Source organism: Rhynchophorus ferrugineus, unplaced genomic scaffold (assembly GCF_030347505.1).
Source record: "Rhynchophorus ferrugineus isolate W39M unplaced genomic scaffold, kcgeb_rfMv2 rfM2, whole genome shotgun sequence".
NCBI classification, from domain to species: domain Eukaryota; kingdom Metazoa; phylum Arthropoda; class Insecta; order Coleoptera; family Curculionidae; genus Rhynchophorus; species Rhynchophorus ferrugineus.
In genome coordinates, this window is record NW_027472581.1 from 48,312,787 (window position 1) to 48,889,502 (window position 576,716).

Genomic DNA, 576,716 nt, shown 5'->3' on the forward strand with positions numbered 1-576,716 from the left:
AATATACCATTATCAATGTGGGGAGCTGAGTTTATAATACCTTGAATATTCCTCACCAAGTTTTTGAATTGTTGAGTACTTTTTACTAGGGATGTTTATGAAGAAGGTCTTAGTCATTATAATCCAAATTTATGGTATTCGTATTGTTGGATTTGCTCTTCAAATATATATGAATTGACACTTAATTTACAAAGGTAGATTGATAAGTTCGTGACTTTTTATGTTGCGTTATTTTTTGACATAAAACTTTATTTCTCAACATAACTTTTTTTACTTCAATTCTCAAGGCCTACAATATAGGCGTTAGTTTCAGCGATTATCTCTTTATTTGACCTATATACTGATTATCTCTTGCCACTCAGCCATTTATTCAGATTCGAAAACAGGAAATTGTCACTGAAGGCTAAATCTGGAGAATATGATGGATGCGGTAGTACTTCATAGTGTTTCGGTTTGGTGACTACACACGTGTATACCTGTGTATTGTCTTGATGGAATAATACTTTTTTCTTGGCCTAGTGCTGTCGTTATTGCTTTAAGTCAGTATGAAATTTGTTCAGAAGCCGTTAGTAATAGGATTGCTACATCCATTTCGAGTTAATCGGCATGAGTGATACGGCGTGCATCCTAAAAAACTGTGGGCGACCGACAGGTACAATTTGGCATAATCTTATGGATGCACTTGGATATCTTATGGATATGGATAATCTTTAGTGCACGTTCACCTGGAGAAACCTTGTAATACTTCAGTGGTCTTCAGTGGATGTTCTGTGATGTATTCATGTTTTGAAATGAGGCAAAAGCTCGTTATTGCGACTGAACATCTTTTGAAAAGGTCATATTGTTGCCTGTATAGGTGACTGCATGTCTTATTTTATATCTAAATATTTTTGTAAAATGTTACGTATTTGCTCAGCTGAGGTGCATACAACCTACTATTATTTTATGGAGGATTTCTCACGACGATCTCATTTGGAAGATGTGAACCTTGGGCATCACTTGTGCTGGTACGACCACAGCGTAACTCAGTAAACAACTTTTTAATCATTAAAATTAGTGATACAGAATCTTCATTAGCATCTATCAACTCTTTCTTTGGTTTTGCTAATTTTTCCTTGCGCAAAAAATATTTTTTATTTTTGTGAGAATTCGAGAGGTTATCTGCAGCCAAACCTAAGCTAAATGATGCAGCTACCTCAACATCTCTCAGTATTCTATAATTATATAGCAGTTGAGGTATTTAAAGTTACTGCGCGGTAAACTGATAAAGTCACAGATTTATCAAATGAAATATTTTGAATTTATAAATTCATACCTGTAGTAACTAAGTGTTAGAGTTATATAGAATAACTTAGTTACCTATATGCAGTTTGGTATTGCTGTAATGTATATCCTACGATTCCGTAGTAAGGCTGTATTGTGAAGATTTATCGGAATTTCATGATCAGTATCAATGAATATAGTGGCATGGACAACATACAATTAATATCAGGTTGATTAAGGGGTTACTAAGAAGTAAAGATGATGAGTAAAGATGAAATGAATGTGTTTTGGTGTTAAATAGTACTATAATACTGCTAGTCTGATACTAGTAATATTACGCTTCAGAAAATGATAACCTTTGTTGGAGTAACAATGGGTCAAAGGTTATGCATTTGCCGTTTGAATTTTTTGTTTAAAAGTAAGTAAATTAGTAGTAGAGGAAACAAAACTACTTCTTTAGATACGGTTCAGATCACTTGATTGATATGATTTAACTGAAATTCAGTGTTATCCTTCTCTATACATTTTTCTATCGTAATAAAGTAAAACTTTAACAAAATTTGGATTTTTACCTTTTAAAAAAAATATGTCAAAAAATGGTTAGAAGATTTCTAAAAATAGCCGTAATTTGACGATAAAAATGCTGTTTAAAAATGCTAATCGTGCCAAGAAAACGCGCAACTATTTTTGAACTCCCCTTTTCATCAACCTGTAACTTTTTGGTATTTTTTAATTTTTTTTTCTTACGTTAATAAATATCTATTAAAAAATTAACAATAAAATTATTGTTTTTTTGTTTCACCGGAGAGAATATTTAAAATTCATTCCTCTAGACTAGAATGATAACAGTAGTGAGATAATATATTTTTCGAAGGTACCGACATAGCATAGATATCAAAGCATAGATACGAAACACCGTTTCATAACTGTATTTTTAATAATTTGATGCTCGTACAATACGTAGAAATAATTTTACTAGTTATGGTAAAATGTGTTCAGCTTCCAATAAAGTAATAAATTGGATATCAGTATTCAATGAAATCTATTTTTAACTTTTTTTAATAAAAAATAGATTCAATTTTAATTCATCACTGATCCAGGTTAGTTATTATTATTTTGCTCTTGTTGTAGGAAAAAACAAAACGCGAAATATGTACATTCCCATAAACAATCACGCTAAATTAGTAATAGTTCTGTTAGCTTTGATGTATGTTCATTTTTCATGGCGTTCTCAATATTTCTTTATTTACATCCGGAGCTATTATAAATTTTACAATGAATATTTCCAGTAGAGCTCACAACAAATATTCCAACGTTATATATTATTGAAATTCGCGTATTCTATAAAACATATATTCGCCATCAAAAATGAATAATACTTGGGGACGCAAATATCCTCGAAATAACGTTTTAAATATTTAATGGACGAAATATAGCATTCGTACTACTTTCAGAGAATTGTTATTGTGGTTTCCCTTTGAGTTTATTATTGTCTATCAAGAATATTTGCGTTTCTATGTAATAAACGATCCCAAATCGCACAACACACAGTAACTACAAATTTACGATAACGTACCGTATGGCGTTTCTTTCTTCTTCATGTGTTCCTGCAGGTTAGTGGATTTAACGTCTGCAGAAGGAGTGAGGAGCGGTGGTGGAGGGGTCACCTCCACTGCAATCGAACAGTCCGATCCGGCATATCCAAGTTCACAGTAGCATTTATTTTCGTTTGTACATGACTGAAATGTCAAAGAAAATCAGTTGCTTTTATTGCATTAAAGAAACCTAGTCTATTTTATATTTTATTTGTTTTGTTTGGAAGTACGTAAAATGCACTGCTATGTAAAATAAAAGATAAACATGTCATAGTTAAACTATTTCTTATTGAATTGACTTATTTATAATATGTAATGTTGTATGTCAAATATGTATCATGTATGATAACGTATTAATATCTAGAAATGTTGAAATAAAATATATTAGGTGCTTGAAACTTGAAACTTGTGCTTATTACTGAAGTTGGAAATGAATTTTTAAATTCCTTGGTTTTGACTTTGCTGAACAGAAAATAAATCCATTTAGTAATATTGAATTTTCACAGACGCTAATAATAATAATTGTATGTTCGATATTCAGTATTTGATCATTGTAAAATTTGATTAAATTTTCTGCCGATACTCGTCAAACGTTATTAGAACCTTATAGTTGTTTCGAATTAGTTGTTGTTACATTATAGTTGTTTCAGCCATTTAAAAGTAGTAACTTAGATGTCAGTGGCCTGAAGGATCAAAAATTGTAAGTTCGCTTGGCTGAAAATCCACTTTACAATATTAAAAAAACTATAAAATATATGATAAATTTGTAAAATAAACTTACCCCATGGCCAGAACATTCAGCTGCGTTATTATTTGTTGGGCACTTTTCTTGTGCCAGATGTGGGAATATCGTTACGCATGTCTGATTGAAACATACAAGATTTTCTCCACATGGAGTACCATCACGTACTAGGCCCATAGGAGGAATATCTTCATTATCAGTGGAAAGTCTTAAAGTCGATCTTAAACAAAAATATAAATAAAATGAAAAGACTATTTAACATATTAATAGCAAAATTTGTTGTGTTTTTTTTGTATTTAAAAATATTAAATATAAAAAAATATTTTTTAGTATTTATAAATACATATTGTTTTGCATGTTTTAAATAATAAATTATAGTTGTTTCACTTTTTATATGCATTGGGAAATTATTTTTTACTTATATTTATTCGGTTTTTTTCTGTTTATTTATTTTTACCTATGATTTTTGATGTATTAGGCCTATAAATTAGTTTTAAAGAATTTCTTTTAAATTTGTAACTTTATTACGAAAAATCAATACAATGTATTTTATTCAAAGTATTGTCCATCGAAAGTCGCTACTTTTCGCATCTTTCAGGCAATTTACGGATTCCAACTCAAAAGAACGATGGAGATCCACGACTAGAACAATTGTTTTGTAACTTCATAAAAAGTGGAGAAATTGATTATTAAATTGTTTATCAGTCGAGAAAACATTAATAAGAGCCCTAGGTATCTCGTCCCGAGAGTGTGTGACATACTTTGGCCGAAGTTTTTGGTTTCAAAAATTAATGGGTGCCTCATTTGCTAATAATGGGACAAAAACGAATGCTATATTACCGACAACCACAAAGTGTATTGCACCATCATTGTGGAGACTAACATGATATGATACTGAATCGTTCTTCATGAAGGTCCTCTAGGGTGGATTTAACTGCCACATTATCCTGTCTTAAAACATATGAGACATTTTTGTTACCACTACTTGGTCCACTTTCTGATTGATCAATACAACTTACTGAACAATTAAGTATTAAATGTAACAATTTATAGTTTCTGTTATTGATGTTGATGATAAAACATGTAATTAAAGTGTCAAGTTACATGTTTTATGATCTAATATCCCAAATTGACCCATATTTTTAATTCTACAAAATCATTTTCCTCGCTACTTTTCTACTTTGCTTCGCATTGGACGTCATCGATTGAAATCGCAATATCTCTTTAATTATTATTGAATATTTCATTAGTTGCTAATAATCGATATATTTCGATTTCATCATTCATAATAGAACATTGTTAATTTTCATCTCTCATCAGGCCTTTGTAGTATCCCCATTATCTTTCTGCATCACCATTCAATCCCTTTTTCTAGCTCGTTTATAGTCTCGCTTTTTACGAAAGCAGAACAATGATGTCTGGGAAATTTTAGCTAATTAAGATAATCGACGTTATTTTTTATATTATTTTCGTCCAGATAAATTAATTCACGAAATGCAAGCGTATATATAAAAGAATGGGAACTGATAGAGTGGGAATTTCTTCTATCTATCTCGTTTTTCTTTGAGATGAGTTGCACTTTAATTTTAATTTCGCCCGGACAGACAGTCGCCAGTATTAATTGAAGCAGCCCCACCTATGAACGGCTAACGACTTGATTAGACATTGACTTTAATTTGGTTTTCCTTTTATTTTGAATAGTGGATATGAAGTCGTGTAGAACGATAAGTTATATTACTTTTTAAAATAATTTATGAAAATATTTTAACCATATATTGTTTTACTAGATGTTTGTATTTTTGTCATCGAATCGATTGGTGAAAATGAGATGTACTAATGTAAGCAGATGTTAAACAACCTAACCTAACCGTTAAATTCAATAATTTTGAAATTCATCTACATAAAATAACAGTTTTCAATTTGTCATTATTGAATTATTCGGTTTATATAGACGATATTCGACAAAAAAGAGTCTGAAGAGTTTGAAGATAATTATTTGAAAAACTTGTTGGGTCAAAACCTAGCTGAACGCTTAAATAGCTTTAAAATATCTTAGCAATTGATGATTATTGCTCAAATGAAGTGAAAATTGGTTGGTCCATTGGTTAATTTTCATCGACACCAAAGCGTAATATTATGAAATCAATAAGGTGTAGTGTATTACAAAACTGTATAACAAGATTACTGTAGATATCCACAGAAGTAAATTAAACAAAATGACGAATAGAAATTCAAATTAAAAAACACAGGCAAAAAAATTAACAGAAGCAAAGTTATCCAGTTACATAACGATACTCGGCCATATGTTACAAGAATTATGAAGTATACACTATTGTAGCTCGTATGGGGAGTTCTGCCGAACTAGCATAGTAATCAGGCATATAAAAATATTGCATATAAAGATATATATTAAAATTAATACTAAGTCAAGTAATCAATAAAATATCAAGTAGCATTGTTTTGATGATACAAAATTTCTAAATATTGAAAAAGCGCGAACATTGATCGATTGTTGGATGGTTATCAAATCATCATCGTTATTGCCAGAGTGTAAAGCTGGTGCCAAGACGAGAAAGAATTGTAGAAAATAATAGAACATTTTTTTGTTGCTTTGACGTATGTTTCACTCATTTCGCGACTATACAACAGTACGGTGTTGGTATAAAGGTGACGGGGACAGAAATAAAGTGTATATATAAAATAATACATTAATAGATAAATAAAATTAATAACAGAGTCGGAGGAGTGGGTCTTCTTAAAGTATAAATAGTGTATATACAACTTAAAAATGGATATAAATACAAGACTACAAACACAACCATAAAGAAGTAGAGGCCCTATTCAGGCCGAAGACATTAGCACTCATATCGAAGTGATAATAGTTATTTGGTCAGTGACACCTAACTTAGCATAGGCTAGATTCTATGGAGAACATCTATTTATGAAATAATTTCGAGGAGTCTGTCTGTCATTTCTAAAATTTTGTAGACCATGCATAGCTCTAATAATCTGGGTGAGCCGTGGTCTGTCGTTCAGACTGGTAGACTGAAACAAGGGCATGGTGACAAAATTTACAGTGAGTAAGCGGGCTCGAAGTCACCAAGTGACCGTGCGGGAAATGACAGTGACCCAATTTCAGTCGATTCAGAGCTACGACATGGTGACAAAGGGAAAGAACGCGAAGAGATGTGAAAAAATCAGCTATAACCTCAAAGATCCTATTGTGGTTGGCCTTCTGGGCCCAACAACATTGTACCTCGCTCTTGCTGAAACAAGAATCGAATGGAATAAGGTCAGTATGGATACAAATATTTATGATGGGGAAGGGCGAGAAAGCTGCCGATTTAGCTGTATTATTTGCCTGCTCATTTCCAGGCACACCAACGTGAGAAGGGATCCATAGTAAACTTGTCCTTGAAGCAATTCATATAGAGGGTACCGATGACTGAGAGTGAGTCGGTGAGCAGGGGATGGTTGAACTTCTCTTCCAGGACACATTCGAGAGCATTTCGGTAATCGGTAAGGATTAGCCATTCTTTGAAGGATTGTGTTGTGATGTAGGATAAAGCTTTTAATATCGCGAAGAGTTTAGCGGTCAATACGATGGTACCTATTCAGGAGCTTGAAACGGAATGCTCGGTTGTCCACCACAAATGTACTGCCAAGTCTGCTGCGAGATTTAGAGCCATTGGTATATATGTACTTGTGGACAGGATAAGAGTGGAGAAGTTCACAGAACTTGGACCGAATAAGTTAAGGATAATGTTTTGTTTTATAAAATTGACATTAGGATGTTTTTATGAAGGGTGTAGTGAAGGTCCAAGAGGGAAAATTGGAGTAGTGGATAAGAAGGGGATGCAATTAGCCAACTCCAGCACTGGGTAGAAAATCAGCAATTATATGAGCGGTAAGAGTTGAGTAGTTAGGAATTATACGATCCAGGATGGATGGATGATTCCAAGTGGACGTCAGATTTAAGGAAGATGGTAGAGCAAGCGATCTCACAGCGAATTTCAGTGAAAGAAAATCCGTACGAAAAGAAAGAGGTGGGGTGGATGTATGACTGTACAAATTAATTGCAGGAGAGGATCGAAAGGCACCCAACGATTTTCTAAATACAGTATAATTTTTCGAACGAACAAGGCGAACCTACTGGGTAATGTTATGCCGGCGGAAAAGTAAATTTGTCACAATTGGTTGCCCAGCATCTGATCCATTATGCTCGTTATTTTCTGAGATGGGAAATTACTATTCCAACCTCTTCTTGGCCAATTATACATTATATATATTATCAATAATATACGAAGCGACTATTGTTAATGTCGGATAAAATTTGCAAAATAGACGTATTTAATCTTGTTCAAAATAAAAAATCAAAAATCATTAATGGATAGATCAATATTTATTGAGAACATTAATAGATCGCTGTTTAGTTATAGAAAGTCAAATTTGCTAAATTGAGAAAAAATTACATTATCACAGCTGATTATATATTATTTAAATAACAAAAAATACATACTTGCACTCATATTCCACATTTTTGATATTGGTAATTGTCCGATAGAACTGCTGATCGGGACTTTCCAACGCAGGATGACGCATTCCCAACTGACACTGCAGCGACCCGCATCGCACGTTTTCCGGGGTACACTTTAAAAAATTCCCGTTGGGGTCGGCCCCGCAATGGCCGTGTATCGATCCCTTTGAATTAAATATTTCGAAACATTCTTGGGCGGCCGATATACTGCCTGGAATGAACGAAATAATATTTGATTGAGGACGACATTCGCCCGAAGCACTAACGCAATAACGTGTATTGTGTTTCTGGAGCGCCACTTACCCGTTCCCCAAACATGTTCGCATTGGGAGGTGAACGTCGGACAAAAACCATTGAAACACTTGCCCACGTCCTTTTCAGAGCCGCAGGGGGTGCCGTTTTTCTTGTAGACGTCCGCCGGACACTCTCCCGAATCCCCCGTGCACTGTTCCGGCAGATCGCATTCGTTTGTTGCTTTTCTACAAATCACTCCTCGTTCCTGCAAATTATAGATAGAAAATCAATTTTCTAACATTTTTGATGCGGCTCTATTCTGTTGGGAATTTTATAAGATGTTTTAATAAATGAAATCCACATATTATATATTAAAATTAATATTATATTTATTGGAGGTATTGTCGTGGGTGTTATAAAGCATGCATTGAATACGAACCTATAATTAATTCTTGAATTCGAGTGTTATTCGTCAGTTAAAGACTGCAAATATATGAATATATGAATTCTCATGTTATCTGGTACATAACGTATCATCATGACGTTTTTATCTAATGAAGGTGTTAAACTATCCAAAATTTTGTAAATACACTCCCGAATCAAAAAAGGGGAGTAAGGAGTTGCGAAGAAAGGATGACGGCTGTACAGTCAAAGCCAAAACCAGTCCCTCAGCCGGAAAAGTGCTTGCAACTGTTTTCTTTCACTCAAGGAGAGTTTTACTCATTGATTTTCTTTACAATCAACGAACAGTGATTGAGGCTTACTATTGAGTTGGGTTTTTATAGTCGACAAAAGTCGCGTATCGGAGCAAATGACGGGATATGCCCATTTGAGGCATCATCATCGTTTATGTCAGTTTGACAAGGAATAGATTGGAAGGAATGCGCTGGGAAACACATGCTATAGCCTTGATTTGTCACCTTGTGATTATTCTTTGTATGCGCCCTTGAAAGAATCACTTGGAGGAAGAAGGTTTGTAAACAATGAAGAAGTAGAGGAGTATGTGCGCAATTAGCTGACAACTTGCCCTTAAACTTTTTATGGAGAAGGAATATTCAAATCGGTGGCAAAAGTGTGCAGAGCACGGAAGTGACTACATTGAAAATTGATATATTTTAGTTTATATATACAATTGATCAATAAATTTATTTTACAAAATTACTCTTTATATTTCATTACCCCATGTATTTATAATATATTTTATATTTAAAAATGAATTGCTATGCGTTAGTCTCGCTAAAGCTCGAGAATGGCTATGTAGATTTGGCTAATATTAGTTTTGAAATATTTGTAGAAGTCTAAAGATTGTTTATATGGTGAATTTACAAATTGAGTACGCGAGACTTTTTTATTTATATTTTATATTTTCTATTTATATTTATATTTTCTTTATTTATTAACAATGCCAAACAGAAGATGATCTTATGTCGTCAAAGTCAATCAAATGTGCGACAAGTTACCTTACAGGTTAACTTCACTGATGACGAGATGCAGAACATTATAATATCAAACAGTGGGATTGGTATGTCACAATTGCGTCCGAGAGTGATTGGAAAATAAATTAATAGATTTAGAATACAGTGAGTATAATGAGGATATCAAAAACAAGAACGGCGAACGCAACACAATTCAATTGTGTGATTTTCCACTCAGTGATTCTGCGATCCAGAAGCGAGCAGCATTCCACTACGATTCGAAAATAGATTATTGTACCAACAAACAACAAATGTGAAAGGGTTATCGGCCAGAGTACAAAAATATAATAGTTGTTTCCAATTGTCGTCATTCGGCACAACTTATATCATACAAGACAATTTCATGGCCACTTTCAAGGTATCATACCACAAAAGTTTTTTAACAACGTTTAAATTTGTAATAGAAATAATTTAACAAAAGCTTAGACAATTGCAGGTATAAGAACATACAAGCGTATCATCAATTCTTACACATTTATTTGCGAAAATGTTTCAGGTCGACCAAGTCATCTATACTGTTAGGAGATTTTCGGTTAAGTTATTGTATTAAACTAAAAATGATGTTTATCAATGTTATGTTGAAATGTTGAAAATGTTATTATTTTAAATATATATTGCTATTGAAAATCGAAACGAATCGCCTTTCAGACCAGATAGTATCAGTCACTGGAAACTAAATAATATTAAATATTCGCAACTATTCTAGACCATTTGCAACAAATTATTTTGGAATTACTGACAGAGTTGAGCAAGTTTAATAAAATAGTTTGATATTATATGTTTCTAATATGTTCTTTATTCGAATTAATAAATTAATGTATGGCCGAAGATTTGAAATAGAAATGAAATTAGACCGGCTGATGAATAATTACAGGATATACATTCTATTTTTGCTAGTTGATCGAAGATCGATGAGTAGTCGGTCTTAGGAATTATATATTATTTTTAAATTTAATAATAATAATAATAATAATAATAATTATTTCGATTATGTATAATTTCCTATATTCAAAAAGGAAGATAGACAATATTGTAAAACCTATCGATGAATATATATCTGGCGCGTCAATTTTCGGAAAATTACTTATGATACATCAATATATAAATAATATACAAATGAAATATCAAAAAGTGTGGCACAAGGTCATGTGGATTAATGAAGAAAAAATGCCCAGCTACATTAAGTGCAGGAATGGAAGTGCCTAGAATCAGTAATATAGGAATTGTGTGTGGAATAATTTACAATTAAAAATAAAATCTTTTAAATTAATATTAGATTAAGATATTAAATTAAGTACTTTTAGAATGCTTATCTTGCTCAAAAACTTGGTGTGTCTCTACTCAATATAAATAATTACTAGTATAGATTAATAATTTTAGACTACCATTTTACGCCATTTATTACAAATCACTTCTCTAATTACACTAATAATCATATTCCGATGATATATCTCATATAATTATACTCAAAATTCTATTTTTAATACGTGAGGTTTTTTCTTTCAAATCAGTTTATGGATCTGAGATTATATCTGCAGCTTCTGTAGAAATACAGGTTACACCTAGACGGTGGTGGCTAATCAGGGTTTTGATTCGAATTGGGAGCTTCCTTGGATTATATAACAATGAGAATAGCGCCCTTCGAATTATGTCAATCTTTTCACTAGCTTGGATCCTGAAATTTTGTAGTTAAGGAACAGGGATTACTTCAATTATTAGAATCTCTCACTAGTCAGAATAAAGTTATGGGACTAGAGTTATATGTAAAGAACATATCTTCTACATGTTTAAGCTTCTCATATGGAATAAACACTTTACCAAGCTTTTTTATACTATCAGCTTTCTTCAGACAGTTTTGCTTAAAAATGGATAGAATTTAAAAAGTGGATAGCTCTAGTTAATGGGAAATTGATTGAAAATTTATTCCTCGTCAGAATAAAGGAATCATATTGATACTGAATAGATCTAATATCGGTAGTAACTTTGACCAATGAAATTAATTATATAGTTAGATAGGTACGTGATTTTTATATTATGTTAGATAATAATATTTAATATTATATAAGCGAACAATGACAATGTGGTTCGCACAAAGTATGACCAACCAGGAGGGGTCTATATAAGTTATGTAATCTGGGAATGATCATCAAAAGAAGTTGATTTAGTATATTGACAAAATGGCTTTAACCATCTATCTTTAAGACAACGGGTGCGTGTGTATATACATTATTCAGGATATAAAATATAAATATGTATAAATGGCCATGGCCTAAACAAACTACTCGAAGTTCTTTTGAAAAAAAAAATGTGTAAAGTCGAATAAGATATTCTTCATTGTGAGTTGTGTAATGCGCAAAGTACATTTGCAAATTGGCATATATATTGTTTCATTGCTCTCTAGACAGGCACGTAATTGTCAATTTCTAAAAATAATTTTGGTTGCCAAAATACATTAATTTAAATAATCAATTAATTCTTCTTTTTTTTTGAAAAAAATATAGTGATTTGATGATAGCAAGACTAGATTATCACAATATATGTTGATATGTAGTGTGAAATACATTTCATATATATATCCTTGTAAAATAGTAAGTTCAACATAAACTAAAAAATAATGCCTTTTTTATTTTTTTTACGAGTGAATGTAAATTTTCTTGACTTTGCCGTAGAGACCTAATTAAAGTTAATCGATATGGCTTTAACATTGGTCGCATTTGACTTAATGATGTGTCTTGAGAAACAATTCCCGAATAAAAGTCAGGAGCGTTCAAATTGTATTATTTAGGTGGCCAATTCATGTGAAATATAGCCATAGCCTGAAATCATTAATGCAAAATGTCCATTGTGGCATTCGTTGTTTGGTTCGGACCAAAAGAAATATGTTATCACCGTACTGATCTGAAAAATGGTGGACTAATGATATTGCCAGTTTAAAATTATTGCCATATGTAACTTTTTGCAGATTTCTTACCACCTGGTAAATCTCAAGTGGGTTGATGCCATTCCATATATGGCCATGTTTCATGTTTTTAATATAACCCTTTACTTAAGACTAATCGGTCAAGATCGTTTTTAAAATAAAATTCGGTCTCAAATGCTCCGAAATCTATAAATAACTAACTTTTGATGCTCTCATCTATTTGAAATTTTGAAAAGGTGGAAATCTTGAGGATATAACATAGATGAACAATTTCTCTCGGGTTCTTACGTATGAATTCATAGAGAGTTTTCGGTTGATCTGCCGTTTCTTTTGAGGCGATACCATGGTTATTTGATATCAGCTATTTAATAATTAATAATATGTTTGTTTGGTGCAGGCAAAATGATGTGACTAAACAGGCTCTTAATGTCGGCCAGTTCTATTTTAAAAACCTTTGATATTATTTAAATTGTATAACATTTCGCATTATATTCGTTTTTAATTTTTTAATTTTGCTGAATGTTTAAGAAGTAAGAAAACTGGTTCTCTAAAATTAATGTTTATTGTTAATTACAACAAGAAGTAGTCTTAAATCCATAATATTCCCCAAGTAATTTACCCCAGGACAAGATAATATTTTTTAAATTCAATATATGTGATAAATTATATATTATATTTTAATATTTTTATATTATATGTTATAAATTATATGTTATTATTATAGATTATGTGATATGTTGTATGTATATTTTCATGTAAATATTTTATGAAAAGCAAATGTTCAATGATTTTAAACTTTCAAATGAATAATTAGTAAAATAAAACGGTATAAAAATCATAATATAGGTAGAATATATTACTAGTTTAACAGACAGTCGAACAATAATAATCAAACTTTGATTAGAGTATGATAAACGTAACGTTATATAGTCCCTTTGTTGTGGAATATCAAAATTATCACGTCGCTCTTTGTCATTCAAACCATTTGTAACCAAAACAGTATTATATTACATACTGCATTAGGATTTCTCTAATTATTATAGCCGCAACAAATTGAACATATATAACTGCTACGTCGCTACTAATAATATAATTTATTGTGCATTCTAAAAGGATGTATTCAATATCTCACCTTTAATCGACATTGGTCGCAGCAAGGGCCTGAGGCACACTGAGCCTCTTTGGTGAGTTTGCATGTGATAGGATCGCAACAGGGATCAACGTCCTTACAATTCTCTATACTTCCACAATCACAGTCTTCTCCTTCTTCCACCTTGTTGTTGCCACATTTTATGTGCCCCTGTAATAAAAATATTCATACTAAACACATATTGCTATATTATTATCACTTTGATATGGCTAGTGCAGTTTCTAAAAGAAAATGAATAAAATTGTTCAAAATATTACAGATCAAATCTCTTTATTATTTTTAAATCATTTAAATCATCATGGTTAATTTTATTAGTCGCTTAGAGATCAAGTTGTTATGTATTTTCAAGTGTATTTTTTTTAGAAAAACTAAGAACAAAACTCTTACTATATATGTTAAATATTTTTGTAAGTGTATGGTGAATTTTATTGCCTACAATTAAAACATATATAAATATTGTCGATACATAGATAAAGACACTGCAAATAAGTATTTTAATATTGCGAATAGATTATAAATTCTTTTATGCCTAAAATTTATAATGAATACACCTGATACATAATTTCCTAAACACGTGTGTTTGCTAAGCTAATTTTGCAAAATTATTAAGAGTTAATGACACAGTTTTAAAAATTAATTAAAATGTGATAGGTTCCTGATTTGATAGGTTGTTCACCAGACATTATAGCTTCCAATTAATGCTTAATCTGAACATTGTTTATTTGAGACTTCAAAGAGCTCCCGATAAAAAGAAATACGGAAAGAACAGGCCAGATTTAGAGTGTATCACGGTTTTGTGAATAATCGAAGTCCGTGCAATCAGCAGCATATTGGTTGATAAGCAAACCTTCTTTCCAAGCGTCCGATGGTTTACTATGAAGATGCTTTCTCGGAGTAATGGCCCATATATCTTAGTACCACTTTTATTTTTATCATGATTCTCAAAAACGACCTAGATATTTTTAAAAGACGTATCGATTTTTGGGATATAATTTAAGTTTGACAAAAAAATAGGAAGAAATTGAATCTAATGTTGGTTTATGTTGGTAATATGGTTTTCGATGATACATCATTTTGTCATACCAATAACATGCTGGAGGAATTAAACTGCATTGCATGTCATTTAAAAGTTTAAATAAGTTAATAGTATATCTACTCTATAAGTACTCTATATGTCGTGTGAAAAATATAACATTTTGTAATGAACAATATACAGCAAAATTTGTACATAAATCTAACCAAGAATAATTAGGTTGAAGTTTCCTTTATACCATATTTGTAGTTGCTTAAAAACCCGGTTATGAAGACATTCAATTAAGTTATAAAGGATTTGTGAAAACATGCGTTATATTTTGGGAATGTTATGTGGTGAAATAAGTTGATGACGAAGTTTCATGAGCCTGTACGTGCCTTCACTAATAAAATTAAAAGAGAAGAAGCAGGCGAAAAGTTTCCAAATTGTGACGTTACACGTAACAAGCTAAAATTTACATTGTTCAAAAACACGTTTCTACGTTTTCGGACGAGCGACTATTTTAATAATTTTCCATAGTTCTAAAGTTTTAAACATATCCGTGTTATTTGCATGCAGCTACTCTCAGCGACAACTCCTCTCTTTTTGACGAAGTTTTATAATGAATGCAAATCACAACTACTCGAAGCTTTTCTGCATCCACCCTTTTTATTATTCATTATATAAAAGTCGGACAGGCTTGCAACTATTTCGACATTGTTGAGATTTGCGACAACGAAATACATTAATTACTACAGGAAATTATATGTAGTGTATACAGTTTTACAGTTGCAAATTAATTGAATATGATTTCTAGTTACTTCGTTTGGAACAAGTTGAAATTTTAATAGACGATTAAGCACGGAAATAACATTTCAAAATCATTGTTATTATAAAAAAGTCTCTTTTTTACCAACCGGGGTTGATCTAAATTGGACCTACTGCGTAATGTGACCTCCGAACTACGGTTCATACGTATTGCGTCAAATAGACTAGTTATTTTGCTGAATGTTTAAGAAGTAAGAATATTGGTTCCCTAAAATTAATGTTAATTATACAAAAATATTTACTGCGATAATTTTCCTGTATTATTTTAAACAATGTGTTTAATTAAATTAAATTTACACTACTAGAGTTAGAGAAAATTATATAATATTGAAAATGATAAATACTACATATCTGCCGTATTGGTTATTTTAAAACTTCTGCTTAAAATCTACATCATTTTCAATAATATGATTGATATGTTGCGTTTCTTGTGTATATAAGAATCATGTTGATTTACCTGAATATTTGCAAATGTTTTATTATTTATCATGATTGTAAACCTATATATAATTATATTATATCCGGTTTGGTTTGATTGGCGATTTGCTGTAATAATTCACGCAGCAATTTTTAACATGCTTTCATGTTAGGTATAAGGAGATATTGAATAGATGACGTATATATGAATAAATTATCAAATTATTAATTCACACATTGACATGTAAAATATTAATGAATATTAGTTTACAAAATGAATTGTCATATGCAAAGTAAGCTAATTTTAACACAAGTACAACAAGAAGTAGCCTTAAATCCATAATATTCAACAAGTAACTTACCCCAGGACAAGATAATATTTTTTAAATTCAATATATCACCATAAAATTATATATTATATTTTAATAATTGTATATTATATGTTATTATTATAAATTATGTAATATGTTGTATGTATATTTTCATATAAATATTTTATGAAAAACAAATGTTGAATGATTTTAAACTTTCAAATGAATAATTACTAAAATAAAACGGTATAAAAATCATAATATATATTACTAGTTTAACAGACAGTCGAACAATAATAATCAAGCTTTGATTAGAGTATGATAAACGTAACGTTATATAATCCCTTTGTTGTGGAATGTGGAAGCTTTTCTGCATCCACCCTTTTTATTATTCATTATATAAAAGTCGGGCGGGCTCGCCACTATTTCGATACTGTTGAGATTTGCGACAACGAAATACATTAATTACTACAGGAAATTATATGTAGTGTATAAAGTTTTAGAGTTGCAAATTAATTGAATATGATTTCTAGTTACTTCGTTTGGAACAAGTTAAAATTTTAATAGACGATTAAGCACGGAAATGACATTTAAAAGTCATTGTTATTATAAAACAGTCTCTTTTTTACCATCCAGGGTTGATCAAAATTGAACCTACTGCGTAATGTGACTTCCGAACTACGGTTCGTACACATTGTGTCAAATAGACTAGCTATTGGCGTTATTGGAATAACTATTCTTTGGCGGATATTGAAGGCTATTCCTTCCTTGTTTTATACTGAAAAATGGCAATAGTAAATAGTGTAAGAACTACCGAGGTATAAGTCGTTTAATAATTACCGGAAAGGTGTTGATGAAGATCATACAAATAAGACTTCAAATAGTTCCTGAGGAGATAATCCGAGAAAAGTAGGCGGCATTTAAAGTCATTCGAGGTTAATTTGGTAAGATGTTGACTGATGGAGGAATGGCATTAAATGTGTAAAGCGAGCGACTGCATATACTGGCTCTTATTTTGGATAGCTTTGGAAGCTGAACATGTTCCCTTAAAAGTTACTAGACTCCTTCAGGTGCTTTACAATTATTCCGTTGGCTATGTGCTAGTGTAAAATTATTTATCAAATTCATTTGAGATCCGAGCCGGTATTCGATGTCGTTTCTACATTTCTTCTCAACATAATAATGGATCCAATAATGCGCAAAGTTTTTAAAGATAGACATACCGTTTAATGTGATGCTACAAACTCTGTGATCAATCATCATCATCTTCGCTGGTGATAAATATATTCGCTGATCTAGATGTTGAAGCTTCCAGAATTTTTCATGATATATTTCGCACTTTGATTTAATTAATTACATTTTACATTTCACATCAGATATGATTAATACAATCTTAATTTACAACGTAATTTATTAGTACTGTTCTGTTATATTTGTATTAACAGATGGCAATTAACAAGGTAAGTATGGTATTAATATAACAATATGTATTTCTGAAATTAAAATTAACCTAAACTACATAAGGGAACGTTAAGAACACACTTATAAACTGTAAATTTCTACGGGTTGTTCGGTAGCTCTATCGCTATGATTTCGCAACTTTATATTATTGAGGTTTTAAGGTGAAATGGAGGTCATCTTGTAACTCTTCGTTGATTACGTAGCGATAAACATTGATATTTAATTCTAGTCCTTTGTTTAAGGTGCGTTGAATTACCAATTGCTTGACTTTGAGTCTAATCTGCTCTGCTTTTTATTTAACATAATGTTTTCAATTTAAACTATCATCGAGATGGATTTCGAGGTACTTAGTTGAGTCGGGCATCCGCCAAGTGATATAATTACGTTTTTGTTATTTCGCCGCAACGCAAAATTCACATGGACATACTTGGAACTCTTAAGGTGTATTTTACAGTTTCTAGTCTATTTGTAGATTCTGTTGACTGCTACTTATACTTTTTCTACAATCTTAGACAGATATATATCTTTTGCCATGATAAATTATTTGTTTCTTTGATTGATTACTTGATGCTGTTAAAATTTTGTTGTCTACAGAATTTCTAATTTCGCGTCATTTATTAGATTTTATTCTTTCTTCTAGGAATTCCCTAATTTCAAGGTAGTAATTTACCTCATATACAGATTTTTATCTTGATTATCGGGTAGTTTCTTTTGCAGCCGATCGAATCAATTATATTTCGGTTTTGCTGCTCAAGATCTAAGAAGAAGTGTATACTGTTCAAGTTTTACTTTTAAATTGATTTGTTCCTGCGTTATAAATCTAAACGTACTCCATTTAGTAAATTTATTACTAAGACCAGACTTTTTTGTTTTTTTTTCAGGATTGTGTGTTAACAATACTGCAGTGCGATTGGATGATAGATCGTACAAGGCCTCGATTTTTATTTAATTTGACGAGATTCCTTTAGAAATGTAAAAATCTAGTAGGTCTGTCTTTATTACTATTGGTGGGTCAGTAAGTGGGTTCGCGCCCTCAATTATAATTCCAATTTGTAATATTAATTGCTGTGAGTTAAAATTAAATTATCTTCCATTGATAAACTTTGCGCCTAATTTTGAAAATAAATTTTTATATTGTTGTTGTGTTATTTTGTATCTTGGTGGGGATTCTATGTTTATATCAGTGCCGTTCTTTCTAATCCTATATTTCGCACTCAAAGCCATATTATTGACACCAGGGACTTGGATATTTAAGATCTTTCAAATGCTATGCGTGAGGCAAATTCTATATATTTCTCTTCGATATCGTATTAAAATTGAAGTAATTAGTTTAAGATTGCGACAGTGCACACTTGAAGAGACACTAATTATTAATGGTTTGAATATGTGAACGAATTGGATTTGGAATATTCGTGAATACTTTCTTATGATCTTAGAATTTATCTTATGATTTTCATTGGATCTGTTTCAGTAGAATATCATGATAAGAGTACATCTAATGTTCTGAGAATTCCGATAATGCTAGAGACAGTGTGAGATTGCGAAGACCTTACGCATTGTTTCGACTAGCACGTATAAAATACTCTATAACCATTTCGATTTAAGAAAAAAATATTGCCGTTGAGATATTTGTGTCATTGTGTACATTTTAATAAAGGTAACAGAAACATGCTTTGGAGGTATTTCAAGAAGAAAATCTGGAAGAAGTATAAAAATTAATTTCAGTTAGTAAGCGTAGCTCAAATCCGGAAATCAATGATTAAAAAAATAACATAGTTTACTGAAAAGACAATTTCAGATTACTTCCATGGAACCTGTCTGTAACAAGTCGGTAAATTAATGAAATAGAATAATTTATGGTGTTGCTCCATAATCAAATCTCGAACTCAACTATAGCTGTAAAACATGGTTCCATTTTATTACAATTAATATAAAATTGTGCATTATAATGTAATTGTGATTCTGAAATTAAGAATTATATTAATCAGTGGAAAACAGTAGTCCAAGCATTTATTTTACACTTTTATTAATCTAATCTTATTAAAACTACCATTCTTTCAAAAAATGAATTAATTATTATAAAACTTGTCAGGACTTAATTTAATTTGCAATTGTCTGAAAGTAAAATTTAAGGGATATATTATTTGTATTTTTTTAATTTTATAGTTTCCTTTCTATCCACTAAAGTTTATCTTGATTGGGATGATTTTTGTTCTGGTATTGCATTATGGATAATTATATTTGCAAACAATCATAAACATAAATGTATAATCATAACTAGCAGGATTTAAACTTGCGACGATGGCAACAGTAGGAGGATTGTCCTGTCGCCTTGACTACTGCACCTACTAATCCGGCATATTTTTTGAAATTATGACTACTTTCTTAGTTTTAATTTGAAATTGTTTTAATATCAAAACAAATTTAAATTAATTATATAACTAATTATTATTTTTCTTTAACTTGTTAAATAAACGTGTACTAAAAATTGGAAGAATATAATTTAAATTAAATTTATATTTCCTGGTCTAATAATAAAGAAAAACGAGTTAAAATTATGTTTAAATAAAATAAAATTTAAGATGAAACAAGCTTTGATAGGCATTTAAATTCTTATATTTTTGGAGTAAATAACTATATGCACTAAATGCTCTAATAATATACTAGATGACACTAAGCTGATATGATCATCTACTATTATTATTAAATAAATAATCACCAAAATTTTCACCTGCAACTCATTGGGTTTGTTCAGCAGACATACTCCTGTGCCAGTTCGAAGCCTGCTGATATAATCTGACATGCTGCACTCGCTGAATTTGTACGGTTGTACATTATCCAGTCCCACAATCGATTTGGCCATGATACAACCATGCCAATCTTTACAGAAACATTCTTCACGACCATCGTCGTGTCCCATTCCTATGTTATGACCAATCATATGGGCCATTGTACCTAGAAATGAACAAAAGATAAATACAATTTACGTATCAATAATACATTCAATATAATTTTAATAAGCTACAGCTGTTATAGTTTGAAATATTTATGGAAGTCCAGAGAAGATTATGTTGAAGAATATGGTTGGAAAATATGGAATAATTGTGAGGAAAATAACTATTTTGTTTTGCTTTACAAAGTATCATTATCATCATTAGTATCATATCAAAGAAACTATTTCACATATTTTCTCATATAGCTCGACATATTTCTTATTATTCTTTCTATTAATTAACTGAGATAAAACTAAGAAAATCTGAAATAGTAAAACGAAAAACCTAAAATAAATTCTAACAGGGACAAAACTTATTTTAAAGGCGGTAATATTTCTTTATATTAATCAACAATATTTATTTTTTATTTTTGTTTCTCTTAAAATTCTTACCTGCTAATAAATGTGGTTCGTACGTATTAATATCTACGCTTATTCCTACGGATTTGGGCGTGCAAACAGTAGCTGGTACAGCGATTCCAGCTTCTCCGCCAGTAAAAACTTCCCCAGTTAATAGCTGGGTTGTGTCCTTATCCACGGTATATAGCTTTCTCGAAGTGTATTCGTTAAATTTTGAGAGTGCGTCTCCGATATCAAGGTTTTTGTTGATTTGTGCTTGGTTTCCACCTAATTGGATACATTGAACAATTAAATCAGTAGTAGGACAGATAAAATAGTTACATTGAGATAATATAATGTAATTATAAGAATACGAATTGAAAGTCAAGTCACACTTTTTGGTGCTATAAATATTTATAAATATGCTCTTTTAGAGAGATAAGACCTCTTATTTACTCGCATCAATAGTAGCATATTATTATTATTGTTATTGTTATTGCTATGATAAGTGGACTAATACTATAAGACAGTCTCTAACTGTCAATACATAAAAAATTATTGATATATTCTAATATATTCTGCTATCTGTAAATTGGTTTATGTTGGGGTATTGATGATCTTACAGTGTTCTTCGATTTATAAATATTTGTTCGATTCTCTTTCGCCATTTCCTTCACTGCTATTACATTAATTGTGATTTTAGAATTTAATTGAGTGCCTTTTTAAAAATTTGTTTAAGTTATAATCTATACATTTTCGCTGATGTGGAACTTTGGTTTGTGGATGGGTATGGTCATATTGAGATATATTATTTTAGTTAGAGTTATTATTATTTTAAATTTGATTGATTAGTTATAGTTTTGTTAATCTTAACGTCAATTTTTTTCTAACTCTATATATAACAATATGGCTTATCGAAATATGTACACTTAATGTCTGGAAATTTTGTTATTATAAATATTATAAATAGGAAATACATATACTAGCATGACATATTTTATTTAAAGTAGGCTTTTATTATAGTTCTTTTTAGTATTAATAGATATTTTAGTCAGCTTTGAACATTCTTTGAACATTATTGTGATCTCATAACCCAATATTATACGGTGTAATATTAATGTATATATATTAAGGGCTACTGAATTGAAGTCAAGTTTACATTAATTAAAGTACAATATATTTAATTTACTTTCAACTTTTAACTGCTCTAAATATTAATTATAAATATAATAATATTTTGACAGTCAAAATCTTGCAAGCAACTAATTACTTTTAGGTCACGGTTTTTTAATAAATTATTGCTTGGCTCCAAAATGTCAAGTTATGAGTCAATAATATTGGCGGGAAGTGTAACACTTTGAGTTTATTTAAAGCAAGTGTTGTGCAAAGTGATAGAGTATAGTTAACTTATAGCAAACAAATTAAAAGTGGTTTGCTTTTATTTGGCGAAACGCTTTGGTTAAATGACAAAGTCTTTATGGAAAATCTGAAAGTTGAAACTGTTCGAAGATAACATAGAAGATTGCTAGAGATTATATTTGTCCAGAATTGTCCAGAAGAATATTTTCAATATGCAACTGATATATGTAACTGTTATACATGTTACCTTAAGTATGAAAATGGCACCTGGTATAAGAATTATAGAAAATATATTGATAATATAATAATATATACGTAAATAACACAACTGTATAAACTCGGGCCATCTTTTAGACTCGATATAAAAACGAATCTTAACATTCCATGATGTCTTGATGATGATCCTCTTCAACCCATGTATCAAGACGACATTGCATTAAACATCATTTGGGCTTGTGTTTATGCTGTGATAGCGCTTCGAAATATATAGTTTTCATTATATGTGTCAAAGTTACGGAGAAAAAAGAAAAATCATGTAGATGGTTACTATTTTTGCTTGGTGGATGCCGTTGGTAAAAATGTAAAGAAATAGCACAGTATAAATATCCCGACGTATCATCAGTGTTCTACGTACGGACAGTGATCCCACTGCCAATTTATCTAGGTACAATTGCAAAAATGTTTTAAGAAATTCATCTTCATCACCGCAAAGTGAACTGACCTTAAAACAGAAGTCACTATATATAGAAATACAAATTACGCGATTTTACCGTTCTGTGGAACAGCCCTGCAGTTCAGTTGATTGTTCACAACAGTTGATCATCATTATGTGAGAAAGGTGTGACCGAGTCGTACTCATTATGAATCAGGTCAAAAAATGTCCTATGTACGACTTCTGAACCTACGGGACATTTAATTATTACCTCTTCACACTAAATTTGACCCGATTACGAACTTTGTCAATACGCTCAAACGCAAAGGATAAGCTCCAGTAGTTAACCAAGTTGTTTTCAAAACGGTTATAGGCAAAAATCGGAGGAGGATTATTGGCCGGATCTGATCTGAGTAAAGTTATGATGAAGCCTGATGAAGCCACTCGATAACTAATAATTACGATTACAATCGGCTACTCGACAATTTGTTGTTTTTGTCACAAAACTTGGGCGAAGGCGGAAACAGCTAAGATATAACGAAAATTGAAAGCGAAACAAATGATCGAAGTCGATTGGGTCGAAGACATGATGAATGATTATTGTTGGACCCTAATGCGTGACCAGATCCCAGGTAGCATAAAAGTCTTAGTTCAACTTGTGTTCATTTCTTTAATTCAATGAGTGGCCGTTAATGTCAAAAAATAGTAAAATAATCAGTTTAATATATAGAAATTTGGAACTAACTTTAAAAAATAGGCTGCTGATTTGGATTCTGTCCCATAATTTATTTTATAGACAGTTTTTGGTTCCTCAGGCCCAAAATGGTGTATACTTGTTTTATTTATTCTTTTTTATGAATATTTACAAAATGCTACGACTAATACAAGAAAATAATTTAGGCCAGCTATATAATATCTTTAGAAAAATGTAATGAAAAGAGTTGTTACAATTAATTAACTATATTATACTTTATATCAATTTGTTTTTTAAAATATTGACGTATATTTAATGACTTGGTTAATATTAGCTTGAATATGAAAATACTTATATAAATAATATCTCTAATGTTTATCTCAATGTAACTATCAAAGCTAACTGCTAACTCTACCTTGCCACGTTTCTATATACACTACAGACACTCTCGTGTTCAACGTCCGAAAATATAAATCCGCAATATTCGCCACTTGTATGGAATCGTGCACTACTTCGATCCTGGTGCTACCGTTACGTTTTTCGAACATGGCCTTATCGATGACCAACGCCGTCTCGATATATTTGGTAGCCTCGCGGATATCCCTCTTCATTCGCAGCTTGGCCCCTGACATGAAGCTTTGACTTAGGCGCCATTCCATGGAGCTGGTGGTGGCGCATCCTTTGTTCGCTTTCGTTCGCGCTTCGAAGATGACGTGTGGGTGTTTCTGCTGAAAAAAGAAAGTCGTGCAGTCACTTGGGGTTCCAAATTAATTACATTAATGAAAGTTTAATTCAATTATTTTATTTTTCTTTTGTGAATGAATTTATTATTTTATAAATCAATAATTATATGTTAGAGTGAAATAATGATACTCTCGAAAATATAATATCCTATGTAACTATATTCTATCCTATGTAACTATATATGACGTTATTTTTAATCCTTTTATACTCTCGCAAGACGCTTAGATTGTTTTGTTTAAATTTCAAAGCAATTCGCAAATTACTTTTTGAGTTTTATGAATGCATATAGTTATAGTAATTTAGAATACTATATTTATTCTTTTGTTTACCTTAGAAACATCAGAATACTTAAAAGTATATTTTTAATATTTCAATAAATTGAAACTCGCATCATATCAGAATTATCATATGTATCACCATGTATATCCACAAATAAAAAAGTTTGCGTTATTTTAATAATACTAAACTAATAACACTAACATAATTTTACACAAAATGCAAATAATAAGTAAGTGATGGAAATTTTAATATTGACTAATATTGAATGTAATAAGGAAATATTTTCATAATAACACTTAACAATACTTGTAATGATTATACTTTATTTTATAAAAGGTCATGTAAACACTTGAAATGAGACCCATTGTGATCATTCATTAGTGCTAAATCCTAAAAATCATTGATGAACTTTGTTCATTAAATTTTATTCAGCTTTTTGACAATATTAAACAAAAGAGATCGTTTAAATTGTGATTAATGATTAATGTATAATTTAAAAAAATCATATTTAAATTCTTCTTCTGATCAAACTGGATTGATCAGTGTTTAAGCTTTGAAGAATGATTCTTGGATGAATTTTTGAATTGGTGTCCTACCGACAACACATAGGGGCCCCGCAAGATTCAAATTCACGACTATCGTAACTGTCCTTTGTTCCTATCCTGTGGTAATTATTAACAAATTAAAATTGAATTAAGAAATACCTTAAAGAGTTGCTATAAAAAACAGTAAATGTATTTTGTAAAGGACGTTAGGATTTCCTGGTCATACTAAAGTGACATTGTCTTTCACGGACAACATAAAGCGACAACAAGCACATAATTTTAACAGCAAGCTTTTCGTTGAAACGGAGACACTATAAACAAAATACGTTTATGTTTTATTTATGTGTTTTTATTTTCTTGGGATGACTATTCTAAGAGGATATAAAATAAAGCTGTTGCAAAAACAGAGTTATCACAAAACAAAAAGCGTACTAAAAACTATGTGCTCGCCAAAGTCTCCATATATTTGCAGATACTTAAGTTTTTTCACTGTCAGTTGTAAAGTGCTCATTTGAGATTTATATTTGTTGATAATGGGTGGATATAAAAAGATTTAAATAAAAATATACAAACTATATAGGAGTATATATTTTTTTATTTATTAATTTGTACACATGTTTACTGGATGTGATTCACATATAAAATATAAACTAAGTTTGATATCAGATAATATAGTTAAAATAATATTTTGTTTCGATATCATTGTTTATGGAACTTGAAACTGGAAAAAATATTAATTTATTTTAATTTAATAGCACGATATATTAAGAATATTTTCTTAAAGTATTAAGTTAACTAGGGAAAAGTTCTGAAAAAGAAATTTTTTAAAATGAAATCACTATAACCGATAGTTATCACAATTTAGTAATAATTTAAATGATCTTCGAAAACCAGCATCTACTGTTTGAATGTAGAATTATTCAAATGTTGCCCTTCTATATTTTTAAAAGTTCGAATAAAGTATTTATATTATTGATGTGTTGATAAAAAAGTAATTTCGATTTGGAATATTTTATTTAATAATAAACCATCATCAGTTTTAACCATGTACATCGAAAAGAAAAACTTTTATCAAACGGTTACAAAATAAAACATAATATTAGTCTCAGATGACAGGTCAATTGAAAAGTTCCCGGCCTGACACATAGATGGCGCTACTAGGATTAAATCTATATGTTTTTTAGTCAGCCCTAAACCATCGAAAGGTGTGTGTATAAATTACTGTTTTGTTTGTGAATTAGATCATTTTGAGTGAAGCAACTTTTGTTATTGTGAAAAAAATTGATAAAAAGCAATATCGCGTGTTGACAAAATATTGTTTTTGAAGGGAAGAAATACTGTTGAAGCAAAAACTTGGCTTGATTCCGAGTTTTCAGACACTGCCCCAGAAAAATAAATCATCAAGGATTGGTATGCTAAGTTTAGACGTAGTGAAATGAGCACCGAAGACGGTGAACGAAGTGGACCTCAAAAGAGGTTGTTACCGACGAAAATATTTTGAAAATCCACACAATGATTTTGAATGACCGTAAATTTAAATTTAATGAAATAGCAGACACTCCAAAGATATCAACTGAACGTGTACATTATATCATTCATGAATATTTGGGTATGAGACAGCTCTGTGCAAAGGGGGTGCCGCGCGAGCTCACTTTTGACCAAAAACAACAACGAGTTGATGATTCGGAGCAGTGCTTGAAAATGATCAAGCATAATAAACCCGATTGCGTCGATATGTGACAATGGTTGAAAGATGGCTCCACCATTTTACTCCAAAGTCCAATCGTCAGTCATCCGAGTGGACTGCACACGATGAATCCGCTCCAAAGCGTGGAAAAATGCAACTGTCGGCTGGCTAGTTTATGTCGTCTGTATTTTGGGATGCGCATGGAATAATTTTCATTGACTTACCTTGAAAAAGGAAGGAACACAAACAGCGACTATTAAATAGCATTACTGGAGCTTTTGAAGGACGAAATCACTGAAAAACGGCCGCATTTGAAGGAAAAGAAGGTGCTGCTTCATTAACACAATGCATTGTTTCACAAGTCAGTGAAAACGATGGCAAAAATCCATGAATTGGGGTTCGAATTGCTTTCTCATCCACCGTATTCTCAAGATCTGGCCCCCGTTGAATGAAGAGGTGATCGCCGAAACTGAAGCCTATTTTGAAGCAAAGGACAAATCGTACTACAAAAATGGTATTGAAAAGTTGGAGGGTCGCTATAATCAGTGTATCAACCTTGAAGGGAATTAATGTTGAATAAAAAAAATAATTTTGCCAAAAAAATATGTTTTACTATGGTAGGCCGGGGACTTTCTAATTGACCTATTAAAAGATAAACAAAAATAATGAACGTATGTTTTATTGTATACCGGCTTGAGCTACATTTGGTTATGCTTAATTTGAAGCCTTGAAAATTTAGGGCATTTCTTTGTAGATTTATTCAGTTTATACGAACTGAACGAACTCAACATTTTCTTATATTTAAAACACCATAGTTTAGGACTTACTTTTGGATATCCAAATCGTACATATGGCATATTTTATATGTTTTTGTTACAACTTTATTTGATGGAACTACATTTTTGTTTAATTTAAATTGTATATTGTAAAAGAATTGTAAGACATTGTAGAAGGAGATAGTTAGATTAGTTTTAGAGTCTGATATATTATAGAAGGGTAGCAATTGTGAATATATAATAAATGGTAATAACACATAGCAATATATATAGCACTTAATGGTACGTATATTTACAAAATAGTGCTCAGGTCTAATGGGAAGTGGAAATTAGGTGATTTGAGTAACCGAATTTGTTTTGAGGATATATTTGATCAAAAGGAAAGCATTAACTCAACTGTAAAATTAGGAGCTTGTCTAAAAGGATGCAATTATAGCTATAGAGAAGAGAACGTCAAATATTTTTTCATTTATTTAAAAAATAATGTTAAACATGAAGTTTAACATTATTCGTCTTGTTACTCTATTATTAGTATTATTCTCTTCTTATATAATATTACTAAAATTGATATTACAAAAATTGCAATCTGGACAAAAAGTTGTTCTTTCCCACAAATAAAAGAATACTCTTTCTTATTAATATATTGTTATTTTCCAATAAATTATTTATGCTAAATCTATCTCAAACCAGTTCAAAATGCTTAATAATTTCGAGTAGTCTTGTCAAGTCTGCCTTGTCGAGAAGTTGAGTTCCCTCGGCATTGACTTCATTAGTATTTTCTGTATAATATTTTTTTTGTTGTATGTTGGCAGGCTGCTTTCCTCCAGATAGTACGTTTTTCAAAAAGTAATATTTAGGACATATTTTTTTCCTCATATGAACTTTCCAGACTAGCTTTTTGTCCAATATTTTTCCCAAATATTTTACAGGATCACAACGAAACTTAGATATTATTTACTCCAACATGAACGGGTTAATTTCTTTTATTTGTAAAATGAATAGAAACAGGTCTTATTATTAAATTTTATTTGCTCTTGATTACACCTACTTTTAATTTTATTTGTTCTGTTGTTTGATTTATTTGTTATTGTTCTTTACTGACTTTTGCCGCATCTTCTTCATTTACACTTCACACAAAAATAGCTATTTTGTTATGTTGCAATTCATGATATCACCTACCTATATGGTATGGCGGCATGTTAATTTTGAGTAAGCATCTTTATGTTTAAACCTGAAGGTTCTATCTAAAGTATAATATTTTAACAATTCTTCAAACTGTCTGGGTAAGTTATTGTTTAAGAACTATTGTCAAAACTTAATTAGTTGTCTAAATCTTATAACCAGCAATTTATTTCATATTGTTCTAGCAATTAAAAGCAGTTACTATCGCTTTCTTATATAAATAAATCGGTGTTATTTCCCAAGGAAAATTTTATAATAACATACTCAATTTTACATCATTTCAGATCAATAAATATAATGATTTATCATTATATTTTATATGTTCTTGATTGCTTTCACAATATAAAATTACCATTGAATAAGAATTTAGATAAAAACTTAACGAGCCATGCCATTTCCAGGGTTAGCTCTTTTTTATTTTAAGTTTTAAAGTTTTAAATCCTCCCCTACGGATAGTTTCTAAGGAAAATAGAAGTGTAGCTAAACTTTATTTCATAAACATAAAATGGTTCATGTTTATAGACTGCACAGTTCTCCTGATATTTTATTTTTAAAACTATTTCCCACCAGTCAGCTGTGTCTTCTCTTTGTTCCTTGTAAGTGTCTTTTCTCTGTCGTTTATTGGCGGAGAAAGATGGATGACATCGGTTATGATAAATATATATTTTATTGCTATATCATCTTTATTTTATATCTTGTATAAATTTGCATCGTAAAATAAAATATTTTGCGGCGTCAAAATTTTCCTGATGTCTTATTCTGAGAGCATTTAGGAAATAGATAATCTCGTATCATAAATTGGAAAAGTATAGTCATATCTGTTTGATATTAAGAGCTATAAAAGGAAACTGCTATTAAAAGGCAAACTTTTTTATGAGAATCTGAAACGTCTTAGAAAACAGAAGAATAAAAATTCGTTTTGCTTTTGAACAAGCGGACATATTATAAATGAAATAATTTAAATATCATATACTAGAATAATATGGTTCAGTTCATGTTGTCTGTTGCATGAATGCGCCCGGATAATATATATGTAACATATTGGTCCAGTCTATGATTATTTCTCAGTTCTTCAACTCCCTTCCTGCTATTTGATTTCTTGATGTTTATCGTTGAAATTTGCATTTAAAACTTCACTTTCATACTTGATACAAGAGTTTATGAGTAAAAACAAGATACGAGGCGGAACCAAATATAAAAAATAATTTAGTCAAATAAATGTGTTGATCAATGGTATACACAAACTAAACATTTAACGTTTTTCGATGCTCCTCCTAGTCACCTCCGCGCTCTACACACTTTTGTTACCGACTTGGAAGCTTGAATATTCCTTCGTCATGAAAAGTTTGCGAGCGAGTTGTCAGCCAGTTTTGTATATATTCCTCTGCCTCTTCATTGCTTTCAAATATTTTAACGCCTAGTGATTCTAAAGGTGCAAACTAAAAATAATCACAAGTTTACTGATGATGGATTGAACACTGCCGTAGCTGATAAACAATTATAATGAGATTTCTTCAGTCCTTAACCGGGGACCACATTCAATAAGCTCTCGAACAGCATGGATGTTGCCATTTGGGGGACTTGTTCGTGGGCGTCGATCATGTCTTTCATTTTCGACAGGTTCTCGCCCATCACTGAATTCTCTGACTCACATATATACTCGTTTCTGAGACAGTGTAGCGTACGATGATGCGTTTCGCAATAGACGAAGTTACCTCGACCACAGTCACGGCTGTATAAGTCAACCTTCTCATAAATCGAAGAATACTAGAGCATTGAATCATCTAGATATAAATAACGTGGTAAGCTGAATATTGAAATTATCGATTATATTTGACTCCCTCTCGTATTATAACAATATATTATAAAATAGTTTTTAGTAGTTGGTTTTTAATAGTTGGTTTACTGATAATACATTACATAATATGAAAAAAGATCTGGAGAATCTGCAAAGAAACATTATCTTAGATCGGTTTCACTAAAACCTATAAAAAACGTAAAAATTACCTTCAATTACCTTTTTCCTTTCAACTAAACCATTTGCTAAGCCATTTCTTATTTCGTCGAAATGCTGCTCTGTAAACGCGTGCCGCATCGACACAAAAACGTGGTAGTCGGATAGGGATAGGTTTAGAGAACACGGCGGGTGACACTTCATGTGATTTCACCCAAGTGATTTCAACACTTTTTGGACTGGTTTTGCTGTATGAGACTATCTTTTTGCAAAATTATATTATTATTATCTGTTCTTATTCGATGCAGAAATAACTTCATTTCTTTCTTTATCTTTAAAGTAGCATTTCATTGAAGATTTTTCGATTTTTTAATTGCCGATCAATCAATTCATGTGACACTCATATACCAATTTATTGGATTTTTCCCATCGCTCCTTCACAAAATGCGAGTTGGCTAGCATTTCACATTTCTGCTAATTATTTTTGAGTTTATGTCTCGTTTTTATCCAATAACTTATGTAATTTTGAATCTTCAAATATTTTCAATCTACTAGCACATTCCTTTTTTTCCAAGACACACCACGTTCATATGTTCGTATGCTCGCCGTAAGTCTCCACCAGCAAAGTATGACTTTCAGCGGCTTTTTATTTTAATGTAACATGGAAAATATTGCGTGCTCTAATATTTATATTCAGTGATATTAAAGGTTTTTATTAAATCTTTGTTGATAATACAACGTATAGTAATGCTGTCATTTTGTATTGGAAAACAAAATTGTTGTTTTTCTATTCTACCTGCAATTATTCCATTTTTTCTCACTATATAAGATTATTTTGGCGGAACGTAACTTGTGTAGTTTTGAGATTGGGTGACATATGCGTTACATAAATTATAAATCTATACACTTATGGCTAATGAAAGCTGTAGAAACCGGAAAGTTTCTAATATGAGACCTGATATAAGTTCTAATATTAAGAAATATTAAATTCCAAAGCTATATATATATATATATATATATATATATATATATATATATATATATATATATATATATATATATATATATGTATATATATATATATATTCTTTTAATATATTTTAGAACAGGATTAGACGAATATTAATAAATACAATATATGGGACTTGATAGAAGAAACCACAAAATCTCTTTCCATATCTTATAATAAATAATTTTATTCATTCTGTATCCAGTCTAGTTCAATCTGAATCGATTTTACAAAACTTGACTATACACTGAATAATAAACTGAACGAAAAATACATTTATTTCCTATGAAGCGAATAAGAAAAAAGTTTATCATTTCTAAGTATTGTTATTGTTAAAGTCCCTGACATCCGAATAAAATGCTTTTTCTCTAGGGGATAAAAAAACCCTTATTATTTGTATACGTTTGGTATAAAATATCGTTCTGATAAAATCTATATTTTATGCACTAATATTTTCGCTATAATTGAAACGTAGAAGAGGGTTGAGTCTAGGGATTATATTTATAGAACAGATAATATTTTGGCCATTTCAATAAAATATCAAACATGGGATTATTTGTGTACTTTTCTTGTTGGAATTCAAAAGTAGGTTATTTATTTTTTGTTTTATTTTATAAAAGCATGAAAGTATATTTTGAATATGGTTCATTTAGTAGTAACTTTATTTTTATAGGTTATTTATTTTTCAATATCAGTTCTATTTAAATGGATACGTATGTTCACCTATTTTCTGTTTTTGTTTATATATATTTTTTATACTATAACTGTTTTTGAAACAGTTCTTAGTTTATATATTTGACATGGCTTCGTCGATTGGCTTTCGATCTTAATCGACGCCAGGTGAAGGTTTCCAAGCATTTTTTGAAATATCTATAAGTCTGAAATTTTAGGTAAATAACATGGTTTATTGTTATCACCAATCCATAGCAGGCCCTCGGGGAGTGTGTTTGACTCTTAAACAATGCGCTATCGTTGGTATCGCGACTTTCAACACCTAACCTTGTCTCCGTTGACGATCAAGCGCTGTGACCTCGTTAATCTCTTATTTTTCTAATCTGAATCCATGTTCTATCTGGGGCTGTTCACGGCGCATTCTCTCTGAATCCTTTTTATTAGACATATTAGATATATGCCTAAACCACTGAAATATGCATTTTGGATTTATTCTGCTATTCTCATTGTCTCATCTTAAGCAAAAGAGTTCATTCCTAATATGATCTCGGAGAGAAACATGAGGAATTTGCTTTAAGCATTGCATTTGAAAAACAATCATACAGCCATCAAATTACAACGGTGTCCTAGAATGTGTCCGGTATACTCGAAGCTTCGGTTATTATTTAAGTTATAGACTTCATTTTTGTTTCTTATAATACTGATCCCAAGTACTTGAACTCCTACGCTCTTCTGCTATTTTTTCTTCCATACTATTTTTTCGTTAATTCTCAAGCCCTGTGGCCTTATAATGCGAGAAATACCACGAAGAATGCTCGAAGCCTCAATATCTATATCAGCGGATACCTACATTTACCTTTAACGAACATCTGATCGGTTTAGTAGTTCGTAGTAATGTTTTGAATACCATCTCTGTTTTTAAATAATTATCCAATAATAGGCTAGATCGTTGTTTTTGACAAACAACTTTAGGACAATTTGATGTATTCAGTTTATCCAGAATAAAAGTAATTTCTATAAAAAAATCGATTTGAAAGAAAAATTGACGTATAAAATAATATTGTTTATACATTTGGCTTATTTATACATTATTTTTATAATTTTGTATTATAGTTAGACTTTCTATCGTGTCTAACTAATGTAATCACTAAAAACCCCAAACAAATTGTACGGTCGTTCCAAGGCAGACAAATATTGCAAGGTAGGAACCAACCAGTATAATTTGAACATCGATATTTTAAGTACCTTTAATTATACTTTAAGTGACGTAACTTATACTGACGTAATACTGTAGTAAATAACACTGTTGATAACATTGAGGTTAGGCCTGATAGGTATTGTGAATATGAGTGCCTAATAGTTTTGTTCTTTTCTCATATATCAAATAATATACAAAATTATATTCAACATAATGCAGTTAGTTTGATCGTACAAGTTTATATAAAGCCGGTATATGTTTTTACAAGATTCGAATGCCCACTAGACAGAAGAAAATGAGCTCCTAACTAAACTCACTGAGCATTTACTGTTATTCACTATTGGCCGTATATTCTCAAAATACAAAGAAAAATATTAATTAAGTTCAAGCCTTCAACAAGTAAGTCAAATCTCGTGAATGAGTGAGTTTTAAAATCCCATCATAGTTAGATTACGAAAGGCCAATATCAAACACTCACTACTATTTTTGGAAGGAATTTGCACGAGAACTGAAAAATACTGGTTTAATAATCACTTGTTTATTTCGATATTGAGTGATACATGTGGTCGACGGGAGAATTGACAGGATATTAGGTTAGGTAGAGGAAGTACGGTAGCGCTGTGGAAGTGGTACTATTACAGGGGGATGGAGAAAAGAGAAGAGAGCGAGACATCGTCGTGATGGTCTTTTATACCCTGAAACTGCATGGTACCAATCCACCGGCGTTGCCAACCTTTGTATTTGTTGATGTATTCATGGTGCCCTAAAGGGTCGTGGCGATCGCCACACTAGGTTAAAGATATATTTGATTGAACAATATGATTTTATCAAGTTTTTTTTATCAAGAATAATATGTTTTTCATACAGACAATGTATGAGCCAAATGTTGTAACGGAAGCCAAGTAAAGCAAATGAAATTAAGCATATATCTAGTTGAAGAATTCGTAAGAAAACTTGATTGATATGTTAAAGCATGTTTAAACATAAATGTTTAGCTGTTAGGCTATTATTTACCCAAATATTACAAGGTAATTTGATACAATTCAGAGCTGCTTTATCAAATGTGTACAATTGAAACCTTTTTTAGTGTTTCTGTGTAAATAACACTCTTTTGTCATGTTTGTTGTGTATATGAGTCCTGAATAATTTTGTTCAACTATGTAAAATTTATATTTTGGTTGATGTCAAATACATATGCATCTTAAAATTATAATCATAAAATGTTTCAGTAGGCATATTATTTCAATAATACTATTCTCAAAGTTCCCAAGCGGCGCTTGTGATACTATTGCCTACTCTTTAGAGTTATTTCTTCTGAATTCAAGTTGTCAACTTAATATTCTTAAAAATTGTACCAGATTTCATGGTTAGTGTGTCTGGAAAACTCACTCACTCCAATTCTATAAAAGTTCTAGTATTCCGGTATTTTTTCAGTTACGGCTATAGTTTACAGTCATTTTCGATTAATCGATTGTGGGCAAATTTAAATTATTTGCCTTGGTAAATCCCTGTTCATTTTTTTCTTTTATGTTTTATCTTTTCTTTATGAATAATCGAATTAAAATCGAAGAAGGCTGAAAAGTTCAAATGTCGGATTGCGAAAATGATATTTAGGAAATGGTAAATGACGTCAATCTTTCGTGCACTTCTGATAGGTGTTAATAATGACGAACTTAGAAATGTTGTGTTTTCATCATATTTTTAATTTTTGAAATAAATGTTTTTTCTATTACTATTATTTTATTATTATAAATCAATATTTTTATGATACTTTAATATTCCAATCTAGCCTATTGCATCCATTACTATGTTGAGAAGCAGTAGAGACGATATCTTCTTGAAAAACACCAGTTTATATATCTTAAATTAATTAAAGCTGTTAGGAATATAGGATAGTGTTCCGTTTATAGGTCAGTTCTCCATAAGCTGGCGAATTCTTATCTGCACAACTGCCAGTAGGTCTAAATTTTGCTTGTTCCTCTAGAATTATTTTTAATACAATAAATGAAAATAATAATACAATTCATGCATAAGATGTTAAGACACTTGATAGAATACTTATTTCTCGATTTCATATCTGCTATCTCCTTTTTGCAATATTGGGTAGGATTTTTATTAGGTTGAAGATATTTTCCCAGTTCGTCAATTTTGCGTAGCAAAACATCAAGCCGTTGAAATAATACTTACCTAACCGGTTTGGTAATTTTTCTGTTACTTGGTCGAAGTCTCTTGTCATACTTAAATAACATTACTGCATTAATGATTTTATAGGATGGTTGCAGAGAGATATGAGCAAGGTTTAAGATTAAATGGCCATGAAGATTGAACGCTGAATGATAAGGCACATTATCGTACCTTTAGTGAAATAGTGAAATATTGTTTATTATTTGAGTTTGGTTCGGTCAACGCTCTCGAACGTAGTCGTAATTCGATATGAGCAAGGTTTACGATTAAATGGCCATGAAGGTTGAACGCTGAATGATAAGGCACATTATCGTAGCTTTAGTGAAATAGTGAAATATTGTTTATTATTTAAGTTTGCTTCGGTGAACTGTTTTCGAACGTAGTCGTATCGGTTCATACTAAGATTCTTACAGTATATGTGATTATGTGATGTAGTTCTGTTTATGTCACTTGATTTATTTAATTTTTAAGAGATACAGTTTTCTGTTAATGCGATTTATTTATGCAGGTTTAATATGATAAGCAGATCTAATTATTCATTTTATATACGTTTGCAGGTTTAGTAAATAGATAATGCATCTGTGTGAAAACCACAAAAGTACAATATTGATGATGGTTGACGGTAACAGCTATCTAACTTGAGTATAAGTAGTGAGATTTGCAGGAAATAGTGAATTATTTGGCCAATAAAATGGTATTTCCGGGAAATTTATTTAGTCAAAATGTTATTGGAATTCTCGTAAAATCAAGTATGAGTACCCTTTATTGATAAGAACGTACCGATATTGGTTTATATGTTACAAAATCGTATTTTTTTGCAATATGGCAAATCTCTAGCTAGCTTAAAAATTTCGATGAAAAATTTAAAATTTTACAAAAAACATGATACAATGTTTCTTTATTTGGACTTGCTGTCAACTATCATCCATTGACTAATTCCCAAATATGAAAACTATATTTAAAATAAAGGGTTTTATTTTATAATTAACTAATTCGAGATTTAGGTTTACTATATATTATATATAATATATAACGTATTATATCCTTGACAGATTTAAATAGGATGTTTTAATTTTGATGATAATTTTTGTTTGGGTTTTAAACTATTTGAATATGGATACAACGTGTTATTAATACTAATAAATTGGAATTAAATGAAATGCAAAGATTATTAGGCAATATTGGTATATATTTTAAGATTAAAATTATCTTAATGTTTTTATGACACGAATAATATTAAAGAAAAGCTTAGAAACTTCTAAATTTAAATAAACACAAAAATTTTAATATGACCAGTTTCGTTCAGCAATTTGTGTTATAATAAGGAGTAAGTTAAACTTCTATACAGTATTTTCTTCTATAGAAATTTTTAATGACCAAATCGAGGATCAACAAACATATTAAGTTTTTCTGGTATATTAAAAAACATAATAAAATAAGAATAAATAATACTATATACATATATTTTTAATTTCATTATTTCTGAATGTTAAAATCCATCCAAATAAACATGACATCCAAGCCAACTCTCTAAAATCGACCAACTAAAATCATAAATTGAAAGAAAAAACCGATATTTATTTTATAGAAGGAAATAAGAAAAAAAGTTTATTCCCTCTAAGTGGTCATTGTTAGGCCAGTGGCATCAAAATAGAATTTTCTTTCTGCTCGGAGATCCCCCTTATTATTTGTATACGTTCCTCTTACGGAGAACAAAGATTGTTTTGATAAGGCCTATCTTTTTTATGTACTAATATTTTTACTCTAACCGAAATATATTGAAGATTACCTATAAGTAAAAGAAAATTGGATTTTGATTGGATTTCTTTAATTCAATTATATATTTCAAGGATGAGTTTTAATCATTTCTGTTAATTGTTTGATTAAAATTTGTTTTAAAATATATTGTTATATATTGTTAAATAATGTAACAAGTTATATATGAGAGTTATACTTTGGGGTTTTCTTCTTAATAATATAGTTAAAGTTTATCTGATTTGTTTTTATCAGTGTTACTCATAAGATTACTGCTGCGGCAGAGATAATGCTTCCATCCCGAATTTTAAACTTTTGCCTATTGATAGTCACAAACAAACTCAAATATTACAAATAGCCATACTCCGAGCATGGTTCAAACCCATAATTGGGACATGTGTGTTTTATTTTTATCCACTGATAATTAAAACAACTGGCACTGGTTGTAAAGCTAGTTATTTATAAACTGATACTGCGCTTGATACGATAGTTAATTAATTGTCGAAAATCCACCCAAGATTACGTTGGTCGATTTTAATGACCTTCGTTTCTTGCTTCAGCCTGTTTTTTACTATTCTAGGGAATGAAAGGCTCGTACCATTGTAACTTTCATGTCTTACTGAAGAATGTAAGTCTGAAGATTTTCACCGATTCACGGTTCACCGGGTCAACGTAACAAGTGAATTGAAAAGCCTCTGGCCTGACACATAGATGGACCTACTAGAAAAGGAATTTCTCATCATCATCTTTTCAGTCATCCGTGTGGACTGCAAACGATGAACCCGCTCCAAAGTATGAGAAAACGTAACAGTCGGCTGGCAAGGTTATGGCCTCTGCAATTTGGGATGCGCATGGAATAATTTTCATTGAATACTTTGATAAAGGAAGGACCATCAATAGCGACTATTACATAGTGTTACTGGACCGTTTGAAGGACGAAATCGCCGAAAACCCGCCGCATTTGAAGAACAAGAAAATGCCGCTTTACCAAGATAATGTACCGTGTCACAAGTCTGTGAAAACGGTGGCAAAAACCCATGAATTGCACTTCGAATCGTTTCCTCATCTACCGTAGTCTCCAGATCTGGCCCCCAGTGACTGTTTTCTGTTCTCAGATCTCAAAATAATGCTCGCTGGGAAGAAATTTTCGTCGAATGAAGAGGTAATCGCCGAAAATGAGGCCTATTTTGAAGCAAAGTACAAATTGTCCTACAAAAATGGTATCGAAAAGCTGGAGGGTCGCTATAATCAGTGTATCACCCTTCAAAGGAATTATGTTGTATAATAGAAAATAATTTTGCCAAAAAATTGTGTTTTACTATGATAGGCTGGGGACTTTTCAATTGACCTGTTACTTCTCGACGTTTATCGGGTTGTTGCCGTATTTGCTAGTTTTCTGTCGGATTAATAATAATCTCTATGTACTTTATCTGATTCTTGATGTCTGCACTTATGTTATCTGAAATACCTGCCTGATAAAAGCAAACGCCTTTATGTTCCATTCGCTCTATCAGAAAAGTTCTTGTGTCTCACCTGATAAATCGGTTTTAAATATCATCTAAATAGTCCAGCAAGTTAGTTCCTAAAAGTGACTTTTTTGGATTGAGGTATTGAGGTATTATTTTACGGGTTTGGAAACTTCGCCACCAATTGTCCGCGATCACCACTCGTAATATAGTTATATTTTAGTTTGAAATGACTGCGACAACATAGTTATTAATTGTTATTAATTAAAAGTTTTTGGTTATAACCTATACGTATCATAACTGACCTAGTCATAAAATTTATATCAGAGATCATAAAGTTTGGGTTAATTTACTTAACCGAAATCAACATATTTATCAAAAAAAAGAAAAAAAAGTTTATCAATAAAAAAATAAGGCTGATATATATAGGCAAATATTCACAGCATTGCTTGATATAGCCTCCAGAGGTCCTTAGTCCCCTAGATATGATCTGCTATAATAGATGAATATTTATGCTTTAAAAAATCCTATTCTGTGGATTCCTTGCTCAAACAACACAATTCAGTGTAAGGTTACAGATGGGCAGGTTGTGTTTTAGCTCTCAGCTTAAGATCAGTTACTTGGCCTTTGATATCAAAATTTTGGAAAAACCATTCCGTGCAGGCTATACCTTAGAAATTTGGCTAAAAACAGTGCAATTAACAATATCATCAAATGCAAACTGACGGACAAAAGAATAAATTGTTCGACAAAAAATATTAGTCGGTGTTCTGTAGTCTGTTCTGATTGTGAAATCTGATGAGTGAAGGGTTTAGAATTAGGAATTTTGTTAATATTAAAATATTAAATCAGTAGTATTATCTGGGCAGTTGTTCTAACAAGTTACCATTTCCTTTTGTTAAAATAAAATAATTTTTAACTTATATGATTTAGAGTTTTTGTTTTTTACTAAAGTTGTATACATTATTGTTTAAAAAACACCATCTATATTTTCTCTATATAGGTAAATTATATTTTTAAGGCTATTGATGTGTCGACCCATCCACTTGCTTAACAATAATATAGACTTAAACTAGTTTAGTTTGAGGAATACGGTTATATAATGATACTGGTTGCATAAGTATAAATTTGTTCTAATGCTAAATTTTTTAACTCATAGTTGCTGTTATGATTTCGCTTGAGATCAGCTGACATTACCAACATATTCAATTTTATTCTTCATTTTCAGTGGATCACGGTGGAACAAGACAGTATCGAAATCAAGAGAAAATATACACTTTAGCAAAATATAGACAATGAATGTGCCACCACTGGCTGACGAGTGGAACAATATATGCATTGAGTGCAAGTTATTACAATTTCTGACGCTGAAAGCGTTTTGTGTCGGGCCCGTGGAGACCCTATAATTATTCCAAGCGATAATTTTTAAGGTCAAAGAGCCTTAAGGGATCCCGAAATTCGCCCGAATGCGTCTGTTCCATAGGGACTTAGTTAAGGTCCATTGTGAACGTAATTTCTGCGATCTTTTTCGGTAAGCGACGTAATACCCAGATTTAATGCGCTTAAACCGCTTCGGATTTAATGAAGTAAACCGTTAGGAAATGACATCGTGGTCTAAAAAACTATTATTGTTTGTAATAATGGCTCCGGACTACGTGGCTCAGTTAAAATTAACGGTTCCGGATTATACAAATGCATTTTTTAAAACTAATTTATGGTAGAATTATCTATTACCCAGACACTGGATTTAGTGTTGATATTGAAACTTTAAGATTTGTAATATTATTCTATATAGTCTCATTTTAATAACTACAGTTTATCTGGTTTTGTTTTACGAGATTAAAGTAGAGTATTATTCTTGGTATTAAACCCACTAAGTTGATTTAGCACCCCAAAATACTTACGGTTTAATCCGCTTTAGTTAGTAGCCTGACTAAGATGTTGTTTCTTGTTAGATTTTTCATCTTTGTTTGTACATCCTCCGAGATGCATTTGTGACATCGCATCAGTTGTATGACAATACCATCGATTATAATACTACTCTACTAAGCCGGATACTTTGTTTCCCGTTATACATTTTAAATACGTTTTTTTAGATACTGGACCTACTGCTTAACGTGGGGTCCGAACTTCTTCGACATTCAGCCTACCGATTGGTTAGTGACCAATTTTAAGACCACCCCAAAAGATATCATCGAGAAATTATAGTTAGAAAATGATCTTAAAAGAGTAAACTTGGGGCGTTATTTATATGATTCTTCTTTTTGTCATATGCTCTGAAATTTAACCGGAGATTTTTGGTAACAATAGATTCTTTTATATTTTTTTTTGTAATTTTGAGATTCTTTTAGTATTTATTAATTTGAGTTGCTTACAACTAATTTTGTAGTTTTTATTAAGAAAGTATTGCTTTTTAGAAAACTATTATATTAAAATCTCATACGAAGTTGGCCTTTGACGGAACACCTTTTTTATCACGCCATTTTTGTAGCAGATAGAGTCAAAATGATATGTTTAAATGTATAAACGAAACAAAGATGTTCTCTCTCAGGATTCTGCTCTAAGGTAGAAATAGATTTTAAAGATTAATAATGAAAAAACTAAAGTGAATCCTTTGTGAGATTTTATGTTATCGGAAAAGGGTTGGTTCATCGCATCTCAGGCCGGGGGATTATAGATCCAGATGTGGAAGAGCATTGCTTAATAAATAATGCAATATATGTAGTAAGCCTTTAATAATAGTCTGTATGTATTAAATTGAAATACGCAGTCTGTGTTTATTCATAGATTGTAAAATTTCCTAAATATTCCATTTAATATTATATTGTTGGTGCTTGAAAAATGTTCTTATTTCTTAAACACTTATTGTCAGATTAAATAACAGCTTTTTTTGTTATTGTTATGTATATATTTTTGTAAATCCCAAAGGTTAAATCAAAACATATTTTTTAAATTTCTCGGAAAGCTGTTCCCGTTTGTCACGCTCTCCATGTTTATGAAAAGCATAGTTCAGTCACAACTTTTTATATAGGGGATGGCCCTGCATGTCTGACTATTTAATGACTAGGACTATTATCGCTTATCGAATATTACTCTGTTGCTTATAGATATATAAAATTTCAACCACAAACATGAAGTATATTTATAACTTGGGGGATTCGAACTCGTGACTATCACAGCATGACATGCCTTAACCACTGAGGCTACCAAGCTTGCATATCTTGATTTGTTAAGTAATAACCCTTAAAACCATTTTGAGAATCATGGTAAGTACTTTCTAAATAAAAAAATATTTTTTGTTATTTATTGGGTAGTTGTAGGTTGTAAACGAAATCGTTTAAAAAGGGATTTTTATTGAACCTGGAAAAACAATTATTTTCTATATCCGACTATTCCAAGAAAGGAATTATATTTATTATGCTTAGTTTTTAAACATTTTATTGAAAACAAAAAAAAACAAAAGTAGATTAAAAGCGTATTTCTATTTTTAAAACGTAGAATTATAAAAGAGCATGGGCGAGTGAATAATTTATAAATATTATACGATTGTACTGAATAAAACGATACAAAAAATAAAAGTGATCAAATTTTTTTGATTAAATTATTCCATATAAGCTTTTTTTATATGTTGTTTATTTTAGGACTTTGAGTAATATAATAAATTATGAACTAATTGGAATTGTTAAAATGTCGCCTGTTTCAAACAAAACGTAAAAACTTTTCATGGTTGTCAAATGGCAGACCAAATATACGTAGTTAATAAATTGAATTAAGTTTCGTTTGCATGCTTTTGTAGTACTTTCCTTCAGTATTTAATTGGGTAGACAGTTTTTTAGTTTATATTTTTTATACATCCTCGTTATTTTACATTAGTTAATTTGCAATGAAGTGAATTTGAAACGGTTTGTATCTAGTGTAAATCAATTGTTATTTTATCTTTTTTTTAAGTTTAAGATTTTAAGTTTATTAAAATATATACTGAACTTTATTATATAAATGTTTTTAATTTGAATATGTTAAATTTATCTTATCACTTATCTAACTTGAATAGGAAAAGCTTTTTGTTCATTTTAGTAGTTCCTAACTTTCCACTTGCGTTTTTTTAGAAGCGTTCGTTTTTGAAAAAATTACTGCTTTAGCTATTTGTTGTTTTAGATTTCTTTGCTTTAGCTATTTGTTGTATACGAAATTAATATAATAAATTATGAGACATACAATTAGTTAAAGAGCATAAATTATTCTCAAAACTACTAAATCTCTCATTTATAAACTTGTTTGATTAATTTATATTATATTTCTTTTTTTACCGGCTAGGCCAACTCCATCAATAACCATTTTTGTGTATTTTAAGTTTTATATTGGAATCGGTACAATCGGAGTACAATCATTTTCTACTAATTACTTATGTGAAATCTAGTCCACCCAAACGGCTAATGTTCAAATTATTACGGATTACAATGTTTGCTGGTTTATAATCTCTAATTAGTATCACTAATGTTTTGAAGAATTTTGTAGACAATTGATAACTAGGCCGATCGGTTTCAACACAAACCTACTTCTATAGACTATTTAGGTTACATGTTCCGACTGTCTGTGACTACATTCTGTCTCTCTTTAACTATGATACTTGAACTAGTAAAATGAGAAGAAACAATTTTCTCCGAGTTTAAAACGAGTGTTACGTTGTTACAAAATGCATTTAGCAAAATATTCGGCGTCATCTATGATGAACAGTGGCTGTTTTAGTGAAAGAACTATGCAAATATTACCTTTTGAATAAAACTAAAACGCATAACGAGGCAAATTTAACGATATTTTGTAGGCTTATAATAATTCGAGTAATGACTAGTTAATAAATAAGAATGGGCTAAATTAATAAGACCGTAGTCATTTTGTAACATTTTATTGATACTATTGGTCACTAGATATTTGAAGTAGATTGTAATTTATTGTACATTGTGAAGGTGAAAGCACTGTCATCTTTCTCATGTACATGGTAACATTTGAATGTCATGCCAAGCAAAAATATTTTCGAATATATTAACACGAAATTCTTAGAGTAAGTGATAATTGGAATACATAATTTTAAATAACTCATATTAAATTACACAATAAATCTGGTACCATCTAGTACAGCGTAGAAGCATGTATGTTCGGTATTTCAATGAATTTTCCCTTTTTTTTTGGTACTTAAAATTTTTATTTAAGACTTACTAATAATTTATTAAGTTTTTTAACAAAGTTCTTGGATTGATAACAAAAACTTATTGCTACGTAACCAACTAAGAAATACAAGATGACCTCGAAGTCAAAAGGATTTACTGAATTACAATGCGACAACACGATAAAATCAGAAGATTGAAGCGATTCAAAACACGCGAATTTGTATAGTATATAAGTGTTGCTTTTAAATTTAGCTTAAGTAGTCTAATTTAATTGTAATTTGGGAAATGCCAACTGATTATATTTGATGTAAATACAATAGAATGATAGTGATAAATTATTTTAAAATAATTCAAATTATACTAAACATATTTAACATAAGATGTAGTTTAAAAAAAGCAAAATATTCTGAAGAAGATTATGTTCAACAATGTCAAGTATATAAACTTTCAGAAAATTTTGTTATTACATTTATTTTTATTTTGCAATTTATCACATTATTCAAAGAATGGATGGAGTTCGTTTATGACCTATTCATCTTAACTTCAGAGAATCTACAAGCGCACGTTGTCCCTTGGGTCAAAGAAGATATGTTGAGGTAGCTTTCCACTTGTGTTGAAAGTATTCAATGAACAAGAACTAGAAGTTTAACCTACCATCATCAGGAATCTTAGACAGATTCATCCCCCATATAAGCGAATGTAATAGGTTCGGTCAAGCAACCACAAAATTTCACACAAATGCTCAGTCAAACAACCAGTCTGTTGTTAAGCTTAGTCTCTGGTCAGAACAGACTTCGGCGGTTAGAGTAGCTTGGTTAGCATGTGACACCAGTCTCCAAAAGAGAAGACTCTAGTAGTCATGACAGCACACCCGATGCAGAAAATCATATAACACTAACGGTAGATCCTCACCAATCTCGTTTTACAATAAAACTCACCAGCTTGTGTTACTTATATCAGCCACACTCCAATTCTTATATCCATCTACGCAATATTATTAGTTTAATTCTAATGAATACGTCAGATGACGCCTGATAACACATATTATTGTCAAGTCCAGAAATTTAAATAGCAAACGAATAATTAAGATTTTACGCATATATATGTTGCGTATAAACGACTATCCTATAACGCATCAGGTCTGGTTTTATTTTTATTGTGCATTCAATATTATTTTGCTACAATTGTTAAAGGTTTAATAGCAGTATGTAATTGCTGTAGAAGTTTATATTACAAAAATATTAATTAATCAATTAACCAAAAATTAATAAATTAATTAAAAAAATAATTTCATTGTAAAAGTAACCTATTTAATTAATAGCAAAAGTTTACAAATCAATACTTTCGATTTTCGAATATCTGAATAAGCTAGCTGTATGACATTGACCGGAGTAATAATTGAAATAAATAGTATAAATAACTCATATGGAATTATATAGTGAAGTAGATGTCATCTAATGTAAAGCAGATACATGGATATTTGATACTGCAATGAATTTTCTCTGTATGTTTCGATCTATTGTTATTTTATATAGACAAATATGATCCACATGGTCTATTAGAGAAAAATTATTAAGCGCGATTTGCAATGAAATGTGCGCTTGTAATGAAAACTTCAGGTGATATATGACAACACGTGTTGGAAATTTTAATAAATCCGAGTGAATAAACAAGATACTACACTGGCTTATGAACAACTATCTAGTAACCTCATCACTAGCTTCGACTTTTTAATGCATGTATGCCGTTTAATATTATTTTGGTATAATTGTTAAAAGTTTAGTGGCATTGTTCATTTATTTTGTGAAAAGATATTTATATTACAAAAATATTTCTAATTTCACTGACTGAATTTAAACGCCGAGAAGGCAAAATTTAACTTATTTAATTAAACAGCAAATGTTCACAAATCAAGACGTAAACCTAAATTGTCGGCAGCGATCTTAACACATCGTTGTCCTTAATCTAATGTTAAGCTGCGATTGCTGGTCGGGGCGAATCCTTAAATTTTCATCGTGGCTTTCGCTTCCCGACTGCCAGTCGGGCTTTTTGCACCGCCACTCGCCAGTACTTCAACAATTTCGCCGCAGCCTTTGGGGACTATAATCATAACTTGTAAGTAACGTAATGCTCGGTTCTAAACTCCGCCAAGACTTTCTCGAAGATCGAAATTGTTCGGGTGTTGTGGGACTTTTACCAGCGGCTTATCAAGTTGAAATCGACGGCGTAATTTTATTTGCAGAACATGTGGACACAAGGACAGCTTGTTGAATTTTATTATTATGTTGAAATACTTATTAGAAAGACAATTTAATTAGCATGATTGATGTTAATAATATATTAACTGGAGGTTATTTCTAAACAATGACAAAGTTAGATATAAGGTATGATCAAATGTATTATTTTTAAATAATAAAATATAGAATGGTGATCGATTGTTAGTTTAATTATTGTACCAGAAATGTAATAAATCGATAAAATAATTTTAAATAGCTCTAAATTAGAGTTGTAGGGGAGCAATGGACGTGGGCACGAGGAAGCTTTATAGCTATAGCCCGTCCAATAAAACAGCTAGTGCACTTTTTAGATGAGGTTAAATATAGTAGCAATGGTAGTTCGTTAAAAAAATAATTAAAAAAGAAACAGAATGCTCTCTGATGCGTCGAAATATGCAACCGAATCAGTGTATAACATTTGGTTTGGAACTTGTTGGCCATGTTGTCATATGTCAACAAAATTCTTTAAAAGTGATGATAATTACAGTATTTGTAATGAGTTACTTCGATCAAAAACGAGATAAAAGATGTCCTTTCTTGTCATTGCACCTGTTATGATTGTTATGTATGTTGTTGTCAGTGGCTGCGGTTTTTGTAGGAAATATTTTAGCTGGATTGAATATATATGCACTGTGGCTAAAATCTCTCAAAAAGTGAAGAAAAATGTAATACGGGATTGACCAAAAAAAGTGTCCATATACGAAGCGGGTGACTTCGTGACGAATCAGAGTATCCTCAACACAATTTACGGTTAAATTTATGAAATATATGGAAAAAGTCAGTAGTTTTTCCATATAAACATCATTTAGTATAATTATTTCCGAAGAAAATGTTAGTCTTGGAAGTATCCTGAGAAAGCTAGGAGTATACACTTCTTTGAGGGATGTAGAACACCCCTCGATACTGCTGCTACATGTTTTGCTGTTAAAGAACTTGGAGAATCCATCAGTTATTATTACAATGCACCATAGCATAGTACTGGTCGAAACAAACAGTCAATAAAATCGAAATGATGTGCTGTATGACAAAGAATTACTACAGTTGATATGCAGGTCGAGAAGGATACACAACTAAGAATTGTTTGGATATGTGGAAAGAAGCATTGTCTAGAATAACACCTTTCATCTGGATGAACTCCACCAGGTACACGGAAAAAAGATTGAGAAAAGAAATGGGGGAATCGTGAACTGATTTTTGGAAGATAGATTGGAAATTAATAGTGCGAGTGATAGTGGGGTGACAAAAGTCGATTTTCTTAGCACCATTGTGGCGTGCTGACGTTATAAATTTTGATTACGTATATTTACTGTGTAATTGAACGGGCATTTAAGCGGACAAAATAAAAATATAAATATTTATATATTTATTTCAATAAATATGAGAGCTAAGATTACCTTAGAATTGTTTATGTTGTGCAATGTAATTAAAGAAGTTTTTGCGTACGAATCTTGAGATAAGCACGTAATATTGACTCTTTTCTTTGAAATTTTAAATTGATAGTTGATATGTTCTTCTTCATATAACTTCTTCCAATCTTCCATTTTCCCATCACGGATCACGCTGACGAGATTATTTTGAAGCAAAACTTCTCTAGATCATAGATCAAAACATGAAGATTTTCCGAATTCAATGAAATATACATTATGCATATGTTTTCGTGTATTATTTGTTATATATTATTTTTAATAAATTTAAACAGCTAAATATTTTAGTATTTATTACATATTATTATAGAATATTATATTTTACTATAATATATTACTATGATATATTGCATATCACTATGGTACTCAAGAAAATCGCTTGTTGTTGCATTTCTCACTTATGCTCGTATAATATAAAAACCATCATACTTGAAACAGCCACAAGATCTGGATATAGTAAGTTGTGATATATATAGGGTTTAAAGCAATTACTGTTTTTTATAAATAAACTTAAGTAACAAAAAATATTGAATTTAACGAAAATAAGTGACGACTTGGTGACCTTTATAGAGAATACCAATACTATTTTAACACAAAAAGTGAGCTTTTTTAATTTTAATACGTCAATCATCACATCACACAATTAGAGGTACATGCATCGTTTTTATTTGAACTAACACTGAAAGGAGTAAGTGGATCAATAAAAATTAATAAACCTCCTTGTTTTGACTGTAATATCATCTAAATGTTAAAATTTCATGTATAGATCACGTATTATAGATATATACATATTTATCTTATCTTAATTATTGTGTTTTTCAGTGTATAGTCAGCTAAATGTTTAATGAAATAGTGACTGAGTAGGTTGTTGCATTTAATCCAATGTGCTATAACTGGTCGAGGTGAATCGCTAAACTTTTATCATCAACTTTCGCTTTCGACTGGTAGTTTCGACTTTTACAGCGCCTCTCGCCAGCACTTTAACCACTTTGCCACGGTCTTGTGGGACTATAATAATAACTTATAAGTCAAGTGGTGCTTGCTAGCCTAGCAAGAAAATATGGATATCTTAAGGGTTTCAATGCTTCCTTTGAAGTAAACACAGAATGAGCTTAAATATGTACGGCTCTTTTAAAATTATAGTACATAATTTTTGTATTATATAAATAATATAAAAAATGATATTATTTATATTTGATGCGTTTTGTATTTTATTCTTTTATTGTATGTTTTGTGCAGATAATAACACCATATTTAAAAAATACTCTATTAATTATGGAAAAACACAAAATAGAAAATTATTAAATGTATAACATGATAATCTTCCGCCTGAGATTTTTTATGAATGGAGGATCTTTAAATCCTATGAATTTAGTGGATGGTGTAATAATCTTAGATATAACTTCTTTGTTTCGATTACTTAAACTACATAAATATATGCACATGCATTGTCAAGACGTTTTTTTTAACATGAACTTTTTTACTTGTTCACAATTGATTTTTTACTTCAATCTGTAAAATAAAATCGCATAATATTAATTATTTATAATCTATAAAAAAATCTTTTTTAAAGTAATGGTAACTATGGAAACTATAACTAAGTATTGGAAACTTTGATTAAAGAGTACCAAATTAGCGTCAGAGTTTTTTACCGTGTTTCGCTTACTAACTGCTTAGAGTAAAGATGACATCCATCTTATTATTTTTGTATATAATTGAAAACATTGTGTCTTGCAATACGTCTGTATCTTAACTATTTTACACGTTTTTTGTAGATAGAATCTTATCCAACAAGTATAGGTTTATATTAAGTATTTATATATGTCTCACCATCGATCAAAATGTATTTCTTTTTATTTTCAAAGAAAATAAGCTTCCTACTCTAACGGAAAATAAGAATGAAAGTGTGGGATTGATATAACTGAGACCATTGTCCAGTGAGCCATGAAACTTGTTAAAAGTAAATTATATTCGAAGTGGGTGCCATATCTTCAAGGAATATTCAATATTATCTGAGGCAAAATATAATTCATCTAAGTTTAATTGAACTTTATAATTACATTAATAAGCCTTCCGCTACTAGTATTAAGAGTTTGCATATATTTTGATCAGCGTATCTATTGATGAAAAGGCGAAGATATATAAAGTAACAATTTTCAATTTAGTATTGTTGAGATACTCAGTGAATACAGAGTCTAATTATGGAACACTCAAAATTGTATTTTTATCGTGGATTATTTTGTTGTTCGATTTAAAAAAAATTGTTTTGTAACTTGTGGAAACCGATAAAATATCATATTTCTCATTTATGTGTATGATTGGTTTTACTCAATTTTATTTTTAATATGTCATTTTGATCTTTATATATATATATATATATATATATATATATGTATATATATATATATATATATATATATATATATATGTATATATATATATATATATATATATATATATATATATATATATATGTATATATATATATATATATATATATATATATATATATATATGTATATATATATATATATATATATATATATATGTATATATATATATATATATATATATATATATATATATATATATATATATATATATATATATATTTTTAAATCTCCTTTTACCAACTATGGGTTTATCTGGACTGGGCCTAAAGTTTAACGTGGGCTCGTGGTAACGACTGGCTAGTGACCAACTTTATAAATCATCCCAGAAGACATCGCAAAACATCACAAATTTTAAACAATTACAAACATAAATTTACGACCATGCCCCAGCAGGATTCGAACTCGCGGTTATCGCAACAGTAAGAATAGAGTCCCATCGCCTTTACCACTGCGCCACCAAGCCGGCCTCATTTTGATGTTAATAATAAAGAATAGTATAGAGTAACAAAAATCTCAAAAATAATGAATAATTTGATAATGATAATTATGATGATGGACTGAAATAAATACCTAATCATCATTAGATTAATGAACATTTTCAAGACAGTAGGTCTAATAGAAAAAAATTATATTATTATTATGACAGAATGTCTGAGTTCTAGCTGTTTTGAAAGTCAAATAGAAGTAACTCTGTGAAAATATCGGGACCCGTTCGAATTTCGAACTATTTTTATTGTCATAAATATTTATTGAAGATGCGGATTTTTGAAGCAGCAGTTTATATTTAGGACTAAATCTTAAAAGCAAATAGTTCGCGCAGAAACGCCCCACCAAAACACAATCATAAATATTAATGAGTAAAGCTGTTTAAAAAGTCAGCAACAGAAATAACAACGTTTGTTATTTTATGTTCGACTGCGATACGATTCGCTGCTTATAACCAAAAAACTTATAGAGTAACATCTTGCATTGTATGTTGATTACAATTTATGAATTATCAATATATTCCTGTATCATAGCCTTTATGCATGTATTTAGTTATAATCTTAACAGTTTGGTATTTATCAGTTTTTAAGCATTTTTACTTTGTTAATTTATTTGTGATTCATAATATTAAATATGTCCAGTTAAGAAAATATTGCTAGCTGAATATTATTTTACTTACTAAGTTAGATATGAAAATAATGAAAGGTTCCGTTTAGATAAAAACAGGATTGTACAGACAGTATTGCTTGTATATGTTAATAGTTACAAGTGACTACTTATATCCATTAAAAATATTATTTTTAATGTAAATTAAAATATTTTATTTTAAACTGTATACTTTTCATTACTGATGTAGGTGGTAAGATTCCGGGGATATCACAAGGCTGTTCTCGTTTGAGTTAACTGTATAATAGTAAATAACATTACTTATTTAGAAAAGGAGACAGGATATATATATATATATATATATATATATATATATATATATATATGTATATATATATATATATATATATATATATATATATATATATTTTTAAATCTCCTTTTACCAACTATGGGTTTATCTGGACTGGGCCTAAAGTTTAACGTGGGCTCGTGGTAACGACTGGCTAGTGACCAACTTTATAAATCATCCCAGAAGACATCGCAAAACATTCACAAATTTTAAACAATTACAAACATAAATTTACGACCATGCCCCAGCAGGATTCAAATTCGCGGTTATCGCAACAGTAGGAATACAGTCCCATCGCCTTTACCACTGCGCCACCAAGCCGGCCACATTTTGATGTTAATGACAAAGAATAGTATAGAGTAACAAAAATCTCAAAAATAATGAATAATTTGATAATGATAATTATGATGATGGACTGAAATAAATACCTAATCATCATTAGATTAATGAACATTTTCAAGACAGTAGGTCTAATAGAAAAAAATTATATTATTATTATGACAGAATGTCTGAGTTCTAGCTGTTTTGAAAGTCAAATAGAAGTAACTCTGTGAAAATATCGGGACCCGTTCGAATTTCGAACTATTTTTATTGTCATAAATATTTATTGAAGATGCGGATTTTTGAAGCAGCAGTTTATATTTAGGACTAAATCTTAAAAGCAAATAGTTCGCGCAGAAACGCCCCACCAAAACACAATCATAAATATTAATGAGTAAAGCTGTTTAAAAAGTCAGCAACAGAAATAACAACGTTTGTTATTTTATGTTCGACTGCGATACGATTCGCTGCTTATAACCAAAAAACTTATAGAGTAACATCTTGCATTGTATGTTGATTACAATTTATGAATTATCAATATATTCCTGTATCATAGCCTTTATGCATGTATTTAGTTATAATCTTAACAGTTTGGTATTTATCAGTTTTTAAGCATTTTTACTTTGTTAATTTATTTGTGATTCATAATATTAAATATGTCCAGTTAAGAAAATATTGCTAGCTGAATATTATTTTACTTACTAAGTTAGATATGAAAATAATGAAAGGTTCCGTTTAGATAAAAACAGGATTGTACAGACAGTATTGCTTGTATATGTTAATAGTTACAAGTGACTACTTATATCCATTAAAAATATTATTTTTAATGTAAATTAAAATATTTTATTTTAAACTGTATACTTTTCATTACTGATGTAGGTGGTAAGATTCCGGGGATATCACAAGGCTGTTCTCGTTTGAGTTAACTGTATAATAGTAAATAACATTACTTATTTAGAAAAGGAGACAGGTTGATATGTGATTGGCATCACTCGACAGTTTGGCATTCATTGGCAGAATTTAGTGGAGTTTGGACTAAATTATCGTAGTTCAAGCTGTGAGGTCATAAAAAAGGATCGAAGGTGACTTTCCTTATAAACTGTTAAAATGTTAGGCATCTATGCTTTGAAAAACACCTTTGTATATTTTTTAGTCCAAGCATTGTTAATGTTTGTTTTACGTGAGGAAAAGCGAATTAGAGTAGTTCAATTGCTCAGCCGTGAACTGATATATGGTGACACAAAATCTTGGAAAACCTTTCCATACAGCAGGGAAATTTAGTTAAAAATAATACAGTTGAGAGGATGATCAAAGAGTCAGCCTTTCATCCGAACAAAGGCGTAGTCGATAAAATTCCTTTTTCTACAACAGCTATTTAGACCCGACAATGGCCATGTATATTCCTTTTTTTGTTTTTTATGGGAAATATGTATTATATTCCATTACTTATACTGTCCTGACTGTTCGAGCAAAGATGCTGTGCTTATGGCTGACTATGGATTGGATATGGAATATGATGAGTGAGGTGTAATTGAGAACAGTTGTACAGTTGTTCAAGTGTTTAGTTCTTTTTGTTAAAATGAATACTATTTTAATTGTTTAATTCTTCTTTAATTGTTTAGAACTATTTAAACATGCAGTTTAAATTGTTTTATCAAAATTAAACGACTTATATAACCATAAGTAAATAATCTTTACAACATTTCAGCGAATCGATGGATTATAAAAGATTTCTCCTCTCAGGCGTCATTTATTTATCCTAATATTGATGTTCTTGACACATCGTTTTGCCCAATCTAATGTTAGATAGTAATTGCTGCTCGGGGCGAATCGTTAGAACTCTATCGCAGGATAGCGCCCTCGGCTGGCAGTTCTCGTTTTTACATCATCGCTGGCCAGGGTTTCGGCCATATTGGAGTCGTCTTAGGGGACTATAAACATAATTTGTAGGTAATGTTACGCTCTGTTAGAAAGCGCACTGAGATCTCTCAAACATCAAATCGTTCTAGGAGCCATGGGATTACTCGAAGACGGAATTTGGTACAAACTAATTTAAGTTTCACTATGGCGAGAAGTGAAAATAAGTGACATCCATTTTGATCTATAGGAAAGGTACTTTTTGTTAACATTTTGTTAATTTTGGTTGTCAGTGAGTAATTGACAAGACGTTATTTTTCTGCTATTGTTTTCTTTACAAAGAACATGTTGAAATGTAACAACTAAAAATATATGGAGTGTTATTCCATCTTAACATTGAATATAACTTTAAGTAATAGGTTGACTTATATACATGAACTAGGGCTTCCAAGACCTGCTGACTGCGAATTGGGTATGCATTTGAAGACAATATTTATATAATAGACTGTAATTTTGTATACAACTTAAAGTCGACACATTGTATAATATATTGGTTTGCATACATGAACTCGAGTTTCTCAGACTCATCGATTCCTAGATGAATCTTGGAATTATATTGAATCTATAATATTTAGGATTACTATCACTATTATGAATGGATAGGTGGATGGTGCAAAAATATTTGACCGTTCATTGGAATATACAAAACATTTTGTTCGCAAATTATATTTTAACGGAAAATAAACAACAAAATTTTGTGAAATAAGGTTTATTAAAGATTTATAAAAAATCATTATCATGACGGCTAAAAAGAGAATCAAGAATTATAATGAAAGTATGAATGCTATCGAAATACCATTGAAAGACTATCATTAGATTTGGCTCTATTTGAGATCTGGGTATTTTTATGCCTCAAAATACGCATGCATGGAAAATAATTCTACCCATAAATTGACATTAACAATTTTTTTAAATAATAATAAGAATTTTTTTCAATCATATACAGTCCAATACGATATATAGAGTCCGTTCAAACAGTTATGTAGAGTAATAATATTAAATTAGATTTGATTTGTTCCTAATTTAATTTTGTGTTTATGACATAATATTATATTATTATTTTTGTATTGTTTGAGGACTGGCACCGACCGTTATTACAAGAATTATTACGTACATATTTTATTTTAAAACTTTTTTTTGTCTAAAAGGTCTAAGTTTGATAATTTTTTACTTTTTAGTCAGTTCCTTATTTACTTTTTGAAATCCGCTCAATTTTTTTTTGTAAAAATGTTTTATTTTTCTCTTTTTAGTAGTAGATATTTACTCAAGAAATTACATAGTTATTTTACTAAGTATTACAATGGATAGCCCAAGTAAAAGTATGAGGACGTTTCGTATGAGGAAAAATAGGAATAATCAAACAATTATTGAAAATAAGGAACCTTACGGGCACTGTGGCTCGCTACCTAGTTTGAGTGAATTGACAAATTTTCCAACTAAGCTAGAAAAAAGTTCTTGTTCGGCCGGGAATAGAACCCACGATTTTAGGTTGGGGGCTTAGCACTTTAACTATTGTACCATAAAAACACCTGTGTATAATATTTCTGCGAGGTTATATATAATATAGTTTGTGCTTAAATAGCAAACTCAATGGCTTTTGCACCGAACGACTTCTGGTTTTCTATCACATCTGCTCAGAAATAACATTATACACAAATATCTGATTATTATAGATCAGAAATATGCGAAAACATTGTAGGTGCCTTTGAAATTTGAGTGTTTCCCTCGATTTTCCCCCTTCCGCTCAACAGACACTGATCGTTAATTTGAACATCGGTCCATAATCGACAGAAAATCGGCGAACATCGGACAAGTGGATAGTCTCAAAAGATGTGGTGGAAATAGTACTAGCTAGCAATTGATAAAATTTCCTAGAAAATATACTTCTCTATATCGAGCTTTGAAATAATCAAAAACGTTAAAGACTAAATGTACACCCTCTATTAGGGATAATTTTTAATCTTGACTTCGCTCCATATATATATATATATATATATATATATATATATATATATATATATATAACATAGCAGTTTATAACATCATTATGAAAAGTTATGATACGTCTGTATATTAAAAAACTTTTAATGAAATTGTAATACGGCTCTGTAAAAGTCTTGGTAAACTAATATATAATACATTTTCTAAATACAAAACATGGAAGTATTTCAAATATTGGATAGCTGCGTGGGTGGTTATTCAGGATAATATCGATATTTACATAATCGGAAAGATGCTATCTCCGCTTTTGAAAAATGTATGATAAACTCAATATGATTCATAATTCAAATTTTCGGGGAGTTTATAATCCGAGTATGGTTTAATCATTAGATAACGTAATTTAATATTGATACTTCTAATTCGTTAAATAAAAAATGAAGCCTATGTTTATATAAAAGAGAAGGAACAACATAAAGCCTATCCAAATGTGTGTATGTTATTGAACAATTATTCGATGGTGGTGTCAATTTTATGTTCATTATAAATAGTTTCAACCCAGAGCAATGGTCTATCGCCATAACCGCAAATGAAACTGCACAATTCATATATGGATGATGAAAATGCTGTCTATTACTCCGGATTTAATTACAAACTGACGTACTAATTGTATCACATTTACCTTTGGTGTTATAATTTTAACATGGTTTCCTGTTACTTTTTGATGATTTTATTATTAAATTTAATAAAATATAATTCTGTGGTTAATATTATTAATTGTACAAATTTGTAGAAACTCTATATACGAGAAAAATTTAGATAAGAAAATTAAAATTCACGTTCTTGTATATATATGGATCGACTGTATTCATTTATTAATAAGGCCGTGAATCCATACATACCACATAATATCCCATACTTGATAGTAGGAAGCAGGCAGGCCGAATTGTAGGCTTCTTTTGGAGTTCTCCATATATAAGCCCGGCCATTTGAAGGAGCAATAACTAAGCAGTATTGCTAACATGCAACAAGATGTACTATAGTATTTTCAAAATAAAGGTGAACTCACAAAATCAAGACAAGACCATTATCAGACAATATTTTCCTTTTCATTTTATTCTAGTTATAAAGAGATACGGTCTGATACGTTAAAAACATGTATGAGATGTATGAGAATCAGCTTAAGAAAGCCGTCCGGTTGTCAAAGATATGATCTTTGAGGCATGTAGAACATCCCTTCGTACACTGTTAACTAATATAGGATTTAAATGGTGTCAAGATAACCCACGAATAATTCTAATGGAACTTCCAGACATTGTTTTTAAAATTATACAATTGTTAAAAGCATATTATAAAACCAGCGAAGACTTGTTATTTCAATTTGTGTATTTAGTAATTAGTGATTAAATGTAGTTTATCAAAAAATATGTATACAGGTAGTTACAGAACAAACTAAGGAGAAATAAAATAATATCAAAATTACTTTACATGGAACCACTGTATGTAAATTGTCATTTAGGCGGATTTGGCCTCCAGGGGATACCAATACATAGGTAACGCGCCTAGAACTCTAATTCATAGATGATCTGGAAAAGAGTTCGATGTAAAGGTAATAAAACACTACTCTAACCTACAAACTATTTTAACTGTGTAAGCAATTGTAATTTTAAGTCCTTCGGTAATATATGGATTAGAGGTACTATAATGTTAAAATACATTATATTTGATAACAGTATTTTTGTTTCCTTATTTTATGTAGATTAGAATGTTGTATGTCAAAGCCAAAATGAACTAAAACTAAGAGTTGATGCGGCAATATTGCGACGTTTTGACGTCATTAATTCATGAGTTCACTGTTTTATTGAACGGACTATAGTTTCAATTGCATGGTATTCATATTTTCTTCATCCCCTATACATAGTGCATAAATGAATATGATAATAAGCGGTAAAGCTTTGTATCAAAACTGTTTTGGCTCTGACGGAAATTTTAATTGTGATATAAATTGTATTGTTTGTATTATTATCATTATATTTAATTGAAAGCGCAAAAATTAATATTTCTGAGTAATTATAATTCATTAAAATCGTTTTTTGGAAATTAGTACAGTAGATCAACTTGAATTATGACTAGTGAAAACTAGTGTTGTTGTCAGACAAGTAACATAATATTTAATACAGTATGTGAAAAATCAACTTTTGATCATGGCGGTGACAACATTATAGTTTGCGGTTGTTCTTATTATGAATGTAGACGTGGATTATTATGTTATCACACAGTATAGTGGTATATTATGTTGAAGACAGCTTTTCAGAAAAAACTTTAGTTTAGAATGTTCAATGCAAATGATATACAAAGCACTCTCAATAAGAAAATAATCTTTAGACAAGATGCCATTTCCTTATTAACATGACATGACTACATAGTCATAATTAAAATTTAGTTGAAAATTTGTGGGTCATTTGGAAAGGGATTACACACATGACTAAAAGTCTATCTTGTATGTAATGATGAAAGATTGATGTTACTATAATATCTAATACTTTTTGTTATATTGAGTGTAAGTATAAAATATTGGAATCTATTGTTGAAAATACAAAGTATCAGTGAAAATTTTAAAACACTAATTTTCCATTAATTAATATTGATTCATTCAGTATGTGCAGACATCAAATACTTTTAGACATTTATGATGATGTTGTTTACACTTAAATTGTCATTTTTGGTTTAAACGACATAAAAACGGTGATAACAAAGATTTCAGAAGTTAATAACAAAGAAGTGCTTGCAGGACCAAAAGAGCTTGAAGACAAATGAGTTTCAACGATTGGATCAAAGTCAAGCTCGAACTGTTTCAATGATAGACAAGTTGGAAGTTCATGAATCAACTATGCGAAAAACCGAAAAGGAGAGAAAATGGCTACTATTACTACGATAATATAAAGCGCAAAATTTCATAGGTTGGCCCAGAAGAGCGATCTATATTTCAGTCATCACACCAAAGGAAATTTCTCTTGTTGCAGATAATTGTAACATATAAGCTGAAATTAATAGTATTTGACCATGCTTATTGGGTTCTTGAAGTAATTTTCTGTGATAAATAAATAATAGATGAAATCAAATTAATACCTGAAATTTGATATAAAACGATATCGAGGATATCGATATAAATAAGGAGCTTATATTGAACAATTGAGATTAAAATTTAGTCTATACCAATAACTAAATCAAAAAGTTAAAGATATTCAGGAATTACGTTATTAGATTCTTGTAGATGGCTTAAGAAAAAATTTAAATACATATTTAAGGAATTTTATAAAGTATAATTTGGAGAATATTTTTAAGTTTTTAGATACAAAGAAACATTTACAAAAGAGAAAGAAAAAAGCAGTGAAGCGGAGTACTTTTCATAATGGAATACGACTTTTAATTTCTGAAAAATATTAGAGAATATCATAAATTTACTGAATTGAATTATTTAATCTTCTAAAAATGTTTTATATTTATTTCAGGATTTCTAATAATATCGGCAATATTGTCTTTGTGTGTAGTACATACTTATGCTGAAGCATTGTTAATTTTTACATATTTATCTTTATATTTTATTATACTCAATATTTATTGTATGTTAGCTTCTTTATTATATACATAGATATATTAGAGTTATAAATTTTATGGTTGGGAAAAGAACATCATATTCAATTTAACACTTACAAGAAAACACAATTCTGGGCATATTTATGGTATGTTGATTAACAATTTGATGAAACAATATAACATCCAGGTGGAGTAGGACGTTTCTAGTAAAGGAATTTATAAGTCTCCAATTTGAAGCCTTTTATGTAGAAAGTCATTTTGCTATATTTTACTGCTGCTGCATTTTACTAGTAGCAAATAATGATCAGTTTTCAGGCAAAGTGATCAAGACATCAATCAAGACATGATTATTTTAGTGTTTTGATATTAACTTATGGTTTTTGATTTGAACTCGCGACTATCCGACCATTTAATATATCAAGACTCATTTATATGGCCTTCATTGTATTCAAAGCAGGATTCTTAGATTAGGTTAACTTAATCAGCTTGAGGGATATAAATAAAAATATACCACAAGTATAACCCCTCCAATAATATCTACAATAAAACTAATACGACATACATTTCTCTAGTAGTCCTTACATTTATTCAAGGAAAATTATTGGAAGATTACTAAAAACAGAATGAGAGGATAAGGACAGGGAAATTGTACAGAGGAAAATCTTTAGGAACTATACAATATATTATTTATTAGAAAGTGCATAGAGAAAATAATATCAACGAATATGGAGACACCGACCAATCAGATTTGACTGATAGCTGCTGAGAATTCAACAAGACTATTTTGAGAAAATATTTAGAGAACCTTTTCAGATTTATAAAGATTAAAATAAGGTCTATCCAAGACATGCAGGTCACAAGAACAATCATATTTAGTATACCATCCTTCGGGTTGTTTAATTATTCAACGGATCATGAAAATATAAAGTTCTTATAGGCCATGATATGCATTAATGGGATAATTAAAGGATAATTAATTAATATATACATTGAAGAAGAAATTGACAAATGTTGGAATCGTCAGCAAGTTTGATAGATTAGAAATAATTAGCTTAGTTATTCACTTGATTAGAGTTTCTCAAAGTGACAGTGATTGAATAAAACTTATGAATATTGGTTTATGATTTAACGCTGACTAAAACCAATTACCAAGACAGGATGATGAAAGAGGAAATAACTAAAGGTCAGATATAATAAATATATTTTAACTGTAGGAAATTGTATTATAGAGTGTGAAAGCTTTATGAGCATGTGTGTTATTGTTCAGAACATATATGAACGTTTGGTTAAAATGTATGAGGAGAGAAATAATACTAACAATTTTACAGATATAGTAAGTTAAAAGTAGTTTTATCAAGAAAGATGTATACTGGCAGTAACAGGACAAACTAAGCATGAACTAAGCGTACAACATAAATATGCTTTCTAATGAAAGTAAAATACATTACTCCAATATACAATTCTTAATTAGGTGGATTAGGTCTTCCGAGGATACTACTACATAAAAAATGCTACTAGAACTCTACCTATACTAGTGTGGAAAGAAGTTCAACGAAAATATAATAAAACAACTCTAACCTATAAATTATTGTGGCTGTATAATTAATTATAGTTTTAAGTTCTTCTATAATATATGCATTAGATGTACCATAATGTTAAAGTAAATTATAATACATAACATTTTTGTATCATTATTTTATTTAGATTAGAATTTTGTTATATTTCAAAGTCAAAATGTACTAAAATTCAGAGTTGCTGCGGCAACATTGCGGCGTTTTGACAGATCTCGTGGGTACACTGCTGTTTTGAATTGATTGATGATATGATGATGATGATATATGTTATGTAATAAACTCTTATAGACCTGATTATAGCGACCATGTGCAAGGACCATCTCTTTTAAGACTACCTGAGTAGTGAACGGGTAAGATGGGTTTGGTATGTTTTCTAATAAATAAGATCCCTCAGTGTGGCTGTTAGGTTGTTATCTTTTAATTGATTTAATTACCGGTATGAAAACAATCATCACGAAAAGAAGATAGGTTGACACTGGACTGACAATCGTTCCTCAGTTACTCGAAACATACCTTAGTGTAGTTGAGTGGAGTTTGGACAAACGTATTACAGCTGAATCTGTAATGCAACAAAAGGTAGATTTAAGGTTTTCAAAGACCGTCGATTCCCGACACATGCATCAGAGTTTAATGCGTAAGGCCACTGAAGGCGTATTATAGTACCTAAGCTGCTGTTTCTTTGAACTAACATAGTCTAATGGAATTGGGATAGAAATTTGCAGTTTATGATGAACGGACACCAAAGGCAGATTATAGTAACTCTATAAGTTTTTCAGCCGTAGACAATCTCCAACATTTGGAAAACGATTCCGTAAAGGAATACCTTGGAAATTTGGGTAAAAACAATACCATTTCGAAGATCTTATTGACAAGCGGGTGAAGTTATAATCGATACACTAAAACAATCTTACAACAATTATAAACTACCCAGACGAAATTATCACCTACAACCCTGGGGTCTATGTATAAGTCCCTTTCCCATTTTATAACTTATATACACAATTATGTAGGTTTCTGTTATATTTTTTGTTACATGTTTAACAAACATTTTAGTAATAAATGTCTAGTATATATATCAAATATTTTGTGGGGAAATCAATTACTTTGTTCCATAAACGGTATCGGCCAGAATCTATAACCGTTCAGCATGTACGGTATTTGAAACTATCGCAGGATGTGAGCTTCCCGAAAGGCACAAATTAATTCTGAACTTCCAGGACCGTTTAGGGCACTTAGGCCTGGCTCCTAATTTTGTCGACAAACCGACGAAGGAAGGCAGTTATGCTCCTATTACTTTGACCGGAAATTGACATTTTAATTGATAATAGATATCAGCTGGGCAAGTTTAAATTTAGCCTAAAGATAATTTTTGTCTATATACAGAGGAGTGCTAATATTATCTTAGACTTAAAAAAATATTTATATTTATCTTTTATTTTCATTTTAATTGTAGTTTCGATGATATAATTCATCATATTTTTCATTGAAACCCACTGATATTTTGTAGAAGATTGATAGGAACGACAATTTTAAATACCTGTACGTGCAACGATATGTATGGTATATCAAGTGAATTCAATAATTTAATAATAATTTACTTCATCTTGATTTATTGCAACATCGATGAGCTTAAGGTCTTTGTCTCATCTCATTCACTAAGCCACTGCTGATTTTTATAGTTTTTTTGCAATACAAACGTTTATTTATGGATTTGTACATTTTTGTATTTGTATAGATCGAGATGGTATTTGACTTCTCAAACCATTTTATTTATCAGCAGACAGAATTTTTTCCAGTTGCCTATTGGGCCATCTTATTTATTTCAATAATATTATCGGAGTTAATAGATGTGTGATAGATGCCTTACAAGATAAATCAATATATGCTAATATTCATATACGTTTGGTAATTACGATAAGTTCTTCAAAATATACCTTTGGATAATTTAAATTGATTATCCAAATATACTACGTAGAACTATTTTTAGAAGGCTATTTAGGTGTTTTCTTAATAAATTTAGCAAAGGACGCATTTGAATATGGGAATTAATTGGAATTGGAATGAATTAACTGGAATATGGAAAGGGAGAGAGACGTTTTTGTTTCAAAATCTCATGTTTGTAGAAAATGTTCCTTTGTTTATACAATTCATCCAAATATAAATGTTAATATTAACTACTCATTAATATTAATAATCATTAAATTTTATTTTATCATTATTTAGACTTGTTGTATTAAAGCAATTCTATAGTGAGCCAATGAATAGTGATTGGTATTAGTTTAATCTATTTTATGTTAGAAAATTGCATTATTAAAAGTAACAGTCCATTAAAGTAATGGTACTCGACCGAGGTTCGAGTTTAAATGATTGGTGATAGAGATAATACAGATGAAAGCAAGCAAAACATTGAGCAAGTGATGACAAAACTGCATCTTACAATAAAATATTCGAAAGATGAACGTACGAACTACATTTCGTGAATAAACCTTGCGGAAGTACTCAACTTCAGTGGTTCAGTGGGATAGTGGCCCAATTTCAAAATTTTGTGTCTCAAGATGATGGGGCCGTTCAGAAAGGAGTTATATCGAACTACTGATATATTTAAAGTCATATCATAATAAAACTTAAGAAGTTCATATTTTGCCTTAAAACAGGATTGTATATTATTGGTTTTGAGTCTTTCCAACGCTTTAACATGTATAGTAAACAGTAATAATCCCTAGAATTTAAAAATAGTCAAATAAAGTCAATAAGTAAACTTATACAATAAATATCGAAGTAAAAAAAATATGTACACACAAAAATAAATATAAGTTATACTTTATGGAAAAGCTTTTAACATAGCTACATATTGAAGGAATGGTAAGAGAAAGATTGATTTAAGCCTTCTTAATAAGCATAATTCCTATTTTATATAGGCCTATTGAAGATAATTTCGAAAATATGGAAATGTATATAACATAAATGAATGAATACATGGATCAAATTCGCTCCTGTTCTATGGATACCCATAATTGCATAAGGTTGAACCCTCTTTCAGTTTACCAGCGTCCAATTTCCGCTCTCTACCCTGTACTGACCATTACGCTACATTCATTTGACGTAAATCTGCCATACAGCCCCGGATTATCAGTTGGTGGTTGAGGTTTTAAGATTTGCCGTAAATTACAATTCGGACTGTTCCAAAATTAGTCCTCTGTCACGAACGACAGAGAATATTATATCAGCGCCAAAGGAGATCGGAAATATGAGAGTTGCCTAGCGACAAGAGATAGTTGACAAAGTTTATTGCTGGTTGCGTGGAAACTCGATCCTTTGTACTGCTCTAGCATCGCAAATTTGTAATAGGGAGGCCTATTAATTATCTATCGTAATTGAACCTTTCTGATAGGGAACTTATGAAATCTTAAACTTAATTAAAACATTTTTACATAGTATTATATTAACGTGCTAAAGTAAATTAAATATAGCACAGCTAATGAATACATAGAAACATTAGATATATTAAACATTATTTATACAATATTATGTATTGATTATATAAAGCATCTAAATATATGCTTAGTTGCAGATTGATTAAAAAAGCAAAATTATCAAGCTAAATGAAAATGGAAGTGTACAAAGCAATATATAGGCCAACGCCGTCATTCGTTTGTAAGCCATAGGCCTTAGCAAGGAGGGAGTCAAGATACAAGCAGCAGAAATGAAAGACTTTAGATAAAACTACCTCAATATTGAATTAGCTGAATCAAATGTTGTGAACAATTCAGCATATAGAGGACATAAGACAAGGTTAAGAATATATGGAAAGCAAGCATGGAAAGGAGAAAAAACCCAGCCAAAGTAGGAAGACTGAGTAGATATAGAAGAATTAAACGGATTATATATATGGAGCAAGAGAGAACAGACATCAAACATAACAACCTACACCACATAATGGTACAAAATGTGTTTTTATTGCTTTTTATTTCAGTTAACCTTTACACGTTTCATAACATATAGTATACAGTAATATATAACTTATTTGGTGTAATATTTATATAAGATACAATAACAGGTCAATTGAAAAGTCCCCGGCCTATCATAGTAAAACACATTTTTGTGGCAAAATTAGTTTTTTTTATTCAACATAATTCCCTTCAACGTACAACGTAGATTTTGCAACGCTTTTGTTTCAAAATAGGCTTCAGTTTCGGCGATCACGTCTTCATTCAACGAAAATGTCTTCCCAGCGAGTATCCTTTTGAGATCTGAGAACAGGAAATAGTCGCTGGGGCCAGATCTGGAGAATACTGTGGATTAATAGATTTTTGCCATCGTTTTCACTGACTTGTGACACGGTACATTGTCTTGGGGAAGCAGCACTTTCTTTTTCTTCAAATGCGGCCGTTTTTCGCCGATTTCGTCATTCAAACGTTCCAATAACGTTATGTAATAGTCGCTGTTGATGGTCCTTCCTATTTCAAGGTACTCAATGAAAATGATTCCATGCGCATCCCAAAATACAGACGACATATTCTTGCCAGTTGACTGTTGCGTTTTCCCACGGTTTGGAGCGGGTTCATCGTGTGCAGTCCACTCGGATGACTGCCGATTGGGCTTCAGAGTGAAATAATGGAGCCATGTTTCGTTTATTCTCACATATCGATGCAAAAATTCGGGTTTATTACGCTTGATCATCTTTAAACACTGCTCCGAATCATCAACTCCTATAGCGGCAATGGGCGTCCATTATGTTCACCGCCTTCGGTGCTCATTTCACCACGTCTAAACTTAGCATACAAATCCTTGATAGTTGATTTTCCTGGGGCAGTGTCCAGAAACTCGGCATCAAGTTAAGTTTTTGCTTGAACTATGTTGTTTCCTTTCAAAAAGCAATATATTATCAACACGCGAAATTCCATTTTATGCATTTTTTTCAGAATAACATAAGTTGCTTCACTCGAAATGTTATAATTTACAAACTAATGATCCAACAGCTGTCAAGTTTATACACGCATCTTTTGAGGGTTAGGGCTAACTAAAAAACGTATGGATTTAATTCGAGTAGCGCCATCTATCGTCAGGCCGGGGACCTTTCAATTGACCTGTTATTAATGCGTTGTAAGAATGATGTGCTATATCTTCAAAACATAGCTGGTGCTCTATTTACTTCTTAACCAACGTTGTCATTTCTTTATCAGGCCATACCAGTATTGATGATTGGTTGCAGATAGTCTGACCTGGCATACACTTAACCTTCTATTTTTCAGGTTCTGTATGATGCATGGTTTTTGTGCTTTGTATATAAATTGTTCATTTTGCCAGAGTAGAGAGAGTCTATGAGGAATTCGTTCACTCTTCGACTAACAATATTGCAATTTCTGTTTTTGAAAACGTTGCTTAATTGAGCTATTTTTATTTTTAATTAAATACCTTCATTGTTAATGGGATTTTGGAGATAAACATGCATAATTTGACTTCAGAATTGCGTTAGACATAAATGCACATTACAAATATAAGTCTGTAACACTTTCTAAACTTTAGGAGCCTTAAGAAATAGACAAAATAAACGTTAGGAAAAGGACGATTTAGATCTACGACTTGGCCGATTAGGCTTATTATTTCAGCTGAGGATACTATTATTTCCAAATACTTGAATCTGTGCAACTGTAGGTGATTCGCTTGTGGTCAATACTTCACTGCTTTATTCCCTAATCGTCTATATCGATATTTTTCAACACCATGAAACCGTATTTTTATTGATCTTAATTGTTTCGTCTGATCTGACAAATGAAATCAGATCCGATCTGAATTAATCAAATTATAGGAAACCGTTGTTGAATAATAATAACATTCAAAAATTACGAGATTATCCTGTATCTAAAACTTAATATAGCAAAACTCGTAAAATACACGCTATGCATTAATCTAAATTCGTAATTGTCATTTAATTTATACTGGCTAGCGGTTATAACGAAATTGATTTCGATGTAGAGACAAATATTGTAAATGGTTCGAAACAATTACACCAAACTAATGGCTTTAAATCTACCCAAAACGATACTAATTCACACTTCGATTCTTGCAACATTTATTGTCCACACATATAATTTTTAACATTTCAATTAATTCTATTCGGAAAGTCATAAAACATTTGAAATAAATTGTCAAGAAATATTAATTATCGCTACCTAATAAAATATTTAATATAGTGACTATATTTTCAACACATGTAACGGGAGGGGCAAAAGTACTGCTACTATTTTGATTGCGCGCCATCTTGGTTACGTGGCGTTTAGCTCTGGTTCGCTTTAACCATTGTTTTGTGCGGATGTCCAAATTTTATTGTTGATAATTATGCGTCACAAGAAGGAACAGATATAGTGACAATATTTATTGACAGAAAAAATACCAGAAGATGTGACCTCCTACCGACCTATAAGTTTATTACTGATAATCTCGAAAGTTTTCGAGAAATTATACATAAAAAAACTAAACTATATAATAGAAAAAAGAAAAATTATTCCAGAACATCAGTTTGGCTTTCGCAATAAGCATGGGACTATAGAACAAGTGCATAGACTTGTAAACCAAATAAACGCTGACCTAAATGCCAAAAGATATTGTTCGGCTGCTTTCCTAGACATATCTCAGGCTTTTGACAAAGTATGGCATACGGGCTTGCAGGTTAAACTAAAGAAACTTCTCTCTCATCCGGACTATCAGCTACTAAAATCATATCTCACTGACAGACATTTTATTGTAAATCAAGGCGATGAACATACCGAATTAAATCCCATATATTCAGGAGTTCCGCAAGGTAGTGTACTGGGTCCAGTACTGTATCTTCTGTATACGGCTGATCTGCCCACCACAAAAATAACTACTGTGGCAACATATGCAGACGATACAGCAATCTTAGCATCCCATGAAGATCCAGACACAGCATCAATAAACCTACAAACCCATCTGGAGCAAATACAATTATGGTTGAAGACATGGCGCATTAAAGCCAATGAATCAAAATCCACGCATATAACGTTTACCCTGCGTAGAAGAACATGTCCACCAGTAAATATCAATCATCGTCAACTCCCCCAAGCAGACCATGTTAAATATCTTGGTATGCATTTAGATCGACGCCTAACCTGGAAGAAGCACATACTCTCTAAACGGAAACAACTAGGACTAAAATTATATCAAATGTATTGGCTCATTGGGCGCAAATCCAAGTTATCATTAGATAACAAGGTATTGCTGTATGAGTCTATACTCAAGCCCATTTGGACATATGGAATTCAACTATGGGGTACCGCTAGCAAATCTAACATATCCATCATTCAACGGTTCCAAAATAAGGTGTTGCGTGCCATTGTTGATGCTCCGTACTATATTTCAAATAAAGTGATACAACGCGATATTCCTCTAGAACCTATAACGAGTGTAATCCAACGTGTATGTGTGAAGTACTTCGAAAGAGTGTCAGTGCATCCCAATGTACTCGCTAATCAGCTAAATATGCGACGTGATAGTGAAGTGCGTAGACTAAAACGTTTAACACCACCTGATCTGATTACTGGACATATGTAGAGTTTAGAATAAGCATTAGAATAAGACTAATTAATTAAGATAATATTTTATACAGAAGATTGCTTAATGAAGTGATTTTCTACATGCCATGTATATATAATATAAACAGAAGAAATACTTATTGCCAATAGGGCAGATTGTGGACTCACGAAGAGTAATAATAATAAAAAAAGAAGGAACAGATATAGTGACAATATTTATTAAAAATAATCGTTCCATTATTGCCTCTCAGCGGAAATTGCATTACTGTACTCAACTCGTTAATTGGAGTTGAGTACAGAAAAGTAATCAGTGGCTACGTCAATAAACAGAACAATCGATTTTAGAAAACTCAGAATCCTCAATTAATTCATGAAACATCATTGTATCCACTAAAAACAATTGTAGGGTTTGGTATTCATGCGGGAATCATCATTGACTAATATTTCTTTTGAAAATGGCCAAGGTGTTGCAGTTACTGTTATGTTACTGCTGAATAGTACTAAAACATGATTCGAAATTTTCTTGTGTCTGAAATTGAAGCGCAATGACTAGAGGACATGTGATTTCAGGAACATGGGGCCCTGGCACAAACAGATCGTTCAAAAATTTAATTATTGAATGACGTTTTTCCACGAAGACTAATTTCTCGCATAAAGTGACGTTTTAGCATGACCAGCCAGATCTCCGGATTTAACAGCACCAGACTTTTTCTTATGGGGTTTTTTAAATCAAAAGTTTACGTGAATAAGCCCCAAACGATTCAACATCTTAAGGCAATATTCGTCACGAAATTGATGAAATTGAGCCTCAAATGTTGCAGGATGTCATGAAAAATGCCTTAAAAGACCCACAATTTCCATAGCGAATCGTGGTCACCAGTCGATATAATTTTTAAATCATAGTGAAAAAAAAAGGTAAAGCCCAAATAAACTTTTTGTCCAAACCAAACTTAATGATTTTTTTTTGAGCAAAGTAATAGACAATAAAAATGGTAATGGGACATTTGCCCGACGTTGTATATTACTAATATAAACTCTGAATGGATTAACTCTTATAGATATTTTAGTTAGTTATATCAGAATTATAATATTATATAATACATATAATATTATTACAATAATATTACCGAATACAACATATTTTAAATGGAGAATCAAAGAGCAAGAGCAGAGAAAATCTAAGATATTTTTATTAAAGCTACAAGGTGTCATTCATCAATAATTCTTAATTCCTTATTATTACAATTAATGTTGGTTTTATTTATGTTTTCAGTAGTTACTAGTTGTATCTGATATTATGTAATAATGCGACGTAAAGTTGTGCTGTACAATGTATTTATTAAAGTATTTAGACCAGGCCAACAACCGTACAGAAACAGGACAACATCTGAGAAAGTTACCTACACTTCATTATACAGTAATTGTTTCTATACCTTGTTGATGGTCATTTCCAATGCTATTCCCACCAGAAATTGAACGTGTTTGAATTTCAAATCTGTTGGAATCATTGGGATGTGTAGCAACAGTACATCTTTATCAACTTCTTCTTAGCTTTTCTCTTTAACTTAAAGATATTCTTCATTATCTTTTTTACTGAAACTCTGGAGCTGTTACTGTGATGAATTGATATATTGGAAGAGGTTCTTAGGTGCGTTTTGATAGAAAAACAAGTAATTCAAGAATTCGTTTGAATAATAAATATATCGTCATGATTCACTGCAACATATATAGGATTTCCGTGTTATATTTTGGAAACCTTTGCGAATCGTTTCACATTTGGTTTTTGTGATTTTACAAAAGTTTTCTGGGAAAGAGATACATTTTGTGGATTCATTGATTGCCATTTTTTTTATATACACTTTATATATATATATATATATATATATATATATATATATATAATATATATATAAATTTATATCTAGTACGTTCTAAATGATAATAATGTATATCACTAAAGGGACTTTAAGGCTTCTTGTTGATGGGATCGTTCAACATGTTTGCTCACTTAAACATGTTTACAGGGACTCGATGAATTTCGTTTTAATTGACAGTTTAAAAACAGTTTAATTGTCACTATAATAATTGAACTCCGAATTATTTGTTTGGAGAATATCAATACCAATCTTAAAAAGTTAATCTTTATTTATTTCATTGTTTTTTATTTAGTCAGTTTGATAAATAATTATACAATATATATTTATATATAAAATATATAATATATTATTTTTATAATTCAAGACAATTTAGGCTCTATTATGTTAAAATTTTATTAAAAATATTTATAAAAATTAATTTCATTTTATTTTCATTTGTATGAAACTGATTAGTATAAAGTAATATAAATTTATTAAGCCATTACAAATAAGAGACCAATTTTAAACCATTTTATGAATTTAAAATACATATAATTTTGACGCGAAATTGTTTTATTAAAAAGGCATGGAATTTACGTATGAAAACTGTGTTTATTTCACGTTTAAATTACGTACGTTCTACTCGATGCAATCACAATTAAAATTTAAATTAAAGCTGTATTGTCTAGAAGCGAAACACGTTTGAGTTTAACAGAGATTTAACATTTACAAAAAGCAAACTACTTATACAATACGTAAATCGGATTAAACAGTTCAGATAAATTAAAATTAATTGAAATAAGTTTTAATGAACGTGCATTTAACAATGTCGAGCGTCAAACGCCCGTCCACCAATTACGACAATTTGTATTCCACTTCTAATTTTCGTATTTTCAACTGGCAGACACCTCTAATTAAGGGATGTCATATTGTTCTGGGCTGCGGACACTCTGATGATTTTTGTTACCTTGCTTTCCATCCGTCACAGTTTGCGCCTACGGCTTCCTTTATATTTTTCTTTTTTGATATACATTTTGCGAGATTTATGGAAACTATTGCAGTTTTTATATGGTTTCATTCAATACATGCTTTAATTTGATTAATTTTTTTTTCTCAATTTTCGAAAAAAAATCGATAATCTCATTGTTATTTTATAGGTATATTAGGTTCTTCATTGCTCTTGTATCATGATCTTTCATTCAAAATATGATGTGAGCTTACGCAACGTACAGGATTGTTTAATGTCTCTTATGTTTGTGACTTTGTTTTTGTAAATATTTTAAAACTTTCTATTATTGTAATTAATGTTTAATTTATATTACGTTTATTACGTTATGTTTTTATTAGTTACTAGGTGTACCTAGCATATCTAATGGTTTATATTATTTATTGAAGCGTTTTGAACAGTTACAATTGTTTATATAAGAGACATGGATGTTCGAAAATTAGTACACATACAGTAATTCTCTCTACGCCTTGTCTCAGGTCAACACAAATGTCAATCGTATTTTATATGGTTGAAATATTGTTTCCATCTTTGAAATATTATTCAGATTTAGTTTTGTCATAAATTATTTTTATGAAATAAGTACTTCAGATTTTTACTTTTGTAACTACATATAGCTCTTATAACTTGATATTTCATTCAAAACATATGAGTTTAGCAAAGTACATTATTGTTTAATCATAAATCTTCAGACTCCTTGTTATTCTAATCAATGTTTTTGTTTTATTTATGTTTATTACTTCATGTTTGCATTAGTTGCTGGCCGTACCCGGCATATCTGGCTGTATAATTAATTTATTGAAGTATTTTTGAATACATAATTTCTTATTTTTCCGTCAAGTAGACAGGTGTCCACACATAAGTCAGCATATTCCAATGCGTGAGGAAGGCACTTACGTTTGCCTATGTTAGAAATATGAATTTTACAAAATTAGTTTACATAGAGTGATTACTTTCACGCCTTTATGAAGGTTATTACATATATAATATATAGTTATTACAAATGTAAATCGCATTTTTTTATTTATAAGTTTAGTTTATAATATATTTAAATGTAAAAATTTTTATTTATTGTTTTGTGATAATAGTTTATTTCTGATCATTCTGATCATCTGTCATTTCTCGCAATGGTAATAGTTGTCTGCGGTGTACGACTGATGAATACTGTAACAAAATAGGATAGGACATATATTATTTGGATTAAAGAAAATATATTAGAATCAATTAGGAACCGGAAGGAAGATTTATGGAACATTTTTCATACGATTCTTGAAATTTATAAATATCAATAGATATATGACAGAACTAAATGCGATAGTGGTGTGGCTGATCTTGATCTGTAGGAAACGGAAGCAAGATTTCTACACAGGTTTTAAAGGTTTATTTCGATTCTAGAGATGTGCTTCTTGAAAATAAGAAGAGTATATAGATATTGGTGGTCATTGTACGAATGTTGTTGAAATGTATACTGAAATGAATATAAACTAGCATATCTGCCTTTAATAACATATTTAACTACAGTACAGTTTGAATGTGTATAGCAAGATTGTTTTAATGCATGTTTTCCCTTACAAAATTCCGTTGAATATATGAGGCATACATTTTAAAATCTTGAATTAGTAGTTTAAATACTGGCTCCTATTTAGTACTCCAGTACAACAAAATTATCCATTAGGAATCAAATCAAATATTTAGATATATAAAGTGTGCTGTATTAGTGATGATGATGTGTTTTCTATATGTAAAGCAAGTCAAATAAATTTAATTATACTATTGTGATATAAAACTTTATATTGTTTATAAAATATTTCCTAGCTGTATTTTTGTGGTCTTTGTAAAAATATTAAAAAGTTTCTTTTTTTCTTAATTAGGGAACATTTAATTTAATTAAATTTAAAGGAACAGTGTGAATATTGGAATGGATACAGATTAGAATATTTGCAATGAATAACATGTTTAACTACAGAGCAGTTTTAAGTGTAAAGCTTGTGTTTCTTTTGCAGCAATTTGTTAAATTGACATCAGTAATAGTTTAGTTCAGTTTTTGTCATCTCGTGTTACACTATACCTTGCTGATTCCACTTAGGCATAAGTAAGACTTTACAGCCATAAATATCCATCGGATATCGAGAGTTACAATACGGCATATAATACTTCTCTTTGCACCTGATAAGCCGTAAGTCGTGATTTAGTGATGAGTTATTTAGTTACTTGATCACCTGCTGATCTGTTTGAAAGCTATTTCATATTTGCCTGGGTTTGAGTACCCATTAGCATTAAAATCAGCAGCCAAATCGTTGAAAACAAAATCGATACATCATGACATCATCATAAGATTCTAAAAAGTATATGATTTATTTCGGAAATAGATTTATCATATCAATCAAGAAAGTAATAAATTACAAAAAAACCAATTGTGATTGAATGCTGTCACTATGTTACACTGACACTGAAAAATCAATAATACTCAATGAAAAATTGTTATTTTCTTGTAGGGAAATATCAAAACCATCTAATCTTACATTTAATTTGGGGTTTTTAACCATTGATTGGATTGATAATGGCATTTTCACTTAATACATAACCCGTCTATTAAAATATAATAAAATAGTAATGATAAATTCATTTGACATGATCGAGAATTTAAAAGGGACTAATATTCTAAATTTAAACTAGTTCAGTTAAAGTGGTTTTGTTTTTCTTACTTCATCGAGAAGCGAAAATGCGGAGTCACGACCGTCGGTTCCGAAATGGGAATAAAATTTACCCAGAACACCGCTGAAAATCCACACCGGAATAATCAAACTTCTATTTAAGACTTAATTGAGACCTTAGTCTTTTTTAATGGTATGGCCTCGTTTATTTAACTTTTGGATTACCATCGGCCGTGACGTAGAATATTAAGCAATCGTTTTTACCGATTTATTTAACATTTTTATCCACTTTGCGAAGAATGAGATTTTATTGAATTTTATTGTCGGAAACGGTTTCGAAAATTGGGGGTTATAGGTTTGAAGTACCTGCAATGCTGCCGGTAATTTATTGCTATACCAATATTTAATTCTTATGTTGCTATAGCACTTAGCATAGCATAGTATATAAATTTGACGGTTTTCATATCGTTTGGTTCGGAGGCGTATATTCTTTTGTTTATAACCTTAAATTTTAAATTGTTCTTTTGTTAATAAGGGCATGCCAAAACAAAATGTATTGTGAATTATTTTCCCCTGTACGAAGTGTTCTTATGTTCTAAAAAGCAACGTTCATTGCTCAAATAATATGTACCGTCTAAGCGTTTTTAAAAGTCTTAAATTATTGTATGGCCGATAACATAATAAACAAAGTTATGATAAGGAAGAAAATTAGAATGATATTTAAATTCAACTCGTTTGAAGATTATGGTAAGAATATGTCACAAAACTCTTATGTTTATACGAGATTAGTATTCTATCAATAGATTCCTGAAGAGGTTTTGAACATTTATAATTTTATAACGATTACAAAATAATCCAAAATCATCAGAAGATATATTCAGTCCCAAGAGGAAAGAATGTATATGTGGAAATTGCACTATTAGGTAGATATAATAAAACCATAAATTAAGAATATAACCTTTATTTGGTGGCATTAGGCAATTCATCCGCTAATGATATAGAAAAGAATTATATTAAAAGGTATGAATTTGTATATACTGCATGATGTATGATTATATTCTAGAATTTTACTATTTTGAAGGTGAAATATTTGTTAACTTTGTTTAAATTATTTCAGACATAACAGCTAAGTATAATGAAAATATAAAATTCTACAAGTGCAAGATGATTTGGATGAAAAAGCCACAGTCCTTACTTTTTCCATATTAGTTGACAAGTTCTGTACTATGAAGAGTATCAATAAATGTAATTCTCTTCAATGAAAAATAAGAAAAACAACTCATATTTTTATGACACGTTGTTTTTTAAATACCATTTCCAAGAAATAGAAATCAAAGTTAAATATCAAAGTCTTTATATAATTATATGTATTATTATTAATCATTAATATATAATTATTATTAATATTAAACACACACACATATATATATATATATATATATATATATATATATATATATATATATATATATATATATATATATATATATATATATATATGTGTTCATCATTCAAAAACATGTTTATAGTAATAATTAAATTAGAAGGAAAAACAGGATTATTTTTTATAATCCAAAACCTATGTCATTCATAATCCCGCCTATTTTTCCCACGTTTGAATGTGTTGGCCCGATCCGTGGCTCCTAGAACTACGTTCGCCATTTTGTTCGTCGCCAAATGCAGAAAGTCATGCTTTGAACACTGTAACTAAAGAAAGTCCCTGCGCACTACGACTTTGAATCAATTTTGAAACCTGTTCGGCACGAATGTTCGTCGAATTCAGTTCTGCTCGTGCGCATTTTCAATTTTCTCACGAAATTCTCCCCGAATGCTCAGTTATGTACCGATCATTAGAGTCAATGTATCTGTCAAACGTATATTGAGTTTCCTGGTTTAAATTTTTAATCCAGCAGCAATTAAAAAATCAAGCACTGCAATTTCATATAAAAAGTCAAGCTGTCATGTTAATGTTACTGTTAATGGTTTTTATTAACTGCTAAGCAATATTGCTTAATTTTATTGGTACTATTGATTATTTCAGTATTGTTGGGAATATGGATAAACAAAGGTAAGTTCGGTTAAAGGAATATTATAAATCGAAATATAAACATATCATATTTTTGTAAAGACAACAGATACCTGTTTTTAGAAAGTTATATTCAAATGTGTATGAAATATTGACATATGTGATAATATTATACGGAAATAGGTAATATCAATATTATTGAAAATAATATGCATAACCATCAGGGGTTACCTATGGGTATTAATATTTTAAAGTATTATAACAATATTGAATAAAATATTATTATAAATATTTTGAACAGCGATTCTTGGTTTAAGGATGTTTTATTTGTGATAATTTACGTTATTTTTGAAGAGTAGTATACAGTTTTAAGGATATTATTAAAATTTTAAGTTTTGTATAACTAACATGATTATTTTGAAATAATAATTATCTTATTACCAATTAGGGTTTATCTGGGCTGGCCCTACTGACTTATATGGGTTCTGAATCACGGTCCTCCGCAATAAGTCTACAGACTGGCGAGTGAGCAACGTATAGAAGATCCCAGAAAATATCTGGTTTTACCCAGCCAGGCAGTTACTGGCGTGACTCGGATACACTCTCGCCTTAAAGATACATTGACCATTCCCCAGTAGGATTCGAATCCGCGACTATCGCAACAATAGGATGACCCTTCTGTCCGCATCGTCCTTGATCACTGCGTCAACCAAGCCGACTTCCTCTATTTTTAACGTTTATCAAAGTGACTGTAAAGTATGGATAAAGTTACTTTATCATATAAAAAAACTGATGAAAATAAACTTTGAAATATTATCTATGTTTTTATAAGTCGGTTTTGCAGTCATGAAGATTTTCGCTAAATAAAAGAGTATTAAGAAATGGACTCAAACTTCAACTTAACATAATATCCTATCAAAATTAACCTAATCATGGGACATTTTGAAAATAAGGCTTAAGTGACCAACAACCTATTGAAATTATCTGATTTATATATTATCAAATATTAACTCAACATCAACTCAATTAACCCAATGAGCAATAAGTTACTTACTACAAAAAATAAAAAATAACAAGATAAGACAGCTAGAAATTGTGTTGCAAACAAATCAAAGTTTTACTCAAATCACAACGAAAGACCTGAAGTTAGTAGGTATGCACATACGGTTCAGTCAGCTTTTGCTGAACACTGCGTGGATAGTAGCGACATAGTGGATTATTCAGTTTAATAAAAAAGAACTTTTCACTATTCCACCAGGCCATTTTGAGTGAGAACATAGAGCGTTTTGAGATTAACAAGCACCAAGTTATTCGAATTTCGAATAAAGACAATGGCTCACCTACCAGATTTATATCGCAATAATTTTCATTTGTTAGCATACAAATACTTACAGAGAAAGGAATAAATTCAAATATATTATTATAGGCGTAATAAATACTTTCAACTCTTGCGAATGATATATTGATAAGTTAATTGATTTTTTTTCACTGTGAAAGTTTCAAATACGATTTAGTGCATTGTTTATACCTATATTGTTAACAAACTAATTACGGTACATAAATACTTCTAGGATAGCAGGTTTACTGAACGTGCGTTTGCAAAACCAACAATTGTAAATAATTTTACATTGCGGCCAGCTTCAGTCGCGCCGAGCATTCATATTTCTGATTTTCCTATATAATAACGGTGCAATAAACTATAATTATTGCTGCTGCTTGTGCGTATAATAAAGTTGATTTGCAATTAAACCCAGTGAAATTGTGGGCTGCCATTTTATACATAAAACTCTCTTATTTTTATTAAAAAAATTTCAATATTTCCCGACGGATTCACTATTGTTATACTTTTATTTGATTTGCTTATATGAATAGAAACTTTACCGATAAAATTTGACAATATAATATTTTGTGCTATAAAAATATTACTTTAAAATTTTATATTTGACTTTTTTAAATTGTTGTGAATTGGTTTACAATATTTTAAGCATTGTCATTCAAAAAATTGTTATTGATATTTCACGACAAATATACTAAAATTGGTATATTGGTAACTCCAGTGAGAAAAGAAAACAGTAAATAATTTTTGACTAAGGTACTTACTAAGTGTTACCATGTAGACTTAATGGTGCGAGCATGTATTTTAACTAACAATATCTATTGATGATAATGCGAAACATCTATTAAAGAACTGTAAAACACACTAACCCAACTGTTAAATTTGATAGTTATGGCATTTCTCTATATAAAATGGCGATTATAAATTATACAGACGCTGGTATGTTCAAAATTACACTTTTTTAAATTTAATATTTTTGTTGTTTCATTCAAATATATTTTGGGCCGAAGTCTACTTATAAACTTACGATGAGGCTCCTCCGTCATATCTCAATTATCGACTTTGGTTTCAACGACTTAAAACTGGTAATTTTAATGTCAATAACAAGGAACGGCTTAGAGGACCAAAGAAGTTGAAAAATAATGAACTTATTGGATAAAAACTCGGGTCAAACTTTCACAAAACCTTCAGACCATACGGTAGTAGACGAATATATTTTTTCGAGATCTTAATTGCCACTGATTTAAAATGTCATTTTGAAGAGTTCAAACATCTCAGTTTTATGCTTTTTAGGAAAATATGAGGGTTTTCTGTAACCGCCGATGAAAATCAGATCTATTCCGGCAATCCTAAGCTTAAAAAGTCTCCAGATGAGTTACTCCAGAAGAGGCATTCGCTCCAAGTCATCTACAGAAGACACAAGTGGAATGTTCATGGCTAGAAAATCTTGCTGTGCACATGGGGAGATTAACTAGTGTTTATGAGGTAAACTGTTAATACCGAAATAAAAATACTGCAGTTGTTTATTTACTGACGTCAATTGAGCAAATTTAACGACGCACAGCTGCAAAAAAGATGAACAATAGCGAGTAATCGATATAAAATTATCTTTTTTGTATGACAGCGCTCGGCTACACTTTGCAAGAGTTGTGAATGAAGATAAACTGTTACAGCTTAAATAATAGATTGCCCTTATAAGTTATTACAGCTCTATGATTATCACCTTTTTATATCGATACAGCATTTATCGGCTTGTATATGTATTCGAAATGCTGAAGAAATTCGAAAATAATTCGATGATTATATATATTGCCAAACCAATATATATCTATAAACCTCCAATGTCTATAAACCTCTTAAATTGGAAAAATGATCAGAATATTCGGAAGCACATAATATTAGATTATGCTAGTATAGAGTAAACATATTTAAGTGTTCGTTTACCTCAAACACATTTTCAGACCGACAGTTGGAATTTGGAAGTTAGTTAGGAATATATTTTTCATTCAGATATTACAAAATAACACTCAAGAATTATTCGTATTTCAGAATTAGCGAATTTTGGTTTGATTTTTAGTTAAAATAGACTATATATTAAGTTTTGTAAAGGGCAAGAAATAGAGATTCCAGTGATTGTTAAGCCTATTTTGAGAAATATAAGCAAAATACTATTATACCTCATCATAATTCGCATCTGTTCAGACCCAACATATCTTAAAATAAATTATTTTGTCACGATGATACAAAATTACCCACTGTTTGAGTTTCTAAAAACTTTTACATTTATAATAAGAGTGCACACATAATAATACATATAATAATAGTTTCTAAATGGTATTCATAAATTTAAGAAAAACATTGAATATTATACGCAAAATATTTGCAGTTATTTTAAATTTAAACAATCTTCCGTTATGCCACCATTCAAAATAAGCTGTTGCGAGCTTAGAAACGACTTTGAAAACAAAATAGATAATACCCATTTTACAGTTAAAATTATAAAAGTTTTCAGTGAGTGAAAACTTCAAAATTGTTTTGTTTGTATCCAACATATGGCGAAATACATTGAAGGTCTCAATGTTTCTAACACACCTCAGTTTCTTACTCGACTTTGAAATCATTTTAGTTTTATAAAAAAAAAGAATACATACATATTAAAAAACTTAATGGTTCGTTAGATATTAATTAGTTATAGTATCTCATTAATAATAGATGTGTAATATATTGTGCAACTAATAAACAACACTTTTTCATTAATATTAGTAGTGGAAAAAATATTAAATAATAGGCAAATTATTTTAGGTATCGGATTTATAATTAAAGATTTGAGCATTGCCAATAAAAAATAAAATATTTTTAACAACAAATTTCGCTCACTTAAATGTAAGGACCTCACCAAAATGTAAAAAATAATCAAACTTATTAAATTTCAGCAAAAAAAAGTTTTAAAATAAAATATGTAAAAACCTTATTTAACCTATCTACTACACATATTTTATATTCTACTGTATACACACAATTTAACTTAATACCTACCTAAACCTATTTACCTATTTACAATATTATTTTAACTACTACCAACTGATCCCTTCGAAGTCGCTGCCGAGCAACAAATTAGATTTGTTTTGTTGGTAATATAATTATGTGTATACGTCACAAAATTATATTATTATTTTTGTATTGTTTGGATTCAGCAAAAAATATGTGAAAATTTTGTACGTGCCTTTGAAATTTGATGGTTTCCTTCGATTGCCGCGGATTTGACTATCTAATCCTGACTAGGGCCCAAATAAACCACCTCCGAAGTGCACTCTTTCGAATAAAAAATCGGTTTTGAAAATCGGTCTATAATTGACGGAGAAATCGGAAAACATATATAAAATTAAATATACAGCCGAATATAGAAACTCCTCCTTATTTGAAGTCAAAAATTTAAAATGTCTATCTTTCAGTTCGCAATGTTGCCAATTATCTTAAATATTTAATTAAATATGCTTGATGTAATATTAACTATAAATTAAATTATTTTGACTTTTTATTTATAATTGGATCAATATTGGATATTATAAACAAGATAAGTGCGGGGTAAAAAATACATCACTATGCAGTTTTCAAATTAAAATTAAATTAAATTGACTCAATTTAGCCAATGTCAAAGGTTAAGTTAATAATAACAAATTTTGTGTATATTTGGTGAGATCAACCTTCAGATTGTTGTGATTTTTATAATTTTTTTTTTATTTCACTGGGATATTTGGAATAATTTCATGGATCCCTTTGATTCACCATCGACTCAAGTTCAGGTCCAAATAAGTTTTATTATTAACTGATAAATCAATTTAAGTGAATTCAATTTATGTGAAAGCAAGTCAAGTTCGTAGGTTATTCCGAGCCACCAGCACAGTCCTTTAATTTTGGGTCTGATCTGCTCACCTATTTAGTTAATACGATGTTTCCAATTAATCTGCTACTAAGATGTATGTCAATTTCTCCTGGCTTTATTTGAAGAATTGAGCATTTTTCAAGTGATTTTTCACATGTTTGCAGAAATATACCTTTTACCATAACATCTATGTCGATAAGTGTTCCATGTACTGTTTCATTTGCTGTGACGATGTTGTATAACGCAAATATAGGAGTGATTCCAAGATACTACCCTGAGCGAATGCAGTTGATAGAGGTGTGAATAGTGAGAATGCTAGATTGGTGCCAGGAAGGTTCAGAAAATGAAGCAAACCTGATCTAAGTTAAAAAAAAGTTTGAAGCAATAACTTGAAAATGATGGCTAAAAACAATCTTTATCATTATCGAAACAGATCATCTGTAGCTGCACGAAGAACCTAATATATATAAAGAATCCCTAATCTGTCAACATCGCGTACCTTTTAGTTTTAAGATTAAGTGCTATAGCGACTTGCTATTCACTTCAAAAGCCATATAAATATTACAAAGGCGTGTTATATTTTGGGCCATGTTAAAATATATCCCTAATCATTAAGAATTAACAGTAATTTAATCGCATAATTAGAAACCAAGCAAAATAAAACTATGAAAGTGTTTCGTTGGGATGTATCTTTTCTTTTGACTGTCACTCCTTTGACATTACGTTACGTCTTCACATTACAGCACTTATTTCTTACAGACTTCACTTTCACTTTTATGAAGAACACGAGTATTAGAAGTCTTTTAGTAATAGTTTTTTTTTATTACTCTTCGTGAGTCCACAATCTGCCCTATTGGCAATAAGTATTTCTTATGTCTATATTATATATACATGGCATGTAGAAAATCACTTCATTAAGCAATCTTCTGTATAAAATATTATCTTAATTAATTAGTCTTATTCTAATGCTTCTTCTAAACTCTACATATGTCCAGTAATCAGATCAGGTGGTGTTAAACGTTTTAGTCTACGCACTTCACTATCACGTCGCATATTTAGCTGATTAGCGAGTACATTGGGATGCACTGACACTCTCTCGAAGTACTTCACACAAACACGTTGAATTATACTCGTTATAGGTTCTAGAGGAATATCGCGTTGTATCACTTTATTTGAAATATAGTACGGAGCATCAACAATGGCACGCAACACCTTATTTTGGAACCGTTGAATGATGGATATATTAGATTTGCTAGCGGTACCCCATAGTTGAATTCCATAGTAATAGTTTTTAAATTATAAAAATATATAATATTAATACGGTGTAGTGGAATAATGGATTATCGGAAACATTTTGTGTTCAAAACAAAAATTGATGTGTTTACTTATTTTAACAAAGATTTTAAGATATCGGTCATTAATTATTCTTCGTTTAAAACGTAAAGCTTGAGTGCTCCAACATTAATCTTTGAAATTTCTTTCAGACCCTTTGCATTTCTATCGCAAATACCGCGTAAACCTCTACAGTTAATAATTGAATAATTTCGGCGTTACGGTGCTCGGAAACGTAAACAATCAGCCCGAATGCACTACCAACCAAAACAAACTCGAAAACTTCCGCTGTTCGGATTTAAATGCGGAATATGAGAGTAATTTTCATTTTGCATTTTAGAAGTTGCAACGCTGACGATTTTTCGCCCTACGAAATAGTGTTGCTCGTTATATTCATAGCATTATGTTGGTTCCAGCATCACCAATGATTTGTAAATATATACAATTTCTAAGTCAAAACAATATTTCTTTGACGTTATATTAATATTGAAAGGAGTGGATTTAATAGAAGGAATAAATTTAATTATTTTTTAATATTTTAACCAATTTGTATCCGTTTATAACAATTTTGTCATTTGATATGTAAAGATTCGGAAGATTTATTATTGAATATATCATTGTGATTTATATTTTGGCCACAAAAATAACTGTTATCAACTTATACTTCCATTTAATGAGAGTTGTGGCGTCACCAGGATCACTTGAAATAAGTATTTCATTGACTACGATCAATGATTATTGATATTGTCAGTTTTTAGAATACTCTTGCATAAAGTTAGGATAGTTCACTTTCAGTTTCAAGATCAGTTAAAGGTTCTATTAATCATCTCATAATAATTATTTACAAAAATATATTATATTAGAACGATATTTATGGAATTATGTTTTATATTTTCGTTAAGGTTAATTTAAAATTTTAATATATAAGTAATAATATATAATATAAGGAATACAATTATAATGTTTAATTTTTTTTGTTTTGAAGGAGTTATTTATGACATATGCGAGATACAAGCAACGTCTATAAAAATCCGTGCAAAATAAGACGTCCACCTCAAACTCTTTTAAAAATTACCTTACATCAAAATTGGAGGATACTGTAATTGTTGGGTCCCATACTTATTATCACGAAAGGTAAATAACTATGCCATGAAATTATTAAGCAGTCTACTAGTATACCAATGTCAACAATATACTAAATCTAGTATTTTCGAAATATTTTGTGAAATTTTATGTTTAAAGACAATTAATTTTTTCTTCAAATCATTGTATTATTATTTTGATGATAAGAGGGACAATCAATCACAAATACATTTTATTAATCATAACTAACAAGCAAATTAACCTTAATGGATATTGACAGGGATTCACGAAGTATGCGAAAGAAAATGTGAAGCTAAAAGTTCCACCGGAAACTGGATAGGGAAGCAAACTTATTTGTGGTTAGCTTATAAGCAGGACCATGCAATAATATCCTAATACTATAAAATATACTATGGATATAGTACCTAGGAAAAATTAGAGAGCTCGTAACCGTAAAAAGTAAAGGACAAAAAATGCAATAGCAGAACATCAGCAGATACATTTATGCTCAGTAAGTCGTTAACCCAGTTTAGGGATAACGCAGTTCTACAAAATATATCAACAGAAACAGATCATTAATAGACTGATTATTCATTTTGGAAGGTGATTAAGAAGGCGTATTAAAGAAAATATAAAAGAAAAATAGAGAGAAGGCGGAATTATTTGCTGACTATTTAAATAGTACTGAGGAATGTGAAACCACATCTATTTTAATTTAATGGGGAGATAACTTCGACCCAATAACATCAAATAAAATCTTTAACAATATTTAGAAAAGGTTCCGTAACAAAATGGCTATGGTCTAACAACTGGTCAAGTAAGGTCAAATAAGAATCATTGCCAAGAAAATGTATAACTAAAAACAAAAAAATGATAAATCAGATTATTCTGAGATTTAAACTAGATAAATCTAAAACCTAAAATTATTTCTAAAACGCCTCGAATCAATTGTTAATGAAAAAAAAACTCATTGCGGCTCACCACTGTGATCATATTTCTAACGTGCCTTAAACTTGATAAAGTATGGTCAGATTTATTAATTCATAAATAATGATATTGACAATTTTGGAGTGCGATTTGTCGTGTTTAATTTAATAAATGTTTATACATTACCTACATTTTGGCTCCGAAGTTTGTAGTTAGTAGCTTTTCCCATAGAGAATTTATTTCGGAACTAAAGAAACTTATTAACTTGGCCAAATAAGTTTATTAAATATGTAAATGTTCAAGGCTACCGAAATTAATAACTTAAATTACGGCCACCAAGTCACATTTCTACTATATCTAAATGATTAAAATATTTAGTAATGTTGCGTAACAGTACGTTTCTATATTAGAGCTCAATATGGTGGTATAAAGCAATATATCAAAAAATTTAATTTGAAAGATATAACTCAGCATTCAAATTGTTTTAACGCCTGCATAAAATGACATGAAGAAAACAACCAAGAATCTTATAACTCTTCGCAAGCTTCAAAAATATTTTAACGAGGGGCAAATTAAAAAAATAATCAAGCATTATTTCAAGACAAGAAAAGTATGGATAAATGAAAATTCTTTTATTGTATTGGTATTGGAAGAATAACACTGTTGTGTTTTATTGTATTCTGGAGTTCTCGGTTTAAACGCATCAACTGTAACCGATAGTGATGCCCATTGATGGCTGAGTTAGGGTTTAGAAGCTCTTAATAACATTAGAAGACTACTATTACAGAGCACTAGCACGGAGTCATAAATATTGTTGAAATGGATGGAGCATGGTTGCTATAATCTTCACATATCATTCGATGACTTTCAGCAGAAAATCTGTTTTGTTCACACTTGGACGGTAATGACACCCACAGAAATGTACCTAACATGACTTATAAATACATTAAAATAAAATATTAAATTAATTTATAGGCTATGTATTATTATATCCTACCAACGTACTGTAGTATATTTAGCTTATCGTATATAATATATTATTTTATAAACTACCAATAATTATAAATACGAATTTTGACGACATAAAAGTATATTTAGTGAGTTTAAAGGAAATTCCATATATTATTTGTAGATTATAATTCGCTCCATTGGTTACTACATACGCTTATACGAAAATCTTTATTAAATTACTAAAACGAGGAATTTGCATGAACAGGGCTCTAATCCTTCTGCATTTTCAAGGACCTGGCAATTTTATTGAATACACCGCGCAAAACCACCACATAAGTTAATAATTGAATAATTTTAACATTACCGTTCTCGAAAGCGCAAACAACGGGCTTGAATGCACCGTCGACCAAAATAAACTGCGAAAACTTCCATTTGGACCCAAATCCAGAATATAATAGGTAATTTCCATTTTGTGTTTTAAAATTATAAAAGTTGCTTACGGTTGGAAACGTCGGGGGTTTTCCGGTTGATCCTCTGCATGGAATGGTATATAAAAAGGGGGAAACTTCTCTATCGCGTGATGAGATTATCAACTTAATTTAGCTTTAATGGTTTATATTGCTCGTTACCCTTGTAGTGCTGTATTGGGGGATATGGAGGAAAAATAGCGTATAACTTTTTTTAATAAATAGGAGAAGAATTTAGTATACTTTAAAAATATATCCATATTTAACCTGGCATATTTGCATACTTTAGTACGTATTGTTGAACATATATATTTTTATAAATATTTGGAAACATGCGTGTTTTATTTTACAGTTTTTTCGAATCAGAGTTCTTAAGACTAAGCCTAAAAACTAGAAAGTTACCAGCTAAAACCATCCGATTGGAATGACTGCTAGTATTGGTTTTGTTAGATTTTACATGCTTGTCAATGAATCGTTACAATTATAAAAAATCAAGCATACATCATGCTCTGGTGAGATTGTAGTAGGATAGTCTTGTTGCTGGATTTACTGAACAGCATTCATCAATTAATATATATTAATATCTTCTCTAATAAATTTGTGACATTTTCAGTGATTCTTAAATTGTATTGTTTGTTTACGGGATAGTTAATATTTTCTCAACTAAATAGTTAATTCTAATTGAAATGAATATTACTGCTATACGGTCTTGTTTATTAAAATTAAAAGTACAACATTTTATAAACAAGTTTCACACTTATGTCGCTTATGTTGCTAACTGTCGGTCGCTAATATTGTGTAACACAAATTCGTTAGTTTAATTTCTATAGATAAAATAACAGTTTTCCATTTAGTATTATTGAGTTACAGACTCTAATTATCGACCTCTTAAAATGGTATTTTAGACATTCTTTACTTTTGCTCTATGCCAGTTAAATTTACATTCGATCCGTTCACTAAAAAATTCATTTATTATATGACGTATATGACGATGAAATGTGAATTTCGTGGAGTACGAAAATGCTGAGTGCAAGAAGTTATGGGTTAAACGAGGGGAAACATCCACATCGACCTGAAGCAGAATATTCAAGCATTAATGTGAATTTAGCAGGATCAATAGAGTGTATTAGAAGCTGCTAAAACCGAAAGAGTATTTATTTTTAAAGAGCAAAAAATATTTCCTATAATTATAATAAAATTTTAGCACCTTTTGTTGTGAAAAATGTCCAAAATCATATGCAACTATCTAAGTATGCTTTTTAGAATTATTTATTTGAAATTTGAGAAGTATTATTTTTATATAAGTAGTATTATCAACAGATCTAGCCTAGTGAACAGATCTAGGAACTTGCTAGACCGTGTAGGGCATAATGAACATGAATTAATGCCCTCCACAAAATGCATATTACACAATTATTATTATTTCTTTTTGTTTCTGTTTTTTTGTACATCATAATTTGTTCACAAAAAAACCGCTATGGTCCGAAATAACAGTAAACTCAGCTTTCACAATGTTGAATGTATAGCCTATTACAGCTTGTAAATTCATTTTAAAATTAGAAACTATTTTCTTATTTATTTTACTGTAGTTAAAACGAGATGGGATGCTGTCTGATGCATCCGAGCATGTAATCGAATTAACCTACAAAATCCTTTAAAATTTTAGTGGTAAGAGTTAGAGGTTACCGGCGCGCGTTGTTTTGGCGTTTTACTTATTGTGATACATTTCCACCGATATACATAACGTGTGAACAACCAAGATTACTTTAGCTCCTGTTCTTAGTTCTATTCGAGATAAAATTTATGGCATGTGTAAAAACAGAGTAGTATCTATAGAAAATTATGGGATATGCAGACATTCGACAGACATGCCTTCCTTCATACAGTGTTAGGAAACATATAATTGGTAATATAAATGGAGTTAAGATAACCCACGAAGAGGTCTAATGCGACCACCAGGGTTTTCTTTTGAAAGAATACAAATTTTACTATGCTATAAAATTAAGAACGACTTGTTCCTTAAATTAGTGTATCTATAGTATAACATAGTGCAACTCTTGGTGAAACGCTAATAAAAAGTGTACAGAAAACAAAAGTTGATGAGAAGAGGTAAAAGGAAAAAGGCTAAGTATAACATTTGACTAGACTTTGTTAGTCATTATATTTTTTAATAATTAGCCGTAGATATAATGTTCTTCATACTGGAAAAAGGAATGATTTTATTCCGGAAGCAAAGTTTGAATTTTTCTCCAGGTTCAAGGGCGACTGCCATGGTTTAATGATCAATAACTTTTGCTCTGGTTTAAAAATAAGCCATTAAATTTTGGAAATCAGTTATTGTTTTGGCCAATGAATCATACCGTAACACACTGGTCAACTACGTTTTATGTAATTTACTTAGAAGTAGACCCGAAAGAAGATACACTGTAGATGTTTAAACAATATGATCACAGAAAATTATGTCAAATTGATATGGCAAAAAATACTTCTATGAACATGCAGATTAAGAGGGTAAACCAGCAAAAACTGTCTGGATATGTTGAAGGAAGCATTGTTCATAATAACACATCTCCATCATACATACAGAAGATGTTGACAAACTGTAGAATCGTGAATAAGAGTTAGATTGGAAATTAACAGTTTAGTTATTGACTCGAATAGTGATTCAGAAAGTGATAGCGACAGAATATAGAGTAGACTGTAAAATATTTGTGTTATAGATATCTTTCTATTTGTTCAGAAAGTACATGAACATATGCAGATATGGCAAATATATTAGGAGAATGATAGTGATAAAATCTAATTTTACCAAAAAAATGTACCCAAATATCAATCAATTATCACCAATTGACAAGGAAACAGTGCAACAAAAGAAACAAGAATTAAACGTATAAAGGTTAATATGCTTTATAATGAAAGTAGAATACAGTATTTGGATATAAAATTGTTAATTAGTTTGTTTAGGCCTACATAAATAGACCTGCCTAAAACTTTACGTTAAATGTAGTATAAGCCCTTCGACAGCATATGCAGTATATATATTTTAATGTTAAAATATATTTATCATTAACCTGATTTCTAACCCTAAGTTTACCGTAAACTCAGTGAAACACTTTTTTGACCGGAGTTTTAAACTGGCTTATCGACATGTTAGCGTTGTAAATTATAGTACATAGTTCAACTTGTTTTAAACAAGGCAAAAATATATCCCAACTTCTAATATTTCACGATAAGAAATAACTATCTAATTAAAGCTTGTAGCCAGGCTGGGTGAGATTGAGATTTTCCTAATTCTAAGTTAGTCATTGGCCAGTTGGTAGGCTTAATGCTGAGGACCGTGGTTCGGGACCCAAGTTAAGTTTCATTCAGATTCAGTCCAGATAAACTCTATTTGGTAAAAGGAGACTTTAACAGGAAAATTGATATAATATATATATTTTTTAAATTTTTTAGGATACCACATTTTACAACTTAAAAGGGTTTGAGAATAATGGAGACGTTGTCTATGTTGAAAAATCGATTTTTTAGAAAAATATTTTATTTATTTCTTACCGAACTTCTAAAATATATTTTTCATGGTAATAATATGATAATGTTATTAGAAAGGTCAAAAGTTCTGACGAGTTTTGGAAAAACTGTTTTAATATTTATAAACGAACTTTTTTGTTTTGAAACATTTTTTTGTTATATCATATTTGTAGTATACATAGAGTCACATAACAACTATATGTATGAAACTTGAATTGAGCAAAATACACGAACTTTATTACATTATTACAATGTAGTTTTTTATTCCAAATTATATTTCCGAATTATTTTATTAATTGGGATTTGTATAAGCTGGACCTATAGACTATTGAATGATATATATTTATCAATTTGTCAGTTAGACTACCGCCTCTTTTGGCCGTTGAAGTACCACGATGGCTGTTTTTACCTATCAGATCTACAATATTTCAAGAAGTTATACTTTAAAAAAAATTGATGAATGAAACAGAAGAGTCAATTAGTTTGCATAATTTTTCATATCAAATAATTTATAATAATTATGCTTACTTACTATTTATATCTTTATTGCCTGGAAAACGCATAGTCTAGTATCTTAAAAAATCTAATTTTATCATTCAATTAGTCAATAAACAACGTTACTAAGATGTTGCTAAAGTTAATAATTCGTGTGATTTTGATTGTTAAATATTGAATTACAATAAATTTAGAACAAAAAATATTGCTTTTGAGTGATATTTATATTATTCAAAGGACTGACTTGTATAAATGTAATTGAGGACATCATGAAAAATCAGTATCGATACTATGGGATGTGAAAGATTATTAGACATAATTAACAAAGTTATTTCATATAAAAGTTTACTTTGTTATTTATATTAACTTTGTTGTTTAATTAAAACAAATTTACTACAGAAGCTTAGTCAATATCTTTGTAAAATTGATGGTGATTCTGCTGATGGTGATGTTAGGGGACCAACTGTTCGAAGACAATGCATTGCAAGACTTTATGGACGAAAACCCAATTCAAACTCTTGAAGAACTATCAGACAACTTAGGATGACGTTTGAGTAGTTTAACGCGATGGGAGAGATTTAAAAGAAGGGAAAATTGCCATTATACGAAATAACTGAAAACACCATTTTTAACTGTCTTAACATAGCACTTTTATTGTCATTATTTACTAGAACAAACCGAAGCACAAAAAGTCATAGGGTAATCGAGGAGAGCCATTTATTTACATTGACTCCGAAACGAAATATCAATGGCTTATATGGTGAAGCCAGAGGGGTGTAGTGTATTCAGTTCACATGTTGTTGCAAAAAAGTCATCCTATTGTATGACTAGACTGGTTACTTGTTGCAAGAATTATGAAGGGTACGCTGCTGTTACCCCAACGGGAAGTTTTGAAAAACTGAATGCCTTCTGATTACGACTTGTTCAATTAAACTAATAATAGTTTGGATAGAGGTTTCGATTTTCTAAAGAATTGTAAATGGAGATCGATGATTGGTTCGACGCCAAACCAAAATCGTTTTTCGATACTACATGTTGATAGAAAGATGGAAAGAAATTGTAGAAAAATTGGTTATATTATATGCAAAATTGTTGACTGATATTTTGGGTTTACACATTTCTTAAAAGACCAATGAGGTGTCAACCATTAAAAGGTGTTATTTTTACTAGTTTTGTACTACAGAGTTAATAATTAGAGCTGATAAATTAGAGCTATATCTGTGATATAGCTATATCTATAGATCTGTGATCGTTAAATTAAAAAAAATTAATATCAATTCAGTACTACGTTCTTAAAGGAAATTGGTATTTACGTGAGCGCTCTGAAAAATATTAGAAACATCGAAATATTATCTATATCGTTACGTTTTCCTAGTAACCATGCGTTTTACAAATTTTCATATATTGCTTTTACAAGAGAATAACTATAGAGTTAAAATTATAAAACATTAATATTATAGTATGAAAAATTTAATTTATTTAATGTGTAAAATTAGCAACGAAGGGGTTTACAATAAAACATCCGTTTCTTCACTTTTATTCTTGAAAAAGTCGATATAATATAGAATTGTTTTATTCACATTTGTTTATAAATCTTTGTTTCTAAACTGACTGAAAATTTTCATTGAATCTAATAAGACTTTAATGATATTATTACCTATTACTAATGCCTTTTATTCCATTCGCATTATCCCTACATATTATTATGTATCAACACAAATTAGTTATACTTGTATTTACTTGTTGTCCGCTTAATTTTTTCGTATCTGATAATTGTGTAGAGAATTTTCTAAATTGGCCGTACCGATGCTTAATGCTTCAAGGTTCTTAACTGACCGTGACCCATGATTAGAACAACGGTAGAGGCGAACCATTAAAGCAGAATTAAGTTCGTAATCCCGTCCAGTAAAAGTGACCATTCTCGACTATTTTATCCCCCTTGGCTTCTGAAAGGATCATTCCGAATAACCGCAAACTTTTCCACCGACTGCAATTTTTACAGTTTTTAAGTATAAAATAGAGATTATCTATAACGTTCCGGCTTAGTGAACAACTAAAACTTTTACAGTTAATTTTGAGTTTCAGCTGTGACTGGTTTATATGCGATATAAGAGGTTTAAACCGCCTGAACTAGATGCTCTCAACTGAAAGACATTTAAAGAACTAAAAAGGCAGTAATATATCCTGTAGTTTTGTTCTTATCTTTATAATGTAATACGTATAATACAATACTTCTTTACTATTTTTATGTTTATAATAATAATTATATATATCTGAACTCTTGAAGCATTTCCTAATAAAATATGTTAAAATCACGAATACTACTTTATTACATATTTATTCTTAGATCATTTTATAATCAACTGTCTAGAACAATACTTTGAAAGGGTTGTTTATCACTAGACCCTGTTCTAAATTATGACCCTTTGATGTTAAGTTGTAGTTTTTAATTGATAATTGCATCTATTTTAATTCCACTTTTCTTACAATGCGCAACATTGATAATAAATGTTACTCTTAACTTTAGCTTAAGTAGTCTAATTTTTTTAATTTCAGAAATACATACAGCGTATCTATCCCGAACTCTTTTTGATTACATATTAATGCAAGTACAACTGAAGAAAAGTAATAAATTAATTTTATATTTTAGTAAACACATCTAATAAAGGAAGTGAAATAAATCATTTTCCTTGAATGATAAGAAAAAATAAAATTTTCTGCGACTGGTGTTTTGTTGATTGAAGATCCAACTTCTTTGGGTTGTAAGAAATATGTTGTTTATATTTTAATGAAATACCATAAAATAAACTCTAATGATTGAGTTTTAACACGAATTTGCTGAGTCTTAATACATTTTTAATAAAAAAAAGGTCTTAATAATAATAAAAGTTTTAATAACATCGGATAATACCAATAACGAAATACGGCAGTACACAATGAATACTGAAGAAGGAACCTGAAGGCCTTATGTCTACGGATCAATACAATAAAAAAAACAGGCCTAACAAATAATCTAAAATTTGGATAAAAAAGTAATAATTCAAACAAATAATATATTTAATAAGTAAATAACGATTTTTTGGAAACAACTATAACGTGTAGTAGGTTGTTAGACAAGTTAGACAAAGTGAGTAATATATTTGATCATTTTTAAGTTTCAGTTTGTTGTATGCAGAACGCCTTTCAGGAAAAAAACAGGAATTAAAATTTTTTTGTTATATTTATTTTAGAGTATCATTTTCACCAACTAGGCTAAACTGGACCACCTACTGTTTAACGTGTGCTTCGAACCATGATTCTGGGTATTAAGCCACCAACTGATGAGTGGGCCACTTAGAAATCATAGAAGACTTCTGGTCTTCTGGTTACTAGCATGACTGGGCTAATTTTTGTTCGGATTTTGTGCTCCTGCCTTTTGGACAATCAGAATTATAAACAATCACAAACATAAATTTACGACCATGTCCCAGCAGGGTTCAAACTCGCGGCTACCGAAACAGTAGGAGGATCGTCCTGTTGTATTGATCACTGCTTCAACCAAGCCGGCGAAAATATTAGCATCTTTTAAAGTTTTTAACAAAATATTAAAACGCATTCCAGCTTGGAAGCTTTTTATGGCTTATAAATCGATTAAGATGTTATCACTAGTTTTTTGAGATGCGAAGCTTCAAAAAATAAACTCATAAATGTATTGTTTTTATTATTATTTGGTAATAAGCAGAGCCACTTAAGCTTTTTCGAGTAAACTTATTGGAGTAGAAGCCTGTTGGAAAATTTGGATCCAAGACTTGTCTTAAAGAAGAACCATTAAAATACAAGAAATAAGGTATCTTCTTTTTATAAAACTAAACAAAAATGAGTTATTAAGGTATGAATTAATGTAACATATAACATATTCGTTAGCATTAGCTTCTTCAGATTTCTGCAATTTATAAAAAAAATATAGGCTTTATATAAATATGTTGAGTAAAATGTTTGTTCCTTAGAGAATTTCCAAAATATACGATACTTATAGCAATATGATGGGATTCATTAGCGAATTTATATCAATTCCATATCGATATGGATAGTTAATAATTTTAAAATTAATTTTAACTTAAGTTTAACCTTATTGCAGGAAATAAATGTTTAATATAAGTAATCAGGAATTGAAAAGGTTTAGCGAGTTTGAAGGAAATTATTAATACAATTTAGAAATTATTATTTTGATCCAGTAAATTCTAAATTTGATATAAGTTTTAATATTAACTTTTTTAGTAAACAATGAAATTTGTCATCTACGGAATTAATTTTACTGCTTGATATAATTTTAGCATGTCTTTTTTAGGTTTAAAAGTAGTATGACAAAAAAAATCAGAATATCATGTTAGTTACGTTTAACAAGTATATGTATTATAATAATATTGGTTAATTAAAAATAAATTATTTTGAATGAACTCTGTATATTTTGTCCGTTATTAAATATATTATTAAGATATATTTTGAGTTATTAACAGTTAGTATTTGGGATTGAACATTTAATGAAATATGATTTATTATATATAGTAATTTCAAAATATAATATTTCGATGCTAACCTAGTTTAATTGTCACTATAAATTTAATCAACTATTGGCTAAATAGATAAATAGGAAAAAGTACTGACCGAAAGATCACCACCATAAAAGGGATGTATGACGAATGTTTCGTTGCCCACGTGGATGACACCGCTGACCCCATTGCAGGTGTGAAATGCGGCGGTAGCTCCAGGATAATCTTGTACTTTACCATGATAGTAACAGTGCTCGATGTCCTGAAAATAAAGATTGAAATTGCATTATTCATTATATTCACATTACATTTTCGTATAACAATTACTGTATTGCACTGAACTTATTGTAAATTATGTCATGGTATGTGTCTGAATCATGCAACTCAGTTGGTAATTAATTAAATAAAGGAATTAATAAGTCATAACATAAATACATTTATATGTTGAATTTGGGCCTGAAAAATATTAACTACTAACTGTTATACCTTGTCTTTAACCTGAATAGTTAATTTTGTTATTTTATTTATTTTTCTATAAACGCTGTTTTTAACTATAAGCTCCTCTGTTATACTATTGTGTTTATTTCAGATTAATGATAATTGGACATTATTGGCGATCCTATCATTTAGTATAGCAGCTGTTTAAAATACCAGCTAATATCAAAGGTTCAATACATTCAGCTGGTTATTAACTCAATGATTATTATTATTATTACTTAATGATATTGGTTTTCATTTAGGCCTAAAGTTGTGGTGTTAATATCAAATACAGCATTCTGTTAGTAAGTTTATCTGTTAAATTTCTGTATACTTCATCATTGAGCACGTTCTTAGACCATAAATTATATTCGTGCAGTAATATATACATACTCAAGTGTTATGTTAAATGAAGCATGGTGTTTTGAAACATTTTTAGTGCGATATTTAATTCAACAAATTATAAAATTGGCGTAAGTAATATTATATACTTCGTCTGAATATTCTTCGTTATTTAGAACGTATGAGTATTTATTTTAATATTTTAGTGGAAATTTTGATACAAATGATAAAGAGCATATATTACCAGAAAAATAGATGCTTTTAAAATAAACCCCATTTTACAAGATTACCAATTCGGGTCAACTTTTGAAACCGAGCAGATTAAAACGATTCTTAACGTTATTTGACACTCTGAATTCAGATCTTCAATCTGTGTATCAGGATTGTTTCTAGTTTTCCAATTCGCGCATGGTGGCAGCAATGCGCTATTATAAGGACTGTCAACTGACGACGTTGTATTAAACAACATTTGGAGCTTGTGTTTATACATGTATTTGTATGTTGCAAAGTCGATTCAAAATATTTTGTTACGTTTGTGGATGGAGGCAAATGCACTTAAAGATTCATACTCGCAATACCTAGGTTTTGATATAATACACTCACAAACTATGTGCGACCAAATTAATGACAAAAAGCGAAAGGTGATGAAGATAAAGGTATTATGAACGATTAATGTTGGACCCTAATGCGCGAGGCAGATCGCAAGAATTATAAAAGACTCAATTTGTTAACTCTGTTTATTTTTGATATAACATGTATTTTTTAGAAACGATGGTCATCAATTTTTAAATGGTTAATAATCAAAAAGTCTTGCTAATGGAAAATTAAAACCAATTAACTGCTGAAAATTTTATTATGAACAGCTTTTGGCTGCTGAAGTTCAAAACCGGTACTTGTGTTTTAATACATCCTTCCAAACGATTTTCTTGAAAGGTGTTGCTTCATTAGATACTTAATTAGATAACGCAGAAGTAGATTAAATAAAGAACTTCTCTTAATATACTACCCAGATTTCTATATAGTATTTCTAATTTTACGTGGTTATAATGAAATGAAGAATGAAACATATTTATTGCATGAAAAATCATTTTGATTGAAAAATAAATGATTATAATTATCCAGGATTCAGTTTTAAGATGATCTTATAGAGACCAAGTACTAGGTATAAGGGCAAGGGCCTGCGTTCAAAACTTTCCAGACAAAGATGTGTACCGATCTGTACAAAAACTGCTTCATTCTAACTTCAATGCCAGCTAAATAAAATAGGGAATTGGTTAAAACAGTGGGAAATAAAAGAAAACTAAACTAAGTCCACTTACGTTACTTACATATAGAAAAGAAACCTGCCACCGGTAAAATTATATAACAATGATATGCCACAAGAAGCTCATGTTAATTGCTTGAATCGAAAATTAACTTGACAGGAGCACATCTAGAGCAAACGTAAAGAACTTGAAAAGCAGTACCTCTGCAGCGTGCACTGGTTAACAGGTTGCAAGTCCCACTTAATGAAAGGATGACATTTGAGTGATGAAAGAAAAATTATAGTGTACAATGTCAACATTAAGCAAATCTGGACACTCAACTCAACGGCAGTCAACGGTTAGATCCCAGAGAAAAGCAGTGAAGTAAATGGTCAATATTTCCCAAAACATAAGCAACAAATAGATATCAATAGACAAACCGTAAAGTAAGAAAAAAGCTAGCATAGCCTAAGATATCAGAAAATACTTGCACAATATACAAATTAACGGGAATTAGCAGTGGATGACGTGTAAAGCAACAGCACACGAGGCTAAAGAAATGTGACATCCCCAGTCCTAGTGACTACGCCCACCGACGCAAACACTTTCATTATAATAAATAAAAGCAAAAAGGTAAGGAGTTAGAAAATACAGAAACTTACTAGGACATATTGTATTAGTATATAATAGGAGAAAATAACAAAAGAAAAAACGAAAAATATAGATTAAGCCATTTTAGATCTACATCCAATTCAAAAAATGATCATATATTATCATGCTACATCACTGTTGTTCGTTAATATTTCTGTATTAAGAATAATATAAAATCTTGATACTATTGTTCAAGTTTCACCTCACTTTTTGATATATAACCAAGTCGATCTAAAAACAATATATAAAAAACTGAACGAGTTAGACTGAAAAATCGATGCCCGGTGATTGATTTATGTTTTTATATATTGTTATCTCCAACATGTTTTCATTAAAGGACCATATTTTTTGTGGGATAGAAAAGGGTAACATGGTTTGATAAACAAGCTGATCCTTAGGTCCCATCGGCGGCTTGTTCGAGGCGACTCAAGTATTTATTATCGGAAAGTGTTTAGGGAAAAGAAGAGGATGTCGACTGTAGTTTATGGCCACTTCCGGTTATTTACAGTACGAGCGAGCTGCATTTTACGTGTCCGTGTTGGACTAAGAGAGCTTTCGATCTTGTTGAATTTTTTATACTTAATTGAAATATAAAACATGTCGTTGAACCAATTGCTTTATATTTTAATTCTTTTGTTATTAATATCCTCCTGCTCTTCTAGTTTTTATTTAAAACTTAAATTTTACTCAAAATATTGTCTATTGCTAGGCACAATGTTTTCATCTTTCGGGTGTGATTTAAAATCCGGAAATCAATAATACGATTAATTTGTGGTTATCTAATCATGTGGCACCTGTAAAAATACCAAACGTATTGGTAATTACATTCCAGTTTTTCTGAAATTTTTGACTAGCCGTAAATATGTAATGTTATGATTCTAATGAATTTACATGTTTCACTTTATTGTTCAGACATTAATCTCAGAATTGTATATGTTACATTCAGCTAAAATAATAGTGTTATGTAGTCTATCAAATAAAGCAGCCAATCCGCGTCATCAAAATTGATGATGTCAGTACGTCGCAATGTCACCGCGTCAACCTTTACTTTTACCTACAACGGTTGCTGGTCTATAAACTAGAATTATTATCACGAATGCTTTGAAAATTTTTATAAACATTCGACAACAGGTTCGACCAATACAAACACAAATACAATTAGACTGATTAGGTTATATGCTCCGAGGTATCAGAAAGCATTCTGTCTCCTTTTAACAAGTAAAATGGGATAAAAAAAGCCGCTAGAGTTTAAAACGAATTTAATATTTTTAGCTTTTGATTTTGGGTTTGACTAGAGTTTGAGTTTTGTGTCTGAAAACGATCATTGAAAAGAGAAAAGCCGATGGAGGTCATCGTTTTGTGTCGGAGATACGGTGAGCATGCAAACGTAGTTTGGACAGTTAAAATGTAGTAATTTCAACGTTCAAGATGAACGCCCAGGTAGGCTGTAACATGTTTTAAGATCTGGAATTGCAGGAGCTATTGTATGAAGATGTCGTGTGTTGAATGTGTCGTCAATCGACCACAAGCCAACAACCAATGGGAATTAACAAAAATTTGAAAGGAGGCGTCCCATTAATTGAACGACAGGCAATTAGAGAATGAAAAATCGCCAGCGAAATGTTAGTTCGAGGATATGAAAGAAATTCATTTCTGCCTCGAGTAGTAACAGGTGATGAAAAATAGATTTATTTCGAAAATCCCAATAAGGCTATTTTGCGGTATAACAGCGCATAATAGTTTTTCATACCCGTAGTACCTCCAGATTAGGTTCCAACCGACTACCGCCTTTTTGCATCGATGGTTTATGCCCTTGCAGAACAACGCTCCTCTGCTTTCGAAGGAGTCAAAAAGTGGCTCGATAAATGGTTCAGCTCAAAGGAGAAATTTTTTTTAACAGTATCCATAAATTGCTTGAAATATGAGTAAAATGTATGACACTAAATGGCTATTACTTTGAAAAAAATAATTTTACATATGAATTATAAATAATGTGTTATTAGCGATATACTTCGAAAATAATTAGCGATACACTTGGTAAGTGAAAATTTGTCGGGGATATGTTTATGAGTTTCAATTAAGGTATTCGTAGATTTTACAATGCGTTGGGCCACTTTGCCAGGCTGGGTCATGCTTGGCTCATTAATTGCAATTGATTTTGAGTATTATTACTGGATTATATTCCACAATCATACATTAATATTTAGTAAAACTTGTTGTGAATTAAATTTTTAATAATTATTTTAACCGTGTAGTTTAACATTTTTGTGGGCAAGAAAATTTTTGTTTTGTACCAATATCCAATATTGAGACATCTTCAAGTCGGTTGCTAATACTCTAAACTAAAAATTAGGTAACATTTAACATATTAACACAATTATGAAAATAATATAAGGAGTTTATACAGCCCGGAAAATGTTCATTGTATGTGTAGAATATAATTTAGAATTTTTAGAATAGTTCGATTTCTTTTGCAGTTGAAAAAAAAGTTGGATCACACATACGATGTAACCTTGTTTGCCTTTTAACTTAGTGACCAGCTAGGGGTAGAGGCAAGATTTCAGAATATTACAAAATAATAACTTGAAACAAACACATTTTCATGACTTGTGATATGTAATGAAAAATATAGTATAGATAATTATTCACTAAAAAATCAAGATTTTGATATTAGTTGAATTTGAATCCATATACGTACATAGACAGCCAGGGTATATAATAGCTTTGTAAATACCACCGAATTAAACAAACTTGTTTGTAAGAGGTATTGTTTAACAGCTTCAGCTAATCGTTTCCATGTGTAGTCGAATAAGAATTTTACCCGTGTTATTTTATATATCCATACCAACTCTTTTACAAAAGTGCCATAAGTGTGTTGAAACCCAAAACAGAATTAACGCTGTGAATATTGAGGTTAATTATTGAGATTGCAGAACACAAGTAACATAGTTGACGGGTTTTCACCATATTTTATTGAGAATGGTATATTGTATATCACAATGCTCGTATACATTTTATAGACATATTTTCCCACTCCTTCAACAATACCTTTCAGGATATTTTATGTTTCTATTCTGGTTTAAGCTCCGAATTGAATGCCATTGAATGCAATCCATGCTAACAGGGTAGTTGAATAGTCCCCGGCCTGACACATAGATGGCGTTACAAGAATTAAATTCATATATTTTTAGTTAGCCCTAACATTCAGAAGATGTGTGTATAAATTTGACAGCTGTCGGATCATTAGTTTGTGTATTATAGCATTTTGAGTAAAGCAACTTTTGTTATTGTGAAAAAAATGGATATAAAGGAATTTCGCGTGTTCATAATATATTGTTTTTGAAGGGAAAAAATACAGTTGAAGCAAAAAATTGGCTTGATGTCGAGTTTCCGGGCACTGCCCCAGGAAAATTAACTATCAAGGATTGGTATGCTAAGTTTAGACGTGGTGAAATGAGCATCGAAGACGGTGAACGCCGTAGACGCCCAAAAGAGGTTATTACCGACGAACACATTTAAAAAATCCACAAAATGATTTTGAATGACAGTAAATTGAAATTGAATGAATTAGCAGACACTCTAAAAATATCAACTGAATTGTACATCATATAATTCACGAATATTTGGGTATGAGAAAGCTTCCACTGTACACAGGATGTCGCGCGACACTTTTGACCAAAAACAACGACAACTTGATGATTCGGAGCAGTGTTTGAAGATGATCAAGCATAATAAATCCGAGTTTTTACGTCGATATGTGACAATAGCTCCATCATTTCACTCCGAAGTCCAATCGACAGTCATCCGACTTGACTGCACACGATGAACTCGCTTCAAAGCGTGGGAAAACGCAACAGTCGGTTGGCAAGGTTATGGCGTCTGTATTTTGGGATGCGCATGGAATAATTTTCATTGACTACCTTGAAGAAGGAAGAACTATCAACAGCGACTATTACATTGCGTTATTGGATCGTTTGAAGGACGAAATTGCTGAAAAACGGCTGCATTTGAAGACAAAGAAAGTGCTGCTTCACTAAGACAATGCACCGTGTCACAAGTCAGTGAAAACGATGACAAAAATCCATGAATTGGGCCTTGAGTTGCTTTATCATGCACCGTATTCTTCAGATCTGGCCCCCAGTGACTATTTTCTGTTCTCAGATCTCAAAAGAATGCCCGCTGGAAAGAAATTTTCGTCGAATGAATAGATGATCGCCGAAACTAAGGCGTATTTTGAAGCAAGGTATAAATCGTACTACAAAAATGGTATCGAAAAGTCGGAGTGTCGCTGTAATTGGTGTATCACCCTTGAAGGGAATTATGTTGAATGAAAAAAACTAATTTTTCCAAAAAATGTGTTTTATTATGGTAAATTTTTTATGGGACTTTTCAATTGACCTGTTATATTACCAATATCTATACTATCCAGGCCCTACGCCAATTACAATATTATCAAATTATGCCCAAGAAGAATGAAGTCGAATAATACCAAACAATGCCAGACATTCTCGGTGTTGTGCTCAGTTGATTAAGAGATATAACTGAAGCTAGAGAAGGCTAATAGATACTGCCACATTTCCATGTTAGCTAACATTAATCTTAAGTCTTCACATTCGGTGTTTTTTAAATTAAATTTAGTAAAAATGACACTAGGTTGGCCTATGTTCCATTTAATTTTGTTTTAATAAGAGGTGTTATTAGGTGAAATGTAACAGATAAAGATAAAATATTAATGCTGGATGTAATAAGTTGATGTTAATTCGGCATCGTGTTAAAATTATATTTAATGGACAAATATACAATATGTCTGCGTTAAATTATTTGGTTAAGAATTAACAATTTACTCCTACAAATATATTAATTAAAACATGGTTTGTTGGTTAAATAACAAAGAAATAAACCATTTAATTATTTAAAACTATTATTTCAAATAATATTGTGAATAGCCGGCTTGGTGGCGCAGTGGTAAAGGCGAATCCTGCTGCGACATGGTCGTAAATTTATGTTTGTCATTGTTTAAAATTTGTGAATGTTCTAGGCAAGAGTGTAAAATCCGATAAGGAAAATGATCCCAGTCACGTCAGTAACCAGGCTGGGTAAGACCGGTTGTTTTCTGGGATAATTTCTAAAGTTGGTCATTCGCCAGTCGGTAGGCTTAATGCTGAAGACCGTGGTTAGGAGCCAACGTTAAACTTTAGGCCCAGTCCAGATAAACTCACAGTTGGTAAAAGGAGACTTATGAAATATAGATAAAAAAATATTGTGAATAATACCAATATTGTTGAGTGAGTTTATCTAGTATTGTATTTATATATGATTATGTCTAATGTTACTTATAGTAATTAATATTAAAACAAGCCTTACCTGTTTTGAAACCTGTTCGGCTCCATTAGCCAGATAATGTTTCTGCATTATATTTGGTGCGATAAGTTGTCTGCAAAAAAAACACATCCATTAAATTAATTATTAAATGCAAAGGGGAAACATTTTAAGAGCTTTTATATAACGACAGCATTAAAAGAGAATGCTTCAGTATCCTTTAAAGCACACCGTAACGGTAACAAAATATTTGAAATGTATTAATTTTAATAATTTACACGAGCGAAGGTAACGGTCTAACAGTAAATTGTCCCTCTTGTAACTTTATAGCGGGGGGTTTTAATGTTTTGTAATGAGACGTTTCGAATAAAGTTTTAAAGGAAAAAGAGGATTTGAATCTTTGAAGAAAATATTCCGAACAAATCGGAAACGGAAGTTTCACTCGTAAGGCACGTGTAACATTTTAATTGATTGTGGTTGTCACCAGCGTTTATATTTCTATACAGTTTAAAATGTTTTCGATATGGAAGTTTTTATCTGTAAGACAGAAATAAACGAAAATATCTTCAAGAAAATAAATAATACATAAAAACGGATATCATCTTTATTGAATATATATATTTTTAGTTTCACGTGGATATGTTTATATGGTGAGAAAAATATGTTCTGTTGAATACATATTTTTTTTCCTGACTTGAGGATCTTTCAAATAAAAGAAAGAAGTACACGGGTGACTCCAGGCATGTTAAAATCTAAACACTGACTTTGGGTTGAACATCATTAACAAGTTACCTTTAACGTCTGGAACGTCTGTTCAGTTCTTGAAAATAAAAAGGTTTTTTATAACAGAATATAATTCAACTTCTTTCGCTTATGTTTAACATAATTAGAAAGAAATTATTTTATTGTTGAATCAGTAAAAGCTAATTTCTCTTAATTATTGAAATTGAAAATGTTCGGTTTTAACTTATTTTTTTACCTTTTTGTGTGTTTTGGTCTCTCTACCCGAATGGGGGTAGCTGCAGAATTCGGTTAGAAACGCTTTAGGCCTGTCTTTTTCTCCTATTTAACAATACAATTATGTTTATCTCATAGATAACTAGAGTCTCGCAAACTTGTCTTCACTGATTAAGCTCTGGTGATGTCGTTAGTTTTATAAATTGTAAATGTTGTCATGACAACTTCATTTTTCAGTAATTGTCACCAGAATAGTTAAGTTTTGAATACTTTACTAATAGAATTCATAGATTCAGTAGCAACGCATTAGTAATCACTGTAGTTAGTTGAAATATCGTAACTGAAAATAGATCGTTTCTAAATTCCAATAATATTGAATTGAATTGAATGACGGACCTTCAATCCTTTCAATATTATTTTGCTGTTCACTTTACTACGTTTTCAATTTTTTTTTGGCAGACGTTGCTCCTCCACCGTGTTATAAGCGGTATTAGTTTTGATACATTAGTCTAAATACACATAAAATGAATCAACAAACTAAAGATATTCATCAAAGAATGATTGCTTGTTGATTGAGAAGCGAAAATTTAAACACAGCCAAGAAAATAACATTGATTGTTCACTGAAAAATTGTATTTGCATATAGAAGGAGAACTGTCAATATTAATGATGCTGATTCAAGCAATTTACATTTATTTTTGGTTTGCTTTATTAAGAATTATGTTGACAAAGATATTAATTAAATTTCAATGTTTTTTATTTATATTAGTTTTGGTACATTTTTTTCATCGGAATCATTGCAAAATTTTGTGAATAATACATTGTTGTTTAGCTCGATCGAATGTTTTGTTACACTCGGCGTATTCATCAGACATAGGGTCTTTTAATTACCGCTTATTCAGATAGTTGCATTATGGCTTAGCTGGCACACGGTTTTGAAGAAGAAGATATAGAAAAAATACTACAGTGAATAGATGATTGACCGCTAAGATACTAATATCATTCCTTCGACACGATATCACCATGAAAGATACGGTATTGCCAGAAGGATGAGAAAAAGTTGTAGAATAATATGGGAAATCTTTTTATTAATATATATTGAACCAGTTGTTCTTATCAAATGGCTTTTTAAAGTGAAAATATGATCAGAATACACTTTCGAATCTACGAATGCATTCAAGTAGTTAAAATTAATTTTAAGGTTGCTTTTAAAATGGTTTATTATATCCCAGACCAGATTTAATAATCGAGCTTTAATAGTTATCAGTAAATACTAAAGTCGATATTTTCTTTTAATTGAAAAAGATCTAAATAGAGTCTTAGAATCTCAGGTTATTATAATACTTCGTTGGACACTTGTATAGGTTTTTCACTATTCGTAATTTAATTATTTAGTTCTTTAAGCTGTGTGAGAAGTCCTGTTATCTTGATGAAAATAATTTTATAAATTAATGTAGTAATTGAGTGAAGAGATTTCAGCTTTTATTATTTTCTAAAAAACTAATACTAAAATTTTCTTGGTGGGTTTCTCAAAATAAAGTATTTTCAGAGCTGAATGGGATTTATACCTCTCTTTATATACTTGTTTTGATTTAGAATTAAGTTGCCATATTCACCTATAGTAATAAAACGAGAGGTAATCCTTTTTCAAAATTACTCTCGAATGCGCTTTTCAAACTTAAATTTATCATGAAATTAAAATAAAATTATATATCTCTACTATTGAGGATGAGGTACTCCTCAAATTTATTATATAATCTATTATAGTAGAGCACTTTTAAATTTAGTTATGAAAGTAAAAGAAGTATGTGTTGTAATATGTCCTTTGGCATAAAAATAAATGGTGTTTAGAATTCCTTTGTGCAGGAAAATGTCTGGCTCTCTCCAACCTTTCATTATTTACGCAACGAAACTTTTCTCCCTAAACTTAAATCCAATTTAAGTTGATAGTTTAAAATAGTTTCCGGCGTTAAATTTCAATTTTCCTGTTTAAACTTAACTTATTTGCATTTTCATTGACACAGCTGAAAATCATTTTCTTACTTTTTGTCATCTTTCTGGGTGATTTGTTGAGTTTTGAATCTACGATGTTAATTTAGATGTGATCTAGCCACATATGCGTTTTCACACTTCAGTGTTTCGAAAAAAAACTAGAAAGCCATGCGGTATCTATATGCCAGCTGTTATCAAAGTTTATCTTACAAAACTCTTGGAACATGCGGCGTTAATTTTTCATGTGTTTCTCATTCATTGTTGGTCTTTTATGCAAGTGCGTCATTAAATTTGTGAGTTGGTATCGGTAGAAGGCATCTGCTGTAACAGTAGGAATTAGGTTTTTAGCAGTATGTAACTAACTACGCTTTGCGATCCGATCGTATAAGAAGCAAGACTTGGCTAGTATGACTACTACAGTCAGGGGTATTCCGTTTCTTTGATGATGTAAATAGCTCTTCTGGAGGAACACAAAACATATGCTTGGGATTTTAATCGCTAGTCACGATATGCTTTGTAAACGCGCGAGAACAGAAAATGCAAATTTGACAGTTTTATAATTAAAGTGATTTTACTGCGAAAAACTCAATAGTTCAAAATGGAAAACTTAAGTTTTATATAGAGGAATGTCAAAATCAACGAATATAATATTTAGGTTAAGCTGTTGATAATTAACATTTTCATCAATAGATATCATTAGTCAAAATCATCCAATTTGTATGATATTTTGAACATCAAAATAACAAACCGACAATTCGGAGAATTGTTTTCCCTGTTTCAATTAAATTTCTGTTTATTGCTGGTATGCGATAAGCGATGTAACATAGATACACTATTGAATCACAAAAGACAGATGTTACACAAAATAAAAAAATGAAAGCTGGCCAAAATTTTTTTCATATTACTAAACGTAAATGGTTGGAATGCATTAACAGAAATTGTTACTTTTCTTCAATAAAACAGATTTTATAAGAAAGCATTGATATTGGCTAAAATAAAGGTTCAATGATTGATACTATAATAATTATGTAGTAAATAATAATTAATATGATAATAACATATTTTTATGTAAATAATTTATTAGAATTGTTTTGAAGGGTAAGAATTTAAAATAAGCTTATTTACAGTGTTAAACTAATGAAACGATTTGAAAAATTGATATTTTTTCCATTACCTGAACATATTTTTATTAGTTAGACAGTAGATTTTTTAACCGATATACGGTAATCCTTGTTATTCGTGGGAACCACGTTTCGATAAGATAGCAGCGGTTGGTAAAACCGCGGTTGATTTGGATCCATACATGTACGGATTAAAATGTGAAAAGCATGTAACTTTGATATATTTGTAGTTGACTTTGTTTGTCTATTCATTAAGGAAGGAAAATCTATGTACTATATACTTTATATACGTAAATATAAAATTGTATTTTCATTTATATTTTAGTTGCTGATAAAAACATAAAATAACAATTAACACTTACAGTACGCAAGTCACAAAGTTATATGTGCTTAAAAAATACAAAACAAAGTTTATTTAAAAAAAAATTAAAAGATTGTTGGCTGTTAAACTTTTTTCTTAATGTCTTTCCGCGCTTCTCTATACGGTTGTAGTAAAACCTCTAGACCGCTCTTATACTTCATACTTCGTTCCAGTGAAGGATTCAGGCCCAAAACCTAATTCTGCGGTTGATGAGTAGATGACACATCGTATATATTTTGTCTAAAGGTAAAGAAATAGTTGATTATCCAGCTAATTCTTGAGAAGTAACATCTTCATCATTTCATTCATTATTTTTATTGCTTTCCAAAATTTCAACGAGATCCTTTTCTGTGAGTTCATTGTTATTATCGGCTAAGGCTTCTTCATCATCTGCTAACTGAAGATCTTCAAAACCTTCTCCATGTATTTGATGCTTGCATGTGATATTGCTTGTAAAACGTTAGTGACTTAGGCTTCCTTAGGAGGGATTACTGTATTATATAAATGTTATTTGGAAAAATCCGCTTCATTTTTCGAACTTCCAACGATATTTTTCTACATTTGTACAAAATAAATTAAATGCAATTTTTAATATACCTTTAAAATTGATACTTTAATTTGGTGAATTGTTATTAATTTAATATTTTTTAAAATATCGATATTTTTTTCGGTGGCCAACCCATTACCCATATGTTAATTAGACTTGTAACATGATGTCGAGCCATGACTGTGGTTTCAATCTGGTTATTTTTATGCTTATTTGATTTTCATCATCAGAACAACACGTTACAATTTTTTTCTGTTATAGAAGCTCTCTAGTCTTCACGTTTTAATTCATGTGAGAATTTTTGGAAACTAATCTCTATAAATGACTCTAATACTAGAGTGTAATTTTTCACACATATATGTGTTCAGGAAAATAAAATTACTTTTGAAAATCACTAAGTTATCAAATGAAAAAAATACAACTTACTGAAAACATTTGATTGCCAATGAAATAGTTTATTGTCAAACAGGGTAAACTTGCATACAATAACTTGATATCTCCATGTGACATTCGATAATACAAAGTTAATTTAATATTCTGTCTCGTATTCAACATTTTTTGTAATCAATATATTTTCCAGTATTACATGGTGTAATATAAACCTGGGCTGATGATATTAATTTCAGTTATGAAACGAATGTGAAAATATGAAAGGAAATCATTTATTAATTAAATATTTTTTTCGTATAACACCAGGCGGTTTCAATTTAATTTTGGATCGAAACCGTAATTAATTTTTTTTCATGTTTAATTCTCGCTATTGAAGCCGAAACCCTTTCTCTCCCAGCGCCTCCTTTCTCCCCCGCGCTCCTTTTCTACTCAGGGCGCTACTCATTTTTCCGTCAAATCTGATTTGCAATTAAAACTTTGACCCTCGAGCGCAAATTAAGTTGCCTTTTATGCAGATTATTTCTAAATCTCGACGAATAAGTTGTCGTCGACATTGATTATTAAATTATATAATGCCGCGCGTAGACTGGATAATGGGATGTCGTCAAGTTTGTGGCCATCAGATTGTATAAAACTGCTATTAACTCTGAGGTTTTATTATAAATCATGGGGAATAGGATAGTTATATCCGCAAGCTTGCTACATAACATACTTACTTTAAATTGTTTTGGATTTGGAGTTTAACATAACTGTTTGCGAACTATTTGGAAGGCCCAGTATGTACTTTCACAGCTGCAAACTTGGTTTTACTAATTTAACATTAAAATATATAAACTATCCTATAAATGATTACGTTCACAGTTCTAATGTTTGATTATCAATTATGTTTTTGTTTTGGAGATGTAAAATGTTGTAAGATTAAAATATAGCATCATAAAGGGTATTGATGTATGTATTTTGACCAGCGATATCTACTGGTCTGAAATATCAATGTAGGCAAGTATTAAGTAATCTAATCTAATTGTTAATTCGATACTTCTACCTAAGATAACAGTTTTCCATTAAGTCTTATGATTATATCTGATATTGCATTATTTCTTATATTTATTAATTCTGTTAATCTATTTGAAAAAATATGATGCCGAAGCCCGTGAAATACTTATAGTGAAGCTGCTTTACCATATTCCAATTGTCTGTTTTTGTTTCAACGATTGTGGTGGTGTCACCAAATGGCGAAATATCAAATAGTGGTTTTGACGTCAAAGACGAACAATTGCCTGCAAGTCCAAAAGCATTCAAGGACAGTAGATGGAAATATTTATTGTACAAACAATCTAACTTTAATCTTGCATTTAATTTTCCGAATTTCCTGTTTTTTTGTTGAACCAACTCTTTCCAAGCGTTTATATCGACACCGAGGTGGAATATTTATGGCCTTAAATTCTTGATGTGCATATTGCTATGATGGAATAAGCTATGATGAATCAGCAAGCTATTACGAGCTAGTGAAACTGAATGAAACTGTCACTGGAGATGTCCACTGACGTTAATACGACAAATTGAATGATGCATTGTTGAAAAAAAGACAAGCATTAATGAGTAACAGGTGCAAAACACATCCTTCTGAACGACAATTCTCGCCCACACGTTACAGGATTCGTGAATAACTGTTTCAGCTCGAATGGGATTTTTGTTCATAGCCAGCGTACTAACCAGATATAACGCCTTCTGATTACCACTTATTCAACTCGGTGCGGCTTTGCTGTCATACGGTTTTGGAAATGCTGAAGAAGTGCTTGTTGGGCTTGTGAGTGACTGACTAATTGTGGTCCTTTTTTTTTTAATAAATTTACTTTTAATATGAAGCAGGGATCAGAAATATGCAAGCATTTAATACTTTTTCGGTAAATGAGGCTACGAACTTAAAAAATCCTAATGAAGATTAATTTTGATAGAATTTGTCACATCGCTTATTTTGCTACACTGAACTAGACATTTACAAATGTCTATTGATTTTGAATAATGATTTCAAAGGCTTTATTAAAATTGATATCTTTGAGTCCAATATTTACTGATTTAATTAACGTTACCTCTAGGAATTACAGTTATTACCGAGTGAATGTAGTTACTAATAATGTAATTTACTAATAATAAGAGTGAATAATGTAATAGTAAATGAGGATATAGATGAATGTGCGGTATTGTTTGTTGGATATGTATAAGTTGGGTTGGGTATAAGCGGTTCAATGTGTGTGATAGGCTTATCGGAACAGGTCGTCATGGCAATCATGTATGTTGTGCGTATGGTTAAATGTAAGGGAAAGGGCCTATTTAGAAGGTTGATGACTTTTTGTGCATGGGTCGACAGTTTGTTCTACAACTAATTAGAAAGTCAATGACGGATTTTTATATAGATCAGATTACCACAGCAGAATATGAGTTGGGTACGACAATAAGTGTGTAGGTAGGTGTGGGTTTCTTTGAACACAGGAAAGAGTGAGTAGAGTGGCAGAGATTAATTGAAAGCATGTTGATCATATTGAGCATAGATCAAACAGTACTTAACAGTGTAAATAATCGACTCGACTTTAAACTGTGTATAAGAAAATGTAAATCCAAATCGTTTCCAGTTTTTTGCCTTATTAAAAAATATGGCTATATAGTACAAGCTATAGCATGACCGACCACGCATTAGAAATCTTGGACTTTCAAATGTTGAACTCTTAAAATAAGGTGAGCTCATGGAAGCCCCCATGGTCTAATTTTGCACCTGTCTTGCATCTTCAGCTGCAATATTTAAAGCTACGGATATATTAAAGTGTTTAAATGTCTGGAATCATTAACACAAGAAACAATACTATCGAAGAAGGAGAATTGGTTAAGGTTTTGTTTATTTAAGATTATGTGAGGTGAAAAGGTAAAGAGAGTAATCAAAATGCAAATTAATTCTATAGCAAGTATTCTAAATGTGATAAAGCATCAAAGACAAATTATTTTCGATGATTCCCAAACAGTATTAAAAATTGTACTATTCGATTAGTATTTGGCAATCAAAACACAGTTCAAGAACAAATCTAAGACCCAGGCTACAATGGTTTGAACATGTTTGTTCAGTGGACGATTTCTTCACATACGTTTGTGTCTACGTCGACCTATTAGATGGAAGACAACTATCAATCTCCAAGCAAATATAATATATGAGGTTAACAGGATTAGAAGCTTTTGCGGCCGAATACTGAAACTTGAACATCTTGCGGCACCAACTCTATTATATTTTTCGAGTATTCTCCATGAGTTGCAATTAATGATGACAGAATTGTTAAACTAATTACTATATATAAGATGCAATAAATAGTATAAACTATAGTATAAACTGTAGTATAGTTATATATATATATATATAAATATATTATTTATTATATTATATATATACTATATTCGCTAACATTTTAATTAAAACAAAAAAAGTTTTGTTGCTCTGATATTTTTTTCTGAATTTTGTATCATAATATGTTTCGGTGTTGCGGTGTAATGTCACGTAATTTTCTGTGCGACAAAATAACATATTTGTCCTAATTTTGATCACAAATGTATGATTTTATATTAGTGATAAATCTGTACTGTGTAATTTGGGGAACATTTCCCGATAATTAAAGGCAGCCAAATTATATTTGTAACTAAATGGGGATTTTTAATTATGATAACAAGCTATCTAATTATCGTATTCATTATATTGGTAGGGCTTTAGCTCTATGTATATATTAGTCGTCAATATTACATTTCATACATTTTAATATTATTACGTTATCTGTAATCCCTTGTAGCAATGGAATTATGTATTTGAAATTAGCAAAAAAACTGAAAATATAACAGTATATGATACACATCAATTAACCTTATTATATAAAAAATAAGGTAAAATTTTCAAGGCAAGCTTAAATAATTTCAAATGCATTAATGAGTTTGAAAATATAAGAATTCTTGATACTATGACATATTTAAATATAAAATTATAAAAACGCTTATTTACTTTTTAATGTGTAGGCCACAATATTGATATAGTAGAATGTTGACGTGAATAAATTAGATATGGATTTAAACCAAGAGTCCTATTTTAGTTCTGCCTAGACAATAATTTAGATAAATTACATTTAAGAACGAGGATATATTGTTGAATCAAATAATTTGCTGGATTAATCTTATGACAGACTGATATGTTCAAGAAACTTTACAAAGAAATAGCGACAACTGTCATTATTGAGGGTGATCAGTAGTTATTTTGAAAAGCACTTAAAATATCCAAAAAGTAATTAAGCGTTGATTTTATTTTATATAGACTTATACAAATTGAAGTTAAAATTGCTTTCCCACCTACCATATTGGCATATTGACATGTTTGAACAAAAAATGTACAGTCCTATCAGTGATTGTTCAGTGATTGGCTAAAACCAGTTTGGTTTGGCAAGTTTAATATCTAATAAAATAATTTCTAATAAGCTGCTTTCCTCGAAACATAAAATGAAAAATTGCTTTATTTGTTAAGAATAACTTACATTAGCTTACATTAGTTTTTTACCTGCAGGTTTGATATTGTTTAAAGAATTTATACGATTCAAAATACTAGATATAATTTTACTTATATGTAGTTATATTTTGAAAGTCACTCTTTATAGAGCATCTTTAAGACGTTCCTATAGCTCCGACTATATCTAACATCGTTACGATGGCATATATTATAAAGTTATATTGGCTCCTAAAAGACACCGTCGGAATATTGATTGCTTCCATCACTTCGGTATTGTTTGTCTATACGACGCACACTTAACCTCACCTTTTACCCAGCAAATAATTAAGATGCTTTCAACAACAATCGCTCATCAAAGAATAACAAAAACCCCAAAACCCATTAAAATTTAAACGTAGAGTACACATTATATTACAGACAACAATTTTATTACGGCCTGCCTTTTATTTTACTTTACGACGTTAACCGACAACCACGAACAACATTATTACACATTCTAATTCAATAATTTAATAATATCCTCATACATATTTTATTTATAATTCCACGGGGAGGTAACGGGTGGAAATACGGAAATGGGAAATGGGTGTTACTCGTAATTTAAATCATTGTGATTTTAGGTCTTTGTTTACTATTTGAGTCAGGAAAATGGAATTTAATTACTAAGTCTTGAACACAAAACATTATCTTAAATTGATATATATATATATATATATATATATATATATATATATATATATATATATATATATATATATAATTATTATTAAAGACTAAATTATTAATTCTACTTAATTTTCTTTATTTTTATTATAATTCCTTTTTAATTTTTCGATTATATTGATTAACCTTAATTTGCTTAACATAGCACATTTCTATTTTAGTTTTGCTTGATATTTCCTTTTTGTTAATGAACTTAATACTTTTAGCTAAATTCAAATTTTTGGTTACGAATTCTGACATTCATTTCCTTCTATATTTATAGATTAATATTTTAAATATTTAATATTTAAGTATATATTTTTAAATTAACCTGGATAATTATTTTATTATACAGTTATTTTGATTTTCATTTGTCTTGATTTTATTGTCACCTTCTATATGAAAATATATTTTTATTATTTCAATATAAACACCAGAAAGCATAGCACGTATTCCATTATAAATGTCAGTTGTTCTGAGATTAATTAGCGCGTTGTGTGATCCTTTATATTATCAAAATTGTTTGTGTGACGCATTGAGCGGTACGTCAATATAAACGATAGGTCTTGTTTGATATGGAACTCGACAAGAGATTAGCAACCAACATAATAATTTGATTAGCTGAACTCACCACGATTTTGATCTAAAATAAACTTCGAGTGGCTAATTGGAAACGTCAAACCTATAAAAATATAATTCGGGTAATAATAATAATTTTTGTTTTAAGGAACATATTTAAAAAATGAATATTTTATAGTTAGTTGTATACATGTTTACCAGAATATATAAAACCTACATAGTATTATATAAAATATGAATTATTTTATTTTGTTTATATATTGACTATAAAAATTATTTCATGATATGATAAAGTTATTTGGCATATGTTATATTTGACGTCAATTTTCAGACTTGACAGAGCATTTCGAACCACAAAACATAAAAATATAGAATCAGAACTTAAATGAGCACACCTTTCTGTATCAAGTTTCCGGACAGGAATGTTCATTATCTCCGTTTCAGACCAAATCGTTATGGACTCTAATAGTAATTTTTATAATAAAACTTTTATTAAATCTACATTGGTAATATTAATGAATTGAAATATATAATATGTGTATATTCACAGATTATTTTCCTTAATTTGAAAGGGATAATATAGGTACAAGTTAAATATTGGAATCGGCAGTTGCTTAGCCCATATCGGAATCCTCAAAAAGAATTGGGATATAAACATATTTTTTCAAAAGAATTGAAATAGACAAATCTATTATGTGATGTAATAAGAACAATATTAAATAAGTGTTGCTTGTTTTGATGGATGGAAAAATTAAATACGATTTGGCAAAAGGCAAAAATGGAAAATGTTGCATAGCTACATAAAATATGGATAGTGCCCAATGATACACATATAAGAATCATATATGAAAAAAGAAGGAGGTTTTGTAATCAAGATTCAACTATATAATCCATATATTTAGTAAATTAAAATCTTGCATTTTTAAATATATTTTGGACAAATATTTTTTTAATTTTAATTTGTTAGTTAATAATATTTAAGTTAATAACCATGTATAATGTTTGGCGTACCTTCATGTGACTAAAACGGACAAAATTTGGTTATAAGTTTTTATATGGGAGATCGCACTCTCTGTCTCTCAATTTAATGTTTAGAGCATAAAAATCTAATTGAGAAAGCTAATACTAAGAAAAATAATACATCAAACTTTTTTTTATAATAACTCAGTCAATGGAACATAACAATCGAAAAATCAATGTTACACAACTTACAAGAATATTTTTGCGGTCATATCTCAAGTTATTAATCTTATGCCGACATCTTCAGAAATAGTCTTTGAAAATTAATATGCTTATAGAATTAAAATGACAATTAATGGCTCCACACACGACAAATTTTGCCAATATGTACCAACACGAAATTATTTTACAAACTTACGTCAACGACAAACGAAATCATTCAGTTTCAGAAGTTTTCCAAATATCGCACAACTACAAAAATTATCTGTGATACAGTTAATATTTGTAGATAGTAACAACTAGGTCAATATTATTAATTCAATTAATCAGAATATAATACCAGATGAGCCGAAAAGCTTAAGTCTGTTAATGTTGCAAAGAGTCAAGAAGGAATTCCTGAATTCACTTGATTTTCTAGACATCTTCGTTTGGTATAAAACTTGACATGCCTATCATTGTTCTCCAAAATATTAATTCACTATGCCATATTCAAACATTCATCAATTTTACATAACATAGCAATGAATGCCGGGTACAGCTAGCATCCAGTAAATATTATTCTATTAAAAATAAAAAACTTAGCTAAAATCATTATGACACTTCCAGATATCATCATTGCTTCATATAATAGAATATTGCACTTTAAGATAATTAAAGACAATTAATTATGACTGTATAATGTCAACTTTTCTTCACTTTGTAATTATGTGATGTTTCTATTTATCGTTCCATTCGCAATCATTAATATTCAAAACAACGCTTTCGCTATTATTTCTGCATGCATATATCCTACGAGAATGCTCTCACAAAGAGAATTATCCTGGGTGCTGACCCCTTTAGCCGGGCGATATGTCAGGCTCTTGCGAAGCGCACGAGACAGTAGATACTGTTGAGATTTTACTTTGCATCAGAAATATATGAGGTTTTATCAAGGACTTTAGAATAATGCATGTTTGTAAAATAGAAATTCCAATTTGTTTCTCTTTTATAAACAAATTCTCAGCATATGTATGGAAATATTATTGCTTTTTTATTTAATATGTTGTTTTTATATGTAATATGTTGCTTTAATATATATTGCTCTGTGTAAGTGTTTTTATATTTATGTACGTTTTGTTTAACTATTTCTTACTATTTGTACTCTTTCTTAACAACTACTTTTTGTGGCATCAGTTTATTCTAGGTACTTGCATGTATTCTGAACAATTTCTAACATTGGAAAGATGTTTATTGAGCGAAATAAATTCAATATATATTAATAAAAATATTTTCTATCGGTTTCTAAAACTTCTTCCCTTCTTTATGGCAACATAGCGCTACCGTATTGAATAAACGATATTGGTTTAGCAGCGATCCAATTATCGATTCATTTTTGCACTTCTTTTCGTAGCCCTTCGAATCGTATGCTTTCGAACAAGTGGTAGTTAGAAGGCGCTATATCTTATGAGTATAATGGCCATAGTAGGACTTTTTATCTGAGATCCTTCATTCTGTCATACAAGGGAATAACTTTGAGCCTGCTACTAATAGCTGTTGTTGATGTTGAGACACTTTTGTGGTAACAGTTTCAGTTATGTTAGCAGCATACACGCAGGAGTGAAATATCCGTTTCTAGGCTAACCAGTGATTCTTTGCGCCTGGGTTTGTAGTAGTAGATCACTTTTCATTGCCATTCATAATATGTCACAGAAAACCCTTCTTTATTCCTGACCTGAAGCAATGAAATTCAAATATTGAAACTGTTCGAAATAACATTACAGTATTAGCATCAGTCCTTCCCTTTTTCATTTCTTTTAGATCTTTCTTATCGTACGTAAACCTTTGTAAGTACTTCATTCGGTAACTGCTAAGGAATCTGAAATTTTTTTTGAGGGTTTAAGAAAGGTTTTTGTACAATAAGTCTTGCAACTGATTGTCATTAAACTTTTTTAGTAAATTCTTTGATAAAATCACCATTTTTAAATCGTTAAAACCAAAAACGTTTGGGATACGACAGAAAAGCATCACCATGTTTTTAAAATTATTTTATGACATTCGACAACAAAGATTTATTCAAATCTAACTATAGAAGTAATGAATATTAGAAATGTGATCTTGGACAGTTCATAACTAGACTGAACCATTCAATAAAACTTTTAATGTAACAATAGAACTAAATGAAAAATTTAGTTTCCTTTACACACATACATTACATATAACCTTTACACAATATTTTTGCGGAATTTCACCAATTATCGAATTTAAGTTTGTTAATGACCAGTTAATTTAGTAATTTAAAAAAGCTAGTAATTAAGCTTCTAGTGCTTATATATTTCAATAAAGATGCATAAGTGATAAGCAACTTAATGTTACTAAAATATATTTAAAATTATCATCCTATATCCCCCCTATGATGATAGAAAGGTACGAATAATGAATTCAATTCCGTATAATGCGGATCTGATAGCATCCTATGCCGTAAATGTTGGTTTCCTATATAGCTAAGAAAACTATTTGTTCTAATGGACCGTTAGGGCTCATATCATAAAGCGTTGCCGCATCGCAAGTTAATAAATAAGCGTTAAGTGGTCAAAATTGGTTTGGTTGCGTGAAAATTTAATATCGGACCCCTAGAGAAACTTTTGACCCTTGTTACAGAGAAACCAACCCTTGGGCCAAAGGTGTTATAAAGGGAAAATTAAGGAATAACGCCTCGGAAATCTTAAATGGAGTACGGTTTGCTCATAGAAATTAATGAAATATTCTTGGTTAGCCAGACATCGTCAACATTACAGTCACAAGATAACCGAAATAGTAACATCCAACATTAATTTATCATCGTCATATATTCAGATAATTTGATTGAAATAGTCTTTGATATAGTGATAATTTTATAGTTAAATATAATAATTACTGTAATATTCCTGTATAATATATATTTTGCTTAATTTGAATGATTGAATGAATTAGTGATGAATTATTTCATATATTTATTAATCATTTACTTCTAAAGTATCGAAACCAACAAGTGCTTGCATGTATTCTGATAATTATGGAACTGAAACTGAAATTTTTTTAACGTGTTGCCAACGTCGTCATGAAAAAGGATGACTTTGTGTCTGTTACTGACTATAGATAGTCTTTCTTGCAATAATATGTAACAGTTAAAATTTCATCCGGCTTTAGCTACTATGAGCTATGTCATAATATTGATTCACCATATTCATGACAATCTTTTACAGCCAAATGGTATCAACGTGGATAGCTAGGATATAGGATCTATTCATCGCCAGTCACGTTTATTTCTCTGGCTAGTAGAAACGGCTTGAAAAATAATTTCAGTGGATTTCTGTGGTAGCAATTTTCCTTCCTTTTGGATGTATTATGGCATCATTACAACTTATTTATTAATCTGCCTGAAAACTTTTTGAGATTTCAAACTGGGCTTTCGTAAAATACGCCTTGCAATTCATTATCTTCCATTTCCGCTTTTTTCCGCACTATTTTTAAATCTTTGAAATTCAAATTAAAAAATGGGATATGAAAATGCAACATCATTGGGACTGGGTATGGAGGACTGAAATGCAAGAAATTGAAAATATTTATAGAACGAAAATCTAGCTGAAACTTTTAAATAACTTACAGACGGCTTATTAGTTGATGAATCTCCTTTTTGCATATTTATATAAGATGGAAAAGACAAAATGGCTAGGAGAGTAAGGAGAGAATTAAATGAAAATAATTATCTGTATTTGGTAGTGAAAGGTAGATTTATTACGATATTTCTAGGCGCAAAGATCCATGGGTTACTTTAGGAGAGTCCCATCTACAACGACACTGAAGTGGAATAATCTATTCGATTCTGATGGTATATATTTTTTGCAAATAGTATTATTTAAATAAAAATATTAATAAAATAATGCATTTCTACATTGAAATATTTTAGAATCACTACGAACCCTATGCGTGTACTTCGCAAGTCCAAATAAGTTTTATGATACATTAATACATCAATCATCTAAGATCAGCTCTAATCCAGTCAAGTCGAAAGTATCTTCAAGATCTGTTTTAGTTTTTTGTCTCGAATATGATGTTTCCAGCTTAATTTTCTATTAAAGATGGACGTAGAGCTATTTTGCTGATTTTCTTGAAGAATTCGGCATTTCTCAATATCATCGGTTTTGCCTCAATCAATGCAATATTGACATGGATAAATTTCGATTTGTAGTATTCATTTGGCACATATATATTTTTCAAATTAACTGAATCGTCAGCAAATGTTGCAAGTACTGTTTCTACTGCCGTTGGGTATCGATAGTATATAGCAGGGAGGGTTAAGTGATAATTTCACTATATAAACAATTACAAAAATAACGTTTTTATTTAACTGATAATTTTTGTATGAATAATATTAAGAGATATAAAAATAAATACCATTACAATTCTATAAATAAACACAAAGCAGCAAATAAAATTATTAGGTCGACTTATAAATTATACCATTCATTTAGGAACTACTTCAGTAAAGATATTTTTAATATTTCTATTTTCGATCAATTATTTATTAATTATTAAAAACCTGCGATATATAATTATTTTGGAGTACACATAATTTAGGTCAGATCTATGTTAAACAAAAATATTAGGGTTAATTTGAGGATATCCTAGGGTTATTCTTATAGCTCTTATTGATCTGTGTCAATTTTAAATGAATATTGTGATTATTAATTCAAATATCGGTCAGGTAGATATAGCTCGTCTGATATTGTCCAGTTCCGTATTAAATAATGAAGTAGTAGTAGCGCTTCCGCTTGTACTATGATTGAAACTGTTAAATCAGAAATAAATCCCAAAGAAGACACTTTAAATTATAGGTTCTATGAAATCAAACTTGTAATACCATACATCTGTTAAAATATGTAACGTTTATTTGCTTTTTTAGTTCTAACTGTCATTCTTTTTTTATTGTAATAAATTGATTGACTAGTTGTAGTTTAATATCTAAATAATTATTTTTTAGATTCCATAGATTATAGTTTATAATTAGTTATATTGTTACTAGTGATAGGCCAGTGAACGAAATTCAATTATATGTAATCAAAATAAACTGAGAAAAGATATGTTGTGAGACTATAACTTGTTTATATTTTAAAACAAATTTTGACGATATTTTTGAAATGTTCTTATTTTTAATTTTATAATTTCCAACATTTTTAATGTCAAATTAATTTACGAAGATACCAATAAATTTACATCATCAAAGCCTAAGGCCATTTAGTAAAATTCAGCCATTTAAATATTAAAATGTACGCACTCTCACTAATTACTGCTTGATATTATTTATGGATAGAAATCATTAGCGAGTCTAAAGTCAAATGAAATTATCAAGTATTCGCTGTTATTCTTCAAAGTAGACATTGTTAAATGTTTCTCTTTAAAGTAGAAAATATTTACTTTCAAAATATTCGTTCCTATCGCTTTAAAAATGTAAAATGGTTTTGCTTTTATTATATATTATTTTAAATATATTTTTTACCCCTATTTATCTTATTTTTTTTCATAGCTGCAACAATATTGGAATAACTAATAGCTTCAAAAATTATGTTTAAAATTTAAGAATATTGTTTAATAGTCTCTAACTTAATAGTTACTTACTTTTCATATAAAATTTCAGTGATTGAATTTTTGTATTACAAATATCACGATGACATTTAATATAAATCTGACAGAAACAGTGAAGCTACCGTACAAGTAGGTATAACTGAAAGAAATTTGTAAAATGGGTAGATAAAATAATAGGCGTCTATGGGTGCCTTTTATATGTTTTAATTTTGTGTATTTTTTATTACACATCATATATAAATTTTAGCTCACTTTTGTTACATATAAACTTTAACTAAGCTCATTTAATACTGAAACACTTTTGTGATCAAAATCTAGAAAGACATGAAAACAGCGGTGTTTTTTTATTATTATTATGAATTATATTACTCCTTTTAAACCATCATAAATGAATATAATTTAGGTCTTATAGGTTGTTTGCGTAAAGCTATTTAACTCAAGCGACCAGAGTTATGGTTCTTAGCTATTTTATTGGCTAATAATTCATCAATTTACAGAGCGCTGTCATATCATTCCGCAGTCGTCTAAACCTAGTGAATAATTTAGTTCCCCTGGGATTTAGGCTATATTCCTAAATTTAAAAATCGACTGAAAGACGTTTTTACTATTACTATTGCTTGTTTTATCAGAGCACATATCAGATAAAATACCACATATCTTTCAACCTTCTTTAATAAGCCGTCGGATGGATTGGAGACTTAATTATTTCATTCTCCCACTTTAATTGACTTCATGAAGTGGGTCCATTGCTTTGACCGAAATAAAATATATTATCTAATCTTAAACAACAAATTTGATTAAACTTTCTTTAAGACTAAATATATAACTAATAGTTGAAATATTTTAACCTACATATTTTGAAAATATATTGGTAAGTATAATTTCAATATTATACTTTAAGTTTTGCCACGTAAAATCACCTTTCTGCTCTTCTCGATATATAACAGCCATTTTAATATCTAGTTCAAATAATTATTGAAATTTGAGCTGCCCGTTCTTATCTTTTCCGTATTAAAAATATAATTTCAATGATTACTTTCTGCAGGACCTATGATAAAGGATAATGGAAAAAAGAACTTCCTCCAAATAATGCTTTGTTTGTTCTAATCTGATATATTTGGAAGTGAGATAAATTATTTTGTTTACTTTTCTGTAAAATGGCATATGATTATAAAAAACTATCAAAATGCCCTTTTATGACTGCCATCTGTTTGTTCCAAAAATTAGACTACTGATAATAGAGAAAATTAGCAGCGGACAATTCGAAAATAAGTGTACAAGGCATGAATTATTAGTAAAATGTTATAACAATGTAAAATGTAACACAAATTTTGTAAATGTAGTAGAGATGCACAAGGAGAGAATGTATACTAATTCTAATTCTATATTGTAGATGATTTAGCAAGTGTTTTAGGAGATAATGCAGTGACTACATTGCAAGATAAGGAAGAAATCGGAAAATATTACAAGACAAATACACAATTACAAGATTATGTTTAGTTATGATTAAGTTTTGAAATCAGTATATCAAGAATCTTAAATTGATATCGTTAATAATATAGGAACGATGCTTCACTTATTTCAACAAACAGTAATTCAAAGAGAAAACGTAAGGTCAAAACATAGCAATACTTTCCAACAATCAAACGTAGAAAAGTAAGTATGTTTTATGACAAGCGCAATAGATTAGTTCATTGTTTTTCTCACTTTTAAGAGTAAATAACAGTGAGATCCATTAAATGAAAATCTTCAAGAGGTAAACTAAGCTTACAGTGCATACAACCACTAAAAATACAGGACTGCGACTGTACCTCATAGGTAATATAATAAGGATGTATACACCTCAACAATCTACACTTTTTGGGCATAGTTTTATTCTTGTATAAAAAGTGTTTAATATAAATATTAGGTCAAAATTTATATTGATACAAATCTTTGTTACAATATTTTATTTATATGGTTTCTGTGTGTATCGTCATTGTGTATCGTGTATTGCTAAGATTGTTTTTTCTGTTTATGTCATTCCATTTATCACAGTAAAATTTGATACATGGTATAATGTTTCACTATTTTTACTTTATTTATCTGCTCCGGAGAGTTATATAAAGCGAAAAAATAATAAAGAACAAAGCTTCAAGCTTCATGTTATGTTATCAATTTATTCCACCCACTTTCTGTTAACAAACATTTGGCTTTTGTTAATCTTTTGAAATAACTGGAACATCAGAAATGTATAAATGTGGTAGCAAATAATAAAAAAAAACGTATGTAAATACGATCATTTTCCATTCTTACCATTATTATAATCTTTAAATAAATTCTGTTTTCAGATAACTTAACATAAATATACCCATGTTCCATACCAATCTACAAAATTATAACATTTAACTAATAAATAATACCTTATATACTTATTTTCGCATTGGTTTCTGCTAATTTTTCTTTGTTAAATAATAAATTATATAAAATAAATTAATAATTAATATTATTAAAAATCATATAACTTCAACAAAGTGTTGTAAACATAAAATTAACCTATAAATTAATTCCTAACAACAACCCGAGGTTGTAAAATCTATAAAGCTAGTTTAGAATAAATGCGCATGAGCAGCTCTGGCTAATCCGCAAGTACGCCAGCGTCCTTTTACTCTCGTCTCAGTTGTTCTCCGTAAGGTGTCGAATTAATGGTGTGGCCAGCCTCGAGGGGCTCATAAAGAGCAAAAGATTAATAGGCTATCTCACCAAATACATAAACGCATTCCTTGACATCAATGCGGACTTTACTACCGTTTTTGAAATTTCTCTGGGTTTCGACTACGGCTTTTTTCGCACATTATTTTCATACGTGACTAACTTTTGATTAACATTGTCTGTAATCATTCTTCGGATCTTCTTTCCCACCTCTTAAATTTGCTACAGCATATCTCCATTGATTAAGTATAATTAATTATAAGTGACTTTAAAGCCATGTATTAGAAAAACCGAAATTGTTTTTTTCCGTCTGTTCTATAGTATAACTATAATAATTTGATGTAGCATATTAGGTTCGATGTAATTGTATAAACTAATTCGGTTGATTTTCAACCACCCATCGAAAATGGCCAAATTGATAGCCGTTTTTAAACTAAATTATCTCGGTTGACAGGTCGTAAATAAAAACCAAAAAACAAAAAATGTCCCTTGTTCCAATTTCTATCAGACATCATGCAAACTAGTCCCCGAGGATTTTTAATTTGGCACATTTCACGTTTCACCAGCAAAATAATTGCTGTCGTAAAATAAGTTTGTGCGTGTATGTTCCAAAAATGTTTCAATTAAATCGCCAAAACTGATGCCTGCGTTGAATATTTTGTAAATTTTTTAAAATAATATATTGTGCATTATTGTATATTGATTTTTGTCGGCTGTAAATTTCATTTACATAGGTTTCATTGTCATTTTTAATTAATTTTAACTTCTTAGTTAATAAATTAAATGTATCTTTATACTAATACTAGTATAGTAGATTATTTAGCATAACAGATTTTACTAACCGGTTATGATTTAATACATATGTCATTTTACTTCACGCCATTAATCTCAAAACTACACAAGCTATGCTCGACCAAAATATCAACATTATTTATAATTTTTGTTTGAAATGTTTGTGCTTGAGAACGCACATTTGTAGCAAGCATAACTTATTTCATAAAAAGGGGCTGAAAATCATCGTTTGCTGATAGACATTTATAGTGACCAAACTCCAACCATAAGAGAATGAGAAACGTGTTTTCGACGATTCAGATATAGTGCTAATAATTAAAAGGTTTGAAGCTGTGGCCTTGCAGGAGTTATTGCTACAGGGAAATGCTGCTTTAAGTGTATGAGAGGAAGTCATTTTTGTATTGTATAATAACGGGCGATAAAAAATTTTGAAAACTTAATAATTTTGAAATATTTAATATTGAATATAAATTTAGTTTGAAAATCTTAAGCGAGAAATCTCATGGCTAGCACCTGGTGAAGCCAGCCCACCAATTTGAATATTGAAGAGCCCTTTAAGGAACTATGATGGAGTTGTATACTATGGTCTGTATTATTACAAAATACATTATGAACAACGCATTGATCTAAAAAGTCTATAATATTATGTACAGTAAAACCAATCAAGGGATGTTGCAATCACATGGATACAAAGTTTTATCACACTCGTCATATTCTCCAGGCTCGATTCCATCCGACTACCACCCTTTCGCATCGATGGAGCACACACTGACATCACATCGCCGATTTTGAACTAATAAAATAGCTCGATGAATAGTTTAGCTCAAAGGAGAAACTGTTGTTTTGGAATGGCATCCACAAAATACTTGGGAGATGGGAAAATATACAGGAGCTAAAAAGGGGTTTTGCATAATGAAAAAACCGGAAAGGAATTATTGGCATACCTTGTATAACAAACACATCGTGTAAGAAAATATAACATACGGAACAAGTTCTAACTAAAAATTTGGTTATTTTATTGGACAAATTTAAATATTCTAAACTATAGAAATAGTATCAACAATAAAGGAATGACGGTAGTTCAAGATAAAGAATGTTATTACTGAACCTTTGTTTGCTACGTCTACAGAGTTAGGTGCACTGAATTAATTTAATACTTCACGATGCTGTATTGAAAATTAAGGAATTATACACTTTTTGTTAATATAAAAGTCTGGTATTATAAATAAGTATGTGAATATAATTAATAAGTGGGATATAAGATAGCACTTTAGAGAGTGACAATGAGTGAAATGAAATGGCATGAATGAACATGAATTTACAACTGTACCCCAGCAGGATTCCAACCCGCGACTATAGCAACAGCAAGAGGACCGTCCTACTATAATACAATGTCAATAAGATGAATCGATTACCTTCATTCGGCTATTTTAGAAAGCAGCGATGCTTTAACCATAAAAATCCTTGATACACCATAATTTAATTTAATAATTTAATAAATGGTGGTACCCATCAACTAATAAAAACACAGTCTGCTTTCGATTTTTTTTTTTGACTATTCCACGCCTCTTAAATGCTGGGCATAAAATGAATTAATGATTGTTTGATGTGAAAAAAAAAACATTGCTAAATTGTTGGATGTGACGGACAATAGGAAGAACAAGATAAAAGTTGATAGATTGACATGTGGTGTAATTTACAGAGTTGGCTGGCTTTTCATTTAACATCTTAAATGGTCTTTCACTTTACGTGTAAAACGAAGTGCGTAGGAGTCATACACGTTGTATTAAAAATACAAAAATATTTTCTCTTTTGCTTGCATAAATTACTCGCAAATACTTTTTTTGAATAACTTTAATTAAAACGTAAACGTTAATATGAACGTTAAAGCTCTGTATGAACGGTATTCAGACTTGGATATTGCTATGTTGATTATGTTTCGGTATGGAATGAGACTAATTGAATGACATTCATGTTAGCTGACGACAATTTTCTTGTTTACAAGTTTATTACGAATCCGTTTTCCGACAACTCTATGATGGGTCAGAATTCTATGTTTTTGACAAAATATTATGATGAATTGCCGGATACATAGAATATTACTCCTGATGGTCCTTCTTCAAATTCAAGGTGGTGACTAAAAAAATTAAATCGAAAACCTTTTTCTACGTCGCAATAATATGATTTGCATTTCACTGTATCTTTTCTGTTAAATCTACGAATTGCTCTAAGTTGGTGATGTAATTCTTGTTCTTAAGATATTCTCAGTCAGAAAAAGTTCGGCGTTCATTTAATTGGCATTTAGTTAACTTAGCCAGTTAATGCTATTTCAATTATCTATTATTGTAGTTAACTATTGTTATATATTTATTCGTAATCTCATATGTTGCGTGGTAATCTCGTCTTGTTGGAACCAGGTTCTTTGATTGAAATCTTATAGTTTCTATAATATTGGGGCGAAATATTTTTTTTATAGAAGTATATACCAATAATTTTTTCGGTGATAATGACTTTCATATAGTTTTTGTGTTTCAGTTGCAAAATAGTACCATTTTACAATATGAAATTTGGTTGTTTAATAAGACGAATTAAATTAAATAGTCCTAAAAGTGAAAATGATATTATTGAAGCTTCTTTGACAATGCCTACTAATTAAATGTCTATTCTATGTTAAGGGTATTGTGTGTACATTAAAGCTGAATCTTTTTCTAAATTCTGCACTTAATTCTTAATTGTAGGACCTTAATTTTCGTTCAGTCGGTTATAATAAGAACAAAATATTTGAATAATTTCATGGTATTACGCATATGGTATGGTCAAGTACTAGCTTATACAACATGGTTGGCACTCGCAAACTCAAAGCCGCTCTTGAGTCCAGTATCACCCCGCCACTATGACCTCTTTGGTAATTGGTAATTGGACCACAATTGGTCTCTTTGGACTTTTTTATGTCTAATCTATTTGTCTTATATGGTAAACATTAAATTTTCATATATAAGTGTAATTAATTCCTATTTATTTATATACGGAGCTGATGACGTAGTCATGTAACGAACATCATATTGATATTTAATATTATATTAACTCTAATTGAATGCTATGGACTTGCAGGATGGTGGTTTGTGCTATATACCAGACGCAACGAAGGTCATTCTGTATGAATCATTTAAAGGTTCACTTTTGCAAAGGTAATTTTAATTGGCCAACAGGCGAGTTAGACTATTTGATCGACGATTGATTTGTTAGATTGGCGGATTTTCTGTAGCTGCAAGGTTATGTCAATAAGCCACAATTCACTGATGATTTTCAAGTTAACATAACCCAGGTGGTCGTGTTAATTTAGCCGGATCTAGATTGCCTTATATGCAATAATTGCGTCGGTGTTATATTCCATTCATAACTGCATATTTACAAATAAAAAAACGCAAATATTGTGCCTCACACAATTTGTTTCGTTATATTTCAACATCAACCCGCATAACCTCTATAAAAAAAATCACAAATACTTTTTTAGAAAATAATGTTTTGTGGTATATATCGATGCTAATTGATTTCCATATTTCATTTATTTTGTTGAATTCAATACTAAAGAAAAACAGACGCAAAAATACAATAAAAGAACGTAGTACGATAGGACTGCTTGATTGAAGATTTAGGAGACAATGATTGATTATTGAATAACCGATAACTTAAAAAACAACAAGTTATGTTCAAACAAATATTGAAACTTATAATAATTCGTTTTTTTTATTCAATTAATCTTAATCAATCAGAAGGACCACTGTTTTGTTGTGAAAATAAAATAGATTATGTTTTAATGTCTGTCATTATCTAAAACTAACATATTTAGTATCGATTTCATTTTTTCTTAACCTTCGTGTACGAGTGGAATGATATATTATTTAAATTAATCAAATTATCAATTTATTTAATAGAATGTTTTTGTTTGTCAGTATGGGACCCGAATCACAGACTTAATCCTGAAAATTAATCTTTTTTTAATTAATGTTTATTAATTGGTGAGTGAGCAACTTGAAGATTATTTTAGAGAACATTCAACTTTATCTAGCTTGATTACTAGAGTCACTGGGATTATTTGTGATGGTCGGTTTATCTACCCTCGTGGATAAAAGTATCTTAAATGTCTAGTGCGAGATATGAATTCACTACCTTTATTCGATGAAGTGAGTGATGTATAATAGTTTTTAGTAGTGTTGGGAACTATCGACTGAATTGACTATCGACTGTTTAGTAATTGACTACTTTTTACTATCGACTATTCTGTTTTATGATTTTTTTGGTAGTTTGCTTGTAAATAACACTATATTGTATGTTAATATTATAGCATTTTGGTACGACAATTTTCAGGATTGTTAATTTAGGGTAAAAAGATTAAAATGATAAATAGTACTGTTTTTATGGCAATAATAGGTAATATGTCGATTATTCTCTCAATTTTTGTTAAAAAAATTACCGTTCAATAATAAATAAAACATTTATATCATTTAAATCACATCAGTTTTAATTATGTTACGGATTAGGTTTTTTTCTATGCTTAATTATATGTTTAATTTATATAGTATTTATGGTTATTATATATAATATCTTTAGTATTTAGGTTTTGTTTAAGTTCTATTGTATTGTCTATATATATTATAGTATATTATCTAAAAATAGCAATTAACACATTAAAATACAATAATATTTGTGGGGTATTATTCCATTCCACAGATAAATTCCATTCCTTTTTACAGATCCACAGAACATTCAAATATAAAAATAATTCTACTTCGTTTAAAATTAAATTATAAATTGCATGTTATGTATTATTATAATAGTATTCAGTAATTATTTTTTTCCTTTTCTTTTTTAAAGTTAGTTCGTGAAGAAATTAATACATCTTCGTCTCGCTTACACTATGATGGAAAATATAACCACATATAAAATTCTCTCCGTCTAATTCTCTCTCACAATTTATACAGGAAAGGATTCGTACACCTTCGTCTGACATCACATATTAAAAAAAAAACAGTCGAAAAGTGCATTTGACTGAAAATTGTAATTACTGTTTTCGGTCGCTAGTTTTTTGACTATCGACTGTTTCGACTATTTTCAGTCGATAGTTCCCAAGGCTAGTTTTTAGAGATCTTGTTATGAAATTATATTTGGATACTCATATGGCCTCCATTGTATAAAATATTTTTATTAAATTATGTCACAATAACAGATAACAAAAAGCATTAGATATAAACTGAAAAAAAAAAACCGATTCAATAAACTTAATATAAAAATATGCTGTGAAATCACGAAAAAAACAAGTTGGGCGACAAAAATTTTAGGCTGCTGACGTTAGGGTTTTTGAGCATTCACAATTTACCCGTCTAATTTGTTTTTGTTCTAGAAGTTAGAAGAAAAACAAGAATATATGGATATATAATACCAATATATGTTGGAGTTATAATTAATATATTTTTAAATTAAAATATATTTCTTAAAAACATATTTGTGATATAACTAGATAATAAACGTTATCCATCTGTTTTATGACTAAATCATATTTATAATTTGGTATGATTTTTTTGTATAAATTGTTATATCGCCTATATCTAAATTGAATTTACTTTTATTTTGAAGTAATGATGGATATTTGTTTCAATAAAATACAATCTAAATAACCTAGATTACTCTATATGCACATAATAACTTATTTTACTGTTTTATTTGTTATATCGGCTATAAAGATATTATATTCCAGTAGCGTTAATTAATAATTATACTTTCTTATGGGTTAAAATAAATTTCTTATACATAATTATATGTTACTGAAGTATGTAATTTATATTTACGATGTATTTATGATGTTTATTTACCTATAAAAACTAATCAGAAAAATACTGTACAATTTTGAAGGTGCATGGAAAATATGTCATGCTCATATACGTATATTATTCCTTTCTCCTGTTGGACTTAAACTCACAGTTTAGATCTTTTATTTGAATAAATCTGCTAATAAAGTAAGATTTGATGAGATAATTTTGCAAAATTAAGCATGATGACTCATTTTTCAAAAGCAGTGAAAATGTATATTGAAAAACATAAATGAAAGGTCCTATCCTATCCGTCGCATACACCAAACTCCTTTCAACTATCACTTGTGCCGGTTGGTGACTTAATGGTCAGTTGGAAAAAATTAGTAAATTGAAAGAATTTTTTTAGCGCGGAAGAAATATGTAAAAGATGGGTGATGGTGATGGGTGTTGTGTTGTGTGTTGCTACTAATGGACGTTGTTTAAACAAAATATATTTTACCTCTTACTCTAAGAACATTTTAAAACTTATTATTATTAGATATCTCATTTTGTGGAATTCATATGATATCAGGCCAATGAAGTGAGGCTGAGTGAATGACGTTCTAACTGCAGATTCAGGCACAATTGAATGATAACTATAGATTACGCTAAGTGTTACAGCAATCGTATTAGCTATCCCATTATTTTATAAATATTCCTCGTATTTTAAATATATATGTTATGTTGGTTTATTGAATATTGAGTTGAATTAATTTAATACACAGTGGTCTTTATGCGGCAATTTATTAATAATATATAATTTCAGGAGACATGAGTTGTACTTGGTTCAACAGTTAATCGATTTATTTTGCGTAAATGATTCAGGAATTTGGAGCCACATCTAAAACAATATCGGCAGTAGAAACAATGTTGTCATGTCATTGAAGAAAAAACATTACTCCAAGATTTATAACATAGAAAGATATTACACAGTGTGCGAATTGAGTGGTAGTGAATGAGTGTCTAAAAAAGAGAGAATCTAAAGTGTCACAGTTAAAATATATTAAACTGTTGTTTGACAATAGTGCGAATGCACTAAGCACCATTTATGTATAATTCATGGACTGCCAAAGTCGATATACATGTATATACAGTAATAGAGAGACAGCCAACCAACGAATAGAGAGAAAAATGACAATCGGAATTAAGGTTAAACATTACGGGATTATACAGTAAAGCAATTGCCTAGAAAATATGAAATTAATTAAGTAGAAGTTTCCAATATTTTCCATTTTCACTTCACTAAATGATTTCTTCTCATACCCAACTGAAAAAATATCGATATTTTTGGACGATACTTTTTAGACCGATATATCGATCTTTGTAAGCGGATATTTTTCGATATTCTTTCGAAAAAATTGAATATATTTCTTAAATATAATAAAGAACCGTTTAATTATTTTTAATAAACCTTTTAAATTGGTACTTATTTTTAAAATATGAATATATCTCGAAATATCCATATTTTTCTTGGTGGCCGACACTCCTAGTACGGCCATTAAATACGAATTGCAGTAGCTCAGTTAATTAGTCGTGAAGTATTCGAATTTTGAGACTACTATAGAAATTTGGGTAAAACATTCTACAGTACTATTCAGAAGACCAATTAAAGACGGAGGTACAGGCGATACCCGCAATTGATTTAATTACAATAGTTAGCTGCTGAGACGGGAAAACTGCCAAGCATATATCCTTGGTCGTTCCTTCAAGAGGGCGATGTTATAGAGCTATTAATGTTATACTGGATATTCTCTGTATAGATCAGTATGATATTTGGTGACAACATATGATGAGTGACATATTAATATTATAGGAATATCACATTCGTGTTAGATTACTTCGTTTATACTAAACTGGATTATTATAGTCTATTCAAAGTTTTTTTGGTAATGCGTCGTGGATATTTGTGACGTCGAAACATTACAATGTGGCCGCATCAACTCTGAGTTTTAGTTTAGTTTGGCTTTGACATACAACAAAATTCTAATCTAAATAAAATTATTAAACAAAAATTTTATCAAATATAATTTACTTTAACATTATAGTATATCTAATAAATATATTATCGAAGGACTTAAAACTACAATAAAGTACACAGGTATAATTATTTGTAGGTTAGATTAGTTTTGTTTACATTGAACTATTTTCCCCAGCATCCATGAGGTAGAGTTTCTAGGCGCGTTTTTCTATGTAGTGGAGGCCTAATCCACCTAATTAACAATTGTATATCTGAGAAACGTATTTTACTTTCATTCGAGAGCATATTTGCTTTTTACGTTTTACTTTTATGAACCATTTTGAAATATTCAAGTTCCTTATATTATTTTATGCCTTTAATTGAATTCTTTTTAAGGTAATGCCTGGAAGAAGTCCATTAAACCTCTCCGAGGGTTATCTTTACACCATTTAAACACTATGCCCTGTAAGAGTGTATGAAAGGATGTCTTACATCCCTTAAAAAGCTACATGTCCCTAATTCTTTTATGTATACTTTCCAGACATCAATTTTCTCTAAAGTAATTTTATTAAATTATGTTTATATCGATAAAATAGTTTGTATACTTACTCTTCTTATACTTCGTTGTTCGTATATTTGGTCTCGAATAGAGCGAATATCAAGATGGTCAAGATTCGTCACCCACTTTGTATGTAGACGGGTTTTCTTGGGTGAATCTAACGTATTATTCTTCATTTTGTAAGCGATGTTATACCTACTTTGTACCCACAGTAATATTTGGCACGCCAGCAACCCGCTAAAAACATTTTCTGTAAAATTGTAGGGACTTATATTATTTAATATCATCAATAATTACCTCTCTATCGGAATTCACCGGCAAAAGGGGGCCTCCGTTATCTCGTTCCTTTTCGAAATAACCTATTAAAGCCGCAATCAACTTGTGATCCTGAATATTTATTGTTTTCGGCATTTTCAAACAAACTAATATGATATATTACAGAGCGGCTTAAATTTTATCAAAATAAAGGGCCAAAATAATGTTTACGGGTTACCAGTATTAATTATAACTAATATTTTGAATAATTTAGCGTACATCTGACAACCGGACGGCGACCAGCTGTCAGACGTATGCAAAATTCTTGAAAGTAATTGTAATAAGTGGTTTTAACTCTTACCTATAAATTATTGCCACTGTATAGTATAATTAACTGTAATTAAATTAAATATAGTATAATGGCAAAATAAATTATATTTGATAACATTTTTTTCATTTATTTTATTTAGATTAAAATTTTGTTGAATGTCAAAGCCAAACTGAACTAAACCTCAGAGTTGATGCGGCAATATTTTAATGTTTCAACGTCACAAATATCCACGACGCATTACTAAAAAACCTTTGAATAGACTATACATTTAGATTAAACTAGATTATTTAACCGACAGTGTTGTCCGTTCAGTCGTTCCAATAAATCATTACCCTACTTAATTTATTGCCATTATGTCGTCGATAATCAAACGGTATTGACCATCTTGAGATTATTGACAGTCAGACAGTCAGGATAGAATAATGACCTTAATATTCTTATGTAACATGCCTTTTTTTGGATATAACTAACATTGTTCGTATAAGTGTATATCGTCTATCCAACAACCAACAAATTACACAATTTGTTAAATTACACATAAAAATATGAGTATAGCGGAGAGACGATGAATAATAAATTTCAAGTATTAAATAAACTATTTGAAAATTTAAAGAGGGGAAATTAAACATTTTAGTCTAATAAACGGCGTCTTCTGCTTATCTCAATTAAATCAATATTAAGTTCAAGCCCTAAAGCTTTAATAACGAAGTTATTTTTGTTTTTCGTTGAACTTTTATATTAAAGTTGATTTTCTCAGATTTTTCCGTTTAATATTTTTTATATTATCTCAAGTCACTCATAATTATTATTATCTTCGGAGGGACAAGCTTTTTATACAGCATTAAAATAATTTTATAGTAGGCGGTTAGAAAAAAACAACTTTCAAATATAATATTAGATGAACATTAAGTTAGTAGTGTGTATAATTACCAATTTTTTTAAAATTCAGTATGTATGTATTTTTTGCTGTTGCATGCTCATCATTGACATAAAGTAAATTAAATTATTTCCTGAATTAAGGGGGTGATTTAATCTAGAAACTTGATGGGGTTTTTCAAATTATTTTAGGAGATAGAGCTACTTTAAAAAAATCTAAAAACTAAAAAATCAAATGACTTGATTTTTCGTACAGTCATATTTAGAGAAACGGAAATTACTTTTTCCTCTTTGAAAATATGATAAAAACCTATTTTTTCAAATTTCTTAACTGGAATACTCCCTTAAATAGTATTTCGGGTATTGAGCTTTGCTTAGAGTATTTCAAGGTTTCAAATTTTTTATTTACGTTTAATTTTTTAAATGAGACTTAGCCAAATTATATTTCTAGATCATACTTCAATTTAGTGGTGATAAGTGATAAATAAATAAAAATTTTTATACGCCATACTATAAATTGAAATGACCGGTTATGTCAATAAAAAAATTACGTATTTGAATAATACTCTTCTAAAATGATGTTAATTTAAATATTTAAATTATGGTTTATTGCTCTTTAAGCTCTTAATGGCTGTTCGTATTCTTTCTCAAGTTTGGGATGGGTTTTCATGTTCTTTTTGATATTATTGCCCACAAGCAATACATTTAAACAGTTATAAAATGTCTTGGGTGTAAAACAAACATTTGTTTTACTTCAAAATTATTTAATTTAACGGAAAGGGAGCTCTATCCTCTCCAGCGTGTTGTTATTACGAGATGTTAGTCACAAATTCCCGTCAGTAGCAATGCTAATTTAAATATATGAAAGTCTTTTCGTTACTATTTTTTAAACAAATTATTTAGACTACCTACCTTTTAAATAGCTTCTTCATCGAGCATTTTCTTGTTATTTTTATATCAATATTTTTATCATTGTATAATTCTCATATTTATTAATAATACATATAATGATATATTACACAATATAATTCCAAAGAAAAGTATATAATAAAATTCTAAGAATAATTCAAGAAATATACGGAATAATTACCAATCATTGCAGACAATCTGAAATCAAACATGTTCAAAACTCAAGCAAGACTAAGAATACGGAAGTTTAACTCTAACCCTGTCTTGAAAAAATAGAATGTGACACTAAGGGGATACCAAATGATACTGAACAAAGACAATATGGAAGTCATGGTGATGGAAAAAGCATGTAAAAGTAGATCAAGTAAAGGCATTTATATAATTAGGATAAAAATTGAAGGTAATGAAACTAGGATTGAAAAAAAAAACATTAATTTGTACATCGCTATAAATTATAAATTCTTCAACTGAAGATAAATATTAGACAAAACGAAAGAGGAAGTGTACAAAGCAATATACTAGCCAATCCTAACATTCGGTTTTGGTCGGTATTTTCAAGGAGAAAATTTCAATTGGGCATTCTCGGAAGAGTCGGGGGCTTAACAAATATGGACAGGATTATAGAATATAAGAAAATACCTCATTCGATCAACGGAAAAGTAGAAAGTGGGGGACTTACATAGACTATTTAAGATAGGTAAAGAAAACTGTTGAAACAAGACTTCGAGGACTAAGAGGTCGACTTAGAGGAACCTGGATTAGGGGGATTCTATAAAAAAGATGAAAACTTCCTTGCGTCCATTGCTGAAGGAAGAAGTCTGTGCAAAGAAAATAGAAAAAATGGACGGGCATGTACAAAGAGAGAACAGGCCTAAACAGAAAGAACACAACTGCATTACTTGATACAAAGTTCCAAGGGTATAATAAATTTAATTAATTTTAAAAGATTCATAACAGATGATATTTAAATCTTCATTGACAGGTTCACTTTTCAGTATGAGACCTTTAGTCGAAGCCGAGGCGCTTTATTTTGGGGTATGAGAACCTTTGGCGGCATGAAGAACCGCTTTTGGGGGATAGTCTTCGGGGTTACCTGATTGGGAACGCCTCTGACAGGGATCTGATGTGGGAATTGTTGGAGAGAGCTCAGGTTGCATGGATTTTCTTGTATAAGGAGAAAACGAACCGTCTTATTCCTGGTGTGTCAGTTTCCCAATGAATTTAGGTATTTCTGACAAACCATGGCGCGTTCAGAGTTTGCCTGAGAAGTTTATTTTGCATTAGCTGAAGTTTTTCCAGTAGTTCCGGCCTGAAAACCCGATACCAAGTGTTAGATCCATATAACATGACAGGTCTGATAAGCAGCTTGTGAAGCAAAACTTTAATCATCGGAGACAATTTAATTTTCTACAGATGAGAGGGTTAAGCACTGTGGCGACACCGTAGCCTTTGGAGATTGCTTTATTTATCTGTGATGACCATAGGAATCTACGGTCAAAGTTGAGGCCCAGATATGTGGCTATTTCTCGCCACGGGATTGAGACTTTTTCCACTCTCAGCTGGTAGGCGCGGATGTCTCTCTGATTGTGAAAGATTATGGCCTGGGTTTTTGGGGGTTAATTTGCAACCTTCAAAAATTTAACCATTGGACTCTGGCATTTAATTGAATTTGAAGTTTTCTCTGAGTCATCTGCAGAACGGGAACTGGTGAAGAAAGCTGTGTCATCCGCGTACTTAGCGGTTTCCACATCTTTCTTCATTGGGATGTCTGACATGAAGAGGTTAAATAATGCTGGGGCTAATGGGGAACCTCGGGGGCTCCAGCTTTGACTGATTTAGGACTGGAGAGTGTATTACCGATCTTTACTTGAAATGATCTATCCGACAAAAAGGAGCGCAGTAAAATTATCCGGTCTTCGGGTAAACCTGCTTCGATGGCTTTGTGTATTATGCCGTCGTGCCAAACTTTGTCAAACACTTTTGTTAGATCTAAAAAGACCGCGCAGAGCTTGTGCTTTTTCTTCATGGCCAACTAAATTTCGGCGGCCAATCTAGTGGTTTGATGTGCACATGAACGTTTGGCTCTGAACCCGTGTTCTTCATCTGGTATGATATGGTTTTGCTCAGTGAGTACAAAAAGGATCGCTCTTTCAGCAATCTTGGATATTGAACTAAGAAGGCTGATGGGCCTGTAGTCTGAAGGCGAAGAATCTGCTCCTTTTTTCGGAATCACGACCATGTGTGCATGTTTCCAAATTTTTGGGAAGTGTTGCAGCGGCATGATGGAATTCATGATGTTGGTTAATTCCGAAAGCTGCTAGTGTGGGAGCTTTTTGAGTTGGAATACTGAAATTTCATCATATCCGGGTGCCTTTTTGGGTTTAAGATTGCTGATGATCTTTTGTAACGCCTTTGGTGAAACTTGATGGTTTTGGAGATAGTTTGGAGGCGCTATTTTTTCTAGATTGTTGGCCTCTTTGATGACTTTTTGTTTCGAGTGGCGCCACTTCCCTTATTAAATAAGTCATTTAATGCTGTGTGAAGCTTCTGGTTACCATACTTCATGGATTTCAACATGCAACGACAGAGCAATGTAACTCATTAGCACAAAAATGTCCTACCGTATGTTACAAACTGACATTTAAATAGTAACAATGTATATTTATGTAAATAATATAAATGGTATATATATACAATTTTACAACTACTTGTTCCGACATATCTCTCCGTTTGAGTAGTACTTCACTTCTTATGTAGATATAATATGTATATATATTATGCTTAAATATAAATACATAATTAGATATAAATCTATCAGTTGTTACTAAAGCAATAAAACAGCAGAAACCTAGTTCCTTTTATAGTAATTTTGTAGAAATCTTTAGTACAAGTTAAGTAATCTTTAGTATAAGTACTCATATATTCTTTGTATGTTTTGAAAATAAAGACTAAAATATACTTACGTATTGAGCTCAAGATCTAGTCGAAATTTGTGGTTGAAGGCTTTTATAAGAAGCGATGTGCGATGAAAATGTTTGCCGGTCTGAAACAAAACGAAAACAAAACCATTATTATTTACTGCTACCACCATGAAAAAAAAATGCTAAAATTATTAAAGTTCAAAACAAACTCCCCGGAATAATATAAAATCGAAAATAATGACGCTCCACATCAAACTTCTATATATTTCCTGCAGCTATATCTCGACCTCGCCTCGTTTATTGTTTTTTTTCCTGCTGTTCGCTTTCTCTTCACCATATACGTGTCAAAATATATTAAATCTACCCCAGGCCTAAGCAGTTTGATCAATAAAAATTAATTAAGGATATATGCCCGATTGAAAATCCTCGCATATTTCAGGCTTTGACACAAAAAAAAACTTTTCAATTTCCTCTAAACGTTAATAGAACTTTTTTTTAGCCTTGAAATATGCTACAGCCGTTCAATAAGGCCTTGGGTCATAATTTGTTTTACTAAGCATCATATCTCACTAGGCATCTCTCAAAATATTACTTATGTCTGTAATTCAAGTTTATTTATATTAGTTCTTGATGAAGAGTATTGTTAAAAAAGAACTGCGAGTGTGGCGAATTTAAGAACTAGCATTTAACTTAATACTGAATTATCTCAAAGTTCATAATAGATCTGGTCAGCTGTGTTTTGAACTTTTTCCAAAATAATTGATAACACTTATAATATAGTTTTGTGTGGTAGAGTATTCAAAATATATGTTAAGTTTTTCAATTGCTTTTGTCAATGAAGAATAACTGCAATCGTGACATCTTCGAGACTATTTTGGCATTATTTTGTTCAATCCTAATTATTTTCTGTTCGTAATATGAATGAACTACATTACAATAATCACACTTTGGATCTATTATCTATATGTGCTATTAAATAAGCCACCTAGCTGATTTCAGATTTTAACAGATTTTAGCAATGAACTATCTAGTCATATACATCTCGTTCACTGCATTTCATTTCATACGCAGTTGCATTTAATATGAAAAGTTCAGGTGCTCTGGATTTATTACTAAAGGGTTTATTTAATTTTCAAGCAATATTGTTTGAGCGTTGAGCATTGTTGGAGCCGTGAAAGAACAAAGATAAGTTTAAATAAAATAATATTATAAATAGTATAGAATAATAGAAAGTTAAAACATTTTACACATTTTTTATGTAGCCAGTTTGTCGAAATTATTAATTCTACTACGAAAGGAAATATATTGTTCGAAATGGTGCAAGTGATATAATGTATTGTTATATTAGAACTAATCGTCAATATTATCATGACTTTCTAATAAATTTTGTCAAGTCCAATTTCAAATTAATGCAAAGACCCAGTAAAATATTATAGTGACTAAATACATTAATGTGTACATCATGATTTAATGTTTCAGCCTTTTGAAGATATTACTTAGAATAATCAATACTGAAAAAAATAAATAGAAAATAAGCGACAATATAGGAACTACTACCTTAAATGTGAAGGATATAAATAAATAAGGAAAATGATGGATTTCCATTTATGAGCCTAGGTAAATGTCTAAAAACCTCATACATTTATTATGTTTTCTTGTGTATTTTTAGACAATAAAGACGATATGTAAAAATATATAAGAAAATTTCGGACAGTAGTATGCGATTTATTACTATGGATACATCCTATGGATAATATATGTTAATGGATAAATATTAAAGACGTTAATTAATTTGCATTGAAATTATTGGAATAAGTTAGTAACTAAGAGTAATTTGATAAATTTTTTAAAATTTGGGTAACTGAATTTTTATAATTCCTGCCAAATTTCGACTATTGGACGATCACTAGAACTTACTATTCTATCAGATGTTTCGTGACCCTCAACAAATGCAATTTTTTTTAGCTATTAGCTCTAAAGCCAACGCTTTAGACACAATATACGTATACTTTGTTACTAATATCAACACTTATTTTTTTAGAAAATATTAATTGTTCAGGTTTTTTTTTGCATCATCAGATCGGGCTTATCATCAGGTTGATGAAAGTTGTAAATCCTAATATAAACTTCTTACAACTGAAATAGAAGAATAATTTGGTAGAAATAGTAGAACAAATATGTTATAAATAGATGTGCCATATAGCTAAGATTAAAATAATTAATCTATATACTATATCTAAGTAAAATGTAACGTAATGTAATTATAATAATGTAATACTGTAAATATATTAGGGTCAGTATGTGTAAATAATAATTTTTTTTAGATGAAAAAAATAAACCGAATTTGTCTCGTGCATATTGCTATATTGTTTAATATCATTGAATTAGTATATATCATGATTGATATTATGTATATCAAATCTTTAGTAAAAGTTTCGTTCTTCCAATAATTATATAATCGCAATTATATTGAAAGAATGTTATATACATGTGCAAAAACCTATTAGACCTTTAACAGTTTGATCAATAAAAATTAATTAAGGGTATATTTCCAAGAGAAAATCCTCGTCAATTTCATCCACGAAATACCCAAAAAGATTTTCAATTTCCTCTAAAAGGTTACCGAGCTCGAGAACCTAACCAGTTCTGTAACAAAAACATATCCGTTTGGCCTTAAGAAGGTTTAGAGTTACGGACTGACGTGCGGCTAAGAATGATTGCCACCGAAATTGATAAATAGCTGGCAAACATTTCGTTCGGGAAAAGATGGAATGAGAAGAGAGATAGAGAGAGTGAGAGAGAGCGCGCGCGGAGACTGGAGGTCGATCGACAAATGAGACTGAGAATGACGGGCGAAATCTTTTCGAAATTTCGATACAAGCCCAGTTGCCAGAAATGGAGATTTTCTGACTTGTAATGTTTCGAATATATATATATATATACGAGGATTGGATTTTATACTACTCGTTAAGCAGTATTAATACTTGAATTAAAAGGTAAGAAGTGTTTGTTTATCGATATATGTTTTGTTTCGTTTGAAATAATCATCTTCAAATTCATTTGTGCCGTAATGGCCCTAATCTTCTCAATTAACTTAAAAATTAATGTTCTCGAAGGTGTCGTAACTTCGGTATTTAGGGAATTGCTAGAACTATATTAGAACTAAATCAGGCAAATAGAGCCGTTGCAGAAGTAATTGAATCCTTGGATGTGAAAAAAATCGGATAGAGTTGCGGCGAAGTTATATTTATTTATATTTAAGAAAATTGTTTAATTTTAAGTTTACAAAAATTATAACGTTTTTTATTCTGTATAGTTTAGCGGTATAATTTAGTAGAATATTTAACTTCTCTCTCGTCTCTCTAACGTCTCTTGTAATATTTGTGATATGGGAAAAGGATTATGACTTGAAACAATATGAAATATATTACAATATACCGAATGTCTCGTGAAGCTAGACCAAAAACAGAAAACGTATTTAGCAAAAAATTGGTGGTTATAAACGTAAACTTCAAGACGGTCCGAGAGAGTGGAATTTTCGAGTACTCCTTAAGAGACCGGAACGCACGTGCTTCATCGGTGTTAGAGGTTTCTAGTTGTAGACATCTCTCCGTCACCGAAATTCTGAGCGAACCGGGATACATATAGGTGTTTCTTGAACTACCCTTCTCAGCCATCATCAAGGATCCGAGGGTGGAGCCTCGACGATAAAACAAGATGCATCGAGAACGAGAATCAGACCTGGAGTAAAGGTCGGTGCGTTAACACGTTCGGATCTTCGCGCTACCTATTTACACTTACGCTTCCGCCCGCGTCGAGCACATCTCAGTCCTCCGAGTGGAAAAATATTTGAAACAAGAATTTAACAAAATTAAAAAAAAACAGAAAAACTCAGTAAAAACACCGGTAGATGATGGCAAGCCAAGTAGCCAAGTAGTCACTTGGAAACATATGTACGAGGAATCGCGCATGGAGAGTGCACGGCTACAGGAGCAAGTAGGCCATCAACTGACAAAACCAATCTAGACCATGAGCAATACCCACTCAACAAACAGGACCCAACAAAACAGCACAAAAAACAGGAACATCCAGTATCAACTTGAAAGCAATGAGCGATCAAGAATACACAATGAGAAACATAATGAACATACATAATGAACCACCTAGAAAAGAAACCGAAATTAACCGGGCCGACTGTGATAGATGATTACAACATCAATCTACCAAGAAAAATACGAACCCCTGTCAAGACTTTGGCTAACTTCCACATCAAGTACCAGCCAAGCAGCTAAACCGGCAAACTTCAAGCCACTAAAGCAGCCAACTCCCAAAACATCAACTGAGGCGACGGAGAGTACCGCAACTAACACACATAAGCGTAATTTCACCGATCAGAAGTCGATGAATACCATCACCGGAACATCTATCTCCAAATGCGACCATTTCGCGTTCTACTTCCAAGCAACCGCTTTCACCGCCGCAATCAAAATCAAAAATACCGCCGCTAGTACGACCAGCGATCTTTCACCGAATTAAGATAAATAACAAGTCAACACAGCATTCAAATCTGTATTGCATAGACAAAAAAGGAGGGCGTCTTCTACTAGCCCCATACAGAAAAGGATTTCCGTGCGTTGACTAAAATTTTAGACTAGCGGAAATATCAATATCATTCGTTCTACCCCCTTCTAGAGGAAAGATGCCTCCGAACAATCTTCAGGGGCCTGGCAGTCTTTGTAGCAACAGTTAAAATTAAATTTGAGCTCGAAGCTCTCGGGTTTCACCCCAAATTTATTCAATATTGGCAAACCAAATCGGGCAACCTAATTCCTATTGTAAATGTGGTGGTTCCGAGAGAGAAACGCCATATTTTCAACATAAAATACTTCATGGAGCAATCAATCAAGGTCCAAGCCCAAGGCAGCTCAGGAAAATCAACTCAATGTTTTAACTGCCAAACTTAGGATCACTCTGCAAACTAATGTTAAGCAAACCCCAGGTGCCTGCAGTGCGCAGGGAAACACGATTCGAGGGTCTGCGAAAAAGAAAAGACATCTCCAGCCAAATGCAGCATTTGCGGCGAACTATATACAACCAACTTTTCTCGCTGTGGCCGCAGACCGGGAAACAAAATACCAACTACAAGGTCGTCAAAACCCCCGGCATCATCTACCGAGCCCGCTCCCTGCCCTCTGGAGGTTAGCCTGGGGAAACGGTGGAAGTAGGCGACTTTCTAATAAACTGTCCAACTCCGGACAGGCAGCCCAACAGGCAAAAATCTGGACTCTTCAATCGCAGCTTGTGGAATTGAAACAATCCGTCTTCCAAGCGCTTTCCGCGCAAATTACAACAATGCCCGTGAATGGACAGTAGGAATACACAACAGTACGCAACAAAAAAGAGGAACTTGCTGACGTGCTGACCAGTCACAACATCGACATACTACTGCTCCAGAAAACATTCCTCAAGCCATTTATTCGCTTCCATCAGGAGACGTAGCCAAAATTATCGGCGGTGACTTCAACGAACATCACTGTTCATTGGGCAGCCTCCGAACTAATCAGGCGTGGGTTGATATCGACCCATTGAGCGCGGAGCTGGTTCTCGGACTGATAATCCCAGTAGAACCGACACAATACCACCATGTGTACTCGCTTCCATCAACAATTGATTTCTTCATAGCCCAAAACACACAAAAACTCCATGAAATGGACTCCGATCACCGCCCGATTACTCTGACGGTGGGAGACTTCCGGATGTGATGATCCAAATTCGGTAGGGAAAGCAAACCCGAAAAACTGACTGGAAACTGTTTCAAGAGATCATACTGAAAACAGGTCCAATCCCCAAAATTAAAAACCGCGAACAACCGCGGACAAATCCGAGGAAGCAATTGTCAAGCTTACAACTGACATTCAAAATGCCCACAAACTTCGGCAAGGCAATTACACCACAACACTGCCGCCAAATATCAGAGAATTAATTCGCCACAAAAACAGACTACACAGAAGAGCCCGTGCAACCTTAGACCCCGACGATAAAAGGGAGGCCAACGAGGCATCGTTTTCATGGGTAGGTTTACCCGAAGACCGCGTTCCTTTGTGTCGGAGAGGTCCTTTCAAGTAAAGATCGGTAATATACTCTCCAGTCCTAAATATGTCAAAGTAGGAGTCCTCCAGGTTCCCCATTAGCCCCAGCATTATTCAACCTCTTTATGTCAATATTCCAATGAAGAAAGATATTGAAACCATCCAATCACGCGAATGATGCAGCTTTCTTCACCAGTTCTCGTTCCCGTTTTGCAGATGCCGCTCAGAGAAAATTTCAAATCCAATTAAAAGCCACAGTCCAATGCTTAAATTTCTGGAGATTGCAAATTAACCCCCAAAAACCCAGGCCATAATCTTTCACAATCAGAGAGTGAGGCGACGAACAGCCACATATCTCGGTCTCATCTTTGACTATAGATTCCTATGGTCAACACAGATAAATAAAGCAATCTCCAATGGCTACGGTGTCGCCACAGTGCTTAACCCTCTCACCAGCAGAAAAAGTAAATTTTGTCAGATTATTAAAATTTTTCTTTACAAGTTGCTTGTCAGATTCATCATATTATATGGATCTAATACTTGGTATCGTTTTGTCAGATCGTAACTAGTGTAGAACTTTCAAGTAATGCAAAATAAACTCCTCTGGCTAACTCTGAAGGCGCCATGGTTTGTCAGAAATACCCAAATTCATCGAGAAAGTGACACACCACAAATAAGGTGGTTCGTTTTCTCCTTATACAATAAATTCTATGCAGATTCAGCTCTCTCCAAAAATTCCCACATCAGATCCGTGTCAGAGGCGTTTCCAATCCGGCAAGACAGAAGACACACCCCAAGCAAGCGGTTCTCCAAGCCTCCTAAGGCACTCATACCCCAAATAAAGCGCCTTCACGGGCAATCCTATCTTATAAATTGAGTTAGCAAGGAAACCTTTTCAGCTGGTAAATCAGACCTCTCCCAAAAAAAAAGGGAATCAGAATTTGTAAAATAATTAGTAATAATTAAAGAACTAGAAACAGAACATCAGAATTTGCAATAGCGAATACGGAATTCTAGAACATCAAAATTCAGAGAATTTGGCATCACAACAGAATTAAGAGAATGTAGCGAATAAATAATTGAAGAACAGGATAATTTGCAACAGAATTAGACATAATTAAGATTTGAAAAACGTAGCGTATGCAAGAAATAGAGAGAACATAATTAAACGAGTAAAGGAATTACAGAATTAGTCAAAAAACATGAATTGAGAAACAGTCAAGATTTAATCAGGATTAAGAAGAAAGAAGAGATATCAAGAATGAATGTCAAGAATGGAAGTCAAAAACGGACATCAATAATAGAAGTAAAGAATGGAGACCAAGAATCAAGAACAGTAAAATCCTTATTTGTGGTGTGTATCATCAGTTGGTCGGACGATGGAATCAGCATTATCCTAAACCGTCTATCCGGTTCAGTAAGCTATTTCCATCCAATTCATAATTTTTTTTATTAAATAAATTTTATTTCATTTGCACCATTGATTTCTCTCCTTAACAATGCAACTGATAGTGATCAAAATTTAACCGCTATCGATTTTTTAATCTAATAATGGAAATGCTTGACATAAAGATACACGTTCTCAAGAAACCATGTCAAGGACGGACATCAATAATGGAAGTCAAAAATGGAAGGCAATAATGGACGATAAGAATGGATGTCGAGAATGAGAAAGTCAAAAATGCATATCAAGAATGGAAGTTATGAATGGATGTCAGAATGGACGTCAAGAATGAAAGACATGAATGGATGTCATGAATTTACGTCAAGAAAAGAAGTCAAAAACGGACGTCACGAATGGAAGTTAAGACATCCATTCTTAAAGAAATTATGTTATCAATGGATGTCACGAATGGACACGAAAGGAAGTCAAGAATGAAAGTCATGAAAGGATGTCAAGAATGGAAGTAAAGAAAGGATGTCACGAATAGATGTCAAGGACGGCGGAGGTTAAGAATCAAGCATATTAGAATCCTTATTTGTGGAGTGTATTAATTATCAGTTTGGTCCGATGATGGAATCAGTATTATCCTAAACCAAATGGTCGATTCAGTAAATTATTTCCATCCAATTCATAATTGTTTTCACCATTACGTATTGATTTAACATCTTTAATTGTCACGCGTCTTGGTGCATTACATCACGCAAAGAAGAGGAAATAAATTGTATTTCATTTGCAACATTGTATTCTCTCTTTAACAATACAACAGATAGTGATGAAAAATTTATAATATATATCGATTTTCGAATCTAATAATCGAATTGTTTGATGTTAAGATTCACGTTGACTTATGCTACCTATTATCAGGCAAATCTCTAAGCACCCAAAATATCCCTTTATTTATTAATGTTATACAGTGTTGCTAGCCGAGGCCGAGTAACCAACAACTTGTGCTTACAATCGCTTGATAAGAATGAATTGGAGGTTTGCATGGATCAGGAATATCTATTTACCAAACAACTGCTAGAAGCCCCAACCTGATGGTATTGACTGATGAATTTTCTCTAAATATAATATTAAGTATAAAGAAATTATTGAGTTATTCAGTGTTGCATTGCAGGTGGTGATTTAGATATTCATGACAAAGAATGACCTGGAAAACTAAAACACAAAAAACTCCCAAACTCTCAAGCAACTTCCAGGCAGCTTATCAGTTGGGTGAATAAATTACTTTCAGATGCCTACATGTGATGGGAAATGTTCAAAGACGGGGAAATGGCCACCATACATTAACTGAAAATACCATTTTGATCCATTTCAACATTGCTGCTTCATTTCTGTGGTGCGTAGGCACTGACAAAGAAAAGTGCATCTACTACATCTATCCCAAGCGCATAAAGTTATGGGTTAGATACATATAAAATACATTTTTGCAACTCGAATGGGAAGTTCTGCTCTCACCGTACTCATCAGACCATCGATGCAACATGGCTTGGTTGGTGCATGGCTATAAAATCCTGAAGACGTGAATCGAAGCCGAAATTATCAATCTAAAACATCGTTCTTTTGGCACGATATCGTCACGCTGGCAGAAAAATTTGTGGAGAGTGATGGAAGATATTTTGAAAAATATATATTGGACCAAGTGTTTTCAAGAATGCCCTTCTAAAGTGAAACACTGATCAGAAAGATCCAAGAGCCTAAAGAAAGATCCATCTATTTATATAAGAGAACCCATTGTTTCTTACTTGGTCCTTGAAGAAACAACACCTCAAAGATTTCTATCTTAATTATATTTTTTGTTAACTCTGTTTTGCTGTTTGTGTCTTTCCTATTAAAAATAATTTACATTGACACACAGCTACATAATGTTAAATTGTTTTACTCTCAGTTTGCGTTTAGTTTTATATGTGATTTGCAGTTCTTAATGTTAACATGGGAATTGAATCCCTTCTCATATATAGTTGCAAATGTTTTTATTTCCTGGATGAAAGTGATATTTGTTTCTCGTAACTGGATTCTTTAGGCTATTATAGGTCTTGAGGGGTATTACAATTAACAGGCAAATATTGACAATTTACCTATATATCGATATATCAGAGAAAAAAATGTAGGAATATTTTCTGTAACAATCAGGAAAAATATGGATATGGCCCAAGGAAATTCTCTAAAAGCTTAACCGACCAGTTAATTTTTCTTTGAAGAATAAATCCATATTTTATCGATATATTTATCTCTACTATATGGGATACTAGTGATGGTTATTAGTATATGTGCTATTTGGTTGTAAATAAACTCACTATTGTTGCATTACGCATTGGCACTTATTGCCTCTCATTTTTCATATACATTATATTTTTATTAGCGTGTTGGAGTTTTTTGGTTGCTTTTCAATAATAAATTATGATGACTACATTTTTCAGAACTAATGAAATCAAAAACGATTAAAACTTATTGTTGATTATTATTATTTGGCCACATATTTTAGAAGGTGTCATTGAAACTCATTAGGCGAGCCTTATATAATATTAAGGACAAAATTATAGCCTGAAAATTACTTTCCAGGAAAATTATATTTGCGAATTATCTTGTCAATTAACGCATAATAGTTTTGAAACTATGTTAGTACTTGCGAGAATTTCTAAAACTACTTGAATAGTGTAGTAAATCAGTCCTAGCTCATGAAAATATTAAACGGCTATTCTCCAGCGACTGAAATATCTTTCCAGTATGTGTATAAACAACAAAACATCGTCTTTGAACGCTTTGCCTAGTTACTGCGATATTCCTCTGGAGATAATAGTCGAATGGCAATCATCAAACTAGCTGTGGTTTTAATCCTTTGTCATTAATGCATCTGGCTCGGTGGAATTAGATATCTACGGTACTCTGGCGTGCTCGGAACCTCAAAATAACCTCCTCGTTACAGGAATCCTTATTGTTGTTTTAGAAAATAAAACCTAAATGGCGGTGAATAATTGACTTTAATGATGTAAGACATATATTTAATTAAATGTGAATTATACTTAGTTATATGCAATAAAGCTTAATTATATAATTTTAATATTTCAGGCAATAATATTATTATAATTTTGATGAAGGAATCGAAAATTATAATTAATTTAGGGAATGGTTAAAATAAACAGAAAAAATGAGGTACTGGATTACATAACCTATCAACCAACAACTAAGCCTATTACCCAAGCCTACAACTATTTTATTGTCATTCAAGAATGATATAATAATCCGCTTGACTAAATGTTTTAAATATCTTCACATTAGATTGACTTTATAAGCAAATTCTACAGTTCACCCGATGAATAGATCAGAGACGTCATTGAAAATGCCATCAAAGATAAGTCTGCTTCAGCTATATAGACAAGATTTGACAAGATTTGTCATGATTGACTTAACTACAAAAAGCAAATGTTACCGAAACAACACATTGAACTTTTAATCCCTTAAACTTATATATCTCTGCATAAATGTATCTAAGAGTCTTAAAAGAGAATGGACAAAAGGAACTCTACAGTAAAATAAGTTAAAGTGGGTCTAATACAAGTGTATTGGGTTTTATATTTCCAACATTTGCTAATGATAGTAGAACTTGCTTTGGGAGACAATAGCAAACAGCAATCATAAAATAACAACCGACAACGACGATCAGACATTTTAAGCAAAACTCTATCTATAATTTGAGAATAAAAATAATTGAAGTTAAACATAGAGAATAAAACAAAACTAGATCAAATCAGATAAGTGCATATTAAATAAGTTGTTCTTTTAAAAGAAAGTTGTTAAGCCTATGAGGATCTATAGAAAGCTGTTGTAACACCCAAAGTAAGATAAATAAAATACAGTTCTTTCAGATCTTATGCAACATGATATTATTTTGCAACTGTTATGTAGCCATTGGAGGTTTTGATTGTGTGTTTGGACTACCGAGAGTGTAGAAAGAAGGTAGAAAATAGAACCAGTGCAAGAGTATGGCGCTTAAAGTTAAATGCCATGGAGAGGTCCAAAAATACTACTATCATGAGATTATTAGCATGAAAACTTCGGTTTATATCGCCTCATAGACAGTTGTTCAAAAACAGAATATATAAGATCTCGGTTGAATAAAAATCGTACCATAGCATTGTGGTAGTCAATAAATACCATTGCCTCTATATATATGAAGCACTTTGGATATGACATGATGAACCTCGCGTGATCTCAAACAACATATAGATCCTAGTGATACAACCTTAGATTTTACCTATTGATTTTGATGTCATTTCCATTAATTCATTAAGGTTCATTAACTGAAGCAAAAAAGTAGTTACAAAATTAGGCAGTTCAAATTTATTTCATAAACTACTGATCTGAGAACATGTTTCTTTCTTTGTTATGTAAAGTGTGTAAAAAACGCCGGAATAATGTAATAAATGATTTTTAGATATTTCAATTCTGCATAGGCAAACTGCAAAAGTAAAGATGACCTTTTTATATAGAATATCTAAACTTGCTATATCAGACATCATTTCTTTCGACCACTAAACGTTTATAATAACCCATTGCTTCATTATATGGAGCATCTGATTTCTTACGCAGGATTAATTAATTGTATTCTTAGTTGACGTTAAAATATAAGAAATTATGTCAATGCAGAATGTGTATACTGTTAAAAAAATGGAAAAAAATCAAGGCAGAACGATACCAATACTTTCACAAAAATATATATTTTATACCCATAAAGATTAATCAATGAAATATTTTAATTCAGACTATTATAAATAGTCAGCAAAATTAAACAAATTTGTTCACCGGCTAGAGTTTATTAACAACTAAATATTCAGTCGAATTTGCATGGGCACACATTAATTATTTTTTGGGAGTAAATTTATGATCGGCCTATTGAATAATAACTAATATCAAATAATGCGCTATAATAAACATGAACTTGATTATGTGTCTACTAGGTCGGATAATTTAGAAATTAAATTAGCCCCTAATGAATAATAAATGATCGATAATATGAATCATATAATAGTATGCAATTTATAATGTGGCGCTCTCTATGTTATAGATTTGTATACACATTCTGAGTTATTAATTGTATTGACTTATATTATTTTATAGGAAATTATATTAAAATCATGTAATACAATGTACTTCAAATGAAAGTTTTTACATCAAGGATTGATTATAAAATAATTATGACTTTGAAGAAATATTTAGTAATTACCAAATCACACAATTTGAAACTGTCTAGAGAAATTAAATGTTTGAAATTAATGTTACATGAATAAAATTATTTATAAACTTTAAGTGAGCACCGACAATAAGAAATCTAGTGTCGCAGCTCATTACACTTTTAGTAAGTTCTGGCGATGCAATGAGTTCAAAAATAATCAGTTGCACTTTGATCAGAAACTTTCATAAGCTTAAAAAAATTCTCAGAGAACTTCCATAGAGCTTAGCAGATCATGAATGAAAATTTATTCATACTAGGTTCTAGACGTTTACGTGTAATGGGAAAGATCGAAAGGGATGGAAAATGGCTACACTAATTGACTGAAAATACAATTTTGAACCGCTTCAAAATCATTGGTAGACAAGAAAAAAAGAACTTTCTGTAGCGTATTGTGATTGACGATGAAAATTAGATGTAGAAGTAGACGACAGTCGTTAGGCCAAAAGTCATGGGTTAGTCAATTAGAGTAATTCATATCGATACCGAAACATTGCAGTTTATGGACTGATGGGTTTAGCAAGGTTTAATATATTATGAGCACAACAGCACAAAACTATCCTCTTATAGGCTTTAACAACGTTCGATCACAGTAATTGCAAGAGTTGTGAAGGATACCCTGTTGAAGCTCACATAAAAAAATTCCATTATCGGAATATTCATAGGAGCATGGCTAGTCTAGCAGATGATTTTGTAATGTCGATGAAAGGTGAGAATGTGTCGATATTTTTCTGGCTCGCTGTCAAAACAATATAGTTCTTTCGACACCGTCTCCTTTTGCAAGTAGAGAATAGAAATTTGGTTTTAGGGATTTTCTAAATGTTGTACAATTCATATATTTCATACCTAAAGACATCTAATATTAAAATAGTACACCGATGTAATATACGATATATTCCTAGGTTCTTGGATATTGCAGACGTGCCTTGTAAAATATATGTGAATGCTGTGGTTTTTGATTTTGGTTCACAATATTATATTACAATTAGTAAATAGTGTAAATAAATTAATTAAGGTACGATTGTGTTATTCATTTACAACAAGGTCTAACTGAAGTAGTCAATTTTGAGCAATCAAAGTGTAAAGTAAATCAGCATTATTAATATAAAAATGCTTAAGAGGCAGTTTTCATTATGGAACAACTAATTTACAATTATATAATATCAGAATATGAGAATATGGAAAAATGTTGTAGGAAATTATGGCAATTATTTGGTGTGCACATTTTTCTCAATAAACAGCTTTGTAGAGGGTAAAATTGTCATTATAACCAGAATATATTAAGCACCTAATCAGCGTCCCATTAAGTTGGGAAAGCACTCAACTGTCTAGAGTAGGTCAAATTGATCCTTAGATCATTTCTGGTCCATTTTTAATTGAGATTGACACCTGCCGTATCATTTAAGTGTCGTCAGTTTGGTTGGAAAGTGCAATTGGTTAACGCAACTGATAACATCAATAATATACTGATAATAGTTTCAATTTTTTAATACAGTATTGGTAATATGAAAGGGTGTTTGGATTTAGAATTTTCTGTTATTTTCAACGAGAGAAATATTTTTCCTTATATTTAAATGTATTACTTATTAGTAGTATTTATAGTAATAATTACTATTAGTGTAAATATTTTTTAATTAATTTTTAAAATCATATTTTAATCTACATATTTTGTCCATAATTTTCCTAAGGAATTATATTTAAAATCAACAGAAAATTTTAACAAATAAACAAGAGCTGTAAATGACTATGATTATCTAATAGATCATATTTCTACATGCATATGTGGTAAATAACTGCAAGTAGAACTATGAAACCTTTTCGCTCAATATTCCGTGTTCTCTTTTAAGTTACAAAGACGGAATGTACTGTCTTTTTGTATGTGTGTATAATATAACATTAACAACATTAGACAAACACTACATTATACAGCAGGATGAGTAATTTGGTTGATTTATGCAGCATTTAAATTTAAACAGCATGCACATTACGTAAAATTCATATTAACTAAGGAGCTGTAAATATTCATTGAATTTACTTTCCCCTTACAAGATTCAGGTTAACCTTGAACTTAATTTAGCGAATAACAAGGAAAGATCTCCGGGCTTATAGAATGTCGTTTGTAACGTTGTTTGGAAGCGTTCCTATGGGATAACAGGACAATTTTTAAAATTAATTCATTTGATTTTATGCAGATTGGACATTCGGAGCGGACAGCAATCGTATAAGAATGAACAGGAAAATTTGAATTTAAAATACAACCTACGCACTTTACGTGCCAGTTTTGAAAGGGGCAAAGGGAATGGGAATAGAGTTTTTGTCAAGCGATAAAAATGTGTCGGGAATGAAAATACTCACTTCTTTATTGGTGAAAATTAAAAAATAGGGGTAGAACATTTAAATTAGAAAGTGGAAACCATATTTGAATATTTGGCATTGGTAGCGTAATATGATATAAAGGGTGTTAACATACAAAATATTTTAAATAACCCTACATATGAATTGCTTACTTAAAACAACTCAGAAGGTTATTACTAAGTTTATTTATATCGATGATTCATAGTACTTAATTTGTAAATAAGTTAAAGCTTCTTAAATGCATTCCTAATAAAGGTTTATTTGCATGGCGAGACACTGATGCTGATGAACTGTCATTGTAATTGTATCACTATATTATTAGACATTTATTTTGTAAAATAATTTACATCTTATCGCATACATCCGCACTATTACATATGTGAAAAATTATCTTTCTTGAGACAATCTCTATGATATTGTCATAGATTAGAATGATTTATAAATCCTTAACAAATATGATAGTTCAAGCATAGATTGCAGATAACTGAGTCATATTGGTTTACATACACATATTTTATATTAACTGGCTGATAATAGTTGGATTTATTTTTATCTTAAATATTTTAAAGTGATTTTGTTTTGCCTAAAGTTATCATACGTGAGATATGTTTGTTTCTAAAAGTTGGTAATGTTTCTAAAAATTTATTTAACTTATAGTTACACTACTTATATTAAAAAATTATATACTTATACAGATATAAGTATATCTAATTTTATTATTTTTTACAGTAAAATAAATTTGAAATTGATCTTTCTTATTCTAATCTAATTTAGTGAATGCAGCTTTGTTTTAATTTTTAACTGGATATCCGTTTTTTTCTTTAACTGTTGGAATTATATGTTTACAGCTTTTTAAAAAATGTTTACTATTTATATTTTTTTGACGAGAAATTGAAGTACTTTTTAGTTATAAAAATAATATAATTATTTTTATAACTAATTTAGGTTAAATATTTTTCAAGGATTACATAAATTATTTTTTTTTCAAGGTTTTCATAAATATATACAATTATTTATATTACATTTAATTATTTACATGTTTGCAAAAAATAAATGTATATTTAGTAAGATAGTAATAAGAATAGAGTTAATGTTATATACTAATAAGTATGAATAAGTTTACTTCAAGTGATTTAAATTAGTTGGTTATATATATTTCTTTGGTTGTTTTAATATGTGCGTGAGAGCTATCGTAATAAGATCTAAAATATAATTGATTAAATGATAATGATAAATAAATATTGGAATTTACTATTTTTTGGCATTCTAGTAGGTACTATCTATAAGATTTGAATACATGTTTTATTGATTAACCAATTTTCTATAATATTAACATACATAGAACTTATATTAAAGAAGAGTATTTGTGGAAAACGCGGCTATATAATTTTACTAAAAACTAATTTGTAGCGTATATAATATAATTGTGCTGGGGCTCGTGATTGTCATATTGTTTCAGATGCAAAATGTAATATTTTGAATTCAAATTTTTCAGAAATTATTATTTTAATGAAGTATTGTTCTTACGTATAAAAAACTTAAATATAAACAGTTTTTAATTGTAGGTCCTGAGGATTAGGTGTTGTAGCAAGGATTATTTTAATTACTGAATATAATTAGGAGTTAATAACATAGTGGTCTACAAAACTTATGTTCAATTTTAATTTTTAATATTTCCATATATTTTAATATTCCTTCTCATATTTCATTTTTTATTGTTTCTCTTCTTATAGGACTGTTTCAAATTATTAAAAAAGTTAAGAAGTATAATTCTATAAAATTTGAATTAAATCTGGGATGTTCTAATAATAAATTCTTAATTAGTTTTACTTAATAATAAATCACTTATTTTATTCCAAATAATCATTGCGGATATTAAACAGAATTAGAAGGTACAAATTTCTCGTTTGTTATGTTAAGGTGTTAAAAAATTAATACAGTCAACATATACAGGGTATAGGCTATGTAATATGAATACCATGCAATATGTTTACAATATGTACCATGCAATACATAGTTGCAAAATATCTTGTTGCATGTTGGCATCACTGTTTCCGTGTAAATAATACGACGCAGATATATTGCTCAATATACATACCAAGTCTTACATATAGATTACATCTGAGTGTATTATACGTCTTGTTCTGCGACGGTTAGCACAAGCGATCTGTGCAATGTGTGATCTCTTAGACTTGTTCGGTTAGATGAACTGTTTGCTGTAACGAAAAAATCTGAACTGTTCTCTATTGTTCTGGTATTGAAGAACATTTTGTTCGAAACTATTCAGAAAGTCCATTAATTTATTCCGCGAAGAATGTCAGCTGTTGTTTACAACAAATAGTTGCTCAACATCTTATTGATAATTACATATTATGTATATGGTGTGGTGTTCATAGAATTTTGTCCTTATCCTGTATGTCCACATCTGAAATACGATACATTTGTAGCGACCTTTGGGCTTGTCGAATTTTACATCGTAGAAATATGGGATTCCAGTCAGGTGTCAACAACTAGTACAGGATAACGAATATCTAGTAACCCCCAGGCGTTTATCTGGGAGATTATTGAAGGGTACTTTTGGTCATTCAGTCACTGACCATAGTTCAGTTCAGACGTCCCACCATCGACTGCACAAGCCTCTTTTATAGGTAAACCCAGCGCCGCTTCCATTTATCTTTTTGTATTTTTTATACCATCAATAAATAACGGTCACATCATGTAAACAACCACTATTTCATTTTGTACTAGCTCCATTCACCGAGCCATATTATTAAACAATATACATTAAAAGAGATTATGTCTATAATGTTAGAAGTTGTGATTCTCAATGGTACTATTGGTATGGCATATTCTTGAAGCCTACTTGACTGATTTTGCATTAAACATATTTTGAACGATAACTAGTTATGTGAATCATCGCTTAGATTTATGTTATTTATTTTTGAATTTTATTATAAATCTTCTAAACTTTTAAATTTTCTTCATAAATATAATATTAATACTATGATATAATATGCTGGAAGTTTATTTGAATTTTATTATCTTATTTATTTTTATTATAAAGCTATTTATCAGTCACGTTTTTAGAAACGACGTAATCTAAGTCCAATATTTCTGTCATAATCTAACACGTAACTGACAATTTCCAATATATATTACGAGCTAGCTATATTGCTCGGATCTAAGAGTATAAAAAGCGAAATCCTATCGATTAAAGATCGAATTTCCATCTGAAGACATGTTCCAGTATCCTCGAGCGTAAACATCGTCTGGTAAAGTCCAAAATAATACGACCACGCCGCTGTTTGCATCAAGCACCCGTTCCCCTGGTAACCACTTGCTCTTAATTGAAAACCAACCTACCTGATGACGAATCGATAAAGAGAACCAAAGCCACCACGCCCCACGCGACTGCCGCCGCCGAACGTTCGCCGTCACCGCGTGCTCCAGCTCCGCGATTTTCCTGGATTTCGCACGTCGGCAGGGGCGACGACGGCCTCGCGTGCCTCCCAATAATGATGGAGTAGCGTCCCGACGCTTAGTAACGTACGCAACTGGACCGCTTGATAATAAATTATACACCGGTTTGTCTAAGAGCAATGATTTTTCCATGAGCCTGATGAAATATTGAAAACGAAAGAAAACGATAAAGGCGTTATCGTTTTTCGATACTTTATTGTGGAGAAAATATAACTTCTATCTGTAACCCATCACTATAGTGGTGGACAGACATTTTCTTTTTATTTAATGAAAATGTATTTAGTTTTTTATATGCAGGAATTGTGTAACAACAGTCACGACTCAGGGTGTGCTAAACCTGACAAATAAACTGGACGTTGAAGCAATTATTACATGGGTGTTTTTGAATGTTTGTTTTTGTGTTTCTGAGCACCTTTAGTCTATCTTTGTACGGTTGCAGTACAGTTTGAACTACGATACTGGAATGTTTTGTGATATCGCGGAAGGATTGCCAATCTAACGTCAACAACTTTTTTTCTTGTAGAGTAAGTTTATTCCGCTTAACTTAATGAAATCCAAAGAGAAGAGATGATATCCCCACCTTTATGATCTCCATGGAATCATACCAATAAGTACGTAGTGGGGAATTTGTTGTAACCGTGAGTCGCTATAAAGGCGTATTGCGCGTATTTTATCTTGGCATCTGTTACAAGAACTTTCGATTTTATCTGGCGTTTTGACTGACATATTTTCCGTGTTAAATTCAGACTACAGATTACGTGAGTATTCAATAACTAATATATGAATTAGTTGGGTATAGTAAGAGATCAACATTCTTCCTCTTGAAGTCGCTCCCGGGACGCTTCTGTTCTCTTGTTTTATCAAATAGTCCCATCAGTTTACAGCAACCCCTCCTCCCTGTACTTCCAGACTCCTTTTGTTTTCAACCCTGGGATACACATTGTACAATATTCTCAACAATGTTCATCGAACCTATTCCCTATAATATTTATTTTCAAATTTTAATTTATTTTCGTAAATTAATTTATTTCTGGAACACCGTGTATATCTACACTGATAATGGACAAATTTTTTCTTTTTAACTTTTTTTAAATACATCCTATTTTGTAATTTTTTCTGTGCTCAATATATTTCTTTTTAAAATTAAACTAATTTTTATTGACCCCTATAATGAATATATTAATGTAAAAATCTATTAAGAATAATATATTTTGGACATAAAAAGCAGAAATTACAATAAATAAAATAATGTTATGCCAGAAAAATATGGCGAATCGTACTATATAATTAAGGTTGTGTAAATTATTTAAATTGATGTTATTTAAGATGCTTCTGATCCGGAATATTACAGATAAAAGCAAAAGTTGGGCCGAAACGGAAAATTTATAACGCAGATACGGACCCAATTGTTCTCTAGGGAAAGTTGATATTATATTTCGGCATATGATATTTGCTAAAATGTCTGCTAGGCCGTTTTAGGTTCACAATATATCCCTGAATACAAACGGCCTTATAAAACAAGTAGAGCGGCTCACGGAACCGAATACAAGAACCGAGACCAGCCACTTGCAATTTTCACTTAGTCTTCGGGGAGAATGGTTTGACTTGTCGCAGAACGCCAGCTGCTCATGCATATTTAACGGACACCGTACATATCTGCCGATTTTCTCAATAAATATTTCAGCATCAGACGTGGTCCGTCTCGGTAAACGAGTTTCGCATCGGAAATTGTCGGTAAAAAAATTACATGTCGATTTGGGTCTTTAGGCATAAATAAATAATGGAACTGGGGGGAGCGTGGCAAGGGCTACGGAAACTACAAAGCAGAAAAGTGGAATGGAACATGTGACGGGTGCGTTGTTTGTGTATACAGCTGATGAAAAGTGGAATTCGTCGGTTTTTTAGGTCGTTGCCATCGCTGGACCTTTTCTTTGCTGAGATAATATAACATCCGCTTCGTGTTATAACTCGAGGAAATGTGACAGCTGGTAGAATGGGACAAAATCGGTCGCTATTGTTCCTCTGTTGTGGGTCGAGTGATTTTTGTAATATAGCGTCTTTTGTGTAGCTTCATCGAAAACAACCACTTTTCGATATTTTTCTTTGTCGTACTTATAGAGATAAAGAGGAGATTTTAAAATGAACTCAATTTTTTAATCGAGCATTTTCACAATCATTTTGGCTATTAATTTGTTACTCTCTATAGTTATATCTAAGTTAGAAAGAAAGTTATGTATGCTAATTATAAATAAGGTAATGTAATTTCAAGGTATTGTTTATTGTTAACTACGAATGGTGCCATTTTATATATACTTTATATATATATATATATATATATATATATATATATATATATATATATATATATATATATATATATATATATATAGAGGTTATGCTATATACCGCTTATTGTCTGAATATTTGGACATAAGAAAGATAATGACGAGAGGAAGATTAGCATAAGAACAACGTGTAGAACAGAAAAGCGTGTTAAGAGAGGTTTGATTAAGTTTTCATGACAATTAACATTCAAAACTGTAGCTCTCTTCTTTTGCTTACGTATATAGAGCATCCGTTTTTTCTGTTGTACGCCAGAGAAAATAAAGAAACAACAACTTATTGTAGTATTTGAGATACAAATTCAGTTAAGAAGCGCTTGTATGTAGCAAGGAAGAAAATAATTGTACCATTAGGATAAAATATTATATAGTTACTGGATCAACAACCTACTTAAAATTAAAACAAAATAATATAGCAAAGATAATTAAACTATTTTCACATGTACACTAATCTGTAAATAAATATGATATTGTTATATTATATTTTCTCATATCGTAGTCGTTTGTTTTGTTAAAATTTATAATTTTGAGTAGAATTTTAATTTTTGCTTTTTTATCGATGGTATATCATTGCATTAATCTAACACTAATTCCGTTGCGCAAGGCTTCATATGAAGAAAATGCATATATCCATCAGTTTAAAAGGTGCTTATGGTATTACTTTAATAAAAATGATTCAACTTTTAGCCAATATTAATTGAAAATCAGATAAAAATCCAAAAAGCGATTACAAATTTTCATACTCTGGTTTATATCAACAGAATACTAGTAAAACGAATGAAATGTATTAAATATAGCTCATGTAAAATATTACGGATTTTTACTAAATGCCACAAAAAAAAATATCAATTAAAATATCTGTGTTTATTTTAGCATTTAATTTTTTCAACTCACAGCAAATTTCAAGTAAGTCGGTTCGGAAGAACCTATATAACAAATATCACATCAACCACCTCGGAAAAAGCAGTTAAGCATTTTCGTTTTTAGAGGCCATGGATTAGCTATCTCCGAAAATAATTTAAATTTTGAAGAAACCTTTCGGACAGGACTAAGCTTTGAAAACATAAAAAAAACAATTTTTCAAATGTATGTTCCACTGTAGTAAGTTGAAATAATGTTCAATTTGCGATTTTTAATTCTTAAAATATTTCACGTTTGTTGGTCGATTATATTTCTTAGGTCTTTAAAATTCTTCTAAATGTTCTTTTTTTTTCTTATTTTGTTTGTTTAAAGTAATATACAGAATGTTTATACTTATAGTCAGATAACAGGAAAAGGACCCTGTCGTGTGTGCGGATTGGCCAGAACTGCTCATGGGCATTTATTCTAAACTATTTTGTTGTCTGTTAATTTTATGTTTACAACAGTTTGTTGAAGCAAGATATTTATTTATTATTTAATAGAGAAAATTAGCTGCAGATAATGCGAAGTATGTATTTTTAGTAAAATGTTATAATTTTGAAACAATAATTTTATATATTAGTATGGAACAAGGGTATATTTATGTCAAATAATATAAAAACGGAACTAATTATAGTAAAGGTACACTAAAACAGGTCATAATTGTATTTGTATTTGTTATTGTACTTCCAATTTAGGAGATATTTCAGAAGAGTAATAAAGGCCAGATATTTAAATGGAATATCATGAATTTTCTGGAAAATATTATTGGCCCCTTTATTTGTGATTATATTAGAGTTAATTATAGTTTAATCATAGATTCTGTAATATTCAAAAAAATGTTTACTTTTATGTTTTTGGCAGAAAAACTTTGATTTTATACTGATTGATTGATTTTTAAGAGCTATATATAGAGGAGCCTATATAAATATTTTCTAGTAATGTCAATATCATTATTAATCTTCTTAGACCCAATTATAGTAAATAACCATACGAACCAAAATATCGATACGTATATACAAAGTGAAATTCTGTGTTATATATAAAATGAAAAATCTTGTTACGATATTTGTATACGCCAAAGTCTGGGAGAAACTCGAGCAAGCCATCAAAGGAATGAGCACATCCCCGATAGAGAAGAAATATTTGTTGATGAAAAGCAGGTAGAGAGGTGTACGTTTTAGATTGGTGAGCAAATAGTGATTAGTGTCAGGCCTCGTTGAAAAATCAATCTGATTATAGCGCGTCAGCGAGAAAATCGATCAAGGAATAATTCAAAAAAGAAAATAAACGAGGGCAAAAATAAGGAAAACATCGAAAAGGCAGACGGTTAACGTTGAAACGTCGATAATTAAATTGGGCCAGCGGCAACGTGGCTCTTGCACCGGAATACGAATAAGCAGAGGCGACGAATAAATCGGATAAGAGAGGTAGTCTAATCTGGTTACAAATTGACGTCGTCTGACGATTTAAATATGGCGTCGTGGAGGCGATGAGGGTGGGGCGTTTAGCAAACAGTATACCATGCAATTATAAAGGAGAGAAATTTCTTGTTTTGCCTGAATATAGAGTCCCCTTTTTAAACTTTATAATTTAATTGTCAAATAACATGACAACAAAACATGTATATATCTAAAACTTTACATATTTAAATTTCGTATCTAAATATATTAAAATTCACCTGCATATTTTTTTTTATAAATGACATCATACATTAGATATGCTCGGTATAATTTTAATTTACAAATTTATTTATTACTACTGTTCAGTTGTACTTGCATTAATACACAAGCAAGGCAAGTACACGATTAATACATTAGTATGTATTTAGCAAATTAAAATAAAACTAAGCTACTTAAGCTAAAGTTAAGAATATACTTATAGATTAAATAAGTTCGTGTGGTTTGGTTCGCTTCAACCGTCTGATATCCTGCGTGTTGTCCTGTAGTTGTATTGCTTCCACGTCGCTGTGATTTAGCAACCCTATTTCATAATTTAAGGCGAAATGTTGGACCACTTCGTATATCCATTTGTTTTCGAGGTCATCGTGCAGCTCTTCGTTGGCTATGTAGCGTTAAGCATTGGTAATTAATCGCAAAACTTTGTTTTGGGTGCGTTGGATTACTAGTCTATCTTATTAGGTTTGATGTTTTAATACAATCCCATATTTGCATCCCATTGGCTTTATGATTGACTAAAAAACCTTTTTGATATTAGGTCAAAGAGGTTAAGATCTTTCTATTAAGCAATTAAGTTGCTTAACTTTGAGTTTTTGTTTTACATGATGTTTCCAATTTAACCTTCCATCGAGATATATTCCGAGGTATTTAGCTAAATCTGCTTGAGGAATCGGGCATTCGTCAAGTGATATAATTAAAATTTTGTCATATCGCCATAACGCAAAATGAGCATGAGCATATATGGAGCTATTAAGAAAGCTACTTGTTTTCTGTATATTTGAATATTTTTATAAACTTATAGGTACAAGCATAAATTTCTGTTCGTTAGCCTCGGTAAAACTCGAGAATGGATGAACCAACTTGGCTAATTTTGGTTTTAAAATATTTGTGAAAGTTTAGGAAATGTTGATATCTTGAGAGAATATAGAATAGAAAATAGTAAAAACAATAATGTTGTTTTCTCGTGTGAAGTTGCACTGTTATAGAGGATCAACACTTTGATTGGTTTTCAATTATTTATGGGTATGTTCGGAAATTTTGAATACTGATTAAAATACCGGTCACTAGAATATATAATATGTTAAACACTGATGATAAATTCTCGCCAATCATCATTTAGTATTTTACCAAGAAATATATTTCACATAATTTTTTATCGATATCAAGTAAAAAAATTACGTATGCGTCAAATATGATGTAACTATGTGCTACCGGTAATTTCGAATGGTATTTTAATTGCGGTCGAGTAAACACTGTCAATAATAGAGTTGAAATATGTAGTGACTATTTATGGTATACTTTGCAAATATCAGTCACAAATTTAGTAAACAGGAAATTTCTTTGTATTTATTATTAGTACTTTATTATTAAAGTAGACGATTTAATTTAGGTAGTTGTAGTAAATCAAATGGGCGACGAGCTAACTTACGTACCAACCGCACTGATGATCAGCGAGAGATTGAAAATAATAATATTAGTATTATGTCACAATTGTATTCGAGAGTGACTGGATATAATTTGGATAGAGTTAGAGTGCAACAATTTTGTGGACCTGAAGTACAGCAATAGCCAGCAACACATAATGAAATAGAGCCATTTTTGCAGATGCATTATTCCGGTGCTCTAGGAACAAACAGCATTCTACGATCCGGAAACATATTATGGTTCCAGCATAACAATTATAATTGGGGTATTGACAAGGCGCTTATAATAGTTTCTGGGATAGAAAACGACTATAACCACTTCTTGGTCAACATTCAGTGGCCATAGGTTAAATTCCTAAAATCTTGCAGATACAAGGACAACTTTAATACTAATTAGGAATACTGTTACCACTACGAGAGTCAAATTATCAATTCCGACGGATTATTTTATGAGCAATCCAGATACAAAAGCTGAGAAGCTTCATGCTCACAATTCAATAGTCAAGCGTGACTATTGTCTAAGAACTACAAATGCTTCTATATCTCTTTATGCCATCGGACGGTCATAGTATCATGACCATACCTAATAAAACACCTGCAGGCTGAACTGACAATCGATGCTGGCTGTTGTTATTGTATTTAGTTGTTTCCACTCTCATAACTCTGTCTTAGACATCATCACATCGACATTCTCAGCGTTGAGCCATATTCCCTCATTCAAAGTTCATTCATTAGTTTACTAAGCTGTTAATTTACAATCTATCTAACATTTGCTCACAATTTCATCTTTTGTCAATTTCTTCTTCAATATATCTGATCGAGTTCATCTAAAGTGAAGGTGTTATTAACCATTCCTGTTTCCAGTACAAGGAACATATGTTATGACTAATAAAACCTAATCAAATTTTATACCAACGTTTACCTTTTTCCATCCACTTTTGTCGTCTTAACACAATATATATTATTATCTATAAAAATATGAAATATCCATATCTCATCTAAATACATAAATTAAAATAATAAGTCGTCCTTGATTTTATGATATGGTTTTAAAAATTGAATTACTTTGAAAGCGATGTCTGAAAGTTTCATTAAATCACTTCGTGAATTATCTTTACACCATGTAATTCCTATAATACCTAATAGTGTACGAAGGGATATTCTACATGCCTCAAAGACCATATTTCATAGCTCTAAGCTATCCATGGATAATTTCCACACAGTTTGCTCTGAAATAATATTATTAATAATGTTAATATTGAACAAACTATTCACTATTTTTATACATTTCATATGTTTGATCTCTGATAGAGCTAACAATAAGCAAATCACAGTAATAATAAGCAGCGATTTGAAATGTGTTAAAACAAATGAAGCGTTAAAACAAAAACAACGTTTGCCGGTTTATAACTGGAAGTTGTTATATCTAATATTTGGAAGCATTTCGACATCTGACAACCGAACGACTTTTGCAGCCTGATTAGTTTACGTGTTCGAATGTATCAGACAGCATTGGATCTCTTTTTGACTGGAATAAGATGAGAAGAATATTGTCCAATTCTAAAACGAATTAACAAATTGCGGTAAGCAATATATTAAATATCTTGTTCACAGCTTTTTGGATAGACGTTTATAATATATATATATATATATATATATATTTAAAATAAATTCGATTTGAGTTTTTTAAATTGAATTTTAAATTTCGCAGTTTCTCGTGTTAATAAGAAGTTTTGAACTGAATAAATGAGATGGTAATGGAAGGGGAGTGTATCGGAGGAATGAGGTGGGCAAAGAGGAATTGTCGGGCCTTTCCCCTAACTTTTTTATTTAGTGATTCGTCAAGCGTGAGATCAAATATTATCTCGCAAAAGGATCACATCATTTCCAATATTGAGTGCTGACTTGTGGAGATATATTTAGTTGAGTCGTCCTTTATGTAGTAGAATTTATATAAAATTATAACAAATTTTTTTAGAATCATTCAAGGTATATGTATGACATTTTTTAATATTTAAGAGCCTATTAGTTTGGTTAACAACTAATTTTAAAATATATTTTCGGCATATATAGTTAGAGGAAATAATACAAAATATGATTTATAACAAAAAATTACCAGACTAAAATAATGTAACTAAATAAAATATATCCTCAAACTACACACAAAAATTATTTTTATTAATTTAAATTATTTATAACATTGTGACTAGTCGTTACCGACTAATCTAAAATTTGTTTTTACAATACCTTAAATCTATGTATATATCTAGAAGGATTTATGGATCTTAGCTTAGTCTCAAACCATTGATCCACACATGGTTTAAGTCTGTGTTCTATTCTAAGTTTCGTCGCAACAGTTTGATAATAACATGAAAATTTATGCATGTTTTGTAATTATATTGATTTCCTGATTATCGATATCTGATGGTCTTGGGGTAAGTAGTTCATACTATAGATTTTAGGACTTTGTTCTGGAAAACTTGTATTATATTTATATTGCCTTTCGCAGATCATTCCCATAATGATTTCGAAGGTCCATTTAGGTTTTAATACTTGTATAAAAGTAGTATATTATATACTGATATTTGTGATTTTCTTCCAGCAGACCAATACATTTTCCAATGTTTCGAAATCAGTTCTTTCTTTTTCTTCTTAACATGCTCATCCTAGCGAAATCTTACATCAACAGTCATTCTGAGATACTTAGCGTTATTGTATTGTCTGATTATAGTTGAACTACACATGCATAAATTAACTTTGATTATTTTTTATTTTACAGGTTGCAGATTCTTGCTTGTGATACTTTTAACTTATTTTGTTATAGAGTACGGTTCCATTTGTTTGAGTTCAAATACTATGCTTTATATTTATGTTTGGCTTTAAATATTTATCTTCATAGATTTTTTCAAATATGCCTGTTATTCTATACACCGCCAAATTGTCGACTGTTTGTTAGTAACTTCAAACTAGTGTGTTGATATTAGGGAAATTATTAGGGAATTTTTATAATAGGGAAATTAATATGTAGTTGATTACGCTACACTACATTAAAACCAACAAAGCGGTAAAGAATTCCAATCAATATTTGATAATTGGTGATATTATTAAATTCTCTTCAAGCTTGCTAACAATTAAGTTATCGCAAGATTTTTTCTACAAATAGATTGATAAATACGTTACCATTTAAAAAATGTATATTAAAAGTTGAAAATCTAGAGGTTAAAAGTTGCTGATCCCACTACTCTGTGAATTAATATTTCGCTTTGGTGTTGGTGTAGTCTCTCTCGGTCTCTTCTGGACTAACCTTTAATTTTGTTGCTCTTGGTATTATCGTAGTAAACTATCTTGCCTCGCTAGTGACAACAAGTTACAGAATACTCTTCTTTTTGAACTTGCCTAGCAAAGAAATTACTATGTTAAAGCGGTTCAAAATTTTTGTCATTTTAAATTTCTTTGTGAGGTAGCCAATATCTCCCCTTTTGGATATTTTACGTCGCATATAAACGTGTAATTAATTAATAAATAATTTTCATTAAATCTTACAATTCGTTGTCTTCGAACTTTTTTGGTTATCAGGCCCATTCTTTCTTGTTGACATCAAAATCACCATTCACTGGTCTTTTTCCGGCGAGACGGCATATGACGAGACGGCATCACTATAAGTTTATAAAAGTGCTTGGTGGGTTTCGACAGTAGATGTCTTCAAATCAAATAACAAAGATAAAAAATGTCGAAAGTGTTATTTTGCGCATAGAATCTAGAAGCAGAGAAATGTCGAAACTATTAAAATATTGTTAAGGCTATATTGTTTAACATTTGTTTATATTGGTATTGGTTTGCTTGGTAATATGTGTTCGCAATGTAAGTTTTATTACTCAATATATAATTGTATTACTATATTTATTAATATGTCCCATGAAAAGGCTGAGCCAGCAAATATCTGTGAGGCCGAAATACATTAGTGTTATGTAAATTAGGTTCAGTTTAGCTTGGATTATCGAAGATAGTCCGTTTTCCTTTTAGCATCATAAATAACATTTCCGTGTAACATAATATTTAATTTATCCGACATATAGCAACCGCTATTATCACGGTGGTTACCATGAAAATCTCACTCGCCAGTTGAAATCAAAAATATTTTAAAAAAATCCTCGAACGATAAGTGTGACTATAAACCATTCTCAAATTAAAATACCCACACAAAATTTCATCAAAATCGGTTCAACCATTTAGGAGGAGTTCAATTACATACACACGGACAGAAATTATATGTATAAAGATATATAATATTCATATATAGTTAAGATTATTTTGTTTCAAAACCTTTAATTATGTTGACACCCTGTGAAGCCGCTATTTACTGTTAAAAGGTTCGCTTTTTTTCTGAAACTATATACCGCAAGCTTAATAAGAGACCTTCCTCAAGCATACTTCAGCTCATATGTAGTTTGTGCGAGTGACTCCCACTAACAAGACTTGATCAAAGGCCTAACAATGCGTCAGTTGGGGATAAGTTAACAGGATCTCGTAGATAATTAGACCTATACAAATAAGGTCGGTGCTGGAAATATAATTGGGACTGGCCGTTATCCTCTGGACCTATCGCATTAGCAGAGTAGGGTAAGTGCCGAGAAAAAAATTAATTCTCTACGTGCGTAAGCTTCGCTTATTTTGGATAAAATCGAATTAATTTAAATATTTATGTTGCCGAAGTGTATAGACGTTAATGGAAGGACAACATAATTTGAAATTTCAATATTATTTATAGGGCGCTTATTAATAATTAACGACATTCATTATAAATCCCTTAAGATTGTCATTTAGTCTTTGACTCGATGCTTCATTATGTAATAAATTGTATTCACCATCAAAATTATTTTAAAAAATTTTTTAGCAAATTTTTACAATCTAATCTATATATTAATAGGCATATCGAAAATTTTGTTTCTCTTTTAGATGAAAACGAGGGCATCTGGAAGCATGAAATTTGGAACGGATAAAACCTATATATAACGAATATTTAGGGTTAAAATGTTGGCGTAATATGCCATAACAATAAGTAAATTCCAATAAAACTAAATTGCTCAAATCAAGCAACCTGGAATAACCGTCATAGATCGGTGACACAAAATATATAAACAAATAGTTTAGGCTCTGGTCCATGTGCTGCCAGCCCAATTCTTATACGGTAGATTATTCATCGTTTCTGTTGTACGTAAACCAACTACGTAATAAAATTCTGGCAACGTTGTACCGCAAAATACCGGCGGGCAATTTTGAATCGGAAGATAATTAAATAAAGTAATAAAAATTTGCAGCTACATGATGCAAGATGCAAGAAGTTAAAATTAAACTAATAACGTAATTTGTATATATAGACATAGGTATACATAGGACAAAAACAAGAAGCTATGTTTTATTAACAGTAAATTTGCAAATATTTTAACGCATTGATACATATTAAGGTGTTTAACGATGGAATAGGATAAGTGACTATATAACATTTTACTCTTTGAACTATATATTAATTATTTTTTACTTTATAGATCAAAATTTTGAAAATTATATAATTATTTAACAATTGTAAATACATTCCTTTAATATACATTTCTACATTGTAAAAAAAAAGAAAATTGATTCCTTAATTTTGTTCATTATTATTTTAATATAAATGATAAAGTTAAATTCAAAATTGTTTTATTCTTATATTCTCTGTTTTAATATATAAACATGTATTACTTTACTTATTATCAAATATTTATACTTATAACAAAAAAGTAAATAAATACCATGTATACTTATATTTGATACTGTGGAGCTGTTACTGACAATAATTTTAGTTAAGATTCTTTGTTATAATGTTTAGTGGTGTAGTAATTTTAACTTATCAATGCTTCGTTGATTTCTGAAGTTTCATAGAAATAAGATTTTATTAAAATACCATTCAAAAAAGCTAGGGTGTTAGTTCTTGAGAGTTATTTTAATATGTTTTAAGCTAGCTTGGTTGGCGCAGTGGTCAAGGCGACAGGACGGTTCTCCTGGTATGGCAATAATCGATATGGATGCACGTTATGCATGTTAGGTTTGTGATTGTCTCAGTCATGCCAATAACCGGGCAGGGTAAGACCGGATGTTTTCTGGGGTGGTCTCTAAGTTGGCCACTGGCCAGTCGGTAGGCCACTGGTAAGTCGGATTTCGACCGCAAAAATATACTAGAACTCTAACAAAAATAAATTTTATGTAATGCATTGAACAATTTTGTAGCTACGAGAGTTGAATATACAAATGTTTATGATCGAGAAATTATGTTTTATTTTCTAGTATGTTTTCCGTGAAAATTAATGAACTTTTCCATGTGTTAATAAATCGTTGATCAAAAGCTATTGGGTGCCTAATAAGAACTGAACGGCGGCAGACGCATCAATTCGATATTTTGGACGGTTAAAAATTGTATTGTTTAAGCCTATGTGTGGCGAGGGTATTCTCGTGATGGAGAATGATACGTATCATCTTCAACTTTTTCTGAATGTCTCCAAAGACTTTAGGTGACAAATATTGTCCTATGTTGCACTTCGCCATGGTCAGGACGTGACAAGTATTGCCGAAGGTGACTATATGCCTGGAACAATTTTTATTGGGTTTATATTCATACATTCGATTTCTGTTTTTCTCGGGCTCATAGGCATATAGGTTATCAAATGTGAAAGGGTTTTATATACAAAAACTGTTAATTTACTTTACCAATAAAAATAAGAAAACTATTAAATACTATTTTATTTTAAGGAAAGAAGAGGCGACTTGTTGAATGTTATAACAACACGTATCAAACCCATGTCACTCGTCACATGGTAATACCCATATGGATTTAATATTAAAGTGCAGTCTATAGACCGAGTATATCCATGATTTCTAACTCCCCTAGATGTTATATTCAGCTATTGAAACTTGAAATTATTTTTTACAATTTCTTTGTGCTCATCATCTGATGGCCTCTGATAACGTTGATATTGCAAAGGCTAGAAATGTAAATATCAACTGTCATATATATTTGTAAAAATTGAATTCATGTACTTGTGTAATGCATTGCTGGTTGCGGCCCTAACTATCGTGGCCATATTCAAGTGCCATCTATTTTAAAAACAGATGAATGATGGACGATTGAGATCGGTTGGTCTGTTTTTTAATATATAAAAACTGCCAGTGTGGCTTTGTATCCCCGTTCAACAAGTCTCCTCTTATTTTCATTAAATATAAACAGTTTTTAAAGTAAATTAATTGTTTTCTGTGTTTAAAACCATTTTCCATTTTATCATATTGTAGATATACACCGGGTGGTACTAAATAACATTTTCTTTCAATACGGGTGCTAATGTTATTTGCAGAAAAATGTTGTGACGTCATTGGAAAACAATTATAAGAGAAACATGGAGAATATAAGCTTTGAAAAATTCTAATTTAATATACTTTTAAACTGAATTTTGATCTGTTGTGGATCTTGTATAGTTACGTAGAAAAGTGCATTAAATGGCAAAAACACTGAAAAGTGCTACTATCTTTTATTTTATTATAGGCTGAGTAAGGGCCAATGGGTCCTCCCTGATAAGTAACTAGTTTTAAGTCACTTTAGAGACAAAATCGTAAGTTCGTCGGCATCGATTAGTAATTATTTATCAATAAATTAAAAAAAAAAAGGGTTTAATAGAAGCCATATACATTCCATTAGAAAAGGCTTGATGAACAAGAAGGTAAAGCAGACCAAAAGGGTGTTTGCTTTTAGCAACGATTTTTTTGGAAATCAAAAATATTTTTAACTATATAATAAAATTATATTCATGGATTACAACATTTCTGGAGAATTTTTTTAACAACACAATTTAAATTAGTTATTTAAAATACTTACTCTGCTTACCAGACTAGTGACCACTGGTTCCTGGCTGTTTTTGCAATTCAGTAAATTTGTACATAGGTTCCTGATGGAATCCGCATATTAGAGGATTACAGAAACGAGTGTGTTCAAGATCATTTAGAATAAATATTTTATTATTTGTATTTTTAATTATAAAATCATGTTTTTCTTACTGAACGATATAACTAATTTATCAATTAATTGTCGGGTTGCAGGAGAAATAATGTCGGGTTTTTATATTATTTTTTTTAAACGAATTGATTATATCTATTTCAGACACTAAGCGATTTTAAATATGCTGTTTGGTAGATGACCCTTTTCCATAAAATAAAACTCATTAAAATAACCACCTATAAAAACACAAAAATATATTTTAAAGTCTCCTTTTGCCAACGAGGAATTTTATTTATCTGGACTGGACCTGTTAACGTGGGCTCCGAACCGCGGTCCTCGGCATTAAGCATACGGACTGGTGAGTGATCAACTTAGAAATCATCCCAGAAGATATCCGGTCTTACCCAGACTGGTTAGTAGTGTGACTATGATCATTTACCTTGTCGCATTTTACACTCTTGCTTAGGGCACTCACAAATATTAAACAATCACAAACTTAAATTTACGACCATGCCCCAGTAGGGTTCGAATACACGACTATCGCAACAATAGGTGGAGCGTCCTGTCGTCTTTACCACTGCGGAAACCAAGTCGGCTGTATTTGTTGAATCGGAATTAGCTGCTTCCCAGCTTTATATTTATATATTCAACCATTTGAGTTTGTTTGTTTAGTGATATAAAATATTAGGTTAAATTAAACAACCAAATTTATGCTTGAATTTTTACAATATTTGATTTCCATATTTACTCTATTTAATATAAACAAGTAATATATAAAATAATATAAAATGTTATTATATAAACAATTAGTTTTCCATTAACGTGTGTTGTTAAAAAGTGTATTTTAATATTACGTATCGGATATTAGATTACATCATTTGCGAAATTAATATAAATACTTAAAAAATATTATTGGAAAAAACATTTTTTTTATCATTAAATAAAATATCAAATAACGGCCAATAACAATCTGTATTATTTCTTTTATTATGATGTATTTTTTGTTCTAAATATACTAGTTTATCTTCAATGGGTATTTCGCACAATATGGAAGTGAACAAATTGAATACATTTATTGCTTTTCCTTTTTTCGTAGCTTCTATCAGGACAAGCAATTATATGGATAAGTTTTTCCTTCATCTGACACGACAAAAACGAATTATATTTTTCTGGGATATTTTCGTTGGAAACGTCTGGATATTTATAAAATTTTCTTTTTTCCTATAAGACAACCGTAAAAAAATTCATATCTTAGGAAATTTCGTTTTTCTTATTACTTAGATGTTGTCAATTTGGCTTTCTATAGACTATATAGATATACTGGTGATAAAAATAGTCTAGTACATTTAATAGTTATGTCAAGTTTGAGTGGAAATTTGAACATTAGGTCCACAAGCATTCTCATAAATTAATTGTATACATAAACATTTTAGTCACCCTAACCACTTGGATTTCTTAGTAACTGGACCTACAGACATATCTTAGAGGACATCCGGTATTATTCAGCCTGGTTAGTCGTCTTTCTGATTATTAAATACTATATTAAATTGTTCATGGAAGTACGTTATATATATTGTGTTTCTATCGCCTGTAAAAATATGCGATATATAAGTTTTCAATACCACTCAACAATTGACCAAGTACACACAGTGCAGAAGGAAAATCAGAATCTATCTCTTGGATCTACTCTAATATACCAACAACAAGAGAAACAGAATTGGTAACATTTGCCGGCGACAATTATTATGGCAGGGATATATCTCTACTTAACTATAAGTGATAGTCAACAAGATCTACAAATAGACTAGAGACTGAAAAATAGAGTGAAATGACAAATACTTAATTCTTTCACTTGGCGGATGCGCGATTCTTCAAACAGAATCAGAAAGCAGAACAGAAGAAAACATCACGTTAGACAAAAAGCAGAGCAGATTAGAATCAAAATCTAACAAAAGTTCCAGTTAGTACTATATATACAAAATAATATATTTTCAACTTGATCTGACTAAAATTATAAAGTCAATTTGGGCTTATGGTTTGCAATTATGAATTTGCACTAAAACATCAAACCAACTAGGAATCCAACACTTCAAAACAAAGTTCTACGATTAATTACTAATGCTTGTCGTTACGTAACCAATGAAGAACTTTACAAACTTATACAAAATTTTGCACTAAACTCGTCACTCACGCAACACTCATCCTACTTGTGTAGTAATGTAAATACAACAAAACAGTAGTAATACATTAATTTCTGAAATGAGATTGTACAAAGCGTATCTAATATAACATGTAATTATTAATAAAAAAAAATCCGTTGAAGAAACAAGTCTTACGAATATGTTTTACAATTTTAAAGAACCAACTCTGGTAGTGGATCTCAATTGATAATGAAGACAGAGAGTAGGTAGGTAGGAGAGTAGGCACAAAAGTAGGCACAACGGTAATAATGTCACAATTATGCTGTAATAATTTTTTTAAAAGAATTAATTCAAAGTTTATAATATACATTCTACATGAATATCGAGAATATCAATACCATATACCCAACGATATGTAGCGCTTATTTGATTTTGGTTTAAAGTTTACGTTACGCGTTAGTAATAACATTATATTTGTAATTGGCAATTTTAAATTAAAATTAAAATGATATTTGTAGTGAATAAGTGCAATTAAAAGCAATAATAATTAATGATAATATCATTTATGTAAATTAAATCTTTGGTGGTTCTAAATAAATTCCTAATAATTTTTGATCAACAAATCGAAATATCTTATAGCATGATTTCTCATTTTATATGTACGTTGCTCAAATATTGAAAAATAAAAACCGAGACATATAACCTGATTTACTCTTTTTAAGGCGAATGGAAAGGGTTTAAAGTGGAAAGGGTGGGTTACCAGCGTTCATTAATATAAAAATATTTCATAATTTAGTATATATATATTGTTATATATATTATAATTAAATATAAAATATATTTATTAATATTATAACTGTGACATGTATAATTCAAGAACTTAAACGAGGACAAAGTACATAATAACATTCATAGATTTATTAATAATGAAGAACTTTATTTAGATGTAGTTGCCGAGAAAATAATACTGGCACCTTGACTAGCCATTGGCTGAAGAAGACAGCACCAGTCAGGATACAGCTGGTATTAATACAATTTCTTGAAAAAGCTATAAAACTAGTATCTACAGTTGCTGCCGAATCCGAAAACGTCGTCTGGAATTGATAACATTTCACCTGTGCACCGCCACGAAAAGCAATTATCATGTTAACATATATTTAATGATTGTTTGGGACTGAAACATGTTGTCGGTTGTTTTAAGGTGAAACAAATAATTGTGATTAAAAACTTGAGAAACTGATAGATCATGTCGAGTTGTATCTGGTTGTTTCCTGTGATATACAAATTGTTTGAGAAACTGCGGGAGAAAAAACGTACTAAAGCACAAACATTAACAGATTTTAAGTTTGAATAAATCACCTCCCAACAATCGACCAAGTACGTAGAGTAATAGCGTTTATTGAATATGCATTTTAAGAAAAGAAATACTGCCCTGCAATATTCCTGAAGAGCTTGACGTATGATATTAGTATGACAGTTTGATACTTAGGAATCCACAAGATGAGTGAATTTTTACCGCGAGATTGTTAATTGAATATTGAAGCGAACCAAACCAAATCAATTTCTATAAAATGTAAATGTTACTCTTAACTTTGGTTAAAGTAGACTAATTTAATTTTAATTTGGGAAATATATAATCTTGAGATACATGAGTATAGTTCCCGTATTTGTCTTCTTTGTTTATCAGTGCAAGTATGATTGTTATATATGCAAGGTTAGTTTTTAGTATTAATACACAAATAAAATATAGCCAAATAGTCTTCATGTGCAGATTAAATTGTGAAATTCATAGATACTATACTAAATAAATATATGTGCTATTAGAGAATACGATGAAATATCACGTAGTCTAATCTTTTAATTCATTTGTTTAGGAGAGTCTAAATTTATTGAATCTTTTTTTAAAATCAAATCTTGTTTTTCATATATGATATAAATACAATGTTTACATGCAGTATAAATTCAGTGAAATCCTGAAATATAGCTCTTTTAATGCTTGACTACAACTACCACACTAATCAAAAAACCGAAACAACACCGAAGGGCTTATCGCACGAGAGATCCACGTGTATATTTTAATTGTTTTTGTTCCTTTTTGAGGATATTCGCAAATCCGAGTGGTATGTAGCTTACTGCTGGCAATTGTTCCCCCTAGAGAGGTTAAATTGGATAAAACTCTAATATTTTATAAAATTTAATTCTCTTTAACGATAAGCCATTTCATCAAATACTTAAAGAGATTTACTGTAAAGTACTTTGGGTTTCACATTATTAATTGGCCAATTAAACTATTTAAATGACATTTATATTGGTCGTTTCATGTTTTAGTACTAATTTGAAGTAAATAACATAATTAAGTAATCAATCAGTAAGTATCGAACATGATATTAGATGACGCCACCTCCTAACCCCTTTAAATCGAACCTTTTGATAGACATATGAACGAAGATCAATTTATGTTAAAGTGGCGGGCAAGATCCTTGACTTGAAGTGTTATATTGGAAATATATTTCTAGTTAATTTGTTTATTTGGAGTGGTGATTTTTCTGAGAATTTATTTATTCAATACGAGGAATTTATCTTAACTACTTTTAAATATACATAAATATAAAATATATCGGTATTTTTGCTTCATTATATTTTCTGGTAAATTTCTATTCTGATTATATATACGTTGAAAAAGCATAAATTAGTCTAATAATAGTGCTAACCTTAGAAGTGCACATAACAGGTATCAAAATTTCATAGCAACCGAGTGATTCGTTAAAAAGTTATGTTATTGTAAGTATCTTGTTGAATAACTAACTTGAGCAACTATCAATAGTGAATTTTTCTTTGTTATATTTTAAGGTCTCCATTTTATCATCTAGGGTGTATCTGGACTGGACCTACTGTAACATGAGTTCCGAACCACGGTCCTTGGCATTAATCCTATCGGCTGGCAAGTGACCAATTTCCCAGAATAAATAATCCCAGAAGACATCCGGTCTTATCCAGTCTGGTTACTGGTGTGACTGGGATTATTTTGGACAATCACAAGTAGTGAATTTATATTCACGATCATGGATCAGTAGGATTCGAACTCGCGACTATGCAATACTAGGAGGACCGTCCAAGTTATTGTTGCTTTACCAAAATATGGCATTGTATTATAATTAGATAAAAACAATGGTTTAATCGAATAAAACTTTCTTCGAATTGATTTGCTGCTCACGGTTTGACTAAGTGTGTTTCCTAGTGACGACTGGTTTCTTGTATGCCGAAAATAATGTTCAAAGGAAAGGAAAAAAAAGTTCAAAAAGGAAATATATGAATTGAACAAATTATGTATATGATAAAATAATTCGTGTAGCTTTAATAAACTTATTAGTTTTGAAGTAAGATGCTTTACTAAATTAATTTTAATTCGGATTAAAAATAGTGATTTTAGTGTTACATATCAGAACTTTATAATTAATATTCAATATTTGAAGTATTATTTTGGCATAGTTTATTTATTTCACATTTCGCATTACATAGGCAAATGTAAAATAAATGCCGATTGCAGTTAATAACAAAGAGAAAGTGAAACAACATATGTTCCGAAAACCATTCAGGTGATAGAATATATGCTGAAATAAAAGTCCATAAGTAATACTACAAAGTTCGATTGGTCAAAAGATCATTTTAAAAGGGCGCATAAGGGATGTCATTAAAACTATATCTGATTTCATTAAAGATTGTCCAAAATCTTTATTAAATCTAACGTAAAATTATTTAAACTTAAATGTATTTTTGCATTCTTACTGGCCACTTGGGTCAAGAGTTTGTACCAGCTATTTGATAAAAAGTTACATTTTCACTATCACTTTTTCTTATCTCGGTTTTTCTCGATGTTTGGACCACTTAAAGCTTAAGCCTATATGCTGAGGCATGCATAATGAGTACTTAAATGACTATACATATTTTATACCATTTATTTAAGGTTCAAAATTGATGTGTTTTTTTAAAATCATTTATCGAACTTTTATATTTGATGATTAATACTAGGAAAAGGTTTCAAAGATGGTGATTATGAGATAGTTTAAGCCAATTGTTAATTGAGCAGAAACACATAACAAAGCTCTGATATCGGATGGAAATACTAAAAGAGGGAGGTTCTATCCTATTCTCCGTATCTAGTATACGTTGTAACAGATTAGTATTCTGATTGATCGATTCCAATTTTCGGCTATGTGGTGCATCGATTTCGATGAAATATTCCAAAATTATTCAATATATAAATATTTGCTTGAAATGAATAAACTTTTATGTGGCCTCAAAAAATTATCTTCCGACATACAAAGAATTTTAAACATACCTTTATAGATGTACCATATTTTGTCCATATAAGGTACCCCTTCCGTTTCCGTTTTCAGGTAAATCACAAAAATTGATTAAGATTCCAAAGAAAAAGTTTATTTTGGTATAAATTCTAGAAGATATTTTTATATGATGATGGCAGAAATCTCAATAACTAAATATTTACTAGGATTTTATTTTAAGTACAAATAAAAACTAATAAAATAAAATTCTACATAAAACAAATGTTTGTGATGTAAATAATATATATAAAAGAATTAATAAATATAAAACAATTAATCGAATAAATATAGTAACATAAAATGGATTGAAATATAATTATATAAATTCACTACTGTAAATCTCTAATAAATTATGTAACTATTAGGAAATATATATATACTATTTGGATGACTGTTATAGTTTATATACAAATGTGCAAAAGGAAGGATTTCATAACATAAACATTAATTTACTAAAGGAATATATAATTATATGTGTACCATATTATGTCGTTCTACATTCATGTCGATTCAAGAGACGAGGCATCTCCTTGTCTATTTTCGGGTAAATTAAAAATTATCATCGGAATTAAATCGGAATCGATATATTTATCAAGAAAATAAGAAACTAATATAACAACTTATATCAAGTAAATAAGACAGATTCATGTTGGAGTCCAGACAAAAGCATCGTGGTTTAGACTACAAAGTTACCATAGTATTGATTCCTAGCCATGGATTATTGGAATTAACAAAAATCCTTGTTTTGAAAAGCCCCCTTCGTTCATGGATTCCTGGTATAAAAATGCAGTTCAGGGTTAAGGCTGCCAAAAGCGGACTGAAGTGAGAATTAGCGTATTATACTAAAATTCGGGCAAGAGTTCAGAGTGTAGTAATAAAGGCAGATTAGCATAGATGTTTATGTGTGGACAATTAGAATTTATTGTTAAAATAAACCAATCCAAAACTTCATGAATCAAACGGAAATTTTGGTAAAACAGTGCAATTCAGAAGGTTACCGAATACACACTGCTGGCCAAAGGAACAACAAGTACTCACAAGTAATATTACTACTAAAAGCTGTAGAGGCGCAATAATGACTATGTATAGTCTTTTTAAAGGAAATTGATGTAAGGGAATAAACAACAGAGAACACAAGCAGAGCGAATAAACCCTTGGTTTACATTAGAATAGGATTGGATTGGCAGTATTCTTTTTACCGTCGACTCAACAGGTTACTTACAGCAGTTGCTTTCCGTTAAACAAAACATTTTATATATCCATTTATAACAAGATAATTTGCACCTATTTACTAAAGTAATGTTCTACATTTAATGTAAATAATAATTGCTATAAAAATATATTTATTGTTTATTCAAAGCAGCAGTGAACTCACGTTATCAATATGCCGCCAATTGTAAATTCGTTTTGGAGTAAGACAATATTTTCCTTCTCATTATATTCTATTTAAGAAGAGATAGAATTCTGTCTGACAAGTTCGAACTTCTAACCGAATCAGCTTGCCGTCAGTCGTCAGAAGTCGTCAAGTCGTCAAATATCTGCAAAATTCTTCAAAATATTAATTATAATAACTACAGGCTATAAACCATAAAATACAGAAATTTTCCTTTCCTAATTACAAAAGAAATATTAGTTATTCTGTGGTTATAAACCGGCAAAAGTTATCTGAACGCTTTGCTTGTTTTGATACATTTTAAATCGATGCTTATTATTACCCTGATTCAAAATGCCGAAACCTGACCTCACAGATTGCGTTTCTAATTAGTTACTTCGAACTGGAACGAGATAATGTTAACGTTTTTAACGTGTTGCAGCTACACTGAATATTAGTATGGTCACTGAAATATCCCAAAAATAATCTTGGATCCACCGAAGAGAGGCCGTCCTTGTACGAAGTGGGTGACGAATTAAGATCAGCTTCACGTTAGATCTATCAGCGATCCAAGATATATAATAAATAATAAATATATGAAAACAGTAAGTAATGTTTTTAATATAAACATAACTTAATAAAATTATTGCAGAGGAAACTATTAATCTGAGAAGCATGCAACTATTTGAGGTATGTAGAACATCCTTTCATAGACTGTTAGATAATATAGGGTTTAAAAGATGTAAAGAAAACCCACGAAGAGGTCGTATCGAACTTCCAGACATAGCTATGAAAATAATACCATTTTTAAAAGCATATAATAAAACCAAGAAAGACTTATTATTTCAGTGTATTTAGATGAGACATGAATATTTCAGAAAAGAACCAGTATGCCCAATGGTCACTCATGGCAAGATAAAAATAAAAGTTAAGACAACAAAAGTTGATCGAGAAAGATAAATGTTGAAATAAAAATTTATTAGATTTTATTAGTCATAACATTTTTTAAAAGTAAATTGCAGATATATTGTTCTTTGCGCTAGAGATAGGAATGGTTAATAACTCTTTCGGTTTAGAAGAACTCTATCAGGTACATTGAAGAAGAAATTTACAAATGATGTGAATGAATTGGGAACAAATGTTAGTTAGATTGGAAATTAACAGCTTAGTTACTCACTTTAACGGAATTTTCTGAATATGGGATTATGATTCAATGCCGAAAAGTTCCAAGATATGATGATGAGAGTGGAAACAACTAAATGTTAATAATTAGTATGCGATAACTGAAGGAAATCTTACTCTAGAGTGTGAAAGTTTTACGTGCACATATATATGTGTAATTATTCAGAATGTACATGGGCATTTGGATAAAATGTGTGAGGAGAGAAAAAATACTAACTCTTTTGCAGATATGGCAAATGCTTTAAGGAGAATGCAGTGATTAAATCTAGTTTTATCAAGAAAGATACAGGTAGTAATATAACAAACTAAGGGGAAATAAAGTATAAGGAGGACATAATAAGGATATCAAAATGACTTTACAAGGAAACACGGTACGATTAATTTACATCACTGCAAAACAATAGATTGTAGTGTTTTTAAGTCTGCATAATAATATACAAATTATAAATCTTTATTGCCTTAAATTAATGAATTAAGCACAAGTAATACACAAAATATGTTATTTGTACTATGAGTTTATTCTATAATTTCGACAATGCAAAATATATATTATATATATAATATTCTTTATAGTTGCTACTATATGTTAACTTTATTATAATATTTACATTACTAAATATATCATATTTTATATTATATATTAATGTTAATATCAATTCTAAAAGTTAATTCTGCTGAACCCGGTTTAAATTGTTTGTTTACACCAAATAAATTTGTCGAGCTTAACTTTTGACAACTAATTTTTTAATACATTTCAAGAGTGCATAGATATTATGATTTTTTTCCTGGAAATGGTGAAAATTAAATTATCATATAATTTGGTTTTATTTATAATAGAAATTAGAACTAAACACATCTAATGTAAAACCATATAATAGAATGAGATTATTATAAAATAAAATTCCCGATGCTTATGAAACTAATAATATTGCTAAATTTTAATAATAACCATAACAAAATTTTTAAAAATTAAATATTAGGTGCAGTCTGCTTCAAAATTAACATATTGATGTTAAATAATACGGAAGATAATTTGAAATGATTACATTATATATAGAATAAATGTTGTTAAAATATTAAGTTAATAAATAATTACGGTAACAAAAAAAAAACATTTTATTCAATCAACACTTATTAGGAACCGATGTTTATTTAAAACATATAATTTACATCGTAATTAAATCAATAGTGCCGGATTTCTACTTGTCGATAGTGTCAGAAAACTTGTTATCATTATTGTGGTGAGTTAAAATAGAGCCTGTAAAAATCAACGACAATGTACTAGAGGACACTAGAACCATGTTACAAACTGAAGACCACTACAATTAATCTAACAACCAATCGGTTCATTTTTATAGCAAGTTACAGATAGAACAGTCGTTTGGCACGACCTCCACTTTCATCAGAAACTTTCAGAACCAATATAATAATCCGATTGTTCCTAATTAATTGTATCAAATTCAATTATTGGGTGTAATAAGTGGTATTTTGTGGCTTGGAGCTTTAAATTAACGTTGGAAACTTGATAAATATATAGTATTCTATGAAACATTTGGTCACATCAGCTCTTTTTGCTGTCAATATGTGTAGGCGAACATTGTAAGAAAATTTCCAAGTATTCTACCCATCTAATACAATATTAATTAATAATTTTGTCATTCCATTAATAATTCTGAAACCTGACGAAGGCATAGTTACAAAAAAAGCGGAAACAATATCTTCCGCAATATATATATAAATTGTGCTTAAATAATAATGGATTCCATAATTTTCCACAAGGCCCATAGGTTCCTTTTCAGATAAAATCTGATGTAGACCATTCTCATATTTTGAATATCGGTCCTTTGGTAAACAAAAACAATGCAGGACAAAAACTTAACGTTGTTAACCAAATACTCCCCCTTTATTACATACCATACATTGTTTACCCATCCAAAAATTTTTTTTTTGAAGCAAATTGCTTTAGGGTAGCGAGAAAGGGGGATGAAATGATACAAACTCGATATTAAAAAGGGTTTTAAATTGATTAATATTTGTCGGACTATGGATGGACACGAAATTTAGTATTAATAAAAGATGGATTTGATGGGAGTATTGAAGTATTGTGCTGGACGATGTAGTGGTTTTTTAATTACATTTCTAAATTTGGACGCTCTGCGACGACTTTGTTCGGAATATCGTTTAGAAGATTTCAAAAATATTACGTGAATGTATTTGATGAATGAACTGGTTTCAATTTCCAGAATTCAAAACGTACTGTTTTTATAATTTATGAAACATATTCACTTTTGAATAAACACAATCAATTTATTTTAAAATTAATTTATTTTAAGGAAAAGGAGTTTTGTTTTGTTGGGACGATTGTACAGACAATATTATCAACTCAATTATATTTTAATAAAAACGAGACTTAATTCTATATCATTTTCTAAATAAATTTTGCACGCAGACATAAACTGGATGTATTTTTCCGAATAATCAGGGCTGTGTCAGTCAGCCTAAATAACTTATTCCTATTGAATATCGATTCAAAGTTATATTGTGTATAGTGTATTTATAAATGCTAGCATTCGAACACAATGTTTTTAATAGAATATACTATTAGCGCCATCTACATGGATTACACATCTACATAGGGATTATCTAAGTTAGGAGAAAAATTTACAGACATTTTGTTGACATCTGAACTTGATGTCGTATAATTACTTTATGGGTAAAAATGTGATTGTGGAATCTTAAAATTATGTGAACTGAAAATTGTAAGATATTAAAAATATGTCTGAAGATACTCAGATCAGCCAAACATTTATTAAAACTAACTAGTTTATAATTAAATAAATCAATTTTTTTGCATTCTGGTCAAGGATATACTGGCGACTTAAAAAATGCATTTTCGTTATTATTTCAATGAAATAACGGCTTTTATAGATCAGGATTTTGCTGCCACTGCAATTTATTCTTTATATAAGGAACTAAAACATGGGCTGAAAAGTACCAGGCGTGGCAAGCATTTCTTTGTTCAATGGCTTTATGGCCGCTCTAACATTTCAACACCACTTTTGTTGATCGATTTGCCTCAAAATAGACTGTCACCAGTTGCTGTCCACTCAGATGACGATCGTTTTGATTTCGGAGTGAAGTGATGGATCTATGTTTCAACTATTGTCACATGTCGATGCAAAAATTCCTGTTTGTTACGTTTAAACATGGCAAAACAGTGAGCAAACGTGGCACCCACTTTAGACAGAGCTTTTTCATAGCTAAATGATCATGCAATATAAAACCAACACATTCTTTTGATATCCTTACGATGTTACCTAACTCACGCAACTTGACTGCTCGATCATTCAAAACGATTTTGTAGATATATTTTGATGTCTTGTGGTGTTACCACTTCATTTGTACACCAGAACAGCTCGAGGAAGCTGTACTCAAGCTAACTCGTGATATTCAGTCTGCTCACGAATTTGCCATAGTCAAAATTTCATCTCGACCCCAGCCGTGGAAAAACAACCGTTCCGATTCCCTTAAACGTGAAACTCGCATCAAAAATGGTTCATGCAGATTAGCTCGATTCACCCTTGATGCTGCAGACAAAGGGAGGCGAACCCTTACCCCCTAAGGGCGGCCGTCTCGACTTGGCGAGCAATGAAATGGAATTCAGTTCTTGCGGACCAAAGGCTGGATGGCCCCCCTTCCTTCTGGCCTGTCACCAAATTCCTGGTGGGGAAGACGACAATGTCATCCCTCCCTGAAGTCAGCGGTTACAGGAAATTTCGCAATCAGTGACCAAGAAAAAGTCCAGCTCCTTGCAGAGACCTACGAAGCTCAAATGAAATGCCTCTCACCCGCAGAGAACACTAAAGCTAAAGACAAAGACACTGTCATCAACGAATCCAACTCCATCAAAAGACCAGTAAAGCCTTCCTTCTCAACCATTTCGTGTCTCCAAAGTCTCTACAGACTATGATTGGCAAACTTCAAACCAAAAAATCTCCAGGTTTCGACGGAATATCGATTACCCAGTTGAAAAAGCTCCCGCATAAGCAGCTCGCAGAACTGGCGAACATCATTAACTCCATCACGAGGCTGCAACATTTCCCGGCATCTTGGAAGCACGCAATATAGCGGTTATACCCATGAAAAGAGGAAAATCATCTCCATCTGCCTACAGGCCTATCACCCTTCTCAGCGCCATTTCGAAACTTGCGGAGAGGGTAATACTCTACGCTCTCAACTCTTTCACAAAGGAAAACAACATCATTTCTGATGAATAATTCGGCTTTCGCGCTCACTACTCATCCGTCCATCAGGCTACCCGTCTGGCCGCACACATCCATCACGCTCTTGACCAACGTAAAAAGCTTGTAGCAGTTCTTCTGGACCTAACCAAAACCTTCGACAAGGTCCGGCACGACGGATTTATCGCAAAGTGCGTGCGGTTAGGCCTTCTGGGAAGGCCTCCCAGAAGGCCTAACCGCTCTCATCAAGTCCTATCTCTCAGACAGATCTTTCAGGTCAAGATCAAGGAATCACTTTCCAGTCGTAAACAAATCGATGCTGGCATACCTCAAGGTTTCCGTTGGCCCCAGCTTTATTTAACCTCTTTATTTCAGATTTGCCGAGAAAAGAGCATATTAACGTCGCGTTTTACGCTGACGACACTGCTTTCTTCACGGCTGCCAAGTTCGAAGTTACAATTCATGGACGTTTACAGAAGCAGCTCGATCATGCGGCCAAGTGGTTCAAATTCTGGAGTTTGCAAATCAACCCACCTGAAAACCCAGGCCATCATTTTCGATAAGAAGCGTTACGCACTGCGCGTCTCGCAACTTAAGATCGACACCTCAATAATTCCATGGCTGGATAACGTCACGTACCTTGGTCTCCACTTCGACCGGCAGTTCGGTTGGCATTCCCAAATCCAGAAAGCAATCCAAAATGTTCGGGGATAGCAAACCTGTTATCTTCTCTGATCTGCCCTTCGAGCAGACTTCCCATCTCCATCAAATGCTCATTTTACAAGATGTTAATTCGGTCCGTACTCCTCTATGGATATAATGTCTACTTCAAGTTTGTTACACCCAACCAGGTCAAACGGCTTCAAGTTTGCCAAAATAAGCTCCTCAGGAGAATATTAAACGCTCCATGCTTTGTCAGAAATAATCAAATTCATAGGGAAACTGACACTCCAGTCAATCATTCCACAAACATCTGAGCTCAAGTTCTTCTGAAAACTCGCTTGTTCGCGAGCTTGTCGACATGCTGGGAGCTTAGCACCGCGTCACCGCTAAGCTTCCCCCCTTTTCCAGGCTGAAACGGCCTCATCCGTCGCTACAGTCATAACTTTTGTCCCCATACAACAGTCAGAATCAAGAGAATCGCCGGGCCCTCGTGCGCAATAACGGCTGCCCGATTAGCGGGTGACATATCCCCAAATTTAATGCAGTAGCAGTAGCGATCCACAGGGTTCAACTGTGAGGCGGTTTCGGTTTAGTCTATTGGTAAGCCCAGAGGCAGTCCCACATAACCCGGTCCAACTTGTCACTCCAGGGCAAGTCTCCGCGACCAGGTATGCGTCATGTATTCCACCGCCTGGTTTTAGTCCAGAACAAAAAAAACTCATTTGAACGTCCACTGCATTCTGCATCGGTGTCTCTACGACCATATTTGAAATCAGTAAACCAACGTTTGTTCAACAATTGTTGTTTATGATGGAATGGAATCCTTATGACACTTTCAATCCATTGCCTTGCTTGAACGGTATATTCCCATCAAGAAACAGTGTAAAATTAATACACCAAATTGTTTTTGATCCATTGTTTGAAAAATAACAAAAGTTGTGCCACTCTTAGCACAATAAGTGATAAAATCATGAGTAGAATATCATGAAATTCTAACAGCTTTCTTTTGAAGGTTAGTATTAAACTGGCGCAATCAATGTGTTAGGCCCAGGACTTTTCAGCCAATGTATTATAAGAACAATTTGTTGTGTAAATGATAATTGGGATTGTCGTCCAAGAAGTCCCAACATTGTTTGAGCCTAATGCAAAGGTCTGCACATTTATTTTATACATGGCTTTTCAATTTGGTTTTGGTATTTAGTATGATACCCAAATATTTGATTATGGTCGCAGAGAGAATTATTTTAGAACCAGCCGTCATTGACATCTAATCTTTTTTTGTAGGTGAAATCTTGAACCATATATGTAGACGTCTTAGTATTTAATTTTATTAGCCTTTTAACGTCTAATTGAATATATTTACGGTTGTCTCAATGCTGTTACTTGTATCGAGTCAGGTTATTGGTACTCCTTTATATTTATAGATATGACTGTCATATAGTTAGTATAATATTATATAGTTAGAAACATAATTTTATAAATCTTAAAGAAAAAATCTGTAAAAATTGGCATAAATCAACATCAGACGGTGAAGACCTTTTTAACACTTCAACATTTGCTTTTAGAACTTTTACATTACCGAACATAAGCAATTAACAACAGTTAGCTCTAATGGTTCACGATTCTCTCTTAATAAAATTTCGCGTTTTACTTTAATTTCCATTTTCTTCCATGCGAACACATTAAGGAATTATTTATTTGCTCCATAAAAACTGTTGGAGGAACCTCTACATTTAACATTAATGTTTACATAATACAGACTAATGAACAAACTTTCCTTACTTAAAATTTCTACCGTTTTTGTACCGAAAAATTAACAATTCAAAACATACCCTAGATTTTTATCTCATTAATTTTTAATGATAATAGATGCAACCTTGGATATATCAGGTAAATTATTAAATAATTAAGTAAGTTTTAGATCTAGCTTTTATTATGTTTGATACAAAATAATTACTATTTTAAATTGCCAGATAACATTTTTCTTTAAAACTGACTTATCCATGCATTTGACACTATTATTATAAACGACTAAATTAGATTTTAGTGCAATTTAATCTTCACAATAAGATCAATTTTATACAAATGTTTTGGAGTATAGTGTACATAAATTTAATCAAAAATGTTGTGTGTTTAAATTAGCTGTAATAAATTGTGATAATAAATCATGCCAAAGATTATAATAGATAATCATAATTATAATTACCATAGGTCATAATAGTAACATATACAAACAAATTGCTAATTTTAATTTCCTAGCTATTCAATTATTTGTTAATTTAATTATAACATATATAGTACTGAAATATTGGTAATTTATCTTAGTAACATACATTTATTTTATAAAAATAAGGGATTAATATTATAGTGAATAGAAAATAACATTAGAGTAATTTTAATGTTTTTTTTTGGTGTATACTTGAGTGAATTTCATAATGATTTAAATTCACTTTCCATTTTTTAAAAATGTTCAGCTTATAGAACATGTAATAATAAAATTTATTCTGGTATAGTAATGTAATTGCTAAGCACTGACAAAAAACATTATATATTTTATGACAAACCTGGAATTCATATTCATAATAATTGTGTAAATATAGAAAGATCCCCCATTACGCTCATAGACATTAAATTTCAAGAGGGCACACTGCCTTCAGATGACCTTTTTAAGAGTTGAGAAACGCACACGTACCATCGAGGTAAAAAAAACACAGACAAATTTTTGTCTCAATGAGAAGAAAGAGAGAAGAAATAAATCTCAATGAATTGCGTTATTGTAAGAATTTTTAATATATTTTAAGTCTCCTTTTTACCAACGAGGGTTTACCTGGACTGGACATACTGTTTAATCTATGTTCCCAACCACGTTCCTCGGTATTAAGCTTACCGACAGGTCCGTAACAAACTTAGAGACCATTACAGAGGAAAAAAAAAATCAGGACATTAATTTAATACTAACAGGTCAATTGAAAAGTCCCCAGCCTAACATAATAAAACACATTTTTTTGCAAAATATTTTTTTTTATTCAACATAATTCCCTTCTAGGATGATACACTGATTATAGCGATCCTCCAACTTTTCGATACAATATTTGTAGTACGATTTGTGTTTTGCTTGAAGATAGGCCTCAGTTTCGGCGATCACCTCTTCATTCCATGAAAATTTCTTACTAGCGAACATTGAGATCTTGGGGTCTTTTTTGAGATCTGAGAACAGGAAATGGCCACTGGGGCCAGATCTGGAGAATACGGTGGGGATGAGGAAGCAACTCGAAGCCCAATTCATGGATTTTTGCCATCATTTTCACTGACGTGCGCATTGTTTTGGTGATGCAGCACTTTCTTTTTGTTCAAATGCGGTTGTTTCTTGGCGATTTCGGCCTTCAAACGTTCCAATAACGCTATGTATTAGTCGCTGTTGATGGTCCTTCCTTTTTCAAGGTAGTCAATGAAAATTTTTCTATGCGCATCCTAAAATACATATGCCATAACCTTGCCAGCCGACTGTTTCGTTTTCCCATGCTTTGGAGCGCGTTCATCGTGTGCAGTCAACTCGGATGACTGTCGATTAAACTTCGGAGTGAAATGATGAAGCCATGTTTCATCCATTGTCACATATCGATGCTAAAGCTCGGTTTTATTATGCTTGATCATCTTCAAACACTGCTCCGAATCATCAACTCGTCGTTGTTTTTGGTTAAAAGTGAGCTCGCGCGGCACCCACTTTGCACAGAGCTTTCTCATACCCAAATATTCGTACATGATGTGATATACGTTCGTTTGCTATTACATTCAATTTTAATTTAGGTTCATTCAAAATCAATTTGTGGATTTTTTTAAGGTTTTCGTCGGTAACAACCTCTTTTGGGCGTCCCCTGAATTCACCGTATTGGGTGCTCATTTCACCACGTCTAAACTTAGCATACCAATCCTTGATGGTTGGTTTTCCTGGGGCAATGTCCGGAAACTCGGCATCAAGCCAAGATTTTGGTTCAACTGTATTATTTTTTCCCTTCAAAAAGCAATATTTTATCAACACGTCAAATAACTTTTTGTCAATTTTTTTCACAATAACAAAAGTTGCGTCACTCAAAATGCTATAATTCACAAAGTTATGACCCGAAAGGCTAACTGAAAAACATAGGAGTTTAATTCTAGTAGCGCCATCTATGTGTCAGGCCGGGGACTTTTCAATTGAACTGTTAAGTACGCAACGATACTCTCCCACGACAACTTTTACAATTCGAATATTTGAATATCACTACAATTTTCTCGTATTAAACTAGTGGTTAGGTTCTTATCGGAAATTCCATAACGTATCTTACTTCCTGAACTTATAATATTCATCATAATATTCTTCACTATTTTGTACTATTTTTAATACTATCGGTTTTATATTATATATTATTAATTTGTAACTATAACCTAGGCATAACTTAAGCATTTTCATGCTGTATTATTAATTAATATCTAGTTTGCAATATTAATATATCTTAATATACATTTTAATATATATTTTTTAATGAATTCCTTCAAAGTTTACGCGGATTAATTTGCACAAGAAAGAAAAGACTTGTAATTTTTAACTCAGCCTGTATATCCTCTTCTACAAAGTTTAGCACATAGATAGACATTATAATATGCAGATATTACATGGTTCTAATTTTATATAGCCATATAGTATAACTATTATATTATGATAAAAAATAGCCGGACATATGGCCAATATCCAATAATGTGTTTTAAAAGTAATTGAATTAGTCCTATCGCAATATTATTTCCTCGCAATGATTAATAAAGGATAAATATGTCGAAATGATGTGTTATATAGCCTCGCACTAATACATTTGGTTTTTAAACCATGAACGTATTCACTAGATATAACAGCACTTTTTCCAGCAAAGGTTTAATCAGCTCAAATTAAGGTAAAAAAGGAAACTATTTACTAAATGATTAGATGTCAGAACATATTTATAAAAAAATAATTACTAGAAAATATCTTATTCATATTAACGTTAAATCAGGAGAAGCTAACGTAAAATATTTTATATAAAGTTCGACGTTCAGTTAGCAATACCGTTTAGTACCCAGGAAGCAGTTTTGATATAGCATCAAAAGAAACACAACACAAAAGGAAATTGCATAGACTTTACACTTTATAATAGTATAGTTTTTGTATCGGAAATGAAAGGCTGTACATGACGGCAGCATAATTAAATAATGATCTTAAAAGGGCGTTTTCCTATGAGCATGACGTGACTTTTTTACGTAATTAATATCAGAAGATCAGACGATCACACCGTAATTTATATAAACACTAGAAGTCTCACAGCTCTTATAAATTAAACCTAGAATAGAGGTTTTTTTCTAACTTATTTAGTTCCATGATAAATTGATAAAATCCACGACACTTGGGAAAAGGTACCTTAAATAAAGAACTTTAATTAAATTTTAATATTTACGTTCTCTACAAGATTGCTAAATTTAGAAGGGCAGAAAACGAAATTACTACATATTTTAAAGCTAGTTCGCAGTTTTAAATTAATTTAATGAAGACTAACGGATTTTAATATTTTGACAACCTTTCGACAAAATCTCATCTGCCATCTCTTGTCTTTTGTTTTTCAAATTCTATTTCTCGTTACACGAGATGAACCCGTGAGTGTACAGTATCGGCGGAAAAATTGTTTTTGCATAATATGTAATATTTTACCACCCCTTGTATTGCTGACTTCATTCATGCTTAAAAATAATGTCAGAAACATAATTGCTTACACTGGAACTGTTTGCAGTCAAGGCGAGTTTCAATTTATTCAAATTACCTGCCAAAGGAAAAGGAAAACGTCGTCCAGGGACACAGAGAATAAATAAATGTGAATTTAACGAGTTTATTTACAGACAGGTTTAACTGGGAAAAATATCAGACTCGAAACAAAATTAAGCTAGGTAAGCTGCTTCTTACTTTTATTTCAACGTGTCTCTTTTAATTACTTTTACCAACAATCAAATGAGTTTGTTTTCACTATATACAATAACTAGAAGGTAACGACGAATTAAAGTTACGTAAAATGAATATCGAGAAATTCAATTAGTCTTTTTATATAAGCTGTGACTATAATATCAACTTAATTTATCGCCTATCTATAATATCTGAATATCTGCACCAAATTGGATAATTTTCTTCTTGTTTAATTCATTATTGTCAGGTCAGTTTTATAAAAAGGCATACGGATTTAAATATCATGATATGAAGAGAGTGATACAGAACACAGTTGATAAACATTTACAGGTTGACGTCTTTTCTGAAACTGGTCGGTCATTCCTAAATCAATAGCTGCTGATGCCTGTATGAAGACATTCGTTTTATAGAGATATGTTAAAAATGAATAAAGTTAACAACGAATATGCGAGTGGCGTTACCAAGTGACACTTTTGCGGAAGTGTTCACTGTGAATGTTCATTGTTAGCCACTGGAAGAGGGAAAATTATTTTTGACACTTCTACTAACATTGTTTCTTTTCCCCTATTGTTTATGTCAATTTACCACGATCATAATTAACATCGAAAGTGTTGAAGTCGCCAGTAATCTATAATTCAGATGAAATTATCCAATTATCGTCAGAATATATATGAAACGAAACGGAATTTTTCAGAAATAAAAAATCAGAGAGGGAGAACAGAACTGAATTTCATTGTAGCACTGTAGATTTCCGGAATATGGAGTTATAATATATATATATATATATATATATATATATATATATATATATATATATATATATATTAGTTAATCAAATAAATGTCAGGTGCGGATATCAGTGGTTAAAAGCATCATTGTGAACATGTTTATTAATTATTAAATTAAATTATTTTGACCATTATGTCTTAAAAATTATATCTTCCAAACAGAAACTTCTTCATAAACTTCTTCTGGAATGAAAGAAAATTTGGAATACGGTTAAGAAATATAAACAACTTTAACGCTACGCTGTGATTGCAATATGTGCCTATGCAGTTGAATATTGAATAAATTATGGTTTCACTGATACCAATGACATTTAAATTATCCGAGGAGCTAATCTTAAAAGAGGGCCAACTAATTATCGAAGAATAGCAACTCATAGTGGCTCATCGGTTTTGATTTAGAAACAAAAATTCAATTTTTTTTGAATACACAGGTTTTTGAAGAGACGGAAATTTGTTTAGCAGTATTTTTAGATTTGGCCCAAGCCTTCGATAAAGTATGGTATATGAACTTCCATTATAAGTTGGCAAATAAATTACCTAGGCAGATATGCCAAATCCTCAAATCCTATATTTCCAATCGTTCCAATAATATTATTATAGGATACGGTGACGAATATTTACATTTCAAACCTATCTATTCATGTGTACTTCAAGGTAGTGTTCTTGGATCAATATTTTATTTATATTTGTCCAACTATACTAGTGATATCCTTAAATGTAAAGGAGTAACAAGGGCTGCATTCGCTGATAGTGGTTCATCACTTGCTAAATGCAACAATATTGAGACAACGGAAAAAAGAGTACAAACAACTCTCAGTAACCGTATTGAGTGGACTGCCAGTACATTTACTGCCAGTTATATTGGTTTTTGGAATAATGATCAAGTGGAAATAACATGTTAAAAGAAACGAGCAGGATATTGTATGAAGTTTAAATGTGTTGTTGAAATTCGAATTAATACTCTTAGAATATACACTGAAATAAACCCTTAGGCCGTGGCTTATTAAAATTTGGAAGCTTAGAATATACAGCCACTATTACATAGCCTTTGACAGAAAATGAACTGACTAAGATATAATTGATTCTTACAAATAATATTGTTGTATTTTAAAACAAATGAAAGCTACGCAGATCGAACTAAAAATATTGGTTGTGCAAAAACTATACATATTCATTTAGACACATTATTCATATAACGGTTAAAAAAACAATGACATTCCCCATAATTGGAAAACGATGATTTCAATCTCATAATGGATACGTACGTCTGTCCAAAAATAAAATGTAATAATTGTCCTCTGCTTTCCCGTAGAAGGGAAATTACTCATAATATTTTCTAAGCGTTTCCGTTCGAAATCGGAATGAATATGCTGGCGGTCCGTCGCTCAATATTGTCGTCAGAGATAAAAAGAGAATATGCCTTCATTCCCGTCCCTGGAGTTTAATGCTTTATATGTCGATGGATTTAAGTTCGGGGGATTCGGCTAAAAGAGGACGTAAGCTTGCGGGAAATATATTCGGGCCAGCCATAGATGGCTTTGTCGATTAGTGCCATTTATAAACTTCGTCACGCGGTAATCCTTGAGAAGGTTCGTATAGTTGGTTCCCTTGGTACTATTCACATAATTTAGTTATTATTAGAGTATTTTTTGACATATAACTACATTTTTCTTCAAATATGTAATTTGTAGAATAAACTAAGCGAATAACGAAAACAAAATTGAGAAATATTTTCAGTACTAAAAATATAAAAATAGTAATTGAATCATCTTTATATATATTGAATTATTTTGTAAGTGGATATGTAGTTGAACTCCTCTTAAACGGTTGGGTCGATATCGATGCTGTTTTTTGGGTGCTTTTATGGATTAGTGAATTGTTTAGATTCACAACCGGAGATCGATGCAATAGGGTTCCAAGAATGTTTTACATATTTTTGATTTCAACTGACATATACCGATCACAGTGATATTTTCATGGTGACCAGAGCAATAATGGTAATTGCGGTGTATATGTCAGTTTTATTCCAAATTTATTTTAGTAATATTAGTTACTAGCTTTAACACAAAAAAAGTTAATTATATTTATTAAACTAGTATCCACTGTCCTCGAGACGAACAGGAAGTATTAGTCGACGTACATATAATGTAAAAATACTCCCAACAACCGTTTAAATAAAATGACAGAAGAATATTTAACGGTTAATGTAAATTTAAGATCATGGTGCAAACTAAATAACTAAATAAAAGTCGAGACCAACATAATTAATGTCTTCAAGCCAATAGATTGTGATAACGAGCCACCGACATACACAGAGCACATTAACAACCACGCGTGCTAGGACATTCAGCATTGAGAACTGCATGCCGTTCACCGTCTTGCGTTCGAATATCAAGCGGAAGTAGACTATTCCTCACATGCACGTCACATGCATAAATTGTTATGCATTTAAGTATAAAAGTGAGTTGGCCGCGAATCATAGATTTTCTCTGCCAGAACCATTGAACTGGAACCATTGGAGATGCATCTCAATCGATCAATAATCGATTGTTTTTGCGTAAAATTCGAAAATTCAATTCTTTCCTCCAAATGGCATAATTTGGAGCAACAAAATGATTCAGAATGAGTCAGAAATCTTTTCAGAATCAATTCCTTGTTTTCAGTACTTGATACTGATTCAACAAAGAACCGATGAATTATGGCCATTTGTGGATATTTCAGCAAAATCCCAACTAAATTTTCCATTATCATTAAATTATTTTCATTCATTTTTCATTATTTATTGCATTCATTTATTATTTGTTATTATCATTAAACCAGACAACACCTGTTAATAATGTTGCAATTGTTATAGCAGGCCACCTTCGTCGATTCTGTTCCGGTAATTTCTATGCTATTTATGCACTCCAGTATAGAAAACTTTTAATTCGAAGTGATATTCTGAAACATTTTACTGTTGGAAGAAAGCAATTACCCAGAAGCGGTCATTAGGACAGACATTTTGTTTTGCACAGAGAACAGTATTGATCTTTAATTTTGAAATGTGCACTTTGAAGGTTAGGGGGTTTATTAGACATATTTACTTCCGTGCAAATGTAGCAGTCCTATAAACAGCCTAGTTCTTCACTTTTGATTGGTGCTACGAGTTATGATAGATTATTTGAAAAGTCCTCGGCCTACCATAGTAAAACACATTTTTTGGCAAAATTATTTTCTTTTACTTAACATAATTCCCTTCAAGGATGGTACAGTTTACCCTTCAGTTTCGGCGATCACGTCTTCATTCGACGAAAAATTTTTCCCAACGACCATTCTTTTGAGACCTGAGAACAGAAAATAGTCGCTGGGGTCAGATCTGGAGAATACAGTGGATGAGGAAGCAATTCGAAGCCCAATTCATGGATTTTTGCCATCGTTTTCACTGATTTTCCAATTCTTCAAATGCGGCCATTTTCGCCGATTTCATCCTTCAAACGATACGATAACGCTATGTAATAGTCGCTGTTGATGGTTCCGTTTAGTCTTTTCGTTGTCAAGGTAATTAATGGAAATTATTCCATGAACATCCCAAGATACAGACGCCATAACCTTACCAGCCGACTGTTGCGTTTTCCCACATTTTGGAGCGGGTTCATGGTGTGAAGTCCACTCGGATGACTGTCGATTGGACTTCGGAGTGAAATGATGGAACCATGTTTCATCTGTTGTCACATATCGATGCAAAAACTCGGGTTTATTACGCTTGATGATCTTCAAACACTGCTCCGAATCATCAAATCGTTCTTGATTTATTACGCGCTTTATCATACGCAAATAATCGTGAAGTTTTTGCTTCAACTGTATTTTTGCCTTCAAAAAGCAGTATTTTATTAACTCGCGAAATTCATTTTTATTCATTTTTTCACAATAACAAAAGTTGCTTCACTTAAAATGTTATAATTCACAAACTAACGATCCGACAGCTGTTAAATTTATACATGCATCCTTTGAGGTTTAGGGATAACTAAAAAACATATGGATTCAATTCTAGTAGCGCCATTTATGTGTCAGGCCGGAGACTTTTCAATTTCATTTCATTGTATCCAGAAATAGACGTGGGGATGATTTGTTTGTTTTTACCCTGGGTGTGATTTCGTATCGCCATTCAACAAGTTGCCTCTTCTTTCCGTAAAATAAAACATGTTTTAAAGCAAATTAATAATTTCTTTGATGTTAAACACATTTCCCAATGTATAATTGGCGCAGTCGGTAGGATACCCATAAGATCATAAGGCTGTTCTCTCATGTTTTCTTAAGAATTCATTCAATTAACATGAATTATATTAATTGTCAAGAAAAGAGGGCAAGTTGTATTTGGATTAGCAGTCATTCCAGAGTTACTCTAAGCGTTCCTTGATGTAGTTAAGTGGAGTTCTATCAAAATTATCGCAGCTGAAGCTGTAAGGACATAGAAGCTGGTTAGAAGGTACTCAAAGACCACTAACCATAAACTATTCCATGTAAGAAACGTTCAAACTTTGAAAAACACTCTTAGTCCATGGATTCTCGGCACATATTACATAATCTACTGCAATTTGAATTGAAGCTTGTAGTTCAGGGTGAACGGCCACCGTAGGTGGACTGTATTCGCTTAATTTTTTAGCCGTATAATATCGGAATCTGAAATCATCAAAATTGGGAACAAAAATTCAGAAAGGAACACTACAGAAATTTGAGTAGAAACAATGTTATTTCGAAGGTTGTCAAAGGGAAATTGACAGATGAAGGTATAATCGATACCAAACATAATGTTACAAGAACTATCAGTTGTCCAAACAGGACAATCGATAGGAGTCGGTCCGGATATGGAGCAGGTCCGTCCCTCTAGTCTTTTCTATAGGAGGGAGTTGTATTGTACGACTAGTTCTACACTGACTACGAGTTACACTGTTGTACCGTCTGAGGTCACTACCGATCATCAGTTCTAAATTGGGTTACGAGTGAGATATCTGAAAATAAACGTCGGGATGACAAGTCGCGACTTATTTCCGTAAAATAAAACAGTTTTTAAAGTAAAGTAATAGTTTTTGATGCTTCAAACTGTGTAAAAGTATAAAAGATTGTGCTGTCGGTGAGGCAAGTCGAGGCACAACTAAAGTCAAATATCCAAAATTCTACGCCCTTAGACACTGACTGAATATCATATCTAATAAAAAGATATTCTATTGTGTGTTATAATGGAGTTAAACAATTATTGCATCCAATATTTTAACTAAAACAGTGATAATTTATTCAAGACATTTTATTTCTGAGATTTTTCTGATAAATATTACATGATATTAGTACAAATTAGAGATTGTATTTGACGTAACTCATAAATCATAAAACTATTTGAATACATTATTTTGCCTGTATACCTGATTGCATCAGTTATTAGCATATTAATAGAGTGGGGGTAGATTTTTTAGATAAACTAATGTTAGACGTAAAGAAAATAAGTGTCACTTTTACGAAAAGAAAACAATAAAAGAAAAATATTTGTATTGTTCATCCATGTATTCATTGAATGATCTGATTGTCCTATAGCGGATAATCCAGTTAGTAGGGCAATTTATTTTTGTCAAAAACAGAACTCTCAGTTCGATAGCCTCACATTTCCTATATAGCACCTCAATATATAACTGTCTACCACAAGATAGTAATAAAACACCAAGCAGAAAAGAAAAACTATCTGTGATATTATAGAAGTTTATTTTAAAAGAAGTGTATTATATTATAGGGCTAATAATATATTACTTTTAGTTTTTAAAATATTATTTATTATTAATTTACTCAATTTTTTTTACAACATCTTTATTAAATACGCTTAGTACAATCTTAATTTACAGTTAATTTATTACTACTTTTCCTATGTACTTGGATTAATTTACAAATAAGACGAGTGCGAGAAAATACATCAATATGTATTCCTCAATTATAAAATTATAATAACTTATAGCTATAGTTTACACTAAAGGTATACACTTTATGTAAGTTCGTATGGTTTTGTTCGCTTCAATCTCGTGATCGCGCGAAGGATCGCGCTGTCCAGCATTTGTATTGCTTCCACGTTAGTATGATTAATAATGATAAGTAATCTTCTTTCATGTTTCAAGGAGAAATTTTGGATAACTTCGCAAATCTATTTGATTTCCAGGTCATCGTGTACGTCATCGTTGGTTACATAGCGATAGGCATTGGTAATAAATCGAATAACCTTGTTATGACAGCGTTGTATAACTAGTTCATTTAAATTTTAGTGCAACTCCATAATTTGCACCCCATAGGTCCAAATTGGCTTTATAATTGTATTATAGATCAACCTCTTTGATATATAGTTTATAATAAAGTATTTGAGTTTGGCTTTAAAATCTTATATCCCGCCTTGAAAAACAATTTTAAAAGGAAACATTACTAGACAGTGTGAATAACTAGTTGTAATATGCTTTAAACAAAGATTCTTAAGTTTTGGGTTCATTTAGAGAATAATCTGTGATTCATAACAGCCTGAATTATTGGACATAATAATAAATACAAGACTTATTATATTTGACGAGGACATATTTTATATTATCAACCCTTCAACAATATCTCGTGTTTTTTTTTTAATTGATCTCAAATTGCTATTTGCCTTTAAAATCTTACCACCAATTCGGTATAGTTCTTCTTGTCTTACTTATTTGACCTATGTTTGTATTTATATGTCTGTTCTACCTAATTAGGCCTAGCAAAAAGAAATCCGTTATTTTATCAATAGATAACTTTCATAAATTGCGTTTCTGACTCTAATAGTATAATTGGTTTATATTTGACAACGTTAAAAAATATTTTATTCAAAAGTTTTGAAAAGTTATGTCAAAGATGTGCACCATTAAAGAAAAATAGACAGTTTTTCTTTAATAAAAGTGAGAACGTAAAATCAGACAACAATACAGCTGAAAATCTTACAGCTTACAGTGTTCTGACACTAGATCAACAAGCTCTGTTTTGGTTTCGTTGACTCTATTCTAGTAATTTTGATGTAAAAGAAAAACTAATAGATTATTTTTCAATATATGTATTGCTATCGATTTACAATAAAATCTGTCCATTTCTGAAGAGGATGATGACTGACGATGTCATGTGGATTTGCGATAACGGCATGCGAAAACAGACGGAATCAATCAATCTTTTATTGTGTGTTTGGTAGGATTGGCAGGAATCATATGCTGGTGATCTACGGTTAAATTCTTAATTCTAACTAGTACTGTGAACAAATGGACTATCCGAACAAAGAAGCCGATCAAAATCTTGAACACTAGGACAGGAGTTGTGTTTGATCAAGATAACGCCTGACTACATACATCGATAGAGACACGCAAGGATCCGCGGCCATCTTGGTTGAATTTTTGATTTCACTACCCTAACTTGGCAACAAGTGATTACTATCGATTCCTGCTCATGGCGAACAATTTTGAAGATGAAAAGTTCGGCCTGTGAAAACTGACGTTCCCAAAACTAAATTGCAGGCGCTTTTTAATTAATCTTTTAAGTTTCTTCACGTAAATTTCATAGATTAAAAAATATATATTGCAAGGCCAGGGTGTTTTACGAACATTTAACTGATATTTTTCTACGTAAAAAACACCGAATGAACTAAAATTTTAGATGCTGTGAGCGTCATCAAGTTTCCAGTAAGAGCACCTGAGATAATTCAATTGTTATGTTAACTGTCGAAGTTTAAATGATTCGTGCACGAAACTCAAATGTGTTGTAGTGGCCTTGAAGTATGTCGAATTGTACATCCTAGAATAGCGGCCTACAGAATACCCATAAAATATTATCCCAGATGTTGAACACGTGCTGGCTACCAGCAGCGACGTCCACTAAACGATAAAGAAGATCTGGCAATAACGAGACGTTTATCTGGGATATTATCGAAGGGTACTTAAGATCATTCAGTCACTGACTATCGGTGAGTTCAGACGTACCACTACCCAAGCCTTGTTTTTGGGCGGTGGTATTACAAATAATCCTTAACCAGTCCTATTTAGTTTTCCATTATATTGGTGGTGATATAATCATGTTCTTTATATTGCAGTTTGTTCCTTCAAGTTTCAGTCACAAAATGGAAGTTTTGTTTATATGAGGAAATGCATGTTTGTATGTGAGTTTTCTATGATTGGTTAAAGCTACTTGATCTTTTAAAACAAATGTATTTTCATATCAAATATTATTTCTTGATTTCAATTATAAATAACTACGTACAATTACAAAATTCATATGTTGTTCTTAAAGCTAAAATAATTTTATGCCTATAAATATCATGCAATTGCTGCCGATGTTTGAATGTCGATTTTTATAAAATATATTAAATCTTGTCTTTATCTTATTTAAAAACATATTTTCCGGCTTGGTTGGCGCAGTGGTAAAGGCGACAGGATAGTCGCGCGTTCGAATCTGGCTGAGGCATGGCCGTGAATTTATGGTTGTGATTGTTTAATATTTCTGATTGTCCTAGGCAGGCGTGTAAAATCCGACAAGGAAAATGAACCCAGTCACGCCAGTAACCAGGCTGGGTAAGACCGGATGTCATCTGGGATGATTTATAAGTTGGTCACTCGCCAGTCGGTAGGCTTAATGCCAAGGATCATAGTTCAGAGCCCATGTTAAACTGTGTTGTCCAGTCCTGATAAACCCCTAGTTGGTTAAAGACTTAAAAAAAAATATATATTTAAAAACATGTTTATATAACATTATTATTAATTAAGTAAAATAAAGTATTAAAATAAAAATACTAAAATAACCCTATTATATAGATTTTTAATATTTATTCCTAAAAATAATGTAATATAAGTCTAAATATATGTCTTAAAAAAGATGAATAAAAACTAAAATTTTATTCAAGTGTAAGAAATAAGTAAGGTAGCAATGAGAATACGTAACAACATAAATATGTTGAAAAAATGTTAAGGATTGTTAAGGAGCGATCAAAATAAAAAGCTCTGAATACCGTGTGTTTTTTTACTTTACAAAAAGTGTAATATTACTAACACGACTGTCGGTTCAAAAAGGTTATTTTAGTTTTAAGAATCAGACTTTCCTCATTTAGCCCCACTAAGCGAAAAAAGAGTTTTTCGTAAATAGACAAAAAACTTATATATTCCTACTCATATGTCGTCTCAGATAAAAATGAGGGCATTTCTTTCGTCGCAGAGTTTAATACTTTATATGTCGTGGATTTAAGTTGGGGGGATTTCTCTGGGGAGTAGGTGTAGTTTCACGTGAGGGTGAACCGACCGTATTTAGACGAGATGCGGATTGCTTTCTCGTTTACTTGTATTTATAAACTTTGTCACGCACTAATCTCTGAGATGGGTAAGTTGTTGGGCGTTTTATGAAGTTCTTCTTATATATATATATATATATATATATATATATATATATATATATATATATATATATATATATATATATATATATATATATATATTACTAAGAATTATTATATGAAGCCATAAAATGATTAGGCATTTTTATGAAATCAAACATATTATATTTTAATATTTTGTTAGAAAATTTTAATTTTTTATCGCGTCAAGATACCTCTTAGATATTCACTCAATTAAATTGCTTAACGAATTTTACGAAATGTAACTAGCATTGTGCAAATAACGTATATATTCGTTTAAACCTATTACTTCACATACACACGCACTATACGTTCACTTAGTGCTTTAAACATTTTTAATAAGTAGTAATTTACTAAAATCGTTTGTTTTTGCGGATTATTTTTACATATAAGCAATATCCCAGGTATTTGGAAGATCGCGGAAATTGTAATGATCCCAAAACCAGGAAAGTCACCAAACCAAATTAAAAAAAAGCTTACAGACCTATATCACTGCTGCCAGTAATATCTAAGGTCTTTGAAAAAGTCCTGTTGAAAAGAATAAAACCGATCATAAAGAGAAAAAATCTAATACCAAAACACCAGCTTCGGTTTATTAACAACACAGACACAGATGTTATTGAAAAAGCCTACGAAAGTAAAATAGTATGCTCAGCCATATTCTTGGATGTAGCACAAGCCTTCGACAAGGTTTGATATGAAGGCCTTGTTCATAAACTGCAGAAAATGTTACCAAAACAACACACCGAACTACTAAAATCGTACATTACAGCCAGGATGTTTAGAGTTAAATAAGAAGTTTATTTTACAATAAAAGAAACTAAAGCAGGTGTACGACAAGGAAGTATACTGGGGCCAATGCTTTATCTACTCTACGTTTGTGATATACCACAAATGGAGAATATTTCGATGGCGACATTTGCTGATGATACTGCGATTATAGCTGTCGGAGGCAATAGTGAAGAAGCCACACGAAAATTACAAGAGGCAAATGACAACACAAATAATTGGACACAATATTGGAAAATAAAAATTAACGAAAGTAAATATGTGCAGATTCATTTCTTTTACAATCAGACCGTACAAGCACCAATAACATTAAATAATACTATTATTCCATATAGCAACAACGCTAAATATTATTATTTCATTTTCTGCCGTGTTGCAAATTTTAACAATTCTCTATAGATTTAATTTTAATTGACGTTTTTTCTCCTGATTAATTTATCAATGGGGAGAGCTATTTGTCAACCAAACGCTTAAACCTGATTAGAACTTGCGTTATAAAAACTATGTAAATCTCAATTAAGTACTCTGACTGAATTTTCATTTGTAATAGAAATATTGAACCTACAGGTATTAAATATATGATAGATAAACGGTTCCGTAAGTAAATACACTATGGTAAAGAATTAATAATGTTACCGACATTATATATTTTGGAATGAACATTTAATTTACTTCTTTGTTATGTATTCAAACTTACTAAATACGAAAATACTAGATAGACATATAAAATATTTTGTAGTTTGAGGACAGTTTTAATTCCATGAAGAGAGTTCTATTAAGTGCTTCCATGTATTTTGACTAGGGATATTTATTGGTGAAAATCCGTCTCAATCAAAAAGTGTTATTTTAATAAATGTTAAACTACCTAGCCGACATGTTAAATTTTGGTAGTGATATTTATCTATGATGATCGTCCATTTAGTATATACAGTCGAATTCAGTAGTTCTCGTCATAGGAAGTTCAATAGTGTATTTTTGACATTAATTATTTTTTTGTTCGTTTGAAAAAAATTGCTGTTGAAGACCTATTCAGAAACTTTTAGGAACGTATGATGACGTTATTTCGTCGCTATCCACATTATTGGTTTTGATTTTAACAATTTAAAAGGCAATGGCAAAGAACGCCATGGAAGACCAAAAGAGGGGGAAATATAGTTACCACACGAATTTAGCAAAAGCCAAATTGCCAAAAAAAAATAGTATTCTGTGGTGACTGGCGGACTGGAAAACTTGTGTGTTTGTTGCATTAGAACTTCAGATTATTTAACTAAAACATAAAATTTCAAAGACGTTCTGATGCTAACTATGATGTGAACTACCAATTATTTTATAGCCATTCCAATAAAACAGCCAATATACGTCAATACTGCCATCTAATATATTGTCAAATTCAGTTTGTAAAAACATAAAATTAGTTTTAAACTCGGGGCGGATATTTCATTCTCATTTTACTAATTAGCATTACTACAGCTAAAAATAGGTTATAAAGCGGCAAATGTTCTTTTGGTGCTTGTTTTGATAAACTGCTAACTATTGTTTAAATTTGTGATAATTATAATTAAAAGTGCCAAAATCATTAATTAGTCAGAGTCAGGAACTGATTGCATCTCTTGTTAGGTACTTCAAACAGAAACGAGATAATAGGCCAGTAAAATCTATTAGAGTGGCAAGTATTTTTACTATATTAAGTTGATACAGTTTTATTTCAAATATTTTTAGCGTATTTAGCAGCTGCACTTAATATTATTATAAGCGCTGAGAGAGGATGAAACAAAGAGCGGCACAAAACAAAGCAGGTGATGAATACCATGTTAGCTCTATTCGAGGTTAAATTTATGAAATGTATAAAAACAATGAGTAGTAGAGTTTTTTTCATATAAATATTATTCAATATAATTATTTCAGAGAAAACTGTTAGTCTGGGAACTATTATTAAGTATTAGTAATAGTAACATTCTTTACTGCAAATACCAATTGTAAAAGCATAGAACAAAGTTAAGAAGGATTAATTATTTCAATTTATGTATGTGAATGAGGTATGAATTTCTCAAAATAGAACATACGGCCACTCTTGGCAAAACACTAATAAAGACACAGAAATTATTGTTTCGTATTGAAAACAGGCATGGTTTTATTTTGGAGCTGAGTTAGTGTTTTGTTTCTCGTTAACTGTAAATTAAGTCTTTGTGTTTTATGTAATTTACATTTTTTTTAGAAATAAGCCTGAACACTTAGAACACGTAGTGATAAGGGCAGAAAAAACTAAAGATTAGTATATAATTAATGTATTACAATTGTAGAAAATCATATTGTAGAGTGTGAATAACATATGCATTAATATTGGTGTAATTGTTTAGAATATACATATGCATTATGTTAGAACATATGAGGACAAACTTAATACTAACTGTTTTGCAGAGATGACAAGTGCATTAGGGAGAATGTTGTAGATAAAAAGCTAATTTTGTACATAGCCAGTTATCAAAAGGACTTAATAAGGAAACAAAACGACGAAGGAAACAAGAACTAATCGTAAAAAGATAAATATGTTCTTTAGTGAAAGTAAAATACGTTGCATGTATGTAGAATTGCTAATTGGGTAGGGTAGAGATCCAGGAGATATCACTTCATAAAAAACGTGCCTAGAACTCGACCTCGTAGGTGAGGTGGTGGAAAAAGTTTAACGTAAATAGGATTAAAAAACTCTCACCTACAAACTATTGTAGCTGTTTCATTAAATGTTGTTTAAATCCTTTGGAAATTGGATATATTTCCATCATTTAAACTTCCTAGATGTGTTTCATTGCTAAAATACATTATATATGTTGACATCACTTTTGTTTCATTGTTTTATGTACATTAATGTTTTGTTATGTGAAAGTTAAAATAAACCAAAACTTGAATTTAATGCGGAAACGTTGCATTATACATTTTATTGGCGTGCATAACATATAATGCAATCAAAAATTACAAATAAAGTTTAAGAACTAGAAGTCAGATTTTACCATATTCTCAGAGTAAAAGCGATTGCTCAAAAGCTGTTCGAAGAAAAGACATATCACGAGCTTTCGACCGAGTACGGCATTTGGGATTAATATATAAAATGAACAAATTACTATCGACTGCTAGAATCATATCTTTCCGAAAGAAAATGTAGAGAATCGCATTCTCAACACTTAAATCTCTTTCGGCTGGAGTTCCACGGGGTAGTATCTTGAGACCACTATATCTGCTCTATACTGCTGATATCCCAACAGCAAAGGAAGCAGTACTGTAATATTTGCCGATGACACAGTTGTTATGGCAAAAGGTGTCTAAAGCTGTAGAGAAAGTACAAATAGCATTCAAAAAGGTCTACAAATGCACTAGAGATTGGAAGATACAACTTAGTAGCTCCAAATCTGCCATGTTAATATTGCGTTGCCGTGAAATAGCAAAAACCTAATTATATCACTTTATAGATGCTAGATTCCTCAAGCAGAATAAGCTAAATATCTCGTAATATATCACGATGGTAGGTTAAACTGGAAACATCATTTTAGACAAAAAGCAGAAGAGATTAGACTCAACGGCAAGTAACTGTACTGGTTAGTCGGAAGATAATCTCAACTTGACCTAAAATCAAAGAGATTGGTTTTTAAGTCAAGTAAGTAAGTGGTCCAACGCACCCAAAACCAAGTTCTACGATTGTGACTGTGATAGACCAATGCCTATCGCTAATTAACCAACGAAGAGCTACATGATGAACTTGAAATCAAAAGGATACACGAAGCGATCCGGGATTTTGCCTTAAAACATGGAATAAGGTTGCTAAATCACAACAAATAGAGCAATACAGCTACTGGACAACCCGCAGGACATCAGAAGTGTGAAGCGAACCAAACCACATGAACATATTTAGTGTATTATTAACTTCAGCTTAAATAGATAAGTTTTATTTTAATTTGGTAAATATTATAAATAATGACGTATTAATTCCGTGCTAGTCTTGTTTGTGTATTAATGAAAGTACAACAGAACAGTAGTAATAAATTAATTTGTAAATTAAGATTGTCTAAGCATATTTAATATAAGATGTAATTAACAAAAGAACGTTCATGACGTCTAATCCTAAAAATGGAATGGTGCTGTTGTAGTTAATTGCGATGTATATAAATTCTATAGGAATAAATAAGTAAACATACTTTATCATTTAATGAATTTATTACTCGCCGGGGTCATAACTGATATAAACTAATTCCGCGAAGATACAAATATTCGCCGATCTAAGCGAAAACAACGAACGGCTTTATTGCCGCTGCCAAAATTGATTTACGCCTTCCTCCTCTGCACGATACATCGGCCGTTAAGATGAATGCACGCCCATCAATATGCTACTCAGTTTATCAAATATCCTGCGGCCCGAAGCCTATTCAGTTCAATGTTCGAACGACGAAATTCAATCTATCATAAAGAGAATCGTCGGTTCTCGATGGTCGGGAGAAGGACTACATCCCTTGTTAGGAATGAGCAATATTGTATCAAGCAGCCATCGAAGTTGGACTTATTACGGTAGATGTAAAGTCTCTGTTTTATTAATGGTTGTTATCGCTTTGTGAATTTACGATAAGGCCTCTTACAAGAGATAATGGATCATTCGGTACAATTTCTGTTTAATAAAGCAAAAGCGATTCGATCGACGAAATATATTAGGCCTCACGCTTTGTTATGTTTTGATAGTATATGGATCTTTTCATCATTTCATCGTTAGATATTTCTTAATTGGTGTTCTATATAAATTTTTTATTATTTTATATATTTGTAGTCGCCTCAACACTGTTGTGTTATTTAGCTACTTCAAATACTCACTTAGTTTCAACGAACAGTTCACCTTTATTACCTTAATCATTTTTGTTATTTTATATATTTTATTAAACGACCTTTAGCCCCAGAGATATTCGATCCCAGTACGTTATTGTTGCAGAACTAAACTCTTAGCCTGCATGGATACTCGCTGGGTTCTATATTAATTAATCACTACTTTGATTTCATTCAAATAATTATTCTCAATATAAAACAAATTTAAATATTTTGAATCCGCTAGGCCTTGTAGCTTATATTGCAGTATATTATACGCCTTGTTTTGCGACGGGTAAAACAAGTGACTGGTGAAATGTGTGATTTTTCAAATGTTGTTTAATGTTTCACGAGCGACAGTATCGACGGTAATGACTTGATACATAAAACATTATCGGCGAAGAGGAATAGTGGGCGAACCACAAATTTAAACAGAACAGAAACTGTCGAACATTAAAGAGTATTATAACCAGACAACATAAAGCTACCTCGTTAAGAGCACGCAGATCCAGTTCAGTATTACTGTTTCGACAAAAAATAATATGGCCACGAAGCTCAATATTCATGAAAGGGTTGCAATTGTTAAATCCTTTATAACGAAAGCCAACGTTAAGCTGCGCAAGGAGTGGTACAACGATCATAAAACCTGGACATCTGATGATTGGAAAAATGTCCATATGATTCAACGAATAATCATTTACGCAAACCAAAATAAATTAACACGAAATAAATATGGCCACTATAAAAGAAAAAATAAAAAATGACCAGGGCAAATTGTTGTATAGCCTCAAATGACGTTTCCCTGTCGAACTCAAATGCTGACAAAAATACTTGGATAAATGTTTAATTTGTGCATTGTAAAGTCTCTGAAATAAAAGTGAATTCTTAACGTCAATTCTTGTTATTAGAAATTTATATTTCACTCCAATATTACAGTAAGACATTATCTGTATTGGAATACATTGACCATTAAGGTGAATGCAATACCCATCAATATGCCACACAGTTTATTAAACATCCTGCAGTCCACGATCTATTCAGCTCAATTTTCGAAACCGGAATCCAATCTATCATCAAGAGAATCGTCGACGCCCAATAGCCAAGGAAGCGGCGCAATAATGTACCATCAAGGAGCTATCGCAATTGCGACTGATTATAGGAGAGCTGCATTATCAGTTTTATTAATGGCCGTTATTTGGTTGTAAATTTGCTACTGTAAATTAATTATTTAGCCTTGCCAAGACTTTATATTTGGCGAACAGAGACGTTTTGGACCGATAATAGTCTATTAATGTTATTTTATGATTGTGCAATGTCTTTCAGGGTTTTAGTAGTTTCTTAAGTCGGGTGTAAAGGCTTTTTAAAATAACATAATTTAATTCAAAGTAGTGCTATCGTAGTTGTAGTTGCCATTAGCAAAAAATAGTATAACTGTGTTTCTCTATAATTTTAAATTAACCTTCCTATACTATCAAAATAACAGATCTGTTGATCTATTTGTTAATCTAACACTATCTGGAAGCTGCTCAACGGCTCAAGTCTTGTGTATAAAATCATTTTCTAAAACTATGAATTTCTTTTAGGCTAAATTAAAAGAGCTACCACTACTATATGGAACAACATTCTTAATTTTGGGAATTTCTTGACACAGTAGTAGGTAGGTAAACAGTTTTCAATATATTATTTAGCAGTAGCAGCAATTTCTACTCATCTCAATAGTTCTGTTATTTGTGATATTACTTTAAAGCGAACTGCATATCTAAATTTCTCAATGTCTTCTGCCCTTTCAATTGTAGCAAAGTTTTCCTCATCGCTATAATGAGCTTTGTCGGAAGATCCGATCGCAAGCACAATTTTTGTTAATGGACTTTGATGGCATGGAGTAGCAGACATTGGACGCTATTCATGGAAGCTTCGAAATTCAATTTTAAATATGCATTGCTTTTGTTGAAGAAATCTACGTCGAATCCCACTAAACACTTTTAGAAACGTACGGTCTGCAGTTCAATTGGAATATATTATCGAATTGTCAGTTCTGGTTTCAACTATCTAAAAGCGGTGGATAGATTCTGGTGTCAATGAAAAAAGGCTAAAAACTTGATGACAATGAATTGCAAGACTTATGACAAATCAAATTAAACTCTGACAAATTTTCAGTTAGCAATTTATGAGTCAATAATTTAAAAAAGAAGCAAACAACATGAATTTACTGAAAATTCGAACATTTTGAACTGTGTCAGCATATCGGTTTCATTGCTTATAAGACATAATAATATAAAAAAAACACAGTTTTCTGTAGCATATTGTGACTGGTAATGAAAAGTAGATTCAGCCTCCAGACAATCTCAATTGTAAAAGGCAATGGGTTAGTTCAGGTGAGCCATCCGAAATTATACTGAAGCGGCCATACAAGCTATAGCCATTAATGTGTATTAGGAGTGTAAAATGTATTGTAACTGGTAATCGATTACGACTTCAATAAATTGAACTATGTATTGTTGCAAAACATACTAGTAATATCAAGTAACAGATACAGAGTCGTCTGGTAAGATAACGCTTGGTTACGCCTTTAAACAGTCATGAAAGATATACTGTTGAAATTCTAATGGAAAGTCCTCCTGCACCCAGTATATTCACCAGACGTAGTATCTTCTAATTACCACTTGCTCTAATCGCTGTACACAGATTCGATATTCTGAAGCCGTGCGAAAATGGATCGAGCTGGAATTAAATCGCTGGCAAATTAACATTGTTCTATCGATACAGTATTGCCACATCATCTCAAATATGGGAAACATTTGTTGGAAATATTTTGATTTATATATATTGTAGAGGTTTTGCTCAAAAAGTATCTTTACAAAGCGAATGAAAGATCAGATTGCATTCCAGTACGTAATTACAAACAGTAATTTACTTTATATGCTTCTTATAGTTATGCTTGTTATAGACCTTTTGTTCTCAGTTATTGTTTAATTGTACTAGTGTTTTAATCATTTCCTTAATCAATTCGCAATCATTCTTTTCAAATATATATTAATAAAAAAAATTATTATAGATCCTCTATATTTCCCAAAACCCGTTAAAAGATTTTCGTCTGACATGAGCACCTTCACTGATATTTTCCACAAATTCTTGAGAGACTATTTGTTAAAATTACATGATATTTAGATTATTTTAGAGCTAAGAAAAATTCTGTGTAACTTGTTAATTATTATATAAAGTTACTTATATAAAGGGTATATTGTATAATTGTATGAAATGTGTATAATTCAGAGTAGTGACATAATAATAATATTATTTTCGTAATGGAAATTAACTAATTCGTAATGTATATAATTTGGTAAACACAGAACGTCATGCTGTCTCAAATTTTCTAATTATTCGTTTACTAATTCTCTGAAACGCCAACAGGATTATCTCGCTTGAAGAATCTTATAATGATTTAAAAACAATGATAATGTTTATAGGGCTGCTATACGAAATAAGAAATTGCTGAATGGCTCTTGTGAGCAACTGATTGATCCACGTAAATACGGATGGAATTATGAATTTACAATATTCTTAAAATATTGTAAACTTATATTGAAAATATTTTTATATATATGTAAAAGGTGTTTTTTAACGTGGAATTGAAATGCTGCCATAAAACTAATCGCAAGTAATCGATTGTAATTTCCATGCTGTTTATTGACAAAATTTTTAAGATAAAACAAAAATGTGAGCAATAGAAAGCAGGAGAAAAGTAACCAAATCATATTAAACACCTAGTATTATATTTTATGCAACTGATTTTATAATATTGTAATTAAAGGCAGAGTTATAATTTAAATAAATCATTACATGCAATTCGAACGAAACTGGAAACCACTCATTCTATTTATAAAATAGATCTGATATATTGATGTTATCTGTAAATAAACAAGTTCCATGTAGGCTTACCGAAGTAAAGTCTAAATTAAACTCAGTATAACTTTAAGCCCGTCGATTTGTATAATTAACTAATCAAAATACAGAATCGAGCCAATATACAGTCTGTATGCAAAGTGGATCCATATTGGTATGTAAATCGCTGTTATGAAATGTTAATCATCAAATATCGCATTTGTAACTTAACGAATGAATAACGACAAACTGCGCTAACAAGAAAGTTGCCATTAGAACATATCATCGATGGCATGGTAGTTTGAGCAAAATGTTTTGTAATTCAAATACGATTAATTACTATTTGCTTCAGGTAATTTTTGAATTCCATCTCTTAACAATATCTGGTCTAGTATTAATTTGTGTTTTCTGCGAAAAAGTAACAATAGTTCATCAACGTCTCGCTTTCTCAGTTTATAATTTGTTTATACACGCAAGAGAAAAAATTGTTTTTATTTTCAAAGCTCAATCTTTTAAGATAATTGTTCAAATTTAAATTATTTTCGAATATATAGTTGTTTAATTATTTTTATTATTTAATTAATATATTGTTACTAGTCGTTTCCATCTAACCTACAATTTGTCTTTATGATACCTTAAAACTAGATATATAACTAGGAGGGCCCATCGGCCCTATCTCAGTCTCTGGTGAAATAATGTCACTGCTGTGTTTTTTAATATATGCACCTCACTACACAACACTACACAAGATCAGATGATTTCATTCTTTTGAGTCTGTGTCCTGTTCTGGTGGTATCCAATAGTTGTAAAATTTCAATATTCGTGTGAGAATGGATTCTTTCCTCATGCCCCTTACAATTCTATTGATTTCTTGACTTACTGTGGGTATCTGAAGGTCTCGATGTAGGTAATCAGTCAGTAGACTATTTTTATTTTCAGATGTTCTGTTTTGTTGCCACTTTTTTCGTAATTTACGTTTTCCAGCTACCATTTGCTTCACTTCTTTTGGATAATCAATTCCTTTAGTTGTACTCTTAATTTCTGGAGTATTATTCCAAGCAGCTTGTTGAATATCTACTACGAATTTTTCTGCTTCAAAATTTAATTGTTTAGTTGTCTTGAGGGGTACATTACAATTCTTTTGTTCACTCCTTCAGCAAATCCTTCCCAGTCTCTTCTTTTGTTTGTTAACGTTGGGTTTCTTTCTTTTCTTATTATATTTTCGCTCAACGTCAGGGTCATTGGCGTATGACCTGAACTTGGCTCAAAATTTTCTTCGGCTTTTATATAGTTGGATTTTATGTTTCTTACTATGAAGAAATCTAACAGGTCTGGGGTTTTCTCTTGATCAGTCGGCCAATAAGTTGGTTTTCCTATTGACATGTAACTACATCTTAGTTCAGCAGCTGCTTTATGCAGTTCATTGCCTTTAGTTGTTGTTACTCTGGATCCCAATATTGTATTTTTTTACATTGAAATCACCTCCAATTAAAAATATTTCTCCGAGGTTGTTTAGAACATTCAAATAATTTTCCTTTTTTTGATTGTATCATGGAGGATAATAAATTGCGGCTATTGTAAACTTGTATCTACTTGATTTAATAGTTACTGCTGTTACCTGATTTTCTGCTGTACTGAGCCCTGGTTCTTGATGGTGAGAAATGTTTTTTTTATTATTATTGCACTTCCCCCTCTTGCGGTGTTGGCTGGATGTATGGTATGATAAAATGTATATGCTCTAAATTTAATAAAGGATTCTTTTGTTAAATGAATTTCTTATATGAACTATCTATTTTTTGTATATCTAGGAATACTTGTAGGGTAGCGTGATGTTGCTGTATTCCATTAGTATTCCAAACTGCTATTCGGATATCTTTATTTGCCATTTCGGGTTTTGGGGCCACTGGCCTAATGTTTTTCAATTCTAGTTTTTCAATCCTTTCGGAAAAATATTCGATAATTTTTTCTTGTCTGTCCAGCTTTCCTATTAGTTTAAGTAGTAATTCGTTGGTGGTTGCTTCATCTTCCTTTGTGTCTCTTTGGTTATTTTGATTGATACTTTGTGCTTAAGTCATTTCACCAATAACTTTGTTATATTTTTTCGGTTGTTTCTTTTCACTCATTGTTTCTTGAGGTTTAGCTTGAGGAGCTACTCTATTTCTCCTCTTTTGTAGTGTTTTAGCAACTACACATCCTCTATAACTTGCCGGATGCGCTTCATTACAGTTTGAACATTTCGGCTTAGCTTCTTTGGGTTTTCTACACTCTGTGTTGATATGTTTACCTGAACATTTTACACATCATTCTCTTCTGCGGAATTTCTGTGTGTGTCCATGCAATTTACATCTTTTGGATTGCGGTATTAAGTTCGATTTTTTTAGAGGTTCGATTTTTATTTCGACTCCTAAAATTCTTTTAATACCTAAAATGATTTTAGAGTCCGTATCATATTCAAAGGTTAACATAAATAGAGGTAATGGCTTCTTGTGGACTAAAGTTGTTATTTTTGGTCTCTTCATTTTTTAAAATATTTGTCGCATTTAAGCATTTAAACCCATTTTGGTTTAGTTCTGCGATAATTTTTTCTCTTTAAGCTGTTGATGGAAGCCCTCTTGCCATAACTTTGATGTCTCTGGTTTGTTTGTCTTCATAAGAGTGCCACTGCAGTTTCAGCAAGTCTAAGCAATCTATTCTTTTGTGAATGTTGTACGACATTCGGCGTTCAGTTTTATTTCTCCATTGTTTAGTACCGTTGCTTTGAATACTATATAGTTGAACCTCAGTGTTTCGTAAGGCAAGTCAGAGTCGGTAACATTACTTACGATAATTGGGGGTGGCCTGGGCATTCTAATTTCTTTTTTCTGTTCATTGTTTTGTTTTATTTTTATTTGCCGTGGTGAAGATCCTGGGGAGTTATTTGCTTTTCTTTTTTATTTTTAACTGTTATCCAGCCTACTTCTTTCTGCAATTCTTCTTCATCTGTTTCGTATGTAACAATTGGACTGCTTTTGTTGGCTTGGTGGTTTATCGTTGTTTTGTCGTTGCGCTCAGAGCTTTGTTTATTTAGTTGTAGCTAGAGGGTATTATTTGTTTTTGCATATTGACTTTTCGTTCATCCACGCATTGTAGAGTGCCTGTTCGTTCTGGGTTCTAGTTGTGTTCTCTAGATTCAAGACTTCAATATGTGATACGCCTGATGTCGATATTTCCATTTTATCCGTTTTTGTGCAGTGTTCTCCATATATTTTTTACGTATTATTGAAATAATACTGTTATTTTTATGTTTCAAATTATTCTACGCTGCATTTGTGGTCCAGATGTTGGTTTCCCTTAACGTTTTATGGCATTTTGCATTTATTTTCTACTGTACTGACCTTTTTCCGATCGCACTTTCACTATTTCACCAGTCTTTAAAATGTTATTGTTAAACTTTTTTTTAAAGCCGCGTTTGTGACACAAATGTTGCGCTTTTGTTTCGTTTCACTGACCGTCTCTCTGAACATGTCTTTACTTTGTGAAAGTCCAACGTCGACTCATTTGCTTAAGTGAAGTGCCATCTAACCGCAACACCTATAAATAAATATATAAGTCTAGACAACATTCCAATTTTTTCTTTATGTTCTTCCTAAATAGCCAGCTTACTCCAACAGTAATGTCCACCTGACAGAACCTCTCATTTATTATTTCCTCCATTTAGTGATTCGTTAATTGTTTTTTGGGATTGTTTTTACAAAAATAGTTAGAAAGATTATACAATGAGACTTAAACTGAACTTGAACTCTAATGTCCAAAGGATGCCAGTATCTGTTGTGAAAAAGTAACAGTTAATGATTAATATATTGAAAAATAGTGGTGTACCGCAAATTAAAATTTTATGCTTCGAATATTATCTGGAATTATACATTATAACATTTCAACAGCTCTCTAACGGGATCCACATATCCTATTATAAGAAAAATAATATATTTTCATGTTAATAGTAGTTAAAATGTTAATAGAAACGAGGTTCTAAAATATAACATTTTTACTTTTGTTAATTTGTTATTAATTAAATTATTTAAGTTTAATTCAGTTTGTATTTTTATTAACTTTTTCACCAGTTAGAGAAAACTATTTTAATTTATAAATGACTACCAAGAGTAACTGGTGGATTGATCATTTCATTCTTATTATTATCTTTTATTTTCAGTTATAATTTTTTATAGGTACTAAGGGGAGTTTCCTGATGCGAGTACAAACGTAAACATGATGGACATTAAATAACATTTTACTAAACAAATTCAAAACATAAATGGATAAATGTAACAAGAGAAAATAAAGTGAAAACTGAGTAAATAATAAATAACATATAATAGCTTTACAAAGAGAAGAGCATCAAAATAAATTTAATGCTTCCGTAAACCCGGAAAAAAGCAATTTAGAATTAAATTTCGTTCATTCTTACAACTTCTGAAGAGTACCTGCTCTCGAGCTCTTCAGCTAAATAACCGTCTATAATTAAATATAATTACAATGGCAATTCGAGGCGATTTAACTGCAGAAACCTTTGAACGTTGACTCGAATGTAAGGCGAAGCAGAATGACCAACAAACGTTCTCGAAAAATCCCTACAGCAAAAAAGAAACAAAATGGGTAAAAGCGCAGCGACAATTCAACGTGCGGTTCTAAAAATCAAATTACCTTTGAAAATTCGCTGCGGAGGTTTCGTACAGGAACGGAATAGCTTATAAATGGAATTGTTGTTGACAAAGTAGATGTTTTTTTACGATTGTAGCTTCGCTAAAATAGAAATAGCGATGAGTGCGGGATTTCGGACACTTATTTTCTGAGAAAATATTCGTTATATGGCATATGACATATAAATAATATGCCTATAATAGCCTCTTTATATAAGAATATATGAATGGGATTACTATAAAATAATTTTGAAGTATTATACCAATTAATATTGATGGCATAATAAACAAAATTTTATTTCGTCTTAAGTCTTTCGTTGAATAATACTCGTGTATGATGTTAAGTTATGTTACAATTGAAACATGTTACTAATTGATCGGCCCATTAGGAATATATATATATATATATATATATATATATATATATATTCACATTCGTCTGATATTCTACTGTATTCACTGGTATTTCGAACATTTTCTTATTTTTCAAGAATGTGGGGTCATGCAATTTAAAAACAAATGAAGATAGATGAACCACCTACAATTGTAAATCTCAATGGCATTCTATTAAAGCAAATCTTGTAGTAAATATAATGTATTATCTGTCACTGCAGGAAGTGAAGAGATTTAATATTATTTTAATTATTGAACATTGAGTAATACTCAGGGTAATAACACAAGTCTACAACAAAAAAGCTGTTTCAGTATTTTCAACAATTTTTATGTATGCATGTATGCCGAAAACGAAAATAATATGGAAATATGATTTTTGAAGGATGCTTTTAAAATCCAATACGATTCAACATAAAAATGTATTAGGCTGTTTAAAAATTAAAATAAATTTTAAAGCTGTTGTCTATCCCTATGGCGGTTTTTATTTTTCATTACTGTAGGTCATTTTGTATACCTCAAACTGAATTAAAATTGCAAATTAACAAGCAGGATTTATCAAATTTCTTTGCTTTTTGTGTCCAAGGGATAGCAGAAATCGAAAAAATCATTGAATTAAAAAAAGTTGGGCGCCGAGGGAGTTTAAAGACAGTCAAAATATCTCTCTCCAAGAAACAGTGGTTCCATCACATAAAGTTCTTCCATCGCTTCAGCACATAAAGTTGGGATTCATGTGGCAATTTGTAAAGTCACTTCTAAAAGCTAGAGAGCGGATCAAATACATAGTTTCAAAGCTTCCAGGCCTCTTAGAAGGAAAGATGAAGGAAAGTGTTTTCGTCGGTACAGACATTAGACGAAAAGAATACTAGAAGTATTTCAAGGTTTTGTTTACCTAATGAATCTAAAAAATATTTTCTTCATTCCCACTTCGTCTACTTTCCGAAGAAGTAGGGAAATTGGTATCAAAAGCAAGGTGAACGATTTCACCAGGACATCATAGTAATAGAGAAAAGATATCAAAGACATCAGACTACTGTAAGACGCTTTGGTAGACTTTCCAGATTTTTCTCACAAGCGAAAATTCCCCAGGAGGAACATCTCTTGGAAAAATAAGAGGTTTTAGAGGGCTAGTGAACGTAGTTAAAATATATTAATGGTTAGAGGATTGTAAATAAATGTTATTTTCTAACTAATAACTTAACAGACTTAATAGTAAAAAAACATGCAATTCAAATAAATATTACGCGGCATAATATAAATAGCTCATAAAAATTTATTTTGCAGACTTTTATAATTACTGAACAGTCTACCCTACTAAATTGGACATTTTTATAAAACAAAATTACTTCCCACTCAATCTTATTGAGTTATTAGACACATATCATATAATACTGAAAAAAAACGCAACCTAACTCAAACTCACAAAGAACTTTCAGGCGACTTAGTTATGTTGATGAATTTGCCTTTCTCATGCACTTATATACGATCGAAGAGGTCCAAAAAAATGAAAAATGGCTACGAATTGAAAATGATTTTATTAAAATACATAGTAGACAATTTTCTCAATAAGCGCCTTTAAGGTGTTTAAAGTGAACAAACGATCATAATACACTAAATCACCTAATAAAACTAATCATATTAACCTGTTCCAAACGCTTGAATTCTCAATTTTTCAAATATCGCAGGTTGGCAGACATTGCTGCGGTCTGGCGTTTGTAAGCTTGTACTATTGAAGCCAAACATGATATTTAAAGCAAGTTTTTCAAATTTCTCTTTGATATATTTAAAATATTTTAAATGAATTTATTCTGCTAAGATAAGACAAAAAGCTAAAAAGTGGTTTATTCCGGTTATCAGTATACTATTATATTCCATTGTAAGAATAAAAATCTACTACTTGCTAAATAACATAGGTATAAAAAAATATGGAGACAATTTTCGAAGGTATTACTAAATTGTTTTCAGACAGATCTGGATGTAAAATAAAAGTTTGCTGGTAGAGGAACAAAAAAAGGGTATTATAAAATATACTAGAATACAAGAGAAGCCTACTGGAACTGAGGCTGCGAATGTAAATATGTCTACAGTGTAACATAAATATCGAACACATAAAGATATTTTAAATAGAATGCTTGTGATAAGATCTGCATATTCATCTCCAAGATAATATTAAAAATAAAGTTGTTGCACCAAAGTTTTAACTGTGATATAATTTTATAGAATAGCTAAGATATTACTGAATTCTAAAAATAATATACAATAAGATTGAACTTCAAGAAGGACCATTTACGAATAAATTCCAATTATCAAAGCAAATCGAACTAATTTCTACCTTTGTTCTTTCAAATACATCTCCAAGATGTCTTTTAAATATATTATTCCAAAGGCACTAGAACTAAAAATAAATGAAACCTATTCTTACCTTGGTCTGTCGTCCTCGGCCGCCATACCCCCCACCGTCGGGCTGTAGTCTCTGTAAGAAAAAGCCAAATTATCGTCTTACTTTCTTCTTTTTCTTTGCTCAGTAAAGCGCCAGCATGCATGTAAAGCGAACGAGAGACTCGGAGGAACATTCAAAGCAGCCTTTTAAAATCTAATTATTGATGTAAAGGGAGAGGTTGACTTTTTCATTCGGTGCGCGGAAGTTAGCAAGGGATATTGAATTGAATGAAACCAGTCGCGAAAGTGGCAGATTTGCATTCCGAACAGATAGAGAGTGAAAAAGGAGAACAATGAAATGAAATATAAACTTTTTAAATTAAATTTTCTTAGCTTTATATATATACATATATATATATATATATATATATATATATATATATATATATATTTAAAATAACAGTGAACTCTCGTCATCAAGATGTATAATGTATTGCTTGTCGCAATTTGTAAATTCGTTTTATATCCAGAAAATATTTTCCTTTTCCATTTTATTCTAGTTACTCGTTTTAAAGTAATTCGTTTGGTTATCGTTTAGTAAATCGTTTGGTTATCGAACATCTGCAAGCTTCTTCAAAATATTAGAAATAATAACTATAAGTTATAAACCAGCAAACGTTGTTCTAACGCTTTGCGTGTTTTTATAAATGTCAGATCGCTAATTATCAGTATAGTATTTAAATGGTGTAAAGAAAACCCACAAAGAGGTCTGATGGAACTTCTTATATTGTTCTTCATGCTGGAAACAGGAATGGTTTTATTCCTAAAGCAGAGTTAGTGTTTTACTTCAAGTCTAGTGGCGACTACCACATGGAAATGAACTATCACACGTTGTTGCTCGGGTTTGAAAATAAGCTCTTAGAGAACTTGAGGAACCATCAATTGTCGTCATAAACAATGTATCATATTATATTACACTGGTAGAAAAGATCCCGACAACTGCAACGACAAAGACACTAATTATTACCAATGGCTTGCAAAACGTAAATTAAATTTTGAGGAGTACATGCTAATTTTTCAAATTGTTATTAGGAGACATAAATAAAATATATAATTGATTTTGGTCTAATTTATTTTTTTATAAATAGGCCTGTGAAAAGGTACAATGTCGATCCGATGCTGAACAATATGGCGTAGAGTATTAGGTCTTTCTTCCCATCTTTGCATAATCATTCCAATCGAATTATTATGGGGTGTGGAGAGGAATTACTATAATGAACATGCTGAGAAGGATATACAAGCAAGAACTATTTAGATATATGGAAAGAAGCATTGTTTGCAATAACACCTTTAGCCTGTATGAACTCCATCAGACACACAGAAGAAGTTGACATATGGCGGATGGTAATGAATCGTGAATAAGTATAAAATCGTGTGTAATTGACAGAATATAAATGGTTCGGTTAGTTAGAATATATGAGAAGAGGATAACTATTTTGCAGATGTAAAGTATTGATTGATGCCAAGTATTGACTTAGTTCGGTATCATATGTCCTGTTACCTTGATGCGTTGTTCTTGAAGTATTTATGATAGCTTTTAGGGCCTTTTGTAGGTCCGTTAACAGTTGTATAATGTAACCAGATTATCAGATATGCCAGAAATGTATTTACTTTTGGTTCATTTCGATTGCATATATTTAGTTGTAGCTGAAAGATGCTCTTGAAATTATTTTCTCTCTTCTCTGTCTTAAACAACTTTTTCGAATATAATAATTAAGTGATGTGAGAACTTGTGCAAAGTCTTAATAAGGTCCTTCGAACGGGATGTGTATTCTAAAGCCAATTGTAGTAGTGACTCTCATGTACGGTGTAAATAAGTGTAGTGATTGCATAAAACAAGTTTATGTTATGCTGATTAAATCAAAAGAGGGTGACAGCCAACTAATGAAAGTTATAAACAGTTACAGGAAATTATATTTATGTGATGACAGCAGTATTAATATTGGCTTTCTGACATTAGAGCGGGAGATATTATGAATATTAATATGTTACTGTTAGTATTTTTGTTGGATTGTTTCAATTATCTTGATAACCCAATGTGTATAACATCTAATAATTTGCCTTGGATTTGAAATTTTTAACATGATAAGTGTCCCATATATTCGGACATGCAATAGTAGGGCCACCATAAATCACAGGTTTTTATTCAATAGAAATTCTATGGCACATTCTCCGTTGCATAAAGTATTATTTTAAATTAATGTACTTTTATTAAACAATTATTAAATTTATAAGTAAATATGTAGGACGTCTTTGCTGCATTTCTACAGTCAAGCCACGAACATAACAGTAAAACAGTTAAAGTAATAATAGACTAGTTTCTTTATTTATAACGTAAAACCCTTGATGAACAGTAAAAAGGTGTATACTTGTTAAATGTAGTAATATCTATTGGTAGTATCAGAGATTTATAAAAATGGTGATTTTGGAACTGTAGCTTGTATACGTTTCTGAAATATTCGATGTTTTCACCAACTAAACAATGCAACAAACATTCGTCGTATACGAAAATTATTGAAAAAAATTTACCGATGTTGCTGCAAAGCTCAAAATGCGATACATTAGGGGCATGAAGAAAACGTGAAGAGTATTGACAGTAAACAGTATTAATCAGTCTGTTCATGATGATTCGATTTCGTCTCTGATTAGAAAGCGCTTAAGTGTAATTGAGCATACAAGGCATCATAACATAATATTTTCCATGGATATCAAAGCAGCACTCGTGTGCAATTCAGTTGGTGTAAAAGCTAAAGATAAGTTTGGATACCTGTTTTAAACACAATTAAATAATTAAAGTTAAAGTATAAGTTGAACTATTTCAAGAGTGCAGCGAATCCGATAAGCAAATATTAGAAATACCTTCGTCAAAGTAACTGTTTGTCTCAACGTTGCATTAGTACCACTTAATTTTTTTGAAATAAATTCTGAAATTGTTTATTTTAATACTAACATCCTTTTGATAAAGGAATTGATTTTCAAAAATTTTTCAGACTGTCAAAGCGTTTTCAAAATTATTAGCAGTTTTTTCAGTTATGCTTGAAATACTTATATCATACAGACATGATATATAAAAATAATAAATGGAAATAAAAATTAATACTCTTTTCCCCTGTTTCATACTGTTTCATTATATCTCCTAACATTATTTTTAATAATACAATATTACCAGTGTAAATTGACATTAGCCAAATATTTGTAGTATATTTTTGAAAATATTTCTGTCGAGAACAAATTATTTACATTGATAAAAGCTTGAGCCCCGTTATTAATAGACAGAATTTAATTATACGGATAAATATTTTTATTTAAAATATTTTAGTAATTCAGCGAGCAACGTTCGTCATAATGTTGGGTCATGTTTTATCATTAAGCGTCTCTTTCTACCGTTTACAATATATTTCGATAAATATTTGAGCGCAAATAATCGAAATATTGCGGTTTTGAATTTATTAAGCTTTACCTAACCGAATCAAAAAAATATTTAAATATTTGAACTGAAACAGAAATTTCCGTATACATCAAATTGTATTAATTGTTAGCTTATTTAAACATTTCAAATAATTGATAAAGTATTTATGATATAGTATTTGCTTACTCTATTTGCTGATAAGTATTGATTTTTTACACAGATATGGGCATATATGAAATTTAGCGTGTAGTAATATTTTTTTAGTATTTACTATGTTTCTTTTGTTATTCAATATTTATTAAATTTATTTTAACTAAAACTAAAATTGTAAATTCAATTGAATGTTTAAATGTTTAATATGCAATAATCAATTAACACGAATATAGTACTCTTAACCATCACTCTCTTTTATTCTTTAGCTATTATTTGACCTCTGTTGTTTAAATATTTTGTTCTGCGTTTTAGTAGTACATCAATAAATAATTGCTGGTTTAACTACTCGTATTTAAATCATAAATAAAAAAATCTACGTGAAAATATTAAATAAAGAATGGAGATAAAAGAATATCTCTTATTAAATTAGGGATATTTTTCTAATAATCAACATGTTATTATGCTTTATTTTGTAGCTTTTTATTTGATTTTTGTATACGTTTATAAGTATTATTTAAAATTAACTTTATTTAATGGGTGTGTATATAGTGAAAACAACGGGACCTTCTGTTGAAATAGCAGTGTCTAATACGGAAGTTGATCATATATTTGAATGTTACGAAAGGGAATGTTCCATTATATATGACGGTCTATAAAAGACATTGTTGTGTTAATAAAATGCAATGTCGGTAGTAATAATTGTTGTGGTATCTCTGAAAATAACGTTGTAACAGTTTCTGTATATATGTAATAAAAAAGCTTTTAGGTGGTTATATAGAGGGAATTCTGATATATAAGCTTAATATAATATTTGTTTATTAAAGAAGAAATAAAATCTATAGAGAAGTATTAGTAAACAATAAGGAATGATTAATAAAAATGGAAATTGTATGCCTTAGGAATTCAATTACATTAATACTGAACGGTACTTTTTGTTTTTTTTACTCGGCTTATTACCGAGGATTAAAAGTGGACCCGGAGAAATACTAAGGGTAAAATATCATGATTTTAGCCTGGACAATCATCAAAACTATTCCCAAATATGATCTATGTATTTGGAGGGATTAATAGGATTTAATATACGATGAACTATTGATGAACTCACAAAGACTACAATATTTCTCCACAAGCTGTACAACATACGTCATATTAACCAAGCATTGCTTTGTTCCATAACTATTAAATGCAGTAATTTATGAATTGATATAGACATCAGCATTTATTTCAGGGTTGATTGAAAAAAATCTTATATCTTATGTTAGATATGCTTAATACAATATTAATTTACAAATTAGTGCAACTCATTACTTGTTGCGTTGTACTGGTATTAATTCATAAATCAGATGTATTAATATGTATTTCTTATCATTTTAACTACTTTTTTTATCAAAATAAATACAAATTTATTCCAAAATCTAATATCTAACATATTTAGTTCCGACGAATCTCAACACTAAATTATATATTTTTTAATTATAAATTTTTTTACTTGTTGAATAACGAATAAACAATATCATATATGTATATTGTTGAAATAGTATAACAAAATTAAAAAAAAAGTATAATATGTTAAAAACTAATGGACATACGCAATTATTTAGATGTGTTGATTAAATTTGCTATTGGGTATTTAAAGTTTTTACTGATTTTTCGTAAAATGTCTTTCTTAAGACAAACAAACAAGTGGTGAAGGCAGGTTTTGGACAACTGCTAAAGTTTTACTAATGAAGAAGTCGGTTGTTTTGTAAATACTGGTCGTCTAGTGCCTTAATTTGATGGCTTTTAGAGACGGTTAACGGAGGGGTGGAGATTTGGGTTAAGTTTTTGATTAAGAACCTTTCACCGGAATAACAATCGTCCTCGTTGAAACAGTTTTAATTGAATATTTTCCTGAAGCGGAACATGGCTAGTTACAGTATCTTGAAATCTAAAAATGCGTTTTGTTTTGTTGTTATTTTTGATACATATATTTTATAAGATATTAAAAAATGTTTAAAAATATATTTTAAAATATCTGTGTTTAGGTTATAAATAATGATTAAATCTTCTTGGTTATATTTTCTAACCACGGTAACTAATCAGATAATAGGACTAGTATTTTACTTTTCTAAGAAAAGATAAAAAACTAAAATCCATACACTTTTTAAAAGCAAAAAATTACAACATTGTATCTCCTATACTTTTAATTCGCATATTTATTCAAATAAAAATTCCTATTATAATAGCAAATATGTGATAAAGCAATATAAGTTTTAGCATTTGACAAATATTTCTTAAGATAATGTTTTCGTTTATTCCAAATTATTCCAAAGTATTCCAAAGTTAATAGGAAAGGAACATTTTATTTAAATTCTAGAATTAATTTTATTTTACGAAACAAATTATGGTTCCTAAAAGATATTGAAAAGTTCAGCGTTAACATCTTAAGAACTGAACCTATTTTGGCCAAAATACCTAAATATAAATAAAACTGACATAGAAAAGGAATAATTATCCTGAAAAAAATGTTGCTTCTAAGAAGATATGTAGTCGCACGGTATGATGAAGGCGTCAGTAATGATATATATAGGTTCTGAGGCCTTATTAACAGGACAGTCGTTCGAAAATAGGTGTTAATACTTCTCTATTCGGCTTAATGGACAATTTATCAAAGTAAGTGTGATTTACCATCTAAATCTAAGCTGGGAATGAACTGCTGCTACCTGACAACTCAAAAAAGTTGTACCAACACCTTGGATAATATTATTTTCTAAGAAGCTTGCTTCTACCTTGAATGATATAATTCAAATAGATTTAAAAAACCCTTAAATATATTTCTAGAGGGTTTTTAAAAGATGGTAATTCAATTAAATAATACATTTTAAAACACGACCAATAATGAATGTGATTAACAATTAAATGGGTTGTTAGAAAATCATGAAATATAGGTCTATATGAATTATAGCAAAACGGCATTATAGCTTTTTTTGATAAAGTATTTTTTAAGCTTTGATCAAGCAGTATACATCGCATGAATGAATTTCATGTAATAGGTGTTGATAGTGAAAGTTTGCAATATTGAAATATTTTCTTTTAGTCGACATATCATAATTTAATAATGGACCACTAGAACTATTAAGAAAATATTTTCTTATTTTGCCGTTAGAATAAGCTATAGGCCTAACAGCACGTACTTGTTGGGTTCTTGTCTGCGTTTTCATTTATTTTTTAAATCACAAACACAAATAATCTTTTTGCCGGATCATCAGTTACAGTATCTTCAATAAATGCATTACTATAATTGTTAAGTAGCAAATTTCATTAGAAAAAGGTAATTAACTATAAAATATATATATTTTCATAAAAAAATCGTCTAAGTATGTAATTGTAATTTTTTTCAGGAATGTAATATATGAACTAAAAACGTATTAATATGAAAAATACACATACAAGGATTTTTTGTTGTATTTTATTGATCAGATTAAAATCATCAATATTCTTTAGAAAGGTAATATTAAGATTGAGATTATATATTTTCTGATAAAAAGAAATTAAAATACGACGAAAGGTAACCCTGGTTACTTAGGGTGGACTGTAATAAAGTTCACTTTGAGTTTTTTAATGAACTTTTTAGAGTAGTTATTGAAATGTTAATGCCAGCTTAGAGGTCAGAAAAAAGTCCACATATTTCTGAAAGTTATTACGGTTGACACAAAAGCATTTAATGGGAAAATCACACTTTTAAATTTCAAAAGAGTGTGCCAATCGAGCCATGCTGCTTCAGTATAAACAAGTGTTAATCAAAAAGGCACTAAGTCTGGTTAGTACGCTGCACGCGGCAGAAATTTCCATTGGAGCTACAACAGTGTGTCCTTCACAACCCTTGCAATCTATATTCGAGTGTTCTCATGTCTCGGTTTTAACAGCTTATAATACACATCTTGCTGTTCCTATCATAAGCACAGCATGACATTCAGATGAGAAATATTATGCAGCGTCGATATAGATGGCAATCACCTTTTTCTTCACCGGTCACAATACGCCACAGATAAATCCTTTTTTTTTTCGGAAAACAATGAATCCGCAATGTAGAAATATTTCGCCACTTTCAGTTAATTCGTATGGTAGCCATTCTTTCTTCTGGATCACTCCCATGCCATTTAAAAGTCTGAAAACTGTTGATTTATAAATTGCTAAGCTGTATATAAATTTTTTTTTAAGTTTGGGCTTGGTTCTCACCCGATAGGCAATTCATTGTCCTTTACTTTTTTGACACTTCAGATTATCTTTTGATACTGACAGTAGTATCGCCAGATTTAAATAAAAAAATTAAAAACTAGCAATGGGAGTATGATGGAGTGCCATCACCACAAGTGTTTGATGGGCTTCGGGGCAGATTTCTTTTACTTCAGCGGTAAGTTAATTTTGTATATTTTTATATTTATGTTTAACGTTTGGAAAATATATTGTTGATAATTAATATTTTTAAACCGTCTTTGAGTACTTTCTCAAAGTGCAAAGCTTAAAGTTTAAAGTTTATGAAACGTGTTATATATATGATCCATAATCATCGAGTTCCGGGTCCTAGTTATAGCATATATAATATATGAATCCTGTAATGTTTGTAACAAAAACTTTTCATTTACTAGAAAACTATATCGTTTTAATGGATAGGAGTACCGCCACATTACGCCACCCGATGCTACACATATCTTTTATATCTTTTATATCATATTATTTGCGCTATATAACATATATATTTATTCTTCACAGGGTTATTAGAGGGCGTAACTAGAAATGTTGACCACGTAACTAATGGATCATGCGCTTCAAGTGTTACGTTGGTAAGATTTTTAAAAATGTTTTTCATTTACGTTGACTGTATTATTCATTTCGTATTAATGTAATTAACATCATTTATATTTCTTAAGTTATTTAGAATAAGTTTATATATGAGATATCAAAATCAAGTAACACATATGAAGATTCATACAGACTAATATAAAAAGTTATCGAGTCGAAAGAACATTTTAATCGAATAATTAATTTTCTTATCTTTTTAGGGGAAATAAAACAGCACTTTCCGGTCTATAATATCGTAAATGGACTTTATTAAACGAGTCAATTTATATCCTAAGTATAACTCCAGTGGAAAATGAAGCCATTTATAGCAATGCCGTTTAGTTTACGTCTTCGGCAGTTAAAATTAACGACGAATACGTTGGCTGAATGAAGTAATGTACGGATTTAATTAGTAAATATATCACCATACAGAGTTGGTCTTATTCTATATATATATATATATATATATATATATATGTATGTATATGTATATATATGTATGTATATGTATATACATATACATATATATATATATATATATATATATATATATATATGTATGTATATGTATACATACATATATTCCATCATTCCCACATTCTTTATAAGTTAATCCAGTAATGGAAATTATATTTTACGTTCTTATTTTTATTCATATTTGCTGAATGCAGGTATTATTATGACTGTGATATGTGTTTCTGGGTGATGTTATATCTCGCAACTATTACGGCCCTGGCTATCGCGGCCATGTATTTGAAGATTGACTGAATGGTATAACGGATGAGATGGGTTTAGTCTGTTTTAAATAGGTAAAAATATTGTTTCTAATAGCTCTATAAAATAAAATAGATTTAAAAATAAATTAAAAGTAGTTTCTGTTTTAAATCCTTCAATTTTTAATAAATGTCGCAACTGGTAGATCTGGGTATATTATAAAGCTATTCTCTTTTGAATTCATTAAGTTAACCAGAGTCAAGAGAATTATTAATAAATAAATGGCTTGAAGTGGCAATTGCTCTGCAGTTACTCAAAACGTTTTTTTTGATGTAGCTAAGTGAAGTTTTGGCAGAATTATGACAGTTGCAGCTGTAACTAATTCCGCTAATCATAAACTATTACAAGTAGAAAACATTCAAGGTTTAAGAAAGTGGCCTAGTCCGTGGATTGTCGGTACAAACAGCTCGGTGCAGGATATAGGGCCACCAAAGGCGGACTGAAGTTTCTGTGAACTAATATAATCTTCTAGAAATAGGGCAGAAGCTAGCAGTGCAAGGCGTATGACCACCAAAGGTGTATTACAGTAGTTCACTTTCTTATTCGCGAGCCATGAAAATATGGAGTCGCCAAAACTTGGGAAATCATTCTATATAGGGATACCATAGAAAGTTAAGTAGAAAAAGTGTCGTTCAGATAAGAAACTTACACAAAAATAATTTTATAACGATGATTTAGAAAGTAGAACATTAATCTGTGAATATGCAAAAGCCCACTATATGAGGGCAACAATTACGGGTAGTTTCACCAATGATAATATTCGGTATAAAGTACACACAATTTTGTAAAATCAACAGCAGTGTATAATTGGTAAATATTGATGAATGAGTCTTATAAGATATATCAATAGTTAAGTTCGGATGATCTTATTAAAATATAATTTTATAAAAATGTAATAATAAATTTCAAGTTATTAATTATTAAGAAACAGTAAGAACAGAAGTCATAAAAGTAATAGCCGGAAAAATAAATAAAAACAAAGAACAAGCGAAGTTCGCCTAGTCAGCAGCAACTTTGAGAATTAGATAAGACGTAGCGGCTATAAATTCTACTTGTGCGAATAGGATCCGACCGGAAGAGGAAACCAAAAGCGGTGACGACATAACTTCACATAACAGGCACCAGCATCGTGTAAAAGATCGGAGTTTTGAACCTGACGATCTGATACGACTAAATATGGCATTTTATATATACATGACGTTATTAAATTTCAGTCTAAATCAAAAGTTATTAATTCAGTTAGTAATAAAATTGAAGTCAGACACGGTAGAGGTAAATTGTTTGACGTCAGCTTCAAAACTAATTTTCCTAGAGTGCTCCTGCATGTAATATGTTATTATGGAGATACAAAATTTAATTTTAACTTCTTAAAAGTTTGTTGTGTGTTTGTATCATTATATTTCATCATAAAAATAATCTAGTATATATGACTCTATTTTTGTTATTATATTAGGAGTACAAATTATTTCGATTAATTTCGGTTTAAAAATAGGCCAAGTTAGGAATCAATTTTATAGTTCTATAAATCTCTGACCTACGAAATAGCGCTATGCTAGTCGTAATAAAAAATAATCAGGAGGAATAGCGTCCGAAAAATAGGATCGGTGGTGTTCCAAATATTATTTTGCTATCTTTGTAATCTTTATATGGTATCTTTATTTGTATTCCGATCTTTTTTAAAGAAAAACATATAAGTTATATTAAAGATAATGTTTATTCATGTTTATTTAGTTTTGTCAAAAGTAATTCCCACATCCTTGTAAAGGAATGTTGCCTTATCCTATATATTCGAAATATTAAAAAGATTAAGCTCTGTTATGCGCAGATTTTCGACTCATTTGTTCACTGTTGGTTCTGAAAGAGATATATTATTTTAGGACTATTGAAGTTATCACCAACAAAACTACTTTTTCAATGGTTTTGTATATAACGTATTATATAGACCCAATTTACAAATATCTATCAGTATTTTTTTAGATATTGAACCTGTTTTTGACAAAATGATTGGAATAGGTGTAGTGTAGTGAGATCCTTTTTTTACTGCTTTTTTAATTAATCTTCTAGATCACGTTATGTTGATATATTTTTATTATGTTTCGAGAAAAAGTTGTGGTTCGGAATGGCAACTTTATTAACTACTATAATTCCTTTTCATATTTTTTATATTTGCCTTTCATAGTTTTATTTAGTTTGTTAGGCAACCAAAATACACACATTTCAGCAAAATTACTATTTCTTCCAAATTGTTTCCACGCTAATAATTTCACTAATAAATATAGTTATCTGCTTATATAAAATATCATTCGAGCTTTTGTATATAAGTATTAAATATTTAAAATATGTGCTAATAAAAAATCGGCATATTGCCTCAACTCATTAATATATTGAAGTAACAGCATTGACGCTTTTGTCGAATCTGGACTATCCCGAAAAAGTTTTTTGGGTAACAGTAGTTTCAGCCAAATTTAATTTATTCCCAAGAAGCTTAATATTCATTTTATCACAATTTTGTTTCTAAAATAAAATAAATCTTACTGAATTGGTTGGTGCAGTAGCTAAGGAGAGAGTATGGTACTACTACTGTTGTTATAGTCACGAGTTCGAATCCATGCCCACGGATGTTTTAGTCAATGACCAATTAGTAGGATTAATATCGAGGACAGTGGTTTGGAGCCTACGTTAAACAGTAAATTCAATTCAGATAAACCCTCGTTGGTAAAAAGGAGTCTTTTTACGGAACTTCGTTGACTGGTGCAGTTACAGCGTATCAATGAATTCTTGGTGGCTTTGTCTACCTAATCCTATCGGTTATTATATTCGGTAGATGCAAGCATCTGGCAACCCCTTGTAATATGTTGTATGTGGTGTAAGTAATATTTATTGTTTCACAGTTTCGATATCTATACCTAGTTTGTAGATATCGCAACAAACTTGTTTTTATTATATGTTTCGTGATTCTCTTTTTTAGCAACCAGTGTATAAAAGATAAGTCTTTGAACTATTTTTTGTCATAAAAGTTTAGTTGAAATAATGCACCAAATAAATGAACGATTAATTGATTGTTAATTAAAATTATTAATTTTTCAATTACATGTATATATTAACTTGTATAATAATATATTTATGATTAAATAAGAAGATGTTAGAGAAGTTTTAACATTATTTTTTATTATCATACACCTAAAGGATATTTAGGGGTTAAAGAAAAGGAAAACGCAGAAGTAGGTGGCGGTGACAAAAGGATCTCCTAACGATTTCCATGCCAACTCCCTTAAATATATCTGTAACTAAAAACAACGGAGGGTATCTAGGAGAAGAATGATGGGGTGGCGTAGTCTTTTGTTTACGCTTGGCAAAGCAGCCTACTTAGATGCTCCTCTTTTTATAGACTTCGCACACACAAGCGCCCACACGTATTCACACAAGAATTGTCTTTATAATGGGCCTATTGTGTTAAGCTCTTTATTTATGTCGCCACGGTGTAACTTTTAGAGGTTACCTCGATATGGTGTTATGACAAGATAACATATTGATAATAATATATTGAATATGGGATTTAATTGCGAGGGAATTTTTCATATACCAGTTTCATAATCCTTGTTATTCAGAACCATGTTGTTGCCGCAAAGTTAGACTAAAAGAAGCAGATTAAGTTATGTAAAATTTGTTGAATATTTTAAATATCATTTTTTAAAATGGTTCTGAACTCAAAAGTTTTATTTTAATGATCCTAAAGGTAGGAATATATTTCAGTAGGATCTCTTCCTATCGTTCATATCATTTGTTTTGGCTAATGACATATTTTTATCAGTTTTCGGAACTATCGACTGAAAACAATTGAAGCAGCCAATAGTGACAACTAGTAAATAGTCAAAAAAATAACGAATGGAAATAACAGTCGCCAATTCAGTCAAATGCAAATGCCTTAGCTGTTTTTCTATTCGTGATAACAGACGAAGATGTACAAATTTCTTTCCCTATTAACTTTAAGAGAGGAAACGATGGGGATAATTGTTTGATTCTCTGTGCTGTATAGAGCGGTTCATTTTAAATAAAATAATCGACAACTGGAAGTGTGAAAAAAGTAATGTAATTTTGTTGCCAAATATGTTTTTTGGTATTTTCCTAATATTTAGAAAGTAACAATATGAATAATAAAGTGAAGGGTTTATTTCTATTTCATTCCAACGTGTGCTCACGAATGTTTTTAGCAATTAACTTAATATATAATCCAGCAATTAACTATTCTTTGTGCAAGAATAGTTAATTGCTGGATTATATAACGTTCAAAAGAACAGTTTTATTTTATGTATGTTATGTTGAATTATGGAAAACTATTTTAATATTTTAAGTAATTGACTTGTTTGTAAAGAGAAATGGATTATTGACCACTAAATATTTGGATAGCATCTTCTCAATCCATCATTCTTTAAGATTATTATTCTTTCAAGCTTTTAATAAAATAAGTTTTAACATCCGAAAGGCTTGAATAAACATCGTGAGACTAAAATCGTGTATCTAAAAAACCTAATAGTTACCAAGATAACTTAGTTTTAAGATAATTTTATATTTTATCGATCAAATTGTTGTTTTTTATAATATACTATATGTTTTTTGAATTTTAAATTACTAACATGATCTATATATAATAACTAATATATAATAAATAAAATATAACATGTATATTTTAACTGTATTCTTAAAATCAAAGAAAGAACACACGGTGGGTCCAGATTATCTTTTTAGGTATCAAAATTAATGAATATTACTAGGTGAAATAAACACTTGTACATTACTGTATCATAACATATTTTTTATGAGGCTATGTTCTTCGGCGTAGCACAAGCTTTCGATAAGGCATGGCAATTGGCCTTATTCATAGCTACAAAAAAATGTTCAAAAACAAGACACTGAACTATTAATATCTTGCATTACAGCAAAAATGTTTAGAGTCAAACAAAAAGAAGCCTACTTTACAATAAAATAATCTGGACCAGGTGTATATCCATAAGGAATAATATTGGTGCAAAATCTTTACTTATTCTACACATGTGGTTATATTTACTGATGACAACAGACAAGTGACAATATTTAGAATTATACCTGTATCTCAGAATGAAACTTGACGCAAAACTTCGCTGGAAGGAACAAATGAAAAGGAAAAGAAAAGAACTGAAGTTAAAATATAGGAGAATGTATTGATTAGTTAAATCACTATTATTAGTATATAATAAATTGATATCATATAAGCAAGTTTTGAAACCTATGTAAACATATGGCATTTAATTAAGAGGATGATCCGCGAAAAGTAATATAACTACAAGTTTATTAGAATATAGTCCTTTAAAGTATTATAGATGCACACATATACTAGAGGGCTGTAATTATTTACATCAAGAGCCTGATATACCGACTGTCACTCAGACTGAAATTACAGGGAGGCATGACGACAGACTCGATTCTCATACCAATACTGAAGTAGTAGAACTCTTGGATAACACCAAAACAGGACACAGACTCAAAAGAAGCAAACCAATTAATTTTGTGTAGTGTAGTGTAGTGAGATGAATTTAATAGAAATACAGCAGTATTAATACATAAACATTGTTACACCAGGGACTAAGATAGAACCGATGGGCCCCCCTAAATGCGTACCTAAATTCAAGTTATTGTGAAAACAAATGGCAGGTTAGCAATATACTAAATAAGCAAATCCATAATGAAAAGACGTAAAAAAATACTACTATATAATGGAAAATTTAAAAAGCATAAATTGATATTAATACTCATTCTAGTGTTTAATAAGTATCAGTAAAAAATAACGTAGCTTTATACATTCGTATAAATAATTTTATGAACACAGCGGCTATAACGGATGTTCTAAACCAGAAATTAGTCCAGTCAGCAGTAAAAACAAAGCTTTTTAAGCTGCAAAATAAAGAAATGAAATTCAATATTTAATTTAACTTTAGAATGAAACAAAAAATATTACTGTGCTCTTTTATTTTTCTTTTATCCATTAAAAGCGTTATTAATTTGAGAAACGAACATAACCGAAAGAAATTATAAAAGTTAATTTTTTTAATCGACATTAATTAGACTCTTACTTTGTCTTTTTTTCCGCCTCCAAATTAAAAATGTTTAATTTTTAATGAGAATAAATTTAAATAATTTGTTTTTAATATCAGCAGCGTACTCTTTGTGCCGCGATCAAGGACGCGTCTCGCGTTCTTGCTGGAATTTCAAATTTTTAATCAAAAAAAGTCTAACGATGAAACGCGCGGGCCTATTGTTTCTTTGACCCCGCTGAATTTATTTTTATTAGGAATGGTTCCATATGCCCGCATTGTTAGCGCTCCTGTAATATTTAACGCATACATAGAATGACAAGGGTAAGTTTGTTTGGCGATATCAAGTGATTTATTTCTTTCTCAACATAAGAATATTCCATTTTGTTACACATGACTTAGCTATATGACTGAGTTGTATTTCATATGATTGTAATACGAGGATCACTATTTATATTTCGGGAATTGGTAACACTGTTGTCATGTAAGTCCATCTCACAGTTCTATCGTAAAGTTGGACATTTTTGACGATATGACGATACTATTTTGTCGCACGGACGCTATTTGTTTATTTTATATTTAGTTAAAAGTTTCGTCTCGGCAAAAAATGGAACTGAATCGTGAACATTTTCGTGCGATGAATTCTTATGATTTTCGACGTGGATTATCACAACAAGAGTTCATCATTCAAATTAATTTGACTTTTGGCGATGAAACTCCATCAAAAACCACCGTGTAGCGCTGGTTTAGCGCGTGACTTCAATCGTGGTCGTAGTTCGCTGTCCGACGAGTTTCGTGAAGGTCATCCAAAATCGGCTGTTGTTCCAGAAAACATCGATGCTGCGTGCGAAATGATTAAGCAAGATCGTTATGTCACCTACTGTGAGATTGAGGCATCCCTAAGCATTAGTTCCACCAGCATATGTCTCGTGTCGATTGGTGTAAAGAAATACTTCGAAGAAATTCAATCGCGGTACTTCGCAAGACGTTTATAAAATCGTGACAGGTGACAAATCATGGATATATTTATATGAGCACGGAAGTAAGCAGTAGTCGACTATATGACTGTTCCAAGATGATTCAAATGCAACAAAAGTTGCACCAAGCACTTCTAAGAAAATGGTGGCCTGTTTCTTCGGGAAAACTGGTCATATTGTAACAATGTCTCTAGAGGATCGTAGAACAGTAAATTCTCATTAGTACACAACCATTTGTTTGCCAGAAGTCTTCGGTGAAATAAGGAAAATAAACAAGAGACGCCGGATTGTTCTTCATCATGACAATGCGAGCTCTCAAACAAGAGACTATTTGAGCACTCAAAACATCGAATTGATGGGTCATCCGCTGTACAGGCCTGATTTACACCGAATAACTTCTTTTTGTTCCTATACGTGAAGAATAAACTGCTTGGTCAAGGATTCATCGCCCGAAGAAGCTATTGAAGCATTCAAAAATCATGTTTTGTAGATACCTCATTCGGAATGGAATAAATGCTTTGAAAATCGGTTGCAAAATTGTATCGATCATCGTGGCGAGTACTTTGAAAAACAATAAATATTAATTCGCCGCTTAATTATTTGTTTTCTTCTATTCCCAAAATATAAATTGTGACCTTCTAGAAGTAAAAGAATCGTCGATCCAGAATAACTGTGAACTTACATCATCATGACATCGAATATACTACCTATTGCAGTTTGTAAATTTTGTAATATTATACTGTATTTTTCCTTCTCTGAATTGTAATCTAGATAAAATAGTTACAAAGCTCTGTAATGCGTTAGAACATGTAGCCTTATCGCCCGTAAATTTCGAGTTAAACTAAGTAGTTAACGAGTAAGTTATAGAACCAAACCGAGATAATAGAGGCTGCCTATTGCCAGTCAAGTATTATTGGCACTATGAAGTATTTAGTTAAAATGTACTTTCATTGGAAATGATTTTAAACGTATTCCAGCTGCAGTGAATAGTAGTATGGGCACTGTCACTAAAATCTCTCAAAAAGTTAAGAAAAATATAATTTTAGATTAACCAAACCAAATGTTCACTCTATTCGTAGTCAATTTAATGAAAGGTATGAAAAAAGTGAATACCACTTTAAGATATAGTGTTCATTATATCGATAAATCTCACTCACTATAATGATAAATTAATACAATTTCTGTTAAAAATAAACTGTTACTTGGAGCACATTTTCAGAAAATTAAGGAATATGCAGCTTTTTGAGGGACGTCAATCATCGCTGCTCATACATTGTTGCGAGATATAGGTTTTAAGTGGTCTAAAAATAATCCATTAAGAGCGCTGATGGAACTTTTAAAATTTTTTTTTAAAAGAATGACATTTGTGAAAGCATATAATCAAATTGAAGAAGTTTCATTATATAATTTCGTACTCCTAAATGACATTCCTAGGGCCCACTGATCATTAGACAACAAAAGTTGATGGAAAAAGGCAAAAGGTAGAATAATATAGCTGGCACTATTTTATAATAAGTAATGTTGGTCATAATATTTTTAATAATTATTAATATTAATAATAATTTAATGTTGATGTTGGAAACAGGCACGGTTTTGTTCCTTGAGCTGAGTTAGTGTTTATCTCTGAAGCCAAAGAGAACTGCCATAGTGACATGAATAAACTGTTTTTCGTTTGGTTCGGACATTAATTGTTGTGAGGATGAAAAACTTCAGAGGAATCATCAGTTATTATCATCGACAATGTTCCATACCACAGCAATGGTGGAAGAGATTCTAACAAGGGGATCGACAAAAATCGTAATTAATGGTAAAATGGGTATTATATTGTTAATTATGAATTAAATTCAAGTAAAAGCCAAAGGATTGGGGGTGTGAATGCTGTCAACAGATCAGAATTTTGGACATTTAAGACTTGTATATTTTCATCATTATAATGCAACAACACCATTAGTTGTTAGCATTTTCTTCATAAAACAAATCCAATAAATTTAAATAGTATCCACTCTACTAACATTTCGAGGACATATCTTGAGTAGATTAAGACTCTACGAGAAAAATTAATATTAATAAGAACATTGCACTCGACAGGGCTTATTCTATCAAAGTAGTATAATAGAGTAACTTATACTTTCTACAATCTTTGTAGAGAGTATACTTACTATTATAACTAACTAACTATTCAAAAATAAATTTTTCCAATATGTTATCAATTTAGTCCTTCTTAGTTCCGAGATTATTGAGTTTTGAAATTAGCCATTTGTTTTCGTGATGCCTACTTGAATAGTCAAGAAATTAAGAATCCAGTTACTGTAAATTAATCGCAAGAAAACGTTATGCTGGCTATATAGATATTTTGACTTATGTGCTCATTTCCTGTAAACTTCAGGTATTAATTAGTCATAGATAAGCAATCTATCGATTTTAAATTTTCAACTGAATAAATACGATCATATCAACTGACCATTCGAGAGATAAGAAATATCCATGTTGATTTTTGTTTAATCGAATTTAAACATAAACTTGTTTCTCAAGCTAAAATGTCTCTGTCCGATATAGAACCGATTTAGATTACATCAGAGAGTCTACTCCGGTAACTCCGGATTGTTTAATAAATTTACATGTCCTACGCAAATTCTGCGATAACAAAAGCAAATTGTAAAAACGAAAATTTGGTATATTATTGAGAGCTTGTATGGTCTCTGCTTTGATTAACGATATCTATTGTTGAAAATGCAAAGTATCAATAAGAGCAATTGCGAAACCTAAATACGTTGGTTTCGAAGGTTTTGATACCCCCACATAAAATGGAGCTTTACAGTTTGAAATTTGGTACTGGTGGTGTTATTTGTTATATACAGATGCTAACGCTGGAATGCTCATCAAATATTTTGGATGATGCTGGCCACCTATGTATCCCAATTGGCAGTTTTGGCTTCAATTATTGGAAAGTGGTAATTTTTATGTTAGTAACGAAAAATTGCCTAAAGGACCAAAAAAATCTCCAACTAAATTCTCAAAGTGCTTAGCAGTTGATCAACTCTTTCTAGATACGATGATGATATAGATGACGTATTCTGACTTGTGGCGAAAAGTGTAAAAGAGACCAGCAACAGCAAGTAATGGGCGCAAATTAATTCTCTTGAATGACAAAACTCTACGATTTAATGGAGTATTGAAGAATACAATGTTGCAACTCTTATAGGAAGGTCAGACGCAGACAACATTCTCGCTAGATATACTGCCTACTAATTTACATTGTTCCGATCAATTCAGTATGGTTTGGTCGGCACATGGTCTCGAAATGCTAAAGAAGTGCGAAAATAGACCGATGAATGGATAGAGGCCAAAGCAATATCTTTCATTTAACATGATATAGTCATATAGTCAAAGTCGTGTTGTTAAGAAGATAGAAGCAAATTGCAGAAAATGACGAAAATATATCTATATTATTATATAATATCTCAATTTTTCTCAATAAATGCCTTGGTGATCAGATCATTTCAATATAATCAGAATCTACAGCTAATCTACAGATATAGTGGTGGCTTTAATCATTAATTTAATTTACTTTCATGACTTGAATAAGTTACACCACGTATACTTACAAATATTCATTTGATTCGCTGTCATTATAGTTCAACAGAAACCACCAAAACTCAATGTCAACTGATGTTATATACAATTGTTTATAGACTATATTGATGTATAGACAATTAAAGATTTATCATTTTTCCATTATTTAAATTAATGTTTAACTAAAATAATTAGTATCAATCAGTTTATTTCATTCTTTTTCTGTTCGTAATATTTTAAAACAATTCAGTGGTCAAAACAAATATTGTTAATTACGGCATAACTCTATTTAGGCCGCCTGTGGTGTGGACTTAACAGCAACACAATGGCCATTTCACAATACCGCATTAAGCAACCATCAAATGCAAATCTCAGTAGCACCATTCGCATAGTTTCTGCCTAATAAGTAAATCGATTAGTGTACAAAACTAATTTCGCGTCTGTCCGAAACAGAACGCTTTCCGACATTTTCTCGTAGTTGCTTAATGAAAGGTATTTCGCCTGTTGATTAAACGTTTTCGATATCGTTTAAATGAAATGCTCCTAAATATTTTTGCTTGTGATTTTTTTTTTCTTAATATAAAGATATAAATGGTTGGTAGATAGTCCTAAGGGTGATTTAAGATTATACGCCATTGTTATATGTATGGTGAAAATGGGAAAGGGGTGATTTATTATGAGCTATTGTGACTGAAACAATAGATGATGGATTATGACATTTTGTATGACGTTTTCCAACCCAGCTTATTTTTCTGTTTCTGATCTATTTGATTTTCCTAGATATATTTTTAATGGAGAAGGTCCATGCTGTTGTTTTATTCACCTAACACTTAGTAATCTAAATGTTATATATTTTGCTATAATTGGCGAAGATTTTAAATCAGTATAATACCATTAACTATCTTTTTGATCTGTTTGATTTTCCTATATATACTTTTGTTAGTGTAGATGGTCCAAGCAATTGTTTTATTCAACATGTAGTGATCTAAATGTGATATGCTTTGCTGTAATTCTCGAAGAATTTAAATTAATAATACTCACTACAATAACAATAAAAACAATATTAAGAATCTCCAAAACAAACATTTCTATTATTATTTAAATGTATTTATTATTTTAAAATAAAATATACGGTTAAGGAAAAAGTTGTTTCGTTTTTCTTATTGATAACCTAATATTTCACACTACAGCGCAATTAAAAGGTTGAAGTTCCTAGTATATTCTAGGAATTGCAGGCGAAAAATTACAAAAATGATCAACCAACCAGTAATAATAACAATCTGATATATTTGAAATTATGATAAGTTACATAAACAAACAACACAGTGGTTGTACCAAAATGTTCTTTACAAATTCAATTACTATGAACGACTGACTAAAATTTACCTGAAAAGGGAGACGCTATTCTATCTGCTAAACGCTTGCCCTCTCTTGTTCCAGTCTATAAACAAATCGATATAAATCCATTTTTCTAGAGACAAGTGGGACAATACCCAGTAAATAAACCATATGGGCCTCATTAGTAAACAGAATTACTTACAGTATAAAGGTGGCGCAATTCGTTTTTTCAGTTTACACATTTTGTGGCATTAATGTTGATGAAAGTTAAAGTATCAGAGTACTCTAGTGTCAGAATTGGTTTCCTAATCTTCATTATGCAAATTTAAATACTTAAGAAGGCTCTCGTCCAGGTGTACCATCGTTTTATTATATCGATTACGAACTTCTTTCTAATAGGGTAAACTGAAATCCCACATTTATGATCTCGTCAAAAAATTATTACATCGCGTATAAAATATTTTTGTGGCATTAGATAAGACTAGATATTAGATAGAGGTCGATACTTGGTTAGTGAATCATGAATTAAAACACCTTGTTAACTAATGCTAAAAATTTTAATGGACCAATTTATAAATCTTTGCTGAAATGAAACGAAACCGAGTAATTTTTAAAACAAATGATTACGGGTTATGAAAAGTGGATCATGTTCACTAGTAATGTGTGAAAATTTTTCCGACGATTGTTTTGGCAAAGTTCGCTTTGGCAACAATAGAAGTGATGCCAAGTGTATGAGGATATTACATTTATTTATCGCAAACTGCTGGCCGAACTATTAAATCGGCTTCCTTTTAATAAAAGACAATGTAACTAAAGTCGGTTAAAAAGTGTCAGAAAATTGACCAATAAAAAGGTTTTCCTTCCAGGAAACTCTAGACCATCCATATATTTAGGGTTTAGGAAAAAATTGAGAGAGATTGACTGAGAAGATTTGATGCATCCGCCTTAAAGATGGCTTCAAAATAAGCTTAAAATACTGAAATTGACTTATTTTCGACCAGAAATTTCAATTTCTTTATTTACATTCCAACAGAGATGATATTATTTGCAATGAATGATGAATTTACCAGGAAACGACAAAAGATCGTTGATAAAACTACATTCATTCTCCAGTGAGAATTAGCTGTTGAAACTGAAGACCTTGGAAATATGTTTTGATGACAGCTAACTCTGATTGGAGCTTCAATAAGTACCTATTACTATGCAAAATGTTGGGAGGGCGGTAAATCTGACAAATATTGTGTTAGTATTGATGCATTAATACGTGTTTAATCTACAAATCGTATCATTTTTTGAATCACGTTGCTGAATAATTCTCCTAGAACGTTTAGTTAAATTATATCTTGATTATAGATCACTAGATAATTAATCTAAAAAATAAAAGGGACCTTATCTTACCTACTACACACATACTTAGTTACAGCGTCATCTCTAAGTAAAGAGTAAATTCATCATATTTATTAAGCCTATTGCAAGAAAAGACACGATAAATGGACTATTCCACTCCATCAAATACTATTTATGGTGATCAAAAACAATGACCAGTAAACTCAAAAAGATTTGCTGATGTGAAAAATGTGGAAGTTCTGTGAGAAAGGTGGAACGAAATGATTTTTTCTTTAGTAAAGCAGAGTAATGAAATAAGTCAAGTAAAACAGTGAAGTTAGTTAAATTTTTGGACCAAAAATTTCAGTTTCTTTACTTACTTATAAACAGAGTTGGAATCATGATTTTACCAGATAAATGATAAAGTACCATCGATAAAACTACATATGCTTTGACAAATGTTAAAAAACCGAAACTCCTTTTTCCCCAACCCATTTTTATTATTGATTTGAAAATATGTTTTATGGAAATCAACGCTGGTCTATTTAATTTATCATAATGTGTTAAAATGTGTTTTCTCTTTGTAATAATATATCTAAAAGCATCAGATGTATCTAAATATGATAATTTGATTAACGAGGACAACTGATGCATTAAAATTATTACGCAGGTGACAAAATTATCAATAAGAAATAGAAATTCAGATGCTGCACTGACCCAATTTATATTCTTCTGACACTACGTAAGATATTTGATATATATGACATTCGGGCATTATAAATCACCACTTCCAAAGGAAATCACTTCTACAAGTTAACATGAACGAAGAAAGTTCTAGGAAAAATTTTTGGAAGTATTTCAAAAAACTTCGAGCTATAATTACAACTAAACTACAAGGCACTAACCGATGAATCGAAATGTAAATGATCTAATTGAATTAATAAGCCATAATACAAAATATAATAAAAAGTAAAGTTGGGAGATATGAAGAGACCAGTGTAATTATCCAATAAATTAATTACCAAATCTCATAAAACTTCTCACATTGACTTAATGTTTTATATGTTTCATGTCTTTATATTTTTGACACCGTTCTGCTAAGTATTAAAAGAGTAATGAAGAAAAATATATAAAAATTTGGTGGCTGATAATATAATGCAACCACAAAAATAGAATACACAAAAATTAGTTAAACAATTGACTGAATACATGGAATATAAAATAATTCCACAAGCCTTAAAATATAGAATATATTTTACAATCACACGTCACTAAATACATTAAAAAATGTAATTTAATGAGAACGACGTGATAGACTAAACTGATCGAGAATCTTGACAAAGGAAAATGCGATATAGGTATAGTTAATTGGAGCAGACATTACCAACTTTTTATGATTTTATTACTGATTTATAGTAAAATTGTTTATAAACATCATAGAAAATAATAAGGCGATAAATGAAAAACTACCAGTATAACCCTTTTCAAGACCGTATACAATACCGGATACCGAATTGTTATTGTACAGTTTGGATAATTTTTAACATTTATATATTTAGTTTGTTTATATTTAAAGTAGATAGAGAGTATTATAATTTTAAGTGCAATTTTCAATATATATTATTATTGCTGTTGTCGATAATATGAAGATAAAACACAAGACAACACTGCAGGAATGACGCACATGAATGGGAGGCACAAACACGTGGAATGAGATGAATAGGTGCAATGACATACCGAACTCCTCGCTTTGCGTACCTTAGACGACCCTATCTCCCTGGTACTGATGCCCATCTTTTTGTGCTGACGCAGCTGTACCGGGTAGATAATCTGGTAGTAGTGGGAACCAATGTTGCGCACCATCTCTTGATTTTGCGTGTACTCACGCAGCAGTCTTTCAACTTCACCTGTAACAAAAATAATATTGAACAAACATATTTGAAAACAATATAATCTTTGGATTTTCTATTGATATGTTCTTATTATTTATAAGAGATAGCGTTACTCAGAGTGTGTATGAACGTATTATTGACAAATGATAATGACGCTCGCGAGATATCTTGAGCGTTCATAATTTTGTGGGTAGCCTATGGAGTCGTAGCGATTAGTTGTTACAAATATGCACCATTCGTGGTGCGCTCGGCTTGATATAATGTGATACAAACTTTCATGATTCTGTCATATTTTCCTATTCCCCATTGATTTTTCACTTTAGTGTTGACCATAACCTTACTTCCTGCATCTTTCGTGGACAATGTATAGCTTTATGTTAATTGCCTAGTAATAATCGTATTGAACTATTTCTCCAGTTACAATTGTATCGAAACTTTTCAAGAAAATATTACTCAAGTGAATAAGTTCAACAATGAAACAAAGCAATCTAATTCCAGACTATCAGTTTGGATTAGGACAAAACATATTCAACAATCGACCAGTTCCAAAGAATAACGGATATCATTGAGCGTTCTTGGGAAGAAAATAAATATGCTCTGCAATTTTCCTAGGCGTAGCACAAACCTTCGACAAAGTTTGGCACCAGGTCTTTATATATAAATTAAACAAAATGCTGCCAAAGCAATTTGTAGATATTAACATCATATATCTCCAATAAAATCTTTAGAAGAAATAAGCAAGAAGAAAAATATTCTGAACTAAAAGAAATAGAGACAGGGGTACATCAGGGCAGCATCTTGGGACATATCCTCTATTTTCTTTATACTAGTAACATATCAAAGCTCGAGAGAATTACGATAGCTACATTTGCTGATGATACAGTACAGTTAGCAGTGGGCAAAACTCAAGAAGAAACGTAAGTCAATAAAGAGAGTAACCTGCAAGCAACTAGCAATAAACTAATAGACTGGTCCAAACAATGGAGAATTAAATTAAATGAGCTACAAGCAGTTCCTATTAATTTTACCAACAAAAAAAAATAAACAACCCACCACTTTTGGTGTTACATTAAATGGTCCATTCAACTATCGATCAAGTGCACAGAGTAACTGCGGCTATTGAAAGAGCGTTTGAAGAAAAGAAATACTGCCCTGCAATATTCCTAGATGTCTCACAAGCTTTTGATCGGGTTTGGCATTTGGGATTAATCTGTAAGATAAGCAAATTGTTACCGCGTAACAATTGTCAATTGCTGGAGTCATATTTAATCGGAAGAAAATTTAGAGTATCGCACGAAATGGCGTTCTCGACATTTAAAAATATCTCGGCTGGAGTTCCACAAGGTAGCGTCTTAGGACCTCTCCTGTATCTACACTGCTGACATTCCAACAACAAAAGAAACACTTTTTGGAACCTTTGCTGATGACACAGTTATTATGGCAAAAGATATATCTCTGCCTAGGGCAATAGAAAAAGTGCAAGTGGCAGTGCTAATTGCCATAGGAATTGGCCGAGTTCAAAATAAAATATAAACAGCTATATTGACTATTGGACGAAAATCTAAAATGCCAATTCACAATTTATAATAATATATTCAGACCAATAGGGTTATATGGTATGGTACATGGGATAAAAATTTTTAAAAAATCAGGTATTGGATATCACATTGCATAACAAGGAAATGAAGATTTGCACAGTGACGTAGAAATGCCTATAGACAAGGAAGAAATTAGAAGGTTCGGTGGGAAATATGAGGCCAGAATAGGGAACTACTGATTGTTGATGCATAGACTATAGTGTGTAAATTGTAATAATAATTGTTAGCAGTAAATTAATGGTTAGTCTAGAAGCCTAGTTTTAATAATAAAAATTTGTTTAAAAAATGATAATCAAGTCGACCAATTAATCTCAATGAACTCAATTAATGTTTGTGTTCCTCACAAAAGTTCATTCAACAGCTGAGTATAAAAGTACTATTAAATAACCACATTCACTAAATTGGCGTCTCAATGTCCTAATGTAATACTCTGATGTTATCATGAAAACTGAAATCTAGAACAATGAAATCTTGAAACAAGAACGAAACCAATCAGGAGCTCGAAAATAGAGACTGTAGCAACAAAGAACATAATATTGGTCTCTTTTATATGATCTACAAAAATATCAATGTACAGATGCTCGATATTATCAAAAGAATGTGGATTATATACAGAGCTCATATTGCCGTTTGGACCAATCAAAACGTCACAACGCCGCATTACTAGATCACCGAAGGCTACTACAAATCGGAAGATATAACATAGGTGCTCAAACGAGTATAAATCCGAAAACGAACTACGTTGTGGTCATAAAGGTCAAGTCCATATATGCTCCTCATCAGAATAATAGCTTGAATTCACCAGATACTTCGCCTATGAAATTGTGTGGTTACAAAACACAACTAATTTGTGTAAATGATATTTTTACTATTTTACAAAATAATATAATAATATAATATAATATAATGTATATATACAAAAAGGTTAAATAAAATATAATGTCATTTCTTTCTAATGTGTTTAATGTCGAATATAGGTGTGAACACCAGAGGTAGAATTAGTTTATTAATTTTTTTTCAGAAATTTCTATGTAAAAAATGAACCTTCATTTGATGGGTCATTTGTTGTAAAGTTTGTGAAATCCTTTCAAAAACCGAGGTAGACCGACATATATTTCTTTTTGTGACATGGTTACAGAACTGTCTTAAACCATTTACATAAGAATTCGATATCGAAGAAAGCTTGATACTTGAATTTCATATGAATTTACAGTGTGAAGTGTAATGGTTTGTATATATGAATCGCTTCTCAAACGAAAATTAAAAATATTTTAACCAATGTTCATTGACGATGAAACGAATTGTCATGTACAACAATAATATGAAGCTTTAAAAATGGTAGCAAAGCCCACACTGGCGCGAAGGACGCAAAAGTGACGAAAATAATAATTGCTCATTAGGTTTTAAAAATAGAAAAATACATGTTAATTACTTAACATAACATAACTTTTTTTTTTACCTAAACCAAAGACAGCGATAGCAATCATAATGCTATGGATTACAATTGATATGTCAAACATATCAATTCATGTTCAACATAGGAAAAGAGGTCAATGAATATCTGTATGTTACATCTATATGTTAATGCATGCATATCAGTATATTCATTCTGCAGTAAGAATTGGCTTTCGAAAGTGAAGAATTTAGAAATATGTATCCATAATATTTAAGTCTAATTGGATCTTCATTCATAAGCTTGCAGTTGTAGGGAGCTAAATATAATAAATATTGTGTTAGTTTTGGTGTATCAATACGTGTTTCGCCTAGAAATCAAATCGTTTTAATCGTGATTCTAATTTCAGTATGACTATAACTCAAATTTCTGAATAGTTTGTCCTAGAAAGTTTAGTCAAATTATATCTTGATTATATATAATTAGATTACGAATATAAAAATAAAAGGGATCTCACCCTATCAACTTAATAGCGCCCATTATTGGAATAGTAAACTCCTCATTTTTATTATATTTCAAACAAAGACACGACAAACTAGTGATAATTATGCCAGGTGTATCTTTTCCACTCCATCTATGGTGATAAATTCCATATGATCTGATTTAGAAGCAGGTCTATTTTTGTAAAAATATGGAACTATTGACCAGTTAACTCAAAAAGTTGTGCAGTTATGGAAAATGTGGAAATTCTATCAGATAGATGGTAATAAGTGATTTTTGCTTTAAAAAAGCACAACAAAGAAGTAAAATAAAGTTAATTTGATTATATGACTGATTTGGTTAAATCCATTGATGGGTATTCCTACTGGATTGAAGGCAAAAGAGCAAAAAACCAAGAGGGAATATCACTTTAGTCAAGCTGGACAAGACCTGATGTCTCAGAGAATGAGATTGTTTCAGAAGTTGGTCACTGGATAGTTGGTAAGCCTAATTATGGTTAATAAAATTGGTTTGATTGAACCTCATATAACAGTTCATCGTACGTAGATACATTTAAATTTTAATAAAATAATAATATAATATAAAATAAATTCAATATATTTTCAATATTGCAATATATTTTCCGAAATACAACATTGATTTTAATTAATACAACTCAGCTTAATCAGCGATATTTCGTCACACATCTTCCCCAAACCCCTCGATCGAACGGAATGCAGTGGCGTAAAAAAACTTTTTCAATTTCATTAGCGGGCGGTGAACCGATTTTTCTTCCGGCAGATTATCGTGGCCGGAATAAATTCGAATCGGCGATTGAAACGCGCGCGCCAGACAGTTATGCGGTTTTCTTGCAAATCAGAATCAGTTTTGGGTAAAGTGCGACTCGTTTCGGCTTTTAGTAGGCGCCGTTAATCAAACATGGATTCCAATTTGCCGCATTCGGGCGAGCGTAAACGCTTTGATTTACCGTTACCGTAGTCATAAAAGTTTCTGGTAGAAACATTTTACGTTTTTTCTGCTGTGTTGTTCAACAGATGCCTCCAAGAACATTTGTCTACACACATTTCGATAACATAAAAGTAAATGGCGATACACTAAAATAATGATGAGTCGTAAACGTTATCGTTAAGGCAATCTTGGAATATGATAAAATGCATTATGTCTATGTTTTAACTCTGAATTTTTTATTTCTAAAAAAATAAAATATAGATAAGAAAGTATATGTTTAGCAAATAAAAGATGCCCCTTTAACAAGTATTAAGTGTTACTAGCGCAGTGTCTCAGATCTCATACAAGAGATAAATAACACTTGTTTGTTATCACATTTTACAAGGACATATTTTTCTATCCAATTAGTATTCAAACTTTAATTTACCAATAATAATCAATATAAAAAATGTAACTAAAAACCATGCTTTTGGAAAATACAGGAAAAAGTAACGGTTGGTATTGAAAAATCCAGACGGTAGTTTGCAATGTTTGCTTTCCTTCAGGCTTGAAAATGATATGTCTTTGCCAAATTAATCTCAGCCATACACTTTTAATTGACATTTTAGGTACTGCAAAAATAAGAATTATCTGGATTTCAGGTTTCGTTAATACCATTTTGAAACATGAAGCATGGGGAATTTTTTAATACATTTTTTTATTATATACTAGTGTCAGATATTAGACTACAATTTACTCAGTTAATCATGTTTTTGTCATAACAGAATAAAGGGAATACTTTAAAAATTATATGGTATTGTTAGTAAAACTTGTATTTAGAATATTTTCAATAGAATATGAGAAATATATTTTATACATAACATTAATTAAATTAATAAATGTGTGTATATTAAAACATATTTAAATAGATGCAAACTATCTCAAGAACTAGGACTCACAACTTTTTAAAATTATATTTAATTAAACCTAATTTCCATTAATTTTTGATAATCAGAAATATATTGTTAAGTTTAAATTACTACACTACTGAACATTATTAAGGAAATATCATAACTAACATTATGTTCTAAACTATATCAATTTCAAAACACCAAATATAAATATATATGACTTTGCTTGTACATTGACATAATAACGAGCACAATTATGTAGTTTATTTTTTACAATTTAGAAATGTATTTTAATGTTCATGTTATTATTAAATGAACAATACATTTATATAAGATTCATGAATTTTATATGATAATACAAGTTAAAATATTTTCTATTCGTAATTAATATAATATTATTACTATTGATTTTATTTTCATGAAACAAGGAATAATTTGGATAATAAATAAATAATTAATATTGACATATTTAATACATAAAAATGATATTTTATTTAGAAGCAATTATAAAAGTGTTATTATTGAACACAAAAAGTTTTAATATTAAGTATATTCATGATCACATAATCAATTTACTGAATTATTTCTAAAGCGTTTTAGTATTGTAAATCTGCAAATTAGGAGGTAGAAATCAATTTATAACCTTTTTTGTAAATGTTCATACAAGCATTTCAAAGGCGATTCTTAATGTAAAACCTATATATCTTTAAGTGGCCATATTAAGAATAATATAATTCAGTTAAGATGCAAAAATAAATATGTAGTTAAAAATAAATCCATAAGCGAAAATTACAATAGTTTGAACATATTTTTAGAATATCCAAATAAGTGAAATAAAAAAACTTGAACTAATTGCTTTTAGACTTTTGTGGCTAAATCGACTTATTAGATAGAAAACCCAATGAACATCAAAATCAGATATAGTATTCTGAAATATAGAGGATATACTATCCGAGGTTAGAAAAATTGCAACCTAAAGACACACGGCAGCTTACAGGTTGAGAAATAGATTGAGGCGTCACTTATATAGTCATAATAATGATGATTGAAGAATGAACCCCTATTATGCAATTATTCGGAGTTAAAATGTCCAATGACCATATTGCAATATATTTTTAATTTATTAGGCCATATATAAAGCATTACTAATGATGTTGCTAGATCTTCTTCCAGCCAGTTTAAAAGTTTTATTAATTTATTAATTGGTTCTCACTTTTTTTAACCTATTGAGATCAAAAATAACAGAACGTAAAAATTAGTATTATTCATTATATGTTCTTTTGCAAAGATAATATAGATAGTTCTTGATTTTGATCACAATAATGTACCATCTAACAAAACATTAATACCTTAATCATTCAAAGATTTAACTGATCTATTCCTTAAATTAATTAATTAGTTGAATTGAAAAAACTTTTTATCACTGTAACATGAATTGTAATAATATATAAACCATAAATTATAATTAAAATCCCATTAAATTCGATTACTGCTACGAACCGGGGAATTGTCAATTTAGAAAATAATGATTTATTGGTTACATTTCCACCTGAAAAAAGCTTGAACGGACGAAACGCGGTATGCTTTTCAGAAGAAAAAAATACAAAAACGGCTGTGTTTAAAAACACATTAACACAACAGTTTTCCAAAATCCAAAACTGCAACAGGAGAAAAGTATACAAGCAGTGGAATGAAACGATGAATAAACGCAATTTTTTATTTTGCAATATCTTTTTATGATAGACATAATCGAATACTAAAACTGAATATTATTTTAAATTATAATTTAATATAAATTATATAAACTGTCTATACAAAATAGTAATTCATGGCAGTAACTGTTTATAATAAAATTATAAAGTCCAGTACGGTGATTGAAATTGTTAATAGAGCTATTAGATTTACATAGTCTATTCAAAACAGTAGTGACAAACGTGACCAATATGTATCTGTCGAAAGTTATAATTTAGTTTTACAGTCAGACAATATTTTCCTTTTCATTTTATTCTCTTTAAAAAGAGATAGAATGCTGTTAGAGAAGTTCGAACATGTAACAGAAAGAGCCTGCAAAAGTTGTCCATTTGTCAAATGTCTGCAAAATTCTTCAAAATATTATAGTTATGGGTTATAAATCGGCAAATGTTTTAACGCTTCGTTTTTAATAAATTTCAAATCTCCGCGGGTTTTATTGAAAATATATTATGCGCGTTGGAGCTGCACTAAATATTAGTACGGACATACTTACTAAAATATCTCAAGAAATAAAAAACAATATAACCATAAATTCACCAAAAATAAACTGCGTCTATGCCAAATAGGTGAAGAATTAAGATTAGCTTGATGTTAGCTGTATCAGATTTCAAATTTACGAAATATATAAAAAGAGTAAGTAGTTTTTTCAATTGAAATTCAATTTTATACAATTATTTCATAGAAAATTCTTAGTCTGGAAAGTATCCATAAAAAGCCAAAATATATACAGCTATTTGAGGGATGTAGAACATTCCTTCATACACTGTTGGGTTTTATTAAGAAAGATGTATACAGATAGTAACATGACAAACTAAGGAGAATTACAGTAATATCCTAATTACAGTAATGACTTTACAAGGAAACAGTGCATCGAGGGACACAAGAACTAAGCGTAAAACTACTCTCTAATGAAAGAAAAATATATTAGTTAAGATATGCAATTGCTAATTAGGTGGATTAAGCCTTCGGGGAACCCCACTACATAAAAATACGCACCTAGAACTCTATGTATATTAGTGTGAAAAAAAGTTCAATGCATATATAACAATAATAACAACAACCTAGAAATTATTGTGGCTATATAATTAATTGTAGTTTTAAGTTCTCCGATAATATATGCATTAGTTTTGTTTCATCATTACTGCGGCAACATTGCGAAGTTTTGACAGGTCACGTGTGTCACAACTGTTTTGAAAAGACTATATATCTTATATATTATTAGATCTATATTTGTTATAATCTTTTATATATTTCTGTTTCAAGGATGGTGTAGAAACAGTTCGCCATGTCGTACCCTAGGTACGATACTTGATTGCATTATTTCTTCTATTATAATGAGTTCTTGATAAGTGACATCGGACATTAAAAATCTTTTATTAATTAATGGATTTATAAAAGTACAAATATTAATTGAAAATGTGAATATTGTTGTATATATACTATACAAATATCAAGCACAAGCTCTCTTCAAGGTTAGAGAATTTTACTAATATAACATATAGTATAATATGTTTCATCAATAAATATGTTGCTAGAAATAAGACATTATTAACCCTGTTTGGCCAATAATTATTTAGAATATTTTAAGGTGAATATGAATTAGTTTTGGGAACATTGTGTACATTATTACTTTTGTTATATATTATAGTCTATCTTTTACTAATTATATCTGTACCTGAGTACTAATTTGATCCAAGGGACTTCGTACTAGGCTTACTGACAGGTCGTTAATCAACTTACAGAACCATCCCAGAAGATATACGTGCATTTCATGCATTCTACCACATTTCTTGGACTCTGATGTTATAGTAACAACTTTAATAAATATGAAAATATTGCTGTCACGATATCAAGCGATAATTGAAAAAAACTCTTAAATAGTTTTATGCACCTTTTGTCTACGGATAATGGTTGTCACGTTTTAAAACCGGACTGTCGTATTTACAAACATGTAGCAAACAATTATTTCATGGCTGTTCGGCATATTCTTTATGTTTAAACTTTTGGTCGAATATCTCGCTCTTTATTAATCATATGGACCTATGCAATTTAGTTATGGGAATCTTTCATGAGAAGTAACATCAACATAATACAAGAATATCAGAAAAAAGTCCTGAGAAGTATTGTAGCTGCATCCAGATACTATAGGAACAATTACTCATACCGACATATTCTTACTTAAATTTTTATAGGGGAAATTAAGAGATTTGCATTCAAGATTGATTCAAGATTTGATTAAAACCGAAGTGTTGCAACTTTTGGATAACACTAAACTAAGACGCAGACTCGATGGCACCAAACCGTATTATCTTGTGTACTTGAACCGTGAATGGTAGTAAATAGTAAAAACGCTGACAAATGTTACTAACTTACATTATATTGGATACTTTTTTGGTCTGCAACTACTAGGAATAGTATATGGATAAATAAACAAAAAAAATATCATCAAAATAATGCACAGTAGATCACTTACTGAAGAGATCTACTACATGTCGAGATAGTTAGATTATATAATTGAAATCACGTAATAATACTTATTGCCCACGGGCAGATTGTTAACGTTCTAGGAGATTAATTAAAAAAATTAAAATAACAGATTTAAAGAAAGTTTTAATTCAGTTTTTTTTAAATGATAAATTATTGGCTCATAATTTCCTAATACTAATATTCCGTGGTGGTAAAAATATTTGACGTTTCCAATATTGGCAATTTCTCAAAATCATATGATGGTCCTAGTCACTTTTAATTACACAAGTTTTATTTTACACAAGCATATTTGGGTCGACTTTTGCACCCGAACAGATGAGGAGGGTTCTTAACATTTTTTGATGCCTTGAACTCAGATCTTCAATCCTGTGATTAAGATTGAGTATAGTTTTAGAGCGGATACATCAGGAATAGTGAAAATCGAAAGGTTATAGCAAGGATTGCGGGACGAAGGCTTGATGAGGGATTACTGTGGAGCTCTAATATATAAAAGAGATCACAAGCAGTAAAGACTCACTTCAACCTCTGTTTATTTCTTATTTATATATTTTTATTTAATTAATTACCATTTATAATAAGGAATTTATTGACTATTCACAAAAGAGAACCTATTTCAAATTTGTTATACACAACTTTTCGTCATCCAAAATCGGGTATACTTATGTTATTTGTACAAGTGTAAATATAATAATGGCTATAGTTTAATAACTAACATTTCAAAGACACTGGAAGTTCACGCTTTTTACAGAGACATTATTTTATCTGTCACTATTTTTACCAGTTCCGCAATTGCTTAATATGAAGGCATTGTCTCTTTTGAAATTAATTAACGTAAATGGACGCTATGTCGCTGCGGGAGATTTAACCAAGTTGCATCCTGAAAGGCTAATGATTAACATTTTAAGTGTCCTCGAGATGGTTTTTAATAATTTTTGCTGCGGGGATGTTGCCGGCATAAACGAACTACTGAGAAAAAAAAAACAATAATAAGAAAGCCGTTTTAAAACGTAGACAGGAATTATTTAAAATAAACTTCAACTGCAATTTTACTTTTAAATTTCATCCGGCTTCTATTTGTACTTTTCTCTATAGTCTTTATGTCGTCAACTGTAAAATAGAGAACAGTAGCGCATATATATGAAAAATGATATCTTAAACAAAACTGGTTTCATCTTGTATTACACTACACGAAATATAATAGAATACCTGGATGAACCAGTAATATTAATATATTTCTGTCACTCTTAGAAATTATGAAACTGAAATTAATTTCGCGTCTCAATTCTAATGTCTTGTAAAATTGTATGCTTATATAAGAGTTGTGAATATAAAATATCAAAACAATAACAACTGCTTTCGATTTATTCAGGAAGGATATATTAATTAATTAGTTAAATAAGATGTATCAATAATGTTTTCTTTAGTTTGATTTTCATAGAAGTTTTAAATAAAAGACAATTGTATTTGAGGTAAATCGAATGCTTATTATTAATGGCGAACTTAAACATATGGTGATACTGCTCAAACTAATAATTCATGTCAAAAATGGTTTCGATATTTCACAAGTTATGATATTTAATAAGTGTTGTTATAGATAATCATTAAATATTTTAGACCAAAAATTGAAGGCCTTTCTCAAATTTGTGTTCCTACAGTTATGACTTATTTCAGAATATGATTCGGTATGTGTCAGCCAGGTCATTCTGTATCGATAAATAATAATTTGAAACAGTATTTCCAGCAGAACTTCTTAATTGAATACATATATTAGATGTGAGCAAATTTTATTGGTCGTGGTTTCACTCATTTTCACTAACTCATAGTACACGACTTCTTAATCTTTTCAGATGCAAAACATAAGCCAGTAACTATGCACATTGTATTTTAGTTGTGGTTATATTCTTTATTTTGTGGTGCAAGCAGTGTCTACCTTTGCGTTGTTACTGAAAGATTGGAAAACATATTTTAGTTGTCAAGTGCGTTTTATGCTGAAAATGCTAAAATAATCGAAACACAATTTATATGATGGAATAGAAGCACTATAAGTTTTCATAAGTGTTGGCTAAACTGCTTTTGATATCTTGAAATTGAGCAATTGCGTCAGTGGCCACTAATAATACCCACCTAATATTACCAAATTGGTTTTGAAACTAAAGATGAAAAAATAATGGTAATATGGAAGCAATGGTATTAGGAATTGTTTTGTCTACAGGAAGTAACATACATAAAAATATATCGATGTATAAGAAAAGAAAGTGAGAGAATAATTGATGAATTGATGAGAGAAATGTTAAATTGACAAAACAGGGCTATATATAGGGCATAAATAAAATAATAAAAACTGACAGGCCAGATACTATTTGAATTGAATATTGAATATTGAATATAACTAGTGAATAACAACTACTAAAGGATGTAATAATAGTCATGTTAATGGAGCCAAGAAAGTAAGGAGATGGAAATTAATGCAATAATTGGAAAAATAATGAATTTGTGTTTTGCTATAATTAGCATATTCATAAAGAAAAAAATGAAGTCGAGAAAAACTGAAACACTTTCAAGCATTTTACAGAACCTGCAAAATCATAACTTTCTGTTACGAGACGTGGATGTTGTCAAATAGATATAAAATTAAGATACAAGTAGCAAAAATGCAACAACCTTAGAATACAACATCGGTAGAAGTAAATAAATAAGAAAATACCTTAATATTGAACCAGTATAGGAATACATAGGGCGATACATACATTATAGGGCGATCTAAGTGTACCTGGGATGAATTTATGAGAGAAGTATTTCAGAAGAGAGGAAACTATCGGCCTAAATAAAAAAAAAAAAGTGTAAGGAATTATAAATGAAGAAAGATAGATTAGACAATAAGCCCAACAGGCCTACAGCAATAAGTGGTACAAAGATGGTTTTCATTATCTACATGTATGGTACCGGGTATAATTAATTTCTGGTCAAAAAGTCTGTAATATTGTTTAATTCAGTTCAGTTTTGAAGATAGAATATATATATTTTTATTTTTAAAAGTATAAATTGAATCAATAAATGATTATTCCCTCTGCAAACAGAAATGACCATTGCAAAACGATGGCGACCGTTCAGCGCTCTGTCCGAATCGCTCGCTATCAGGGATACGCACACCTGAATGGGCACGGTTTGGAAAATGCTCGTTCATACTGAATAGATTTTGAAATGGATGCGTTTAGGTTTTCTCTCTTTTTTTTTGTTGGCGTGTCGAAAACTCGTTTTCGCCGAATCTGTTCGTGATAACGTCAGGACCAAACACTTTTTTGTGCAATTGTTAACTGTAAAGCTTTGATAATTGTGAGTTTATTAACAGATCTATTATGGTTTCCTGTTAGATATGCCCACACTGATATTCTTATTATTTATTTTCACATTAATGTACAAATGTAATGAAATTCAATAACTTTCTACATAGCTTGATGACTTTCGGGAGGTTTTTTTGAGTCCGAGACAAGTCTTTTTTCTTACACAGCTATAGTAAACTGAGATTTGGTATGATGAGAGGGTTACCACAAATAAATTATAAATTATTTAATCACATGGTACCATGTTCCTTATTTAAAGTTTAATAATTTTACTTGATTATTTAAGATTATTACTTAAGTACGAGTATTTAGGTCTATTTTAAGTATTCGAATTCAGACTTCACGGTAATGTGGTGCTGTAATAAATGGTTTATTATTTCCAGCAAGAACAATGTATCAACCGAAAAATATAAGTTTATATTCCATACATATTACAGGTGCATTTTATTAGAAATTGCATTTATTCATCAAAAGTATAGTCATTTAGTAGGACTTACTAACAATAGTCGTATATATTTTCTTATAAAGAACAGAAAGTGAAGTACAAAATTTGACTAATCAATGAGTGAAAGTTTTGGTTAGTGAAACACAACCTATAATATTTTAAAATCACGTTTAAATGTAAGTTTTCTAAGTAAAAACTGCAATATATAAACTAATTGGCCAATAAACTTTGCTTGGTTGACAAATGTCTTCAAAATTATTCCAAATATTAGTAATAATAATTAAAGGTTATGAACCGACAAACGCTGGATTAGCGCTTTGCTTGTTTCAATAGATTGCAAGTTGCTTAATATCTGATTATTCTGACCGAAGATAGTTAGAGTTAAAAATATATTACGTCCCCACTCTGTTACTTCAAATAGGGAAGTGGTAATGGGAGCATCCTCTCGTCAATAAAATATGTTAAAGAGATAAATATTGATAGTATTAAATATTAGGCCTATCAATTCATTTTTAAGGATTTACAACAGATGGTGTTACTGTGTGTTAATCACATCGGGTATATTTGTAACCTACTTAATATTGAAACCTCACTGTAAATTACCCGAAAGATGGGAAAAGTAGCGGCTATTGAAGGACAATTTTAAAATTAATTAATAGGCATAATTAAAAAAAGAAACAACGAATAGATACACTCCACAAGCGAAGGGGGTGACGATTCGAAATCATCTTGATGTTGGCTCTATTCGGAATCAAATATATGAAATGTATGAAAATACTAAGTAATATTTTCGATAGTGTTTTCGAGATAAATATAATATTTAATACAATTATTTTTGAAGAAATTGTTAATTCTGTTGTTAATTGTTAACTTGGGAATATATCCGGCGGTTTTGGGGAAAACTATTTCAAATTCTTGCTAAATAAATATCAATATTTGTGTTTGATGTTATTTGCTAAAACAAGTGTTTAGAAACAAGTCTGAAAACAGATATATAGAATAAATCAGATGGCAAAAGTATATGGTCACCGAGCATTGTACCTTCTTGACTGCGGTAGATATTTAAATTCAGTGTAGTTCATATGACAGATCGTTTTATTAGGAAATGTTTGGTTGTTTTCCAACTAAATAAAATCACTCAAACGCTCGAGCAGAACACTTTAATAACAATCAAGTTCGTTTCTCGTTAAATTACGAACAAATAAACGAATTCTCATTTATTTCTCCATCAGGCGGATCTCGACGTCGAACAGCCATGATATCCGCAAATATGGGCGACCGTGACGTAAACTATGCCATCGCGTAAACCGTATACACGCCTGGAAATGAGAATTGACCGTTCGGCGAGCTATTCGATCGAGCCGCTATCAGGGATCCCTACACCTGAATGAACACGATCGGCAAAATGAGAGTCGCATCTGAGAGCCTTACGTAATGGATGCGTCCACGATTTATTTCATTTAATCCATCTTCGTCGGTTAATGTTTTTCAGTGGTAGTCCCACTAACAGTTCCTATTTTATATAAATAAGCTCTTAGCTTATTTGTCTAGTAAATGGAATCCTGATATATTCTGAAAAGTTCAAAATGAATTCAATATTCAATGGCAGATTGATTTCGACGAATTACATTTGAAACCGGAAAATACATAAACATTTTGAAAAATGCTATTATATTTTTATTTAACAACTACTGAGTTTAAAACCATATTATTGAACTCAAGTCGGGTAAAAATATATGAAAATGAAATTCTTAAGCTTTTAAACCACTTTGTTTCCAATACGGTCATCGATAAGATATTCTACCTTTCAGTCACTGAAAAGTTCTTCCAATATCTATTGCGTATTCTACCTGATATCTGTATTCATTTAATCAGTATAAATATCAGGTCCTTAGAGATTATGAATAGTACTGGTATAGTAACTTTCATTGTCCCTTATTATGTCGAGGTTTTACGGTATCTTATTATTCAATACTGAAGCAGATATGTTCACTTGATATTATGAATTTCAAAAGCAATTCCAATTTAGCGTCTGACATGTATATGAATGAAAATGGTATAGTAGTATAGTGGTATCGCATATTTTGAATTAAATTTTAATAAATAATTATAGAAGTTTCAGCCAAGCAAGAGTTAAGCTCGTTTTACACTAGACATATTAATTGCATCATCAACAGGAATAGAGTTCAATAAGTTGTTATTAACACAAGAGAAGCTACCTTGGCAGGAGATCTTATAATACTAAACACTTAAACTAAAACCAATTCAATATATTTAAACTGTGAATATGAATTAGAGGAATATTATAGCTTACCATCTGGCATATTCTTGAACGTTATTTCTTCCACACCCTACTTGCATGTTATATTTCAAATTAACCTTTTATTTGTAGATTAAGTATAATAGAACGGCATTAACCAGATCTTAAACTAATCGTGTTGGTAATTATTTTTCGTTTCTTCCCTGTAGAAATTTACAATAGGTAGTTAAAATTAATTTATTCAAAGTATTGGCCATTTGTTTCTATATATTTTCATTCACTCTGGCTTCACTGACTTTTTCTATTTTCTAATTGCATCTTTCCCATCGCCTAAAATAGTTTTACCGACTTACGTTGTATATAATTCGAAGCATACGGGAAGTGAGTAGTATGCAAGCATATATGTTATGACTAGTATTAGTTCAATACCATAGGATGGCAAATTTGTATTCATTTTATTATTATATTATAAATTAGGTACTATAATTTATTTGATCTCTTAAAAAATTATTAGAAGATTTAACTCTCATTGGAAGAATGATTTTGTTACTATTTGGATCTTTAATCATAAATATATGTTTACTAAAAATCAATATTTCTTCCGATTTTTTAGTCGGAATTGTTACATTAGTTAGCATTTGAATTAAGTAAAATACTACTGATAATAGTTAGGTGTTATATTAGAATTTGAATGAAATGATATGCGAGGAAAATAGAGTTAAAACAGCAATTTTATAATATTGAAACTTGAATACTTTTTCAAAATTAGACTTACGATTATCGAAATAACCAATGGATTTTAATAGAACAAGTGAGTAGAAACTTATAGGAATATTATCAATAAAATTAATATTCTATTTTATTAGTTAGTTATGTTATGAGTTATGAAGGAGTTACAAAATGGATGGACAAAAGTGGAGTTATAGACGATATTCACAAGTATTTGGAACTTAAATCGGCGCTTGACGTAAGCCAATTAAACTGAACGGATAACTGGTGTACAATAATAATTTTCAAACGCTTGTGTTCGAGTACTGAGTAACGATTTATGTTAATTATTGTCAATCGTTTCGCAATTATTCAAAGAATTCAAAACAATTAAGGAATGAAAGTAACCTCAGGTTATTTTAATGTGCTCAAAGTCCTCTAGCTATAAATTATTGGAATTAGGAAATATCCATGCTCTGAAAACGACATCCATCTATGGATTACAGGTGCAAACATCAGCACCAGTCTGAGTTTAAGATCACCAAATGCGGACTGAAGTTGCTGTGAATAAACATTGGATTTGGAAAAAACCTTGCAGTTCAGAGTGCACGGTCACAAAAGGCGGATTGTAGTAACTCAGTTCTTTCGCCATAGACTTTTGAAATTAGGTGTCACCAAAACTTGAGAAACGATTCCATCCATGGAAGGTGTTTCATGGACATTTTGAGGAAACCTTGCAACTCAGAAGAAGACAAACAAAAAATGGCGGAAATATATAGGCGATAACGCAATTCATTTAACTGAAACTGTAAGCTCTTTAACAATGACCCTCTTTTGGTCGTTTTTTCAGGAGGGACTTCATTGACTAGTCTAGAAAATGTTTAGGTGACGTGAGGTAATGAGTGATGTATATACATCATAAGGGTTTTAATTATATTATAGTAGGATTAAACTCCACTGCATTGAACACTCCTTTCCGTAAAATGAAATAGTTCTGAGGTAAAATAAAAGTTTTTATTTTTAAATCCTACACATTTCACAATGTATATGCTTTGAGTAAAAACTACTTAGACGCCTCTTACAACTTGAAGAATAAATAATTTAAACTCTTTATCCACGATGAATAAATAAACGAGAAATAATTTAACATTAGAAAAAAAATGAACGAAAACCATATCAAATTCAAAACCGATTATTGAACACTTAGATGTTCAATATCATTAAAGCATTAACATTGCAAGCAGGATAAGCGATATTAAATTGTTTATTTGGCGAATGGCCTAGATCTGAAGCCGCAACAGAAGGATTACCGCGGCCTAAATTCCGTAATCGGTACCGAGCCGCATCGCTTACTTTTAATGTTATTTGTTATTTTTCGTTTCGGAATTCATCGACCAAATCATATTTCATGGGCGCCTAGGCCGACTGAAAGCTCTGGGAGATCAAAAACGAAATCCATTAATTCGTCAGCATTCCGGTTATTCATATCAATTTGTACGTCGTCATTATTCGTGGCGAATCCTTTCGGATTTCTAAAATTAGAAAAATTCCATCGAAACGGCATCCATTAGGGAATATCCCATTAACGATAAATATCATAGGGAGAACGGTTGTACCGTAATGACGCTCTGCGATAACAAAAGAACCGAAATATTACGGTGACATGATCTGTTGCTGCTTGCAAAACGTCGAAAATAATAGATCTGGCAGCTTCCGACGGCTTTGTTCCGGGTAAATCCTGCACCGTAACGTTTTTGTTCGCTTACGGAGTAATGTTATACCTGCCCCTGTTCTCTAACTATTCGTTCTACTGTGGAGAATTTAAAAATAATTGTCTGGAGAGATAAATAATTCAATTCTTTATTTTTATTCTCTATTGGGTATCGTTCGTTTGTTCACTTTTCAATCGGTAAAATATTATTGCAGCATCTAATTGTTTTTTTTAAATATGGCAGTTTAGTTATTAATTTTATTTAAATAATGATGTCATTATACAGTTTATGGTACGTACAGACCGAGTCAATTAAAAACAACGAATGGGTTTGTTGGGTTATTTGTAGTATTGTTTGGACGGTTTGACGACGGCCAACGAAGGTTTGTTGGCATTATCTTGCAATCCGCAGAGTGTTGATAACATCAAAAGAAATAAATAGAATCGACGAATGCGGTGTGGACGGTAGATATATAAACTACAATCGCCGCCGCCGTTAAAAAATACGAAACATTTGCTCCTAATAACAAATGCAATATGTACGTTTCATCGAAGGCCAACGAATGTTCGGTATCTAAGTCCGAATCTCATTCGTTGTTCTTCATTGGCCCGGTCTGTACGCAGCATTAGATTTGTAATGGACTTAAAAGTAAGTTTTGTTCAAAAATATTAATGTTTTTCGCAAGAAATGAGATATATAAGAGAGTATATCAAAGGATAGGCAGAGTTCTCCATCCATTCTACAATTCATGATCATGAGTTTAACAGCTCCTCTAGCAACTGACATTGCAGAATCTTTATTGCCTGATCACGAGTCAACAATGGACGAATTGCGAACGGCAATAAAATTATTAAAGTGTTGTGAGGCCACTGAAGTTGTTCAATTCACGACATAAATCATCAAGGTTGGTGCAGAAACGTTCATCAAAGGGGACATGGGACTTGGAGACTTGAGTGTCAAGAGATTTTGCTTCTCTAAAATGGTGCCTGTGGAAGAGAGAATAGATTACAGCAAAAACTAAAACTCGCCTCTTTCGAACGCTTATATTCTCAATTACTCTGTATGATTCCGAGACTTAATTATGGTTGCAGTTTCATGTTGGTAAGCATGAAGTCCTGGGTCTTTAGGGTCAACTGAGGATGTGATGCGTAAAGCCGATTCTATATGTTGCTATTCTAGATCATATTAGAAATTAAGTCAGTCGTTTAAGATGCGACACTCAGTACACAATTGAGGAATACATTCAGAGATACACATTAACAATGGTTTGCATATAAAAGTTAAGACATTTCCATAGATTTGTATAACAAAGTCAACTTTTTCGAGGGAAGATGTATGTTCATCTTCATCATGTCTGGCGAGATTTAGTAAAGAACGTGAAGCGGAAATTCCGTGACACCAATAGCAGCGTATTGGTTGAGAAATAAACACTTCTCCCCGGCACAGGTTATGGATTTATTATAATATCCACTTCATTTTATATGTTTTTTTTACAGCAGCTTAGCTCAGTTTGTATATTCATTCATTTTTTTATAACCTACTCTGTTCTTTGTTTTCAATGCCAATCCCACCGTCTGAAGCTTTTGAAACTACTTCCCAAAATTTGTTATATATTATAATATTAACAACATATATTTAATATATATTCAATATATTGGACTACACTTGTCAAAGATAATGCGAAGTTTTTTCAAATGTTGCTCCTATCTCATTAATATATATTTGACTTCCATGATTATGTATTATTATTTTAATATATGTTATATATGTGGGATTATGGCTAAGAAGAAGCTATAGAAGGTATGGACAAGTTTTAAAAATGGATGATTGTAGGAAGTTCTGGAAATCTGAGTATAGGTTAAAGTAAGTTATAGATTGAGGATACGAGGGGGAATCAAATATAAACGATAATTTTACTATTAGCTTAGCACGTAATTCGGATCTAGAGGATTCGTGATTCGACTGTTCTTTGGTTTATAAGGAGAGGGAAACCGGTGTGCATAGCAGCTATGCTCGGTTTTGTCTGCAGTACAGCCATGACTGAGAGTGAGAAACCCTTGTCTGTTGCACAGCTCATAATCATAAAGTTTTTCACCAATGAAGACGTTATACCGTCGGAAATTTTCACTCGTTTGAAGGCACAGCTTAGGGAAGTACACTGTGTCAGAATCAAGTTGTTGAAAATGAAAGAACGGCTTTCTTTGACTTAACAGGAATTTTACTCATTAATTCTCTTCACGATAAATGAAAAGTGAATGCGGCTTACTATTCTGAGTTGTCACAGTCGCCAAAAATCGCGTATCGATGCAAACGACCGGGTATGCTTGTTCGATACGTGATCATCCTTCATGGCAATATCAGGCTACACATCTCAGCTTTGCCAAAGAATAAATTAGAATAAATGCGCTGGGAAACCCTCGAGCAACCTTTTTATCGCCCTGACTTGTCACCTTGTGATTATTTTTTGTGTGCGCCATTGAAACAATCACTTGAATGCAAACGATTGACGAAAACGACCAATGAAAAAATAGAGTACCTACGCAATTGGAAGAAGGAATATTCCAGCTTTCAAATCGTTGGCAAAGGTATGTAGAGCACGGAGCTGACTTCATTGAAAAATGTTAAATATTTAGTTTGTGTATACCATTGAACAGTAAATTTATTTTACAAAATTACCGTTTATATTTGATTCCCCCTCGTAATTTAACATATTTTAATATTGTTATATATTTTGAATTGTTAATTATCAGATCATCTTTAACAATATCTTAAATATTTAGTCCAATTAATAAGAGGTAATCGAATAGTGCTCTCTCTGTTACGATAGGGTATCTTGAAGATAGATTTTTCACTAAAATTTCCTTTATATTTTAACTCAGTTACGTTAGTTAAAGTTCTACACGTAGTACTACACTTCATAAGTATATTTGAACTATTTCACTCTTTGTATTATTTTTAAAAAGAATAAGTGAATTTGATTTTTATTGGGTTTTTATGGATGGAAATATGTTATGTCTATGATATTAAGACTTTATTATTTTATTTCTATTTGTTAAAACCTTTAATTAAATATAAATTTGTTAAAATTCAGATTAGTTCTCCTTATTTCATCCGTTAGTTCACCTCAGGCTTATTGGGTGATGTTGAAAACTTACGGGAAATATATTTTAACTTCATATCAACATGAGACTATTGTTAAAAGGTTCCATGCTGTTGAAAATAAAACTTTTACACTATTTAAAACATATTTTAATATATGCAACTGGTACCTTAGATCAAAACCAAGGAATAGTAAGAGTTAAACAAATTCATTATATAAGCACAAAGTGACATTATTATTTTTACTTAATAACACTAATTGCAAAATTTATGCATATGAAAAAGGCAATATAAAAGTTCTATTGTACATTTCACATTTTCCAAACTTATATGATGGATTATCATTCCAATGGCGCAATATACTAACTAAAACAACAAACTGAAAAACACCAATTTAGACAATATTTTACGGTACGGTAATTTTCAAATTAAAAAAATTATATTATATATGCATTTCCATAGTTAAATAATAGGTAATTCGTCGAGGCATGAGGAATGCCTAAACAGATGAATTCAGTTTTTTCTAAAATTTCTCAAATAACAAGGATATATCTGATTGTGTTAAGTCCACATAGATCTTCCCGTTGTTATGATTAGCCAAAGACGATGTGTTGAAAAGGAGCTTTCTCCTGCAAACGGGATGATTTTAATGAGGGAATCCGCCATGTAAAGAGTAAACAAGACCGAAACGAGAGAACAGCCCCAGGGGACTTCCAAATTAATTGGTTTCCTTTCTGGGAGCCAATTTCTGATCTTAACTTGAACGGTTTAGTTTAATATCATATGTTGCTCTTCTGATGTTGGGTTTTTAATAGTCCGATAATTTAGAATAAGCCAAAATAATTGAAATAAAATGGGTAAATATATGTTTTTGAAATAATACAGTCCGTATTTACGAAATAATATACATATATTTAAATTACGTAATTAAATGAACTTGCAGTAATAGGAGTCAAAGGAATTCGTCTATACCTTCACGAGAAAAAGCGCGTCTTTTAACTTGAATGCTTTAGCCTATAGGAGATAACGTAATAATATAATAGAACCTTTTTGAGAGCAGCTTTGGTATTTTTTCATCAAAAATATATTCCTCGAATAGTCCTAAAGCATTCAGTACACAAAGTAATTTAATATTTAAATTTGATGTTCGTAATAATATTATAAATATATTTTTTAATATCTGAATTTTGTAATTCAAAAATTTCACTTTATTTACAGTATATTGTTTATTATGAAGTTTTGTATAGCCAAAAATTTCTAAAAGACTATTGTTTCTTTTACCCCAAAAAAGTCTTCGAATTCTGTTTCTGTTAATGAATAATACGTTGTTTTTTTTAAATTTTGGTTTTAACTTTTCATTATTTTTTATTAAGGTGTAAACATAAACTGTTAATTCGATTTTTTTTTCAAAAATTTCCACAAACATCTTCGATCGACACAGAGTGATTACATTAGACTTCTTATTATTTTATCTTAAAACACTGTCTTTCCATTAAAATTGTTTTCTATAGTCATTCGCTTCAAACCCGTGATATTAGTTACTGAAGTTTTCAGTCTCAGCTAATAGTAACTGATAGTGAATTTTACATACATATAGGTATAGAAAAGTTATAGCTTATATTTTTCTTTTAACCATTTTCTTAATAATATCACTGCACGTTTATTGATTCATCTGCAATAAAAGCAACATTGAATACTTTAATCGAGTTCTATGTTTGCATGGATTTCTGGAGATGGTCTCGTTGATACTAAGTTGGGGCACATTTTTTAGTCTATTCGTGATTTCATATTAATATCTATATTAACGGCCTCTAATGGTCCTCGGCATTAAGCACACCGGCTGGCAAGTGACCAATAAATCATAGCCAAAGACATCTAGTCTTATCCAGCCTAGTTACTGGCGTGCCCGGGATCATTTTACTTATCGGGTTTTGTTATTTTACCTTTTGAACAATAGCAATTATAAACAATCACAAACATAAATTTACGACTGTGCCTCAGCAGGATTCGCCAAATAAACCGGCACGGTACAACATTCTTCTCATAATGATTCTAGTCAATTCTTGTCTTTTTTAGCTGATAATACTTCCCAGTCTAGTAAATTATTGCTGAGTGATCTCCTGTCTGATATATATAAAATTATTGTGTAATTACGCGGTGGCTGAGAAATTTCTCGAAAGTTGGGATAATAGATTTGCTGTATTTCTAAAATGATTAACAATCCATTTTATCATTACTCGTACAGAACAACTAAAACTCAATTTTACTGGAGATAATTCAATTCGTTTTGTTGTTATACCTACAATCTACTAAATATTATATTTGCAGTACTAGACATTAAAAACATATTATTACCCATAAGGTTGCAATAAAAACAAATTTATTCCTGGCGAATTGGTTGGCGCAGTGGTAAAGGTTTCTGCTCTTGCTATAGTCGCGGGTTCGAATCCTGCTGAGACATGGCCGTAAATTTTTGTTTTGTTTGTGATTGTCCTCCGACAAGCAAAATGATCCGAGTCATACCAATAATCAGGCTGGGTAAGACCGGCTGTCTCCTGGGATAATCTCGAAGTTGGTGACTCGCCACTCGATAAAATAGTAATATAAACCCCCGTTGGTCAACAGGAGACTAAAATATAACAAAAAAAAATTGTTCTTTTTGAATATAATAGAGATCCCCAAACCAGACCAATAATGAAGAAAATCTTAGAAGATTTCCAAGAAAATCTGCCTTCAAGAAAATCGATCGCAAGAAGAAAGTCATATAATGTTAGAAGACTTATAAAAAGTTTCTGATAACTTAGAAATAGTGAACGATAGTAGAGGAAAAGTCATATAAATATAATAAATATTAAAATGACAAACATTTAGTTGTTTTATATTCTGAAAGCAAATAAAATAATAGTGTAAACATTAAAACTTAACTGTCAGTTATAGCATAACTATACCAATCCAAAGGGTTTTTGTCTCTTTAATTTCTGTTAGGTCCACTATTCTCGAGTAGTTGGAGCACCTTTTTATGATGTTTTTATGTCCTTATATATCCTTATATATCCCGACCAAAGCGTTTTTCATGTTACAAAATAATTTTCCCTATTTTAAATTATTATTATTAACATCTATAAACATTATCAGTTCTAGTAAACATAGAATAATGAAATTATTGGCACAATAATAAAGAAAAATCTGTACTTCAAAACAGTACATACATAATAGTAATAAATTATAGCAATTTATCAGAAAACACCGACAAATAAATTAATATAATATTTAATTATATTATATTTATATCAGATTAATAATGCTATGCTAAATATAACCAACTTTTTGAAAAGTCAAATTTGTGTAAAGTTGAGGAGAAAGTTTCGAAATTAACGAAACCACCAGCAATGTCTGTTACACGGCGAATTGGTAACTCAAATTTTGTTTTAATTCGGATAAAATTAGATTTCAACTCATCAAAGAACTATTTTCATTGATATGAGTTTTAGCTTGTGGAGTCAGTGGGGAGTTGGAACAATATATTGCCTCTGTATACAGTACAATTGCTTTGACAAAACTTTCGGCTTGTAATGAAGTGGGAGGTTGCAGATGGAAGGAAAACCAAACGATGTCGAGGAAACTTTCTTAATAATGAAATATTAAAATATTGCGAAATGGGGGTATTTAATTAAAAGTTTATTAGACTCATTTAACAATAATCATTATACGAAGAAACAAATCCAGATACATATAATAATTAATATTAACATAACACAAAAACATTAAATTAACGCTAATAGCAACAAATATGCGATTTGAACTGAATTTAAATTCGATGATTTCTTTTTATAAAAATATCTTTTAAAGGAAATTAGTCCGTTACATTTCACGTTACATTTCATTACCTATTACCAGTCAGTATATTCAATTAAACTATATAATTCCTAATGTAAATAGATATAGCTTAGGAAAACTAGTACAAGAATACAATTATTCTTTAGTAAACTAATTGGGGGGAATACAAATTATTGGTAATGAAATACAGTACTTCAAATTATTATCAAAACAGCATCACTCGATTCTGCTGAACTGTATGTTGCCACTATATACTTCGTAATTTTATCTCAAAATCAATGCACTTTCTATTGTTAATTTTAAGGTTTATTAATATTTATGAGGACTTATTGCCGCATCTGGAATGCATAGTGCCACAAACAGTAATTTTACCAAGTTCATTTTCTTTATACTTTATAGCTCTTGAATTAACAAAAAAAATTAAAAAATCATTCCATAGTTATCCACACTCCAGCCAAATATGTAATATAAATTCAATATACACAATAATATAACGGTTGCTAAAAACACTAAAGTATTTAGGTGATACTAATTAAAGCAAAAAAAAATTTAACCATAGGACATTGTTTAAAGATTAATAATTGAGAAATCCTGTATATATATATATATATATATATATATATATATATATATATATATATATATATATATAGGATTTCTCAATTATGAATCCTATTCATCTATTCTGATTGGAGAACTAAGTAAACTAAGAGTAATGATTTATTAAAAATGAGTAATGAAAAATATATAATATGCGAGAACGCTGACCATTAAGCTAGGAAATTTTAGATGTTGTAGAATAGAAAATGAAGACTCTTCATAAATATTGGAAATCCTCTATGGTACTTGATCAAAATTGAATTCGTAAACTCTTCACACTCTATGAACTATGCATCGCGTAGATTTTACTGACTACATTTCTAAAGCTACAATTTTTGGATCAAAATAATTTCTTACCATTTCATGAGGTTTATATATATATTACAGAAAGTAGAATATTTTTATATATGGAATATAAAGCCGTGTCTTACTAATTTGGAATATTTTAGAGTAGTTCTACTATCAATCAGTTAGTAATAATACCATTTAGTAGTAACATTGCCGGCTTGGTTGACGCAGTTGTAAAGGCGACAGGGCGGGCCTCGTGCTGTTATGATAGTCGCTGTTTGGAATCTAGCTGGGTAGTGGTCGTAAATTTATGTTTGTGATTGTTTAATATTTGCGATTTTCCTTGGCAAGAGTATAAAATAATAATATAAAATAACAAGCAAAATGATCCCAATCAAGTCAATAACCCGACTGGGTAAGACCGGATGTCTTCTTTATTTTTCTGTTTGTATAATATAATATGTTTATGGTATACCCGATATATGGTTTTTTTTCTAATGAAATTGAAAAAATAATCAGCTCATAGCTCTGGAGCAATCTCTTTAATAAGACTTTTAAGCAATACTGATATATATTGTTTCGAAATAAAACAAGAAATTCTTTCACTGGTGTCATCTAAAACATGGAATTTAGGCTAGCAACATTGAAGATATACAAAATAGATTACAGAAAATTTCCGAAAAAGGATATCAAGAGAGAAATCAAATGTTTTCGCTGTGCCAAGCCGCATGAATCATTTTTCATCTGTGATTATATATTTCAGCATAAAGCTTTTGTTATGTATACGATAGAGAACGATAAAAGCAATATATTATTAAAATATGGACTTGTATTAGTTTAAGGTTTGTGCATGTATTAAAAGATATGTTCCTTATTTTACTATCAGAGAAGTTAAGTTAAAATATTATTTATCCACTGTAATATTAGCGAACCTATAAAAATTATTAATAAAATGTTAGCTTTTAAAATATTTTTCAAATATATATTGAAATTGAAATCCGTCCAAAAGTCGAACCAAATTTGCAAACTTGTGTAATAGAAGCGTGACGAATGTATTAGAACGAACTTTAGTAGAATGGATCCGAAGGTATGGACGAAGTCATATGTTCAATGGGGTAAGGTTCTGTTGTGTAAATGGTGCTACCAACTCGACGAGGTTAACTACGGGTTGCTAAAACCGAAGAGAAAGATTATATGAGGTGGGCATTACCAGAAAAATGGCCATTAGAGCAAGGAAGAGCTTGACAAGGTAATGTTGTATGTGGTTAGTAATATATGTTACCACTGAGCGACCACTAGTATGAAGTTAATAATTATTAAAGTTATCAAATAAAAATTAATTATATAATCGTATTGAATCTAATGTTTTCGTTAATTTAATATGACCATGAAACAAAAACAAAAAATCTATACTAGCCCTCGTAAATTTAACTGAAGTAGTTGATCCAATTAAGATGTAATGCTTGTTTCGCTCGCGTCCGTTTTATGGTACTTTAATCAGAAAAAAAGCGAGCTACGTAGAGTTTCTCAAAAGAACGGCCCCTCTTCAAGCTTAACTTTATAATTCGTGTAAAGGGCCATTTTTAATTTCGCCAATCCACTCAGTCGTAAAGGTAGGCGCATTTAAAAATCGCGAAAACGGCCCTCCCTAAAAATTTAGACGTGTTTTCTCCCTAGGACCCGGTTATATATGACTATTTCCCTTAATGTTAAACATAATGTTTCCAGAAACGCTACGACTTAGATCGTATAAATTTCGACTGAAAAATGTACTCTCTCGAGGTTTTTAATGGGGTTCTCGCTACGTTATACATGAAAATTATTCCGACGTTGAAATTTCCGTTTAATAAACGCAATAATAATATTATACTAAATTTGTAAATATCGTTTAGATAGATTCCATTGTTACCATTCAGCAGTTTGGGTAAAATACCAAGTTGTTCAAAAGTTTGGTCATACGGTTTAAAAAATCATTATGTATATATTAATGCTTACGCTAAAATTTGTCCCACTTTTCTAAAAATATTACTAAACAGGAAGAGGTGTGATTTTGATAATTTAGAGCTAAAATGATTATATTAGGCATATACTTAGTTTCAAAGGATTTTTCAAACTTAAAGTTTTGTTGTGAAGAATCGGAATAATGCATTATATTATTTAATTTCGACAATACACTGATATTTTTTGCCTCAATTTGTTTCCATATTTTAGGTAATGTACGGATTCCTTCTCAAAATTATGATCTTTTTAGGCTATACACCAGTTCGCCATTTTTTTGGTATCTTCATAAAAAGTGAAGCATACAAGTCACGACTATTAGGTTTCACGAACTTCCGGTTCTTTCCCAAGTATTTTTTCACTGGTATTACAACATGTAGTCGAGCTTTGTCAAGCCAAAGAATAACATTGTTGCTCGTATTCTGAATGTTTTACGCTCAGTGCTCAGCTCAAAAGCATCAATTATAGTCAATAGCTATTCCCATTGATGGTTTCATCGCGTATGCCTTCAAATCCTCATTTTCAGAAGTTTTGGCTGTCCAGGATGCACCTTGTCTTCGGTGTCAAAATACTCATTTTTAAATTGTCGAAACCAGTATTCACATATTGAAGTATAGTTGGTAAACGTCACACAGCGTTCGATGACTTTTGGTCACCTTTTTCTTTAAATTGAAGTAAAAATGTAAAACTTCCCGTGAATTCGCAAATATACTCGATACACATTCAGATATTATAAACGCACTGAAATTTTTTGTGTTCACACTTGACGAAACGACTTGACGAAATGATACATACTGAGAAGTTCGGTGAGTGAAGCTTCAATATGAAATTGTTTGCAAATTTACCACACGAGATTTAATACACAGTGACACCATTTACAAAAAAAAATTAAACAAACAGTAACCTCATAAGACCGTATTTGTCATACATTTTAACGATAAACTCATCATTTCTATCAGATAAAGAATTTATTTAATGTATTTTTCCCAACTAATTTTATGCATTTCATATTTTAATAAAATTGAGTTATTAATTATTTAAGTTTTGTTGCTATATTGTTAATAGTTAATAATAGATGAAGATGGAGGAAACAGACTGTTATTAAATAGTATTAGAAGTTATTAAAGTATTTTTGTATGTTTTGTTATTAGAGAGATTAGTTTCAAATTGATACTAAGCTTCAATAAAATATAGGTAGTAATACATAATTGTGGTTTTGTACATTAAGTAATAAGACGGATTAGCTATATTAGCTATTTTGATGTTATGGAATACAAATAATATGCTTAGAAGTATCTCATCGAACAAAGGATAAATTGGTGAACTTTCAATAATAATAAATATAAACCTCTTTTTGTTTTGCATTTATAACACAGCAAGAATAGTAAAATTTATAATAATAGGTTTCTAAGATAAATATATTCAGGTGTTTATGATAACGAAACAATTTAACTGCCTATTAATTTCTCTTTTATATAAGTATTGAATAAGTATGTATATTCAATCTGTTATAGCTTTATATATTGAAAAGTCAATTTTGCAGTTAATAAGTCTAAATATAGGAATGATTTTCGAAAGACCTTGAAAATCAGTCTCAGAACAAGTCGAATGTGTCCAACAATGACGAATCTATAGAATCATTAACTAATTTTATTAAAAAGAAAAAACAAATTAAATATAATTGTACATACAAATATAATTAGCGTAAAGAAGCTTTGTTTAGATTTTATGCAAATACAGAATAAAATAGTTTTTAAGTAAATAATATTGCACGTATAGGAAAATAACGAAAATATAACAGAACCGACAAATCATATAGAAAGATGAATTGATGACAGAAGGAACTGATATTGAATTGAAAGACAGTTATTAAATTGACATTACGTGATAAAAAACGCAGACAAAAGGAGACTAAAGTTACCAAAGCCTTGTAAAATTTAGATGGAACATAAAGGAAGAAGATAGCTTAGTGATCCGTAGAAAGCATAATAAATTAACATTTAAACCATCTTATCGTGTATTGAAAGGGCTACTACTTAAATCAAACTATTATATTATAATTTTGGGTCCAAAGTTAACTTTGTAGTCTAGGCACTTATAGTGCAGATTCTGGGCATAAATAATGAGTGTACGTCTTCGAACTAGTTGAAATTGTGTAGAAATTGTACGTAAGCTGGAAAAACAGTTTTATTGGTCGTAAATATTAGAGGAACGGGAAACGGTGCCGAGTATTTTCAATGTACGATGACCGATATTAATTTTTGCCGTTACAAACCCGAAAATAACGATTCTGTTGTTCCTGTGCGACTGTAAATTTATGACCCTTCCTCGCCTTCCGGACACTGCCAACCGAGTATCTACTGAAAAATTGTTACCACCCATTTCTTTTGACTACAATTCCATGGTTTACACTAGGGATAATAAAGCAATAGCTACAACTTTATGAGCTCGAAACACTCTATTTCGAATTGCTTTTATAAAATATTACATGGGCTTTCAAAGATTTAAAAACCGATCAGCAATTACAAAGTGTTAGTTATTTCAATACAACAGAAACTGTAATAGAAGAATACACTCAGTATTCTTTTATTTCTGTAAGTTAGCTAGTACCCTTTTTATTAAATAAAAATAATGTTTTATTAAAAATACATCTGAATTTGATTGAATAGAGCTAAATATAGCGAATAAGCTAGATGTTCAAATAATTCATGCTTTAATTGTCCCATTTCAGTATTAGATTTTGGAGTTGTTTAAGCTATCGGTTCAATTTTGGTATTATTTAAAATGCTATGATTTATTTATAAATTTATAAATTTATTTTATGTTTACTCCTAATTCTCCTAGCTTTGATCGTTACGTATCTCATGTGATTTACATTATATAACATGTGATTATAGAAGCAGATCGCTTCAGTAAATGATTCATTGACCTTTTACAGACTTTTATTGACCTTTTTTTATAAATTGGACCTTAAGTTAATTGTTATTCTACAAATTATTCCACGTGTCTATTAATCTGGTCGAATTTTATTCAAAGTAAGACGGCAACTGCATTGGGGTGTATTAACATTCTGTCAGAGGTCTTTGGCAATGTCAATTTGGATTATGCTCATTACAGGTCGCAGGGTAATGATATTACTTTATTTTTTAAACTTACAAATAAATATTATTCTGTAAAATTATGCTTGATGGAAATTATATTTTCTTTATGTTCATATAAAAGATGATAAAATAGAAGATAATAAGGTTATTAAAATAAGTTAAAACAACCTAGGAAACAAGTTAGTTAAACTACCTAGTTAAGCTAAGTTGAAAGTTGTGTTCATTATTAGTTTCCAATTTATTGTTCATCGCTTTGTGTAAAAAATATACTTTTGAGGTGAGTAAATCATCCTAACTCCCCTGATCCATTTTCTATTGATAAAAATGATCAAAAAAACTGTTGGTCAGATTGTAATTCGAATGAATTATAATTACATACATATCTTGATAATCACTAAATCAAGTTTTATTATTTTAAAACTTAACTTACAAAAAAAAAATTATATTATATTAAATACATATATTATATTTATAATAGATATATTTATTACAAAATAATAATTTTCTATACTAACTACTTCTATATATAGTCTATTCAAAGTTTTTTTTAGTAATGCGTAACGGATATTTGTGATATCGAAACGTTACAATATTGCCGCATCAACTCGACGAGTTTGAGTTCGGTTTGGCTTTGACATACAAAAAAATTCTAATCTAAATAAAATAATTGAACAAAAATGTTATCAAATATAATTTATTTTATCATTATAGTATATCTAAAAACTACAGTTACTTAAGTACATACAATTTTATTGAAAATGTATTTCACCCAAGAAAACCCGTCTACATATAAAGTGGGTGATGAATTTTGACCATCTTGATATTGGCTCTATTGGAGACCAAATATACGAAATGTATAAGAACAGTAAATACACAAACTATTTGATCAATATAAACATAATTTAATAACATTATATTAAAGAAAATTGTCTGTCTGGAAAGTATACATAAAAGAGTTAGGGACATGCAGCTTTTTGAGGGATGTAAGACATTCTTTCATACACTCTTACAGGGCATAGGGTTTAAACGGTGTAAAGATAAGCCTCGGAGAAGTTTAGTGGGACTTCCAGACATTATCTCAAAAATAATACAATTTTAATAGGCATAAAATAAGACCAAGGAAGATAAACTATTAGAATTTGTGTATCTTGATGAAACTTGAATATTTCAAAATGGTTCATTGTGCCACTCTTGGCAAGACAGTAACAAAAAAAAGTTCAAAAACAACAAAAATTGATGGAAAAAGGTAATAGATATAATAAGTCTAGCATTCGATTAGGTTTTGTTTGTCATTATATTTATTACTAATTAATTGCCGATATATTGCTGGTCAAGAAGGATATTCCACCAAAAACTGTTTGGATATGTGGAAGGAAGAATTGTCAACCATAACATCTTCGGTTTGGATGAACTTTATAAGACATACAGAAGAAGTAATTGATAAACGGTGGAATCGTGAACATATTTTAGACAGAATGGAAATTAACAATTTAGTGATTGAATTTGACAGTGAGTCCTAAAGTGAAAGTAACTGAAGGAAACTTTCAGGAAATGTGATAATGCTATGCAATGTTGGAAATTCCTGAAACAGAGTGATGAGAGTGGAAGCAACTAAATATGTGCACATAATTAATTGTATCTAACTGTAGAAAATGGTATTGTGGGGCGATAGAGATTTGTGTGCACAGATATGATTGTAATTGTTCAATATTAAACATGAGCATTAGGTTGGAACGTATGAGCAGAGAATGAATGAATAGTAATTGTTTTGTAGATGTGGTAAATGCATTAGACATAATTCAGTGATTAATTTTATGAAGAATGCTGTACACAGATTGTAGCAGAATAAATAAAATATACAGTGATACCAAGATGACTTGACAAGTAAACACACCATCAAAGGAAACAATAACTAAGCGGAAAAAGGTAAATAAGCTCTCGAATGAAAGTAAAATAAGTTTCTCAGATATACAATTTTTAATTAGGTGGATTAGGCCTCAAGGGGGATACCACTGCATAAAAAAACGCTCCTAGAAACTTTACTTTATGAATAGTGTGGAAAAGAGTTCAATGTAACCTACAAACTATTATACCTATGTTCTTAATTGTAGTTCTTCTATACTGTACTATAATACTTAAATAAATTATATTTGATAACATAATTGAACAAAAATGATTTTATTTAGATTAGAATTTTCCTGTATGTCAAATCCAAACTGAACTAAAACTTAGCGTTAATGCGGCAACATTGCAAAGTTTCGACGTCACAAATGTCCATGACGCATTACTAAAAAAACTTTAAATAGACGGTAACTATTCAAGTACAGTTTATGTTTAAGAAGTACTATTGTATTATTATTACAAATATATCTAAAGTTGTATTTTCTTTAAAAAAAGAAACAATAATAGATGTATTGCCTGGAAAACATATGATTGAATTAATGATAATATAATTTTGATTTATGAGATATATGGATATTTTGAGACCAATTTTATATTATTGTTTTTTTTTCTATTTAGTGTGTCGAAGCGAACCGTGACTTGTTTAAAAGTATTTAAGCTATAAAATTTCCAAGAAATAAGAGTTAACACATATATGAATACTAAGATATTCATAGATAAGATACTCTGCATAAGATATTCATTCATACGCATATATTCAATCTTGTGATAATAAGAAATCTTGAGTCGTCACTATGTATTAATGATTTTTTTGGCAATTCAAGTTACATAAAAGTTACCTAATCCCAAGCATGACACAATTATTCTGTAATAAAATTTATAAAAATAGGCAGTATCAAGTTAATCTGGTAATGTTGTCTATAGTGACAATAGTGCCTATAGTATGAGAAATGAATAATTCAGAACATACACATAATTAAATTATGTATTAAACTCTGTTAACTCGATTAAAAATTACCATACCATATCGAATATAAGGGTTATTGAATTATAATAAGCAGTTGTAATTAAAAAATAGGATATCATTGTATAAAAACAATCTTCAATAAAACTGTATACTTTATTTGTTTCATTTTTATTTATTACTAGCTGACCCGACAGACTTCGTCCTGTCAAAAAGATTTGTAATGTGGCAGTTTTTGTGCCTACGTATTTTAAAAAATTCTCCTGAACAGAACCATCACCCTGGTGATAGGGCGTTGTGAATAAAAAATAATTAAATAAAACATATATAAGGATTTAAAAGTAAGTAATCGCTTTATTGTTAAACATGTGAATCATAATTATTATTATTATTATCATTGCAGTGCTTTGCGGTATACGATGTTTTTATTTGATTACCTGGCGCATAGATAAACAAATCTGATGGTTTTCCAACACGGGAACAGGCAACATACAATTGACCATGTGAGAAACATGGGTTTTCTAGATTAATACCACAAACACTTAATGATTGCCCCTGGGCCTTGTTTATAGTCATAGCAAAAGCAAGCCGCACTGGAAACTGTAGTCGTTTAAACTCAAATGGCACATCAGTCGGAATCATTGGGATGCGCGGTATGAGAACATCTTCTCTTTTATACTTTCCTTTGAGTATAGTTGCTTCTATCACATTGTTTAGTAATTTTTTTATCGCTAACCGTGTACCGTTGCAAAGACGCGGTTGGTTGATATTTCGCAACATTATAACCACCGATCCAACCTTTAATTGAAGATTGTGAGGTGGCAATCCTGGCAAATCCAGCGAGTTTAAAAATTCCGGTGGATAGTTGACTACATCATTTTGAAATTTAATTCATTTACATCTATGTTTTTTGCAGCCAGTATAGCTCGTTCGCTCAACCAATCATGTTTTCTGTAATTTTGAGAAACATCTGGAAACACCTTCTGAATAAGTTCATCTTTTGATCGAGTTAACTGACAAAAACTTTGAGGAAAGTTAATGCAGCCAGTCAACATGTCTATAGGAAATTTGCCATTACCAATGTCAATGAGTTGTTTAGAGAATATGTTTCCAGATTGGTCATTTTGCAACTCGACACGCATATTCTTGCTTAAATGAAGTACTTTGACATGTTTCCACAAATTGGAGGACTTTAGACATGCATTGAGTTCATCAGCTGGCGTTGATCGTGGAATCACTGGCAATGTTTGACGAAAATCTCCTGCTAGTAAAATCATTGCACCACCAAATCGGTTATTATTGCTACGTAGATCTTTTAAGGTTCTGTCTAAAGCCTCCAAAGATTTTTTATGTGCCATCGTGCATTCATCCCAATCAATCAATTTACATTGCTGCAAAACCTTTGCCATTGCAGAGTTCTTCGAAACGTTGCAGGTTGGAGTTTCATTGCTTTGCATATTTAATGGCAATTTTAGTGCTGAATGGGCTGTTCGACCACCTTCAAGCAAAGTTGCTGCGATTCCCGACGAAGCGAGTGCAAGTGCAATTTTATTTTGTGAGCGAATTGTTGCTAATATTAATGAAATCAAAAAAGTTTTTCCTGTACCACCAGGTGCATCTAAGAAGTAAATCCCTCCAGTTTCATCATTTGTTACTTTCATAAGAGTTTCAAATACATACTTCTGTTGTTCATTTAACAGTGGAAGATTTGTTTGAATTAATTCTTTAAGAGCGTTGAGATCATACAGTCTTTCTCGATGCAACTCTTGGTTAAAAGCGTCATGCATTGGACGATTGGGCGCGGTCAGGCCTAATTGAATTAATAGTTTGTTTGACATTATCAAGCACATGTCCTCAATTGAAATCAATGCTTCATTGTAAATTTCTTCACTGATTTGTATATTTGGATTTCCCATTCTATTCCGTATTTGATACAAAATATCATCACACATATAATCTTTGTACTTCATCCACAAATCAATTGGGTTTGATGGGAAGCATGTAGATATGATTATAGAAAACAATGTTCGTATTTGATGAGCGTGTGATGATATTACAGCATCATTGAGAGTTTGATCCCAATAAGCGTCATTTTCAAGCAATTGCAAACGTTGACAGGCTTCTCTGTAGGATCCACACAATTCACCATCAACAGTTCGTAACTGTTGGAATGATGTTGGGCCACGTACATTGACTAATAGCAGTCGTAAATAAAAACATTCATCATTGCTTGGATGTACTGAATAAATCCGGCCAATCGCATCGGTGGAATATACATCTGTATATCCTGGAACTGGTTTTCCTTGTTTCCGTCGTATAAATCTCCTTGAGGATTGATTCCAGGTATAATATTTTGGCATTTCAGAATATAGCAATATTTGTGAGAAATCATCGTTTTGGCATGTCTCAAAAAAACTGGTTAATGTAGTAGATGGTGGCTGAGCAGCTCTTTGTACTGCGTTCTGTGCTGTAAAATACACTCTTTGTCCATTTTCTAAATGCACAGCTAAGTGAACAACAGAAGGGTGTCTCTCATGAATAGGAAAAGAAAATATTCGCCAAACTGCTTCATTACTACTGACATAGCGGCCCATTTGGTATTGGGTAACTTCATCATTAGAATTCTCTGCACCAATTCCAATCACAGCCATATCACTCCCTTTGGTTACATATTTGCAAATGTATTTAGTCGATTTCACTGAATGGCAAGATTGAACGTTGATGTGTGCTTTGAATGTCTTTGATAAAATGGGTGAATATGGAACAATCCAACGATTATCTATTTCAATATCTTGTTGATTTAATTTGACAATTGTTGATTTTCCATTGTCTGCTGTCGATCTGCGACGATACAATGGATAACCGTCATTACCAGTAATTGTTTCCGATATTAATGTCCGTGGATATCGTTTTGAACATTTACCATCCATCATACACGGTGAATTTTGATTAAGAGTTCCACAGGGACCATGTATCATGTTTTTGATAACTACCTCATGCAATCCAGGATCTACTTGTACATTAGGGATTTCAGCTGATATCACTGCATCAACTTCATTTGGCCTTATCTTTTCAACCAACCAAGTCAAAATGTGTGCATGTGGCAATCCTCGTTTCTGCCACTCCACAGAATACATCCAGCAGCGTGTCTCACCAAACACATTATGTTTTACGATGAAATTCATTAAAGATTTCAACTTTTGTCTAAAGACTCTGGCTGTAATATCATGACGATCAATGGGTGATTGCCCAGGGAATAACTCCTGCTTAATTTCTATCCATTGCGGATTGCATGTAAATGTGATGAACAAATCTGCTGTACCATAATGACGAACATACGACATGGCATCTTGAGCATATTCGTGCATATGCCGAGGGCTTCCGATGTATGTTGCTGGAAGAATAGTCATCCGACCGACATTCTGTGCATTTCCATCAGTATTAATCTCATCTCGAAGGTGAATATACTCTTCAGATCGGAGTTTGGTTTGATTCAACCTGATGAATGTTAATCTCTCCATTTCAATTTTAACATACATGTCAACAACATATTTGTGATATAATCGCCGACATTTCAATATGTGATTATCTTCATTTTCCCGAATCATTAGGCGGTATGAATAATAGTTCATTGAACTGACTTTTTTGTTGGTTTCAGAACCTGTAAACAGATTTTGTTTTAATAACATTCAAATACATAATATAGTGACTGAGATATTATCGCCATAGCTAAACTAATATTTTAGTTACCTGTAATGGGATTTATCATTTTTATTGATAAATCGTAGCCATCTTCACCTTGCCAAAATATAATGGGATATTGCAGTGCGTCATATGAGCGGTGTGTTTCCTTTATACGTTGTAATTGATCATTCCGACGATGTAAAACAATATCACGGGATTCCAAATTTTCTCCAACTACAACGATAGCAACTTCATCAATAGTTGGTGCATTAAAACGTCTTGTATGTTGACCTGCAGGTGTTTTATCAGCTCTGATTACAATTTTGTGATTAACGGATGGCATCAGATCCAGGGCAGTTTTAAACAATATAATCAATTGATTGTGTTGATGAAATAAAGTTTGTAATTGTTCTACAATAGACCTCTTTACTAAATTGTTATGTGCACAACGCAGATCAATTTCTTGTGGTGAATTGCCCATAAAATAAATTTGCAGGAATTTGTTGTCGCTATCTGACACTGGTAACAGTAAACCTGCTCTGTGATATATTTGCCCTTGTATCTGTAAATAAAAAAAATATTATGGTGTGGTATAAATTAATGGATTGTCAGTGATCAAACTTAAATAATATTTGATCTTAAAAAGTATATATTTAGTTTTAACTAATATCTATCAAATATAAAATATAATAAAAGTGTCACTGAAACTGAATCACCATATAATATGATGACTAAGTGATATATTTCGTAATGATTAAGAAATTGAAGATTAGTAACACATCTTAACTTTGGTGACAGAAAATTTTGTTCGCTAAAATAATTATGAGTAACTGCTATAATACATACCTTGATAGTTGGCATAAAATTTTCCCGAACATTGTTGCATTTGTTGCCCCAAATGAAGTCATTTGAAAGCAATTGTTATATTGTTGGATATGTGTCAAAAAGTGTATAGAATCTGTTCCTATTCTTGAAACCAATGAGTACAATGGTTCTGGTGGTGGATCCAATGGTATCAATTTCACTTTACCATTTGCGCAACACAATCCATTGGCTTCGTTTTTGTATTTTAATGCCTTTCAGTGTGAGCAAACCAAGTTCATAGAACCAATAACAACACATTGGTAGTTACTGTAGTCAATTGACACATCGTAACTGAAAGCAGCTCGATTCAAACTTGCGCGACTATTAGTTGAATGTCGCGCTCGCGCTTCACGCGTTTGTGATATCCGAATTCTTTCACATTCATTTCCGTCGTCACGTTCTTGTGCAGTACGATTAGATCGGTAATTAGCTTGGTTTATAGCATTTCTGGTTCTTCTACCTAAATTGCTTCGTCTTATAGGAGGCATATCAAATATAAATTATTTTTTCACTAATCACGAACTAAACAAACACTAACTAACTAAACACTCTGCACAAAACACGATATACGAATTTGTTTCGTGTATCAGTTGACAATTCATCTATCATCTGTCAAAAGTCATCTGTAACAGGAAACTTTTTTTTTTTAAATTTGATATGACTTGAACTCAAATCCTTTTAAGCCGTACGAATTGTTTTATTTATTTAAAATTTGGATATTAAAAATAATAAAACACTGTTGGTAACGCGATTTTTGTTTGACTGATGTAATGACGTGGAAACTGATGCATTTTATCTCGCGTGCCGAAACTAATACAAAAGAAACGCGAGTTTTGGAACGCGACATTAAACTCCTCCAACTATGTATTCTGTGCTCCAACGCACACACGCACATTGTTTTGATAGATATGATCTTTGACGTTAGGAACACACCTACATCGCTTAGACAATAGTGAGTGCTTGTAATTTAATATGAACTTTATACCATAGCAATAAAGCTCAAATTGACTACGTTTTAGTTACAAATCATTTGTATGGGAAAAAGAAAAGAGCTATTTTTAGGGTTTTTCCAGCAATAATTCTAATTTTTCTCGCCGTAGAAACCATCCTTGAACTTCAACGAATATTTTAAAAAAAGATATGGCCAAATTGGTCCAGGCGTTGTTGAGTTATGCGCTTACCAACACATTTTGCGATTCATTTTTATATATAAGATTTAACAAACGTATAGCTGTTTGGTCCTCATGAATAGAATACCTTTTAATCGAAATTGGTGGAGTCAAATATTAAAATGTAAAATAAATATGGAGAGTACTAAAATACACTAAATAATGGAAGAGAAACCAAAAGTAGATTGAATAAAAATATTAAAAAATATATAAAAACAAATTTGTTGTAATTTATAGGTATGTTTTCATTATGGGCCAATTTATAAATAAATTTCCTTATCATTTAATAAAGGAAAACAATTCTGAGTATATCCTAAAATTAAAATGATATTCAGAACGAAGCCAGAACGAAAAAAAGAAACAAAGAGGGTTCATTATTCGAACTTTTTTCTTATTTTTTTCCATTCGCATTTATTAACAAGTATGCCGACAGAAAAAAATAATTGAAAACTTTTTCCAAATTTAACTTTAGTAACGCGACGACAAAAAAAATCTCATTAAAATGTAGATAAAGGATCCTTCGCAAAAGCTAAAATGTCATTGGGTCATGTGAAATCCCTATTCCAGTAAATATAACTAGATTTTGATATGTATCATCGTATTTTACGATAATCGATCAGGGGTACAAAATTATTCAGTTTAAAAATTTTATTTCGCCTAAAATGTATTAGATGGCAGTATTTTAAATGTTATAGGAAATGTACAAATGACTTTATTATAAAACGGATATATATAATTATTTTTAGTATCGCAAACAATTATTTTGAATGATAATATTAAAATTAAACAGCTCCAAAGATGAATAATGTAAATAATTAGAGGGAATGTACATGTTTTAATTTAAGTGACTTTATTATAAAACCTATATATAATTATTTTTGCTAGCGTCAAAAATTATTATTTATATTGTATTATTAAAATGAAACAGCTGCAAAGATAAATCAGAAAAACAAGGATTTTAAAAGATTTTTAATAAAAATCTTGTAAGAAACTCTCTTTATTTAGTGAATGGGAGTTACTACTTTTCAATTTTCAGTAAATCTCCATGAATTATCATTTTATGACAAATATCAGTTTACAAGAAACAATTTCTGGTATCACTAGCCGATGAGCCAATTAATGGTTGTTTAATAGTGCCCTATTGCTGGTATTACAATATGTAGCTTTCCATGGTTTTTGCCTTTTTTGCTACTTCTTTATGTTTAACAAAAACTAAGGAATTTTCACAACAAGTCAACGAGAAATAGTGATTTTGATTCTAATTGTTAAGGAGAAAATTAATGACAGAAATTAGCAGAGGAAAAATTAATGCCAATCCAAATTGAATATTCTAGCAACTAAATTTATTTGTTAAATGTGTTAGTATATGCTACAATATCGATATATAAATAACTTCACCAAATGTAATTATTTTTTATTATGGGCTTAATTAAAATCGGGGGGAAACAAGGCAAGTGTTTTTAACAGTTTCAAAGTATACATTGTTTACTTTATATTGGTCAATTCAATGTTTTGTTAAACAACAGATATTTTAGGTAATTTAATTTAATTAGCAACAATTACATATTGTTGTGGTTTTTTCTGTATATCGCATTATCTCATACATAGTACTACTAAGGTAAATTTGAAACATGAAAAAAGTGATCGAAAATTAAAAATTTTTGTTAATGGATGACTCGTTATTGACCTTAGGAATCGACATGTTACACACCACAAAAAAAAGCAATCATTTCTTAAAGTTGAGGAGCCCTATATAAACTTCAACTTCATAATAATATCAGACAAATTATCAAATATGTTGACTTGAATGAATAATAATGAAAATATCATCAATATAAGTCAAATATACCACATTATATTATTAATCTTGTTGAATAAATATTTTTATAAATTAGTATTTAATGTGAATTTTATTTAACGTGAAATGTATTTAATGTGATGTGAAAATTGGGTTTAAATTTACTAAAATTGTGTAAACTATTAAAATCTGGTAAGAAAAAAAATTTACATTCTCCTAATGGATCCATTTATATTATATATTTGAATGTAACAGTCATTCGTTTTGTCTGAGAATGTCACAGCCTTGTGAAAATCTCTAGGTTTTTAGAAACAAAACGAAGTCATTCAAAACAATGAGAAGTATCAGTTCGTTTTTACCCACTTGTTGTATGATATAGATTTGTTACAGAATAAGTAAAAATATAGTTCCAAACACTTAATACATTTAATAAGATAATAACGTAAGCCTAATAGCCTTGATTTGTGTGGTTACAAGCGAAAAATTCACAATCAATTCCACTAGTACTATTCTAGTACTTGTCAAAGGTCAGAAAATAATAGTTATACCATTTATTGAAAGTCTGTGTTATATATTGCTGCTGCTGTAAGTGTCTGAATAAGTGTTTGTTTTGAGGTGGTGGTGCTTATATTATAAGCTTTCAATTGTAAGAAACAATCTTCCAGCTCTTCTAAGAAATCGGTCTGGTGTCTGGTGACGAATGATGAGTTTCAATGAAAATTAAGGGCTTAGGATATGATTGAAGAATATGATATGATTAACAATAAATAAATATTTAATAATAAATAATTAAATAAATATGTTAAAATTTACGTATTTTCATAGTTTTATGGGGTTATTAAATGTAAGGTCGCAAAAGAAGAATTGCTAGCACAAGCACTAAAGGCCACCGAGCAAAGTTTGAAGCTAGTGTGACCTAACATAATTTACTGTACTTTGGATGGAGGCTTGGAGTTCAGGGTGAACGGGCGTCAAAAGCGGATTGCAGTAGCCCATTTGCCTGGCCGTAGGTTATTGGAGCTTTATTGCAATCAATTTGGGAAACCAGAAAATTTTATTTAGGGTATGTTATGAAAATTCTAACAAAAGACTGTAGTTCAGAAGACCTTGAGAGGCAGTCTGGCCGGCGAAGATACAGCCGATATTAACAGATCATTAAAGTATAACAGTACATACAATAATACGAAGCAAAGTCCTCGTATATCCCTCTTTGTTCTGATTTCTTTATAAACTCTACCCATTAAACAATTTATCTACGAACGAGAATGCGTTTTCAGAAAATTCAGAAATAATAAAATTGAATAAGCTGACATGATTTAAAGCCACATTGTAAATATGGGCAGTAGTGTATTTCACACCCGTATGTTTACAACATTTTGAACATTCAACATTAAATAAATAGTTTGTTGATTACTGTATCAAAAACCAAATAGCTCCTCCATCTTACTAATTATCAAAAGGGTGACGAGAAAAATGTTCATTAAAATCCATTTAAAGTTATGCCGGCGAATGCCGGAATACTGTTTCTGGTGGTGACCAAAGGAATACTTAGGCAAATTAAGTTAACCGACAGTGTATGCAAACTATTTACGAGTCCAAATGGAACCTTTGACGCAAAATCGTAGAAACCAAGGCGAAACATCTTTTCCGGGAAGCCGCCAGAATTTACTGTCGGAGGGATTGTTTGCATCCGAAACAACAATGGAAAACACGGATCGAATTAATCGCGACTGTTTGTTTTAACTTGACGCTATTTATCCAGGATTTCGACTTGGATACGTGGATTTGCACGTTGATAATTATTTCGTATTAATAAAGTTGGCAACCCACTCTGTTCCTGATTAAATTTCGGTTGTTGGTTTATCGTGAGTTTCGGCAATGCTTTTTTCAATGTGTTTGGGAATAGATTGTTTAAACCGCACTGATGCTGTGGTATATTAAATATATTGGAATGTCCGGAAAGGTCGACATGCCTTCGCAGTAACGAATCACAGCTTTAGTTATTTAATTTATCTTCATGACAGTTTACTACCTTATTTCTTGAAATATTTTCTTTAACAGTAGATATTTAATATAATTTTTTAAATAGAAATAATTATACTTTAACCAAATTAAGATCATTTCATCCAAAAATATCACAATGGATTTCAAATAAAATGAATGAATCAATTTTAAATTATGAATAAACTATTTACTGCAATATTTTAACAGCTTTATTAACTTCAATTGTTTATTATTTAATCTTTAAAATTTATTAAGTCGATCGATTTCGAATTTTTCAATTTATTCAGTATTTCTTCAAAATTATTAATAAATATCCGGGATAAATTGCGGCGTTATTCAGTGTGAATTCCATCCGCCAGAACAAACTTCGACCAAAAACAATGATTAAGTATCATTCGAAGTCTGTGAAGAAGAGTGAAAAGTGAAGATTTGATTTCAAAATATCAATTGTTTTTTATTACGGTAATATGTTTTCTCATATAATGTTAACTGTTTGCGATTCTTGCCTCAGAAATTCACCTCATATCATCCTGCAACAACTTTTCCCATTTCATTTAGGTGCTTTAGAGTTTTGGTGCACATATTAAAAAAATGCCGACATAAATATGATGTATCCAAAAGTGATTAATTTAAATAGGGTGAAACAAAATTTGGGTGATTAAATAATCGGTTGGTGATGCATTAAATGTAACAAAGTGATTTCATATAATATTACATTTTCAATATACTCTTTCATTTATTTAAACCTCCAAAGTCTTGGAAGAAATACAAATGTGCGTTTGAACTTTTGCAGATAATACTCATCATTATAATTAACCCATAGCTGGCGCTTCGGGAGAATATTTACTTCTTGGCCGATTGGCTAGTATTAATGCCGCAGAACTTCGAACATTCTTAACTAAGCACCACCATTTGGCAATCGGCTGCAGTTTTAGCATCGGACAATGTCAGTTTCCAACTTTTCAAATCGTTTTCAATGAGCTGGATCCATGCCCTTTTTGCAGGTAGTCACTGTATCTTCCACCCAAAAGGGTTGATTTTTCCATATAAGTCTACGACGAATTCGTTCTGAATTTTTCGTTCGACACATATGGCCAAACCATATTAATCTGCGACTCCGACTTTGTTCCTTAATTGTTTGCAGATTGTCGCATCTCAAACGTATGACCTCGTTTCTAATATGATATCGAAGAAAAATATGTATAATTTGTTTGCGCAAATTTCTATGGGTCAGACTGTAAGAACTTCCTGAGCAATACAGAAGAATTATAAAGATAAGCGTTTGAAAGTGGCGGATTTTAGTCTTTATACAACCCAACGCTACTACAGCTTTGCCGATTCGGTTTATTACTTCGGCGGTAGATGCCACTTTTTTCTTCTGACCCGAAGTATTTGAACTGCTGTACTTACTCCAGCTAGATTCCGTTAAGATTTACAATTGCAGGCGATCCGTCAGTTGCCAGGACTTTGTAATTTTCTTCATCGACTATCATGCCATATGCTTCTGCGGTGCGAACTATATTATGAAGAATGCCAGAAGCATCAACATCCGTATCAGCGCATATAGCACTATCATAAGCGAATGTCAGGTCGGTTAAAGAGTTCATAACATTCTGTTTAATGTCATGTCTGTTTTAAAAACAATGTTAAAAAAATTAAGTATTTCTGAAATATTAATAGCTGGCGGAGTTACCAAACCCTGTAGTAGATCATGCTTATAAAGTTGTATGATCTACTGTCCCCATCAATCGAGGCGCTCATCGTTGGAATTTTACCCAGATACTTTTGAATGATCTGGTTGGTAGAACTAGTTCTTGCCGCTCAATCTCTTAAGTTTTTGGTCCAATGTTCGATAATCACATTTGGATGAAGCAATTTCCAAATCCGTAGCTTCTATCTAGTAGGCTTCCGTTTCTAGTTTTAGTTTTAGCCCAGCATATTTATTTAGTATTCGGTATTTATCGAGAAGGATTGGTTTAGCTTGTTGTCGATCTTTTACCATCTGTAGACATTCGTTGGGTATCCGAGGTTGTATTTTATGACGAGCTGATGGACATACTTTTGTGTCAAACTCGACAATCGTTTCAGATATTAACTTTTCTATTGTATCCACATCTGCACCGTTTAGGTATTCTAGTGCCTGGAATGTATATGCAGTTTCGATATGAATGTATTTATGATGATTTCGATTCTTCAAGTAATTTCAGTCGCAATTGGTGGTATGCGACTTCATACTACGACAAAGGTCTTCGCGTCGCCCTCATATCCTTGAGCCTCTAAAGCTATATGTAATATGTAATATGTAATATGTATAAATAATGCTATATGTAATAATAACAATCTGAATAAATCTGATAGACCATACCAGTAGATCTTAATTGACCATTCAGAAAATCTTAAAAAGGTGGAATATGACACCTGTTATAACAAGTGAATAGGAAACGGTAATGAATAAAATCTATATGGTCATGGGAGAGCTACAAGAAATGTCAAAATTTAAGATATAAAAATAGAAAGTAGATGAATTTAATTATCTGAGCATAGGAGTCGAAGATAATTGAAGCCTGGGGAAGGAAATTGATGACGCAATTGAAAAAACAATAAATTTATACTTTGCCACAAATACTAAACTCATCAACAAAAAATATATACCAAGTAGAACGAAAATTAAAAGACTTATATAGACCAACGATATGATTCCTTTATGACACGTGGGTATCATCAAGGAGGGATAAAAGCAATACACAAATATTAGAAATTAAATATATCAGAAGAGTTAACAGTGTGACAATTATGGACATGATGAGAATTAAAGAAATACGAATAGACCTCAATATCCAATCAATGAAAGAGCACATGGAAAGGAGACAACGTAGTTGGTGGGTACAGGAAGGACTTACAGTATAGGGAGGCCACAAGACAGGTAAAGGGAATTTGGGACGCAAGAAGAGAGGAAGAACCTCGGGCAAAGTAGGAACAGTAGTAGAAACAGAAAACAAAGGACAGTATTTATATAGGAAACCAGAGAATACAAACCCTAAACATAATATATCTATACCACTTATTGGTATAAAATTGATTCTAAATTGAAAATTTGAGCTGAGTGAAGATAACTTAATGTCCTCTACTAGGAGCAACTTTAACCAAATACTGATACTGTGATTACCGTGATATCGCTATCGAATGAAGTTCATATCATGGAATGAATGACTTGAACAGAATAAACTTGGCAATTATACAATTTTTTTTCAATTAAAGACGATCTGCATATTTTTTTCAGTTTAACAATATAAAATTAGTGGTTTGGTCTTTTCATATAATGACAGTGAAATTCAGTTTTCGGTTTGAATGTAAACTTAAAAGTATCTGAAAAGTTCAGATGTAAAGGCTCTTAAAATACATCAACGATCCTCATAAGAACTTTACGTGAAATCTTATATAATATGGTATCGAATAACTGTCATTACAAGATATTTTAATAACAACGCTTCAAAAGTTCTTATCTAAAGACAAATTCTGTCTATCCACTCGAGCAGAATTACGAACTTTTAAAGCTTTGAAGCGGCGAATATTTAAAAATTCTTTAAAAGACCTCTTGACTTAACAAAGCGTTATTAAAATCACTTAGAGAATTGTAGGACTCGTTTCAAACTCTTGTTAATATTTGTCGCTCGATATAAAACTTTTCTTCTATTAACTATACGGTAGAGAAATTCTGGCTTCTGCTATATTCGAAGTTTCGCGAATATCTCGTTTAATTAATTTTTAAAGAAATTCGTTGCTTTTTCAGATAGGATGGCTAGAGTGCGCGTTCGTTCTAAACTAACTTTTAGAAAGCATAATTAGAAATATGACAACAATGTCCAATGATTTTCTTTAATCTACTAATTTATACAAAACTTAGTTATGTCTAAAATTTATTTGTACATTGTTAGGATTTAATGTTTTTACGCTGTTGAAGATGTTTGAATAAAATAATGTAGAATAATAAATTTAGAACCGAAAGCAACATTTGAGCCTAAATTTTTCTTAAATTTTATGATATATGTTACTAAAAAAGGCATCTTATCTATGATGAAAGTCCAAAATATTTCCAGTTCTCTCCTGATAATTATGTTGGTGGCACTTTTGTGAGTTTTTCTTGGTTTTCATTATTACTAGCAGTAAAGAATTCACATGCTGAAAGGATCGGCTGTTATTTAGTTTTTCGAATAATTTGTAATATTTTAAATCTTTGACATCTCTCTTTTCATCATTAATCAATTCTTTTATTCAATATATAGCAATAAACTGGATGCAAATTTTATGATGCTTATCAGATCATCTGGATAAAAAAATCTGGATAATTAAAGTCATCTAATTTTCTTAAAAACTATATTGTTTTATAGCAGCTGTGGCATGTGATGGTAAATTGTTGTTCTACTTCAATATAGGATGTAAATTTTTAAATAATATAAATAGTACGATCTATCGTGTTGCATGATCTTAAAATGTTTTGAATAAACCAAATTGAAAAAATCAAACAATCCAAACATTCTAAGTGCTACAAAAACCAACCTGTGAGTATATATGATAGGACCGACATATAACCAGCACCACATGTGAAAAGCTCTGTATTATGTTGCGGATATGGATATCTGCAACATGTTCAAAGTAAAGCAATGGTTGCCTCTACGGTATACCTTAGTTTAATTTCTTGAAGATTTAATTTGTTTTTAAGTAAGCGAAACATTTCTTTTTGAATGGATAAAACAATACGGTTAAAGTCATTGTTAATTTATTTTCAGATTCGTTATTCGTTATATATCAAATTTTATCTTTTTTATTTCTAATATTTTTAGCGGAGAATTATATTTTGGTTGTCATTTTGGAGGATTATATATCGGATATGGCAAGAGGTAAAATAGAGTGAAAGGCCGAAAGCCTGCGTAGATGTGAAATTAAATGATAATATTAGATCGCTTAAAATTGAAATTAAACTATCGTCAACAGAAATAAATAAGTAATTAAGTCAATCTCATTTTCTGAAATGAGAGTGTTCAGTCGATGGAAAAATCTATCCTTCTTACCATAGTCCAAGCTTACCAGACACTGTTCCTTTCCTTTCAAGAAGCCACTTTTCAAAAAACAATTATTTTTTTTAACACTAATTATGTAAGCTAACTGAAAGATGAGGAAATGTCATATCTAATCATGGATAATCATATTGTTGATTATACTATTTTCCAACAATTTATTTGTTATTTTCCCAAAATATTTTATATCTTTCATATATCTTTTTAATACATTATACTAATTTTCTTAAGAATCATTCAAGTTATAAAAAAACATCAGACCCTACTTATACACCCTGTATATTAGAACTTAATGATACTATTGTTAATAATGAAGCACTCAATGTATTTTGAAAACTCAAGCTATATTGAAACAAAATCATTTTCTTAGATGCTAATAAATTGGAATTTTACTTAATATACTGTGACCGTTCCTGTAATTAAAATGGAACCTAATTATGCGTGCGTATCCAAAAACATTAGAGAAAAACGGACTAAGAAGATAAATAGGCAACAAAAAGAGGACTAATTTAATTCATTGTCATTGCCCTGGGTGTTTCCATATGGGTATACGTTAACCCTAGTTTTAACGTTAAAATAATGTCGGTTGGGGCCAAGCAAACAACCATATCGGCCTTGTTAGATACTAATTAACTACAGCTGGAAGGCAGAATGTATCTCGAATAATAAGGTAGTGCTCTACTATGGAAAACTTCTGTCGCTCGTGAATATATTCCAAGCCGCTGTCGACAATTCTCAAAGCTGTTAAAACTAAAAACAATATTTTTGTTAAACTATCATCGAAGGTTCACAAAGATGCTTCTTTTTGTAATATGGAGGTTATCATTTTTATATAATTTATCAATAATTCCCTAGCATAAAATGTATTCCACCTTTTTCTATTTCTGATTATTTTTGTTACTTAAAAACGCATTTATTGAGAAAAAATGGTACAATCTATATTAACAAAAATTATCTATCTACTAAAAATTAACATCAATTATTATTTTCTACAACTTTTTTCATATTTTTATCGAAAGAACGATATAGGATGTCAGCGAATCAACAATACTTGCTCACTCTATCTCGCGATTTAGAAACCTGCCAAGTCATGCCGCATAAATCTAAACAAGCGGTAATTAGAAGGCTCTATGTCATTTGAGCTCATTACATTTGAGCTGCAACGCTATATACTTCACAACTCTTGCAATGTACACCTGAGAATTGTCATTCAATAACAATATTTTGTGCCTGTTACTCATGTTGCTGGTCTTTTTTGCAATAAAATTCCGAATAGTTTATTTATTTGATTTTAGACGCATTAATAATATCCCGTTTCCGAGCCTGATGGGTATAATTCACCTGGACTGATGCATGACATTTCGCAATTAGTGTAGTCGTACTAGATCCTTTCATTTCGAGTTATCAAACGTAACGCTTGTTATATCAGTCCAGATATTTAGTTTTGTATAATATTTTAGCATAACATAAAATGCACAAGTTATCCTTATCTACAGCATAACGTATTCTCATTCCTTCACTTAATTATGCATAATTTTAGTTACTTTCTATTTTTAAAGTAGCTTCTATATATATTTATGTTGGAAATAATACCATTAAATGACATCTTTATGCTTTTATAACCTCTAATTTATTTCATTTATATAATTCAGTCAGTTGCAATGTCATGTTTGTGCATTTAGTCAAGGGTTGCTAAGATTTAAAACTGATTTATTATTAACCGACTTCGAAAAAGGAGGAGGTTCTATGTTCGATGTATATTTTTTTTCTTTTTAATGTATGTTCGTCAATATCTCCGTAAATTGTGGACCTTCAAAATTATTTTTTATTTGAAAGAGTGCATTCCCGAGGTTATCCCGTTGAAATAAAATCAGGATCTGTTGGGGGAAAGAGAGGAAATCGAGGGAAACGCTCAAATTCGTTCCTTTGGAATACAATCTTTTTACATATTTTTCATCTATAATAATCAGATATTTAGGTATAATGTTCGGAAAAATCGGAAGTTGTTTAGTGCAGAAGCCATTCAGTTTGCTTTTTAAGCACAAACTCTAGCATATAAACCGTCGTAGAAATATTGTACACTACATCTACTATGGTGCAATGGTTAAAGTGTTTAGCTCCCTAACGGAGGTCGCGGGTCCGATTCCCGGCGCAGATAATACCTCTTCGTTGTTTGGTTTGGACATTTGTCAAATCGCATAGACTAGGCAGCAGACTCGGAGGCCTGAAGCGTTGCTTAATTTCAATCACTGTTTCTTTGTTTATAATATATAATTAATATAATATATTGAATACTATATTGAATATATTAAAAATATATAATAATAATAATATATTAAATTATATTATATATTAAAAATATATAATATATATATTTCATTTTAGCTTGATTATTTTTTAATTTTTAGTGAATTCCTTATTTAATTTCCGAAGTAGATTCAATATTTTTGTTAAAAATATTTTATTGTTAATGCCGTGTCATTGTTTATTAAATTATTATTTGTTTTAATTAAATAATTGTTTATTACCTTATTACAACTTGATAGTAGCTCCGGTTGCAACCGTGCCTCCTTTTAATACCAGTTATATTAACATTGTTAATTTAACATTTTTGATAAAAAAATATGAAACTTTCTCAAACATCTTGCCATAGTTATATTAGTTGTGTGCGAGTGTGTAATAGTTTGTCAAATTCATATTCATACTTACATGGAAGATTCCACTGGTTTGCGCTGCAGACATATAGCAGTCAGTTTGATGCTACAAATCTTTTGGAAGATCTGTGGTTATATTAGCTATATTTATACGAATACTGGAAAGATATAAAATATTTTGGGAAAATACAGTGTCACTGTTACTGTCACTGTCATCACTAATTTCACTGTTACAAAGGATCTGTATTGTTGTGGGTTATCCAATGTCTATGGATGGGGGCCAATATTATCAAGCCGCGGTCAGAATGTATTAGTTATATGGTAATTTCGCACCACTGACTATTTACTTTACAGCGATTTATATTTCATACAAATGTAGGTATTTTTTACAGACACATCTATTCGATAACAAATATCTATTGTAAAATATGATATAATTATAGTCCGTTCAATTAAACAGTGAATTCACGTCATCTGAATTGATGACGTCAAAACGCTGCAATGTTGTATCAACTCTCATGTTTTAGTACATTATGGGTCTGACAAATAACAAAATTCTAAAGTAATTAAAATAATTAAACTGTTTAAAATAAAAAATTATATAATTAAATTAAAAAATACTGTTATAAAATATAATTTGTTTCAACATTACAGTACATCTAGTGCATATATTATGAAAAGACTTATAAACAACAATTAGTTATACAGTTATAATAGTTTGTATGTTAGGGTTGTGTTTTATTATATTTAAAATGATTTTTGTCCATTCCACCTATGAGTTAGAGCTCCAGGCGCATTTTGTTTTATGTAGTTGTATCCCCTGGAGGCCTAATCCACCTAACTAACAATTATAAATCCAAGTAATGTGTTTTACTTTCATTAGAGAGCATATTTACCTTTTACGCTTAATTCTTATTTTCTTCGGTAGAGTGTTTCCTTATAAGGTCATTTTGATATCACTGTATTTCTCCTTAGTTTGTTCTGTTTCTACCTACATAAATAGCATTCATATAATGCATTTACCATATCTGAGAAACAGTTAGTATTACTTCTCTCATCACATTTTAACGAGCTGCTTATTTCCAATGTATCTAACATTTGTTTACAATTACATCACTTGTCAATTTCTTCTTAAATGTACCTGATCGAGTTCATCCAAACCGAAGGGGTTTTAAACATTTCTATTTCAATCATAAAGAGCAATATATCTGCAATGAGCATTTAGGAAATATTATGACTAATAGCACTTAATCAATTTTTATTCCAACTTTTACCTTATTCCATCAACTTTTGTTGTTTTAACACTTTTTATCATCTTGCCATAAGTGGCCATTGGTCCTATTCTGAAATATTCATACCTCATTTAACTACATATATTGAAATAATAAGTCATCCTTGATTTTATTATATGCTTTTAAAACTGTATTCTTTTAAAAACAATATCTAGAAGTTTCATTCAACCTTTTGGAGGGATATCTTTACACCATTAAATCCTATACTACCTAACAATCTATGAAAGATTCCTCTACATCCCTTAAAGAGTTGCATATCTCTAAACTTCCTATGGATAATTTTCTGATTAACAGTTTCCTCAGAAATAATTGTTTTAAATTAAGTTTATATTGAAAACCTTACTCATTATTTTTAAACATTTCAAATATTTGATACAGCTTTCATCAAGCTGATCTTGATACGTCACCTCCTTCGTAAAAGGACGGTCGCGTTTCGGTGAGAGATCTGATTAAACATTATATTCTTAATTTTTGGAGATATTTCAGTGACCCTCTCCATACTAATATTCAGTAAAGCTGCAATACGCTAAAAATATTAGTAATAAAAACCGCAATAATTTAATAACTAACAGATAAAAATGCTTACCTCTTTAAATAGTTTTACTGGCAATTTTTTACTCCATTATCTCGTTCGAAGTAACTGATTCGCAATGAAGGAACGCAATCTGTTCTGCCTGGCTTCTGCATTTTAAATTAGAGTAATAATAAGCAGCAATTTGAAATTTATCAAAACAAGCAAATCGTTCAGATAACGTCTGTTGGTTTATAACCCCTAGTTATTAAGAATTTTGCATACGTTTGACAACGGGCCGATTTTGACAGGCTGATTCGGTTAGATGTTCGCACTTATTAGACATCGTTATATCTCTTTTTAAATATAATATAATGAGGACAATATTGTCTGACTCTAAAACGAATTTAGAATTTGAGACAGGCATATATTAATGGCGTGAGTTCACTATTATTTTGAATAGGTTATATGTTTTAATGTTATTTTCGAATCGTATTCTCGTCGTATCTAAATATGACGTGACTATTTAGGGTAAATTATACTTTGTAAATGTATTTTGCGCTATTATTTGTTATTATTTAGTGCGCAGGAAATTTTTTAAAACTTTTATTATAAATTATGCCAAGGAGTCATCTTTTCCTCACTTTCTGACTTAAGTCGTTCAAATTAATCAAATGTGCGACGAGTTATCTCACGTGTTATTGCACTGTTTACCAGCGAGAGAGAGAAAATGATAATGGTGTATCGACACGATGAAATTGAGCGATTCTACAGACGCAGTGCTCTTGTGATCCAGGAATGAGCAACATTCCACTACAATCTGGAAACATATTATGGTGTCAACAAATTCGTTATAGTTTGGGAAATATCAATCGCGTAAATATTATAAGGCATTAAAATATAGCGGTAGTTCTACTGGGTTATATTGTGCCGGTCGAAAAGCAAAATTACCGCAATTAGATGGGACATTCTAACCATTTCTTAGCGAACAGTCAAAAACATTATAGATGTTTCCAAATTGTCTTTTGGCGCAATGCATATAGTACACGACGGTTTCATGGCCACTTTGAAGGTAATTAACTATACAATTTTTTTGGTATCATTCAAAATTGTATCAGAGAGAAATCAAAAAAATCTTAAACAATTGCAGATACAAAGACAAATTTATCATTTAATGTCGTGCTCTGAAATGATTTAATAAAACTGTTCTGAGTGGCATTAGATCGGCTTCTGCAGGTGAATACGAGTGAAGGTTTAATCCACCGACAATCGACGAAGAGGTTATAGTTATTACCGTAGAAAATTTAGTTTTAGATAGATGTAGGTGATACGAAGTTTACCGGCTCCTCTAGTCACTAATAATATTCACAATATTGATTAAAGTTAATATTTCTTATGAACTGGTTATCAGACATCCGTCAGTTTGCTATTTAAGTCAATCTACTTAGATACAAGTTCAGTTGTTTGAAACAATATTGGAAAAGGAAATTACTGAGTACAGAGAATACTTAAGAAACACTTAAAATTTACTTATCATTTTCCGGTGGTTTAAAACAAAACCTTTTCCTATAACCACGGACCAGCCCGTATCCATAAAGTTTCTTCTTAACTCACTGATTATATTAGAACGGGGAGGCGTTCTATGACGTGCAAGTTTACCATCATGTGTAAAACGGCTTCGCCCGTTAAAGTTCCTAAGTAGAAGTGAGCTTTAGAAAACTTGAGATTTCGTCCTCAAGTTCAAGTTGGTGTAGAGAGGGTCGGACCGCATTTTAAGGTAATAGGATTATTGTTTGTATGGAAGTTTTCGAGCTTTCAATTAAACTTCCATTTGGTTTGTAAACGTTTTCGTAATTTTTGCCGGTGGGATAGATCGGGGGGAGATCCGTTGTACTGGGAGTTCTGATCCGTTTAGAGTCGTTAATGTCGTTTAATATTTATGTATTTGGAAACGGTGTTTTGAGTTTATTGTTACAGTAATTTTATACTTTTAATAGCGAGGCTGTTGTTTGCGAACCTGAGAGGGATTGTCTTCTGTTCAACGGAACAAATCTTGTTTTAGAACCTTTTATAATGTTACCATATAATTTTCGTAGGATTTATGCAGATTAAAACTTTTTAACGCTCTATAAAGATACACAAATATTCTTTCAGTGTAAATAATAATTAATATATTATAAATGTATAAATAGTTTTTTTTTGAATATATTTTATTTATTTTAGTGAAGATAGGATTCGCAATCCGAATTCCTCACTAATACTTAGGTTTAGTAAAATTACTAATCATAATTGTCTAAAAATGTATTTATTTACAAGTTAACTATTGGAACTGCTTAATTTATATTACATTTATGGACTGTTTAATAAACATATCTCATTTTGGTTTTCCCTAATTCTTCATCTTATTTTCAAAACATGTCCGTGGATTTTAGTAACACCAACTCCCTAATATTCTTAATGGCAGAAGTCAATTTAAATTTGATGAACATAATCTTTATTTTATTAGTTTTTACAAAATATTGTCTAAATAAGTGGAAACATTCATGCCCAGATGTATGAATATCGCATATTCTAGAGTTAACACTTAAATTTAAAAAATTCTTCCATTTTCTGATTTCCAGTTTTCTATATATTATAGTAATGTCTATCAATTTTGTTTTCCAACTGCATTATTTTAACATAATTGGAGACCCTAACAGGAAACTCTGTAACGAAGAAAAAGGATTTTAGAAAAGAATATAAAATTAACTTCAAATTCCTGTGCTAACTGTATCTTATTCCAATTATACGAGGCATAATCTATGACGTTATGTAAGAAACTTCTGGTGAAAATACTCAAGTTATATGAACAAGTTATAATTTGATATAGTTAGCAGAGAATGCCACTGTTCAATTAAAAAATGTTGATAATAAGACCATCATAGGTTAATGACAATAAACTATATATATATATATATATATATATATATATATATATATATATATATATATATATATGTATATATATATATATTGCCTCAAATATGGAATTTGCATAGAAAAGAGACGAAGAAGATCAAACAACAATTCCTTGGCAAGCATATCTTTTTACAAAAAAAAATTGATTTTTCTAAATATCCCAATTTATTCATATCAATAGTTCATTATACCAAAAAATTATATCTTACATGCTTTGACCCAACATATATCCCCCATCATTTTTACCTTATATATTACCTTTATTATATTTACTCATAATTGTTAAACCACAATAAAGAGTCGTAATATTCAATTATGAAATTGTATTTAGATAATTGAACAATCAATGATAATAACTAAAAGTGCCATCATATGGATAACAGTGTACATTAACTTTTTCGGCATTTCTGGCATTCTGCGTCATCCTTTTCGGTCGTCCATCGGGGCCTTCTGAGAGTTTCACGTATAATTACTGTGAAAATTAGGTTTTGCAACTAACAAAGCGAGGTGACATTTCCATTTAGTAATACATTCTTCTTGCAAAAGCCAACGCCATACAATGAGGGCGATACCCCAAAAACTTAGCCGGCAGCAATTCGATTTGCGTTTAATTTAATTTCCAAACCGAGACACAAAGATCAACAACTGTAAAAGCAGTCGGAGTAGTTGTTAGTGTTTGTTTCAACCTCATATTCGATTAAATAAAGTTTATTTCAAAAAAACTAAACTACATTGATATATGATAAAATTAATTGCTTAGCTTAAAATTACTATTAAACTTGTTTTATAATGCCAAACTGTTATGTTATCTGTATAATGCCAGTTTTGTTATACAAAACCAGAAATGAGCAAAAATATCGTGGATAATTAGATTATTATCTATTAGACCTAATGTTTAATGTTGAATAAGTGGAGAGCATGGAAGAAGGCAACAATTGTTCCAATATTGAATAAAGCAAAAATTATGCAAATTACAATTATGCAAATGAGACTCTAAAGAGTTTGCGAATGAACCGAGAAGAATAGGCCAGGATTTAAAACAAATAATGGTTGTGTAGATAACACTCTGTTAGTTTATGTTGGGATGTATCAGTAATTGCATACTACTGTCATTTTTATTAATTTTTATTTACTTCTTGACTATATACACAGATCAGTCACTGGCCCTTTTGAAATTTAAACATCTTCTTCTAAAAATTATCGAACTTCCTTAAGCGTATTGTCCGAAATTCTGAATGAAATGATTTGTCAAATTCATTTGAGGTCTAAGTTGGTGTTCGCAGAGAGGATATCGTTTCTCAATTTCCTTTCAACATCGTAGTGTATACATTTATGTTTATTATGAAAATATTTAAACATATACATATCTTCTTCAGCTTAATTATAATCACATTCTTTTATGTGACATTTTCTCTGATAATAGCTATATTCGCAATTCGCGAAATGTGATCTCGAGTATTCGTTTCAAAGTTTGTCTAAGATGGTGTGTTTGGCAATATTACAATTAGGGCTAAAATTCCCTTCTTCTCAATGCCAATCTTTCTGTTTCGATCAAAAACTTGCACGCTATTATATATATTTATAAGCTTGAATTATTTCAGATAAAAGTGCTCAGATGCTTAAGAATAATTATATCTTACTCTCCGTCAAAATCATATTGAAGACTGAGATGCGACAGTCAATACACTCTGCTGACTAAAATTTTACCGATTGATGATACTGTCCTGAAGGGAGAGTACTTCCTTGAGATTATAAAACCATTAGTGGTGGTAAGCCTTTTCCTTTTCTTATGCGTCTGACAGTGACTGACAACAATGTTTGTCTAACAATTTTTTGCAGGACATTTGACTGGCTAGTTATATTATTATTTGACTTAGCATGTTAAGCATGTTTTTATGTTATCTTTCTTTGTATTCTAACTCTTCCGTCCCCTTATTTAGATCACGTATCCCCTTTTGAGATACCGGAGAAAGGCCAAAAAAATTAAATAGTCAAAAACTACGTTGCATTCCTGGAGAGAAACCTCTTCAACGAAACGTCGTATTCACTCAACCTACGACGAACTTAGATTTCCCAGACGAAAAGTGCCGTTTGTGTGGCCTGCTAATTTTAAATAAAAATTGGAGTATCAGATTAAAATGGTTTAAATATATTTGTCGGATGACAGATTAATTAAATAAAAACAAATAAATCACATAGAAGAAACAGAAAACTAATATTGCTTGGACCCACAAGGACGAGATTATGATAGATTGTTGATCAGATTACTTGAGTAATATTATAAGAACTTGTAAAGCGGTAGATATTCCCCTAGAGCGAAAGTTATGTATTGGTGACGAGTTTCATATAAATTAACTCTTCTAAATCACAATCCTCTTTTTAATGGCCTTTATATTTAGCTTATATAGCATACTTACCATTTTGATTCCCTTAAGAATTGCTGGGCGCTATAGTGGAATTGTTTGCTATATAGTCCCATTAATAATTCCAGCAAAATATCACTGTATTTCTTATAACTGACTGTTAAATTAATAGCACAACAGAACATATTAATCAATAGAGTGTCAAGGAATACCACTATCCAAAACGCATAGCACTCTAGATGGACACGTAATATAATACGTTTCCCAACGACCCTGTATTAAAGATGTTGTTGGCCCCTAAACCAGATAGAAACCAGTCCAGCATCCAGCCCATTCTCCGGAATGAGAAATTCTCCGACGATGTTGTCTAATTTCCTATTTCGGACCTTTGCGGTTAGACGTGGGGTCGGCTTAATTAGAAATTCTGTGTTTCGACTGGAGGGTCGAAACTTGCCGACCTAAAAATTGATTACATATATGTGTTTACTTAAAATTGTTTCCTCTTTGTGTAAAGTGCTAACTCTGCCTGGGCCTCGTCTCATTTAAAATTCATTAAAATTTGCTTCGTTTAAATGACAAAATATATTCAACAACGTGATTTATTAAATATCGAAATAAAATTTCAATGGGTAACTGTCCTACCGCATGATTATATCTGCATTTATAAGTTATATCTATAGGGTTAATTTATACCTAGATATTGATTTAATTTATAGTGGTAGTTAACAAAATGAAATTATACCTGGTTATTGGATATATTAAATATGATACATAAAATTACAGTCACTGCTATTTGCGAGCAAACAAACCTTATTTTATTCGATGGTGACCATCGATCAGCAGTTGTCGACTTTACGAACCATGACACGGTGTGAACACATATTGCATCTGTGTAGGCACCTGATAACTTCTACAACCAATCTCAAGAAGTTTTTCACTCTCTTTCTACAAAGTATTTATCTATTCTAGCTGAAGATTTTAATGCACGTACAAGTTCACTTAAAAATGGCGGGGAAGTAATTTTGGGAATGGTACTTGTTGAGTCTAAAACATCCGAAGGAGATTCATATCGAAACTATAAATAAATTCGAGGCATTAGTATGTTAAAATGATACAAATTTATAAAACAGGAATGAAACTATCAGAAACAATTGTTGAATATGCCACTATAGCTTGTCCACCAAAAATTTATAAGATACAGTATATCCTGTATAGAAAAAACTAATGAAACTCGAGAAATATTGAAAACCAATTAGAGATATTAGGTAAAGATTAAAATGAGAATCCTACTGAAATGGTGTGACCGCCGATTTGAAGTTGCTGCATCGAAACGTGAATATGGATCGTTGTATCACACACTTAAGAGATTGGGCACTATGATTATATCTACCTGCGACACCATTAAAAAATTAGATGGATCCTTCGTAAAGTTGAGATGAAGGGAGTCTCGAACGGGGGAGAGAAATCATGCAACTTTATAATCATGACCCAACAAATTCGTCAGCAATTGATATCGCAGAAATCAGAAACCTCAATAAAATCACGAATGTGTGGTAATTCCGCTGGAGTCGACCAAACTACGACCGAAATGATCAAAGCTGGGGGGCAAACGTTATTTCGATCGCTTTATATGCTGTTCACGCAAATATGCAAAAATACATGTGACACCCAAGCCAGTATTCCCCAAGAAGATGTCTTTTCACTATTGAGTTTGAACATAATAGTGATAGTAATAGTAATAGAAATTACGCGAAAGTTTTTAAAAATACGTACCGTTAAATATGATTAATATGATACGGGTGTTGAAGCTTCTAGCGCTCTTAATGACATAATTCGCACCCCAGAACCATTGCTTAAGAATTAATTAAGAAAATTCAAAATCCGAATCATCTGACGGATTTCCAGCTATCGAAAATCTCAAGGCATCCAGTTGGAGCAAATGAGTGAACTCAAATAATTGGGATCAATAATATAGCATACAAAAGTGACATCTAGCGCTGAAGTAGTAAACCGAATCAGCCAGGCTGCAGTAGCTTTTCCTTCCCTAAGATGATACTTATGAAAGAGGAGAAGTATTACAATCAAGGTTAAAATCCGCCTCTCTCGAACGCTTATCTTTCGAACGACTCTATTATAGTTTGACATATTTAAGCTTGGTCTTTTAGGTCTTTCAAATACCACGCGTAAGGCAAACTCTTGAGTTTCTCTCCGAGATCATATTAGATAATGAACCCATTCGTTTAGGATGTCACAATGAGAGCACAGATGAAGAACAAATTCAAAGACGCAGATTGCCATAGTTTGGACTTGTGCGTCGAATGAAGGGTGAACGAATTCCTCACATTCGGTGAAATCGATCTTTTAGTTAGAAGGCACAGCTAACAGCTTCCAGAAAGTTAGTGATCAATATTATCGAAAATGGTCTGAACTATAGAGTAATATTGTATCAAGCCAGAACAGCTGCGGCGAATTGCTAGCTGTGGCAGAATGTATTGAAAAATATTTGAAATCCTGCGGCACCAAGAGCAGCGTATTGCTTGAGAAGTAGACACTCTCCTCTAGCAGCGGCTCTCGAATGACGATGATAAACAATATAATCTAATTATAAATAATCATAAATTTGATTGTTTTTGTTTTTCTTTATGTAAAAATATTATATTAGTTTTCCATGTAGTACTAGTGAGTTATTCATTGTATATTATATATGTTATATTACATATGCTAATTATGGTATGCTCAAAATTGTATTTCCGATATTTTTTATTGCTGCCGAAGCAGTAATTTTATATGGTCAAAAATAACAAAGTACTAGACTTATTCGATGAAAACTCAAACTCTCAAAGAACATTCTAAAGGCTTATCAGCTGGCGAATCACCCATTCCAAAATATTCATATGAGACTGAAAACATCCAAAAGAAAGGAAATTGGCTGCAACACGAAGGAGATGAATTCCTTGAGTATTGATATGAGGACTATGAACAACTATTCAGGGATTGTATTTGGATTGTACTAATTAGCTTACGGGCGAGTTTCGTCAATGCTCATTAAAATCGATATTATATCGCTAAACATCAACACTGTGCATTAGATGATACATAAAGATTTTCATCAAATGTAGCGTGAGATTAAATTATTTTTGCCAATTAGTGAAAGGAGCTTTATTAATTCTTAGGACATTTTATAATAGGTATTATACAAGATAGGATTACGTAACGAAAACCGGGTTTGTCGTGGACTTGAGAAATATTGATATGTGACTAAGTTTATTCTCTAAGGAATCTGGTTCCGATCTGATAAAGACTCCATAAATTAAATAATTCAGGCCGGATAATTTTTGGGATGGTTATAGGGTGACGTAGCTTGAACGTATACGTCTGTAGGTGTTGGTTTCCTGTAAGCCTGATCTCGCAGTTGAACATTGTTCTTACATGGAACCAAAACGTTTTATTCGGTCTTTCTAGTCGGCGAGTTTGCTCATTCCGGTATTCTATAGAGACATATCATATATGTCTCTCTATATATCAATTATATCTACATATCTTACTTTTATGCGGCAGCAGATTTTTATTCATACAACTTTTTTGATACTGGAAATATGTATATAAATGAAAGTGTTTTACAGGAAGCAGGAGGTTGTATATATTTTCTGAATTTCAGTTATTTCGAGAATCTCGTTAATATGAGCTTTGGTGAAAAAAGATATTACATTAAAACTAAGAACACTATTAGTGGGATTGACTAAAATTCATATAGATTGGTATATGCTAGTTCCTTCAAAGATTTAGTTGTGTATTTAGTAAGATCATAAGTTGGACCTCCAATGTTGCACAACTCAGATATTGGACAATAAGAAAAAGAATGGAATGCTATTGCGTGGAATGCAAATCTGTGTGATAATTAATTTAGAAGTTAGAATTTCATTCCATTTCCAGATTCCATTACAACCAGGCATTATTAAATCTGAATCAAAAAATTTAAACAATAATTACATTGAATTTATTTAGTGACACATCTGAAATAATTTTATTTTTAGTTAATGTAGTTTTATCAGCTATTATAGATATATTACTGATGTGATATTTAACAATACCGAGACATTACAAAAATTATTTGTTCTGTTTATATAATTATTTCTACATTTACATTTAATGATATAACTGGATTATGAGTGAATTTGATACATAATAAAGTCCATATATCTACTCATATTAGCACATTATTATCGTATATTTTTATCTTTATCTGATAATGGAAAAGAAAACATTAAACACATGTTATATATATACAGTATAACAAAATAAAACAAACCCAGGCCGGTAATGGGGCTTTTAGTTTTAATTGAATAAACATTTCAATTTAGCCCGACAACAAGCAGCGCTTCCAAAGAAAACAACGTGATCTATTTACCAATTGACCGAAATTAAGTCACGAAGATAATGCAACCCAGTTCTGTTCAACACCTCGACTAACGTCAGTCGGAATTAAAGATTTAATCTCCCCTTCTCTCTCTCTCTCACCCCCGTAGATTGCCGGCCATTAATTAAATTTTTTTTAAATGGCCCGCCCGTTTTGAAGCGGCTTCTCGTAGCGGGCGGCTCCAAGATTGATGACGTCACGGGCGGCGCGTGATTGCCTGGCAAACTGCTCCAATCTAGTAGGTTAGTACGTGTCTGCTTTTCGGATGGACTCGTATTTTTCACGCGCGGGGGAAAGATTTGAAACACGGAAAAACAGAGACAAATCGTCGGTGAACGCCCCGATATGTTTTTGGAGCTATCCGAATGAATACATCAATGGCAACGTTTTTTGTTTGATCAGGTTTTCGGACATCAGGAATTAAAATGTTTTTTTAAATAAATTTTATCAAAATCGAAATGAAACGTGCGTATAATATTTAGTAGGCCATCAAAAAGTTACTACACATCACAGATGTTTATTACGAGCTTTTTCTAATTTAAAATTTTTTTTTTCCAGTGAAAAATTGAACAGATAAAACGTTAAAGGTGCTTGTAGAAATGGATGGGAAACTTTTAACATATGAAAATAAAAAAATAACACAAAAATATAAAAAAAATATTTTTCTACAATTACTTTTGTTTTTAAACTTCAAAAACTTTAAACTGTGAATAGCACAAAATTAAATAAATCTATATAATATTTGTAATTCGAAAGTTTTTTTTAGTTATATTTTAGTCTCCTAATTAGATCTAGGCCAAATAAATCCTAATCGATATTATTTGGACTAGACCTACTGCTTCACGTGTGTCTCGAGCCGCAGTCTTTGACATTAAGCTTACGGATTGCGGAACTTAGATGTTATTCCAGAGGACATCCTGTCTTACCCAGTTTGATTGCTGGCGTTACTTAGTTGACTTTTCGTATCAGATTTTACTCTTCTGTCTTATGGATAATTATAATTATAAACAATTAGAAAAACACATTTACAATTACGCCTTAACGGGATACGAACCCGCAACTATTGCAACATTAGGAGGACCGCACTGCATCTTAACCATTGCGCCAAAAAATCCTGCTCGAAAGAAGTCCTTTGGCAGTAATGCAATATCCATTCATCCATTTTCATCACTTCGAAAGTCACTGCGACAGAACCGGTCTTTCAAACAGCATCAACGTATCCTTCACAACTCCTGTTATATGTGATCAAGTCTTGTCATGCAAGAGACTGTGCAAGTTCTCGCTATTTTTGGACTTTATTGCTTTCGTTATATAATTTGTTCAATTGGCATCTGGGTGAATCTGCAGCAATAATTTCATTTGGTTTTTCACATCATATGCAGAACAATACTTTATGGTTATGATTTTTGTGTTTGGCTTTCGTTTACTAGAATCCTTATTTCATTGCTAGTCACAATATGCCAGAGAAAACTCTTATTTTTGGTCTAGTAATGAAAAACCGTGATGTTAAAATGATTGGAAATGGTATTTCCAGTCAGTTTGTATAGTAAATATTTCACTCCTTTTGGATCTATTTAATTTTATGTAAATGCTTAGAAACAGCTGATTAATCAATATTAAAAATGAGTTAAAATGGCTTGAGGGTTTTCGTTAAATATATCTTGAATCCCAAGATATATATAACGAAAATTCAGGCATTTATTTATCCTTGGTATTTAAATCACTTCTTTCGCCATTACAAAATGGACAAATGGGAAAATATATATCAGCATCACCATAAGTTTTTAAAATTGTTTCATGGACTCCGGCAGCAATATCAAAAATTCAATTTTGAGCGTCCCAAGTACCTCATTAATCCTAAACGGAAAGCTCTCAATAGTGATAAAGTGTTGTCACAATAATAGAATTTAACAGCAAAGTATATTTAACAGTTGTTTATACATGCAAACACCCAATAGTAATATCAGTTTTTTTACTCGTCCCTTAATTTTTACACTCTAAAGTATATTTCTAGGCTTCAATCTTATTTAAAATATATTAAAAATAAAAATAATTAGTTAAACATCAGCACGTAAGTACTATTTGCCTTTCTGTAAAATATACTGTTTACAAAAGTATAAAACGGGTAACGAAAACAAATAAAATAATAAAGGGCTTGAAGTAACAATAACGAAGGTAAGAAGCTTATTTATTAGCGACTTTACCTTTTATCTTGTTTCACTCCCAGACCGCTATGAGGGGATGACCATTATAATTATGGACAAAAATCCCAAAACATACAAAAAAACAATCAATACATTTCGATAATAATATCTCCAAAGGGTTTATGATGAAATTGGTAAGAGAAAGTAAAAAATATATTTTATTTGATGCTAATTTCGTCTAAATCTTAATATCACTGAATCTTATCAACTTAACTATTTTTTGGGTTGTTTGACATGGGGTACCAACAACTTGATGAAGGAAGAAATCAAACAAATGGATGTGGAGGCGGTTTTTTCACACTTTGTATAAAATTTTTCATCATAATAATTCTATTGAGCAGGTTACATATTGTTCAAAAAAAATTTGTGTTTTTATTACTATACCCTATCGATGCTTTAGTTCTGTGACATTTAAAAGTTGTCCCTTTATTTATTACTCTAAACGTAGGGCAGGGACTATTTTAGATTATTCATTTAGTTGCCATCCAAAAAACATTAATATTCCATGGAAGTTTAATCGTAATCAACGGACTTCTATTTTCTGTTTAAACTAAAATAATTAACAGTTTAATAATTAAGAATGCAGCCAGTGCAAAGTAAAAAGCAATCCTTTCCGTTTTGGAAAATTCTTAAACTATGTAAATGAGTTGTAGGAATTCAAAACAGTTTCAAACTCGATTGCAAAGAAAAACACACTTAGGAGAAAATTTAAGTTCGTTATCATTTAAGTTGTTTGATTTTCATTAACTAGTTTAAATGAAGAAATGAATATATTTCAAATGAATTTCAATTTCATGTTTTCTCGCTTAAGAATTTGATTAACTTACCAGCTGGACTTTCTTCAATCCAAAACGATTCGTCCAAGGTGTAATCGGCTTCTGAAAATAGAAAATTTGTTTAATAAAATTTTATTGTAATTGGATACGAAATCACTATTAAAGTTTACAAAGGGACTGAAGTGAGAAAGACAGAAAAACGATATATTTTATACTACTAATTCGTTCTCTCTTCTTTTCGAAAATTAAACAACCAATATGTAATTAGTTTTAAACATTTATTTAAACAACTCAAATTCGAATGATGCTAAAAAGCATATGCTTAACACGTTCGCTGCTGATCTGGTATCAAATACTTACCCTAGAAGTCGACTATGTTTTTTCGGATTACTACTAACTCTAACAAAATATCTATTCAAGTAAATTGAGAAGTCAATAGAAATAAATGAACGACCATAATCTGATAGTCTAAGATAATCTGAGATACAAATTTTCACTAAAACTCAACTAAACTACAAAAAAACTAAACAAAATAAATAATACCCTATTAAGTAACTCAAAAGAGGACACTTATGGCTAATTTTTGGGCAGTTTAAACAGTAACCAGGAACAAATTTTACATTGCTTTCCCATTACCTTTCCTGCTTTGTTCCCCATTTTTTCGAATTTTTAAAACATTTTCGCTGATGGAAGTAGGTTTGGACGGAGCCTTTAGTAACCTTTTTATGACAGAAAAACGAAAGCCGTAAATTTAAATACGATTGTCTGAATATTTATTGTAAAGTTAGGGCACCTTTCATCTATTTTTCCACTTTTAGTACGAGAGGGCCCTGACATGTCGATATTTTTTCCCGCCATATGCAATTCTATAATACATATGAATCAAAGAGAAAAAATCGAAACCAAGCACGTAAATGACTCATCTATAGTCTTCAGATAATTCCGATACAACTTTACGGCTACACTGTGAATGCCGAACTAAATACAATGCTTAGAAAGACCACCGTACATATAACGCATTGGAGCGTAATTGGCGTCCCATAAAAGCAACACATTACGCGTTAGCGCGTTATTGGCAACAAACGTGTTAAGATAGATAAAAATGGCAAACTATGATGAGAGATACAACTTGTGAATGGCTCAACTTTGCACTTGTCAGACCTGACGTCAGATGATCATCTACCGTTCTGAGCTTAATATGTGTTGTACGGATATTCTGTCTTGTAACAAGTGGTACGCTGACGCATTTCATTCTTCGTGATGCTCACTATGTCTGTGCCAGCTTTAAGGACAGAAATCTTTTAACGCGTTTGTTTCGTTTAATGCTGAGGACCGTGGTTCGGAGACCATGTTAAACTTTAGGCCAAGTCCACATAAACCCATAGTTGGTAAAAGGAGACTTTAAAATATATTTAAAAAAAAATATTAAGTTGCCGGGGTTTTATTTTGAATATTTTTAGTATGTAGCAGCTGCGCTGATTATTAGTATGGGTACCGTGAATAAAATCTATCAAAAAATGAAGGACAATATAATATTATATTAATTAGAGGAAGAACATGAAGAACAACCTCTTCACATGAAGCGAATGACGAATTAAGATCACCTGGACCCTATTCAGAATCAAATATATGAACCGTATGAAAAAAGTGAGTGTTTTTTTTCAATTTTTTTTCTCAATATAATCATATGTGTTTCAGAAGAAACTATTAATTTTGAAAATATTCTCAAAGGACATAGGAATATCAAGTTCCTTCAAACTGTCACTCGGAAATATACGTAAAATAAATAAAAACATTTATTGAGTTTTAAGTAATTTACTTTTTTTAGAAACATATTATGGACAAGTCATGGTCAGAAAATATCAAGTCTTCCTCCTTATCATTGCATGTTTAGTCCTATCGGCATTAGATCGAGATGGATGAAGGACTATTTGGATTTGTAATACCGTCGGTTTGATAGAATCATGAACGAACGTTCGATAGTTTAGAAATTAATAATTTAGTAATTGACTTAAACAATGATTCTGATACTGAATGTGACAGTGACAGAAAGAAGCTTTTCTGATGTGGGATTATGACCCAAAGATAACGGTTAGCCAAACCGAGTAATAAGAGCAGAAAGACATTGGATTAGCAGAGAGATATGTGGATAAATAATATAGGATAACTGTAGAAAATGGTATTGAGCATAAGATTTGTGTCAACAGATGTGTAAGTAGTGTCATGAGCTTTTAACTGGAATGTTTGAGGAGGAAATGGATATTAATTCCTCTACAGATGATATTTAGCGGTATTACCTGAAGACGAGACTTGGGCAGTCGATGATGGCACGTCTGAACTGAACGATGGTCAGTGACTGAATGATCGAAAGTGCCCTTTAATAGTATCCCAGATAAAGGTGTCGGGGTTGCCAGATATTCGTTATCGTTTGCTAGACGGCGCTGATGGCACACCGCACGTGTTCAACATCTGGGAAAATATTTTTCGGTATTTTGTAGGCTGTTATTCTAACATGTAAAATTCAACATGTCTCAAGGTCACTAGAATATAATTAATTCATTACGGAGAATGCAGCGATTAAACTAAAAGATATATGGGAAATTTTATTTACAATTAGTCAACAGGCAATGCGGTAAACCAGGACTAAGAACAAACGTTACTACATTCAGTGTATCTGTTCTGATAACGAAGATGTATTTTATTTTACATTATCTGCGCTACCATAATGTCAAAACTGACAATTGATTGTTAAAGTTATTATTACAAAACAATGATATTGAATTATATCAACTATAAAGTTAAAAATATTCCACATATAAAATAAATTTTAATTTGTATCTTCTCCATATTATACAATTATAATTATTTAAATAAATACATAGACATTGGTTTCTTTGAAACTATTTTGCAGCAAATTTTTTCTCAGCTCTCTTAGATTCTATTAGATTATTTTCTAGCCAATATTTGAAAACATCGCAGATCATTCTCTATTTAGCATCTTGCTTTGATTCAGTCAAACTCATTCAGTCAGACCAAACTAACTCTCGTCAGTTATAAACAAAATCTCCTAGTTTTTTGAAAACTGCTTTTAAGGAAGTATTTAAACATTAAACAAAGAAAACGACAAAAAATCGAAAAATACATGAGGGGATATTTGAATAATTACATTGAGAAATATTGTATTGCATATTAATTCTTCATCATTCATAATTTTCATGTGGAAAATTACTTTTAATTGATTAGGGCTTACAAAGTTAAAGATTAATTAATTAAATAAAGAGTTGTTCGATGATATTATGTTTATAAAAGAAGTGATGCTTCTTTTTACTACACATAAATAACTGTTAAAAATGTGTATAAGGTTCAGCTAATTTCAGCACCAATATTTTATTCTATATTATGACACAACAAAGTGGTGAAAGGTATATTGTTCGGTCTAAAACATAATTGTCTGAATTCAATTTAAACCGGCATAAGGCCACTTATTTATTTTTATCAGATAATTTGGATTATTTAGCCTGACATTCATAGATATTTATTTAACTAATACAGGGCTTATCTTTCGCACATAATAAACCAATTTTATAGATTAGAAGGGGATCGTCTCGAGTTATGTCCGGGACTTGATGGTCCAATTAACATTTTTTTAAGGGTAAACCGTTAAAACCTGGGACAATTTCCGCCAAATAAGGATAATGGAGACCGAGACAATGTCTTTATCTCGATCTGAATGGGTTTTGGGAATAACATTGCTTACGTGAGCGGGTTCGGACATTAGGGTAGAGCTTTTGTAACCAACGGGGCCATTGTATTTCGCGAACAAAATCGCCAATATTCTTCGGATAATAAACGATTATAATTTGGGATTTTGCAGCATCTATTCAGATTGCAGACTTGATTAAAATCGTTATTTTATTTTGAAATTATTAGTTTAATAATAATGCGTATGTAATCGATACATTTATAAAAAAGCTACGTTAATTCATTTAGATAATATTTTAATAACATTACTGTATATAGGTTAGCAGTAAATTATTGGCTTTTTAATCTATATCTTCATATGAGTTTCGGCTTTCAGTTATTACGAATAGTGAATTATAAAGTACAGTCCTGCGGAACCATCGGCAGAGTATCGGTTGAGAAGTACAGTCTCCCCGATAACTGGCTATGGATGATTAGGATTTGAAAAATAACTCATTAGTTAATAAATAAACCATTAAACAAGTATGTTATAGCAAAAATTAATATTGTAAATAATAATATCTGAATATTGATGTGTTTCAATCCTCTGTCCAAACTTCTGTCTCTTTTTTATCATGAACTTTACCATTTCTGTAACGTCAGAACCAATACTCAGATCATTGTATCATTTATTAAGTGCTTGCATGCATTTTGATCAGATAAACCAATTGATGCAGGTATGAAGTATAAATATAAATAAGTGTTAAACAATATAATAAAATACTTCCTCAGACGTCAATTAAATAAATTGAATGATGTTACAATATTATCGAGGTATAGTAAACAGAAAGGGAGTAAAATAAATTGTAGAGTGTAACGGACGCAAAGTCATTCATGCAATAGGTAACGCTTAGACACGCATTGCAAGAGTGGTGAAGATACCACTTATTTATTAAGAATAGACTAGATGACTATTTATGAAAAACTACTTCGTGGAAATTTCAGGTATTTACTTTATCCAAAATAAAGATTATTTCTTCAAAATAAATCGAAAGAGAAAAATTGACGTTTGACATAGCGAAATTTTAAATGCACCCTAAAAGGCTCAAAAGTATTAACATTTCTAAATAACTTTAATTATGTCTAAGGTGTAATTAACATTATATCGAGGTAAATAAGATTGTTGATAGCATATTAGATTAGGCCTCATATATTTGTTTATTGTGTATATTAGTCCCTAATTATTGTGTTCTGTTTCAGTTACTTCAGTTCTAACTTAGTTTTGTTGTTTCAGAAAATGTATTTAATGTAATGATTTAAACACAACGTGATTTGTTTAGTCGTGCAAGTATGCTTGCAGTCTGAAGCCTCTACAAGATTCTAATGCCCACTAGAGAGGAGAAAATGGGCTTCTAACTGAAATTAATGCTGTTCGCTACTGCTGCATTTGCTGCTGTTCCGTATTGAATGGCATATATTCTCAAATAAAGAAAAGCATTAATTAAATTCAAGCCTTCAACAAGTGTCAATTAAATCCTATTACGGTTAGATTACGAAAAGCCATTATCAAATATATAGTTTCCAGTACTTCAGATGGTTCAATGGGCTACCTGATGAAGTATCAGGTTAAGGCTAAGTGACATAGATTTTATTATGTTTATACACCCTGGTATGTGTTTGTTATGACAAACAGAAATTTAAAACTTTTTGAACAATACTAAATAACATAAAACGTACAGAAAATGTTTAAAATCAAATGTTGTCACTGAAGACAAGTAAAGTAAAAGAAACTTAGCAGAGATTTAGTTTACGAATTCATAGGAGAAGTACATTTTATTGATCCAACTATTATAAGGCAATTTGATACAATAAAAAGCTGCTAAAGGCTTCTGGTAATCAAGCATCCCTTATAAAATGTATATAATGTAAACCTTTTCTGTTGTAGTTACTATCAACTCTGCAAAATGTATATTTTGGTAGCTCTGTCAAAGTCATTTGCATTCTAATCAAATTATCATCATAACAATTTTTAGTAGGTTTGCCATCTATACAAGTTTGATTTGTCTCAGCAAATATTGGGCACTTGATTTTAACATTATTATCACAGTTCCCAACTGGCGATTGTGGTATTATTGGGTACTCTTTAGAGTGATTATCCGAATTCTGGTCAGGTGTTATACTGATAGTATTGTTGTATGTTGAAACACGGAAATACTGGTTACGAGAAGATACTTTTCGTAGCGCTTTTGATAGGTGTTTAACTTAACATGGCGAATTTTGAAATTTTGTGTTTTTATTTCTGATACATTTTTGGTAATCCCAGTGTTAATTTTAAAATAAATGTATATTTATTAATCTCTCTATAGTATATTATTATTACTATTACTCAATATTTTTGTCATTTTTTATCATAGTCATCTAGCCCTTTGCAGCATGGCTTGACTCAGTAAGTAAATACTGAAGAAGTGTGATAATGGCTCAATATTTGTAAACCTGCGAAACCAGCAAAATTCTGCCAACACGGTAGAACCAACACTGCCATCTTATCAGAAAGATTTGAAGTAAAACTAAATTTAGATTGATTATTAGAATTTTTCGCAGAAATTGTTTTTTAGAAAAAGTGAAAATATGTATAACCTTGATAAATTAAATGTACAATTAATATGACAAGTTAATATGTTCCTTAATTAGTTAGAAATAATTTAGTAAAGCTGCATACATTAAGTTTTAATAACATGCCTCGAATAACATTGACCATTGTTTACTTTAAAGGGATAATTTTGCGGGTTAATTGGGTGGATATAGGCGTGCCCAATAGGATGTTATGGTATGGACGCTCTATATGTACTTAATGCAGGAGATGTTAGCACACGAAATCCTTACTGCTAAGAAACCTAGATCCAGACTTTGGTAAATAAAACTCACAACTTAGAAAAAATCGATTAATTTGATGATACCTTGTAAAAATATAACTTTATATGGACTAATTTTATATGAAATTTTTAAAATGTCTTATAATAATACTTCTTCGATATGGTAATTTTTGGTGAATTTGCAGAAATCCATCAACATTTTCTATTGTTTTAAATAGTCATTGCTATTAAACTAATACTAAAACTGGTCTAGGTCCCATTTTAAGGATATTTGTGCCTTCGTCTACAATAATACATAATATATTAGAGCTGAAATACTGGTTTTCAAGACGAATAACCCCCAAAAGAAGACGAATATCATAGTAGTTGATAAAATTATGACGTGTCAAAACAAGTCATAATTTCTAACATTCTGCTACTTACAAACTGTTTCCTTAATAATAAACTGATGCGCTGTAATAAATTGTTATATTAGTATATCGGTCGGGAGATACATAGGTTTAGCTGAGTATGCACCCATTGATGATGCTCCATGATCTCCCGCCTGCAAATTTTGATGCTAGTCTGGTATGCTATCTTTTCTCTATGATTTCTCTTGAGGCGAGAGTATCTTAAACTGCCCACTTACTGCCGTTCAGCAGCTATCTGGTTAATGTGTTGGTCTAGTTCTTGCTCTATGACTCAATTTCTTCCTTTCCTCTTTACAGATTCAAATCTAAACAAACATATTTATTGTTTATGCAGAGTGGAATATTGAGCTTGGTTCTCATCGTTTTACGTTGTAACCTTTCTAGTATTTCAGGGTTACTACGACTGATTGTGCCCAATAGCTGTATGCCATACGTTGACACAGGCTTCAGTGTAGTCTTATAGATGGCCATTTTACTAGCATCTGATAACTGTGACTTGCGTCTCCTGAGTCAGTATGTTACACGCTCCATATAGTCCAATTGTTTCCATATGTGTTTGCGGCAAGTGAGGCGTCGGTCAAGAAACATACCAAAGTTTTTGGTGTCATCTGATTGGATTCTCCCTATTGTAAAGTTTCATAGGTGGGCAGACTTTTATTCTCAATGTGAATATTACTTCAATCGACTTATCTATATTGGCCTTAATATGCCACTGCTCGACACATGCTTCGATCAGAGTTGGTGTAGTTGCAGGTAGTAGCGGAATTGTGATTCTCAATGTGCTGACAGGATTGCAGTATCATCTGCATACGTCACTGTGTGGTATAAGCATGATTGGGTATATCTACTGTGAATATTAAATAGAGAATGGACCCAGCAAGAGTGTGTTAACGTTTTATCTTGTCGCACACTTTGTCGAATGCTTGACTAATGTGAAGGAAGGCTGCGACATGCAAGGAAGATTTATAAAGTTAATATGTATAACATACCTTTGTTAGCTTATTCTTAACTTCTAAATAATAAATGTAGTCAAAATAAATCCATTATTTTTGCATGAAGTATAATAGTTTGTTCAATATCTGGATATTCAAACATATGGAGAGACTTTATCATTGTGTGTGAACTTGCGTTGTTGCTTGCGTGCGATGAAATATATCCTCCTGTTCTAATGGATGCAGTGGTCATTATTCGTTTTGATCATTAATACCTTTTACCCACCACCTTTGCAGTAACCCTGTTATCAGAATCTGCTTCCCCAATGAGATTATTTTTTTGTGATTCAGCAACGATTTACAGATGAAAATGGCACCAGACCCTTTCTATATTCAGCCTTTTCCAAATGGATATATATGCTTTGTTTACACTGAACTGAATATGAATATGGTCGGACTGTAATTTCAATGAATTTACCCACATTTTTGACAAGTGTTCTTCCAAAATGGGATTAATCTTTGACATCGAAATTATCGGAACGGAATTGGGGAAATCACAACAACTATTGATTGATTCTTACAGTATGAGAAGCATAAACACCATTCACAATTTACACACCTTGATTTGCGTTTGAAATTTTTTGAAAAAATATATATTTAGAGTATTCACCCTTTGTTGAGGATCCTTGGCGTGAGTTTAAGCAAAACATGTCTCTGTGACTTGATTGTTATATGTCTCTGCAAGTGAAGTGAAAACATTTTTGAGTACTGAAAATAATTTTGACTACTGAAACTATTTTTATTAACCGACGTCGAAAAAAAAAGGAGGTTCTATGTTCGGTTGTGTATATTTTTTTAATTTATGTTCGCCGATTTCACCATTAGTTGTGGACAGATTTTCAAAATTCTTTTTTTGTTCGAAACAGTGCACTTCCGCGATGGAAGTAATAATAATATAATTTTGACATATACAAAAAAGTAAATTACCAACTAAACAAATCTAAATTAATATAATTGTTCAGCACCGACTTCAAAGTAGTCAGTTGGTAGTAACTAAAATAATATTGTAAAATTGTAATAAGCTTAATTGTGTGTATATTAGAATATAAAATAAGTGTAATAGAAAGTTAAATAAGGTTTTTTTTATTTAGTTATTACACGCATTATTATGTACATATTCTATTTTAAAATGTTTTTTTTTTGTATTAGCAATCTCAGTTTCATTATTTTTAAATTTTTAGTGACTTCCTTATTTATTTTTTGAAGTCGGTTAAATATCTGGACTGGGCCTAAAGTTTAACATGGGCTCCGAACCACGGTCCTCAGCATTAAGCCTACCGACTGGCGAGTGACCAACTTTAGAAACCATCCCAGAAGACATCCGGTCTTACCCAGCCTGGTTACTGGCGTGACTGGGATCATTTTCCTTGTCGGATTTTACACTCTTGCCTAGAACATTCACAAATATTAAACAATTACAAACATAAATATTTACGACCATACCCCAACAGGATTCGAACCCACGGCTATCGCAACAGTAGAAGGACTGTCCCATCGCCTTTAGCACTGCGCCACCAAGCCGGCAAAAATGTATGTTAAGAGATAAGTTTAAGTTAGAAATAAAATTGCATTAAGCTTCTTATCATGTCAATAATAAATTTAAATTATTATTGCTAGTAAGTTTGTTGCTAATATATAATTTAAAAAAATAGATGCGAGTTAATTTTTAAATGTTTATGTGAGATATTGATGTGAAAGATTTATTATTAAATACCATTAATATTCATATAAGACTGGGTATAAATAACTGCTCACCTTGATTAAAACTAATTTATTAAGTGTTCTGAACACCAAACACAATATAATAATTTTACTGGATGACTTGATCATTTTATATAATAGTTAATCCTGAATATAATTTATTCCAATAAATACGAACAAAACAAATTTCTATATAAGCAAGCTAAAATAGGCCATATACAAACCATTATAGGCTCGCGGAATACATTAAAGCAATTGTAGTCGGATTTCTAAATAAATACATAAAGCGATGGAGGAAATATACGTCAGTCGGCCTGCATTGAAACTAATCTCGTAAAATGTCTTTATCCATAGAAAACAAACCTTACTAGTAGACGTAAGAGAAATGAGATTGAACCCTACCTGTTTACCCTCGGGATTAATATAATATACGCGTTCAAATAACAATTTGGAAACTACGTTAGAAAGACAGGTTTAAATAATGTAAGCAGAACTGACTGACGTCCGCCTAGTAAACTTCTTACGCTGAAGAACGTTACGCTTTAATTCCTTTGTATATGTGTAAGACACATGGAATCCGCAATTACTGAAAATTATACACTAATGATTAATAGACAAGTAATAAATTTAAATTCAATTATTTCCTATGCATATAAATAAGGATTAATAAAAGTTAATATAAATTCAATCAATAGAACTATTTTTCTAACATAATAAGTAAGTTAAAGTAGAATATATATTTATTCTGAAATTCTGAATCTGCTCAATGTCTGAAGTTTGACTCTATCAAATATATTATTTCAGTGGATTTAATATTCATCATGAGTATTTTTATCATCAATAGCAATACAATATATTCAAAATATAAACAAATACAAGTATCGTTTTATTTGAATTAAAGGTATTTTTTATGCGGACAAGTTACATCAAAAATTAAAAGTGTATTATTATACACCTATCATAAAAAAAATTATTGGAGAACAAAAGACAAGGAATATAAAAATATTATTAGTGATTTTTTTTTAATACCAAACTACATGCTAATACCATGCTAAACTTTTTATATGACATTATTTGCGACAATGCAATGTTTAATTTATTCGGCCAAAAATTACCGATAACTGCCTAATAAATCAAACATTGTTTATTATTTATAAATATTTATTCTATGGCCTTTAATTATATAACAATAAAATTAATATGATAATCAATTATATAATAATAATAATCCTATTGTGGCGGCTTGATTTGCGCAGTAGTCAATGCGACAGAAGGTCCCGCTATTATTTCGATTGTCCTGGGTTCGAATTCTGCTGAGGTATGGTTATAAATTTATATTTGTGAGTATCCATAAAGCAGGAGTGTCTCACAGGTAAAATCATTCCAGTCACACCAGTAACTACGCTAGATAGAATTCGTCAGTTGATAGGCTTAGTGCCGAGGACCGTGGTTCGAAAGTGAATTTAAGTTAGTCCAATTCAGATAAACGCTAGTTGGTAAGAAGGAGACTCTATTTTCAAAACGTTTGAAAGCTCAAGGTGTTTGAAACCCATTTTCGGCAATCGACTTCAATCAAGGCCACAAATTCCATTTTGTCATTTATAGTGAGAAAACGGGTGTATACATGTAGCAACTAAGGTCCGCCCTATTGGTTGAATATATTGATGGATAATATCACTTGAAAATGTTGATGTCCAACGATAGCAAGGTAAATAATTCACAATTTAATTAAAATTTTACATTAAGTGAGCTTTTCGAGTCATCATTTGTTATTAAAATAATAACAACAAATACAATTAATTAAACAAATAATAAAATTAATACGATATAACTCATAATATAAGTATTAAAATATGATATATTTTGGTATTCGTTTTTAGGATTATCGTTGTCTGCAATTGGGAATCCAATAATCTACAGGAAGGAAGAGGTTAACTTTTTTTGAGGTTTAATTATAATTGAGGCTTCAAGGTGAAAATTTCCAGTTAATATAACTGATTATTGACCAGTTAACTGCTACTAATAACAATCATCTTTTATAACCTCTAATAATATTTTGGGTGTTTATGTTAATATGAACATTAATCTAATCTAATATGAATCATTTGATATGAATATTAGAAAGCGTAATGAAAATATTTTGTTTACATTAACATTTAATCACATTTTATGGGTAATAACCTCTATAATTTGATATTAATTGCTCCATAATTTTACAAAAACAATACTGTATTTATATTTTAGATATTTTTAGCAAATAAATACTTATTATTAAATGTGTTATGTTCATAAAATTAAAAAAAAATATTTTAATTATGTTCACATGAAGCATCTGAAAATAAATAATTGGATGTATTAACCGTCTTAGAAAGATACTATTGGTATGCCGAATAAAATATTATAACATAAATAAAAGGGTAACAGAATCGAAGAAATCGAAATGAATGAATCGTAAATATAATAGCCAGTGCCCTATCAGCTGAGCTATTGCTCCTCTTCTAAAAAATCAACCAAATTGGCATGTAGGTGGTCGTTGAATTGCACTATTTTGTACCAAAATTTAAGCAATATAGGAAGTACTAAGTAATTGCCATACTGTCGATACTATTAGATCCAAATATCTACGGCCCTGCAGGATTCTGTCCAAATTCGAGTAAACTAGGTTATTTTATAACGATATTGGTCCTTCTTACACCCTGAATTGCGATGTTAAAGCCAGTAATATATAGATTAGTTGTGTTCTTCAAGGTATAGTTGTTTGCTCGTTTTAATAGTTCTAGTATAATAATTATTTTAATTAATAATTGTAATAGTATTAGTTATTAGACCTTTCACCTTTAACCACTAGGCTCTTGCTCGAACTCCAGATATTTCCAACTGTTCCTTGATAAGAAAATTGTGTCCAGTTAATTGTGTGAGTTCAAAAAATAACAGGTTTAGATCCAGACAGATGGCGCCAGTTATATAACGGGTAGGGATTAAAAGAGAAACCTTTTATATACTTCAAGACTATTTGAATTTAACGAAAAGAGATGGCGGCCTTAGTCGACTATATGTGGCGACCGCCACGACCCTTTAGGCCACCACCAATTCACCATCAACAACTACAAAGGTTGGCAACGCCGGTGGATTGGTACCATGCAGTTCTGGAGTATAAAAGGCCATCACGACGACGTCTCGCTCTCTTTTCTTATCACCGTCCCCTGTAACAGTACCACTTCCACAGCGCTACCGTACTTCCTTCACCTTAACTTAATATCCTGTCAATCCTCCCATCGACCACATGTATCAATCGTGAGTTAGAATAAACAACTTTGATTCAACCAGTGTTTTTAGTTCTCGTGCAAATTCCTACAAAAAGTAGCAGTGAGTGTTCGGACAAACAATCGCATCGACAGCCACACATTTCGACCGACCGACCTGACGAACATTCCTACATATATGTAGGAATGTTCGTCGGGTCGGTCGGCGGTCGAAACGTGTGGCTGCCGCTACGATTAAATAAAATAAAACAAAAATAAAATATAAAACTTGTTTATTTTAACTCATAACTGATAAATGTGGTCGACGGGAGAATGGAGAGGATATTAGATTAGGTAGAGGAAGTACGGCAGCGCTGTGGAAGTCGTACTATTACAAGGGGATGGAGAAAAGAACAGAAGGCGGGACGTCGTCGTGATGGTGTTTTATAGCCTGGAACTGCATGGTACCAATCTAGCGGCATTGCCAACCTCTGAACTTGTTGTAGGGGATTGCGTGGTGGCCTCAAGGGTCGAGGCAGTCGCCACATATACGAACAATACTGCCGATCCAATCTTATTATAATATTACCGAAACAATTAATTATAAACACTTATTTCGTCCACCTAAGGCAAATATAAACACATCCTTTTCAAAACAACTAGGTCCGTATCATTAAATCAGTATAACATATTTACTAATATTTAGATATCTTTATAGAGATTAATAGACGTATGTAGGCTGAACCAGGTAATAGTATTTCATTGACTTGTATATTTTATATATTTAAGTATGGAGATCGTAACTTACTGTCGTATATACCATATATGACAGTAAGCATTGGTTTTTTATTTTAAACTGCATGACATACATATTTCAAATAGTTATTAACAATAAATATCTGGTAAATTTTCCTTAAAGTTTTTAAAGCCCAAATTTAATATTTCAGATCCAACACACTGCTGCACTCGACACTGTTTTAAAATACGGGACAGTTTTCACCAATTAGGTAAGTATATTAGTTTAAAGGGATTTCATCTCTTCAAACTCCAGATAACCTCAATGTTCTTGAGCAATTGTGCTACTCCAATGTTTTAATGTTCACGAAATCCTTCAATTTGTGTGTGTGTTTTGCTTGACCCAATAATGGCTTAGGTTTACACACCGTAGGCAGTTGCGATAAGGTTCTATACGTTTTAAAAATATTTTTTTATCAACTGGCATATTTCTCTAGAGTGACATTTTCATGGTAACCGTAATAATGGCCGTTTAGTATTATTGTGATATTAAAAGAAAATCGTTCTATCTTCTATAGATCAAGCTAAACTGAATTGAATACCCATAACACTAATATATTGCAGATTTGCAGACTTTGCCCTTTTATGGATATAGTGTATGTTACATTACACAGTGTGTATTTATTTACAGTAATATGTTGAATAATAATAGCAATATTGGCAACATATGGTAACATCTTGAAATATTGTCAGTGTCAGGTTTATTCCTAATGTTCTGTTAATTAAATTTCATCCACATTCCCGTTAATTTTAACTTAAAACACATATATTTATTTGTTGTACATTTATTAAAACAAAATGCGGATGATATTAAAGCATGTTTGAAAGAATCATATTTATAGCGAATTGTCAAATTATGTCTTGTCATAATTATGCGTGTTCGCCTCTAGAGTGATCCTTTGGTATTGGCAATCTCCAAAGAATTGCTAAACACTGACAACAGATAAATTTAACCACAAAAAGTACACAATGCATTCGACTCACTGAATTTAGCCGGAATGCCACCATATAACTTACTAATGAAGAATGGTTCACCAATAATTTTGATTTGAAATCTGAATGCACCAAAGTTATGGAATGACACGCGATAGATTATAAAAAGAATCATGAGCAATGTTCTTAAAATTGGTATTTTGCACGGTATATTTTAAAATGAAATTGTTCCTCTACCACGATTTCCAAGGATTCCTTCAGACTCACTCAGTCCATTCAAACGCTTACAGTTATAAATTATCTTGACGTTTGCAATGCCAAACAATATGAATTTGTCGCTTGGATATAGCATACTTTTTGCACGACCAATTGTATATTGCGTGTTCAAAGGTTGGCAAGTTATTCTTTCTGGCTGTTATTTAAAATATTTTCAAGTTTCTATATAACACTTTTAAGCTTATTCAGTGGAGTTGGAAAATAAGCATCATAGTTACAACATAACCAAAGTTGGGCTGAAGGTGTTGAAATTCTGAAAGCGTTAGGTGAATCTCTGCTTTTAAAAACATCCCTAGTCTACGGGTCCATGTTATAAACATCGTAGTTTAAGGTGTACCAAAGGCAGATTCAGTAATTCATTTGTTCAGCAGTAGGTTATTGGAATTTCTAGAAATTTGGGTAAAAACAATGACATTTAGAGGATTATCAAAGGCAAATTGGCGTACAAAAATAATACTTAAATAATACTTGTAAAATGGTAGACAAGGTACAGGTGATACTCATAAATAACTTTAGTACAACAGTGGGCAACAGTCTAGCCGGAACAACGATCACGTGCATTCCTCTCTCATAAAGAGGTATTATATACTACAATTAGTAGGTACGGAATATTATAAGAAACCCTTCAAGTGTCTGGTGGCGCGATGAGAATGATGTGTACAAAGTAAGGATCAAATTTACATTAGCACAGGATTAAAATATCGAAGTCGTTACTTCTTAACCTTGTAACCTTGTAACTTCCGTTACAATAAATATTTATTAATGGAATTCAAAGTTTGTATTTTAAACTCTACAAGTTTCATAACCTATATTCGGAACACTGGTTTTAATAAAACAATTAAGAAGACTTTAATTAATTTTTGCAGATATATTCTAAATATCGTATCGTAGATCCTAAATTACGAAACATTTACCTTTATAATTAAAACTACAATAAAAAGAGACTCGAATTATTTTGAATTAAGCAATTCGAATATTTGTAAGAGTAAGTTTGAAATACATTATATTCCTTAAGGTAAACGTACGTTGGCATCTCAATGAAAGCGAGAGATTGCGAATGAAACAGGCGACTGAACTTCATCTATTCTCCCCCGAGACTAATATAATATACGTGCGCATATAACTATTACGAAACTTTATGGTAGAAAGACGCGTTTCAATAATGCAAGCGGAACTGACTGACGCCCGTCCCGTAAACTTCTTAAGTGAAGATTGCACCGGTGCGATTCGAGTGTATTTCAAACAATCAGTCAGAGAGACGGAGCACCAAGTACGTAAACAATACATATTAATGGTATGGATATTAGTTGCTGGGCTTGGCAGTATTGCGCCAAATCCCGTGGCGTCTTCCCGGTTTATCCCTTACGATTACCAACATTTTGGATTATGAGTGGTGGGTAACAAAGGGACTTAAATTGGGCCAGTGCGATTTCTCCTGTCATTGGATTGTCTTGGACTGGCGTGATGAAGGTTTCAATTACATCGTCTAAAGCGTGTCGCTTTTAGTTGATGGATCAGTTCAAAGTGGTCATTAAACAACAATTAGCACACAATATTTGAATTGATATTGACCCTCTTTTAAGTATATTAGGCATGCTAAATAAGTGTTTACAAAATTACGTACTCGGCTTTATTATATTGTCAACGTATATTTCAGTTATTTTAGTTACGAGTTTTAATTTTACTACAGACAATCTATGCATCATATTTTAAATTATGTTATATTGAATTAGTTACTTTTACCCTTAGGTTATTTTGTGAACCGAGAGTTACAGTGATATTTTAATACATTGACCTATTGAGTCAAATTCCAGAGATAAACTATAATAATTACTAATACTTATTGTAAAAATAGATAAGAGAAAATGGTGCAGAAGCGCTACAATAAAGAGTAACCAAATCTGGTTTAATAGAGAAAGTACAATATCCCACCATGTGATGAGGTGCGTTATATTTGGTGCCTGTTATTTCATGTCCAGCCAAGTTTTTTTCTGTTTTCTGTAGTCTTTCACTGATATCATCATCCCTAGTTCAATTAGGTAGTTCTCTGGCGCTCTTCTTTCAATCCTTGTTTAACAAACTCCCTTAACGTTTTTGTTTGTTTCATGCGCTGTCACTGTCTTTGAGCGTCGATTGAGCAGTTTCCTTTCTATGTGTTGTTCTATTCTTATTTCCCTATTTTGTCACCCTTTTCTCCTTCTGACATTGAATCTATTTATAATACCTTTGATACTTGTCTTTAATTAATTAACTTGCTGTTCATTGCAAAATATACATTCATAGCTTTTTAATTCTGGCCCCAATTTTTAACCTTCTTCTTACGTCCATTAATTTTAATTTTTATTTCCAGATATTTTAATAATTTTACTTGTTTTATCCTTACTTCTTCAATTTTTATATTTATTTCTTCTGGATCTCCTATTACCACATCATTCGTTAAGTGTTTGTTTTATATAATTCCATATTGGTGGAATGATATTGAACTACCATTTGTTAGTTTTTACTACCAGTTGCTGTTAATTCATCTTCAGAAAAATTTATTCAAACATTTAAAATTGTTTCATATTTTTGTAACCTACGTACAACCTAGTATTTCCGATCTGATATTTCATTATCATGTTATCCACAAATGTTATGTATAATGTTGGGCTTAGATTTTCCATCTTGCCTTAGTCCTTATGAGTTCTTCAGAACGTTGTGTTAGTTTACTTCTTGTCTGTAATCATAAAATTTGTGTTGTTCTATGTATTTTTTGTTTACTCTTAGATTTGGTTTATACCAATATAATTCACCATTAAACTATTAGTTGTAGTATATTAAAATTCAGCGAATAATTTAAGGACCAATACTTTGTCCATGGCGAAGTTACAATTTGTGAAAACTGTGAGAAACTACCGGAATTTTTATTTTAAATATATTATGTTGTTATTAGTAATTTCCATTCCAAAAACCCCAGTAACATTTTGAGTGCCATTCTGTGGCGGTGAGTGGTTTCTTGATGGTTTGGCTGCTTCATCTTTGTAAGGATTTCCTCCTCTTGAAGTATCATAGTGAGCTTTATTAACGAATTTATATTAATATAATATTAGAAAAGAAGTTTTGCCACAATAATAACTCTACTAATAATTAGATGGTCTTTAATATTCAAAACAAAGGGTAACTACATTTTGTGATATTCTATTACATTTTGCTTTTTATATAATATTTCGATAATGGAGTACAGATTAAGTGTCACCATAGTTTTCAAAGTAGTTTATTCATTTTTTATCCCATTTGTGAAGATCCAATGATCATCTAATCAGTTTTAATTCTATCTTCGTTTGCTAGAAGTAATTTAATAGCTAACTAATTATATGGGCACAAACGAGCGGTAATCGCGTACTAGCTTTCTAAAGATCATCGTAAATCATCATCCTCATCATACATTATGTAACTATTTTATTTGTTCTATAACAAATGCTTATTCAATAAATAATTTATCAAAAGTGTCGTGCCTATGTTTCAAACTAAAGTGGCATAAGTAACTAAAAAACGATAGTTTTCAACAGATGACAATTTGTTCTTCATAGTTCCACCATATGGTATGGCTGTATAAACTATAAATACTTATAGGATTTTCCAAAAGACAATTAGCATGATAAAGTTAATAATTACGTGCAGAGATAAAAGAGCATTAAAAAGAGAAATTATTAGTACCTAAATAGAAATAGTTATAAATGTGTTAACGCAGCCGCAAAGACAACGAAGATAAATATTAATAACAATATTTACAGACCAGTATTGTCAACAACTCATAAACCATTAAACAAACTTATCGTCGTAATAATGTGCCTGCTGAATACGGTAAGTTTCATCAGACACAAAATAAGATCGATTGTTCTCATATTCTAAAATCAGTTGATGAAATTTTTAATTTTATGAATTTAATATACATGTAATTCTTGACATAAACATATCAATTCTAATTGAGTGCTATCTCCCACAGTAATTTAGTATATTTTGAATTTTCAGTTCCACATCTCCATGCACCTTTGGACTTTTATGTTTTTTGTTCCGATGTCAAATCTGACGTGTTTAAGCCCTTGAGATTACTCTAGACAAATTTTTTCACTTAAATAAGGCCACTCAAACTTAGAATAGAAAAAACATAGTTTTCGATTATTTTGATCCGTTCCTTCTTCGGAGCTATTCACTGCTACTTCCACATAGGAAATCGACTTCGCTACAGGCGGGTGTGAGGATTTCGTCTCTGCATATATTCCTCAACTGTGCTTTGATTGCATTACCTTAATCATTACACAAATGTCAGAAGACAACAAAAGAATGCACTACAGCAGGGTCCCAGTTTCGGAACCATACAGAAGGGTTGGCCAGTTAAGCGTTTGTTTATCGGCTTATTACTTTAGGTATAGTTGCCACTTTTCGCATGTTTTACTAATATTGAGTAGATGTAATCTGTAGCTTGCTGTAATTGGATCCTGTTGAGATTTAGAATACTAGGCGATCCGTCAGTTATTAATACTATGATCTTTTTTAATAAATTCTAAAGTCATATTATTCTGCGGTGCGAACTATATAATGAAGAGTACTAGAACCCTCAGCATGTTATCAGGTGTTAACTAGCCTTAGAAAGCACGTAATAGTGGAATAGAGGTATAAAACTAGATAGTAATAAAATCAAGAAATAAAGCAGTAAAGAGATAATCGAGAAAAGAATAAAAACTGGTTGTATTCCTGGACTATCAGCCGAAAATAGCTATTAAAAGCTACAATAATATAAGATATATTCCATACTAAACAGTATATTTCAAAATCAGGAATAGTAATAAATACAAATATTTTAAGTAAATGTAGCATGAAATATTTCTATTTAAAATCTGAAATTCCAGAGAGACAAGAATAACATCTCGATTGTCATTCAGCATATATTAGATTCATGGTAACAAAGCATCTAAAACGAAAACATTCTGTTCTAGACCTTTTTTAATCTACATCTATTAATAAGAAGGTAACAGTTTGTTTTAAAGAGAAAATACTCGGATACCGTCTCATCCATTTTAAATGGCAAATTAATGGAAATTTTAGAGAATTGAATATTAGGCGAAACGTTCTCAAGCCGTTAACATCTCTGTTGGGTGTTTGAGGATCAAACTTGTTATTAAATTGACTTTAAACTGCTTCTGCTGAAATTATATTGTTGAAATACAATGAGTGTATTACATTTTTTATATATGTATTTTTAATTCAAATGTAATCAAGTGTTCGTAATTTTCGTACTTTTTTTTTTGATATACAGTAAATTGAAAGAAAAATCATATATCAGCCTACATGTGATATGTAATCCATGACTCTCTATAGACTGAACTACCGAAAGGGGTATTGCATCTTCAAAAGAAGTTTTCTAGATGGTTTTGGAGTAGATCAGTATTGATCTAATTATGATTTTATGCAATGCATTTAATTTTCCCAATTTCCAACATTACTTTTGTATTCCATGCGCTTATTCTAGTTGTACGCACCGTTTGTATTCTTGGTTTTTTACTCTCACGACTTTTGATTCTCTCTTTCCCCTTATAATACGTGTATGTCTATGATTCCTCTTTTACTTATTTAATTTAATTTTAGTCCCTTTTCCTACATGCCTTTCATCAATAAATCCCTTTCTATAATTCTATTAATGTCCATGCCTCATCTATCTCTATATAGTTTTAATAATTTTCTGATCTCTAACTTTTTATCTAGACGTTTTTATATTTTTATATCAGTTCCATTATATTTAACTTCTTCTTCTATTTCTATTATTTTTATTAAAATTATTGGTATCTCCATGGTGCTTCCCATTCTTTTTACCATATCTATAAGTTCATAGTTATATATACATGTACATTTTCTTATAATAATTTTTACACAATTTGTATTTTCAAATCTTATATATTATTAGAATGTTCCTTTTTACTATTATTCTTCTTGAATGTATCTTCTTTGTTTTCCCTTGGTTTTCTACATCCTTTCCTGTGGTATTACTTACTTCATCTATTGTATTTTAATTTCCTGTTTAATTTGCGTTCAGTTATTGCTTTCGTAAAACATAATGAACTATTTTGGTGTCATTACATTAACTTTTCTATTTTATTATTATTATTCCTTGATTAGTTTATTATTACTTGTAATGCATATATATCCAAAAATACAATTTCGGTTTATTCTTTTCGTTTTAAAAGAGTAACGCAGCAAAATACTACTCAAAATCATTTTAGATGGTACAACGTTGTTAATATTGTTTATATTGTTGACTAGAATAAAACAGACTGAAAGAGTTTATATTGTGGTGAACATATTATAAAAGGAAACGACGAAATGCTGTATTGTATAAGCTACATGTACAAAATAAATTAACACAAATTAACTGTAATAGCGAATAATCTAAATCATATTAGATACGGTAGGGAATATTGAATATTTCTGTAGCAATATTCTGAATGGAAAAATGTGCACAATTTTAGATTATAAATTATATTATTAATGAAGGTAGAATTACTACAACAAATAAATACTAAATATAGCTAAATAATTGAGAAAATATGAAAAAGTTGCATAAAGAATGTTATTCTCTCCCTTTGACATTGTTATTTTTTATATTTGAAAGCTTTTGAAAATAATATGATATAATAAGAATAGCATGACTTGTCTCCCCTAATCAGTTCCACCTTCCAAACCCAATCAATTCCGCTCAGTCTTGAAGTCTTTCACAATAAATTTATCAGGAGAATACTCACTGCCCCCTGCTTAGTCAGGAATAATCAAATCCATCAATAATCAAGACACCATACACTCGCCAGGCCCTCGTGCCTCTTAACGGTGTTCCTGTTATGATGATCACCCACCTTACAAGGTAACGTAGTAGTAAGAATTATCAATAAGGATCACGGAATCAGCTGATAGAGTGAGGTTTAATGTGAGCCCAGAGGCAGCCTCCACTTAACCTAGTTCAACTCGTTTTTTTTTCTGTTAGTTACCGCGATTATTCGTCACATGATTTCCCTTTCCGGGTTTATCCTCCACTCATTATTATTAACTTATCTAGGATTTGACCACCACTTTATGGGTCTCATAGGCAAATTAATGAGCTTTATATAGTTTCTCCTCTCATTGCTTCTCTCAGAACATAAAATAGGATAGTTTTAATCCCAATCGTACACTTTGGGGTTTACAGCTTCAGAAAATATTGAAATATATAGGAGGATGAAGATCTAAGTTTGCAAAAGAAAATACTGAGAATACGACAAACAACTTCTTGGACTATTTCAACTATGTTTGATATTTAAAAGTTGAACATTTCTTTTACTATAAGTTGAACTCAAACAATTAATGATATAAGATAAGTTTTAGTAGTTATTTTATGCTAAAAATTTCTTAAGTTACTTGCTATCTATTAAAACAAATTTTCTAGTCTCTATTACAGTTAGTTGTGTTATTTTTCAGCTTTTATCCGTTACTTGATATTCATGACAGGAAAATTACATTTAGTTCAAGAAAGAATTGCTGGAAAGTTTTCTTGGGAGGATATGTAAATTAGTAATTTAAATTTTCTTCTTATCCTAAAAAGTTCCGTTTCCAATAATCATCGTACTTAGAGCGAAGATCAAAGAAAACTGCATTTATTTAATCCATAGCTGGAAGCGAGAAAACTACTACGAATAACCTCTTGTTGTAAGTAATACTAAACGATTCCGACACTTATCAGCAATTTTCTAGATGGTATCTTCTTTAGATATTTCTTCTTTAGATTCAATAGATACATTATATTTATAGTCAATTATTTTCTGTGTTAATGCATTCTCAAATGTCGGACTAAGATCTTATGATAATTGCCTCCTGTTAAATTCCCATTAACGAAAGTAGAACACACTTAATTGGGCCATCAAGACGCTATATTTAGGTCAATAGGTTTATCGTTAGATAGTAAGGATTTTTGTATCCATCAACAGGTTAATATCTATTAGAATACTAATAAAACAAAAGCAATCTTCAAGTTGCTATATAATTCACAACTTTAATAGACTAGTTAACTCAGAACAAATGTTAGGTCTTTGAAAGTACTCTGATAATTTTGTCACTTAAAGAGTGACATTTATCGAGAAAAATTGCTGTAATCCTTGTATGTATGTATCAAATGTATGATTTAAAATATTTCTATCGTCCAATGATGGATATTTGCTAAAATTATTTACAATTTTACTTGCAACGTTACGATACTGTGTCGAAAGGACCATTTTGGTTAAGTACCAATTATTTATCCATTTTCGCACTTGTTAAATGTTACTATTGTTTGATGAGTATGCTGGGGGTGACAGAGCTTTCATAACATTTGTTATTTGTGAACAAGCGTGTCATGAAAGCGCCTATTACTCGCTATTGAGGAGCTTTCTTGCAATGATCCCGATCAAATTATTCATTTGGTCGGTTATTACAAATGCATAACAGTTTAAGTTAATTTTAGCAGCTGCTAATGCAGGATTTCCTGCTAATCTCATCAGATGCCCAGTAAAACTTTATCGCAATGAATTTCTGCTCCAGTGTTGATGTTGATGGTTCTCCTGGAGTAATCTATGACATTTCTCACTTGGGATTATTGTAGTACATTCACTTCATCGTTAGGTACAATACGTCACAAGAAACTAGTTCGGAATTGCATTTCAGTCAAATTGCCGTACGTGTGGATCTTGCCTATAATATGTAAATGTCTGAAAACAATTCATCAAAAGTTAAGCTGTCGAAGAGTATATCGACAGTTTAAGTCAGGCTATTCTCCAATAAGTATTGTATGTAATTATTTTCTAATTTTTCAACCATTCAGGCCGTTGCTTACGACAGACATTAAAATCACTAATCGTTGAAATCAAAACCATAAATTAGTATATAACGAAGCAGCATCCTTAAAAGTTTCTAAAAGTGTTTGATGTGCTTCGACAATACTTCTTCAAATAAATAACAAAAATAATAGATAAACATGATTAACGTTAGGATACACTGAGTGAATAATACTAGATATAAAACCGAGAAGATCAGACTAAAAACTCTACTGTTAGTCGGAAGATACCAGTAGCTTTACCTAATACCAAATATATTTTTTTATTATTATATCATAGATCCTATTAGAACATAACTGATCAAATATGGGGTTGCACTAAGAGATTAATCTAACTAGTAATCCGACGATGTCAAAACAAAGTTCATCGACTAATTACCATTGCTTATCGATACGCAATCAACGAAGAATTATACGATCACCTCGAAACTAACAAGCTTTGCGAGGTTATGCAAGATATCGCTTTAAAATATAAAATAAAGTTACCAAAGCACAGCAACATGGAAGTAATATATCTACTGGACAACACGCAACAAATCAGAAAATTGAAGCGAACGAAACTACACGAACTTGTCCAGTGAATAAATATTTAATCTTAACGTTAGCTTAAGTTGTCTAATTTTATTTTAGGAAATACATACGATGTATTTTATTTATCTCGTATACTCGATCTACTTGTATATTGATGCAAGTTGAACAGAAGGGTAGTAATAGAAATGGTAAAGTTTACTTTAGTAGTTCATTTTATGAAAATTAAATAAGAAAAGTATGAGGTTATTTGGTTTGGTTCGGTATTTTTTCATAATAGCTTGTTTCATAATTGTTTATATAATGTTATATTGATAGCTGTTCAACTTTATTTCATGGGGTCTATAAACTTAATTTAATTTCGGTTAATTTATCGTCATCGATAGGAAAAGGCTGGAAGTAAACCAACACAGTACTCGGTCAGTATTCAGTTTGATATATAGATCGGGACAAAAAAAAATTTACATTAGGTACAAGCAAATTTATCTATTAGTAAAAGCCGCTAAATGTTTGTACCGTTCACTATCAAGAAGAAATTCCTTCTGAAATAATTTTTGATTCTGATTAAATTATATAAAATCAATATATCAATCAATTGTTTCTTAATTTTTTTACGAAGCAAGTGTGATACATGTTAACTATAATAAGAAATACTGCAAGTGTTTTAGTCCAAAATAACGTGCGTTATTTTAAAACAGCACGTGTCAGCAAGCGACTTTGGGATATGTGGAGTTATAGATCTGGCAAATGGTTTACAAGAGACCCAATAATATTTTCCATGGCACTTAAGTGAGGCAGAAGTGAGAGTAATGAATTAATGGAAAAACTGACAACCTTGCAATTTTCGTTATTAGCTCAATTTTCGATTTATATTAGTTTGATTATTCAAGATTGTTTTATTTACTCCTTATATTTAGCTCGATAAAATATGACGGTCGATTATTATGAAAAATCACAGTCTCATTCCGTTTTACCCCCATTTATCGGGTGTTATACCGAAGCAGATAAAAACTAATTTATTGTTTATGTACATTGTACAAGTTTAAGTATATTCAACAACACAAAGAAGATAGAAAAATTCCTCAAAAGATATGCCAAACTTCCATGTCATTTGAAATGTAAACTTATAAATAATAGTAAGTTTTTGTACAGTATTTTTCTAAGCCATGACGATGGCCAGATGTTGTTCTTAATGGTAGGATTCGAACTCAAGACTATCAGAACCCAACAGGACGGGTGGTTTCACTAGTTAATTATTACAAAGTACCTAGTGAAATCTGAAAATTTTGATTAACAACATATTTACTTATTTATTTATTATATTTTTCGCAAGATAACATTACTAGAACATGTTTTGTATACTATTCTTACACTTAAGTAATGGAAATTTGAACAAAATAATCTCTCCTATTTTCTAAGCAAAGGACAACAATAACTTTGTATGTTGATTCAATATTATTCCTTAATGGGTAAAAAATGTAGGTATTATTTAAGACAAATATTGATTTAATATGATTTTGTAACGCTGTATTTGTTGTGATATTTTGTAATACTGATACAGTAAAAAGCATCGTGGTCCAGAGATTCGGCTACTTTTGGCACTATTCATATATTGGTCGGCGCCATATACTCACGGCAAGCCTTTATGGTTGTAATTTATTTTATAAAAATCATTTATTTAACAAGACTTTCTGAAATTTTTATATTTAAAACTTTTATATTTCGTTTTGAAAAAAAGAAGAGTAGATACGTTTTTTACTATTTATTACAATATGTAGCTCTTGCCTTTAAACTTGGCAACACTGCAGAGTACTGCAAGCTAAGCATTCCTCAAAAGAAATGGCAATAAACGGTATTGCTCTGATTTAATGTAGGGCATTTATTTGTTTAACTATTAAAACGTTTGATATTACTTAATGTAAAGTTATTTTTTGACGTTCCTTTTACTTAAAAAGAAAGCCTTTTAATTTAACACTTCAGCGTTTAAACAGGAGTACAAATAGGGAGAGTTAGTTTGGTTTCAGTTATTACAAATAGGATAAATTAATTAAATCACTTAAATTTTGCAGTGAAAATAAATTAATATGTCAAGTTTATAATAAGACATACTTAGCAGCAAGAGAAAGAAACCGACGTATGCGAAAAGTTTACCATGAGCTTGCTGCACAACTAAGGCCATGACTATGACAAAAAGAATCATCTGCCCTTTTTGTGTCCTCAACTTAATGATTTTTGTATCCATACATTCTGAATGTTGGCAGGATCTTTGTCGGATCCATAATATAAATGTTCAACAATCTAATCTATATTTCAGGAATTTGTAAGGCTTTGAAAGGTAGAAGTCGCAGGACGATAAAAAAATTGCAATTAATTGAAATATTATAAGAAGCTATTGTAAAGGTAGTAATAGGCATAAAAGTATCGATGTGATATCATCTTGTAGGTGAATTTTAGGTAGGGTACCATAAGGCAAGAAGAGTTAAGGGTAAAAAATTATTTTGAGTTTGTCTATATAAGCTTTCTTTGTTAAGTTCATGCTCTAGTGCTCAATACTGAAGCAAATACAAATTGCCAATCTGAATCCCAGAATAATATACTACAACTGAATTTTAACAAGGTAATAGGGAATTATATATTTAAGTAATTTCAATGCATCCATACTATAGGCATTACAGAAATGCAGTAAAATATTGTATACCATAAATCCTGAAAAGGTAGCTATTTGGGAAAGTATTGTACTTGCTACAACTGTATTATTTATTGATAAGGAAGAATAATCTGCCAAAATATCAAAGAAGAGAAAAGCAGACCCAAAAAGAAATAGAAAATACTTGAAGGTATATATATTAAAAAAACACGAAATATTAACAACTTTTAGGTAATTGAGTCCTTGATTTCATTAAATATGGTGGTGGTTTTTGGTGGATCCATGAAATAACCTTACTTTTGTGTGGAAAATATTCTATTTGAACTTTTATTGTATTGTAATTAATTGGTAATTGGTGTGAGAAGTATAAAGGAATATAACTACAAGGAAGTTGTTATAAAATTGTATTTATATATAATATATTTATAGTATTGTATATTCAAATATATGGTAATTGAGTAAATGGTTTATGGCATAGTTAAGGTTCATTGTTATGTATTCTTTAATTTATTATTAAAAATATAATATTATACCGAATTTTTACCCCCTTTAAAATGTGTCATAAATTAATATCATTTTACTTTTTTTTAAAGGTCATTTTTACTATATATTTATATATAGGTTGATATAAAACTTATGAACATTACCTTTTATTTTAAAAAATTATACACAGTATATTATACGTCTTGAAGACTAATACTACGCCGATATCAGAAGTTAAGACAAAACGTAACAACGTAAGAGTAACCTACAACTTCCCAAGCAATACTGAGACTATTCAAATATTTGTAACACTTGCGACGCGCGTACCGGCGCTGTGTATTCAATTTATAGGACCACGATGCTTTTTAATGTATCCTCGCTGTACAGTGGAAATCTGTAATGTGGGGCATAATGTACAGGAGATGGATACAATAATATGAACAGCTGACGTATACATAATATTGACTTATTAATAAGTTGTTGAGTCACCATTTGCTTTTAAAAGAATTGTTCGAGTATCTGAATAGATTGCAAAGGATAGTTGTTGCTTCATTCTTGTTCTTTACATTTGTTCATTATTTGGAAGCAATATAGCAGTCATAGTAAGAACAATTTTTGTCGAAACAATATTACTCAAGTGAGTGTTGAGTTCTAGTGTCACTTTTACCGCAGTAGTTTTATGTTGTCTGAGCATAATCTTTTCTACTGTTCCGCTGCTTCTGTCAGTTATCTTTGAATTTCGTCCACTATTCCTCTTCGCCCATGGTGTTTTACCATATTTTGTGTGCGCTGCTATTACCGTAGATACTGTCGCTCATGAAAAGTTAAACAATTTAGCTATCTTCTCTGATTCCTGGCCCGGCACAAAACAAGCGTATAATATACAGAATGTTTCAATTGACATTGATTATTAAAAAAGAGGAATAAAAAGGCGAGATATTGTCATAAATATTTGAATTAATATTAGAGTATTTTCGTGATATTAAAACGTAATAACTAATCAAACGACGATAAAAATAATTGACGCATATGACACATAAATAGGTTCGTACGTATACTATGGATGTCGTTGGGGAGAAAAATATCGATATTTCGTTCAGTATTCTTGTATTATATGAAATTATATATAGTTCAATATTCTGCTTCTAAAATCCTAGGTTTGAATATCGATATTTTACCTCGTAACTAAAACTTCGATATTACTTACGACCATTAATACTATTAATATCGATATATCGGGCAAAAAAACGATCTTTTGATATTTTTTGGAATCCCTAACATATACCAACAAAGTAATAAAATTTTGATTGATAAAGCTACAGATAATAATGCAAAAGTATAACGTGAGGAATAGCATTTTGTATACGTAAGTTTTGTTCTGTACGATGGTCATACTGGATTGAAAATAAAACGTCGACAGAGCTATTTCAAGCGGAACAAAATGCTTTTTTCCGTTGGTAAATTTGATTCTGAATCAAATAACAGAATTTATTCCTTATATTAGAAATTATTCCTCGTTTAAGCAGAGAGCAGCAGATAAAATATACCTAAAAACAAGTCGTTTTTTAAAAAATCGTTAGTGTCGAAAATTATGAGCTTTGTAATGAGTACCAATATTAAAAACAATATAGTATATCAGTAAACTTAAGTAATTTAGTCAGCATAAATACTTTAGAAAATATAACGAAGTATACGATTAATAGAAAAGTATTAAACTTTCAAAGCAAGTTGGGAAATCGTTTAACTAAGAAAACAGTTCGAACTTATCAAAAGTTCATTGATTGCTAGAGACCTCCCTGCAACACACTGCGGTACCAATCTAAATTTTGTGCAAATACGTGGCCTGAATTCAATTTAAGCCCGGAAATAATTTACCAGGCCATAACGATAGCCAGATAAGGGGTCTCCTGGTGTGCTTACTCTCCTTCAATGTGTCAACATTTTAAATCATCCGATGAGAAATGTACGAAAAATACTTTTTTACAATAATTGATTTAAAGTATGTGATAATATAATTAAATATAAATAAGTAACAAAAAATATATATATAAGGATTTTTGGTGGATATTACTATTAAGCTTATCAACGTTTTTATAAGAACCTTCTATGTGTTCAATGACGTAACGTAGTGGGAGCGCCACTATTTGCGTTTCTTTTAAATATTCTAACAAAATAATACGTTCAGATAGTAAAAGGTTGCACTAGTATTCCGTGTTTCCATGTGCGTTTGGTTTCTAGAAGAATCTCTTATGTCTTGACGACGTTTCGGCAGATTCTAATTTGTCATCTTCAGGTTATGGTTCATGATCTTACTTCTCATTATAGAGCTTTTCAAGAACAGAACAGTTAAAGACATTATCAGTTTTTCTAAGACCCAAAAAACTAATGAAAGCCCGGAATACTACTGCAATCTTTTGTTATCCAAATATATTATTTTGTTAGGCAATTTGGACGTAGAAATTTGCGGCACGCCATTAAGCACGATTTAAGCACATTAAACACGAGTAGTGAGATATCATTAGAAAATCATTTGGAGTTTATTCCATAAACTATATGACTAAAACTCATTTTGAAAGTGTATTACGAAGTCTTCCGTCAGTCTTCTTCCAGTTGTAAATTTGCTCGTCCGGATTCAGAATCCAAACGCTTTGCCAGTTCTGAAAAAAGGTAAAGCGTAGGAATTCTAAACCAGGCCAAACAATAAGTTCTTCTTTCTGGTTCGAAAAGAGAATTAGACCGAAATTTTACCAATTTACAGAGGCATTTGCCAGTTCACAAACAGAAAGCTCGTTGATATTTATGTATGATCTCGTACGTAATAGGTACTGGACTCTGGTAACGATTGTATCTTATAACCCTTATAAGTTAATGACATGGATACTACTCTTTAGTAATTGTTTCTTCTTCAATTTTTTATGCTTTCAAATTTCGTTACACACCTTTCCATATTTCTATCTTTCTTTCAAATACCTACACATATTTTAGAAGAAATAGACCAGGAGTTCTGATACTGATACACTCTTAAAATAGTGTTCTTAAATATAAAAAACATCAACGGCGATTGATCAATTTTTTGAACACTAGATGGCCGCAACATCCACTTACATAATGTTAAGATTTCAGTTGCCTTATAGGTGTAAAGAAAGTATTAGGAAGGCCTTAAAATTCATAAACACAATTCCCATATGAATTAGAACGATGGCAGTAAAGGTACATTGATTCTAATGCAATTTATTCATCACTAAATCATTTAGTCACTATTTTTCTATCTTTTCTACAGGTCACACAAATTCATAACCTCTCTGATTGATATTGTTTAGGAGATATTCTAATAATTCACGTGTGCATAATTCTCAAGTGCTAAACCTTTTATACAGTTACGTCCCCTCACACACATTTAGAGAATATTAAATTGTAACTTTACTTGCGTCGTTTTATAAAACTTGAGTTTTATATATGCTACTTGTGCAACTAAGTTGTTTTCGCCGCCAGACAGTTTTGAAGGTTTTGTTCGCCTTGAATCCACTAGCAGAGAGTTCAAAATCAGCTATAACTGCGAGCGTAAATAAGTACAAAAGCGGCAAGGGTTAGAGCCTCTAAAACGATATGCTTGGAAAACAGCTTCAAATAGTTGTCCAGGTAACACATACTAAATTCAGATTTTATAACATTGCTTAACTATATTTACAACATTATGTATTTTAAAGGTTATTGTTAAACCCATGAATTGTCATACCATCCTGTAACCAATATCAAAATTCTATGTTCTGTAGTATGATAAGTATAGATGTTTCTTAATTCGAATAGTTTATGGTTGAGGAAATTTCAGCATCACCTTAAAACTTAAACTGCGATATTTTTCCCTAAATTATGTCAAAAAATGCTTTTTGTAACTATGTAAACATTGTCAATCTAACTTTAACCTATCTTCTTTTATTGATAAGTACAGGGGAAGGAAAATAATATGAACATCTGACACAATATGTATTCATTAAGGTATTGAGCTACCATTTCTTTAAAAAAAAGGCAATTCTTCGCGGAATAGATTATGTCTGAATAGTTTTCAATGGAATGTCGTCCCATTCTTGTACCAAAACATCGGCCAATTGTTTCAATGTTGTTGAAAATGGAAATCTACTTCTTACTCTTGTTCTAAAACGTTCCATTGCGATTCAATTATGTTGAGTCCTTGAGGTGATTGTGCTGGTCAGGGAAGATGTTTGATGATTTTCTGATGTTTCCCAAACTAAGACTGAACACTATCTGTGTGTATGGGCGCATTATCATCTTAGCATACGGTAGTGTTTGATAACGATATGCTAGTCGTAGTAAGCATATTATCATTGATAATGTCGAAATATACATTCGCAGTAATCCAGCGAGTGATGTCAGTGAGAGAACCAACTGAAGACCATGATTTTACCTCATAAATTATAATGGAACCTCCCCAATGCTTGACTGTAGGAAGCAGGCAGTCTGGATTGTAGGCTTCTCTTGGGGTTCTCCACACACAAATCCGAATGTTTGTAGGAATAAATGTTGACGATGATTCCTCATCTTTTCATTCGCAGTGATGAAGTTCTTACTAGGACTAGCATTTATTTCACAAAGACAATGCCCATAGACACAGCCAAAAAATCATAGTTTGAGAAACATCAAAATATCATCAAACATATTCCCTTAACAGCATATCTTCATAAACCAATATAACTGAACCGTTATAGGGGCTTCAAAGCAGGTAGTGAGGATAGCTTTTCATCTACATCACCATTGAAGCAATTGACGGATGTTTTGGTACAAGAATGGGATAACGTTCCATTGGGAACTATCTAGATACTACTCTCAAAGCATTGCAGCATCCTTAAGATCAAATGGTGGCTCAATATCTTATTAATAAATAAATATTATGTATATCAGGTGTTCATATTATTTGTATATTCCCTGTATATACAGAGGATAAATCAGTTTTTATATCAAACTTTAAGTCTTATTTATATAATTGTTAGATGGAATACTAACTTTTACAAAATATTTATGAAGTTTTTGATGGTATGTAATTTCATCTACATGACTATTTTATTTTTCAAAGCTCTATTTTCAATCTATTTATTCGCTCGTCTTGCGCAAACTAAGTTTTACTGTCAATTTTGGAAATTTATTGTGTCGAGAGCTTTTTTGTTGTTTCTAAGCGAAGTTTCTCGATTCGAATTGACGAAACAAGTTTGTGAGTGTTCTAAAACTGAGTTTTCAGTTTTCTATGTCACACATAGTTTGTTTTCTTGCTTTTCGAGATAAATTTTTAACAGAATTGCAAGTAAGTATTACATTGTTGGTAATATCATCCTATATCAATCAATACATAAACGTTTATACAAATTTATATGTTTATATTATATTGTAGTTAGTAATTATACGATTGCTGATGTCTATCATTATTTCACTTGTGTAAGGATATTATTTAATTAATCTCTTTCAGTTACTGAACTGAGGGTTACTACGTTTTACATACACAAAGTATTATGCTTGACACGTATCAATATTTTGATTTGTGTAAGAATAAAAATAAATTTTTAAAATAAATAAATAAAATAAATTTAAATTTTACTTAAACAATTTTATAGTAAGAATAAACATATTACCGATCTGTTCGTATTTCAGTTTAAACGAACTCTCGTAACACTTTTACGATTAGAAATGCGCGAGGATTGGTACCATTCGGCATAAGGGTACAAAAGACCGATATTATTTACTCCTTTTTTTCCCTTTCCGTTACTATTGCCGAAGCAACCTTAACACTGCCCTTAGTATAATTATTTGTATCCCCCATCAATCATGTGTAACTTAATAGCAGAATAAATATGCAATAATATCATTTCCTTCCAACAACAAATAGTGAGTGTTTAAACAAACTAATACAACAACACATATTCCTACAATTGGTGAACAAAGCTGAACATCTTCAAATTTTAATTCTTTTTTACTTTCAGACCCCATTTGACATCCTAAACATCCTCGTTGAAATCCGTAAGGCTCAAAATACCGGTCAGCAGCTCGGTGATCTTGGAATATCGAGCGACATGTTTCTGTTACAGAACCGAAAAATACCGAAATTCCTAAGCCTATTTGTCACCATCTAAGTCTAAATCTTCAACAAATTCCAGCACGATGCCTAAAGCAAGTTCTTTCACTGCGAGATCGCATTCATGATTCAGGAATTGTTGTAGCTGGATAGGTTCCCGTTTAACAAGCGCACGAGACACTTATCTCTGAAACCAGATCTGTATAAGACCACCATCCCCATGTTCTTCGACATGATGCAGGGCGAGTTCCACTTGTCGCGATTGGAGGGGGAGAGCTCCGGATAGACCAAGAAAAATTCGTCGAAAAACAAGACGAATTTTTACGATTTCGAGAACGAAGTGATTGTAAAGCTGTCACTGTTTGAGATGATATCTACAAGCGACTTTTTGAAAACTCTTTGATTTCTATCACAGCATCATGAAATTGGCAATCTCTGGACCTTAGTACTTCCAAATCGGTTACTTCGGAGAGGGATTTACGTAATTCCTGCAGAACAAGTTGTTTAACTATAGGGACAAAGAGTAGGACAGACAGCGGTCCTTGGAACATTCTAGATATAATGATAGTGTCATTTATTTCACTCAGCCGAATGTTGTTTGGCTTCTAAAATGTAGATTCCATACATTTTGTCCCATTTTTGGTTATTGTCTGTCCCACTACTCTTTGTCCTGATTTCTGCAAAAGTATCTTAATGGTGTACAAGGGTTTGTTAAAATTACCAGGTTCAATGCCTTTACAATCCCACCAAACATATAGCATCGTATCCATTTGGCTAGTGCAGACTCTTGTTAACTGCCTGTGATCTGTATTTGATCGGCTATGATCATTTCCGCACATTATTGTCGTACGTGATCCACTATTCATCGTCATCGGCCGTAATCATTAGTCTACAAATGGCTCGATTTCGTTTCGTTTTAACTGTGACTCACAAATGGAAACTCAGTTCATTAATTCTTGTATTGTTAATTTGTGCAGAACTAAAATATCGAGCTTCTCTTGATATCAAGTCTTATGGCAAATTCAAGACTGTTTTATGGCCTTTGTTTAATTCCATAGCGCTGTTCCGAGATTAAATTTGTTGTTGTAAGTTGATATTTTTATCAAAAGATGATCAAAAAAAATAAATAATATATTATAAATTGCTAAAAACTAAAATTCTATTTAAAATAACTTAATTAAAATAAGCTTAATTTTTATACGATGAACAATGCAATGCACAAGAGCATATTTTTATACGCAAATTACGCAAATTATTGACATGAAATATTTGTTGACATATTTTTTTGTTGCCAAACCACCTTTTGGGTGGAATATATAAAGAGCGGTCCCAAACAGATAAAGATTAACATAATAAAAGAGATCTGACGAATAAGAACATACAGGATATTACATCCGTTTCATGTTTTTGTGCATGTTCAAATATTTCCGAATCAGTGCGAGGTTGTGTGACATTTAATAGAGAAAATTAGCGGTAAATAGAAAAATTAATGTGCAAGGTATAAACTATTAATAAAATGTTCTAATTTAGTAACTTAAATTTAGTTAGTTAGTTGTAGATTTCTACGAAACAAAGGTATATATTAGTTATAGTTGATTATATTTGTATACGTTTATATTATACATTTCTGATATTTAGATTATTGATTATCTGTCGATTAATAACTAAAATGTCATCGTAATTTTGTACTGTTGTATCTATAATAACCCTGGTTCTAGTCTCTTGACATATCTTTGATACTATTGTTAAGGCAATGGAAATGAACTTTCAATTAACTACATCTTACAATTACACTATCTTAAAAATTCCTGACATTTGCTTTAGACATTTTATTTGCCTCTTCTGCCTTCTAGTAATTTTTTCAAATATCTGTGATATTAGAACTATATAAACATTATAATATACCGTTTTTCATTGTTACCTTTATTGTAATTTTAAAAGAAGCTCTAATTTCATATTATTTCAGTTAAATGTACAAATGTTATATCAGTGTTGTGAAATTCTAACATTTTACTAATAATTCATAACTTACACATGTATTTTCGTATCGCCTGCTGCTAATTTTTATCTACTAAGTAAAAAATAATTACAAGAACTAATTGCAGATTAATGAAAACATATAATTAACCTAAAAATACTACTTAACTACTAACTGTTATTCTTGTAAACAAAAATCCGTGGTCACCCGTCACTAGTACTGAAATTACTGGCAGGGATTTGGAAATACTTGAGCATGCGCAATCATATGAAACGGGTGAACTATCCTGTATGCCAAAAATAGGAGGCAAACAGTGCTGTGCTAATTATTAATTGATGGCGATAGTGATCATAATGGTAATAACAAAAAAAAAACCAAACGAAATGTTTATAATACTTATAATACTTATTGTTATCTCATAACTAATAGTAAGTACACAATAATAATTAACTAGCTTAAAAATTTATAAAATATTAAATAATACTTTAAGATCATTGATAAAATATGGACAAAAAATGCTTTTGATCTTTTAACACAATGGTTCGAATTGATTTTCAGACCATAATCTACAATCCGCTAAGTCAAAAAGCGTCCCACATAATCCGCCTTTTATTAGTTTCCAGTCTACAGAAATTACGTCCGGATTAAAATATTTGTCATATTTGCCGCTCGGGGCATTGCTGCCGAGACATTTCTCTACTTTAATCCAACGGAGTTCGCCCAAAGCAAAATCTTAATCTTGATGCTAGTCGAAAGTTTCTCGAGGTTAAATCTTCTTAAGAATACCTGCTATTCTGATACAGTTTCGGGTGCAAATCTCGCATTTAAACTTCTATATTTCGAAGCAGTAAATTATTTACAACTTTACAGCTGAATTAGCTTTAGTCATAAATAACATTTTTTAAATAATATTGTTAAAGAACAAAAGGTAGCCGATACCATAATATTATATAGATTATTTACAATTTAGCATAACAATTAAAAAATTGTAAAATATAAGTAGTTTTAAGGTCAATTTAAATAAAAATAAATCATCGGTTTTCCATGCGGTGAAATATTGCTAACATTATTATTTTAAAATGATTAATAATTTTTTTTTAATTCTGTTTCAGTTTTTAACTTTTCACTTAATTCCATAAATAGTAAATAATTATATACTTTTGAGAAGAATGTAGTTAAAGAAAAGCCTGGTGTGATATATAGAGGATGAAGCAAATAATATGAATATCATGCAATAAAATATATCTTCTTAGATGTTGGCAACACATGCCAGGTCTTATAGGTTATAGTTCACGATATTAGAGGTTTTGTTCTTCTTTGGTTTAAACAAGCGATCGGTGAAATGTGAAATCTCTTAGTATACAAAAAGGGGCAAATCTTTGGTGGTGGATTAGTGTCTGGGACAAAAGCCGCAGAACTTTTAACGTTCTAAGAGTGACAGTCTCCACGGCAATGACAGTATATACAAAATATGATAAAACACCATCAAAAAGGAACAGTGAGCGAAATCTGCAGTTAAGTGGCAGAGACCGATGAACTTGAAAAAGCATTGTGACCAAACAACATAAAATTACAGCGGAAAGAGTGACAGCACAACTCAATACTCAATTGACGAATACAGTTTCGAAAAAAACATTACGGTGGGATCCTCGCAACGCCAACATCATGGAAGATTTTTCATCATGAAAGTTGTTATTAAGCTGCGAAAGAAATGGTGCAATGATTAAAGAACTTGTATTTTTGATTGTAAGAATGTATAATGGTCTGATTGATCCTTGTTTACATTGTTTCCTACAAACCATTGGACTTGTGTACCGAAAACTTGAAAATAAGCCTATTAACTGAACTACCATTCTTTCTATAGTCAAGCATGGGGCTCATTCTGTTATAATTTGGTTATAATACCCTGGTATTCAGTTTTCTGCGAATTAATATCTCTACATCTTTATTGATAAATTTCTTGCTAGTGCTAGCATATTGCTGCGAAACACTGCGATATTCCAATTATGATAATGCGTCAAATCACACAACCAAAAAAGTTTAGTCTGATCTTGATGAATATTAGGAGATCATCAAACATCTTCCTTAGCTAGCAGGGATTTCTAGAACTGCAGAGAAATTTCATCTCAAACATCATCCACAATGGGCAACATTCCGTTGTAAACTATTCAGATGCTCTATGATTCGATTCCGTGAAGAATTACAGTTGTAAATGCAAATGGCAGGTCAACACTATGAAAAAATACATATTGTGTAAATGTTAGGTGTTATTTTGTCCATCCCTTGTCATGTTGTCCTTATCTTCATACGTCATTCGTTGCACATCTTTCAAAATTAATTCTCTAGTTAAATCAATTCATATTATATTTTATTTTTAACATATTTACTTATAACTAATATGAATTTTTTATTTCAACTTTTAATTTGGAAATGAAGATACTTGAATAACTTATTAAGTAGTTGTCGTAATCTGATGAAATCTCGTGTTTGTGTTTAGGCTACACGTATTTACAAATGCGTACATCACTATTTATTCGAATCAGAAAGTATAGTATTTCCAGTTGGTGGTGGTATTGGTGATTAAACAAACAATATACAAAGTAAACTATCATCTTCCATTAGTAAACGATTTTTTATACAATATAATATTTAACGCACTGAGTTTGTCGAAAGATAACCTTGAAATATGCATCTATAGTCAATTCAAAATAACAGTGACACGAGTGTCAATATGTGTCAATATATATCAAAAAATAAAAAACAATATAACCTTAAAATCGCCAAAAAGAAACCGTGTTTATGCGAAACAGCTCAGTGACGAATCAAGCTCAATCTTGGTGTTTCAGAGAACAAATATACGAAATGTATAAAACAGTAAGTAAATACTTTTTCCAGTCAAGACATAATTAAATATCATTATTTCAGAGAAAATTGTTAGTCTGGATAATATCCACAAAAATCCAAAAGATATACAGCTATTTGATAGTGTAGTAGTTAAGTGGTGTAAAGATAACCCACGAAGGGGTTTAATGGAACTTCCAGAAATTGCTTTTAAAAGAATGCAATTTATTTAAAAGAGACATGAATATTTCAGAATGATACATTGGGTTGCTCATGGCAAGATGGTAATAAATATAGTGTAAAGACAACAAAGGTTCATGTAAAAAGGTAAACGTTGGAATAACTATAGATTAGGTTTTGTTAGTTATAACATAATGCATGAGTGCATTATGCCAAGTCTGGATTTATGGAAAAAGGCATTGTCGAAAATAACACCTTAGGTTTGTATGAGCTCGACCAGATACATTGAAGAAGAAATTGACAAATGGTAGAATTTTGAGCAAGTTTTTAATAGATTGGAAATAAACAGCTTGGTTATTAACTTGACTAGTATTTCTGAAAGTGACTGTGATTGAATAAAACTTTATGAATGTTAGTTTTTGATTCAATTCTGACGATTACCAAGACAGGGTGATGAAAGAAGAAACCATTAAGGTCAGTATACAATTAATATACTTTAATTGTAGGGATTTGTATTATAGCGTGAAAGCTTTAAGAGCATGTGTGTTATTCTTCAGAATATACATGGACGTTTGGTTAACATGTATAAGTAGGGAAATAACACTAACTGTCTTGCAGATATTGCAAATGCGTTAAGGAGAATGCAGTGACTAAATGTGGTTTTATCAAGAAAGATGTATACAGAGAGTAACAGGACAAACTAAAGAGAAACATAGTAGTGTCATTATAACTTTACAAGGATACATTGCATCGAAAGAAAAAAGAACTAAGCGTAAAACATAAATATGCTTTTTAATGAAAGTAAAGAACATTACTCAGATACACAATTGTTAATTAAGTTCATAAAGCCTTCGGGAGATACCACTACATACACAAAGGCGTCTAGAATTCTACCGATACTGGTGTGGAAAAAAGCTTAATGTATATATAATAAAACAACTCTAACCTATAAATTAATGTGGCTGTAAAATTAATTGTAGTTTTAAGTTCTTCGATAATAAATGTATTTGATGTACTATAATGTTAAAATAAATTATATTTAATAGAATATTTCTTCAATTATTTTATTTATATTAAAATTTTGTTATATGTCAGAGCTTAAATGTACTAAAATTCAGAAGAGATGCGGCAACATTGCGACGTTTCCCTTGTCACTTCGACGACACTTCGACGAAATGACACATGCTGAAAAGTGAAGCTTGTCAGTGAGACTTCAACAAGATGTTGGTTACAAATATACCGGATGCGATTTGGTACAGAGTAACACCATCTGCTTTGACTACTTTAAAATTGATGTATAGGTCAATATTATAATTTGGAAAAATTTTGACCGTTGAATGATCAATCGAGAACAATAGTTTGAATTGTTAATAATTTTTTCCCTTATATAAAATTGTATCTTCATTTTTAATACATTTCTAAATAATTATCTAGTGTGCATATCATTATTATTGCTATAGACATTGTGTAATATAAACTAGAATTAAAATGCCGTAGAGCCGTTTTAAAACAATATAGAAAATAAGTACATGAGATATAGAGGAACTCCATCAAACATAGCTTAAATAATTAGGAGAATAATTGATATTATAGGGAATATTTCTTAATATTTAATATAGTCAATCGGCAATGATTGAAATAGAATCAGTTCAGTTTAATAAATTTATCTTAGCGAGTTGTAACCATCCTAATGACTGATTGCTGATGCCAGAAACCTAATCACTAATTAAAGGAGTATAAAACCCCGAAATCGAATAATAACACAAACAGCGACCAACTAATGCGTTCATTTTTCCTTTTCCTTATTCCGTTCTCGGAAACCAATTTCAGTAGATTAAATTTATACGAGGAAAATAATTTACGAAAGTACAATTGACGGTTACTAAGAACTTCCAGACGCCTAAAGATAATACCTTTTATTTTTATTAAAATTACTTTTGCCACTCAATGGTCCCGAAGAAGGCATTCGAGCCGTTATATAGGAGAAATAAATTGTTATTTTTATTGTTCCTTCTTTGTGAGGACGATGTTTTTTAAAAAATGTTCCTAATTGTTATGTATATTTACTCTTCTTGATTTTCTTTCTGGCGACTGACGTTTATAGCGACAATTTTTGCTATATTTACTAGTTCTAATATTAAAGTTATAAAATTATTAAAAAAAAATAACAAGTAAAAACTATTATATTCTGACACTGATATTAATCCCTGATAAAAATGTCTCATGTTTTTTTGAAATTGTTTTATAATTTGCGAACATTTAATGGAAATACAAGAAAAAGTATTTCTCGTTCTATAGCATGAAGAAGCTATCTTTTAAATTTTGAGTCAGTCTCATGCTTTGGTGCTTGCATGTATTCTAATTATTTTTATTACAGAAAAAGTATATTGAGTGTAACTAAAATAGTGTCATTGTATCAAGCTAAGGCAATTTAGATAATTGAGATATAACAATTAATAAATTAGTTTGTCGCAAAATAACCTTGAAATATGTATCTATAGTCAATTCAAAATAACAGTGACACGAGTGTCAATATGTGTCTGTCTAATGTTCTAAATTCGTTTTACAGTCAGACAATATTATCCTTGTCATTTTATTCTATTTAAAAAGAGACAGAATGCTATTAGGCAGGTTCGAAGATGTAACGGAATGAGCCTGTAAAAGTTCTACTTGATTTTCTTTCTGGCGACTGACGTTTATAGTGACAATATTTGCTATATTTACTACGCAGCAGTATTTATGATATTTATGTTATTTGATTAGTTAGAAATATTAAAACCATCGAATATAATATGTTGGATTGTTTAACAGTTGTTTACATTGATACATCATATATTTTATCAAAATACATTCAACTACCTAATAATATTCAACACCCTTGTAATCATTCGAATAAAACAATATCAATAGATTAGCTCTAGTTCATTAAATTCTAGTCGTCTCAAAACTCATGCATGTAAATTTACTTGAATTAAACAAAAATCATGGCCTTAATCAACTCCCTCCTTAGCTCATTTTAATTCGATGTTTTTTAAGAGGTGAAACTTCGAACCTTTGAGATAAGAAATTACATGGATTCTCATTTTTACTTTGCTCTAATTATCAAGCTAAAGAAAAACTAATTAAATATATTGTTTTGCGTTAGTGTTTTAAATTATTGTCAATATAAATGCATGGGTCTTTTTATTACCTTAACACTTGTTTATTATTAGCAGATGTAGAAAGTAGAAAGTCTCTCAGAAGAAATGGAAAAGCCAACCTCAATACTACAAGAGAGCCACACATAGTCTGAAAGACATATTCGACGATACGCAGTCTTGATTAATAAAACAATAATGCAAATTTCAATTACTTTTATTGCGAATCAGCTAGATGGCGCTGACTGTTGCGGTCATTAAATTTTGCATTGATTACGCAAGTGAGTCATATTTGACGGGAACTGTTGAGTTGACGTCCCTGCACACTCGAAACATTTTAATCATGTACGATAATTGCGATTTAAAATCAAATTATGATGACATCATATTCTCTATTCAATGCACACACTGACAGGAGAGTAGAATTCAATTGCGCGACAAAATTTGATCGATTTTCCAACACGTTGTTGACAAATAGTTGGTAGATACGAGTATGCACATCAATATATACGAATGGTTTAGTTTTTAGTTATATACTTATTAATCTATATAGGACACTTATTATTATTCATATAAATTGAAAAAAGTGGTAGTAGCTCCTACAATATTAAATTATAATAAATATGAAAACAGGATTTTAAGAATCTTTGAAAGAGGATACAACATATATAATTGTTTGGATCTCTGTGTTATGAAAATCACTGAATCATCGAATGAAATATCATACCAAATGTATACATGTTATATAAAAAGTGACGGTGCCATTATATAATAAATGTGACTGCTTATTTGGTTATTAATATTTCATTCGAATGCGTGCTTCTATTTTTTTCTGGGTTTTCCAACTTTGTCATGAGTATTCCGTTTTATTATACGTATACGTTTCTTCTTGTATTAATTTTCAGAGAGGATACTAGTTTACTGGAATAACAGTTTTCGTTTTAATTTTCATGTAATATATTGTGTGTAAGGCATTGTGTTTTATGTGCTGTTAATCGGATTCGTAAAGGAAGTACGAAATAATGGCCTCGATATATTTTATCGTTCTTTAATATTAATTAAATTGCCATTATTTATCAGTGTAATATGATAATATATAGATAATTTAAAATTTAAAATATCAAAGGTATATAATAATTTCTTATAAAATTATTTTTAATACCAAATTAAGGTATAACTAGTCTATCAAATAAAATCTATAAATATAAATCCCTTTCTAAATAAAAGAACAGCTTCATTTATTGTTATAGATAATATTTTTAAATTTTTACTCCTGAAGATTTTAACAAAAATTGAAATATTTAGAAAATTGAAAGTTAGTTAAGAGCTTAACTAATAATTGTAAATGTAACACAAATAATAAAATACAAATAATAGAATTTTTGTGTTTATCTATCAAAATTGCATAGTTATTAATTAATAATATTTATAAAGATATATGTCTTTCATATTTATGTACATTATTATTTACAGTCATAACAAAAACAAAATATAAAAATATATTTTTATAGACGTAGATGTCCTATATAACCATAATTTTTTATTTGAAACTTATTTTACTTTAGTTAAAAGATCACGGTAAGACACGAGAACGTCAAAAACTAGTACCGAGTGTTTCATTCCAATGAAATAATTTTGAATGAAATTAGCAACGAATGAACCAGTCACGACTGAAACCAGTAATAAATGAAACAATCTAATGTTTTATTTTAATGTTAAAAAGTACCCAATAACTTCATTCAATTCAATAACAGACATTCGATAGTCGATTTTATTCAATCCATTTCCCAATGCTGTTAAACACCTACTATTAGGCTTTAATACCTATAAATAATAATTTTGCTTTAGTTTTTTAAAAAATTTCTCTACTTTAAATAGGCCGAGCTACGAGCCAGCACTCCAAAATATTGCTGATATATTTCAGCAAAAAAAAAATGTGCTAACATTGGCTTCAGTTTTGATTTTTAGGATTATTTTAATACATAATTTCCATATGTGAGATAATACTGGTAAACTGAAAGTGTCTAATATGAGTATCTAGTGGTTCAAGTGGAACCAGAGTGGTATAGAAAATAATTTTATATTACAGCTAATTGCAGTATTTATTTAATAAACTTTTTGAGTCACTTTCTAGTTCTGTAATATATTTTTTTAAGGTGTAAGTGGTGTAACGTAATTGACTTGTTAAATTGGGTATACAAACGATACTATCTCTTCTATTCTATTTTAGTATAAATGAAGCTCGTAATTCTAAACACTTCACACATGTTGCAGTTAGATATAAACACACCCTTTCTTCAAAAAGTCGAGTCACTTGCGCTATATAACGTCTTTAACAGACAACATAAGAGTGTGAGAATATTATGATGACAAATTGTAAAATAATTGTGAGAAAAATTAAAAGCTAGGAAAGGCGATTCTTAATAAATTCATCATGAAATAAAGATTGGCGAAGATTAAATGATATAAGCCAAGAACTTAATCATAAATGACACTAAAAAATGCCTAAAATTAGTATTTTTGTAATTTTGGCAGTCCTGCTTCAATCATCTAAACTATTAGTAATAGGCATAGCTAATTTATAATGTTACTAGGCTAAAATACTAATATAAACAAATCGGAATGTCTAGATTATACAATAATTATGATTTTAATCGTGTCGCTGATAAATCGTGGTATGCTTTTGACGTTCCTGTATAACACCACTTTATGTCAGATGAAAATCCAATTTAAAACTAATTACTAATTCGAACGAACATCCGATATAGATCAAATAGTATAATAGCTGATACGAATCTCTATGAATGTCGTTCGTCCTTTTGACTCAAAATGAATTAAACTCGAAAAAAAAAACAGATTTGTAAAATTTAAAGGGATCAAAGCTACAATTCCAAATCTAATTACGACTTTAAAAAAATCTAGTCCTAGTTGTTGGACAGTTTTAATTAATGAGCTGAGCACATAAAATATAACTTTTTTATTTAAAAAAAAAACATGACAAATATATTACATCTTACTTTTCACTATTTTTAGTTTTATTTTAATATTGTTCTTCAAACCCAGATTCAAAATTTCACATATTCAAAATTTTACATATCATATGTGCTCCCACTTTTTTTATTCACATACGTTTCAATCTCGGCACTTTTTTCACAAATAGTTTAGTTATACTATTTTAAAGCGACTTAAACCTTCGGGTAAGTCTACCTTTGTCGAGTGCTTGTACTACTTTATTGTTCACTTTTTCTCACTCGGTGTTTTTTTCGCAAACCCCTTAATTTGTTCGCTAATTGGGGCAGTTCAGGTATTCGTTCTCATGTTTAAAATCTCACGGAGCACTGACTGTGCTAAGAAATACTTTCAATTTGATATGTTTGGATGAAATCGATTTATATTAATTTGGGCAATCCTTTGGTTACACACTATTTATTTCGATAAAGTGGTAATGTTTGGTTGTTTTAATAATTGCCGAACTGTGGTTATATATTAAAGTTTCATAATATATAGCAAATTAATAATATTAGCAATTTAAACTTTCACTATTACCTAAAGGTATCAAAGAGTAGTGAAGAAATTAAAAAGTTTGGAAAAAACACCAACTGACTTACCCAGGGGTTGAAGAAACAAAAACCCTTTGAGATACTATAGTTAAGCTTTGTGTAAAAACAGTTTTGTTTTAAACTTATGTGGAAAGGCCAGCTGGGAATACATCAATGAAACGCTAATTAAACTTGATTCTGATATCTCAGATCTGAATTTTAAGAACAATATTAAGGAGCTATTGCTAGATTGCAAATTTATTAATTAGTTGTAACTTGTACGAGAGTGGTCCGATAAGTACTTAGCCTATAAAAGAAAAGCGAGAATTACGTAAAGGTCGCGATTTATTTCTCAACATAGTCTCCTTCTAGCTCGATACACTTGACCCAATGATGCTCCAACTTATTGAACCCGTCTGCTTTTTCGAGATTTGAAAAGTGGGCTCCCGTGGCGGCGATTCCTCATTCTGCTCAAATTTCTGCACGGACATTTTCAAATTCGGATACAAACAGAAGTCGCACGGTGCCAAGTCTACAGAATACTAATGGATGGGTTACAGTTCGTAACCCAATTCGACCAATCTGGAATTGGCAAGTGTAGAGGTGAGTTGACGCATCGTCATGATGGAAGAACACTTTTTCCTCGCCGTTGAGGCCGTTTATTTCTGCAATTAGGCGACCAATCAGCCTAATAATCGGCATAGTACAGCACTGTGACCATTGTACCTGGAGTAGTCCATGTAGATCATTGCGAATCCTAAGAAACTATGGGCATCACCTTTCTGGCCAATAGGATAAACTTCGCCTTCTGCCGAGTACGTTGGCTGGCTCCACTGTTTCGACTATTTCTTGATCTCTAGAGTATACCAGTGGATCGATGATTTTTCAATGGTCACGAAACGATGCAGATTCTCCTTCGGATTGCGCTTAAGTAGTGTCAAACAGTTCTCCGAAGTGGTCTAGCGGTTGCGCTTATTGTACCGAGTGAACAACTGCGGAACCAACCACGGCGACAGCTTTCTCATACACACAATTTCATATAAGATACGACCCATGCGGTATTATGAGGTTCCTATTTTCTTAGTTATCTCGCGCACCTTCAATCGGCGGTCTGCCTATACGAGATCATGTATTTTTGTCATGTAATCCTCCCTGATAACCGGTTTAGGGGCATTTGGGCACTTGGGCGTTGAAACTCGTTAAACTAATTTTTGACGGTGGCCATCGAAAGAGAATAGATAGACATCAACCAAGCGCTCTTTGATTCAATCGACTGAAATTGTTCTTTTTTCATTTTTCTAATATCCACGGAAACGCCCGATTTAACACGATGTCAAAACAAAACTACATCACCAATAGTAAGATAGTAGATTTCTGTTGTGATAGTGCAGTGAAGCAATACTTGTATACCATTTGATTTTTAAATTAAAAGAAAGTTAGCACTGAAAGTTTTGGCTTAATAATTAATATTAAGTCATGGATACTGCTAGTAATATGTACTATTTATAAGTAGTTTAAATTAGTAAATGAATTGTGGTTGAGTATTGAGAATGAGTTTCTCTATCAGAGTATTATCAGTCAAATATAAACTCTTTGAGAATTTTCCTTCTCGCAAACCATCTATATTTTAATTAGAAGAAAGAAAATAATTTGTTCTATGGTCTTCCGTATTGGATTTTCGTTTATTGACTATAACTAGGAGACGTTTCGCTAGCGTTGCAGGTTGTTTTTTCAGGGCGAGAGGCTTTGATACCAAACTCTTCTAATCTTCTATTTACTATTTAAGCAGGTATCTATAACGGTTATGTAGTTAAAGGATAATTTAAAACCCTTCAGATGTTTTATCTCAAAATAGACACTTCATAATGCGAAAACGTCGACTTTATTGAACTGAGTGTTGCGACTAGCATCTAGATTTCTGTGCTTAGTTCTCAGCCAAATTGAACTGACAACATGTCCAGATATGACATATCATTGATGTTTCTTCTGTGCGCTTTCTCATACCTATAGGGTATCTTATCCTTGCTACATTTAACAGATCTCTTTTAGCTTATGGAATATAAGTATAATGGCTGATACGATGGGTATTGTCTTATCAATAATCATTATATATGTATCTCAATAGTTATATTAAGAATATTTCAATTTTGCCATTTAACAACCAACATCTGAACAACAGATGATACATTTTTATCTGCCTCATAAAATAGAATGCAATTTGAAATGTTCTAACTTTAAACTGATAACGTTGGAGAGAAAACATATATTACGTGTATATGTGTCGGATTTGGCGGCACCAATGACTAAAACTACTACTATTACGACATTTTAATGGAGACCCGCCATCAATCTCAGTCCGAGACACTTCCTTTCTTATATCCAACGTAGAATTGCATTTGTTCTGAAATAAGCACCGTTTTAAAGAAGACAAAGTAGCCCATTTCGATGTGATTTAATTTTTTTCTTTAAAACAATTCGCTGTCGAGAAATTATACTAAAATAACTTTCTTACATTATATAAAGTATCATAAAATTCTACTATACTACAAAAAGTTAAAATTTGTAATACGGACAAAATTATATGTTAATATCCTGCTACCTGAATAATTTTTAATAATTTCCCGGCTTAAGAATATGATAATTTAGAGACAGCGAGATTTTGATTTTCTAAAAAAACTTTCCTTTTCTGTAGACGAAAAGATATCCAGAATTGTTAAATATTACGTTTTGCTTTGAACATACTTTTTTTCGATGGTGTATACCTGTTATTAAATTTAGACTCTCAATTGTTAGCTTGAAGATACAGTAATAATAAGATACCCAGGGGAATTTTCCTAAGCAATGATGAATATTTAATACTTTTATTAATATGAATCATATTTGATTAAAATTGTATAATTTAAATGTCTTATATTTGTATATAAGACATGTATATGTGTGTATTATGTTTATATCCTTCAGAATATATTATTTTAATGTTAACTTGCTTCTTTCTTGTAGTTTTTCCAGTAGGTTCTAAGGTGTCTACCATGGAGAAATGAACCATAACATATTTTTGCTGTGGTTTTAAAATCAACTCTTAAAATACTTGGATGAACCATCAGTTATTATTATGGTTAATATAGGTCAGTTATTATATCACTTAAATTATTTACCATACCATTGCACACCAATCAAAAATATTCAAGCAAGTGTATCACAAAAGCGGCAACTAAAGAATGGCTTGCGATACCTAAATTTTATAATACAAGCAATACAAGTTTTGAAGAAACCATGTTAAAAAGTGAAATATTTCAATCTGTTACACGGCAAATATAAATGTTTAATATGAAGTATATATAAACTGTTTAATTGCATTTTATGTAAATTAGATTTTTAGAAAGAGGCCTGCGAAAAGATACACAATAATACAGAGTGGCCGAAAAATATGGCCAAAAGGTATTACGTCTTCCTCCCTATCATTACATATTTATTCATATCGAATTGATATTGGGAGTGGGAAAGAATAATTACAATGGACACGGAGGTCAAGAAGAATATACTAAGAAACAACTAAAGGTGATGAACTAAAGGTAAATATACATAATTCTATACATTCTATAATTCTATAATTAGAAAATCGTGTATGTTCATAGATAGTTATGTAATTGTTCTTAATATACAAAAGCGTTTGACTTAAATGTATGAGGAGAAATAGAATACTAACTGTTTTGCAGATATGGTAAAATAATTAAGGAGAATGTAGTGATTAAATCCAGTTTTAGCAAAAAAGATATATACAGATAGTAACAGAACAAACTGAGAAACACAGTGATAAATTGAATAATTAAATTAACTTTACAAGGAAACACTGCACCGATGGAAACAAGAACTAAAAAAATGCTCTCTAATGAAAACAAAATGCTTTACTTGAATTTACAATTGTTATTTAGACAGACTGGGCCTGCAAGTGATATCACTATATAAAAAACGAACCCAGAACTTTACCACATTGTTGCTGTGGAAAATAGTTAGGACAAACTATTATGACTGTGTAAATAATTGTAGTTTAAAACCTTTGATAATATGCTCTTTTGATGTACTATATAATATAATATTTTTTATTTTTTAGATTATTTTATGGTATTAACATTTTGTAAACTAAGTTTTAAATTGGCTAGACATACTGCTTAACTTATTAAGCAGTTATTAGGCAGAATTAAGCTTAAAGCGCAAATAACCTCTCGAGCTTAGAGATCTTCCCCGAAACATCCGGTCTTAGCGTGTTTACTGATGTGATGGGGAGGATTTTCCTTGTAGGATTTTTCACACTTGTTTATGGACAATCATCACTATAAACTATCAAAAACCTAAATTTACAACCATAGCAGGATTCGAACCCTCGACAATAGCAAATATAGGAGGACCATTCTATTCCCTTGGCCATTGCACGAAATAAGCCGGTGTATATAATCTTTAAGTAATTATATCTGGGTTTATCTGTTTAATGTTTAAATATGTTTTACGTCTCGATATATATATATATATATATATATATATATACATATATATATATAAATGGTGCTGATGACGATTATGTATATGATGATGTGATTAATCTAAAGATATAAAAATTGTTAACATGTAGGTATTTATATGTACAATTTAAACGTTCATTTTGTGCAACAATCTTGATTATTGATAACTGAAAATTCCAAATTATAAACCTTGTATTGAGACGAAATAATTTTTTATGCGCAGTAACATTGATGTTCAATTATTATTCGCATTCATAACGAAATCAATTTAGATTCAAATTTGTCAAACTATATTTTGCAAGTCGATTGCTCTCGTCCTCAGCAACTCATCAAAATAGAAGGGATTATCTCGTTTAAACAAAACAAGCAAATTAATATTTTAATTGGTTTTAAAACTTTCGTATCGCATTCGAGGCCAAAGAGAGTAGAATTTCGGGGTCTCTCCAAAGGCATTCGGTGGGTTTTTGGGATGCAAAACCACCAGAGGTTTACGGTTCAGACTGGCTGATAATGGGTTTTGTTATTATTCTAAGGAATTGGACGATTGACCACCGCGCCATTCAAAGAATGAGAATTTAGGTAACCTCTTTAATTCCTAAATTAGAAATGGAAATCGCATTAACGAAATTGTGGTATTTTAATTTGCTCGAGTTTGGGTGATTCGTCCTAAAAGGGTTATTTGGTAGCATTAAATATTCATTCGCTTAGTGTTCAAATACTATTTTGTAGTGTAGCTATTTGCTATTTGCTTAATTACTAGCAAATTGTAATTATCTGTATAATTTCCACATTAATCCGATGGACAATATTTACATATTTGGAAATGTAACAAGGTAAAGTTTTATTTGAAGAATCTTGTTAACAAAACTACCTTGTTTATAAAACTACTTTGTTATTAATGGTAATGTTTCATGTAAAAATATAAACAGTAAAACAAAAGGCAAAAAAGCAAAATAAGTCAAGCCCTAACTTTAATTAAAGTAACCCCTACTCGTAAGATAAAATAAATGTTTATTTTTGTCACGCCAAGCTTTTTTAATGATCTACTAATGTTGCCTTTGAACCATTCCATAACATAATTTATTAATTTTAATCGTTTTCTAGGAAAGCCAAGTCAGATAAATATTGCACTTTAATAAATATAATACAATATGTACAATATATACAGTTTAATAAATATTTTGTCTTATTTCTTTATTCAAATTGTTTACTATTGTTAGCTTTGCGGAAACGATATTTTTCGCTCATTGAATGACTTAAATTTCTTTGTTGCTTGTTGAAATTTTGATCAGGCGGAAAATAGCTTTAGAAAGTTGTTATGACAAGACAAATTTCGTAAATAATTTGAATAAAGAAATAAGACAAAATATTTATTAAACTGTATATATTGTACATATTGTTAATATTTATTAAACTGTATATATTCTAGTAATAAACTTTTAGCCAGTTTTTTCATTACTTAATAATTTATAAATATATGTTTTATTGAAACTAAAATTGAAAAAACTGTACGAATACGCAGATGCGAAATAAAATGATATTTATTTGAAGTGAAACTTAAATATATATATATATATATATATATATATATATATATATATATATATATTAAAAATTTTTGGAATTCCTCTACGAAACTAAACTAAGAAAAGCATATCCGATCGACTGAAACAATGAGGTCTTGGAAACAGCAATATATTTTTTTATAACATCTTTATTAGATACGCTTAGTTCAATCTTAATTTTCAATTAATTTATTACTACTTTTCCTATGTACTTGGATTAATTAATAAGCAAGACGAGTGCGAGAAAATACATCAGTATGTATTCCTCAATTATAAAATTATAATTATTTATTAATTATTAAATTATAGCTATAGTTTACACTAAATGTATACGCTTTATATAAGTTGGTGGGCTTCTTCAATCTTAATAATCTATTTTGAGAAGTTCAATAAAATGATTTTGCTATTCAGGTTTTAGTAGTTCGTGCTATAGTAGTTTACTCTTTCCTACTCCAACTAAATGGATATTCCTTATTAAATTATTGAGTACGACAATTAATGCGACTTGAAAATTTATATTTTTTAAAGCTTTAATGTGATTTTGATTTGACCTGACATTTTCAAATGAATAATCTATATATTAATTCGCTTGAAAATATTACCTACCATTTTGAGGAAATCGAGGGTAGCTGGAAGCCTGACTTTTTTTGATTTTGATTTAATACTGCTGAGAATAATTGGGCTTGCTTAGGATTCGATAGTAACTGATATGTTTCTGATGACACATTATATTATTGTACTGGAGGTAATTCCAAAAGTTATTAAGATATATCTGTTAAATTTAGTGGTATTAATTTGTGACTTCACTTCAGCTTTCAGTAGAAAATTAATATCTTTTTCAAAGCACTAACCAAATATTGCAGGTCATATCAACTTTAATTTATGTATTAAGGGTTTAAAATGATTCAACAATTATAAAATAGCATCATAGAATATTAATTCCTCATTTGACTCACTACAGTTGTTTCTTTGTGGAACATAAGGCAAAGTGGAAACTAGTGAATAAACGAAGGCCATATAAGGCGTCGAAGACTGGAATAAATAAGCAAAGGAAGATGAAATTTTGTTTCAAAATTTAGGTAAAGGGATCGATTTGGTGATCAGCCTGGACTATGTATTGATTTTACTATTAAAGTAAAAATAAAAAAAGGAAAAGTAAAAATTTAAAGTACATATAAATTAGATCTGTAATAATTACATTAGATCTAGTTATATATATATATATATATATATATATATATATATATATATATATATATATATATATATATATATATATATATATATATATATATATATATATATATATATATATATATATATGTGTGTGTGTGTGTGTGTGTGTGTGTGTGTGTGTGTGTGTGTGTGTGTGTGTTGTTTTAATATACATGCTTAAATCCATTATGAGTTACAATATTGTCTTTTTGAAAATAATCTTACTTATGATAATTTGTTATAGTGTTCAGTGACTTAATAATTTAAATTTATCAATAGTATTGATTATTGAAACTTAATGGGAACGAGATTTAAATAAATACAATTAAACACAATTTAAAAATGTTTGTGAATGTTGGTTATTGAAATAGTTTACGTGTATTTTAATATGTTTTATTATACATACATATATTACTTTAATTAATATTACATATATATTATAAATACGTATATTGAATATGCTGTGAAAACAAGTTCTAGTGACATATCACTTTTAAATTATTCTCTTCACGCTATTATGAGAGAAATATGTTAATAAATTGTGGTATAATTTCAACCACAGGGTGATCATTAGTATAAACTAAACCATTAAAATAATTAAGCAAAGCAAATTAAGGAAGCAAAATAAGGACAGCACAATCAGGTACATTTGGAATCTTAAATCAATCGACTGAAACCGACCATCTGCAGTGTGAAATTATAAATTGAACTTAAGAAAGTAAAACCTTGAGTTACTTAAGTAATAATTTAAAATTCAGTTCAGTTCAGAAAGTTTTAATGTTTTATATTAAAATTCATTATAAGAATCTTTTAAGTATTTCTCGCGGTTTGTTATATTCCCAATAGATCCATTTTTGTATAGTGTATCTAGTTATGATAACTCGTTAGCGTCTTGGACTTTTTAGGGTCGACATAAAGGTTTTTAGACAATAGGCTAAAAGTATTTATAAATTTGAATATATAATAAATATAACTTTTTAGAACGTTTTTTTTTAATTATGTAGGTTACGACAAAATTTAAAAGAATTTCACTGCCCACGCGGTGTATAGCCTATATGGAATCCAGGATTCACATAGAACTCATATAGCATCCACTAAATAGTTCGTATGGACGCTTTTAAATGATAATAATAAAGCTATGTGCCCGTCTTTTCAGTAAAGATGTCACTGACCAGAGTGAGGTGATAAAATCGTTTAGTTAAGAAATGCGTCTAAGCAGAACTTACATATTTATCTTTTCACCATCGATGTAGACATCTTGCTTTAAGACGTTGGTAGTATCGGCGTATGGATAGCGAGAAATGTCTAGGGAATCTGGGATGGTTATATGGAGAGATCACTGCAGAAGTTTCATAAACGGTGGTGAAGGTTCTCGTATTCAGCCAAAGTTCGCATTTTGCGGCAGTGCAGATTTAAACAGAATTTTTTTACGATATATCATGAGAAATTATACTTTTGTTATTGTCTGAAATTGACATGATGAATATGAATATGATATGTTCTGAAATTTATATAGGGTGCAGAATCTCAATGTATGGAGAAATTGCAAAAACAAAATATTAGCCGCCATTTCGCTTCTTGCTGAAGAGAGTCTATAGTAAATTATGATGTTTTTTGGTACTTCGGATCTAGTAAGGTTATAGGGCGACAGTGTCAACAGGAAAAATAAATCAAATACTTGAATGCTTTACATTTTATTGTACAACTTAATACTGAAGATATATAGATAGAATATATATATATATATATATATATATATATATATATATATATATATATATATATATAATATTTAAAATATTACATATTATTATTAAAGTATTTAAAATATTATTTATATTTAATGAGTACATAGTATAAATTAATAAAAATACCGTACCAAAAAGATTAATATTCCTATTTTACTTACGATTTATTCATGTCAAATTCAAATCTTGTCAGTTTTTCTGCCAGTTTGCGTCTTTCTGACAATAAATAAACTACGAAACATCTCAATTTGGATGTAATGCGAAAAAACCGTATGAGGCCCACCCCCGCAGGATAACACGAATCAGATTTCAACTGGCATGAATTATGTATCAACGGACCGAGGAGTCGATTCAGCAAAGTTTAATGTGCAACCAACGACGTTCTGCGGGAGGTTTTACGTATAATAAAGTTGGAAATGACAAAAGGATCTGACACACGAAGGTTCGGTATCGAGCTTTGACGTGGAAATTGTCGTTTCATTCGACGAATAAACTGTTGCTTTTTACGATATCCAGTGGGAATTGCCTCGTGTTGTCCAGTTGATGACATCATTTGTTGCTGGATATTCTCGGTAAAAAGAATTAGAAAAAAATGATATAAAATTGGATTTTGCCATGTTAGTGTATATGTGCTATAACCAAGTCACATTTATTATAATTATCACATAAAACAGTAATAATTTTTGCTTTGATTCCAATAAACTATTATATATATATATATATGAGGATCAAGCTACAATCAATAAGAAATCTAAATAGTTAACAATGCGGAATAAATAATTATTTTTTAATTTGTTTTTGTACGTTTATATCGTTCATCATATTTTTGTTATATTGGTTTGTTATACTATTTTTATCGTTTATATATTTTAGTTTATGAAATTTGAAAGAATAGCATTTTAAACAGAGAATTTATTCAAGTGACCCCAGTATTATCCATATGGAATTAATATCAGGCCATAATTTACTATGGCATAAAAACTGACAAGTCGTTAATGAAGATGTACAAATAATGGTATCTATATCTGTTATAATATCTATGATGCGAAGTAATGCAGTCCTAAAATATATTAGAATTAGTCAACTGATTATACATCTGCAATTCAGTCGGAAAAATATTTATAATAAATACTTTTGCCAAAGCAGCAGAAAGAACGAAAGCAGAAGATAATTTCCGTTGATCACTTGTGTAGTATACTCAGAAGAGCAATTATGCAGCATTATTGTAGATTATTATTCCATAGTCCGGTATTACTCTTTTAACACATATTTGGTAATGAAATCGCAACTATAGAATATCTTCTCTACGCAATATATTGCATCTTATCTTCCGACTGAATATAGTATATTATTATCAGTTAGAATATTATTAGTATAAAAATTAATAAGGTACAGGGGATGGATAAAACAATAGCATTACAGTACATCTTGTTGCTTGTTAGCGACGCTGATCCCGTGTAAATAATGCGACGTGTACATATTGCTGAGTTTATATGCCGGGTACTATAGGTTATAAATCAGGGTATTAAAACTTTGTTATGCGACGTTTAAAGCAAGCGATCTTCGTCTGTAATAAAAACAGTTCAATTGTTTAAAGTTTTACGAGTAACAATTTCCAGGGTAATGACGGAATACAAAAAAACATAGCGAAAGCCAGACTGACGGATACCGACGAACATTAAAAAGGATTGTGGTCAGGTAATCTAAAACTATAGCTGCAAAAGTGACAGCATAACTTATCACCCCCTTGATTAGTAGTGCTTCCACAAAAGGAGCTCTACAAAGCTAACATTTACGGAAGGGCTGCAACTTTAAAAGCCTTTGAAACAGAAGCCAATGCTAAACTGGGAAAGAAGGGAAGCAGCGGTTTTAAAACATGGACGCTTGATGATTGAAAGCACGTAGTATGGTCCGATGAATCATATTTTATATTGTTTCCTATAAACGGTTGGGTTGGTTCCTCAAAATAGCTTCTACGCTAGCAGTATTTGATTTTCTAACTGATTTTTATATTTTTGAAAACATTAATATCGTTGACAATACGGTACAATATTCTTATATACATTTTCTACATCAATATGCAGCATGCAGAAGCTTTCGAATTCCATTCGAATATTTTTTATTGGTTCCGTCATATATTTGACAATGTTGACGTTTTTTAAAAGTCACAAAACTTACAAAGGGTCCGAAAAAACTGATATATTTAAAATTATTAGGTATTTTGAAAGCCGTAAAAATATTTCCGAGCATAAATATTGGTGTCATATTTCAAAATATTTGAAGAAGTTTCATATCAATCGATTATTTAATATTAAAGAAATAAATGAAAAAATAACAAAGGGTAATGAACGCCATTTTTAAATTTGATTTAAAACAAATATATGTAAAATCGTTTTTAGTAATCTTTATTACATTGGCTCTTTATCAGCATGTTTAATAACAATATTGCAAGTACGCAAAATACTTCAAAATTCAATACATGAAATTTATGAAAAATTCAACAAAAAATGTAAAAGGACATATTTTATTATATTTCTTTTTTAATAATAATCCGGGAACAATCATTTTCATTATATTATCTAATTTATATATTTTTTATTTCCTAGGCGAGTTATAAAAACTACTTTTATTAAATTAATTAATGCGTTTATTATAGCGTATTTTAAAATAATAATTCTATCAATTTATGATTTATTGTTCACGTTAGTACTAGATTATTTAGATTGGACATTGATCAAAAATAGAGCTACCACACTTTTTCATTCCAATTGCCATTTCTTATTTATGGTGTAATTGTGGTATGCTTATAAACAACTTTATACCTTATAATATATAATAGTTTCACTTTCATATATAATTGCATAGTCGTATTTTATTTATAAGGAATTTGCAAGTATCTTCGTATTGGAGGTACTACAATTACTTCATTACCGAAATATAAATAATAGGTTTAAATATTATTGAAATTAAAGTAACTATACTTTTATTCCAAAGTATAAAATGTTATTTACTATTTATTGTGAACACAATAAACGAGTTTGTTTAGACTAGTTTGAAGCTTTATTCGTAGAAATTGGTACCATATGGTTGTTGAAAAAATAATTTTTTCACATGCATTTCAAGAACTAATCAATCATTGATATATTTGCTATTTTGATCGCCAGCCTATTGCCGTTATTTTTGAAGCTTTAATAGCCACTAAGTGAATTTCTTATTTTATGTTACCAAATATCGAACTTCTTTTGACGTCCAGTATTGAAAGGTATGAATGGTTTAAAAATTTTCTGTCTGTTTTGATATATTCTAGGTTTATATTAATTCATTCATATTCATATATCATTCATATTAAGGTCATTTCGCCTATCAAGGTGAGGTTTAAAATGCATGTTCATGGTTAAATGGAATGAATATTAATGTTCATTAACATTTTGATTAACATGCGTTGCACTATCCTTTTTTCGAAGCGAAAGAAAAACTATTTCTTCGAATTTTAATTCCCTAAATTATTTCTAATGTCGAATTCAAGCTTGTTCATTGCTTATCTATTATGCGCACAGTATCCTAAATAGCTTAAAGTATTAAAGGGGTACATTATTCTACGATTTATAAGAAAACTTATCTTTTTAAGAACTAGCTCTAATGATGTTAAGAACAAGGTAGTTTTGAGAAAAATGCATTGAAAGTTTAATTTTTAGATACCGCTTCACTAAAACCGCTCCTTCTATCTAAATTCTGAAAATTCCTCCTAAGGACATAGTCTTAAAAGATTACAACTTTGGAAAAATAAAAAAATATTTAAGGTTTATTTTAATATTAATCAATAGAAGGAAAAAAACTAATACCAACACAACAGTTTGGGTTTATTAACAAGCACTCAAAAATTGATCAGGTCCACAGAGTAACAGATGTTATTGAAAAAGCCTACGAAAGTAAAAAAAAAGTATGCTCAGCTATATTCTTAGATGTAACACAAGCCTTTGGCTTGGCATAAAGGCCTTGTTCATAAACTACCGAATATGCTACCAAAAAAACACACCGAACTATTAAAGTCATACATTACAACCAGAATGTTTAGAGTCAAACAAGAAGAAGCTTACTCTACAATAAACGAAGCTAAAGCAGGTGTGCCGTAAGGAAGTGTACTGGGACCAATGCTTTATCTACCCTACACTTGTGATATACCACAAATGGAGAATATTACGATGGCTACATTTGCTGATGATACTGCGATTATAGCTGTTGGAGACAATAATGAAGAAGCCTCACGAAAATTACAAGAGGCAAGTGACTATATAAATAAATTGACACAAGCTTGGAAAATAAGAATTAATGAAAGTAAATCTGTACATGTGCAGTTGACCTAAAAACAGACCGTACAAGCACCAATAATATTAAATAATACTATCATACCATATAGCAACAAGGCTAAGTATCTCGGAATGAATTTTGATGCAAAACTTCGCTGAAAGGAACATATAAAGAAGAAAAAAAAAGAACTGGAAATGAAATATATGAAAATGTACTGGCTAATTGGAAGAAAATCGCAATTATCAGTACATAATAAATTGTTATTATATAAGCAAATACTGAAAACTATATGGACATACGGAGTTCAATTATGGGGATGTTCTGCAAAGAGTAGGTAAATAAAATACAAAGTTTTCAGAACAAAGTCCTTGGCTTTTGGTTACCACCAGAATAGGACAGGAATAATCAGTAGGAACAATAGTAGGTTAGACAGAATCGACTAGTAACAATGTAATAATTAAATAATAAAAAAAATTAATTAATTTAAAAAATTATAATTATATTTTGAGCAAGAATAATACCTTCAAAATAATATATTTGTACAGAAGAAAACAATTGTTCTTTAAATGTAATAAACAATCTTGTAAGCCAAAATTAATTAAACGAAACACAGTAGTTGTATTCAGATATCATTAGTTCCACTCCTAATTCGTACGTATCTACTGTGACTGTAACTTGCATATATATTATATATCGTCGAATCTACTTGGCGCGCCAGTTTCTAATGCTATTTGCGAAGCGGCAAGTTTGAGGGTATTATTCAGTTCCTCAAAGACATATTTTAATTTAGGATGAATACGAAATACCTGTGTATGAATATTAATGTATTAAAATAAATTCTCCTGTTCGACGATACCGGCGGATCTGGTTTTCATAAAAATTATTCATCGCCGAATAATTTCCAATAACCGTCTCGCTCGGCTCCTTTCCTATTCAGCATTTTGTTATTTTCAAGAATACTAATAATATTTTTGTTTTAGCGGTTATAAATGTAAAGGCGGCGGTGAAAAATATGATTTTTTTGGCGTAAGGTTAAAAGGAGCATAGAGATTGAAATTTTAAAGTTAATTTATTAATTTATTTCATTGAACAGAGAGCATCAGGTTGTTATTTTAATATCGTTTAGTTTGATTTTATAACATTTATATTATACGAAAAATATATTGCTTCATTTGAATTTGATAAACATTTTGTGGTGCATATTAAAAACGAGCTATACTCAGTACTAAATAGTACTGAAAAATGAAAAATATGCATAAAATAAAAAAAACTGAATAACTTTGCATACTTCGGTGAACGCATCGCGATTGGAATAAAAAAAATATAATAACTAATTTTGTTAATTGTATTGTAATGGGATATTTAATTGCATCATCAGGTGAGTATTTTGAATCCTATATATACAAGTTATGATATGTGTAGTGTTTAAAAACAAAAACTTTTCTTTTACTTAGAGCTATTTTATTTCTCGTAATGAAATTGCGATTTGTTTGACCGCCATCACAAATAGTTCTGCATTCTAGACACCTCACTCATCTAACTTCCTCCTAAAAAAAGATCAAATTTATGTACGTGGTTATTGTTTCGTCTGGGTAGTTCATAGTTGCAGTTAATTTAATTGGGAATATTGCTGTACTTTCGTTCACCAATTCGCCCTTGATGGTCCTCTGAAAGGTATTGTTTCTACATAAATTGTCATGATGTACCCTGAATGGATTCATTTACATTAATAATGTTCTGATGAGTCCAATTTACAATAGCTTGAGGCTAAAAAACCGAACTACCAAAATCTGTTAAGAGTCCATGGACTAGGGGTAATTTTCAAAGAATTAATATTTCGTAAATATAACAGTTTTTAGCTAGGGAACTGTGATCTGTAATCCGCCTTTTGCGGTCTTATAGTTTCATCTGCAATACTTTTGCCTGAAGTCTACTTAACTATATTAAGCAGTGTTTTGAATAACTACCAAACAAGGGACCATCGTCAACCAACTTCTATTCTTGATAGTCGGTTTCTATACTTGAGAACTAAAATGATTTGAGTTAAATGGACGAATTCTAAAGACAACAGCCTTATTATCTTCCTGCAATAATACATTATGCTCCATTTTAAGTGCCTTGACCTGCATCTTAAAATATGAACTCCAATTTTGAGTTCTAGGCATTAACAAGTGACCAACTTAAATAAAGCCTTATTACTGACGCACCTGGAATAATTTTCTTCAGAAGAATGTACTTACAGAGAATTGCCATTAAAGACAAAAACAAATTTAAATCTGCAACCATGCCCAGGTGGGATTTGAATACTATTAGGTAAAATTGATTGCGCTAAAATTAAATTAGTAAAACGAATGCGGTTGGTATTTATTATAAAATCGTCATGTGACTTACCGATTGAGTCATCCTTGGGTGTTAGTGTCAATCGATAAAATATTACTTATTATTATATAAGATTATATATACTCTGACAAAAGCTCAAAAAGATGCTCATGTGAATTGGTGCAAAGAAATTTCTAAGAAATACATTGAATATGCTTCGAGCGGCGCATGTGTATGCGTATAAGTCTCAAGCAAAATACCAGCCCGAAATAAGGGTCTCCTAAAACGATAAAAGCGATTCGTGCAGAAATCACTTTAAAGCAAATAATACCTGCTTTCTTCTAAATCATTAGACATACGGCAACCGTGCCATTAGAACAACCTAGAACGGTGAATTCTAAATGGTACATAATCAAGAGTTTACCGGAAGTGCTTTGCGATATATGAGAAAAGAAACAACAACAAAGGGTCATTCTTCATCATGACAATTCAGCCTTTCATCGACTGAAACTACATCTTTTTAACAAGACAGTATCCGTTAGACCGAATTGATCAACATGACTATTTTATTCCCGTATATCAATAACAAATTGCATGGTCAATGATTTTCAGTGCTTGAAGAAGCCGTTAATGCATTCAAAACTATATTTTGAAGAACCTCAATCAGAAGGTAAAAACTCTTACGAAGATTGGTTCAAGCGTATGCAAAAACGTATTGATCATCATTAAAGGTACTCCGAAAACAAAGCTAGTTCCGTTAATAAATTAATGTCTTTTTATTATTATGATAAATATGATGTAAAAAAATAATTATTAAAAAATACAAGCATCTAAATTATTTTACTTAATTATTTTTTAATAAATGCAGACATTAAAATAAAGGCAATATATGTTTTGATTTGTTAATAATTTTCATGTACTTGTTTCTCCTGTACGTCCTTCAAATTAATGATAAATGCGTCTTGTGCGTTCTTGATAACGTAGTCGTAAAACGAGAACTTTGTAATATAAGCTTGTTTTACAAAAATCCATTATTCATTCGCGCTATTTTCTATTTATTATTAATCCTAGAACCAGACATGTAAATTTAGTACAGGCTTAATGTTTCAACTAAATTAAAAATTGTTTGTGTGTTGATAAACGTGTTCTAGGTAATTCTAGACATTCAAGTTCCTCGATTCAATTGAAATTTAAATTATTTCCGTTAATCAAAATCGGTCTAAAAATAGATAGAAAAGTCTGGAAAGGGCTGCAAAAAAATCAAGAATGAATAGATATATGTTATATACATTATATAAAAGGTACATACATTTTTTCTCAAAAACAAAAAAATAATTAATTTATGTACAGATTTCAATAATCTTATTATATCAATCTTTGGTCTTCCAGAAAAAAATTTTTGCTGTATCTTTTACTGCCATTAATTTTTGACCTGTTAAATATAATGTTAGAATTTTTATTTTAAAAACCTCCTTTGTAATCCTCTAAACGCTGTTGTTTTTCTGTTGTGTATGTTTCTGTTCTTATTTCTCGATATCATTCCCTTTAAGGCTGTTTCGTAAAATAGTTATTATAGAGAAAATATTCTAAACAGGTAACAAATAAAATTATATTAATTATAATAAGTGCATTCTTTTTTATATCAAATTATATTAAATTAGCGTTAAAATACGCAGACTCAAGTAAATATAAAAATCATTATTTCTAAATAATGTGATTAATTAAAATTCTTGAGTTAAGGGGAGGCCAGTAAATCTGGCAGTTTGTAGTATTTAATCATTTTGGGATTGTTGGGCTTAATAACAACCTCAGTTATTTTACAGTTGAAATCCACAGTCAGAAATGAATAATAAAAAGAAATTAAAACTCTCTTTAATGGAGTTATGTTAGGAACAACTGGTAAATATACAATTGCTCTCAAGTACACTTATTTTGTCTTAATATTTTAAAATATTAGAGTGTTATAATGGTTTCAGATTATACTGATGTTAGAACTATTTTCAGAATAATTTAACTTCTGAATGATGTTACTCTATCATATCCAAGCAGGCAAATATAATTTTGATGTCAATAACAAAGAAAGTCGGATAATTAAAAAAAAAATTAACATCATTAGAATAAAGTCTACACAACCAAGTAAAAACCCCCAGCCAACTTAGCTTGAATCAAATGTTTCAAAATGCTGTTTAAAATTATGTGACTTTACACCTCTTTTGGTGAAATAAATGATGTCTGCCGTACTGCAAGTTGTTAAAACTGAAGAGAACTTTTACTGATGAGTCTATTAATGTCAAATGAAGTATTTATCTTAAATTTTTAGAGAAAGACAGCACTAGCATTTGTATAAGGATTGTATTAAGTTTCTGACCTAGGTAGTTTCAATTAATTTCTGGCGTTATCTGACATTCTTATTGGAAATTTAACTTTATTGAACGTAATCTCTTTCAGAGCAATAACCTGAAATATTTATTTGTTTCAAAAAATTTAGTTACAGCAGGTACATTTTCGTGTAATTATATTTCATAACTTTTGACGTGGATTGTCAAGAAAACAATGTATTTATTCATTGAGTCTGAAGCAAAAGGGAAATCGAAATAGGTCTTCCAAGATGAGCCCTATTTAACAAAGGTTGTTCGAAGAAAGTACACCGAACTTTTTTTTTTAAATTATTTTGTCTTTTTAAGCACAAATGTATAAAGTAATGAATGTAATAAAGTCTTGAAAAGAATTAGTGTTTCATTACATTTCAATTTTGCTGTTTAAACCACGAATCAGTATTTAAAGTTAAAAATTTAATTTGCGATACCTTTTACATCCGATTTTTCTGAAAAGCAACAAAGTCATTAAAGACAAGAGCGGACGAGGGCCACCCGAACGAACTCCTTTAAGGCGACAACATTAATCAAGACTTATCAAATGTCTTTTATTTATCGGGCAAACACTTTTACAGGTTTTGCTTTTTATTAAAAAGAGCTTGTAATTCCGAAAGGCTGCTTTTATCCGGTGCTAAAGAAAGTTTTTCATTAAGGAAACGTCGGAAGCACATTTTTCTACTAATGTCTCGGCTTTTACGGTTAAGTCATTACTAACAGTTGTATAAATTAAAACTTAATACAGTTTTATTGGTTAATTAGTACCTGATGTAATATTACTTTTAATTATTTTTATTTTTATTGCATATTGTCTTTGGAGTAGAACCGAAAGTACAAATTTTAGGTAATTAAATATAAGGTTCGATTTAAACATTAGTCGGTTTATGAATTTTATGATTACCCAACCTAATAAAAAAACATTGTCTTGGATATCCCGGAGGATTACAATAATTTAATGAATTCATGAATGTATTGAATTTCTATTCTATTTTTTATGATTTTGTCATATTTATTGTTTTATTATTATTAAGAAGTTTTTGTTAAGAATTTTAAAAAAAAAACACTTCATTTTCAAATTCTATGCACAATAGTGAAACACTAAAACTAAAAGTTTGAATTAATATAACAATATAATATTAATATAATGTAAATTTAATATTTAATTATATTATTTATATTATTCTCTATCTCTTTTTCAGTTTCTGTTATTACTTTCTTACACTTGCAGTAATTATAAAATGATTGAAGGTAATGGAAGAATATTAAATCAAGTCAATGCGAGATTTAATAGAAACCCTAACTATTTTATCAACTTCCATCAGCAGTATTTTCGCCAATTTTCATGTTTTAGCAAACCGAATGTACTTTGGGTGTTACTATCTGAAAACATAGTGGAATTTGATATTTTACATGCGCTACATTTGATTTATAAATAATGGCTTAAATGTTTTAGAAAATATAAAGCTCCATAATTTTATCAGTATAAGTAAAACCACACATGATCTGAAGCGAGTAAAGATAACCTGAAGGAGTCGACCAAGAATCTATAAACATCTTTATTTATCGAATACAAAATGAATTTAGTTTGCATATCTTAATAATCCAAACTGTCCAATGTCACCAAACCAATGTATGGCTGTTTTCATATGTCAAAAATGAATATGTCATGTAATGAGGAGATCATTCGAAGTTTATTTCAACACCCCAAACTCTCACTTGAAGAATAAAATCTTTAAATTAAAACTATATTAATATGTAGCGACGTTGAGGTATGTCGACTTTTACATCGTGGAATAACGGTCTACAAAATACCCAGAAATATAATCCCAAATGTTGAATACGATCGGGATGCCAGTAGCGCCAACTAGAACCCGATAACGAATAGCTGGCGGCAACCCCGAGACGTTTATCTGGGATGTTATTGAAGGGTATTTCGATTCATTCAGTTCTCAACCATCGTTTGGTTTAGACGTACCACCATCGACTGCCCAAGCCTCGTCTTCAGGTAACACCGCTGCCATCCGTTTTAACTAATTGTATTTTTCATATTTTTTTATATAGCTAATAAATAACGGTCACATAATGTAAACACCACTGTTTCATTTCGTTTTACCTCCATTCACTGAGCCACATTATTTACCCTAAAAATACAAAGATACACTATTGCACTTTATATATTAAATGTTTGAATCGGAAATGTGAAAATAGATAAATGAATGGAGAACCTTCCAACAAATATTCTGATATGATATTTGATATCTATTTTTTGCAAAAAAAGGAAGCATAAAATAAAATATGAAATTTCCTCGATAGCAATAACAGTAACATCGAAACAAATATCAGCAATTAAATCCTGAATTCAATATATTTGAATATGGCATGTTCTTACATATAAATAATCCTTATTATTATTGTAAATTACTGTGTTGTCAGTTTAAAATTAATCCATGTAGTATATTTATCAAGCAAAATATTTCGAGTATATAAAGACACTCGGAGGTCCCATATGGTTCATCCAGCCCGCAAGAGAACAAATGATTGACGAGAACAGTTTAACAGTTTCTTGTGAACTATTGCCTGTCTTGACCCTTTTACCCCAGAGAATTTGCAGGAGACTAAAGTCTTTAGAGTAGGTTTCTAAAATTCCAGATTCATGGGATACGATTACGAAGTTGTAAAAGGCACCTGCGCGAAATTGGGACAAGCGACTCGGCAATTAAGGTCGCTAAACAATAATTTTAAATAATAACGGTGCGAAACATTACATAAAACGTCAAGGATTAGGGGGCTGTTCTACAGGAGAGAATGCGAACAATAATTGTCGTATTTATAACTTGAGAACGGTGGTTTTGTAGGCTGTCGCGAAGTTAGATAGTAGTTAAACAGTGGAATATTTATAAGAAAAATCAACTTTAATCTCGTATTGAATATAAATTAAATTAGTAGAACTAAGCGGAAGTAACCGTAATAGGAATGTAAATTAAATTATTAAAGCTCAGTTTAGTACTTTCAATTTAGTAGTTATTTTTGAATTATTTTAAATTTATTTGCTTTAGAATATACTGCAGTAATAAAATTAAAATACTATTTTTTAATTAATTCAACATTAGAATGATTTTGTTAAATTTTAAACTAAAAATATGTAATAATTTGTGAAAAAAGTTTTCCTGTGTTTTCAAAAATAATTTATTCATATAAGTTTCAAAACAGTAATCTGTGATATATATTCCATTTTAATCAATTACTTTTTGTAACATTAAAGACAAAATTTTAATTCAGTCACCGTATAGCTTCTGAACCAAATTTTTTTGCAGGCCTTAAGCCAGCTTCTCAGTCAAACGGTACAAGATCCGATCGATCCGTATAGTAGATGCAGTAAAACATTCCCGTAAACCTCTTTAACTTCTTTTCGAATCAGTAAATACGTGTGTTGTCTATAGTTGTCATTATGAAAGACTCTCTTACATTTAATCGCATTAGCTCCTGGTAGTAAATGATAAATTTTCGTTTGAACAGCAATTCATACGTGGAAACTTCATCTATAACATTTTTACTATTAATTCATAAGGAACCCAAGTATTGAAACTCCTTTAGTATTAATAGTTATATAAATAATCCAAAACTGTTTATGGTCAAATGTTTAGTTCCTTATATTAACATGTTTGCGAATTTCATGGGTTTTTTTCCCAAATTTTAGGTCCATCTCTAACCGAAATGTGCTCAATAAAAACGTACAAACAAATTCTGACTCTGGCTTACATTTAAGTATTCATCACCAAACACTATACAATTTTCGATGGGCCTATACTGAATATGTCCCTTTTCGAACTTAAGGTAAAACTATAACGAAAATGACCTTCGGAAATTTAACTTTTCCAAGCATTCTAGCTTACAACTGAGTAGACGAGGTAGAATAAGCCTTCATTGCTACACCGCTACGCGTTAGAGTTTTATTGATAAATGATTGAAATAAGTGTTACTTAGTTAATTAGTTAATAACAGTTTTAACAATACCATCTTTGTGTCTTATTTTTCTTGTCTACTTACAATGGAGCAGTTGTTGTGGAATATAATGTTTACTAGAAAGGGGTTTTAAAGGTCGTTTTGTTAATATGGAAGAGAAGCGATCCTTCTACTATGATCTTGAAACGAAAGAAGAAGCTAAGGAGCAGTGCGCTTTTTGGCTCAGAAGCTGTTTTGTGTGCACAAATGGACAATAATAAACTGCTAACGTTAATTTTAGCGATGCGTACGAAATTTTGTTCGTATATTCTGTGTGCTAACTAATATCTAGAAAAGAACGCAAAAAACATTGTGCTTACAGAATAATGAGATAAGATCTCTGTTGCTACATCTATATACATCCTCGATGAAATCAGTGAATTAATGTACAAATTGATATTTGTTTCTTTGTAATCCAGCTTATTTTCTTTGAACTAAAATATAGATAAATAGAATTTTTACAATTAAAAATTATTTTGTTTATTTTGACTTATTGAAAACCTGAGTTCATACTAATAGTTTTTATGATGTGTGTAGTATGTCAACAAAGTGTAAGAGGTTTGTTAGAAAATTTCGTGAGCATAATGAAAAATAACAAATGCCTATTCTATTAGTAAGAGATAAATAAACTATCTAACCTAATTTGGCATTTAAGGGTCTTAAGATTTCCCTATATATAATAATCATTTAGAAATATTACGTTATTCAGTGCGTCCAAACGCTGATCATGAAACGCACAAAATTCCATGCGCAGTATTTTGATTTGAAGAAATCTATCTCAGAAGCCTATCAACACTCTAAGAAACTTGCGGCTATGCTGCTTTTTTATATCCTAATTGCCAGTTTTTCAGCGATTTAAAATTGGCGATTCTGGTCATTCTTCTATTACAATGAACTTCAACATCTAGGAAGAGAACACAGATTAAAATCTCAAAAAAATTTAGCTTAACTTAGATGAAACAAATATTGCTAGATATTTACGTACAATGGGAAAAGCCCATAAAGAGGGAAAATATGTATACCTAGAATCCACACATTGCCTTGAATCCTCACATTGGCAATGTTGCAGTCTATCACAAACAATAGTTTATATTATAAACACTCGAAGTAGATATAGATCCAGCAAATTTGAATAAAATGTAGGTTACAATTAAATACACTTATTACATTCAAAATATAAGATTCTAATCAGTTGATCTCCTCGGAATAAGCTTACCGAATCCACCTTTTATGATCACATGATATTAGCATGTATTTGAGATGAGGAAGTATATATTCATGAAAAGCAAATAACTTCTTCTGAAAAAAATAAAATTGCTCACTTTTAGGCAATTGTAACTATGGAACTGGCCCTTTCCCTTGATATAGATGAACATATGGTAGAGGCTGCAAATCTATATTCTATTTTATGGATGTTGAATTAACTATTAACAAACTATTAAGTTGTTCAGGTCAACATACATAAGGCACAAAGTCGAGACAAGTTACTATAGTAAATACTAAATTCAATTACTATACAAAATAAAATTCCATCTATTACATATTTCAACTAATTGTTCTAGATGTTTTTTAGTAGAACGTACAAGTTAAAAAAATCAATGAAAACAATAACTATAACCATTTTCAGTATAAATGTATACAATAACCAATAAGTGTTTTTTGACAGTTAAAAAATGATTTTGTCTTCAAAATCTCCAGTGATAAATGAACGGTTTCATGTAGCTCTTCATTCTATTGTTTTTATCAGACAGCACGGACAAGATTTTCGGGATACCAAAGCAGCACCCTGATGTTGAGTATAATAGATGAATCGTTATTTTTACAGTTACAAACTATGACATGCAGTTAAACATTTTAAAAAGACAAAGTTTAATAATTTTAATTAAACTTTTTATTTTACTGAATTATTTATAAAATAATAAACTGAAATTTAGTTAATAGAAATGCTAAAGAGAATTGCTGTAGAGCATATATATATATATATATATATATATATATATATATATATATATATATATATATATATATAATAATAACATCTTCATGATGAGCAACTTGTTGGCAAGGAACAATCCCTAGAGGCAATGCTGGTATATTTTCGAAATAAAATTAAGAAGTATATTCTCAAACATTCTAATCTATGGCGGCTGCAGGATAGTGTTTTGATATAATATCTATATCTGTACATCTATTAGACTCCGCCGACATCTCAAGGACAAAGAAACAACATTTTGCTGAAAATATAACCATTATTCAAAAATATATATCTAAAGCAATAAAACTATAGAAGTATTCACAAATGAACTAAGATTGATTGCATTGTAGCGAAAAGGTAGAAATACAAATATTTGAGTATGCTCTTGACGGTAGATTAAATTGGAAACACTAGATTAGCCAAAAAGCTGAACAGATCAGCCCCAAAATTAATATATATATATATATATATATATATATATATATATATATATATATATATGTATATATATATATATATATATATATATATATATGTATATATATATATATATATATATATATATATGTATATATATATATATATATATATATATATATATATATATATATATATATATATATATATATATATATATATATGAATTGCAGGTTATAATTTTCGTTGGGTTAAAGTTATTTTAAGGATCGTTTTAATCTCAAACTTCGATATTAATGCTATTAAAAGAGATCTTCCACAATTATTTTGAAGGTCGGGTCATTTGATGGTCAACGATAATGGTATCGAAAATATTTCATCCAAGATACACAATTTCACACGAATATGTTCATCATCTGTTTTCAGCAGTACTCAAAAAATAATAAGAAAACAGAAATTAATTTCATTTCTTAAATATTATCCTGTTTCCTTGTTAGTATACATATTCATGATTGAGAAATAATATATTGGTGATAGACAAAATAATAATGCACTCCATGCAATATAGTAGATGTTGCATTTTGGTAGCACTGTGTGTTATGGATGTTTTTAGTGTATTATGCTCTTTGTTCTGCGAAAATATAAACAAGCGGTCTGTGGATATGCGGTCTTTGAATTCTCAGAATTCAAAATGGGTTGCATCGTTAGTGCTCGGTTAGCGGGAGCGTCTGTAACATAAACAGCTGAATTGTTAAATGTTTCACGGATGACAGTATCCACGGTAATGACAATATACATAAAACATGGTAAAAATTTATAGGTGAAGAGGACGAAACTCAAGGTTAAGTGGCAGAAAATAAGCATTGTGGCCAGACAACGAAAAACTACCGTGGAAAAACTGACAGCAGATCTCAACATTCACTTGAGTAAAATTGTTTCGACAAAAAAATTAAGATGGAAGCTCTATAAAACTAAAAATCAAACTTGCAGTACTAACATTTTTAATATTAATTATTTTCAAATATGCACACACTGAACTAGAATCATATTTTACACATTGCTATGTTGTGCACACATGCAGATAAGTGTAAAAAGCTTATCGTAACTCCGCCAGTGCCGGTCGGCCATGGAAAATAAACAAGCTTAAAAAAAAGATTCGCGACAGGGACAGTAAATTACACAAGTTTTATCTGGCTGGGGTTATAAATCAACATCTTTGTCGCGGCGGGCCTTTTGCATAGAGCGAGCATCAGACGTGACCGTCATAAAGCAAATTTTATCGTATTACGGGTTACAACAACTCGAATAAATGCCGCTCTCGGCTTTATTGCGAAACATAAAGTTTTTACCTGTACGCTTCTTCAGGATAATTCCCTTCGACAACGATTAAACTAGATACTAATTGAATTGAACAGGGAAAAAGTTGATCATTTATTTAATTATAATTAGATTTGACGTTTTACGTTGGATACAAAACGGACAGCTTTGTCATGAAACAGTAAAAATATATTTAAGTAAATGTTACGGGTAATACGATAAGACAAGAATGTCTTTTGTATCGGATTAAATTAAATTTTAACTAACAATTGATGCGTAAATGCTTTTCATGCCCGGATGAATATAATGAAATCGAAATATCAAAACGATTTACAAGCTATCTAGTTGGTATTTTGTAGTAAAAAAAAATAAACAGCAAAAAACGAGAGTAATATTGTAAGTAGCCTAAGGCAAAAATAACGTATGTGAGATTCGTGAGTTTCATAACATAACGTAAGTTTCGTGAATACGTAAGCTTTCGTATATTGTAGGTATTTCAAATAAGCGAGTAGAAATCATTAACCGACCTCGATAAGGGAGGAACTTCTATGTTCGGCTTTATATATAATTTTTTAATTATGTATGCCGATTTCTCGGTCAATTGTCGGCCGAATTTCAAAATGATTTTTTTATTCGAAAGAGTGCACTTTCGAGGTGGTCCTTTTGGAACTAATTCAGGATCTATTTGGGGGGAAATCGAAGGAAACGCATAAATTAAAAGAGCACGTACAAAGTTAACATACCTTTTATCTAAAATAATCAGATATTTATGTATAATGCTATTGCTGAGACGGAAAATCGGAAGTCTTTAAGTTTAAAAGCCATCAGTTTGCAATCAATCAGTTTGCTTTTTAAGCAGTAACTTTACAATACTATACATATAAAATATCGTAGGTAGCGGGCTACGGGGCCTGATTCCTCCGCTCCTTATTTTCAATTATTGTTTTTTTATTCTTATTTTTCCTCATACGAGCTGTAAGTTTACTTGGCCTACCCATTGAAATATTATATAAAATAACTGCGTAATTTATTGAGTAAATATGTAACACAAAAAAAAAATTTTAACATAAAAATTGAACCGACTTCAAAAAATCAATAAGGAACTCGCTAAAAATGAACTAGATGTTAGATATTTAACAACTTAGGAGGAACTTGGATATTTAACCCAAAAAAAACATTTTAAAAACAAATATGCACATGATAATCGTTGTAGTAATTAAATAAAAATAACCAAAAACCTTATTTAATATATCTATTACACGTATTTTATATTCTACTATGTACATACAATTTAGCTTAACACCTACCTAAATCTATTTATCTATTTACAGTATTATTTTAACTACTACTAACTGGTCACTATGAAATTGTTGCCGAGCCCAAACAATACAAAAATAGTAATATAATTTTGGGACATATGCAGAAAAATTACAATTAATTACCAATAAAATAAATCTGAGTTATTATAACTGTTCGAACTGTTCGAATAAAAGTTCGGTACCGACTTTAAAGTGATCAGTTGGTAGTTAAAATAATATTGTAAATATATATATATATATATATATATATATATATATATATATATATATATATATGTATGTATAGGTAAGCATTAAGCTATATTGTGTGTATATAGTAGAGTATAAGTTAAATAAAATTTTAATTAATTTATAAAAAACGAATCTATGGAGGATTTAGACAACAATATAGAAACCGAATTGAATAATTGTTTCGTAGACTGAAAAAAACATTGGCATTTGATTCGTATCCAGACTATCAGTAATATCATATCATCAATTTATCTTATTAAGATTACCTTGAAGCAAACCACCTAATAGTGAAGAAAGGCATGGCGCTTTATTTCGAAAATTATTAGAATTTAGATATAGTAAGAGCTACAATATAACATAATTTTAATTATTACAAATTAAAAAACGACAAAAAAATAAAGTTCCAACAATAATGGTTTTAGGGTTTATTTGTATTGACACTTAAACGTAAGGTTCGTTAGATTAATAACAATTTTTTTATAATTTTGTTTAAATATAATTAACATTCAATTCAATTCAATGGTTTCTTCTTCTCCACTCTCAATAAGAATCTCTCAGCAATACTTCTCAATACAATTCTTACCATTTTCTTTCTCAACTCTTCGGCGTTCATGCAAATTACTGTCAGACTACCTTCTCGTTGTGGATGCACAGTGTCTTATCGCTGAAGCTTCACCCTCGGGTTCTTGGTGGTGGTTGACAAGACTGGTCCAAGAAACCATTTTCTGTACCCCAATTCGCTGAGAATATCTGGGTGGGAAACAGTCTTCCAGCTAGGAACTTCTCACGCTGATAAAATATGTGCGTTTTGGACTCATAAGGAATTCCCAAAAATTTCACGATTTCCGCTCTTTTTAATATTTGTGGTTAGGTGCCATAAAGAGTCCTCTACCAGGTCTAACATCCAACACGTTTCTTCTAGTCTCGGTTCTTAAACCCTCGTTATCCTAAATACTCGACAACGAGCCGATAGGAATCATCCTCCTTCCATGTCTAAGACGTCTGTTTACTTAGTATCTTTTTGCTGTTTATATTTACCAGACGCTCAATATACTGCGAACGTTATGTTTTTTATCAGGTCATAATTCTTTTCCATGTCATATATATTAAAAACTTCAGTTAAAAGGTTTAATAAATTAGACCCTCTAACAATAGAACCGAAAAAACTCTACAATTAGCGTAACTTACATTTTACATGGCTGCCCCAACGAATCATAATAAATTTGCGTCGCAACAATTGTTGTAGATCCACTTTTCATAGACACTTACAATATGTTACCAAAAGTTCTTCTTTTATCGTCTAGAAATGACTGAAATTACTATTTTTAAATGAATGGTAATATTTAGCCTATTTGTGTCTGCCGATTTGCTAATTTTGAATGTTGTACATGTAAACGTTTGGAAACAGCTGTTTCGTCAACTACTAAGTTGTTTGAACTAAGTTTTGAACTAATATTTTGTCTTGTTACATCTGACATTAACAAAATACAAGCAAGCACTTAATATTTTTATATAAGCATAAAGTGTTTAAACAGAGAGAAAGTAAATGAAATATAAAAACATTAAAAATTTACGATTGCATTACAATAATATTAAGTTTTAAAATATATTGCAAATATATAAAGTTCAACAATGTGATCGGAGAACAATTTGGTACGAAGTTACTCATTCCACTAATTAGTCGAGGGAAAGTTATGAACTCAAAAGTTCCAAATATTTCCAAAGTTTAGGTCTCAATTACAAATAATCACGACTGACTTTAGAATTCATTTAAAATAGCTCAGTTATGGAAGGTTTTCGTATTGATTTTCCAATAATACTTATATTTCAAAGTCATTATTGTCCAAAATATCTGCAATGTTATTTACTTACTTTTTGATTTATGTTATTTACTTACCACAATGCCAGGAAATTAATTCAAAATAAAATTGACGTTACCTGCAAATAAAAAAATATATATTCAAATATGATAGTTCAAATGAAATATTCATTATTTGTTAAATATATTAGAGTAAAATCACTGTACATTTCACTGTAATTTTCATTAATATTTTATGTTATTTATTACTAAAATAGACATGGTGTTCAATATGATCTTACACTCCTTGTTCGCTGATGATAGTGTTATATTCGCTGACACAGATATTCAGAATTTTAATATTCTTCATGATATAATTTGTAGAGCTATATGACTTGAGAATTGATTAAAGAAGACCAAAATATTGACTACTAAACGATCGCTTGTTATTTGGATACATAATATAGGAGATAATACTATCTGTGACCTATCTTTCCTAATATTTGCAGACTCACTAAAGATATATTTGGTCTACTGTGGTCATGGTAAAAGACAATACCTTCCCCATAGATCTATTCTGTAATTAGTTGTAGACAGTGTAAAGTTAATATAATCCAGTTTTCCGCCGCTTATGATGAGTAATTTCTTTATGATTCCACCAAACAGTTAATATCGTGTTCCTTGACGACCACGCAGGCTCTACCTCTATTTGTGAATCTTCTCTGGACTTCAATCATTATTGTTTTTACAGCATTCCCCATTATACATGGAAATTACATTCACTAATTGTCAAGCTTCTTGGTATTCAGGTATTTGGTATATTTTATGCAATATTTCAAAACTGTTTTATGGTCGGTGTTTAGTTTCGTTACGATGATTGATGTCGATATTTTTAGGAATTTTATAAACTGTTTCAATTCGGTTGATCAGATCGAGGTGAGTGATCTTTAGCTTCGGAATTTCGAAACAAAAACGAACTCTGCATTCAAAGTACTATAATATAACTGAGTAACCGAAGGACACTATTTATCTCCAATTTTTTATGGACCGTTGCCTTTTTGATTATAAAACCTGATTGTTCCCACATTTATTTTGAATTCATTCCTCTATTTTAAGGCGAACTTTTCAATGAATGCTTATGAGAGAATTATTAGATAAACGTCTAGTACTGGTATATAATATTGGTACCCAGTCAAGTCAAATTGGTAAATGTGTAACGTAATAATTGCAGAAACTGTAATCTAAAAATAGAACATTGAATGTCGATACAAAATTTCTAAAAAAATATCGTGGCGTTACATCAACGCAACAAGCGTACGAACAGGATATGAAATTCTGTAATTGAAAAATGAAAAAAATATGTTTTGAAGTGATTTACGAATAATTTTTTTCTGTTAATGTTTAATTCAAGCGTATTAATTCAAATCTAAAGGCAATACTAATTTCGTTCTGTTTGACCTTCTAGTTCCAATTCTTCTCAGGTATTTAACTTTTCTTTAAATCTTAGAAACCGTCGATATGTTATTCCATTAATAGCAATCTACTCACAAGGATTTAAGATCATCGGATGAGACTTAATGATTTATTTATATTGCAGCCAACAATTAAAAATACCAGCAAATGAAAATTATTTTTTCAAACAAACTGATATTCTATACGTATGTTCTATTATATATAATTAATATTAGTTTAACCAGAAAATAAGAGAGTATAAATAGTGCTTAAAATACAGCACCGATTAAAATATACTGACTATAAACAACGTATTATTTCCGTACAGTTCGAAAATTTGAATCGAATAGAAAAGATAGTACCGACACTAAACAAGCAATTACAATTAAGGTCATATATAGACGTTATCTTCCATGTTTCGAGGGCAATAAAACTAATAACCAGCAATTTATATTCGTCGGTAAATTTTCCGAATAACTGCTACAATCGCTAATATGTTCCGAGGCATTATCTACAACGGGCGAGATAACGGAACTATGACTGCGTCAGTATTGAGATCCAACAGGCGAGAGAGCCGCGGGAAATTTCGTCCCTAATGATACGAAGGAGACAAGTTGGCAGATTATCGCGTCCCCAATTCGACTCGAATTGTCTCCTAGACACCTTTTCAATGACAAATGAACGGTTTCCTTTGACGTTTGCTCCTATCGTTTTTGTCAGGCGGCTCCGACAAGATTTTCAGGAAACAGAAACAGGATGCTAATTTTGAGTATAATAGCTGAATAATTGATTTTATAATTATCAAGTTTGGAGATTATAAAATCATGGTAATTAATTGGGAAATATATATATATATATATATATATATATATATATATATATATATTGAATAAATTTCATATATATTCTATTGATGGTACAGAGACCAAGTAAAAGGAAATAGATTTTTGAAATCGTATTTATTATAGAAAATAAATATTTTAGATATTTCTTTAACTATTTTTCCCAATAAACTTAACTATATGACGAGTGAGATGGGTTTGATCTGTTTTTTAATAGATAAAAATCTTCCGTATCGATTTATATCTCTACTCAACAAATCGCCAGTACTTTACATAAATAAAATAGTATTCTAAACTAAATAAATAGCATTCGTTGTTTGTTTTGTTTTAAATCTTCTTCGTCTTTTATAATTGGTGCAGTGGACTAGATTGCGGCGAAATTATAATGCTGTTCTCTTTTAAATTCATTAATAAATTAACGAGCAAGAAAGTAAGACAGATTGATGTTGAAATGAAAATCGTTCCTCTGCTACTCGAATCATTTATGGTATAGTTAATTGAAGATCAGGCAAAAGTATTGGAACCGAAGCTGTAGAGTTACAAAAGGTAGATTGAATAGCTCAAAAACCCCTAGCCGTAAACTATAACAACTAAATATATTCAAGATTTGAAAAATAAGTCTAGTATGTGGATTACCAGCACAAGCATCTAAGTTCTGGGTGTAAAGCTATCAAAAGCGGACTAAAGTTACTGTGAACTCACATAATCTACTAGAAATTGGACAGAAGCTTGCGTTGCAGGGGATACAAGCACTAAAGGCGGATCGCAGCAGTTGAGTTTCATATCTGTATTATGAGATAAATAGTCATATTAATTTTTGTAATTGTCCGTTAGTTATAAAATAATGACTGAAAGTGAGAAAAGGTGGTAGATCTCAAGTCTAGTAACAATCAGTATGTGTCTTTGCAGCTACTGCGATACTACAAGCCCTACCATACGGTCTAGGGTATAAAGGGCCAACACGACTCCGACACGCTTCTCCTCCTTATGTCCGTTGAAGTTTATCCGGTTACGAATTCCAACTTCCATCCTATGAACTATTACAGTAGTCAAAGAGTTTTAACCGAAAAGAGTTTTAGTGGATAGGAGTCCTGCTTAACCCGATCAAACTTGTCGATTCAGGAGCAAAAATCCAGGCTTTTTGCATTTAAGTTTCGGATTGCGGGCCAGCAACGTCTCATTCTAAGCATATACTATATTGCTTTTTCGTAATTCAATGGCAATGTTGTTCATCGCTTGTCGCTCATTTCTTCACGTTGTATATAAGAAACTTTACTTTTTTTATTATTTTAAAGATAATTAATAGGAGAAAATTTTATTCAGGATGAGGTAATTCATAGCATTCAAGAAATCAGTCGAAACAAAAAGAACAAAAAGTGTTCTATTTGTGTTAAGCTGTGTTAAAAACTACATGATTTGCAAACCTTGAAAATTATGAAAACACAAAATGTATGCGTCAATAGAATAAAGAAGATCTGTTTAAATATTATCCCTAGTTTTTAATGCATCCATCTTCACGGTAGATTAAATTGGAAACATCATGTTAGACAAAGAGCAAAATACACTAAAATTAGATTACTTACATTACATTAAAACAATCTATACTGGTTAGTTGGAAGATACTCTCAACTTGATCTAAAATCGAAGGGATTGATTTATCAGGCAATCATAAAGCCAAATATGGGGCTGCACTAAAAATTCAAATCAACTAGTCATCCAACGTTGTCAAAACAAAATTCTTTGATTAATTACCAATGCATATCGCTACGTAACCAACGAAGAACTGCACGAAGACCTGGAAATTAAATGGATTCGCCAAGTTATCCAAGATTTCGCCTTAAAATACGAAAGAAGACCACTAAATCATACTAACGTAGAAGCAATACAACTACTGGACAATGCGCAGGATATCAGAAGATTGAAGCGAACCAAACCATACAAACTTATATAAAGTGTATACCTTTAGTGTAAAATATAGCTTGAGTTATTATAATTTTATAATTGTGGAATACATATTGATGTATATATCTGGCACTCGTCTTGCTTGTGAATTAATCCAGGTACAAATGTAATGCAATAATAAATTAATTTATAATTAAGATTATACTAAACATATTTAATAAAGATGTTATCAAAAAAACTAGATTTTAATTGTAATGAGATTAGTCGATTCTGGGTTTGAAAAACATTGTCTTGTCTATAATATGTCATTAGTTGGTACTATAACTCATAATACGTTTTTTGTACGTAAATATTTTTTATTATATATCTTCTAAAAACGAAATATACACATTAAAGAGAACGACTAATCGCTTTAAATGTTATATTAAGGCAGCTTTATTCATACTCATACATACTAATTGATTTTACAATCACTGATTTGTATTTATAAAGTAGATAATAAAATATATATGAATTTTCATAAGATTTGTCTAAATTTTCATTTAAACATAAGAGAAATATCGCCATACTTCAGATTCATTGAACATCCAGATCGGCGTAAATATCTACAAAATTGGAATAGATATTATGAAAGTAATAATGGACTAAAAATTTATGTAGGAATATAACAACGCTCAATATTGTGCAATGAACAATTATACTAAATTATTGCAAAAATATAGGTATTCGTAAAATTAATGTAAATGTAAAAAATACGAGATGATACTGAATATGGAATCCGAATGCGATATCAATGGGTCATTTTTTATTCATGACATTCATTTTCCGTATTTGACAGTCTCCAAATTACATTATTATTTTTAACAAGCGCTAACTCATTTGTGCTGCTTAATTTTCCGAACACGCAAAAAAACCGAAACACACCATCACCGTATGCATTTCGAAACGAACAAATAATATGAATTATTCATTATTCTTCAAAAATCCATAAATAAAACCGATATGCACGGAGAGGGATGGGGTTGTTCGGCGGGACGGCTAACGGGGACTGGCGTATTAATTTTGCCGGAAGCTTAGATGATGGATGATTAATTACCAGTCATTTGTCAATGAAAAGTCGATTTAGAATGGTCACATGAGATATTATGGCCTCAGAAACATACTAGCTATAGGAAGTGGACAGTTTTAAACTGATAAATAAGTGATTAGGCGATCATTTTTATGATTCATAATTATTTAAAAACAGTAACACTATGTTTAACCATAGTCTTCTTCAGAACATCCTATCATATAAGCCCTATATGTGTTGTTCATATTGATCTGAAAATCACATTACAAATGAAGATGTTTTGATTTGGAACTTTTGAAAAGCTTGAAAAACTGAAAATGCTTATGCACATTCTTATTGATATGTCCGATGTAAATTATATAGACAATAAAAAATTTGTTAATTTGCCTTTGCCACAGAAAAATAATCTCAAAAGAAAAAGATCGACTGAAATGAATAAATATTGACGAAAAATAACAATGCTTAGACAAACGTACATAAGGTTTAACAGCTGACGAAGTAATGAGGTGCAGTTGATAAATCGGAATATTAAAGAAAATAATGTAATATTTAATAAATTATAATACCAGTTGGATTTTTCATCATGGATCACTGCACTCGAAACTATAAACGTCAAACCAACTATCTCTTAGAGATACAATAGTACAAATACCTAAAATTTTACGGTCTGCCAAAGATTCACAATGAAGGTATTTCATTGAGACTTGATGGAAGCTACAACGTCAGATTTTTAGCTAAAAGCTGCCAGTTCCAACTGATTGATCGGTTTAGCGAAAATTTTTCTTTCATTTTTGAAGAAAACGGGGACACACGGAGGGGTGACATTTGGCACTCTTAAAGCTTATATCAAGGAAGAGTGGGCCCATTATGTTTGTGTCGTATGCGCTATAAATAAATATTGTATCATCAGATCGGTAACACAAAACATATAAACAAGCCCTACGGGTAGTCCTGTATGCGAAGAGTTTAGCTCACCGATAATGACGTACTAGGAGCGAATTTCGCTGGGGATAAAGATAATTGTATTTTTAATAATGTGTAAAATAAAATAAAGGAGTCAAAATTAAATGAATGTTTGTTATTTATATTTGCAACGATATTAAAACGGAAAGTCAGTGATTAAAAGATTATTAATGAAGTTATTTAATTTTAAGCGGTGTTGTGTGTTACCTTCGATTATTCCAATTTTGTTAGAATTATTAAAGAGTTATTGCAACATTAGGTAAAAACCGATTAAGAATGGTATGGTCACGTAAAGTTATATTTTACACTTTTTGTATATAAACAAATTAATGGGCCTGCTTTATCGGAAGGTATATAAAGCTATGAAAGATAAACCAGACATATGTGAATGTTTCAATACAATATAGGTTAGCAAAATTCGAGAATAAAGAGAATCGTCTGTTTTCTTAGCTTACAAGATATTTAGATTTTCGAAATTATAATATTGATTTAATTTGATATCTAGTGATCTAAAAGAAAATAAGAAAATTTTCTCTTGTTTAAGGACCGTTATTAATTCATTTTGGAGACATTGTATATCATAGTACTAAAGGTAATGTGTACTAAAACTTCAGCTATTCCATAAAATGCATATATAATATCACATGGAAACAATACATCTGCCAGTAAGCTTTGATATTGTACCACGTACTATATATTTCAATCTGTCGGGACTAACCATCACTTGAAAGCTCCTGATATGAGAACAATAAATACAGTAATCCACAAAGTTTTCTAATGGTTTAGATATATAAAGATTATGGTTTTATGCAGGCATGGAGATGAAGCTTTACGGAAATTTCAAGAATATCTAAATAAAATGCATTCCAAGATGAGATTCATTATGGAAATCGAGAAGAAAACCAGACTCCCATTCTTGGGAGACTCCCCTCAAGTATATGAATCCCCCTAAAAATACACGTTCTTCTTATAACCTGACATGGACGAAAACTACCCACCAAAGTATAGTTGGAAAACGGTCTATTTTGTATTGAATTTTGTAAAAATGCACGATATTCTTAATATATTTTAAATATATACTGTATCATTAGTGTAATATCTAAAATCTAATAACCTTAAACAAAAAGCAAAGCAAATACTCAAAATCAAAGAACTGTATTGGTTAATAGGAACATACACCCAACTTTACCTAAAATGAAAGAGATTTGTTTATGAGTCTATTATATAGCTTATTTGTATTTATGGAGATATTATAAAACATTAAACCAAGTAGTCATAATAGTTCAATTGAAAAGTACCCGGCCTGACACATAGATGGCGCTACTAGAATTATATCTATATGTTTTTTAGTTAGCCCTAACTACCTAAAAATAAGTGTAATTATTTGACAGCTGTCGGATCATTAGTTTGACAATTATAGCATTTTGACTGAAGCATGTTTTGTTATTGTGAAAAAAATGTTCAAAAAAGAATTTCACCTGTTGTATTCCTTTTTATTATAATATTCCTTTTTGAAGAGAAAAAATACAGTTGAAGCAAAAATATGGCTTGATACCGAGTTTCCTGACACTGCCCCAGGAAAAACCACTATTAAGACTATTAAGGATTGGTATGCTAAGTTTAGACGTGGTGAAATGAGCACCGAAGACGATGAACGCAGTGGACGCCCAAAAGAGGTTATTACCGATGAAAACATTCAAAAAACCTATAAAATGATTTTGAATTACCGTAAATTGAAATTGAACGAAATAGTAGACACTCTATTGATATCAACTGAATGTGTACATTATATCATTCATGAATATTTGGATATGAGATTGCTCTGTGCAAAGTGGGTGCCGCGTGAGCTCAGTTTTGACCAAAAACAACGACGAGTTAAAGATTTGGAGCAGTGTTTGAAAATGACCAAGCGTAATAAACCCGAGTTCTTGCGTCGATATGTGACAATGGATGAAACATCATTTCACTCCGAAGTCCAATCGACAGTCATCCGAGTGGACTGCACACGATGAACCCGCTCTAAAGCGTGGGACAAACGCAACAGTCGGCTGGCAAGGTTATGATGTCTGTATTTTGGGATGTGCATGGAATAGTTTTCATTGACTACCTTTAAAAAGGAAGGATCATCAACAGCGACTATTACATAGCGCTATTGTACCGTTTGAAGGAGAACTTGCTGAAGAACGGCCGCCTTTGAAGAAAAAGAAAATGCTGCTTCAAAAAAATAATGCACCGTGTCACAAATCAAGTTTCTCATCCACCGTATTCTCCGGATCTGGCCGCCAGCGACTATATCCTCTTCTCAGGTCTCAAAAGAATGCTTGCTGGGAAGAAATGGTCGTCGAATGAAGAGGTGATCGCCGAAACTTAGGCCTATTTTGAAGCAAAAGACAAATCGTACTATAAGAATGATATCAAAAAGTTGTACGGTCGCTATAATCAGTGTTTCACCCTTGAAAGGAATTATGTTGAATAAAAAAAACTAATTTTGCCAAAATAATGTGTTTTACTATGGTACGCCGGGGACTTTTCAATTGAGCTGTTACAACCGTGCAAAATCAAAGATTGTCGATGAACAATGCTATTCCCTACGCAGCTAAGAAAGAAATTATTAACGAAGCTATCCAAGCAGGAAATCACAAGATTGAAGTGAACTAAACCACATGAACTTGTGTAGTGTATAAGTGTTTAATCTTAACTTTAGATTAAGATGTCTAATTTAATTTTGTATATACATACTGACGTATTTATACAACATTCGTCCCGCTTGCATATTTTTATAAGTACAACAGTAAAATGGTAATAAATTAATTTTGTAAATTAAGATTGTACTAAGCGAATCAAATGTATGATGTAATGAGAAAATATTAGTCTTCTAACAGTATCTAAAAATAGAGTAAAAAGCGAATTGATTTAACATAATATAATAAAAGAGTTTTTTTTTGTTCACACCTTGATAAAAGTTAATTAAGACAATAATAATTTGAAAATACAGACATTTGATGAAACTCTACATCAATAGTACAAAAAATGTATAATATTATATTGATAAAACATGACCTTAATAGCGTAAAATATATGGAAGATGACAAATTAATTTTGTCTCATTAAAAATGATAATTTAATATGATATTAGTAAACGCGTACGAAAAAAGGAACATTTTTTTGAGTCTTGCAAAACCCCAGAGTATTTTAATAAAAAATTATATTTTTATGAATTTGCTTTTAATTTGTCTCAATCTTTATACACCGAGCTCTGATTAAACGTTATTAAATTATACGCTCTTTTGTCCCTCCGCACAGAAGATAAATATATGACAAAATATTATTCATCTTGTAGCACCAGTCAGCAGATTTCTAAAAATGATTATGGGGTCAACGATTTATTTTTTCAAATACATCGTCTCATTTACAATTCAAAATAGACTTTAAGTGCCTCTTTTGTTTGACTACCATGATAACAAGGGTTGAAAAAAATACTGCTCGAACAAAGAACATTATTTTATTCAACGCGCATCCCATGCAAATTTATTTTTATTCTTCAAGTTTATTATCGTAAATATATAATTTCTTCCTTTAATGTCTCTCACTGGTAATTGCTTATTAGGATAACAAGAATGGCACACTCACCACTCTTTATTATTTTCTTTCAACGTAGATGAAAGAAGCTGTAACAGTTCAATTAGCCTTTCTAGCAAATGTATAGTTCCTCGCAATGAACTATGTACTCTTAATAAATATAATGTTAAGGAAAATCTAGAATTTCAACCCTCTATAGTCTAGAACATAATAAAATATTACTCCATAATTAGGATACAATTTCATTCGCAATAATTTTCAATATACAACTTCATGTATAATGAACAAAAAAAAAACAACAAAAAAATTCTTTAAACTAATTAAACTATATAGAAGAGATACCGAATGACTTAATTATAAATCCGACAATTTTTAATTTTAATATATTATTAGGTCATTAGTTACCTAAGAGAAAGAAAAAGTTAGCTCAGAGAAAAATTTAAAAAAAGAAAACGACATATTTAAACTTCGCGCATTTGATAGTTTGACAGTGATAGTTTGATAAAAGTCGTTTAACTGCTGCATTGGTCAGAATATATCAATCAATAGATGTATGAATGTATTTATCAAGCTCTTAGTGTAAAGAATACTTATCCGGATTTCACCGCAATCTCGTCTTATGTTAAAAGTTTCACTTAATAACGATTTTCCGTAGTCTTCTATTGGACGAATGTGTGTTCACATTGCAAATGATTTAAGTTTAAAAATGAAGCCTCTGAATTGTATTGTGCAAGTGGCCAAGTGAAACGGTGTCATTAAAACAGTCAATCATACACTGCTTAGAGGGAGCAATTCGAAAAATTAGTACTCGCTGGGTTCAAGGAATAAATTGGAATACATGCGCAGCGAGCACCTCCCTTATAGCCTTAACTAATCACCTTGTGATTATTTTTGGTTTGCGTCCTTAAAAGATTCATTTGGAGGTAAACTATTTGAAGGCAATGAAGAATGAAGAAGTAGAGGAGTATGTGCGAAATTGGCTGATAATTCGCCCCCAAACTTGTTATGAAGAAGGAACATTCAAGATTCCAAATCGGTGGCAAAAGTGTGCAGAACACGTAGGTGACAAATTCTTAAATGTTTAGTTTGTGTATACCAGTGATCAAAAAATGTATTTTACAAAATTACAATTTTAATTTTATTCAGTAATTCCAAAATTCATCTGCGGATGCGTTGGTTTCTAACGATTTTTTTAATTTGAAGCTTTATTGTGTAAAATTGGTTTAATGTATCTTGTTTAAAGTGTTTTCCATCTGTTCTACTTGTTGTTTGTTACATTTTGTCTCTACTTGTTTCCACTTATTTTTAATTATATTCATTAAATCCTTTAAAATTAATTCATAGGCCTGATATATACGTACCTAGCGTGAAAACAATATAAAAATAAAATTCAAGCAACCCATATTAAATATTTTAGAAAAACAAAAAGAGGAACAAAGATGGACCCATTGATAAATATCGAAATAGAAAATACCTCAATATAGAACCATTTGGACGAGTCTGTAGAAAAAAGATAATTTAGTGATAGGGCCATTTTCTGTGCATGGGAGAAATAAGACAGGTGAGGAGAGTCTCGAAAGCAGGGACAGAAAGGATACAGACAATACGATGACTTAAGCGAACCTAAGAATAATAACTAGGGAGATAATGTTGAAAAGGAGGAAAACTCTGGATGGGGCAAGAATGAATTTGCGGAATTAATAATATAATACCTGAAAAATAGTCATAGTGATTCAAATGTATCTATGATGATAAAAGGACAGAAGATAACGAAATGAATACTAACAGATATGCCAACATCCAAATGGTCGGTAACTGAAATAAAAAAAAATATCAGTAAAAATTTCTAGTGCATAATAATTACGGAAACAATATATTAAATGCTAAACTACTCATAAACTCAGAATTGTTTTCAACGGGAAACAATAAATAGAAGTTGTTTAAATTTTAACAGACACTGTTGATCTTCCAATTTGCCACGAAATTTATCCGCTGTAATGTTTTTCTAATTAATTTAATTATTACCAGTCCTTTGCTCATCTATTTTAACAAAAAAAAAAAGAAAACGCCAACTTGCGATTTCCTTTGGTTCATTATTTTAACCCAATTCGGAGGGCGCCAGGAAAAGATGGAACTTAAGGGTCGGCAATTTATAAAGTACCGTCCCTATTATCTGAAACGGCACACAGATATTGCTTCCTGTTAAAGTAAAAACAAGAAAAATCCGGCCCGGTTATATTAGACCCTTTGAAAACAAACAAAAACGCGCCCTAACGAGAAAGGGAACGTCTGAAATCGGTGATAATCAGTAACTCTGTGAGAACGGCTTTAATAACTGTCTTCGGTCCTTGAAGAGCAGCAGGAGGGATAAATATCACGGATGTATTATTATCGGGGGCTAATGTAGCAAAAAAGTTATGGGTGGAAATGCTTTATGCACTATCACTCAATTTCAAATGATGTTAATGAATATTAAGTAAAGCCCAGATATATCTAATATACACTGTTGAGGAAATTGACTATGTATTTGTTCTGTGTCAAAAATGTACTCCTATTATATCTTGAATTATAGTGAATATTTAACAATTATTAAGTCGCATTATATTAAAAACTATTATTAACATTATTATTGACACCTAATAGTATCTATAATCAATTCAAAATAGCAGTGACACGAGTGTCAATATATGTCTGTCTAAAGTTGTAAATTTGTTTTAGAGTCAGACAATATTATCCTTGTCATTTTATTATATTTAAAAAGAGATAGAATGCTGTTACAGAAGTTCGAACACGTAACGGAATGAGCCTGCAAAAATTGTCCGTTTGCCAAACTTCTAAAAATTCTTCAAAACATTATAATTACGGGTTATAAACCGGCAAACGTTATTTTAACGCTTTGTTTTAATAAATTTGAAATTACCGCGGTTTTTATTGAAAATATTTTTTGCGCCTAGCCGCTGCACTTTATATTAGTACGGACACGGTCACGAAAATATCTCAAAAAATAAAAAACAATATAACCTTAAATTCTTCAAAAAGAAACCGTGTTTATGCGAAAGAGTTGACGAATCAACATCAATATTAGTGTCTCAGAGATCAAATATACGAAATGTGTAAAACAGTAAGTAGTTTTTTTCAATCGAAACATAATTTAATACAATTATTTCAGAGAAAAGTGTTAGTCCATAGAAAAGGAAAGTATCCACAAAGATTCAAAAGATATACAGCTATGTGAGAGATGTAGAGCATCCGTTCATACATTGTTGGATAATCTAGTATTTAAGTGGTGTAAAGATAACCCACGAAGGGATTTAATGGAACTTCCAGAGATTACTTTTAAAATAATACAATTTTTTAAAACATATAACAAAATCAAGGAAGAATTATATCAATTTATATATTTAAAAGAGCCATGGATATTTAAGAATGGTACGTTGGATTGCTCATGGCAAGATGATAATAAATATAGTATAAAGACAATAAAGGTTCATAGAAAAAGGTAAACGTTGGAATAACTATCGATTAGGTTTTTCTAGTCATAGCATTTATTCATTGCAGACATAATATACAGGCTTCGTTCATATAATATACGCTATTAAAAACTTGGAGGAACCATCAGTTATTGTTATATATAATGCACCATATCTACCATATATATAGTTCACTAGTAGAGAAAACCCTAATAAGTTCATCAACAAAGGCTGCAATGAAGGAATGGCTTAAAGTACATAAAATAAGTTTGGAGGAAATCATGTAAAGGATGAACTATTTCAAATTATTACTCGGTAAATATAAATGAAATATTTAATTGCATTTTAAGTAATTTACTTTTTTAGATTTAAGCCTGAGAAAACATATATAGTAGATCAGATTACTGAATGTTATGGCTACAGAGTATTATGTCTCCCTCCCTATCACTGCATTTTTAATCAAATTGAGTTAATATGAGATATTGGAAAGAATTATTACAATAAATATTCAGGTCGAGGAGGATATTCAAACCAGAACTGTCTGAATTTATGGAAAGAGGCATTGTCGAAAATAACACCTTCGGTTTGTATGAGCTCAATCAGACACATTTAAGAAGAAATTCACAATTGGTAGAATCTTGAGCAAGTTTTTAATAGAATGGAAATAAATAGCTTGGTTATTAACTTGACTAGTACTTCTGAAAGTGACTGTGATTGAATAAGTCTTTATGAATGTTGTTTTATGATTCAATGTTAACGATAACCAAGACAGGGTGATGAAAGAGGAAACCACTAAAGGTCAGTATACAATTAATATACTTAAATTGTAGTGAATTGTATTATAGATTGTGAAAGCTTTATGAGCATGTGTGTTATTGTTCAGAATATACATGAACGTTTGGTTAACGTGTATGAGTAGAGAAATCACACTCAATGTTTTGCAGATATGGCAAATGCATTAAGGAGGATGCAGTGATTAATTGTAGTTTTATCAAGAAATATGTATAGAGATAGTAACTGGACAAACTAAAGAAAAATGTAGTAATATCATAATGACTTTACAAGGATACATCGCATAGAAAGAAACAAGAACTTAGTGTAAAACATAAATATGCTCTCTAATGAAAGTAAAATACATTACTCAGATATACACTTGCTAATTAAGTGGGTTATTATAATAAGGGAATATATAATTAAGTGGATATATTTATTATTCTTAATACTGTTTTTATTATAGCGGCATTGCTTCGAACTAAATATGTAATTTTTTGTCTATTTAAGTGGTGAGAATCTCTAGATTTAAAAATCGTAGTATTATGGACTCTAACCTATATTGAGATTAATTGCTAAACCATGTAGTTTATTCAAAATGAAAAACTACTACTTTGTGATGACTTGATTAGTGCTTAACATGGTCTTCGAATTACGAATCTCAATTAGCACTTACAACCGTCACCTTGGGTATTAATCTTTTGCAACTTGCGGTGTACTGAATGGCGATTGACTAACATAGTCATTTATAGCGATAAATGAAATAAATTTTTTATAAAAAGGAATTATACAATATATCTATATCTGTAAAAAATAATATCATATTTATGTAAGTTTTGCATCATTTATTCATAATTCAAGGAATTGAAAACTATTTATTATAAATAAAGATGGTATACCTTAAGAAGAAATGAAAATATCTGGAAATAAATTATAAAAAGTGTATTGGTTAATTGGAAGAAAATCTCAATTATCTCTATATAATAAGTTGCTGTTGTATAAGCAAAAATGTTCCGCAAAAAGTAATAATATAAATAGAACACAATTTTTCAGATCAAAGTCCTATCGTAATTGCTCTACACTTATGTTAATATTGAAATATTGTAAATTTTTTAAATATTTTTTAGAAGCTGCTTCTTACCAACTAGAATTTAACTGGACCGGATCTACCATTTAACATGAGCTCCGAACCATGATCTTCGGCATTAAGCCTACTGACTGCTGTGTGATCAACTGGGAGATCTTCCCAGAAGACATTCGATCTCACCCAGCCCGGTTACTGGTGTAACTGGGATCATTTTCCGAGTCGGAGTTCTGAATGTCTCAGCAGGATTCGAATCCGCGACTATCACTATAGCAGTAGGATCGTCCTGTCAAGTAATTTGATCGGTTTAAAGTTTAGTGACGTATATTTAACAGAAAAAAAGTGCTAATTAATACATATGCAGATAGGTTCTTCTAGTTATGAAGTTGTGTTAAAGACAAATTGTAGATCGGGCGGTAACGACTATTTATAATGTCTTAATAATAAAATGGGCCAATAAATCAATAAGGAGAATTATTAGTTATTTAAGAATATCTCAAATATCTATAAAAATAAAATTTAAAAACCCAGAAAGTTTTTTTTAATTACCAGTTAAATGATTTTTGGGTTTGTATATTAAATATAAATATTCTAATGAAATAGAATAAATAGATGTATAAAATTTAAGTCAAAGTAATACATTCTGAACATGAAACATTAAGTTAATATTAGGGAAGTATTCTACGACGTTCAGTTATGAAATAAAATAAAATATATTTGGTTTTAATGTTGTAGTTCCTATTTATTTTACTACTAATTTATACTGTCATTTAAATATTATCAATGTCTTAAATGTAGCTCGATAAATTAACTAAAGACTGAAAATATATAAGATTGTACTGACTAGGACCGTAATCTTTCTAAATTTCACTGAATTCAAACTATACATGGAGAAGGCTCAGATACTACCTAACTCTAAAACTAAAAGGAATTCACTGGAGATAAAAGGTATATACAAAGTTCCCTGTAAGTTTCGGAAAGTTTACATGGAAGAAGCTGAAAGAACGATAAGTACATGAATAAGAGAATATTAACGATGTATTATCTATGTATATACAGCCCAGTCAGGGCTTTGATAGAACTCCGAATACTGGATACTGACCACAACATTCAGTTTTCGATATTCAAATGTCTAGGTTTTAGCTATATTTTGGAAAAATATTTTTATAGGATGGCACAAAATCCTCTCGATTTTTTGATAATTCAACGGACCATAATAATCCAAGATCCTTATCGGTTAATCACTCAGCCTAAAATAGGATGACCTGATTAGGGAAGCTTCAGCACCAGGGAGATTACGAAACTTAGGCTATTTTTGATAATACAAAAATACACTAATCTCGATAATACTGTGTTCCATCGCTGCTTATGTCTCCAAGCGTCAATTCTTCGCACAGTTTAACATACTTTTTTAATACTAAATAATGAACATATTTATAATATTGCACGACAGATATCGGCCACATCGTGCAATATTACGGAAACTCGAATCGTCTAATGTCAGAAAGACCGATATTTTGATATAAGAAATATACAAAATATTTTGGACACCATGTAATATAATATATCTTGTTGCATGTTGGCAACAGTGATTCGATGCAAATAATACGACGCGTATGTAAAGCTGAACTTACTGAATGCGTAGTCTTTTAGGTTATATTTCAGTGTATTATATGTTTTGCTCTGCGACGGCTAACACAAATGATCGGTGCGATCTTTGATATATCATTCTTTGAAAGAAGGCAAATTGCTGGTGCTCGATTAGTGAAAGGATCTGAAATGAAAACAACTAGATTATTCGACATATCACAAGCGATAATAACCAAAGTAATGATAGCATACACAAAGCATGGTAAAACATTATCATAAGAGGAATATTGGGCGGAACCGAAGGGAAATAGGCAGAGACCTACAAACATTCGAAAGTATTGTGGCCAGACAATGTTATATTATCATGACAAAAGTGACATCGGGACTGAAATCTCATTTAAGTAATACTATTTCGACAAAAATAGTACTGCGAGAGCTACTCAATGCTAACATTTATAGAAGAGAGCGTGACTGTTCAATTAAACATCGTTTACATTACGTCCCACAAATGGCCGGGTTTTTGTATGGAAAACCTCAAAAGACCTACGGTCTGGATTGTCCTCTTCCTATAAAACTGGGCAAAATTCCCTTATTATATGGGCGGAAATATCGTAGCATTTAGATGGTCCTCTCATTCACATCACTAACCAGATTAATGCGAATGAATATATCGATATCCTGGACATAAACGTCCAGTCTTGGTTTGATCATAATATCATTAAACATCTTCGCTGGACAGTAGAGAGTTTAACATAACTGAACCATTGTGGGAAGTTTTATAGCAGAGAGTAAGTAGATTTTCATTTTTAACATCACTGAATTGGCGGATCTTTTGGTACGAGAAATGGAAATAGAATATACTTGAAAACCATTCAGACAGTCTACGAATCTATTCTGCGAATAATTTCAGCTATGTCAGTCGTCAATAGGCCTCAGTTTCGGCAATCACCTCTTCATTCGACGAAAAGTTCTTCCCATCGAGCATTCTTAGGAGATCTGAGAACAGGAAATAGTCGTGGATGAAGCCAAATTCATGAATTTTTGCCATCGTTTTCACTGACTTGTGACACGGTGCATTGTCTTGGTGAAGCAGCACTTTTTTTTTTTCAAAAGCGGCCGTTTTTTCGGCGATTTCGTCCTTCAAACGGTCCAATAACGCTATGTAATAGTCGCTGTTGATGAGAGCTCTTCCTTTTTCAAGGTAGTCAATGAAAATTATTCCATGGGCATCCTAAAATACAGACGCCATAACCTTGCAAGCCGATTGATGCGTTTTCCCACGCTTTGGAGCGGGTTTATCGTGTGTAGTACACTCGGGTGACTTTCGATCGGACTCGTCATTGTTTTTGGTCAAAAGTGAGGTCGCGCGGCACCCACTTTGCACAGGGCTTTCTCATACCCAAATATTCGTGAATGATATGAGGTACACGTTCAGTTGATATCTCTACAGTGTCTGCTGTTTCATTCAATTTCAATTTACGGTCGTTCAAAAGCATTTTATGGATTTTTTAAAAGTTTTCGTCGGTAACAACCTCTTTTGGGCGTCCACTGCGTTCACCGTCTTCGGTGCACATTTCACCAGATCTAAACTTAGCATACCAATACTTGATGGTTGATTTTCTTGAAGCAGTATCCAGAAACTCGTAATCAAGCCAAGTTTTTGCTTCAACTGTATTTTTTTCCATTTAAAAAGCAATATTTCATCAACACGCGAAATTTCTTTTTATCCATTTTTTTCACAATAACAAAAGTTGCTTCACTGAAAATGATAATAATTCACAAACTAATGATTCGACAGCTGTCAAATTTATACACGCATCTTTTGAGGGTTAGGGATAACTGAAAAACATATGAATTTTATTCTAGTAGCGCCATCTATGTGTCAAGCCGGGGACTTTTCAATTAACCTGTTATTTCCATTCATATTATTTTGTCTATTTTTCATGTTTTCTACTATATTTATCAGTATGTGATATATTTTTGCGATACGCTCTGTTGGCTGAGAGTCCACGGTGAAGCTTATGTGTCTAAATAACATGCATGATTAATTGTCTCGTATAACTATAAGCGATATTATAAATAAAATTTCATCAGCGATACAAGCAATTACGTACCGCAAATTGGAACATAACCTATGTACCTGTTAATCTAAATGAACCGGACTTGACATAAATGAGAGTAACGTTCGGATTTTGTTCTAATCCCGTAATGAGGCATTTTATATGAACAAATCAGGATCTGATTTTATCAGAAGACTATTATTCCGATCGAAATGGCGAGAGTTGTGTTTTATTTGTTCATTATCAGATGCCTATTGGAATCGATTGCTTTCCACATTTCCCCACTGACGCTATTGGAGGCGAATAATTACAGTTTCATAACGTTGATTTTAATGAAATCATAATTGATATGATATTATTAGCTAGAAAAGTAGAGCAAAGTTTACTATTCGTGAAAAAATATTGGTTGCTATTAGTCCAAAGATTCCTTTCTATGTAAACTATCAAAATAAGTCTCATGAAAAGTCAGAAATATATTTGCTATTTTATAAGAACAAAAAAAGCAAACCAATTAAATATTTTTCAGAAATAGTATCTTTAGTCAAAAGCCATCTCACTTTTTGCCAAAACATTTAGGAATCTATTATAAAAAATTAGTTTAAATTAAGAGAATGTAACAATAAGAATAGGTAGTAAAATGTTCTTTTCAAACAAATACAATTCTAAGTCAAATAGAGTTTCGAAATAAAATATATTTAATTGGAGTACCTATACATGAAAAATTTAAAGAAACAACTGTTTCTACTGATTAACTGATTAGAAGATGTTCAATAAATAAATTTCGATTTTGTTTGTTGGTAATATAAAAAAATAAAACGTTAGCGTAATTTTAGTTCCTCATAGATCTGTTGAAAATAATTGGGTTTTCAGTCGTAACATCTCGGCTCAAAGAATAAACTTGTATAATATTTTTACCAAATAACTTAAATTCGAGTTATAATCAAGAGTTGTTAAAAATCATTATTTTTAGTTGACATAACATCGTTCGAATGTCCGCCGCGGCTTTTTATTGTAAAATTCCTTGTTAACTTCCTTGTGCCGCATACATCCGCAAGAATTCTAGGATATACTCAAAAATATCTTTGCTTTGTTTCAAATAGTATTTTCTTTAAGATGATGATAAAATCCACCTCTTTCGAAATATTATCTTGTCAATTCTTGTTTGTGTCTAAAAGAATTGGACTCTGTCACAGTTTGACATAAGAAAGCACAAGGTATTTTAAAGGAGACGCTTAAAACATATTCTAACTTTTTTCTCTTCGAGATTATGTTGGAAATGAAGTCATTATTTTAAGATGCGATAATTAGAACACTGTTGAAAATGGAATTAAAAATCATTATTTTTAGTTGACATAACATCGTTCAAATGTCCGCCGTGGCTTTTTAGTGTAAAATTCCTTGTTCACTTCCTTGTGCCGCATACATCCGCAAGAATTCTAGGAAATACTCAAAAATATCTTTGCTTTGTTTCAAATAGTATTTTCTTTAAGATGATGATAAAATCCACCTCTCTCGAAATATTATCTTGTCAATTCTTGTGTATGTCTAAAAGAATTGGACTCTGTTAGAGTTTGAAATAAGAAAGCATAAGGTATTTTAAAGGAGACGTTTAAAACAAATTCTAACTTGTTTCTCTTCGAGATTATGTTAGAAATGAAGTCATTATTTTAAGATGCGACAATCAGAACACTGTTGAAAATGGACATGTAATTTGCATGAAAGGTAAAATAATTCTTGACAGGCTTGTGTGGAGAAATCGACCACTTGGGCAGAAGATATATCATCAACATCATTGAAAACGATCTGAAAAAAATAGGAAGCTGACATTGTCCGAGGATAGAACAGCTGCGGCTTATTCGCTTTGGTGGAATTTAGTGAAGAATGTTCTAAATCCTATGGCATCAAAAATGATGTATTGGTTGAGAAGTAGGCATTCTCCCCGAGCACCGGCTATGGATTGATGATAATAATGTTTCAAATGAAAGAATTTAATATAATATCAAGTTATTAATCTTACATTATATATCTATATAATTAGCGGATTAGTAGAGAAAAATAATACGTAACTCAGTAATAAAAAAGGTATAATCATTTAAAATACGCCTGTAATTGATTACGAAGACAACTTAATTACCAATACACTTTCAGAGTTCTTAATAACGTAGAAAATATTTTTTATTCCTACACGAGATGAAAAGATCGAAAGATCTTCTTTGAACATTACTGACATGAAAACGATGTTTTCTAATTAAAAACATCAATCAGAAAAATATACACTACGTTTCTGAAAGTGATTCATGGTAATCGAAATCGATCCATCGGAAAAAATTTCGTTTAATAAACATCGTTCAGGTCGCAAATTGAATTGAGTACGGACCTGCCCATCTGCCACCGACAAGGCGGGATAAAAATTGGAAAGAGGAAGGAAATCTGTTTGGCGGAATTGTATCGCGAGGCGAGGATTCCGCTAAAAGGTTCCTATTTATCCTGCAGATACGTTGTTGATCGGAGCGCGTCGACCAATCAGTTCGCCTGCCGATATGGCAGGAATAGAAACTGTAGGACGGGTGAGCTTGCTACAATTGCTCCTTTATCAAAGCCAAGAACTGCCGATTTCCAACTACAGCGACAATTTATTACCAAGCATTTCGTATAATACAAACAATTGAATAAACATGTTATTTTACGAAAATTGAATAAAATTGAACAAAATTTATAAGTGTATTTGTTATTTTGAGGTATTTATACTTTCAAAGTGATTATGACCAGCTTAGATGTAAGCATTTGCATGTTCCATTCCCTTGTTTTCTGGTTTTCGCTGAGAAAATATTGAGAAAGACCGATGGCATATGTATTAATCAAAATATAGCGATACATTTTTTACAAATCTTACTCATGCTTCTGGCAACATGGCGAAAACATCATCGATTCATTTTCGCATTTCTTCGCAAGCTCGGAACCATACGCCCACAGATTCATGTTGTATTGTTCAGAACAATTGGTGTTTATATTATTCATAACTCTTTCGACGTGTGGTTGAGCACTGTTATGCAAGAGAGTAGCTTTGTGTCTGTTACTGTGCAGGCAGACATCTCTAGAAACAGTTGCATGCGGTTTTAGAGAGTTCATAGTTCATAGGATACACTTTGATGATCCCATTAAATGCAAGATTTTATGGCTACAAATATGTATCGCGTGTGAATAAGCTAGCTTATGAAATAAGCTAGCTTGAAAAAGCAGTCGTGAACGCTCCATAATTTTTTTACGCCTTGCAGCTGCACTGTATATTAGTACAGACACAGTTACTAAAATATCTCAAAAAATAAAAAATAATATAAACTTAAATTCGCCAAAAAGAAACCGTGTTTCAGAAGATCAGCTTGGTGTTTCGAAGATCAAATATACGAAATGCATAAAACAGTAAGTAGTTTTTTCAATCGAAACATAATTTAATTTAATTATTTCATAGAAAATTGATAGTCTGGAGAGTATCCATAAAAATTCAAAAGATATACAGCTATTTGAGTGATGTAGAACATCTGTTCATATATTGTAGGATAATATAGGATTTAAATGGTGTAAAAATAACCCACGAAGGGTTTAATGGAACTTCTAGAGATTACTTTTAAAAGAATACCATTTTTAAAAACATATAACAAAATCAAGGCAGAAATATATCAATTTATTTATTCAAATGAAAAAGGTAAATGTTGAAATAACTATCGATTAGGTTTTGTTAGTCATAACATTTATTCATTGCAGACATATAGTTCTTCATGCTGGAAACAGGAATGGTTTATTGCTGGTGCAGAATTAGTGTTTCTCTAATTCCAAGGGTGATTACCATGAAGAAATAAACCATAACTTGTCTTTGCAGTAGTTTGAAAATTAGCATTTTAAGAACTTGGAGGAACCGTCAGTTATTGTTATGTACAATGCACCATATCTACCTTATTTATATAGAGTACACTGATGGAGAACATCCCAACAAGTTCATCAACAAAGGCGGCAATTAAGGAATGGCTTAAAGTACATAAAATAAGTTTCGAGAAAATCATGTTAAAGAATGAATGATAAATATAAATGAAATATTTATTTGAATTTTATGTAATAAACTTTTTTAGAAATAAGCCTGAGGAAATATACATATACCAGATTACTGTTTATCACTGCATTTTTAATCCAATTGAGTTGATACGACGTATTGTAAAGAATTATTTTAATAGATATTCAGGTCGAGGAGGATATTCAATCCAGAACTATCTGGATTTATGGAAAGGGGCATAGTTGGAAATAGCACCTTCAGTTTGTGTGGGCTCGATTAGACACATTGAAGAAGAAATTGACACAATTGAAATATATATATATATATATATATATATATATATATATATATATATATATATATATGTATATATATATATATATATATATATATATATATATATATATATATATATATATATATAGATAATATACATTAACGAGACATTATTTCCTCTGACTATCATTGTATCCATTCAATGCCATTTAATCTGGTTGAACAGAATATTCTACATAAATAGACCCTCTAAATAGGGTCTCGTATAACAACTTTGAAAATTGTTTAGTTGCTGTTTAATACTGTGAAAAGCCGGCTTGGCGCAGCAGTCAAAGTGACAATATGGTTCTGCTTTTATAATAGTTGCGCACGGGCGTAAATTTAGGTTTGTGATTGTTTATAACTGTAATAGTCCAAGAAGCAGTTAGGAAAATAATCACAGTTACGTCAGATACCAGGCTCGGTAAAACCTAATGTCTTCTGAGATGATTTCTATGTTGGTCACTCGCCAGTCACTAGGTGCCAGATTGAGCATAAATCCAGTCCAAATAACACCTAGTTGGTAAAAAGGAGACTTTAAAGTATAATTACAATTAAATATACTTTAAAGTGAAGCATCCACGTCTAGTTCTTAGTAATAGTAATATTCTTTTATGGAAAAGTGTGTTTCTTTCTTAACAAATAACTATTGGAATTATGGAGATCAAGATTCAGAATCAGTAATAGGACTGGTAAGAATACTCTGCTTCTTTTAATGATATGACTCAAAAGAAGGATATTATGTATAGTAGAGGGATGTAAAGGCTAAATAGTTGAAATTCGCCCTGTGGATCTAATCTAACCTAGATAGAACTGACTTCATATAGCAACAAGAAACTATAACTATAAGATTAAGATATATTAATAATTATAAGTTCCAATTCACATGTAATTATAAAGAATAATAAAATGACTTGTTGATAATAATATTCCTCATATAAATTTCAATACTAATAAATACTGTAAAATACTAAATTTATAAGGGCGGTTTGGGAGCATTATAATACAACTTATGATATTCCTGGGCGAACAAACGAACGGAATGAGTTTCATAAGTCTCCTTTAATACGAGTTTTTCAATATTAAGAGTATTTTGTAGAGACCGTAACAAACTATAGTCGGACGGAATAAGCTGCATTAAATCTTCCAATACAATCTCTCTCAATATTTGACAAGTCACTAAACATGTTTCAATTCATAGATCAATACATCAATTATGATTCATATTTTAATTAATCTGCTCAATAGCATTACTTGAACGTAGATAGTGGTAATTTTGGTCAGTCTCCAGCAGCTTAAGACGAATATTCATTCCATTTCTACCAATTCCCACCATCGCCTTTCGTGCCGCTAATTTGGCTTCGCAAATGTTTTCAAACTTCTGCACGTTTCCACCACTATCTTTTTGCATATTATTAACTGATCGTAAATGATCCACTTTTCATCTCTTATAGTCATATATTGTAAAAATTGATCGATTTCAGCACTTTCAGTAGTGGTTGGCAAATGGAAATCCTATCTATTAGTTCAAATTTTGTGGTATAAAATAAACTCGAGATATATTTAATCATAGCTAGATAATATTAATTATAACTATACATAATAATATTAATAATAGCTTAATAACTAATTAATTAATTACAGATAATTAATAATTAACTAACTAATAATGATATTAATGTTACTTAAATGTTACAAATATATTTTGTATTCAATTTTCATTGTTGATAATAAGAATTAGTTAAACTAGCTACTAAAAAGTAGCGATAAAGCAATAGAAATTTGTGTAATATTGGGGAATATGACATAAAACTAATATAGAAAAGTTTCATATATGCAAAATAAACAATTGAACTAATTTAATAATATAAACTCAAGGTATGGAATATAACTTGAGAAACCTTCATTTCTCACTTGTAGAGAACACCATTAAATTAATAATTCTGTATTTGCAATGGTGGCATTACAACGGCAACATATATGATTTTATGGCAAAAAATAAATATAAGTAAACACTATTTTGATAATTTATTTCAAAAGGCATAATAAATGAAAGTGTAGTCGACGTTAAAAATATAAATTGTGGCTCTCATATTAATATAGCTGTTTTTGGGCGTTAAATATTTAACTGAAAAAAAAAACAAGTAAAGACAATTTTGTATCAATCAAAAGAAAAATCGATACCGGTATCTTTGTTCGTTTATTTCTGGAATTAGAGAAGATATTATTCGTCTTAAGAGATTTCAGCTCTATTTATTTTTGTAATACACCTTGCCGTCCTCCTTAATGGAAACGTGTTTTCTCGCAGAACATCGGAAGATTAAAACGTCGTAAATTCAAAAATAGCGTTTCGTCGAGCAGATACGAACCCTCGAATATATTTCGTGTACACTGAGTATCGGTGGCTTTCTGTTTACTAATGAGAATTTTGTGAACTTAAACAAAGCATCTTTATGTTTGAGAAACGGGCGGCAGAATATTTTGTAAGGGTTTTAAGACGTTTGTTTTAGAACCTCAATATTTCTAAATATCTTGTGTAAGATTGAAACTTTTTATTAAGTTAGAATAACATCTTTTAACTATTCAAGATAATAAAACTTACAAATATTGACAAAAATATCTAGGGAGATTTAGTAAAAAATGAACCAATATAAATTATACTATATAATTATCCTTATAACTTTTAGATTTATTAATCATATTCAATACAGAATCATGAATATGTTTTTTTTATTAATTGCATCTTACATTCAATATGTTTAGTACAACCTTAATTCACAAAATAATGTATTACTACTCTTAGGTTGTACTTCCATTAAAATATAAGCAAGGCGGGCACGGGATTAATACATCAGTATGTATTTCTCAAATTAGAATAAGAATAATATACTTAAGCTAAAGTTAAAAATACACATATACACTAAATTAGTTGTTGTGTTTTGGTTTGCTTCAATCTTCAGATTTCTTGCGTGTTATCCAGTAGCTGTATTGCTTCCACGTTGCTGTGGTTTAGAAACCTTGTTTCATGTTTTAGGGCGAAATATTGAATCACATCGTGTATCAATTTGATAGTGCAGCTCTTCGTTGGTTACGTAGCGATAAGCATTAGTATTTAGTAGTCCTTTTGTCTTACATGATGTTCCAGTTTAGCCTACGATCGAGATATATTACGAGATATTTAGCTGATTCTGCTTGTGGAATCGGGCATCCATCAAGTGATATAATTAAGTTTTTATCAATTTGCCGCAACGCAAAATTAACATGGGCAGATTTGTAGCTATTAAGCTGTTGACCGCTATTTGTACTTGTTCTACAGCCATAGACAGAGATACATCTTTTGACATGATAACTGTGTCGTCGGCAAATGGTCCCAGTATTGTTTCTTTTGTTGTTGGAATATCAGCAGAATAGAGCAGATATAAATTAGCCCCAAGACACTACCTTGCGGAACTCCAATCGAAATAGGATTAAGTGTTGAGAAGGGGTTCATGTGAGTCTCTAAATTTTTTTATAAGAAGATATGATTCCAGCAGTCGACAATCGACAGTAATTCTCCGTTAGCAATTTGCTCATTTTGTAGATTAATCATAATAAATGCCATTCCGGGTCAAAAGTTTGTGAAACATCCAGGAATATTGCAGGGTAGTATTTCTTTTCTTCGAATGCCTTTTCAAGAACCGCTGTTACTCTCTGCACTTATTCGATTGTCGAATGGTAATTTCGAAATCCATACTGAAAACCTGGTATTTCTATAAATGTTTTAATGCATTTTAAGAGCAGTTTCTCAAGTATCATAAATGTATGGATAAAATGTTGGTCAGAAACACAATTTACACTCAGAGAAGAAAAATATTTTATAAAACACTCCAAAGAAACAATCTATTGAAAGTCGTAGTCACGTCATAAAGATGCATCATGTCTTGCCTATTAGGGTGTGTAAAGTTGTTTTAACAGCAGAAAATATTTTCCTTCTCATTTTATTCTAGTTAAAAAGAGATATAATGCTGTCTGATACGTTCGGACATGTAACCCAATCAAGTTATAAAAGTTGGTTGGGTTGTAAAATGTCTGCAAAATTCTTTAAAACGTTATACAAGTTACAAATCGGCAAACGTAGTTTTAGCGCTTTGCTTGTTTTGGTTAATTTAAAATCGCTGCTTAATATTTTTGATTGCTCTAGGTGAAATTGACGAGGCCAATTAAATGGTCATTCAGAAACAGATTAGGTCTTTAATTAATAACTTCGAACAGAAACGAGGCAATATATTTATCGTATTGCAGCTGAACTGAATATTAGTATGAACACTATGACTAAATGATTTTTAAAAGCTTCTAATAACATTAACAAACAGACATTATATGTGTATGTATTCCACAATAGTACATTAGGCTAATAAAAAGGTGTAAAGACAAAAAAAATTGATGGAAAAAGGTAAAAGTTAGAATAAAATTAATTACAGATATATTTTTCTTCATGCTAGAAACATGAATCTAACAAAAAATCTCAACAACTGGCCAGTAAAGGCTGTAATTAAGGAATCGCTTGCATAACATAAATTAAATTTGGGAGATACTATATTAAGGAGGGAACTTAGATCAAACTATTTCTCGGTAAATATAAATGAAATGTTTTATTGCGTTTTTTGTAATTTACTTTATTAGTAATAGCCCTAAAAAAGGTACAGGTATCTAAATAATATGGCCACAGAGAGTCATGTCTTCCTCCTTATCAATGATTGTTCAATCAAACCGAATTGTTTTGAGATATGGCAATGAATAACTACAATAGACATGCAGGTCAAGAAAAATGTGCAAGCAAGAACTGTTTGGTTATGTGTACAAATGATTGTCTACAGTAACACTTTTTGGTACGGATGATCTCCATCAGATACACAGAAAAAGAAATTAACACATTGTGGAATTATGAACTAGTGTTAGATTAAAAATTAACAGCTTAGTTATTGACTTGAATTGTTACTCAGAATGTAACAGTGAGTGAATTAAACTTTCTAGATGTGGGATTATGATTCAATGCAGACAATACCAAGACAGGGTGATGAGAGTGGAAACAACTAAAGGTAAGTAATTACTATAGAGTAACTGTAGAAAATCATATTGTAGAATGTGCAAGATTTATATGCATAGATATATGTATAATTTTTGGGAATCTATAAGGGCATTTGGATAAATGTACGAGGACAGAACGAATACTAACTGTCTTGCAGATATGGCAAATTCATTAGGGAGAAACGCAGAAATTAAATTTTTTGTTTTGTATGAACGTCGACAATCTCTGAACTTTTTGGTAGTTTTATTATTTTATTTGCGTGAGATACCGTTTATACAGTTTATAATTAATAATTGAGCGTTTTGTAGTGAATTTAAATCTTAAAATAAAATAGAGTATTTTCTCCTGTAAATCTTTATTTATTACAGAAATTATATATGTTTAAGGAACAATACATTTATTAGTTTAGTTATTAAAGAATATTTTAGAACTAATCCTATTCCTAGTTCACAATTTACAAACCGGTGTAGGCATTTGACTGAGACAGATAAGCTATAGAAGCAGGAATAACATACAAATTTGAATAAGCGAAGCCTTAGTCACACCATCGAGAATGTAGTTTAGAATGAAAATAAGTAACTTGTTGAAATAAAAAAGATTATATTAACAAAAAAAATATATTTTAATTAATTTTTTCGATAAAAATGCTAATCCTTTTAACTAATTTATGTAAAAATAAAACCTGAGTTAATTAAAATTTCAAATGAGATTTTAAAATTTTGTAGGAGTTCCTTTTTATAATGTATTTATTCATAATTTCATTATTACATATTTTCATAGCAACATTTTAATAAAATAGTATGCATTTCGCACTATTATAACACTGAAGGCTTTATATACTATTTTAATGAGAAAACTATACAATTTGAATGCCTGCTTTTTCTAAAATTTACTGATAATTATAACTTTATTAACCTTAAGTATTAAAATTATTACTAATTTGAAAACGGGGCTGATGCAAAAATATTAAAAGAATAGAGATATAGCCTATTTTCTCTAATTTAAGAGAGGATACAGGTTGAATTAAAAATTACAAATATATTTCCTCTCTTCATTGAACAAAGAGAATTGAACATTGAGATTTAACCTCAAAGACGGAATTATGAACAGCAATGCAACGCAAAGCAGGATAGTAGAAATAAATTTAGAGAGAATAGAGAAAAATAGAGAGAATTAGAATACTTAAATTACGTATATAAAATAATAAAATATACTAGATAAGTTTGACAATATTAAATTTTACAAAATGGTGAAAACTTAGGATATACAGTTTGAAATAGATTAGTGGCAAAAATTAAAAAAAACTGTATTGATATTTGACTGTTGATAATTATTCCAAAGTCTGTATCTTCAGGGTTCGTGTCATTGGTTCAGAATGGTCAATCTAAGGTCATTTTTTGTCACCTGATTTGTTAATATTTCTGAAGAGGTAAGTCTTACTAAAGTGTTCAGCTTCAAACGTGAGCTAATAAATAAAACTATTAGATTTTTTCTGCTTTTAAGAAAGCAAATAAATTGTATTCTTAATCTGCCTTAGATTAATACAACACATTTTATGCTCCCTAATTAAAAAGGTATTTCTTCACACGCATAATTAAGTAAATTAATCAATAAAGAAGCCATTGGCATTTAAAAAATAACAAATACAGTTTGTGCCGTTTTAGAGTGTAAAATTCGATCGGTAATATTAATGCTGAGTACCTTGTTCTGAGATATTATTAAACAGTTGGTTCTATCTTCAGTTGGTAAACTTCTTTATTTAAAAAATATATTCTAAAATATAACAAAAATAGATCATAATTATTATAACAAGCGTATACCAAATCCAGGTTTTAGGCTGGTTAAAATTAATTGTCAAGTGCATATCTATATTTTTGCATACAAGCTCATAGTATATATCAACTTGTTATCCATTTTGCGCCAACGAAATGGAGGGAGACGAATGGGAGAGACGGTCCATGTCTGGCCGACAAAAAGTGCAACAGGACAAAACGAGACGGATTAATTTAGCTATTTTTTGCCTGTCCATCGTTCCCGATATCAAATCAAATTCAGAATGGGAGAAAGGTTGTCGAACGTGACAATGTGTTATCGTCCTCGCTTTTTTGACAGTCCTAATGGTGACGTACGTTCGAAATTGGTAACTGTTTTAATGCAACTAATTTTTGGCATTATTTAGCATTAAAATCATTATCCTATCCGTTAGGTAAAAATGAATGTTTAATAACATAAATGAAGTATTCTCATTTGCGTATTTGTAATTATTTGTTATAATATGATGAATTTCGTTATTTAGTCAATTAATATTATGTTATTCGATACGTTTGTGAAGTTTGTCAACCACCAACAAAGCAACAACAACTTTTGAACAATCAACTTTTTTGTATATATTTTAGAATCTCTTTTTTACTAACAGGGGTTTAACTGGACTTGACCCTCTGTTTAACGTGGGCTCCGACCGCGGTCGTCGGCATTAAATCTACCGACTGGCGAACGACCAGTTGTATTATCCCAGAACGCATCCGGTCTTACCCAGCCTGGTTACTGTAGAGACTGGTATCATTTATCTTGTTGCATTTTTCACCCTTATCTACGGAAAACGACAAATATTTAACAAATACAAACAAATTTACCGACCATGTCCCACCAGGACTATCGGAGCAGCATGAGGACCGTCCTGTCGCCTTTACCACTGCGCCAATTAAGCTGGTTTATTATCATTATTGAATTTCCGTGTTAATGTAATGTTATGTTATTGTTATTAACATACCTAACTCAATAATATATATTTTTACAAATATTCAGAATAGAAGTCAGGCAATATATAACAAATTTAGTGCAAAATCTGATGATCTGATACAATATTATTCCTTCAGCTATTCTGCTTTCAGAATATGAGTAGTACAGAAAAAAAATACAGTGGAACAAGTTTCAGGTAGGGCTGTTGAATGACATTAGGATCAAATATCGTAGCCTTGAATATTGCAACAGCGAGCGACATATTCCTATGCTGTAATAATAGCGGAATTAAATTTTAATTTTGCAAACAAATACAATTCATTTAATAAAACACATGACATACCTGCAATTCCTGTAACACATGGGTTCAGGTAACATATTTGTTATATATATATTATTAGTGACCTATCAGGATTCAACAAATTAGTATCTGTTTATATTTCAAATAACTAATTAGAGCATGGTTAACTTAACCTCTGGAGAACCTATTAAGTAAATTAGTTTATTGCATGTTGGTGATAATGCGAAATACCTATGTGAACGACAATTAAAGATACCACACTTATATAAGATGTCTTCTGCCTAAGCCAATCAGGGACATTCATTAATGAATTGTTATCTTAACAACTTATGGTGATGTTCTTTCGTGATATCCTTGTCGGTTTTGGTTTCAACCATCTGAAAGTAGTGATTCTATGTCAGTTTTAATGAAAGACCTGGACGGTCAAATATATCAAAGATAATTGATTGTAAGGGGAACACTGTTACAGCTCGAAGGGAAAGCTCTACCATACCCAACATACTAACCAGACATAGCGTCTTTTGATTACTACTTGTTCTCATGGATTCACCTTGGCTTGGTTGGTAGACGGTGTCCAAATGCTAACGAAGTAATGAATTAATATGAATCGAAAATTGCATCATTGCTTTTTTTTTATTCGAAAGAGTGCACTTCCGCAGTGGTCCCATTGGAATCAACTCAGGACCTGTTGGAGGGAAGTTGGGAAATCGAGAGAACACATATTTTGTATGTAAAATAATTAGATATTTGTGGATAATGTATATTTTATTTTTCTCTTTTTACTGGTATATATTTGTTCAATAAATTACGCACTTATTTTATTAATTATTACTATAGGTAGGCCAAGTAAAGGTGCAGCCCGTAGGAGCGAAAATAGGAATAAACAATAATTGAAAATCAGGAACGTTTCAGGCCCCGGGCGTTGCTACCTAGCCAAGAGATGGGAAAAATGTTTTAACCAAACTAGAACAACACAAAATTTTTGCCCCCGTCGGAAATTGAACCCGCGACTTCTGGCTGTGAGCTGAACTCTAACCGTTACACTGTGGAAGCGGTTGCCTACGATATTTCTACGACGTCTCAGATGATATGATTAGTGCTTAAAAATCAAACGATGAGTTTTCCACTGAACGACTTCCGATTTTCCGTCACATCAACTCAGCAATAACATATGTACATGTGTAATGTACATATTTTAGTTTAATATATCTTTTTTCGTTAAAAATGTAAGCTTGATTATTTTTTACCTTTTAGTGAGCTCCTTATTTATTTTTTAAGTCGGTTCAATTTTTTTCTCAAAAATATTTTATTTTTAAAATATATTTCAATAAATGACTATAAATGACCTAATCTCTATCTGCACATTACCGCATGAGCGATCTAAATTTAAAATATAGATATTGTCAATACCCCTATATATAGCTACTTAGATATAGTTCATTTCTGCAGACCATTTTAATGAGTTTTTTGTTTGAAGGAACAAAAACTAACAGCATACGTAGTAGAAATATGGAACTAGAATAGCAGAAATACAGAAAACTTGTTGAACAATTCCATAAACCTAATAAGTTTACCTTATCGAAAAAGTGATTGGAAATTGTGTACATAGAGCTGGAATGGAACGTATTGTTCTTGCTATCCGACCTGTTATCGACATCAAAAGGCCGTTTTAATTTATATTGAATAGAATCCAATGTGCAATTTCAAAAATTGAACCATGAAAATATCGACCAGCGGATTATTGGCAACGTCCGAATGTGTTTGATGAGAATTGTTTGTTATCCGGAATTTTGTTAAATATTACGAGAACTTTTCAATAGATATGTATTAATATTAAATCTGATAAAATGTTGGATATACTCAATAAAATATCGACTAATTGACTTAGTCATATGAACAATTTCGTTTATAGCTTGCAGTTTTGTATAAACTACTACTTATTTTTTGATCAAACTTTTTCCTCAATTTATGCCATATTTGTTAGCAAACAACAAAGAGAAAAATATTTTATCAAATATCGTATATAAAATTATTGTACAAGGTTTGTGTTAAAACTCGGTTAAGAAGTCACATTCTAATTTTCGACTTTACGGGAAAAGTTTTCGTAGCTGAAATTTTCTCGAAGGTGCATTGCTAGAGCATAACAAACTCCGTAATATATGCGCTAACTGAAGTAAAATTGATTTGTCGTAATGAAGCTGACAGCAACAGAACTTTGGTCGACTATTTTGGAGAAGGCAAAACAAATTTGTTCTATTGTAAATGTTATTGTTAAGAGAAAGACATAATTTTTCTTATTTTTCACATATAATTTAACTAAGTAAAATTTTGTTAATATCAAATGTTAACAACCTTATTTATATTTTCGTTAGAATTGTTTACTGATAAAAGGTCATACAAGTTGTAGTTAGTAGCTTTTTTCAACACTTTATGTCATATGTTTTTCCTATTTTGCTAAAGATATAGCAATATCACGTTAATTAGTTGTCGATGTTGGCGGATATGATTAACATAATTGGAATTTTTATCAGTGTTTGGATATAGTGCATATATCACATTATTTTTCTACCCTTTTCTGTGATAGGTCTTCATTAAAATTATTGCTTTCGTATTAGTGAACCTTAATAGAGATGTCTTCATTAGGTTTTAACAGCTCCTCGTTAATCCAATACCACTCATTGCTAATTCCACTATCACACCTTTGGTTTCCGGAACGTTTTGGTTCCGCTATATTGTACCTCTAGACCATTCCATGGTTTTTTTTCTATTTTAAATCATAGTAAATTCCTACACATCACAGATTCATCGTCATTTATCCTGTCAACCGATATAAAATTGCATCTTCAGTAAATTTGTTTTTAAACGTGTTCTTGACTTTTTAATTTTTCCAGCCGGTATTATAATATTCCACTTAAAGTCACTTTTTATTCACAATGACACTTTAACGTTACTTGAGTTCATTATATTTAAACAGTATTGATGCTTCGGATAGTAAATGATTAGTAATCCTAAAAACTCTACTATAAATTGACAGCGGGAATTTAAGGAGCTATATTATTATAAGCTTCTAGCTGAGGGATTTTCAACGTCACTGCTATGAAAAATTTGTATTATAGATATTGTATTATGTTAAAAATTGTATGTCTAAATATTACAATAAGGAACAACACCATAGCGATGAACTAATGTGACAAACCCTTCTTATAATAAACCTAGAATTATATTGATAGATTAAATATTGAATCGACTTTCTAATGCTATTATAATAATATATCATATGATGTAATACAATCTGATAGATATAACATGTAATAACTGTTAAACAGCCTAAGCTAACCATTAAATTAAATGGTTTTAATATTTCATCTTCATAAAACAACAGTTTTCCATTTAATATGTATATAGAGGCTAATCATGGAACGCTCAAATTGCATTTTCCGCAATTGATACTGTTGTTTAATTTCAAAAAATCGCATGCCGAAACGCATTAAATACTTTTGGAAATTGATGGTAATGCTTCTTCAATCATATCTTAATTGTTGCTTTTGATTTGAATAATTTAAACATATCAACGACAAAAACGACCTGGAGGACCAAAGAATTTCAACAATGAATTGCCGAATTTATTGAACGTAATTCCAGCTCAAATTCTTAAAAAACATTCAACCAACTCATCAGTTAATGAATCAGCTGTTTCTAAACATCCACATATCATAGGATAAATTCAAAAGGAGAAAAATGGCTTCCATACAACTTGACTTACAATGTCATCATGGTTTAATAGCTTGTCAGGCAAAAATTATATCTTTGACGTGTTGTGACTGAGATTAACAAGTAGATGTAAGGCAAAGGGTACTACAATTCCAGATGCGAAAAATCATTAGTAAAAGTATAAATTTAATTCAGTAAAGACTTCCACATCACACCGAAGTGGAAATATTGCCTTGCAGAATGAAACAGCAATATTGTTGTATATCGGTATTATATAAATAAATTAAACAAAGTGTCGCAAAATAGAACAAGAATTTAAACAGACGAGAAGTCATTATGTTGCCTGATAACGCTCGGCAAGTGTTGTCAAGGATAATAATGCTGTTGCTCGAATACGAAATTTTGCCTAACTAACTAGACATCGCCTTCTGATTACAACTTGTTCAAGTTTTGAAATACCGAAGAAGTACAAATCAATGATCGGATGGCTTCCAAACAAACATCGTTCTCGCGGTAAGGTATCGACCATATTGCCAAAACGATAAGATCTTTGTAATACAAAGTGAAATTCGTTTTTGTTAAACTATGTACAACCCGAGATCCGGTTTACAACGTGAGTTCCGATATTGGATCTCGGGTTGTAATTCCCGTTTTTGTTAGTGATTCGGAATTTTTACCGTAGCTCAGATTTTTAAGAGTTTAACATTTATATAGAGATTCAGGTTCGAGAATTGACCTTAAGGGGGCCAACCAACAGTATATAGACACCACACAAGGTGGGCTCCGTTAATTGCGGCAACATCGCGGGAGAATAGTTCGGCTCGGTTATTAGTCATAGCTTTCGTTAAAGTATCAGTTATATCATAAAATAATATGAAAGCTTCATAAGGAACCGATTGTTTTGTATTATTAATTTGTATCATTCCGTATAGAAATGAATATTAATAAAAGCAATTATGTAGAATTATATATTATTAGTAGTGATCATTGAATTTAAGTGGTATTTAAAATAGAAATGATTAACATAGTTGTTAATTTGTATGATTAGCTATATAAGCCAGCTTAATAATAGTAATTTCAGTAGATAGAATTTTTGAATGTAAAATATTTGGTATGGTAAAGGCAAACTGAGAACTAAAATAGAAACGAAAACAAATAATTCATTTTGTAAATCGATACGTGTAAAACTGTTACATATATTTAGTAAATTCATTTTAGAGGTTAATAGTTTGGGAAGAGAAAATGAGGGTTAGATATAAAAAAAAAATTATTAAATAAGTTATTAATTAAGAATCTGCCAGTGTCACGAAAAAACTATATTCATTATTTAGATTTTATTGTAGTATAATTAAAAACTAAGAATATATTAATTCTTAACTATTTAATTGATTAAAATAGTTTAATCCAAATACGTCAAGGGATTTATTTTACGCGTTTTATACGTGTTTTTTTCATTACTTAAATCAATTAATTATTTGTTATATTATATCTATTTTTTATAACTGTCAAACTTTTGCTATTATTTGTTCTTATGTAATTAATTATCTAAATTGTTATCTATCCCAGTTTAAACTGTTGGCTACCAATACAAGCAATATAAGCCGCTCTAAAATTAATATTTTACATCTCTTTTAGGGTAATTTATATTACTGTTAATTGTTCATCTCTATTTTATAAGAAATTGCAATTGAAAACCGTTCAAGAATTATAATTTATTCCTCTTGACGAATTCCTGACCTATTATAACCACCGAGATATATTATAGATATACTATAGATGTACTATAGATATACTATAGATATACTATAGATATGCTATAGATATACTATAGATATACTATAGATATACTATAGATGTACTATAGATATACTATAGATATACTATATATGTACTATAGATATACTGTAGATGTACTATAGATATATTATAGATATACTATAAATATATTATAGATATACTATAGTTTTGTTCTAATCTGTCGGCGCAACTAATAATTTTTAAATTCACATCATTATATTCCTGAAGTAAAACGTTAGAATCTAAAATCGTAAACAATGTTCGAAATTTAAAGCAATAGCACCTATTAGAAAACTTTTACAATTAAATATAATACACAATAGTTAATATTATGCAACGAACAAATTTATAACTATTTTAGGGGGAAATTAAAAAGTCAGGACAAACCTCACGGTTAATTCTACCAAAATTAAAATTACAATGCTTCCGGCGAATAACTGCTTAGGTAGAATTTTATTGTTCTTGAGTTCATTAAAGTAAATTATCTAGCGCTAGTGAGCACAGATAAAATTTATTTGGGCCCGGCACTGCATCCGCCTGCGATCGGCAAGGCGGAAGAACTTTTCCTAAATTATAACATCACTTGTTAACGGAGTTTCAAGAGAACCCGTCGCTACGAAAATGTATGTTCGAATAAAACTTGTTGACTTAATTTAACTTAACTAGTTGTAGTGTCTTCGGTTAGTATATGTCCATGAAAGTGTCGAGTTTGCAGAGTTATATAGACTGGAAATTATGAGACTAAAAATATCAGAATATAACTGTGAACTAAAATGTAGCCTCTGATTTCAGGTTTACGTCTACGTAATAGTTTAGATATATTGAAAAAAGTATCCAAGTGTCCATAAGAACGATATTTTATATAATAATATATAAAATTAAATATGAAACTTATAATATATAAGACATATCAAAAAATGGTTTATAATTACAAAACACAAGCAAACAACACATAAAATACTCAGCATCTGATTTAATGTTATTTGGTATTTCGTAAATTAATTTTGTAATAATAATAAAGAAAAACAGTGAATGATCTAAGTGTTTGGAAACGAGTTAATATTAAAACTATTTATCAATAATTAGTACGTTACTCTATGGAACTATTAAACTGCATTAAAAAAGAAATTGTCAATTAACAAATTGACGCTTAAGCGAACAGGCACTTTTTTATTTATTTATAGTGATCATCCCTGTCAAGTTGCTCTTGTGGACATTTTCGGTCATTATTTAGTATATAACACCTTCTAGTTTAAGTTCAAAAAAGATTTTATACATTTGCCTTAACGATAGTATACAATTATGTTGATACCTAATTATAATTTATCATGTAGTAATTTTTTTCAGCCATTATTTAATGTCAACTATATATCTCTGAATATATTTTGATATATTTTTAGTTTTGGTTGAGTTAGGTTTTCAAATCAAAATATTATATTATATAACTATGACCATTTTTCTCTTTACTTTCAAAAAAATTACAACAAGTTATAAATTGCATTAAAAACACATCCACAGTGATAAATTAATGTAAAATAAATTAAAGATAATGACTGTAATGCTGCTAATGGATAACTAAATATTAAAATGAAACTTGTCAACTCGTGCATACTTAGACTGCTTGTATGTATTTCAAATGGTGATATCAGCGTGAATGCGATGTCATAATTAAAACAACAGTTAAACAACCTAATATAAATTTTGAATTTAATGGTTTTGACATTTTTTTAAATAACATAACAGTTTTCTTTATTGTATTCTTTATTATCATTATTGTATTCAGTGTATATAATCTTCTAGATTCCTACATCTTAGCCAAGATGTTTAGAGGTATACCAGACAATACTTACACAAAAATTAAAGAACAGCAGGTGTGCTGAAAGGCAGTGTTTTGGGTCCTGTTCTATATCTACTCAATAAGTGTGAATCAGCAGAATATAGTATATCACTATGCTATTACTATTGGTGACAAATACTATTTATAATACATGTAATACATCCGAACTTAAATATTAAAACGAGAGTAACTTTCTACATATTCATTCACTGCATTCACCAATAAACTTGAGGCCAACTAACTCTACCGTTGAACAATAGGTTAAAAAAGAGAATATCAAAAAGAAAAGAAAAGAACTCGAATTGAAATACAAAAAATTTATTGGTTATTTGGAAGAACTGTTATAAAATAAATTAAGAGATTCGAATCAAGATATGAGATACTCTCATGTTAACACCTAAGCGCTGCAACTCTTGTATAACATTGAACTAGAAGGCAGACTTAAGAGAAATAAATCGTGAGCTTTTGGGTAGTATACCAAATGGTAAGAATATTGAAAAGTTTCTCTAAATTTTAATTTAGTAGAGACTAAGCAAGGGTCTTCCCTAGATAACTACCGAGTTATAAATCACCGTAGGGACAGGTTTTAAGTTATTCGTTAAAACAGAATGAAAAGGGTATTACAGATATCTACCGGCTGAACTCACAAAACAACTGAATTGATTTGTGGGAAATTGTCTAATGAACAAGTTGAACATCGTATTAGAAATATGTATAATATAGGAAAATTCATCATCTTGCTTGATAAAATGCTTGACACAGGTTGCCTAACGATTTTTGCTTGTTCGGATGGATGATAGAAATGACTGGCTTACGATTTAGAAATGTAGAATAAGGGCGAAAACGGATCGATGATTGGGTCGCTGCCAAACCAACAATGTCCATAGATAAAGCAACTTTTTCAAACTAAGCTTCAGAAGGTCGATATTCTTTATCAATTTTTGCGTATGGCCATCAGTTAAAACCTGTGTTGTGAACTGTCTGAATCTGAAAATCTGAATAAGCTATATAAACATAATGAAAATAATTAATAATATATAAAAAGTATTACTGGGTTTTACAAAATGGGTCAAAATACTATACAAATTCTAATGCAGTTCGCAAGGATGACAATTTAAAGTTAAAAATGAAAATAATCCAAAAGTTCTCAATATTATGCGACAGAGGGCCGATCGTATCAATAGTAAGTGATGCGGGGAAAAAGCGTTCCCCAACTATAAACTCCTAAACCATCACGCACCGTACAGTCATCCAGATAACAGACTGGGGAGTGTTAAATCGCCTCGCCAAACTGCTTAAACTTTCAGCGATATCTCGACAAAAACTTTTATTCGTTAAAGAAGCTGCCCTTTTAAAACTTCTCCCGCGGCCCAACTTAAATTAAATTATAATTTGGTCGATTTTCGGAAAGGCCTGTGTCATTACCCAGTTAAGCCGACCTCAGAAAAAAAGAGGAAGTCGATTATGTCAACTTTTATTACGAGAACACGTATTAATTTATTTTATTGATGGTGAATTTTAAGACTGTTTTCTAGAAAAAAAGAAGAATTTGAATTAAAGTACAATATATATATATATATATATATATATATATATATATATAAATAATGGGATATGGAGACCATGAGGTGATTGATATTGCGATTTTTGAGATTATAGTTGTTTTCAGTGTATTTTAATATAGTTTTCCTACTATAAATATCCACGTAATATATAAGTTAAATGTATGATTTTGAATATTTCAGTTCGGATTTGTTGCAACTTGGGCTTGACAGCAAAAAACTAATATTATTAAATGTTACATATATTTTGGGTACTTGCATGTATTTTAATTGGCGATATCGATATGAAAATGAATAATGAAAATTTAAGCTGTATCTGAAAATCCTTTTAAAATAATACTCCAGTTAAATTATTTGGTTTAGTTTTGAGCGACTTTCTAACGAAATATAATTAAATAAAGTTCGTTTTTGTAGTTTATGAAAACGCGAAATATGTATCTAAACATTATTTATTAATTGCCTAATCTAATTTTTGCGTTTGATTATTTTTTTGCATCACATTTATCATCACAGTGTATACGAACCTTTAAATTCCTATTCCTTCCTCAGCCAGAATGTTTAGAGTTTAATAAGAAGAAGCTTACCTAATATGAAAGAAACAAAAGCACACGAGGCACTGTTTTAGATCCTGCTCTTTATCTTCTGAGTATTTATTTCTAGATGAGAGTACGATACTTGCTAATGGAGACAACAGCGAGGAAGCAACCAGAAAACTATAGTTCGTAGCTAATAATATAAATAAGTTTGCCCACACATGGAGAACAAAATTCAACGAGAGACTGGGCACTAACTAAACATTCATTCTAGATCAAATATCATTCAAACTCATTCATATTGTTCTCAGTATATTTTATTATATATAGCTTATATATTAGCATTTTACTCATTAATATTTTATTATATAGCTTTCCTGCTATAAATATTCACATAATATATACGTTAAATGTAAGATTTTAAAATATTTTAGTTCGGGTTTGTTATGACTTGGGCTTCCTGTTAACCCAATATTATTAATACAAACCGAATATGGGCAGGGAGTTTTAAGGTTCTATAGGATTCAAGATATTGTAGACATAGTCAAACTAATCAGTTTGGTTAGGGATGAGGGTAAGTATGGAATTGATTAGGGGATTATTTATATAAACGCACCTAAGTTGGCTCCAAGACTGAACACAGGATATATGAACCAACAATTTCTTAATGTATAGTATAAATTTAGCTCCCATAAATAGAAAAATAGGTAGGCGTATGATGGTTTAGTGTTATAAGGGTTTAATTTATATTTAAAACAGTCTGAAGCAATCCTGAAAACTGAACTGAAATATATAGATTGACACAAGTTCAGGTTAATAATTGATAAATAAATGAGTTTAAATATATGAATCGACAACCATGAAGTAAATTATCCAACCAAAATTAAGGATACGATAAACAAAAACATATAAACAGAATTGCTTCGAAAAATATGGAAAGCAAACAAATGCTATTCACTATGGAAAGCAATTCGGTGGGCCAAAAGGCCAATTATTCGAGTGCCGCTTCGAGTGCAGTAGAAATGATAAAGAGAAATGGGTTAGAAGCAACGACGAATTCAACCAATTATATAATATAAATGGATACAACACCTGTATCAGCCTAAAATAGCTATGCAGTTGTTTTATCCAGCATAGGTTGTCATCGAAATTAGCAAATAATTGGATTTCCATTCTAAAAAAGGTTCTGAAATTGACGATATTTCACCTGCAATATTGAAGAAACTACCACGAAAAGCAATCATCATATTGACATACATATTTAATGTATGTTTGTCACTTAAAAACGTTCTAGGATATTTTACGATGGCACAAATAATTGCCCTTAAAAAATTAACAAAACTGCAGAAATAACCGTGTCCTAGAAGCCTATCTTCTTGCTACCTGTGATTTACAATTTATTTGGGAAACTACTATAAAACCATATTAAGCGAGTTATAAGTTATAATAAATTCCCCATAGTCACCCAACAAATGACCAAGTGCATAAAGTAACAGCGATTATTGAAAGGAGGTTTGAAGAAAATAAGTACGGTTCTGCAGTATTCCTGGACAGCTCAACGATGCTTAATCCGGTATACCATTTAGGACTGGTTAACAAGATGAATAAATTCTAACTGATTTCGACTGGAGTTCCGCAGACATAAACCTAATTGTATCAAGTGAATAATACCGAATTCCTGATTGACTTAAACTAGTTGCATAGATTCGGTGTATATTTCTTTTATATATGTTTCTCAAATAATCTCATTTTTGTCATGTCAATACATACAATGTCACCCTAAATATTTGCAATTATAGTGAAGATTGTCAGGCTCAGAAAATGCAGGTGGCTACTATTTTCGGTATCATTCTGGTCTGGACATTATTTGTATATATTTTATTAGCAAACCAAATTTCCTATTAATTTAAAAAGTGAAAATAATTTAAAATTGATACTCTATCTACAATTATGAAATTGGTTCATTTAGTAACTGCAGCTCATTATTGTAACTTAACCTTCAACTAAGTTATGGGGATATGTAGTTGTTTGCTTTTGGAGCTGAGCTCTCTTTTCAGTTCTACGTTTTATTTCGGACGTGAAGTGGACGTGAGACAATTTTTAAGTATGACTGCCAATATTTGCACAAATTATTGCTGTAAAATATTATTGATGCATTATCCGAATCTGAATCTAAATTAATATGTATGGTTTAATAATTGGATGATATTTAACCCAATACAACGATTAAAAAATAGACTTAATTAAAGGATAATTTACTATTGTTTTTTATATTGCTGGAGATTAGTTAAATGGTATACTAAGACTTTAACACTTTAAAGGATCTGTTATTTTTACGGGAGATTTCACTGAAAACCTCAACCCAACGATCAACTTTTGCGTTTTTTGTTGTATTTTAGAATACATCAGAACATATTATAGTTTAAAGTATAATATTCTAGTCTTGTCTATTTCAACTGGTAGTTCAGGACTGAAACTACTGCTTAACATGGGCTTCGAACCACGTTCATCGGCATTATTCTAGTCTAGAAGTCCGAAATGATCTATTTTTTCATATTTTCTCTACTTAACCGTTTAAGAATATGCCTTTAAGACGGTTCTTCAATTATTTGAGGAAGACCGACCGACTGGCCAGTGAACTTTAGAAACCATCCCAGAAGACATTCGGTCTTACCCAGCCTGGTTACTGGCGTGACTGGGATCATTTTCCTTGTCAGATTTTACACTCTTGCCTAGAATAACCACAAACATAAATTTTATGACCATGCCCCAGCAGGATTCGAACCCGCGACTATCGCAGCAGTAGGAGGACCGTCCTGTCGCCTTTATCACTGCGCCAGTAAGCCGGCTATTTTCGGAGACAGAACATCATCGCGGTATTTAAAAACGAATCCTGTTTTCTCGAAACTACTTTCTTCGAGATGGTTAACATGCTATCTCAAGTTCTACTGAACGGATTTACTTAACATTTGGTGTAAGTTTTCTCATTTTAACGCAATAGTAAGAAGACTGATCCAATATTTGACCGTACCGTAAATCTTCCAATTTTCCAACATTGATATGATTTAATTAAATTTCGTTGTATAAAATTTTATAATACTGGTTAAAAATCCCCATTATAGAAGTGGAAAGCCGTAACGTTATTATAAAATGAGTTAAGTGCTTCTGCTCTTAATTTAATACTAAATAAAGTTATATGTCTTTGTTATGATAATATAGTTAATTAAATGAATAAAAGGTGTAAGTTAAAATAAAAATTGTATGCGGCCGCTAGAGAAACTAGCTGCAGATTTAAAACCAGGAAAATTAGCCATTTGAATTTTATTCGCCTCTCTGTGGTTCAAATCCGTACTCTGGAATTTGCAGCATTTTTACCTGGAATCCCTAGGACACGCCGAAACCCCTTTGTGCCGTTGGGCGATTTTAGAGAATTCTGTCCGTGTTAAAGGTGATGTTTAATTCTCTAAAATTTAAGCTGTATCTGAAAATCCTTTTAGAATAGCACTCCAGTTAAATTATTTGGTTTAGTTTTGCGCGACTTTATAACGAAATATAATTAAATGAATTTCGTTTTTGTAGTTTTCCATTATACAAACCATTAAACCTAAATCAGTTTTATATTAGTAAGCATCCAAGGTTTAAAATAAGAGTTTAAAAAATAAATAACATAAAAATAGTTCATATAATAGATAAAATTACATATAATATACATATTACGTGAAGTTTTTGCTCTGGTGTAAAAAATCAGCTGTTAAAGAAGTGGGAGGAAGTATTAGTTATTTTTATGAACAATGCACCACACCATAGTAGAAAAGATCCCAATAAGAGAATTAGTAAATGCTGTAATAAAGTGTAGGTGTAACATAATGTTTAACAAGATAATCAGCAAAACATTATGGTAGTTTGAAAACTTCTTTAAACTCGTTGCTGGGTTATTTGGTTGCTTGAACTGTAGATTTTTGCTAAGAAAATATTCGGTAAATTCATATATCATTTATTTTCTTTATTTCTTTAAATATAATTTGAATATCTTATATACTTATGTTCTCTCTCTTGTTGTTTTCTTTTAATTAGTGTTGTTCATTTGAAGAGATAAGTATAGGTATATCTATATATAGGTATATATAGCTCCATATACGTATCACAAAAAAGAAATGGTAGTATAATTTTGAGACAATCTGCTGCGGTTACTTAAAATATCCCTTAATTTAGCCTATTCTCATTTAAACAGAAGTAAAAAACAGAAGGAAAATGGTTAAAGTGCCTTTACAAATACACCCATAATTTTTAAATGCTTTTAAATGTTTGTCTACCACTCATATGAAAAATCACATACTATAACTTCTATAATATTATCGATAACTGAGTATAAAGAATATATTTTTATCTGTATCCTTTGAGATATGAGTGGAAAAAGTAATAAAATAAAATAAAAGAAGTAACGACAAAATGAAAGATAGGACATCTGTAGACATCTAAAAGGGCACCTTTTACTTCGAAAAAAAGGGCCAAGTAAAATACACATATCGGATAAAAATAAACTGGAAATATCTGAACATTTTAAATCATACCATGCAAGGCAAGAAAACGTGTTTCCATTGGATACCGTTGAAAGGATGTTTAATGCGTCGAGAAAAAAATGTTTGATATCTTATTCCGACTCACAACGAAAATAACAAATGTTTATTCTGAAAATAAAACATTTCGCTTCGGATATTTACAAATATCAGTTTGGATATTTTCGTTTTGCTTGGGCTTTTGTTTATATTAATAACGCATGACTCGCGTTTTCGTTTGCCGTTTCAGTTTTCTTATTTATTTATGATTCGCTTTACTTTAATATATTTATTTTTGCTTCATTAAATTGATGCTTTCTTACCTTTTCTGAAAATATTTTTATGTTTCCAATAACTTGTATCGATACAAACATACTTATGTTAGTGATATTATTTTACTACTGAAAAGTACTTCTATCAAAATCGCCGTTAGTCTATGAATTGCTGAAATTTGGAAGTCGTGGGATCCTTGAGAATATCCTACTACAATTAGAGAAAACACATTATAAGTTAAGCAACATGGCAAGCAAAGGCCAATTGAAATAAAATTCTGTAGGCAGAAGTTAGTATTAGGTTATTGAAATGTATGAATCATTCAGGAACAGGAACCATTCTGATGGTTATCGATACTAGAGAATTTTCTTGTAAGTAAAGGTTTCCTAGGTTGGAATATTATACATTTCTGGATCTTCAGTACGATAGAGTTCAAACAATAAATCATATAATTTACTCAAAATAACAGTGAACTCATGACATCAAAATTTGGGATGTTACGGCATCATAATGATATTACTTCAACTTTGATCATAGTTTTGTTCCTATTCAAAGTAAGTGATTAGAGACGCAAAACTAGCAATAAGCAAAACGTCAATTCAACGTTTGCCGATTTATGACTTCTAATTATTTTTTAAAAATATATTTTAAAGTTCCTTCTATCAACTCTGGGTTTATCTGGACTGAGCCTAAAGTTTAACGTGGGCTCCGAACTACGGTCCTCAGCATTAAGCCTACCGACTGGCGAGTGACTTTAGAAATCATCCCAGAAGACATCCGGTCTTACTCAGCCTTACCTACTGGCGTGACTGGGATCATCTTCTTTGTCGGATTTTACACTCTTGCTTAGAACATTCACAAATTTTAAACAATCACAAACATAAATTTACGACCATGCCCCAGCAGGATTCGAACGCGCGGCTATCGCAACAGTAGGAGGACGGTCCCATCGCCATTACCACTACGCCAGCAAGCCGGCTCTAATTATTATTAATATTTCTGTGAACAGACATTTGAAAACCAGGCGATGTTGATTCCGTTATATGTTCAGATGCATCAAACAGCAGTGGATCTCTTTTTAATAACAATAAAATGTGAAGGAGAAATATAGTATAATTTTAAGACGGATTTGCAAACTGTAATTGGAATAAATTCGGTATCGTAATGACGTAAGTTCACTGCTATTTTCAACTAAATAATTGTTTTCTTCTGTGTGCAATGCTGCTGTAAGTGCAATGCTCCTTGCAGTGAAAAATCTAAATTCAGATATTGAGTGTTTTTATTCCTCAATATTCCCATGATTATATCTTCAGCAGCTGGAATTATTTAAAGTATTCAATGAAATTTTGGTGAGTACATGGCTTGACCTATGATTCTTATCTATTTTAATGATGCTGTATGCGCAGGGCATGACAGCTCTGCCTAGTATTAACTTTATATTCATCAATGTCTATTGGTCTCGCGCCGTCATGATTCCTCCTGTGCTGTCGTCTTTTTCGTGATTGTAAATCCCGTATTCAGATAGAAATCAGTGGTACTGTATCATTTGTTCTGTCATACCATAATTCCGGCATATTGAATATTATTACTCTAGTACGCACTGAACTTACATTATAATATGTTTCTATTTAATTTCTAGTAAATATCAGTAATTCAGAGGTTAAAATACATCCCAAAGCATGTGTGTTTCTAAATTACAATACTTCATGAAAATTCTATGTTAATATATATATATATATATATATATATATATATATATATATATATATAATAAAATAAAACACAAAATATTAACATGATTGGGTCTTTAGGTATTTGAGTCCTTGAATTCATTAATTATGGTGTTGTTCTTTTAGACGGTAAGCTATTTTTCTAATATATTTCTAATATTTCTAAAATAAAACCTTGCCTTTATTTGGAAATTTTCTATTGCAACTTTTATTGTATTGTAATTAATTAGTAATTAATGTGAGAAGTATAAAGGACTGTATCTAAAGTTTGCAACTTTTATAGTATTGTAATTAATTATTAATTAGTGTGAGAAGTATAAAGGACTGTATCTAAAGTTGTTAATTTTATTTGTATATTATAAATTTTATTTATATATAATACATTTGTAGTATTGTATATTCAAATATGTGGTAATTTAGTAAATAGTTCATAGCATAGTTAAGGTTCATTGATGTGTATCCTCTAATTTATAATTTAAAATTGATATTAAATTTTAAAATATATAAAGGTGTGTGTATTTTTTTAAGTGATTTTTATATTTATATATGTATTTATTTAAACATTGCATATTTTATATTTATTTTAATAACTAATTATTTATTTTATTAACATAATACTAATATTTTACCCTTCGAAGACTAACACTATGCCGATATCAGAAGTTTCGTTATAGATAAGACACTGCCCTACTCTTGACGTCCCAAGCAATACTGAGAATATTCAAATATCTCTAGCACTGGGGACGCGCGCGCCAGCGCAGTATAGTCAACCTACCGGACCACGATGATTTTTAATGTATCCTACCATAACATGGGTAGTTTCTGTTGTAATTTATATTTTCAGCGCTGTTACTGTAGCTGTAAATTTAAGATAATATTTTTAATCGTAATCGTAAATCATAAAAAAGAGTTCATATATTTTAAGCGTTTATATTAATGCTTATCAATAAATCGAAAATGATGAAAAATACATTTTATTATCTAAAACTTTTTTACCTTTTGGAAATGCTAATATGTATTTTATTATTAGTATAATTTTATCATGTTGATAAAAAATAAATAAAAAATAGAGTAAAAGACAAAACAATGACAAAATAGAGACACATTTCAAATAAATAATATTTCAGCAAAAAGCTCTTAATAACACAGCAGTTAATTTTAAAAAGGTAAACTGGGCGAGGCGGTAGGAACGACTGATAATAATGTTTCTTAAAATACACAGGTTGGCCTAGTTTTGAGAAAAGTATAAAGAATGTTACATTCGTTTGCATTTTATTTACAAACAGATTGATTTGTTACATCTAGTGCTATGAACACAAACGATATTCTAAGAATTTGAACGGCTAAATTCTTTTTGTTAGCAAGCTTACACTCAGACAACTGCTACCATACCTAAGTAACATATTATGTAAAGGATTCTCGAGGGATTTTCTCGCAGACACCAATCTCATTCCGGCATTCAATATATTTGATGCTATACAGTTTAATTACATATTTTACGCTTTCTCATATTATTCAAGAGTTTTTGTATTATTAGTTAGATATTTATATAATGCATTTTAACAAGATAAATCATAAGAGTAGGACAGATGCATATAAACGTATGTAAGAGCGTTTTCTTGTGCATCTTGATTGTTAAAACCCAACGAGGGTGTATACCATTCAATGAAAATATAAATCGTTTCTAATATTTATGTTATTTAAACTTCCATCTCACAATATGATATTTTAAACCTTTTTTAACTGTGACACATTTATGTTTAGTAAAAAGTTTTTCTATTAACTTCACATTAACAGTGAAATTTTTTACAAAGAATGGAGGTACCTCTTTTTCCCGGGCTTCCATGGACAAAATGTATTGTAAAATGTATTCATACATGTCTAAGATTCGAATCTAATACAATCAATTGAGTAAATTTTTCCATGAGTAATATTTTAAATGTTTCTAAACGGGCCTAACCATATAAGATCGTGGTCATGATGAAAAATAATGTTCTGATCATTATCTATGTTATAGTTTAAAATTTATTTTAAACAGTATTTGAGCTATCAAAAACAATATTGATAGGTGATGTCAAATATGTTGAAACATATATTTCTAGAAACCATATTTCACATTTTTAATGTAGCAAAAACTCGCCAGTACTTCGTTTTTTGTGCTATAATTTGTCAATTTTATTACAAGATGAGACATTTGGCGCTTACAACAAGAACTTATGCATACATTCAACACGTTTATCGATCGGATGATAAAATATTAATGTTGTTGTTTAATAAATCTTGCTGAGATCAGAATTTCGCCGACTAAACTCGATTTAATTGGACAACAATTACCATAATATTATTTTTGAATGTCGTCGGTCTTTAGCGCCATAAATACTCTCCATTTCTAACGGGGGAAGGGTGATAATTACTCGAAAATCTACTACCCTCCATCGACCGACAACCCTAATATATTCCGACGGACCATTTTCCAGTAACGTAAGAACAGAAATGGCATTTTGCGCTAAGACCCGTCTTCTGGCGATTAGGAACGTTTAGGACATGTGACACCGTCGTAATTTACTTAACATTATCCCGGCCTTCGGGATGCGGTCTCTGCCACTGATCTATCTCGAAATCCATCAATTATATGTCGAATGCGACGTCTGAAACAAGTTCGTCTACGGATTCGACGGATATTGAACGTCGCGGCTTAAAACAAATTATATTTCGAGAAATGTATCAGCTTCTCCATATGAGGAGTTCAAGATGCCGCTACCTGTGGAACATGACTGACAGTACTTTAAACTTTTTATGAGCTTCGTAGGTTATATCAGACGAACGCGAATGATGGGGGAAATGCGAAATAAAATTATTTTATCGAAGTTTCGGTTTCAATTTTGATAAAAGTTCAGTTCCATACTTAAAGTTCCTGATCTATCCTGCAATATTGCCCTAATATCACATCTAAAATTAATGAAAATACTGGGATTGTAGATTAACTGTTATGGATACATTGGATAAACAACGTAATATATTATATTCATGTTTTATCACATTAGACATTATTGAAACTCTATTTATTTAATACTATTGTAAGGAACGACAAATGATCCATCCAGCTGATGGAGACATGTTTGGCTTATTCTACCGTTGGAAAATATAACTACATATAAAATTAACTACTCCAAGCAATCACCTCCGTCCTTTCCTCTCTCACAATTTATGCGGCAAAGGATTCGTACATCTTCGTGTGACACCACCAATTGAAAAAGACAGTCGAACCGTGCATTTGATTGAAAATAGTAATTACTATTTTTATAGTAATTACTATTTACTATTATTTACTATTATTAATTACTATAGTAATTACTATTTTTAGTCAAATGTTAGTTCGACTGTTAGCTAGTTTTTTGACTATGGACCGTTTCGACTGTTAATATCCAGTCCAGATCGTCGCAATATCCACTGCTTCTACTAGGGATGCAGAAAATATATCGATTTTCTGAAAAAAACTATCGATATTTTTTTAGCCAATATTTGTCGATATTTTTTCAGAATAAATTAAATATAATTTTTAATAAGTACCAAATTAAGTACCAATATTAAAGGTTTGGCCAATATTGGTTAAAGATTTATTTAAAATTTTACTACTTTTTAAGAAATAATATATTTTTTTTAAGTTAATATTTCACTGTTTTTATTTTTTCTTAAAAATATCGATATTTTTTAAAATATCGATATATCGAAATATCGGTATTTTTTTCGGTGACCATCATCTCTAGCTTCAACTGTTTTCAGTCGATAGTACCCAACGCTACTATTTTGTATTAGTTTCGAATAAAGCGTTGACCAGTTTAAATATTTTATTTTAATTATCTTTTAGCGAATTCATTGATAATTAAAAATTTATCGTTTACACTATGTTATTAAGATTAAATTTTTATTATGTTTGATTTTCTGAACTATATTTAACATACGACTGAACAAACTGGATTAACCGTAATGGTAAACTGGACCGTTCTTAAAAGTATTTTAAAAAATAAAGCAAAACAATGACGAAAGATTGAAATTGAAAATTGATTGATTAAAATTTATGACTGACATATTATTGGTGCATTTTTATAAGCTGATCCCTTAGGATATAAAGCCCCAGGTTTACAAAATTTTGTTTTAATTCAGTAATCAATAGAAAAATCAAAAAATGAACCTGTAATAGCGGACAGAAAACTGATTATTTTACTGCCATAGTAATTTCAGTTTATCCTGTCGTAAATAAGTATAATCTGTATTAACTGCTATATCGATAACACATATAAAATTGCTAATAAATAATCATAAAAATCAATTATACATATTTGTATTCATTAATTACATCTTACATTAGATATGCTTAGTAGAAACTTAATTTAAAAATTAATTTATTACCACTGTTCTGTTGTTCTTTCATTAATTACAAGCTAGGCGAGTATGGGATTAATACATCAATATGGATGTCCTAAATTAAGATAAAATTAAAATACTTAAGTTGAAGTTAAGAGTAACACTTATCAATATACTAGTTTGTGCGGTTTGGTTCTTCTGACAACCGCGTTTTGTCCAGTGGTCCAGTATTGCTTTCACGTTGCTGTGTTTAAAGTTAAATCTAGATAACTCCGTAAATCCATTTGATTTCGAGGTCATCGTGCATGTTATCGCCGGTCACGTAGCAATAAGCATTTTTAATTAAGTGTAGAATTGTGTTTTAGCGACTTAGCAGCATTTGATTAGCAACACTATATTTGTACTCCATAGGTCTAAATAAATATAAATATTATGTAATTATTATTTTATTGACAGTGCAATAATTATTATACTAATTACTTACATAGATTAGACACATGTCGATACATTTTGTCTTATTAGCTTATGCTAGGTTTTCAGCCCCATTTGTATTTTATTAAGGTGATTTAGCACTTCTGTTGTTAAGTTTAGATCATTCTGAGATACAGTATTATATTTTTATATTTCGTTGAACCGCTAAGCTGATATATATGGACCTTTATAATGAACAATTGTAAGATTATATTTCAATACCCAAAAGTATAGGTGAAATAGGTGTATGTTAATTTACGCCGTAGTGAAATGTGCCGCACTTTGTTAACAGCCTGAGATATATCCAGGAATACAACTGAATAAGCATATGGTATTATATATATTGATGTAGAAATTCTTAAAACTTTGGATATAACAAGTAAGAATATAAGTAAATAATTAAACTTGTAGATAATTGGGGAGATACATATGATTTTTTTAAATAGCCTATTTTTGCGTACCTGTTTTCTTAATCTTCTTGTTTCTTTAATGCAATTTAAAGGATAGAAATATGAAATTATTATGATAATAATAGTATATTAAGTATATATGTTGCAAAGTAGTATTTACATATTAAACTGAGCGAACACAGTAAAATACAAAATATATATTATACTATTTAATGTCAAGATACTTGTTATATACTATATATTATATACTATATATTATATACTATATATTATATATTATATATTATATATTATATACTATATATTATATATTATATACTATATATTATATATTATATACTATATATTATATATTATATACTATATTTGTTATTTTGCGAAATAAAATAAATTCGAACTAAGCTGACAATATCGTAGATCGATATGATTTGCCTTCTGGGCCAATCCAATTTTATGATAGCACTAACTTTGTAGATTAAAGTTCCTTCGCCATATCATAATATTTATGTCATTTTCTCGTTTGAGACCCTTCAAAACTTTTGGGTCGATCTAATATATTTCAATGTCATATTAAAAAGTAACTTTTTTGATTCGGGCTGTATATACATGGATAAATATCGAATTATTATACATAGTTTTAGTGAGGCAAAAATGCCCTGGAACGCAATTTGAATATCTCACCCAAATTTCTTTATTAAGCTTTTCGTCGCCTACAATCATAAATATATAACTTTTTTAGTTTGCTGCTTGCTTGTAATTACAGTTATAAAATAACTGCTACCACAAATTTCAATGATTAATATTATTTACATCCTACATCAATATCTGAAAGAAGAAAAACGAACGACAACTGATTTTACTAAGATATTTTTTATTATGCCGGTATTCTATTCATTAGATTTATAATTGATTCTTATTTAATGTTTGTTAGTATGGCATTTAAGTTTGGATAATTAGTTAGTAGAATCCACTAGTCAATCTCTAAATCTAATTTAGTCCTTTAATTTATTATGTTGATTCAGATTAAATGTTTTATAACACTGTTACAATATAACATTATATTATCATCTCACATTATGTAATTTTATGTTACATTAATGTCGTATTATAAATTAATTCTCAAGAATATTTTTATAAATATATTTTAATATAGTTCATTATTAGATACCTAGGAACGCTAACTAGAATTTATCATAAATCAGCCGTGATATTGCTCAAGCTATGATTGGAGAGTGCATTACATGATACTGTAACTATCAACCAAATCCCATTAGAACAATTGCAGAAACTCAAGTACTTGAGGTCAAATGGTACGTCAAATCGGCTAAGCTCAGGAGCTTTTGCTTCCATAAAATGGTGTATGTGGAAGAGACGATGTATCGAAACCTAGACTAAAATCGTTTTGTATTGATGTACATTATAACTTTCCTTAATTATATAATTTTTAATTTGCCAAGTTTATATCCCTTTTAGGTTTCTCATCATATAAAATAACGTAATATATATTGAATATAACAGGTCAATTGAAAAGTCACAGAGATGGCGCTATTAGAATTAAATTCATTTGTTTTTAATTAGCCCTAACACTCAAAAGATGCATGTATCAATTTAACAGCAACCGGATCATTGGTTTGCCAATTATAGCACTTTGAGTGAAGCAACTTCTGTTATCGTGAGAAAATGGATAAAAGGGAATTTCGCGTGATGATAAAATATTGCTTTTTGAAGGGAAAAAATACAGTTGAAGTAAAAACTTGGCTTGATGCCGAGTTTCCGGACACTGCCTCAGGAAAATCAACAATCAAGGATTGGTATGCTAAGTTTAGACGTGGTGATATAAGCACCGAAGGCGGTGCATGGATTAGACGCCCAAAAGAGGTTGTTAGGGACGAAAACATTAATAAATCCACAAAATGATTTTCAATGATCGTAAATTGAAACCGAGTGAAATAGCAGACACCCTAAAGATATCAACTGAACTTATACATCAGATCATTTACGAATATTTGGGTATTAGAAAGCTCTCTCCAAAAACCTGACCAAAACAACGACTAGTTGATGATTCGGAGCAATGTTTGAAGATGATCAAGCTTAATAAACTCGAGTTTTTGCATCTATATGTGACAATGGATGAAACATGGCTCCACCATTTCACTCCGAAATCCAATCGATAGTCATCCAAGTGGACTGCACACCAGGTCTAAAGTGTGGGAAAATGTAACAGTCGGCTGGCAAGTTTATGGCGTCTGTATTTTGGGATGTGCATGGAATAATTTTCATTGTCTATCTTGAAGAAGGAAGGACCCTCAACAGCGGCTATTACATAGCGTTATTGGACCGTTTAAAGGACGAAATCGTCGAAAACGGCCGCATTTGAAGAAAACGAAAGTGCTGCTTCACCAAGACAATGCACAGTGTCACAAATTAGTGAAAACCATGGCAAAAAATCCATGAATTGGGCTTTGAATTGCTTCCTCATCCACCGTATTCTCCAGATCTGCGCCCCAGCGAGTATATACTGTTCTCAGATCTCAAAGAATGCTCGCTGGAAAGAAATTTTCGTCGAATGCAGAGGTGATTGCTGAATCTGAGACCTATTTTGAAGCAAAGGACAATTCGAACTACAAAAATGGCATTGAAAAGATGGAGGGTCGCTATAATCAGTGTATCATCCTTGAAGGGAATTACGTTAAATAAAAAAAACTAATTTTGGCCAAAAATGTGTTTTACCGCTAGGGCGAGGACTTTTCATTTGACCTGTTAATTTCTCTGGGAAGCTTATTGATTTATATATTTCCAAATTATATTCCAACTGCGGCTGTGATCATAAAACTACTAAAAAGTGCTAAATGATACGACAATGTATCCAGTCTTCACTTTAAAATTACACATTATATAAACTAATCCATTTGAGCGTATCAAGTTTGTTAGCATCTTACTTGAATAACAGGAAAAGGATGAGTTAAAATATGATTAGATAGTAGAAGCTCTGTTGAGATATTACTTACCATCAAGATTTGAATTTTCAAATGAATAAATGTGCATGTTAACAGGTTCTATATAATTGACGGATGTTAGAAAATTATGATTACAACTTCCCCATGGGAGCCTTCTAGCCAACTTGGAGTAATAGACTTTTTACTAAATAAGAACTGTATCAACTATATTCATTACGATGTAATGAATTAATTACATAGAACTTTCAATAACTTGTAACACAATTTTTGTATAGATTGATTTGGGTTCGATAGAGAAAGCACGAGCAATATTTACATATCTAATAACTATTTCTGACTTGTGAAAAAAAGAAGCAAAAATAAAAATGAATTAATTCAAATACAATACTCTCGCACATATATTAACTAAATCATTAAGTTTTTTATGAACGCTTTAACATTCAATTAGATAAAAAATAAGGTGATAGTGAGTAATTAAGTCAATAGACTATTATTTTGTGCTTAAATTTAATTTCATTTATCAGTTATATGTTGTTTAGGATAATTCACGTAATTAAGAATCTACAAAAGTAAAAATCTAGATAGAATGAGGGTACCCGATGATAAAACCATGATAGGGTGATTTCTAGGCACAAAATGTCTTTAAGTCGTTTACGAGAATGTAACAATATATTTCTATATAAAAATTGCTCGCTCAATAGTAGAATATTTTTTTAAGATTTAGAAACCAAATTATGAATAACATATTCAACGTGATTGAAATAACATCGACTGCCATCTATGCAGCATATTTGTTAAGTAAATGCATAAAGAACACCTGTTACCTCCAAGAACTTCAACGTAAACATCACGGTTACATTTTGGGATGAAACTTTTTCTTTATTTAACGTTCGAACTCCAGAAAAAATATCTATATCCTATATTTACATATTTCCTAAATTTCCATTTAAATAAAGTCGCTTTTTTTCTAAATTACCATCAGTCATATACCATCTGCGGTGCAAATTCCCAAAACAGGCCCTCATTTCCCGAACACAAAGCCCTGCAGCTGACTGGTTAATTCCGTTACGTGTTTCGAGGAAATTCGAAAAGTCGATTTAAATATATATTGAAACCAGGAAAAATCAAACACAAACCGTTCTGGAGCCGAGAGGAAAGTTCAGGGACGATTTTATTTCTTCGCCAAAGAAAATTCATATTTCGAATTAGTTCTAGCTCCGTACATTTTTTTCTTCCGGTTCGTTTTCATGTTTTTTTTTCTTCTAGTGGCAACGCGAAAGAGAAAAAAAATTAATGAAAATCCCAAACTTTAATCGATTCCCAAAAATTAATTTTAATGTTTGTTACAAACTCTATTTATACTTATTCAATTAAGGAATTCTGACGATGGCTTTTAATACTTTTAATTATGGCGATATATTTTGAAGATATGATACAGATCTTAAAGAAAGCCAAAGAAAAATAATTTAAAAAACATGTTAAAAATTTTTTTTCTTGCGAATTTCAGAACAAAAGTAATTTAAAATGAACTTTTTAATTATTTCCTGTATTTGCTATTTTTGAGGCAATAAAAAAGGCGTTAACAAGAAATAGCTGTTTCCATAAAAGAAGCACGGTTTATTGCAACATAATTTGTTTATTGTAAAAGTGTCTGTTTTTTGCCCTTTTTGATATTTTCGGGTTTCTCTCCTGCAATCTGAAAATTATGTAATATACACCTTACTACTGTTAGTAATGTTTTATTTTATTCAACAAATAGATATTCTTATACTTATTTAAAAGAGAATGAAAAGAACAAAAATTGTTTTAACCTGATCGTAAATATGTTTATATGTCGTAAAAGGATGAGTGAGATAATTTCTGCATATTTTTTTGCATATTTTTTCGATATTTTATATTACGATTTATGGAATTGTAAAATATAGCACATATATCACACATATTTATAATTTCTTCAAAATATATTATTTCTATAGGAAATAAAACGTAAGAAAACTTATTTTACATTTTATTATGAATTCTGCTGTGTATAAGTTGTATGAGGCCCCGTACAAAGGCAGATAAAAGTAGTCAAATAATGAATACCTAGACACTATCGAATTTTGCGTTATGTTGTCATGTGATATTATGTTAATAGATTGAACATTGAAAAGTCGTTGGTGTAGTAAATGTTAAAATAATAAAATGTAAAATTGTAGATAATAATAATATATCGATATTTTTGTCGCAACAGTGACAAGTAGTGAACAGTAAACACTGATGTTATTAGCTTCGAATCATAAAATTAGTTTTCAATCACCATTTAAATAGGAAACTGAATACATTTTATAAATCCTTTAGCCTTATTTCATTAGACACAATATTTGACACACTCAAACGAAGAAATAAGTTCCTGCAGTAATTATCTATATTTCCTTCCTGATAACTTACACATTTTTAGTCAAAACTAGATATTTTTACATAACACCAATTTATAAGTTTTATTTTTTTTTAAAAATTATGTGTTTGTGTAAGACTGTAAGATGTGATGATATGACTGTGAAATGTCTAGAGTGAGATGTTTAGGGATAAGGGTTTCGTCTAGTTTAAAATAAAATTGGAACGAAAACGTCGCCTGTGCATTCCATTCAATACGTCTCTATTACATTTAATTTGTTTAAAATAAATTAGGTATCTCTGATTAAAACCTTATATTTTATAAAATATATACATAAATGAATGTTCTAAATATGAAAGATTTTTTTTAAACATTGCCTATGTGACAATACGACCAAAGTATTTACTTCAGCATTAAAAATCACAATGGATTAACAACATAACAACAGAAGCGCAGTGATGATAATTACTAAACCAGAAAGAAAATATTTTTTAGTCGTGTTAGGCGCCTCCTCGGCATGGAAAAAAAACCTAGAAAGTTCGACTAAATGCCCCTTTGTTAGGACGAGACAAAGTTTTCGCCACACTGCAGTTTTTTTTATTAGTTTTCTTTGTATTGCAAAAAAGGCTCGGAGGAAACTTTCAGAATTTTTAAACAGGCTTTTGTTTAGATTTGGAGGATGTTTTATATTGTCGCAAATAGCGAGGATCGTTTTAAAGGCATGAAATGTTTTCCTGAAGCATAAACTACAGTGACTTATGTCATAAAATTATCAATAAAATCTTTGGTTAGTTACTAGTTTACATACATATAAATGTTAATTGTGTAATTACAATAAGATAAATTTAGTATTAAAATTATTACTATTTTGAGAACAAATTAGTATAATATAAAAAAAAAATTAAAAATTAAAATTGCGTTTTGTGATATTGATATTTAATATAATTTTCATAATTTTACAGTATTTAAGAGCTTCTTTTTTTTTAATAAAGATTTCATATGTAACTAACGCAATAGTTAAATTTATCTACAAAATATAAGGTTAGCTACTTATGCATGAACGATTTCCTTCTATAAAATGTTGAGTGTTAGCTACAAATATTAAAGGTTACTTTGATCAAAACGTAGACATGTTCATTTTCATTTTCATTTTGAGGTGAAACGCATATATGTTATTAACTCTTCCATATATTTTCAATCATTCTGAAGAAATTAGCTTTATTTACAGTACATTTATATAAGCTGTTAAAACAAATCCTTAAATTCTATTTTTGGAATTAAATTTAAAGTTTAAAAATGTAGACATTTTTGATTTGTGGAATGCAATTATAATGAGCAACACCATGATCTTGCGTTAGTTTTACAAATACCAGTTAAGTTAGAATATATATACAAAAGTATCTCAAAAACAGTTGATAAGAAATAGTTGTAACAGATAAATTACATACGATAAAATTGCAATACTTAGGGTTGTGATGATAACACCATCAACCGAAATATCCTCCCTTCTTAATACAACCAAATAATGGTTTGTGGTCGCAGCTTTGGCCATTTATAATAAAAAGTTATAATAAAAAGAAAATTCGTAGTAAGTGCTGATAGTGCCATTGCCTCCTGTTGATCTTTGATGATATTTTGAACTGCAATGCTTTAAACTAAATTTCTATAGTATTCAGTCTATGGAGTGCTTTTCTAATCCTTGATATTCCTAGAATTCACAGTTGAGTAACATAACTACTTGATTCGGCTTCAGAATTTCAAAAATTATTTAAATCTATAGACTTGATTTTCAATATTTCTATTTTTTCCAAATCTCAACAATCCAAGGCTGATCAGAAACGCTGTTTTACTCCGCATTTTGCGGCAGTATGAAGTGCAAGCTTTTGTCCTAACTCTAGTAAGCTATGTTAAGAGACGCTTTGAGTAAATTTGAGTCCACCTGTGTAGTTTTATTAATAATTAATTCAATTCCAGTTAGACTGTTTGAGTTCAATTATTCCAGAGAAGAGCGTTCGAATCTTCTCTGGAATAATTGAACAATTTCATTTCAAGAATAAATGGCAATAAATAGTGGATTGTTAGATTTGCCGAGGCTTAATATACCATTAATACAAACGAGAATTTAAAATATAAGCACTTGCCATCACTTAAATACAAATAAATGAGAAAAAATAACATTGAGGGTACGATGGCGTCAACAAATCTGAATTTTTATATATAACTAGCTGACCCGACAGACTTCGTCCTGTCAAAAAGATTTGTAATGTGGCAGTTTTTGTGCCTACGTATTTTAAAAAATTCTCCTGAACAGAACCATCACCCTGGTGATAGGGCGTTGTGAATAAAAAATAATTAAATAAAACATATATAAGGATTGAAAAGTAAGTAATCGCTTTATTGTTAATCATGTGAATCATAATTATTATTATTATTATCATTATATTGCTTTGTGGTATACGATGTTTTTTGTTTGATTACCTGGCGCATAGATAAACAAATCTGATGGTTTTCCAACACGGGAACAAGCAACATACAATTGACCATGTGAGAAACATGGGTTTTCTAGATTAATACCACAAACACTTAATGATTGCCCCTGGGACTTGTTTATAGTCATAGCAAAAGCAAGCCGTCAACATGTCTATAGGAAATTTGCCATTACCAATGTCAATGAGTTGTTTAGAGAATATGTTTCCAGATTGGTCATTTTGCAACTCGACACGCATATTCTTGCTTAAATGAAGTACTTTAACATGTTTCCACAAATTGGAGGACTTTAGACATGCATTGAGTTCATCAGCTGGCGTTGATCGTGGAATCACTGGCAATGTTTGACGAAAATCTCCTGCTAATAAAATCATTGCACCACCAAATCGGTTATTATTGCTACGTAGATCTTTTAAGGTTCTGTCTAAAGCCTCCAAAGATTTTTTATGTGCCATCGTGCATTCATCCCAAACAATCAATTTACATTGCTGCAAAACCTTTGCCATTGCAGAGTTCTTCGAAACGTTGCAGGTTGGAGTTTCATTGCTTTGCATATTTAATGGCAATTTTAGTGCTGAATGGGCTGTTCGACCACCTTCAAGCAAAGTTGCTGCGATTCCCGACGAAGCGAGTGCAAGTGCAATTTTATTTTGTGAGCGAATTGTTGCTAATATTAATGAAATAAAAAAAGTTTTTCCTGTACCACCAGGTGCATCTAAGAAATAAATCCCTCCAGTTTCATCATTTGTTACTTTCATAAGAGTTTCAAATACATACTTCTGTTGTTCATTTAACAGTGGAAGATTTGTTTGAATTTATTCTTTCAAAGCGTTGAGATCATACAGTCTTTCTCGATGCAACTCTTGGTTAAAAGCGTCATGCATTGGACGATTGGGCGCGGTCAGGCCTAATTGAATTAATAGTTTGTTTGACATTATCAAGCACATGTCCTCAATTGAAATCAATGCTTCATTGTAAATTTCTTCACTGATTTGTATATTTGGATTTCCCATTCTATTCCGTATTTGATACAAAATATCATCACACATATAATCTTTGTACTTCATCCACAAATCAATTGGGTTTGATGGGAAGCATGTAGATATGATTATAGAAAACAATGTTCGTATTTGATGAGTGTGTGATGATATTACAGCATCATTGAGAGTTTGATCCCAATGAGCGTCATTTTCAAGCAATTGCAAACGTTGACAGGCTTCTCTGTAGGATCCACACAATTCACCATCAACAGTTCGTAACTGTTGGAATGATGTTGGGCCACGTACATTGACTAATAGCAGTCGTAAATAAAAACATTCATCATTGCTTGGATGTACTGAATAAATCCGGCCAATCGCATCGGTGGAATATACATCTGTATATCCTGGAACTGGTTTTCCTTGTTTCCGTCGTATAAATCTCCTTGAGGATTGATTCCAGGTATAATATTTTGGCATTTCAGAATATAGCAATGTTTGTGCGAAATCATCGTTTTGGCATGTCTCAAAAAAACTGGTTAATGTAGTAGATGGTGGCTGAGCAGCTCTTTGTACTGCGTTCTGTGCTGTAAAATACACTCTTTGTCCATTTTCTAAATGCACAGCTAAGTGAACAACAGAAGGGTGTCTCTCATGAATAGCAAAAGAAAATATTCGCCAAACTGCTTCATTACTACTGACATAGCGGCCCATTTGGTATTGGGTAACCTCATCATTAGAATTCTCTGCACCAATTCCAATCACAGCCATATCACTCCCTTTGGTTACATATTTGCAAATGTATTTAATCGATTTCACTGAATGGCAAGATTCAACGTTGATGTGTGCTTTGAATGTCTTTGATAAAATGGGTGAATATGGAACAATCCAACGATTATCTATTTCAATATCTTGTTAATTTAATTTGACAATTGTTGATTTTCCATTGTCTGCTGTCGATCTGCGACGATACAATGGATAACCGTCATTACCAGTAATTGTTTCCGATATTAATGTCCGTGGATATCGTTTTGAACATTTACCATCCATCATACACGGTGAATTTTGATTAAGAGTTCCACAGGGACCATGTATCATGTTTTTGATAACTACCTCATGCAATCCAGGATCTACTTGTACATTAGGGATTTCAGCTGATATCACTGCATCAACTTCATTTGGCCTTATCTTTTCAACCAACCAAATCAAAATGTGTGCATGTGGCAATCCTCGTTTCTGCCACTCCACAGAATACATCCAGCAGCGTGTCTCACCAAACACATTATGTTTTACGATGAAATTCATTAAAGATTTCAACTTTTGTCTAAAGACTCTGGCTGTAATATCATGACGATCAATGGATGATTTCCCAGGTAATAACTCCTGCTTAATTTCTATCCATTGCGGATTGCATGTAAATGTGATGAACAAATCTGCTGTACCATAATGACGAACATACGACATGGCATCTTGAGCATATTCGTGCATATGCCGAGGGCTTCCGATGTATGTTGCTGGAAGAATAGTCATCCGACCGACATTCTGTGCATTTCCATCAGTATTAATCGCATCTCGAAGGTGAATATAATCTTCAGATCGGAGTTTGGTTTGATTCAACCTGATGAATGTTAATCTCTCCGTTTCAATTTTAACATACATGTCATCAACATATTTGTGATATAATCGCCGACATTTCAATATGTGATTATCTGCATTTTCCCGAATCATTAGGCGGTATGAATAATAGTTCATTGAACTGACTTTTTTGTTGGTTTCAGAACCTGTAAACAGATTTTGTTTTAATAACATTCAAATATAAAATTAAAATACATAATATAGTGACTGAGATATTATCGCCATAGCTAAACTAATATTTTAGTTACCTGTAATGGGATTTATCATTTTTATTGATAAATCGTAGCCATCTTCACCTTGCCAAAATATAATGGGATATTGCAGTGCATCATATGAGCGGTGTGTTTCCTTTATAGGTTGTAATTGAAAATTCCGACGATGTAAAACAATATCACGGGATTCCAAGTTTTCTCCAACTACAACGATAGCAACTTCATCAATAGTTGGTGCATTAAAACGTCTTGTATGTTGACCTGCAGGTGTTTTATCAGCTCTGATTACAATTTTGTGATTATCGGATGGCATCAGATCCAGGGCAGTTTTAAACAATATAATCAATTGATTGTGTTGATGAAATAAAGTTTGTAATTGTTCTACAATAGACCTTTTTACTAAATTGTTATGTGCACAACGCAGATCAATTTCTTGTGGTGAATTGCCCATAAAATAAATTTGCAGGAATTTGTTGTCGCTATCTGACACTGGTAACAGTGAACCTGCTCTGTGATATATTTGCCCTTGTATCTGTAAATAAAAAAAATATTATGGTGTGGTATAAATTAATGGATTGTCAATGATCAAACTTAAATAATATTTGATCTTAAAAAGTATATATTTAGTTTTAACTAATATCTATCAAATATAAAATATAATAAAAGTGTCACTGAAACTGAATCACCATATAATATGATGACTAAGTGATATATTTCGTAATGATTAAGAAATTGAAGATTAGTAACACATCTTAACTTTGGTGACAGAAAATTTTGTTCGCTAAAATAATTATGAGTAACTGCTATAATACATACCTTGAAAGTTGGCATAAAATTTTCCCGAACTGCATTTGTTGCCCCAAATGAAGTCATTTGAAAGCAATTGTTATATTGTTGAATATGTGTCAAAAAGTGTATAGAATCTGTTCCTATTCCTGAAACCAATGAGTACAATGGTTCTGGTGGTGGATCCAATTGTATCAATTTCACTTTACCATTTGCGCAACACAATCCATTGGCTTCGTTTTTGTATTTTAATGCCTTACAGTGTGAGCAAACCAAGTTCATAGAACCAATAACAACACATTGGTAGTTACTGTAGTCAATTGACACATCGTAACTGAAAGCAGCTGGATTCAAACTTGCGCGATTATTAGTTGAATGTCGCGCTCGCGCTTCACGCGTTTGTGATATCCGAATTCTTTCACGTTCATTTCCGTCGTCACGTTCTTGTGCAGTACGATTAGATCGGTAATTAGCTTGGTGTATAGCATTTCTGGTTCTTCTACCTAAATTGCTTCGTCTTATAGGAGGCATATCAAATATAAATTATTTTTTCACTAATCACGAACTAAACAAACACTAACTAACTAAACACTCTGCACAAAACACGATATACGAATTTGTTTCGTGTATCACTTGACAATTCATCTGTCATCTGTCAAAAGTCATCTGTAACAGACAACTTTTTTTTTTAAATTTGATATGACTTGAACTCAAATCCTTTTAAGCCGTACGAATTGTTTTATTTATTTAAAATTTGAATTAAATTTTAAACAAATAAAAAATTTTAAATAAATAAAACAATTCGTACGGATTAAAAGGATTTGAGTTCAAGTCATATCAAATTTAAAAAAAAAAAGTTGTCTGTTACAGATGACTTTTGACAGATGACAGATGAATTGTCAACTGATACACGAAACAAATTCAAACAAAAAGGGCTATTTTTAGGGTTTTTCCAGCAATAATTCTAATTTTTCTCGCCGTAAAAACCATCCCTGAACTTCAACGAACATTTTAAAAAAAGATTTGGCCAAATTGGTCCAGGCGTTGTTGAGTTATGCGCTTAGGAACATATTTTGCGATTCATTTTTATATATAATAATGTTAAAGAAATTTTTTTCGGATTTCCGTTTTGAATAGAATTTGCTCAAGATTCTTTCTTGCTAGGTGTCTACTTCAGGAAAAGCGTAACTATATCAAATTTCAAAGATTAGTATGGTATACCTATCGAACGTGGCAACCTAACATAAATTTATATGTTTTCTGGAACTTATAATCAACAAATAAAGATGAACAGTTCGTCAACTATAGCACTTCCAATAAAACAGCCAATGAATAACATAGATAACGTTGAATGTTTGCGAATTATTCCTTTTTATTTTACCCTAGTTATAAAGAGGCAGAATTTTGTTTAATGCACCGGAACATGTAAACAAACCAGTTTGTAAAATTCGGTTTGTATTAATACTGCTCGATACTATTGTTAAATAACTACAACATTATTAAAAACATGAATAATAATTATTGATAATAAGACTAATTTAATGCAGCAACTTTGCGACGTTATACATCATAAAATTTGATGACGTACATTGACTGTTTTGTTGGATAAACTATAACATCTACTTCTAAATAAAAAATTAAGATTGTTCGTCAGAATTATTCAATTACATTAATTTAATTATTTAAAAAAGCTGAAGAGGATTACAAATAAAGTTTTTGGCTTATAACTTTTTTACAGTTTTTATAATTACAAGCTATTTGAACTGAAAAAAAGAAAAATATTCATCAAGACAATACAAACACATTAAAATACAAAACATAATCATTTAACTGTATGGAAATGTTCAACATACAATTTGCTTAACTTTAATTAAATTCTAAATAATTCAATTTATTTATGCTTATTTCTAGGCAAACAGTTATTGCTGAAATTAAACTTTAATTCTAGGACAGGTATTGTTTGCTTTAAAAGCAGCAATTTCCCGAAATGCTTGTCGGGCGATTGCTTCCAGACAAGTTTGTTGTATCCAGAAGAAAATGCCCATTCGCAGAGGTTGACAAAAGCAAACTCGTGCTGGAGAATTGCGTTTGAAAGAGGTGTTTATTTATTTTGTTTACTCTTAAAATACCGGTCGCTTTAGCAGAATTACTCCTTCGACATGGCATTATTAAAGTTTACGTTAAATTCTCCATTATAAAGGTTTCCATTATACCTCCATGATTCGACATAGAATATTCTCGTTGATCCCATTGAAATTATCTAATGATTTAGTACAATACGATTTAGAAATGTATTTGTCGTGGGTTTTAATTATATGTACTATCCTCATATTAATTGTATTATTATACGAGGCTGGTTCAAATATGATCGAGACAAATACTCTAACACGTTTAATTTCTATTGATAAAATTTACAAAAATTCGGTTTTCTCGGTTCAAACAACCGATATTGGATCGAGCGTGAGACGAGCGGTATGAGGGCGCGCGTTATTCTGAAGAAGATCCGCTCTTCCTGTTGGAATGCTCCTCCGTTTCGAGCTATAAGCAAGTGTCACGTGTGTTTTCAGAAGTTTAAGATAGTATGCAGCGTTAATGGTACGTTGTGAGCGTAGGACATCGACGTACAGCACGCCCCGTCTGTCCCGGAACACCGTATACAGAACTTTACCTGGCTGTTTTCGCTTTGACTGGCGCACCTTCCTCCTTCTTTCTCCACTCTTTAGACGACATCTTGCTTTCGGGGGTGTAATGTGTACCCATGTTTCGCCTGTCGTGAAGATTCAACCGCGAAAATTTTTGCTTGAAGTTTAACAGTTTACGAACCCATCGCGCTTTTATTTTGCGATATTGAAGGTGATTGTAGATAATAGACTCTACACTACTAATACTGATGTCGAGTTCAGAAATGTCTCAAACATTCATCCTACGGTCTTCTAAAATGAGTAGTTCTATGCGGCGAATGTTGTCTGGTGTGATACTGGTTCGTGGTCGACGATCATGCTGCTCATTCTCGACGGCTTCGCGATCATTCTTGAATGTTTTGGCCGATTTAAACACGGCAGCCCTACTCAGACACTTATTATTACCGAACTGATTTCGCAAATGCAGAAACATTTTCGTCTTTTTAACGCCTTTTCACACTAAAAACCGAATGACAATACGTTGCGCTACGGCGGTCTGCACTTGATGTTCACTTACGGTCGTAGCACGCGCGTGAAACATGCGCTACCGACAAGACTATGGCACACTGCTCGTAAGGGACTGAGCTATCAATCACATAATCAAGCCACGACCTTCAAAACATACATGCCTCTATAGCGTTTGTCTCCATCATATTTGAACCACCCTCGTGTATTCAATTTGACTCTCATATTTATTTTTTGGGAATATGTAAGGAAGTAAAGAAATTTCGTTTGATAAAACAATATTTATATCTTTATATGATGCATATTATTCATCCAGTAGCACTAGGTCAATTTTCTCTTTTTGGGAGTTATTTTAAAAAAAATGATTATAAGTCAGACCTGTCCTTATTAATCAGAACAAGATACTTTTAATATGCTTTTTGTTTTAATATCTTAATACCAATCACTGTTATAGACTGACTGACTAGAGATCAACGGATTGATAAGAGTAAAAACAATTTTGACTACATTAATGTTATTTTGTTTTCTCGATTGATTCTATTCGACTTTCTCAGTCCCTCGATATTTGTTGATACCTTTTAAATATTAAAATTTCTTTCATTCGATTTTCATTGAATAATAACATTCTTAATACAAAAATTCCTTATTAACGATACGTAAAATTATTATTGAATTTAAAAAAGGTGCTATGATTAAATAGGTGATAAAGATTGATTAATAACAAACTAAGATATGAATATTTGATGATCATTATTCCTCTTTTTTTTACAATGAAGTCAATTTTATAAAATATAATAATAATTTTACATCATTTAAATTGAAATTCTTATTTTGAAGCTAATAATTAGTAAAGGAATTAAGTGGGGGAAAAAATAGAACGTACATGTCGGAATGAAGCAGAAATATACCATTTACTGTTATTATATTATTGCATTGCAACTTTCCGGATATTAAAACACTATTAAATACATTTGGGATATTTACTCTATTTCTTTCTTCACACAACCACTTGCCAATTTAGAATTATATGAAATGAATTGATCTGTACAGCACAGAGAATCACACAATTATCTCCGTCTTTCCTCTCTCGAAATTATTATTGGACTGGATTTGTATATCTCCGTTTGTTATTAATAAATAGAAAAACAGTGGAAGTCTACATTTAATTGGAATAGTAATAATTATTCCTAGTCGCCCTTCCCCTAGTTTTTCTAATATCGAGTTCGACAGTTCTACTAGTTTCAGTCATTGATATATCAATGCTAATATTGATTCATTTTAATAACCAATTTTTCTGAACAAAAAAGAACAAACCAAACTTTATATTACTGTTCAATTAAGTATTCATCACAATATAATTCGAGGAGCCTAGACTGTCTTGTTTCATTTTTGATAGAAAAAATAGCAAAATAAGACAAAAATGATCTGGAATCTCCATATCCAAACCACAATAAATTTTTACTAAGTAGAAGGGTATCACTGAATTAATATTATTAGAGATGCGTGACTTTAAGGCTACCTTTCAGTAAAACCCGCAATGGTTTTCTTCAACTTTACAGTCGCTGTTTAAACAAAAATAGATTTTCTAGATTGGATACTTATCGACCAACCCTCGCATCAAATTGGTTCATTTCAGAGAGACCTAAAGTTTATAAAATATACTTTTAAGCAGATAATAGAGTTTATAGTATTTAATAGGGGTTGATCAAAAGAATTGGCTATTGAATCAGAAGAGTTCGCGCTACAAGCGGATTCCCTCGACTACTAACGAATATAATTACTGTCGAGAAAGCCGTTTTCGTAACTCCCTCCCAGTTGAAGCCTCAATTATAATTACTTGTTAAATTAGTGCGAATATTAATTGCTGATTTAGTTGTTTTTGGTATGTTTTTATTCACCAGACAGATTCGGCTTAATTCGGTGCCTCTGGAAGTTCCAAAGACAAATTACATTTTCGAGCAGCTCTTGTAGTAGACTTTTCTTGCTAATACCGACCATATAAATCATGATCAAACTTTTCTAATGTACTTTATGGACGGATTAACTATACTTTATTAATAATTTATTTAGCCATTACCATTTTATTAGGTTTTAAACTAGCTTTTTGTCGTTTCTTTTGTCCGGGAACGCTTTTGTTACAGAAAAAATATTAATCAAGATAACTGAAACGTTCATAACACGGCCTATATTTTATTTTTATCAACATAAATGAATAAAAAGAAAAAATATTCAGGTGAGTGAAGGACCTTAGCTAAATTCATAAAAAGCATTTTCGTTCAATCCTGTTCCACAAACTATTATTTGTTGCTTGCCACTATATCCTCCTATATATTTGTCTTTTAGTTAAACATTTATGGAAAGTCTGGCGTTCTAGGGCAATCTAATAGTCTACCATGTGTTTCTTTATAGTTATTCATAAGGGGTTATATTTGGCTCATACGGAAGAGGTGATAGTACTTTGCATTTGAACACTAAACACGTTTTTAAAAGTTATCACACTAATTTTCTATAACTGTTTCATAGAATTTGAGTAAGTTATAACCAATCGATATCATCATACCATGAAGGTGAAAAGTTCTCAGCCTAAAACAAAGTGTCTCAATCAGCAAAAATTGATATTTTAGTTTTGGCAGCACATATTATTAGTTCGTACCGAAAATTTTAATTTGTTTTTTCAGGCAGTATATTTACTTTACTTTTGACGATATTGTTCTATTATTACACATCAGAAACCAAGCACTGGTCAAAGCAGTCGGTGTAAGCTGGTGGTTCAACGTTAAAAAAAACGAATTCGATCAGATCTATCAGAGAGGTCATAGCTAGAGCGTTATGCAATGTAAAAAGTACCCTTGAAGAGGACAAAATAATTATACGGGCATACTCCTTCAACCTTCCTGACCAGCTGGATGGCGAGAAGCCTAATAGGTAGAAGGAAGAAACCATTTTCCACCAGGATAAGACACCTGCACACAACGGTAAGCTGGAAATGACATACCTCCGTAATCTACTCTCCTAATTTTGCATGTTCCATTTTTTCATCGGACTTTTTGTTCATAAACTTCAATAAACGGGTTTCTGTAAAGCGCTTTACAACCAGTGAAGAAATGCTGTAGATGAAGATTTTTAGAGCCTACCAGATTTAAATTTCATTAAAGAAATTGGAAAAAAGCCATTAATCATTGGCTTTCAATCTTACTTCAAAATACTTACTACAGTAAGTTATAGTAAGTTATGAATGAAAATAAGCTGCTGAAGAAATTAAACCAGAAGCTACTGGAAATGGAATATTAATTTTTTTATGTAGTTATTACCTAACTTACCGTCCATTGTAGAAACAATCATCTCTTCTTAAAAATATTATTAAAATATTCTTACCTGAAATTAAAAAAAAGTAGTTAGTAACTTTCTAATTAATTTAAATAAAGTAACTAATTATTTAATAGAAACGATAAAATTTACTGATGGGATTTTGTTAAATTAAAATACTAATTATAATACTTAATTAAAATATACCTGGTACAGTTTCAAGTATGCTTGAATTTTTTGTTATTATCGAAATTGTAGAGCAACGTAGTATCTTGTTAGTTAGGCGTCGAGAAATTTGAAATATTAATATTTGAAATATGTAAAATTGGCTAATCTGTAACTGTATCATTATCAGAATTAACATCGCCATAATAGTTTCTCTAGAATTTCTCATGAACTATTCGAAAGAAATAAAGGAAAATCAAAAAATATTAGAAACGGCAGATTTATGTGGGTTAATATTTAAGGTTAACTATGTTACTATCTATATATTAATGGACTTACCGAAGATTTTGCGAAAAAATAAGATGAGCCGAGATCAAGCAACCAGGAATAGCTATAAGATTGGAAACCAAATATTCAAACAAATATATTGGGCTATTGTCACAAGTTTTGTAGTTCAACCGATGTTAAAATGGAAAGTGAGTTATTTAAAACATATTATTAGATGGGTTTACTTAATGTTAAGGAGTGCTATTTAAGAATTTATATTACTTTTGGTTAATGTCGTATGAATGGAACCATTAGTTAATCATGACAAAGATTCGCTTTATGATAGATTAATAATAGTATGATCATATAATGTTACATTTTACATTTTTTGCGTGAAAAAATTCATATGTCTGTATTGTAGATGGGTATATAAAACCATGAAAGAAAAATACGTCATATACAAAAATTTCATTCTAATATACTTCAACAGAATTAGAGAATGATAAGAAACTGTCTGTTTACAAGGTAATTAGATTTTTGCAAGCCATTTTTTAGATTCACAAAGATCAATTCTTAATTTATTATTGACTCATTAATTATCATTCATAATGATTAAGAGTTTTCTGAAATTTTATTGCTATCAAATCCTAATCAATAAATGCATTTCATAAAAGAGCACCAACTGAATATTGAAAATAATAAATACATTAATTTGAGCATCAAGAGTCAAAATGAAACAAAAGACAAATTAAGAAACAGTGGGTTAACTAAAGCCATATTCCTTCCACTTCACTTATTCCGTCCACTTCGTATTCCTAAATTTTCAAAATTCAGTAGTCCATTTAATCGTCCAGTAATACGTTACTGTAATAATTCCCAAATTGTAAAAAGTATAGTACCTAATTATTTTCGTTATTATTTTAATAAGTCAAGGAATAATAAATAATTTCAAGACTGAGTTATTCATATATAATAATGAGAAAGAAAAATAATCATATAAGATGCTCTGATTCACGGTATATTAGTAAATATATTAATTACTACAATCAAATATGCAGCTATTTTATATAAGCTATTTTACTTTTAACCTTTTATCAACATGTTCATCAATTAATAAGTTAATAGATCAATGGTTATAAATTCCTTTCCTTTAATATACTTCTTACTTCTTAAATTGTAAAAAAATTAAAATTGATATGTTTTAATATACAAACAAAATTTAATTTACTTTTATATATCACATATACTTCTCATCTTATATGGAAAATACCCCGAAAATAATATTTAGTAATAAAATATATTATTTAAAAATTATTATTTTTATTACAAAGAAACATGATTAATTTAGTAAATTGTAGTCGAACTACCGGGCAATCACTGATAAGGAATTATTTTAGTTAGATCAAGCATTTAACATTAAATTATAATAGGGGATATTTAAATAATCCTTTATGAAAGCAACACATTGGTTTCAAAAGTACCAAGTATCTATATAAAATAACAAATATTTATTTGCCTGGAAATAATTGAAAGATATCTACTTTTTTAAATTGATATATTTATAAAACATCAACCATTTTGAACTTCTCAGAAAATTTATTTTACGATTCTCAAAGATTCGGTAAAAAATCTACCATATTCCTATGTTCATTTCATAATATATAGTTAAAGGGAGGTTGTACTTCGAAGGGACTACTACAATATATTAGCAGTATATTCACATAATCTATATTATCTTTGAACTACCTAAAATAATAAACTGTTGGTGGAAGCACTGAATTATTAACCATCCTGAGCCTATAGAAACAGCACACGTTATATATACTCTGTCCGATAGATACTTACTGTAATATATAACATCATTCGACGAAATAGGTATTGGAGTTATTGCTGTGTTAATACCGTCATTGTGCTAGCTAAAGCAATAGCAAATCAACATTTCTGATAGATTGCAAATATTGGTTCTGATTAAGCCTATTTATATTTTTAGGTTATATAAATTAAATGTTGGGATTACTGCCCATCCTAAAAGTTACAAAAATAATTTGAATTCGTGATCGAAATGTAACTGTAATTTATTCAAGTTAATTATGATTCCGATGTAATACTTTCCTAATAATATATAATAAAAATAAATCGAAAAAAAGTAATGCAAATATATATATATATATATATATATATATATATATATATATAAATTACTACCTAAGAATAATTTAAAATTTGGACTTTCTTTACAAAAAATATTGTCATTTAATTTGAAGACCATTTTCAAAGTTTAACGGTTTAAAAAACAAAATGCACTTGCTCTAGCTAATTACTGTTTCAGATCGATCACAGGCAGAAATTATTAGACGAGACTAGAATCTATTGCAATTAGTCGCTGGGATACCAAATATTTTATAAAGCAGAACATATTAATCTTCAGAATGTTGGTTATATAAGTTCATACCCTTAATCTCAAGTTGATGCGACTGTTTTGTTTAACCAAAGACCACATAGTAAAAAATATATTCAAAGGTATATTTTTCATACAAAAAATATATTTATCATATCAATATTTTAAGAGCATTTAAGAGGTATTTTAAAAAACATTAACACATGTACTGATAAAGTATTTCTACAACATATTTAGCCGTATCAATGAAACAAATGCAAATGCTATCTAGACATTATCAATAGAAATAGATTTCAATATTTCAATAGAAGGAAGTTGTAGTAAACATTGTTTAAATCTTGGTAATCATGGTATCACAAAAGCCAACGCTAAGCCAAACTAAGAATATCGTATTGCTCGATGAATTATCGTTTACATTGTTTCCTACAAACGGGTGGGTTTATATATACAAAACCCCAAGAAGAAGGCTATGATTTTGATTGTCTGCTTCCTACAGTTTGAGAGAGGTTTTACGAATTTATTAATATGAATAGCATATTGCTGCCACACTTACATATTCTAAGATAACAATGCGTCCATACCCACCGCCACAAATGTTCAGTCTTGGTTTTGGAAGCATCAGAATGTCATAAGACATTTTCCCTACTCAGCACAATTACTAGACTTCAGTATAATTGAATCGTAATGTCGAGTTTTAGAGCATAGAGTAAGGAGTATATTTCATTCATCATTGAAGCACTTGACGGATATTTTGGTAAAAGAATGGTACAACATTCCTTGTAAAACCATTTAGACACCCCACAAATCTATTTCGTAAAAAAATCAGCTATTTAGGAAGCACTTTATTAATAAAAAAAGATTGTGTACGTCATACGTACATAATATTTTATCCATCCCCTGTATATCCCAATTATCTACATTGCTATTATATTGCTAGTATGTCCCTGTACTTTTTATTATATATCTCAGATCCTTTCTTTTTACAAGTTACTGTTAAAAACTTATTTCCGAGTTGTGTTAATGTATTTCAGGATCAATTTTTGCAATGTTGTTTTTCCTGTTTAACAGCTGAATAAACCTGTAAATGAATGTGATAACTTTGATAACTGGTCTTTTTTTAATTTATTGTTTTAATAATAATGGAATAATCCAAAGTAACACAGAATCTTAAACTACATTGTTTTATAATGAAACAAAACCGTTAGTATTTAGACCATTCTTATTTACTGACTTTTTATTTGAAATTGCAACTTTTTTACTACATTTTTTACCTTAGATATTACAAAATTTACATGAGAAAATTCGATATAGCTCTAACAGAGAGAATAAATTTAGGACACAAAAGGAAGATCTGGCTGCACCGTCCAGTTAAAAGATCCTAATGGGTAAAATAGTCGTGGGTACTACCTATCCATGGGTGCGTTTTATATCATTTAATTGTATGTATTTGTAGTATATATATATATATATATATATATATATATATATATATATATATATATATATATATATATATATATATATATATATATATAAATTTTAGTTCTATGCTCTTCTCCATATAGACGTCATATGTGCGCACAATGTTCTGAAAAAGCAGTTAACAATTGGCTAGTAGTTCGCTAACAAAACTATTGTGCATGGAAAAAAAATCTGTTTAAATAAAATATTATATTTCCAGATAATATGAACAAATTAATCTCATATAATATGTACCGACATTAGGTCCAATCCGAGTCTGTATTTGTACTATAAAAATTCCAATATCGTAACCAACAACTAAAGTAATATTACAAACACATGTCTGAAAATAAATACTAACATAATACTAATTTAAGTTCCAAGAAGCAACGTATGTTAAGTAATAGAAACATTTTGAACGGAATAGAGAGCTGTTTGTAATTTTGTTGGCAATGTTACCAAAAAGCAAGGCGAATATTAATTACACCGAGTCATAAAATTTTCTAGTGCCTGCAGGTAGAATTCGTTATAACGAATGCCGGATAGTAATTTTCTTAATGAGTTTCCTCTACTTCCATTTTAAATTTAACTTTTTTTCCCTAATTTTTGCTTACACTTTGATCAAATAGTTTTCTAGTTTCAACGATGTTATAAATTTCCATTAGTATATCTTGGAAAGTGGCAATAAGAGCTCTAGATATTCTTTAGATTAACATTAATCGGGGTAATTAATTCATATATTAACTGTAGTACTTGATCATAATATATTTCTAATAGATGGCGTTTAGTATCTGTTAGTTATATGTGAAGTTAAGGTATCTAATAAATTGAGTACGTTGTCCAACAGCTTCGACATTGAGGTTTAATTGTTTGCTAGGAAAACAATGAACACTTTAGTGTAGAGCACAGTGACTGGCGTTGAAAAACACATATAATCCAAGAACTCTCTACTCAAGCACAAAATGTCGTAGGTCCACATTGACACCGAAGCGGAATATTCATGGACATAAAGTCTTACTGCGGATATAGCGGCTTCAGAAAGGTATATTGTGTTAGGAGATGCTAAAACCAAATGCTTGCAGCTGCCATTTGCTGCTGTAGACACCTGCCACAGTTAATAGAAAATATCGACAAATTATTGCAAAAAAGATCAGTAGTAGTAATACTCTTGCATGACAATATTCTGCCATAGTTTTCAAGCGTTGTAAAGAGGAACTGTTGCTGTAACCAATGGGAACTTCTGCTTCACCCAAGGAATTAACTAGGCACCTTTTGTTTACCATTTGTTTAGGTCGATGCAACATGGGTTTGTTGATACACATTTTCTAAATTCTGAGAAAATTAACACAGTCCTAGAAATATTAATAAAAACCGAGGTTAAACCACAGGAAATCAAATAATTTGGTCAGGTTTTGAGGCAAAACACACCCCTCTATGAATCATACAAGCCGCTATGTCTCCAAATATTTATTAAAGTTCCGAATTAATAATTATCGGCAACATACTGACATTAGTTCATCTCAATTAGGTCAGAAGAAGAAGTCTGGAAGTCTAGAAGTCTCCTAGTTCGATATATTACGTTTTATAGATAAAGTCACTTGCCGGGCGGAGATTTGAGTTGAATGAGGGGATTATCGTCACCACGGAAGCCCACTCTGCAAACCTCGAGAAAACGCGCATTTTCCAAAATTTTCGTTTATTTTGTAGGCTAAGTATTTATCGGATCACCTTCGTATTTGAAAGTCAACAAGATAGTATTGGTTGGATATTTTGGTTTCAAATGTTTATCAATTTATTCAATATTGAATCATCCAATGCTTTTAGAAATTTATTTACGATAGATTTATTCAATCCATACAAACTTAAAATATTTGGTTCATAATTTCAAAAGTGTTGCTTCTAATAGAGTTCTCAGGCATGATCTGGTTAATATAAAGCAATGATCCAAGATGAAAAATTAAAAGCAGTACGAAATCATCATTAACAATGGATTACAATTAACGTGAACATATTGGAAATTGAGTGAATAAATTGAAGAAGCTCAGTGATTTCTCTCAACGTAAGGAATGAGTGAAGTGGCAATGATGAATGCGTCTGTTTCATTTTATTTGTAAATTTCGCTCAAAAAAAAGAGGTAGTAGAAAAAATGGAAGTCCCTCTTAATAGCCCAAAGCCCAAATCTGTCTATCTGTTTACGGTCAAATCTGGAAAGATCTTTATAATACAAAGTATTTATAATTGTTGACCACTTTTGGCAAAGTTTTTCGTTCTCAGGTACGCCTTTGTTGCTGTTTTGTCGAAATATAACAAGACTGTATGATTAAAGGATTTGAGCCACTAATATAATGCAGGTTTTGACATTGCTATTAAGTGATATTATAAGGTTTAGGATTTCAGCACTAAGAATATAATGTAGACTAATAAGGTTATTTTGAAATCAGTGATATATACAGTACAGTACCTACTGCTATAGAGGACTTCTACTAGGTACTACTACTAGGTATATATATATATATATATATATATATATATATATATATATATATATATAATTGTTTTGTAGATATGAGGCATTGCATGCTAGTTATAGCACTAAATTTATAGGCTTCCAGCGTCTTGTATTATTTTTATTTTTTCTAATTAGGAAATACCTATTAAACAAAATCTCAGTGAATATTAATAATTATTCAGTAATTTTAAATTAGCCAACGACAACTTGAAGACCTGTCGAAATACATTTCTGTGCTAATACATCTATATGAAAGATGACGTTGTATTAATAAAAATGATCTTTTTTAAGCAAAGTCTAGTATTACAAATTTTAACTCAATCGATACTTTATTTAATTAATTTAATACTTAATTTTAATAATGTCTTTAACAGACTTAATGGTCGTATTATTATACATAACATTACTTTATTTAAGTTAATGAAAATGGCCTGTTCAGACATCCAAGGACTTCTTGTCAATGAAATAAGTGAACTAAATATAAACTGGTTCGGCAACTGAAATCGTTTAGGTCGTGGGAAAGGTTAAAGTTTGGAAATTAGAAAATATATTATATAACGGACTCCCGTCTCGTTCGTCTTGCGTTCAAATCATAACAAAATTAAATGCCCCAAAATCAATTTTCTCTTGGCCTTCGATTCAGTTCGGGGCCAATTACGTGTATACAATAAGAAACCCCAATCACTTCGTTGATGAACAGCAGCCAAGCCTCTTAGCTCCTCGATATTGGGAAATACCGAGAGCTATTAAATCTGACGAATCGTTACGCCATAGTAAAACTGTAGACGCGGTTTTAGTTTGAGCTTATGTCTATTCTGAGGTTATTACTTTTGTTTGTGGTTCATGTTAGAATCTAAGCTTTCTCTGGGTCCTCCAGATATTGCCAATATATTACTGGACGTACAGGTTTACACAAGTTCTGTATTAATTATAATATTACTTGTTGTTCTGGTCAAATTGAATTTTAGTTCGATAACGGCCAATAATAGTAAATTTATTAATTATTTTATGAAACTATTTGCTAGATATAGGTTAATTTTTTTAAAATTTTATGATGCAAATATTTATAAGATGCTCTATATTTTGAGATTAATGCAACATAAGATGTATATAATTTTTAAAATGGGATTGGGATTTAAACACTAATACTATTAATTTACATACAATAAAAAACTATATTTTAAAGAAGAACAGAGGTGAAATGTTGAGCGGCGATACAAAACGATATTGAGGGTTTTTATCATTTAGAAGACAGACCAACCCATCTCACTCGTTCACTATTTAGGTAGTTTAAAAGCAGGTGGCCCTCGTATATAGTTGCGATAAACAGGGCTGTAACCAACATTATATTAAATATATAATTATATAAAAAATAACACCTCCTTCCTAGTAAAACGGCCACAGGAATGTACGTGATCGTTATTTCGTCTGGACAGCTTATATTTGTTATAAAATTGTCTTTTGAGAGCAAGTTTCGGTAATTCCAAATTTTAGTAGTCTATGGCTAATGAACTAAGTGTCTCAAATCTGTGCAACAATTGCCAATCCAACGTCAGCCTCTCTTGTTAATTAATTTGATTTCATTAATTGGATGAATTCGAAAGAGAACAGCCTTATGCTCTCCCCAGAATCCTATCGACTGCACAAGTTAAAAAGTGGGAAAGGGTTTTAAACACAAAAACTATCTATATATTGTAAGTGATAACAGCGCTGAACTAAATACGGGACTATATGCTACATACACTGTTGATGCTTTTAAGAACTCACCTTTTAAGAAATTTTCCAGAAATAATAATGGCACCAAATTATACATTCACTCTGTGATTTAGTTTGTCTCAATTGCTAGTAGGTTTATGATTATTTATAAATCATATTTTCTTTTGCATTCATTCGAAGGTCTCCCGATAAGTCTTCGGTTTAAATGTCTTTAATTAAATATTTCATACGTGCATTCTATACATGAAAAACATGATACGTGGAGTTTATAGAACGATGAAAATATAACATAAGAAGTAGTTGTTATCATAAGTTCTAATGAATCCCTTTAACCGTGCCAAATTGTTAACAACAAATATTATTTGAATGTTATATGTGCTTTACGTTAAATTGTTCCTCCCATACGTTCCTCATTATATAACACCACAACCATTCTATTCGCACGATATAGCTTCGTCTAATTTCAAGATATTTAAGAAATCTTAAATATATACCAAAGCCACAATTTTAAGTCGTTCATGGACGACTGAAAAACAAGCGGTGGCATATATGCACTGCAATCAAATGGATTATTTTGTTTGGCGTGAAATAAATTTGAAAAAGTAAATAACCAATTTATGTTTTATTTCAAAAAGGTTTAATTTTTTTATCACATCACTAAGCTGTGCTTTAACGCATTATGAAATTATTTCCATATAATATATTAACATTAACATATTACCTTAACCTGATATTTTATTTTCATTTAATAAAGCATACTCCAAAATACTTCAGTTTGAATCTCTGCCGAAGAGCTCATATGGGGAAACTTTTTACAAAGCGTATTCTCAAAGCTGGCAGCAAAGTAAAAGGAGGCTCTAAGAAGAAAGGATTAGAGCCAACACATAGACCTTTCCTATTAATTGACGTAGCAGCTTAAGGGGCTTTTTGTGTGTCAAAAGAAAAGAAATAAATTACTCCAGATGATTTGCTGCGTCTTTAGCAGTACGAAGTATATTTCGCTCGAGAGGGGCTTTTATTGTAATTAACATTAGATCATTTTACCATATACACAATTAAACGTTTAAAAACATAGTACTGTGTGTAATTTAATTTGAAATATATGTTTAGAATCAAATATATTTGAATAATAAATAGAAAATTGGAAGTTTATCAAAGTATTATTGGGTCCTTTTCCTAATAAGTGGTGTCAACTTCACTTTATTTGGGGGAATTATATTATGATTTTAGGGATATAACTATAATAATTATTACTAATTATTAGTGAATAAACATTTTTAGTAAATACACTAACACAGTTTTGAAAACTCTTCAACGGATTTATAAAAAGTGATAATATTTCTATAACAAACTTAATTTTTAAAAAAATGTTGAAAATTTTTCTTCTAAACTACCTAAGTAGTGAACGAGTGAGACGGTTTGGTCTGCTTTTACCTTGAATGTCGCTTTGCATCGCTGTTCAATCAATCGTCTCTTATTTTCGTAAAATGAAACAGATTCTAAGTTATTTTACTTAGTTTTACTGAGTTTTTTTTGTTTAGTGCCCTTTCATATATTAATTTGTTTTAATACCCTTGCATATATTATAACTGGCGCAGTCGGCAGAATTTAGGGAAGATCATAAGGCTGCTCTCGTTTGAATTAATTTCATTAAATTAACCAGAATAGAATTAATTATCTACAAAAGAAGACAGATTGACGGATTCATAATTGTTCCGCAGTTACTCGAAGCGTTTCTTGATGTAGTTAAGTATAGTTCAGGCGAAAATGTCGCAGCTGAAGTTGTAAGATCATAAAAGGTAGATTGAAGATGCTCAACGACCCCTAGGCATTAACTATTCCAAGTAAGAAACATTCAAGCTTTGAAAAACATCTATAGTCCCTGGATTCCCGGCACATGCATCACAGTTCAACATGTAAGGCCTCCAAATGAGGACTGAAGTAGCTATGAACTAACATAGTTAACTGAAATGTAAACAAAATTTTGAGGTTTAGGACGAACGATCACCTAAGGCGGTTTGAGTTAGCTCAGTTTCTTAGCTGTAGACTACTGAAATCTAGAATCACCAAAATTTAATCACCAAAAAGATAATTCTGCAGAGGGGTATCATAGAAATTTGGGTAGAAACGGTACCATTTCGAACATTTTTAAAGGCAAACTGGCTTTTGAACGCTTATCTTGGCAATTTATTATAAATTACAAATTATTATTAAATTGTTTAAGATATAACATTATAAACAATTGAATAATTAAAGCATACATTTAGAGATATATGTTATAATGGTTTGGATATAACAGTCGGATGAGAAGTAAATGAATTCTTACATAATTCTGTCTCAACGAATCTGAAAAATAGGGGGCCAGCATTTTCCGGAGACATAACAGATGGCACCACCTAGGCTAGACTTAATAAAGAATCACCTGCAGCGCCAGCAACAGCTTATTTGATGAAAACTTGAAAACATTCAATTGTTTGTAATTTATTTCTTTGTAAATGGTAAGTTCAATGATTTCATTTGACCAACGTTAAATATCCAGGACTGTGTTTTACATCAAGGAAATACTTTAATGCCCCCCCCCCAATTTTTTGTTATAGTTGCTTTAAATTTTAAATTTCTTCTGATGATTGGTTGATTATATGTAACTTTCAGTTCAAAGAGATAGTGGTCGGATGTACAAACACGTCCTAGTATTGCGTAACGAAATCGAGTTATACCCAAGACATAATAAATATTCTGTTAATACCCATAAAAACAATACAAAAGAGAGCTGAAAATGATATTTTAAGTCAACCTGTCTAAAACAATTTTTCAATAGATTGAACGACAAAACATCGTGGCACTGTAAAAATATTCGTTCGAACTCATTAGAAAGGCTCACCAGCTCCAGCTTTCCTAACCAATTGATTCAAATGGCGGCAAATGCCACTGTGAGTTTGTTGAGTTCGAATCGAAAATACCGAGAGGCAAATTTTTAGCCCACCGAAAAAAAATTACTGAATAAATAAAACGTTTGCTTCGTTTGTCGGCTTCGATGCTCGTTTTGGCAAACACTAACGTTTTGCTTCATTTGATGAAATATTTTGATAAAACACAAAAACCTTTTAAAAAACGAACTTCTTTTATAAGTAGGCGGCATAAGCTGTTTTGATAATATTTTTTTTGTTTTTGTTATGTTCACAGCAGGGGTGAGGTTTATGGGTTTTTATTGTTGTCGAAATAATTTTCCTTTATATTAATTTTCGTTAAGCGTGTTCGTCGAATATTTTTAGATTGTAAATATATTAGAAAAAAAAGTTTATATATTTCACGCTAAATTTATCAAATTGTACCGCTACAAAAAATTGGAATTATACTTTTAATATAATATTAATTTAATAGAATATTTTCTACTTTAGACTTGCTCCATTTTATCTACTTACTGTATAATCTCAATTTTATAGACTATAAAGGAATCAGTATGTAGAAGGAATTAGAAACAAATATATTATAAAAAATATGAAACAAATTTGAGCATACGAAAACTGACTATTAATATTTTTATAGTATCAACACTTCCTAAACTATGTGTCTTATTAATATAGCAATATATATAATTTCGCAAATATAATTATTTTACAATAATATAAGATAATTTTTAATTGTAAATTATTGAAAAAAATTCATTCAAGTAAAAAAAAGTACCCATTTTTTTTTTGTATATTTTAGAGTCTCCTTTTACTAAAGAGGGTTTATCTGGACTGGACCTACAGTTTAACGTGCGCTCCGAGCCACGATCCTCGGTATCAAGCCTACCGACTGGTGAGTAACCAACTTAGAAATCATCCCAGAAGACATCAGATCTTATCCAGTTTGGTTACCTGCGTGAATGGAATCTTTTTTCTTGTCGGATTTTGCATTCTTGATTAAGGACAATCACAAAGTTTAAACAATAACAAACAGACTCGATGTCCCAGTAGGATTCAAACCCACGACCATCGAAATAGTAGGTGGACCTTCCTGTCATTACCATTGCGCGAACCAAGCCGGCTACATACATTTTAATAAAATTAATAAAAATATATCAATGCATTAGAAACATCAATGAAAGCTTTACATCATATTCCCATTAATGATGGTATTAAAATATTACAACTAATTTTAAAAACTAATATTAGTTAGAAATTCATGTACGATATTAAATGTGAGTTAAAGACCTTGCATGCATTTTAATCAGTGATATCTACTAGTGAAAATATAAAATGTACATGTATAAAGCTACTAAAGAATCTAACCGAAATGCTAATTTTTATTCCTCTGACTTTTATATACATAAAATAACAGTTTCATATATAGTATTATTGAGTTATTCAGTAAATATAAACGCTATTCATGGGGCGTCCGAAACTTTACTTTTGACATTCAGTATTTTTGTTGTTTTGATTGTCGATTTTGGTTTAAAATGGTGATTTTTAGGTCAATAACAAAGAACATCGTGAATGACCAAAATGACCTTCGTGAAGGCTAAAAGTAAACCAAAACACAAATCAAACTCTAGAATGATATTCAGGGAGCTTAGAAGTTAAAGATCAACTCTTTCCACGCTTTTATATGTGATCGAAAAGTTCTAAAATAACAGAGAAATGGTTAGAATACGAATTAATTGAAAATGGCATTTCGAACCATTTCAAAATCACAGTTTCATTGGTAGTCAGGCAAAATAGAGACAAGAGGAACTCTATAACGTATTATGACTGATGATGAAAAGTAAATGTATTACAATTCGAAGCATAAGCCATGGGTTAGTGCAGGTAGGCCAAAAGATATTGTTGTGTATATATGATAGGATTAGTAAGGTGTAGTATATTATGACATGCTAAGAATAAATCAGACGATTATTGTAGTATATCTTGATGTATTATTGTTAAAAATATCAGTTATAGAGAGTAACAGATGCAAAGTCATCATCTTGGATCACAACGCTCGCTAATAGGTTGCAAGAGTTATGATGGCTACGCCGTTACATGGGAAGGGGATATAATTAGTAATGGAAAACTCTTTATAATTAAAGTGTATGTTAGCATTTCTTCTCAGAATATTCCTTTATAAAGTGAAAATTTAATCAGAATACATAAGATGGCTTAATATTATAAATTAATTCTACCATTAGTGTCCATTTTCGTGAACAATTAAATATAGAAAAAGTTTTAGCGTGTTAAAAAAGAAGAAGTTATAAACCCAACTTCCCTCTTGATTCCGTTTGTCTAACAGATTTTTGAGCCGAATAATCGGTTAAAGCTATGGTTGCATATCGAATGTTCTTGTTGTTAATACGCGTATTGCCGTTATTACCAAGTTTGCAGCGGCCATAGTAGACTAATTGAAATTATTTTGCTGAATTAATTGATCAAAGCAAGGTATATTCTAGTGGATTACAAACCCAGCGAGGCAGGAATGTCTGGATTAATTATGGATGTATAATTTTGCATCATCTAATCCGCCGAATAAGTCGCTTCTGTGATAGAATAATTTTTGTCTTTAATGATAAATGAAACATATCTCTTCCTTAATTTAGAAGTATATTAAGATAAACATTGTGGTTAAAAAATAAATAATTATTACAGAGGTTGTTTTGGATTTTCGCTTAAATCTATATAATTTGCTACATACTTGTTTATGTGTCAACCTGTGCTCAAAGTATTGTTTGATAATTAAATAGAGTGTTATATTTTATCATCATCATGCTGATATCTGCTCGATAATGCTCCTGTTTTTTATTACAAGGTTAAAGTTACATTTCTAGGATACTATTGTATATTGATTTTAGTACTAATAGATAGTTTCTAGATTTCAGGGTGACCATAAGGCTGTTCTCTTATTTGATTTAATTCAATTAATCGGGATCAAATTAATTATCAAGAAAATGAAACAGGTTGACGTTAGAATGGCAATTGTTATACAGTTACTTGGCGCATTGTTTAGTGTAGTTAGGTGGATTGCGGGGAATAGTATTGTAATTTAAGCTGTAGAGTCACAATAGGTGGATTAAAATGGTGCTCAAAGACTAGTAGCTATAAAATATTACAATCAGGAAACAAGCCTTGAAAAATATCCCTAGTCCATACAATCATCGTAGTTTAAGGTGTAAGGATACCAAACATGGACTGAAGTTGCTCTAAACTCACATATTCTAGTACAGTTTGGACATAAACTACAACTCAGGTTGTACGCCCACCTAAATCCGACATCCTCATCTGCCTCATCAATAGACTATTAGAAATTGGAATCACCAGAACTTGAGATTCCAGGGTATCCCATGGAAATTTGAATAGAAACAGTACTAGTTGGAAAATTATTTAAGGCAAGCTGGCGGACGAATCTACAGGCAATACTCAATATAAATTAGGACAACGGCCACATATATCCCTTTGGTCGTTTCTTTAGGAGATAAGTATTATATCGTTCCACTTATATGGGCCTGGGTATGAACTGTGAATGTGAAACAACAAGGCTGGTTTTATGTTAAGAGTAAATGGTGTTATTGCTCATTAGTAAGATGTCTAGAGATAGGGGTTTGGTTTATGTTTATAAGATGGAGTTCAGCCTCAGAGTCGTTTTATAACACCGTTTAACATGGACTCCTCTTTTCATAAAAGAAAAGAATTTTCATAGATGGAACTCCCCAAGTAAAATAAACGGTAATTTCCATGGATCCAATTTTGCCACAGCTTCAGTTAGTCAGTTGAGTCGTCGAGTCGTTAAGTTGAGTTGAGTTGTTGACTTAGTTGAGTTCAGCATCAGTGTTGCTTTATAACACCATTTAACAAGGACTCCTCTTTTCATAAATAAAAGAGTTTTTATAGATGGAACTCTTCAAGTAAAGTAAACGATAATCTCCATGGATTCAATTTTGTCACCCGCTAATTATTTTCTACTAACAAATTATATAAATATCCATCTAGGCTGGACACACAAATCCTTCCAAAAACATAGATAGCCCAATCCCTTTGATATGATCAGATATGGCTACGGACAGTTGTTATACACCTCATAAAGTTAGCAGCTTGTACCGGTCTATAGTAATATACGTTTTAGTTATAGATAGCTACTATTTAAGTTTTTGCGATTGCAGCAAGGAGTATGCCAACATGAGTCTAGTTTAACTAATCTGTAAAAAACTGTAAGAAATATTTCTCCATTTTTATTGAAATAATTGTACAATTAGAGATTACCAAACATAACCTTTGACAGAAATTCACTAAGTTATGAAATTGTCTTTATAGAGATTTTTATAAAACAAACTAATTCTCTTTTTTTAAACAATATTGTTTCAACGCAAATGCTATGAAGAAAAAAATTTATCTATTGAAAATCTAAATCTGAAATATTTTTGAGAAGCAAAGTATATTATACTACTAAAAATGTGTATCAGTCAAATGATTTCATCAATACTATACAGATATATAACTTACCCAACGCAAACATGAATATGTTAATTTGGCGCTGGTTAGGCGCTAGATTACATACAACACATTTCCTTTTAATTATTTTATTTTAACTATTTCTTTTCTGTTATTAATTATTATTTATATATGTTATTTGTTTTGTTTGATCTCAAGGATTACAGAATAATCTACATGAACAAATATTGTGTAACTATTACTCTCTATACACTCTATCTTCGGAGTGATCATCTTTCTCTATTAATTATTAAATTAAAATTTTAAGAAAAAATAGGGAAAATTCTTCGTTCTCCTTAATCTTTTAAAAAATAAAGTTGGCAATGACAATAAAAATAGACTGCCTGAGTCTATTGCTACTCATATAAATCATGATACCGTTTTAAACACATTCAACAATGGAACAAATACAACTAGTAATAAATATTTAATACGAAGAAAAAAAGAAAGAAAGAAATATTGAGTGAAATAATACATAATTTATTTCAAGAAAGTTTTTTAACTAACATAACAAAATACAAACTAATAAAAACAATAATGCATTTTTTTACTCTGAACATCAATGTATTGCTGAGGTGTAAACAACATACATATACTTGGTATATGTATTCTAGTTCTTTTTTCACTTTAAAGGGGTCTTTATTTCAAAAAATTATTACGTTAAATAAAACAAAATATTTTCGATAATAATCAAGGAGTAACCTGGCGATATTGTGTCGAATGATGTTGTTAGTTTGGCATCGATCCATTTTCATACTACTTCAACATATTGAAGCCGTATGCCAACCAAGCTCTGCTGCTTCGATCTGAATTGTTAGGCAACGTATTTACGTTGAATTGGACAAAACTTCCAATTCGAAGGAGGTGACAACAAAAATCTACCTCAATAAACATGTTTGAGCTAATAATTGAAAAGATAACGGTTATCATAGGCAGGTGATTTTACATACCAAATTTATTTTCGTATTATTTAATTCGTAAATTACATGGTACTATTAAAGTGCAAGTTAAGAGCCCATTATGTTCTGTATTTACTTATTTTGCAGTTATCACTTATTCTGACCAGTGTATATTCTTATGCAAATAATATAATGGACGACGAACAGATATAACAATGTATACAATCTTGTTGAAGTTTATTTGTAAATAATTAGATTTTCATATATTGACTTACGAATTAGTACCTTGTGAATTGTGAATTTGACTACTAAAATAAAATCATAGTTATGATCATTTATTTATTTTTTGGTCCTAGGAAATAATTTATTCGTTGAAGGATTAATATTATCTAGCTTATTCTTAAATTATATGTACCATTAGTATTAAGATAATGAGATAAAAGTAATATATATTGGTAGATTATCGCATCAGTTTATCACTCCTAATGATGGTGTTATTTGCCTAAGTCGTATAATGCAAAAATGTTGTATTTAAGCTGGAAGTAGGTCAATAAATCACGATTTTATAACGGCATAAATTCCCGAATAAGTACTAACAATAACTCCCAAATATCATAACTTAATTCGAAGTTAATTTCACAGGCGACGGAAACTTAAAATTTTCACTTGTTTAATGGCCGTTATAAATTTTGCCAACCAGCGAAAAAGGGACGAAATGAAATGGGGGGAAACGATAAAAATCGTCAAAGTGACGCCTAAGCGAAGATCGATGCAGTTTGTGTTGGACTAGGGCTATTAGCATAAATAATATATCGTTTCCAGCCCAATTCTTCACTGTTATCTCGGAGGCTTGATGCTTAATATATACAGTATGCTACAAATTATTGCCGAGGAAATCGCTATATTTGTTATAAAAGCCGATAGATCAGTTAAATGGGCGAAGTTTTTCGGATAAAATGTGTGCGTGGCCGAAAATATGTGGTTAATATTTTTTTGATATAACTATTTCCGCAAAGCTGGGTTTATACCGAAATTACGAATAGCTATGTGATTTTCTGCGATTTAAATTATATTAAATGTGAACATTATTTGGCTCACTATTTATAGAGGACGATGCATATCTCCCATTATGCAATATTACTTTTAGATAATGAAGTTAAGTACTAAGGCTAATAAAATGTATTTTATTACAATCAAAGTTTTGTTCAGAATACCAACATTAACAACCAGAAATTTCTTTGCCATTTCTTTACTTTAAAAAGTCCTTTATTGAAAAAAACGGTACAATAGATATTAAACAACTTTATAATAATATTTTTTTATTATTTTTAGAAGGTTATTTTCCGCGCTTTTCTGCGTATTTCTAGTAACATGGTCATTGAAAATTATGATGTCGGCGATTCTTTTTTGCATCAGTCATGCCATGCTACCTCGATTTTAACAAATAGTAATCCGATGCCACTATATCTGAACTCAGTGTGGTAGATATTCCGTTCTTATTAAACAACAGCATATTCTTTACAACTACTGCAAGGCGAGAAAGAGCGTTCTCATGCAAGAAGATAACTTTGCTTCCATTGCTCGCTTTTGCTGATTTGATTTTTGCAGCATTGTACTCTTCAGTGAGTTCAATTCACGTCGGTAGCTATCTACACTAACTAGTACACTACATATTATTGATCCTGCTATGCGCAAAGCAGTATTTTATAGCCTTGAATATACTACTTCGTTGTTGAGGTTGATGGCTAACCTCGACAATCGAGCTCTTGGGATTATCGCATTAGATTTACTTTTCATCGCTACTCATAATACGCCATGGAAAATTCGGAATATTGGAAACTTTCGAACTGGCATTTTCACTCAACACTAGGTATCCATCTTTCCCCATTTTGATTTTTCCCATGTGGTTTTCGTTTAATAAGTCTTGCAATTCATTATCTTCAAACTATTTTGTTTCTACAAATCGTTCTATGTCATTAAAATTTCTATTGCAACTTTTAAATCGTTTAAACCAAAAACCGACAATTGAAATATGATGGAGATGATATTCTATAACCAAAACTTTAAGTGATAGGCCTCGGCAGCAGATTTCTTCATATCAATCAATGCAAGTGATTACTACTAAAAATGTTTAATTAGATTCTGTATAAATCGCTTAATTAGATAAAATGAACAATTGTTATTTTTGTAGTTCCTCTACATCCTGTCAAAACTATTAATTTTAACAGTTGCTCATATTGATAATTCGCATGTTCACTAATAGATATAGCTGATCGAAATACATACAACCATCGAATTTATAGGTTTACAAATTTGTATAATATATTAAGTATGGTAATTTACCAAAGCTATTATTATCGAAAATTAAAATGAATAGAAAGAATGAAAGGAATACAGTATTATATATTCATTAATTAAATTTTAATTCATTTGTTATTACACTTATTTGTTCCACAATCTGTCCAGAGTATCATCTGTATCTACGTCTCCTATATAAAATACTACTTTAATTAATTAGTCTCATCCTAAAGCTTATTCTAAAGTCTATATACGTCCAACAATCAGAGCGGATGGTGTTTTAATCTAAGCATTTCACTGTTACTTCGCATGTTTAGTTGATCAGCTAGTACATTTGGATGCACTGACACTCTTTCGAAGTACTTCACACAAACACATTGAATTACACTCGTTATTGGTTGGCACGAGCCGGCCCGGTATATTGAATCTACCGGATCACTATAATTTTTAATGTATCCTTTCTAGAACGAGGCTAGGGGACCAATGCTATACCATAGCTATCTCTCGTATAGGTAGCAATCGTTAGTCTGCAATTCTGTCTCACTTCATTTGAAACATAGTATAGAGTTTCGACAATGGCACGCAACACTATTTTAGAACCGTTTTATGATGAATATATTAGCATAGAGCATAGATGAGTATAGATTTTTATAGTAATATCTTGTTATCTAATTATAATTAGGATTTGGGCAAGATAAGTATATTGGGTAGAGTTTTTTCCAGAAGTCGTTGTTGGTGAGAAGTCCAAGTTGTTTTCGATTAGCGAGTATATACTTCTTCCCAGTTAGGCGTCGATCTACGTGCATACCAAATATTAAACATCCTCTGCTTTCGGGAGTTAATTATTGATATAGACTCGTGCACAAGTTCTCCTATGGAGCGTAAAATTATATGACTGGATTTTATTTCGTTGGGTAATACGCCATGTTTTCAGATGAATTTGTATTTGATTTAGGTGTATGGGTAGGTTGATTGGTGCTATGACTGGATCGTCATGAGAGTTTAAGACTGACCTGTCGTCTGCGTATGTTGCCACAGTGGTTATTTTTGTTGTAGGTGGATTGGCTGTATACAGAAGAATATATTGCATGTAACTCGGCATTTTTATGGTTTTATTTTACAGAAAAATGACGATCTAAGAGGTATGATTTTAGTAGCTGATAGTCCGGATGAGGGAGGAGTTTCTTTAATTTAACCTGCAATCCCGTATGCCATAATTTATCAAAGAACTGAGATATGTCCAGAAGTTTAGCTGAACAATATCTTTTAGCGTTTGAGTCTATAAGCCTATGCATTTGTTCTATTGTTCCATTCTTATAGCTAAACACAAATTGGTGCTCTAGAATGATTTTAACTCTAATAAAAGGCTAATAATTATAATTAATTTACAAAAAGCTAGTTTACATCCAAACAAAGCCATCTAACCACATTACACATTTTTTCTTAATGATCTTCCAGATTAACGCTCTTCTAGTCAGAACTCCGGTACTCAAAAGGACAAAATAATAACTCAAAAGCCAATAATTAGTGTTTAAATATAACATCAAAGGTTTTTCTGAGGGCTCCGTTAGGACAAGACCGCAGCGTGTAGGATACACTTCTCTGTCTGTTCCGTTGCCAATGCAAAATTAAACCGGCATAGAGGGGCGGGTGGGGTGTTCTTTTATAATTAATTAGAGAACCCGGGGACGGGTAGGCACGCGTTAAACCGCCGCGAGCTAATCGGCGCCCGAAGCGGTCGGGATAGAGGGGAAGTTAAAAAATGTTTCCAACGACTACGAGGCCCATTTTTAAAAATTACTCTTGAACTTTTTTCTTATCCGGCTGGAAATCTGTTTCCGATGTTTCGTCTTTTTCCGAAGTTTTGATTTGTGAGGGATGGTGGCACGCTTTTAATGTTAAATACACGAATTTTATTACAGATATGGAAGATGACTTGCTGAATCGAGAAAGAAAAAAATCGCGAAATCGAGAAACTGTCGCGCTAGTCCCAGCTTGTGCGGGTAATACACTGTTGCTGTTACCTTTTAAAATAATGTATACGTACTTTTAATCATTGTACTTTTTGTTAATAACTCGTATTTAGTAGCTTCTTAATTTCGATGTTTTACTTTAAATTGTCATGGTATACCGGCTATGAAATATTTTCATAAGCATTCATAAGCATATTCATAAGGAGTTCTCTAACACTACTTTTGGAAAATATCGAATGATTAGCAAATTACTAAATTTAGTTACAGAACATTCATCCGCGAAGTAGTGAATATACATGTTTTTCTTGCCAAATAATAATTAATATAAATAATCAACTTAATATTCAAATAGAGTTGTAAGACATATACATAATATACACAAAGCTGAAGTTCTTCATGCATTAAACTCGTAGAGTGTCTGGATAGTTTTCAATGTAACATTATCCCACTCACACAACAAACATCCGCCAATAGCTTCATTGATGTTGGAGATGGAAATCTACTCCCCACTCTCGACTCTATAATTGATGCCGTAACAGTTTAATTATATGAGGAATATGATTGATAATATTCCAGTGCTCCTCAAACCAAGGCTGAACCTTTTAGACATGTGTATGGGCGCATTATCATCTTAGAATATGGCAGTGTTTGGCAGAAATATTCTAGTCATAGTAAGAGCTTCATCTACGAGATATTCATTTGCAGTTATATAGTAATATAGTATATTAATATGACCAGCGATGTGAATGAGATGACCAGCTAAATACCATGGTATAGCCGCCTAAATCATAACGGAATATTCCCTATGCTCAATTATATTCCTCTTCATCTATAATGTTTTACCATATGCAGTATATTCTATCATTATTGTGGGTATTATTGCTCATAAAACGCTAAACATTCAGCCTTTCTAATCGAGCACCAATGATTTGTCCTCTTTTGGAGTCTAAGGTATGTCAATTTCAATGAATGCTTGATTTACTAGCAGAATTGCAGAATATAAGTATAATATACAGGACGTAGATATAGCCTATAAAAATTAACATGTAAATTGAGCAAAACATAAGCAACGTATCATTTGTACGGAGGAAGTTGTCGTGTCAGTTTAACATTTTATTAAAACACGTTAATGAAATTGTAGAACCATTATTGTAGTTCATTTTACGAAAACAATATCACATTTTAGTGGGAGATAATATTTACAATTATATTTTATATTATGTACAAAGCTTTTCATTTAATTATTTGTAATTCTTTAATTGAAAAAAACTATCACTCTCAAATTGGTACCTGCTATTTTAATTTTTTTGGGAAAATATAAATGAGCTATGGTAATATTTGATTGAATGTTTTAGGTAAACCTTACACCTATGTTATTTTTCAATTATATTGTAGATTAAAAAACTGAATCTATCTGAAATAAAGTGTTGCATGCCACCGTCGATAATAGCAATAGAGTAGCCTTAAAGAATGTCAGTGCACCTTAATTCACTCTCCCAACGGCTAAAGGTGCAACATGTTCTAAATAAACATATAGTAAAATAGATAATACAATCCGAGTTAATTATTAGGTATATAAATTAGTAACTTGTAATTTATAAATTTGTGCAGGAGTCCACTTACAGAAAAACTCTGCGTGTCATATAAAATAAATCACATAAAATACTTATTGGTTATTGAACAATATTGCCGAATCCTAGGAGAATAAAGAAAAAATAAGAGGAGAGTAAAAATAAGGTGATGAATATATTTCAATTTTTGAACCTCCAACCTGCATACCTAATATGACATGATGTATGACATCGCTAATTTTTTTGGCGGACTAGACGCTATAAAAAAGTTAACTATGACATGAAGAATAAGGTCACAAAATAATAGACTAATAAGTTTTAACATGCTGGTTATTTACTCAGTATAATGGCAGGAGAGACATTGCATCAGACACACAGATGAAGACATTGAAAAATGGTGGAACTGTGAACTAGTAGTAGATTGGAAGTTAACAGCTTAGTTATTGACTTGAATACTGGCTCAGAATGTAACAGTGAGTGACTGATATTTTCTGTATGTGGGAGTATGATTCAATGTCGACAATATCAAGACAGGATGATGAGATAGAAAACAACTAAATGTGAGTATATAATTAATATATGACAACTATAGAAAATCGTATTATAAAATGTTAAAAATATGTGCAATTGTTCAGAATGTATTAGCAGCATTTACATAAAATGTACGAGGAGAGAATGTATACTAACTGTTTTGCTGATATGATAGCATATATGGATGATAGCTTTATCAATAAAAATGTACACAGCTAGTAGCAGAAGAAATTTATGAAATACAAAGGAAATAATAACTAAACATAAAAAGGTAAATATGTTCACTAATGAAATCTCTAATAAAATTTCCAATGAAAATAAAATACATTACTTAGATGTACAATTGTAAATTAGGTGTATTAAGCACCATAAGTGGTTTGCCAACGACTTCAATGTAAATATAATAAAATAACTCCAACCTGCAAACTATTGTGGCTGTTTAATTAACTCTAGTTTAGGTCATTCAATAATAATATATGCTTTAGATGTCCTATAAAGATAAAATAAATTATATTTTATATTACTTTGTTTCATTATTTTATTTCATTATCAAAGCTAAAATTAATTAAATGTCAAAGTTAAATGTTGCAACATTGCAACGTTTTGACGTCGAAGATTGAGATGACGTGATATCACTGCTACTTTGGATAGACTATACTATAATTGTAATATATTATAATATATATTGGAATAACAATAAAGAGTATAAAACATGTTTTCACTTTTATTGGAATTATACTATGAAATTATTGTTTAAAATAAATAAATAATACTTAATATCTCATTATCAGCCTATATCTTGCGATCATTCTAATTTTATTATTTATATTTCGTTTGAATTATTTGTATTCCAACTTAAAAAATGAGGTAATTTTTATCCGAAGAATTTTTACAATAGACTGGAAAATTTCATTAACTTTTGGAATTTAAAAGATGACTTATCGGTGTGACAACAAATCACAAAACCTCATTCGAACGGACAACGTCGTCCATAAATAAGCCCGCGCAACCCATTCTTGCGACTCCTGTCACAGAAACATAACCTCAAAGCGTGTATCGGCGGCCCGGGTACAGGAATAACGAGGCCATAAACATCCCCGATGCGTGGCGTCATCTCTTGGGAGGGCGTGTGCGGGTAACTTTATGCTTCGGAGGAAGCCTATACATGCATACGTGAAATTGAGTAAATTGCGGTGAGTGTTAATAATTTCGCGCTCGTTTAGATGATATACACTTTTTTATTTTCTGGCAATTGTGTTGTACTCGAAAGAATAATGAGTAAAAGGTTGGGGTTAATTTTTAGGCTTGCAAAATCTATATATTAATTAGTTTAGCGAAAATTGGGTGCTTCCCTTTTCAGAGGAAATGAGGGCACCTGGAAGCGTGAAATTTGGTGCGGTTAAATCTTATATCGAAGAAGACTTTTTAGGCATAATATTTTTGTGTAATATGCGCTACAATTAATTATATTCCAATAAAACGAAATCGTCTAAATTAAACAATCAGGAATAGCCGTCAGATGGGTGACGCAAAATATATAAACAAACCTAGTGTGTAGTCGTGCAGGTTAAGAGTTTGGCTCGCCGACAATAACGTACTACGATCGGCTAGCGCTAAGGCTAGGGTTTTTTTAGTGTTGGGAGCAGTCGACTGAAATAAACTATCGACTGTTAAGTAATTAACTACTTTTTAGTATCGACTATTTCAGTCGCTATTTTTGGTTCGACTGTTTTTATTGGTAACTGTTTTCAGTCGACTGTTTTCAGTCGCTATTTTCAGTCCGACTCATTCTATTACTATTTACTATCGACTATTTCAGTCGTTTACTTTTAGTTACTATTTTCGGTTCTACTAGTTCATTCGACTGATTTTTAACGTCCTGGCCTTCCGTCCTAGCCGCAACCTTGCAAGTAATGCGCCGAATTTGTGCTTATATAGATTTATATGTAATATATGTGGTTTAATGTTTTTTCTGTAGTTTGCTTGTGAATAACTATATATTGTAAATTAATATAGCAGCATTTTGGAACGCTAGTTTCCGAGGGCAAAAAAATTAAATTGTAAATGATATATAGTAAGATACTTTTGACTGGCTGGTATAATAGGTAATACTTTTTTGATAAACTTTCACGATTTTTGTCCAAGCCTCTTGTTTGTGGAAACTTTCTTCCTAAACTCTTGAAAACTAAAATTAGGTTCCAAAGGTTTCAGAAATTGCATAGATAGAAAAGATTTGAAGAATTTTTTCCAGTAGCAGTTGTTAAATTTCTTTTAAATATATTAACCGTAAAAAGGTCAATAAAGTATATTAAATATTTGTAATAAATACATTTTCTGATGGGAAAACTCTATTTTAATATTCAACAATTTATTTTGTTGGTTATTAAGAAGAGCACCACAGTTTTTATTTGTTAACGAATAGACTATCCTAACAAAGTGTGTTCAACATGCCAAAAGCCCATTGAAATAATGACCACCGAGTTATCTGGTGAAAGACACCCCAACGATGTCTTTAATTATACGGTTAATAAGAGGACTGCAACATTCCATCAAATCCAGGATTTTAACAAGTGAATGGGGAATAAATGACAAAATTGTCTATCAATAAAAGACTGGCAATTTTAGAAATGAATACGATATGCAGGAAATCCACATTTTTAGATCCTAGATTTAAAAAAGCAGGATTTGGTATTGCAAATAATGCTGAGGCGATAGTTATCACAAAAGAGGTATCTTCCATTCTAACTTCAAAAAATACAAATATAGATCCACAACTCGAAATTCAAGACAAAACTACTGACCAAGAATGTATTGACATTTGGAGATATTTTGATAAAAAAATGGCTAGAATGAAAGAAGTAACTCCAAGTACTGCAGCAAGTATTTGGAAATTCCATTTATTGGGCGTTTAGAGAACCCATTGGATTTTTAGCAAACCAATAAAATAAAACTACCTGAATTATATCAGTTACACGTAAAATATTCCTCTATACCCGCAACATCTGTCCCCTGGGAACGAGTTTTTTCAAAATCTGAGCAAATAATTAACGATTGAAGAAATCGCCTCACGGGAGAAAAGTTGAACATGATAATATTCACAGTAATTTAAAAATATTTCCGTTCAAAATAAATAAAACTTTTATTTAAAAAGTGTCTGGTAGTTATTGTACTATCATTTTTATATTAATCATGGATAAGATTTTTTAATGATATACCTATGTTTACATTTTGTTTAGTAGTTATGTTTATTGAAAATCTTTAGTTTTTAGGTTTTATCTAAGTTGTATTGTACTATTTATATTTATTATGCTATGTTGTTTAAAAATAACAATAATAAATTAATATATTGAAACAGGATTAAACATTTGTGGTGTTATTATTCCATTCCTTTTTACATATCTAAAGAACATTCAGTATAAATGTAATCCTACTTCCTTTAAAATTATATTATTTATTACATGATAATAAAAATTAGTATATATTTTTTCCTTTTCTTTTTTAAAGTTATCAGGTGAACTACCATTGGAGAATATAAAGACATTTAAAATTAATTGCTCCAAGCATTTATCTCCGTCTTTTCCTATCTCACATTTTATGCGGACAAGAATTCGTACATCTTCGTCTGACATCACGAATGGAAAAAAAAACAGTCGAACCGTGCATTTGACTGAAAATAGTAATTACTATTTTCAGTCGCTATATTTTTGACTATCTACTGTTTTGCGACTATCGACTCTTTCGACTGTGTTCGGTCGATAGTTTCCAACGCTAGTTTTTTTTTAAACGCTTATCAAATAAAATAAAGGATAGTGTTCGTTTTGATGATTGAGTGTTCGTGATTGATGGCAGTGATAGTTATAAACCTAAGCTAGACTTCCAAAAATATCTTAAAGCCAAAGTTAGCCATAGTAATAAACATGTTGCAATAATAAAAATTGAAAATGTTTCTTTCATATAGAATTAATAGCTGTGTATATATTTTTAAATAAATATACTCTTCCAGAAGGAAATGATAATTGATTCAATCAAACTAGTTTTGGAAACTTACAAAAATGTACATTAACGCTATGAAAACATCTTTATCAACATGTCTATGTTATAATCGAAGAAAAAAGTCAAGCAATTTTTAAGACTATTGGATAACAGGAGATGAGATATGAATATGATTTATTCATTGCGCTTTAAATTAATGGAAATTAATTTTATGTCAAATTGTTACTGGTATTATTCCAGATTAATTAGTTCACTAGAATGTAATCATCAACGGGCCTAATTTTGTACTCAATCAATAAACAAATAGCTTTATCATAGTGCAATATAAATTAGACCAAAATTACCAAAAATAACTTTATAATTATTGTATGTTTATATTTTACGAGCGATGTCTTTTATATTTCGGGACTATGTTAATCTAGTGAACATTTTCACGTGATGAGGTGATACATCTTGAATTTACATTTTGAACATTAATAAACTAATTCATTTTGGCTGAAAAACCTAATTATCCAAATAAGAAACATATTTCAATAACTATTTTGTATTATTATATAGTTTTCGTACTATTTTTGCTAGCTTAGCAACGATAAAATTAATTCGACTCTAAATGATAAAATATTATTAAAGTCATGTTTATTCGTGGTTTATAGATTTTATAACACTGAGTACAGTGTGCTATGATCAGTAAGTTCATCGTTTCTGATCATATTAGGATGGACGATTCTTATACATTGGTAAGTTATACATTAACGTAGAACTCACATGAAGAACCAGTATGGAGTATGACAAAAGAAACGAGCAGAACTTTGTAGAAGGCTCAAAAAATGTGGTGGTTTGCTAGGACGACTATACGAGTTCTGACTACACAGTAAACCGTTATAATATAAGCAAATTTTGAAGCCAGTGAGGACCTACGGTGTGCCATTATGGGGTTGCACGAAGATATATAATGTTAGCGTAATCTAAAATTAACAAAACAAAGTTTTCCACAACATTGTTAATGCCCTATTAGAAATTAGAAATGAGGACATCTACAAAGTTCTAAGAGCACCAACGATCAGCGAAGAAATTAAAAGTTCTGTGAAACTGTGTACTACAACTGCTCGACAACAGTGGACTTACCTGGAGATTGAAGAGATAAAAACCTATTGAATCAATATTGTTATTTTTGAAAACTGTACCATGTTTTAAAATTATGTGGCGTGCAGCAGCAGTAGCACATCAATGAAATATTAATTAAAATTAGGTCTTTTTAGATTTAGCCTTTAAAATCAATATTAAAAAAATACTAGATAGTTGTAGATAATTACTAGTTGTAATAAGTGTGTTGGGTGTTTTTGAATAAAATGAGAAATTTCTCTGAAATGATTTTTTTATGATTAATGAATGAATTTTTTAACGCTCGAAGAAGGAAATGATACTGAATGATTCCATATGTTTTACTTAAAGTTGATCGGTGGGAAAATATACCTGTACGTGACAGCAATAATACTATAAATTATACATAACAGATCAATTGAAAATTCCCCGGCCTACCATAGCAAAACACATTTTTTTGTCAAAATTAGTTTCCTCATATTCAACATAATTGCCTTCAAGGATGATACATTGATTTTAGCAACCCTCCAACTTTTCCATACCATTTTTGCAGTACTATTTGTCCTTTGCTTAAAAAGAGGCCTCAGTTTCGCCGATCACCGCTTCATTTGTCGAAAATATCTTCCCAGCGATCACTCTTTTCAGATCTGAGAACAGGAAATAGGCGCTGGTGGTCAGATCTGGAGAATACGGTGGATGAGGAAGCAATTAGAAGTCCAACTCATTAATTTTTGCCATTGTTTTTACTGACTTGTGACACAGTACATTGCCTTCGTGAATAAGCTCTTTCATTTTCTCCAAATGCGGCCTTTTTTCGGCGATTTCGTCCTTCAAAGTTTCCGGTAAAACAACGCTATGTAATAGTCGCTGTTGATGGTCCTTCCTCTTTCAAGATAGTCAATGAAAATGGTTCTATGTGCATCCCAAAACAGGACCCCGCCATGACCTTGCCAGCCGACTGTTGCATTTTCCCTCGCTTTGGAGCGGGTTCAGCGTGTGCATTTCACTCGGATGATTGTTGACTGGACTTCGGAGTGAAATGATGGAGCTGTGTTTCATCCATTGTCACATATCGACGCAAGAACTTGGGTTTATTACTCTTGATCATTTGCAAACACTGCTCCTAATGATTAACTCGTCGTCGTCGTTTTTGGTCAAAAGTAGGCTCGCGCGGCACCCACTTTGCACAGAGCTTTTTCATACCCAAATATTCATGAATGATATGATGTACACGTTCAGTTGATATCTTTAGAGTATCTGCTGTTCATTGAATTTCAATTTACGGTCATTCAAAATAATTTTGTGGATTTTTTAAATGTTTTCGTCGGTTGACACTGTAACAATTGGGCAATAACAATTCTTTTGGGCGTCTACTGCGTTCACCGTCTTCGGTGCTCATTTCACCATGTCTAAACTTAACATACCAATCCTTAATGGTTGATTTTCCTGGGGCAGTGTCCGGAAACACGGCATCAAGCCGAGTTTTTGGTTTAACGCTATATTTTCTCTTCAAAAAGCAATATTTTATCAACACGCGAAATTCCGTTTTATCCATTTTTTTCACAATAACAAAAGTTGCTTCACTCAATATACTATAATTCACAAACTAATGATCCGACAGCTGTCAAATTTATATACGCATCTTTTGAGGATCAGGGCTAACCAAAAACATACGGATTTAATTCCAGTAACGCCATCTATGTATTAGGCCGGGGACTTTTCAGTTAACCTGTTATATAAATATTCTATTTATATATTTTTATCTGCCTATTTTTTCATACTATTTTCTAGGTTATTCATTTTAAGAAATATACAGTTGATTGGACATATATTATTTGTAGGAGTTATATAATTCAATGATATACTTTGACTGTAACATGTGTGTAGATCAAGTAGAGGATTTATACATTGGATATGAATAAAATTATGCATTTTTATTAAGTGGTAAGGTGTCTTGTACCATTTGGATGTTATTTATAATTAATTAACAAAAACAGTTTTATCGAAGTACAATAAATTAAAACTGAAATTACGAAAGTATCTTTATAATCATTGTGTAGTCAATATATTATGCAACAAAGTTGAGACAATAATTTTGTTTGAAACAATTAATTAAACCCCCAGGGAGGAAAGTTCTTTAATTATTCGCAACATGGCGCGTCCGATGAAAAATGAGACCAACGAAAAAAAATATCTTCTAATGTTGGGGAAGTAAATAATCGTGTAAGGCTGTGAAAGTATTGTGCCGAAACTTTGGTAATCTGATTAAAAAGCCTCCATAAGATTACTTTTTTATTTAATGGGGCAAACGAAAAAGTAGCACGAAACTTTCGGGTGGGAGGCGTGGCTAAGAGGCGAGAAAACGCGGAAAATACTTTCAGTCCAATGAGAGCGTGTCTCATTATTTTAGTTAAACGTCTAGCTAAAACGTCTTTTTCAAGTTTTAAACATTCTACATAATCCTTTAAGAAAATACATAAAAAAATTTCAACCCCAGGCTGAAGTTTATAAGCAAAAGTTTAATATTTCTTGGTTAAAGTTTCGGGTTTTAATTCAGACTTATAACCTAATTAGTATTGGTGCTTCAATCGATCCATTCAAATGTTGGTAGTGCAAATATATATATATATATATATATATATATATATATATATATATATATATATATGGTCTTTTATTATTTTCTGAACCTATCTTCTATTGGTCAAAATGTTTCATTCAAGATCATTGTTCATTAGTAGCCTCTATATTTCTCGCTTCTTCTGCATCATATATTTAACAAATGGAAAGACTGCTACATTTTGCGGCTGTACACAAATTTTCTAAATGTATTAATCAATTTCTCAATATGATCTGATATAATATGTTCCCACATTCTTAAAACCATTCATGTCAATTATTCTCAATTATGCTTTAATATATATTTCTACAAATAGTCAGTGCTCATTCTCTTTTGTTTTTAAATCTTCACTTTCTGATTGAAAAATAAGCTCATTGAGAAATGTATTTCACTGAGATCACTAAGATGCTATTCTCTAATGGCTAAGTGAAATTAGCATTACTGGTTCCGTCATCAGAGCCAATTCAAATCCATTTGCTATATATAATATATATATAATAGAGGTGTACCCCATATTAACTTCTTTATTTTATTTTATAATTTTATAGTTTTTATTTATAAATCATTGAGCAGGATTGCTACTGTTGATGTTAGATTTCGAATATAACTTCCTGCAAATTTATCAATGTCTTATATTGGCAAATGAACACAAGAAATTGATCTGCGTTGTGCACGTACCAGTTAAGTAAAGATAATTATTGTTGAAACACTACAGCAATCTTTCATCAACGCAATTAGTTCATTATATTGTTCAAATTTCACTGTATCTCATGCTGACTAAAAATCAGATCCAGTTAAATGCATGTGTGATGTTACACGTTTCAGCGCATGCGCATGCGTGTACAGGCCGTATATAATCAAACAACTATTATCATTCAACACATTGTTATAGAGTGTGGCAGGGTTCGAAGTAGAAAACTAAATGTTGTAAACAAGTATTAATTTTTATTATGATATTAAAAATACATTACATTAAAATACATACAAAAGTATATTAACACTATGCAAATATATTGTTTATATCGCAGTAAACATTGGATAATCAATAAACTTATCAATCCAAAATACGTTTTTATTAGTTCAAATGCGTTCAATTCAAATTTCGCATTTATGACAGTATGCCACTAAAGTTGTCTGTTGTGGGAAGCAGCCACGGTGTGAAACCTATGTGGCCATCACCACATATAAACTTTATAAAACGACGCCATATTTATTCGCCATTATCAACAAGGATAAGATTGTAGTATTGCCACTTTACGATAGTTTTAGGCTAGGTCTGTCGGATGAGCTTGTTTGTTGAATAAAAATGCATAGTATATAGTTTAAAAATCACAAAACAGGCATGGCTTTCAATATAATGTTACCAACGCTGGCCGAACTGATGCTCACTGATACATATATTGGAGCTTCTAGTATTCTCCATGATATAGTTTGCATTGTAGAGTCATATGTCCAGCAGAGCTATATATACAAAAAAAAAATACCAAACCATTGAAAACTGACAGGTCGCTAGCTACTGCAAATCTCAACATGATCCAATTAGGTTAAAATGGTACTGCTAAAAAGCCAAATCGACGAAGCTCTAAGACAGTTCGTGTGGAACCGATGAAATATTACAATCAACATTAAATTCCGCCTCTTAAGAGCAGTTATCTTGTCAGTTCTTGCGTATGGCTTGGGTCCGTCACAGTCTGAGATCTGTAAACTGGAGGTCAAATACGATGCTTAGGCAAATCTTACAAGTTTCTTTCCGAGTTCGCGATATCATTCGTTTAAAATATGACAATCAACACACAGTCTAGTGATGTGAAGTGATCCTCACATACTTCTGTAACAAAATCAATCTTTTGGGTGGAAAAAGCAGCGAACAGCTGTGAAAAACACATGGATCAAGACCATAGAAATCGTATAGTTACAGCCGACTACCTAACTGTGCTGATTTAGTGACAGATTTTCGAATAATAAGAATATCAGAATAATTCAGAATAATAATAATGAAAAACATGAAGCCCTGAAGCACCATCGGCGATATAGATTATGGAGTCAATATTGGGGATGTGGCTAGAGTTATTTTAGTAGAGAGACCCTGTGCATGGGTATTTGAGAATAGGTTACTCCACAACATCTCCGGATTTGGTGCATGGGCATTCTCATGCATAGAATAAACCATAGAAAAGAATAAACTATATCGTCTTCCTTTTAAATTAAAACAACAAAACAATCTAGAATATTTAGATTTTACGTTACATTAATAATTATATAGTAATAATAATAACACTTTTGCGTTATTCTTGGTGGTTTAACATACATTGGTTTTGTAAGTATGGAAGAACAAGGGTAAGCCCAGAAAGTAAAGTTAAGTTTTTCAAAGTTATAAAATTCATAAATCAATTTTAATGTTATACTGACAGATTATTAGGGGCGGTGCCATTTTATCCAGATCTCCCAGATGAAGTAATTTCCCAAATATATATTAAGCTGGAGACGCTTCAAGGTGTTACAAAAGACATGAAGTATGAAAAATGAGAAACTTCGGGCATCCACATCGCCGGCTCATGAATATGGATGTAGTTTTCGTTAATTTCGGTGCAAATAAATAGAAAAAATTAATAATTCATAAGGGAGGCGGGCATATTTAAATGAAATTGAAAGTGCTTTCGAGGCGGCCCCGGGCCGGGCTTAAAAATGTTCCGTCGACAGCAAATCGGGAAAATAATGATTATCTAGCTGAGCAAAGCAATTAGAACTGATTAGAATATTTATTAAATTTGTTGGTGGGCACGAATTGGCGTGGTTGGAGTGCTTGTATAAACAATTTGTTTAGTATAAACATGGTTCAAATAATTGGTAAGGCGGGACCATTTAATTTATTATGAGCCGAGTTTTTACACGCAAATACAAACCGAAATTTGTAGCTTAAAAATGTCAGCAACATATCTCGTTCAGTAGTTTGTTTTAAATGGTGAGTTTTTATAATGCTAATTTTAAACAAATATTTATAATAAACAGTTTGTAAGCAATAGGTTTATTTGTTTATATAGTCTAGTTACCTTCAGAAAATATTTATAAGTTTAATAATGCTAATTTTATAACAATGCTTTATTTTTAATAATCATTGCAACTATGTCCTTCATTGATACAAAATACCATTTAAAACCTAAGGTTTAAAATTCTGGCAAAGTACCGGTATGTGATCAATAAATCACAAAACATTTTTTATGTTATTCAAACTAAACACAGCTGGCTTGTTTTCGCGATATTTTTATCTCTTGTGAAAATGAATACCACAATTGAAATAATTATTAATCAGTGCAAACGTTGTAAAAAAAATAATTGATAAATGATGCCCAGTAAAGCATAGTTATAGTCATATTCATAGTCAGTGCAAATGAGGAATCAGTGTAGCTCTGACACCAAGGCAAAAATAATTTGAAAATCATTTTAACGGGTCTTTCAATTGATCAATTCACTTCTTTCATTGTTTTTTTTTAACAGTAACTCAGTATTTCTAACACAATGAATGAAAGTTTCATTTACTGATATATATACATTTTATCTATATAAAAAGTCTAGTTATTTAATATCGAATCCACTTGTAACATTGTTCTAACTACCGTTATGGCCCGCAAGGAATCAGCAGTTCGAGTGGACTGGTACCATGGGGTTCGAAGGTATAAAAAACCAGCACGGTTACGCTTCTCTTTCTCTCCTTTATTTTTTTCAAAATTATCTTTACTATAACCATTTCATCCTTTCGTCGACTTAACAACAAAATTAATAGTTATAACTTAACCAATGTTTCTGTTCTCATGCAATTTCATTCCAATTAAATGAGTATTTAAACAAACATGTACATTTGGAATAGTATGCTTAATTTTTAGGAAAGGTATGTTTTTTCTTAACTCAAGTAAGTCAGTAAGTCACATCAACGCGCTAGCGTTTTTAGCAACTTGATACACTTATATTCTTCAATATATTCTAATACATCAAATATATTACATTTATTATATATGACAATAAAAAACTTACATCTATATCGAAGCTCCTTCGAGTAAAAACAAAATATTTTTAGACTCTTCTCATTTGAATTTGTTTATTTTTTTCTTTAATTTAGGATGACTCTGGATTAGCGAACGTTAATTATCAAACAAAACGTTATCCACAATCGACAAAGTGACTCAAAACGATCCTCAACATAGTTTTTAGAGTTTGGACAGAAGATTACAGTTCCAGGTTCAAGGCCACCAATAGAGGACCGATTTAGCTCAGATACTCTGCTATGGACCATTGAAATTTGGGAAAAAGTTTTGAAAAACACCTCTAGCCGTATTTTTTCTGTAATTGAGATTTTCCTAAGTGGGGTTCTAATCAAAATAGCTTATTAGAATTTGAGATTATTAATTGCTAATTTAATATTATTATCAGTAGTTCAACAAAATTGAATTGAAAACAATTTTTCAAGCTGCTACCACTTTCATTCAAAAACAACTATGTGTACAACTCTTACAATTAGTTCTAACAACAATAGAAGGAAAATTGGCACTTGGCAAATTGTTATAGGCCTATTTAGATATCAAGATGCAACAGTTGGCGTCAAATAAAACAATCTAACTGTATAATTCAGACCCATCAGGTAGCACATTCGACCCTATTTTCCAGAGAGGCCGCTCTCATTCAACCAACCTGGCGAGGCCCCGCAATTAGTTCACATAATGGCTTTACGTGATCGGTTTGATTGATTTTGTGACGTCAATGTAGGATCACCCCCCGACAGCCGATAATTAATTTTTCTTCAAACAAATAATGCGGATTGCTCCTAAATAGCGGGAAAAGGGGTAGACTGCCGCCCGCCTTACTCCACCTTCCCGATACCGAAAGGGTGTATTTTGCAGCTATTGTTATCGGGGCCAGGAAATTGACGTGGTAGGATGTGCGATTGACTGGGAACGGGGTGAAAATGCCTATTCGAAAAAATATTTTACACTTCAATGAAGCTTCTAAAGTGAAACGGAAGAAGAATTAATTGATGCCTTTACCAGAACTTTAATAAAAAAAGCCCTTACTGTTACAACAGTTGGGTTTCATCACTCATATGTTCGGATGACATTTTTCCCCGTATTCATATTGCGTTGTAATTTATTATATAATGGAAATTAATGAATGTTTTCTATTCTTGTACACAATATGTCGTGGTTAATATTTTATTTTATTTATTTTGGTTATTAAGTCCTACAACTTACTATCTACTTCTTTCATAATTCACCTTATCTAATGTTATCTTAAACTAACTTAATATATATATACATATGCAATCTAAGATATAATAATTGTCGAGAACATCAGAGCCCTCTTGCAGGACGCTGCTGGTTTGTCCCTGGCTAGAGAATAATGAATAACTTCAAGCTACGGTCAATTTATCTTCATCTCTAGTAAACTATCTCAAAGAGTGTTTGGAGGAACAGATAAACGAAAACTAATCCAATACAAACTTGTTTTGATAAGTCGATTATATTCTTGATAAGTAATGGTTTAAATTAATTAATTCAAAGGAAAACAAACACAGGACAGTTCAAAGACTGGGTTAGATTTAACAAATTGAAAAAATTACGTACAATTAAAAGTTAATTAACGATATTAGATACGGTTGAAAACATATAAAAATTTAGAATATTAAAAAACAGGAAGAAAACATTTCACAGTTTAACCTCAGTGAAAGTTTAAATTAATGTTAAAACGTTGAAATTAATGTCCGGACCGAAAACATCAACTAATGTCTGGTGACCAAAATATGTAGTTGTTCATGAAAATACTATTGGGTTGATATTTATATTTTGAGCCCTGGCAGTACGAAATGTTGATAGAGTTAAGCGGACGTTTGCAATTAGAAGTTTTACCTTTACTGGTGATTACACTGAGATCGAAATTCCACCACAATGTATTAATTTAATCACAAAAATTATGCGAGTAAATCTTGTTTTCACAGTATTTTCAATATAGGATCAGAAATGTAGTTGACACATAAAATTTATTAAAATCATAAATGTTTATTCAAAATATTTAATACAACAACAACAACAATTATAATATGAATAACAAATATAATAAAGACACTTTATTAACGGTTTCTGAAACAATCAAAACAACTAATTATAATTAATTAAATTGAAATAAAACAGGACAATAACGTTAAAATATTTAGTTTATATAGATACCGAGATGGTTATTTGAAACTTGTCAACTGGACCATTAAAAAGCCCCATTTTAAAAGACTTATTTCTCGACAGGCAGCACCCTTTCAGACAGCGCTTGTCTTTTATCCGCCAGGGTAAATTAAAAGCGATATTTCACGTCGCCGTTACGAGAAAAGTGACATTCCTATTTGGGCTGTTTCGTTTTCAAATCGGAATGAATTCGGAGCTTTTTTGCAAATATGCCGGCTTAGCTCGCAGCGACCCCCCAATGTTTTATTTATTTTTCTTTGATAAGGCATATTTGGCGCCAGTATAATAGCTCATATTTTTTATACATGGAAGATTTATACGATTTGTCTGGGTTGTATAAATTATATATTATTGGTTCGCACTATCACTTTTGACAATTATATATATATTAGTACCAATATTTTACTGCAAGATATTGACCATTTCACTCTTGAACATCGTTAGAAAATATGAAAAAATGTCAGACAAAGCTCATAGTCTTCTTCTAGGTTACTCTATAATTTCGGTTAGTACAAATTGCTTGTCAACAATAGAACTAAAAATTGAGCCCGATTTTTAATATTTCATTAATAATCGTTCATAAGAATATTGATTTTGATTTGATGATTATTTCTTTGCAAGATAACAAGAAAATATATCGGCTGGTTTCCCACAACGTTATGCTTAAAAACAATAGTTTATAAGTAGGCCGGTTTTTTAAAAGTTGTATAAAATTTAACAATCAGAAATTGGCCCAAATATACAGAATATGGTTTTGATGATTTTTTTGGTATGGGACTGTTTTGCAACTGCTAGAAAAATGTTACAAAGGCTTCGTTCATATTTTTGACGCTATTTGTAATATTTAAGACATGTATAAGAACAACAGGCTAAAAATGGTACAAACCCGGTTTTTGAGAAAATCAAGCCAAGAAAGCTTTCGTCGTTTTTAGAAAACAGTTTTTTTACGTAAAAGTAATTTAGTTTATGTATTACCCCCCAAACCCCAAGCTCAAACTATTATTGTTAGCTTTTGTATCAATCTGATGTAAATTTGTGAAAAAGTACCCCTTCTACATAATAAAGAAATATTTTTCACTAAGGATCATTATCATATTGCATCTACTTGTATAATTAAATAATTAATGCTAAAATTAGTAACTAATGATAGAAGTTTTACTTCGTAGCTAGTGATTTTCATTAAACGAACCAAAGCTTCTAATAAGCTGAAAATAGCTGTCATAGCGGCTTATTTTGCAACTATTTTGAAAACACAGTAAAGTTACGGGTATTAAGCAAATGTAAGAATACTAAACTAAACTAGGTTTATTTTTCATTTCCATTTTATTAGTTTATTACACACCATAGTAGTAATGAAAATGCTGTTGTGTCCAGTAAACTATTTGATGATTCTGCAATGTGATAATAATTCAAAAAACCAGAGTTTTCTAGAGAGACTATCTTTCAATCCATTACTTTACTGTGTGTACATAGTGAATTAGTGATATAGAATATAGAATTAGTGTGATATTATTTGGGAAACGTACATAGAAGAATGAATAAGAGAATGAAACTGCAATTTGGAGATTCCTTATTTTCTATTGGAACATGTAAAGAACTAGTACCATAGCAATGGATCCCACATAACTTATGTGTGTTAGGGTACATATCGATTAAAATATTCATAAAACTGGGCATATGCAATTGTCAAAATGTAGGCCAGTCAGCTATGACAACCTACAATGAATTTATTTTCAATATTAATTTATATAAACTACAGTTTTCTATCTTGTTGGCATCGCTTGAATTTAGTCTTACATGAAAAGAAATTAAACAAAAATTGAAAATGGGAAAATCAGGTGACCAAAAAAGGGGTCCAGATTTAAATTTCGAAAACATAAGTCGCCATAGTAACTATGCTAGAGTATGTAGTGACGTTAGGATATATAGAATTTTATATGTCAGGAGTGATCTACATATCAACTAAAAATAATAAGTATCTCCGAATTGATCAAATATACTGGGTGACAATACTGATATAATGACTGAAAGTTAATAAATCACAATTCCCTGTGTGTTTGTAAAATTTGGTTTATGGACCACCGAAGTACACTAAAGTAAATCACTACTGGTGTCCTACGAATCATTTTACCTTGTTTTTTAGATTCTTTTTCATTGTTAACCATATCGATTCACCAATAAATAATAAGTCATTACCTAGTATTTAATTGGATGCCATACTGTTCACCAAGTTAGAATACCAAAACTATAAATTATATCAGATTTGGCAGCCGCAATGGTTAAGGCGACAGTATAGTTATATAACTATTGGGATAGTTGCTGGTATGAATCTCGCTGAGGCATGGTTGTAAATTTATGTTTGTGATAGTTTCTAATTGTGATTGCCCATAGGTAAGAGCCTAAAATCCGACAAGGAAAACTATCCCAGTCCCACCAGTAACCAGTCGAAAATATTCTAGTCTCTAAGCTACTCTACTAGGTAAACTAATTCACCATCTAAGGTTCAATAACACGTGTAAAAATTAACAAGTAAACGTATAGAAACATATATAGATCTATATCATATTACTTTACGATTATCCTATTGATATTTAATTTCAAATATTTCAATAATTCACAAATCAATAACAGTTTCACATTTTTTCTATAATAGTTATAAAATCGAGAAATAAATGTAAATTTCCTTCACTTCCAAAGCTAAAACTACGGAAGTGCAGAATAGAAGTTTACGACTTTTTTTATTTTCTGTGTCTCGTTGCTTCAAATATCTATTTATCTTTCTTTACTTTACTGCCGATTTCAAGCCTGATCCGGGGAATTTGTTTGTTTATATCGTTATCTGTTTTATGATATCGGCAGATTTCCCCAAATTTAACTCTAAAATAGGCCTTGCTGAAAATTCATATATAAATCCAAATTGATCCTGTTTTAGATGGGGAAGTTTTATTTAATATATAAACCAGTTTATACTAATAATAATAACAGTAAAGAAAAACAGTTCGGTATGACTATATCCTAACAGTTATTGGGGGTATGAAGAAATAAGAATTTGCAGTAAAAAAGTTAATAATTGATGGTGAATTTTTAAAATAATTTTTTTTAAAGTATTTTAAAGTCTCCTTTTACCAACTATGGGTTTTTCTGGACTGGGCTTAAAGTTTAACGTGAGCTCCGAACCACGGTCCTCAGCATTAAGCCTACCGACTGGAGAGTGACCAACTTTAGAAATCATACCAGAAGACATCCGGTCTTACCCAGCCGGGTTACTGGCGTGACTGGGGTCATTTTCCTTGTCGGATTTTACGCTCTTGCCTAGAACATTCACAAATATTAAACAATTACAAACATAACGACCATGCCCCAGCAGGATTCGAACCCGCGGCTATCGCAACAGTAGGAGGCAGGCCGGCTTTAAAATAATTTGGTAGCAGTTATAGTACCAAATATTCTTTGATTATGGTTTTATATAGCTCTTTATTATTTTTCATTCTATTATTGCATTTGACTGTCACATTTTTCATATTTATTAAATACAATGAATTAAATGTTTATTTATTTGTTCGGGTTTAAATAATATTGAGTGTTTCTGTTATAAAGTTATATCTGTAAAGAATTTTTTTATTATAATAATACAATAATAACATAATTTTTCCACCGGGAATATATATTAAGAAAATCTGATTTAGTATATACCCTATTATTATTAATTACATAATTCTGAACGTCAGTGCAACTTTAACAATCGATCAATTTCCTAGTATCTTCATGAGAATGGACGGAGTACTGCCTTATTATCGACTGCCATGCCTGCCATGCCTGCCATTATTCGACCAAATCAAATTTGGTTAGTATTATATTGGATATAAATACGATGGTGTCATGAAAACCATTACATATATCTGGATCAACCGAATGGTTGATTTAGATAGATATGAAACATTTACACGGAAATTATTTTAACTAATGTCAATATGCAAATACTAGGTATTAATATATCAAACGATGTCAGGCCAATTTCAAATAATTTAACTTTTCTTCATTCTGTTTTCCCCTATAACAATTTTTAATACGCCAAATAACGATATATGATATATTATGGGCTTATGCATATTTAATCAACGATATACATTGCCAACAGTTCGAAGTATTATCTTAAACAGCTATTAAACGAAATAAACGAAAAAAATAGCTAAGTTTTAAACTCGATAGTTTCGATAGTTTTCTGTATAAAATACTATACATATTCATAATGTGGTTTAGAGTAAAGGAATATACTGTCAAACCCAAAAAGCCCTTTTAATAACATAAGATTATATTGCTTCTTCGTTTCCTAAATGTCAATATCGGTAAGAATTACTTAAAATAATAAAGCAAATGAGTTCTAAGAAAATATTATGCAAGACTTATTCAACCAAAACCCAACTTAAATTCTTACGGAATGTTCAGACAGCTTAACAGTTAATGAATGAATTGTTTCTAGTCACTTAAATGTCCTGAGGGAAATCCAGAAGGAAGGAAAATATCTACCATGCGAATGGACTGCCAATGCCATTTTGAACGTGATAGATTCATCACGCTTTCCAGACAACATAAGAAGGATTTTCTGTACCGTACTGCGATTGGCAATGAAAAGTGGATTTACAACATTAACTAGTGCCAAATGTCATGAGTTAGTCTAGGAGAGCCAGCCACATCGACACCGAAACGGGCAACGTAACAGTACAATTATTCAGATTTAATGGAAAAATAGCGTATTACCGTTGGTGGAAATATTAATATCCCATTTATAAAAATGTATACATCAAAAGAAAAATATTTCATAATCAAATATAGTTTTTTTTAATAGAAAAAGGACTTATTAGATATTTTCATTTAATAAAATATTTAGAAATTGGCCCCAACCTTAGAGAACAATTATTCAGATTTAATAGAGAAATAGCATATTACCGTTGGTGGAATATTAATATCCCCGTTATAAGAAAAGTAAACACCAAAAAAAGTTCATAAGTATATTTTTTTTAATAGACAAAAAGAGGTATTAGATCTTTGCCTTTCATAAAATATTTAGAAATTTGCGCCAACGTAACAATATAATTATTTAGATTTAATAGAAAAATGGAATATTACCTTTGGTCGAAATACTAATATCCCCGGTATAAAAAACACCAAAGAAACTATTTCATAATTAAATAAAAATTTTTTAATGCAAAAAAAAAGACGTATTAGATATTTCCCTTTAATAAACTATTTAGAGTTTGCACCAACATAACAGTACAATTATTCAGATTCAATAGAAGAATAGCATGTTGCCGTTGGCGGACATTTTAATACCCATATTTTAATATATTTTAAAATAAAATATTTAGAAATTTGTGCCAACGTAACAGTATAATTATTCAGATTTAATAGAAAAATAGCATATTACCGTTGGTGGAAATATTAATATCCCCGGCATAAAAAATGTAAACACCAAAAAAATATTTGATAATTAAATAAACTGATATTTTACACACTGACATTTATATTATGAAGTATTGTTATTGCATTGTATTGTTATGCGTATGGTGGATCCAGCAAAGTGTAATATGTTACGAGCTGCTAAAAATAAATGAAATTGTTACTAGATATAACAAATTACCAGTAATAAAGGTAAATCATCGTCTTACATAACAATGCCAGGCCATAAGCGGCAAGGGTTGTGAAGATTATACTGTTGCAACTCGAAAAGGACATTCTGATTACGATTTGTTAAAAGCCATCCAGTATCCCTTTTTTTCGAAGTAGTAAAGGAAGTTGTAGAAGTAACTAGGCCAGTAACCTAACAAAAATATTATTGGTATTCATTTCAGTTGATCAGATTATCTAGAAGAAAGCAATGAGAAGATACATACTCAAATATACAATATTATAGTAGTTGTGAAGAAATAAAAGATCATTATCAAAAAGATAAGAAAGTTTTCTATCCAATATTACATGAAATTGGACTACATGACGTGAAAGAATTTATAAGCTATTCATCGTGTGACATATTATATCTGAAACGCAATACTGGAACAAATAACTTGGTTAACATGTCTGTCACATACACACACACGAGCAAAATATTAGATATAAACACGGTCAAGGCCTTTTTTACCTTCAGTTGCCGCATCTAAAAAATGCGACCATTTCTGTTGGACGTAAACAAATTTACCTTGTCAAAGAAAAATAAATAAAAACTCTCGGTCGCTTAGAGCTAAGGTTTTTTTATAGCCGTAAAAAAAGTCGCCTAATTCATCACGATTTTGAAAACGAAGCGGCCTAAATATGTCTGTTCGTAACGCAAAGTTTTAATTGCCAAATCTAATTTACTACTTAACGCATCAGCTTTAAATTTATTAAAACAGACAAAATTATTTCAGAAAAACTGGGATAAATTTTATTTGAATTATTAGATATTCATAATACATTATTTTGGATTGATAATTATTTAAATGGTGTATAAAGAACAAATTATATGTTTGAATTGTTTAGAGAATACTAGTCAACATTTTAGTGGTGATTTGGTAATATTTCGGGGTTGCCTATGTCAATTTATAAAATTCCCCCAAATGAAACAAATTCGGAAGAAAAATCTGCTGATTCCTCACAAATTCCTTTCAAAATTATTTTCAGGAATGAAACAAGTTCCAAACATTTAAATTAATTAAAAAAATTTAAATTAATTTAAAATAATTTAAATGTTTATTTTTTTATCTTTTCATGGAATATGGCATTAATATTTTTCATATTTTTCTTGCAAGCGCTTTTCTTGATAGGTTAGACTTGACACAGCGGCCCAATTTCTTAATATCTCCTTTACTTGCCATAATAGACACTACTGTATATGTTTAGTCGATTGTAGTTCTTCGTTTTTTAAGAACACTAATTTTTGGCTCGACAAATGTGTCCGAAAACGGCAGTATCGGCAGTAAGGGTACCATCATTTTTATCATAGCGTTATTAAAACGACAAACTTTACCTAAAACTTTATTTTGAAACACTGTTTTACTATCAATGTTATCTTCATGAAGTTCAAGCACATACTGATCAAAATCCAGCACAGCATGAGCTCGCCATTCGTCATCAATTTTTTGCGTTGTCATGCATTTACGAAGTACTCGAAATCACTCAGTACTGACACCAGTACCAGCACTAGGATTACAAGTTTGTAGTTGTTAAGCTTCTGATAAATTTACAGCAGATATAAGAGATCAATGAAAATAAATCACATGATAATGGCTGACATAAATGTAATATATAATTTTGTTAAATGTTTTCTTTTTTTTTAATTTAATGCCAAATTAGTAAAGTTTGCGTTTGATATATTAGCTCAGGGTTGATACAAAGTATTGAAATTCTTTAGCAATGAAAGTGAGGAAAGTAATGGCAACATTTCCATATTTTTCCAGCATAACACTAATCCCAAATAAAATCCCAATCAGCATGATATTTCCCGCAGATTTGTAAATTTCATATACTATTTTAAGTTGGCAAATACTATTTTTGATCAAAATCAATTCACCCATTCTGAATGTAGTTCTGCTACATTTTATAATGTTGCGCAATCCAAAAATAAACAGATGACTCACCCCATACTAAAATTATTGTTATAAAACCAAATATGTTGATAAAACTTTTGTCATAAAATTTTGAAGTTATAAAAATTTAAAATCGTAATTTTATATCGTATTATCGCATTTAATTTTATTTTAAATATATTTTATAGTTATTTAACCTAGTTCTAACGTTATCTAATATTGCTTTAAATTAGTCACATATTAGGAGTTAATATATTAATTTTGCTTAAGTGGAAATTGGTATGGTACTAAATACATTTTTACTACGTTTTTATTATCTACTGTCTCCCCTCTTCATATATCTATCTCTCCTTTTTTTACTTTATAGCCAGTTTCAGCTTTCGATCTAGTAAATTTGTTTGCTGATATCCGATATCTGTTTTACGATATTGGTGGATTTTGCGAACTTAACTTCTCCGAAATGTATCTCGCTTAAAAACCATCTAAATCCGTGCATCATGATTATGCTCCCATAGAGCCGAAATAGAAACATAAAATTCATGTAAAGTGATTTATATTTACATGAATTTTATGTTTCCATTTCGGCTCTATGGGAGCATAATCATGATGCACGGATTTATATGGTTTTTATATATTATAAGACATAAGTATATATATATAAAGGGCAATAAATAATGTGTTAATTATTACATTTTCTTAAATATGAAAAAATATAAATTTACGACTATTGCAAAGGTAGAACGAACATCCTATCGCCTTGACCACTAGCGCCTAATAGGGGAAGGTGGAATTTTTTATAATATTATATATTTCTATATATAGGCTTTTATAGAATATCCAATGTGTGATAAAATATTACTAGGGATTTCGCGTTCAAGATAAAGAATGCCTTGGCGTACCAAGAGAGTTAGAACGCGAGGAGCCAGAAGAATTATTTCAGGAAGATTTGTATCAGAAATTAATTAATGTATCAGAACAATCGCTGGTAGTTTTGAAATATTTGAAAGTGCAAATAATAAAAGTTAAAACCAAGAAATAGTCAGTTTTCATATGTAAAAAGTCGTCTATTCCCATTCACATTAGAAATAGCGTACCTAACTCCTAATTGAAATTCTGCTGGGAAAAATATTAGTAGTGCAAGTTATAGTTTGTTATATGTAATAATACATTTATTTATTTTTTTTTACATAGAACATTTGGTTTCACTAAAATGACAAAAAAACCTATCTTATGGTATTTCTTCCCCAAGGCTCGCTGATTGTGCAGATAATACACAGGATAGGTAGCCAGCACACTATATTTTAAAATGGTAGAAATGAGTGAACTACGCTTGATGGGATTCAAAAAGATTATTTGATTTTTATATCTAAAAATATATTGATGTTTTAAGAGAATGTTACGATACTAGTAATTTGAATGTTATTAATTACCCATAGAAAAAAGTGTATCATCTAACCCGTATTAATCATGTCGTTAAGCACATCAAAAATGGTTTTTACGTTGGTAGAGCACCAATTAGCTGGCTTAGTACTGGAAATCGTGGTTTGATGGCAACACTTGACTGACTAGGAAAACTCATCGGCGCTGAGACAGCCGCGCCGATAACAGATTTTGATTAAATTAAATTAAACTAATGCTACACCAACAACAATTATAAAATGAAATTTTATTCTTATGTTCCAAAAACTTTTTTGATCCTCAATGCAGTGGTTTTTAAGCAAGCACGTCTAACGCTTGGAGGAGCCTTTACGAGTAGATGTTAAACTGGAAATCACCAGGGCCGATTTATGTAAATGTAGGTGCAGTGGGAGAACGTGGAACGAATTAACGACATCAAATTGAATCGGGATTCCTAGGAATAAATTAAAATTCATTATCTCAACGGTCTATTCTTCAATTAGATAGAAATAGCACATTAGACTCAACGAGACGTTTTGTCGCCCGGTCACGTATTTCCGCCTCACAGAGTCGACATACATTATTGTTTTTTTTTAGTTGTTTTCTCGCTTACGATGTGGTTTCGAACGGAAAATATTACTGCTAAAAACTTCTAACATGATTGAAACAGATAAAGGGAGCACAAAAATATTTATCGTTTAGATGTATTCTGCGGATTATTACTGTTTTATTTATAATATAATTCTAAAGAAATTAATAATTCTAAAGAAATTGGTTTTAAATATCACGAATTTGCTGTATCATTTATTTGTTTAAAGATACGTCAATGCTCATCTTTGTATATTTTCTAAACGTCCTCGCTCTAGCCCAGAAATGGTTCTTAAAAGTAAACAATGAAAAATGTTAACTTCATACATTTTACCTATGGAAAAAGAAGGATGGCTATATAAGTTTGACGTCAGAATCATCAGACCTTGTTGAGTCCATATTATAATTAAAAAAACTACCATAAAAACTAAATTAATCTACTTACAAACTAAACTATAAATAATTTAAAAGGAATTCAATTGAGAGGTTTGTAAACTAAAAATTATAAACATGTGTTCTTCCAAAGATTTTTTTGAAACCGAAGAACATCTTTACCTTCACCAGGATATTATGATCCAGGTCATCCCATTTTTATATCACAAAATCATCACAATATCATCAAATAAATCAATGAAAATCATATTCTGTAAAAGGTGATTGGTGGTGTTATACAAGTGCACATGAAGTGATGGTGTATTTTCGTAGAAGTTACATACAGAGACATAGACAAAAATTATCTTCCAAAACTACAAAATGACTGCACACTATAAAAATTGGGGAAATCGTATTACGCGATTATATATATTTGTTTATAATTTGATGTGATTTTTTTAATTTCTAGCTTTGACATTATTGCAGAGCATCAAAAAGAACCTATTAAACCTCAAAATTATAATAGGATCCCAGAAATAAGTACATATAATACTGAAATATATAATTAAAACAATCCAGCCGGAAACAAATTAAGTTAATAAACCAATTCCCGTCACCTATATAACCCAATTGCGCTTGAGTTATGCTGTATCCTTCTAATATTGAAAATTATCGTACTACTGAATCAAAGATATCTTATTTAAGTTAACAAGCCAACATAAACATTCAGAAAGTATCTAAATAAAATGAAAATTAGTTAATTATCATCTGTAATCCAATAGAAAGTATCACCATCCATACAATTTCGTCTGGTAGAACTCTTTTCAGATTTAAGTGAGTTAACTGAAAATATAAAAAAGGGCACATCAAACATCCACCATCCTACATCCTACTTGCACATTAACAGTGAGAAAGAACATACAAATTCACTGCTATTGCCTATTAACCATAAGTGCTTTGTAAAAAATAATTAGCTACTTTGGGGAGTTGCTTCTTCTTGATTTTAAAACAAAGCAATAACATTAGATAAAGATTATGAAATATTGAATACGATATACAAAAGCCTTCAAATAATCTCCATCAAACTCTTCCGTGGCCTTATTACAGCAAAGTTTAGCAACGACAAGAAAAGTAACTTATACATTTTTGGTTAAATCATCCAATTTTATTAAGTCTTGCCAGCTTGGTATATATATATATATATATATATATATATATATATATATATATATATATATATATATACATGTTTATAGTGCCTTCAAATATTTTGAATAATATATACGTTTGAATATAAATTATTGACCAAAAAGGCACAATATTTGGAAGATCTGCAGCGAATTAATTGTATCAAGGTTTTAAATTGAAAAAAATATTGGCACGGTTGCATCAAATTATCGATATCAAGTAAAAGTTGGTTCTTGATTCTAATTAATCATTTATGTAAATGTATCTGATAAGGCATGATGGGTCTGTATTCAATCGCATTGATACTGGATTGCTGTGGTATACGGTGGGGGAATGTCAGGTGAGAACACTTAATCATAAAATCACACACTAGTGTTCCCTAGGCGTGGTATTTCTTTGTGAATTAGTATGTATGTATGGATATGGACTTGACCTATTAATATATGCCTTTCCTTGTGGGAATTTAGACTCGCACCTGTAGAAAATCTCAATTAGAAGCATTCATAACCATGCCCAAATGGGATTCGAAGCCATGGTAATCGCAACAGTAGGAGAACCTTCCTGCCGCCTTAATCACTGAAGACCGGCTATGTATAAGTGCGGTTTGATTTTGTATAATTTTGTATAATTATCTACTTTAAACATTTGTATAATTTATAAATAATACTTGTACATTATAAATATGAATAAATAAATAAATTGAAAAAGATGTCGTATAAATACGTATACAACAAATTTAAAATAGTTTTCTTCATTACTATTTGACAGTAACCTTAATGAAGAAATATATTATTTTTAGTTCCTCTTAATTTATTTGGATTTATATGATTTTACTTAACAGAAGCAATAGAATGTTAAGATACTTCAACCTTAATTAACCTAAATTAAACCTTCCATATAATTATCGTGATAAAGTATGCGCTTTTATATTGTCCTGATATCAGCTTCTTGTGTAGCATAAATAACGTTTTATACTCCAGCACGTAGACCAAGCGGATGCTCGAGAAAATTCCGCTTTCGCGATATTAAATCGACAAATCGCGTAGAAATTAGATACTTTAAAGCAAATAATGTGTTCGGTCTAAAACAGAGCTAAAAGCTCCAAACCGCGCCCCAATTTGCTGGAGGAAACCGTACACTAAATTATTCTGCGGCACTTTCTCAAAATGGTTCGAAATCTGAAATAGTCACGTACAAGAGTCGATCCAGATTCAACCAGATTCTGTTTTTGGTCATGACCGTATCTTCTTCAGATAACGTATCTCATATGAATTAATTAAGCTATTGTATTAATTTTACGTATAAAAAGTTTGGTTTTGGTTCTGAAACTATTAACTCAATTAAGTAATTGTGACATATTCGACTTGAATCGATAAAATTAAAAACATAAAAATAATATACATATCTAAAGGTTACCATTAGTGATACATTTGTTAATACATAATTGTATAATATATTTGTCTGTAACATTAACATTGGTTATAAAGAATTACTAATAATTGGTTAATTACACGTTAATACAAATATTAATTTTGATTTATTAATATATAGCATAGTTAACAATTTTAATTAATATATATTAAGTATATAAAATATTTAATATAAAATATATAAATATATAAAGTTTTTATCATCTATTTTTTGGACTTAAAACACAATCTAAAATAGTGCTTGAGAGCACACACTTATATAGTGCATAAGTCGCTGATATAATAACTTGAAGAAAAAGACATATGAATTATCCTACTACGATAACATAAACCAATTCTCAGTCCGCGTCCTCAAAGGAAGCGTGCATAATATTTCCAGCCCAAGATGAATTGCAAAGAGTTATCGAATATGAGTGTATCTCCCAATAATCACTTCTAGATTTTCTTAATCGCAAATGCGAGAATTTTGACGATTAGTGAATCCATAATTCTAAAAATGAGCTTCGGAGTAGATAATAAATCGTTTTACAAATAAGCACGCTGTTTCATCATCAATTAAATATATTTTTTGATCAACTCATCTTCGTAAGACGAAGATATGGAAAAACGCTGCAAATATGTAGTTGAACATAATTTTAGTTGTTGCTAAAGTTGAGGATGGAAATATAACTTACGCTTTAAAGGCAACATAATTTTCTGTTTTTTAAATTAATGTCTTCAAATTAGTGAGATTTAACACTTACACACAAAATTACAAGATCTACTATTTAATCTATTAACTCCTGCACTAACTGCTTTTGCTATACTAATTACTTATGATTTTAAATGATGTTGAGCATCGCATTATAAACAGCTTATTTGGATTTTGTAAAAACATATTAATCGAACGACGAACAGAGGAAGAAAGAAGAATTATACATAGATATACATATCATAAATGTATATATACATATCATATATGTCGTATAAATAGTTTGTTTAAAGCTTGTAGATTTCACAACAAGAAGAAATAAGTTTATGGTGCTCGATAAAATTCGCTGCTCTACAGAAATCTGGTTAATATTACATCTCTAGTTTGTATAAAGTTTGTATAACTATTACTTATATATAAATATATATAAATAATTAATACGGAATTAAAATACTCGTTATAAAAATACATCATATTATCAATTATATGTAAAACTTAAAATTATAAGATTAAAATTAGTTTTTATTACCTTAAATATCTGCAACATTCTGACAAAACAGCATTTGTGGGAAGCCTTACTATTATAACGTTCGATCATTAAATCGGTTAGCATATAACTCTAACAATAATTTCTTTTGAAATGGCATATATTTATATTCAAAGCTAAGAAGAAAGAGAAGAAATAGACCATTGAACAACATCCATGAATATAATATTTAACTCTTTTAGAAGAAGATTAGAAGTTTAATTATTTAGATTGTTGAAGTTTATAAATAATGAACAATAGACTCGTGAATATTTTAAGCAATCTGCATCACTTATAATTTCAAGTCCGTGGTAAGTTTTTTTTTTGTTTACTGTAATTGATTATTTACACCTATTTCAAAGTTTGTTCGATATTATTTAATTATATACCTTCGAGTAACTGGAGATTTTCTAAAAAAAGAAAAGTGTCTACATCTATTTTTATTGCTAACGAGTATCTATACGCCGATATATGTTTGCAACAAGCTGATAGGTAACTCTATTTATAGTTCCTGGTATTTTGTTAAAAACCTTATCTTAAGCACAAGGCAGCAATAAACTATATATCTATTGCAATAAATATCTGATACACCTGTGATTTTCATTATGGCTATATAAATAGTTATAGCCAAAATATTTTAAAATGAAATAATTAATGTATATATTCCGCAATCCACTAATTAATCCCGTTTAAATTAAAGAATACACTGTTTATAATATTTAGTATTAAAATTATATGATGTGTAGATTAATAACTTATTTTCAATCCACTAAAAAATTACTGCAGTTAAACAATTAATAATGACGGAAATTAAGCAGGAAATAGCTTTTGGATGTAATAAAATAAAATATTAATAACATTAATTTAATGCAATGTTTCGAATTAATTCCCTTAATTAAAACTTCAAAAAATTTTGAAAATAGAAATATTAGTCCTAAACATTAATTGAGACTTATAATAAGGACGAGAATATATATATATATATATATATATATATATATATATATATATATATATATATATATATATATATATATATATATATATATGTATGTATATATAGACTGATAAACCAATTCAAACCTAAATACTAAAGATATATTGAATTGTTGGATATACTATACTGAATATACTGAATTGTTGGATATATCTGACAAAAATTATAAACTTGTGATCTTACACAGATTCTTTTGAAACCGAAGAACATCTTTACCTTCACCAAGGATATTATGATCTAGGCAAAACCAATTTTATGTCTGCAAATGCTTGTGTGTTTTATTTTAATTTAATTAATTGTTTGGAGAATTGTCGACAGTACCTGATGTACTTTGTACTTTCAGTTAATGAAATATTCCTGACACATAGGTAGTATATAATAAAACGAGATGATAAACACAATGTATTATGTAAAATATATTCAGAAGTTTTACAAGGCTATGTAAATCCAGTATCTTCTGAATAATACTGAGCTATCGCCTACAAAAAATCACTACTGTGATATATTGTGACACTGATAACACACCTTAATAAAATAAAGGTGTGGTTGATAATTTAGCTGATTAAATCCGTTGAAAGAAAATACACCCATATAACTTTTATATTACATAGGAAAACGCACCCACCAGTGAATATTAATAATTGCAAATTTCCCCAAAGAAAGGATACTAAATATTTTTACCTGCTTATAGACCGCGGTCTAACTCAGAAGATGCACATACTTGAAGACATAAATGTAAACAACTTGGATTTAAACTAAATCTAAACCTATAAGTTTGAAGTATTGGCTTTGCAGAGATATGTTGAAATTCCTTATGAAGCAAGATATTACTGTGTAAATTAATACTTTGGAACATTTTGACCTACAGAATTCAACTATCGAGAACTTATAGCAAATCTTATCTTGCTTTAATTTAACGGTTCCAAGACAAAGTTTTGTGTGCTCTAGTGGATGTTGCGTTGAACGTTTTTAGGAAATAATCGTGATATCGTGATATTTCCCTAGTAGCCATAAGGTGTCGATCAAGGTGTCGATAAGTTTGAAGCGTTAAATAATTATAATTTGTTAGTGTCGGTAGCCTAGAATAAACTTGCCCATTAGCTAAACGTGGGCGATAAATGTTAAGTATGTAGACTAAAAAGTTTAGTATCATATAATCTGATCAATGCACATATATAAAGTTCCCAACCTACCATAGTAAAACTCATTTTTTTTTTGGCAAAATTAGTTTTTTTTATTCAACATAATTCTCTTCAAGGGTGGTACACTGATTATAGCGACCCTCCAAAATTCGATACAATTTTTGAAGTACTATTTGTCCTTTGCTTCAAAACAGGCCTCAGTTTCGACGAACACCTCTTCATTCGATAATTATTTCTTCCCAGCGATCATTCTTTTGAGATCTGAGCACAAGAAATAGTCGAGGGGGGCCAGATCTGGCCAACAATGGTGGATGCGGAAGCAATTCGAAGACTAATTCATGTTTTTTTGCCAACATTTTTACTGACTTGTGATACAGTGCATTGTCTTTGTAAAGCAGCACTTTCTTTTTCTTCCAATGCGGCCATTTCTCTTGGATTTCGTCCTTCAAACGGTCTAATAACGCTATATAATAGTCGCTGTTGATGGTCCTTCCTTTTCCAAGGTAGCCACTTAAAAATTATTCCATGCGCACCGAAAAATACAGACGACATAACCTTGCCAGCCAAATATTGCGTTTTCCCACGCTTTGGAGCGGGTTCATCGTGTGCAGTCCACTCGGATGACTCTCGATTGGCGTGAAATGACGTAGCCATGTTTCATCCGTTGTCACATATCGACGCAAAAACTCGGGTTTATTACGCTTGATCGTCTTCAAACACTGCTCCGAATCATCAACTCGTCGTTGTTTTTGGTCAAAAGTGAGGTCGCGCGGAGCTTTGTCATACACAAATATTCGTGAGTGATATGATACACGGTCAGTTGATATCTTCAGAGTGTTTGATATTTCTTTCAATTTAAATTTGCAGTCACTCAAAATGATTTTGTAGATTTTTTAAATGTTTTGGTCGGTAACAACCTCTTTTGGGCATCCACTGCGTTCCCCGTCTTCGGTGCTCACGTCTAAGCTTAGCATACCAATCCTTGATTGTTGTTTTCCTGAGAAATTACACACTGCTTTATTTATCCCACATGTGTCTTGTAATAAGAATATATAATGTAAGATGTAAATTTAAAAAATGTATATAACTATTATCATCATAAATACTGATCTGTGTCCATTTAACAGATTGTTGGACTATTAAGGGTAATAAAGAAATGATATCCGATTATATATAATTAAATTAACGTATCAGAAAATTCTAAGCTAGTCTGATACTTATTTTCAACTATCCCTATCCCGATAATTTCATTGCAGTTTAAACGGTCTTTTCGCTGATGCCGTGAGATTCTGTCGCCGCATTAAATCCAAAATCGGGCAGTTAATTTATTTTGACGTTTTTGCCCTGTCTCAAAGGATTTATAGGAATTGCATCCAAATCCGCCGCAACATTATTGTTATTTTCCATTATCTTTCGTTGGCGGAATGGCCTAGTTTCGCAATTCTTCGGAATTTATTTTCGTGATTGTGTTATTTTTCGAAAATAAATCATAGGAAAGCCAGCCGAATGCCGTCGGATTGCCGAATGTTCAAATATAAAATGAATTTGTCAGTTCAGCCGGGCCGTTGAAAGAAGATATTCATAACGTTACTATTGAATAAATTCATTTTTGATACTACAAAACGTAATTTTATGTGTTCCTATTGTCAGGTTTACCGCGAAAATATTTTTTCGAATTTCTAGAGAAGTCACAACACATATGTTAATTTATATGTATTATATTATAATGTAAATACAAGGTGACCAAAAGTAGTAATCATGAGTGGCTGTTATACAGTAAAATAGTGATGCGAAAATTATATAGAAAGATATATGACATTCGAGAAGATGCTAAAAACTTAACATATATGATATTCACAGTTGCTAGCACTATGTTCGCAGTTACAGATGCTGATGATCAATAATAAACTATTGACAACTGACGAATCGCCTGCTATTGTAAATCTCAACGACAATTAAGCCAAATGCATGTATTAAAGTTTTTCGTCTTACAGAACTGGGGTCAGTAACATAAGAAAATAATTGACATCTACAGCCCAATTAGCTAAGCTGTAGGAGCTTCTGCGTCACTAAAATGATAAAATGGTGTGAATGAGAGGAAATGTTACAATGAAGATTAAAACCCGACATATTTTGCCCTTCTTCTATTGTTGAACATCGAGAGTTACACTGTTACAGGACTAATATCTGATGGACTACTATCCAGTTATGCAAAAGCGATTATTAAGGAATATTTTAAATGTTTCTCTTTAAGATCCGCTCGATTAGGATGTGATAATTGCTGTTGAGAAACAAATGTCGAATGTATAATGAAAGGTGAATGAAAAGAAGTAGACACTCTAGTGCGCCGGCCATGAATTGGTGATGGTAATGCTCGTGCATTCTTTGTTCGCACTTCCTGTTTATGAGCAAGTTTAATTTAATTATGTGATAGATTGATGCCTGTTCCAAGTCAAACATTTAAAAAATCATCTCAATCTGACACATTTTTCTAATATTGATACTTAGCCACAACATTTCAAGTCACTCTACACTATAACGATTATAACGCATCCGTCCATCAAAATTAACCTAAAATTAATTGGTATGCTCCGATTAAATCTGATCATGTCAATAAATGAAGTTAAGATAGTTATTTTGCTGAAAAAATTGCCTAAAGTAAAGTTATTTGATGACATATATATAAGACCAAAAATCTAGTTTGATACTGTCAATCATCCGTACCCTCTATCTGAATGGGATCAGGACAAGTTTACTGTATATCCCTTCGTACATGGGTATACCGGGAAATCAGGGAGCGGATAGTGCGGCTAAATCGCCAGCCACCGCTTCCCTCCAAGTAACAAATATTTGTTTCCGTACTGACCTAATGTCGTTGAGTCTAGGAGACCAACCACAACAGGCTCTTTGAAGTTAAAGCCGATTTTTTCTCCTCTCTTCGCGTTCCTTTTTTTCGTCACCATGCCGAAGCTCTGAATCGACTGAGATTGGGTCACTGTCTGTTCTTACACCATCACTTGCTGAGTTCGAGCCCGCCTGCTCACTGTGAGTTTTGTCACCATGCCCCTATTTCAATCTACCACATATTGAACGATTGTCCACGGCCCACCCAGCTTAGAGCTATCTATAGGCTGCAAAAATTTTAGAAATGCCTCAACAGGAGAAAATACAGGCAGACTCCTCGGATTTCTACGAGAAATCGATTTTCTCCACATAATCTGGCCCATATTAAGTTAAGTGGTATTGACCAAATAACCATTACCACTTCGGTATGGGTACTAATGTGTTCTGTCTGGATAAAGCCTCTGCCTTTGCGTTATGGTTGTATTTGTAGCCCTGTATTTGGGTCCAGTTTTAAATCGTATATACATTATTTATACTTTTATCCCTATTTGTGTTATTAATTTTATTTACTTATTAATTTATTGTTATATATACACTTCATATCTGTCCCCGTCATCTTCGTATCAACACTGTACTTTTGTGTAGTCGCGAAATGACGACATCCGTCAAAGCGAAAAAAAAAATAAACCGCCTTAAAAACACTGATATATAGAATATATGGAAATTCCATCTGTGTTTGTTTAAGACCACATTGATATAATATGTTATAAAAAGTTATTTTTTTTAAGTTTTTAAGTAATTGTAAACATAAGTAGTCTTCCTAATGCCGTAGATTTAAAATCTAAGGAGCTTACCGTGTCACCCTTGTACAGAACTGTTGATGTTTTATTCACGTGTGATAAACCTTACCTAGAAAAAAAATAATTATTAGTATATATTTGCGATACCTTTTATTATTAAACATTTATATTTCAATAAAAAAATAATAGGAGTAGATATAAACAAAAGTTACGTTTAATAAATTAAACATTTTAATTTAATTCTATTTATTAAACTATTTCTGTTAAAATTGTTTAAAACCAAAATAGAGCCACAAAACAAAACTCGCAACGTCACACGAGACTGTAAGTCTTCTCTACGTCTTTGTTCACCTCTAATTTACGTTACTGCCAGTAACATTAAGTAAATAAAAGTACAAATCCTGCTCCTGTTTAACAGAATTCTTTATCTCCCAGGCAAAAGTAAATATCTTACTAAAACATATTGTCTTGTACAATATCAGAGATGATCCTCGTAAAGCGTTTTATCTTATTATTTGTTCACGGCAATGAGAAAAGATGTTTGCTTTTGTTCTTGGCGTACCAGACTATAATGTAGAAAAATATATTATCAAAATCAGAAAGGATGAAGTTATAAATAAAGGGGAATTTCAAATTTCAGACGTCGCAGTTTATTTTTGAAAACGTTCCCCATTAAAATGAAATACCCTTCTTGAGAAGATAAACATGTATGTATAATGTTTTCACTAAAATCGTATAAAAACAGATACGTTACTAATTAATTCAGTTATTCATAATAAATAAGTTAGAAACTATATCTACGCAAATATGTTCATTCGCAAAGATATTTTGAAATTTAACGCCATGCTTCATTTGAAAGTTGTCGGTCGGAAGCACCAAATTTATACTAACAGGAGGAGACAAACTGCACAAATTCAAACAACATTAACGTGACCAAACAGAATGAAATCCCCCGACCATCCAAATTAGTTGTTGCTGCGTGTTAGAATTCAACTAAATAATGACAAACGATTATGTACGCTGCTGCTGTCACTGAACATTGTAATTAAACTTTTCATGATTTTGGTTCTCTTCGCGTTTCGGAACAATATGGAACAGAATGTAGATTTTCAAATAGTGAGATTTAAATATCGCTATTATCATTTATATCAAAATTTAACTATTTTTTAAGTATAAACTCATTTCACAAATTAATATGTTAATAAAAAAATATATAGTCTACCAAAGTTTTTTGTACATACGTCATTAAAATGTTTAGTGTATTGCCTGCCGCAATTTGTAAACTCGTTTTAAAATAAGACAATATATTCCTTCTCAATATATATATATATATATATATATATATATATATATATATATATATATATATATATATCGGTCCTCGTCATTAAGCAGACCATCTGGCGAATGACCAAATTTAGAAATCATCCCAGAAGACATCCAGTCTTACTCAGCCTAGTTACTGGCTTGACTGGGATCATTTTCCTTATCGGATTTTACACTCTTGCCTAGGACAGTCACAAATATTAAACAATCACCAACATAAATGCCCAGCAGGATTGGAACCCGCGGCTATTCCAACAGCAGGAGGACCGTCCGGTCGCCATTACCACTGCGGCACCAAGCCGACGTTAGAGAGTTTTTGTTAAATATTAATTCGCTGCAATTTTTAATTAAGTTTTTGTTTGAGCAGCTGCACTGAAAATTAGTATGGACACGGTCACTGAAATATCTTAAAAAATTGCAAATATGATCTTAAATTCACCAAAAAAAAACCGTCCTTGTACGAAGCGGGTAACAAATCAAGATCAGCTTGATGTTAGCTCTACCAGAAATTAAATATATGAAGTATATAAAAACTGTGAGTAGATTTTCAATTCAAAAATTATTAATACAATTATTCCAAAGGAAAGTGTTAGTCTGGAAAGTACCGAAGAGGTCAAATAGAACTTGCGGATATTGCTTTTAAAAACATATAATAAAATAAATGAAGACTTATCATTTCAATTTATGTATTTAGATGAGACGTATCATGGGACCTATGGCATTCATGACAATATGATAATAAAAATAGTGATGACAACAAAAGTTGATGGAAAAAGGTAAATGTTGGAATAACAATTAATTAGGTTTTATTAGTCATACCACGTATTAAAAATTCATTGCAGATATATTTTAGTTCATGCTGAAAACAGGAATGGTTAATAACACCTTCGGTTGTGATGATCGCGATTAGACAAATTGAAGAAGAAATTGACAAATGATAAAATTGTGAACAAATGGTTGATAGATTGGAAAATACCAGAAATTTTCTAATTATGATGTAATTCAATGCTGCGAAGTTCTAAGACAGGGTGATGAGAATAGAAACAAGTAAAGGCGAGTATATAATTAATATATGTGTAGGAAATCTTATTGTAGAGTATAATATTCATCAACATTTGGTTAAAATGTGTCAGGAGAAAAAAAAAGTAGTAAATGTTTTGCAGATATGGAAAATACATTAAGGAGAATGCCGTGAATCAAGAAAGATATATACACGTACAATTATTAACAGAAAAAACGAAGGAGAAATGGAGTGATATCAAAAGGTCTTTACAAGCAGACACTGTACCAAGGATACAATAACTAAGCGAAAAGGTAAATATGCTCTCTAATGAAACTTGAAATGAAAAAAATATATTACTTGGGTATCCAATTGTTAATTAGTTGGATTTGGTCCCCATGGGATGCTGTAATTGCATGCGCGCCTATAAATCTAACTCATAGGTGGTACGAAAAAGATTTTATTTTAAATATAATCACACAATAACAGATCAGTAACCTACAAACTATTATAACTGTATACTTAATTGTAGTTTTAAGTCCCTTGATAATATATGCATTAGATTTATTATAATATTAAAATAAATTATATTAGATATTTATTTATCAGTATTTTTGTATAATTATTTTATTTAGATTAGAATTTTGTTGTATATCAGAGCCAAACTGAACTAAAACTCACAGTTGATACGGCAAAATTGCGACGTTTTGACGTCACAAATTTAGATGACGTATGTAGAAAACAACTTTGGATAGACTATATGTGGTATAATATTAGGCGCTTGTATGTATTTTAATAAGCGATATCTATTGGCGGAGATATAAAGTATTAATATAAACGCCGTATCGATGTAAACTAACTATTAAGTTCTGCTTGTTTTGATATATACAAAATAACTTTTAGACCGCCCATCGATTGATAAATCAACTGTTGTCAGGCATTTATGTCAAATGTTAAATATCCCAACAGAGAGAAAATGTTTACTACACGAATTGACTGAAAATGCCATTTCGAGGTGTGTCAGCATCGCGCTTTCATTATTTATAAGGCAATAAGAGTTTTTTGGGACGTATCATGAGTGATAATGAAATGTGGATCTACTACGACAATCCCAAGTATATAAAATCATGGGTTACTCCAATTAGAGCTTAGTGCTATCCACATCGACACCGAGTGAAGTATGCAGACAATGAATTTTGCAAGGTAGAGTGCCTTATGAGCTGCTAAAACCGAATAAAGCTGTTACTGCAGATATCTACCGACAGGGATTGAAGAAACTGAACGATATTTTGTTGAAAAGAATATCAGAAATAGCGAACAAGAGGCTTTCTTATATAAGCTATCTGCTTTCTTGACAACATTCAAACAACGTGTTCAGTTTACATGTAAAAGGCGATGCAGCATGGCTTCACTCACACTCGGTTACTTGCAAACAAACATTATTCTTGAGAAAAATGAGAAGATTTTTTTAGAAATATTGTAAAATATTTTTATTAATATATATTGAATTAATTTTTCTTAATAGATGCCCTTTTGCCGGGTTCTAATAGCACAGAGGAGACAACCAAAGTTGGTTTTTATCGACATAATGTTTTGCAATTATACATTGTTTGTCATTAGAATTTTTTTCTTTATATTTATTTCTAGAGAAATCAATCCAAGGGCCTTAAACTGCCTTAGTTCATTATAATAATATACCTCCCATAGGACTAAGTTTAAGTTATCCTAGTCCCAGAACAAAAGTGGTATATGAAATACATTACTGGGATCAATAGATCAGCGAAATAGAGAACTGATATAGCGGAGAACTTTAGGAATCGATGATGTGCGATTGCAAGTTATTCTCTAGCATTTGACCTGCTTATTTCAATATAGGTCTTCTTCATAGTTCTTTTTAGAGAAATCAATCCAAGGGCCTTAAACTGCCTTAGTTCATTATAATAATGTACCTCCCATAGGACTAAGTTTAAGTTGTCCTAGTCCCAGAACAAAAGTGGTATATGAAATACATTACTGGGATCAATAGATCAGCGAAATAGAGAACTGATATAGCGGAGAACTTTAGGAATCGATGATGTGCGATTGCAAGTTATTCTCTAGCATTTGACCTGCTTATTTCAATATAGGTCTTCTTCATAGTTCTTTTTAGAGAAATCAATCCAAGGACCTTAAACTTCCTTAGTTCATTATAATAATGTACCTCCCATAGGACTAAGTTTAAGTTATCCTAGTCCCAGAACAAAAGTGGTATATGAAATACATTACTGGGATCAATAGATCAGCGAAATAGAGAACTGATATAGCGGAGAACTTTAGGAATCGATGATGTGCGATTGCAAGTTATTCTCTAGCATTTGACCTGCTTATTTCAATATAGGTCTTCTTCATAGTTCTTTTTAGAGAAATCAATCCAAGGGCCTTAAACTGCCTTAGTTCATTATAATAATGTACCTCCCATAGGACTAAGTTTAAGTTATCCTAGTCCCAGAACAAAAGTGGTATATGAAATACATTACTGGGATCAATAGATCAGCGAAATAGAGAACTGATATAGCGGAGAACTTTAGGAACCGATGATGTGCGATTGCAAGTTATTCTCTAGCATTTGACCTGCTTATTTCAATATAGGTCTTCTTCATAGTTCTTTTTAGAGAAATCAATCCAAGGACCTTAAACTGCCTTAGTTCATTATAATAATGTACCTCCCATAGGATTAAGTTTAAGTTATCCTAGTCCCAGAACAAAAGTGGTATATGAAATACATTACTGGGATCAATGGATCAGCGAAATAGAAAACTAATATAGCGGAGAACTTTAGGAATCCATGATGTGCGGTTGCAAGTTATTCTCTAGCTTTTGGCCTGCTTATTTCAGTATAGTTACATAAGTTCTATTTACATCCGTTTCAAAATAACGATATAGTCCATATAGTGACCGATAATCGTCAACATTAACTGTGGTAATAGTAGTATATCAAATAGTAGATAAATATAGTGACCAACTACACAATTGAGAAGGTCTTGTATTTTGAATCTGACCTTTGGCTTTGAAACGTAATATGGAGTTAAGTACTGTAGGGAATTAATAACACCATCAATATACCAAATTATCTAATCAAATACCTCTGTCATAAAATTCATCTTAATCCTTTAAATAAGCTCAGAAATAAAGGTTTAGAGCAAAAATTGGCAAAACAATTCATGCAAAATTTTGAACAGAAAGGATTTATTTATTAAAAAGCCAGCTCCTTGGTCAAACCATTCCATGTAGATTAAGGATAACCTAAAGCACATCAGTGATGGTAATAATAATGAAAACTGACATTATTATTAATTTGCAAGTGTTTCTTCTAATGATGGGTTCAAGGACAAATCACCTACTGGAGGTTATGGCAATTATTATAGTTTTTATATTTCAAACTAGAGATGTTACTACCTTCATCATTGAATAAATCGATAGATTTTCAAAAGTTGGAAAAACTTATCGATGTTACGATGTTGCTATTGATATATCTAAATACTAATGTTGTGTAATGAGTTGCTAATGGATATGACTTCAATGTTCTGATAAAAATAATTATTCTTTCTCAATAATTTCAAATTTCAAACTGTTTCTATAAAACACATTTTTTTAATTAGAGATATATTAAATATAATGCCTCAGGTAAATAATAAAAAGGACATTTTTCAAATAACATTTTCGTTTATAAATCGCAAAAGAGCAATATCTGTTTTCGGAGATATAGTATAAAATTAATGAACCGGAAACGACAAAGCCAATAAATAAAATACAGACCGGAAAAAATGGTCACAATCGAGTGGAACCTATAGTGAAAAATTATCTGTATGGATTTGATTATGAAGCGTGAAATAAGTGTTTCCAAATATAATAAATACAAGCAGAAGTAAAGTTTAATTAAATTTAATAAAGTTTAGTTAAAACATCTATTTAGAAAAAGGCAAAAATTTGCAAAGCAATTAAATACATATATTATCAAATATATTTCCAAATTAAACATTAACAGGTCCATTTATATCTGAAAATATTATCAATCCTATCAAATATAAAAATTGCAAACTAATAAATAACTTGTTTATTGATTTACGAAATAATGAAGTGAAATAACTATAACTCTAAAAAACTGTAAGCCAAAGATATATAGAAGGTGCTGAATACCCCCAGCTTTGAACTATTACAAAAATACTGTGTCCGTGGATTCCTGACACAAGCATCGCAATTTAGGATATAAGGCCACCAAAGCCAGATTAAAATTACTGTGGACTAATATAGTCTAGAATTGCTCAAATGCTTAAACGCGGATTATTGTTATAAGTTGGGGACATTAAAACTTGAGAAACCATTCCATACAGACTATACCTTGAAAATTTGAGTAAAATTAAGAAAAAAAGTTTATATTATGTTAGAACAGGATTGGATCTGCAAATCATTTCAACAAGTAGCCTCAGTTCCGCGCTAGCTCTCGAAGAGAACGGTCGTGTCCGGTCCGCCGAACCTACCTGCGCTTCCGAGAATTACCCGAAACTTTCTCTGAGACGGTCGATCCGTTATCACGTTTCCACCAGTGCCTACATCAAAAAAAGCGTCTGTAAGCGCCGAAAAGGCGCATTTACTGACAAGGCAATGGCGTCATGTACATCAGAGCCGACGTCGCCTCCTGACCATAATCCCAGCTTTCCTAACTCTAATGGACCATCTTTCGAAGACAGCCGAGAATTGCTCATAGTAAATTTAAGAAGACAAAATGAAGACCTGCGAAAGCAGATAGCTGAAGTGAAAATATTCGCTAAAGCATAAACCGACGCCCTGAACAAGCAGACGAAAAAGCTGGAAAAGAGCGAAAAGGCTTCCGAAGATCTTAAAGGAGAAATCAAAATTCTCACTGTTACGATAACAGACTTCATGAAGTATCAAAAAGATGCCATGGAAATAAAGACTCCCGCTGCCACAGAAACCCAGACCCGGACACCAGCTAAACCGGCACAACGGCCAGGCCAAACTGAATACCCAGACGATGGTTTCACCTTGGTGGGAAAAAGGAAGAGAGGGCCCATCACTCCACCTCAGCAAAGCCAGCTGCCGAAGGCCGGCAACAAGGGGCAAAAGGCAACTGCTCCCAAATCACAACACAATCCGGTAGCCAAGCCGGCCATTCAATCTACCCAATCAAAAACCAAGGCTAACGTACAGCCTTCGATAACAAATTTTGCCAACAGACCAGTGCAAAACAAGCCGACCACCAGGACAGCCCCACAGCCACTACCGAAGCCAGGCCACTAAACGACCCTTAACCTCCACAGCAAAAACAGTGCCAACCGTTTCGGCGACTGTTTCTCAAAATCCCCCAAAGGAAAAAATTCCACCTATAGTGCTCCGTGACAAGAAGAGGTTCATGGAGCTTATTAGAATTACTAAGGCACAATCAATAAATATTATAACCCGAAAAAAAAGAGATCATTATTTTATTCGTCGCCACAAGCGACGATTACCGAAAACTCACTACCCTGCTCGAGGAAAGGAATTACCCTTACCATTCCTTCTGTCATCCGAAGGAGCCTTCCGGGTAATAATAAGAAACATTCCAAAATCACTCTGCGTTCACGAGGTACGTGAACATCTCTTTGATCAAGGCTTTCATCCCAAATTTTTGCAAGGATGGAAATTAAAATCCGGGATAGAACTACCAATTGTTCAGGTAGTTGTCCCTCGTGAAGAGCGACAGATCATATATATGACCAAACTCGGCGTCATCACAGTGAAGGTCGAGGCCCAGAGGGGAAACGGCCAGCCAGTGCAGTGCTTCAACTGCCAGCTTTTCGGGCATTCCAGCTCGTATTGCCGAGCACTCCACGGTGCGTTAAAAGTGCCGGGCATCACGTCACTAGATCCTGTACTAAAATCCCAGAAGCACCTCCAAAATGCAGCAATTGCGATGAAATTTACAACGCAAACTTCACCGATTGCAGCTGCCGTCCTGCTCCAAGAAAACCAAAAATTCCGACCGAATCCAGGCCTCCACAAGGTTCTGCACGGAGTAGCCAAGGTGGCAGGAAGCTAGCTCAAAAATTAGTCAGCGCCACTCAGCCTGCTCAAACTCAAGCTCCTGCTCCAACCAATACACCGGACCTTATCTCCCCAATGCAGGCGTTTACTGACCCGCAGGCTTTCCTGCAAGTGATCGCCCTAGCTCACCAACTTGCTCGTATTTTCCCAAATGTCGCCGCCTAAGCGGCAACAATTACCTGTTTCTTTAACCTCCAGCAGCCTTTCAATTCTTCTAAATGTCTGTTTCGAAATCTCTTATATTGATGACATGGAATGCAAACAGTTTACGCGGAACGCAAGCAGAATTGGAAGACGTCATGACATTCTATGACGTCGACATCGTTCTCATCCAGCAAACTTTCGTGAAACCTTCGCATCGTCTCTCTTTCGAATACATTTTTGTCTACAGAAACGATAGGACTCCGGGTCGAGGCGGTGGAACCGCCATTCTCGTTAGAAAAGGAGTCAAAACGAGCTCCTTCCATTGTTATCAGTAAACAACTTCGAAACAAGCTCCATTAAAATCGATATCCAAGAACGTCCCTTCGTGATTACATCCCTGTACAGGAAATCTTCTGCATTCAACTATGCCGAATACCGATCACTCGTCGAAAGAAAATTTCCAAAAATAATAGGTGGCGATTTCAACGCCCACCACCCTACCTGGGGATGTTAAAGAGAGAATCCCGCAGGTAACGCCATTGTAGCTCTAAATGCAGATCTGGGCTGCGGTCTTGCCCTGCCAGATGAACCCACCCATCACCCTAGTACAGTTTCTCAAGGCGCAGCAAGAATCCTTGATTTATTTATTCTTCAAGACGTAAATCGCCATTCCGAAGTTTGAGTCCTTGACGAACTAGACACTGATCATTATCCGGTCCTTCTCAAACTCGGAAACTGCGCAACCACACAAGTACCACTAACAAGATTCAGGAAAAAGACCGACTGGAAAAACTACCAATCTCTTCTCCTGAAATCCGATCCAATTCCGAAATTAACACACCAGAACAGCTCGAGAAAGCCTTACTCAAGCTAACTCGTGATATTCAATCTGCTCACGAATCTGCCACAGTCAAAATTTCATCAAAACCCCAGCCGTGGCAAAAAAACCTTCCCGCTTCTCTTAAACGTGAAATTCGCATGAAAAACGGTTTATTCAGGTTAGCTCGATTCACCCTTGATGCTGCAGATAAAAGGGAGGCGAACAAAAAGGAGGCAAGGGGGTAAGGGCGGCCGTCTCGACTTGGAGAGCAATGAAATGGAACTCATTTCTCGCGGACTAAAGACTGGATGGCCTTCCTTCTGGCTTGTCTCCAAATGCCTCGTGGGGAAGACGCACAATGTCATCCCCACCCCTGACGTCAGCGGTTACAGGAAATTTCGCAGTCACTGACCAAGCAAAAGTGACCGAGCTCCTTGCAGAGACCTACGAAGCTCAAGTGATATACCTTCCACCCGCAGAGAACACTAAATCTAAAAACAATGACACTGTCATCAACGAATCCAACTCCATCAAAAGACCAGTAACCTCAGCCTTCCTTCTCAAAGATTTCGTGTATCCAAAGTCTCTACAGGCTATGATCGGTAAACTTCAAACCAAAAAATCTCCAGGTTTCGATGGAATATCGATAACCAAATTAAAAAAGCTCCCGCATAAGCAGCTCGCAGAACTGACAAACATCATTAACTCCATCATGAGGTTACAAGATTTCCCGGCATCTTGGAAACACGCAGATATAGCGGTTATACCCAAGAAAGGAGCAAAATCATCTCCATCTGATTATAGGCCTATCAGCCTTCTCAGCGCCATTTCGAAGCTTTCCGAGAGGGCAATACTCTACGCGCTCAACTCTTTCACAAAGGACACAACATCATTCCAGATGAACAATTCGGCTTTCGCGCTCACCACTCATCCGTGCATCAGGCTACCCGTCTGGCCGCACACATCCATCATGCTCTTGACCAGCGTAAAAAGCTTGGAGCAGTTCTTCTGGACCTAACCAAAGCCTTCGACAAGGTCTGGCACGACGGATTGATCGTAAAGTGCGTGCGGTTAGGCCTCCCAGAAGACCTAACCGCTCTCATCAAGTCGGACAGATCTTTCCAGGTCAAGATCAGGGAATCACTTTCCAGTCGTAAAAAAAATGATGCTGGCGTACCTCAAGATTCCCCGCTTACCCCAGCCTTATTTAACCTCTTTATTTCAGATCTGGTGAGAAAAGAGCACATTGACGTCGCGTTTTACGCTGACGACACTGCTTTCTTCACGGCCGCCAGGTTCGTAGTTACAATTCATGAACGTTTACAAAAGTAGCTCGTTCATGCGGTCAAGTGGTTCAAATTCTGGAGGTTGCAAATCAACCCCCTGAAAACCCAGGCCATCATTTTCCATAAGAAGCATTACGCTCTGCGCGTGTCGCAACTTAAGACCGTACCTAGGTCTTCACTTCCACCGGCGGTTCGGTTGGCATCCCCAAATCCAGAAAACAATCCAAAAAGGTTCGGGATAGCAAACCAGCAATCTTCTCTGATCTGCCTTTCTAGCAGACCTCCAATCTCCATCAAATGCTTATTTTACAAGATGTTAATTCGGTTCGTACTCCTCTACGGATCTAATGTCTACTTCAAGTTTATTACACCCAAGGACCCAGGTCAAACGGCTTCAAGTTTTTCCAAAATAGGCTCCTCAGGAGAATATTAAACGCTCCATGGTTTGTCAGAAATAATCAAATTCATAGGGAAACTGACACTCCAGAAATCAAGCACTTCATGTCTCAATCATTCCTCAAACAATAGCTCAGCTCATGTCCTTCTGAAAACGCGCTTGTTCGACATGCTGGGAGCTTAGCATCGCGTCACCGCCAAGCTCCCCCCTTTTCCAGGCTGAAACGACCTCATCAGTCTCTGCAGTCATAACTTTTGCCCCCATACAACAGTATCCAGTTATGTGTTAACTCAGGTTCGCGAATCAATAGAATCGCCGGGCCCTCGTGCCCAATAACGGCTGCCCTATCAGCGGGTGCCATATCCCCAAATTTAATGCAGTAGCAGTAGCGATCCACAGGGGTCAACTGTGAGGCGGTTTCGGTTTAGTGTATTGGTAAGCCCAGAGGCAGTCCCACATAACCCGGTCCAACTTGTCACTCCAAGGCAAGTCTCCGCGACCAGGTATGCGTCATGCATTCCACCGTCTGATTTTCAGGCCAAAACAAAAAAAGACAAGTAGCCTCTTCTTCCCCTTAAAATTGTTAAGTAGTGTATTGTGTAGTTTGATTTAGTTTTACATTTTTTTTTAATAAGAGGTTTTTACATATGTCGGTTTAAGGTTTAATTATGTGATTATTAATTTTTATATTACGGCAGAAAATAATTGTAATTCTTCTGCTATAAAGTGCAAAAGAAAACTATTCAACCTAACCGTAAAATTATAAGGGCAACATATACAATTTATAGGACTTATCCTTTATAGGACTATCCTATTGGAAACAACAGAAACGAAAGAGGCTATAAGAGAATATAACCAGACTCCAGATAATAGATACATACAAATATTATGTATTATACACAAATGTAATGTGTCGAAAGTAGGCTATGAATTAACGTGTTTGTGGTAGGGCTGTGAGCAGAAAATGGTAGTAGTTTTAAATACCTAAATTGGTTGTTTTCAAAATTGTCTCGCCCGCTTCAAAGTAATGGATGTAATATATTTATGGCAGATTTTTTTAGTTCTCTAAACTTCCATTCCTTTTTTAACATTTAAGTTTAAGAACAAATAATAATATTTAATAACTGTTTGACCAGGAGGGAGAAATTCATAATGAAAAAATATTGTTAATTATAGTTACATAACAGCATAAATACCATTATCAAATATAATATAAACATAAAAGTTCAGTTTTCAGTTAGTTAAAATTGTTAGTAGTCATTCTTTAAAAAATCCTATACACCTTAGTATAATTTATTAACAACACCCGACTAATATAACAACAATTATGCAATTATATTGTATACTGGTTGAAATTTTTATTTTAATTAAAATTTTAATTTTAATGAAAATAATCTAATTAAATAAAAATATTGAGATTTTAGTCACAGTGCTCATATTAATATTCAGGGCAACTGCAGCATAGTAAAAATATATTCCAATAAAAACTTCAGCAATTTAATATTTAATAGTATCAGTACTTACCTCTCTTTTAGGGCATTTTAGGGCCCCATTATTTCATTCCTGTTCGAAATAACTGATTCTAACTCTGACTATTTGTTGGCATAGGCATTTTCAATCAGAGTATCTCAAATATTAAGCAGCTATTTGAAATTTACCAAAACAAGCAAAGCGCCTGAAAAAGCCTAAATTTAGCCAATTTATAAGCTCTAATATGAGCACTAATGCTTTAACGAATTTTGCAGACATTTGACATCCAGGCGAATTTTATAGACTACTTCGAATAGATATTCGGACGTATCAGACAATCATCATTGCATCTTTTAACTACAATAAGATTAGAAGGAAAAATACGGTCAGATTTTGAAACGAATTCACAAAATATATGCAATATATTGGGCATCGTGGTGACGTCAATTAGCTATTATTTTGGAAATACTATATAGTGACCGCATTCAATGTATTTGCATGAAATAATCTGAATATTTATTAATTTACTTAGAAAACCTTCAGATCTAAATTGGCTCTCATATTTAGCATCGTCCATGAAGATGGATTTGGATCTTTCTCGTTTCGTGAAAATTATCGAGCCCTTGTCCACGCAAGAAAAGTGACGTAAACGAAAGGGCAAACCATTTGTTACTTGTTCAATTTAATAAAGGAATATACAGCCCCTCAAGAAAAAGCTATTTCTCCCTTATAAGAAAATTGTATAATCTAATGGAAGTGTCAGAGTTTGTTATTCAGAAATTTGAAATTAAATGTGCGAAGCAAGATAGGAAAATCAGAGATTTAATATAGAAAGACAGATGAATGTTTTAGATGGGAACAGGACAAATTAATTAATTTGATTCAAGAATTAATTCAATTCAAAAATATCAAAAATGAGATTTCGTTGAAATTTATACATAAATTGAATATAATTATGAAGTGAAAGTTCATCTGATTGCAGGTAACAAAGGTTCGCTAATAATCAGCGGATATTTCTTTGGTAAAATTTAATTTTAAAGACAGCGACCAAACTCAATTGTGATCTCTTCTTTAAGTCAGATTACATGAGACATATATATATATATATATATATATATATATATATATATATATATATATATATATATATAAATTTAAAAAAAAAGTAAAGTACTAAATTTTAAAAGTGTCTTTTCTCGTCCCTTTGACATATTAACTTATGTATATCTTCAACAATGTATTGCAACAGCTCATGTACGTAAAAGTTATTAAATAATTCAATTCAAATGAACTATTATCTAAATAATATTATTTTAGGTAGTGTAATTGGAAGATTCTGTATGTTCAACGACAACATTCATCCAATAGTTTTATTTTTAAACTATGTCATATATTATAATAAAATAATGTAGCTTCATATAGTGCCACAGATCTGGATGCTCTTTCGAGACTCTGCTACGTATGTCAGGATGAATTTGAGCGTTAGTCCCTATTATGCTCATTTTAAGCCTATTTTGGTCGTAACTGTCTTTGTTTTTATTATATTTACATTAACGAATTCATATTTTAAATTAAAGACCGTCTAGACCTTAACTGGATTGTAAACTTATTTGTACTTTTACATATAAAATTATTCGTTAAGTAAAACTTGAAAAATCTGTTGCGCAATTATTGTTGTATATTTCTGTGGCGAATTTGAATTCAATATAACAGATTTATTAACTTAATGGAGTGCAAATATTAAAAAAAAAACATGCCAGAAAGGCTTCAGTCAATTATGAGGCAGACCCGTCTGTGCAAAATTAAAATTACCTACCATATAATAAATATGTTCTAGTGCGAACAATATATGATGGCGGAATAATTTTAACGACACTGTACGCATTCGGGTCAATCTAATTAAGTCGACATTACATCAGCAAAACTCGCCCTAATGAACCGTTGTCAAGACAACTTTGCACCGTCGCGAAGTTCGTAATCCAATTTTCGAAACTGAAACTTGCCAGCAAACAACAACATTTGTAAAACGATAGCGGCATTCGTCGAATATCAACCGAATTATGTGCTCGACTTCGAGAAACTGTAAATTTTAAACGAGCTTCACGAGGCCGTTATGCATCGCGGCAAAAGGACGGCCGATAGACGCTCTCGATCGAACAGATGCCGACATTGCTGGCTGGAAGACAAACGGTTGAGGATTACTAGACGAAAAATTGCTTAGAGCGATGTGATTCCAATCTTATTTTTTGTTATAATGCGACGCTGGCAGTGGAAACAGTAAGTTTATATAAATAAACTCGTAATGTTGGCAAGAATCTTCTTTAATATCTAAAGCATTTCAGTAACTACAAGCATACTTGATGATTAGCTTTACATTTATTTAAGCTAGTTTCAGAACAGAAAATACATAGGATGTTTTCAAATGTCTGATTTGAGTTCAATGCAATTTTTTAAAAATATTTTTACAAACACTATAAATTACATAAATTATCTATAGAGATCTATAGATATTTTATGAAGTATACCCAAAACTGTATAAGATGAACAACAATATAATTCCGGTACCTATTTTTGTTGATTAAAATAGGAAGTTAAACAATATTTTGAAAATTGTTTAGATATGTAAATATTGTTACTTCGTGAAGTTTCATTTTCAAAAATGGTAATCATAAAAATCTGGATGTTTGAGGCAATATAGTTTCTGTTTTGCTTAAAAACTTTTCCCGTAGAAACATGAAGTAATTGTTATTAATGATATTCCGGGACAATAGTACAATCAGCTATAGCCGAAAATGAACTAATATATGCCCATTTATATTCAGTCCAACCTATATTATTAAAGAGGTTATTGTATTAAACGAAATATTTTTTACATATCACTTTAAATGGTCTCAAATTATGTACTACATTTTTATTGCCATAAAATTTTATTATGTTAAGAAGAATGGCAGTTTTTCTGTATATTGGTTATTTTGTTGAATTAAGCTGATTTCATAGGAATTTTTGACCCTTTGTAATAACACATAAAATATATAATATATATTTATATTGGGTAGTGTATTAAATTTAACTTTTAAATATTATTAAATAAAATAAAGACATGGTTAGAAATTATATTGAATATATAAATAAAAGTACAAGACTTCACAAAATATTCACATTTCGTGAAAACCATAAGTAGTATTCAACAACATCCACAAATGGATTAAAAACTGCGAAACGACATAATCCTGATTGTATCACTTTGGTGATACCGAATTGCTGAACCAGAAATATTGGAGTAACTCTTTTTCCATCTCGAGGGTAAATTGAATTGAAAGCAACTACTCTACTGGTTAAAAGGTACTCCCAATTTGACGTAAGATCAAAGAGAATTTTTTCAGTTCATAATAAAATCTATTGTGGGTTTTGATGATGGCCTGCAATGTTACTAAACCACAATAAAACTACTGGACATTGTGCAGGAAATCATAAGATTAGAGAGTTATAGTATTAATATTAGGTTAGTTTAATTTAATTTTAATTTAGGAAATACATACTAAGGGTATCTTTTAAAATATATATTTAAGAGAGATTTATACTATTACTTTGGCATTTTATTTTAAACATTGTTTTTGTTGCCAGGAAATCTACTGTTGATACCAAATAGTGGTTTTTTGTTTGTCGGAAGGTTATTTATTTGAAAAGTGCCCGGCCTGGCACATAGATGGCGCTACTAGAATTAAATCCATATGTTTTTTAGTTAGCTCTAACCCTTAAAAGATGCGTGTATAAATTTGACAGCTGTTGGATCATTAGTTCGTGAATTATAGCATTTTGAGTAAAGCAAATTTTGTTATTGTGAAAAAAATCAATATAAAAGAAATTCGCGTGTTGATAAAATAGTGCTTTTTGAAGGGAAAATACAGGTGAACCAAAAGTTTGGCTTGATGCCGAGTTTCTGGACACTGCCCAGGAAAATCAACCATCAAGGATAGGTATGCTAAATTTAGACGTGGTGAAATGAGCACCAAAGACGGTGAACGCAGTAGACCCCCAAAAGAGGTTATTACCGACCAAAACATTTTAAAAAAATCTAAAAATTTAACCAAACCCCAGTTTTTGCATCGATATGTGAAAAAGCATGAAACATCGCTCCATCATTTCACTCCGAAGTCTAATCGGCAGTCATCCGAGTATACTGCACACGATGAACCCGCTCCAAAGCATGTGAAAACGCAACAGTTTGCTGGCGAGGTTATGACGTCTGCATTTTGGGATGCGCACGGAATAATTTTCATTGACTACATTGGAAAAGGAAGGACTATCAACAGTGACTATTACATAGTGTTACTAGACTGTTTGAAGGACGAAATCGCCGAAAAACGGCCGCATTTGCTTGAAGGTTATTTAAGGTACTTTTATCACCACAATATATTATTTATAATAATACACAGTACTCTAGGCTGGGAATGAAGCGGTGCTTCATTGGTTTCCGTTATAGAAGGTTTATTAATCTCCTTCCATAGATGTTACAATACTGCTTACAAAAGCAGTATTATTCAGTTGAGTGGTTGAGTGTTGTTAATGTTTAAAATATCGCATGTTTTTCTGACAGATATATTTAATTTAATTATTATAACATATCAAATTGCTTTTATTTTGAGATAAAAACATTTTGCAATACAATTCTTGAGGATTGACTCATGCATGAACCCTGATCAATATGCTAAGTACAAATTATAAACCGAAAGAAATATATAGGTTAAAAATAAACAATATAATTTTTTAAATAAATCAAAATCCATCAACATCAACATTACTTATTTAAAATTGACAAAGTAGTTTTAGAAAGATTGGAGTTTTACTACGTCTCATCTAAAATATATCAGATTGTCAGGGCTCCTGCAAAAGTATGTAATTAAATTAATTTAACATATAACGATGTTATACACAATCAGATAAGAATGCGCCAGCCATAATAAATAGGAACGATTGAACCTGGGACGCATTCCTGAAAATAATACGAAATTATACTCATTTAGCTCCGGCAGAGGACGTTGCTTTGTCTCTTTAGTGAAACGAAATCCGTTATCGAGTTAATTTTACGTCTTTGAAATCTTGACGCTGATGATTTAATTAGAACTGCAAGGTAAAAATTGATAGTCTCGACATCGCCTTTATTCCGGATTTTATTCCCGTATAATTAAAGGTATTTCGAGATTCTGTCAGATGATAGTCGCTTTAGCGATGATTTGAATTTTCAATTTTGCCTGAACTTTGGAATTAGCATATTTTAATGCATAAATTCATCCTTGCACGTATTAAAATATATTCCTAGAGTACTGCGTATTATTATAAATAATATATTGTGGTGATAAAAGTACTTTAAATAACCTTCAAGTAAGTGACAATTTAACCGGTAACCGGTGACTGCTGTTGCTGTTTCATTCATTAATTTGTTCAAGAAACTACGTAGGGTTAAACTATTCAAGCGATTCAAACATTTCAAGCACAAGAGATGCATTTGAGTTCCTTGTTCTGATGTGAAATTGCTGTGATAAACTATAGTGAATTAAAAAGAGAGGCAGTAGGTCTCTGAGAAACTATTGTGGGTTTAGATTAACTTCTTTAGTTTGTTTGATTTGCTGAAATGTATTTGGACAGGTCTACTATTTTAAAGCCTTGCAGTATCTAGCATCACGATGTCCTCGTTGTTACAAGCGCTATTTACTTTGATCATACGCAGTGATTTTCTACCCTTGCTTTCATCTGTTTTCGCATGTAGGCATTTTCGAACAGTCTGCGGTATTTGCGCTCTCCTTCAACAACTTTCTGTAGCTTTTTACAAACATTTACGTTTTCAGATGATTTCATTATGAATCGTATAACAATTATGAATTTCCAATTTCCAACATTCTTCAGCAACATCTTACTTTAAACACAGAAAAAGACAATTTGCTTAGGGAACCCAGTCGAGCAAAATATTTTCATTTTGGAAATGATGAAGTGGCAAGTTAACAGATTCGACTTATTTGCGCGGATTGAGCAAATCATAACTGCTACTTCTTCGTGGACGTTTCCTAAACATGCTGGATCAATAAGGTTCTATTTTTCTATTTTTGAATACTTGTACTTGATTGGATTAACTAATAAAATTATAATACAATTCACACATTTGCCAAAATATTGCGCCATAGAAAAATAATGAATAATATTTAAACATGTATTTATAATAACTTTATGCGAAGCTAAAACGAGGACTGGCAGATTGATTGACAGATCCAGAAACCAATTAACCATTTTGGCTGAAATTTTCACAGCCGTTTGCGAGATTGTTACAATATATTTATATATAATATTTGTTCTTTTGATATTATAAGGTAACATAAATTTTACTGTATGGTAAATGACATTTCAGTAATTATATTCTAGCCAAAGGTCTATTAGGCTTTCTTAAATATGATATTATGAGTTATATCTAAATTCTGACAACACATTTATCTGATAACGAATAATACGCCAAAGAATTTGCAATAATTTTAAATTTAACTTTCTGGTTGAAGAAATCAACAAAAATTGTTCAAAATTTACTGGAACCTTACATAAATAAGAATGTGTAACTAATGTTCAACTTTTGGAGATGGATGTAGCCTATTGTTGACTAATAATGTTCTAGTCATAAGTTCTGTAAAAAAGAGTTATATATGGAGTTTAAAGTTTAATCCGAATCAAACTTCCCTGACAGTTATCCCTCTGCAATATATATGAGTATAATATATATGTGAGTGAAGCAATCACATATGGGTGAAGAATTCATAGTGTTGCTGAATCATGAATATCATTTATTATGAGGCTTGTCAAAAATACTTGTTGAGTGAATTGAGTAGACGAGTTGATAGTATTTGAATGAACCATTATTGATAATCTTTTACAACAGAATGTTAAGCATTCAAGAATCTCTTAGAGTTTCTTCACAGACACTATAGAGATTCTATTTGAGTTACTGTTTTGAGGAAACATTCTTTGGTTATAATTTGAGATTCAAGTTTATATATTATTCGTAATGTTAATCAAGTTTTGCTTTGTTGGCGCATTTTATTGAATTACTGCTTTGTTAGTACTTTTAAACTAGTGTATAAATAAGTTTATAGAAAAGAAAATATAATTAAACATAATTTGCCATAATTTATTAATTTCTAGTGAGAAAACATAAATCAGTAAAAATAAATAAATATTACGAAAAATCTAATGGAATATATTAAAAGTGGTATAAATACCTGTGGGTCCTTAAAATTAGTATCTAAATCGCCAAATAAGTATAAAAATATAAATGGAATAATAATCTCAATCAAGTCAGTAACTAAGCTGGGTAACACCAGATATTTTTAGATGGTTTCTAAATTGGCTATCATTGGTCAGCGACAGACTGGGGTTCGAAGTTCATTGCAAATAAATTCTAAAATGAAACAAAAAAAGTTAGAACGGAGGTATTGGCGTTAAAACTATTGTTATTTTACTATTCGCATTGGTTTTACTTACTTTTATTTTATCTATAACCTATTTATAGTTTTCAAAAGTAAATGGAAACTAAATATTTGACTTAAATATTAGAATGCTCTTTTTATTAACTAAGTTGCAGAGTACGGTAGTCAGAGTTAAATTTGCTAAATGGCGCGTGACCAATTCAAAACATCACGCGTTGCAGATGTGATTGTGTTGATGGTTGGTTATCAGGTTATAGAGTTCTAGCTATAAATACTCATGAACAATCACAAATATCAACCAAAAACATTCCTGTCAATATATTCGATCCGAAGTGGACCGCCTATACAATCTTGAGAATTAGTCTACATTCATGAAATATATTTTAATGTGCGTTAAACTTCTAACATATACGTATCATGTACTCGAACTATAGCATAGCTCTAGGATAAAATAGTAAAAAACATTGAATATTTATATATTCAATTTGGATCAGAAAGGTCTTAGTGAAACCAATCTTTTTAATCAATTGAAGCTTCGTAACTGTAATTCAAATAATTATTAGGTATCAAAATATTCCTATATAGAATGGAACTCATCGTGTTTCCGATCGAAATTATATTGGATTCTTTCCAAAGACGTTTAAAGCAATCCGCCAAAGCGATAAACACCTTGAAACGCAATCTGCACACCTCTTGAAAAATGCATCGACAGAAACGACCCCAGATACGCTCCGATACGCCGATATCCCCGACAATATGAGGAAGGAATCCGGTCAGGCATAAGTTGGTTCTTTGTCGACTACCCAGGAGAAATAAGATCGGAAGATGTAGGGTAGTGGCCCGAAAATTGTCTGCGGCTCTTAAAAAATATGGATATCCCGAAGAGATATCTGTTATTGGAGTTTTCGTGTAAACATCCTTCTATATTACAAAATAGCAATTTAAAGTTTCAAGATTGTTTGAAGAGGCGGAGTGGGCGAAGGACGAGGTCGCGGATCGCTTACGGATTTGTAAAATACGAAATGGAAAATACGATAATTCGTGAGAACACGGGAAACTTTCGAATTGCGTTTTTAAAATCAGTTTGTTGTGATTCGATATGATTTACTATCAACTTGTCAATTTGTTCATCATTATCTTTTGTAGGAATGTTCGTCGGGTCGGTCAGTCAGTCAAAATGTGTGGCTGCCGCTGTGATTATTTGTTAGAACACTCACTACTATTTTTGGAAGGAATTTGCACGTGAAACTGAAAATACTGGTTGAAGAAATACTGTTTATTTTTAATATTAAATTATACATGTGGTCGACGGGAGAATTGACATGATATTAGGTTAGGTAGAGGAAGTACGGTAGCGCTGGTACAAGGGGACGGATAAAAGAAAAGAGAGCGAGATGTCGTCGTGATGGTCTTTTATAGCCTGGAACTGCATGCTACCAATCCACCGGCGTTGCCCACCTTTATACTTGTTGATGAATTCGTGGTGACCTAAAGGGTCGTGGCGGTCGCCACATAACTCCCCTTCTAGTGGAACTGCCGCGGAACGTACCTCTATGTGGTGCAAGTTCCGGAGTGCACCCGCAATCACGCAAACAAACGCCCGGGGACTGCTGATGAGATAGGTATCCCAACCTGAGCGAGGAGTTTTACGGGATCAGCTGCCATCGGAGTTATAGCAGGACGTCGTTCGTCTTGGGGCGCGTAGCTTTATTTGAGGGTACCTATAAGTGTGTTACGTGTCCCGTTTCGTGATGCGAGGGTGTTCATGTGTTGAGGGTATACATGATGGGCTTCTATGGTTTTCGTTCATCAGGCTAGTCTCGTGGGATGTCCTCGACCATGTGATGTTGATGGGTTCCGTTCCTCGTACTATCCTTCCATGCACGTGTAAAGCACCTGTCAAGTGGCTTATGTTGAGTTGATTTACCTGTTGATCGCTTTGATTACGTCGGGGTCACCAATTGTAGGAATGTTCGTCAGGTCGGTCAGTCGGTCGAAATGTGTGGCTGCCGCTGCGATTATTTGTCAGAACACTCACTACTATTTTTGGAAGGAATTTGCACGAGAACTGAAAACACTGGTTGAAGAAATACTGTTTATTTTTAATATTAAATTATACATGTGGTCGACGGGAGAATTGACAGGATATTAGGTTAGGTAGAGGAAGTACGGTAGCGCTGTGGAAGTGGTACTATTGCAAGGGGACGGAGAAAAGAAAAGAGAGCGAGACGTCGTCGTGATGGTTTTTTATAGCCTGGAACTGCATGGTACCAATCCACCGGCGTTGCCACCCTTTGTACTTGTTGATGAATTCGTAGTGGCCTAAAGGGTCTTGGCGGTCGCCACACTTTATACAATGTTTTTGATAGCACTATCTTCAACTGTATTCTTATACATATACCATTAAAACTTATTTAGTAGGTGTAGAATCATAAGAGTGTCTTCAAATTTTTGCAATGTTCTATTAGAATCGCAATTTTCCTGTTTTCAATAGTTTCCTCAGTTCAATAGTTTCATAGGATGAATTTGCTGTTCAAGACAAAGAGTATAATGAAAGACTATTTTGAAGCTCAAACCTAATAACCATAGGACATAAAAATTGGTAGGTTAGTTGAATCTTAGTTAGTTAGCACGCCAATTTTTTGTGACAACACAATTAAGACACGACTTGGCAAATTCATATGATAAATAATCTGGATTCCATATTGTGATTTAATGATATATTGTGTTTATTAAAATATTTTGTAACTTTACACCCTACGATATATATTATTTGTAACTAAACGACACATTTCAATAAGGTAAGTTTTTAAAAATTTTGTATTCAAATGGAAAATGTTCAGATTATATGCAGGCAATTAACACACACCTAGGAATTAAAATAAAACAAGCATATCTATATAAAGAAAACTTGATATTTTTTAACTTTAATTTTTTGCAAAATAAAACAATATATCTATGCTGTTTTAGTGCCTTACACAGGGTGATTCATGGTGACACATGCTTCATCAGGATTTAAAATGTGTTTTCTGAAATAGCTACTTAAGTTTCTTTATCTTGAAATATATTTTATATATAACCTAATAATAACATTTACTCTATATTAATCTACCTCGATATATAATTGTTGCCTACTTGATTTTACTTGAAAAAAAAAACAACATTGACAAATATTTCAATGTTTTATTATAATTAAATATTATTTTTTGGATGTTTTTCTTTATTTATTGTAATTATATTTATATTTTCTTTATTTATTATAAGAATTAAGAATAATATTAAAAGCTTTATTTTACTACATATTTTCTGAAAAGCGTAAGTTCTACAAGCGTACTACTACTGTATAGGTAAATTTTTCTAAAAATATATATATAGGTTACGGCAGCAAGCTTTATAAAATCCATTGGAAACCAGCGACATAACATTTAAATTTCTCTGAGAATTTTGCTTTGAGATTTCACAGAATAGCTATCAGGGTGGCTACTAAAATATAAGGATTTTAAAATTAGCCAGCTATAAACAATCTAAGATGAATTTTTCACTCCAATATGCCAAAGCGTTCCAACGATTTTTCAAACTAGCATTTCGTGAATTTAATGAAACTTAATTTAAATAATAATGGAAGCAAAAAAGCACTTTGCGGGTGAAAAAAAAACTCATGTAGTTCATCACAGGATTTGTATGGTAATTTAATTATCTGAAAATTATATGCTTGAACATAATTCTAGAAAATTAATTTTATTCCATAGCATCGTCACTATAATGAAATGCCATAATTTTTCGAATATTAATATTCGCCCCATTTTTGAACTTCTTTATATGAGTGTTATTTATGCGCTCTTTGAGAAAACGTAAACTAGTCTGACAGCACCAAACATGAAGTTTTAAAAACCGTCTTCTGACACTTGATGTTATTATGAATAGGTTGTAGTGCTCTTAATTTTTTGTTAGACCTTTTTAACTAGTCGTTAAACAGGTTAGTTATAAACGCCGATAATCCCCTTTATAGAAATTCTCATATTATAGTATTTAAAATAACCAAAAAACGATTTCGGTACCCAGAATTATTGAGTATTTCCTTCATATGAAAATCTTCTAATCGGAGATAAATTTGATCTTCTAATCGGAGGTAGCTTACTATATTTTAAATATTTCATTATGAAATATCTCAGGTATACAAGTTTATTGAGTTATCTATGCCTCATAATTAATAAAAAACCGACCAGCATCTAAAGTATCTGGTTTTTACTTCACCAAAATACATAAGACAACTTTATATAGACCTGAAACTTCCTAATCAGGCAAGCAAAAACCAGCATCCTTTCTCCTGATTCCGGGTTTAATCTTCCTTAATAATTTATTTCATCTATCGCCCAAGTATTGCTAATCCTTGCCCTAAATAAACCTGGCAAAACTTTTTTCCTCATCGCTAAGTTATCTTGGATCTCCAACTTTTTACCACTCTTTATATATTATATTTTTTTCTTATGATAAATTAACAAAGAGAAAGATTTAATGAGACATCCTTTTTAAACAAAGTTATATTTTAAAACTTTTTTTTATGGTGGTTGCTATAATTATCGTAAAAAGTTATGTGTATAACTAAAGGTATTCATTACTTGTAAATTATTTACTTCATATACATTTAAGAAAAAAATAAAAGAAAAAATTACATACAAATGTCATTTATCTACTTAAATCTTGAGTTTACCCTGTTCAGATATTAAAAGCTTTTTATTAATCTTATCACGAGAGCCAATAAATGAATGTATAATTAGATTTTTGGATGCAACATTTAATAGTATCTATTATATTTAACATTTATTAATCATTCATTGCAGACATATAGTTCTTCATGTTGGAAACAGGAATGGTTTTATTCCTAGTGCAGAATTAGCGTTTTCCTCTAGAAGTCCAAGTGTTTCTGGAGAAATGAACCATAACTTGTTTTGCAGTGGTTTAAAAATCAGTTTTATAGCACTTTGAGGAAACATCAGATGTTGTTATGGACAATTCACTGGTGGAGAAGATTCTAACAAGTGCATCAACAAAGGTTGCAATTAAGAAATGGCTTAAAGCATATAAAATAAGTGTTGAAGAAACCATGTTAAAGAATGAACTAATTCATATTGCTACTCGGTAAATATAACTGTGAAAACGTTTTAAACGTATTGGAAATTAACAGTTTATTGATTGACTTGGACAGTGACTCGGAAAGTGAACTAAGGAAACTTTCAGAATATGTGATAATGCTGTGCAATGCTGGACATTTCTGAGACAGAGTGGTAAGAATGGAAACAACTAAAGGTATGCACATAATTAATAGAGTATAATTATTGAAAATGTTATTGGACTGTGTGGAAGATTTGTGTGCATAAATATGATTGTAATTGTTTAGAGTTAATCATGAGCATTAGGTTAGAATGTATGAGGAGAGGATTAATACTAACAGTTTTGTAGATGTGGTAAATGCATTAGGGAGAATTCAGTTATTAATTTTATCAAAAATGGTGTACATATGCAGTAGCAGAAGAACTAAAAAATACAGTAATATCAAGAAGACTTGTCATGTAAATATAGCATCGAAGGTAATAAGAATTAAGCGTAAAAGGGTGAATATGCTCTCTAATGAAATTAAAAACATTACTTTGATATAATTGTTAGTTAGGTGATATTATGCCTCCAGGAGGATACCACTACATAAAAAACTACCTAGTCTAGACTGGCCTAGAACTCTACATCATGGGTGGTATAGGAAAGAATATAATGTAAAACTAAACGTAAATAATACTAAATGTAAATAAAACAACTCTAACCTACAAATTATTATACCTGTGTTCTTAATGTCCTTCAATATTTTAAGCATTAGATGTACTATAACGGTAAAATAAACTGTATATATTTGATAACATTTTTGTTTATTATTTTATTTAACCTTTCATTTTGCTAAAACTCAGATGATGCGGCAACATTGCGTGGTTTTGACGTCACAAAGTTACATGACGTAGATTTGAAATAACTTTGAATAGACTATAGTAGGGATGCCAAAAAAATATCGATATTATTTTTTCGATATCGATTATATTTTTTGCCGGTATATTTTGACAGATATAAAAAAATATAATTTTTAAACATTATAAAAGACCTTTTAATTATTTTCAATAAAGCTTTTAAATTGGTATATTTTAAATTTATTTTGATTTTAAATATATAGAAAATTTTGGTACTTGATTGTAGATATTCAATTGTTCAAATATCAATTGTAAAAATAAAAAAATATCGATGTTTTTTCCTACGATATATCGATATATCGGTATATTTTTTAAATCGATATTTTACTCGGTGGCCGACACCATTAATATATAAATTATATTTAACATTATTTTTGTTTCATTATTTAATTTACGTTTCAATTTAATTGTACGGCTAAGTCCAATATACTAAAAGTCGGTGCGGTAATATTGCGACGTTGTGACGATGACGTCGGTTAATTTTTATTTTGCAATAACATTAGAGTTTCATTATTTGTACGACTATGATGCCCCTTTTATAATTTATCGGTTCTGTTATTATCGTATTACTGGTTGCTTAATTTATTCAAACGCTATGAGTTAAACAAACGTATTGTCAAATTAACCATATCCACTAGTACTAATTTTAAATGCATTTTAGAGTTTTCCAATTAAATACTGTAGTTGTTTAAGATCTCCCAAATTAGAAAGCAGATGACCCGATAAAACTAGGAGGCAAATTACAAAGCACTAAACGGGAATTAACTTCATCTGTAGTCAACCATAATGCCTATTCGAACTTCACACTGTTTCCCAACTTCCTCCTAATCATCGAAGCAAAAAAGCGGCGTCCTTTTTCTTGTTCACCATTGCTTAATAATTTATTTCGTTCGCCACACAAGTATCGCTACCGGATCCAATAAAACTAGTAAAACATTTTAACCTCGCTCCAACTTGTTTCGCTTCGACAACTTCTGTTTCGTTTTGGATAACTTTTTCCTGTGATAAATTAAACAGTAAAGCCACAAGGAAAATAAACTATATAAAAGTTGTTTTTTTTTGGTGGCTCGGGGAAATTTTGCGGAACTTTTTTTCAGAGGTATTGTTTCCGCCGAGTATATGAGCCACAACCCCACATGATAAAAATGAAGCTTAAAGCAAATTTACAGTAAGTACCTTCGTGAAATTTGAGCGTATAGGTTTTTTATGCTTTCTTTTTCCATTATCTGTATTACGTTTTATATGCGGATCGGATTTATAGATTAAATTCATATTTGCATAGCTTCAAAAAGCAACATGTCTTAATATGTTTAAAAACGGTCCTTTGGTTTTTCTGGTATACTGAGTATACAAGCATCTCGTTTCCTCTTTAATGCGCCAAAGTATGTACCAAAGTGCCAATGTATGAAAGAATGGAGGTTTTCCTTTTCGATTTTTATAGCGAATTTGATCCTAGGGTGCATTTTATTTAAATCTTTTAGGAATTTTGGTAAATCATCGTTCCCTGAGCCCATATAACGAAAATATCGTCTGCACATCTGAGCGATGGAAGAGGTTTGCGTTTTGCTCTATTTATTTGTCTGACTTCTAGAACCTCAATGGTAAACGGGATAACGGTAAATTCATCGGGGTTTTATCTGTTCTATTTGTTTGTATCGTTTATTTTGAGCATTAAGTATTATTTGGTCAATATATTATTAGGTTTATTATCCTCTCTTATATATTGTATTTCTCTTATATGTGGTTATCGCCTCTTCCTGATTGCACAGTGGTATTTTAATGCACTCGATGAAGTGATTTGAATTTTTAACAAAGGATTCTGCTTTTTTGGTAGCGGGTCGTACCAGATTTGCTAGCAACCTGACTTTGTGTTATAATGTCGATGCGTTGAAGCTTACAACTGGTCTAAATCTATTTTAGACAGACCATGGAGCTCTAGACGCTTGCAGGATTTTTTCTAGGATTTGTTTTTCTTTATTTATAGAAGTTGTTTAATTTTATCTCTGTAATATTTTAACTAAACAGATGGTTGATCAGTCTGAGATGACCTGATATGCTGGAAGAAGAACAAGAACAGCATCATCTAGAGATGTTTCCATTGGCTCTTCATAGTATTTTCTGCCAATTATTATGGTTGCGTTTCTTTAAGTTCGTTGAAGTACATAATGCATTAACTTCTTCGCTCAATAAATTCTGTTACTGTGCTTTTGTGGTTCTGTTTATTCCCAACACGTCCTATCTTATGACATCGGCCGTATTTCCTGGTAGCTCGACAATTATATTCTCGGGAACGAGAAGTAAACCACAAGGAAGCAGGACATGAAGATGGCATATGACATTCTGGCTAAATGTATTGAAAACTTTAATACAGGCCAAGACAAGTGGGTTATGGAATTCGACTACTCTTTTATAATGAAATGGACTCTACCAAACAATTAATAGAAGAGAAACGCACGGGAAGATATTTTACAGACAATATCCGTATTTTTTATAATTATTTGACCAAAACATCCCAGGTTTACTTCTTACATGTACAAAAAAAATGTGGGTCGCGTAGAGCAAGATTCAAATTTTCAGTTTCGTCAATTGACTAATCAATGGAAAATTTTTCGTGACGCTACGATTAAACTGAGAGACGATATATGTAAACGAAGAAAACTAACAGCTTGTTGGGACGTAAGAATAATTGTAAGAAATTGGTTCCAAGTAACACTAGGTCAATTACTGTGGAAGGTTATGAAAAAGGTCTGTCACCTGAGGTGATATCCAGCTATATATGACATATTTTACTGACTTGCTTATTTTGAAAAAATAACAGTGTTTTGTAGGTTATCATTTAAGATATGCGATCGAAAGTATTTAATTTGAATTTGGTTGGAAATAAGTCTGGCCAAACAAAATCTATGAAGCAAGGATATGTTAAATAATTAAATGAGGAAAATTTACCGTTATTTTTATTTATTTTTTTTATTTTCCTATATTTGTAATAATTAGCTTCAAATACCATTTTAACAATAAAATTAATTCTGAATACCTTAAAACATATTGCTTACTCCTAATAATAAATGTTAATTAGTAATAAATGAAATTTTCCATTGAGAAAAAATTTAAAATAGTTAGAACTAATTAATAGTAGACAAATGGAAATACTCAAAATCTATTAGGTAGGGATTGGATGATCCATTAAATTTACGAGGAAAATTACAAAGCCTTAAACAGAAATTAACTTCATCTTTAATCAAGCGGAAAGCCTGTTTGAACTTTACAATGTTCTCTAACTTGTCGTCTAGTCATCTAATCGAAAAACAGCGTACTTCCCTTAATTTCTCCTTAGTATTGTTAAATAACTTAACGTAGTAATTCCTATAGAAGGTTATAATAATGCTACATATTAAGATAAATGCTCACCTCATATATAAATAGACTCAATTAATGTTAATACTTATGTAATGCCAATGAAGTATTTGATATTTCATTTTATAAAACCTTTGGGGAAAGAAACCTTATGGAATTGTATTAATCCGTAAGGGTCCAATTATACTACTCAGTCAACCATTATACTACTTACTTAATTGCATCACGTTACCAAATACAAAATCATGTTATTCTTCTAATTTTCTGATTCCACTTTATGGTCTTTTACCATGTCTTCATACTAACTGTCTTCTATGTATTTCATCCAAAATTATGAATTTCGATACAAAAATTAGAGTTTGCATTTATCTTTCATTTAACGCAACTGTGCGTCAAATGTCGAATTTTAATCGAATGACTTCATTTCTAACACGACCTAGCAGAGATATATGCCGATCTTTCTTTAAACATCGTATTTGAAAAACTTGAATTGTGTCCAATTTCCAAGCCGTACAAGAAGTTTTCTTTAATTGCATTACTTGTTAATTACTTTAACATGTCCGATGTGGCTTATCAGTTCATACGAGTTGCTTCTCCAGTATTGATCCCAAATACTTGAACTTCTACACTTGTTCTGATTGAATCCCGTTGATAGTTGCAATAGTAGGCAATCTATCAATTGTCAGTTTGGTTTTTTTTACAAACTTTCAGAGCATATAGAATATGTGCTAACTATTACCGTGAAGAATGCTCGGAGCCTCATTAGATGTATAAGCAAATATAATACTCTATCATTATCGATTCTCAAGTGGGCCAAATTTGTAACGTCATATTGAGGGAGAAGTATTTTTATATATATTTTTCACAATAAGCATCCAACGCTATGTTGAAAAGCAGTGTAGAGCATTTCTTGGCGAACATCTGCTCGAATCTCAAATGAATGATTCAACTTGCAAAGCTGTCTAAAACTAGGGGTTAACGTATAAAGTCTAAAGTTACAACAAAACACATGTAATACATTACTACACAATTTGGCGATGTGCGACTTATGTATTAATAATAAGTAAAATACCGAAATTTATTGCATAAAATTAGAAATTATTTGCCACTAATATTACTGCACTATTTCTTGAATTATGGCTAAAATTTACATGTACGATATTTTATGTGCGAGAACAGTATGCAAATATTAGTTTACATGCTCTGAAATTTCTGATTTTAATAATTTTTTTTTATAAAATCTTCATTAGATACGTTTAGTACAATCTTAATTTACAGTTAATTTATTACTACTTTCCCTTTGTACTTGGATTAATTCACAAGCAAGACCAGTGCGAGAAAATACATCAATTTGTATTCGTCAGTTATAAACTTATAATAACTTATAGCTATAGTTTACACTAAAGGTTTGCTGCACTATGGTTTTGTTCGCTTCAATCTCTTGCAATCCTGCGCGCTGTCCAGAAGTTATATTGCTTTCACGTTAGTATGATCTAGTAATCTTCTTTCGTGTTTCAAGGCGAAATCTTGGATAACTTTGCAAATCCATTTGATTTTCAGGTCATCGTGCAGTATTTTGGTTACGTAGCGATAGGCATTGGTAATCAATCGAAGAACCTTGTTTTGACAGCGTTGTATGACTAGTTGATTTGAATTTTTAGTGCAACCCCATATTTGCATCCCATAGGTCCAAATTGGCTTTTTAATTATATTATAGATCAACCTCTTGATTTTAGATCAAGTTTAGAGTATCTTCCGACTAACCAGTATAGTTGTTTTATTTTGGTCCTAATCTCTTTTGCTTTTTGTCTAATGTGATATTAGTAATGCATAAAAGAAATCATTATAAATTCAATATATTTGTATATGCTATTGATATATATGATTGATACTACGCTATTACGTGGTATAGTTACGGAAAACGCAACTTAATGTAGCGAACCCAATGAAATCAATAGTTAAATGACAAACTGATAATTTTTCAGCTTATTTTAGTTGTTAATATGCTTATTCAATACCACTTAATAACAAAATTAATGTTAATTACATTACATTATTTTCAAAATAGTACTTTATAATAACAGCTATTAAAGTTCAAATTGCTTTAATAAAAAAAAATTGAAAAAATTAAATAAACAAATATATATTGTAAAAAAAATATAATAAATGGTCACAACCATTTTGTAGTGTATAAAAATATAGTAGCATTATTCCTTCCTCCTAATGTAAATCGAATCTGCAAGTGTAATTCCACAAAAGCGATATATAATGTTATTTACTCCAAATAGGTACATATTCTTATTTATCCAACACAATATGTACCTCTCCGAACTGTCGTTATTTATTATGCATAGAAACGATAAAAATATTTTATGTCCTGAAATATATCTCCTAAAATCCATTAATATTGTATATGGAATTCTTATGTAGATTTTCACTTTTCGGGCAAAAGGGGCATTGATCTACGAGGACGTGCATAGAAAGGATATACATTATTATTGATTTGTTCTACTTTTGGACATTGTTATCCAAAAGAACTACGGATGTAATAAAATATGTAAAAATACAAAGTGCTGACATACTTCATTCTGACTATAGTACATTAATAATATTTTATGTATAATAGTACATAAATCAGACAAAAACTGTTTGTAAACTCTTATTATCACTGAAGTTTAAAAAATTATTATTATGAATTGATTGTTGAATATGACCAACTCCAATCACCATGACTTATTGCCATTGCCCTTATATCAAGTATTTAGAATTTCAGGCTGGATATTCAACTTTTGTTTTCTGATTAAATCGCCAATAATCTATATAAGTACTATATACTTAATCAGCTATTTGGCTGGTGGAAATATATATATACATATATATATATATATATATATATATATATATATATATATATATAATATATATACATATATATATATATATATATATATATATATATATATATATATATATATATATATATATATATATATATATATATATATATATATATATATATATATATATATATATATATATATATATTTGGATTTCATATATAAATATATTATGATATAAATCAATTTAGACTGTTACCAATAAAAATATTATTAAAATAATAAAATTCTGAAATCAAAATGAATATTCTTAAATTCTGGAAATATTACTTAAGCAGGTCTAATAAAATCTGTTACAAAGGCTTGAAGTTAAATATACATTAAAAGTACACATTATAAAATATTAAAAGCAAAACGAACTGAAGCAGCTTATTACTGAATCGCAGATCATTATAATTTGCAAATATCAAAATTTTAAAAACAAAACATAAACAAAAATAAATCCTTTATGGAATTTAGGTAGAAACGTTGCAGTTCAGCGTTTATGGCAACCGAATGATACTGACTGAAGACATTCAAATTGAAACATACCTTTCTAGATTATGTTGTCCACTAGTTCATCTCGTAAACATTAACAACAACACAACAGCGCAGAAACATTGTAGTTCGGAATATCATTACGAAGGAACAAACAGGCGAAGTTATCCAGAGGGACGTAAGTCCATATACATATCTTTGATTGTATCTTTTGAGAGAGATGGTTTTAACACCTCAAATCAACATTTATATGATTATAGCTACTACAAGAAATATTTATTGTCCACCGGGCAGTGTGCTAGACAACTAATAGTATTAAATATATAGCTGTAATTATGCATAAACCATTCAAATTAAGATTAAAATTTGTCACTTTTTAAAAACAAAAACCATTTCTAAATTAAACTACAATGCAATACGTTTTGAGAAAAAAGAAAAGTATTAATGGGTTTAAAAATGCTCAGTCGAAATCCATACAAAACTTTTAAATTGCCAATGAAATGCATTCTACCTCATTCATTGTTTGAATGTTGGCGTTGGCATTCGATTAAATTTTTTTAACAAACTTTTTGAAATGCCGGTTAATTCTGTCTCGCGAAAGTACAAAAAAGAAAAAATTGGGTTCATTGTTTCTGGAAGGCTTATTAATCAAAGTTATTAAGGATGAGAACAAAAAAACTCTGAGAAAGTATGTCTCACTGTTCGGATGCAGGGAAATCATTTTTTTTATCGAAAATCACTGTCGTATATGATTAACGTATTACTTTATAGTATTTGAACAACAAAATGTTTAATTTAACTTTTGAATTTCAACGTTTTCCAAATGTCAAATATATATAATTTTAAGTCCGTACTTAATATATTTTTTTTACTCTTTGTGATTTCACAATCTGATCTATAGGCTGTATAGGATGTATATATTCTTCTGTCTATATTATATCTACATGGTATGTAGAAAATCACTTCACTAAGCGATCTCCTGTATAAAATATCATCTTAATTAATTAGCCTTATTCTAAAACTTAGTCTAAAATCTATATATGTCCAGTAATCAGATCAGCTGGTGTAAAACGTTTTAGTCTACACATTTCACTATCATGTCGTATATTTAGCTGGTTAGCGAGTATGTTGAGATGCAGTGACACTCGTTCGAAGTACTTCACAAAAACACGTTGAAGTACACTATTATAGTTTATAGGTTCAAGACGAATATCGCGTTGTAACACTTTATTTGAAATGTAGAACAGAGCATCAACAGTGGCACGTAACACTTTATTTTGAAACCGTTGAATGATGGATATGTTAGATTTGCTAGCGGTATCCCATAGTTGGATTCCATATGACCAAATAGGCTTGAGTATAGACTCATACAGCAACACCTTGTTATCTAATGATAACTTGGATTGGCGCTCGATGAGCCAATTCATTTAATATAATTTCAGTCAAAGTTGTTTTCGTTTCGAGTGTCTTCCAGGTTAGGCGTTGACCTAAGTGCATACCAAGATATTTAACATGCTCTGCATTGGGGAGTTAACGATGATTGATATTCACTAGGCGACATGTCCTTCTACGCAGTTTAAATGTTACATGGGTGGATTTTGTTTCATTGTCTTTAATGCGCCATGTCTTCAACCATAATTGTATTTGCTTCAGGTGGGTTTGTACGTATATTGATGCTGTGACTGGATGCCAAATTGAATTGATGAATGGGTCGTTGCTAAACCATCATCATATTGTAAATTGTATTGCGGGCCGTATTGGCCGCCAACAATGTTATTATATATAGTATCCTTTTTTTTTCAATAAATGTTTCTTAAACGCGAAACAATGATAAGATAGGTTTGAATTTATTATTAATCTTTATAGTAGGAAAATATCCGAATATCAAGAGAAAAATCTTAGAGAGTACAATTAGTATAACACCCCGGCGACTATTCATTTAAAATTTTAATATTAAAATTTTAAGTGAACAAAAACATATATTTTGGAATATGAAACAAAATTTAACTTAGTGATAAATCTACTTCAAAAATGGAAATTACCAACAAAATTAAATGTGATGTGAAAATCTTTTAAACAAACAATATGAACCATAATTGATAATGGGGATGTATTTCTTCTATTTCACTAAATGAAGAGAATTACATACATTTATAAAACATAATTTCGTATTCTTTATACATCTTGGTACCCTTTCTAGCACAAAAGTTGCAAATAATATGAAAAAACGTTTTTACAATTGATGAGGGAACATATTTTCAATAATAATGTCATGTAACCGTCACGTAAACCGTAATCGTCACATTACCAAGGTTTATCAGAATATTATTTTTCAACATATTGTTGTTCGTAACATATAGTGTTTAGCAGATATTAGAAATTGAATATTAAAAAAGAGGTTAAATAAATACAACATCAAACACATGAACACATAAAAATAACAATAACAATAACACGAAAAAAGGCAAATTTGCTCCTTGTCACTATTACTAAAAACTAAAATATATATTTAAAATGACACAGATTTAATACGTATTATTCAGCAGTGAAGTCCATTTTCATTTAGTAATTTATATAGACAAGCAAAACTGTAGTTACTGCACAGCAACTAACTAAAAAATGACACATCAAAGATAGTTATACAGCCGAAAGAGCTTGTTTTACGTTTTTTACTAGAGTATACAGTATGGACTGATAAAAATTTGGCAGACTAAGATCTAAATAACTTTCTATAATTACACTATAAATGTATGCATTATTTTAAAAACATTAATTAATTATATTAACAGCTTGTTTAATATATTGTAATATATACTTTATATTTCAGTATTATTTAAACAATAAAATAATAAATTTAGAAATAAGGAAATGAAATAATTGAGGTATTGAAATAGATATTGAGCTTGTTGATTGATACATAACTGCAGAATAAAAAGAAGTAATTAAAATAGGTTTAACTTTAGTGTAAATTTATTTTAAAACAGCAGAAAAATGAAATATGTCGCACTATTCCGGCATAATATAGACTATCCTACCCAACTATCGTGAACGTAGATATAAAAAATTCATTGAAAACATGAGTCTCGAAAGAACTTCCACATCCAATCTACTCCGCACCAGTTAAGTAAACACACCCTTAACGATAATCCTAAACGAGGTCGGGCGTATTTTGCAGTTTTGGTTTGCAGGTGATAAGGGATGTTTTTTGTTGATGCATCCCGGAATCTATTGTTCTCGGAGTAAATTGAGTTTGGCCATTATTAAAGCAGTATAAGCAGCTAATTAAGTCAGAATACTCCATTTTAATACTAATGTTATTAAGTATTAAACGTCAATTTGAGTTTTATAACATTTTCATGAATATGGTTATAATATACACACTTGGACAAAAATATATATTTTTTTACGTTTTACGTTTAAATATATTATAGTGCGTGCAACACAGTAAACAAAAAGAATAGAGAATTCATATAAGGAAATGGATTAGTTAATTCAAAGAAAATCTCCATTATACAACCTGGATAAGTTGCTATTAAACAAGTTATGGGGATTTTCCGCTAAAAGTTACAAAAATAAAATACATATTTTTCAAGACGAAGTTCAAGCAGGAATCATAGATGCACCAAGATACCATAAGAATGATCTCTTACCGTTAAAGCTTCAGATCGAGGCATTCAATACCGAGGCACTTTCCTTAACAGGATATTAATATAATCGCAGAAAGATGAGCAGAGGCTCGTCTTAATATCGAGCAAGACAATGGCCCGAAATAAAAATTAGGTCTTGTGTAGTTCAGTGTTCAGTATAGTTTAACAGAAAAATAAAAGGTGTTAGCAAATGGACATAGAAACTAAGCAAGAACCGATAGGATCCCCTAAACCTAACCGAGTTTTTAAACTACTGCAATAACAAATTGTGGATCAGTCGGTTATTAACTTCTCTGTGGAGTAATATCAGTTTCATTGGTATATGGAAATACTAAGGTATGATAATGTCAACAGTTTTTTTTTTGTTAAAATATTTCATTCAACAAGAAACAAAAATATTAATTTAACATTATGTAGTAAAATAAATTATAGTTTGTGAAAGAGAGGTTCATCTTAAATATTTCTTACATATTAGAATATCTAAGATCAGTTTTAAATCGAGGAAATTTCAAGCAATATCAAATTGTTCAATCAATTAATTTGTAATATTATTTCATTAGTTATGCCTAGATTTTCTCGGAGATCAGTACGAGTGTACGAAAGAATTGCTGTAAGATAGTTAAAAATTTATTCTAAAACAATATTAATTCTCCCCAAAATCAGTGATGGTTGTCTTGTATATTTTTATTCCTAATATCTTCAAGAGTAGTATTAAATATTGCACAATTTTATTCCAAAACGGCAACATTGTTGCCAGTAAGATTATTTTACTTGTAGATTAATTATAAATCGAAAATATCCTCTACACAGAATCACGATACACAATGCCTACTATCAAACCAAACAACCAAAACAACCACAAACAAAAAACCAAGGATGATAAAGATCATCAAACAATTTACAATTTTGGAGTACCGTCTTTAACATCTGCTGTTTGTCTATAGTCGGCTTGTTATTTCAATCACTGATATTAAGATAACAGAATATCATAAACGTAAATTAACAATAACAATACCCTAATTCGAATCATAAACTACAACAGTGGTAACCATGACAGGATTAATCTACCAAGAGAACAATGGCTTTAACCATATATATTTCTTATATTTGTGTAAGAAGTAACAATTTCATTCTAAAACGGTAAGAATGTAGCGAATAAGTTAGTTTAACATGTACATTTATTCGAAATCGAAAATATCTCAAGATCCTTGATACAAAAGCAGCCAACCAAAACAGCATAATCCGAATAATTATCTAGACGTAAAAATATTATTATTCACTATTATTAGTAAACCCTAAAGGCCCATATCCATCTTATAAACATTTACAGATTATTTCAGCTGCAACACCTGGATAGTTGTTTTCCTCGTATCTATCAAGAATATACATTTAATATATATTCGAAGTAATGACGGTCTTTGATCAATATACGCTCAAAATGTTTAATTTTTAAAGTACTCCTAAATAAAGGTAACTTTCTCCCAAATTTGTTATTAATCCGAAGAAAGATTATTAAGATAGTGTCAAATTATAAAAATGTATTAAAACTAAAAAATACCATCGTTAATCATCACAAATTTTCAGGTTCCAACTTTACAATGAATTAGGGCAAAATTCTTTCCTTTAAGCGAATCCATTAAATGGACATTTCGACGCTCTTAATTTGGTTCTATTAAACCGTTCAAAAAATTCAGTTTTTATATCCTTAAAGAATTAATTTACAAGACGCATTTAGACTAAAAATTGCACAAATAAAGAAATGTTATATACCGATGCTTGAGGTAAAATAAATAAGATAACTAAATAACTTAATATGATAATAATTAAACGTACATGCCTGTAATTATATATCTTAAATAAGGCTCATATTTTGGATGTTCACCCATATTATTATATCCGAATTTGTTGCACCAGTTGATAGCGACTCGTAAGTAACCAGCGTAAAGCTACTTACACAAATCTGGATATTGATGTGATTGAATTCACTAAGAATTCTTAGAATACATTCTAATCACTACACTATCGGAAATAATAACATTGTTTAAAAGTTGATATGTAAATCTAATAAGTAGTTTTGTAGCGAATCAAAGTTACCAAAGTAATCATATGTGCCGATTTACGTAATTCAAAATTATCAACCGATGGGTACGACTTGATATGACGACGTACGACTATGCAATCTATATAATTCAAATAATCAGATTGGAATTGAATATGAAAAATTGAAAATAATGGATATGATTACAAAGTACAACAATACGACTAAATGGTAAAAATGTGTTATGTCTAGTGCACTTAGATGTCTAGAGTTAAATTAGAAGAAGCCTACTCAATAATGAAATAAATAAAAGCAGGTCTACCACAAGTACCTTGAGTCCTAGTATTCGTCTGGACTATATGTGATATATCCCACAAATAAAAAATATTACTAAAGTGATATCAAGTGCCGAGATGAATCTTGATACAAAATTTTATTCTAAGGAGCATATAAAATTAGGCCTTGACTTTCCTTTATTATTGTCACATCTTCTATTTACTTTCAGATTATTGCACTGAAAGACCTATGTTTACTCTGCTGTTTAAATCTCCCTTTTCTGAATACATATAAAGCGTCCATTTTTTATTTCTTGTACTAGTTTCTTACTACTTTTAATTATTTATAAACGTACGGTTGTTACTTATTTAAAATTCTAGACCCTTTCTCTTTTATTCCTATCTGTTCAAATTGTTCCTTCAGTTGCCTTTCCTTACCAATTGTTATTTGTGTATTCCAAGTTCCCATTTAGCAAGTTTATCTCATTACCAACTCTTATGTCAATTTATGGTGTTACCTCCCTTTCCTAACTTCACATTACTAAGCTTATTGTTACTCTCCTTTCATTGTGTTCTGCCTCTTTCATTCATCTTTCCATTATCTTCGTCTTAATGAACAAGAATAATACTATTGTTCAATTATACATGTAACTCACGAATCCCATGAGGGAGTAGTTTCCGAGTCACAGTGCATGATATAATGACTACGGAATAGCGAGTAACCAATTTAGATATCATCACGGACTTACATAGTTGGAAATCAACGTAGCTGAGATGGTTATACTTTGTTGGATTTTACGTTCATGCATTTGGGTTCATTCATGCATAATCAGAATTACAAACATAAATTAACAAAACATGCACTGCCTTGAACAAACATATTCAGTATATTTGTGAAATAAGTAAATATGTTGCAACTCAAAATTACATCAAGGAAATAAACAAAAAACTAGTACTTTTTTTATAAGAGTATGTAAACCGCAAATAGCTTTGGCCTTCGAAAAATATCAGATATTCAAAAGAAAAAATAGATTTATCTTATTCGTCGCCCAATCCATTTTCTGCAGAACTGAAAATCGCATCGTTCGAACACTGACGCAATGTCTGGATTCAAAGTTCAAGAACTACATCTCAATTTACGTTGCTTGCATGCTTATTTATCGATGTAGAACAAAGATGGATGCGTCTAGATATTCTGATTTATATTTGCTGTGTGCCTGTTTAAAGGCAAGAACTTCGCGAACTTTATATAAATATTGATGGCTTACGTTATTCGAACGCTAAACACGCCATAAAAAGGATTATTTGAGTCTTATATCAGCTGTATTCGGTATTCTGAATTAATGACCTGAAAGAAAAGATAATAAAAAAATATTCATATCTTACATTTATATATTTACCTTTTCATGCATTTCATTTTATATTTTATTGCTTTTCAGGAGCTTTTTCGACGAGGTCACAACGATATAGAAATTTGGAAATAATATAAAAATTATTATTTAATAAATTATCTCAGTTAGTGAAAATAACAACTAAGAAGCTACCTCTAGATCCTGCAACCAAACTTATCAGGTGTAGCATAAACATATTAAGATATACTGTTGAAAACACAAATAAATGATGATTGGTTAAATTTTTGTGGTCTTTAAGAAGCTGTTCAGCTAAAAAAGTCTTCATTTTCTCTTCCCCTATTTAATATTATTTTCGCATTCTGTCATTCTACCACTGAAGAGCAGAAATAGTTGTGAAGAATACAAAATGCACAGAAAATATTACCCCAGATGTTGAACAAGTGCGGGGTGCCAGCAGCGCCGTCTGGTAAACGATTGCGAAGATCAGGCAATCTCGAGATGTTGATTTCTTGATCACTGGCCATCGCTGAGTTCAGACGTGCCACCATCGACTGCCCAAACCTCGTCTTCAGGGAAAACCAGCGCATTCCCTTTTATCTATTTGTATGTTCTTAATATTTTATATCGTCAATAAATAACGGTCACATAATTTAAACAAACACTGTTTGATTTTGTCCCACCTCCATTCATCTAGTCATAAAACACTCTCAAAGTGTTGGCCTCCCAAAGTGATCTTTCGCAAGATGGGGTACGGACTAGTGAATGGAGGTTTCGTGCAATGTGTTGTAACATGTAATATGTTATAAGTGACCGTTATATTTTCTATCTGACAATTTTTTTTTCGAATTTCCATACATTATTCCTTCCAAGTATTTTTTCTTTTAATATTTACAGTCTTACATGAAGTAGTTCCTCATTAAATTTAGTTTTAGTGCTGCATCTCTCATAAATTTCATTCCATTTGTTTAATTTCTTTTCAAAATTTTATTTTTTCGACAATATTTTGAAATCTTAGAGCTTTCAATATCACTATCACTGTTTTCACTATCTAATCATCAGTATTTCAAGTAGATAGTTATTTTGGCGCTATATTTAAATTAGAATGTGTTCCTTCGCTCGCAGTCTCAGTCTTATTATGAGATATATTAATTTGAAAGGCTTCGGGCGCTTCGGTCGGATACAGTCGTTATTTATTTTCTCTCGAATAACGTAACATATGTGGCTACGGATTAGTCACAGAGCAGCCCCAGAATCTAGGTACCGATTGCAGTCACCGTAGACTCGTCATGTCTTCGCCGCGATACCAGAATTGTCAACGTCTCGTAATCGAAGAAAATTAGCTACCACATTGAATGCCACAGCGTCAATTACGGAATCCTGTTCGAAAATTTGTTTGTTTTTAGCGTTCTCCATAGACCACATTCAAGTGCTAATGGTCCTTCCAATAAAACAGACAATTCACGTCACCAACACTGTCGAAGGTATTTGCAAATTTAGTTTCAAAAAACCTTCAAGGGATTTTTCCGTCTCCTTTTACTAAATAACATTACTCTAGTGAAAAAGTCTACACCGTTGACATGTCTGTAAAAATTATTAAAATTATTCAGAGATTATAATCAGAGTTTATAAACCGGCAAACTTTCTTTTGATTCTTGTTTTGATACACTTCTTGTTTAAAATTTGTATTTATTTTTGTAAATTGTAAATTTGTAATAATTCTAATTAAAAATGCCAAAGCCATTAAATAGTCAGAATCAGTAATTCATTGTGTTAGAGTAATTAATCTTGTTTAAAATTTGTATTTATTTTTGTAAATTGTAAATTTGTAATAATTCTAATTAAAAATGCCAAAGCCATTAAATAGTCAGAATTAGTAATTCATTGTGTTAGAGGGGTAAGTATTTATACTATTAAATACTAAATTACCGCAGTTTTATTGGAAATAGGTTTAGAGTGTTGCAGCTGCACTTAATATTAATATAAGCATTGAGTGAGTAAGTAATAAGAGCGGAACAAATGTTATTATGATGGTTATGATGTTATGTCTATTCAAGATTAAACTTATGAAATGTATAAGAACAGTGAGTAATTATATCCTTATAAATATTATGTAGCAGTATCATTTCAGAGAAATCTGTCAGTTTAGGAAATATATATAGAAACACTGCTAGGAAACATAGGATTTAAGTGATAGCCCAGGCAGAAATCTACTGTAATTTTAACACGTTGTTTTTTGAAAGAATACCATTCTAAAGTAAAAATATATGCACTAGATGCTTATAGTATTAAAATAAATTATAATTTATAACATTATTTTTATTTCACTATTTTATTTACAACAGTATTTTGTTATGTCAGAATCAAAATAAATTAAAATTAAAATTTGATGCGGCGACGTTGCATTACACATTTTGATGAAGTGCATTGGCTGTTTTATTGGAAGGACTATAAATAACTACTTATTTCTAGTTTGAAGCAAACAATTATTATTATTTCTATGGTCTAGTTTTATATAAGTCATTATCAAGTTGAGAAAAGTCAATAGTTTTAAACATTTATCATTATCAAAAGCTAATTATAATTTTCGCTAATCAAGTTAAAGAAGCGCTTTTATTTCATCATAATCAACTAAAGTTGGTTCAAAAAAATATTAATTTTTGTATTCTTATTAACTGAAATACCATTATATATTTTTTATAGTAAGCATGTATTTGTATATTAGTGTAAAGGTTATATATCAACCATATCATTACAGGTTTCATTTGAATCAACTGTATCACCACGATAGTTTTGCGACCTTCTAGTAACGGTATTACTCTCGAAAAGCGATATATCTTTTGAAGCTATTCTAGGCTGGATTTATTTTCAGATATTTTCTATACCGATTATATGGCATTTATTTGATTCACAAGGACTCTCAAAATAAACTTTAGATTTAGTAGTATTAGTAGAATTATAGTAGTGGAATTATTTTTAAATGTAGAGCTTCTATAATTAAATGTTGATTAATTATTAAAATTCACAATGTGGTAATTTACTTCTTCAAATGTTAAGCCTTGTATTGACGCCATTCATTTAATTTTAACTCATTTTAGGCGAATGAAAAGGTTTTTGTATTTCGGATTCGTTGCAGTGCAATAGCGACAGTTCTGCATGCTACGTGTCCATTAAGATGAAAATAAGCTTCATCTGCAAACAATATGTTGGTTAACGGTGAAAAGCACGAATTTGCTTGGTTTACTTGCAGCAATTATATTTTACGGAAATGCAGCTTTAAATATTTGTGCAAAATACGCTGCCATAATGATCATGGACATTTAAAACATTTTCGTACTTTCATATTAGAAAATATTTAATTATTACAAACAATGAGTTGTCAGCAATCTGATCTGACTAATTTTCTACCGTTGATGATGCTGAAAACCCACATTTTCATATTTACAGTATTGTTGGAAGGAGTGCGTGGCGAATCATGCGCTAATTATTAGGAATTCTCCAATATTGTAATATTATCTATTCTATTGTGCCTACTATGATAAGAGAGTATAAAATTATATGAAATGACTCAAACCTTACAACGTATATGCAAATGCTACAAATTTGAATAACATTGATTTCTAGAAGAAGTTATGAAACTTTTAAGAGTAGTTCAATATCCGTAAAAATTTGATATTAGACTTTCGTGACGTAGTTAGTTTTTATAAGTACTCTTCTCCTAATAACTAGAAACAGAAGATCATAAAAAATTATAATTCATATCTTAGATTTAAATAAGAATTACTTTTCCATGGAATTTGTTCTCTTTTATTGCTTTTACAAGGATATTTAGACTGTATATAGAAATATAACAATAAAATGATTTTGTTAGATCCTTGAGTCTGCTTTTTATCAACTATGGTTTATCTGGACTGGACCTACTGCTTAATGTGGGCTCCAAACCATGGTCCTACCAGAGGACATCCAGCCTCGTTACTGGCGCGACTAATATCATATTCTTTGTTGGATTTTGTACTCTTATAGCAAGACAACCATAAACAAACATTTTGGACCTCAGCAGGATTCCAACCCGAGACTATTTCAACAGCAGGAGGGCTGTCCTTTTGCTTTTACCACTGCGCTACCAAGCAGGTATTGGAAACTATTACTTAATACATTATCTCAATTATTGTAAGTACAACTAAAAAGTCACCCTTAAAATGCGTAATCAGATTTAATCAGCTGTAATATCAAATACATTACGATATATACTACTATTAAAAATGGAAATGATGAATCTCATAGTTTATAAAAAGCCGTTGAGCCAAAAATATATTCACATGTGTTTCTCTTATTCAATATTCTTTCCACAATCTGCCATTCATGATACTGAAGAGCAGAAATATTTATCATATAAAAAACTGTCATATAAAAGGACTTTATATCTCATGTACAGGTATGAAAAAGTTGCTTGCATTTCAAGGAAAGGATCAATTCTTAATTTCTAGATTTATTGTATTTCAGTAATTGTCTAAAGCTGCGTTACCAATTGAAGCAATTTAATAATCTATTAAATAAGTTAATAATTATAATTCTGTATAATACCAATTATACTTAAAAATAGTGAGAATAATTTCAGGGCAGTGAATTTCAAACCGTACTTCGATGAAATTGTATTTAGACTTAATATATAAATAACCTTTTTCAAATGAATTAGCCAAAGTCTATATAATTTATAGAAATTTAATTATACGATTTTAATAAATCTAGTTCAGTTGATGAGTTCTACGTAAAGGTTGAGTTCGTGGAAAAAGTTTCAGGTTAATTCTTAATATTTGTAATTTCTGTTTCGCGTCTTTATGAAATGTTGCGCTTTCCGCTGAAGGTAAAAATAAAAGTATCCCATAGATTATTAAAAACTCGGATTTTAAAAGAGAAACGCCCCACTCAGCAATTTTGAAATCGGGGAGAAGTTTTGTAAAGGGCGTTTTCCGCAAGACGGGAAAAACTTGGGATTACCTTATTCAGAACGTGAACGGATGCATTAACATCAAAGGGATCTGTCGTAATGAATTGCGGACCATATGATTTGTTGTACACGCCTCTGGCTAATTAGAAATTGGAGTTTTAACATATAATATAATACGAAAAAATATTGTATTCTTTACTAGAGGTGGTAAAACTTCCTATTTTAAAACTTTGCATATATGTATCCTAAGAAGCTACATATATGCAAGATATATTCATGCTTCCATACACATTTATTTTATTGTTTAAAAAAAGTAAATGATTGTGAGTTCGACAGTTAAGTTTACATTTAAATTTTATGGACTTAATCATTTGATACATTTTCAACTAACAAATAGTAGAAATTGATTTAATATAAGTAATACTATCCATCCACATAATTAATTCATTCGCAGTATTTGCATTTACTTGTATATTTCATACATCTTGATTCTTGTTCAATATTACAGAGTTCTGCCAACTTTGATTCTAATATACTTCTGTATATTGATATAGAGTTTCATGCTATATGTTATGGCTATTTGTTTTAACTATTGGAACAAAACGAGTTTTTGAAGATAGTCAACTAATTCGAAAAATATTATTGCTGAACATTTACACGTTATGACATAGTATTATAATAATTCTATAAAATACTAGTTAAGTTTTAAATAGGTCAAGTGTTTCATTCATAATAACTTAACATTAAAACTTAATATTAAAAAAATTAGTTCTATTGACTTTATATTAAAATTAAAAAACTCATTTATATGAACATAGATACATCTTAAGTATATTAATATTATTCTTTATGTATCCGAGTATTATCCCGGATTTTAAATTCAGTGTTAGTTGTTACATATTTGCATATTATATTAATTACTAATTCTAATAATAAGTAAGTAATTGGCTTCCTGTATTGGCAAATTGGCAAAACAGTTTCATTTAGTCGTATATTATAATTATAGTGGAGCCATTATCTCTTTAGTACGTACCTTACGTTCTGAACCAACAAAAAAATCTTAAAGTTAATCTTATCTTGGGAGATTCTTACCTGAAATAAAATAGAATACATTATAATTGTGAAATAAAAGACTTCGGATAAGATAAATATGAAAATGATTGCTTGATCGCGATATAGGAGGAACGGAGATTGGTATTCTATGTTATATAAATTAAATATGTTTCCTCGTTGTTTAATATGTTTTTTTTATAATCATACCCAATAAACTTGCAAGGTACCATTACAATTATTTTAAAGTCCCAATACTGATTAACAGAGACTCGCGAACGATCTCAGTACTAAGTATCATAGTACTAACAGAAATTTTTGATACAATAGAAATATATGCTAATACATAAAAATAATAGATCAACATTAAAAGAAATGATGAGACTATAAAATTGTATTAAACAACTGATCATTTTCTTTATTAAATTGTAAAATTTTTATTGTATATTACTTGACTACAGAAACTCGGAAATTCGTATGTAAATTCAGATTTGAAGCAACGCCCTCCCGTTTCTCTCGCTTAACAATGGCCCCGATCCCGCTTAATAAATATGATATCGCCATATTTATATGACGATCACGTCCGCGAGCACATTTCCTTCCAGAAACGATAGAATTAAGAAAGGCACAGAGCGCATAAAAGTTACAGGAAAGAGAATGTCAGACAATCAACACATGCTGCAAGGGGGCTTTTATTATACAAAAGTTTACGGAACTAATCAAGAGGTTTACTGCCTTTGTTAGCGCATCTAAAATGGGAGGACGAGAAAGAGATGTAGAAAACTCCTCTTACACCATCACTTTCGTTTCGCCTCGGCAAAAAATAAATTGTTTATCGCGCAGCTCGGCTAAAAATTAAAAGTAATGCGAAGAGAAAACAACGAACTCCGTACTGCCGAACAGACTGTGCAAATTTATTGTTTGCAATGCAGAAAATGGGTCAGAAATACGGCAACGGATTGCTGATCATTCGTTTAAATTGACTGCTTTAATTATGTTAGGAAGTTATGTTTCTGTTTAAGTTATGAATTTTATTAAAATTCTGTTAAATAAATATTTATAAGCGTTAAACTACATTTTCTTAGCAATAAAAACACAAACGATTCACAGTTCATTCTAGAATTTCAAATTTTAAGAGGTTTGTTTGTTTTGTCACAGTGCATGTAAACAAAATATATTTCATCGCTTTAATGATGTCGTAATATACATAAAAAAACATGAATACGCTGAAAATGCTCTGTTGATTCAAGTATTTTACTAGTGGAAGTTCAGGTTAGAGTCGAAATGTAAATGATTACTTAAATAAGGTAATGTAACAAAAATGCGCTTTTACAACTATATGAATTTTGAATCGCAGCGTAGATTTAATATATGTGGAAATTACGTTCATCCAAGCGATAGAAATATAATTTTTGTTCATCACACCCTGCGTTTATATTAAGTAAAAAAACAAACAATTATTTTAAAGTCGCTCTAGGATTTCTCAAAATTGGTCAAATATTTAAAGACCTTCATATTTAATAAATGTTAAATTATCTTGTTGACAGATACATATGGCAAATATAAGATAAGACAACGACTTTCAAAGACACCTAGATCACATAACTCCATCTGTTGATTGTAGTTATTTTGATTAGTTGGGATGGTCATTCCTACCCGTAATATCCAAAGTATTTAAAATGCTCCTGTTATATCCTATTATAGATAAAAAAAATTCTAGTACATACACATGTGTCTTACGACCACATATTCAACAATTTAAGGACATTATTGAAAAAGCCGATGACGAAGACGATTAAGAGAAAAACGTCGACTCAGCTATATTCATGGACGTATAGCTAGCCTTTGATAAGGTCTGGCATAAACGAGCCATGCATAAACTGTATAAAATATTACTGAAGATAGGATATTTAGAGTTAACCAACAAGAGGCTTACTCAATAATAAAATAACTAGAATCAGGTGTAGCGCAAGGCGGTGTTTTGGAACCTGTTCATTACCTACTATATACATATGATAAAACACAAATAGAAAATGTTATTATGGCTATATTGTTAGTATAGCTGGTGGTACTGTAATACTTCCAATAGGTGACAATAGCGAGGAAGCAAACAGAAAACTGCAGCACGCAAATAATAATATAAATAAGCTGACATAGGAAAAGAGAGTAATAGTCAACGATGGTAAATCAGTGCATAATAAATTCACTTACAACAAAATTAGTCATGTACTAATAAATATCAATAATACTATTATGATATACCGTAACAATGCTACCTTGGGATAAAGAATAAAATAAAAGAATTAACACAAAAAAGTATTATTTACTTAGAAGGAAATTTAAGTTATCCGTACATAATAAGCTGATGCCATACACTACATACTATATCCTATATGCATCAATAAATTTCAGTTATTTTTTCAGTCCTGAGAAGTATTGTGGATGTATCTAAATATTTCAGGAGCAGTTACTTACACCGAGACCTTCGGGTTCGAACTATTATGGAGAAAATTAAGAGATTCGCAAGAAGATTTAAGGGAAGTCTCCAGTCCCACGTCAATACCGAAATGCTGCAACTGTTTAACAATGTTGAACTAGTACTGAGACTCAAACGAACCAAACCGCGTGATCTTGAATAGTGTGTATTGAAGGGTACTAAAGGGTAAAAACACTGAAAGTTGTATTTTACTTATTAGAGACTTATTAGTAATACCGGTCAATCGGTCGATTTAGATAAGTGCCTGATTATAAGTTACTGTAGAGAAACAATATAAATTATTTGTTGCCGACTAGTACTAATAAATTAATAAAGACAAAAAATTTGGGGTATAAAAATTTAATTTTGAGCAGTGATTAAACATGTTTGTTTAAAACAATTATTTCTTTCTTATAGTTCCTATCGGAAATAGAAATAAATAAATTTGAGGGTTTGGTTATAAAAAAATTAAAATAATGTTTGACTATAAAAAAAGTTTAGACTTGTTTTTAGTGAACATCGCTATTATATTATGATGATTATGAGCTATTTTGCTGCTTTTCGTTTTTAATGAGGATCTGCTTCAATAGGCACTGCGGACGAAACACCAACCCGCTACCATAATACAGAAATAAGAAACAATTAAAACATTGATATTTTAAGGCGAATCGATTTCTGAATAATGCAAAGATAACTAAATCAACCAACAAGGTGATATTTCTCATTTTTTGGAGGAGTTTGATCCAGGCATACAAACATCTATAATTTCTTTTGAAAAAATATTATTTCACCCATAAGCGAAAAATATCGTCATCTAAAAAAATCGTTCATTAAGGTGGTGCATAAGTCCGTAGATATTTATAAAAACTCAAAATAATTGAATTAAAATTGCACTTTTAACATCCGCCTTATTTACCAGAATTAATTTACAGTAACTTACATTATTTGTATGTCTAAAAAATGGATCGGGTCGTAGACAACTGTTCCAATCGGAAGAGAACAAGTCCTAAATAAAATTTTAGTTTTTCTAAGGATATAACGAACTGATGGCTCATTTTTTATTATATAACATTAATTAATTGTTAAACAATTTAAGAAACGTAGAAAAATTATTAGGCATGCAACATGAGTGTTATCATGACGATATGTATTATGAAATTCCTGAAAATCTTATTTCAAACATAACATATTATAGTATTATTTACTGTTCTTTTTATATTACATGACATCAAAGTACAAATAGTAATTAATAATAATATATGACAACTTTGTTTAGTATAAACAATTTATATTTAACAAGGATGAAGTAGGTACAAATGAAGATATATTAACATTAGTGTTGCGACAAACAGTCCCCTATATACTGCTGCATTTATAACAATCTACATTAATAAGCCTACGTATACACATACATCTGACATGGAACTGCTCACATTTATGTTAGAATAATTAACACGTTCCCTATTGTCCGGATTACTATTCAATGCTGATAATACCTATCGAGCCAATTTCGTATATTATAGACTAATTAAGAAAATAAGCAATGCATCAGACTGAGAAATGAAGCTTGTTCAGTTTCGTTTCATCTGTGCCGAAGTTTCTGCATAATTTGCTCTTGGGTAATTGTTTTGGACTAGGCGAGGGGGAGATGTGACCAATTGCTGCAGGATTAAGCTCTGCCGAGAGCAACATTTTAGTTGATTGCTATTTTATTGCTCTTATAAATCCGTAATTAACCATTAGGTCGATTATTGTTTACTAACTACATAACGCACATTTTATTCCTAGTACAAACATTTAAATTTTAAAGATTTGATAATAATTATTAGCAAACAAAGTAAAATAGAATAACAATTATAATAGCTAAATATCATTATTTAATATATTATTATGGTTAGTCTAACATAAATCTTAATCATTTTGTTTTAATATCTACGGCTTCAAACTCAAAAATTAAGTCTAGGTTTAGCTTTAAAATATATCCAGAAACTTCCTGTGTTATTCGTGGTAACCAGATTTTATACATTTACTAGGTCTAAATATATTGCTCCGTCTAATTATCGATTAATAAAATATATTTGATTTCATAATGCTAAATAAATTAATCTAGTTATCTAGAACAACAGTATTTTCCGTTTTCTGTTGCAAATAATAATTGGTAAACATTTGTAATCTTTATATCTTCAAATTTTTGAACTAATTTTATTTTTGTTTCAAATATTGTGTTTGTTTCTTTAATGTTCCTGCTTTAATAATAACATTATTAATTGTTAATATAATATAATTAATTGTTATACTATTACACTCTCATGATATTGTTTCTTCAATAATATACTGGTATATTATAAACATTCCAGCAAATTGTAATATTTATACAAATACAAATATTTAAACAGGCACGAAACAAATATAAGTAACACTCTAACAAGCATAGAAAAGACAAAATACAAAAAATTGATAACAATTTTCTAGAAATAATAAATTAATAAAAATATAACAAGGAAAGTCAAGGCTATATTTAAGTTTGGATTGTTATACTATTTGTATCTGGATTTATACTGTCTTGTTTAATATCGTGAGGGAAGTTGTCATCATGTATAGTGCCCATTTGTTATAATAAAAAACGTTGTAACTTTATGACAACCAATAAAATTAGTTAACCAATTACTGACGTTTTATGACAGACGATGCATCCTCGAGAACATAAAACCAGTTTTATGTTTCATCACCAAGATGTTATTGGTCTAACATCTTCTGAATTAAATACAAGAAAACCATCATTAATAGTACATGAATAATTAAAGCAGACTAGACAATTATTTATATATTAATAATGTGATATTAAATTTTTCTTTATTTTCAATGTTTATTATATCTATGTATATAGAATATCTTAATTTACTTATAATTATTATTATTTTAAAAGATATTTTTCTAGCAAAAATTGTTATAAATTTACCTGTCTATCTTATTTTTAACTCAGACGCAGATAATTTTTTATAAATTATTTAATAATAAATTTTAATGGCATATTAATGCTTAATATTTTGTAGCATAAAAAATTATTAAAGCTTAATTAAGAATATAATATTCAAATTATAGTTACAAAATATATTTATTAGTTACGGTTATATTATTTATTTATAGTTCATCAATTACTTACGTTCTTAATTACTTTTGATGAAATTTATGTGAAATTTTTTATTATTAATTGCGTTATTACTTTAATGTATAATTTTTTGAATATATAAATATTCAAGTTAGTTAGTAATAAATTAAAATTAACGTTGTAGATCAGTCAATATGTCATTTCCATCATACGTTATTGTTAATTTTTCTTTTTATTATATAGGTTTTTTATATTTAAATCTATAAAAAACTGTGAATATTTCTGGAGTGCTTTTTTATATGTTTATATTTAATAATCTATGTTACAGCTTTGTGCTTTCGAATATGCTATAATATCAAGTGGGTCTACTCTTTACGGTAAGAGTATAATCAGTAACATAAAGCATATATTTAATTTTTAATTCATTATTTTTAAAAAATTGTTTAATATACGACTCTTATGGTACTCTTATTGACAATCTGTACTTTATAATGCATTATAATTATTGGACGTAATATAGATACATGATACTGTACCTTTCTCTAATAGTTAGAAACTTATTTTTCTAAATCTACTTGCAAATTACTATCAATTTTTCCAGGTCGTTAAGAGCCGTGTCCTACTTAGTCTAAAAGATGATTTTTCTGATACAATTCCTGGATAGCCTCTAATTTATAGGCATTGGAACTATTCCAAAATGTCTCTTGCTTAAAGTGATTTCCATTGCTTTCAGGTCATTCCCCTCGGCACTAACTTAGGGGGTGGATATAGAGCTTAAAATATTTCGTACGTAGTACACCCTTCTAACCAATACTATAAACATCATCCGGAAACTCTAATTCTTTATAATGTTTTAACCGATAACCGCGTCCATTAGGAGATGAGAGCCGGAACTGACACAAAGAAATGAATTGTTCGCTTTGCAATCAATGGATCCTCCATGAAAATGGGCATTTTATTTGACGTTTGTCAATCACAATGACATCTCCTCCCGGACTATATAGGCATTGACACGAGGGCCAGAATTGCATTCGCACAGCCTCGTTGCTATGGCGACGTCGTCGGAATGATTACGACGCCGAATGACGTCATGGTAGTGCAGTTTTCATTACGGAAGCGCCGGTGACATAGTTGAAAAAACTACGTGGAGATTTAAAGTAGGTCGTTACATTCAGCACGGTTAATATTCGAGATATTTCACGCCGGAAAAATTAGTCTCGGTAGAAAGGATACGATGGAATTAAAGATGGTTGAATTTACAAGTTACAATCTCGTTGGCTTTTTATTAGTGGCTTTTTATCGTGTGATGCATTGAATGGATACTATGCATTGCAATAACGAATCTGCGGAAAATACACGATATCAGCTTCATAGCTATATCTACATGAATTTAAAGTGTAAAGTCTGAATATAAATAAATACCCGAACGTCGTAATATAATCAGAACTAATAATGCCTAATACCAACATTTTACTACATCACTAAATGTTATAAAATCACTAATATTAATAGTTTATTAATACATTACATTTTTAATACAATACAATACAAAATGTAGAACAAGTAAAATGATATTACCTATTTATTTATTTATTTTTTCAATATATTTTAAAGTCTACTTTTACCAACTATGGGTTTATCTGGACTGAGCCGAAAGTTTAACGTGGGCTCCGAACCACGTCCCTCAGAATTAATCCTACCGACTGGCGAGTGACCGACTTTAGAAATCATCCCAGAAGATATCCGGTCTTACCCAGCCTGGTTACTGGCGTGACTGGAATCATTTTCCTTGTCGGATTTTACACTCTTGCCTAGCACATTCACAAATATTAAACAATCACAAACATAAATTTACGACCATGCCCCAGCAGAATTCGAACCCGTCCCATCGCCTTTACCACTGCGCCACCAAGCCGGCTTATTTATTTATTTATTTATTAATGATGTTTTATAAGTAACTAGCTGACCCGACAGACTTCGTCCTGTCAAAAAGATTTGTAATGTGGCAATTTTTGTGCCTACGTATTTTAAAAAATTCTCCTGAACAGAACCATCACCCTGGTGATAGGGCGTTGTGAATAAAAAATAATTAAATAAAACATATATAAGGATTGAAAAGTAAGTAATCGCTTTATTGTTAATCATGTGAATCATAATTATTATTATTATTATCATTATATTGCTTTGTGGTATACGATGTTTTTTGTTTGATTACCTGGCGCATAGATAAACAAATCTGATGGTTTTCCAACACGGGAACAGGCAACATACAATTGACCATGTGAGAAACATGGGTTTTCTAGATTAATACCACAAACACTTAATGATTGCCCCTGGGACTTGTTTATAGTCATAGCAAAAGCAAGCCGTCAACATGTCTATAGGAAATTTGCCATTACCAATGTCAATGAGTTGTTTAGAGAATATGTTTCCAGATTGGTCATTTTGCAACTCGACACGCATATTCTTGCTTAAATGAAGTACTTTAACATGTTTCCACAAATTGGAGGACTTTAGACATGCATTGAGTTCATCAGCTGGCGTTGATCGTGGAATCACTGGCAATGTTTGACGAAAATCTCCTGCTAATAAAATCATTGCACCACCAAATCGGTTATTATTGCTACGTAGATCTTTTAAGGTTCTGTCTAAAGCCTCCAAAGATTTTTTATGTGCCATCGTGCATTCATCCCAAACAATCAATTTACATTGCTGCAAAACCTTTGCCATTGCAGAGTTCTTCGAAACGTTGCAGGTTGGAGTTTCATTGCTTTGCATATTTAATGGCAATTTTAGTGCTGAATGGGCTGTTCGACCACCTTCAAGCAAAGTTGCTGCGATTCCCGACGAAGCGAGTGCAAGTGCAATTTTATTTTGTGAGCGAATTGTTGCTAATATTAATGAAATAAAAAAAGTTTTTCCTGTACCACCAGGTGCATCTAAGAAATAAATCCCTCCAGTTTCATCATTTGTTACTTTCATAAGAGTTTCAAATACATACTTCTGTTGTTCATTTAACAGTGGAAGATTTGTTTGAATTTATTCTTTCAAAGCGTTGAGATCATACAGTCTTTCTCGATGCAACTCTTGGTTAAAAGCGTCATGCATTGGACGATTGGGCGCGGTCAGGCCTAATTGAATTAATAGTTTGTTTGACATTATCAAGCACATGTCCTCAATTGAAATCAATGCTTCATTGTAAATTTCTTCACTGATTTGTATATTTGGATTTCCCATTCTATTCCGTATTTGATACAAAATATCATCACACATATAATCTTTGTACTTGATCCACAAATCAATTGGGTTTGATGGGAAGCATGTAGATATGATTATAGAAAACAATGTTCGTACTTGATGAGCGTGTGATGATATTACAGCATCATTGAGAGTTTGATCCCAATGAGCGTCATTTTCAAGCAATTGCAAACGTTGACAGGCTTCTCTGTAGGATCCACACAATTCACCATCAACAGTTCGTAACTGTTGGAATGATGTTGGGCCACGTACATTGACTAATAGCAGTCGTAAATAAAAACATTCATCATTGCTTGGATGTACTGAATAAATCCGGCCAATCGCATCGGTGGAATATACATCTGTATATCCTGGAACTGGTTTTCCTTGTTTCCGTCGTATAAATCTCCTTGAGGATTGATTCCAGGTATAATATTTTGGCATTTCAGAATATAGCAATGTTTGCAAAAAAACTGGTTAATGTAGTAGATGGTGGCTGAGCAGCTCTTTGTACTGCGTTCTGTGCTGTAAAATACACTCTTTGTCCATTTTCTAAATGCACAGCTAAGTGAACAACAGAAGGGTGTCTCTCATGAATAGGAAAAGAAAATATTCGCCAAACTGCTTCATTACTACTGACATAGCGGCCCATTTGGTATTGGGTAACTTCATCATTAGAATTCTCTGCACCAATTCCAATCACAGCCATATCACTCCCTTTGGTTACATATTTGCAAATGTATTTAATCGATTTCACTGAATGGCAAGATTCAACGTTGATGTGTGCTTTGAATGTCTTTGATAAAATGGGTGAATATGGAACAATCCAACGATTATCTATTTCAATATCTTGTTAATTTAATTTGACAATTGTTGATTTTCCATTGTCTGCTGTCGATCTGCGACGATACAATGGATAACCGTCATTACCAGTAATTGTTTCCGATATTAATGTCCGTGGATATCGTTTTGAACATTTACCATCCATCATACACGGTGAATTTTGATTAAGAGTTCCACAGGGACCATGTATCATGTTTTTGATAACTACCTCATGCAATCCAGGATCTACATGTACATTAGGGATTTCAGCTGATATCACTGCATCAACTTCATTTGGCCTTATCTTTTCAACCAACCAAATCAAAATGTGTGCATGTGGCAATCCTCGTTTCTGCCACTCCACAGAATACATCCAGCAGCGTGTTTCACCAAACACATTATGTTTTACGATGAAATTCATTAAAGATTTCAACTTTTGTCTAAAGACTCTGGCTGTAATATCATGACGATCAATGGATGATTTCCCAGGTAATAACTCCTGCTTAATTTCTATCCATTGCGGATTGCATGTAAATGTGATGAACAAATCTGCTGTACCATAATGACGAACATACGACATGGCATCTTGAGCATATTCGTGCATATGCCGAGGGCTTCCGATGTATATTGCTGGAAGAATAGTCATCCGACCGACATTCTGTGCATTTCCATCAGTATTAATCGCATCTCGAAGGTGAATATACTCTTCAGATCGGAGTTTGGTTTGATTCAACCTGATGAATGTTAATCTCTCCGTTTCAATTTTAACATACATGTCATCAACATATTTGTGATATAATCGCCGACATTTCAATATGTGATTATCTGCATTTTCCCGAATCATTAGGCGGTATGAATAATAGTTCATTGAACTGACTTTTTTGTTGGTTTCAGAACCTGTAAACAGATTTTGTTTTAATAACATTCAAATATAAAATTAAAATACATAATATAGTGACTGAGATATTATCGCCATAGCTAAACTAATATTTTAGTTACCTGTAATGGGATTTATCATTTTTATTGATAAATCGTAGCCATCTTCACCTTGCCAAAATATAATGGGATATTGCAGTGCATCATATGAGCGGTGTGTTTCCTTTATAGGTTGTAATTGAAAATTCCGACGATGTAAAACAATATCACGGGATTCCAAGTTTTCTCCAACTACAACGATAGCAACTTCATCAATAGTTGGTGCATTAAAACGTCTTGTATGTTGACCTGCAGGTGTTTTATCAGCTCTGATTACAATTTTGTGATTATCGGATGGCATCAGATCCAGGGCAGTTTTAAACAATATAATCAATTGATTGTGTTGATGAAATAAAGTTTGTAATTGTTCTACAATAGACCTTTTTACTAAATTGTTATGTGCACAACGCAGATCAATTTCTTGTGGTGAATTGCCCATAAAATAAATTTGCAGGAATTTGTTGTCGCTATCTGACACTGGTAACAGTGAACCTGCTCTGTGATATATTTGCCCTTGTATCTGTAAATAAAAAAAATATTATGGTGTGGTATAAATTAATGGATTGTCAATGATCAAACTTAAATAATATTTGATCTTAAAAAGTATATATTTAGTTTTAACTAATATCTATCAAATATAAAATATAATAAAAGTGTCACTGAAACTGAATCACCATATAATATGATGACTAAGTGATATATTTCGTAATGATTAAGAAATTGAAGATTAGTAACACATCTTAACTTTGGTGACAGAAAATTTTGTTCGCTAAAATAATTATGAGTAACTGCTATAATACATACCTTGAAAGTTGGCATAAAATTTTCCCGAACTGCATTTGTTGCCCCAAATGAAGTCATTTGAAAGCAATTGTTATATTGTTGAATATGTGTCAAAAAGTGTATAGAATCTGTTCCTATTCCTGAAACCAATGAGTACAATGGTTCTGGTGGTGGATCCAATTGTATCAATTTCACTTTACCATTTGCGCAACACAATCCATTGGCATCGTTTTTGTATTTTAATGCCTTACAGTGTGAGCAAACCAAGTTCATAGAACCAATAACAACACATTGGTAGTTACTGTAGTCAATTGACACATCGTAACTGAAAGCAGCTGGATTCAAACTTGCGCGATTATTAGTTGAATGTCGCGCTCGCGCTTCACGCGTTTGTGATATCCGAATTCTTTCACGTTCATTTCCGTCGTCACGTTCTTGTGCAGTACGATTAGATCGGTAATTAGCTTGGTTTATAGCATTTCTGGTTCTTCTACCTAAATTGCTTCGTCTTATAGGAGGCATATCAAATATAAATTATTTTTTCACTAATCACGAACTAAACAAACACTAACTAACTAAACACTCTGCACAAAACACGATATACGAATTTGTTTCGTGTATCACTTGACAATTCATCTGTCATCTGTCAAAAGTCATCTGTAACAGACAACTTTTTTTTTTAAATTTGATATGACTTGAACTCAAATCCTTTTAAGCCGTACGAATTGTTTTATTTATTTAAAATTTGAATTAAATTTTAAACAAATAAAAAATTTTAAATAAATAAAACAATTCGTACGGATTAAAAGGATTTGAGTTCAAGTCATATCAAATTTAAAAAAAAAAGTTGTCTGTTACAGATGACTTTTGACAGATGACAGATGAATTGTCAACTGATACACGAAACAAATTCAAACAAAAAGGGCTATTTTTAGGGTTTTTCCAGCAATAATTCTAATTTCTCTCGCCGTAAAAACCATCCCTGAACTTCAACGAACATTTTAAAAAAAGATTTGGCCAAATTGGTCCAGGCGTTGTTGAGTTATGCGCTTAGGAACATATTTTGCGATTCATTTTTATATATAAGATAATAATAATCTGTCATTCTCTAACTGGAATGTAAATCATGTAATTAAATACATAAACTTTAGATAGATCTAGTAATGCCATATATACTAATATATAAAGAATATATAATGCAAATACATTTAATATATTTAAACTATAGATAAATCGGGCGACCTATGTTTACCTACGAGTATTAAGTTCGACTAGCAATATAGCTCGAGATGACCATTTCATGTTTGATTTTGTACAATATATGCAATATAGTTGTTATAAATCTGCATAGGTCAGTGGCAACGTGCATTACACCTGTGTTAATGTATTGTAACTTATACTATAGTATAAAAAACTTTGCTCCTCTATTTGTAATAATATGTAAACACTTAAATATAATAGAGATTTTCAACCCGTTTTCAGTGGTCTGACTTGCTTTAATATTAACGTTGTCATTGATTTAACATCGTAATCGAAGGAATTTGTCATCATGTATAGTTCCTATATGTACTAAAGTTTTAATAGCATTTTTAACAAGACATTCCTACATTATCTATGGTATCCAGAGCCTATTCGCAACTAATCACTCCTAAATCAATTTTTATCGTTGACAAGCTCTATCCATATGTACAAAGACATAGTAATACACCAGACTTACATAACTAAAGTAAGTTAGAATAAAATAAACATTGTCATTCATATTACTGTTGATTTAATAAGGTCTTACTTAATTTTTAAATACTATATCTGACCCAATAAAGAAATGTGTTTTCATGCTACATATAAATTTTATACATTAAAGTCAGAATTGGAGACTTCAAAATATTGATAATTTTCTATATCCTCAATTCTGAATAATTTGGAAACTAATAAAAATTTGTAATTTTGTACAAGATTTATTACATTTCTATTTACATTGATCATATGTCGATGCTAACGATGAACCATTGTTAAAACTTCCGATTTATAGAAAATATTTTGTCACAATTGCTCGAGGTCTCGACAATACGTTCTCGAAGATACAGAGACATATTTCTGTATTTTCGAAGCATTATTCCGCTGACATCAGATGTTCCTTTTGTGTGTTCGGCGCTCGCAATTTCTGCCTTACCGACTATCCAGAAATACCTCATTATGCTCCGTTGGCGAAAACCACATTCGTTGCATTTACCCCCGCTGTGGATCATCGCCGGCTTTTCCGATGCGAAATACAACTATTGGATTTATTTATCAGTTTCTGCCAGCGCAAAGGTATCCTATTTCAATGCGTAGATTCTATGGAAATATATTCGAACATTTAACAGAAAGTATGTTAAAATGGCATACTTTACTTTAGAATTTCCGCCAGCGAACAATCAAGAAAATTAAGAGTAAAAATATATATTTGATAAAAATAACAAAATAAAATAATATTAGGTTTCTACCAAAATACATAATATAAAGTGTTAAAGAATATGGCAATTTTTGTGTTACATTTTAGTCTCCTTTTTTCTAGCTAAATATTTCTCGGGACCTACTGCTTAACGTGGGGTTCGATCTATGGTCTCATATCCAGGATCTACGGGCCCTAAGCTGGTGAGTGACCAAGTTAGATACCATCCCAAGGGAACACTATTATCTATCCTGACTACTCGCGTAATTGAGATTATTTTCCTTGTGGAATATAACTAATTCTAACGAACACATTTTTATATTTTCTCTATAACTACACTAAAGTATATTTATTATTTATTTTCTACTTTCACAAGAAAACCATTCTAATAAATGGATGTTTGCATATTAACCCCGTGATATAAAATGTATAAAGTTGATGACAAATATATAGAGATATAGAAACTTAGGTAAGAGCAAACCTAACCATGTTCATAATGTACGCCTTTGTTATCACCAGAGGGGCAAAGAGGTATAAAAACAGTTATATAACACAATTTAAGAGCAATTGCTGGCACTATCCTTGTAATATGCACGCTAAAAATTATTTCTTTAAACGATACAAATATCTCGAGTGCCAGAATGTGAAGGTTCAAATTATTTCGCGAAAAATCTTTCTCTAATCCAGAAATGTTTTTTAATAATAACCAGTGATAAACTCAAGAGAATCTCTTATAAGCTCCTACGGAAGTATAAGAAGGTTTGTCCTTCACACTTAAGGCCGCATGATTATATACACAAAAGTGGAAGAACATTACTTAACCAAGTCTCCTAATTGTAATTCAAATAGAAAATCTTTTATTATAGTGAATGTACAAAACTGAACACGTGTTTATTGATAGATCATTTTCCGAAAAGGTGTTATACCAACAGAAATGGTACAAATAAAAACTTTTTTGAAGGAACTAAATTGAGGATTTTCAAAACAAAAAAAAAAATAAAAGTGCTTCTCCGGCAGATTCTGTTGAACTTAATAAATTCAACTAGACCTACTACTTAATATGAGCTTTGAACAACAGTTTTACGACGACTTCAAATCATCCGAAAAAATCAGTACTGCTCAGCTTGATTACTGGCGTTGTTAGGAACATTTTTCCCTTCGGATTTTAAACAATGGTTTTTGATTATTTACAATTATAAATAATCACAAACATAAATATACGACCATGCCCCTACACGATTCGAACTCGCGACTATCGCAACAGTAGGAGGAGTTTCCCATCGCCTTGACCAATGCTCCAACAAAGCTGGAAAAAATGAGTGTTCACGCAATATGCGAGAATGTGTATAGTTTTAAGCCATAAATAATAACAATAAGCATCCATTCAAATGGCAAGCGTTTCACATAACGGCATACAGATGCAATCAAACCATTATTTTTTAGGGTTTTTTGTCCTATGTGCTTAATTTTGTAAACGAGTATAATTAATTTTTAATAAAATGTTATTTATAAGATTATAAAGTTTTCTATTTCAGTTAGTTGGAACTTTATATTTGACATATCCATAAATAATTTTCTTAACGTTGCTGATAATTTAAATTACGTTTTTTAATTATACAATGAGTTTACATTACATAATAACTTATGTTATATTCAGCGTAGTACTTTATTAAAAAATAATATTAACAATGAAATTGGAGACATCAGTAAACAAAATTAACAATTGTGCCGAACAAGCAATCGAGATAATGGAACGAGATTAAATCTGCCAATGTCGGTGACATTTGTTATATAAGAGTGCGCCAATAAGAGCAATCTGGACCTAACTCATCTGTTTTAGAACAAAATATTGTGAAGTGCCAGAACCTCAACCAGAATATTACTAACTTGCCCAGAAATATTAACAATAACTTCTTCACTATAATAATATTGACTCAGTCTAGATGGCGCACATCATCTAAAACAACTCAAAGGCCTATTGGGCCAGTATAGCGTGTGTTAGTGAAAAATAAAAGTACAGTGCTAGTACTCTGGTTAATGATAACACATAGTTAATTTATTAACATTATAAATATAATATGAAATATATTAATACGAGAATAAAAAGTACGAGAATCATAATTTTATATATTACATCAATAAAAAATTAATATATAAATTTATTATAATTAAAATTGTAAGTATATAAAATTAAACATAATAATCTCCAAAGCAATCTCAAATATCAATCTCACCCAATTTAAATATATATTAAAAAAGTCCCTGGTATTTAAAAATCCCCCTAATAGCAATAAAATGGTATTTTAATCCTGATAATGTATATAGTATTTTCTTCTTTTCCCATTACCTATCCAGGTAATTATCGAAGTAATTAAATTCCGTAAATCGATTTAGAAGCTTCTGTTATTATAAAATTGATGAATAAATTATAATAATTGGAAATCTTTTTGCTATTAACATGATATTAAATTTTTAGTGTATTTAATATATACCTATATTATTTCAATTAAAATATACTATATACTTGTACAAACTAAATTTTATTTGATACATATTTTATTAAGTATTACAGTCCGTTCAATGAATAGTGAAATCATGTCATATAAATTTATGACGTTAAAACGTGGCAATATTGCCGCATCAATTCTGAGTTTTACATGAACAGTGCCGTTCCAATACTACCAAACATTCAGCATCATTTTCCTTGTTCCAGTGCATTCTTTGGAAGCGTGCATTGTGGCAATGGAAGCTTTTCCTTAATCTGCATCTCACATAGTCGTATGTATTCTGCTTTCTACTGTCCGTAATTATGGGTTTCAAAAATGACTCGATTTTCCTTTGGCATCCTGTCTTACATATATATAGTTTAAAACTGTTTTTCTGGTCGAAGTTTAGTTTCAGGTCAATGTGGTGAGATGCCACTTTACCCTGTATACACTATTATTACAGTTGAAACACTACCGCTGCACTCCCAAGTAGGCTTTTAGAACACCATTTAGAATTAATCAATTACTTGATGTCATTTCGTAATATAGACCTGTTACTTCACCAGTGGCCTTTAGTAACCATGTATTATGAAGCTTGTCGAGGTAATATATAATCCGCTTCATTGAAGGTATGGTTGAAATGACTATTTTCTTTCTGATTTTATATCTTTGTTTACAAACATCACAAAGCTCCGGAGGCTTCATGCCGCGACAGCTAACAGATATATTATTAGCCTACGACTCTTCGCCTCACTGCATCATTACGTCAATTTTAATACGCATCATTAAGACATGAGTTCTAAGAACCATATGCTTGGAAAAAAATTAAGATTAGGGAACCTTACACAGTATAATGAATGCCAATTTTGACCTAGAAATAGTCAGCTTAAATACTACTAAATTCTCAAATAGAAAGTTTAGTTCTTTAAATAACTATGTATTCCTTATGCCCTAAAACTCATATACTATCATATTTATATATGATTTTCGTTTTGTTGAATACATATACTTTATTTGTCATTATATGTTTTGTCATGTAAGTGGTAATCCACTACTAATTCGATAATACACATAGAGTATACACATATTCCTTTATCAAGTGAAGATAATCAGTGTTGCCGTGAAGAACTTTCGTTTATATTAAAATACGAATGCATATTACACAGTATTTCTTTTCGCCACTTTCTCCAATTAAAATAAACCTAAACTACTTAAGCTAAAGTTAAGGGTTATCTTTGCAGTTTATACAGAATATCTTACTACAAGTTTGTATGATTAAATTTGCTTTCATCTTCTGACTCTGTGCGTGTTGTACAGTAGCTTTATCGCTTCCACGCTGCTATGATTTAGTAAACTTCATGTTTTAAGGAAAAATACTGGATTACTTCGTAAATACATTTAATTTCTAGGTCATCCTGTAAGTCTTTGTTGGTTACATTGCTAGTTAATCTTAGAACTTGGCTTTCTAGCATTGCAATTTAATGAATGTAATTTTACAGTTGTTTGATGATTTATTCGTGCGTAGTAGGTAAGTAGTTTTTTCAACTAATTCAAATTAAGTTATTTGATGCTATATGAACATCTCGTTGACCACTTTGAGTATACTTTGAGTATATAACGATTAAATTATTTAATTAATCTATAAAAACAAAAATTAGGTCTCGTACACGTTCAGTATTATCCAAGGGTTATTATATAATCCTGATATCTTGCAAATTACAGTGTAAGGCATGAATACCTTTATGACTAACTCAACAGGGCCGTAAATTTATTTTTAATTAGCAATTATGGCGCCTACAATTAAACGACGAAGCTGAGCAGTAAGTAGATTTAAAATCAGTGATTACGAGTCGCGCCTGTCGGCAATTAAAATATTCACCATTATAAATTATATTTAACTCATGAGGCCAATCTCCCCGATTTTGGATTGTTAAAGAGAAAATTTAACGGGTTCCTATCTCCGGTTTTAATTACCAGCTTCTTTTTACTACCTAGTCGCTTTATTGGGCAATAAATATTCGAAATTAAGATGTAAAGCCCATTGTTTCCCCCAATTTTAATTTATCGAAATTTAATTTACGATCAAAGGGTGCGAGGGCTGATCGGAGCGGGGCGCCGCTTAATCAAAATTTTTCAAAAGTTTCAATAATTATCTAAAAATATCTATACTGGAAATATACGCGTTTTCTGGTTCTTTTTTCTGGTTTCGAAATCAATAGCAACTGTATCGGCGAAAGTTTGCTATCAATATCATTTTATATTAGGATAATTGAAAAAAAAGCATCTAGATAAATAAACACAAATCAACACGAATTTTGATTTTGATAAGAATTTATAAAATTTCCATAGAATTACCGATAGTTGGACCAAAAGGTATAAGGCCTGAAAATTTTTACATTTATTTTCAGTAGAATGGTTAATAAATATTTTAGAAAATACATAGTTTACATTTTCGTTTATTGATAGATTGAATAAAATATTACGATTTATATATTAATATTTATCAACTTTTACTATAATATCAACTTTCAAAATGGTTGAAAAAAGTAGTCCATATAAATTATTCATATAACTAACATATTTTCTTTCATGTTTATAAGCACTTTCACTAAACGCTAAATATAATTATACTCCATAATTATTACCATAGTGGCCTTACCGAACATTCTCCTTTTTCTTCTGCGTACACTCTCATACCCTATTTAATTTTTGTTCGTTAATCTGAGTGAGCATATAGTATATGCATTTTTAGAGACATGCCGACTTTTTTGATCTATTATTTTGATAACAATAAGCAAATTGGATTGTATTAAACGGAAGCCCAAATGTTCCGCCTTATTCTTCAATAAACACAAATATATTGTCTCATCAAAGATTTCTGACGTAAGAAAATGGGGTTTTGGTAGTTCCTGTGATAGTAAAAATTCTTTGTCCTCAATATTTTTATCTAAACTCTGAGATCAGCTTGATTGAGACGTTTTCTAGAAGATCAGGTATTGGAAGTTCTGGACTATATGATATTGAAGCAGAAGATGAAGCAAAGTCAGGATATTCGACAAATTTCGCATTTTGCCTTTACCTTTCTTATAAATACTATAAATAATATAATAAATTATAAAAAAATAACTATCCTTAACTGTTATTTGTGGCTGTGGGATCTTGTGGTATTTTGTCTCCTACATTATTCTTGGAACTGCGAATTTTATTATCTGTTTATCACCTCGATACCAACCAACCTGAAATAAAATAATCTATTGCGATTAGTGTAAGCAACAAACGAGCCTATGGTGTATCATATTACGAACAAGGCTGGTAAGCTTCCTAGGGTTTTCAAATGTGTTTAAATAAATTTCGTACTTTAATAAATAACATGTTTATAACAAAAATCAACAGCATGATAACAGGTCAATTGAAAAGTCTCCGGCCTAACATAGTAAGACGATTTTTTGGCAAAATTAGTTTTTTTATTCAACATAATTCCCTTCAAGGGAGATACACTGATTATAGCGACCCTCCAACTTTTTGATAACATTCGCTTCAAAATAGGCCTCAGACTCGGCGATCACGTCTTCATTCAACTAAAATTTCTTCCCAGCGAGCTTTTTTTGAGATCTGAGGAAAGGAAATTGTCGCTGGGGGCTAGATCTGGAGAGTATGGTGGATGAGGAAGCAATTCTAAGCCCAATTCATGGATATTTGCCATCATTTTCACTGACTTGTGACACGGTGCATTGTCTTGGTGAAGCACCACTTTCTTTTTCTTCAAATGTGGTCTTTTTCGGAGATTTCATCCTTCAAAGGGTCCAATAACGCTATGTAATAGTCACTGTTAATAGTCCTTCCTTTTTCAAGGTAGTCAATGAAGATTATTCCATGCGCATCTCAAAATACAGATACCATAACCTTGCCAGTCGACTGTAGCATCTTCCCACGCTTTGGAGTGGGTTTATCGTATACAGTCCACTCGGCTATCGATTGGAGTGAAATGATTGGAGCCATGTGTCATCCATTGTCACATATCGATGCCAAAACTCAGGTTTATTACGCTTGATCATCTTCAAAGACTGCTCCGAATCATCAATTAGTTATTATTTTTGGTCAAAAGTGAATTCGAGCGGCACCCACTTTGCACAGAGCTTTCTCATTCCCAAATATTCGTGAATGATATGGTGTACGCGTTCAGTTGATTTCTTTAGAGTGCTATTGAGAGAGTGCTTTAGATCTGATATTTTATTCAATTTCAATTTCCGGTCATTCAAAATCATTTAGTGAATTTTTTAAAATTTTCGTCGGTAACAAACTCTTTTTGGCGTCCACTGCGTTCACCGTCTTCGGTGCTCATTTCACCACGTCTACACTTACCATACAATCCTTGATTGTTGATTTTCATAGGGCAGTGTCCGGAAACTCGGCATCACGCCAAGTTTTTGCTTCAACTGTATTTTTTTCCTTGAAAAAGCAATATTTTATTAACACGCGAAATTTCTTTTAATCCATTCGAGATTTTAACCTTTTTGAGTTTTGTACAAAATATTTAATTCTTCTTAATCACTTGAGTGGCATCTTTAGACTATGACAGGATCTGTTTTTGGTGGTATTTTTAAGAATACAGAATATTTCTATGAACATGTATATATTCCTTTATTACATAATAAATAGAAAATTTTTAAATAAAAAATGTAATATTTTCTGTAACCCATACAAGTTCATCCAATGATAATCTGTAGTTCTATTTCATTTTACGACTATTTCACTCACGCGCTATCAT

General features: G+C 31.0%; 5 protein-coding genes and 2 long non-coding RNA genes across 7 annotated transcripts; 2 read left to right on the forward strand and 5 right to left on the reverse strand.

Annotated features, from left to right (window-relative positions):
• Positions 1-943: 943 nt before the first annotated feature.
• Positions 944-309,068, reverse strand: mmd (disintegrin and metalloproteinase domain-containing protein mind-meld). The gene is made up of 16 exons (XM_076395404.1): positions 309,053-309,068; positions 308,283-308,333; positions 242,505-242,653; positions 218,291-218,341; positions 138,277-138,356; positions 103,186-103,255; positions 95,223-95,369; positions 24,397-24,706; positions 21,331-21,564; positions 20,677-20,900; positions 13,899-14,066; positions 8,441-8,636; positions 8,120-8,348; positions 3,640-3,820; positions 2,830-3,002; positions 944-1,214 (listed from the first exon to the last, which is right to left on the reverse strand). Exons 1-16 carry the CDS (start codon positions 309,066-309,068, stop codon positions 944-946), a joined length of 2,550 nt encoding a protein of 849 aa, XP_076251519.1.
• Positions 175,998-176,540, forward strand: LOC143191700 (uncharacterized). The gene is made up of 2 exons (XR_013004595.1): positions 175,998-176,119; positions 176,189-176,540. It is a non-coding gene; the product is annotated as an uncharacterized LOC143191700 (long non-coding RNA).
• Positions 260,361-280,265, reverse strand: LOC143192004 (uncharacterized). The gene is made up of 3 exons (XM_076397465.1): positions 280,213-280,265; positions 278,143-280,123; positions 260,361-260,493 (listed from the first exon to the last, which is right to left on the reverse strand). Exons 1-3 carry the CDS (start codon positions 280,229-280,231, stop codon positions 260,361-260,363), a joined length of 2,133 nt encoding a protein of 710 aa, XP_076253580.1. The 5' UTR covers positions 280,232-280,265.
• A 12,489-nt stretch (positions 309,069-321,557) lies between the features above and the next one.
• LOC143190582 (uncharacterized) lies at positions 321,558-322,135 on the forward strand. The gene is made up of 3 exons (XR_013004284.1): positions 321,558-321,793; positions 321,849-321,878; positions 322,078-322,135. It is a non-coding gene; the product is annotated as an uncharacterized LOC143190582 (long non-coding RNA).
• Positions 322,136-444,726: 122,591 nt separating this feature from the next.
• Positions 444,727-447,152, reverse strand: LOC143190079 (uncharacterized). Its single transcript, XM_076394165.1, has 4 exons — positions 446,654-447,152; positions 446,475-446,593; positions 445,695-446,190; positions 444,727-445,592 (listed from the first exon to the last, which is right to left on the reverse strand). The coding sequence occupies exons 1-4, from the start codon at positions 446,973-446,975 to the stop codon at positions 444,727-444,729; spliced, it is 1,803 nt and encodes a 600-aa protein (XP_076250280.1). The 5' UTR covers positions 446,976-447,152.
• A 116,173-nt stretch (positions 447,153-563,325) lies between these two features.
• Positions 563,326-564,354, reverse strand: LOC143190081 (ATP-dependent DNA helicase Pif1-like). Its single transcript, XM_076394167.1, has 2 exons — positions 564,216-564,354; positions 563,326-564,153 (listed from the first exon to the last, which is right to left on the reverse strand). Exons 1-2 carry the CDS (start codon positions 564,226-564,228, stop codon positions 563,519-563,521), a joined length of 648 nt encoding a protein of 215 aa, XP_076250282.1. The 5' UTR covers positions 564,229-564,354; the 3' UTR covers positions 563,326-563,518.
• An 806-nt stretch (positions 564,355-565,160) lies between these two features.
• On the reverse strand, positions 565,161-567,686 carry LOC143190080 (uncharacterized). The gene is made up of 5 exons (XM_076394166.1): positions 567,232-567,686; positions 567,053-567,171; positions 566,498-566,768; positions 566,273-566,440; positions 565,161-566,170 (listed from the first exon to the last, which is right to left on the reverse strand). Exons 1-5 carry the CDS (start codon positions 567,551-567,553, stop codon positions 565,305-565,307), a joined length of 1,746 nt encoding a protein of 581 aa, XP_076250281.1. The 5' UTR covers positions 567,554-567,686; the 3' UTR covers positions 565,161-565,304.
• Positions 567,687-576,716: the final 9,030 nt, after the last annotated feature.

Excerpts from the sequence above, each read along its gene's own strand:
- LOC143192004 (XM_076397465.1), bottom strand. Across the intron at positions 260,494-278,142 it reads CTGTTAAATGAACAACAGAA|AAATCCGAAAGGATTCGCCA; the intron begins GTATGTATTTGA and ends TTCTAATTTTAG.
- LOC143190079 (XM_076394165.1), bottom strand. The coding sequence starts at position 446,975 with ATGCCTCCTATAAGACGAAGCAATTTAGGTAGAAGAACCAGAAATGCT. Across the intron at positions 446,191-446,474 it reads ATTTTATGCCAACTTTCAAG|ATACAAGGGCAAATATATCA; the intron begins GTATGTATTATA and ends TTTTATTTACAG. Across the intron at positions 445,593-445,694 it reads AATGATAAATCCCATTACAG|GTTCTGAAACCAACAAAAAA; the intron begins GTAACTAAAATA and ends ATCTGTTTACAG.
- LOC143190080 (XM_076394166.1), bottom strand. The coding sequence starts at position 567,553 with ATGCCTCCTATAAGACGAAGCAATTTAGGTAGAAGAACCAGAAATGCT. Across the intron at positions 567,172-567,231 it reads TGGATTGTGTTGCGCAAATG|GAATAGGAACAGATTCTATA; the intron begins GTAAAGTGAAAT and ends CATTGGTTTCAG. Across the intron at positions 566,769-567,052 it reads ATTTTATGCCAACTTTCAAG|ATACAAGGGCAAATATATCA; the intron begins GTATGTATTATA and ends TTTTATTTACAG.
- mmd (XM_076395404.1), bottom strand. Across the intron at positions 24,707-95,222 it reads TTTATGGTGGTGATCTTTCG|AAACACCCACACGTCATCTT; the intron begins GTCAGTACTTTT and ends TTTTTTCAGCAG. Across the intron at positions 21,565-24,396 it reads GTATATAGAAACGTGGCAAG|GTGGAAACCAAGCACAAATC; the intron begins GTAGAGTTAGCA and ends GTATCCAATTAG.